General features: G+C 40.9%; 18 protein-coding genes and 1 long non-coding RNA gene across 31 annotated transcripts; 10 read left to right on the forward strand and 9 right to left on the reverse strand.

The window, feature by feature from the left end:
- Positions 1-124,635: 124,635 nt before the first annotated feature.
- On the forward strand, positions 124,636-130,186 carry MFS10 (major facilitator superfamily transporter 10). The gene is made up of 7 exons (XM_014360121.2): positions 124,636-125,003; positions 127,116-127,342; positions 127,427-127,663; positions 127,736-127,823; positions 127,891-128,111; positions 128,200-128,727; positions 128,808-130,186. The coding sequence occupies exons 1-7, from the start codon at positions 124,934-124,936 to the stop codon at positions 128,928-128,930; spliced, it is 1,494 nt and encodes a 497-aa protein (XP_014215607.2). The 5' UTR covers positions 124,636-124,933; the 3' UTR covers positions 128,931-130,186.
- Positions 130,187-130,717: 531 nt separating this feature from the next.
- LOC106644550 (uncharacterized) lies at positions 130,718-134,516 on the reverse strand. 2 transcript variants are annotated; one of them, XM_089592564.1, is made up of 11 exons: positions 134,046-134,516; positions 133,762-133,983; positions 133,178-133,674; positions 132,930-133,104; positions 132,516-132,860; positions 132,243-132,448; positions 131,913-132,159; positions 131,602-131,841; positions 131,434-131,514; positions 131,275-131,346; positions 130,718-131,187 (listed from the first exon to the last, which is right to left on the reverse strand). In XM_089592564.1, exons 1-11 carry the CDS (start codon positions 134,145-134,147, stop codon positions 130,972-130,974), a joined length of 2,403 nt encoding a protein of 800 aa, XP_089448690.1. In that variant the 5' UTR covers positions 134,148-134,516; the 3' UTR covers positions 130,718-130,971. The 2 variants fall into 2 exon arrangements, with proteins under 2 accessions (XP_089448690.1, XP_014215606.2); XM_014360120.2 differs by having other exon boundaries at positions 131,275-131,514.
- Positions 134,517-137,593: 3,077 nt separating this feature from the next.
- Positions 137,594-156,944, forward strand: CLIP-190 (Cytoplasmic linker protein 190). Of its 2 annotated transcripts, XM_089593455.1 has the most exons (21): positions 137,594-137,779; positions 138,748-138,889; positions 144,388-144,456; positions 144,999-145,151; positions 145,649-145,807; positions 147,399-147,615; positions 147,819-148,047; positions 148,805-148,858; positions 150,427-150,567; positions 150,649-150,813; positions 151,450-151,470; positions 152,185-152,365; positions 152,440-153,078; positions 153,160-153,281; positions 153,356-153,668; positions 153,740-153,891; positions 153,973-155,690; positions 155,770-155,860; positions 155,931-156,157; positions 156,239-156,414; positions 156,486-156,944. In XM_089593455.1, exons 2-21 carry the CDS (start codon positions 138,784-138,786, stop codon positions 156,530-156,532), a joined length of 4,980 nt encoding a protein of 1,659 aa, XP_089449581.1. In that variant the 5' UTR covers positions 137,594-137,779; positions 138,748-138,783; the 3' UTR covers positions 156,533-156,944. The 2 variants fall into 2 exon arrangements, with proteins under 2 accessions (XP_089449581.1, XP_089449582.1); XM_089593456.1 differs by lacking the exon at positions 144,388-144,456.
- Positions 156,945-157,954: 1,010 nt separating this feature from the next.
- Positions 157,955-309,894, reverse strand: ssh (Protein phosphatase Slingshot). Of its 5 annotated transcripts, XM_089593334.1 has the most exons (14): positions 309,358-309,894; positions 287,136-287,194; positions 234,753-234,912; positions 200,689-200,867; positions 193,769-193,834; positions 166,223-166,417; positions 164,689-164,958; positions 164,160-164,618; positions 163,921-164,027; positions 163,749-163,852; positions 163,343-163,700; positions 162,800-163,255; positions 161,833-162,709; positions 157,955-161,793 (listed from the first exon to the last, which is right to left on the reverse strand). In XM_089593334.1, the coding sequence occupies exons 1-14, from the start codon at positions 309,412-309,414 to the stop codon at positions 161,343-161,345; spliced, it is 3,798 nt and encodes a 1,265-aa protein (XP_089449460.1). In that variant the 5' UTR covers positions 309,415-309,894; the 3' UTR covers positions 157,955-161,342. The 5 variants fall into 5 exon arrangements, with proteins under 5 accessions (XP_089449460.1, XP_014215588.2, XP_014215589.2 ...); XM_014360102.2 differs by having other exon boundaries at positions 157,955-162,709; positions 163,343-163,852; positions 163,921-164,618; positions 309,358-309,892; XM_014360103.2 differs by lacking the exons at positions 287,136-287,194; positions 309,358-309,894 and adding an exon at positions 264,369-264,943 and having other exon boundaries at positions 157,955-162,709; positions 163,343-163,852; positions 163,921-164,618.
- A 569-nt stretch (positions 309,895-310,463) lies between these two features.
- On the forward strand, positions 310,464-319,572 carry LOC106644552 (Acyl-CoA oxidase 3). Of its 5 annotated transcripts, none has more exons than XM_023391512.2 (12): positions 310,464-310,603; positions 315,994-316,150; positions 316,709-316,834; positions 316,914-317,072; positions 317,151-317,298; positions 317,373-317,663; positions 317,750-317,913; positions 317,980-318,223; positions 318,350-318,583; positions 318,662-318,816; positions 318,906-319,199; positions 319,277-319,572. In XM_023391512.2, coding segments are annotated over exons 1-12 (2,067 nt in total). In that variant the 5' UTR covers positions 310,464-310,601; the 3' UTR covers positions 319,370-319,572. The 5 variants fall into 5 exon arrangements, with proteins under 5 accessions (XP_023247280.2, XP_014215609.2, XP_014215610.2 ...); XM_014360123.2 differs by lacking the exon at positions 310,464-310,603 and adding an exon at positions 310,678-310,803; XM_014360124.2 differs by lacking the exon at positions 310,464-310,603 and adding an exon at positions 310,678-310,799.
- Positions 310,750-313,187, reverse strand: Ir68a (Ionotropic receptor 68a). The gene is made up of 7 exons (XM_089593603.1): positions 313,098-313,187; positions 312,706-313,017; positions 312,531-312,639; positions 312,155-312,438; positions 311,701-312,093; positions 311,248-311,635; positions 310,750-311,171 (listed from the first exon to the last, which is right to left on the reverse strand). The coding sequence occupies exons 1-7, from the start codon at positions 313,142-313,144 to the stop codon at positions 310,902-310,904; spliced, it is 1,803 nt and encodes a 600-aa protein (XP_089449729.1). The 5' UTR covers positions 313,145-313,187; the 3' UTR covers positions 310,750-310,901.
- LOC106644553 (beta-1,3-glucosyltransferase) lies at positions 319,400-322,335 on the reverse strand. Its single transcript, XM_014360125.2, has 10 exons — positions 321,990-322,335; positions 321,788-321,871; positions 321,605-321,714; positions 321,205-321,393; positions 321,007-321,137; positions 320,751-320,931; positions 320,501-320,636; positions 320,287-320,434; positions 319,942-320,215; positions 319,400-319,862 (listed from the first exon to the last, which is right to left on the reverse strand). The coding sequence occupies exons 2-10, from the start codon at positions 321,852-321,854 to the stop codon at positions 319,698-319,700; spliced, it is 1,401 nt and encodes a 466-aa protein (XP_014215611.2). The 5' UTR covers positions 321,855-321,871; positions 321,990-322,335; the 3' UTR covers positions 319,400-319,697.
- Positions 322,336-323,230: 895 nt separating this feature from the next.
- Positions 323,231-327,920, forward strand: LOC106644542 (E3 ubiquitin-protein ligase RNF10). Of its 2 annotated transcripts, XM_014360100.2 has the most exons (11): positions 323,231-324,000; positions 325,060-325,232; positions 325,322-325,527; positions 325,638-325,740; positions 325,820-326,004; positions 326,076-326,274; positions 326,351-326,491; positions 326,575-326,770; positions 326,856-327,104; positions 327,186-327,363; positions 327,437-327,920. In XM_014360100.2, exons 1-11 carry the CDS (start codon positions 323,934-323,936, stop codon positions 327,891-327,893), a joined length of 2,154 nt encoding a protein of 717 aa, XP_014215586.2. In that variant the 5' UTR covers positions 323,231-323,933; the 3' UTR covers positions 327,894-327,920. The 2 variants fall into 2 exon arrangements, with proteins under 2 accessions (XP_014215586.2, XP_014215587.2); XM_014360101.2 differs by lacking the exon at positions 323,231-324,000 and having other exon boundaries at positions 325,159-325,232; positions 325,316-325,527.
- Positions 327,921-328,700: 780 nt separating this feature from the next.
- On the reverse strand, positions 328,701-332,205 carry Hsc70-4 (heat shock protein cognate 4). Its single transcript, XM_014360098.2, has 5 exons — positions 332,088-332,205; positions 331,280-331,498; positions 330,240-330,741; positions 329,490-330,105; positions 328,701-329,404 (listed from the first exon to the last, which is right to left on the reverse strand). The coding sequence occupies exons 2-5, from the start codon at positions 331,482-331,484 to the stop codon at positions 328,763-328,765; spliced, it is 1,965 nt and encodes a 654-aa protein (XP_014215584.1). The 5' UTR covers positions 331,485-331,498; positions 332,088-332,205; the 3' UTR covers positions 328,701-328,762.
- A 185-nt stretch (positions 332,206-332,390) lies between these two features.
- On the forward strand, positions 332,391-333,054 carry LOC149374537 (uncharacterized). Its single transcript, XR_016293076.1, has 3 exons — positions 332,391-332,657; positions 332,876-332,913; positions 332,989-333,054. It is a non-coding gene; the product is annotated as an uncharacterized LOC149374537 (long non-coding RNA).
- Positions 333,055-339,989: 6,935 nt separating this feature from the next.
- Positions 339,990-342,160, forward strand: LOC106644546 (malectin-A). The gene is made up of 5 exons (XM_089593175.1): positions 339,990-340,598; positions 340,699-341,107; positions 341,184-341,366; positions 341,433-341,490; positions 341,592-342,160. The coding sequence occupies exons 2-5, from the start codon at positions 340,715-340,717 to the stop codon at positions 341,792-341,794; spliced, it is 837 nt and encodes a 278-aa protein (XP_089449301.1). The 5' UTR covers positions 339,990-340,598; positions 340,699-340,714; the 3' UTR covers positions 341,795-342,160.
- Positions 342,161-342,459: 299 nt separating this feature from the next.
- On the reverse strand, positions 342,460-439,361 carry LOC106644544 (uncharacterized). The gene is made up of 10 exons (XM_014360106.2): positions 438,985-439,361; positions 433,962-434,071; positions 433,671-433,882; positions 433,412-433,594; positions 433,184-433,327; positions 431,997-432,090; positions 426,622-426,786; positions 368,261-368,869; positions 347,896-348,347; positions 342,460-346,654 (listed from the first exon to the last, which is right to left on the reverse strand). Exons 1-10 carry the CDS (start codon positions 439,179-439,181, stop codon positions 343,649-343,651), a joined length of 5,172 nt encoding a protein of 1,723 aa, XP_014215592.2. The 5' UTR covers positions 439,182-439,361; the 3' UTR covers positions 342,460-343,648.
- Positions 431,348-435,067, forward strand: LOC106644545 (cellular retinoic acid-binding protein 2-like). The gene is made up of 5 exons (XM_014360108.2): positions 431,348-431,516; positions 434,142-434,256; positions 434,332-434,507; positions 434,584-434,691; positions 434,768-435,067. Exons 2-5 carry the CDS (start codon positions 434,187-434,189, stop codon positions 434,825-434,827), a joined length of 414 nt encoding a protein of 137 aa, XP_014215594.2. The 5' UTR covers positions 431,348-431,516; positions 434,142-434,186; the 3' UTR covers positions 434,828-435,067.
- On the forward strand, positions 432,465-433,160 carry LOC111643575 (cilia- and flagella-associated protein 299). The gene has a single exon (XM_023391678.2). The coding sequence runs from the start codon at positions 432,465-432,467 to the stop codon at positions 433,158-433,160; it is 696 nt and encodes a 231-aa protein (XP_023247446.2).
- A 3,798-nt stretch (positions 439,362-443,159) lies between the features above and the next one.
- On the forward strand, positions 443,160-456,560 carry Myo31DF (Unconventional myosin ID). Its single transcript, XM_014360111.2, has 16 exons — positions 443,160-443,785; positions 444,115-444,248; positions 451,233-451,339; positions 451,491-451,686; positions 452,035-452,254; positions 452,332-452,547; positions 452,636-452,839; positions 452,925-453,120; positions 453,193-453,362; positions 453,434-453,694; positions 453,782-454,026; positions 454,097-454,259; positions 454,740-455,072; positions 455,154-455,344; positions 455,413-455,661; positions 455,736-456,560. The coding sequence occupies exons 2-16, from the start codon at positions 444,160-444,162 to the stop codon at positions 455,947-455,949; spliced, it is 3,054 nt and encodes a 1,017-aa protein (XP_014215597.2). The 5' UTR covers positions 443,160-443,785; positions 444,115-444,159; the 3' UTR covers positions 455,950-456,560.
- A 115-nt stretch (positions 456,561-456,675) lies between these two features.
- Positions 456,676-474,792, reverse strand: IP3K1 (inositol-trisphosphate 3-kinase-like protein). The gene is made up of 5 exons (XM_014360112.2): positions 474,252-474,792; positions 459,482-459,922; positions 458,404-458,615; positions 457,835-458,306; positions 456,676-457,755 (listed from the first exon to the last, which is right to left on the reverse strand). Exons 1-5 carry the CDS (start codon positions 474,366-474,368, stop codon positions 457,561-457,563), a joined length of 1,437 nt encoding a protein of 478 aa, XP_014215598.2. The 5' UTR covers positions 474,369-474,792; the 3' UTR covers positions 456,676-457,560.
- A 19,250-nt stretch (positions 474,793-494,042) lies between these two features.
- ana3 (rotatin homolog anastral spindle 3) lies at positions 494,043-503,946 on the reverse strand. Its single transcript, XM_014360089.2, has 27 exons — positions 503,680-503,946; positions 503,311-503,495; positions 502,899-503,054; positions 502,708-502,814; positions 502,368-502,632; positions 502,143-502,301; positions 501,974-502,078; positions 501,379-501,903; positions 500,855-501,307; positions 500,579-500,788; positions 500,306-500,512; positions 500,047-500,220; positions 499,618-499,972; positions 499,279-499,540; positions 499,016-499,191; positions 498,697-498,924; positions 498,407-498,630; positions 498,010-498,324; positions 497,696-497,939; positions 497,479-497,632; positions 497,217-497,413; positions 496,468-497,159; positions 496,028-496,232; positions 495,486-495,697; positions 495,069-495,209; positions 494,721-494,850; positions 494,043-494,604 (listed from the first exon to the last, which is right to left on the reverse strand). Exons 1-27 carry the CDS (start codon positions 503,723-503,725, stop codon positions 494,339-494,341), a joined length of 6,393 nt encoding a protein of 2,130 aa, XP_014215575.2. The 5' UTR covers positions 503,726-503,946; the 3' UTR covers positions 494,043-494,338.
- A 4,328-nt stretch (positions 503,947-508,274) lies between these two features.
- Positions 508,275-510,535, forward strand: temp (protein prenyltransferase alpha subunit repeat-containing protein tempura). 2 transcript variants are annotated; one of them, XM_089592670.1, is made up of 3 exons: positions 508,275-508,525; positions 508,627-508,763; positions 508,835-510,535. In XM_089592670.1, exon 3 carries the CDS (start codon positions 508,888-508,890, stop codon positions 510,169-510,171), a length of 1,284 nt encoding a protein of 427 aa, XP_089448796.1. In that variant the 5' UTR covers positions 508,275-508,525; positions 508,627-508,763; positions 508,835-508,887; the 3' UTR covers positions 510,172-510,535. The 2 variants fall into 2 exon arrangements, with proteins under 2 accessions (XP_089448796.1, XP_014215582.2); XM_014360096.2 differs by having other exon boundaries at positions 508,275-508,763.
- A 19,605-nt stretch (positions 510,536-530,140) lies between these two features.
- On the reverse strand, positions 530,141-571,656 carry Hs3st-A (Heparan sulfate 3-O sulfotransferase-A). Its single transcript, XM_014360094.2, has 4 exons — positions 571,501-571,656; positions 545,054-545,188; positions 534,140-534,677; positions 530,141-530,779 (listed from the first exon to the last, which is right to left on the reverse strand). Exons 2-4 carry the CDS (start codon positions 545,110-545,112, stop codon positions 530,201-530,203), a joined length of 1,176 nt encoding a protein of 391 aa, XP_014215580.2. The 5' UTR covers positions 545,113-545,188; positions 571,501-571,656; the 3' UTR covers positions 530,141-530,200.
- Positions 571,657-573,319: the final 1,663 nt, after the last annotated feature.

Raw genomic sequence — 573,319 nt, forward strand, 5'->3', positions numbered from 1 at the left:
ACATCAAAAATTTGGAGAACCCTCAATCCTTTCATGTACAATAAATTATAGGTAAACTTCTAAATGGTTAAATGCGTATGCTTAAATGCCCACGAGAAATAGAGAGTTGGGTTTTCTTGGGAAGAGCAAGCCAAGATCCCGGATAAGGATAAAGACGTCAGCCACGCGGTTGCCCGAAACTTCTCCTCGGTCTGCCTCCTTCACCGGAGACTGCGGATAATGCGGAGTGTGGGCAGAGATGGAAACTTACTTGGTTACTTTTTGGGTGTGAATTTCCGGGGAGTGGATTAGACTACCGCAGCAGCAGTTGGAAAAAAGATAGAGAGAGCACCAATGAGATAAATGCCGGAGAATCGAGATGAGGACAACGAGGTGTACTTTTGGGTGAAGGAGGGTGCACGAAGGTAGAAGCTGGAAAATTTTCGGTCTAACTTGTGCGGGCGTGTGTGCTGGAATTTTACATATTTATGAGGATATTTGTTTTTCTCAGAGAATAATGAGGATGATAATCATGCATGCGTTTGGGAATTCCAACGTTTTTGGTTTTATCCTCTTTGAATTCTCTGCATTGTAATCCTCTTCTCTGAATTTCCAACTAATTTGCAATTTACCCTTTCATTTCTCCCTTCTATAATAGATTAAAACGATGAATGCTTAAACTCAAACTAATTTACAACGTAAAAGAAGTCAGAAAATGTTATATTGCTTTGATCTTTTTTTTTTGTTTCTAAAAATTTTGTTATTTAAAAAAAAAGTTTTTGTAGTCGTATTTATATTTACGCATCATCAAACCCAATAATAGAAAAATGATTCCATTTGCCTTGAAATGTGCCCAAGTAATTTCTTTTTTGTAATCATCGAGAATGAGACGAGCTTTTTGAAGAGCTTATTTCGACGAGTCAAGCGTTTCATTTCTCCTTTATTTCATCATAAGCAACAGAAAAAGAGTCGTTATAATATTTTTTAAAGCCTTCATTTAAACAAAAGTAAGTGGATGAATCTTCGAGATTAATAAACAACTCAATCCAAATAAATAGTCCTCTGACGTATGTTGACAACCTAACTGAATGCGGGTGAATGTCACTGTATGAAAATAATGTACATAAGAACATTTTTCTGGTGGCATCAATAAACCACGCCATACATTACTACACAGGCAATTGATTATTTCCCAATTAATGGAAATATATCAAGCGCTACGTGTAGGCATCATTCACGTGCGGTAGCTCACTCTTTTCACTAAAAATATGGAACCTTATTTTTCTGTGATACAGTAGCAACAAAGCTGTTAGACCCCATACCCAGGAGATGATACATCTTCAGAAAAAAAATTTCCCTCACGGTCTTCTTTTCCTCATCTTATCTGTACGCTGAGTTGCGTATATCGGTTGTTTACTTCAGAAGCTATACATCGATAACGCCTTCCCCTTTCATTTGTTTTAAAAGCTTTCTTAAATTTTAAGATGGTGTTTCCTGCTTAATGGGAGATTGTGTTATTATTTGAAGATCCACCACTGTCATCAGTATGGCATAAGAGTAAAGAATTCAATTGAGTTTTTAATATAACCAATAGAACGTTCCGCTTAACAGAAAAATTTCCTTGTATCTGCAACATCACCGACATTATAAACTATTCTACAGATATAAAACAAGACTCGTAATAGTACAATCTATATGATATTTCAGATACCTCGATACTTATAACAGAACCTATAGTAGTTTTTCTTTTTTGCTACATTAAGATATTTGCAAAATGAGTGAGTTTGAATTCAAGGAAAGGGGCATAAATTCGAGGAAGAAGCTTTCAATTGAGGAGCTGAAGGTAGAAAATTATCCCAGATTTATCGAAGCAATTGCTCTTTATTTCTCTCTAGGGATTTATCTCATCTAACGTCTTTGATAAATATGCTCTTTTAATAGCTTTTCGTTACCTGAATATCTATCGATAAGCAGCCCTAGGAATTTATCAAGGATACCGACAGATGCGCAAAAGCGTGTCTTTTTTATATGCTTTTTATCGCGTACAGTTTGATAGACTCACCGTTGAACTATTGTGTTTAAAACCGACATATTCTTTCAGATAAACATAGAAGGTTAATTATAACATGGAAAACATTATATCAATAATGCTCATTTCTGTTAATGCAAGTATTCCTTTAATCACGTCAATGTTGTTATGTTCTATATGACAAATGTTTAAAATTCATGCAGTCTTTACACGTACATCAAAAACTTATTACCGTCACTGTAATTGTGTAGATTGTTTCCCAAATGTAACAACAATTTTTTAGATCCGAGACAAATTCAATTCCTTTTTATTGTAAAATCATACCTTAGTATCCCTTGGTTTCATATAGGTAAGAACATGGATATAATTATATATCCTAATGGAGGATTCAAACAAACAGATAAAAAGATCAACGTTTAACGTATACTATTGCGACACGCAGCAACATATTTGTCATTTGCATCTTAAATCAACTACTGATACAAACAATCCCTAACCCGCTGAGAAAAGCCGTGCCTCGAACAACAAACTTTTGATCACTGCGACACATCGCGAGGACGCAGGGGGTCCCTGCTCTCTTTCATTGTCCGGTGTCTTATTTGCAACCATTCTGTATGCGCATCGGCCATGTCACGGCGGCAGCTGTCCCGAGGGACTGGACCCGAGCATTTTCCAGATGGAGTGACCAACACGTACAGTGTGACGAGGGTATGCAAAGGTGTGGGGTCCACTCGGAATGATTGCGTCGCTGCTGACCATATTTTGAATATACGTACCGTCATGTATATATGTATGTTTATTCCCACAGCGAGACGTAATCAGGACCTCGACGTGTTTGTCCTGTTTTCTCGACTCTATCGCGTCGACGTCGAGGTGTTGCTTCATGTGACACCTGCTCTATTGCTTCGAGTCTGGGGTATCTTTAAGGGATTCGAGTCATCCATAGAGTTGTGTCAATAAAGAGTACCTTGAAAGTATTTAACATTTTAACTATGTATGGACTTATGAAAGTAGTATATCAAATAGATAATTTAATCATGGCAAAATAATAGCCACTGAGTGGTTACTCTACTTGATATTTAGTTTCTAGATAGTAAAGAATAGTATTGGACAATGATTTGAAAGCTTTGTCAATGAATATTTCAGTAGATATTTCGTGATAGCGTTATTAAAGAATATCTAGCAACTGTGTCGCGTATTACCTAAATGTTTTTGGCTGAAACTGTTTAATCTACGCCAAAACGAGTGAGATGATGAAGAAAAAGAGAAAAGGATCTCTGTTAACCCTTCGTTATTTCATTAAATTAACCAGCCCTGCTAGACTATGACATGTCCTTTCGCTAGCTTCTGAGTACATCCACGCATTCAACTGCATGTCAAGCTCTGGAAGTCTTGCCTGCATGAAAAAAGAGAGAAGGAGGCAAAGCTTCCAAAAAACCACTACAGATATGCGAGAGCGAGGCAGCCCGCAAAGTGGGCCTATAGGCAAGCGGCTCTTCCTAAGGGAAACTTTTGCTTTTACAGTCATTTTATAATTCATAGCATCACCGTCGCTACTGACACTACCGTCATCATCGACATAGTCGCAGCACTGCTTGTCTGCCTTTTCGTAGGCTCTCTCGATACTCTACGCGATACACGTGTACAGGGAAGGGTTGGCTCTCGGGTAGGGATAAATCATGCATGTCCACTGATGCTGATCGAAAGAAGTCGACCACCACTCGACACATACTCGCTTTACGTTGCTGGTCTCAGAATTGTGGTGCGTAAGAGGTGGTATTATTTACGAGGCTACAACGATCGGTAGGCCACAGTGGGTGGAGACTTATTTGGTCGTAGTAAGCAAACGCGGAGAAAGTCGATTGTGCAACTAGAGGAATGGGGCTTGGGACATTTTTTATCAACGATCGTGTTTTTACGGCAGATGCGAACATCCGTTTGTTTAACACTTTATCATTGTTTAGAATATCCATAGATGCGAAATACTTTCAGTAGTAGTGTGTAGAGAAAATATTTTAAAAAGCTGTGACTTTGTAGACCAAGTCGAGTTGTATAGCTAAACTTTGTACTTTATTGCTTGGCTGAACTCTCAGCGCATTTTATTTCATTCTATAAACGAAAAGGAAATAAAAGTATAGAAAAAAGTAGAAAAGAACAAGGAAAACTGAAAGGGCAAAAACCAATCATAAATATACTTTGGCCAAGAATATTTCTCCTTGTCTCGTCACTTTTGGTCAAAGTTGCCGTCTCTCTCACTACTGCCCAAAGTAACGGACACTTTAACATCACTTATAGCTCGTTTTAATTCGTTACTACAACTACTCCCTGCCAAAATTTGCCCCACTACGAAGGCTCCTGCACGATTGCGTGTTATATTGGATGATAATCAAAGTATACTCAAATCATGTGAGAAATATGTCTGCATGTGCCAATATCGTTGAACTTCTGGGAAATGCGAAAGTGGGATCAAAGAAGCAGTGAGACAGAGTCTTTGCGTATTTTTCATACAAAAATCTCTTATGTCTGCCAACTACACCGTTAACATAGAACCGTTTTCGTTAATCACAGAGTATAAAAAAGTCCCCGTACGCTTTTACAAATTCTGCAACAAAGTGGAAACTCGCAGCTTTTTCTCTCTGCTCCTTCCTTTATGTACAAGCTCCACACTCATCAAAATATTTCTCTCAGTCAACTTGTCTTTTTTTTTTTTTTTTTTTTTTTTATCTCTCAAAACTTTTTTCATCTAGCAGTAGCAGCAGCCATACATCTACTGTCTGCACTGCCATACAGTACACGTAACATCCGTGACGCAAAAAGGAGGTAGCAGCGAAAAAGGAATCATACAGATATATATATACCTGTACTGCAAACATGTAAAAACTTCAAGTCGTTGGCAGTGCTCTCAAATATTGGGTGGAGGTGGGCGTGCCGGCGTGGTGCTTGTACGCACGTGTAGAAAGAAAATTAAAGCGCTTGCGCATCACCGGCCAGTACAGTAGTAACGGACCAAGTAGGACAGACGAGTCTCCTTCTATTATATTCTACTATTGGAGTAAGAAAAACAAAAAAGCGGGCGATTGTTATATTTCACACGCAAAAACTCGTCTTGTACGGACACAAAAACTGCACTGCAAATGTAGACACAAAGTATTCTCCCTCTTGCTTTAGCTTCTTTGTCTCTTCACTTCTTTCGCTCTCTCGAGTAGACAGAGTCGATGCGTACAGATGTGTAGTGTAGGTATACAAGCAGCGTCCAATACAGCCAAGAAAAGTTTTATACTCACCAACACAAGCTCTAGCGACAGACGCCCAACTCCTCTAATCTAACTCTCGTGAACGGAGCTGTTCTCAGCAATGTGTAGGTGGATCCATCGATATATCTGTATGAATGCATGTGTGTGCTCATGGGAACGTATATCCTTCACGACATAACAGCTATAGGCAGTGGTAAAGGTTAGAGGAAAAGAGCAATGTCCTGAGCTACAAGTCTCTGTATTCGTGTGAACGCGTCTAGCTCTTGAAGTCCTTGCCATCGTCTCATATATACGTAGGTATCATTGTTATAATGCATAAAGGTCCCTCAATTTATTGAGTAAAAAATTCAGTTATTGGAATACATTTTATCACTAATTTTCGATAACTTTTGTCACTCTTTTAATTGTTGTCCATATATTTTATCGAAGAAAACAATTATCCATACGAAAACCAAAAAAAAGCCGAAAAATATACCTCTAAGAAATGTCCTCTCTCCCTGTATTCTCTCTAGCACGCATTCCACGTCCTCACTTTCCTTAGCCTGAAATTTTACCTTAACGTAGAAGTGCAGGATTTTCTGGTTCTCCGATCTTTCCTTCTCTGAGCGTTTCTTTCGAACACTTTCCCTGTGGCTCAATGGCTTTTAGCCTTACGATTATTGCCGGTTCGCCAGAGTATACAAGGATCGTAAAGGAGAGCACGGGCTAAAGATTAGACGAGCGGAGTCCTTGGTTTGTCAAATCTCAGCCCCAGGGCTACTGGAGAGGGTCGAATGCTTGTAATTCGGTGCCATCTCGATTCGAGCAAAGGGTTATTAGATTTGGCTGCTATCGCTTGAAAAGGATTTTTGGCGAGTCTATATCTGGTAGATTGAATGTATTTCCCTGTTATAATAAATTTAGCTCCATCTGGAATTGGAAATAAAATAAATGATTTCACTTACATGCAACACGTCTGCTCAGGTTTTAAAATCTTTTTCACATGAATCGATACAGCCATATAAGATTCTATGGCTAATTAACTTTTGCTTCATACGGAGTAAGTCATCGTGTAAAGTTCAGTGCCTATAGTTCACGAAAGATTTTACTTCTTAATGAGTTGCATTACGGGGAACTTCACTTCAAGCTATGGCTCTAGTGCTACACAAGCAATAGAAATTATTTTGCATTATTGATCCAAACTTTATATATTTACAACCATAAGTACATTTGGAAGAGGCTCTTGACAAATTCAGTAGTGAAGAGTTGTACTACATGCTTTAAACAATGTCTGATAATTTATTCATGTTACGTTGTTATCAACACACTTTCTCTTAACTTTCATTGATTTTTCAGCATAAAGTAGAGCTCAGTCCCATTCGATGCCCAGAAAACAAGAGTCAGATGTTCAAGATATAATCACCAGCGTTACGATTCAACACATAGTCACCAGCACTGCCAATAATCGATTTTTGACTGCAACTTCAAGGTGAGAGAGAAGGAAGGCGTTTGCCATAACCAACTTATCTGGCTACATCTCACCAAACAGCAGCAGAGAAGTGAAACTGGGTGTTGGCGGGGCCAGGAACTTTGAACTCGTTCTTACTGTTGCGAGGAGGAACTTTGGAATTTCTCGCGTTCCCCTACTCTCTTCTACTCTTTCAAGACCAACACTCCCCTTGTGCCATTGAACAAACTAGTTACTTCTTTCTTCTCGTGGTTGGCAAACTTCGTATTTATGTGCATTCGCCCAAGGTTAACGCTCGATTTCTCTTTTCCTCCTCCTTCGTCTTTTAATTAAAATATTGTGCGAAATCGATTCGCAGTCGTTTTTAATTGCATAAATTATTCTGTTAATTCCCTGACAACCAGTCCATTATTTTTGCACATATGTCGTGTATACATTGGCTCAGGCGCTGATGCCTCGATCCTGTACGACCCATTGCACCACATTTGCTCTAATAAAATAAATTGTCAGAAAATCGTTGCAAACAGGAGCTAACTACCCACTCACAAATAAGTTAAATTGCCGTACTACAAAGGCAAAACATGAAAGTATTATGTACTAAAAAAAATTATCGTCCTACGTATTCAGTGATCAAAGTCAATATTACGTCAGACATTAAATGAAAATGTTACTATAGCAAGCAAAATAATACAATATCATTTTAGCCTCTATCGATGAAGTAGTAGTACTACAGATATGGTCAGACTTTAGTTAAAAATACTGTCGTGTCTTATTCTAATGATATTATAGTTAATGATACAAACTTTTACGTATTTGTTTGAATTCTTGAATGTTATAAAATATTTATTCTTTGTTTGAAAAATTACAACCTTACCATCATTTTAATTGGTCCAAAAATACATCTACAAGTTACTGTTAGAACCACTAGAAATTGGTTAAGGTGAGTCAGCAATACTAAAAAAAAAAACTAAACAAATAAAAGACAATCTACGATGACGTTGCCTGGCAAGATCCATTGAGATGTTCATCTAAATTTTTGTGTAATTACCAATTAGTCACAAATTACTCTGCATAGTAAAATCACCGTTCAAGAATTTTATATAACTATAAAAATTTAAACTTACGCAGAATAAAACTTATCTACAAACAATTAATTATTTGTTCGACGAAGTATAAGTAAATCAATCACTACATAATTATGTAACAAGTAACTTTCTTTTCTTCAAACCTACTTTTTCTCACAAAATGCGTACTAAGAACTTTGCCATGTACTGAGCAGAGTCGGACAATTACCTCCCAGTCATGTATGTGTCACGTGTAGAAAAGGGAAAAATAGTCAGTACGTGAAAGTGGGGCGATAAAAGATTATCTTGCTTAATAAAGCATACTGTTGGAAATGTCTGTAATTATCCGCTCGTGCGTGACTCTCTTGCTCAATAAGGCAGCTGATTGCGTGAACACTAGGTTTAATAGAGAAAAATTGCAAGAAAAAACATTACTCGAGATATTTCTTTACTCGAAAATTTCAACAGATACTGACATTCTTAGTAACATTGAGTGATATTAAGAAAAAATGAAATCAGCTCCATGATTTCTATTAACACTCTCATAAAATTAAACGTTAAGGAATAAAACTATTATTTTTTTGTTCTGCAGTGAATGTTTTTAGAGAAAAATAGTACCTCAATAATCTACGTGGGTAGGATATTGTCCTGTTATTGAATGAATTACAACAAAACTCACTGCTTACGGTTATTCATCAAAGATACATAAGTGGATTTACTATTACTTTGCGGATCTATTGCTATTGAGTTCTTATGCATCAATTACTATTAAATTCGTAAAATTAATTGATGGTCATTCTGTATTTGAGATAATTATACGATTACTGAAAGAAAGGTGATTGAAAAAATAGATATAAAACTTTAAAAAGACATACGCAAAAGTGCACGTAAAAGTAAATATCATCAAATATAAATGTTTATAGTGAATATCGCTTAATTATTCAATGAATACTTAAAAGTTTCAAATTGCCCAGAAGCCAGCACATGTCATGATAGTTCCATGGAAATTCAAACTATATTCCTGTCATAACACGCTGTGAACTAGATCACGTTAATTTTTAAATACGAGTAGTTGGCTTTCAAAACAAAAAGGAAAAAAAAAACGTTTCCCATCAACTATTCATTATGTACATGTGGCATGATTCCTGAAGCTATAGTATTACCACAGAGAAATGAATAAATCTGTAATACGCATCATTGTACATAAATTATGTACACTGCTACTGCTGATGCTGCTGTAAGTATTAGTTTATTAAAGCAAGCTATAATATAAAACTGCCCTTGCACACTTTTTTAATTCGTAAGCACATGTAACAAATAAAAAAAAGATACCAATAAAACACGTAGTAAGTAAGTTAAACAGGTCGTGCATCCAAAAAGGTAGACGAAACGACGTTATCAACAAGTCACTTGGCTATGAATAATGTGACCGTCGGCTAATTACGGGTCTCGCGTGAAGTCCGCGCTCACATCGCTGATTTTCGTGCACGGCAATAATTAATTTTCTCAATTATGCCCTGCTCTACGTCATTCCTATCCTTCCCCTTTCGTCGTCGTTGTTATCGTCCTTCTACCTATATGGAGAACTGCAGGTGTGTACACACTGTACGTCTCCGTCAAATCTCCCTCTTTCGTTTTGTGGTGTCTCCTCCGCCCCAAGTATCCGTTCACCCTCGATGCGAAATGTGCTTTTAAATTGCTCATAAAAATAAAAAAGTTGGCTGTAATCAAATGAGTGATGTGATTTTTTTTAAGATAAACACTGCAGGTACAGCCTCATTAGTAGCGTATTCACCAACCGATTGACAAACGAGTATTTGCAATTTTTCTAGCTTAATAGACATATACTACACTATTTAGATTAAACTACTGAATCTGATTATTGCGTTGATTCCCAAAATTATAAGATTAATGTTTCCGTGAAAATTTAGGAAAAAAAAAACACTTACAAACAAAAATTGTATCTCATGATAAAAGTAAATGAAAACTGTAGAAGCAAAAGAAACCTCATACATATAAAATTTGCGGCTTTAATAGTATTATCTATTTAAATTATCCATCTATATTCTATGAACAGTAACGTAAGTACATGAAGAAAATTTAACTCTTTCTCAATCTCGTTAGGTATTGAATATTTTAAATCTAGTAAGTGATAATAGCAAACATATTGTGAACGTGGAACAAACTTGTATGAGTCAATAATCCTTTCAATAAAATTAATAAATAACTTATCGATAAATTCCACGGAAGGAAAGCAGTATAAGCAGCAGTAGCCCACCGTTTACAAATAGTAGTGACAGCAAAAACACCAACATATCCATTAGATGTTTTAAAAACACCAGATGTACACCAAGGATGTCGTTCTACGAGACGAGGGATATGAATGAATTCTATTCATGCTGGCCAAGATAATCGAGCAGAGGAGACTTGCCCACCATGGAAATAATTGTTGACTTCGCATTGTATCGGCAGACGTGGCTCTCCTACTTTATTTTGGTCTATTTATGGCTTGGTGTGATTGAAAGGTTGGTAATCAGAGGCTGCGGCAGTTGATGCGACCTCGAGATTGAGGCAGTGTGACATTTCCAATGCTCATTAAATAAGTGTGATTTTGTTGATTAATCTGCAGTCAATGACACCAAGATTTCGTTGGATTGTTTTTTAAGTTTATTGTTTCGCAGTGTATTCAAAAATGTAATATTTGTTGGAGTGGAAATTGCGGAAAATCATGACTGCCACAGCTTTTCCAAAGGGTGAATCGGTCAATAAATTATCCTTTTAATACTCAGAGGTCCCCGAGCGCGATATTAGCAATGAAATAAGCCATTGAGCTAACGAGGGGAAAGATTTCAGTCGCTGCGCGAAAATGCCTTTCTCCCTCACAACCCCTCGATACGAAGAGAAAGGGTTTAGGTGAAATATATAACGATGACTGTTGTACAAAGATGACGGGGACACTGTAAGGAGGAGAGGTATTGTAAGACGGGGGTCGGGGACGTGTGGCTCGAAGTCAGCGATAAGGAAGCAGCAAAAGTGAGACTGGAAGCGTGCGCAGCCGAGCAAAAGGACGTTTCGCTAAGCTTTTGGATTTCACCCTTTTAGCCGACCGAAGGATTATAAAACGCAAATACGTCCCTTGATTAGTAAGGAGGGAATAAATACAGGGACCCTATCTTTCTCCTTTTCACTTTTGGCTTTTACCGCTGCCAAGGAGTACGGTTTCATCTCTCTTTTCTAGGATTTCAGCTTCTCCGTCACTCTCTCTTTGCTCGAGTATTTTTTTTCCTACTTCCTCTTGGTCTTCCAAACACATCGTAGGCAAGTTTCTCAAATTTGTACGCTGAAACTCAAACTAAATATTTATATTCGAAACTGTCCTGTTACACTTGCTTTTTTATGATTGCGATTCTGGCAAGAGCTTTCGATGCTTACTCAGGCCCGTAGTTTGAGATTTAGTCGTCAACTTTGAAACTTCCGGCTCTCAAAGTCTCATTAAACAACAATCTGCCAACATAACGCGAGTAATCCCTATCTTATTTACTTTTGCAGTGCCAAGTTTCTCGTTAAGGAAAAACTTCTTATAGACAAGGGTCCTTTCTAGCCTTCTATCAGGACAAAACTTAACTTTCATGACAGAGAAGATACACTAAAAGCGTTAATAAGGCATTTATGACAGCGAAGAGCACTTAGGCAATAATTATTACCAGTAACTGTAGGAGCATATATAATTACAGCTCGCAAAAGGAGATCGTAGGGAAACCTCAAGAATCTCGGGTAAGTCTGGCTCTTACTGGATGTCTTTTTTTCCCCTGCACTTAACTTTCACTCGAATGAGATGAGAAGCAGCGATCATATTCTTCATTGTTATACCTTATGTTATACTTGCTCGCTCTTACTTGCTTCACCATATGGAATGTTTATAACCTTCCCCTGAAATTTTGCAGAGAGTAAAGCCCCATGCTCTTCATCGTTTTATTTTCTCAGGTAAAATAAGTACTGAACTCGGGGGGTACTTTTATTTGCTTCCACGGATCCGCGAGAGGTTTCCTCATTCGCCTTTTGTATCTGCCACCCTTTTTTTATGCTTGCACGGAAACGTTGGAGCTACCTTCGGTATCCCAATTAATTTTGTTGCATCTGGTGCTCTGCTCTTTTTAATTTTTGTTGGGTATAATTTTTCTCCTTTCTTACCTGCTATCAAGGAATCCATGTAGAAGTAATGATTTTGACATTTCAACTTTTTAAATGTGTTTTTTTTTTAATTTCAAACTAATGATAATTTTGTGAGTAAAATAAAAATAAAACATACTATAGGTTTTTCCTAATGATTCAGTATCTGTTACTATCAAACTTAAGGAGGACATCGGCTTATTGCTTTTAATTATTGCACTGTTAGACATATGTATCAGTGTTTTTTGGTACCTAGCTGACATAAATGATAAATGACAAATAGCTAAGAAAAATAGATGATGCAGTCGAAGATTATTATTACACATGGAGTTATTTGTCGTTCTCTGTATGCACCCATTCCCTACAAAGCGACTAGTGCAGCAGCTCGCGGTGATTACTAATGCCAGATAACTAGGACCAAAGACTCGAGAACCTCTTGATGAAACGGACCCTCTCTCCTCCTCCTCCTCCCCTCGTTATTTCATTCCCACGCGTACGTGCACATGCAAACCTTAAATATATAACACGAGTGGCCATCGGCAAGTCGACGAGGGTGTCTGGTCTTAATATCTTTCTGGGCTGTATACGTACGGCTTATGAGTACTACATGTACGTGTATAGGAGACTGCATAAGCTATTCCGGGCGCGTCAGCCCAGAAACTTTGATCGTCGCTGCTAGTGTATCTACTTCCAGTACGTGCGTATTTTCGTTACACATACAGACATGTGTACAGTGCATGAGGAAACATATGATATCTTTGTCCAATGTTTTCGTAAAGGACGAAGTTATCATTTTGCCAACGTGACGGATAGTGTTTCTGTTTCTCAGTACTGCTACTAAATGCGTGTGCTCATGCCTTTGGTTCGACGATGGACTGTGAGGTGTCTTAATTATTACTTGGATCTGAATCATCATGGATGTACGAACGATGTATTATATTATTTTCTCTAAATTGTAAAATAAAACTCATTGTCATTCATAGTAAGAATTTTTTTCAAAGTTTTTTTTCATTTGTTGTATGAGTTTTTAGGTCTTTTGATTGATATTGTTAATTTTCAAGTTTCACAGTAACAGCTACCGTGTAAGCAGTGTACCAACTTAACACTACCATGAGTACTACTCACTGTTATTTTTAGATCCTTGTTAGTATATAAATTGAACTTAAGGTGCAATATATTACACTTTTGCAAGTAATAGAACACTACAATTATTTTTGAAATTCATGTCTGATCACACATTGACTTTGCTACTTATAAACTGATCTCTTAGTGAGATCGGATAACAAAGTTTTCACCACAACTATTTTTTACATCCTTAAATAGTAAGTAAACAAAATATTAAGTCTGATAAATACTTTTTAATCGATAAAATACATCAGATTATCGCATGTGGCTGACCATATCTTGACTTTACTACTTAAGATTGAAAATTGATTTGCTCAAAAATAATTTCATGTTTTTGCATATCGTTTTCATCAAATCACGAGCAAAAAGAGCACCTTCTTTTCTCTTTCTTTCGTCGTCGTCGTCATCTCTCCCCTCAGTACTCCTTCAACTCTCTTGTACCAGGAATCCATCAGCGAAGCAGGCATACGAAATCAAGTGACGGTGACAGCTTTAAAATCACCTTGATGTCTTCAGGAATTCTCATTAAACCGAATACTATGGCTGAGAGAAGACGGGCCTCAAATGTTATCAGGCGTTGGATGAAGAGAATATTTATGTGCACGTACATGCATGTACCGAACGATTGCTCAATGATAGTCATTGGCTTTAAAGAGGCGCAGAATGGTATTCTCTTTTTTTATATCAGAATTATTATTAGATAACATAGTTTATTATTCTTCTACTTTTTAAATAGAAGATTAATGTTTGACTGGAAATATAAATACACGATCATGCAATCTGTCTTATTAATAATGAAAATTAGGTGGTATAAAAAAATAACACATGTAACATGTATTTTCTAACACTATAGTCTTAAAGATTATTTAGAAATGCCTGCAGAGATCTATCTTTACATTAAAATAAGGCAAGATCGATACTTCTGCATAAAAATCTTTACCAATTTTTCAGCACTGAGAAGCCTGTACGTGTCAGCCAGGAAGAATGAGGACTAGAATAGAAATAACATTTAGAGAGTGACTTTTTATTTTTACAGAAAAACTTACAATTTATTACAATGACGTTGAAAAAGGCATCATAAAAAAATGTATTTTTCTACAGAGCTAAGCTATAAACTTCGTGCATACCGAGTTATACATAAACTAGGAACTGAATAAATAAGAACACACAGCAGCCCCTGGTATTCCGATTAGTTGACGAAAAAGCGATTTCCATCATCCTACCATCCAATGCCAACACATTACAGGCGCGCAAACAGAAAGTCATGGAAAATCCAAATGAGAGGCAAAGGGGAGCCGAGAAGGGCCATATACATACCACAGCTCGATTTTCGCTCTAGCAAAGTCTCCTACCTTAATTTGCATACGGTAAGAAAACGCGTGGGTGGCGGATGAGGAAGCAGTCGATGGAAAGGGGGTCGCCAGTGGGGAATAAGAAGGCGCCTCTTGTCTGGAAGGCTATGAAGAATACGAGTGCGGGGCTTGGGCTTACACTATACTGCCAATGCTGCTCTTACTCGGCGTAGATTCGGTCTTTCGGAAAATACTGTAATTGGTTGCGATCTCGTGACAAAATGAGGTTTGGGTGCGTGTTCACAGCTTCCAACTTGCCGGAGTGCTCCACTGTTAAATTATGGATCTCGTTCCGAGCCTCTTCGTGTATAATTATAAACGAAAATGTGAGTCTGCGTGTGCTTTGGAAGTCGTCTCGTTTGTTAGAACATAGACATTGTCAATATTTTAAAAACTCTTGAGTTGTCATTACCATGATTTCCCCACTTTTATTTTCTCTCGAGAAAAATGGAATACAAAGCTGTAAATAACTCTGCAACCACTGCGGACACATCAAAGCCCATCACGTAAATATATTGAAAGGTAGAAAAAATACCCTACCCAGTTCCATACAAACGAAAAAAAAAGGAACAATCCCAGTCAAAGGAGCACAAACGAGTGGAAAGTAATTCGAAATTCCTTTCTCTTTCCCGCTCCTCCTACCTGGTCTTGGAAGGCCAGGAGCTTCAGAAAAACTCGAGGAAGCTCTGTACTTTGAGTGATTAGCGCCATCATCGTAACAATCCTGCGGGACCTCATCTACATGTATGCAACCATCAACACATAGCTAGTCTGGCCAGTGGAAAGAGGCAGAGAGACGGTCAAGCCACTCTCCGAGCCCATAGTCAAAGAAAGCCTTCTGGAGATGGGGAAAGTTTCTGGAGTAAAAGGGATGGGTAGGGGGAAGCCCAGCGATCGTCGGAAAGTTTGTCCACGGCTTTGGCAGCTGCCGCTGCTACTACCGGGCTTCCACCTTTCCTCCCCTACGCTGCTGCAGCTGCCCGTACTCTCTGGAAACTCTCTGGTCGAGGAAGCCCAGTCAGCCCGTTCTGGCCTCTGCCCTTCCTCTCCCACCTCTGGACCGTCTTTTTCCGATTCCGCGACCGACGAGGGGGTGCGATAATTACCGCTGAGGACGGCTTTTGTGTCCACCACGTGGTCACGTTGGGTTACGTGTATCTAAGGTTAGACGGAGGTTAGATGTGTATTTGCATGTACAATACGGGCTCAGATGTGGGGAGCACTAGAGTTTGATGACGTTATTAAAGAGCGATTACGTCGTGGTTGACTCTGAATGTTGTTTCGATATTCGCCTTTGGCTCGTCCGGCACGGTTAGTAATAGCCCCAGTTCCTGGCCTAGGTACGTAACATACTATTATGGCGTTGTTTTTGTTGACATACTTTACAGAAGTTGAATAAAATACTGAATTTAATATGAAAAAATTTACGATTACTCTTAAGCTCTATCTTGTAAAAGAACTTTACCCTTCTCAGACAACCTTATATTTTTGAAAAACACGTTTCTTCAACACGATAAATAATATTATTATAATGGATATCAACGAGCATAGCGGTATCGAGATTATTTTAGGAAATTCCATCTACGAATAATTGAACATTGGCAAGGTAACTATTGAAAAGAAAATGTCCATCAATTAACTCTAGTTAGCTTGGCTTCCCCTTTTCTTTCGTTTTACTAAGGTAAAGAGATCATACGTTGACGAAATGTGCGGCGATGAAACTGTAGTAAAGAGATGGGATGAAAAAAAGCTTCTTCGCGTATTCAATGCACAAATGCGAATATTTGAGTATACTGATTATACCTGAAAACTTAATTTTCGAAAATGCAAAACACAAGCTTATTTTTTAATTTACAAATAATTAAAACTTCCAATATTTACTGAGTAGTGTGCTGGTTATGAGATTCACCCAATGAGATGTCTTCAAGCGCATGAAGACTGGGAGGGGGAGATTGGACGGATTAAGTAAATATAGTTGTGTGTAGTCCAACGTTTTCCTTCCCAGGATGATCCTCGGGGCAAAGAGCGAAGAACCCACATTTGGGCTCCTCTCATGGTAATGCTGCCATGCCCCAAGGCATAGCACACATCAGCAGCGTGAGGAGACGCTTCGGCTTGTTTGGGCCAGACACCTTTTCTCTTTTGCGTGAATAGGTGTGGCAGTGAGGTTGAGAGATATGGGGGGTCTGAAAGTAAAGCTTCAGTTTCACACTCTCTCTACACGTGTGGGTTATCCGATAATTGTCTCTCTGGTTTCGAATTATTTTCATTATTTGTAATCTTGTTACTATGGTCTGTCATTCAGTTGCCGTATACCTAACAACAAGATTTGGACTAGTAAACTCAGAAGGTAAAGATAATTAAAAAATGTCAAGAGCTAAGAAAAGCAAAGAGCTCTACTTATCTAAATATACCACGAGGCAGCAGCTGCTACACTTTAGTACTCTGCTGGATGAAATTAATATGAAGCCGTGGTGAGGGGTGAGTTCGAGGAAACTGATTTATAGCGTTTTGAGGGTACAGCAAAAAAAGCATCAGTCAACGGAGGTAAGAGACATTCAAAGAAAGGGTGCTTGTACTAGCTATTGGTCTATGCTTATGATATCTATTAGCCATAGCTATGGTTTTTATTGTGCAAAGCCAAAGAAATAAGATTCTAATAAAACTTGACGCTAAGCCTAAAACTGCTGTGCTTGCGATCATCGTAGCAAATACACCTTTTCATACCAAGAGAAAATGGTGTTGTAACTTCAGCTTTATAAAGAAACATAGAAAAGGACTATGAGTACAAAGTACAAGTGACGCTACGACGAGACTTAATTAAATGCATTAATAATGCCAGCTTACGTGTTACTAAAGTAAGTGGCTTAATTGCTAAGGACTCGTAGCCGACGTTGTTTCGTCGAGAAACGTAAGAAGACGTGAAGGAGAAGAAGAAGCGGAGGAAAAGAGACTCGTACGGATGTACCCGTGTACGGGGGACTGCTAATACTGAGTGGGCTTTCGGGGACGGCGACGCGTCTCCTCTTCGTCAACAACAAAGTTTCTATTAAATTTCGTATTTACCCGAGGAGATGCTGGTGCCGTGCCTCCAGGACTACTACTGATGAGAAAATCATCAAGTGTCGAGAGGCATTGAGCCCGACTTGTATAAAAGGTCTCAAGTTTCCTGCAAAAGTCTTGTAATACCATCCACACACACCGTCTAATTATAGCACATATGTCTAAACGTGGATGTAACTTGAAATTATGAAAAAGTAATTTTTATCCTAGGTAATTACAGATTGAACTCAATTTACCGATGTGCTCTTCGCGATGAAAGGCATTTTTGTTGAAACTGATTATTTTTTGCAATATTCGTACAGTTTAAAACTTACAGTACTACCTTAATCTAGAGTGTGAAGAAAAGATAAAATATCACAAAAGCTCGAGCGAGAGGTACATGAGTTAAAGTGAAAAAAGCACTTTATGTAGCAAAGAGTTCGACGTACATCGTACTGCAAGCACAAGCGAACGAGTGAGCAGAGGCCTGTACATGCATATGTGTAATGGGCATACAAGTATGCTCAATTTGGCTCGTTGACGTTCGTCACGCTGGAGAAATAGAAGCAGGAACCTTAGTGCCATACATATAAACACGTAACATGGACCGACTGGTTTCTGGTAGAGCCGTTCTCGTAGGCGCAAAAGAAGGACGAGGATCATTACACCGAACAAGAGAATATATGTGGGCGAGGGAGAAAGGGAAGACAGCGGTAACAGTTAGGGTCTCGAGATGTAGGGCCTGGGGTTGTACGACGTACGACGGGATCTAGATGAGATTGTCCCACTACAGGCGTCTTCCTTTGCCTCGTCCCCTTCCTTAGTACCTTTCGACATCGATGCCTGTACGATCACCCTTTAGCCCCGTGGAGCGAGTGGTTCTCTTGTACACGATAAACCCTTAAGGGAAGACGGGAGGCGCACGCATGAGTACACACACACTTGGCCTTTTTACGATGGGACGTACTGGCTCGATTCTCAAATCTACGACCGTTTAAACAACCCCTTTTTCATGTTTCAAAACGAGACGAAAAAGAAAATCTCACACGTGCGCGGAATCGTGTACGATATTATCTTTGAGGATGGGATATGACATTTAGTCAGTTGTCACTCACGGGGTTATGGAAATTTTCATTATTTTTAATGAACGAGAAAGTAGTAGAAAACTAAGCATAAAATAAATTGATAATCTTACCAATACCCAACAGGACTATCACCTTAAGTGATCAGATCCTCATCGTTAGTTTCTTATCATGAAAACCGATTTGGTCCTTACCACAGCCTTACTTTAGCAAAATGTTTTAGTTCAAGCATCCAATGTGTACTTTGACATGATCTCAAGCTTCAGCTTGGCTTGTAAACACTAACGACGGAGCAGCAGATTTAATTCTGATGGATATAGCGCGCGATAAAAGCAGAGACCTCGTGAGCTTTTAATTATGAAGCTGGCTGTTTGCTAAATTACGACAATGTGTGCCAGGGCCTGTGCTCCTCTGCGCTATCCGAGACGTGTACGTACCTTGTGCGTATCGCTGGAAGAAAGGCGACTGCTGCTCGAGATGAAAGAGAGGGAGGGGGTTGAAGGGGGTTATATCCGACACTGATCTCCATATCTTCGCGATGTGTACGGGCACAACGTGCACTTGATGGCTTTATCCTTAGGCGAAAACTTCGTCAAGCAGTAGCAGCTATGCCGAAGGACTTGCCGTACGTAGAGTGTGCATTCGAGGGATATGAGACCTTACCTCCACGAACTTGAAAGTTAAAACACACTGGTGGTAAGGGGGAAGAGAGATAGAGAGTACGTGAGATTATAGACAATGTGGATGTGAGAGTAAAGTACGCCATGTTATAGGCTCATATGAAATATGACGATGAGCTGTCGATATTTCAAGAAGGTAAGCGAGGAGTTCGCGATAAGATGTAAGCAGAGCCGTTGAGGGGCGTTCGTTACGTGATGTTCAAGAGCGACATCATTATACCACGTTGTAATTTTGTTGGTCGTCAAGTTTTTTAATTTCAGGTGTACGTATCAACTTCGTTGCTTAGATGCAGCTCCATACCATGAGCCGCGGTGTACTATTTCGGGAGTAATTATTTACTAGGCATTGGCATCAAGAGTTAGACGTTGTTATCATAGTCCCACGATGCGATTGAATTGTAATAAAATAACGACTCGCAGTGAAGTTTATTAATTAGATTATCTCTCGTTACAAGAAGAGTAAAAAATCTTGTTGCACACAGCCTAAATGAAAAACAGACTTTCGTAAATCAAAGACAACGAATACCAATGCATGTCAGTTGAAGCAAACTCTTCGTCACAAATCAACCCGTCAATATTTATACGGAAGGAAGTAGAAAGAGAGGCAGGCAGTAAAAAAAGAGACCACAGGAAAAAAGTCTGCCGAAGCCGGATTATGATTGCCCTCCTTGGCGTACATTCCGAAGAGATTGCAGTCATAATGTCCCCTGCGAGCCAAAGTATTGGCTATGTAGTTAACCCATAAGGCACCAACGGACCAAAAAGCCAAGAAATAAGGAAAAGAAAGAAAATGAAAGGAAAGATAGAACTAAAGGAGCTCCCGTTCGACGGCATATCCAAGTGACACGAAAAAAAAAGAGAGAGTAAGCAAAGACGAAGAGGGCCCTGTTTAATGGAGCTCGAGCCATTTTGGAAATTTGATCGGCGAGCAGATCCAGCCAGCCAACCATTCTTCCTTCCTACCATGCCCTTTCTGCGGCTCCCAGCCCACATCCGTACATATATATATAGGCAAAAGCGACTGCTCTCTTTCTCGCTTTCTCTTGTCCCATTCCACGCCAGGATTCGAGTTTCCACCAACTTTAATTTGATTTCGCTTCCGTTTTTCTCCCCCAAGTCTGTAAGCGTCTCCTTATTCGTCTTTTTTTTTTGCCACAGCTCCCTCCGACTTTTTTTATTTTCAAACTACGAGCTTGCCTTCCGCTTGTATATTTAGACCTGATCTACAAATCTTACGTGGTGGAGGAAAGGAGAGCAATGATTTTGAGGAATCCTCGGGTCTCGGGCTGTTTTGGTGGCTTCTTAGCCAATTCAGCCGGATGAAAATATTGGCTGGAAAGAACTTTTCCCCTCGTACGATGTGTACACATCTGCCTGACTCTTGGCTTGAGAGTCATTGTTTTCATTTTTATTTGCACTCAGTAAAAATTATAAACAGCAAGCTGATAATTTACGCTTTTATCGATAAGTACTAATAGGGGCTTGGGTATGTAATACCCAATGAAATTTATTGATTGGTCCCTCTTGTCGATCCAAAATTCGAGGCTTTATTAGCCTGTTATCCAAGTTAGCTTAGTTGGTTTGGCCATTGACTGGCCTGAAGCCACTTGAAATTCTATCTGGGTATATGTATACTTTGCAAAGTGTCTGGCACATCTCGTCTACTATATCCTTTCTACTTCAATGTAAATAATTTATTTACGGTTTTTCATAGAATATCTCCATCTCACTCACTGGAGAATACACGTACACATCAGAGAAAAGATCATCTCAATGGTATTTTAGCCTACACTTATCTTTGAAATTATTTGAAATTTTCCAATATTCCAATCTCATTTCTTCCAAATGAGCTTTGAGCTTTGCGCAAACAGTCGTCGTCTGTAAAGCTGGCCTGCCACGTCATTCAGCGCCTACGAGGGATCCTCTACCACACGGTCCACTTTAATTAGCTTTCGGAGCTCGAGGTGAAGCGTTGGCCAGGCAGAGAAAGTGTGTGCTTTCGAGGATAGAGGATAATCAAGGGGGAAAGTACAGGATGCGTCACTGCATAAAATTCAGCAAATAAGGGGCGCAGAAGGAGAGGGTAGCCAGAGATGGCGTAGGGATATTATGTCGGAGGATAGGCTTGTTTGCATCACCATTCTCTGGCGTAACGTTGACCCTTTCTGTGGACACAGAAAGGGTCATTGCTTGGACGACAAACACACCCTTCCCCTCCTACTTTTGGGTAAGTTGTGAAGCTATAGCTGTAGTATCTATCTTTATCCTTAGCATCTTTATTCTTCGCTAGGATGTCCCTCCAAGAATTTGTGGTCGCTGAGGAAAGGATGGGCTCGTCAAACTATGGTCTTGCGAATACATTAGCCTGAGATTTGTATTCAAATGAACACCCATTAATATGCGAGAGGTTGAGGCTAGTTTGGACAGCTTTAGGAGACTCTTTGTCGAACAAAACTGAAAATTTAGTGGAGCTAAGGGAAATACGGAAACGGGATACTGGTCAGCATTTTCTTAGACATCCTGCATCCATAGAATCTACTACTTAACTTTGAAATTTATTGGAAAACTACAAACATTAGCCTCAACGCGTCAAACAGAATAGCTCATCCTTGCTCTCATTTTTTTTTTTTTTTTTTTTTTTTAGATAACGAACGCTCACAGTGGATGCCGGAACATTATCGGACAACAGTAAGTGTTGTTTTAGAAAAGCAATTTATAAATCAGTCAGTTTTTTGCATAAACATCCTTACAGGAATCATTTACACAACTTTTGCGCACAATTGAATTAGCATCATTACTAAAGAAATCAATAAAGTTTTCAAAGTTCATACTCCATCTATCTCACATAGTTAAGGAATCGTAACATGTTGTTTGAATGAAAATTGACATTTATGAAGTCCAGGAATAGAAAGCTCTGGAAATAAGGAAACGTCAAACCATTGATTTTCATGAAAAAGGAGACCAAATCATTGATTCCAACAAAGAAAAGTCACGAGCCTCTCGAGATGACCGTAGGAGGTAGAGGAAAAAGGGGGAAAAGAAGTTAGCCAGAGAAAGTTTTTTTTTTTTTTAACAAGAAACAAAGGAGGTGTAAAGGTAGGCTGCTAGCTGAAAACGACCATCGGTCCAGATATGAAAGAAAGGGTGGCCTGGCGAGCCATCGTCTTGGGAAGAAAAGATAGCCATCCACGAATAACGAAGCCAAGGAATGGATCGAGCTCCAAGCACGTTCTCATCCTTGACACTGACCACGAGGACTCTTGATGTGCCCCTAACGAGCGGCTTTGTCATTTCTCTCAATCTCTATCCCTCTCGTTGTATCTATATATACGTGTATCTACAACAACGACAACTGACTTCGTCTTGTTCCCGTTCGTGCGCCCTTTCGATGCCGTATCTCTTGACGGGGATTCTTGCTCTTTTAATGATGGCTTTTAATGGTCGAGCGTAAATGTGACCCCTACAAAGGATAGCTCGACCAACTGACTCCGATAATCACATCACAGTGTACAAAAGAGTAAATCGTCATGAACTTGAGTAAGTAGTAAAAATAATATTAAAAAATAATTATCGTCAGGTTACAAATGGCAGTTTAAGGGGCAGTTACTTACCACTCTTAGCAAAAGGAGACCATGTACATCGTGTTGTGAAGGCAGCAATCTAGACGGAGCGACATGTAAAGAGCTCTGAAATTATATAATATGTCCATACTTCCTTGGGAGTTGGCAATCAGTTACCTTTTGCAATGAACGTAAGCGTAACTACAGAGGCAAAACGTAACTTCTCCCTTAGAGCTTACCTACCACTCCTAGTCTTGTATAATATATGCATCCTCGTATTGACTAGCCCATGAATGTATAAATCGATGTTCGGAGAGCAGAACATAGATGAGGAGGAGCTGAGAGTAAGGGAATAGATACATGGGTTTTAGTACTATATAACATGTTCCTGTTGCGCGTGATGTAATGGGCGTCAGATGAGGAGTTAAATGGTTGTACCTACCTCCCGTTGACGTTCGGATTTTCCCCTACTCTCTCTTTCTCTCTCTCTCTCTCTCTCTACGTGTCTTGGTCGCTTTCGTATTTTGATTCCATTCACCCAATATCACTTGGGACATGTGCTAAACGTGTTCTACGACCTGGGATTAAGGACTAGGGCGTTGCCGTTCGTGGCTATGAACAAACGTAGCTATATATATTCGGCATAAAAAGTGATTTTTAATGTATGATTTTTAATGGATGAATGAAAGGTTGAGGCTGCTCCTTAAATATATTTTATAAGTATTATATTTCAAAAATAGATAATACGAAACTTTTCATTACATCCCAAGGCTCTCATAGTTACACCAGACAATGATTTCTTTATTTCTGTGTCCATCGTGTAAGTGCATTGAATACGCTTTTTTTCTAATGTTTTTTATAAAATGTGGGTCCAGGGACTTGGAGAGGAAGAAAAATCTGTGTAAGCATAAACATTATTGGTATGAAGTATGCCATTATCGTGGCCGTGGAAAATCACAATCAAGAGATTGCAAGGGGACGTCTGTCGAGGGAAAATCAAACTTCCATGGAAGTAGAAAAGGTATTAAATGGTAATGAGAGAATGGACGTCAAGTGACTCTGTTTAGGTGTGTCTATACGAGTATTGCTTATTGGAGCATTAGTTTGCGGTCAAGTGAGTAGGAAGTATGCAAATAATCTCAAGTGCAACTAAGTTTGAGAGTTGCCTGAACAAAAAAACTTGTTTGTCCGCTTGAGTAAAAAATCAAGCTTTAGATATATTTTTAGTCATGAAACTTAGTTTTTCATATTTCAATGTAACTCATTAGATAATTTTAATACAATAGCCATGTAGTTTTTATATATCATTTCTAGGTGGTATCTTTGAAAAATTCGTCCTTGTTCGTCGAGGATCATGACCAGTAGAACCAAGCATTGTTTGATTTTTTTAAACAAAGCCTTACGGTATTTTTCGTAATCTTCAAGATTTAAGTTGCATTGATTGGATTTTTATTTAATTATAAACTTGAGGTACAGAGAAAAAATGAGAAACAAAGCAACAATACTCGATAAACTAAAAAATAGACAGCTATTCTATGCCAATTTCCCAAATTTAAAAAGGCATTCAGGCGAACGGATGAAAAAAATATTGAAAGATAGAAAATGACTAACACGAGTGGACTAAACTTTAAATTCTCGCTTCGCGACCCTTAATCCACGGCTTAAAGGGCTTAGAGAGAGGAAGAGAGGAGCCCGGGCATGGGCACGAATAGCTTGTCAGTGGTGCCCCACCCCCTGCCCCTCGCTAAAGTTAGAGAGTAGGTTTATTAGCGCCTGGATTTCGAAATTCTTTTCATCGCCTGGCTGCCGCTGCTCGCTCTCTTTTCTCTCCTTCGCCGTTTACATAAGCAACTTCCCCAGATTGCCTTTTTGATATGTAGATAAGGAGGTGGGGCACGCCTGCCCGCCTCCTTGCTTTTACGCCTCTCGTGTGCTCTTTTCTCTCCAGTTGCAGCGTTTCTCGCTTGCGTTAACGACTACCTGGTGTGGGGCCTTTTTACACCCTCTCGCTGTTCTCTGTACACCCACGAGCACATGGTATTTTTACCAGCCCACCTCATTCGTACGTGTGCCTACGCCACGGAATAGGGTGAGAACAAGTCAACGAGTTTTATAGACTCCGAATAAGCTCTTTAAGGCTTTGCGAGTAATTTGTTGCTGATAAGCTTCGAAATAAGAGTTAGAATGGAAACGATGTCTTAATATCTAAGTGACTGATTTATAAAACATTATTTTGTATTTATATTAAACAAACTAGTCCATCATTTCCACTGTGTATAGTAAATAAGCTAATGAATAAGACTAATTACAGCTTAGTGGGGTGAAAATTAGAATGAGGATGTTTGAATGAGGGAGTTTGTTAAACTTTGAAGTATTATTCTGAAAAATTTAATTTAGGCTATAGCCTACTATAAAATATGTCTTTTAAAGTATCTCCAAAGAAGAGTTCAGAGATATTTTGATGAAAAAAAGTGGACAATCCACGAGACGCCACTGGATACTAACGTAAAGGTGAATTTGTACGTCAGACCCTTTAATCATTCTAACGATTATCGTGTAATCACTTAGCAACAAGTACGAGTACGAGCTACCCCGTAGTATTCGTGAATCCGGCATACGTGAAAAGTCCCTTTAGCATAGCCTCCTGACAACTTTGGAGCAGCCCCGCAGTAATGGAATTGCATGCCACAGAAATATGGTATGCTCGGTTGGTCTGAATTTCATACGTCGGACGCTGAATTACTGGCATCGGTGGCGGTGGTCTCGGTAAGATTTGAAAATCCGGGGTCAGGAGAGAAAGAGAGAGAGGCCTTGAGACTTGCCTCGAGGAGGGTGGGGTAGCCAAGGCGTGATTGATTCTGCATACGACGCAGATCGGACAGGTTTGAGAAATTGGACTGCCTGCCGGCGGCGGTGACTCTACCAGTGTTTGGACTCTGTCAGACGTGGAAGGAGCAAACGACTGCCGGCTCCCCTGCTTCGCTGCCAATGTGTATCTCTTTCTCTATCTTTTGAACAAACGCGTACTTTTTCATATATTTATATGCATGCATGCGTATGTGTATGCACTAAAAATTAGAAAGACTACGGGAGCTCTTTTTACTTGCCACTTAAAAATTATATGGTAATGAAACAAATATTTTTATTTATCAATACACTTAGCTAAGGAGATCTCAGACATAAATATACAATTTCCTAGTGCAACACATACATAATCTCCAAAGCTCCTCATCCATCTTCTTTTTGTCTTTACATGAAAAAATTTCCTTTAACACTTTTTTCAACTTGCATATTCCGGTCAGTGCGTCTCCTTTTCTCTTCATCTCATGGTTTGGTTATCCCGATCACGCGTTTCGTAAGTCCACGCTATCCCCTTTAATACCATCAAACGAACTCTCGAGGATCCACAGCAGGAGCTCCCCCCCATTCTCTCTCTCTCCCTCTCTTTTCGGATGAGCTCAAAATAACGGGTGCACAGACATGTGAGGGCCGCATCGTAAGAAGGAAGAAAAGACACTAGGGGGTGCGAGGGAGTCGGAGATTTTCGGTAGCACCACCAGCATGAGGGATGACGGAGCGAGGAGTCGGTTAAACGGGCGTCTTCTTTCATAAATTCCGCCGTGGGTTAGAGGAAGGAGCAAAGGCTTCTCTCTTCCTTGGAGCGCCCTAGCGTGGATAATGGTTTAGAATAAATCGCTCGGCCCGTTATCCACTTGGACGTCAAGCGCTACCGTTGAGATACTCCAGGACTTTAGGAAAAGGCGACCATGAAAAATCTCGCAGCTGATGAATTTTCAAGAGGTTTAAATAAGTCATGAATCAAATATTAAATACTATGTTTTTATAAAACAAAGGAGTTAATAATGTATGTTTCCATTGATAGCATCAATTAAGAAATTTCGTCATTGATCTTTGCATCAGCACTTTCAAAATTCCATAGTCTACGTAGTGCGTTGAGAAAGAAAAATAATTAAAATACACGTTATTTGGTGTACCTACACATGAAAACATGTCATCGCTGAGAGTATCGTGTTTTTTCTAAGCTAATATGTGATCAGTAACATATTATATCAAGACTAAATTTTATAAATAATTATATTTAACTCGTTTTATTGTTATGGCTATTTTTTTTGTATTGCTTTAACTTGAGCTTTAACACTCTTCACAAACACAGCAGACATATAAATATCATCATTAGAAAGTATAGTAGACAGTGAAACGTTGATAGAGGATTGAAGAGTAACAATCGTATTTTGCCATGCCTGATGGAGCAGTAAATTCACACAAATATTCTAATGAATTTATAAAGATGGAGTAGTATCATGTTTTGAGAGCAGCTGCACAGTGGCAGAAGCAATGGTTTATTTACGTAATAGGTAATACTGAAAAGTTAATCACATATTCATCGATGCAAGGCATCGTAAAGTCCATGCAATATTGGCTTCTATGCGCTGGACCACTAATTCATATTATGTAAAGAGCTGACTAGGCACTCTTCGAATTCTCTGTCCTCACCCTCCTACTTTCTTTCAAACAGTAGAAATTAACTCTTCTCTGTCCTACGTCTATCCGTATTTTCTTCCTCCTCTTATACCCTTTTTGTTTGTCGTTAATGTATCTTGTTCATTAAAAACCATTAACTTTTCCATGATGCTCGAAATGAAGTCTTTGTACAACCACGGCTAGCTTTTCATGGTTCCTACCTACTGTTTTACATTCGTCTGACCAAACGTTGACTTTGTCTACTGCAATGATTTTATGCTTTTTTACACGTGGTTTGCTCTTACGCCCAACTTTATCTCTCAGGTACCTTACGTGGGATACAAACTGTACTAAAAAATGTAAATTTAACCCTCTTAATACTCTACGATGACCACACTACTCGCCAGCACATGCACTTATTCAGATGTAGTAAAAAAACCACATTTATCAGACGAAAAAGGACTATTGGAGAAAAAAATTATCTCATATATTATCTTAATAATTAATGAAGAAGAAAGAACATTCAGGAAGGTCGTTACACTTGCATATGATAGCTGATGAACGGAGGGAGGAAAAGAGAGGGATATTTCAGCGGAGGTTTATAGATGAGATGAAAACGAGCTGAAACCCCGCGATGATAGAAAGAGAGAAGAGAGTTGGAAGTCAAAATAAAACAGCAATATCGAGGCATTTCACGCACGAGCGAGAACATTTAGCCAAATCGGCGAACGTGCCGCCACTCGACAGCTTCTCCCTCACTCCCATCCAGCAGTGCTACTCCAGAGCCGTAGGGGCTGCGCGGCTTTTGCTCTAAAAAATACTCTTCTCGCTGACACCTGTGGCTCTCCACAGAACCCCCCGATTCTCCATGCATGGAGACCACCCTCGTGCACCCATTTTTCTCCTCTTGCTTTCTTTATCTGCTATGTCTCGTGCACGTACACGTGTGAGGAGCACCAAAGAAAAAAAGGCGAGGTCACCTGGTGTGGAGGGTTATTCGCGAGTATCTCTTAATATGTATCCATAGAAGAGAAGGGGTGTGAATTAATTCCAGTCAATATATCATGTCATGGTATTGCCTAAATTTTTTTACTCATATTCAGTGAAATTGAAGAAGATGAACTGATAAATGGGGGCAGTGTCTATTAATGTGTATACGTATTTGACTAATTAGTGTTTCGTTTCGTTCATTGGGATAAGTTTTCTATGATTAGCCTATTGCAGTTTTTCACTATAATTACTGAAGATCGTTTTTATTTTTAAAGATCTAAAGAGTTATTGTGAAATGAGAAAACTCTCTTTCTATGAATGAAAATTGGGCTCTCCCAAAAAAAATAGGAGCAAGAGTAGTTACCCTATACATTGTTTGGCCGATTTATGGTAGACTCCACAAGTGGGTTACTTTACAGGACTTACAGATGATCCTTATAACTGACCCTAACATTCTTCCCTGCATGAGCACGACTGATTTCAGTTTCTTTTTTTTTTTTTTTTTCTTTCTTTCTTTTATCCACCTACTCTTTTCGTACAGCCATAAAGATTTTCACGTTAGCTAGGTGGTTGGCCGTAAAGATATTTATGAGACCATGGGTTAGTAGTCCAGAACCTTTTGACTTTTCGATGGTCATCATTTTACCGGTAAGTCAGAGATAGGGGAGAAATCCCTCGGAATTGGTGAAAAATCAATTACTCCTGATTGTACCTCCACTAGCATCTGAGGATTTTTTTACTTCACAGCAAAAAAGGAGGAGCTACAAGATGCTTGAGAGTCGCGGTGGCCTTAGATTTTTAAGTAATTTTTAACAGCATCATTTGCAGGAGAAATAAGTGTTGTTCTTTTTTTCCACCTATTGTATATCTCTTTGTAAAATCGATTAATAAATTTGTTAGATTAGACATCGTGGAGTACGATTGAAGTGGAACTCGATGAACAAGGATATTTATAGATACACAAGAGCTGTACAATGAGCTTAGATTAAATCTGTTTGTACATCGAAAGTTTCATTTTTCAAAACTATAAACAAGGATCATGAGTAATTGAAAACATTAACAATCAACTCTCAAAAGCGTGCCTATGCGTCCAATTCAGGTAGGTGACTGCCATCAATATAATACCAATCGTCACACGAGATTCCCCCTTTTCCCTCAGTCACTTCAAACGCATTCGTCGTTTGGGGAATGAGGTCTGCTCATCACCATGGTCATTGTCCAGTCGATTCCACCGGCGAAGTTCTCGACCTTTCAGATCCCTCAATTGGGCCTGGCACCCATAAGTGCTGAATTTCATCCACTGGACTATTTGCTCGAAAGCTACAGCGAAAGAGGAATGAGCCAAAGGGAAGACAGCTTAACCTTTAGTAAATTGCCAAAGACACTGAGGGTGGCTGCGTTGATAGACGAGCGACGGAGACAGAAAACGAACGGACAATCTGCGCTAGTTGACCGCAGCCTTTGACCCATGCCCAGCTGTGTATGTAGAAAACACATTTCGCCTCCTCTTCCTATCTTCCCATGTAATATAGCGAGCAAAGATGGACTGCAGATTGAATTCAAATCGAGCAGAGTACCCAGGCTCGTTAGGGTAGCAGCAAACTTTGGCCCAGCGTCTTCCACCTTCCAGATTTACCGTGTGAACAAATCCTGTGCTAAAGTTGATGTGTTTTAACGTTTTTTTTCTTACCTCACGAATTTTTTATTCAACTCGTTAATAGGCTCGAGCTTGAGATTGTAAGAGATTTGAAAATGATGTCCCACTGTTTGAAGTGAATAATTGATAAGTAAGTTAGACGTAGTAAGCAGCGTACATTCACATTCTGGTAATCTTAGGTTGAATTTTAATCGTCAGAAGTATCTCTACTTGATATAACAAATCTCAAAATTTTTTAACAAATTCATCCGAAAGCCTGTACTAATATCCATGACAGTTATTGCAGCACTGATGAGAGCGTCAAATTATTTCGCGCAATGATATAGTACAATAACCTTCGAGTCTATTTAACTGAACTCTATCTACAAACGCTTGTAACTTTAACCATGAGTTTTTACACAATCTTGTGGTTTCATTAACGGCAGATAATGTTATAAATTAGTTTCCTGCCACAGCATTAAACACCCGGAGTATAGAAAGTTTGCCCTCCAAGGAATCGGAAGAAATAGCACTTAACAAGCAAAAAAAGGTCAAGAAAAAGATAAACTTAGTGGAGGAAAAAAAGGAACGAGACCTTGCAGGAAGAGCTAAATAAAACAAAGACTTCCTCCCTTAAAACCAAAAAAACACCGACAACGACGATGACTGCGCTTTCGCTTCTTTGCCCCCCCCCCTCCACGTTTTAACTTTTTTTCAGTTGCAACACTCCTTCCTTTTCCAACTGCGAAAAACTAAGAAAACAGCGAGATATAGCACTAACCACCTCCTTAGAAAAAGACCCCTTTTCTTTCGAGGCGCTCCACTAAAATTCTTTCTTCTCGCTTTCTTTCCCCTGACTTCCACTGCCTTTAAGACACAGTTGTGTCGCAGGAAGTGAGAAAGAGAAAAGCCTGGCATACTTGGCTTCGCAACTCTCAGTGGTCCCAACGGTGCCAGTGGCTCGTGGGCCCCGGCGAAATTAATATCATAAATAATATCGTAAAAATACTGCAGCAGCAGAGCAAGCCCCTTCCTCCAGATCCGTTGTTACCGCTGCCCTGCGCTTTCTTTGCTCATTTCAAACTTTGCCTTCCCTTTCTTGGCCTTACCTTTTTCTTGCTTGCTCGCTTACCCTCTAGACTACGTGTACGGCGTAGAAGCATAATTTTTCGCCCATGTTCGTTACGCTGCTGTGGCTTCCAAGAAATTGGTGGGCGCTGGCTCTTGTACTCGCAAATTGCTCGGATAAGAAGAACAATGCTTGAGAGTATCACGCTCGCATTTAATTACAATTTTTTTTTTAAGCCACGTACTTGCTTAAGGGAAAAGGGTTTTCAAGATGTACCTTTGAGAAAATCTATGTATTATTTACAAATAGCATTTCATGATGAAAAAGTTGAGGGCTTTTCCGAATTCTTTAAATATATGAATGAAAGAAAGTAAATTACGAAAGCGTACACAATACCCTCACTCAATTTGTGTATCATAAAACTAACGTCAGCACAAAATACTTTACAGTATAAGACAGCCACAAAATTTAATCAGTTTTTTTAAATTTTTTATTCAACAGTTGTAAAGGATAAGTAGTTCAAGCATACGTTGGGTCAGACAAGCTTTTCAACCATACGTTCAAGGTGTGATTTGATGTTAGTCAGTACATCCAAATAAAATTTAACTCAGCAAACTGACAAAAGGACACATTTTACATATTAACAATGGAACAATAAAAAATATGTTTATATTTTATGTTTAGAGCATGGCTACAAAAATAAATGCTCCTACAATCAATAGTATGTGCTTTTTCTTTAAAAAATTAGTAGTACAATCACACATTTCATCAGTCCCTGACAGTACAGAGGAATTTTTTGTAGGAAATTATTTATACAAATTTATCCAAAATCAAGCTTGTAGAGGTATAGCAAACATACACAAATGTACATTAAAGTAAGAGAAATAATCAGGCAGCATCAGTAACAACACACCACTAGTGTAAATCTGACTAAAACCAAATCTGACGTATCTTAAGCACTGAGTAGTAAGCAAGAAGACAAATGCACTCTATTCCTTCACCACTACACAGATATACATACACCTCACGCATTATCAACCTTTCGCCATGAGAATACTGGTGTTGCCGTTGTGTGTTTCCCTCTCACCTAGTACTTTACGACTAGCTCTTTGTATTGTTATTGCGTATAATACACGGTAATATAATAATCCTGATGGCACAAAGCAAGCAGCACCACGTCTGTCAGGCGCCTGATGATACAGAGAGATGATATGGAGCAAGAACGCAAGAGATGCTAATTCACGCCATTGTCACATTGGGTGTTTGCTAGATATAGTGCTACAAACTGACTACAGACTCCACAGGTGCGCAAAAGAGAACGAGGAGGCTTTTTTAATTTGTATACATTAAAGTCATGTAAGATACTTGTCGTACCAGGAGCTTATTTGGTTGCTGCTGCTGCTGAATCTCAGCACGGATGGTAGCTGTAATTAGCTTGGATGACTTTTAGTTCGTATACTGAGTTCATTTTAAAATTATTGATGGACTTATGGAGATGGGAAAAAATGTCATTCATGATTAGCTTTCCATCTTGCCTTAAAAACAAGTAGCCTGATTAGCATGTTCAGCTGCATAATTAAAGCAGTACCAAAAGATTCGTTTCTTATGTAAAAAAAAAAAATTTGATTACCATGCCCCTCGGGAACCGTCAAGAAGCCCCGGGATTTCCTGCATAATTTAATCAGTCAAGCCGTGGTCGGTATTCATTTGTTCAGTGGCAGTAGCGGTTGGAGCGGAAATTCGACTCACCACGTTGCTCTTCCTTTCCTTCTTTCTTTTTTTCAATCGTTCCGTCCTCTTTTTCCTTAGTCACCACCAAGCAGAGGCAATCATTAGCTTCTTGGTTGAGTGCCAGCTGGAGGAGAGTCACAAAAAAAAAGAAAAATACCAAATGATGGGAAAGGAGTAAAGGGGTAGGGATCTTATCCGAGGGATAAAACCACGTTCTCAAAGGGTTGGCCATCCCAGGGCAAAGCCAAGTCAAATTGAGAAAGCAGAGCACGCTCTCACTTTCACAGTGTATACACGCAGGAGTACAGGATGGTGTACAAGTGCAGGAGGGCATCCTTTCGATGCAATTAAAAGTAAGCCAGGAGTAAGCGAGAGATCATCTCGGTAAATACGCTATTACGTGGGGAAGTTACACTTACTCACTTTTAAACCTGTATCATCTGTACTTCAGGTTTCACTTGGTGCAGCTTCAAAAACGTTGGTGCTAAACCAGAAGGATCTCTTGAATGCGCCTCGCAAGGGATGAAAAGACCATTTTTATCGTGCTCTCCTTTAGCAAAGCCTCTTACATTTTTTTTCATTTGAGCCCCGTTTCAGAAGAAGATCTGAAAAGCCTGAGCGTTTAAAGTCAACACCAGAGCTCTCATGGGGGATGATTCCACGCTGTGTTTGCCAACGTTTTTATCTTTCTCATCCTCTGTTAATTTTAAAACCATATTTACCCACTTTCACCGTTCATACCATTTTAACTTGTAGAAGAATTAAGCAACGTTTGGAGGTTTGACGCGATTTTACACTTTGCATGAGTTTCTTTTCTATTTGAAGAGCACATTTTTTATTGCTAATAAGATTAACTCAAATTAACTAAAAACTTTTCATTAGAGCAATGGTTGTAGTTAGATGTTTGATTATTAAAAAAAAAAAAAAAATAATAATGAAAGCTTTGTACTATATTACTGGAGTATTTCTGCAATATGTCGTCTGTAATCCAATCTAATTTGCAAAAAACAATCTAATCTGATCAACAAACTGTACTATAAACCAATTGTTTTTAATTAATTGGCCAGTGTTGCTAATTACACTTCTACTAAGGTCTATGACTATGTCAATTAAAAACTTTTTTCTATCTAAAATCACAATACCGTCTCATATTTCTATATGAATAAGAAAGGATTTAATCAAACTCTTGTTATCCACCCTACTAGATAAAAGTATTTAAAAAAATACAACCATACTAATTTGAGGCCATTTACAATGTAATCTTATGACTTTAAGCAGAGACACTTATTTGTCGTCGTCATCGTCATCATGGTCATCATTTACGTAAATCTGTTCAATCGTTTGGATGAAGAGTAGACACCCCCAACTTCTTCCTCACTGATGTTGGCTAAAAAGCTTAATCAACTAGTCTCTAATTATAATATTCAAATATTTAAGGATTTACGTCCTGGAATATTTTGAATTTCCCGCTTCTTTCGACGTTGCCGTTGCGTTTTTGTCGAACTATTATTTAATTTTTTTATTTATAAACTAATCAGACGATAGTCGCGAAACTTTGTGTACATACTTATAGTTTATAACATTATCTGTGACATGTAAAAAAATTTGAGACATTCATCACGCCAATTTTTTTTAAACTGAGTTTGTATAAGTTTCCCCATAAGCGACCGTGTTAAAAAGACTGAACTTTGAAATTCAATATCTCGGAAACGAAACAGACGAACCTCTTGAAATTTCAACATCTTCATTGTAACAACAATAAAAACGTCTTGTTAAAATTTCAAAAAGATTCATCACAGGGTTCTATCTCTACCGAGCGTCCTTAACGCCATAACTCAGTGCCTAATCTCGGCTCCTCCAACCTCCTTACAAGGATAAGTCCGGGGCGCTACTGCTGATACCACTACCATTACCAATACGAAGCTTTGGGCTTCCGGTCTGCCTTCCACTGTATAGAGAAACAGGAAGGGCGAGCTTGAGGTGTGGGGGATGGAGCATCTTACTTCATTATTCATACCATTCTGTGGCCCAGGACCGGTTATCGCGCGGCCAGAGAGAACATCCGGATGTAGCTGCTGCCCAGCGATCCACGAATACCTAACAAACTCTATGGTGTGAATCAGCCACCACCACCACAGAGGCGAGATATCCAGCCGATATACCAATTGCCCACTTTCTGTCTCTCTTGGATTCTAGCGCGGAAATAGGTGGCTTGAATTAACGACTTAACGAAAACCACTCTGCTAAAACTGAATTTTGGATCTCTTTGGAGCCTTACTTGCTTGCCTGGAGCCGTTCTTCTTTTTGTCAGTTATCTTAATTTTTCTTATCGTTCACGCGTCTGGTGATTCTTTAACTAATGTACTTTAAAAAATACCTAAGCAACGGGCTTCTTACAAACCTAACGTCTTAGAGCCGGAAATTGCCTTGGGCTTCTAACTACACGGTACTCCGTAGTGGCTTTGCATTGTATCTACATGTTACCCTTAATGCCTCCACAGCTCGACAGTATTAGTGCAACTTTGGGGGTGCGTAGCCGAGGACCTGTCTATGGCTGAGCCAGAGAAGGACATGGATTAGAGGGCCCGAGGATGATCACTGAGTATGAGAGTGTGTGTTTTGGTCATGCACTAATCAAGACGCATGATTATATACCTCAAAACAAAGCGACGTTACTAGTAAAGGCTTTTACTTGCATAGGCTTAGAAAAATAATAGTGAAGTGAAAAAGGAGTAGTAAGTCACTGTCGTTGTAGCCAGTGAAAGTTGGCAAACTTGTCATTATTTCATCTAGTACTATATAGTCATCTCAGTTTTTAAGGCCTTTTTAATTCGATTTTATGTTATCAATACGATTTAACTATTATTTTTATAGAAATGTCATGTTAGGCATTATTTTGACAAGTTATTTATTTGACAATTATTTGTTAAACAAATTATTATGGTTTCCATGAAGTAAGAAAACTATAATAAGCTGTTATGAATTTATGTATTGCGTGGTCATGTAAAGAAGTAATATTACTTACATGTGCTCATACATGATATTAATAACTTACTCAGATAATTTATCGAGTAGTTATCTAAAAAAAGTAATGGAACTTTTGTATATTGTTAGACGTAATTTCAATGAACAATTGTTTTATTGGTCAAATGTACATCTAAAAAAGTAGTATAACTTATGTATAGTCAGACGTAATTTTGATCAATAATATTTTGATCTGTCATCACCACTCACGTTATACTGAATTACCTAATCAGCTAGCTCACATCAATCCGTTAACATAACATCCGTAAGCTCGAGGTACTGTGAATTGTTTGTAAAAAGGTCCAATATTGAGTGACTTATAACCAACATCAATAAATAATAAACAAAACCCATAGTCGTTGGCGATAAAAGGACATTAAATAACATGAAATTCAAAAGCGGTGCGGAAAAATCATGCAATGAAACAAGAAACAGAGGCTTTCCACGAGTTCAACAAAGTTCTCTGACAGCTTGAAAACCCTTCCTCTTAACTTTTCACGTGTTTCTCCCACGTCACTTTGACGGTTCAAATGGCAACCAGACTATAATATTAGCACCAAAGCAAATGCCAATCGCTCCTCCGTCTCATTTTTTATCCATTATTATTTTTCAACAAGACATTTGTGTCAAATGTAACTTACACAAACCGTGTGTAGCCCGTAACCGAAAAATTTTGTATGAATTTTAAAATTTTGAACAGTATGGTAAAAAACCAGCAAGGAACACATAGAGTATCAGAGAAAGGCGTGCGTGTTACTACAAGGGCAGAAAGGGAAGGGACGCGTATAGTGTGTAGAACCACTGGGAAGGAGGAGGAAAGGTCCGCATTTGCATACTCATCAGCTGTGTTTCCTTCAACTTTTCCGTGACACCCCGACCCTTTTACCATACCCTTTTTCTATCACTATACTCATCGTTACGCCTCTCCCTCTTTCTGTCCTGCTTATTCGCTGTCTCGCTCAGGGTTTTATGCTACCGTCACTCCCTCGGTAAAGCTACGGCATTGTCATCGACGTATGCATCGTGTATGCCATAGACCAAAAGGTTGGGTGGCAAAGGAAGGGTGGAAGGCGGGCCTTGTACTTTCAGTCCTCGATTCATAATTGCAAATTTCCTTGGCTCGTTTATACAGCCGTTCTCACACCCGCGGTATCCGTTGCTCTTTCCGTAACTCATACAAAGCTGCTACCTTTCCTTTCTTCCCAGTGCTCATCTGTACAGCTAATACATGTACATGAGCCTTTATACTGCGAGATATTCTAAAAGGAGCAGCAATAGTAGCAGTAGCACTTTGACTGAAGAGCAGAAGTCGAGAGTAGTAACGCATACGTCGCATAAATTTGACTGAACATCGGGTATAGTGCAAAAGTAGTAAGTCTTGGTGATTAGACTCGCTGAAATTAGAACTCCGTAATTGGCCTCACTGGCTCTCTTCCATCTTTACCACGTGTTGGACTAATTAAGCAGTAGAAGTTAAAGCACAATATCAAGGGTAGCCCCATACTTAAGTGCGTACCGCGTTTTTTGCTTCTACAACTAATATACTGTATTGCTTAGGGAGGAGCATTGGATTTTTTTGAGAGTACTGTGTATCACATCGTCTAATCGTGGTATGAGAACTTCTGAATATTTCTTACTATATGACTAAAAACATTTTTATTTATTGAATGTCAGTAGTATAAACATGGTTTGGTCAGACGGATCTTATATGAGCAACAATTTTTAATTAATACTTAAGTTTTAATGAATAATTTTTAAAAAAACTTCTTTCAAAAACTTCTAACTGTTACATCAGTTGTACGATCAAAGGGACAAAGTGATTGTCAATCGATTTTGCCTCACGAGCTTGAGGAAAAAATTACAGATTTAATTCATGTGAGTATAGTAATAGTTTAAACAGCATCAGCAGCTGTAGCTACTTAGAGGCTCATAAAAAAACTCATAAATAAAACCTGGAATGGAGCACGCGTCTTATCCTTATTCCATCAAATCTCGATGTTTCGAGAAGAGATTAGGCTTTTCTCGCCTTAGAGACACCCCGGGCTTGGCCCGCACGTACGAGAATAGCAGAGGGAGGCCCTTCATACATCAGAGTTACGAGAATCTTTCCCCCATAAAACTGTAAAATGCTCACGTGCACCAACTCCTCCTCCGTACGGAGTTATATATTTTCACTTTGGCACACCCGTCGTCGTCCTAGTCGACTTTACAGCACGGCATGTGTGAGTTGGCGTCTCGCGGGTCTTTTCTTTTATTTTTCAATACACGTACCTGCGCAAGCGATACAAAAGAACACACGCCCTCGCGAAATGGAGATACGATGATGCTTCCCGTAATGCATTATGCATATGACGACGACGTGGCTCGTGCGTCTGTATAAAAATGAAAATCGCTTATTGAAAGCCACGTGTGTGAGGAGGTCGATGAAGGAAAGGGACGTGACTTTTTAAAGGATTTAACGCAAGAGAGAAAGAGACTTTCCATTTGTTGCGTGTATGTGGAGTCGGCCTATATATTTTACGCTGTTCTGACTTATACGAAGCAAGTGTTTATTGTCAGGCCAAGCTGTTGAGAAATGTGGCGCATCAAAAAGGAATTTCGTTCTTTGTCTCTCTTCTTGATCGTCATTGTTTACGCTGATCTGATATTAGTCTGGCACTGCATAATGTCGCTAGACCAGTTGAACTTTTTTGAGAAACTCAGCTAAGGTAATATCTTTAATTGGGCTCAGAAGAAAAATAATGGATGGCAAAAAGCAGAGAATGAGGAGCAGGTGAAGAGCCGTCAAAACAAAAAAAGGGGCAGGAGGAAGAAAAGAAAATAGGCTGCGAGACAGGAAGTAAGGAAGCACAATTAGCATAACGACACTAATTAAAATACAAATGACGAGCCTTAGAGGCTAGTGAGGAGGAGAAGAAGGAGGGAGGGGTCAGGACGACCAACTCATTATCACCCTGGAGCCCCACTGCAAATCCGAGCGCATCTCCTCCCTGTTTCGCTGCCTCACCTTTTTTCCCTCCAAGAGACTACGGAGCAACATCAAGTCCCTTTGGCATACGAATATACTTTTTGCCAGCCCTTTCAGGGTCTAATTATCCATTTAATTTTAACGTCCGATCGCCTCTGACTTTTTCTACTGCGTCTGCTCATAATGGCTATGATCATCATAAATTTGGACCTTCGGAGACGTTGATTGCTTGCTAAATCAGCTGCAGATCGCTTTAAATTCTAGTCAGTAAATATATTGTTAAAGGCAGTGCCATTAAATGTAGTTGATGAAAAAGAGCAGTTGATATCCTCCCCAATTTTTAAAGACAAGATACAATCAGCGAAATGTTTTTCCAAAGGAGTGATCTTTACTCGCACGGCATGGATATACATAGGCATCAAAAGAGAAACAGCATAGTGGTAGTACGTAATGACGAAGATTAGTGTATATTTCGCGGAAAGTTGGTCCACAAGCTATATACGGCTATAATGGCAGCAAACGTGCGTATATACGGAGGGAGAGGAGGATGAGCCCGAAAACACATATCCGAAGGAATCGCGTTCCATATCCACGAATACGCCGAGGCCAATGTCATAAAGTATTGTGGGTATACTGTACACTATACAATACCGCGAGTATTCGATTTGGCCGACGTAATCCCTGATTCACGTGAAATGCGACGTAACGTCGCTCACATGTGATCTTATTGCTCGTGAGTGAGGATTTCTTGTGTGTTTGCGTGGGACCACATAAATATGATTGGAACCGAACGAAAGGAGACGTCAAGGCTTCTTCCCTCCATTGCCTCCTGCCACTACTTGCTTGGCTCCTCACTTTCTCTCCCCTTTTATGGTTCAATAATCCTCTTCTCTCTGACTTGCTCTGGCTGGTTTATGCTTTTATATTTTTGAGATCCTTCCTGTTTCTTTGATTGAAGTTTTTAACATACCGTATTTCCTGAAAACGTTTTAGATTAGATTAAGAGTTTCCTCAGAATCTCTCAATTTAATTTGGATATTTCGTTACATAGATCGTTAAGTCTATTCTAAAAATATTCTCTTTTTCACTCGCCAGAGTCACTCCTTTTACAATAATAACCAGATTCAATCCAACTTATAGTATATACGAGCGTCATCTCTTTACTCCTTCTTCTCTTCATGAAAATGATTCTTCTACTAATAAAAAATTATATTCTTAACCATCGATAAAGATGCACATACTTTTTATTCATGTCGAACGAAACAAAATTTTAATCTTCACAGCAACTTCTATTGATACCCCATTTTGGAAGAATAACAAACAAACTGGAGTCCGAGCTGTCGAGAATATCGAGCTAATTAAGCAAGACGTTTGCGAAAAAGGCAATACCTTCTGTCTGGTATACACAGCCAGTGATGATTACCACTTGTATTGCAGGCACTGCGAGCTAAGGCGCAGAAGAAGAAGAAGAAACGCCAGGAAGCAAGTAGAGGGTGTGGCTGGAGTATTAGTAGACGATGTTGTTGCTTGGCACGTAGTCCACGCGAAATCCCGTATAAACGAGTGCTCGTCGCTCGAGCAAACGAGTGTATGGGTGCTGGTGGTATCATCTTCGTCCCTTAGCCTTTGCCTCCCTTGGCTTTAGACTGCCATGCACGTAGTGCCTAATCCAAGGCACAGCTAGAATTCCCACCCCCCAATATACACGGCAACCTTGGCTCTCTTTTGGCCTCTCCCAGCATGGAGCCAAGCTCTCCTGCACCAACACTACTCTTCCGGTACTTTACAGTTTGAGCTCGATCTTAACTATACATACCTACACAATACACCCACATCTCCCTTCGCGGCTTACCCTCACTCTTTCGGTTGACACTTAATTTCCGCCATTCGTACGCGCGTCGCTGCCGTTGGAAATGCCATAGCGCTATTATTGTGTACTCTACACGACTGTCTCTCTATCTCTCCTGCTTGCACCACCCAATCGACTGGGAAGGTGACTCTGCTGGAGGGAGTATGCAGGGTTGGTTTCACTTTGCTCTCGTTCCTTTTGCTCTTGGTTTTCGTTGCTGTGGGTATCTCAATTTTAAAGCTCTCTTCTATGTCAGTTTCTAAGACGGCATCTTGCATTTGAAGATCATATCATAATGAAAACATAATTAATCTTTACTCGTTTAATGGCTACGATACCAAGATCATCCCCTCATGTCGTAGTGACAGTAACAGTAACCTGCTGACAGCTGGCAAACTGTACGGTTACATCTTCATCTTCGGTCATTCTGCATAAGCAAAAGAGTCGATGTAGTACACACCAGCATTCCTTTCTTTCCTACTAAATATTAATTAACATTATTAACGCGAGCGAGAGCTACCTTCCAACTTATGCAAGAAAAGAGTGAGCCCCTCTGCCCATTACATCTTGCGCTACTACCCTCGTGTGCCTCTCGAGGTATCGAAGGAGTTGGTTGGTGTACCAGAGAAAAAAAGCCCATTATCGTAAATCATCGTTTTCCAATAACGCTGCTGCCAGGACTCTTTACCGTTACTTACTCTATACACCCTCGTTTTTTTTAACAGAGTGTAAGAAGCTGTCTGCCATCACTGTTGCGTGATCCTTTTTCCCTTCCTCATTATTTTTCTCTTTTCGAGAACTAACTAGCTAACTTTGATAAATAACAGATGGAATAATTTATTGCAGTTTGTTTTTCACCACTTTATTAAGTTATAATTTCGTTAACTATTATTAAAGGTTAAGTTTGGTCCATTTCCCTGTGTAGTGTCCATCTGTAATAAATAGATGTGCATGTACTTTTCCACTATGATTCAATGTGGGAAAAGACATTGTTAAAAAATTTTATTTAAAAAAGTTTTCAGTCTGGCTCCCATAGATTTACTGGACACGACGAGTGAAACGGAATAAGTCACAAAGAGATCAGGCTACTTACCAGAAGAGGCCACGGAGACTCTCAGCAAATGATACCGGCGAACCGTAACGCTCTCCAATGTCCTGTCTTCGTGCTTTTCTTGTGGTAGTATGTAACTTACGTGTCTGCGAGTGTATCTCTAAAAGCTCTTTGGTGACGATCATGATTTTTGGTCACGTAGAGCACATCGTGACCATCTCTAGTACTATTTCCAGTAGCAATACATAAACAGTATGGAAGCGGGAAACGATAGATGTGCTCGGTAAGGGGAGACTCGTTCATGTTGGCTATCGTGCTCAGGGTTGAAGGGTGAAAACATCACAAAAAAACAAAGTAAAAAATAAAGAGATTAGAGATAAGTAGGTATACTCGTTTTCAAGAGTGCTAAGTAAGCCCCTGGCCATATAACCAAAGATATCGTATGGATGTACAATTTTTCTGATGAATATTGCGAATGGCGTGTAGGAGTATCTGTAATAGCATTGTTTGTTATTTTTTCGGCTCTATCTGTCAGAGTTCAATCGGTTGAAAATCCAAGTTAAACTTAATGTTTTCTGTGAAAAAATTCTAATTAAAAAATTTCCACGAATCTTCGGTACAACTGACACTCTTATCACTTGTTGAAGGGAAAAATTCTATGAGAGCGAGCCCTTCAGACTTCCCAACTACCCAATAACGCTAGAACTAACGTAGACCATGGAGAATCCCACAGTTGGTGACGCAAACGAGATTAAACTCTGAACAATCACTAACGGTTCCACAGACAGCTCAGCCATCTCTGTCCTTCTCTATCTTTCTTCGTATATTTGAGAGGGAAAACAATCACCAGGTAGTCTTGATGGTGTGAGTGTCAAAATACACAAGAGATAAGAGTGGTAGTATGGTGAAAGGTTGTAAACGCAGCGCGAATAAGAGAATGAACAGGAGAAAATCTTACCCCGGACGAGAAAGAGTTTGGTGACGCCTTTGGGGTTTTCCCTTTCTCTGCAATCCCTTTCTTCATTCTTCCTCTCCTGACTCCTGGCGATGATAGCATAGATGCGGAGGACGTCGATGGCAACGGCTCAGCCATCGCTTCTCTTTCTCCTCCCCTTGCCCCTCCCACCCCCGTAACTTGATTGTTTTAATTAAATTTCGTCGAGAAATCGCTTTACGGTGGGCATACCATGCTGGGCACGCACAATACAAACCGTGACGTGTACCGAATACGTTGGGGATCGGTAAGCGAATGGACGAATAGGATCTTTTGTTTTCTCTTCCCTTTTTTTGGAACTGGTATGAGATGGTGTGTAAATAAATATTAGAAGGTAGGTACTTCGTTGGCTTACACGTAAATAAGTATAGTTTCCATTTTTTATAATTTGATTTTAGCGCTTACAAGGGAGTAGAGAATAATTTAGTTTAACATGAAATTGATTTGGTGTGGTTAAAGTTATGGCGTAATAAAAATAGTACAAAGAAAAAAAGTAACAAATTATCTAAAATTTTGTGACTTGACAATTTTTTTGTGTCTATTGCCGTTGGTCACCATAAAACTGGGCCCAAGTAAAACCTTGCACAGCATTCATTGAAGGTAGTACAACCAATCATACCTTGCCAAATTCAAATTTAAATACCAGCAGCACCAAGAACTAGCGAGGAAAATACACATTCACCGCGAAAAGAGATACACTCGCCTGCATACACTTGAATGGAGTATATGTATAAAACAGACCATACCAGAGATGGGATAGCCAAGCAGTGACGTGGGCAGCGACCCTCTGACACCGAGTCGAGGCTTTTCCCTTGCAAATTCCCTCTTTACCACTTCCCTCTTTGGTGGAACAGTTGCTGGCTCTCTTTTAATCGCAGCAGTAGGGACGAGGAAACAGGTTTGTTTTAACAAGAACTTGACTCTAGTTCTTCACACGTCAGACCATACGTTGACTCGTTTCACTTATTTTATATTTTCTATTAGAAAACGGCGAAAATCAGTCCATTATTTTTATTACACTAACAATAGCTTGAAAAAAATGAACTTGGTAATTCATAGGCCTTGAAAACTATGCAATAAAAATATTTTACAATAATTTTAAGCTTGTTGTAATAGTATATCTTAGAAAAAGATATACCACTAGTCTGCGAACAAGGTTATTGAAAATCATGGTTTTTTGCATTTTTTTCGTCTTTCTCTGTTCTGTGTAGTAAAACTAAATAATAATTATAACGATTCATGCCACCCCAACATCCATAGTGGCTCTTCCCACAGTGCAAGTTTTACGATCAATTATCACTCCTGAATTCTTTTGAGAATCCGTGTACGAGACATTATCGTAAAAAAGTAGAGAAAAAGTATAATGATCCTTATCTCATATTAAGAGAGAATCACCTAGTAAAAGCATCATTGGCAACTTTCAAAACTCTTTCCCCTCTGCTCTCCTCTTGCTCTGAAGCGCATCCTTTGATTGCACCTACTTTAAGCCAAGAAAATATTTTTCACGCTTTCGATATTTTAAATTTCGGAATTGCAGCCAGTCGATTATTATCTACGAGTCATGGAAGAACTTTTATTTCTTTGCTAAACCACTCATCTGTTCATGAAAGGTGTTGACTGTATTGTCGTCGTTGAATTATTAATAAATTTCTACACCCAATGAATGAGAGGGAGATAGTGAGAATTCGTTCTCCCTTTCATCGCACTGCCTGTGCAACTACTAATTCATATCCCTTTGAATATTCGAAAGGCGCTGGTGCAGCCTCTTCCTCTTTCTCCTTAGGAGGAAACCCGTTGTCTTCCAGAGTTGGGTGGGCGTCGCGTGACCGGGACATTAAGACATTGTTCGCATGATTTACACTTCGTAATACATTCACGTGCTGCTCGTATATCCAACATACATTGTGAGGCTAACCCTTTGCGCGCCTGACTACCTCCTGCCACGCGCTATATACTCTTCTTCTCACTCACGTGACTCTTTAGTCAGATTTTGCCTCACCTTTTCTTCCTCCTTTGCTAAACATTCACTTTTTGCTGTTTTGGTACCAACTTGAACTCTTACTTTGATATTCTTGGACCAAATCATTATTTTATCGAAACGCCACACAGCCCACGTAGTTCACTGCTTCGTCTGGCACAGGTTCCAATGATAAATTTGAAAGTCATCCATCATCCAATTAGCTGCTCGATCAATCATTTCTTTTCTCCCACTTTCTCTTTAAGGCACATATTGTGCAATATCGACAAACACCCACTCCGAGGCGATTCGACGCGCTCGTGGTCCTAAAGCAACGAAGAAACACTCGCTCGACGTGACGTGTAAGTGAAGGGGATGTGGGCACGGAGTATCGGTCCGTCCCACGTACGTGTGTTGGACGCAACCTCCGGTAAAAGTCGCCTCTCTCTGCCTGGCATAGCTGGCTCGCCCCGACCCCATATTTGGAATCCCTAATCAACCCTTTTCAAAGCGCGTAATTTCAAGCCATCGCCTGCTGCTCTTTCCTACCCATACCTTCGACTCTCGCGAGTCTCTTTTGATTTTACCCCCAGCCACGACGACGGAAGATGAATTATAAGTCCCCGTTTCTGTCTTGCCACCCTCTTTTCCCGAAAGACCGCAGTAATTCACAAAATCATGCGTCACACCCCACGAAGGGGTTGTACACAGCCGCGTTGCTGCTCCGCATTTTTTTCGTAATTTGCAAATATTAGCTTTTACTCAGACTCCACCGAGAGCAATCTCGTACTTGTACCTACAGGTATACTCTCTCATTTTTTCCCTTCCCTTTTTTCGGTAGAAAATTCCTCTGTTGAAATTAAAATTCTCCCTATTCTTACCACTTGACTGTTCTTTTATCCTCATCTCAAAATTTCATATTTTTTTCGTTGATGCAAGGCATACATCCACAGATCAAATTATATTTTGATGGTTTGGAGGAAATTCAGTAAACTCGAGTAGTGAAGTTTTGCTGTTGCTACTCTCCTTGGCTTTCAACACATTCTGATCGGCGTAGCGAAATTACGTGAAACGAAGCAGGAGAGAAATGCACGATGAGATCGCTACTGAGTGGCTGGAACTGATAGGGGCTGCAACCCTCGTTACGTGGCTCCTCAGCGGACCTACGGCTAATTTGGACGTGGACTTGCGATTCGTGCAAGAGATAGCTAATCCCTGATGGCTCATTGAATAGTCAATTGTTTCGCTTAAGTTGAGGGATTTTGTGTGAGTATGCTATGATATTTTTTTTGTTCATTGTGTATTGTATTGGATTAGATTTAATGGAAAGAGAATTTTGGATGAAAGTTCCAATTTTATTTGCAATCAAGTGTCGTATTTTTCTACCTAACGAGGAAAGATATTTGAAGAATTACTTCTAGCATTACAAGATTATAGTGCGTGAAATGATGCGAAAATTATTGATTCAGGAATTATATCGGTTACAGTCTGCAAGGGCACTTATTTGCATCACAAGATAATAGTAAATACATGGATGTACTATACAATCTCCTAGCCGTCCTTTCTATTTTTTTTGTTTTTCTTTTTCTATAAGTCTAATTGATCCACGTGATTCTGCTGAATTCACCATTAGCAGGAGCAAAATTTATTCTACCCAAGGAATTTTTAAACAGTACATGGCTGTAAAAATGTCTCGATGACTCTCCCACGATGAGGGCGATATTTTTCATCGAGCACTCGATTTCATGGAAAACTATTTGTTCTCAAATATATCTTACTGCGGTTGTCTTTGTCGTTCCCAATTAACAACTCCAAAAATGGAGTTGGCTATTTTACGTAACAACAACATTAAGCTTTTATAAACATAAGACAATTGAGGTACTTACAGTTGCTTTAGTTTACATTCCTGTTAAGCGTGATTTTCATTTAGATTCGAAGCACAGAATAATTTATGGATACATTACAGAGCCTAAGTAGGCAAAACAAACAAAGAATCCAATCCTACAACTGTTATGTCAACACATACACGTGCTGTGAGAAAAACAAAGATTAGTAAGAAGAATTGAAGCAGTAAATATGTCCATGAGGCGTTCAAGGAGGGACCCTAAAGCAGAGTTACGTTAACGCTTACTTATTTGTTTTGCTACTCCTTGCCCTTTTCTCTCCTTCCTCTTTTTTTCTGGCCTTCTTTTGTGATCGTATGTTACGACTCGCTGGGAAATGGACTCTGGCCAAGGGACTAAATGCAATACGATCTGTCGTACCTATTCCACATGCTACTTCCTTCCCACCCTCTTTTGTCTCTTCGATACCTGTGTTGCAACTGCAATCATTTATTTTACCGTTTTTAAAAAATCTAAATTTCCTACAATATTGACCTACAGTCACGTAAAAAAATTTGTCGAGAAGCCTTTTTTATGCTTGACGGAGAGACAGATAGCTCGAGGCGTATTTCAGCGTAAAAGGCCCTTAATAAAAACCCCAATCCAAACAAGCTAAATTTACGTCCGCTACATAATTACTTGACCCCCCAAGTAGAGCCTACACTCTTTCTTTCGCGAGAATCAGTGCAGCCGAGAAAAAGGCACGAGGCTGGGGGAGGGAAGAGATGGAGAGGCCCCTGGAAACAAGGAGGTGCTCGAGGGTCTTCTGAAAAACCCAAGAGGCGTAAAGCATTAAAAGGGTTATATAACATTCATTACCGGCAGGTCAGCCTTTGTGAAATTTCCCTCGGAGGCAGCCGTGTCGCCGCGTCACACTTTCCCCTCCATCTTTTGTCTCCTTATTCATCTCTTACACGCAGATACCCCTTTTCTTGGATTTTGGTCTCTTTCTCACCAGTGGCTTTACTTTTGCAATACTACTCCGGTTCTCCCCTTTTTGACTTGAGGCTACTTTTTCGGTCTGACGGAGAAGGCTCCAGTTAAAAATGGATGAACGCAAAATCCTGAATTGTCACAGTATTATAAAATACTGTATTGATTGTGACTGGACAATTACTATTTATAAGTAATTTTTACACCTCGATTTGTATGATTTTCAACATGTACAAAATAGCTATCCGCCGAGTAGCAAAGAAAAGAAGAATAAAGTATAGAAAAGGACAAGAAAAAAGGGTGAGGGGAACGAGCACGGAAACGAGCAGATAGTAAAGGTAGTTTAGTGATGAAAAGGGCACGCGTATGTACGTAAGAGAGAAGGGCTGGTTCTGATGAAGATGCCACACACACCAGGGAGTAACACGTTGAGATTACCCTAGTCCGGGTGTGGTCAAGCTTAGGTGGAAATGGAAGGAAAGCACATGATAATTGCTTTATTTGACATCAGAAAATAATGGCCAAGTGAAAAGACAAAGTACAACCATCCAAGCACATTCAAGTGAACTTACGCGAGGCTGGACACTAGTAGGTACACCCTCTATTCTTGTAATTCACGCGTGTACTTCTTGTAATGCGCTACATAGCTTGTTGATATGTATAGTACTATATAATAGTGAAATAGAAGGAAGAGGTGGATAAAGAACGCAGTCGTGCTCCATAATAGATCCTCATTTAGAGTTATTGAACTGAATTAAGTATCTGTATTAATACTATTTTTTATTCCCATTTCCTAAGACTATAATATCAATCCCATTATTGGTAGCATATACAGTTTTTTAAAGAAATTGCATTCAAAATCTTCATAAATCTTTCAGTAGTGAACTTTTTTAAAACATTATACAATCAAGTACTAAGTAAAACTATAAAACTGCAGTAGTGTATCAAAACCTAGTAAAACTTAACCTACACAAATAGAAACCATGCGTGTACATTGGTATAACCTTTACATCAAATACCTGAAACATAATCTTCTGCAAAAAAGATCAATAGATATTCTTTTTCATTGAGACCGGGAGCTCAAAATGATCAGCCTACCGTAAAACTCAATGAAACTATAAAGCAAATGAGAGGAATGACATTAAAATACCAGGAGGCTGAGGTAGGGAGGGCTTTTTGATGAGGCACACAAACGAGATTGATTGACCGCACATAAAAGGGACATCAAAGAAAAGACCCGCTCCGATATCTTCCATGAAGAAACCTTTAGTCTGATAGAATTCACGCATAGATCAGCTCCACCACTACTGCCATCCTTACCCTTTTCTATGAGAAAGATACATATCTCTATAAGGACAGAGAGAGAGAGAGAGAGAGACGAGTTTAAGGATCAATGGAATTACCGTCGGGTAATGAGTTTAGCGTAGGAAGAAGGGGATGATGGACTACATGAGGAGGAAAGGTCCTCCCTTCCTCTGCTGCTCCACGCATATATCCACGCACTGGTGCTCTTCTAGCTAGTGCTCGTCCCTCTTTCCTCTCGTCTCTGGGGCTCATCCGTCGAGCGATTGTCGATCCTCGTAGGCTTCTGATATTGGCGAGGTTGCACCACCTCCACCACCACCACCATCCCCGTGCCAGACGTTTATTCGATCATTCAAATTATCTGGATATTTCAGCGTCTTTCCTTGAAGGAAACGTGGCTTTCCTCGAGAAGCTAGTGAAAACGTCTGTGACGACGGGGTATTGCAGTTGTTGGTGACAGAGGAAAGGGAGAGAGAAAGGGTTGAGTCGGGAATTAATAAACAAACGACTTTTATAATCATTTTTCCCTTCCAAAGATTTACCTATATTCTACCTGTAATACTACTAATTGAACTGATTAATTGTACCAATATTTAGTTACTACTTTGATACTTAACCATGTCACCTATAATCAATAATTTAAAATTGTATAATAGCAGCTATAGATCGTATTTTTCAATAATCTTACAGATGCGCGTAAAAAAATCCATGTAAGTTAACTCGGCTTCCAAGACAATATTGACTCATCAGATCACACATACGAAAGATCCCTTGTTCTCGTGAAAAAGAATTCCATATGTCTCATACCATGAATTGTACTAAAGAGCCGATATAGATTAAATATAGACACTAAAGATAAACCACCAACAACAACAATAGCGTAGCCTCCTTTGTACCCTTGCACACAAAGACACACCACTCAGCAATTAAATGTGGCAAAACCAAAGACGGAAATCCACGAATTGTCACAAATAGGGCCACTTCTGCAGCTGCTGACACGGAGTTAATGCAAAAATGGTCGATAATAAGAGTCGACAAACTGTAGTCTTCTGTACATCACAGATTTGCTCATTTTGACGAGCACTCGTACTCAATGGATAGAAAAATCCCACTCAGTGACTGAACCAGTAGTCATAATAGTAGCAATAGTATTAGGGCGTAGAGCAGCCCAGAGAAGAGGTGAATGTCGGGATGGGCGCGTGGGATCATTATAAATAGTCATAATTACAACGGAGTCGTATACGTACGCGCTCGGCGAGTCGCACGCGCGCCTAATTCAATTACGTTGATTAAGGTTGTGCGCCACTGCAGTGGCTCCTCTAGTCCTCGCTCGCAGCGGTTGCAGCAGCCAAAACGCGTAAGGAGGAGGAGGAGGATAAAGAGAGCCAGCGAGAAAGGGTAAAACGTAGGAAACGTTGGGGCCTCGCGCTCCTGGTATTATGCTTATATATGCCTAGGCAAGTTATGGCGTGGCTAATGTGATTATCTCTTCGACGAGTGAGAGGCTAACCAGGGGGTGGAAATATAGGAGGAGGAGGACAAGGGACGCGAGCGATCATACGTGGATCCTTTGCTCTCGTAGAAGTTGGGTAACCACTTTTACGAATGTAATTTTCGAAAGTCGATGCATGGGTGCACGCATGAATTTAATTTGAATTGTAATGTTATACTCAAGAGTATATATTTAAAAGGAGCAAATTTGTAATAATTCTTTACTGATCAAAAGTAGACTCATCTCACGTGTATATAAATATCAAGTGCTTATGAACTTTATGTTACAAATGCAGTTTTACTCTCTTTGCTCTACTGTGCACAGCACAGAAATTATGTTGGAATATGTGTTTATATGATAACGTCAAATTAATACGTATATCACTGAGCTTCAAAGAAAAAAAAATTGTTTTTTTTAAAAGTCGAAGATCGCTAAAAACTAGACAATATTAATGCAGTGAAAAAGACAATAGGAGATTAAAAAAATTTTAAGTGGATCAATGATAAAAATAATGGTAAATGGTTGTTGCGAGACATAAAATTTTTTTTTTTTAATTGTTCAAGTACATTTTGTACGTGATTATGTTGATTCATCGTTCAGTCATTGTAATCTGAATTATACTATGTATGATGTTAATTAAAATTTGTTTCTTATACAAGGGACTTACAATTTCATCTCAAAGAATTCGAAAACATAGGGTTATTACACCTTACCTTTTTTAATTTACAACATACTATCGTTATTGTTATTATTATTATTACTATTACTATTATTATTATTATTATTATTATTATTATTATTATTATTATTATTATTATTATTATTATTATTATTATGGAATAATAATTGTGAACTCACCAAACCTAGTATTCCCAAAACTCGTTCGTTGAACACGATTTTATTCAATTAACTTTGCTCAATTTAGTAAAAAATAAATCTTACATAATAAAACATGATAGTCCATGTATGGTCCTTGGATCCATTTAAGTACGTTATATTTTTCCACTCAAAAAAATTGACTTTCATGTCATTAAATTTGAATGCATAACTTTGTGTGTCTTTAGTATCTGTATAACACAACAGGAAAATGACAATTCTAATAAGAGTAGCACTTTTTTCATTTTCTTTTGTCCTGTGTGAGTAAGTTCTAATAATAATCGTGCATTACAGCCATTAGATTTCATAATTTAGAATACAATTTACCCCAGTGACAAGCAGATACAGGTAGATGTCTTAATTTTGTAACTAATGCATTTTACATGTATCACCATGTCTGCTTCACTTTATATTTCATACTGTCGTACAAAATTTAAAGAATTTGTCAATCGATGAAATTGGAAAATCAATAAAGCTATGTTATTTCTTTAGAATGTTTCTTCATAATCAGTAATGTTTCCAAGCTCAAAATATCAAGAGAGTCAGACTTTTATGATTTGAGTGGAAGAGTTAAATGATAATAACTAAAATTGTGTAACTTCTTCATATCTATATTCATAACTGATTATCATTGTTCATTAGTAATACAACTAAGTTTCGCGGTGAAAATCTTCGACTTGAAAAAGCTGAAAAGTAAGTACACTAAAAAAAAATTTTCATCTTTAAATAAGTGTATTTACTTTTTTTAGTTCAGAGTTTATATTGCAACAACATTTAGTGAATTAGAACTAAGAATGAAAATAAAAATAGTCAGGCCCTCATTGCTGAAACTATTTTACTTCTACAGTCGAATGCTGGGAGCAATTAGTATGAGTTTTAATGAGACAATCATAAGGAATAATAGTTTCAAACGCTGGACGTTTAGTAATTCTTATGCTGGGATATTCTACAATATTTGGTTACTGATCTTTCTAATTATGTCACAATATTTTTCTCTACGAAATTTCAGGAATATGGTTGCTCGTATTAAGGATCCGATCAGCATAGCATACTTAGATACAATTAATATACTTTTATTTGTAACAGTCAATTTTATTGTAATTAAATCGATTGTTCGAAGAAACACAGCTATTTCTATTTATAGAGAATTAAATTCAGTAAAAGAGTCAGTGGGAAAGTTAACAATAAACATAAATTATGATAAATGGATACTTAAAGAGACAAAGAATGCTTCTTTTGCATTTTTCAAATATATTGTATATGTGTACATACTGATTCATTTACTAGTAAGCAAAGACTTGAAGATTCCAATTATTTTTGCAATAAAACTAATCGATCGGATGGTAGTAGACGTAATAATCTGGCATTACGTATTTTTTACAATCTTAATAGGAGTTTTATTGAAAATAATTCGTCATAATTTGAAAAACGTTTTCAAAAACCCTACTGGTATTAAAGGACTTACTTCTTTTAACCAAAAAATACAAGAAAAACTTCAAACTATTTTAGCATTACAGAGAACGCATAAAACATTATGCAATGTATCACAAAACTTATCAGATTTTTATTCATCATCAATTTTTCTTTGTATTGCTTGGTATTTTATGCGTTTTGTGCATAACTGTCACATGGCTACATACGTGATCATTGATATACAGGATAGTAGTAGAATTATAAGATTAACTTCACACTTAGTACATGCCTTGGATACCTTAATTATGTTTCTTTTATTGACAAACTCTGTGAATTTCGCGATAAATCAGGTAATTTATTATTAGTTTTTGCTTTCCATATTTATTACTTACGAAAACTTTACCAATGTTTTATAATCCCACAGAGTGAAAGAATGAATAATACAGTTATCCATTGCATCACCTACGCTGATAATTTCAATTCTAAAAATATAACATATCAGGTGAGATTCAAAGTTCATAATATTACAAGTAAGTCATAATATTATAAGACATGAGAATCATAATTTTACTTTCCAGCTCTTACTATTTTCACATCAATGCATGAATGATACTATCGAATATCAAGCTTTGGATTTTTTTTGCATCAACAGATCATTACTTGTTTCGGTTAGTAATTTTTTTAATTTTCATAGATTGTATATACAATATTATATCAACTGAAATAATGTCATGTTTTTCAGATAATAAGTGTTAGCTTGTCATATATGATTATATTGTACCAGTTACATTAATTCTATGAATATCGAGTTAAAATAACCCCCTGATGATTACCATTAATACTACATTGTACTAAGGGTTTTGTAGTTATCAGCTGTTTATCATTAGTTGAGTGTAGCATGTTACAGCTCTACACATTCTTATCTTTCTTATAATAATAAAAATATAATTTGAATGTTTTAATGTATCATGGTCATAATATTTTAATAAATTTTATCATAACTGTATAAACTCACATAATTATTAAATATACTTTATTAATACACAAAAAGTATTTTTACTCTACTGAGCATTCCTATTTTTCATGATAATTTACCAAACACTTGAACCATTATCAGTTTTATCGTAGCATTTAGCAAAAAATAATGTTGCTATGCTTTCCATCGTAAAAATAAATTGACTACTGAATTAAAGTTATCACATTCTCCTTGACATCTTGAATAAAAAATTAATGGATTTTTTAATGAGTGGAGTGAGATTTTTAAAGACAGTAATTTCCTAAATGTTGAGAAAAAGACTGTTCTACGATAGTATATGTTAAAGAATCAAAGGGAAAAACTAAAGACTAAAGTTAATGGTTTAAATCATTTATGTTGTGGTTTAAATAAACTACTTTTTTCTATATTTTGACGTGTTCAAAAATGTTGGAGGAAAAATGACTTCACCAATTTGAGATACCCAAGGATATTCTACTGATGTGCTTTCAAACTATTAGTATTATTTGACATCGCAGACTATTTTTTTTTTTTTTTAGTCTGTAAATTGCATAATGGATCCAATTTTCTTGATAAAACAGAGAAATAGAACCAATGCGTGAGAGTAGAGAGAACGAAAATGTATTTTTTGTTTGCGACTCTTTCCCTCTTTGCGTCGCATGGCTGGGCACGAGGATGGGTGCATAAGCTGTTTAGCGCTCATTAGGCCAAAGCTTGCTAACTGACCATTACCGCTGAAAAGGGTTAAAGGGATTCTCGTTTAATTACTTCATTCTGACCTACGCATTTTAGCCTAAGAGAATCTTTCGGATTCAGGGGCAAAATCCTTTTTCCTCATCATTTGAAAGTCTGAGATTTCGTAATGCAATCCTTCAGATCGGACCAATTGAAAAATCTTCAATCAAATCATGGAATTGCAAAAAATTCTCTACACGATAATTTCAAATTACTCACGAGTATGGGTTCCACTCGTTAATTACACGAGCATCACTTTACTGTACTTAATAGACTCTTCTCCCGACCTCCCTCTCTTTAACGCGGGCTTATGATCAGGTAACACCTCGTGAAATTAGTCCCGGCAATGATAAATTATGCAAGCCAGTATGAGACACACAAAGATTATGGTTTAAAATACATCCTTTGGCTTAACATGCGGCCACATACACCAAAGTCATATTTTATGGTCTCAACCCCGTGAGCTACTGCTGCCTCGAAATCCACTTGTCGGCTCCATGGGTATCTTTACTCTCTTTGCGGCACGTCACCGTGTAAACAAATCATAAATGTTTTATAGCCTCCCATGCCTCTACCACGTACGTACCCTTGCTAATGCCGACGTGGTCTACCGTATCATAGGGGGTATTATCCTGTGTGCCATGGCGTAGTTTTTTGACGTCAATATACCTGTGTATACTATACAAACGTTTGATATTGTAATACGCGTACCTACGTAGCGGAAGCGAGTGAAACCACGAATATGCGCATTTTTAAAGGCCAAAAGAATCGAGGTTTTGAGAGATATTACATGTACGGAAACAGGGAAGGTGGGAGGGGAAAACTAAAGCTCGAGGGGGAAAGATTTGGTGGAGGAGAGAGTCAGTCATGCGTGATTTACGTCGTGTTTTTATTGTTTTTTTCGAAGATTCCCGGTGCCGAAAGAACTGTACTGGTAGGAGCGGCCGATAATGGAACACGAACTTAAGTGGTTCAACTCAACATTTGTGATTTCAGAGGCTGAACGTGTAAACATTTGGCTATTAGGTTGTGATCAGTGACTGTTGCCAGTGAATTTTCTATTTTATTTCCATTGACTACCTTTTTGGCACTAAATAGACGATTTTGAATTACATTTGGCATTGTTATTACTACAATTTTTTAAATAGATCCATTATTGTTGTAAGATACATCTTAACAAGAAAAACAATCTTTCTTGTTAAGTCACAGTTACCAAACCTTATATTCTCTCAATTTTTTTATTTTTCTAGTACTGTTTAAATAATTATTTAACATATATTTCATGTAGGTATTTAAGTTTGGGTTGATGACTTGAGGAGGAAAAAAGCTATCTCGAAGTGGTTGGAGAATTAGCACGATCACAATATTTTTTTTTGTCTAAAGAAACTTGGATTAAGCACTGCAACAGAGCTATTTTATATATTATTGTTTGTACTGAGAGAAATGTAAGTCAAAGAGATGTTTGTATTTTAATGATTATTTGTCTATTTCTACAGGTAAAGTTTGGCAAGAATTACATTTCAGAGATAACGTTTCCCCACAAGTATACAATCATTTCTTTTGACATTAATTATTAATTAAATCAGACTTTTCAACTAAAAGATGTCTCTTAAGTTATCTCCAAAGAAGAGTTCAGAGATATTTCGATAAAAAAAGTGGACAATCTACGAGACGCCACTGGATACTAGCGTAAAGGTGAATTTGTACGTCAGACCCTTTAATCATTCTAACGATTATCGTGTAATCACTTAGCAACAAGTACGAGTATGAACTACCCCGTAGTATTCGTGAATCCAGCATACGTGAAAAGTCCCTTTAGCATAGCCTCCTGACAACTTTGGAGCAGCCCCGCAGTAATGGAATTGCACGCCACAGAAATATGGTATGCTCGGTTGGTCTGAATTTCATACGTCGGACGCTGAATTACTGGCATCGGTGGCGGTGGTCTCGGTAAGATTTGAAAATCCGGGGTCAGGAGAGAAAGAGAGAGAGGCCTTGAGACTTGTCTCGAGGAGGGTGGGGTAGCCAAGGCGTGATTGATTCTGCATACGACGCAGATCGGACAGGTTTGAGAAATTGGACTGCCTGCCGGCGGCGGTGACTCTGCCAGTGTTTGGACTCTGTCAGACGTGGAAGGAGCAAACGACTGCCGGCTCCCCTGCTTCGCTGCCAATGTGTATCTCTTTCTCTATCTCGTTCGAGTACGTATACTTTATCATATGTACATATGCGTATGTATGTGAGGGCAGAAGGATATTTGTGCGCGTACGTGGATGTGGAGGCTCTCTCTTCTATCCAGTTTTCGCTCCTTTTTAAGGATATTGAAGAGGATTGGCCCGAACGCCGAGCGATTTACACGAGCTCGGGCTGACTCTCACGTGTGTATTTATGACTTTCACTGTGACACATTTCACACCCGAATTTTATTTCCTTGCTGCTTGTGTGACTCTTTGGGCTCGACAGAGAACGTTGTTTTCGTTCTCTTGACGTGTTTATTATTACGATAGGTTTGTCTCGTGATTGAGTGTTTTTTTGTCCTTCTTTTGTTTAGCAAAACTATGTGATTCACATAAATTGCCTCACTAGTATGTGGAAATTACAATAAAGACAATTATGATGAGTTAATTATTTACGGTATACAAACACTTTCTTCTCCATTTAAATCAACAAATTATACATGTCGCTGGCACCACCCTCTCCGACCATCATTTGTTTTCATTTCCTTTCATCCGACTCCCCACTCACCTTTTTCTTATCAGAGCATAAAAAAATCCCTCAAATCTCTTTTTGACCTTTATATTGTAGTTAAAGCGTTTCTTTCTCTCTTTATTTTATAGCTTAGATATATCCAAATCACACATTTCACAAAGCCACGCTATCCTCTTTAATACCATCAAACGAACCCTCGAGAAGATACAGTAGGAAGTCCCTCCCCTCTCTCTCACTATCTCTCTCTTTTTTGCTTTTTGGGTGAGTACAAAACAAAGGGTGCACAGAGTCACAGACATGACTGTAAGGGCCGCTTCGGAATAAAGAGAAAAAGACACTGGGAGGTAGGGGGTGCTTTTCGGGGGCACCACCAACATGAAGAACGACTGAGCGAAGAGTCGGTTAAACGGGCCTCTTTTTCCGTAAGCATTTTGCAACAAAGCCTCTGTTTTTTTTCTTAGCACGCCACAGCGTGGGTCATCGTTTTAAATAAATCGCTTGGCCTAGTATCCACTTTGACGTCAACCACGTGCATTAAAAGGGTCAAGAGATCTACAAAAGCGTGACTTTCAAAAGCCATCTGGTCGATGATTTTTAAAGATGCTCAACAAGTGATGGATCAAATATTGAATGTAATATTTTTTATAAAAATTAAAACATTAGAATGTGCTATTGGCTATCTGTCGGTAGTTATAAAAGATCTACGTCTACATCTTCGTTGAAAAAGCAAAAAAATTCACATGCAAATTCCATTATTATAATCCATGTTAAATGATTGTTAACAATATCATGGAGCTTTCTATATTATTCTATTCTATCTTCATAAATTTTTATTAAACAGTACTTTCTCTGATTACAAGCATTGATATCAATAGAAACGACACCAAAGCAGAAAAGTTCAACTCTAGTGGAGACGTACGCTACTTAATCATCGATTATTACTTGATACATCCTCTTTAATGTATTTAAGTTGGTTGATGTTAAAGGTTACAGTATAGGAAAATAAAAAACAAAAAAAAACAAAATGATAACCCATGCCAATAGTTTATAAATATCCTTATAGATTTAAAAGCTAAAATAATTTTATTTGAATGGTGAAAAGTGAGAAAGATCGGTTTTCTATTCACAGAGAAAATGCATTGATAGGATCAGAGATATGTTTATAAATCAGATAATAACGGAAATTGAATCACCATATGGTTTTTAGATCCTTACTTTTCTTTTCTTTTAATTTAATTCCCGAGGAATCTGTTTCATATTTCCAAATAAAAATAAGTTGGAGAATAACCGTATGCATTTACAAGTACAATTTAAGGGTAAACGTAACATCAACGACTGATATTCAGTTTGAGCCCAAAAATTAACGCAAGCCCAGGGAGCATTGTAAGCAAAGTCCACCGGGATTCAAAGTCTCAGACGTACATGAATTTACCTACGCAGCGGAATTCGAAACAATGGCCAAATAAGGGAGGAAAGCGCGTCGGCAGGGGATGGGCAACGTTTCAATTAAGGTCCCCTTATTAGTTAGCAATAATAGGCAAAGACTAGCCCCCTCCGAGCGAGAGGTTAAGAGCTCGACCGTATAGCTCTAGAGGCTTTCGTTGGTTATACGTAGCGAAGCTTTCCAGCGCTTAGCCCTCGCTAGCTCGCTCTTGGCGAGACTATCGAAGGTCCGCATGGTGTATGGGCTTGTTTGCGTTGGACCGCCAGCTCTTACGATATACGGGGCTGACTGGGCACTTTTCGAGACCCCCCACTTCCACCCGTCTGTCTTGCAAAACAGTGATGTTGGGCTACTACAACCACCCCACATCGATCCATCTCGTTTTATAAACCGCAGTACCTGTACAAAGCCTTGGTCGATTACTTTTTCTAAAAAAAATACTGCTCGTACGAATGCGGTCTCGTGTGAATCTACGGAGCGTTACTGAGATTCACGTATATACGTAACCATGCATGCGTACACGCATACGGTATACGTACACCTGACGTGCAGATATTAACACATAAGTCCCTGCAACTGTCAATGTCTCAGCTTTCTAATTCCAAACTTTCCTTTTTACGCTAAAATATTGAGACTTTGTAAAAAAGCTACTTAGTTCTTTAGTTTCCTCGTCCTTCCATTAAATTTTGTACATTCTCAGTATACTTTATTTATTGAAAATAATTATGACAATGCCAAGCTGAGTGCAATTAAATTTTACGAGCAAGCTTGTAAAGTTTTCCATGGCTTTTTTTATACGTGGTTCTTGAGAGGTTAATACACATGGAAGGCTGAAAGGATTTTTCTTTTCTAGTAAAGATTTCAACCGTTTCTACTGATCATTCGAGTGAATTATATACAATTTAACCATTGATTTAACAAAATGATAAATGCATACAGTAGTCAAAGTCAAAAATCAAAATTTTGAGCCGTCTGACTAAACGTTGATGTTATCTACTGAATGTACATAAATTGTCTTGAAACGCGAACCACGTGCATCAAAAATTTATTTAAAATCGTACCAACTCTCTAGATAAAAACTACATCAAAAAGGTACATTCTACTCTCTCTACATACATTATGACAACCACACTGGTTTCCTGCACACGCTATTTAGAGAAAAGAAAAACAAACGCGTGGAGAGATCAGGCAAGAGAACCTTATCACCACGTCTGCTGTGCTTTTCTCTGCTCCTGAGCATATCTTGGCAGGTTTCTGTTGCTGCTGGTGCTATGTGTACATGCACGACAAAAGCCTCTTTGACCCAAGAGGAGTTGGCGTTCATCCACCACTTGCCGTGTGAATCTCCACTCTCACCTTTCAGCGAAACCGAGGGGTGACACCATAGACAGGGGATGGTGGGTACAAGAAGGAGAATGTGGCCTCGCGAGAGGCGACATCTTGTATTGTCAGATATACCAGCGGCGGGCGACAAATTCATAATTGCGTTAATGTGGGTGGGCACGTCCCCTCCCCCCCCCCTCCCATTCGCTACCACCTTCGTCTCTTCTGTTGTACCACCGCACGTACCACAAGGCATTGCTGCCAGCAGCTGGCAAGAGGCTTGCGGAGGACCTTTCTCTTTTGGGTCTGCTCCTCCACGGGGAAAGGGAAACGGAGGAAGGGAGGCTCGTTAATCTTCGAACGGGGAAGGAGAGCTCCGTAATACTGGTTGGTGCCGTTGTGTGCTCTCCATCTCTTTCTCTCTCATCTGCTGGTGATTATTAATTAAATTCAGCTGCTGCGACGATAGGGCACTCTTTCTCTTCCTGGCTCCTGGCGGGCTTCGATTTTATTGAGCTGGTGGTGAGGCTTCTGGCTTTAAAGCGCCGAGGCAGCGATGCCTCAGTTTTCCCTCTTGGACGGCATACGAGGGGATACGAGGGGATGCTCGAAGACGACGCTTATCGGATCTCGGCTGAGGAATTTTCTCAGTAGGCACATATCTCTAGACCCACACAAGATGATGGATTTTAAAAGTGAGATTTTGGTGTCTACTGAGTTTTTTTACATGCAGTATTTGATACCAATTCTCTGATAATCATACAAATGCTCATCGATAAATATTTATCTTACATAAGGTAACATGGCAAAAGACTGTAATGGTGCTTCAAGATGATATCAAGGCCTCATACTCCTTACCAGGAGTCATAATATTAAATCATCCGGAAAATTGCTCCCCTCATACAAAAAAACATTACCTACAAATTATTCATGAACAACAGTTGCCTGAAATAATCCGTAATCGTTGGTAAATCGATTGAGCAACCCTTGGAATAGCGTATAAGAGTGTGAAGCATCGAAGAAAAGCTCGATATTGGGAAGATAAAAAGAGCATTAAAGTAGGAGGAGGTGATAAAGCCATTAAATCGAGCATCGCTTCCAGCTAAACTGTGCACACACGTTGGCCCGCGCTTTCGCGAGAGTAGAGCGCCTGGGGCAAGTATGTACCTACCCTTAATTATCATAAATGTCGACTCATGAGGAGGAAGAGAGAGACTGGCACGCGTATACGATAGCTGATGGTGGAGTGTGGCAGAGATACGAAAAGTGAGCAAAAGGAGATTTTCAGTAGATGAGAACGAGGTAATAGAGAGAAGTAGAGGCAAGTCAAAATAAAACAGCAATATCGAGGCATTTCACGCACGAGCGAGAACATTTAGCCAAATCGGCAAAGGTGCCGCCACTCGACAGCTTCTCCCTCACTCCCATGCAGCAGTGCTACTCCAGAGCCGTAGGGGCTGCGCGGCTTTTGCTCTGAAAAATACTCCTCTCGCTGACACCTGTGGCTCTCCACAGAACCCCCCGATTCTCCATGCATGGAGACCACCCTCGTGCACCCATTTTTCTCCTCTTGCTTTCTTTATCTGCTATCTCTCGTGCACGTACACGTGTGAGGAGCACCAAAGAAAAAAAGGCGAGGTCACCTGGTGTGGAGGGTTATTCGATAGTATCTCTATATTTTCTCTACAGCAGAGCCACTGCGTTTTATTGTGAATGAATATTGAATGTGAATACGAGATCGAGAGGAAACGAGAAAAAACGATGAGTTTTAGTGTATACGTAGCCAATTGGTGATTCGTTTATCCAGTAAATTGGTTTTTGTGATGCAATTATTTATTTTAGTCATTATTATTATTTTAAAACATAACTCATGGCTTAACGAGTACTATGGTTTATCAAAGCTTAACATTAATTACAATTATTCAAAGCCCGCGAGAAAATCCTGAAATGAGACAGCCCCATCACTGTAAATATACACCAGGCTCCCATGGAACAGAAAAGGGTACCCAAAAAAAAAAGAGTCGTTAGACCACAGATGAAGAGCACCAACAGTGGGAGGCACATTACACTGCTTCGAGAGAAAGTAACGCGTTCTCGTTTGTTTGTTTTACGCTAGGCTCTACAAGTGGTGGACTTTACAGGACTTAGGATTAATCCTTATAATCACCCCCAAAGGTTCTCCCTGTGTGGGCACCTCTGATTTTTGTTTTTGCTCCTTTTCGCCCCTCTCTTCGATCCGCACACCTATACTCTCCTCGTCAGGCTGGTATTCGACCGTAAAGATATTTATCAGACCGGTAGAATGGTAGTCCAGAGCCCCTCGACTCTCAAATGGTCATCCTTTTACCAGTAAGTCGGAGATAGGGGAGGAACCCCTCGGAGTTGGTGAAAAATCAATTACTCCTGATTGTGTTTTATGCCTGAGTGAGAGAAGGACCAGCTACTGCACGCTTAACGCGATTAATGGGCCACCAACGGAGTGGAATTATTTTTCTTACTTTTCTGTTCACACTAGCTTCTGAGGATTTTTTTTTTTTCACTTCCCAGCTAAAATTTATGAGAGAGCGGGAAGACACGAGATGCTTGAGGGGCTTGTTGGCCTATGGCTTCAAATGATTTTTTTTAGAAGAACCAAGTTGCATTTCTTCTTTAAGCTGTCAACGTAAATCTTAGTGTGGATTCACCGTACGCTTTTCTAGTAGAGACATATTTTACTTGTACTTAAACAAGGATGATGATTTTTCAAAAGTAAATACACCTCGAGACTCTTTCGAACACTGTCGAGTTATCTATGCCCATACCCAATTCTAAAATCATTATCAATGAAAAAATCGACATTTTAATGGGCAAATCGATCCAGATAGTATTGAATTGTGGCATTGGCACTATCTCAATCCACAAAAAGAGCCAAGCTGTTGCGCAGAATCGGTAGGTCTAGGGCTGTAAAGTAGAAAGGGAGACTGGGGTGAGATCCGGTCGAGGGGGTGGCCAGCCAATGCAACCCCAAAATAGAGACTGGACCGGAAACGCCGAGCGATACGTCCCGTACCGGAAGCCCCATTCACGTGGTACTCGTCATTGATACGCCACAGTGAATAAACAATGCCTCTGCCAAAGGGAGCCTCTACCCCGAAAAAAGAACAGTAGCAGCTGTAGACTATCTTGGCACCGAAAAATGGGGGAGCTGGTGGTGGTAAAAACAGAATAAAAAATTGGACGGACGTGTGTCCTGTCCGGAGTTTGCTTACATTGAATTGAGCCGACCCTTCGGGGCACACGAGTTTCAGACGGAAATTCATTTCACGTCTCGGCTCTTGTCCATTCATTCTGTTGTATTTTGGCGATGTTTTTGTTATTATTGTCTTATTTTTCACCCTTTCTTTTTCTCTCTTTTTACGCTTGTCTACACTCTTTTCCAAATTTTCAAGACACTCGAATTGATGAGATAATGTGCTTTGTTTAATAATGGTTACGCCTACATGTATATGCCGAAGTCCATCCCACGCATTTCATATGTGATTATCTTTTTTACTTTTATTCCAACAAACTGTATCAAATTGAGGCCGAGACTACCCTATAGAAATATCACTGGATTTACTCGCACCCGTCGACTTTCATTAGGGACAAGAAAAAAGATACCTCATAGAGCCGAGCATCTAAAATAAAATGCACAATTCATGAAACGTCTAAGTGTATGGAATTGTTTTATGACCAGGTGTGCGTATGAGTGGATGCGTGAGAATTGTATGGAGAAATTAAATTGATTTTATCCATGTAATAAAAACGTCAACTTTCATGATCGTCTACATAGATAGTGCTTGTTTAGAAATATCTGGTCCTCGCTCCTTACCTCTAACCACCATTTTTACGTCTGCAATACATATAGCATCAATCGTGGCATCAAATTTTTCCTTTTAGCTCAATCACTTCAAACGCATTCGTAGCTTAATCGCCATCACCGTTGGTCAGACAAGTCCAATCGAGTCCACCATCTCTAGGCTCCCTCAATCAAGTCTAATGCTGATGCTGAATTTCACCAGCTGGACTGTTTGCCCAAGGGCTAGAAGGAGTCAAAGGGAAAATGGCTTCACTTCTAGTTAATCACCAGAGACACCAGGGGCTGCTGCGTCGATGGAGGAGAGACTAAGAAGGAAAACGAACGGACAATCTGCGCTAGTTGACCAGAGTGTTTGACCCATGCCCAGCTGTGTATGTAGAAAACACATTTCGCCTCCTCTTCCTATCTTCCCATGTAATATAGCGAGCAAAGATGGACTGCAGATTGAATTTAAATCGAGCAGAGTACCCAGGCTCGTTAGGGTAGCAGCAAACTTTGGCCCAGCGTCTTCCACCTTCCAGATTTACCGTGTGAACAAATAAATCTTGTACTAAATTTGATGTGTTTTAACGTTTGGTCACCTAACTCATTTTTTATTCAATTCGTTGATGGATTCGGTCTCGTAGGGAATATATACTTACTTACCTTTTAGGTAATATAAAGACTGGTTAATTAAATTTCAATTGAAAGGATTTTTTTACTACATGCACACAAACTGTTTCAATAGAATTTGAGTACAACTACTTTCGAGTCCATACAAATGGAAGCTAAGCTCAGGCTGCAGAATTCGAGTTCGTGGGACAACAAAGTCCGATTGATGAGGCGACTTAGCGCTAGGACTAAGGGGCTCTCGAGCTTAGATGGTACTGTATAAGCACATTCCCAAGATATCGGGGCCCCAATAGAGATACGTTACTTTATAGTCAACTAAATTACGTCTTTGCCGGTGCACGAGGCAGGAGATAATCCTCAACCCTCCAAAATCTGGAAGTTTTTGGGCGTTTGGACATAAAGACATTCTCGTTTAGTAACGCAGTGGCTTATAGTAAAATTATGAATATCTAGGTATTAAGTAGTACAAGCACGGAATAGTCAGCCTGTTAAGGTCACATGTAAAACAACAAGAAAACACACAAGGAAACGCCCTCACCAGCCCTTATTCAGCTGTTTTTCTCGAGGTCCTTTACCTTTAGTCTCTCGACGCAGCTCCGTCTCGCAGCTGGTAAACGAGGCATGATAAAGCTCTTCCCGTCTTTATCACCCATACCGGACCTACATGACAGAGCCAAGCTCACGAGATCCTGAAAACTACCCAGCTATATGGCCACGAGCTCGAATTACCTCGTGCCGCGAATAGGAGATACGCGTTTTCCGAGATCTTTTTCTCCACCTCTCCTCTTCACACTTGAAGCGCATGTACCGGCATTCAAAACCTGCTTATATCCTTTACACAGCCATTAGTGAACTAATGGTTTATTATAAATAAACACAGTTTGTAGAATAATTTTATATTTTTAGAAATAGCTTTATAATGTCAATGGGCAGAAGTTTAAACTCCTTAAATAATCAACCAATGGCACGTACTACTAAACAGAGAGAATGAAAAATCGAAGTCCATCGGCGCAACTTTTTACAAGCTCGTTCTTTTCTCTCTTACTGAGACAAACTTAAAATTTAATTAGATAGTTTATTCTGTAAACTCTGCAAATCGTAATTATATAAATTTTGTTGTAGACAACACAATGAGTTACCTCAAAACTGTTTTAACTCAAAATCTTGGTATTTCTTCGTAAGTGGTTGGTGCCCAAGATGGGATGTCTTCATCTACACCTTGGGTAAAGAGTGAGTAGAAAGTGTGGAGGAAAAAGAAGGAGGACTACGTAAACAGAGGTGACGTGATTACCGAGATTAATGCGATGTCGAGCTTTTTGGTTCAGGTGGTCTTGTATCTCACGAGCCACCGTGTCTGCTATCGCTATATTGCGAGACTTCCAGCGCACCAGAAAGTAATTTGCAAGCATTAAAAATAAGAAGGAGATGATCGTGGTTTTAAATATTACTTACACCCTCACGTATTTCTCTCTAGCTCCTGGGATTTAATCCAGTATTTCCGAGATGAAGATGAGGTAGAGAGAAAAGAAAAAAAGGAAGGGAAGAGGAAAAGGAAAATGTGCCCCTAGGCGAGCATCTGCTTCTCAGGTGGTTATGACACGTGGCTCTGCTCGAGCATGAAGCAATTACATATTTTTTGACTCGAGCTCGTTCTTTTTCTGTTATTAATAGCTTATCTTGATGTAGTCGTATATAATATTTCAAAAAGTAGAGCCAAAATTAATAATAAATTATAGATGGAGAGACAAGGCTATATTTTAGTTTCCTGAAATCACATCACAACTATATGAATTGAGAATGATAAAATGAATGTACAAATGAGAGGGTAAAAAATCAGTAGAGAGCAAGAAACCAAAAAAAAAAGAAAAATGCCGCGGAGAAGTAGCAGTAAATACTAAATAAAAAAAAAGACTTCCTCCCTTAATCTGCCTCTCTCTGCTTCTCTCTATATCTTCTTGCCTTTTTTTCCACCTTTGTCAAGGAGAGACTCCTTCCTTTTTTAGCTGAGAGAAACAAAAAAACAGGGAGACATGCCATTATTTACAGCAATATAGTCATTTTGACTTCTTATGGTTCCATATATACTTCCACCGCTGCTACAATGACGTCGTCACTAGATCTTTTATCATTGAAACAAAATTTACTTAAACTATTTTGATAACTGTGATAAGTAGTTAAAGTGGTAGTTAGGAAACAAAATTAAAAAATAAGTAGTACAAACATGCGTTTGGTCAACCACCAATAACAAAAATGAACTTATGACATAATTTAGTTTGAATCATAATGAAAACCAACATAGTAAATGAGTCCACACACCAATAGTAGCTTAGATAAATGTAAACCATAAAAAAAAAGTAGTAAGCAAGGACACACAAAATAAAGTTTTGTACAACTAAAAATGCATAGCAAGATAAGTAATAACTGCAACTGTAATAATATACATACAATTTTATATTAAAACTAAGAAGAAGAAGTACAAGTATACGAATCATCAGACCCTGACAGTAAATGCACACATGCAGCATAAATCTGACAAAAGCCAAAGTCTACACATCTGAGGGCTGAATGGTATAGGCAAGAAGTCAAGTGAACACTACTCCTTAACCACCACGTACATACACATCTTTCACCTTAAGCATACTCGAACTGCCATTACACATACATACGTGTTATGTGTGCTCCCCTCAAGTGTGCTACTTCTCGTCTTGCTCTATACACGTGTACCTCTGTACAGCGTACGGTAATGAAATAATTCTAACGGCACAAAGCAAGCACTGGTACTATCATCATGTGCCTCATGATACGGAGAAACGATGTGACGTTAGAGACGCTAATTCGCGTCGTTGGCACATTATTCATCTGCGAGAAAAGGTCGGTACTTTACTCGGAGAATACGTTGACAATACAATGAAATTCATGGTTTTTCAATAAAAAAAGTGGTCAGGCATCATTTGACGAGCTATTTCTTCATTATATTGAGCAGCCGTATAAATAAGTAGCACAACGTACGTGATGTCAGACAAAACTATAAGAATTATTGGTACGTACCTATGAAAAAAATCTCATACATAAATTTTTCTGAAAATTTGAATGCTGCTACGTATGCAAGGCGTTTTCATACGCGCGTTGTACGTGTTAACCTGATCACCAAGCCCATAGAAACCCCCGAAATTAGCATCCGTTAGCTCGAGGTGCCGTAAATTATTCGAAAATAGCGTGACATTCCCGTTTAATGGTACGCCCGGCATCCTACTACCGCCGAAAATGAGATCGATTTAGCAACGTTGCAGAATTTCAGCGTGGCATCCTTATACTCTAAGAGAACCACGTGCAAAAGCACACATTTGAAGAAGGGGTTGGGGCGCCATTTGAGGTTGCGCCAAGCAAGTTGGTACAACCTCAACATATCACGTTAAATTATGCTCAGTACCAGTAGGCATACGCATGTGTAAGATACGTATGTGTGTTAGCTTGTTAAATAGGAGAAAGGTCCTCGAGAAGGAAAGCTCTAAGCGCTCTCGTAATCACCATTACTGCTGCTGTTCTTGTGTAAGACGTGGAAGTGTCTCACCGCATAATTAACCATAAGGACGGTGTGCACAGTAGTCACGTCGTTTCAAACCACAAAATTTGCGACACTGATGCTTAATGTTATTCAATTAGTTTATAAAACATCGCGTATTCAGATGTTCAAATCTTTTGTGTAATAATATGACTGATTTGTTGATTTACATATAATTAGATGTCTATACTCAAACTTCTAGTTATTCGTCCCCTCTACAACTTTTATGCAGCAGCAACAAACAGGAAGCCAACCTCGTAATCACGTTTGTTTTATGGGCCGTTACGTGGAGCCAGGATACTTTTACTAATTGTATAATTGCTTTCGAGCAAACGGGAGCAGCTTCTCCGCCACGAGCTTCGTTTTCCCTCCTTTTCTCCTCCTCGTTCTCGGGCGTCGTGACGTCTCACGTCCGGCATGACTCCTGCAGCCCCAAGCAGCTCCAGCTGTCCCTTACAGACGGAGAAACAAAAAAGAGGAGAATAAGGGACGGTAAAAAGGACTTTCCTCTAGCCCTTTTTTTTGTAAAGCGGCGTCCTCGTAAACACGTACCGTCGCCACACTGGTTGGACCTTCTTTTGCTCGTTCTCGCAAAGCTCAATTTGCCAGGCCGCTAATTGCGTGGTGGAGTTTTTAATTTGTGGAAAATCCGGCAGTGGTATCCGATTAACCGGTGCTTCGTTAACTTTCTGCGGATGAAACGAACGGCTTGGATTGTTTCGCCTTGTACTGTGCTAATTTTTTTTTAGTTTGCTATACTGTGGCGATATTATTTTTTACCTTGACCGTCCTCAATTAGCCCTGATATAGAATCTTATTAACACATTTTTGTTTTTCACAACTAAAAAACAGATTATAAAAGGATAAGTGACAAAACTCTAACTATTTTCGAGACTATTACTTCATGTAAAAAGCTGCGTCATAAAATTCGTCGTAGCGTAAAATAAATAAATCAATCGAATCCTTCTACCTCCCCTTAACTCTTACTCTCATCCCCCAAATGCTCCCTTTGGCCATTACTTATGCAATTAAATCACGGTCAACTAAAGAAATAGAAAAAGCAAAGAGAAGCACACGGAGCTCACTCCTCCTCCCATTCCTGTAAATCGCAATTAATTCAGGCAATATCACGGAGGAAATTCGCGCTGCTGAAAAGTATTCCTCGTCTCGAAAATTAGCTGTGGGAGAGGGAGAGCTACATCCGAGAGCCACTCGCTCGATAAAGCCTGATCCAAGAGTGAAAAAGGCAAAGTTCCGGCGAAAAGGGCAACCGAGAACGAGCCTCGGCTTAATTAGAGGAGCTTTTTTGCATCTCCTTGAAATCAGGCGACGTGGAAGGACCGTCATCAGCCGGCTTTCCTCCTTGCCGGCCAAATTAATGAAAGCTGTGTAAAGTCACCTTCTATTAAAGAAATCCGTAATCGCTTTTTACACCTCGACATTAGAGCTTCTAAAGCGAGGTGCAGAGCGAGGTGCAGTAACTTATTTGGTTACCCTCTTATTTCACTATTCTTTTTCTTGTTTTCCTTTTTTCTTTGCTCTAAAAAGCCTTATGATCGGAATACTTATAAAAACTCTTCAGCTACTACCATATTTATTGCTCAATCAATTTATTGATGCACTTAAAGAAGTTAAATTATCTATATGTCCTAGCTAAATTAATCATAATAAACTTAAAATGCCGAAAATTTTCCTTGTAATTAAACGTAAAAACTTTTGCTTGTATCGTAAATGCACGATATTCCAGTCGCTCTTGCCTTGGAGACCATAAACAAAACTAAATTACCATTCCCCCTCAGTTCTGAGTAAATAAACGGCTATTCGCCGAAACTTGGCGCTGTATATTGCTAATTTTCGTTCCCCACATTTACGCCAAAAAGCTACGAGAGCGAGAAAATATGTCGCAGTGCGGAGTATAACATCGTCGCCTACGCTTCCCCGCCAGACCGTTTCGACGCGACTTGGGGTAGTTATGCAAGATTAGCAATTCATGACAGGGCCAGTTATTGTCACCCGCGCAAATAAGGGTCTCTCTCCACTTCTACCCCATACACTTGGCTATACACGCTGAAACAATACAGCAACGCTCCGGCAATAAAAATAATTAAGAAACATGACTAGGTGACTTTTTTGTTGTTGTCATCCCCCTGTTTCATTTCCGAGGGTGGCTGTCTCCATCTTTACGGCTTCTCGCCTAATCTCGAGCAGGTACTAGTTAAAAACGCCCGTGAATATAAAGAATTTCATTATTAAGGAAGTTTGCACCTAGATTTCACTACGGCTAAAAGTTTCCACCAGTTGATGCGGCATATGGTGGTGGGACGCGGGTGGGCAAAATTAGGGAGAGATTGGGATGCGGTGGAGGTGTAAAGTAGAGAAAGTATAGGTGCACGTGAAAAGCGATAAGCTACACTGGACGCAAAAATGTTGGAAATTAAGCAAGGCTGACGGAAAGTTTTTTTTATCAGATCTACATTTCTGGTGTTTGGTTTGATATTAATAAAAAAACTCGCTCTTCTCTGACACTGTCATTTTTAAGCTCTTCTTTTAATTCTTAACATGTTTGGCCCTGTTTTCTCTTTCCTTAAAAATGGATTAGCCAAGTGTGGCTGATCACTGAAGATTTATGAATCCTAACCAGGACTCTTGGACACACCTCCAAATACATTCCTATTGTACTTTATAAACTATAAAGATCTATTATTGAAAACTTTTATTGTGCTCTACAGAAGCTACTCTTAGGGGCAAATTGCTCTTTCCACATACGGCCACTACTGAAATGGCAGGTCTGGCGCCGATCGATTCACTGGACACGACGAGTCAAACGGAATAAGTCATAAAGAGATAGGTCTATATACCTACCAGAAAAGGCCACGAAAACTCTCAGCGAATGATACGAGCGAAGCGTAACGCTCGTCAATATCCACCCCTTGAACCTCTTTCATGGTGGTGTACTCTTACACGTACACATTTCTCTGTTCTCTTGGATAACAATCACGATTTCTGATCACGTGGAGCAAATCGTGACCACCACTTCTTCGGCTACCGATCTCAGTTACGGTTTTATAGTGTGTTTAACAGTAAACACCATAAAAAGCAGGAGGTGGATGTACCCTATGAAAGAGTGATGCTGTCTGAGGAAAACAAAATACAAAGTGAAGAGGCTTGGGGTAGATATAGACAAGTAGATTGGTATACCTGGTTTGCGGAAGTGCTAAGCAAGCCCCGAGGCAACTAACCGAGACCGGACTCTGGGATTAGTGGTAATGGCGCTCGTACAGGAGTGGCGTGGAGAACAAGTTGCCCGTATGGAATATCAAGGAAGCGTCTAGTTTCGTATTCTTGACGTCCTGGTTGTGAAGCTCCACCATTGCTTGGCTGGAGTGGTACGTGTGGCACGTGTCAATCGTGCTTAAATAGTTTACATTATGTATGGACAACGTTGGGTCTGTGTAAGAGCTGCAGGTAACTTTTTACTATTTTAGTGCTCATTGGGTAAAAGACTGTTCAGCAAACCACAGCCTCCAAATATCTCTTTTCCTTTACCCCACCCCATACATGGAAGACAACTTGATGCTGAAGCTGGAATACTTACTTTATATTTACGATGATAAAACATACTGCTGAAACAAAGGTGGAAATCAAGAAAATCCCATTCTGAAATAAAGAGAGCGAAGGGATCGGATGACAAAGTGGAAAATGCCGAACGTAGACTTCTCTCTCCTGAGTTTCTCCGTCATTTAATTGTTTTAATTAAATTTTGTTGGATAATCGCTTTCTGCTGGGTATTCCGTAGTACATTTACAATTATTTTTTTATAACTTAGAGCAAATCGCCGATAAAACGATGGAAGAAAAGTAAGATCTTAATTGACAAGCTAATGATCTTCCGGCCTCAGGAAATAAAAGGAGCGCCAATATCCACATCTTGACTTCGGAGCTACATTATCCCCACTGGCATAAAAAACTTTATTCGGTGCTGGCCTATAGATGAGCAGAGTATCCTTGAGAAAAGAATCGTCTCCACTTGACTCTGGCACTTGACTCTTTTTTTTTCTCTTCCACGTTCCTAAATATAACCCAGAGGCCACTCGAGCGCTCGAATGCTCATTTTTACCAAATTAAAAAGTACCGTGCAACTGAGCAGCATCCCGGAGACCGGTGCCCCCCAAAGCGATTCTCCCACCCCTTTCTCCTCCTTCTTTGGCTCAACCCTTTTTTTGCAACGCCTGCCTCACGACTCTGCTTTTCTTCTCCTCCTCGAGCGAATTCTGCAGTGTAACCCTCTTTTTTGCCCACCGAAGATACATACACGTATACACAGCAAACCCTCCCTTTCTCCACGGTGTTTGCGCCTAATATGCCGCTATTTTTCTCTTTTCCGCTCCCACTTCCATTCAGCTTTCTTGCTCCCCTTTTTTTCACACGTACTCGGGACTCCTCTTTTGTACCCCAACACTCGCCTACTCTCTCAGCCCACCCTTTCCGCCCTTGAATTTTTCAATGGTTACGATTTTTTTTTTTTTTTTTTCTGTGGCTCTGATTGAGCCTGAAGAGGGATACACGCAGTACAAGTGATGCTACAGTAAATAATACAGTTTACCTTCAAACTCCTTAGGTATGTTGTAATAAGAATATTCCAGAGGAGGTTGAGACAGTGTTCGTAATGTGCATGAGTCGATGCCTGAAATTAAAGTATTAATAAAAAAAAACAATATATTACTACACGCAGAAAAAGTTAGGCACGTAAAGTATAAAAAAAAGAAATGGAGTGAAAGAACAGATGAGGAGACCAACTTCAGGAAAACAAGGGAGGGAAAAATCCTCGCGAGTGGAATGCTTTGAAAAACGACTGTGGCTCATGGGAACGCCAACCCAGTGGTTGCGTGCGTATTTAATTTCTAAAGGTATTTTCATTATTTCCAGCAAAAGCTCTTTTTCCTCGGAGCTTCTCGCTTTCTTTCTCCACCTCTTCTGCGTCTAAAAATTTCCTAACTTCTCTTTTTTGTTTGTTTATTTTTACTCCAGCATCGCTACAGAAGAAAAAAAAAAAAAGCAATAATATCCCACTCGCAGCTGCAAGCGGTCTGCGATTTAAACTCATAAACAAAAGAGTATGCTGAGAGTCACCCATTTGACGAAACAACATTTTCATGCTCACATAACAAGGACTTTTTCGACAATCAACCCTGCTTTCTGTTGAATATACTGATTAACGAGGCTTATATAAAAGCGTTGACTCGCGAACTGTGGGAAAAAAGTGCTGCATCCAGCATTGCATAGATAAATGTTGACCACTGTTTTTTACACGCTACGTAGCCCCTAAGAAGTTATCAGCCTTTCAACTCTTATCTTTCTCAATCGAGTCAAAAGACGAGCATCAAAAGAATGTGACGAAAAGGCCCCAACAACCTCTCCACCACCAACAGCAGCAGCAGTAGAAGCTGGTCAGAAAGATACACGTATATATACACCGCAAAAAGAGATACACTCGCCTGCATACACTTGAATGGAGTATATGTATAAAACAGACTATACCAGAGATGGGATAGCCAAGCAGTGGCGTGGGCAGCGACCCTCTGACACCGAGCCGAGGCTTTTCCCTTGCAAATTCCCTCTTTACCACTTCCCTCTTTGGCGGAACAGTTGCTGGCTCTCTTTTAGTCGCAGCAGTAGGGACGAGGAAACAGGTTTGTTTTAACAAGAACTTGACTCTAGTTGTATGTACATGTATACCACAGCAGCCACCACCACTCTCTCGCGAAACTTCCACGGACGTGGTATGCCAAAGAAGGCTTTTATTGGTTTTTACCGCCAGCAAAGTTGTGAATTTTTCATTTTACCTTTCTTTTTCTCAGAGCAAGCGTTTACTCTCTTTTATTATGGGATAGGCATTTTTATTGCCAACGTTCATTTTTATTATTTATTTCAGTAGGACCAAAATGTACTTTGAAGAGAAAACATCGCTGCTGCTTATTTCACACTATTTTTTATTACCTCAGCAGAAAAACCAATAAATGCTCATTTAACCGTGATATGGTATAAAAAACTAATGATTTTTTCGCCCTTTTTTCTACTGTTTACGTAACTTAATGTTATATTTACTCGGATACCTTAATACATGTGTCAGCCCAAACGTTGACTTATTTCACTTGAGCGGCATTTTTTTTTTTTTTTTCTTATTAATGTTCTTGTTTAAAAATCCTTGACCGTGATCAAGCTCATGATAAATTTTGGGTTTTCTAAATGTAAATTAATTGTAAAAGTTCAAGAGACAAGGAAAAATTGTTGATTATTTTAATACTTTTACATTTTAACACTGTCTACCCATAGTAGTTACGCAACATCACATATAACGTAATAAGTCCTCGCAAATGAGAATTTAGGCCCATCGGGATTTCATAGTCATTTCGCGTGTGCGGGTATTTTTCTTTTATCCTCTGGAAGGCAATTTCATACTTGTAAATAGGCTCCCCTAAAGTGGGAAAAGTTGTGAATAAGTAAATTAGTCTGGCCGACACGCCTGACAAGAATCTCCCCTCGTTTTAATCTCGGCTCAATCTCTTTTTTTTTAAGCCAACTACTCCAGGGGAATCGAGACGTCATCAAGTGACATTCTTCTTTCTCTCCTTGTTGATCCTGACCATAGCCTCATCCCCGATGGTAAATTACCCTACCTTCCCTTCAACACCCTTGCCCTCTATCTGTTTTTTCTTAATCTCTCCTTTCTACCTCTTTATTTTATTTTCATGAGATTTTTATCCGTGAATAATTGTGGGAGTGCAACCACTATTTTGTAGAGTAAGAGGCCAATCATGGCAGAAGAATCAAAGTACCAATTGATTCCATATTACGCACATATACCTCTCGATATCCGACGCCAATTGAATTTTATTCCTCTATTTCATTTGACTCCCTAATAGCAAACGTGAACGCAATATCCGTAGCCCATCATCGATACGCATCCGTTCATCCCCTCGATAAAAAAGGAGGAATCCGGAGCCTCTCGATAGTATCGAGTGACCACAGAGAACAAGAGAAAGCAAAAAAAAGTATCACAGATGAAGAGGGGAAACAAGTGTTATCTGAAATCCTTTAGTTGTATCGTTAAATCATATACTTGGGAGATATGTATGTGATCTCTAATGCCAGTACTATTAGTAAAGTAAAGCGTCGCATCGTTGCTTTTATGGCCAATAAGAAAGGACCAGACCTATATCGGATATTTTATCGATTTTTTTCCTCTACATGTACTATGCACTATAAGTGGGCGGAGTTTTTTCTTCTTACAACGCATTAACTCCTGATGAGGTCCATTTTTGCAACAGTTGCCAGAACTAAATTTTTCTTGATAGAAGCAGTTGAAGGAGTCGATTCTTTTTCCTTCTGACTCTTCTCCCTCAGAACCTCACGGAACCTACTGTTATTTAGAAAAATAGTAGCTTAAAGATCTTTTAGCCCTTAGTTAACCCTATATTCATATATCCGTGTATATATCTCACCCCTAACCCTCCCCTTCCTTTTATGCTATCCACACTCCGTCAATGTCAGGCAGGTATTCACCCATACCACAACCACCCCCAAACACAACAACTTCGAGATAGAATCTAGTGTGGGAGGTATAGAACTGACTGGCGAAAGAGAGAAAAGGGGAGAGAGAAAGTGGCATCCCACGAGAAAAGTAGCGAATGAACGCGCGCCAAATTTGAGGAACAAGAGCTGGTTATGATTAACCTCGTCGCTGGATGGCTGTGCACTGAGTTGGTTGCCTCTGCCTCTGCTGATTTAATTCATCAGGTGATGGTGTCTGCACGCTGTGGCTCAGTTTTGGCGTCCATCGTAATTATCTCTCAGCTAGATTTTATTGAAGTGCCAAATGTTAACGAGATCCTTTTGGGCTTTCATTCATAAAATAATACACGTGCAAGAATGTGTTTCGCTCCTTTGGTACTTATCCTGTACTTGAATGTAATTTAATGCATCCCATACAAGATACTAACTCATTTTCAACCAGTATTTACACATTTTCTCAGAAAATAATAAACCCAAGCAATCCTGTGAGACCCCACTCCTTCCGATAAAGTCCCCCCCCCCTAAGGGACGAAAAAGTCCCCCTATCCTCCATTGGAACTAATATCCCCGTGAAATTAGGATCATCGAAGCGCAACATTTTTACCATCATCGACACCCTGCCCTCCTGATCGACCCCCACTCTTGTAGATATAAATCTCGAAACCGATAAATCTCGAAGATTTCGACCTCGCCATTCGTAAATCATCGACTCTCGGAGGGGCACACCTACTTATACGTATGTCCTTCGACTGTTCCACTAACCAATTGCAAAAGTCGACAGACAGACCGACAGAGGCACAGTTGTGAGTCGAGCCAGGGTGGGTTTGTCGAGGCAGCAAAAGCACACAACACACACTTCGAGAGGGAGAGAAGTCTCTCGAAAATCGAACGGAGCCCATGTGATTTACGCCGCCCAGGGACGATAACTTGGCCACCCCCGACACTTTCCTTTTGGGTTTATTGCAACGTGTGTGTGTGTGTGTGTGTGTGTGTGTGTGTGACGAGACGGTCCCCTCAGCTGGTCCAACTACACACACCTAGTCCCTCTGGCCCCCGACACCCATGAATCCATCGGACGTCAAAACGCAATCTCCACCTGAAATCCCGTGCCTCCCTTTGCATACACCGAAAGGAACTGCAGAGCTCATGTGGCCATGGATCTCCTTCCAGCCTCTCGCTTCTATCAAATTCGCCCAATCTCCCACTGTATATGTATATCCTAACCAATACAGTATATGCCTTATTTTCCGAGAACAGCATTTGGCTCACTCCAATGCAGACATGTAAAAGGTAAGGGGAAAGTCTTACATCTAAGAAGCTCACCCTTACTCTCCTTCCCGATGCAATGCAATGTTTAATGTCCACTTGGGCTCGAACGTCGTTCGTATAACCCTTGGATGGATGGGCGACTTGGATCAGGAATTAGTTTACTTATTGGGTGACATCGGTGATCTCTTTCTTCTATTAAAAGCACGAGTTTGAAGAGCAACTCTAGTAAATGAAACTACATTAATGGACAAAAAGCAAAAGCATCTGTAGCGATTCGATGGCTCGTCCAGTTTCCATTAATAACACTCAGTGTCTTTCTCTACAACATCACATCAACAGAGTCACTTGGCAGCTTCTGGGCAATTAGCCCCGAAACGATCAAGTCCCTCTATTAAACGCTGCGACACTCGAGAGCAAAAGAAAACAAAGCGATGATGACGAGGATGATGAAGCTAAAGAAGAGGTGCAGCGGAAACGTCGACGACAGCGAAGAAGAGGCGCCAAAGGGGGCAAAAAGGAGTGCGAAAGGGAAGGGGAAAAGAAGAGTCGGAATGAGGGATGGTGCCAATGACAGAGCCAACTCCGCTACAAATGAATGCAGGCTGAGGATTTTGGACTTTTAATGATTTTGCACTTTTCCTACATCCCCTTGTATAGCCTTAAAATTTTCTCTCACTTTTTTTTTCAATTGTAATAATTTATAAAATTACAATTCACACATATACTAATACCCTCGAAATCGGCTCGAGAGGCTTCACCGTAGCCATTAATATCACCACCCCATATTTATAGTACACGCACCCTTTCCCCAAAGCTTTACTTCATCGCCAGCACACGACGTGGGTGTGAGTTGCGTTCGTGTTCGCGTTATTTCTCGAAACGAATGAACGAAGTGACGAAGAATCCATCTTTCGCGGCTCCAAACGTGCGACGAATATGGAATTTGCATATAAATCGGGTACCGTCATCTGTGGGCTCGATATCACCACCACCACCACCACCACCACCACCACCACCACTATACTCTAGTCTAAGGTGGATAGCACGGAGAAATGAAGAGCCGCAGCCAGACAAAGACGGAAGAAACTAATACTCGCAAATGTGCAAGGGCGAGAGAGACGCCTCTTATTTCCTCTTCGGCGGAAATACTAAAACCTCCGCGAGCACAGATATTATTAATAACCAGAGAGAGAAGGATGGGATCGAATTCGTCTCACCCCGTACCTACGCGTAGCTTTTGCCGCTGCCCTTCGTTTTTGCTTTCGGGCACAAGTGCACGGGACCAACAAAATCAATCGGCTCCAAGACTTAACCAGTGGCGCGAGGGAGTTTCTTTCTTTTTTTTTTCCTTTGCTCCCACGGAAGTTTACGTTCCAGGGACTGCAACAAGGACATTTAAATTCAATTTCCACCTCGCAACCATCCAAGGGAAAGGGGAGACGGAAGGAGAGAGGGATGAGTTTATCACGTTTGGGACCAATTTCAGAAGGTAAATGTATTCTTGCATTACGATTGGTAGTAGAGGCTAAATTTTTGGTCTTTACTTTTCTTTTAAAGCGCAAAGCCTCGTCTCCTTTGATATTTTTTCTGGTGAATTTCTCGAGCAATGTTACCCTCCTTTTTGTACGGGTATAAAATATGTAGACTTTACCATGGACAATGTGATAACTAAATACCTTGATGAATGTACGTTCATAAATAGTATATCACGTACGAGTTTGCAAAGGCTTCGATTTTCGAACCGAGAGGTTTATGGCACGAGGTTCGTAAAGAAGCCTTTTCGAACGAGTTTCGTATACTATTTAGGTTAGAAGGCGGAAAAAACATTTAACATTGAAAAAGGACAACGTGCTTTTTATAATGCCCCTTCCTTAGTACAAATTTTTAGTTCGCTCTTAAACCCTTTGGAGAATCCTACCACGAGAAAAAGTGAAGCTCTTCCGCATCCAATATAAATAATGGATCGCCCAGTGAAATCACTACGTACTTCTAGAAACCCTTTCTTCTCCATCCTCCTCTTGTTTATTCGCGAGACCCTTCGCCTATTTATAAAAGGTGTGGACTGTATTGTCGTCGTTGAATTATTAATAAATTTCTACACCCAATGAATAAGAGGGAGATGGTAAGAATTCGTTCTCCCTTTCATCGCACTGCCTGTGCAACTACTAATTCATATCCCTTTGAATATTCGAAAGGTGCTGGTGCAGCCTCTTCCTCTTTCTCCTTAGGAGGAAACCCGTTGTCTTCCAGAGTTGGGTGGGCGTCGCGTGACCGGAACATTAAGACATTGTTCGCATGATTTACACTTCGTAATACATTCACGTGCTGCTCGTATATCCAACATACATTGTGAGGCTAACCCTTTGCGCGCCTGACTACCTCCTGCCACGCGCTATATACTCTTCTTCTCACTCACGTGACTCTTTAGCCGGATTTTGCCTCACCTTTTCTTCCTCTTTTGCTAAACATTCACTTTATGCTGTTTTGGTGCCAACTACCTTGTTTCTGTGTTCCTCTAACGAAAATCATTGATATTAATTACATGGCACTCAACGTAAGTGAAGAAAAAAAAAAAAATTTATTCGTAATGAATGAATGAGCAGCCAGATTTCTCGTATAACATAGAGTATTGTATTGAGAGCATCGTAGTACATAATTATTAAGTTGAGAATGATAGACTGTGATTTAAAAACTGTAACATCCTATTTCAAGTACAATCATCATATAACTCATTATGTACTTTTCTGTAAAGTTTTTTAAAATGGTAAAACAATTTCAAAAAGAGAAGAAGATCTCAAATTTCATCATATTATTTCAACTTTAACTTTCTAGAGACCAAGGCAAAAAAATTTGATGGTAAAAAAAAAATACTTTAGCGTGTACCAACTTTAAGTTAAATACAAGTAATAACTAAGGTTATTAAGTCTGTTAGTAAAGACAAAAATATTAATTTTTCTGTAAAATGTAAACAGAGTACTCGGTGATTTTTCTTTTAATCGTGTGAAAAATTGACGAGTATTTGCTTATCACTTAATTGCTCTGGTCCCCCTCGCAAATTGTCGGCAAACAGATCGCAGCTCTTTAATTTCCCCTTCGCGCAAAAATGACAAACGTCAACAGACGCAATCTCAGACGTTTGCTTTTGTAAAGAAGTAAGGCAAGACCCAGTCCACCCAATATTCGGCTCATTAAGTACCTACCCCGACACTACCTATTACCAACGAAGGAAGCGAAAATGAAAGGAAAAAAACAAATGAGGGAAATAAAAAAAGCTTCCTTCCCTGCACAATTAAGTCAATCAAGTCGAGAGTTGCCGGGGGTATGTCTGCGCACTGGCACCGATTCATCTTGTTTACCATGTGGTACGTGGAGGTATACATGAGGGAAAGAAGACAGACGTGATCTCCAAATCTCAGAGAAAATGTTGTGCAATGCCGCTCTTCCCCAATAAGAGTTAAAGAAGATTGGACAAATGAGCCGCTTTATCTGGGCCAGTGCTTAGCGTTTCCTTTTTTTATTTGAGCTGCGATTATTTTCGCAGATGCCGGCTGTGCTGTTTGATGATTTTTTCTCCTCTTTTAAGAAAAATAGGGCTTACGGAAGGATGATACCTTGACGCTTTCTTTTCTTCCTTCTGTTTGCCAAGAGCGTCGCGCTCGCGGGTTATAAGATTGAGGTGAAACGATTTGCAGACGCTCCAGCTTCCCTTGGGAATTTTTCTCCCAGAGTGTGGGGCTCTTTTTCCCTGAAATGCTACTTACCCCTCGAGCGAAGCCTACCCTACTTCTTTCTTCCACAAAAATCAGTACAGCCGAAAAAATGGCAGAGGGGCGGAAGAAAGAGGTGTAAAGCATTGCAAAGTTTGCACAACGTTCATCATCAGCAGGTCAGCTTCTGTAAAATTTCTCTTGGTAGTCTTAGAATAGTAATTTCTACTAGACAACGTTAAAACTCGACTTTTTCCAAAGATTCAGTGAACGTATATTTCATTAGTATAAGATTATATAGTACATCCACATCCTTGTGGAGGCATTACATTTGACAAAAAAAAAAGATTATCCACATTTTTCCTGAATCAGAAAGACATCCATCGATAAAGATACTTCACTCATCCGTCTTTCCGGTCATCTTCAAATTTGTATGCCAGAGTCTCGTAAGTTTATGTTTTCCCTGCAGACTCTCCGCTTTCAAAGTTACACAAGCTTGTACAGCGTAACTGAGCAGCAGGTGTGGGATAGGGGGTCACTCGCCAAGGGTGTATTTTATCTTTGATGTGTCAAGCCAAAAACCGATCATCCGAATCATCCATCTTTTATCGGAGCGTGTACGGCTCGCGCGACTTTTACCATAATCGATACAGGTATTCGTTCTTTGTACGTCCCTCTGGACGATGGAATGAATATTTTTTATGTTACGCCACGCTTGCTGTCCTACGCTTCCAGGGAATTGCTATTGCTGCCCTTGAAGTGAAATTTTATTAGTATTAGTATGTCTTTTCGATTAAATTCTCTGAAATCATGTCTACATGTCGGGTTGTACATAATTTTTATGGAACCCCTAATTTTCATATTTTTGATTTGTCCATTCCATTCCTTGATTTAATTATATTTTGACAAACTTACAAATAAAAAACGTGTTGTGTTTAAAAAAATCAACCAAAAATTATTAACAATGTTAGATACAAAAAGATAAAAATTATGTTGCATAAAAACTTGCCAAGAAAACTTCTGATATCACTTCATTCGAGTTTTTCAATTTTAGTAGAAAAAATAATTTTTACAACTTCGAGAGCTGATAAATATTAACAGTTACGAAACTCATCGCACTCAAACTTTTATACATTAGTCATCAAACGTAATTAAACGCGTTCGTGTGACCATTTCCATAAAAACAATCAAGTAAAGGGAGCGTAAAAACCCTCCAAATCCCTCGAACCTGTAATTACAGACTCTAATACATATATGTAAGCAACTCGTTTGCCATCTCTGTTCCTCCCACCTATCATCCGCCCCTGCAACAAACGTACATAGTTATTAAGTCAAGTATACAAAATATGCACGTTGTCTTTGGCCAGAGGCACAAAAGCCTTCAATATATTCAATATTGAAAAAAAAAGTAAGCGAAAAAGGACATTGAAAATGAATACGATCCCTATACGGAAGAAAGAAAGCAGCGACGCTGCTGTTGGTGTTTTTGCAGTTTGCCACGAATAATTTAAAATCCATGACAAGTGCACATTTCAGGGGGTAAAGAAAAAGGGGGTAGCTCGATTCTATTTACGTGATGTACTGCAGCTACAACTCCAGGTTAGAAACAAAGAATTGCACTGCATAATAGGTTCGGTTCATGGTGTATTGAATTTTCTAAGAATTTAATTTGATCAAGCAAAACACGGATGTATGAATTTTAGCGAGCGAGAACAAAAGCACACGTGGGAAGAGAAATTATTGTACATAATAGGTGAGTGAAAAAAAGTGATGAAAAGACAAAAAGAGAAAGTAGCAGATGGGGGGTGGTGGGAAGAAAATTGCAGGTATAGTGAGGCCAGTGCATGCAATGGGGCTCCCTCTCCCCTGCCTACGGGGCACAAAACCGCGAAAGCGCCCTTCCCTCATCAAAACTTGATCGATGTAATACGCATATGTATCGTGTACACACGGGCAAACGCCACTTTCTCCACCGTAGGGTGCGTGTGCGAGCCCAGGGAGTAGCTACGGCAACGACAAAGCTTTCGCTCAGCCGAGAGAAAGAGGCCCTCTCCCCTCGTCATGGAAAGGGTCAGCGAAAATCGATCAACTCGCGGAATCCATTTCAACCCTTCTGTACTTATATACCCAAGCCTCTGCCGCACTTATGTGGTTACTCTCATTTTGATGATAATGTTTTAGACGGTACGAAAAAAAGCCCTTCTTCTGTCTCTTTTGCAGCTGCATAAGCATCAGCTCGAGATTTTCCTGTGCAAGTGAACCCAAGTGGGATATTAATAATTTTGCTTGCGGTCTAAAGGATAGTAAATTATTTTGGTGGGTTCATGCCATTTGGAATTTTTTTTTTTTTTTACGATACCCAATGAGACGTGTGCGATGATATGCACATCCCCATGGATATACGGGAAACAAATCCCGTATATTTATGTGGGTGTGCGTCTTATTTATCATTTAGTAGAAGATTCATTCTTGATTAAAAACATAAACTTTGTACGTAATGCTAAGGTGTTAATTTATGTTAACAACAATAACCCAAGTAATTTTATAAAATTATTGATTAAAAAATTTTAACCATATAAGTATCGTAATATAATCTCATGCGTGCACCCCTGAAAATTACGCTCGCAAAGTGGTTACCCAACTTCTACGAGAGCAAAGGATCCACGTATGATCGCTCGCGTCCCTTGTCCTCCTCCTCCTATATTTCCACCCCCTGGTTGGCCTCTCACTCGTCGAAGAGATAATCACATTAGCCACGCCATAACTTGCCTAGGCATATATAAGCATAATACCAGGAGCGCGAGGCCCCAACGTTTCCTACGTTTTACCCTTTCTCGCTGGCTCTCTTTATCCTCCTCCTCCTCCTCCTTACGCGTTTTGGCTGCTGCAACCGCTGCGAGCGAGGACTAGAGGAGCCACTGCAGCGGCGCACATCCTTAATCAACGTAATTGAATTAGGCGCGCGTGCGACTCGCCGAACGCGTACGTATACGACTCCGTTGTAATTATGACTATTTATAATGATCCCACGCGCCCATCCCGACATTCACCTCTTCTCTGGGCTGCTCTACGCCCTACTATACTATTGCTACTAGGTTGCTTTTTGTGTACTTGTACAAGTATATGTAGACTAGCTTGTGGGTCCATCGTATAGTATGAGAGTTATGGGATTTTCTGTGAAAATGGCAGGGGATATTTACCTACTTTGTTTGATCTGATTATCTATCACTGTAGAAAAAAGGATACGGTTACTATTGTAACATGCCTACAAAATCAATAACCAAAGGTTTTTTTTTTATTTCCTAAAATTTAAGAAAGTCTAATTACAGTTTATAGGCATGTACCTTGATCAATATAATGAGGAATGTAAATTAAAAAATAAATCTGGGCACCAAAGAAAAAACCAATAAAAAATTTAAATATATTGTTTTCAAGATGGAACCAAGAAAAAAAGGAAATTCAGAGAGATTTGACATAAAACAGCCACAGCCCTCTAGATTTTTAAATTAGCCGACTGCGCGACACGATCTCAAATCACCACTCGCGAGAGAGAAATAAAAAATTTTGAATATGAATAGGCAATTTAGCATTTGTAACGAGGCCAGTTGGGAGCCTCCTTGGCACAGCTACGCCCTGAGATGAAGCCAAGCTGACGAGAACATATGCAGATGAGGGACCCACCTTTTTCGCTTCTCTTTCTACTGTAGAAATAAAAAACAAAAGTGCCTTCCTGTCTCCCATTACTTGAGAGGAGCAGAAGCGCCATTTCTTTTATTAAGTCCAATCGACTTTAACGGGCGACGTTGCCTAATTAAAGCCCTTGCACACCAATACTGCGGAGCACAATTTCGTGAACAGGGAAGCTTTTTTTTAATTCCCAATCTCTCGGAAAGGGGCTACTGAGACTCTATGAGGATAAAGGATATGGCAATATTTCTTTATTAAAAAGAGTAATAATCCTGACTGTAAATGTCGCTATGCATAAGTATCTGTGTTACTTATACCCGTGGGTTAGCCAGAGCAACTTCAAAAGTACGTATATCTGCAAAGCCTATAACATTTGTTTTTTAGATTAAAAATTTCTACAAAACGTAACTTCATTGCTGACAACACAGAGCATGTAACGGCAAGTATAGGTTCATTAATCTTGAACCTCCTGATTTCATTTAACATAACAAATGAAATGTCTCAAAAAGCTTGAAGGGAAAATCGATTATAGGAGTCGTTCGTTAATTTATTCTTCACTCACCCTTTCTCTCTTCCTTTCCTCTGTCACCCACAACTGCAATACCCCGTCGTCACAGCCGTTTTCACTAGCTTCTTGAGGAAAGCCACGTTTCCTTCAAGGAAAGACGGTGAGATATCCAGATAATTTCAATGATCGAATAAACCTCTGGCACGGGGGTAGTGGTGGTGGTGGTGGTGGTGGTGGAGGTGGTGCAACCTCGCCAATATCAGAAGCCTACGAGGATCGACAATCGCTCGACGGATGAGCCCCAGAGACGAGAGGAAAGAGGGACGAGCACTAGCTAGAAGAGCACCAGTGCGTGGATATATGCGTGGAGCAGCAGAGGAAGGGAGGACCTTTCCTCCTCATGTAGTCCATCATCCCCTTCTTCCTACGCTAAACTCATTACCTGACGGTAATTCCATTGATCCTTAAACTCGTCTCTCTGTGTCCCTCTCTATCTCCATTGAGATACATCTTCTTTATACGTAAGGTAGATAGTGTTAGTAATAGTGGTGGCGTTGGTACTCGAGAGTATACTACCAGCCTAGGCTCAGAGACTCACTGAAGACGCTGGAGCGGGTCTTCTCTTTGCTTCTTCCTCCTTCCATCACGTAACAGCCCTTTTATGGGCATTTAATCAATGTCGTTTGTGCGCCTTACCAAGAAATCCACCTTACATTAGCCTCCTCGCATTTTAATAACACTCCTCTCTTTTGATCTATGGTTTTGTTAAATTTTACGGTTAGCTCATGAATTTTGCAGTTGATTTATCTAAGATATCTTTAACTTTACTAATCATAGGCATTATTTATAAATACAAATAAAAGTTCAAGTGCCTTTTACGAAATTGCCGTGTATGTTTCTTTATTTACGGATAGTACGCAGTAAATAAATTTACGAAAGATGAAACTAATAAACTTCAGTTTACCTTGTCATTCGTTACAAATGCATTACCTCACCAAAGTTCCCACGCCATCAGTACAGCAATCAAGCGATGTTGACCAAACTCATCAAGCGCCTAAATAGTCTTTTGACAAACACTGGAATTACACACTCGCCTCATACCTACTCATTTGGTTGGAATAACCAACGATTATACCTCCACTTGTGCAGCTTTGTGGCCATTGGTTTTTCCACTGAGTGGATCAAATTATACTATGGTCTAAAGAAATTATTACTGGGCACGAGATGTAATCGATGTAAAACTGGAGGTAGAGAAGTGATAGGGGGGGGGGGTTAAAAGGCCAGGAGCAGAGATAATTGAATGAGAGAAAAGTAAACCAGTAGATATTGACGCTGGTGGTAGTAGTGGTGGTGGAGAGTCCGCAATAATACCAAAGCTCGTCCGGGTGGAAACGGGCCAACCGACATTTAATACCCTCGTCGCCATCGCGTTGTTGAATATTCCGACCCCCACCCCCCGGTAGACTAGCCCCTCTTCGATATTGAATTGGCCTCCCATCTAATTGTAACTACGCCGTGCAACTCGTGTTGAATCCAAGACGATCAGGTCGAGCTTTCTATTAGCTTGTAAACTCCCTCTGCATAATTTTTACCTTGCCTGCTCTCCTTTACCTTCCATTGCTGCTGCCGCATGTAGTCGATGAAAACAACCGGACTCCTAGTTATTCTTAAGTTTCTTTCTTTCTCTGCTGGATATTACTTACTCTAATGACAATCACAACATTTAATGAATTATTTTTTATCTCCGTCTTCATAACTTAAAGGGATGCTTGGCTTGTTACAAGAAAAAAACGTGCAAGTAGTACAAACACGGTATAGTCAGCCAAATGCGAATTTGGGTTCCTGGCCACAAAAAAAAGTATTGATGCGGGTTTTAAGACATAGCTATTTGTTAAGCACAGCCAATATTAAACGAGCAGGTAGAAGCAAGACCATTGGACAGCCAACTCCTTAATTTAAAAATGTCCTTGGCGACGTCTGAAACAAGACGAGCGAAAAAAATTGTTAACCTTCCGTGGAGAGAAAGTCGCTGCTATGGGCAGGCACCGGTCCACTTCAAGTTAAAGGAGGAAAAGGATGAGGAGGACGACGACTGCTCGCAAAGTCCAAAGTGAGAGAAAAAAGTGAGCAGCTCAGAGTGAAAAAGTTATTACACCAATTAGCGGATCGAAGTTATCGTCAGCTGCAACAAGTTCGAGTGATCGTTACTTGAGCTCAGGCCGATGGCCATATGTCTGCAGAGCCAAAACCCAAGTTCAGCTGTAGAAGAGCGAGAGAACGAGTGCCGAACTTAATTACGTAACTTAAAAACTCTGGAGCTCAAGTGCTCCACCACTCGTTGGCTGCTTTTACCACTCAGTTGCACTTGAACGAAGTAGTGTAGGCAGCTCTGATGGTGCACTGAATGATCACTTTGATTACCAGTTTTGATCTCACTTTGGGTCTTTGGATTGTCATTCTTTCATTTCCTACTTTTTATTTCCATTATTAATTATATAATCTTGTTTGATCATCGCAATAATGTACAGCGATCGAGATTATTCAAAAAGACAAAACGAGTAGTGACGATTAGTAAATCCTTCCCTTGTGCCTCGGCATCAGGGATAAAAACAATTATAAAGAAATCTGCATCCTCTATGTAATCATCAGACAATATTGCACCATTTTAAAGCAGAACCTTCTCGTAGAAGCGCTGCATTCTCGAGATATGGTCTTGGCTACCCATGAGCCACATCTTTTCTGGCTCTCTCGTCTCTATATCTACACAGCGATGGGAGACAGTTGCAAGTCTCTGCTGCTACTATTATCTTTTAGCAACGACTCAGAGGATAACGATGAAAGCTGCAAAGATGACAAAAAAAGAGGAAGAAGGTTATCGTGGAATCGGAATACGTAATAGACGGTACGATCTTGGCTTACTAATAAGTATCGATCCTGGAGGTAGTAGATGGTGTATGCTATTTTCACTCTCTATCTCTCTCTCTCTCTCTCTCTCTCTCTCTATCTATCTTTCTTGAGAAGAAATATAGAGGGCTTCTTTTAAACATTTATTGTATTTGAATATGTACATCAGTTAGTACAGCAATACCTTTCCCAGTCATCTTCTAAGTTCAGAGGACAGAGGCTAAAGAGCTCGAAATGTTTTCAACTTTAAAATCAACATGTGATTGAGAGTTCTATCGCTTTTATCTTCTACTTACAAAAAAATGATACATTCGTCGTCAAATTTCAATACACGAAGCAATGGATCAAACTTATGTTGAATAGCTTTATCACTTATCAGTGATAAAATCAATATACGGTCAGACAATCAATTCAAAATACAGTCTCATTGAAGGCTCGATTCCAATGGACCTACTAAATAAATTCAATCAAAACATCATCAAAAGCAACCTTAAAGACAGGAGTCTTTATTATCTTAACTCAACATTCAACAACCCAAACATTATAGCGTATCGCTGACCCTCCAACTGCACCCTGTCGCACTTCCGTGAAGAAAACAGTTACTCCAGCCCAATTCTGTATGGCTAAAAAAATCGCACTCATTACAGTACATGGAATTTTTCTTCCTCATAAACTTCACAGATGAGGCAATGCCTATTAATGTCAAATGGTCTTATCTCCGGACAGTAGGATAGACACGCTGGCGTATCATCACTAGTGTCCGGTTTTCGCACACGAAGACCCCTTGATGGATAGCCAGAGCCACGGTGGCGAGTGACCACCTGTTGAGGTGGGCACGACTCCCCTCGTTTGCTCTGGTTCATTCAATGCCTGCACCCACATGCTATTGTTGCTGCGTGCACGCGAGCACTTAATCGTCCGCGCGTCGCTTTGTCCGACTAATACGTGACCGTTTATCTTCCGTTGACATGTATGAACTCTGCCTACGTATGGCGAGAGAAGGAAATATCGCACTGGAAAGGGGAGAGGGCTCAGAGGATGGACCTGTCTACATGTGCAGTACGATATACACTTTCGATTTCGTTCGATTCAGAGAGGGTATGCGTAAAGGTGAGGCGATGATGAACGAGTTTGGGGGAAGGATATTTGAAGCACAGTTGTTTTTTCTTTGTGGAATCCTTTTTCGACAATTGAGTTATCGGCAGCTTATTCTACCTCTTCTACTTTAACCACTAAACCATCTTTTTCATGCATCTCTTGCCCGCACGTCATCGCATGCCTGCGCTCTTGAACCTCGAGTTCCATCCATCACCAAAAGCTTTCTTTCGCTCGCTCCATTGAATTTTCCCGGCAGCTCGTTCTTCTTGTACCCTTGCCACGTCTCAGGAGAAAGACAAAACAATGAGCTCGTTAATTAAGATTTCTTTCGGTCCACTCCTTCCCACCCCCACATCATCTCCCCTTTTCCGTTTTCACTCAGCGAATACAGCCACTTGCGAATGCCGCGAGCAATTCTTCTCTCCTTCAGAGAAAAAGTCAGGAGTGTTTCTTTCGCTAGTGCGGTTTTATGGGAGGCTAAGGGGAAGAAGGCGTTTCCATCTGGGTGGCAGTGGATGGTTGAAACTTTCACTGACTTGATGAGCACGTAGATGAAGGATCAGAGCACCGAATGATTATTTTATGGTGCCCCCAAGACGGAAGGGTGAAGTGAACTCTCAATGTTGGATGAGTTACATAAAAATTGTGAAGTTTTTTTATTTCTACTCGTTTTTTGAAATGACCATGATGAATATGCCTATTTTCGTAAATACGACACGTAAATCACGTTCTGCGCTAAACAGCAACACTTGAATCGTCAATTCCAAGTTTATTAATGTCATATTTAATTTCCTTACAAGAACACGCCATAGCTTAAGTGGAAGAAAGTGAAAAGGGAAGTTAAGGAAACTATTTGCAATCACCGGGACCCTCGAGAAATAAAAAAGTGCTTCCGAAGTGAATAAAAAATAACCTTGGGTAGTCCATGATCTCCCAATGTTTTTTAGAGAAACAGAATCCCTATATTTCCCATCAAGTAGTCACAAATTGATATTTTCCCTTTTTCCCCTTACCTGGAGTGATTTTCGTCCTGTTACTCTTTTGCTCGACATCCACCTCCTTCTATCCTACCAGTCCTCTCCTGACATTTACCCCTTGCTTTTTGCCTTCTTAAGAATAGTCTACCTCACATTCCACGAGGACCATCATCATATTGCAGAGTAATAAGCAGGCGTTGCTGGACCAGATATGATAAAAAGACAGATATGGGGCTAAGCAGTTCAGATTTCAGAAGGTGTCCTTGAAAGCATCCTGGAGGTGGCTCTAGCTTTCTCACACTCGTAGAAAGAGAGCAAAATAACGAGATGTGATGACTTTTAGTTAGAAAGAGAAAAAGAATACCTTTCAGAATTAAGAGACAAAAGGTGGGGGTTAGGGGGGAAGAAGAAAGAACTAGAAATGAAGGACAAAATGAGAGAAAGGAATCAGGGATTGTGGTGGTGGTAGTCGTCACCGTCGTTGGCTTGGCGTGTTGGAGTGTAAGTGCTAAGATCTTGGAGTGCATTATCATGCCCCGGAGGCAGGCCTGGGCTACAACCCTTCTTACATCACTTCCAAGCTAGGGCTCCGATACGCTACAACTGCCTCTGCTTTTCTCGGTCTGAAAAGAGTAAGCAGAGGGAGAGAGAGAGAGAGGAGCGGGAGAAGGGGTTTACAAGCACTGGAAGAGGGTTACGGCACCACAGAGATTTCCACTTAATTATATTAAAAATGTCTTATCTCTTCGAGTTTCAACCCCCTCCCTCGAACTGTCCCTTGGAGCGCTTCTATGCTTCTTTGTCGTGATTCTTCTTTTTAAGTGCTCATGGTCCTGGAGGGCAAATATAGAAATGTTACTGCAGCTCTTTAGGGGACGGGGAGTTAAGACGTCTCCAAATCACTCAAGATTTTAATCATTTTAGGCTCTTAATCAACTGAAAAAAAACTATTGGGGCGGATCCTATTAGCCTCGATTCAAAGCGTTTTTAAAGAATTCTTACTCCGGACCGAATAGTCCATGAACTACAGTGGAAATTCGGAAATATGTTACATTGGCAAAAAAATAATTTACTTGGAACAACTTTTTTAATAATAAATCAAAGTAAATAAACAGATAATCGAGTATTTCAAAAATTCTAAAATTAGCAGAAGCATTAGCCGGAATAGTGGCTTGTCTCTGGTGACAATAGTAAAGCCAAGCGAAATCAAAGTACCGTCGTCGTGGGACGAGCAATAAGAGTAAGAAACGACAACGGAGGTTGAGACAAGAGCGAGAGCTAGACAGGGATTGGGAGCTACGTCAACGCAAAGGTAGACAATCGAGCGTCACGTTCGTAAGATGGTTGGGGGGAAGGGAGGGAGGAACCCAGTGACAGTGGCAGTGGTCTCGTACTCGTGGGAGCCTCTGCGGTACAGCAACGCCTTACATTATTTAAGAAGGAGCTTTTCCAGTGGGGAATGGGACAATACCACGACGAGGCTGCCAGTGGAGCCGCCGCATGCTAATCACTCGACCCAGATTGTATAATGAATCAGCGATTCTTTCTCTTCCTTCTTGGTCCCGTCTACTGCCTACGTGACGCGTTTTTTACCAACACGGAAATAGAAAAAAAAGAGATGGAGGGCCAAATGATCAGCTTAAGGAATTTTAAGGGAGCGAGAGGTTTTACTTGGATTTTATGAGGATTAGAATTTTTTCTGGTAATTTCTGAAATTAAATTTTTTTTTTTTATTGAATCCTATTTCAATGTGTGATCAAAGAGTTGGATTTTTCTATCGGGGAAATCTGGAAGTGCAATGTAGAGCGATTGATGTGACATTGTTGATACTAATATAAGTTGAAAATAAGTAAGCTACGTACAAAAAACAAATACCCAAAAGTATCTAAAATTATGATTTCTGCAAATTTTTGGTAAAAATTCTAATGCTCATGCCAACGAAGAATTCCCACCCTTAAAGGCATACATTAAACAAAAAAAACCTACACACAAAAAAGTTTTCCTCATGAAAAAGTAACAGCAGATGCCGAGGTACCAGAGCGTAACGAAGATTCCTCTATTATTGAAGGAGCATATCCTCCATGGGCTCAAGTAAAGCCGCTTCGCTTCCTCCGAGCAGCGCGAGCCTCGTATAATTTTTATCGGAGCGTCTGTCGCAGGCACTCAGCCACGCCAAGAGCTGCTCGTACGCGTAACCGAACACCTGTCCCCGTACACGTATAACAACTACTTCCCTTTTCTCTTTTTCTCTCTCCTGCCGTGGGAGGGCAGAGTAACATTTAATGGAACGCGCCTCCTCCGACCCCGTGAAGAGGAAAAAAGGACGAAATCAGCTGGAAATCCACGGACTTGCCTCCTCTTTTGTTTCTCATCAACTTTTCGTTTCACAGAGTCTATAGATACTACAGGATGTGCCGTGCACTACAGTATATATACATATGTAGAAGCAAAAGTTTGTCAACGTATAACTACATGTAAAGGCAAACTCCTATACTTCTATGAAACTTTGTCAAAGTGTGGGTAGTTTGTTGGCAATAAGGGAGAGAAAGAGTAGACGTAAATCAAGTTTTGCTGATTGTGCTTTCACTTTCCTGCAAATTCGTGTATCGGACGAACAGTAATCCCTGGACTACCACTCCTCCGTAACGATACTGTTTTTCTTCAATTAATTTTGATCCAATTGACATTTACGCGTAAGTTCTTCTAGAGCCATTTAGCCAACCCAAACCAATGCCATTTACTTGCACTACATTTTGCCTGTTCTTTACCTTGTAAAACACCACAGATTCCTTTAAGAGGATAAGCACATTTAGTAAAGCCTCGTCCTACCCTCTGAGCCATGATGCACAGGACATTAGTACAACATCCGTAGGATACTTTTTTCCTCCACTGCACTAAAACAGCAATTTGTGTGCGAATCACATCTCACCCTCACATTCTCCTCTTCTCGAGCCTCTATTTTTCGAGATTTCCACTACATACCTACAAATAACTTGGCTATGTATCGCACCTCGCACCCCTCGATCATCTGATCGACTCCAATACAGCCACACAGCTCGTCCTACTCCATTTCCGAAGAGCCACTGCGCACTTATTTCGTCGCCACTCAACTGTTTCCATCTCCTCTGTCATTTGGAATGACTTTGTTTATGCGTTTGGAAGTGGATTGGAATTTCGTGATGAGGGAGTCTTCGTTGTCGTGCAGCTATTGGACCGAGAATGTGATGGAGTTCCAAGTGGAGTGTAGATAATGTATTTGAGAAAACGAAATCGTGGATGCCATACAATCGTTTTTAAGCAGTACAAATTCCAATGTAAGTAATAGATGGGGTAAAAGGACAATTGAAACGAAGAAGAAGAAACACGAGCGACACTGTGTGTTCCAAGATGCCAAAACAGTAGACGTGTATATAAAGACAAAATCCCAGTTGGAGGAAAGGAAGGTACGGCTATTCTTGCGTACACGGACATTTTAAGAGAAAAGGATTCTTATTATTGCTGCCAGGGGATTACCGCCCATATAGTTTGCGGCGAGGCGCTCGAGCTGAAGGCAATAACTGCTGTGCCAAACTGGCGGGGCTCAGACTTTGTAAAGCAGTTCTGTTTGATCGCACTAGACGCACCTACAGTAGCTACTTAAGCGAAACATGTGCACCCATACAGTTAGACTAAATAACTCCATTTACATACCCAGTATAGATATCCTAAAAAATCAGATGACGCCACTGCGGCAAATTAGTCTCTTTTTGAACTCACTCCAAATTGATTGTGATTACGCTGATGGAAACATTTAAAAGACAATCATAATTATTTGTTTCACAAGGCTATAACTATTGGCATGTATTTTTTCGTTTTTTTCAACTGAGATAACTTCACATCATTATACGATGATGCCATTATCTTACTGTTTCTACGCTGAAGTAAGAAGAGTTTTTGAAAAATTCCATTGTTTAATGTAATATCTAATGACTACAAGAATTTCAACTCCTAACTTACACAATGTTATTACAAAAATTTTTTTTTAAAGTAATTAACTCTTAGTGAGAATCAATGCACATCCTTTTTTGCACTTTACCCCGACCGTGTGGAAGTACATCGGAATATTAATCCCATAAATCGCAGCCCCGTCATGAGCTGTTTGCAGCCCGAATTTCCCACAATGCCACGCAAGAATAGCAAAGCCTAGCTCTGCTGCTGCTGCTTTCTCTTATTAAAGACGAGGGGATGAGATTTAGCCGAAAACCTCGTCCTCCCCTGTACCCTGCCATCTCCAGCTCCTCCAGTCTGGCACGTCGTTGCAGCGGAAAACAAGACATTTATAAACACCCACCGCGAAATTAGATTTGTTAAGATAATGAGGCGCATGGGTTGGCACCTCCACCTCCTCCCTTCCTCTGTATCAAGCCGCAACTATCGCTCCTCTCGTACTTCCCCCACTTCCTTAGATCCACTGAAACTTCCTCAGGCGAGTCTCACGGTATCCCGTTCGTCAATATCCAAAACCTTCTACTTTTGTGTTTTATGCTACTTTTCATCGTGCCAGGAATACTTGATATAGGCATACTGTTAACGTGAAATTTATAATAAATTACGCCTAAGAGATTTAACTTAATTACCAAAATTTTTAAATGGTGATTCATCGACTTGTACTGGCACACTCACTGGAAACACTCGTGATTTCCAAATTATAGTCATTCGCAGTATTTATTAATTACACTACATATGAAACTCTCAAGCATGTGTTGGAAGAGGGAAAAATGCGAGGGATGACGGCGTCGAAGAAAACATAATGAAATTTACCGGTTCGTCGGAGCTGGCCGTACATGGAGGAGCCGCGGCGATTCGGCAGAGGCAATAAATATCGAGAACAGTCAAGGCTACAAATCTCAAGATAAACAGACACTCGCGCAGTGTTATTTTTCCACCCTTGGCAAGCTCTCGCGTCTCCCGATTTTGCTCTCCGTCTCTCTCTCCTTTTGTACCCCTGTAGGGTCACCCCCTTTTTAGCGACAAGTTAGCGCTCGGTGCGGTGCTACAACAGAGAGGGAGAGAGCGAACACGACTCGTTAGTCTTCCAAGGGATACGAGAAAAAAAATTAGAATTGAAAAAACAAAATAAGCGGGAGACGGTGGGTGGAAAAAAAGGAGTGGCGGGGAGAAAGAGTCCAGGGCTGAGAGGTAACCCCTTTCGCATTCCGTCTATGAGTTATTGGGCTCAGACCGGACCTAAGGGGTAACCGCCATCGTTGGTATTTAATTTGCTGAAAATTTTGAAGCCCCTCGCTGGTCTGGCCAGCCACGGACGTAAAGTAGTGGCTTCTCGCTAAATACCGCGGGAATCCTTGGGGTGTACGGAAAATGCGTACACACGCGAGTTTGTACGCCTTTTTTATCTCGACAGTGGGTGAAAATTGAATTGTGATGGTAGGGAGAGTGAGGGGGCTATAGTTTCCCTTTGTTTTAATTTGTTTGTAAATTAATTTATAAATGTGATGCGATGGACGCTAGTTTTGTTTATTTGAGTACTCACGAGAGTATAAACAAAACATAGGAAAATACTCAATTGTTACTTAAGTATTATTTAGATCCGAAAATCAGTAGTAATCATTGCGTATAGTCAGACGCAGCAAAACTAACTTTTTCACACGACTCAATAAGTTTCCTAAACGGAGCTCAGTTGACATAATAGGCACAACAAATTACCAGACATCATCAGAGGTCTACGTTACTGTAGATTAATTTCTTTTTTTGTATGTTCATGTTTATCATGAAAATCGTTTCACAGAGGATAAAGAATTTAAGGGTTGGATGAAACCGATTTTGACCGGCTACTAACCGTCCGAAAACCGAAAACTTTGTTCTTCAACTGTATCGAGCTTCAGGATGACATCTGTTGAATAAATTATGTCACAGCCGTCAAAACTTTGGAAATTGACGCATCGAAAGTCTCATCCGTCCCTTTTGCTTCATGAGAATGTAATGAGCCATTAGCCTTTCTAGGTTTTCTTCGACGGTCTTTTTGGGTAATAACTGCGTCGTAAAATCTCTTGCAGTACTTTTTAAATATTTATGCGACTCGAGTGCCACTACCCACGATTAAAAATATTAATGTAATCGATAGTCCATAAAAAATCTAGTAAAACGTGAATTTAAAATTTCTAAAGCCCAAAAGTCCACAGTTCTAATCACCTAATCTTATTCAAAAGTTTATTTATGCTCCAAGCCAAAAGTGCTAAGGACCCCACACACACTTATATGAGGTCCTTCGTAAGATGTATTATGAAAGTGGTCCTCGTGAGGGTTGGGTTCAACAGATGCGATGACAATTAGGCAAGTCGATAACTTTGCGGTTATTGGAGCAAAACTGAAGGCAGCTATCGAGTCACTGATGATTTATGTGATGGAAAAATACGGGGTCACGAAAAGAGCAATCCGTCTTGGAATCGACGCCTCTGTGACACTCCCTTTTTCCTTTTTTTCCACCATTATTTATGATTCTTGATTAACGTCATAGGCGTAACACGTAAGATACAATTAACAGCGCCTTCTCCTATTTGAAGATTGATTTGCGCATACTTAATGTGTGCTGCTATTTAACAAAAAAATAATAATAAATAAAAACAATAACCAACCCACAAACTTCTACTCTATAACATTCCAGTACTGAATTTCAGTTGCTCAAAAAAGAGCATTAATATTTTTCTTTAAAAAGCAAGCGATTTTCTATTCCATTGTTTCTTCAAGAAATGAGCGGCAAAAGGAAAAAAACCTCAAAAACGTGCAAAAGACTGTACCGCACAGTAGTGGAGCAGTGCATAAAGAAACAGAAAATAAGACGAAAGAATCTCCTCTCTTCTCATTGCCCTGGAAAATGTTCCTCGACTGCAGAGGCCAGAAAATTTGTGCCGTCGATTCTAGGAATAGTCCTTTCTTCCTTACTTTTTGGAGGAAAACAGAAGAACGAGTCAACTATGGATTCAAGCGAGTCGTTCTGTCTCATTTTGGCGACCTGTCCTTTTTCGTCCTCCGTCTCGGAGTCAAGGGGTGCTTTTCCTCCACATTTCTGCGTGTGGGTACTGTCTTCCTTCTCCAGTCCTTTTGGCTCCTTCAAATGCTCTCTGGGTCCCTCCTCCCTCTATGTCGGGGGTACACGGCTGATTAAACGCACAAGTACGTAACGTAACGCAAATATACTGCCCACTCGCTCCTCCTTTCCCTCTCCGATCTTTTTCGGCTTTTCGCTTTTGACCCCCTCCCCCATCCCCCCACGCTTTTTGCTCTTCCTTGTTTTCTCACTGCTGCGACCTGCTCCCAGCCTTCCCTCGTGTTTTTTCCTTCTTTGTACATAAGTTTTCCACGTTATCTCCTCTCCCTGCTCTCCTGCCCGAAATCTTTGTTTTCTGGATTCCTTTGCCTGTTTTCGGTATTTAGTCTAGCTTTGGTTAAATATCTGTTCAAATATTCATGGATTTGAAAGCTTTAGATTGAAACGAGTTTTGAGTCGTATTAAACGAAACTTTATTTGTTCAGTGAAATTTATATGCATTATTTCAAACTCATTATTAAATTCAAGTATAGCTGTTTTTTTATTGTACTACTAAATTTTATTTGCCCACTTTGGTCGTCCTTCTCTTACGATCCTCCTTAAACTATTAGCTCTCTATTAAGAGATGACAGTAAAATCGAAAGAGCTCAAGCTGCTTTTATTGTACTTACTTAATCCTCTTTTATCATCTTAATTGCAAGGCCAATCACTTGACGTATGCATTTATCGTAGGAAACAATCGCTTACAGTTTAGTCTACATCGATATCGATCTTCTAGTCTCGTAGCACATACCCTGTGTACACCGAAAAGAGTAAAAGAGACACGGTACTTTTTAGATAACTGCAGAATCACATACCCAACCCCCTCCCCTATCCCTCCTTTTTCTGCTACTGCAGCTCATCCCTCTATGGCCACTATCCCGTTCGCGTCCTTTGATCCATCCCAGCTGGCCATGGGGGGCGAGAGTTGCTTCGGCACGGATTATTTGCCCTCTTAATTACATTTCGATCCCCGAGTTGATGTACATGCATCCACCCACACGAGAATACGTCTCACCACTGCCGATGTCCTGCCCTTGAATTCTACTCTGGGACATGGACACAGAGTTACAAAAAAATAAAAGGAAGATGAGGGGCTACGTTCACAAGCTTTGCTGTACTTTTTACGCCTTTTTCGGTGCACGGGCCGTTTACCTGCAACTTTTTGGTTTCTTTTTTATTTTTTCAGCGGCACTTCTTTTTGGTCCACCTTTTCCTGCTTTTATTTTTATTCTTCCTTCCATAATGAGGAGGCAGGGAGCTAATTCATGATTTTATTGAAGAAAGTTCTTTACATTTTCAAGTAGACTCTTCAGGCGGGGCAGAGTGTTTTATCAAATATGAGCATGTTACAGTGGCTACACAATTTTGAAGCTTGCCTACCTTTGATGTAACGATACCTATATTTTTTATTTTATTTTTTTTTTACAAAAAAGTTTGTCAATTAGCTAGAAATCATATAAATAACCTTAAACATAAATAAAGTACCACTTGAAATTAATATGTAACCAAAGTTTATGTGTATTTCCTGCCCATCCGGATGGATCACCTTTAATCAAGACTTAAAAAAAAAGTGTAATATAAGCCTTGGAAAAAAAAAAAAAAAAGTACAGTTGGGCCGCAGCGTATAAGGGTGTATATATATGTACAGCGGCACCCCACAAGGTTGGTCCGCATGCGCTGGCCGCAAGCAAGCGAGCCTCGGCTGTGGGAGGGGGAAGGGGCAGGAACAAAGGAAGTTATCGCTGCGGAATTTTTATGTTGTCGAGGCGAAGGAATGTAAATCACGTCTCTCTCCCTTTTCTCGCTTATTTTTGCTTGTGTACGGTATCTCTGTTTTTTTTTATTATTTTTTTTTTTACTTCATTTCTTCTTTTTTTTTGTTGCTCGAATCGATGTTTCAGTAGTGCAAGCTTCAAAAGCTCTGTTAATTAAGAGTTTGCATTCGAAATGACCACACGCTCGATTGCTTTGTTTGCCAATAATGAAACTGTGCTTGGAATTGAATGGGTTTCAGTTTTCTCGGAGAACAATCATCACTCGGAGAAACAAAGTTTCAAAAAAAATTTGTCTGGTTAAAAAATAAATCGACGCTCTTATACGAAAAAAAAGCGAAAAAAGCAGCTATTAGTGCACAGCTGAAATGTCCAATAATGGCACTCGCGCCTATTGTTTGTCACAGTGCGAAGGAATTATGGAAAGGCAATAAAATTTATACGACTCAGTGGCTCGTTAAGATTTCCCGATATTACAGTCATTTATAGAGGAGGACGATAACGACGTCCAACAAAAGGAGGTAGATCGATGTATTCTATTTCTGCGTCCAAAGTGGTTACGGAAAAAAGAAAGAATATTATTTCCAGCGAACGACCACAAACATTTTATTGGAATCGTATACTCACTGAATGAAATGATTTTGATAAAACAAATAAATCAGTGGTTGCAAAAGTTAATCTGTATGGTGCAAATGTAAATGATTTTATAGATAACTCACACAACTCTTGATAACTATGTAAATATGATTTAATAATACATTAATATTGTAAGACAAAATAAAAAAAAGGAAAAAAAAGGTAAATGACATTTCGAGCTGCTACTGCTGGGAGACGCATAAACCAACTCTCTCCTTCACTCTCGCACTTTCTCCTTTCGACAGCCGTGCGTTCGGTGGTCGTAAAAACTTTTCGTAATAATTCAGACCGCTTTTCTCGTAAATCATCTCTCCGGAATCGCGTTTAATCCTTTGGTTCGCGCAGCCAAGACGTGCTTCAGCTACTGCAACTTTTTTTTTTACTTCAAGGTTTACACCGATTTTTATGGACTGCTAATAAAATCTCGTACATTTTTATTTTCAAGTCACATTTCGTACGATATTATTTTCATGCTTTTCACGGAATGATTGCGTAGGTTAGCGTATACATTGATGCAAAGCGTTTCTCGTCTTTGAATGAAAAAGATGTGTAATGGTATTTTTTTCAATAATATACTTGAAAATCATATGATAATAATTTGATAGCTATGATAGATTTTCTTGAATTTTACCAGATTCTTTATAATTTCAATTTCATTATATTTCAAGTTAATTGAGCAAGTTTTTATGGTCTGTGAGAAGATACTTTGATTATGTTGAGTTTTAGCCCTTGACATCAGTTCGGGGGCAACTTAGAATGGTTATTTATACAACATTATTTGTAACTTATTTATTTATTATGTAATTATCTTTATTAGGAAAGATATGAATTTACACAGTAACCGACATGAAGCATCAAACATTGCCGTAATAATGAAATCTATAAAAATTTTGCTATCATTTTAAATAATAATACATTGGAAGATCCAAGTTGTATTTTAATTATTATAAGCAAGATATAGATACGTAGGGATGTAACGTGTTTTATTTAACTTTTGATAAACAGCTGATAGTTGCAAAACTTCTAGTTCAATGGTAATTATCTTGTGACTTGGCATCAATGATAGAACTAATGTAATTGGTACAACATAATCATATAAGATAAACTTACACTTATTATCTGAAAAACATGACATTATTTGACGTGATACTCTAGTGAACGATTTTTTTGCATACTTCAATTATGTGTAAGAGTTTTAAGTTTAATTAATACAAACTAAGAAAATTACAAACCGATACGAATAATGATCTGTTGATGCAAAAAAAATCCAAAGCTTGATATTCGATAGTATCATTCATGCATTGATGTGAAAATAATAAGAGCTGGAAAATAACACTTTTATTCTCATGTCGTGTAATTTTTTACTGGTATAAATTATTTTTAAGGTCCGAACCTTACCTGATGTGTTATATTTTTTAAGTTGAAATTATCAGCGTAGGTGATGCAATGGATAACTGTAGTATTCATTCTCTCACTCTGTGGGATTTTCCAAAATTTGTAAAATTTCCGTGAGTAATGAAATTGTAAATTGAAAACTAAATTACCTGATTTATTGCAGAATGTGCAGAGTTTGTCAATATAAAAAACATAATTAAGGCATCCAACGCGTGTGTTGAGTGAGATCTAAATCTTATGGTTCTAGTTCTATCATCGTGTTCACTAAGAAACACGTACATAACCATGTGACAGTTATGCACTAAAAACACAAAATACCAAGCAATACAAAGAAAAATTGTTAAAGAATAAAAATCTGACAAATTTTGTGATACATTGCATAATAATTTATGCGTTCTTTGTAATTTTAAAATGGTTTGTAATTTTTCTTGTATTTTCTGATTAAAAGAATTTATTTTGTTAATACCAGCAGTGTTTTCGAAAATATTTTTTAAATTATAACGAATCATTTTAAATAAAACTCCTATTAAGATTGTAAAAAATACGTATTGCCAGAATATTACGTCTACTATCATACGACTTATTAGTTTTATTAAGAAACAAATTGGAACTTTTGGGTTTCTAGAATCCAGTGAAGCAATTACTACGATTAAATATAGTATATACTTGCAAAATACTAAAGAGTTGTATTTAATGTCTTTAAATGTCAATTTAACATTATTCAAGTTAATTTTTAAATCTCCTACTGACTCTTTTACTGAATTTAATTCTCTAAAAATAGAAATAGCCGTGTTTCTTCGAACAATCGATTTAATTACAATAAAACTGGCTGTTACAAATAACAGAATGTTAGTCATATTTATGTATACTACGCTGACTGAATCAGCAAGAGGAGCAACGATTATTCGGAACTCTCGTAGAAAAAAAAATTGTGACATCATCAAGAAAATCAGTAAACAAATATTGTAGGCTATTCCAGTATAAGAATTACTAAACGTCCAGCGTTTGAAACTATTATTCCTTATGATTGTCTCATTAAAACTCATACTAATTGCTCCCAGCATTCGGCTGTAGAAGTAAAATAGTTTAAGCAATGAGGGTTTGTTTATTTTTATTTTCATTCTTGATTTTAATTCACTAAATGTTGTTACAATATACACTCTAAACTGAAAAAAATGAGCACACTTATTGAGAGATAAACAGTTTTTATTAAATATACTTACTTTAATAGCTTTTATTAAGTTAAAGATTTTTATTGCAAAACTCAATTGTATTATTATACAAAGTACGGTAACGAAATACGAATGTCAATGTACAAAAAGTTGCACAGTATTAATTGTAATGACTGAAGTATAGCATGCCAGTAATATAAGTCTGACTCTCTTGATGTTTTGAACTCAAAAATATTACTGTCTATTAGGAAACGTTTTGAAAGAATAATACAAATTTATTGATTTTCTAATTTTATCAATCTACATGTTATAGTGACAGTATAAAATATACTGTGAAGAGGATTGATGAGATACATATAAAAGTCATGAATTACAAAAATAAGATGTAGGCCCATAATTGCTTTGTCACTTGTATAAATTGTATTGAGTAATTTAACCTTCCGTACTGGGGGGGAAATAATACAACAGCATTTGTCTTAGTAAAAATCGTTATTTTACTATTATATTACGCAGACACGAAAGGCATACAAAATTAAGCATCCAAATTTTATGAAGTAGAACTCCATTATCTTGGGTGAAAAACATAATGTGTGTAAATGGATTAAAGGGCTATACATAGACCACCATAGTTAGAACTGCTTTTTTTTACTTGAACAAAATGACCCTATACTAAATTTGGTCAAGGTTGGTTGAATAAGAAGATCTTGTTCAAAGATCAACATTTAAAAATACAAAGTTTGATATGCTCGAAATAATCATAACATAATAATGTGATGTCAATCAAAGAAGTTGTGTAATATTCTTATATTTTCCAATTCCTTAATAAAAGATTGTAAGCTTCAAGTACAAAAATGAAGTTCCAATTAATTTCGTCTGTAATTTAGATTACAATCTCTGAACGATTGGAGACTCACTGAGTTAATCTTGCAATCATATTCTTATCCAAAAGTGTTAACACGTTTTATAGTTTTATTGCAAAATGTCGAGACTGAAAATTTCTGATAAGCTTTAAAATGTATTTCTTTATTTTATCTACCTGCTATGTTCCGAGAGTTTAAGGAGCATATTGCATAGATAATTTAATTGATTTTATTTTTTGGCACTTGATTATTTGTGGCTTTATCATATTGACTCTAAAGAAGTAAAAATTTACTCTTGCATATTTTAAATATCCATTTATCATTAATAATGTCACGTTTTCATTCTACTACTGACTGTTTTACCCCATTGAATTTTCTAAGTGTATTTATAAACATGTTTTTTTTTTTTTTTTTTGATAATAGATATAATAAGCATTGAACTGCCATAAACGAAAGTGTATTAAAAATTGGTAAGTACGTGAATCCATCAATATGTAGTAAGCACACTCCGAAACTCTTGTAGATAATATTGTGACATAATTAATAACATCAGTAAACAAATATTTTACGCTTTTCCAGTGTAAGAACCATACGATTGGTGCCAGTTTGACTTACAGATCTATGACCCGTGAAAGATCACCCAGTACGTCGTCACAAACTCACGTGATGTTATAATGTAAATACGTTGGTAGAACATTATATAAAATCAACATTAAAAATTCATAACTTATTATGATACATTCTACAACTAGATTTCATAATAAATAATGTACATCTCAAACATATTAATTAGCATGTGTACAGCCAAGTGAAGGCACATATACGTGTGGACCAGAACAAGAAAGAACGACCCCAAGCGAATTCGTCCCTCGTTAGAACGTGTTACGATTACTATATGAATAACACCGATGCTGCCTCTAGTAGAGTGAGAGAGACAAAACGAGAAGTAGAAGAAATTGGGACAAGAAATCGTAAGCAGAGGGCAACCGAGTCCTCTCCTTCCTCTGTTGTTCCGAATCTTTGCGACCCGTTTCTGCCTCCACTGCCACCCCAAAAAAGCCACTCAGACAAATTAGAGGCACACCGAGTAGGCGAGTAGTGGCATTTTGCTTGTTATTTATGCCAGTCTATTTTTTATCCTGCACACCCCCAGGCAACGATGGCAGCGAGTGCAGGGAAACGTGATGCAGCACATGGAATGGAAACAATATGTCACTGGAAAAGGGTGTCGGGGGGACGGGGGTTGCAATGTTCTTGTGCTGTACATGGACTGGCATTATGCCTAACGTTATGAGTTTTTCCCTTTTCCACCGTCTGTATGGCACAACGACCCGCGCTGCAAAAGCATGGAGATTAATTTCTTGGAAGGAGTGGATGTCGTTGTACGTAGCTCCCATGCCTGCGATTATTTGTATTTTTTTGTAATCAATTTTATGAACTTGTATTTCTGAAAGGTAATGAGGCGACCGTACGAGGTGCAACCAAAATGACGAATCTTTTGCACGTGAGACGAGTGACGCGCAATTTGTAAAAAAAAGAATAAATATAACCATGAAAAGAACCGCATTCAACACCACCGAGTCACACGAAAACACTTAGACCAAATCGATATTTTGTTCTACTTTCGAAGTGGTGCCTCTACAACCCTTGCACCGAAAACCCCTAAATTGCACCGATGCCTACATTCCCTTGAATTTCCACGTGGCCGGTCGCGATTCAAAACGACGAAGGAACGAACGAACAAGAAAGAGCTCGCATTACGTGCTTTTCCAGAATAACGCACCGACGCCCCGCTGGAACGGCCCATCCTTCCCTTCCACCGAAGAGATCGCCGTGGGCGAGAAAGTAACCGAAGAGGAAAGAAAGGGGATGATGCATCTCTGCTTGTGCCGAAGATAGGGGCTCCTTCTCTCGGGAGGTCCACCACCCCCTCAGACTCTGGAGTTATTTATTGGGCTGGGGTCCGAGATTATGAGTCCACGTATCACAGTGATTTTTGCTGATAAATTAACTTGACGTAAGCCATCGTGACAAAGACCCAAAAGCAAACAAAACGTTTTTTACAAAAATGACGAGATAGCTAAAAACTAAAATATAATCGAACGCATCCTTCTATAGAACCGACACGTGCGCGTAGTCCAGCTGCTAAATTTTTCATGCACAATACGTTGATGGGGCATTGAGAGCTTTTCTACAAGTCACCGAGTAACGTCAAACGGAGATCGTTGAAATTGGAGGACAACGCGTGTATCAGGCCACAATATTTAGTTCACGTATTTCCATTATCAGAGATGAAAGTTAATGCCTCTTGATGGACTGACATATTGATACTTCGTAAGTTCACAATTATCGATTTTGCTATTGAAGCACAATTTCAACACAAGTACCATATACAGCGTATACGTTTCGTTAGTTCAATTGTTCTTGTTAATTTTTTTTTACTTTTTATTTTTTGTATGTCTGCCAACGCCTTGACTTTCCTTTTACTTTTCTTTCGTTTTCTTCATTATCCCGAGGCGTTAAGATTAGGCCAGTGCAGAGGAGACAAAAGTAGGCGGCAGCAAAAGGGCAGAGGCCATAAGTAACGGGGACCGTCTGGTGGAAGGAGCCCCACGTCTGATCCCTCCCCTCCACCCCAGCCGTGATTTAGAGAAATTAAAACTTTAATTCATGTTCGGGCTCGCAAGGCAGAGCTGTGCTCTTTACCCCCACAACCAACTCTCTTTTTGCCTCGGGTCGTCTTGGTCGGTCTCCCTCCTCGTTTCGATCGCCGTGAAACCCATACCCAAGCCCCACTGGCGAATGCCAACTCTTGAGTAAATAGGCGAACATATATATAGAAGAAGTGGAGCCAGAGAGAAAATCTGAGTAGGGAAGACGTTTTTGCACCATTGACATATAGGCCTCTCGTGTCTTTTGTCCCCTTTTGCTTTTCTCTTTTCTGGAGCAATAGTATGACATGGGAAGAGAGTAGCTCATGTGGGGTACAATTAAAAAGGATGATTGGTATGAGCAATGAATGTTTAACCTATGCGCTTATAATTATGGTATGTGTAATTTGTTACTGCTCGTCAGTCAGTATTCGTACAGAGTTGTTTGGTTGCTGAGAAATTACATCGTAATCAGGCATTCTTTGAGAAGAATATGAAACAAAATAAATGTATGATACAATATTTCCTTCTTTTTTTTTCAATTTCAGATCAGATAGGGTGTTAATTAATATCCCCTTTATGTTTTCGTCAACATTTCGTGAAAACCAATGGATATTTAGATGCAAAATTCAACCTTTAAATTATGGAGCTACAATTTTTATTTCTTTCATTTTTTTTTTTTTTTTTGCAAAACTATACGTCAGCCCGAATTTTTTTCTTCTCGCAAAGTTTCAAAGTACATAAAAATTGTATACTGAGGGTAAGAAATTTTCAAGTGTACGGTAGGTACAGCTTTAATCCGAGAGGCGAATATGAAAGAGGGGGAAGGTTAGGCCAGGCAGGAAAGGGAGGGAGGACGTCTGAGAAGCCCCAGTCGCACTTATCGACCGCTATTAATGCAGGATATGAAAGCTCGAATTTTATTACGCATCAGCCTACCTCATTTAACTTGGCCCCTCTCTTTTTCTTTGTTACCCAAAAGAATAATAATCTTGCCCCTTCCATGGGCACCTAATTTCTACCCTCTTGCTCTCTCTCTCTCTTACTCGGTGCTTTCAATGTAATTGTAAACAAAAAGAGGTCCAGGTACGAAAAAAAAATCGAGGGTTTTATGGCGTTGTAATTCGACTGACTGCAGCCTGTGTCCGGAGTACTCCATCCGTGTATCCTTAAAACAAAGGGCGAACTACTGCTGCTGCAGGTACTCGTTGTCTGAATTGGGGCTCAAGTGGGTACTCGTGAAATTTTCGGACGTAAATAATCGAATCCGGGAATGGCGAGTTGGTCCGGACAAAAAATTCATTAGTGTGAATGACACACGTAGGTATCCACACTCAATTATTTTATCATTATTGATTATCTCTTCATTTTCATAATTACCTTTCGTTATAATGAAATAGCAGTCTTTTTTTAACCACGTGATAAAAATAAATTAAAGTTTACGTCTGATTAATAATAACAAGGAATCTTTGAAAAAATTATTTAAGCTTATCAAAACTTGATAAGTTTCGGGGGTGAAAGCACGTAAACAAGGCCAACACATTATTTCGACTAGTCGTATATTTTCCTGGGGGACATGGCAGTAGATGTGTACTCCTGTAATAACAGTTACAGTGGATGGGATATGGAGGGTACGTGTCTCTACTAGACGTACACGTACGTATAAGGAACGTAGCTTGCCATTTGGGGCCAAAATCCCGCGAAAGTCTTGTGGTACCCAATGACACGATGTATCGGGACATCAGCATAATGGCCCCACCTTTTCTTCTAGCTTTTAGGCACCTCGTAGACTGCCACCCTTTTTTACGTAGCTTCTCTTATTTTTCTCTTGTTCCCTTCTTTCTTCTTCTTCTTCTTCTTCTTGAGTATGCACAGCTACCACCATACGACTGATGTTACACAAGAGAATAACGTCTCACTCTAGTCGTGCTGTGACAAACGTCGAATCGTTTGTCCCCTAATGTCACCGAGTTGTTTCTCGAGGAAGAACATAGTTTTTTTTGTACGTAAAAATCATGTACCTATTTTCTATGAAATTAAAATTTATTCTGGAGGGCCAATTTTATTTTGTAATGGAAAAATCTTATCTATTTATTATCGATAGCCTTGGGCACAGAGGAGCCAGTGAATTTGCACAGAGAACAGATAAAAATTCAGTAGCTTGAGCCAATAAAACGGCACCCACTCTCCTTCCCCTATTCGTTTGTTCGCGGATTACTTCTTCTGGCCTCGCTTTTGCGCTTCGGCTGCAATATGTGCAGTTAGAGGGCGAAATATGAAAGCAGAAAAATGGAGGGCAGAATGCAGACAAGCCCCGTGACTACCGTATATAATACCGAATAGATGTTGTTTGTGCTCACTTTCTCTCTGTCGAATGTCACCGAGAGATATAGACAATAGTATGCCACTCTTTCATGCTTTGCTCTGCTTCGTCGATGTTTCATTGCAGCTTTTTCTGTACTACACCACTACAGTCGAATCAGTCGCTTTTATTGAAGATATATCATACCAGGGTATGCAGAAATTTGAGTTTTGTTTTCCAATGCAGAGGCACTGAATTTTCAAATCAGAATTAGAAAAAGTAGTAGGTTTATTTTGCATTTTACAATGACGTCATTTAAAAAGGCACTCTTTTTTTCACAAACATAAATAGAAAAATCAAGTTTTTCTGTTTCCATCATGATAATGCAGAATTAAAAAACTTGCAATTACAGTAAGTAAAGTATTTTTTCCGTTGAGAGATCAAAACGTATCAATTCAGTATTAATTACTATGACTAAGCTTCTCACCCCAACAGATATGAGACAACTGCATGCAAAGTATCCACACACATGTATATTATTTATACGAGGTTTTCTCCAAGCGGTAAAATAATTGTAAGTTACAAGAACTGTAAAAATAATAACAAAATATCCCACGAATAGTCAAGTTATCACGATCACAAAAACTCACGTACTCCGAATGATTAATCACGGGTCCTCGCTTCCACCACCAAGACCATGACTACTATCTATGATCACAGCATGTGGCAACATAGGCGACATCAGAAATTCGTTTCCATAATTACTCGCCACTTTATCTATGGGAAAAGCGGCAAAACGATATTTACATTCCCTCTTTAGCTATCGTATACGGTTTGCTCGTTCACCGCGTTAAGGTCTACCTTTCCTGCTCCTCTTTCTCTCCTTCCTAGAGCAAAACTCGCGCGCGCTATCTGCTCCAATAATTCACCAATTTTATGCGCAAATGCCCGCATGGGCCACAAGTAATACTCCGCGGGCGCCTCCGCGCATTATAAATTATGCAAATTGGGGCGGAATCATCTATATTGAAACGAGGCGCTGAGCTATAAATTCATATTTTCGGCCGCATCTCTGGCTTTTTGACTCCCAAAACTCATCCCCCTCCCCGCCCCCAAGTGGCAACAGGACCCAAGCATTACGTCTTTTTTTTCCTTGCCCTTCAAAAGTTCAAAGTCTCAACGATGCTTTATTTTCCTTCTTTATTTTATTCACTTGTCTTCTTTTATATTGCACGTTTCGGGTACTTTTTGGGGGAAAAAAAAAGGAATAGATATGACGTTGCTTACCAACCACCACCTTTACTGCCAAGATGCTAGCTGGTGTATGTGTATAATATATGTATACACGTACACGAATGTCTATATAACTGGTGAGCAAAGCCTGGCGTAAATCACAAAGCTTCTAAGTGAATCTGAATCCAATGATTATATATAGCTCTCTAATAGTAAAAAAAAAAGCAGTAGCAAGCAAATAGGATTGAGACGCTATAGTAGCCATATATTGAGATACATATATTATATGGTTTGGTGAAATTCAATCTATCGTATAATATCCTCTAAACCTGTATATATCATTAAGTGCGAGAATACTCTCTTTTACTCTCTTTCTTTAGGTATAGGTATACTGCCAGTACCTTGCTCATTGAGTATTCGTTGAATAATTGTCATGCGTAAATACGACAACACTGCATGATTAGGGCAGCAATGATTTTTGTCACTTTTTAATGCATTCAAAATGAACCCCATCTCTTTGCGTGATTACCACATTCATTACGTAATGGGATTTTTTCGATAGGTACCTTTACGACTTACGTTATACTAATGCACGCGTGTCCAACTTAATGTAGAGAGGCACAACTTCAGCTTTACCTTATGTAACGTAAAAACTACCCCACCCTTCTCCCCACCGCGACTTTAAACTTCAGTGGAAAGGAGGAGGCGTGCTCCTGTCGTCGTCCAGCCAGTCTGGTATTTCGGAGCTCGGCTGGACCGCAACGATGACCAGCCCGAAGTAATTAACCTTTGCAAGTATTTGAAATACGCCAAGAAATACGCTGACCATATTAATCTTCGCTCCCTGGGCGTTGAAAGCATACCAAGGGTCGCTCTCTCTGTGTACACCCTCTCTTTTCTCCGGAGAAAATGACATCGGGGCTACATGCAATAATTTTCGTAAAAGGACGTGGGACAGACATTATACATGCACAGCATGTACACTAACAAGCAAAACGCCATTAGAGACTGCAGAGTCATTGTTAAAATTTTTACTTGACAGCACAACTGGGCGCCTCCTTGTCCCCGCGATCAAAGATCCTATTACAGATTACGATACATCAAAACAGTTTGAAAGAATAGGAACGTAAAAAATAAAATTACATTAATGAATTAAGACCTGTTTGATCTGCAAAAGAAGAAGGAAATAAATTAATTTTTTTTTTTTTTTAATTGTTTTTTAAGTTTATTGTATTTCAAAAGCTATGTTATATCAATTATAAGCTCATCACAAGACATATTCATATCTAATACGATGCAAGCGTAATCTTACTAGTGCTTTTAAAATTTAATATATTCTAGATAATAGTCAATATTCCAGACGAGGCAAACAGAAATTCTCCTTCAAACTAAAAGAGAGTAGAGCAAAAACATTTTTTTATTTTTTATCGAAAACATGCGTTATAAATAAATTTTTAAAGTCACATAGGCTGTAATTTCTGTATTAATTGAGTACTAAGAATTATTTAAACCCTCTTCCACCCTTTGAATTTTACAATTTTGAAACAGGGGAACTGGCTGTTTTAAAGTTATACTTTACAATACCCGCTTCGACAACGAGAAGTCGCGACCGCAAGCTAATGAGTATTCCGTGAAACGATTATGAATAAAGAGAGGGTTGACATTTTTTTCAAGTCGGTGCTTTACAATTTTTCACTGAAACAATTATTATAATCGAGAAGAGTTTTTAAAACACATCACTTATAGTTTTCTCGCTAACGATTTTCTCGACTCTCACCTCCTTCATTTAGTAGAATATAAAAAGATCGATTGAAAAGTTATAATATACTCTTTTCGAACAATAAAAAAGATCGAAATTGTTATTTGCTATTAAATATTTTTCATACCTTTCTAATACATCTCAATTCATACTTAAACATACTCTTCTGAAGCCAAACTATTGTAAAAAAAATTCTACAAATCCCATAAATTAATACACACAGTCATTTTTCTAGCCAGACCCAAGAAATGGGCGCTCATGGCTCGGGGATAAGCTTATACTTATAAAATAGGAGGGCGAGAAGTAACGCGTGTGCGGCAATCCACGCGGGCACAACAGCAGTGCCAAGTGGGGTGCATTAGTCGAGCTCCCATTATACACGCTCGGGAGACTCTTAAATTATCCGCGCCGCACCGGACGCCTCGCTCTGCCCACCCCTGCGACTCTGTTGGCGAGAAAAAGACGTACGAGCTGGTGTCTTGCGTTATGTACCTTTAGTTACCTCGCACTTTCTTTTCACCCACTCGGCCCCAATGCTCTGCCTCTCTCTCTGTGTCATATTTTTTTTTTTTTTTTTTTAATATTTCTGATTTTTTTTCTGCAAAACAAAGCATCAGAACATACTTTTTGAGGAACTGGATGAAGACAAAGAGTTGAGCACAAAAGATTGTTTTTGTATCACAACTTTAATATGGTTGGCAATAAGGGATATGTGTTCTTTCTAGATAAATGAATGAAATAAAGTTAAAACATTTATTTGGCAAACTATGTTTCGTAAATAGTGTCGGAAATAAATTTTTTTTTCGTGGTAATTGCACTAAAGCATCGAATAACCGATACCTAGTATTTTATACATAGACCAAGTGCTATACAGTCTCGAATTTAGATCAGTAGATATGGTAAAAATTGCATGTATAAAAGTCAAGAAAGTGATGAAAGACGGTTATAAATCTTTATTTTTATACCATTGTTATTAAAATACCCTGTGTACATAAACTATATTATAGCACAGAAATTATACTCTAAAGATAAACTCATCGATTGTAGGTACCTAAACTACTTCATTATTTATAAGGATTTGTTAGCATTGTTGTTGCCATGAATGGACATAAAATAAAATCTGAAATAACGTAATAAATAAACATTACGTACTTTTCGATTAATGTAAGTGGTTTGCCAAAGTTATTTTTAATAACAATAGAGCATAATCATACATATAATAATGACAATTTTTTCAAGCACACCAAGTAAGCTCACACGTCCAACTATAAATAACAGATATCCCTTTTAAGTAGAGAAGCTCAAGATCGCGTCAGACATCGATGCAATCAACTCGCATCAAAGCATCCCCACGGAACCTTAATTTCGATATCCAAATCAACAGATTACCTTTGAAAGTGATAATGGCACGTACTTGGTAACAGCAGCAATGACAGCAGCTTAGAGTTTAGAAATCCAACAAAGGGCAAGTCTGACCGCAAAGATCCATTGAGCTGCAATCCATCGTCGGTAGTTTATCTAATTAGAATTGCCTAGAGCCGCGAACTTGGAGATGGGAATAAGGGAAAGTGAGGTTTGGCAGATGTAAAAAAGGAAAGAGAAGGTGGTTGTCTCGACACAACTTTGAGCCTATCTCCAGCTCAACACGCAGCTCCAAGAACAGCATCACCAAACTTTAGGTGCCATAATATGACGTGACCACCTAATGCTCCAATCCCTTCGTCACTCTGTCACCTCTTACTACTACTGCTATTACTCTATACCATTACCAGCTTCATCCCTTTCTCGCTTATTGGTACATATACATTTTTACCCCCTCCTAGAGCTTTGCTTTTCCCAGCATCCGCCGTATCTCACTCTCATCCGCGCGTTCGCTAATTAATTGATGAGCTCGGATTTAATTACAATTCATCAGGAAATCAGACTTACTCTGTATATTACCGGTGAAGGGTGTAATACCTCCATTGAATATGTATAATGTACAACTTTGGATCAAAACACGACTTTTCGTTTAGAAGCTACTCTTTACACATTTCGTCGTGGACTTGCTCGTTTTGGTGCCTTTTTTTATTTCTTACTTTTGAACTAAAGTAATCAGCGACAGACTCATCAAGCTATGCAAATCCAATGCTTCATTTTGCACTAGAGAAAATGTAAATTATATTTCGTATTTGTTTATTGATATTTGGATCGTTTAGTTGAAAAAAAAGAACAGTAGTTTTCATACCTAGTGGGCGCATGTCACCAGAGACAGCACCGGACCCGAGAAACCTACGAAGCAGGAAGTAGTGAAACTACTTTTTAAACATCGTATTATATTTATTCTAAACAAAAATACACAACGGTCATTGTAACCATCTATTATTTGTTGGAAAAAAAACGGGGGAACTAAAATAAAAGTCGATAAGTAAATAATACGTTAGCTGATGCATGGAGCATAATAACAGGTCTCGTCTCGAGTGAAGTATATATATGTTTATACGTTAATTATTGTATCGATAATTGCGGACCTGCTCCAGCACGGAAACACACACACACACAAGTACAGAATGTAATTGTTGACTCAGTCATGAAAATAAAAAAGAATAACAAAACACTGAATGTAATACATACACGCAACAGCTAGGAGGTCCTTCATTAATCGCATTAAAAGTATAGCACACACATAAGAGCTTTTAGTGGCTGTTTAAATGCTGTTGACACAGACCACCTCGGTATGATGGAGCTGAGCACAGCACAGTGAAAAGTAACAATTTTTTTTTCAATTCTCTCTCTCTCCCCTCCCTACACACCTTCCCATTATATCCAAACTTTTTTGTACCATCACTGAAGCGCCACGTGTAGCTAATTATACTTACCTCATGACTATGTCAATAAGCTCTTATAGCTCTAGTTCCAGACTCATCGTATGTAATGGCGCTACGACTACAGCCACTTTCGCTTTACCTACTGCTCTTACCTATACTGTTACACTTTCGCGTTCAATACTCTCCAATCAAACGCCACCCCCAAAGCACTTGCAGCACCTATGTACGATCTAATATCAAAACTTTGGAAAACAAAACAATCGCATAACAGCGTAAAGATGATCAATTGACAATCATAAGGAAAAGATAGCTCAACAGTATTTTATCTACCACACCGATTAATGAGCCGCCGTAAATCGATTGATTACGCGGTCAAACGAAATACGTGTACATATGCCAGGCTCTTCCACCGATAACGTGGTACGTCATCGTCTATGCAGCCTACGTGTCTCGGTCGTAGAGCTTATAGCCCCTCAAACACTAGAAACTTGGAACAAAGTAAGGAAGACTATTGTTGACACACTTGTCTTTACTCACGCCAACGAAGCGCTATCGTCGCTCAGGCAGTGGTCGGCAAGTGTAAGAATAACTTTTGAATTATTTCTTCAACAATTATTTCAATATTCATCTGTACTCTGCTACTAAGTCTTTCTTGTCTTTCTCGAGAAATCATTCGTGTATTGATTTCTGTAGTTAATGAAAATATAATGGCGCGAAAACATTATTGGACCAAAATTCGTATACCAATCAATGTACGTGTACATTTCTCATGAATACGAAAGTACGACGAGTAGCCTAAAAACATCACACGAGTCGCGAAATGATTTGTAGGTACGTCTCGGGGGGGTGGCGAGCCGCTCGAGGAATAAGAGAGAGGGAGAGAGTGGGGTGGTGGAGCCATCTACGCTCCTGGCCGGGCTTGCTTTCTAATTATTCCCCACAGGCCGTAAGGGATGGCGCGTAATTGGAGGGTGGCCGAGGACGCATCGATCCTCCTCCGTCCCGAGGAAATTTCTCTCGGCTACGCGTGTGTGTACGAGAGACGGTGGCCGAGGAGGGAGGGAAGCTGGGGGGCACCGGTGCGCAAAGAAAAGTGATAATGTCTTGAGCTGCGGGCACCATTTAACTTCTGATCCATCTATTTCTCTCCTTCCAAGGATTTGAGGGGAAACGGAAAGGAGGAGTGAAAAAAAGGAAGAGAACATCGCTGCTCTAAACTCGTAGAGATAGGACTCGCAAGCCGCGGTCGGACAACTGCGGGAGTGTGGGCCAAGCAGAGAATGAGCCGAGGGTTTAAGGATGGCCCGCCTTGAGATCTCGGGGAGCGGCAAACTAAGCGCTGGCGCTGATCCTCTGCTCGTGGCCCTCCCTCGCGCTCGGCTAAGGGGGAAGCTCGATACTCGGCTCATCTAATTTGAGTCCTCGGCTAGTTGAAGCATGTACCACCTGAAGATGGGTACATGGTTGAAACCGTAACAGCAGATATGTGTTCATGAGCAACTAGCTGGATGAGCCAGCAAATCAATACAATGAAGTGGATCGGGTGCATTTTTTTTACGAGAAAGTGAGAAATATACCGTAGAAGTAAGAAAGCAGAAAAAGTAAGCCTCTCGAATGAAGAAAAGGGGTATGGACAGCGAGCAGTCGCGAGAACTGCCACCACTTTGGCACCAAAGGAAGCAGAGCTTGGTTGCTCGCGCACTCGCGCCTACCTCCCTCCCTAATAGTAGTGCTCGCGTGAATTCCATAGAGTTCCACGTGTCTCCGCGCTTCCTGCTGTACTCGCCCTTCCTCCCTCCCCCTCTCAATCCCACTACCCCAGACGCAGCAGTGGTAGAAGTGAGCCAACTTCCCCTTGAAGCGCCTTCTCCGTTCAACAACCATTCGACACGGTAAACAGTAGCTCTTGAGCGAGAACGTTGGCAAGAAGGGCTAGGCTGTTGCAACCAGCACCAGTGTATATTACCTCGTTACATAAGGTGATGGCATTTTTGCGAATAATTGCTATTACCGCAACTATAACGACTAAGGGTAAACTGTACGTGGTTCTCTTTTTTTAGAATTTAGTGCTTAATAGCAAAGAGCATTTTGTTCTTGGTTTACATGTTCGTGCGGAAGATACAAGATTGGGACGAAGATCATTGCACAGACATACTTGGCCATTGTGCAATTGATTTTGTGTTGTGATCGGTGAAGTAGGTACATTTCTTGAAGCAATAATGCGATTTTGTGATACATTGGTAATATCACTGTTCTGGTGTTGTAAGTCAGCCAAAAAAAAGAGAAGAAGAAGAAGACCATTTGGGAGTACTCTGGCTTGAAATTGTAAATCATGAAAAAAACAGGTGTTGCATTCACTAGAAATGGCTATTTTGACGAATTCTCGATCAGTTCTTACAGTTGGGATACCGCAGTGCACGTGACAAGGTTAATATTGAATTTTTTTTCGACATGGGAAATACCTACCACATTTAGTTATTGTATACTATACCCATTAGTTGACACATTCTCATTCTACTCAAGACTCTAGTTTTGAAAATATCGCGTTTGTAAAATCTTCATTTTAACTCGTTATCTTATGATTATTGTCATTTAAAAGTGAAGTATTGAATTTTTACAAACCAATTACGTACTTACAGCTCTTTTACTTCTGATTTTATTGAGATCATAAAAATAATATATTTTCAAGCTATTTTATTTATTTAAATTTAATATTTGGCTCAGTAAGATAATCGTTGTAAAAGTAGGTGTCAAATCAATTTGACTGTGCAATTTGCCTTATTGGTACGGTACTAATCGACGAAGACACTTTTAGCTTTCCATTTGACTTGACCTATAGTCACATTACGAAAGACGTCTGTATGATTCTTTGGTTTTTTATGTTTTAGCGTCAAATTTACTAACGGAATGTACTGGTCCACTTCAAAAAACGCACGTTCAAAGATGAATCATCGGCTTTCACGAAGCCGAAGCCTTAGCAGCTACTCCAACCATAACAACTTAGTGACTCGATACACTTGAAAAAAGAGTAGATAAATGATGTAGTCAACTACTACTTTGTCAAGGTGGTTTGCCGTAGGACAAACGAAAATCATCTTTGACAACGAGTATCGAGACCGAAGTAAGTAACATAAGCAACAAGAAGTTTGTGATTACATCATAATGTATGGCATAGCACGTGTATAGTTAGTAATAATATCGATACAATATTTCAGGCAACCACACCATCGATTTTCCGAACCAGCAATAAGGATAAAAATCAACGCCAACCACAGAACTAGTAGCGGTACGAAGAGCGGCATCAATAACAACGGTAAAGTGGCATTGCCATGAGGGTGATAACAATTGTTTCAACAATGAGCCTCTTAGCGATCAAGGACTTCTCAGGGCTGTTCTCTACTTTTCCTGGCACATATGTTATAGTAATTAAATTACTCGTCACCTGAGTACCTGATTACCAGCTGCGAACGAAGTTGCACTATTTTCATCTTTTCTGCGAAAAATGTTGAAATTTCTCGTTCGTCTCAGTATACTTCTTTAGGAAGAAAAAACGTTTATTATTTTCAAGAGCTTGAAAAATATTGTCTTAAGTTTATCGGTCTTCTCTTCTTCTTAGCAATCCAAAAACGACATAGACTAGAAAAAAATATTTTTTTAGATTCGGCTGACCAAAACGGCTTATTACTACTTAATGTCTAATTATAAATGTTTCAATGACATGAGCACATTATACCAATAAATCTCAATCTAAACTGCATGTGAAGACATTTAGTTAGCAGACAGTAAAAACTGTGCATTAAAAACACGGGGAGGCAATACACCACTAAAAAAGAAAAATAAAATAAAAATCTTAAAAATCCTAGTGTCTATGTGCTTCTGGTAAAGAGCGCTTATTTTTACTTTACCAAATATCTTTCCATGCAACTTGATGAGATGCATATTCATGTAAAGACTTATTAATATAATGTATTGATAATGTGCGTATACATTAATATGTATCTTATCTAAATAGTTATTAAGTAGTAGTATGCCGTTTTGGTCAGACAGCCCTAAAAAAGCTTTTTATCAAGTCTGCAAAGTTTTGATATTGTTGAAAGCAACGTAAATGTCTATTTTTAATATATATTGGCTAATATTACTGAAGCTGACGAAAATAATTGACTTTTTTTCTCCGAAACAGGTTGTATTGATCTCTATGATACGAAACAGAATTTATGGTACTCCTCATATTGCGGAAAGTACTACAACTCCGATTGCCACTATGATAAGTAGCAAATTGTGGGCGTTGCAAAAAATATTGATATCAAACAAACAAAGCAAGCAGAAGCTAGTACAAGCATGCAATACTAATTACATAACCCTCTCGATTTTTGGTAAGCAAAAGTTAATTTGTAAACGAGAAAGCTTCACTCTCTGTACCACGGATCTTTTGCTTCGTTAAAAATAAAGTTTAATGAATAAAAAAAATCAGTTGTATTTTCACGCGTGGTACAATTTACATTTAGTTATAATTGTAAAAGAAAAATCTACGTTTTATTTTTTAAAGTTATTGTTACACCTTGTGAGTTAAAAAATAAATAAAGAATTCACTCAAAAATAACGAAAAAAAATTCTTTAAAAAATCGACTTTGCCAGGTGTAAAAGCTTTTTTCAAGGCTCATATTGCTCAGGTTCTCTCCCCCCTCTGTTAAAATTTACTCATCTTGCTCGTAACATTTTTCAAACCAACGCCGACGTCGAAGGCAGACAGAAAACAGAGAGATGGGTAGTGTCCGGGATGAGAGATTCATTTTTTCCTCTCTCAACATTTCGAGGTTCGTCGAGTGTTTCGTAACAACGCTCTTGGCTTTGTTCAATTAAACTGGGGCTGTGAACATTTTTCCCTGCACAAGCGACAAGGGAGCTCCTGAGAAGAGGGAGAAACTTACCATTCCTGCCGTTCTTTTTTTCCTTCTCCTCCTGTTTAATGTTTGACGAGAGAACTAGAGAACAGACGATGTAATATCTCAAATTAGCCCAATGATATTTTCTTAATGAGCTATTCGTTTGTATTTTTTGATTTGACAGGCAGACAGACGGGCAGATGGATTCAAGATGTTGCTCTCATGGAATCTTGAAATTTGAGTGGATTTATGATTCATCACAACGATTAGCCACCATTGGAGGTTTAACATTTGATGTCTCCGAATCCACCTTTGCTTCTTATTTTTTCTCTTGGTTTCCCATTTTATTTTTTTTATTTTTTTTTTTTTTATTATTATTATTTTTTTTTTTATGTACGTATGGAGGATGATGAATCTGAACGTATTAAAGTGTCATCCTTTTTTTTCATTCGTTAAATATGACACGTATGACAAGATGGTTTTAGAATCTCGATCATTTTTTTCCAAGTGATTCCGTATAAAAATCAACTTAAAATGAAATGTAAAAAAAATTACTAATCAGTAGAAAAGACCAAGTTTGGTCAGACAAAGTATAATCTCACATAATCTGCTGTAACGTCTGCTCTAAGCAATTGTCGATTATCCTTTACAAAATATTGAGTTGAAAAATGAAACCAAGCATTCATTCAAATAATTTATTTAAAATAAAAATTGACAACTTGTACGCAACAAATGTGCTCCGAAAAAAGCGCGTTCCCCAAATAATGTACACCACAGGGGTACTGAATAAATTTGCAAAAAACACGGATGACCAGGGCAGAGAAGCGAGGGTGGAAAAAGCATTGCTCGGAGACAAAATTCTAAAATAAAAGCCGCACATGATTTGTGAATATGCCAGTATCACGTAGGGTGAGGAGACTTATTCCACCAGAGACGCACTGGTAAGGATTGGAGAGAAAGAGAGAGAGAAAAAAGAGCACGCTCTCTTGACCGTCCAAAGCACGGAAAATATTTCAGTGGACAGCCCCAAATTTATCGCTCGGCATGGATGACCCTTAATTTTTCACTTGCACTCCCGCGTTCACGTTCACGTTAGTGTCGTCTGGGGATAGCAAAAATTTATGTTTTTGCGGTGCAAGTTTTCGTATATTAGACTGGTTTATTAACGATTTCCTGAAATTCTGTAGTTTACCAACCGAATTTTTAAATACGAAAACTCTATTTGGCAAGTGATGAATTTTAAGGTGTATTGGAATTTTTTTTGAAATAAATTTTTGTAACATTTTCTCAAAAAAACATATTTTTATCTGTACTAAGAATGTTCTGTAGTTTTTATAGATAAACAATTTTCAAGGCCAACTTATCCAACAGTTTTACAAATTTTTAATTTTGCGGATAAATTATCTCTTTATGACTATCATACTCTGCAAAATATAAGCATTATAATACTCCCAGCTCGATAGTTAATACATCATTACGATAGACAGAACTCTTCCCGAAAATTCCTCACGATATTAGCTATCCAAACGACACTTTATCACCGCTGTTCATGTTTTAAGAAACGCTTGCTTTTTAACTGAGATACATGTAAAAAGCTTTTTTGATTATTGATTCTCAATAATTATTTTTTTAAATATAGTTTTTTTGGCAAGTAAAATATCTTTAATTTATCAGTTTTTTTTTTTTTTAATAAATACCTACTTACGTAGTATATTTAATTTTTAAGCTTTATTGTAAATGAGTACATACAGCCTTGATACAGTAAGGCACATTTTACATTATAATAGTTACATATTACAAGTAATGGTGACATATTACATTATTAGTTATACATTATTGGATACACTTTGTAGTTTTTGTTGGTTCGGTGATGATGTGACATAGACCACCTCGAGAGCGAAGGATCTATGTGGTAGGCAATTTTTGCTGCGAGAAGTTCACCCAAACCCTTCACGAGGAGCATTGCGTGGTGAGAAAGCACATGTGGAAATTCACAGAAGTACTTGCTCGGGAGAGTCGAACTGGCCGGGAAACGAACCCGCAGTCTCCCGCGTGCCGTCCCACAAACCAGCCGATCGAGCCACCGCGCGCTCTTAATTTATCAGTAATTTGATGAAAGTTAAAAATAAAAATTGAGTATTCGCGATAATAACTGTTGTATTTATATAAATGATAGTTATACGTGCTTGAGAAGAGCTACAACACACAGACGTATTTTACTGAGTAACAAAAAACGATGATGAATACAAGCATATAAATAGTCCTTACGTGGACTCAAAAAATATCCATTGGTGAATAAATCATCTATAATAGTGAAACAGTCGTCAGCAATGGTCAGTAATCCACAGCCTATATATAAACTCATCGTAACAAGTCTTAAAAGAAAAAAAAAGAAAATGGAATCCAGAGTGAATTGTAAACATTGTCGGTGTAAGTACCTCCAACAGTTATTTATTTGTTTATTAATGTTGAACAACCATGAAATTCTATAACATACGTAACGACTTTGCATGTTTGCATTAGTTATATGACGTTAATTTTATTCTAGTTAATATAATTAAAATATAATTAATTTTATTTTAATTAATAATTAAATACTTAAGTGTTTAAAACTAAACTCCTTAAATGTATAATCATTAATTGAATACCTATATGCATTTTAAATTATAAGGGTTGCAAGTAATTAAAACTCCATGACAGGAAATTTTACATTATTTCAAAGTAAGGTTTAACTGAATACGTCCAACTAATAATTTACACCGATAAATTTATTTCCACTTAATTTTTCTCATACTAAATTACCCATTTTCAACAGTTAGCGCTTCATATGTAGGTATATCGTTTTTAAATCATGGACTTCAATAGATGTATTGTCAATGTAAATATTCAAGATAGGAAGCTTATTGATTTTTACTGAAAGTCTTTTCGAAAATGATATAACCTTGAACATATTAAATTTTAGTTACCTATATACTAGAATTACCAGGTCAAACGGTCAAGAAATCGGGACGCTTGAAAATTTTTCACGTAAGTTCTAAAATAAGGAAAAAATATCATTAATCCTTTGATGCGACTTTCTTAAAAGAAAAGATCAATTTCTTTTTTATTTCTGTCCAACTAATCTTATCAGTCGAACGTCCTATTCACTCGTTTCATTTATTCGATTCCGTTTGCATCAGTTGAAGTCACTTCAAAATCAGGACGTTTGCCAGTTTTTGAAAAAAAAAAAAAAAAAACCAAGACAACAGGTCAGACAAAGCTAAATCAAGATATGTCCTAGAACACCAGGACGTCTGGTAACCCTTTTTTATGAATTATCAGCTATAGTCGTCCAGATAAATGTATGACAGATATCGAATTGGAGTGTGGAGTTTATTATGAATTAAAATTTAAAATTTACAACTTATATGCATTTTAAAACGTAATCACGAGTTTATTTTTAAGTGGTCAAGAATTGTCGTTAGGAAATAATTGTTTCAAAGGGAACCAAGAGTAAATAAAGTTTTGACAATTTAAAAAAAAATAAAGCATTTGCTATACAAATTTTCACACTTAATATTACAGTAAAAAAAAATTTAATTAAACGTGCTGGTCTAATAGGCGTAGATGATTAAAAATTGTTATACAACCTGTACAAAATTTAATACAAGCTTCTTGTTAGTGGTAAATGTCTTTATTAAGTAGCATCTAATATTTTGATAAAACCTCTTGGAAAATGATGTATTGTAAATTTTAATTAGTAGATTATAATAGAAAAAAGAAATGACGTTGTTGCTCCTGAAACAAAAAAGATGATATAGAATACATTTTTAAAATGAGCGTCATTATAAGACATTTGTGTGTCATTTTTATTAATAGAATAGTGACAATCTCAAAGTTGATGTCGATGCCAATTAACGTTAATAATTATGAAAAAAATATGCCCCCAGACTAAATACAGCTGCTAGCGTACTATGATCCCCTTGAGAGCACTCAACAGCGTAATTTCATAACACATTAATATCAATTTTTATTATTACTTTATTTTTTATAGACAACTGTACTCGATGCAATGGCACAAAAGATTGTCCTTGCAGAGGAAGGTGTCCTACAGGGCCAACCATCCAAGAAGTCGATGACACAAAAATATTATTTAATTCACTCATAATATTGAATGTTTTATTTAATAAGAATTTTTGTAATTCACAAATAAACATTAAATGTATTTAATAAATAAATCTAATGAATAAAAACTGAAATGTATTTATTTTAACATATCCTTCGAAATACTGTTAAATATTTTTATTATATATACTGCTAAACTATTTTAACTCAGAGTAAGTACTCTTATCTTTTTGTACAACTTTGTACAAAGTTGAATTTTTTTTCCTTTTCAAATGCAGTGAGCAAGTTTAAATCGGATTCACAATATTCTACCCAAACTACATTCTTTGAAAGACATGATTAATCTTTATTAGACAAAGAAAAAATTGAAGTCATTAAGTTTGAAATAATTCCGTTGTGCTTGTATCGAAATGTGAAGAAAACACGCTTTTCTCTGTCTGTCATTTCTTTATTATTCGATTTTGTTATCTGTGTTTTAAAGGCCGGACACAATGACTCTTTTTTATACCGTGATGCATTATCTGCATCAGAACTTTATTTTTTAATTACATCTTATGTATAATAAAAGACTTAAAATTGTTTCTAGATAAAGAAAAATGGATTTTATTTTCTTAAAAAAAAAAATTTTTGTGAAATAAGTACGAAGGAAAATACATAATCACTTTGACATAATTTTTTGAAAAAAATTTATTTGTTTTTTCATCACCAAAAATTTTTTATTTCATATCTTAGCAACCTTAATAAAAAAAAATCAGCATAAGAAATGCATAGTGTGATTTAAAAAAAAAAAAAAAAAAACAATTCTGTATTTAAAAAAAATCTTGAGTATAACTATTTCAATACTTTATTTGACGACAAATAGTTACAATGGTAAAAAGCTTGGAGAACGTTGCACAAACATCGTTTAATTAAAACAAACGTTAGTAAAATCGTGTAGTAAGCCAATTTATTCGAAGCAATACATAATTTATTCATACTACATATTTATTCATGATGAATGACTAAAACTCTGTACTTACCACCGAAATTAGTATCCTAACACTCTCTGGCGAGTGACGCGCAAACCAAGCTTTGTTCGTTCAGTAGAAGCGGCCGATGAACATGAAGTTCTAAACCGACGGACGTTAAAGCTAGCTGCTATTCGATTAACTGTAAGTATTTCTATATACTGATAAAAAAAGCTCGATTTACCGACTACGGAACACGCACGCGTATGCCAAAGTGCCCTCATCTAGAAAGCTTGAAAGCTCTACTTTTATTTTATTTTTTTTTTTTTATTTTGCTCGAATTCATCCGTATGAAATGTTTTAACAATGGTAATTAATGTAATTCATGCAACACATTATGGTTCAAAAGTAAAAAATATTTAGCAAAATCAGACACAACATTTTGACTTCATTGTCGTGCAAGTATATATTGTGTACTCGTCACAATTAAGGTAATTCAAAATGGATAAGGAAAAATCAGTTTTGTTTTGACGCCTGTAAGGAAATCTTTTTACCTTCAGAAGCTGACCGTAAGACGCGAGGTCCTGGCTACAAGGATACTTTGGACCTATACGTTTTGTCAAAAGTCGATATTGCTCGAATGTGAAATGATAAAAAATATAGAATAAAATAATAATTCAGCTACATTGACAATGATGATATGCTGCAGAAATCAACAACTATCTTTGATTTTCATGAGTAAATTGGTTGTTTGCTGAGAAAATCGATAGGATTTATGAATCTTTGAACTCGCTTTCCTTTTCGTATAAAATCCGATTAAAGCTCAATTAATCTCGGATATTTCGAAACAACGATGCATCTTCATGTGAGCGAACCGTCATAGTCGCTCAATACCAGCAAAAAATTAAAATAAGACCAATGTTCTTATCATATCTACTGATTAAAATATATATATACGAGTAGAGCACACGTGTGAAGGAGATATGTATACTTTCACGCAACACCACATACATAATGTACACCCATGCATAAAGAGTTGCGTTGCAAAACCTGCAGACAGCGCGGCGTCGCTCCAAAAAGAAAAAAAATTGCAAACGAGCCACCGACTGACTCGCCTACTCACCCCCTCTCATCGCCTACCCTTATTTATACATGCATATACATGTATTCCGTACTCAAAATGAGGACTCCGTTCTCGAGGGCACGCGTTTGATTCCAGAAAAATATTAATGTAAAAGTATCAAAATTCTTTATAGTAAAAGACGCAATGAAAATCCATAACTTTCCAAAAATATAAAACATCAATTTTTCACTTTATGTTTACGGAACGCATGCGCTAAGCGAAAGATAGTAGACAACACATCTCTCACGTATCTGTCAGAGTATCATGACGCATGTACGAAACATGTCTAGCCGTAGTTGTAAGAGTGCCAACGCGATCAGAAGTAGAAAGATATAATGAATCAGCGTCGCGTCGCTGTATTATATCATAAAATCCACAAGTCCGACGCGCTCCGAAAATTACAGGGAGGCAACAAAGAAAGAAGTGTGTATATATAGTCGTAGTGTGGGTGTGTAGAACCTATTTCATCGTATATGTACATAGATTCACCACCACCGTGACCGCGCGAGAGTGAGTTGCCTCTCTACAGTAGACAGTACTCCCCCTCCCTTCTTTTTTCCTTCTTTCATTGAAAGAGCCGCGGAGCGCAACGGCAGATGTGAAAGTCCCTGCAGTCGGTTCCTTGCGCCGTAAGGCGTACCTTGTGTGTATATATATATACGTACATAATGACGTACCATTAGAGTGCTGGGGGAAAAAGGAGCAGGACGCATCAGCCGAGCGCGAAAAGTCCATCGCAACAACAGCAACACCAGCGAGCAGCTGCTGCAAGCATTGGCTCGAGGATATAAATACCTATAGCAGCCTATAGGGTCCTAGACGTCATCATGGAGGTGCTGGATCCGAGCGTATCTCGGGACGACGCGCCACTGTGTCTCAACGATGCCCTGCAAAAAGGTAAGGAGCTATCCCATGACGCATGTATACAGTTTTTTATACGATGAGACTCCTCCGTCGTAGGAGTAGGCGTTGTTGTATTATCTCGTTTTATCCGTTAGATCGCAGAGATAATTGTTACACGAGCATTTCTAATGTTTCTCGGTGGCCGTTACTTTATCCCAGGGCAGTTGTCAGTGGGGAAAAATTTGGTTTTCGGGGATGACAGTTGTCGACAAGTACAGGCATATGTGCACGTACAATTCTTCGAGGCGTCGCGCATGGGAAGCTCTCTAGGTATATATGTATACGGTGAGTAACGGTCCACGATATAGCCGTACAGCGCGGATAAAAGGATCGAAGCGAGTATAATGGTATACAACGACTTTGTGCGAAATGGAACGCGTATAAAATCAAATCCTGTCGTTTCTATTGGGATCGGTAAAAGTATCGAATGCGGCCTTGAAACGAACAATTTTCACCTCGCGATCCTTTGGAGTATTTCGGATGATGAGGTAATAAAGGCAGTTTGTTTTGTCGGACGAGGATTACATTTACATCCGCCTACTCTTTGACGAATTGCGTTACATGTATGTATATATTTGCGCAGATGTCAGAGTATCTACTTAATTATACGGCAGTTGTATTAATAGTGATCGCATCTGTTCGGAGGAGGAAAAAAAAAAATGCTATTTCAAGGTCTCGGGGATCTCGAAAAACGTAAATTCGAGCTTACGCCTCTGAAAGTCGTTAGAAACGCAAATTCGATTATTCAAATTCAATGCAAACCGTTATCCAACATGATACTCTGCAGCTTTCGTGTGCGTAATCAAACAGCGTTGGAGAGTAAATTTTTTTTTTTTCTTTTTCTTAAATGCTGGATAAACCGATGGAAATTGACTATTATTTCTGTTCGAGGTACGTCATGATCGTGGGACAAAAAGAAAAGTAAGCATTGAGGTCGAGTTGCATCCGGTCCCACGCTAAGCTGTACGAGTAGCTCCGATGTACAATATTATTCGCGGAATAAATAACCACGGCCCGCTCGGGTGTCAGCGGTATCGTGGAAATTCAAATCTTCATCGCGACACTTTCATTCGCCCCGTTCGTAAACGGAGATCATCCCGCGCTCTCGTAATTCAACACAGCTCTTATCTCCTCATTTTCTTATGTCCCTATACTTGCGCCAAGCAAAACAGGGGGAGGGGGGCTCGATTTTAATTACCAACACGAATGGATATATTATATACCTGTACGGCAATTAAATAGGTGGTTTCGTCACGCGCGCGCATGATGAGGGGCTCGAAAATTACAGGTGGTTAAATAATCATCGTCTCGGATTTTTTCGTGTTGTGCAAGATCGCGCGCGTTAATAACTAATTTTTGTAACAAACTTGAAAATCTTGAAAATGAAAGAGACTAGCCGATGTTGCCGAGTCGATGTGTTGTTTCCGATGATAAGAATTAAATATGAGTCACGCAAGTGCTTGTAATATCTTTGTGAGTACATTTTTTTTTTTTTCCCTAACGTAGTTACCGAACAGAGGAATTTTTTTTCCATTCTTTTCCTCTTTTACACTTCGAACGTGATTTTACAAAGTGTTTGTTTTTTTTTTATCATTATGAATTTTTGGCGCATGATGAATTCTTTGGAAAAGAAAAAAAAACGTGTCACTTGTTTTGGTTTTACTTTTTTTTTATCTCCAAGTCGTAAAGATTATTCGCAAACGGCAAGTAAAAGACCAAAGATTAGAAATGACCAGAGGCATTGATATTTTGAAACAAAAAAAATTGCAAAACGCGAAGGAACAAAAGCCAAGCGAAAAGTTTTAGTTGGGATCTATATCTGTTTCACAATTCAAGTAAGATAAACAAGCGACGCCATGTGTTGTATGACAATCGGCTGTTTGCGGAAACGGAGAGTAGAGTCGTTTATATATCAACAGGCACACGTATTTATATATGTTACATGTGTATACACGTTTTATTACAAATATAGATAGATACAAAGAACGAACGTATTGCATTTCCAATAGATCGGCATCAATTATGATCCAAGATGATGAAAATTACCTCGATGATCATTCGAGGAAGGGATGAAATATGAATGATGTATGGGTATTTTCTTTGCAGTTCATCCGCCAGGAACTCCGATATCGGACAGCCGGTCGTGCATAAAATCGCGCCAAATTTTCGGCTTCCTTGGTTTTCTCGGCTTCGCCTTGGTTTACGCGATGAGGGTCAACTTATCGGTGGCCATTGTATCGATGGTCAACCAGACGGCCATCCCGCACACCGATAATCAAACCGACATCGACGAGTGCGCCAAAACCACTCCCATCAACTCAACTTTCGTTCCGGTACATACATCATTGTTATTGTAATATTTCAACAGAGGAATGAAAAAAAAAAAAATAAATAAATATCAATGCTTGTGTGTTAAGAGCGCGGGCGAATTCGCGTGGGACGAAAAAACGCAGGGCGTCATCCTCGGGGCATTTTTCCTCGGCTACGTCATGACAAACGTACCGGGTGGAAGGGTAGCCGAGAGGATAGGCGGAAAAATCGTCTACGGCTTGGGAGTTTTTTTAACTGCCCTCCTGACCGTGGTGAGCCCCTTCGCTGCCTACTGGGGCCTGTACCCGTTCCTGGTGATTCGCATCGCCGAAGGTTTTACCGAAGTAAGCGAAAAAGTATATAAAAACCTAATTCAACGCAAACATGTGTGTTAAATATTTTCTTTTTACTTCAAGGGTGTTACTTTCCCGGCCATGCACAGTATGCTGGCCCACTGGGTCCCGCCGCTCGAAAGAAGCAAATTTGCCGCTCTGGTGTATGCCGGTCGGTGCAGCCGTACACTCGATTAAAATCATTCGAAGCGGGAGCAATAATGTACCGTACGTTGTAGGTGCCAACTTCGGGACCGTCATCTCTTTGCCGTTGAGCGGCTGGCTGTGCTCGTTGGAACTGTGGGGCGGCTGGCCGCTCTCGTTCTACCTGTTTGGCAGCCTCGGAATCGTGTGGTACGTGTTTTGGCTGCTCTTTGTATTCGACACGCCAGCCAAGCACCCGCGCATCGATCCCCAGGAGAGAGCGTACATAGAGTCCCTCGTTGAGACCAAGGAAGGCGTGAGTACACCCTTGAACTCTCATAGAAACAATCTCCCGATCGCAATGAAATAACTTTTTTTTTCCTCCCGGTATTTTAAAATTAAAGGGCAACACCGACGTACCGTGGCTGTCGGTGCTCACGTCGCTTCCCATGTGGGCGATAGCCGTAACCCAGTGCGGCCAGTCCTGGGCTTTTTACACCCTGTTGACCGAGCTGCCGACCTACATGGACCGCATCCTGCACTTTGACGTCCAACAGAACGCCTACCTCTCGGCCCTGCCCTACTTGACCGCGTGGATCGTAGGACTGGTGATATCGAGTTTCGCTGACGCCTTGCTCGCCCGCAATCTCATATCACCCCTGAGGTCGTTCAAGCTGTGGAACACCGTGGCCTCGCTGGGACCGAGTCTGAGCTTCTTGGGAGTCATCTGGGCCGGCTGCGACCGGTTCACCGTCATGATGATGCTGTCCGGCTTGGGCTCCCTCTACGGCGCCGTATACGCCGGCAATCAGATGAACCACATCACCCTGGCGCCCAGGTACGCCGGCACCCTCTACGGCATGACCAACGCTGCTGCCAATGCCTGCGGCTTCCTCGCCCCCTACATCATTGGACAGATCGTCAACGGACACGTTAGTATACATGCATGTTTCACACACATCACGCATGATGTACTGCAAATGATAAACACACACCTTTTGTTTTACTCCAGGAGACGCTGGCGCGTTGGCATTTCGTTTTCCTGTTGGGCGCGGTGATCAACATCTGCGCCAATTGCTTCTACCTGCTGTTCGCCTCGGCGACCGAGCAGCCCTGGAGCAAGGGCGGCAGTTGATGACTGACGTTGAGAAGGAAAGAGCCGTCCGGCAATCCGATGTGCGACGTGCCCTTGGATCGGCTAGCTCTCAACACTTTTTAGTTAACCAAACTATTTTTTTTTCTACGCAATACCACATATATAGTTTATGAATAGTTGTTCATTGCTCCAAAGTCGTATACGTTTCTGTGAGTTATCTCCACGTTAGATACGGTTCCTTTTTTTTCACCAGATGAGATATCGTAGATTTATCAGTTCGTTTATTCCAAAGGAGAATTGGTGCAAATTGTAATTACATAGTTTAATTATGCAAAGAAAGGGGTTTGTTTCCCTTTATGAGATTGGACAGAGTCCGATCGGTCAAGTTAAGTATATATACAGATGTCGAGGTAAAAGGCGGACTCGAGTGCTGACAATATTTCGTATTATATAAAAAAAATCGCCGCTTCGGCTCTCTGTTTAGCGCGATCTTGTGATTACTGTCGTGTCTACGACCTTTTTTCACTCAAGTATTCTCTGAGTGCTCATTTTCTATTTTTTTTTTTTTTTTTCAGGCAATTTTTATATTTGTGATATAAATAAACATATTACCGATCGACGGCTCCTTCGATGAGTCGCGAAATATACTCATGCTATGAATTACTTTTCGTATCTTGCCTGCAAAATGTTTACAATTCGCGTAACGTTTTCCAATCAAAGACGGTTACGAGTTGATTTTGCAAAATACAAATACTACTAGCACAAGGCGTTTTTTTTTTTCAAGAGAAACGTTAGTTTTTTTTTTCAATAACTGTCTTTTTGTGCTATTCAATCGTGAAATAGCATTAAAATATTCTTAGAGGAATTAACACGATGATTAAGCTGTGAATTGATTTAATACTTGGTGCAAGAAATACAATAATATAGCTTTGCACACATATGAATTTGATAAAAAAAAAAAATCTTAATGAATGTTATTTTGAAACGTACACAAAGATCTACTAATATAGTATTCAAGTACATGTTGATGTGCAGTATTAATAAACTTTATGCAGTAAAATGAACTTTATATAAAAATAGTGAGTCTTGCTGGAACGAGATTCAATTATTTTAAGTAAAATATGAAACAATCGCAACGTTTACATATCAGACGAAATCGATTATATTTTTGGTAACTGAATTAGAATTTTGTATGTAAATGAAAATTAATTGACCCAGTTCTAAGAGAACAATATCAATTACATAAGTTTCTTTACAGTTTATCAAAATATGAATAGAAATGTATAAAAATATTCATTTCCATATAATTTTGTATAGCATTATAACACATTCCTACAAGACCATTCAATGAAATAATTTTATTTTAGGTAATAGCTTAATAAATAGTACAAATATTACCAAGAATTTTTAATAGTAATTTTGAACACGCGTGGATAAGCTCTAATTGTTGTAAACGTTGTTATTGACTGTACGAAGACTGAAAGATTCCGAGAATGTGTTTCTTTTCAAAGTTCTTCCTTAATGATTTGTGAAATATACAAAAAATATCTGAAAAAACCGAATGCCTTATGAGTGTGAATTTATTTGTCTAAGATAGATAAAACAGCTGTTCTTGTGTCTAGAAAAAATTATATGTTTGCCATGTTACCAAACTATATATACCACCTGGCTATTTATTAAATAATAATATATGTAATGGAACCCCAAGTTGTAATTCATAGTCTTTAATCTTCAAGGTGCATAGCAAAACATGTCGAATTTTTGCATTTATTTGAAACTGTTACATACCAGGTAACAAAATTTGTGGAATATATGTAAAAACTGGATTTCATAAGAAAAATTTTTATTTTTTCAAGCTGATTTTGTTTGGTTTTGTGACTTTATCAAAACGAACTGTCTCAATAAGGATAATCAAAAACTGCTAGCTGGTGAATTCAGTTAAATTTATCGTAAATGAATATAAAATAAGTCAGTAGAACTAAAAATCTCTATATACATCAGCTTTAAGGCTTTATAAATTTTAGTGTGTATCAAAACGTATAAAAATTTCACATTATCTATAAAAATGTTACGAGCCTGTCTACAGGTTCTCCTTCTTAGCAGTCAATTCAAATATCATTTCTCGCATACGACTCAAGCTATGTAGTTCATTTGACAGTTTCTGTACAGTTTCTTCCTTTTCAGCCAAAGCTTTTTGATAGTTATGACATTGTTGAGTCTGCTGTTTCATTTCCAAATTAAGAGCCACGATGTCTTTTTCTTTTGACTTGATTTCTTTATTTTTTTCTTCAATGATCTGAAAAATTATAACGGATATGTTAAAACAATATAACTAAGTGAAAATGTAAATTCTAGGAATAAATATCAACGGATGACATGGCACCTGGTCTTTTTTATTCACACTCTCTTGCATTTTGTGAAGTAACTTGCTCATTTCTTGATTTTTGGCACCCAGCTCTTTGAGTTCAGTTGCCGATTGATGAACTTCGGTTTTCAGTTCTTTAATTTTATTTAACAGCAATGGAATTTCTTCGTTCTTCACTTCCAGTTCTTTTATGTGAGCTGCATAAGCAGTTACATGGTTTTCTTTTTCAATTACAATTTTTTTCAATCCTGTGATTTCCTGCAAAGTTAAAAAAAAATTTTTTTTAATCGCATCTTTCCTTTAATAAACAAATTATATACAATATTTGACCAACTACAAGCATACCTGTGATTGTGCAACGTGCGTTTTTTTCGATTTCTCTTCCATTTCATGAAGCCTTCTCATCAACCCAATTTTTTCAGTTTGCATTCCTTCTAAACACTGCTGGGTATTAAACAACACCTGATGTAACTGGCTGGATTGTGCGACTAGCTGTGCTAATCGGTGCTGAAGACTAGTAGCGTGATTGGTAGCTGCTTCCAAACTTGACTGCATGGCTCTTTCTGCATGTCTCATTGCAGCCATCTACTTTCAAGAAGTAGATTTTTAAACTTTGTATATTACTCTTAACTATTTTATTAGCACAAAAAATATACCTTGTACTCATAAAGTTCCATAACAGCTGATGTAGTTATTTCTGGTAATTTATTTTCTTCGAAAGCTGCTTCAAGTTTGGAAATAAACGTGTCAAGTCTTCCTTCTTGAGCTAGTGAAAACAACGGCATTACATCATGTGTTGTTTGACTGTTGGTGAATGTTTCGGAAATTTTCGTCACGCTCGTTTTTTCCTGAACTAATACTAATGGTTCTAGCTCTGTCATACAATTGGCAACTGCAGATAAACTGAAAGAAGGAATTCATTTTTTAGTACGAACCGCAATTGGGCTTTTAAAAATACCAAACTGTATATTTTTAATATTTCTTACCATTCTTTCGGAAATCCTACCGTTGAAGTCAATTGAAGAACTTTTTGCTTAACTTCGCAATCACTAGTATATAAAGCAGTAGCCAATATCATTTGTATCTGCTTTTTACGCAACAGTTCTGTGTACATCTCCAGCCAGTGAGTGTTATTGATTGCTAAATCAGCTATAAGAGACAAGGCATGAACATAAAAATTCGTTGATGAATCCTGGAAAAAAATTTCAATGTGAATAAATTAGTCAATTCAAAGTGTAGATTGGAGGTACCGTGCTTACTTGAAAAAGATTTCTTGGCTTCTCGATGATGCTGGAATCGTTACTGCATTCAAGTACCTCCTTCATTAAAATACGCATTTTCGAAATCGAAAAAACTTCCAGGACTTGAGTTCTAACTGATGGAGTTTTCACTAACTCTTGAAAAAGTTGCATGAGTTCTGTCAAGTTTTTCTCAACTTCAATCGTACTGCTTTGACTTCTATCAATCCCATCCATATCATCGTCCTCTTTAATTAATAATGTTAATACTGAAAGATCCAGCGCCTCTAATACTTCGGCACTGCTTTTCGACCTCCGTGAATCACAGACGATTGTTCTAATCAGGGCCAATGCTTTTGAACTGACCTGCATGAGAATTTACGGATTATTTTAAATATTACTGGATCACTGAAAATTATTCAATAAAAAATTTACACTTTCTGTAGTGACCCACGATACGGCTGTCTTAACAATTAATGGATACAATTGTACCAGACACGATGCTTGCAATTTCATCAAGGAGTGTAAAAATTCCATAACAAGTCCAGCACATTCTCTGTTGGATACATCTTTCAAGGTAGCCAAAATATCAGTGACATCTTTGACATAGCTAATTAGAAGAGAAGAAATTATGTTACCATATTGTTAATTTATTTTATATCCATGTAAAAACTCCAACTTACTTTGAGTACGTCAAAAGAACTGCTCTGAATCGTTCGTTTTGTCTGATATCATCGAAAAAATCAACAATATGTCTGAGCAAGAGCACGTCTTCTTTTTTCAACGTTGGAATGATATTTGTAAAAGTAACCAAAGCAACATCTAAAATGTACGAATCTAAAATATCGGAATTGGCGTATTCTAAAATGATCAAAAGTTTGCAACACTGCACTCTGATGTTAATGTTTTGTCCTCTTGTTTTCACAACGCTCTGTAGAAATGTTTTCGTGTTAACACTGCGCATCAATGCATACACAGCTGGTAAATTTTTGTAACACAAGTTAACTAATACGCCAAGAGACAATGAAATAACTTCTTCGTCACTAGACTGAGTTATCCATTGTGACAATGTAGTCATTAAATATGGCAAGTGAGCTTCCTGCCAGGAAATTTTTATTCCATAAGTCAATTCTTGAAACAACTTCAAAACTCTTATTCTTTTTTCAGAAGTTAGATTTGCCTGGAAAAACAATTAAATATCACAACATAGGAAATGTTTGTCAAATCTTCATCAGCAAAATGTAACAATACCTAAATGTTTTTTTACCTCTAAGAGCCTTGTCAAAATAGATGCAAACTTGTAAGTGTGAATAAGCGCCTGCCTGGCCGCTGGGTTTTTACATGCAGTTTGAAGAACGTCAATCGTACTCCAGATCAAACTAGACCTCGAGCCTAAGCTGTTCATCAATTCGTGTAGGCTCACATAAAATGCTGCAGATATACTCGTTCCTGGATCAAAGATGCTCAGATCCAAGGAAGCACTTAGAGCCTGATGCAGAAGAACCATGAACATTAAAATGAAAACAAAGCCATCCAATTTGGTCAACCTACCCCAAGATTTCTTTGTATCACTGATCCGGAGGCTTCGCTCGGATGCTTTGCATACTCCGAAGCCGCGGAAATAAACGCCCTGACGTACTGGTGCTTCTCCATGGTTGATTAATCAACAAGTCCCGTCCACACAGAGGAATTTCGATCGAGTCAATAATTTATCAACAACGGCATATCATCCATCTAAGTGAAACACGTCGAGTCTTGTAGTGCGCCAGTAAACAAAACCTGTGCGGACTTTCAGAGAGCCTGCTCCAACTTTCAAATTAACCACTCTTTATTTGCACGCGAGATCAGACACGAAGTGTATTATGTTAACGCGACTAATGAAACTGTATATAAACAGGACAAATCAATCGAAGTTTAGCGATGAAATATAAAATAAAGGGAGAGTTAAAGAGGGTTCAATACTTTTTAATTCTACTCATCACACGCGGGACGGAGGGAAGTTGTCTTTCAAATCTCCACCAATGGCTGCTTTTCCCTTGTATTGGGTGTTTTCCGCAATCGTCACCAGCAAGTATAATTTAAGGTTGCGCTCTACGCTACCATCAGGTCGGTAAGTCAACTACCTTGAATTAACTGGCGCTCTGTTCCGTAATCTGGCCAGTTAAAATGGCAGACGACAGTCAACAGCGATGAAGGCCATCATGGCCAGATTACGGAATATACTTATTACAGCGCCAGTTTAATTCAAGATTAAAGGTAGCTACCTAGTTGACTTACTGACCTGACGGTAACGTAGAGCGCAAATTTAAATTACTTGCTGGTGACGACGATTGCAGAAAACACCCCAAGCGGCGTTACCACCACGACCTACGTATAACTTTACAGCCTCTGATTTTATCATTCTGGTAAAGAGAGCACGGTGTAATATGTACGTGAAGTTATGTGTAGTAATTAAAGAAATTACTACTAAGTAATGCCATGTGGTCGATTTTATTAAACCATATGAATATCTCTATTTTTAGAGGTCGACTTTTAAGTAAAAAATAGATTGTAAACTTGCCGCAAACAGCACGAACTACGTCAACTTTTTATTATCTATCTGCAAGATTAGTTGCGGCTGGTTTGTAACTAATAAAGTGACTTTACTGTAAGTAGCAATAGTTATTTGGATCAGCGCCATCTAGCGGTCTTTATTTTTTGGCCAAAAGTGGCTCCTAAAATTCTCAATCAGAGCATTTAGGATTAGAGCCATTTAGTCAATTACAAACCAGCCGCAACTCATGATAAAGCTATAAAATGAAAAAATAACAATATATGTGTTTTAGGCGGCAAGTTGACAATCGATATTCTACCGAAAAATCGACCTCCTATGTGTTTGTACTTTTGAAGATAAATTTTTAATCATAAGAAATATTGTTAACTTGCCGCCTAAAACACACGTATCGTTATTTTTTCATTTTATAGCTTCATCATGAGTTGCGGCTGGTTTATAATTGACTAAATGGCTCTAATCCTGAATGCTCTGATTGAGAATTTTAGGAGCCACCAATGGCCAAAAAATCAAGACCGCTAGATGGCGCTGATACAAATAACTATTGCTATTTACAGCAAAGTCCCTTTGATTATTATAAACCAGCCGCAACTAATCTTATAGATAGATTATAATAAGTTAACGAGGTTCGTGCTGTTTGCGGCAAGTTTACAATATGTCTTTTACCTGTAAGTGGACCCTAAAAAGTACAAATATTCCACTTATCTTATACGGCTTATAAAATCTACCATATTTACAAAATTACAATACTTTGGACCTTTTACCATTAACTCATGGAAGCACAGCCCTTTAACTTTATAGTTTAAATAAACAATCAATTTATATAATATGTACATACCAAGATTTGTTACAGAAATCTTGAACAATGATTAAATAGATACGTAAAGTAATAAGTCCAAAAGAGACAACTAAAGAAAAAAAGTTTAAAAAAGAAGTTCAGTTACACAGGAAGAGTCTCCTAAAAATGGAGCATTGGATCTCACTTAATTTAAATTGCTTTACAATTTATCTTTTACCTAAAAATCGACCTCCAAAACTATCAATATTCTACTTATCTTATATGGCTCATAAAATCGACAATATTTATAAAATTACAATACTCTTGACCTTTTACCATTAACTAATGAAAGAACAGCCCTTCAACTTTAGATTTCCAATAAACAGTTAACTTATATAATATGTACATAACAAAATTTGTGTTACAGAAATCGTAAATCACGATCAAATATACACGTAAATTAATCAATCGAAAAGAGACAACTGAAGAAAAAAGGTCTTAAAAAGAAGCAGCCACAGGAAGAGTCTCCTAGGAATGGAGCATCGGATCTCACTAATTGAAAAATACATTTATTACAGAGATGTAAATATTAAGTGTTACAAGTAAACAAAGAACCCAACCTTCTCTGATCAAGTCATCAAGTGAGATCCAATGCTCCATTCTTATATGAGACTTTTCGTGTGACTGTGCTTCTTTTTCAGGCCTTTTTTCTTCGGTTGTCTCTTTAATGGACTGATTAATTTGTGCTTACATGAGTTAATGGTAAAAGGTCAAGAGTATTGTAATTTTGTAAATATTATCGATTTTATGAGCCATATAAGATATGAAGAATATTGATGTAAAAACTTGCCGCAAGTAGCATAAAGAATGTCAACTATTTATTGTCTATTCATAAGATTATTTGCGGCTGGTTTATAACTAATAAAGCGACTTTACTGTAAGTAGCAATAATTATTTTGGATCAGCGCCATCTAGCGGTCTTTATTTTTGGCCAAAAGTGGCTCCTAAAATTCTCAATCAGAGCATTCAGGATTAGAGCCATTTAGTCAATTATAAACCAGCCGCAACTCATTATGAAGCTATAAAATTTAAAAAATAACGATACATGTGTTTTTGGCGGCAAGTTAACAATCTATCTTATGCTTAAAAATTTATCTTCAAAAGTACAAACACATAGGAGGTCGATTTTTGGTAGAAAATAGATTGTTAACTTGCCGCCTAAAACACACGTATCGTTATTTTTTCATTTTATAGCATTACCATAAGTTGCGGCTGGTTTATAATTGACTAAATGGCTCTAATCCAAATTGCTCTGATTGAGAATTTTAGGAGCCACCAATGGCCAAAAAATCAAGACCGCTAGATGGCGCTGATACAAATAACTATTGCTATTTACAGCAAAGTCCCTTTGATTATTATAAACCAGCCGCAACTAATTCTATAGACATGAAATAAAAAGTTGACGTTGTTTGTGCTGTTTGCGGCAAGTTTACAGTTTATCTTTTATCTAAAAATTGATCTCCAAAAGTACAGATATTCTACTTATATGGTTTAATAAAATTCACTATATGGCACTACTTAGTAGTGATTACTATAATTAAGTAGTGATTACTACACATAACTTTACGTATGTATCCTACACCGTGCTGTCTTTACCCGAAAGATAAAATTAAATTGACAATACCTACCCCACACACAAACACCGATTTGTTGATTTTGTGCACGTATGTACTATATACACGTGTGGTGTTGTGTTTACATATTGTCCTCTACTCAATAGTATTAAGTTTATACATGTTATGTTATAACCTTTCTGAACTTGGAGTTCAGAGTGTTCAGACAACTGTTCAGTGTTTAGGTAGTGTTATGTGCAAATTGAAACAAATACGAATAAAAAAGTCACACGCATAAAAAAAATTGAAACACAAAAAATAAGTAAAAAGAGCACACACAGAGGTATATAATATACATACGTCTAATTTTTTAGTACACAGCCTCGTCTGCTCTGAAGCATAAGTAGTAACACTTGTAGTAGAACAACCCACACCAATAATAACTTACCAGAGTTTTTTTCTTTTTTTTTTTTTTTTTACATTTCAATTTCAAGCTTCAATGACATCAGAGCATGACAGAAATCTAACCTCTCTATTCGTGTACCGTGCAAATTTTTCTAATTTTTAATTTATGTTCATTGTCTCAAGAGTTACTTTACGCTCTAGTTCCGTGATTTCGTTTTGCAACTCTATCCAAATAACTTGTGCCTGAATAAAAGAAAGAGAAAGCTGCAGCTTTTTATGTGCACCTATTCGTGAAAGGGACAGCTCTTCTCTCATTACTTGTGTGATTTAATTTTCTGTTGGATTTGCTTGAAGACGAAGCCTCTATTAATAGACTAAGCCAGTGCTTATGGTTTTTAAACAGATTACTTGACGTGTGTTGTTTGTATCGATTAAAGAGGACTTGATACCTACTTTGCTGAAACGCGTATAGAATGTCGCTTTGTTTTTATTTTTTTTACTTCTTGTTTGGGAGATTGTCAACGCTATACTTGCTGCTCATGTAACACATCTTATTATTTTACTATGATCAATCATCATTGAGGTGTACTGTATCAGACATGAAATTTACACCCACACAAAACATTCAATACATAGTTGTGATTTAAAAAAAGGAATGTTATAAAAGGGAACTGCAGCTTCATCTGAATTCAGTTGTGTTGTCTTAGCTCAGCCGTGATAGATTCTTCAAAATCAGCCTAGTGTCGCATAATAAAAAGCACATTAACATAAAATAATAATTCATTATTCTCATACATGTTTTTATTATAATGTACGATTTTAAACGAAAACTTGTGAATTACTTCTTGTTAAAATGAAGCAATCATGATAGTGCAACGAAACACGTGTGTATTCTTATTATTTTAGTTTTGTTGTACAGTGTATGGACAATAAGTGATCACAATGTCGGAATCAAAACCGTCTGGTCTAAGGCCACCATCGAAAATTGGCAGGCCAACTTGCACCGTTGCTCCAAAGCCTGCTATACCATCGACACCTGGATCATTGAGTAAGTTTTTCAACTCTCGTACTTATATTTCTGAAAATCAATCTATTTTGGCAGTGTTATTTTACTTTCTTTTTAAAAGTACTAAAATGTCAGTATCTTATTACTTTTCCTATTATTTTTTAATGCCTGTTATAAAAATACTGTTAAGGTAAGAATATAATTCCATTACTTATGAATCTGGTAAGTATGAAAACATTGTTTTATGTGAGTATAAAAACTTCGTGGTTAGTTGACCGTTGTAAGGAATTAGTATTATAAATGTTTGGCTCACTCAAAAAAAAAAGTTTTTAACGATTGTTAAATAAACAAGTAGTTATCGCTGTCGTGATTCAGCAACATTTCATAAAATAAATGTTGAGCAACGGAAAATGACGTAATCTTTTTTTCAAGTTAAAATCAGTTGTTGGACAAAAAATGTACTAGAAACCACATTTCAATATGAATGTATATATATATTAAGTAGTCAGGCAAATGTACATAGCTAATCCAATTCTTTTTTCAGTCAAATATAAACGTTAGTATCAAAATATAATACTTATATGTACTTTCATTTGTGAATCAAGTTAATTTTATCCTATTTTATTTATACTTGATACCTTTTTTTCACAAAATGAGACCTTATTATTTTGGTGATATATCCAATGGGCATGATTGCCCATAGAAATTTATAGTTAAGTAAATCTCTTCTTCATCGTAATAAAGAGGTTTACATAGTTACGAGGCTTTATTAATATGTCAGACAATGTAATTCATATTTTGTTGTCCGGTTTAATTATTTTTTTATACATAACACCGCTACCAATTTTCTATGTTTAAACGAAATCCCTATAATATAAAAAAAAAGCTTTTATGTGAAATAAAAAAAATCTTATCGAAACGAAAAAAAATATTCTGTCAAGAATATAAAAATCAAGAAAGGAAAAAAATAATAACTTTTTATTTGTTCCTCATGCTTTTTTGCGCGCGCTATAAGTATTTGCGCTACACTCGCTCCGGCTATATCGAGCTAATGACGAAAACCGGTAAAAGACGGCGCCGAGAGAGGCGAAAGCCCTCGAAAACCAAATCAGGTTCACGTGAATGACAAAAAAAAAGCCAGCACGTGCGCTTTGGTAGAAAATTCCACACGTAACACCCATTAGTTAAACCACCTTTTTTTCTTCCTCCAACAAAGGCTTCTCGCCAAACCTTTAAGGACACAAGCGTAGTATTTAAGAAACTCCGCGCAACGGCACCTCCTCCTTCTTTCCTCCCACCATGTAAAAGATCGACTCGACGCAAAAAGAAAGAAATGCCATCCTCTCCTCTTTTTTTTCCCCAACCCGATCTGCGGCAACGGCGGCTCGATTTTTATTCCGCGAGACGCCCACGCCATCGAGATCCAAGAGAGCTCGCCAATGGAGCTCAAGTCACGCACCAGAGTCGCAATCGCATCGCATTCGCGAACGTATCTCCCGCGCGGGCAATCGCTCACTTCGTACCGATTTCTCCAGTTATTGTCCGGAAGACCGAGAGGATTTAGCGCACGAGAGGGAAAAAATACGTAGTAAGAAAGCCTTTTAGGCTGCTGGCTTATAATTTTTTTTTTTTTTTTTCCCCTAAGCAACATTAAAAACGTGGTAATACTCAGTCTCGTATGTATTTTAGATCGCTAACAGCTTCATTAATATTAATAACGATATCCATAACAGCCGAGGATGCTTTTCATTGATCGTCGACATTCATTCACTTAGTTTCGAAATCGTGGGTTTTAAAAGCTATTGCAAGAGCCAAACGCTATGACTATAATGCTGATCTAACAATGTTTATTGTTTGCATCTTTCTCTCTCTTTATTAACTGCTTTTATTGCCATTTTTAATCACAATAATATTTATAAAATCCACGCAATAGCTAAGTAATATATTTAAAACCAATTAGCTCGACTACAAATATTTTTACATAATTTAAAAACAGTAGCTATCAATCTACAAACATTAATCCAAATCCTTAAATCGACAATTCGATTTGTATAAACAAAACAAAAACAAAATTCCCCCTTACCTCTCAAAAATCCGAATAATTCGCGTCACGATTTCTCGTTTTCATGTACATGGCGTGTCTTGAAAATTCGATCAACCCAAACACACGCATCATCGCTCATCTCTTTCCATATAAATATTCCACGCGCGTGTTCTCCTCTTAGCATCGTACCGATCTCAAATGTGTTCCATCCATCCTCGTCCACACAGAACCAGTAAAAAAAAAAGAAAATGACTGCAAAAAATAATTCCAAGTAAATGACAAAAGCCCAACAATTTTCTCACTAAGTACACGAGAATCATGCGCAACCATACGTAAGCGATCATCGCCCGCCGATTTATCGAGGACACCTCTGTCTTACCTTACAGTGATATAATAATATTGGTGTGTTTTGTTACAACCTTACGCATCAGCTGCTGTAATCGCGTGCGTGACGCACTTTTTTTACGGGCGTACGTTCGTATCCACGCGTGAGTATACTTGAAACGATTTTTGTTTTTTTGTTTTTTTTTTAACTCTGCACATTGTTGTATTTTTCCCGCGTGTCATGGTCAACTTGTTGGCTTCTACGCTACCTTGTTTCTCCCGGAAAGTGTTAAAATGATCTGTCATACGAGGTTAATAAGTTGTTGGGCCGACTACGGTTGCTGTGTTTGTACATTGGGACATGAAATCGGTATCAGCCTGACACCCAGGGTATTTTTTTACACGTATATATACGCGAGTATCAGGTTGTTCGGTTGATTTTGTACGTACGCTTGTTGGGGCTCGATCGACCGTAAAATTATATATGCACACTTGTCGCAATATAAATTGCTGAAAAAAAAACTTTCTACCACGTGTTTACACGAGTCTTATTCACATTTCATAGCGTTGCCTTATAAGTATACGCGCCATTGACCGAGCGCTTTTCTCACGTTTCTCATTCCTGATCATCAATCATTTCGCATCTTAAGAATCACCTCTCAATATTCAACCAACGAAGGTCTCTTTTGCCGATCCCGTTGTCGATTTCTCGTTTTGTGAGATCTGGTTTCAGATGCGGCCTTGACTACAAACGTGAAAATTAACGTATACCCGATCGCTGTTTCGTTATACATTTTCCTGCGGAGATCGGTATTTCAATTATAATTGTTGCCGGCGATGTAAATGGAAATCGCGAAAACGACAAAAAAACATCCAATGGAAGGTTGAGACATCTATTTGTAGTTCTTCTCCGAGAGGCCTATTGTTGTTGATGGTAATTAACAGCGCGAACACGGTTTTGCGAGGAATTGAATTAGTCGTTTTCGTTTAAAGGAAAAACAAAACTAAAAATCGGTCGCGTTGCGCAACTTTGTTCTCACACCGTGACCCTATCGCGTTTGCAAAAAATTGTAGGAAGCGCGTGCTCTTTGACGATGAAAATCGAGCTTGTTACGGTGGAGGATGGAAATTAATTGCAGGTCGCAAACGCTTTCATCTTGAGATGATTCAACAAAATTTTAAAAATCACTGATCGCGCGGCTGCGTGTGCCATTACACAAATTACTCGGAATACCGAGAGATCCATCGCTTTATCTATTTTAAATTCGCGTTTGACTTGAAAATTATATTTAATCGTGCACTGTGTTTAAAAAAAATGAATAATCTACTCCGATTAGTAGTATTGGCAAATGAATCGAGTCCAACGTAGGCTCCCGAATAAAGTTCGACCAAGTATATATAGGCTAAAATTTCAATTTACCTGAATCCTTAAAATTTTTCAATTGCATAGATAAGCTTAGCCACTCGAAAATTATGTAAAAAAAAAACAAAGTGTCTCGCGCGTACCGACGAAAATCGGTCACCTCAATCATTTCCTGCCGTAATAATAATAAATATCCACTCGATCGACTAAATGTAAACACACACTAGTTCCGAGATATATAAACGTACACATATAAAATTTATTCTCTTCAAAAGATATACAAGTGGCTAGGTATAGGTACTTACCCGCAACACGTGACAATCGCCCGCAATCGCCGATATACATCAAGCCGCACTCGAGCTGCCCACGTACCCATGCATGATACTTATACACTCACTCGCTGCTGACTTGGTGAGTGAGCTTTCAACTATTGCACACCCACGGTCCTTGTATATATATATAAGTATAGTTAATTGTGCTCTCGCGCCCCGCGGGAGGATTACAGCGTCCACCTAATCTCGTTCCTGTCCAGAATGATGAACTTTCCTTCTCCCCCCTGTGATACGCTCCCAGTAGATCACATTTAATCTGCAGCTCGCCAAATAATATAAAAAGACATTATAATCACAAAACTGCGCCATGACTTCCTGCACGGGAGTGGTTTTTCTCTCTCTCTCTCTCTCTCTTAATCTTAATGACGATCTGATGGTCGAAAGCGGGAGAGGAAGAGGATCGTTTGGGGCGCGCGTACACGTGATGCATACAGTGTTTATTTTTGCCATTGACGGGCGCTTGTGTATCAAGACGACGACTGCTGTGCCTAAATATCCATTGTTCGTGTATATATGTACGAGGCATATACATCTGCTATCTTTTCGGTCGGAACGACTTTGATGCATCGCAGTTGCGCAACGCGCTCGGTATTTCCGATGCATCGGCAATAGGCTCTAACGAGATCCATCTCCCGAGAACATTGTTTGTTTATGCACCCGAGCGCCGCCGGGCGCTACATGTATTTACGTGACGCGTGGGGGCGGTATAGGTGTAGCTGCGGCTTTTTGATCTGGTTAATCGAGTTTGCAGCTGTGACCGGTATCGCGCCGCCGATTGTTACGGGCCCGATTAACAGTCGGTTTTTTTTTTTATTTTCTTGACAGATTATTTTTTTATTGTATGTTACGTAGGCGCGCAACGTAGTATATACATCTGCAAGTATGCACGTAGTCTTTAACATATCGTGTTGGCTTGTTGATGCATGCATATGTGTGTTTAAACGGCGCTTGACATAGCCAACGGATAGAGAACTTTATTTTGTTTTATTTATTTATTTTTTTTCCACTCATAGGTACACATGAAAATTAATTATTTTGGAGGGGCGAGGGAGGGTGGGAATGGATGTATAATTGGTTTCGGTACAAAAAATAATTAAAAGTATTGAAATTTCCAACAATTATAGTAGTTACAATAGTTTTTACGACTGCCTTTAAGCCAAGACGAATCTTGTTTAGAAAAAATATGAAATTGCGAGTTAATGTTTAAAGTATTTAGTAAAAAAATTCCCTACGGATTAATAAGAAGTCGTATTAATTAGTTTTGCGAGTCAGAGATTTCTCCCAACAGCTTGTCGCTATCGCTTGGTCTGTTGGTGTCATTTCCAATTTCATTCTACTAAAACACGTATAATCACATCTAACACTGTGTATACTTGTGGTGACGGAACGCTTGGATTTCATAACGCGGTTGTCGATGTGTGTGTGGCTTGTATACGTGGAGTACGAAAACCAATGTTGTGTTGCATGAATCGTCCAGATAAGATGGAACCAATTTTGGAGGTGCCGAGCCATAGATCGAGCAATACCGGAACGCGCAGAGGATCAGGTAGGTGTGTCGCACTTCCTTATCGCTACATCAAGTAAAATTGGTGTTTCAGAGGTAAAAAAAAAATATATATATACGAGCGAATCACCGGGTGTTCAGCGTAGAAAGTATAACTACATCATGTGTAGAGATTTTTTTTTTTTTTTTTTTTGTAGTTTTGGATTTTTTGATCTACTTTTGTTTGAACTACCAGCATGCCCTGTATCTTGCACGATTGTTGGTTGGAATAAAAAAAAAAGAAAATTTGTTTAATACATTATGAACAACACTGAATTGTTGAGGTATTGATTGTCTCTCTCTCTAACAAATATTTTCACCACGCAATAAGTAAATTAGATCCAGATGAAATTTCACATCTGAAGTAAACTTATTAATCTTCAAATTAAAACAAATGTAAAAAAGAAAAAAAAACTGTTAAAAAGCGAGATCGGTAAGAAGCTCGCAATAAATAAACTAAAAATTTTGAAAAAATAGAAGAAAAAGAATAAAAGAGTTCATAGCGCACAAAACCTCGCTGACGTTGACTTGAAATCCCCGTACAGATAATAGCGTCGTTCTAACGGAGGACACCGACAGCTTCATTATCGGCGATCATGTCTGGGTCGGTGGCACGAAACCCGGTCAAATCGCCTACATCGGCGAAACGCAATTTGCACCCGGCGACTGGGCCGGCATCGTCCTCGATGAGCCCATCGGTAAGCATATTTATATATATGTATATTGCACGTCACCCACGCAGCTATACATTACCTCTTTGACCAGAAGATAACAAATCTACTTCGAACAACGAATCAATGTACAGTTATGCACCAATTTTCGCGTGCAAGCTAATAAAATTGTAAAACCGCAAGTGATTAATCGCGTCTTGGATTTTGGAGTCCTGTATACTATTTTCATTTATACTTGAGAACAACGGGTACTAGCACCGCGCGTTACGCAAGACAATAACATAGCCCATAAAAAGAGAGCTCACTTCGATGCATGCCAGGATGGTGATGGCTCGTTTACAGATACACATTAACGAAGAATGAACATTCGTTTTCGAAGTAGAGTTGTTTCACTCGAAAAACATACAGTACAACGTCAGCACTCATTCCTTTTTTTTTCTTTTTTTTTTTTTTGTTTTTTTCAACACCCCTCGTATCACCACATGCATTACTCGTATGTCTGTCTGCCTCGTGTTCTATTTTAGGTAAAAACGACGGATCGGTGGCCGGCTGTCGCTACTTTCAGTGCGAGCCAAAGCGCGGAATATTCTCACGGCTGACGCGGCTCACGAGGCAGCCGATACCTGCGCCCGTCAGCGCGTCCTCGCCCGTCGACAAGCCCGGCCTCACCAAATCCTCGCTAAGTAAGCTCCGGCCCAAGTACGGCTCTCAACGCTGAAACTTTATACACACGTTTTACTGCCTGTGTCCTCTTTTTTGTTTACTATATATTATATGTATGACTTGCGATCAGTTGTAGGTATATATGTAAAGTATTTCACAGACACGTATATGTCTGTGACAACGCTACGTATAGATGTAGATTTATTTATTCATAGGTTTTTTTTATTTTTACTCTGTGATTTTTTTTTTCTCTATACATATGTGTGTTTGTACACCTGTCTCCTGATGGCTTTTACTTTTTTGTTCATCCCTCGCACGCCCACACGTACTCTTTATATACATGCTTGCCGCGCTTTTTACTATTTTGTATATCATGTAGGTACATGTGCCTGTTTCATATGGGATCGGTATCACATTTGTCATGCGCACTTTCACGTCCATACGCAATTTTTTTTTTCTTTCTTATTCATGTTCTCTATCAATCTTATCTTTCCACGCTTTTGTATACAGTCACGAAGTCTGAGTGGAAAAACCATGGGCTTTGTTTTATCAAGAACACAGGTGGAGTATTTTGTGTAGAAAACAGTGCCATTGAGGCTCAAATTTTTTTTTTTTTTAATCAACAAACAAAGAAAATCACAAAAATCGTGTCTCTTGATTAGGCTGTCGTCGATGAAACGAATATCTTCTATTCTGTAAAATCGGTATAAAAGCCAAAAGAATTCTGTTTCCCCTTGACATGTATATTTCAGACAATGGCTACTCGATAACGCGTGATAATTAACATTCGCAAATTTAATTAGGAACGAGTCACATTCCTAACGAAGCACATTATAGTGGACAAACAGCATGCAGTCCAAATAATAGTCGAGGTCACTATGAAAGATAACATAATCGTAAAATCAATTTTTGCACGCACATGTAAAATTGCCCACTCGCGTATCTTCATGTGGGAGCAGAGCAATGGATGCTCGCCGAATCAAACGTTTGAAAGAAATAAAAAATTGTTACCGAACCGAGGGTTAAAAGTATCCAAGAGATAACATGAATTTATGCTCAAGGATAAAAAATAGCTTCTAATTGACTGTCAAAAGACACCGACTCCCTCCCCCCCTTGCCTCGATGTCAAAGCAACCGTGCAGCTGCTCAAGAGAGCGAATCTCATTATGCACGCATCTCCATATACACCTTATACGTATACATATATGTTTAAATAAACGCACGATGCACAAAATAAGCCTCTATAACAGTTGAGTCAACCGAGCTGTGGTGGTTCGCAACCAACGACCACTGATTATCATCGTCACCATTGTTGCATAATGAAATAGCCGAGAACAATGACGATGCAATAACCCACATGTACAATGTACGCATGTGCACGCGCATTACGCACAAAAACGCCTTCCCTCCGTCCACACCCCCGGCCCATTTATTGTTTTTATCACCATAAGTATAGGCACTTTATTGTAATAGCCATCGTTAAATCCTCGTTTAAGTACGAGGCCTACATATATATATAACGCCATACCTATGATGTATATGCATACCGATTTTTACCGATCTCTCTCTCTCTCTCTGTGTGCCTCGTCCCGACCCCTACACGTCAAACAGACACCTCGACGACGAGTCTGGCCTCGACGGCGACGACAGCGACGACGACGACGAAGGAGCTGCAGATCGGCGAACGGGTGATCGTGTCGTCTAGCCAGGGCAGCAAGACCGGCGTGCTGAGGTACATGGGAGCGACGGAATTCGCCACGGGCGATTGGTGCGGCGTCGAGCTGGACGACCCAGTCGGCAAGAACGACGGCTCCGTCGCTGACAAGAGGTGCTGTGACGATCTACATATATTATGAACATGACGCGCGCTTCGCCGGCGGTGCGTAGAAAATCTCTGATCGGTAGATCGGCGTTGCGGGTGCCTCCTCGGCGAAGCGCGCGCCATTTCCCTCCTAAGACGTGGAGAAAAAAAAAAAAAAAAAAAAAAAACTAACTTCCGTGCCCCGATGGGTATATATGCCCCGCGTGCAGGTACTTTGAGTGCAAGGCGAAGCATGGCTTGTTCGCGCCTATGCACAAGGTGAGCCGATCGCCGTCCAGCAGGCGCTCGACGTGCCAAGCGCAGAGGCCCACGGGAGCGTCCCTGAACGTGTCGCTGCTGCGCAGCAGGGCAGGGTCGCGCGAGTCCCTGGCTTCGGTGACGAGTACCACGACCAGCATCGCCAGCCGGGCCACCGCCGCGTCCACCGCCAGCTCCAGGGTAAGATTCGCACTGCCCGACTGAAGAACTCTCATGTCTGTTCGGGCTCCCAGGGTCCCCTGATGACTCTCCCTTTCTCCCTGTTATGTCTACATTTTATGTACTCACACGTGTGTCGACAATCTCCGGGGTTTTAACTCCATGTTTACGTGCTTTCTAACCACACACCTGTTGGTTTGTTTTGTCTTTTGTCTTTTGTTTCAGTTGTAGAAAGTTTTTTTTCTTTTTTTTTTAGGGGGAAATTATTTGGAAAATTACGCGCGTCTTTAAAATGTATTGTAAATAGACACTAACGAAAACTAATAATGTTGTATAGCCGGTCTGTGCCACGTTGAGTCTTCTTAAAAAAAAAAAAAAAAAAAAAAAAAAATCAATGTGTATACACACAAACGATTATTGTACATTAAAATATGTGAAAAGGCAGTAAAAGCCCAACCCTGTTGTGGACATGTTGTACAATATGTAATAATCAAAGTCAACTGCGATGATGAAGGAGGGGCCCCTTCAGCAGCAGCAGCAGAGATCTCAAATTACGAATAATACCCATGTATATATATATACGCTACATTTGTGTTTATACTTGTATACACGTCATCGTTGATGCTGTAACGCTACAAATTAATATTATCATTGATAATTGGCACGCGTGTTTACTCATCGAGACGCAGAACTTGCATGGAAGCGACATTACATACCCGCTGTACTGTTTGTCGTTATGTTGAGTTGTTTTTAGTACCTACTTGTGCCGTCTTAACAGTTACAGAAGGCCAACTTACCGCGCACCTCGACACCCGTACGAAAAACGACGCAGGTGAGATCATCCTTATCTTTTTTGGTATTTTTTTTTTTCCCCCTCCCAGGGTATATGGTACTTGTGGTTGCTGGTGGATAAGAGTTGTGTCGTGGCATGCGTGATTCCTTGTAACCCAGATTGTACGTTAGAACAAGCCATGAATGTATTGTTTACCATGTCGAATAAAATTGTGCACGAAAAATAATTGCTAGCATATATATAGACGTAAGCTGAATCTGTGAACGAAATAATAATTGTTTGTAATGTGCGTTACGCGGATACTTTGCTTTTTCCTATTGTCCGTCTGATTTTCTTTGCCTTGTGTATAAATAAAATTATGATATCCCTTGTACTTCCTAAACTCGCAGGTTCAACCATCCGATTGCTATCTGCTGAAGAGGTGGGTATGGCGTATTTATTGTTCAACCGGAAAGAACTACAAAATGACATTTATCATGATTTTTACGGTGTATTTTGGTAAATGATAATAATTACTACAACAACTTTGATTTGCTACTTTTTTCTTTTCTTTTTTTCTAAATAACAAAATAAAAGTTTTCATAATAATTTTATAAAATTACATTTAATGAGGTACGTGATCGGCAAAAAAAAACACACGATTACTGGCCTCTTGAATAATTTCGTACAACTACAGTGTTACGGAGTAGTTAACTAATCTTTTTTTTTAGTTTTATTGCAATTGTAGTTTATATTTTTCGACACTGACGCATGACACGTTACGTTCAAGCTTCATTCATAGATTCAGCAATATTTGACCGCCTGAATTGAGTATTATTATGCTTACACATAAAGTGCATGTGGAAAAATAATCTAATTAACTTTAACAAAGGATTGCAGTATATCTATGTTGGAAAATTGGTTATTGGTTAAAAAAAAAATACGGTGCAGATGGCAGCTCTGTATTGGAAAAGTGTAGATATCAATTTGTTAAACTTGTACAGTTGGTTGTATATTTTGGAGAGTAATGTTAAGTAGAAAAAGTATTGATCAGTTGTGTAACCGCATTGACGTAGAAACGAGGCTGTAACGTGTAGGGTAATTATTTTGTATGTGCCAGAAAAGTATATGTATGTTATCGTGTAATTTTCAACAATAAACTATCCTATACACTCACATTTTTCCCATAAACTTTTTCAGCAATGAAAAATGTAATCAACCTCATACACTATTGAATAAATCTATTTGCATAAAGAGTTGATTTTTTCACCAATTTCCAACTTTTGGCGGAAATTTCTTCTTTTTTTCTTCCTCGCTTCGTAGACACGTAGCTGTATATATTTAATATAATTTTAGAAAGAAATGTAGTATTTTTTTTTTTTTTTTTACTTTAGTTATCGTTTGTTGTAGAAAGTACTTAATATTCTGACAAATAAGCAAAAAAAAGTGAAACCTCGAAAAAAAAAAAAAAAAAAAAAAAAAAAAAGGATGTCCTGCAAAAAGTAATTGTCCGTAGTTAGTAAAGTAGTTCGCTGCCCACAGACGAACCATTGTATCCATGTAAACACGAGTGGGAAAAAAATCACACAGAAAGCCAAGACTGGCTAAGGAAATTGCAATGATTCCAGGACCTGCTGAAGGACAGGCAAAAAGAGATCGAGATCTTGCGCAGGGAGCGGGACCTCGAGCGCGAGCGCGTGACAAAGGCCGCTAGCCAGGCGGACGAGGCTGAAAAGATCACCACGGCCCTGAAGAAAGAGTTTGCCGAGGTACGGACGCGCCCATCGGGAGTATTTCTCGAAAAAATTGAGCCGCGTAGTTTTGTATTAATTTGACGATTGTCGCTTCAGTACTGCGAAGAGACGGAAAAGGCCGCCCAGGAGACGCAGAGCGCGTTGGCGAAACTTTTGGAGGAGAAGGAACACCTGAGCGCGCAGTTGGAGGACGAGCGAAGGAAATGCGAGGACCTGCTGTTCCGCTTCGAGGAGGAATCGATACACAAGGACGACGTACAGGTACGGATGTGTTTTTTGTCTCTGTCTGCTCAAAGGTGGTATAGGTAAATTAAAATTGCACAAGAGTCGCAGATTGTCCATATGATATGCGAGTACAGTTGTTTCCTCTTTTATTCGCGAGACCTGCACTTGTACCCTTTGACCCCCCCCCCTTTTTTTTGAAACTTTTTATTAATGCATATAGTAGTCAGGTGGAGGTAGCTGCTGTAGTGGCTCGAATAACTTGTAATGGACTCATCGAAGCATATATTTTAACGAATGCCAATATTTGTTTTGATTTAGTGTCACCCACGTCATTAACTTTCCATTGTATGCTATCGTTGAAACCGTTGATTTGAAAAGTCATTTGTCACTTTGTATCACCACCACAAAGTAAACTCGAGTTCAATCCAAGGTTACACCACAAACTAATTTTTATAATAACAATTGAAGGAGCTTTTTTTACAATTTAATTAACAACCGGTTTTAGTGGTGGGTTGATGCGTCAAGTAATACAAAAAATAACCATCACCCGGTTTAGATTAATAGAGTACTAAATGAAGCTTTAACTTGAACTGTATACGAGCGAGGCCCTCCAGTCAATACATGCAACGAACTAACTTTAGGCAAACATTTTCGTTTTTCATTTATTTTCAGAACGACTCCAGCGACCAACTTGTGAGTATACACTGCCGATCCACCGGGTGCGAGGACACGCTCACCATTATGTTCTGCACGGCTTGCTTCGTCATGATTTTTCTGAATCCACCTGCATTATCAAACTCGCTTCCCTCAGAGTTTTACGTTTTCTCTCTGCTTGTAGCTGCGTTCTTTGCTTTTTCTCGTTTAACATAGATTAGTACCTACGTGTGTATGTATGTACGTTGCACTTTTGACGAGCTTTTCTCGCGCACTGCTTTGAAACAACATTACGTTGTTTGATGCTTGAATATTGTGTCATTGCTCTACTAGGTACTAAGTATTAGCTGTACTTACTATACTTCTTTTTTTTTGTTTTTTTTTTGTTTGGTTGGTTCTGTACTTCCAAAGGATTTTGGTTGGTGTGAGATGCATATGTGTATGATTTTTTTTTTTTAATTTTGTTACACTTAAGTCGAAAAAGTTTTTTTTTTCTTTTGATTGCAAATAATACTGTATTTTCTCAAACTTATTAGTTTTCGTAGAGAGTATGAATTAAACACACTGCTTTTGATATACACGATTTTTGTTTTCTTTTTTTTTTTTTTTTTTTTTTCGTTATGTTTCTTCTCGATATCGCTGATACATTCCGATGTCCTCTGTGTTGATTAAAAAAAAAAAAAAAAAAAAAAAAAAAAAAATACGATTTCGCGGGAAATCCATGATTTTACGAACTTTTTCCCTCGAAACCAGGTGACAAATGCGAAATACGAGAGCAAAATCAAGGAGCTGGAGAAGCAACTTTCGGAGGAAAGGGAGAGGGTGATACAGCTCGAGCGAGACGGCACGAAGCTGTTCGAGGCCGAGGAGGAGCTGACGAAGCTGAGACTCGAAACCCAGAGTGCCGCCGCGGGGGAGAAGAGCGAATTTCTCGGTGAGTTGGCTCTGTATATATGTCGCTCAAAATCATCATTGATTGTACAACTATACGTTCCAAACACTTGTAAGATGTACAAAGACGCGCCGAGGAGCTGGAAAGGGCGAAAGTTGAGCTTGCAAAGCTCGTTGAGGAGAAGAGCCGGTCGCTGGAGGAGGCGCGCAAGAGACAGGAAGAAAACGAAAAGGAGCAGTCGCGTTGGGAGGAGTGCAGGTCGAATTTGCAAAAGCAGCTCGATGCCACGGCCAAGGAGCTTAGGGAAAAGTGCGCCTACGTCGATGAGCTCCGAAACAGCTTCGACACCCAGACGGAGGAGCTGCGTAAGGAAATCGGGCAGCTCAAAGGGAGCATCGGGAGCATCGCCGAGAGTAACAGGGTGGAAACAGCTAGGCTCGTCGAGGAGCACGAGAGGGCGTTGAGGGAGAAGGAGGAGCTCGTGAGGAGCAAGTCCTCGGAACTGAAGGAGGAGTCGCGGAAGGTATTCGCCACGCAGGAGGGTATTTTGGAGAAACTGAAGGCGGAGAGTGCTCTGCAAATTCAAGAGCTGTCGGAGTCGTTTAGGTCGCAGCTGAGCTCGCGGGACTCGCAAATCGAGCAGCTGGAAGGGAAGGCCAGGGACGCCGAGAGGTTTTCTGGCGAATTGGAGCAGCTGAAGAATGCGTGCGCGGAGAAGGAGGACAAATTTAACAAAATTTCGGCTGACTTCGAGGGTACGTATGGAAAGATGATTTTTTTTTTTTTTTTTTTTTTTATCATCACGATTGGGTTAAGCTGAAATTGGTGTTGTTCAGGTTTGAATACCAAGTTGAAAGATTCCGACGAGAGAAACGCGTCTCTGGGCAAACGAATCGATGAAATGGTTTGTGAGCACGAAATGGAAGTCAAAACTTTTGCGGATCAGAAAACTAAATTGGTACATTTTTGCAAACTACCCCATGGGCGTTGATCGTTGAATTGGAATGATGGCGGTGATGTATTTGTTTTCAGGAAGACGATGTTGCTTCATTGATGGAAAAAAATACTGGATTGAAAGAGCAGCTGAGCAAGTTAGAAGAGTGCATTAAAGCGAAGGACGAGGAACTGACAAAAATTCAGAGTTCCAAAACTGAGGAGCTAGAAATTATGAAAAGGCAATTTGAAGAACAGATGGGTGATAAAATTAAAACGATTCAAAGTATTACCGCTGACGTCTCTCAGAAATCGTCGGGGCTCAGTGCTCTCGAAAAGGAGCTCGACAGCTTGAAGTCGATCATAGAAAATAAGGTTGAAGAGATAAAAAATCTCTCGGAAAAGACATCAGGTAATCACATCGTAAACATTATTGTTTTTTTATTAACATCAAATATGTTTGCTCGATATTTTGGATTTTAGAATTGAGAGACACCCTGAGTCTATCCGAACAGACCAAAACCAATTTAGAGAGCGAATTGCGCATGTACGAAGCCAACGTATCTGAACTTACGGAAAAGCTCGGCAGAGCCGAAGAAAAAATTTCACAGCTGACGAGCCAAAAAGAAAAACTGGTCAGCTATGTTCGACCTAAATCAAATGCTTCTTTCTTCCAACGCAACAACATCAATGATAATTTCCTCTTGTTTTTACAGGAAGCTGAAATTTCTAGTGTGGTCAGCACATCGGTCGACTCTTCGGACAAACTCGTCAAGTACAGCGAAGACTTGCGACAAAAGGAAAAGGAACTCGACAAAGCTCGCGAGCGCGAATTCGAACTGCAGAAATCGCTAGCAGCTGCGCAGTCCAAGGCAAATGACGTTGAACAGGGTCTGGGCAAAGCCAACTCTCTGTTGGAGCAGCTTAGATCCGAAAACGAGGTGTTCAAGACGCAGGTAGCGTCGGAAAAACTGGCAACGCAAAATGCTCTCGAAAAAATCGCCGCGAGCCAGGCCGTCGAGCGAGAACTGGTTGATAAGAACAACGATCTCCAGGAAAGTTTGAAGAAACAATCCTCGGAGTTGGCGGGTCTGACGAGTTCCCTCGAGACTCATCGGGAAAACAACGCCAGGCTCGAGAAAGAACTGGCTGAAGCTCGCGAGCGATGCGAGAGCGAAAAGTTGCAGCTGGGCAATCTCGAGCAGCAGATTAACGAAAAAGGGAGCGATCTCGATAGTTTAGAAAAATCAAACGCACAGTTGTTGAGCGACAAACAGTCCATGGATGCAACCATAAAGGAGCTTAACGATAGTTTGAATGCTACGAAACAGCGTGCTGTAGATTTAGATAGTGTTGTTGTAAATAAAGACGCGCAGATCAAGGAGCTTACTAGTGGCTTAGAGAATTTAAAGAGCGAGAGGGAAGAGGCCAAAAAGTCTTTGGCTGAAATTAGTAACAAGTACAACGATGCTCTCACGGAGCTGACGCTGCTCAAATCGTCCAATGTTAATTTGGAATCTCAAATGGCACTGGAAGTGGCCAATTTGAAACAGCAGCTCGAGGATGAGAAGCGTACTTTGGATACGGCCTTGAAAGAATCAAATAATCATCTAGATGAATTGAATAAGGAATTAGTTTTAAGCTCGGAAAATAATGCGAAATTGAATCAGCGATGCATGGAAATGGAGAATGTGGTATCGCAGAAGGAAAAAGAAGTGCAAGTTTTGAGCGATAATTTGGGTAGTGAGAGAGAAAATAGTGATTCGATGAGGCAACAGATCCAAACTTTGCAAGAAGATGTATCGGGTAAGGATAAAGAAATCGCTTCTAATGCTACTCGCATATCGTCTCTTTGTGAAAGGGAAAAAAGTTTAGAGTCCAATATTAGTACCTTGAAAAGTGATCTAGTGAATAAAACCGAGCTGATGGTTCAGTTGGAAAACAAAATTACTGAACTGCAAAAGCTCTGTGAGGATCAAGTTAGTATTAGTAGTCAAGATAAACAAAAAGAATTAGATGAATTATTGAAAAAACACGAGCAGGAGCTTGCTTCTAAAGAAGCTGCTATTGTCGAGTTAAAAAAGATTGGAGATAGTAAAGAGAAATCAATACAAGAATTGTTGAGTAAGCAAACTTGTACTGAAGATTTGTTGAAAAGGTATGAGAAAGATGTTGGTTTGAAAGACAAAGCTTTGGAAGATTTAAAACGAACGGAGGAAGCAACAAAGAAAATGATGCACGATTATGAAGAAAAACAAAAAGCCACTGAAGATATTATAAAAAAACATGTGGATGATATTAAGTCGAGGGATAAAGTAATTGCTGACCTTAGGAACTCAGAAAATGAATTGGAAGAGAGGATACAAAACCTAGTGGGTCAAATTAATTATGAAAATGAAAAATTAAAACTGTTGGAGGAATCTCAAAGACAATTGTGAGAATCGTAAACAAAAAAATTAACTAAATCACTTAAAATGATATTCATTGGTAATTTTTTTTTTTTTTTTTTTCAGAGAGAAAGAAAATAAAAAATTATCTAAGAGTTACAATGAGGCAGTGGCAAAGTTAAATATTACTAATGAACAGTTGAAAAATAGCACAAATGTGAGTACAATCGTATTTAAACTTTGTATTTAAATTACTTGTTTTTCCATTAAATAAAAATTACTTTCAGAATGATAAAACAAACCATAAAGTAGCCAATCAAAAGACTGAACCAATCATGAAAAGCGCTACGTCGGATTTTGAACAACTAAAAGAAGAACATGACTTAGCTAAGGGCCAAATAGAATTTTTGAACTCTGTCATCGTCGACATGCAGCGTAAAAATGAAAAGATGGCTTGCAAAATTCAAGTACTTGAAATGGGTATTCCTGTTCAAGAAGCTGACGATTATAATTAGTAAGCAGCTATTTTTCCAATAATCATAGTACTCCGACTTGTATTCATGACATTTCTAATTTTTTTTTTTTTTTTTTTTAGTAATTTAATTGAAAAGAAATCGCAACCTCCTAGAATGTTCTGTGATATTTGCGATCAATTTGATTTACACGAAACGGAAGATTGTCCTAAACAAGATCAAGATCCCGACCCACCTGCACCTATAAAAACTGATAAAAAAGTACCTGCTCAAAGACCATACTGTGACAATTGCGAAAGTGCGTTTATTTTTTGTATATTTTTTTCTGATGATTTTTTATATATTTATTTACAAATTTTTTATTTACAGTGTTTGGGCATGACACCCAGGCTTGTGAAGACACGGAAACTTATTAAAATCTTGCCACAATTACTGTTAAAGCTAAAAATTATATTTTTGTAAAACATCGAAAAAATGTATAGGTCTATATTTATTATTTTATAGTAACTTTTACTGTTGCTTACTAAATTGTATTTATATTTGCTATTAATTTATTCAAAACTGATTTATGAAAATGTTGAATTTTTCCTGTAAAAACAATTGTCGATACTTTTACTCCTTTGTAATTCAACTTCATTTTATGCAATTAGTTGCACATACAGTAGACTTCGACCATATAATATATTCCACCACATTTTCTTGAAAAACATAGAACTTTTTATTCATGAGCTATTTGTGTAAAAACAAACTGTATTTGATTAATTTTTATGATGTATTTTAACTTCCTTAAATTTTTTTCAATTAAAACGAATTACTAGTAAAATAAACACCTGATTATAAAAATATAGAACTAAAATTATTTGATCAAAAAATGCACTTAATTTTTTACCCATATTATACTAAAAGATCAATTAACATCCCTTTAAATTCTTGCAATTAATTTAAATTCCTCTTTCTCACGTAACAGCACCTTGTACTGTTTTCATGCTTTTATCTTATTTTTGATAGATGTATAAATGTATTTTATTGAAAAAAAAAATTTTTTTCTTTAACGTTAAGAATTAAATTTTTTAAGACATTTTGAATAACATTTGTAGTTCTTCAAACGAGTTAACAAAATACACTAATAAATGATAGTTAAAAAAAAAATAACAATCACCTTGCTGACTGTATTTATTAGCTATATTACACATACTTTTGTAATTATTATGTAAATGGGAAAACGATAATAATTCAAAAGAAGACATGAAAAGAAATTTGAGTTATCGGGCTTTCTTCTCTCTCCGTACGAGGGTCTAAAAGACATAAATGATTTTTCATTTACTTCAACGTACAGTGAAAGTAAAATTGTTTTGGAAAAAAAAAGTATACCTGTTCTTCTCTTCCAGATTTTTTTCAAATTACCATTTATATTTATGTGTAAAAATTATATTCAGACACGTTTTTTATATTGGCAGCGTTTGAGCGTGATACCGAAAAAAAAATTTCGATTTAATAAATAAGCTGTTTTTTTTTAATGGTATGCGATATATTTATTACATCTAATAAAAACTGATTGAATTTTTAATCGTGAGATAAAATACATACCTACTAAAAAGACGACCTAAAGTAACTTCGTTCGATTTTTTTTAATATTCATCAACAGCAGAGATGTTTTAAATGTCTTTCAAAATATATACGTAAGTAGCTTATTTTGATTATTTTGTGGTTGAGTTGATTCACTATAACATGAATAAAGCATAAAATTTTTGTTACTTTCCGAAAAATAAAATTTAAAAACACATCATTTATAAGATATATATTATTGAAGAAGGAAATCGAAAAAGAAAAAGTCAAAATTCTGTCAAGCAATAAACATTTTTATTTAATACAAACTATGGTACAAAATTTATACACAAACAACGCACGATTTTTTTTTTCTATTTTTCAATACGTCGTATTATTTGCTCAAGACAGCAGCTTCATTATCGCATGTAAGACGCGCACACATTTTTTATTCTTTCTCTCCAAGCGGGACAGGATATGGAAAGAATATTTATTCAATAGAATAGCATCACAAAAAGAAGCGTGTCAATTCAAAGTCTTAGAAACTTGATTTCCAGCTCAGTAGAAAATAATCGAATTATGGATGGATATAGACGAAAAAAATTCGAAAAGTGCGTAGGCATCATTTTGTTAACAAATTGATAAAGTTGTTTCATAGAAATAATCCTCTTTCTCGTCCAATTGAAAAAGGCATACAATATAATTTGTTAGAATTACAGACAGTGGTCTTGATGAAAAGATGAAAAATGACACGAAATATATTGGCGCTCTTTCCAAATCGCATTCCAGTCTTATAAACGAGTAAGTGGGTAATATCATTAGTCTCTAATTAGCGACGATTGGCTATTCTCGAAACTACAGCTCAAAGGAAAGATTAAAAAAAAAACCAAAGTTGCCGGTCCATATTGGCGATTTCTCTACTTCTAAACGATCAATCATCAGATATATATTAGACTTTGATAATCTTTGATATCGATTACACTCTACCTTTTTTTACACATAGTTCGTTTTTTTTTGTTCTCGGAATCGTCGCGCAGTAATAAAATAGAGTCATTGTCAGCGATTTCGAAGAAAAGAAAAACTCGTAGATTTATCGTATCGACTATGAGAAACGCTTCTCTTTCTTTTTTTATATTTTTTTTTTTATTTTTTATTACTTTTGTCAAGTAGTGTGTAAAAAAATTGGTCGTTAGTCCGCGCGTATGCATGACCCTGACATCGTTTTTATCTCTTCGTCTCGTCCACAATCAAGTCCACTCAAAAGACATTTTTGTTCGTTCTGCAATGATTTATTGCGATAAAACGCTTTTACACCCAGTCGATTTTTCGCTTAAATAGGAATTACAACCAATAAATGTAGATATATTACATTGAATGACGACAATAATGGCGACACAGTGATGATATGCTTGAAAAAATATTTTCGACGATACAAAGTAGAAAATTGTATATTTTGTTTGTTTACTATGTATTATTCATCAATGAGCTAAGCACCCTCCGGTTTTTTTTCTTCTTCTTCGCGATAAAGGCTTGTACTTTTGGCTTTCGAGAATCACGATAAATAATTCGACTGCAGCTTTGAAAGCAATCCTACCGATTTGAACATTCATTTGCTAACTACTTCTGTTGATCATTCGATAATAATTACTTATAATACAATTACGATATAATGTAATATACAAAAAGTAGCGTGGTAAGTTTCCTTCTTTTAATGAATTACAAGTAGAGAGACTGTGTATAGTTATTGATCTAGGGTTGTTTGAGTCGGTTTCACGTTCGTTTAGTGACACCTTATTTACATTATTCAAAGGATCTATTTAATCGAATCAAATTGATTGAAATAACTCGAGAATCTATCTACCGCAACTGTTTTTTTCTAAAAAATAAGTTTATCTGACAAATAATATCGAGATTAGGAACGTTGCGCATTTTCATAAAAAACAAAATAAGTTAATTTGCTTTTCTGAACTTTCAAACATACGTAATCACTGTACAAGATGCAAGCATCAACACAAAGAAATACCAATAAGTCAAAAGCAGCTTTTCAAATAATAACTGAAACAGTTTGCATTTAAAGCTCTCGCCTGCTACATCTATATGTATAGTCTGGTCGCAAATCGCTTGCTGCGATTGCAACTCTTTCATGTCGCATCTTGTGCTACCACGTTGTCTAACAACACTTGCACGCCTTTTTTTTCGGCGTGCACGTCTTGCCAACTCATCACATTGCTCGCTAAAAAAAATTGCTAATAGTTTAATAGTTGAACGTGTCGATTCGATGCACAACATCGGGGACGCATTTCTCGTTTTACGTGACTCATTACTTTTTCAAAAATCCTTTTTCTTTTCGTATTTTATAAGAAAACAAAAACAGACCAGAAGCGAGACCCGGACATTTACATTCACAGCCTGACCGGGCGCTCACTGCACCTTTCGCTTTGAAAGGTCCGAATATATCGTTTCCACACACGTCACTTCGCTTATCGTTTTATCATCATTTGCTTACTTTCGACGGCAAATTACAGTCATTACATACGTATAGAAATTAATCATATCATAATTCACTTTTGAATGATACACAATTTTTTTTTTTTTTTTTTTAGTCATCCAGTTTAATTAAGCAAACTTTTTCCAACTTATTCATAATTTATTTACAGTTACACATTAGTGATTTCATACCAGCAATCCTCTCTCTCTCTCTCTCTCTCTCTCTCTCTCTCTCTCTCTCTGCAGCTTTCGTCAATGACCGTTTAATGAGACTGCCATGCGTAAAAATTCGTAAAATGGCAGTATATTGTATTTTGGCTACTGAATACAGTTAATCAGAAATTATTAGTATTTTATTTGTCAAAAGTATCGATTAAACTTGATAAAATTTAATACATATAAAATCTTAACTTGTAGTGCTTCATGTTCAATGTAATTATACAATCAAATTTTGGTTACTGAGGATGTAAAGTTTGTAAGAGTATAAATTATCTTAGCCAGACTTTAGAATGACAGTACAATTTCACGATAACGCGACTTTCATCGTCGCTAACATAATTGGCAACACCGGTTGGTCTTAACGAAAAATCTATGCTCTGAGTCACGACAATCACTCACAAAAAAATAACAAAAAACCAAACAGACAATAACGCTTTTTGTTGATTTGAAATAGATACTTTTTCCTTTGCATGATCATGTTTTATTCGAGTACAGATTTTCTTTAATGTACAGTTAATGTTTTACATTTTATCCTGGTATTTACAATTTTCTCCTCTCCCAAAATACAGTACAAAGACAAGCAAGAAATTAAAGTAGCTTTTAAATTTCACCCCAAAAAGTATAAATCACCAATCAACACCAAGCCTCAGATCAAACAAAAAATGACCGTCCACCCTCTCTCTCTCTTTCTCGCACGACTTATTTTAAAATTACGCTCACCGATGATTAATAACTTAGCTCTAGATTCATTTTTATTGAGGAGATCACACTTGTGATTTAACGTGGTTCATTTCTCACGTCGTCTCACAGGAATCAATAAAAAAAAAAAAAAAAAAAAAAAAAATCAATTCCATAAATACACATACTACACAGGTATACACGTAAACACATGGTCACATAATCACTGCTTGAGAAGCCAAAGAAGCATCGGCTCGCGGGCCCGTTCTTCACCCTCCCGACAAGTCTGCTTTCATTTCACATGGTGTTGTAGACGGGACTGCTGTGCCTGGGCCTTACTTGCAGCCTCGCCAAAGGATGGGTCCGTCCGTGCTGCTGGGTCCGGCCGTGCTGCTGCTTCCGGCTCGCGGCCTTTGCTATCACGCTTTCGACAACTTGGCTGGGTGAGGGTACCGAGGGTGGCCGTCCCGGTGCCTCGACCGCCGCCGAACTCGCGCTTCCCGAGTCGCAGAAGAGCGAGGCCGCGTGATGGCTGACGATCATCGGGGCCGAGCGACGGGACAAATCCGGAGCTATTTTGAACTTGGCAGGCGGGTGCTCGACCACCTGCTCGGACCGATGATTGTTGTATTGCTGCTGCTGGGCGGCAGAGCTGGTGCGCAATTGGACTTCACCGAGTCGGGCTGTCGGCTTGGCCACCTCGTACTTGCCCACGAGGACCTTGACCGACAGGTCCTCGAGGCTGCTGCTCACGGCTCCGTTGTCCTCGTCGAATGTGCTGGGTCGCGTCGACGGCAGTGGCTCGCTGCACCTCTTGGACGCAATAAAGCTCGCGCGCGTCGCCTCGCCCGATATGCTCGGTGGCGCTTGGATCTTGGACTCGCTGCGCGGTATGACGGGCGAGGAGGGCAGGCTACGTATCTTGGCGTCCCTCTTCTGGCGATCCCTGCAGTTGTCCTGCGGCTGCGTCGCGTCGGAGTTGCTGGCACTGCTGTCGGGACTGCGCTCGAGCCGGCTCGACGACTTGGCCTCGAATTCCTTCTTGAGATTCTTGACGATGCCGAAGGTGCTGCGCGGCGGGCACTCGGACTCGGGCGATTCCGGGTCCGTGGCGGGCCCAGGTGCGCTCGAGCTCGTCGGGAGGCCGCGCTTCTTGAAGAGGGGCTTGTTGCACAGGTTCTCGAGAACCATCTTGTGGTGCTTGACCGAGGGACACTGAGGCGTGTCGACGACGCTTTGGCTCGAGGTCTCGCTCTCGGACTTGCAGCTGCGCAACGCCGAGGGAACGAGCTCGGCGTCACCGGCGCAACCACCCGACAGAGACGAGGGCGCAGGGGCGCTGGTCGACAGACGGCTCGCACCACTACTACCACCATTCGAGGAGGCAGCTCGGCGTCGCGCGGACGAAGAGGGCGATATGTCGATCGGGACGGCGGTCGCTGCTCCACCGGAACTTGTGCTGCGAGGAGGTGTCGTGCTGACGCGTTGCTGCTGTGGCTGGACTTGCTCGGGCGAGGCATCCCTCCGCCGAGGAGTCGGCGACGAGTTGTAGTTAAGCAGAACCGCGTTGCTGTAGGCTTCGGTGGGATTTTCTACTTCAACGTCGGTAGTCGACTTGTCGTCGGTCGTCTGCTCGGACTGGGTACACACTCGCTTCGACGTACCTGAAAATAAACGGTACTTTTATTAACAACGAATTTGACATTTGTTAAAAAAAAAACGTAAAAGCAATCGTCTGGCAAAGTCATGCATACCGGTCGAGCTCTCCTCGAGCTTCTGTTTGGTGCGCTTGACGGTACCCGGGTGCCAAGGTATCTCCTCGCGATCGTACGGGAAAATACCGCTGGAACCCAGAGAGTCACCGGGCCGCATGTCGTAGGAGCCCCACGAGCTGTTCCTCGAGGGCAACGTCGCCCACGAGCTGTGCACCGAGCTATTATCCATGGCCACCGCGCTGTCGTAACTGCTCCAACTACTCTGACGACTCGGTGACTCGCGCAGTATTATCGGCGGCTGCTGCTGGGGCTCTCGGCCCTCCTCCCGCTCAAACACTCGGTCGAGCTGGGCACTGAAGGGATCGCCTTCCTTCTTTGGCGCTCTGCGCCCAGGCTGACTCGTCGGCTCCACGTCGGTGCCCAGCTCGAGACCACTGCCGTTGGTCTGGATACACTTGACCTCGGTGGACGCCGTCCAGACTAGACAATCGCCACCTATTTAACGCAAAGGAAAACAATGGCGTTACAGTAACTCTCAAAAAAATAAACAAAAGAAATAAAGAAAAATTATAAGGTACCGACCAGTCGGCTGCGTCTGCATCTCGCTCGACTCGGTCGCGGACTCGACGTCCTCGTGGCCGCAGCAGCCGTTCTCGACGACTGGACTACCACTCTGCTGCCTACCTCCAGCGCTCATCTCCGTGTCGGAACTCGGCGACGAAGGCTTGCTGCTCGCCGCCTCGAACTGATTCGTTAGGTTCAGCACCAGGCCCTTGCGCTTCTCGAGTCTGTTGTTGTTGCTACCGTCGACGCGGCCGTGCTTGCAGGCGCAACCGGCGCTCGTCGTCTCGGGCCCGGGCAGGTGGACGATCTGGTTTTGCGAGACGCTGTACGACTGGCCGTTGTCGCAGGGCATGAGAACGTTGCGCGACGACTCTGTCTGCGAGGTGCCACGCTCGCAGCCGTTCTTGTGGTTGTTGTTCATCGCGTTGATGGCGTTTGTTTTGACGCTCGAGCAGCGCATCAGGTCCTCACGCGTCACCTCGGGATTCGCCGACTTGTCGATGCTCTCCAAGGACTGCGATAAAGGAGCTGTGGGGAAAACACGTGGGACGTAAGTTTCGTTTTTGAATCGTTTTAAAAGTGTAAAAAGGACCTACCTGCAGGAGGGACGTCCCCGGTGAGCTCGGCGTTGGGCGACCAACTCTTGGGCCTCTGGCCGGTCTTTTTGAGCTCGGCACCCGACTGCTCCTCCGTTTGTCCCGCGCTGTCGTCGTCACCTCCCAACTGTAGCAGCAACAGAGCTCCGTTGCCGTTGCCATCGCCAGCACCAACGACGTCGCTGTCCATCCGCATGTTGTCCTCGTTCTTCTTGTCATTGCCGCTCGGAGGCGACGACGACGACGAGGACGACGAGGAAGATGACGACGACGACGATGACTTGTCGTTGCTGCCCGGCGACTTGAGATTCGTGTCCGACTTTGAGCGCTGGAGCTTCTCCTTGTTCTTCATCGCGTCGAGTATGCCCTGGTAGGTCTCGAGCTGCAGGAGAAAACTGTTGTTCGGCTTGATGCAGTTGCGCTTCTCCTTGACGTGTCTGAGAGCCTGGGAGAAGTCCCAGTTGTAGGCCTTCATCGCGTAAGCTATGACGACCGAGGCGGAACGCGAGACACCCATCTTGCAGTGAACCAGGACCTTCGAGCCCTCCTTCTTGGCTTTGCTTATGTACTTGAACGTGTCGTCCCAATGTTTGAGCAGATCCGTCTTCTCGTCGTCGTAGACGCGCACGTTCAAGTAGTTGAACATCCCCGGAAAAAAGTTGTCGATTTCCCGGGTCACGTTCAATATGTGCCTCACCCTGCAAGCACGCCATTCATTTTGATTAGTCATCGGATCGATCCAACGAGAGATGTACAAGACACACATACCCATTCTTCTGTAATTCCTCCAAATTGCTGGCGTTCCACTCGCTACCGAGGTAGACGTGGTCGAATATCTCGGTGGGCGCGTCCATTTGCCCGAGAATGGTGAGCATCTCCTGATCGATGAACGACTTGAACTCGCCGAGGTCCATGTCGAGGTCCTCCTCGAGTCTGCCCCGTATGTACTTTGAGGTGACCTCGTCGAGATCCACCGACATCATGATCTCCTTGAGCGTCGCCCTTATCACCCGCTCGGTCTCCTCTCTCTCCCTCGGCCTGGCGAGCAACAACAAATCATCCTCATTACCCGATCGCCGCTCAAACCTTACCATACAAAGCAAGGGACATTTAACTGAAATTTTGCCCCAAGTATGCCCGAGTACCGAAATAATTATAGAAAAAAAGGGTAGTGAAAAAACAGCGAAAACGGCCAAAAAAGGTAAATTTGCTTAAATTTTAACTTCAGTAAGATACCAGCCGGTGAGTCGACTTTCAATGATCAAAAAACGAGTATCGGGAAAACAAAGCAATATTAGCCGCACACCGTGGTAGCGAGAACTGCGAATTAGCAAGGGAGAGAAAAAAAGGCCCCCCACGCCCCATCTCTGGAAAATAATGGTAATGATAGCAATGCGAGCGAGGCCAACGATGTATATATGTGTACCCTTGAGGGCGGGCTCCGGGAAGGAGAAACGTCAACAGAAACGAGAAGCATATGTATAGGTACAATCTGGCTCTCGGCCAAGTAAAACTAAATACTATCCGAGGGACTTTTTCCTCCGATACTCGGCTGGTTCGTTTCCAAGCTCCAGTGTGTGCATAAATCGACCGAGTGAAAACGCGTACAAAAAGACTACCGGGAGGGTCAGTCTGGCGCAGGAGTAGGTGAGAAAACTCTTATCTTTGGACCGTTTCATTGGATTTCCACTTCGAGACGAACCGGTGATATTCACACGGTTTGGATTTCCATCTCTTGTTATCTTTATTGTTTATTTGTTTATTTTTCTTTATACGAAGGTCCCATACACAGGTCCGAGGTACGACTGTCAAATGTACCTACAGATGAAATCGACTGCAGCGAAAAATGGAAAAAAATGGCACGACCTGTACGTAAATAATACATCTCCCATCTGAAATTCAGCGAGGGCGCATTCCGCGACAGCTACATGTAGTCCGTAAATAAGTTTATATGCGCACGGAATAGACGGGGCGCATTGGAAATTCTCATATACTATACACGAGAGTTCAACGAGATTCAAAGGGAACAGTGTTTTCCACGTTATACCCGAGAAGAAAGGCTATACGTTTCAGCAGCCACCGGGTGTAATGGATATAATATATATACACACGAGAGAGGTGCTGTTGGGCAATGTGCATAGGTAAAAAAAAAAAAAAAAAAAAAAAAAAGATAGGACACGCTGAGGAGGAGACAGAAATCCAGTACGTGTATGATAAACGTGAAGTGTACATGTATAATAAGTAGGTATAGTTGTTAAAGAGCATATTAATAATATGTGCGGACGTGGAGGGAACGACTCACTTGTTTCGCACGCTGTCGGGCGAGGGTGGCCGCCGGGACTCGAGATTATCCATCGCGTGCCACTCGTTGAGGCACGAGCGATCGCTCTCGATGCGCTGCTCATAATAGCTGACCCAGTCGTGCGATAATCCACCGAGAAAGTAGTTTTGCTCGCGCGCTTTGCTCGATACCTTGTGCAGCGTCTGCAGGGCCGACCTGTAACACAGACACGTGACCCACAGGGATCCATTAATTTTTTTTTTTCTCATTTTTTTTTTTTTTTTTTTTTTTTTTTTTTTTTTTTTTTTTTTGCGTAATCGCCTACGCGTGTATCTTAATAAAATACTTGTTTGGGTTAGTATACGTGATGTATTATACTACGATTGTTCGGCTATCGTGCACATTTTACAAATTTCAAAGGCATTTTTACTGTGTTTCGGTACTCATATAGGTATAAAATTAATCCAACTCTTTTTCAATTCATACACGATACATCTCATTTTCCATACAGGGTACCTACCAGTGTCGTTACCATTACATATTTTTTAAATAAATTTTTGTGCATGAGTGTATATAAGATACGTTTTTTTTATGACTAGTTACAATGTCTGTACTATCCAATCACCTGTGAAATTATCAAACTATTTCTGAATTAAATAAGACCTTTCGGTACAGGTAAGTGCGTGAAAAACCATCCAAGTACAAGGTTTCTATTATAATAATAAACTACATTGTATATACGCAACCACCTTCGACTGTACCAATTAGGATAATATAAAGGCAAATATGATGAATATACGTACGAAATCATTTTAAATTTTTGCTGTAAGTGGAAGAAAACACCCTAAAAACAATTTGTCTCGTCGGGATTGGTTTAACACGTATTTTTTTTTTTTTCCTCGAGGGCGTCAAACTGTTATCTCGTCAGCTGTTCCTGCGTACAGATCCCCAAAGATGATTGACTTGTTTGACTAATCAAGATTTGTAAAAGTTGAAAAAAAAAATTTTTTTGACTGCCAAATAAACCAGCGTACGTGTTCCCTTGATGATGAAAATGTAGAAATGGATGCGAGGTATACACGAGGCCAACGTATATGGTGTTTTTCAATCAGAGGACTCTTAATGACGTGGAATTACACAAGCACTTATTACAAAGATTACCACTGCGTGAATACTCGTACTCCTTAATGAATGTGTGTTTATTTTTAACAAAAATAACATCTACCTGACATCGTATAGGTCGTATGTTGAATCAAAAAATCAAACGAAACACAGTGACCTACACACGCCCACGCACGACAGCACAGTAGAAAACGGTAGCAGGAGTAACATCATCCAGTCACTCTTTTACGTAGTTTTTTTCGTCCAATGTCGGGTCGAGTGTCACTATTTTACGATAATCAGTGACGAGTGTGCCTCTCCCCGGGTGATAATTAATTTTCGTCTCCATGTGTCGCTACGGCGTTCATTCAACCCGGGAATGAATCATATCGATATTTCTGTACGAGCAGTGGATTTAACGTATAGGAGATTCGAGAAAGAACAAACCATTGACATGCCATTGGTTATTTTTGTACGACAAACAAGTGCTGACCGACTGAATATAAAAATTAAAAAAGATAACGATGAAAAATTTGAGTATGGCCATTGGAACGCCACAATAAGTATATATACCTATACAAACGAAATTCCAATAGCGCCGATTGAAATCACCAAAGAAGCGGGGAAAAGACGATCATCGCGCGATCGAGAAGGTCACGTTTTCCAATAATAAATTCAGCTCCTCTGCGAGCATTGCGACACCGTCAACCGGTGCTCACATACCTACAGTACAGAGCGCACAACTCACACGCGCGGACGAGCAAATCCTTTGGCGAACTATCCTCGCGAGAGGATTGGGAAATTTCCCCCCTCCTGACTACGTCTCACCCATGATGTATGATTATCACCATCACAATCCTCCCGGCAATCACCCTTCCCTCCCCGTCAATCCTGCAGGCCGCTCGCCGCGCGTTTTATACACACGAGAGAGATATACGTGCGCGCATCAAACTTTCTCGCGTGCTTTGGGAAAATCTCGGCACCGCTTCCCACGACGCTGTTGTATACATATACCTGCCACGTAACACTGCACGTCTACACAGAGGGAGACATTATGAAAAAAAAACAACACTGTAATCGCGAAAGATAAATGAGGAGGCGCTACTGTTCGTTAAAATGCTGCATTGTACGACGAAGACGACGACGACGACGAGTTGGGTTTTGTCAAAATCGATTATAAGCGCAGTAATTACGTATAGGAGTTACCCAATGCTTGTATACATATATGTGTTATGCAACTCGCGAATCATGCAAGTGATCTTGTAGCGCCGAGCTGGATGAAAATCTAATGGATAATTTTGCGGTGATTTCGCTAAGTAGCTCCGGGGCGAGCGAGCGCCGGAGAGGAGGAAAATTTATGAGGTTCTCCGATTGGATTCGTTCGGATGAAAAGCGACAACTGCGACGATCGTGACTGTACTTTTTGCCGATTGCTATTTATTGGACCCGTTTACGTAGGCACATCGATTCGCGTGGCTTTTCCTCGATTCGATCCAATTACCAGTAAGTATACGTGTTACTAAGTCCTCGTAATACAGTTTGATTATCAAATTGAAATGTCTTTAGTGAGAAAACCAAGCAATGTAAAGTACGAACGAGAATGAAATTAAGAACCAAAGCCAATGGTACTCGTATGGTCTGTACCAATTGTACGGGCGGATATTTCGCAAAAGCCATCAAAGTATGCATCAAACACGCGCTCCAGCGATGGCAAAACAAAAAAAAAAGGCCCATAAACCTCAGCGATGGCGCAATTCTCCGCGAGACCTTAACTCCATTGCCAGTCCATGTCCCATAATGGCCCTCACTCGTGTACGATATGACGAACGAATCGAGGAAATGCAGCTCGGCCCGGCTATGGGTCGTTTCCTGCCCTCACCCACCGAGAGAAAAGAGTTTGCCTGCCTTCACACGCGTAATACCATCATTTACGGCTTCCTCGCGAAGCTACATGGCACGTGCATTTGCAACGGTCTGTCCTTTTTCTTCTTTTCTCTTTTTTTTTCTGTTCTGCGCTAGACCATAGGGAACAAGGCGCAATTCGTGATATTTATGACGCGGAAATTGTCGCGATTCCGTTTGCGCAACCGCAGCGCGTGCAACCGAAAGCTAAGAGGGGAGGAGGGAAAAAAAGTTGTACCCGCGCCTGCATTATGCACACTGTTCATACGATGAGGAATCGAGTCTTGAGTTCTGAACATGCGTGCGGACAAATTTATGGCTGCAAGCGCGCTTACATTATAATACTCTCTCGCAGACTCGGCTCACTTGGTGTACACTGTACCACCGATCGAGTGTATACTAGTATGCTCGTTTTACTTTCGGTTACCGAGATAATGCGCACGATCGCGTTGTTTTTCACGCAACGATTCGCGAGATCCGCACACTCGTCCATCGGCGCGTGAAATCGGTGACGATCGGCATCTCCGAGACGCATCAAATCGACCCTGACACCCGATATTTCGGTGGAATCAAACTGTCTGTTTACGGAAGTGCCAACAAGTCTCAATGATCGCACCGAAGTATACTCGTTCTGGGGTGAAAAAGAACCTGCGGTTCGCAGACCGCGAATCGTTGCGTCTCACGCGCGTGAGCACCAAAAGATGATTTTGTTTTCTTACTGTCGGGGGAAAAAAAGGTCTTGATAACGCATTTCCGGATAAATTATGAACCTTTGGATTAACGGCAGGTGCGTGTAGATGATTAATTAAAATTTTCCCCATGACTGTATATAAGTAGGTACTTACTCGAAATTCAGTAGTTGGGGTAAACTGTAGTATACCGATTTTCTCGCCAATTCAAAATTCTTATTAATAATAATCTTTATCTATAGCGCTCTGTGTAGTCTATACAAGTGATAAACATTCAAATAAACGTAAACATTGTACTTTTAGCTTCTTTTCAGCAAAATACAAGAAAAATTTTTTTTTTAAAGTCCTAAAATTACGCAAGAGCTAAAATTTGTCGCACAAGAGTAAAAGAGCAACCTTTCTCCCTCTGTTCATTCCCTGTACTTATGCTATATATTTTACCCACATACACAAGAATACGCGCAATTATACCCATCATACACGCGCCTACATCATGTGCATGCATGCGTGTTTTTGCCTCTCACCCCTCCCCCCCACCTTTTTTTTTGTTTCATAGAAAAATGAACAACTCCCCGCAATTCTAATAACGATAGCGACGGAAAACACGCGAGAGCGAGCCCTCGCTGCATCTCTCTGTCTTTTCCCTTTCCTCTTTTGTGCAGTGCGGCGCGTATACGCACAAGTACACGTACAGGCATAGCATAATTTGCCGATGCCTCGCCCTTCCGTCATTTACGAGTCGAAGCGAGTCGGATCTTCGTTTGCCATTATTATAATTATTATTTCGGTATGATACATACATACATACACGCACACATATTATAATAGGATAGCGACCCCGCCATCGTGTACGCACTGTATCTCGAGACTCGATCTGCGTATAGTATATCTGGTATATACCTGTGGGGGTGTATAATGATCGTTCGCGTGTATGCGGGCTTTTCTGTTGGTCCGTTTAGCGGCACGCACAGGGTACGGACCCTGAAAGTGAAAAACAGTGCAAAAAAAAAAAATAAATAAATAACAGCTGCATTGCCGAGTGCGCAATGGTTATGTTATTTTTAAATCGACTGGAGTTGTTTCATTTTTTTTTTTTTTTTAAGTACAGCGAAACACAACCGAGTTTTAATTTTCCATAGAACATAATTATCATAGAAGTAAAATCATCGATCGACGCATAATATATGCTTTTTCAACTGAATTTCACTAGTGCACGATAACGTATATACATCACAAAAGTGCGTTGCTCCCGGCAGCACAAATATTTTCGACCTCTGCTATAACCGTGGATAAATTTCCGCGAGTGGTATATGTATACACACGTTGCACCTACAGGCGATATTCGGAAGCCGCGCGATCCGGATAAGTGCAGATTGGTAATAATAGCGGGGGGGAGGAGAAGGGGAGGGGAGAGTAAATACGAGGAGAGAAGGAATTCCTTGGGAGAAGAGAGCCAAAAGGTATGCACGCACCAGAGGCACCTAACGGTAGACTTACGGCACATGTGGAGGGTACATCGAAAAAAAAGGGGGGAAGAGAGCTCCTGCGTAGCAAGTACACATATTTATACCGAGATGAATCCGACACGTATCAAGCTGGCAGTACCAAGTACCAACCCCTGTTTCAAAATCTATATGGACAATTTGTTACTTATTTGTTAGTTAAATTTGTAGCTATTTACAGAACTAAGATATATGACATGTATGTGTACCAGCTAGCCGCGTGCTCTTGAAATATATATGTATAGGTATCTCGAGCGAGCATCGACTTTGCTCCGAAACTTATCACGGGCATGAATCTTTGGCACCCTGCATCTCGCCGACGCCAACAACGGCGCCGCTTTGTACCCCCTATAACATACATCGTAACCGTACGCGCGTCTCTCGCGAATTTACTTTTTTTTTTTTTTTTTCACGCACAGGTTGTTGTTCCTGCTTATGTGTATGAGTATATGGGGCATGCATAACATACTCCTTATACTGGCTATACTGCATGCATGTATAGTCAGCGATATACAAGTACACACACATACGACCTATACTCGCGTAACTCTGTATTGTACCCCCTGCACCTTATGTACATATACATTTATGAACATCAGCTGCGCGCGTCCCGAGGTGAAATAATTAGGATCCTCGTCCCACTCCGATCTGGTTTTAACCAGCTTCATAAATCCATCGTGTACCTTGCCGTATAAAGTTCACTATATTCGTGTATATATACATACCATATGTGTACACACAAATACGAGGGTTAACAGTGGACGCCGTACGCTTGACTTTAATGTATACCCTGTGCGTAAAATCTCATAAAACACGAGTAAATCTCGCATGAGCCACCCCCCTGCCAACTATATGAATTGCAAGTATCCCCCGCGTTTATATATATATATATATATATACGTATGCACGTATGTGAACCTTAGGACTTGCTGTACCTATTCATAATACGGTCGCTTACGAAGGTGCACCTGACGTTGTCTACTATAGCTCCGATGGATATGGCGTGTGTATGTGAATCGACTCTAACGGAAATACAAAGTCCTCGAGTGGGAGGGTGCGTGAAGAAAAATGCGGAGAGCATTGGTGGTGAACAAGAATATGGGTATGATGTATCGAGGGGAATAAAAGTGAAAGGAAAACTGCGAATCATATAATATAATACATATATACATCACGTGCACTCGTGGCTCTATGAATATCTAATTCAATCTTGTGCTACGATTCTGGCACTGCTCGTCCGAGTTTGGACCAATAGGTATGGAAGTTGATGAGAGCCAGCGACACACCCACTGTACAAATAGCCCGTTGACCGTGTGCACAAGATTCCCTCCCCGATAAATCCGTGTAGCAGGGGGTAAGAGGTGGTGAAAAATGCCCCCTCATTAGCCAAAGATGGCTGGCGCACCGTATTCGGCGCATACCATATTCCTTTCCACCGCAAGAAGGAGGGAGGGAAAAAAAAAAAAAAAAGAATGGTCAGAGAGAGAGAGAGCAAGACAAAGAAGATAAAGGAGAAGAGGAGGAAGGAGGAGGCGGAAGCTGGAGGAAGGAAAAAACAAGTCGAGCGCGCACGCTCGGAGGGGCAATCGCGCGCCGGGATAAGTATGTTTCGGGCTCGATAAATCCTCCCCCTTCCTACCCCGTTCCTTCGATATATATTCCCCTTTCCGCGGATGCCCCGCAGCAGCGCATACCACGAGCTGCACGTATATGTATATAGAGTGGAAGACGTCCTTGCCTTATACTCTCATACATTGTCGAGGAACGACGAGGAATGCGAAAAGCGAGCCTCCCCCTGTATATACCTACTTTTTTCACCCTCCATTGGATTTATTCCCTTTCTTTGTGCATGCATGCCCGAGGATCGATGATGGACCCGTTCGATGGCTTTCATTATGCCTGTCTTCGTGGGAAAGTCCGATTAAACATGACCACGGCTTCCCGGAACAAATCAACAAAGATATCTTGGTTTTGCCTCTTTCTTTCGTGTGCCACATCGGCAGAGTGTTCCATTGCGGTGTGCGATCCAGTGGAGTATACATATATATGTTGTATACGTGCCCTTTGGGATTGTTTTTATTGAGTTGTCGATCTCGTGACTAAAAAAAAAAAAAAAAAAAAAGAAAAAAAATAGTGTTCCACCTCGAGCCGTCGATTTTCTCGTTTGCATTCGTACTTATATTTCACAACGATGTGCACGCCATACATCAACAACTCGGGCCGATCCACGCAATTTCGTTTTTCCGGTTGTATTCGTACAAAAAAAAAAAGTCCATAAGGGAGCCCGACCTCAGCGAGGGAACGAGGAGCGGTGCATCTATACTTTCTCTCGCGAGTCGCACTCGATCTCGTTGTTCGCGGGGTATATTTTTATATTCTCCGTGAAAAAAGGTCAAGTGGTGCACAGGTTATACGTGTCGTCGGGGGCAATACGCGCGCCTCGATTATCCAACTACGGCTTTTTTTTCCCTCTCCATATACGCGCCGGGAGAGCGATTATCGCGCGATTACGCGGCTCCTTTTCTTAGCTCCGGAGGGACGCGGGACGAGAGCTCGCTGGTATTGGGGAACGCGAAGAAGGTCATTGTTCGCGGAAAGTGGCGCTTAAACGAGAGAACAGGGGGATATCGCGGAATTTTGCTGCTTCCATACAGGGGAGAGAAGCACGAAATGGGGGGAGTTTTCGAGGACGCGCTTCTCTTTTTAAGGTGCTTTTTGCAATCAACGCGTTTGGGTTATACAGTGGCGGTTGGACATGAAAGTATACCGATCGGCCGATGTTCGGCTTTTTGGCGCGCGATGCACCGCGACAGCTGATTGCCCGCCGATGATTTCCTCTTCCGCATTTTGCCGAGAAAGTTATTTTTATTGATGTTTTGAGTCTGTCGAGGCTTCTTATTTTTTTTTTCTATATAAATAAATTTGGCAAGTCACTCTCGGTCTGGCACCAAGAGCTGCTGGTTCTTACATAAACCGCGGCTCGTTACGGAAAAACTTTCTCCGTCGACGCGTACTTATTGAGTGGCGAATGAAAATAAATATATAAAGAGACGTGACTCGAATCAACGGAAACGATGAAGCCTTTTGGTTTCCATTTTTTTTTTTTTTTTTTTTTTTTTTTACAGTAAATCCCTCGCGATTCTTGGCCCAGCCAGCTATTCTTGTCGAGACCTCAAAGAGACGGATGTCCCCCGACCTTGGTTCGTTCGAGCGGAAGCAAAGAGAGAGCCGTCAATTTCAATTATCCGAGAAAAGTGACACTTGCGTATTATTTTGAATCCCTCTTTCACGTGGGTCGTACACCGCGGGTATACAGTAGCACACACCTCTCCAATGAAGTGAGTCGCGTCTTCTTTCGCCTTGGGCTTTTTGTTCACGCGATACTGATTTAATTATGGAAATATATCCCGACTGACGTACGTAGACAGGATTGCTTCAATGTTTTTGGCTAAATAAGTGGATTCGCTCGAAGCTCGTTCAAACCAAAATTAGATACAAACTTAGCTTCGAGCGGAGGCGAGACGAGAGTGTTTACACTACCTTTATGTACCGTATAGCGTCGTATACCATTTTCTATTATTGTCGACTTTACGATTCTCTAAGTCAATTTGGAAAATTTATTTCGCGGGTCCGTCGAAAAAGATGAAGTATGCGTGTGTTTTTCTGGGTAAAATTAGCTGATTACCTCGCGACTTGCGTCATGCCGAAAAAGACGTCAACGTAAGGCTTCTTCCTGACAACTTTGACGAGCCATACGAGGACCGGCAACAACAGCAACACCAGAGAGTAAAAAGTCCCAAGCAACAGCATCGCAGGATCCGTTTCCCCGATCTCTCGGGGATCATGTGCACACTCGCACTTACGATTTCACCGTCACGCAAGTTCGGAGGATATGATTCACCGAAGTTTTTGCAGCCACTTTTTTGACCATCAGCAGCGCAAGAGATAATTTTTCCACCGTAACTGTTGCAAGTACCCAAAGTACAAGTGAAACAAGATTGACGTATACCTACTCCGAAAATCGACCGAGAGAAGGAAGGACAACTCGAGGCAAACAAAAAACACACACCCGGTCGAAACTCGCGGGTTCGCGCGCTCGGTCGACTGGCCGCGTTGGCGCGAGATGATCGGAGCGCGCTGATACACACACGCGTACGCGCGACAGTCGAGTAGGAAGGAGGTGGGGGTCAGACGGAGAGGGTGTCCATATTTAGTATTGGCGGCCCGTTGTCTGCCGCGAGCGAGCTGAGCGCGAGTCTTTTTGTGCCTCGGGGGTTTTTTTTTGTGTTTTGCGTCGACGAGTCGTGTGATAAATTGGCGCGCGATCTGCAAATAATCGTGGAATAACTCGGCTGGGAACGGAGGTCGGGCCAAATAGAAGATTTTCGGATGAAAGGAGGACGATTATTTTTAGCGGCACCGCCGAAGAGGAATGCCAGAGTGCATTGTTTCTCAAACAAGGAAACGATTGCGTCTTGATGTCGGTTTTTGTCGTTTGGTGGTTAGCGACTCCTTTATGGCTGCAGATCATCCTTCATATGTTCCGTAACAGAGACATCAACTTACTTTGAGTCCCTTTCAAACAAAGACAGACGAATAAACAGCCAAGATGAAGTGACTCGTCAACTAAATGCTCTCCCGTTCGCTCGTCACTTATTTATGCTCAAAAACGATGACTCTGGATGACTATACACACATACGTACCAAATGACGCGTTTTTTTTGTGCGAGACGTGTGTATCATTGTACAAGCGCGTGTGATGAACTTTCACTCGAATCGAGGTACACGAAAAACAAAATCTTAATTCATCTCGGGCCAAACCGATTGAAATCTACCGATGACTCATGACAACACGGTCATACGCTTGTCAAGCTGAATTGTGCCTTCTTTGGACTTGTCACTTTCCACTACACTCTTCGGTTTTAGAACGAGCTGCCTTTATCCTAAATACTTATAAGAAATCGTGGCCCTTACAAATATTTTGTTGAGTTGGAAAAAACAAATGGACAATCGATAGAAGTTTCACTGCTGAAAGATAATAGTCCATAGTACCGCGAGATACATCCCAAGTACCAGTCGGGGCTTTCTCCCTTTGCATACAAAAGCCCGAGCAGCCGATAACTTTCCAAATAGCGCGTGGCACCTTGGTTCGGATTCCGGCACACCTCTGAATCACGCGTATATGCGTGTTCTCTCGTTCAATCAACTCGAGTTAATTAATTCACAGCGATTCGATGCAAGAGGGGGGAAAAAAAAAAAACAACAGTAGTAGGCCACGGTAGTGTCTTTGGCCACGCAACACTTTCCAGAGCGAGAAATCGGTATGTGCACTTTGGAAAATTATCGCGTTGGCTTAATCGCACGGGGCTCGGAGTGCCTCTATACCTACCCAGCTGATGATAATGCACCTGGTCTACTGCATCTTATTGAGCACCGGCACGAGGGAGCCGAGCTCGGGAATAATTGGCGGGACAAACACGCGCCTGCTTGCTGCGCTTTTCCTCTCTTTCTCGTATCACCTTTGCCGGGCGTTTATACGGCAGTGGGACTCGAGGGAAACGAGACGGTAATCAATGCCCTGTCCTTTTTATAATTATCGAGGACTGTCGCGTGCGCGCTGGACTACGTCTTTCGATCGATACGGGAATTAATGAGAATTGAGAATATTCTAATGGATCGGCCTCGCCGCGGCCGATTGTGCCTCATTTCCAAAGCTCCCGACTGCAAATTGTATTGAAAAACGTGTTGGCGTCGAGGTTTGCGTTAGATGGCAATGGAACTTTGTTTTAATGCGATTCAATCGATGGTAATTGATTTTCTAATGAATAGCGCTACTCGTGTGGTATATTTGGAAATCAATTTAGAGGCATGTCGTGCACACGTAATCAACCAACAGCTCGGAATTCTATGGGTCTTGATTGATATATTATCCAAATGCAGCCGTTGAATGTGTTTTATCCTAAATTATGGACTAAATTTATCAGAGGTAAATCCCTTGCTGGACCATTAGAGTAAAACGTACAGTGGATGAATAATTAAAAATTCCAAGACAATCATCGAGAATATCGTACTAAGATAAGGTTTCTATAAATATTCTTCCACCAGACTGGCAAACCATCATGAATCACAAGTATTTCCAAAAAATTAGCTACGTTATTAATTAAAAATTAGCTTTATTAAAACGTGTATTTCTTTTTGTCATGAATGTCTTTTAATGATATATTTGAATATAAAAAATATGAAAACAAAATAAGCAACAGTACCATGATATTTTAAATAATTGCTTTTATTGTAAAATCCCGTGCTAATATTTTTACATTCGATTACATGTATTTCCTCAATTGATTACACTAGTTTAATCATAAAAGGTTTTTTAGTAGTCGAAGTAATAGAAATTCCTTTATTAATCCTAGAAGATTCTAATACTGCTAAGTTATCTTCAGGGAAGGCGTATTTTTCAAATTTTTGCGATGCCCCGAAATTGTGGAAATTCTGGAAATGCTCCTCGTGATGACCTTCGAGTTCCGAATGATGATGGTCGGCATGGTGTTTGTGATGATGATCGTGTCCATGATGCTCGTGATGATCTTCGTGATGTTTGTGATGTTCGTGGTGCTTGTGATGTTCATGATGGCCATGCTTGTGTTTATGATCATGACCGTGCTTGTGATCTTCATGATGCTCGTGCTTATGCTTATGGTCGTGCTTGTGCTTATGTTCTTCCTTGTGCTCATGCTTTTCGTGATGACCATGTTTGTGACCATGATGATGACCGTGTTTGTGATCATGATGATGATGATGATCTTCCTTATGTTCCTCCTTGTGATGTTCTTCATGCTTGTGATGGTGATCATGACCGTGTTTATGTTCATGCCCATGATGGTGCTCCTCGTGATGTTTGTGCCCATGTTTATGGTCATTTTTATGCTCGTGTCCATGATGATGATGGTGAGTCTCGGTTTCTTTATGACTATGATGATGATGATGTTCGTTTTTATGATGATGCTCGTGATGATGGTGATGTTCATTGTGATGAGAGTGTTTGTGGTGATGATGATGCTCCCCTTTGTGTTTGTGCTCTTCGTGATGCTCGTGCTTAGAATGATGATGGTGCCCATGTTTATGATGATGATCTTCCTTGTGATCGTGTTTGTGATCATGTTTATTCTCGTGTTTGTGGGTGTGCTTGTGATGATGTTCCTCGTGATGGCCATGCTTATGATCCTCGTGGTGATCGTGTTTATGCTCATGATGATGCCCATGCTTGTGTTTATGTCCATGGTCATGCTTATGGCCATGATCATGTTTATGTCCATTGTGGTGACCGTGATGGTGTCCATGACGGAATGACGCCTCATGGAAATTATCCGCGTTTGCATGTCTCAGTGCAGGAACATTGAACGTAGGCTCTGCCGAGAACATGGACTTGAAGTTTGCATTGTCTCCTAATAGTTTTGATCTGTGCGACCTTGTAGGTGAAGTGATGGAAATATTTGGGATGCCATAATTTAAGTTAGTTTGTCTTTTTTGATGAATATGCGTTGTATTTGCAGATATATCTAAAGCTCCTCCAGTCGAATTTAATGGATGAAGTACGGATATTTCAATTGAATCTAGAGTATTATTTTTTGCAAAAATATGTAGTGCTAGACTTGTTGCGATGGTTTGTGATGCTATGGTTATCCACAAAACCATAGAGATGTAATACTTCATCTATAAAAGAAAAATTATATTCTATATAATAATGATTGGTACACTAAATACTTGGCTGCAACGTATGCGTGTCGTAAATCTATTTGTGCAACCAAGTCTTGAAAAATTACTAAACAGTTTTGTAGCTTACTGAACATTATTGGCTTGTATACGAAAATTTGGCTTATACCCTCAGTGAAGTTTAAGCGCAAGTAACACATTACACTGATATTCGATAGAACTCCTATTCACTTAGATAAAACACATTAAATTACAAGTGTTTACAAATAAAATTCCAAAATTAACCCTCGATGAAGCTTATGTCTACCCCAATGCCTATACTTATTCTGACATGTAATTTGTTTTTTTTTTTTTTTTTCCAAAGAGTATCTGTGCTCAAACTTAAGTGGCTTGATCATGCGGTATACCTATAATACATTTTTCATTTAATGTTATTTTGCATGCATATATACACATTAATAAGTAAATAATTTTTCATGTACATTGCCCTAATTTTGACCTGAATTGCCAGTTTACCATTTAATTTTTGTTATGTTACATGAAAAAAAACACTACTGTCTATTGAATTCATAAAAAGAGGGAAAGAGATCACGCACGAACGATCGGAGTGAAAAGGAAAAAATGTTGTGTGCAAAAGAAATAGCATGTAACACTTTCACTCGCACACACGGATTCAGGCTGTTCTCTTTTGTTCTTTTTCCTCTCTCCACGCTTCCGGAACGTATAAGCATGCCAATTCCGACGCTCCCTAATGGCTCTTTTTATCTAGTCAGCTCTTGTTAACACAGAATAATTCAAAAGTATTAAAAGTCGAGACACGCTCACCTAAAGGTCACCACAAAGTAAAATTAGTTGACTAAGGCAACACGCAGTTTGGTGGAATGATAAGGGCTGGAGGTCACGTCGTCGATGTTCAATGTTTTTTTTTAATGATACTTACAGTTGTGGCATACAAAAATTGACTAAATAATAATAAAGCAAACATAATGGTGACATCGGTGGATATTATGCTCGATTCTGTTGTGATATCGAAAACAAATGTATTAATAAGTATGAATTAAATCGATTGAATCTTAGATTGCTAATGAGGTTTTTTTTTTTTTTTGTACGGTGTTGGTAGTATTGTTGAAAATCCTACTTTAACAAACCTTAATATTTCAAGGAATTATGCACGATAACTACAAAGAAGTATTTTTTGGACTTACGTAGCGATGCTGGAAATCGTAACAAAAAAAAAACTTCTGCTTACCTGTAACAAATAAAAAAATAGAGAAATTAATTCAAGGAATGACTTAATTTTTTTGTTTGAAAAATAAATCAAATTGTATAAATTTGAGGATATAACTTTTTTGTGCAGTTAAATTTTCGTTTTACGGATGATTTTCTACCTTTATGCCTCAAATCCCAATTTACGAGAGGACAGAGTCTTCTCTGATCGGAGAAACTTAATGCAGTGTACAATTTGGGCACTCGATTGTGCGAATCGAACGTGAGCAATCTCCCCCCCCCTTTTTTATTATAAATAAAGAATAATTTTCCCATTCACATACGTTTCAACATTATTTTAACCACCGATGAGTAATTCAAGGTATAGGTATATAACCAATACAATAGCGCATGCTTGTTTGAACCTCCTACCAAGCAAACAGGGCTTATTAAAAGATCGATTCAACTTAAAAGTCCAGACTATTACACTCATTAAGTCGTATAATTACACGTCTCGGTTGCGACGAGCCGCACAAATTAAGCGAGTCAACATGAAAATGACGTTATTGGCTTTCCTGCTCGCTCCCCCTAAAAGTACACGTCACTGGAACAAAGACGCTTGTAACTCCGACAAAATGGGTTAATGGCATGGAGAAGAAAAAAAAAAAAAAAAAAAAAAAGTACCAAACGACCACGGCGGCACTCGAGCCTCCGCAAGCATCTTAAAAATCCTAACGGACACCAGGAGGGAGAAAAAGGCCCGAGAGAAAGAAAGCGGCGCAAAAAAGGACCACAGAGATCGTGCGGGAATATTCGAATCCTCGGGGGTACGTACACACGTGTGGTTCCACGCTCGTTAAAGTCGACCGAGCCGTACACGCAGGTACGAACGCACTCGGTCCACGTCGGGGGGGTATCGCAAAGTTCAGCCGTTACACAAGATCGGTCCACCAAGATTAGCACCATCGGCGATGTATATAGGTGGCGGAATCGAGAAAAGTAGGTGACGGGGAAGAGAGGCCGGCAGAGATGGGCGTCCCCGAAACAACGATTCGTTACGCTGGACCGCTAGCGTGAGGCTGCGTACTGTCGGGTCTCGTACATGTACATGGGTACGCACATCGTTGATTAGACCCCGTCACGTGTACGGCTATCAAAAGAGTCGGCAGCACACGGGAGCGCGAAATTCGCTCGGTTAGAGGATTAACGTGTTCATTACTGGCAAAGTAGATCTGGCACACAGATAGTGTGTATACTGCATACCGGACAGGATCGTTGCAGGTATATATTTATACAATAATTACAAGTATACGTATAGTTTTGGATTGCATATGGCTTTAGATGTTTGTTTGGTGTTATAATCAGAACGGCGTTGATGCTTTGACGCTGCGTTTTTCAAATTTATCGCGTTGCCACTCCGTACCAGGGGATTATAATACATTGATACGAAAACTGTACGATTTATTCGCGTCATCCGCGATACGACTCGACAGGCGTGTAATTTCCCATGTGTAGGTATATATTATATACTGCCGCATGCGAACGAGCTTTCATTCCTACATTACATATATAGCTATAGGGAATGACTTGCGATATAAATAGGAAACTGAAATTCCATTAGTCCGCCCGAGTGGTTGTGGTTGCTTGGGTGCAGTCCTTGACGCGACTATGATGGGGAAATGAGACGACGACGACGAAAACTTTTACACGCGGGCCTGGACACTCGTCAAACATAGCGCGCTTGTACTGCTAATCCACAGATGTATGAAAATATTGGCCAGGTGAATGTCATGCAGCGCCACTCTTGGTGTCAAAATCATGCAACCGCGGGTACCCACATTATACGTCAGCAGCATACACCGATGCACACTTTTAGTAATAATTAATTAACTAGCAAAAAATTAATGTATTTATTCATCTGATAATGGATGTTATCATAAAAACAGGCTTTAGGAATATCACGCCCTCGATTTGTTTTAACTCTGAAGCCTTAAAAAAAGGTAAACAGTTGGTTGAAAGTAGTCATGTGTGCGATGTTACAGAATTTCAAAGTGATGGAGTTAGCAATTTGACAAGTGCCGTCGTAATAAGGCAGATCTCTGTAACTTCAGCTCCCTACAAAGTTAACCTGCATGTACGTTTTATTTAGATTATTTTGAAAATTGTCTAAGTTGCAATGCACATGAATATTACTTTTATTTACAGTTGGATAATCATTGAAATTTATGTAATTTTACTCCATTTGTATTACACCCACATATCATAAACATTTAAATAATAGAAATCACAATGATCATGTCTTATTTCGCGTATTTATCTTTCTTTTTGTCATCTGCTTCTGAGAGTGTGCTCTGGATCGAAAACTAACGAGGCTTCATTAATAAGTATGTTGTTACATTCAAACATTTTACAACCGTTCTTGGCACCACATAGCTCATTTTTTTACATTTGTGTAACTGCAATTTCATAATATTGATACTATTTATGCATATGTGATGATAACATCTGTAAATTTGACGAAATGCTGTTATTCTTTCCTTAATTAAACAAAAATGACAGTCATTTGGTACCCCAGGTTTCCTGTTTTCGCCACTACGCACGCTGGCGTCGACTCATCCATCCCCTCCCATCACTTGCACCTGGCCAATAGGTTGGACAAATTGTTCAAACTGGTTAACGGCTCGACTCGGGAACCGTTAACGTGTTTTTTCTTCGCTTTCCCCCCCCCCTTTTCATTGAGAACTCGGTACGACAACATTTCATGGATGCGGTCGAAAATATGAATACGCTGCTCTGCCAAGTGGAGCGAATCGATACGCGCGTAGATAAGGGCGTATTCGGGATTAATTGACTTTTGCCAACTATATCAGTAGGTTGCGGCTGAAAAAGTAACTGGCGGTCCGATAATCGTGGAAACGCCTTCCGACAGAGTCCAGTTGTTGGTGTAATATGTCAAAACGATGGGCTTCAATGTAATGATTGCACTGGCATTACGAACGCGCACGTGGAATGTCACTCCTATGTGTGGACGAGAATGCAAATTACGACTGCGGATCGCGTACGAGCGACCTTGTGTCAAAGTCAATGCGGGAAAAGTGACGATGAAACTGCCGCTGATGTTCTTAACCGCTGCGAAACGTAATTTATTTCTATAAGTATATTCCTAATGGAGATTAAAACGTGAAAATGAATAAAGTGCATGAAAAATTTTATCGAGAAAAAAAAAAGAGCCAATATTTGATAAGCTAAACGGGTATTTATTAAAAGTTATGGGTATACGATTGTGGCAATTGCACCGATCCAAATGAATCGAGAGGAAATTAACTTATGCCTGAAAAAAAAACCTAATTGCAATTTTATGAATTCAAATGGCTGTTTATCAAGAGCCTCCGTGGTGAACGTAAAACGAGACTTATACAAAGCTCCCATGTCACAGCCGGTCTGCGAATGAAAATAACACAGAGTCCTCTCGCAATGAAATGCATTATCACGAGGCAAAGGGGGAATCTTCTCCTTTGATTTACGAAAATTGTAAATTACAAGCTCGTAAACGCGGTCTCGTTGGCGTGTTTAACGGCCGCGACTTCACGCGATGAGAATTACGTACTTTTACCGCTCGGCGCGTATAGGTATATATATATATATGAAATGTACACGCAACACGTCGCACGGCGCAATTGAAGCTCCCCGAGAACCAAACGAAAGTGAAACAACGCGTAAGATTAGTTGTGCGGTGAGTTTAATGGGCACACGTATCATACCGAGGGCCATTTGAGGCCGAAAAAAAGTAATCGTCCACCGCGAGTTGTTCTTTGGGTGAGTTTTCAGCGACGCTGCCTAAAGATAATATTGATCTTTGGGTTGTGAGGCGAACTTGCAAGTAGGTAGATGTAAAAAATATACCTGCATCGGAGAACAACAATGGTAATACAAAGATGTGCCTAAGCAGCGGCAACAAGAAGTTCTCTTTCGTTCTCAGACCCGATATGCATATTCCCCCGCATCACAAAGGCACTCGGGAAAAATAACGACTCGAGCCGAACGATGTAGGCTATCTGCATCGACCATCATCGCTTGTTTTCTCTTCTTCGTGACCGTACCGGAGTGTATAGGAGGTACCTTTCCGCCGAGGGTGTTACAAACGTCAGCGAGTCTCTCTCTCTCTTCTACAGGTCCTCCTCCTCGAGACCCTGATTTTATCTCTACATTTCATCCTGTGCGCGCACTCGTGCGCCAATACCTGCAATTGACGTATCCTCTCTCGGTAGCGTTTCAATGTACAGCATACCCAAATGCTCATCCTTTGCGCGGAAAACTCCGAGACGAGAAATTTCATCCCCCGCGTTAATTAACTATTCCCCCTCGACCTTATACTTACACTGGCAATAATATCTTTGACCATCAGCTCTGTACGCGTGCGCGCTCATCTTCCAGTTACGGCTGGGAAAGGTGCAAGCAAACGCATATGTAAGCCATGTGTATATATGTTGACCTGAAAACGACCCGCGTGACATGGTTCAGCAGAGTCAGAAGCGAGAGAATCGGATCGCCAAACTGTTGGCGCGACTTTTACAGAGAGCACGAGCGTGGGGTGCAGGGGGTTTCGGGGGGAATGGAAACTGTTACTGCATTGCAAATATTTGACTGCATATAAATGGTACGTGTAGGGGTACGGGTAACCACGATACGTACAGAGGAAATCGATGTATATCAAAATGAAAGACGATGGTCACGTCGATAGTGTCATCATCGGTCTCCCCCGGTGCTCTCCATCTCCCGTTCCCGCGTCACGAGCTATACCTCGCGAATTTCGCCGGCACCACTTGATATTACACACGTGCAGTATTCAAATGACACAGTGTGCATTATATACCTACGTGTCATGTGTGTTCTGTTACTGGCATAAGGTTGATTTATGTAGATCCCGGGGGAAGGGGGTTTCAACGCGAGAAGGGGACTCGGAGAATTATTTATTGTTTTTCGGAATGCTCCTATAAAACTCTGTTTACAAAAGATCGAACGACAACTCCCAGAGTCGAGGTTTGCTTCGCTCGTGGGATCGAATTTTATTTAACCATAGAATATCGTTATTTCAGCAGCCGATTCGACGAACGTGGCTACTACTTGCCGGTGATTTAACACGCAACGGTTGCACTACTTTGGTTTCGATGCACCAACAACGCTGGTCGCAACCAGCTCGAAAGCTCAAATAGTTTGCCCACGCACGAAATGTGAACGGTGGTTTTTGTAGTGCCGTTGACATGGTTTCCAACGGGTTTTTCACGAAAGTCGCGGTTGGAATTTTTTGCCCCGACTTCCCCCCTGTTGGACTCGACAACCAATGCGCATGTTTACACTATTTTCTACAAAACAATGCCACTTTCGTATACTTCCCTGCAATATTGGTTTATCTGCCGGCCGCAGGTATTCATTTATGCATTTTTTAGGACAAGTACAAGTAGTGAATATGTACAAATAACTACACTAAATTACTGTCCAAAACTAAAGCTCACTTTGATGAAACGCAACCACGTATTATGTCCCTTCGACATCCGTCAAAAAATGAATTTGTAGGGAGTGAATAAAACACACAGGAGAGCCCGTGGTGTACGAGGTGTAGGTCGAGAGGCGTATATATACGTCGTCCCACCTTAACTTCCATTCAGAGTCGATGGAAAAGGAAAAAAGCTAACGCGTTTCTAAAATGTGTCATACACTGAAACTCATGTTAGACTGGAGTGGTGCTCCATCCAGGCGCAAGCTCGTTAATTGGAAGCCAAGGGGCTTTAATGAGCGTAACGCCGCACTGCCTTACCGTGCAGTCTATTCATCGTCTACTCGGCGAAAACTAATTACCGCCGGTGAAACGGGAGAGGGAAAATCGATGCCGAGCTTCCGTGGATCGAAATTGTCGCGACGCGGAATCGGGGTCGATCGCGCACGAGGAGCTCGAGCTGATCTCGTACATGGGATTTCGCGACTCTTCTCCCTCTACTACGAAAGACGGGAGGTGAGAGAAAGGATTTATCACTCCGTGCTTGTGCAGATCGTGTCTAATTTATACGGAGTAACATAGGCAGTAGCAGCTCGAGTAGGGAAATTCCGAGGGAATCCGGGCTTCCGTTTGAGCGAGAGGAGAATTTTTTTTTCCCCCGATCAAGTGAGATTTTTTCCCCTGACAGCGACTGGATGGTGTACTGGAACTGAACGGCAATCGAAAGAGCTTTTTAGCCCGGCACCGTCGCGGAGCTTCCAGCCAATGGCGATGCCGAAAATCGTTCTCTTCTCTCTGAAAAAAAATTCTTTCGATCGGAAAAGCAACCCAATCAAACTACGTACACCACACCTGAAATCTCGAACTTTTCTATGCTTACTTCCATCGACTTGCACCGTACGATTTCATGAAAATGATCTCTCGGCTCTTCCCAGCATACGAACATAATTGACACGTGTCAAAAAAAAGCTCACTTGTCAAAGCATAAGTAGGTACTGTCTCAAAATAAGCACCACTAAACATCCTCCTCGGACCTACATAGCTACCGGTACCGATGAGTATCATCGAACATGCCGAAATTTGGCAAAAGGCAGTGCCGCTCAAGCTGTGCCTAAACTGCCGCCACGACGAAGCCATAAAAGGCGCGGGCGTTGGTCGGCCCACTTCTCTCCCTCCATCCTTCCTGCCTTCTCGTATATACTTATTTGTGCACGCACGCGGGATTTCGTTCTCTTACGTATATATACTCCCTGGCCGAAAATAGGCGCGTGGAGTCGGCGCATGCTCGTTTGATGTCTCTATACCGAGCTTGGCAGCAGCGGTAGAGCATCATTCCATTGACTCCTAAAACGTCTCTCAGATACTATACGAGCACCACCAATGTTGGCATTTTTTTACAATTTTTTCAGGCAAACGCATTAGATCCTATATGGAAGAAAAACATTCTTACTCGTTGCCAATCAACCACCATAAAATTAGTATTTTTATGTATTGTCGTGATTTTATAATTTGTCTTGTTCAATGATGCATTCATATGCCTTGTGGAAAATAATAATCCCACGTATCGTATTATCCACAATAATCCGTTCCCTAAAAAATGTATTTGTCTCCACATCGTCTAATACCGTCTTTCTGTTGAATGGAGATAATTACTTTGGTACTAACAGATTGGTAATTCCTTTTCATCAAGTATTGAACATGATCCGATGCCCATAATGTACATGCATCATACACTTGACCATGCTACGAGCGTTTCACTTGTCAGCCACGACAGGCTCTGGCGTTGATTTGCTTATATTCCCTTCACTGACGCGCCCGTACCTATTGGCATCCCTCAAATTTGCACCACCTCACGGGGATACCGATCGATCGATCTGATTGTTTGTCATCTTCCTCGTGGTTGTAACAAAACGTCACGACAATAATCCATACCTTGCATTTTAATAACAACCAAGCTCATTAATCAACGCGACGCGGTACCCGTATACTTTACGTCCTAGCACATTACAAAGTCAAGTAGTCGCTACTTCAACTCTCAATACCGGTGGATCGTTCATCATTTGCATAATTTGCAGCGAAAAGAAAAAACGAAAGAGAGCGAGAGAGAGGAGGAAAAAGCGTGCTCGCGCGAGCAGGGCCTTACGGTATCTATAAATTTCAGGTCAGAGGCTGGTTACGTAAATAAAATATAAAACACACATACGAAAAGTAACGGCACAGCACCGGCTCTCTCTCGGGGGGCCCACCACCGCGTAGGTATACATACATGCAACACGTAACCAACTGCACAAGAGCGCACGTGAAAGCAGTATATATATATATGTATATACATACATATCGCTCGTCGTCGGGGTTACGGTCCTCATCCTTCTCCACCACCTTCTCTTCCTCGAGGACTGTAAAGTGTACTATAGCTTGATAAACGATCGAACCGTGGCTTCCTCCTTTTTTTTTCTTCCCCAGTGACAATTATTGGCGAAGAAACGACAATGGTTTTTATTACAACTTTCCCGCGCGTGCGGCGAGCGTGTGTCGCTTGTCCTCGTAATTGGCGAAAAATGACGTAGTTTGAGGCACGTATACGTTCATAATATGTGCACGCTTTGGTCTGCTGGTGCGCTGAATTGATCCTTACGACTTGTATGGATTTTTACTTTTCCCGGTTATTTAGAAAGTTACGTGCAAATAATAACATTCGCGACTATCTGACCGCACAATTGAAGGATCTTTCATTTTTTTTCCCCCTCTCCATTCCAATGTCAAATTAGCGTGGATGTTTTTTTTTTTAAATTGTGCAATTTAATGCCGTTATTGCGACGACAAAGTACACAAGTAACGAGAGACTTTGGCTGAATGGCCCCTATTATATTTGCCGAGTTTAACAGCCACGTCAATTAAATCGATCTTTTTCTTTTGCCACTGCAACTTTTCGTGTAGCCTCTGGCGCACGAGTCGGAGTTGTGTTTGACAACCAGGTGGTCAACAGAATTTTACAACGTACAACGATCAAGTAAACTTGAAATTTTTATCATTCAAAAATATGTGAAGTTTGACGTTTCGTATACTTATTGGCAGGAGATTTGATGCCAAAATACACCGTTTGAAACTATACAAGGGCAAGTGGGACGCAGTGCTTTTCTCTGCTTCTCTCGCGGTTTTTCCCCGAATGAGTCAAAAGATCAAGAAAGCGAGGCAGGGAAAAGCTTCGGGCTCTCTTTGTTCGTCGGCCACAAATTGCTAGTTCCGGTGTTTACTTTTGCCAGAACGAGCTGTTCAACGCTGCAAAAACAAGACCCGCCTCTATTCCTGCTGCTGCCCCTTGCTCGCGAAGTGCCTTTAGAATCGCGTGCCAACTCACATTTCGTTTCAGATGATTTGCAAGCCGGGTTTTTGAAAAACACGAGCGACTGTCGCTAATAATAGAGCTGTAGATTTCTCCGCCAAGAAACACATCAATTTTTTTTTATAAATGAAGAGTCGAATCGATAAAAACTTGTCCATTATGCCTCAGGGTGTATTGATAGGTAAAAGCCATCGGCATTAGCGTCCAATTTACACCTAAAAAGTCGAGGGCCATTTTCCTATCACACCATCATCTCCTACGAGCCTCCCAATCGTCTTTTTCCCTGGGGAAAAGCAAACAACAATAGCCGTAGACGTCCAGGGAAATAACAGGTTGCGGGTGGATCCCACGAGTCGAGGGACACGTGAAAGAAGTTGAAAGGAGGCCAAGCTCATTTCACACCCTCGCTCCGCCTCGGCCGATGCACGTACACATGTACGGCGACGTGCACTATTGATTTGATAAACTCATATACAAGTAGAATTCGCATACAAAACCGTGTCTGGTGCTTTTATGCGATTGTCATCTTCTTTTGGAAACCAAATTGATTCCCTTTGGATTTTAGGGAAGTAAAAATTGGCACAGCGCTAATCGCGTGGATTATACATAATAATATACTGACCATCCACAAGAAAGTATATATGTATACACGTGTCTTTAATCGAGTATCAAACAGTGTCAAGAGGACGTACTTTATGGAAGCGCAGCGAAACGTGAACGTGTATTATATTGTACACAGGAGCAGAGCCTCCTTTATTCGCGAAAGGGTCAATGGGATGTGTAGTCTCGTGGGTGGATGGCCGACGACGACAACGACGGAGATAAAAAAAAAAAAAAAAAAAAGTCTGCCGGCTCTTTATTCCGGAAGGGGGTCGCGAGACACGCGGCGATTCAGGACAGTGCAATTAAGGCTCTCGTACGTGCAACATACAGCCCACGCTCGCGGTAGTTGTTAATTTTACTTTTTATCCGTTATTTTTCTCTTGGGCTTTTTTTTTTCTGTCCCCCTCCCCAACTTCGCACATTACGGAGTTAACGTCGCTGGAAGGAGGTATAGCGTCGATGCATGAATCATTGGGATGCGCTCGCGAGACTTTAAACGGGATTTGGTGACGTTAAAGGCTTCGATGGGGGCCCGCGGTATAATCTCCATTTACGGAGGCAAGGGGGAAAAAGGTACACTGCTTTCCGTTATAATAAATCGACTCCTCATTCACGTGTACCACGCGCAAAGTATAAAACACTTTTTGAAAGAAAATATATATTATAATCGTGATGGCTTGTCTCTCTAAAAAGTGACGTACGAGCATTAATTGTACATCATCGTGAATTATAAACTTACTCCCTCCAACTACTTATGAAAAAAAAACAAAGCTGCACGATCCTTCACTCAGTACGAGATGAAGCTCGTAAAAGTTACAGTTATGATGGAGGAAACTTTAGTCAGTATCGGGTACTTTAAGATTATGCTTTTAAGCTATTAATGAACACGAAACACTTAATAAATAATGCACGATTCAGTCAAGCTTCACATCTCTCAGACATATGTTTAATTGTGGTATGCACTTCAAATTCCTAAAATTCATAGGTTATCGAGCAATTAAATACTCTTTTATCAAGCCAACAGATGTATCCTTAAGGGCATAGTCATTTTCAACATGATTTTGTTACGTTTACAGGATAAGAAGTAGTATTTTCACCCTACAAAGAGTGCAAAGATATGGCATTGATGCAATATAAAATACAATGGATGAAAAAAAAACTTCAGTCTTGAACGAACCTGGGCACTTTCCCATGGGGTTGTTGTGTATACACATATAAACCAAAAGATATCTCCGCGCGATGCAGGCTTTCGCGATTTTCGTCAAACAATATGAGCCGCCCGTAAGTGATTCCGCCGACGGTAAACAAGGCGTCATTTTCGTTGGCGGTTAGCCGATAAAATCGAGACCCAAGAGCCATCATTTACATTATGCGCTCTTTCCCTATTCATTCCCAAAGAGAGAGAGAACAATGCACGTATATATACACACGTACACTCGTGGACTCTGTGTGTTTTATGTGGCAGGCCGAATATTTTTTTATCATTCGAGCTCTTTTGTCGCTCGTTTTGTACAACTGTATACACGTCTGTAAAAGTGTACTTTCACCCGGTGTGCATACACGTATCATCATGCGGGTACGACCATAAAAAGGGACTTTTTGGCACGGATATGGATGCATATGACCTCTCGAATGACGAACCAGGTCAAAGAGAGGAATCCGTCCGTGTGGTCATTTATATGCGTATACGCAATCATAAAATTGTCCTCGTTTGAACGGAACTCGCATAAATGCATGGTAAAAACGGGTCATCCGATCGTTTGTGCGATATGCTGGATCGACTGGTTCCTCTGCTCCCACATTTTATCAATTTCAGAAGCTGGTACACCACGTCGGATCAATACCACCGCGACGACCGGCTGGACGATGGTGTTAAAAAAAATACAGCAACCTTTAACACCGAGAGAGGAGGGGACCGACTCGGTGTACCCAAACGAGCAAGCTCCCCGACAATGGATCATCGCGCCCGGGAAAAGCTCGCCGATGGGCGTGTATATCGCGGTAATAAAATTTAAATGACAATATCGCTGTCCGCGCACGAAGCTCGTATATATACGCACATACAGACGATGTAATACTCACGCAGCAACGAAGCGCAAGACTGATCGGTATATCGAGTACAGAGAGGAGGGGGGCAAAAAACGCACAAGGGTACATATACAACACAGAGATTTTTATTTGACACTCGCAGGCGGGAAACCCATATGCGTTGTTAATATACCCATCGATCAAAGACGTATAGGTAGGTGTATGCACGGGCCGCCACCCACACGCTGCACATGACCGATTATCATTGTACACCGACGTATCTACGTACGTATGCATAAAGGTGGACGTGGGCGGTAGTCGAGGTACCGCTACCCGCCCCCGCGTCGTCACCGCGTTATAATTGTGCGCGTCTAAGCATCGCTGTAGTGTTATCTACACATGACTATAATATGTTCTCGAGAGCAAATGCATTATACTAACACCCTGACCCCAACGGCGCGGCAACGGTTTCGCGACATCAGTCGTTTGTCAAACGTGTCTTGGCTTGGTTGTTCCAACCTGTTTGATCGATCGGTTTTCCGATTCGAAACAAAACAGATATTGCTCTCGTTTTTCTTTGCGACTGCTTTTGCGTGAAAAAATAAGTGCAAGGATCGAGAGTTAGGGATCGGCCACTACCGCTAAACTTCAAAAGTTGCTTGATCTTAGATAAAATACATCTTTTCACATACTCGTAAGTACGTTCGAGAAAACAGATAACGATTATCGCGCCGTAAGAGCGTATATATACGGATTAATTTATATATAGTCGAGGGAATCTGCGATAAGTAACTTGATGACAACTCCCCGCGATATCCCGACCGAATTATATTCATCGTCGCTCAAATCGTTTCCTATAAGCTGTATAGTTGCCGTCGCGCGATAATGTGCATTTTCCCGGCCGCTGCAGTATACCGTGTCTCGGAAAACGCGCTCTGACGTGTAACTATGTTTAAGTATATATAAACACACATATTTTTGCATGTACGTACGAGCTCACGGACTTTCTCTTTTCGCCGGACGAACACGTGTTTTCCGCGTTAAATCATCTCGTAATCGGCCTCTCTCTCATCTGAGCGGAAAACACGTTACAGAGACGATAATGCGCTCAACGCGCTGTTACAATCGATGCGTTCAATTAACAAGAACGGCTCGACAGACGGAGGCAAAGAGAGAGAGAGAGACCGATCTTTAATGAGATTGCGGTGAGGCTGCCGTGTATGGGGAGGAAAAGAAAGAAATTAACATTTTCACGACTATGCTGTATATATATACGTCAGCTGATGCGGGGCTTCGCGTGTGTTTATTTGTGTGCACGATCGTTTGTTTTTACCCCCCCCCCCCCGGCACACTGTGTATTTATGTACATGCGAGTGCGTTACGTCCGATAATAGGTACCGAGAGCTTTTTTTTTTTTTTTTTTTTTTTTTTTTTTCAGGGCGTCCACGTGGAAACAACCGTATATCGACACTTGAAGCGCGCCGATTACACGAAAGCGAGTGTTTGCATGTTAACGCGCGCCTATCTCGTACACCTATTCTCAACTTTCTAGCCGTAAAATCAACATATTCGTTTTATCGCCTCGTATGAAATTTTACGAGCTTTTTTGTTCCTTTATCGACTTGGGCATCAACCGAAAAAAAAAAAAAAAAAAAAAAAAAAAAAAATTATTCTCATCGTACTTCAATGTACATAAAACTTTACTTTGGATTTCATGCAATGTGTTATACCGCGGGTAAGCATAGGTATATCTGAAATCATCCGTAGAGAAAATGATGGATTTGTACATCCAATGTAAACCAATATCCCCCTCATTTGAGCGTTATGGTCGTCTCGTACGTATATATATGTAACCAATACGCGCTTGCAAACGCGAAACTCGATAGCCATATACACATACGATACGATATGCGCTGTATAGTTGCAGCAAAAAGATTAATAACGCGTGTAACGCAACGATACGAGAGAAGAGAGGAGGGGACTTACCACATGGCCTGTACGGAGACTGGCTTGAAGATGTGCTGACAACCGCAGACGCTGACACTAAAGCCTCTGTAACAAAAGAAAAAAAAAGCCGGAAATTAGCATCGCAGTTCTCCCATGTGTTGCATAATAGTATATATATAGTCATTGCATTCACAAGAGGGACTCGTATGAACGCGTGTTATCACATCTTGAACATATTTTTTGTGTGTGCATTCAACTTCTTGTTTGAAATAATTGAGTTCATCGACACACCGTGTGTCTGACCACACGCTGAACTGATCTACTGACACGTGAATAACCACTGGTTTTTTTTCTTTTTTTTTTAAATAGTGGATAATAAAACTGAACTTTCATTTGATTGAACTTAATTAATCACAGGTGAGCTTCTTGCATTGATGATAAAGTAACAATACGCACGACCATCGGCTTAAAAATAACCCGTCAGCCGTGCTACACGTCTTACAGCCAGATGACTCGTCACGTAAGCTGCGATCCAACGCAGTGGTGCCGAATGTAATGTAATAGCCACTTCTATGCTATACCACGTGTAGGCAGCTGCTGAAAATTTTTTAATTTTCCACATTCATGCATGTATCGGAAGGTTACCTTCACCCCTTTGATTGGCTCAGTTTAGTATCGCACACGGGCACGCGCTCGCAAAACAAACCGGAGTTGGCCAGCCATCTGCGGAAAACCGATACTCGTATACCGCGCGAGAGATTATCTCCTCGGATGGGAGCACAGGCAGAGAAGACACGCTTTGTACGTGTGTGTGTGTGTGTGTGACTATTTGCTTGCACGTTTCGTGATTTGCGGCTATAAAAGTTGCAAACGGTGAAAACGCGTGTCGCTGTAATTACATTAAATCAGAGCTCGATACGTTGGCTCGAGGACTGCGGTGTAATCATCCCGATAGGATCGCGACTGTATTGCCACGGAGCTCGGCGCGAGAGACGGTAAGTAGGTGTATACAGATCGAGGAATGCAAGTATCGGACTCTCTCGTTAGAACCGCTTAACTGTTACTGTTGCGCCGATGAAATTAAACACCACGGCCCTTTCGGTACGTCTATTTACAAATAACATTTAAAATCGGCCAAACTGCTTTTCGCTTCTTAACGATTAGAGTATAGCTTTTACCCATTGGAATTTCAAAATTGGACCATTAAGTATGCATGCCCTCGAGTAAGTATACTTGCAAAGGGTTCGGTAACAAAATATACGTATATACACGTTGAATTGTAATTTTCGTGACGAAAACAACCGTGTAGTATCTCTCTTGGAGTTATAATTTCCACCTCTCTCCGTTTTAATTGAATTAAAATAATTGACAGCACGCGCGCACCCATCACAGCTGAAAACACCTGTGCGAGTACAAACAGCGCCATGGGTCGCTCGCGAAGCACGATGAGATGGGAGAAAGGCAAGGGGGGGGGGGTGACATTCATCGCTCATCGCCTTTGGCCCGCATCTTCGCGATCCTCAAAAAAGGAGGTGGTCCGGCTGGCCGCGCTTACCGCATCGAAAGGCGATGGCCAAGAGTTACGCGTACGCCATCACGTAAGGAGAGAAAGAAAGAAAGGAAGGCGAGTGCTGCTGCCACCGCTCGCACGATGGGCCGAGAGAGGCTCAGCTCGCGGGTCATCGACACCGGAGGAACGCAAACTACTGCACGGCACTTGTTCATTTTCCTCCATCTCCTGCTTCTCCTCTCCGTTAAAACTTATTCCCAGTCCTTGTTTCCATTCTCCCCCTCCGAGCTCGCTCCTCTTTCTTTTTTTCTTCTTCAACTCGTCGCCACGGCTTATCTATAACCTCGAGACTCTATATAATATATCATGCAGAACTTGGATTCACGCTCTAGGCAGTGATATGCGTTGTACATCAAAGGTTTACGTATTATCGTATACAAATCATTCAAATGCCCCAAAAATCAAATGTGACTTGCTCGAGCTCACCATATAATATATGCATGTGTACGTAAACATCAAAGCAACGTATAACACTGTGTATAAATATACAGAGAGATGTCAAAAGCAACAAATTCTCAGCTGTCTCATCAAACCCGGCTGTTACTACTGATTTTCAATCGGCGCGTTTCCTTCTTGATTTAATTTGCCCGCGCTTGAAACAAACGACTCCTCTGGCTCCTCTGCGGCACAGACGTAAGAGTATAAATATATACAATCCCTTTGCTCAGCTACTGTATAAATATTAACTATACATATATACAATATACACCCCGTTCCCTCCAATCGCGCTTTTCCATTATATACGCTCTCCGAGCAATCGGCTCAATCAGCTGTCTCGCCGTCCTCGAATTGCGCACTCGACGTGTAATGTAAGGGGATATACCTATACTCGGCTGGTGCACAACTATACGACGCTGTACCGGGCTACCATAGGCACATATCCTACGAAGGTGTCGTCACTGTACGAGCACTCGCTCCTCTGAATAGACGTGGCTGCGTTTTGTGCACATACGCTACTCTTGAATACATGTCCCATTTGTCCGTCGATTTATCTTTGATACCCCGGAGAGCAGCGTATAGGTACACAGATTGAGAGCGTTACAAGAGAGAGCAACTAGCCGCTGCGTCGCCGATTATCGAACCGGGTACAACACTTCCTGCGTGTCTTTTATTTTTTTTATTTCATAATTGAACGCGGAGAGGAGAGAGGCTTACTTACGGCCGCGAGTGAAAGTCCATTGTTCGCTTGATTTCCGTCGCCGCCCGACCGGCCCAAATGGCTCGCCCGAAACGTTAATGCGCTTGGATGTGTGCGTCGCGCGTGCATTGTGTCGATCATTTTTCCATCGTCTCCCGTGTGTATGTGTGTGTGCGGGCGAGAAGCGAATATTGTAAAAAAACGAGAAACAAAGAAAAATATTAGGCGACGCTAATGTATGCCGGCGCGTGTTCTATCATTGGCGTACTGTGCACGCGACGTCGAAGTTGCGAGCGCCTCTCCAATTGATTTCGATCCACGGATTCGATTGTATTAGGGAACTTCTCGAAATTGTCCTTCTCTTACAACAGAGTAAGTACAGCGTGGAAAGTAAATTTGCACTTGCATTAGCTGCCGATGGCCCGCTTATTTTCAATCGGCTATGGCTATAGAATCTCGAATTTCTCATCATCAGCATCATCATTGTTGTTGTTATTGTTCAAGTCATTGTTTCGAGGCGGCGAGCGAGTATATCAGGCAGAGTTGTACCGTGCGCATCTCGTATTTCATCCGGCTGACTCTCGCTTCTACGATTATAGACGCGGCGTGTTGCTTTTTCGCGACTGTTTATACCTCCATCTTATCTCCGCTCTGTCCTATATACGTTTGCGGTGGACGATCGTCCGATTACCAAAATACACTATTTCTTTTTCTCGATAGCGAATATGTACCGTAATGGGTTACGTGTGTGGTTGTGGAAACAAAAAAATTTTTAAAAAAACGAGTAGACGGGGCTTTGAGTTCTCCGATTTTTCCCACAGTAATTTTTTCCAGGAACGAGCGCGTGCGAGTGTAATGAAGGCTCGCGTGCGTCCATTGTCGCGTGTGTGACAAAAGAAAATCCGCGGCCCTTGCGAGTTTTAACCCATAGGTCAAGTAGCGGTGTCGACAAAGCGAGTGCGCGCTACTCCGTCATAGCTGTACGTGCGCTTTGGGCGCTTATTTTCTTCTTTGCGCGCGCGCACGAAATTCCGGAGAAAGAAGGATAAAGGAACAACAACAACAACAACAACAAAATGATTCTCCGAAAAGGTGAAAAAAAGCGAGAGAAAAATTATTTTTACCCTCTCCCAACGGTCCTGTGGAAATTATGGACCGAGCGATGTATTCTTTAATGACTCTTTGGTAAAAGAAAATCCCGCGCTTCGGGGATTTTAATGACATCGCTTTGTGCGACGGAGAGCGAAATAAAGGTTTAAGAGCCATTTCGCTGATTTCTTTCTTTTTTTCTTTCATTTTGAGCGTGCAATTACGTAACAACCCGAGATACGTTGACATTAATTTTACAACAAACGAAGGTTGGACTTTTTTTCTTTTTTTTTTAACGGCGATTAAACGATTACATTCCGTCCATTTGCGAAGTAATAAAATAATCATCGTCGGCTTATTGATACGTAAATTACACCGGTACTCCGGGGCTCTGTTAATTTTAATGAGCCTTAATCGGCACCGCGAGAATTCATCCCGGCAGCGACTCGTCAAACATTGACAATCCAATCATCCGGTCTGTGCACATACGTATAATATTTACACCCTGATGGGCATAAAAATTTTACAGCACGTGGAAACAGCAACGTTTTTAACATTCCCCCTTCGTCCTGTAATTATACACGTGCCTCGGCCACGGGTGAATTACACCTCGAGGCCCCTCCCAAAAAAGGTACACATTCCGTGAATTATGAGAGACTCGCAGTTTGGAATAATAATCGCGACAATGAAGCAACGGTATATACCCACACACGTTGGAACAAGCATTACGCAACTGTACTAGTCTTCCAGCGCACTTGAGCCGGCAATTAAGACGAGAGAATGGAGGAGGCAGAGCGGTTTTCGTGTGTAATGTCCCCGAGACAACTCGCCCGCCGCGCGTCGTCTCCATAATGACTTGCATCCTCGATCGCGAAAAAGCGGCAGCCGGAGGGAGAAAGGCCTCCCGCGCTGATTCATCGTCTTCGAAACGGAGAGTGTGCGCCGCCACTAGCTCCGTGCGGATGATTTTCAATTTTCTAATCGGCGCTGCTCGGCTTCCATTAGGATCATAATACACATTGTGCTGTTGCTTCGCTCGCGCGTGTTGCGCAAACTGTGCGTCCAAGCTGTGTACATTTACGTACTACACGCGGAAGCGAATTCAGACTCTCTTTCTCTCGAGTCTATCTGCCTCTCAAGTGGTTAAGTGCTCTGGCGTTGCGTTGCCTCTGATGTCTGTGAGGATTTCTTTTCTTTTTTTTGTTTTTTTTTTTGTTTGAGGCTTCTGTGTGTGAAATGTGATTGCGTAAAAAGCCCTTTTCAATGCTAATGACGCTCAATTTGGGCGATTCGGGTATTATTTCGGATCGGCCGTTTCAAAGGATTGTCCGACAATCGGTGTAAACTTATCTTGAATTGGATTACGTTGAGAGATTCATAACCCGCTGTTACGCGTAATGTCTATTTCATTAGACGTTTGCGAAAGCGCTTCTTCCTTCCGGGTCATTGATACATGGTAATTGTAAGGTCTGCTTTACAAAAAAAAGAAAGGGCAAGTGTGTAATCGTCCCACGATTCACGCGGCTCGTTCCCCTCGTGTGTATCAAACTTAATTAATACCGAAGCTAAAATTTATTGCAAAGCGTTTGCTATACGTGCACACGTGTGAGAGGAAAAAGTGTATTATACCGTGGTTCGCAGTCGTAAAGCCACAGCCGATGTAAAAAAGCAACTAAATCTCCCCCCGTCGATCGGACGCTGAGGTGCACGAGCGCGCGATAATGGCCATTAAAACGTCCAAAAGGCCGCAAACTAACGAAAGCAAAAGCAGATACGACGCAATTGACCATAAAGTGTAACTTTCTATCGACCAACAGCGGTGAGTATCTGTAGTAGCTGACGATGATTGGCGATCGGTATACCGGTGCCTCCGGATTTTCCGATGCTTTGTAAGCCAGTAGGTGTACGCAGGGGCAAGTATGACTTTTCGCGAATAAGATTGAAAACGCTCGTCGAGAGCTTCTGTATCTGCACGGGAAAATCGAGAGACAAAAGGGAGAAAGCAACGAAAGTGTGACGTGCACATCTCGGAGCTTCGGTTTGGAAATATATACTCATGTCTGATTGTCAATGTTTCGAATCTGTGGAGACTCCATCCTGCTAATCCAGTACCGATATACTCAACAGGGATGGTATTAACTTCCGCACTCCTCATCCGTACGAAAGGAGACTAAAAAATTGTTTGTTTTTTTCACGGTCGAGTGACATCGGTGAAAAAAAAAAATCCAAACCGAATAATGTATACCAAACGTAATAGCTCCCCCCGTGGCGTAATATCTCTTACCCAAAATCTGCATATATTTAACGTACGGTATACGTATAATGCCTTCGGAGGGAGGGAGCGAGCCATTACGGGGATCCCGGAAATTTTATCACGTGCGGCTTATCGCGGTTTCCCGATCGCCCGCGTGGGTGTGTATATGCAGCGTCAAACACGCGTCCCCGCGGCTACCGTCGAAGAGAAAGGAGAGAGATAAAAAAAAAAGGGCCATTCCGGGCCGCTGTCGCGAAAAGTCTCGGCGGTAATTGCCTACAGTGGCCGTCACGCGAGCGCACGCTCGCCTATGTATATTGACGGGGTGTGCAATTAAACCGCACGAGTGCGCTACACTTCCGACGATAAGGCTATTGAACCAAAAACGTCGCCTGCTGCCGACTACTGTTTTTTTTTCTCTCATTTTTTGCTTATCCAGTGTGCGGGATCGCCGAGTTTTCTTGTGCCCCAGCGTGTTTGATTATCATTTCCAGATAATAGTTATTTCCAATATTATTATATTAATATTTTATTTATAATTACCGTTAAATTGAAAGAAAAAAAAAATGCGGTTTACATGGGTATACGGAGAGAAAAAAAAAAGGGTTAAAAATGATCAGAGTAGATCTCCATACACCTGTGTATCGCGAAGTAATCTCCATTCGCTCTGTCGGTTAATAAGTTGGCCGTTACTCCAAAAGGAGCAGAAAAAATGACGAGTCTCGTGATATCTTGCAGCAAACCCTCAATCTGGCGATTAATTGCCCGACCGGAGTACCGGAGATCCATTTAAATTTATGTAATCTCGGGCAGATAGTCCTCAACGACTTCCTGCACACCGTTGCACGAGTCTTCGAACGAGCACGTGGGGAAGAAAAAAGAAAAGAAAAAAAAATGAAAAAACTCACCCATCGCCGTCCAGAGTGATGGCAGTGTCGGCGAGTACTCGCAGGACCAGTCCGACGGTGGCGCGGTCGTTGCAGTCGATCCCGAGTAGGCAGCTCTCCTCGGCGTCCTGGCGGCCCGTGCACGACACCACCACCAAGTAGCGCGTGCGGCCCGGGTGAACCGATTCCAGCTTCACCGCCTGCAACAGCAAAAATACACAACGATTAGCTCATTCTCGTTGTCGACGCATCGCCACCAACATCACATTTTTTATTTTTTTTAATTTTCCACAACAATTAATGTGGATGTAAAGAAAAAATTAACTGTGTACTGCTTCATCTGGGATAAAAAAATAAAAATCATTACCCAACGAAAAATACACGCGTTACGGTACAAGATCTAAGAGCACCAGCTCGTCTCCATAACGACATCGTTAGGAGACCCGAGAAGATGAGAAGGGAAGCAAGGGGGGGGGGGTCGAAACAAACGGCGCAACTAGGCGCAACACAGCGGACTGCCGAGAATCGCCGGTTCTAAATCCTCCCTAAGGGTCCAGCCTCCTCCTCCTCCTCCTATTTTATGTTTTTTATTTGTATTTTTTTTGTCCGGCTTCTTCTCGGAGTTGAAACGCAATCGTCATAAATCAGTCGAAGCGCGGAAACCACGAGAGCTGGGAAGGCCTCTGTTGCTCCCGCGATCGTTCGGTAAATCAAGATTCAAATCGGTCCGAAAGAGGAGAGGCTTTTTGGACTTAAGCGCATGGGTTTCCCCGTCGCACGCGCTGTACAAGAGACCACCGCACTTCCTGATGGACTACGAATGCGTGGCTCTCTTTTTGCGACAAAAGTGCCTTTTTTTTATTTTATCTTTGGATATTACATATTTTTTGTTATTATTATCTCGACTTGACCCAAAAAGGGCGTAAATACCTATACGTAGCACTCGATTGCGTAGAGTGCAGCGTCCGAAAAGGGCTTTTTAAGTAGAAACAGTCAATTACGGTAAGGCGCTCGCGTGCGAGCAATTGGCGCGCATTTCCAATTTTATCACGAGCCACGAATATCCCCGTATTTCAGCCCCCCCCCCAACCTTTCCGATCGTCGAAGCGTAAGTAGGTACATGTTACTTACATAAACGCACGGGCTGATCTTAAGTGGCTGTACTTACGCAACGCGCAGCAGAAGATATACATCGGGCACGCAGACACTCTCCGAGTTATTCCGGGAAACGAGAGATAAGTTCATCTTCTCTCCATCCCTTTCTTACAGTCATCTTTCGCTGTTGTTTCTCTTCTTCTTCCCCCCTCAATATGGTACGGGTGCGACAATAATTGGTAACACGCGTAAAGGCCAACTTTCGCCGTAGTTGGGAATTCGAGGGAAAAAATGCCATTGAATTTTATTGTACTTACAACAACGCGAGATTCCGCGAAACTCATTTATTCTTTTTTTACACACGTGTGACTATACCAAACAGCTGGCAGTAATTAGCCGTGAGTAAAATCGACCAGACCGAGGATTGACCGATTTTTCACCAGACGCAATTATAAAAATCTATTAATCCAAAGCTTCGTACATCTCCAAAGTGGTTCTTGGCTTGGAAGACACACACGGAAGCGAATATTTGACTGGCCACTATGAGCTAACTTTTTTCTCCCCCTTTCATAACTTACGAGCGTAAATCAACGGGCAAGGGAGAGAATTTTCCGGCACTCTTTGCTGCTTCGATCAGAGCCCGTGTGTAGCATCATCATCACGTGGGAAAAATGCGCGGCATCTCTGCCTCTACCACACCACGTAATAGGCCACGCTGAAGTTACGCGCGTACACTTGTAAATAACGTTGTAAATGGTGCCCAGCGCGCGCACGAGGGGTTGCGCAATCGCGGTAATTTAACGAGCGCGGCGGCAGTAGGTTTTTGATTTTTGCGAAATTAATTTTCTCTCGTTACTTTCCTTCTTTTGTTTTTTTGTTTTTTCTTTTCTTTCCACGCGGTGTCTTTGCAAAAACGGTAGTTTCCAATCTAAATTGGTAATTGGAGAGTGTATCGAAGCGTTCCGTCTCGAGAGTAGGAAATAATTGTGCTTCGAGTTACCGCGAGCTGCGAAATGACGATTTTCGCCCGCAGCGACACGTGTAATAAATATCGCGTACGCGAGTGAAAGGAAATGAAAAAAACAACAACAACCAGCTCGTATCGGAAATACACGCGTTATCCGAGTGGCTGATTTGTTTTTTTCTTCCCAAGGGTGCTACTTTGGCTTTGCGAGCCGTAAACGAGATACCGATTTAAAAAAAAAAAAAAAAAAAAATCGGATGATTGATATTTAATTGAAGTGTTTATCATCGAGAAACCGGTTGCGTTTACAAACCTTACATTTTTTTTACGCAATCGGCTTTTACGAGGTGAAAATATTCGTTCCCCTCGTGTTACCCGTTACATGACGTAATGAACGCACATTTGGCCGATAGTATGCGTACGCGCGCGTTGATGAAATTGTTTGGCGCAACAAGAACAAGTACACCGATATAATGTTTCGGAAGGGGGGGAGGGAAAGGGGGCAACAAGCGCACTCGCGAGGGATTTTTCAAGCCATCGACGTACGATTATCAAGAGCCGGAACGAGGACACACGACGAAAGTCTCTCCTCCCTCGTTTCGCGAAATTGCGGTGGCCGGCCACTGCACGCGACGCACGCAAATCCCTCGGCAGCGCGAAGAAGGAGATAAGTATCGCCCGACAGCCTGCATTAATTTACATTGTAGCCCATACACACGCGCGGCGTGGCTGCTGTCATCGAGAAAGTGCCGAGCCGTTGTTTGGAGGGAGGACGAAAAATAGGCAAACCGGAAGAGGCGGTAAGTAGAGTGGAAATAACCGGAGACAAATAGATATATACCTACGTTACAAACCGGTCTCTCTCTCAAAACCGGTAGCGCGTGTACGAAGCTGAACTCCGGAGGTAGGTTGGCTTTCGTGTGTACAATAGAGGAGGGAAGGACAAAAGGCAGAGCTACTTATGCTGATGCGTATGGTAGCGAGATGTAAGCGCATTTGCCACCGACACTCGGGAGATGCGTCGATGAGATTCATCTTCTCTCCAGAGCGTGGAACATTTGTTTCAAAGTAAATGGAAGCTCTACGCCCTTTAATTTTTTTGCTTGAAAATTTGCATGTTTACATACGTCTCTAGCCGAAAGGAGATAGTGCGTAACTTGCAAAAATAACTTGCAGATATGAGCGCTTGGCTGGAGACGAAAAAGTCCCAAGATTGAGCGTAAAAGATACCGGTCAGTAATTAGCGAACAAAACAAATAAATCTGGTCGTCCCCACCGGATGTGTTATCACGGTTCCTTTCTACGTATGGTTTCTCTCACCGATAACCGTACATATTTGCAATGGGCAGCAATCGCGGTCAGTTTTTATTTATACATCTTTCTAACTCTATCGGACTAACGTTCCACGTCTCACGTGCACTTGGTTAGTTATACAGATAAAAAGAGAGAGAGAGAGAGTACTCTCGATTTTCAAGAATTAGATTGAAAAAAGTCGAGCGCGTGCACGTGTAGCAACATTACAACAATGAACGTCGCGATAAATTATATTGGCCGGCTGTACACGCGCTCTGCTCCCGATAATCAAGCGTTTCAACTTGTGCGGCTCTTGTACTTGTTATGGGTGTGTCCGAGAGAGGAGACCCCCTTACACGTGGCGTATACGTTGTATACCTACACACGTATACCGTGGGCATATTTATATTGTTATTATGTGGCACAAGGTTCGTGCTCTCTTTTGCGATTATTATGCTCCTATATGTTGCAACCTTGGACGGACCAGCGAACTTTGGTGTATACCTATTCACTTGTGTGGCTCTGAGCACTTTGTCGAACGTCAGCGGCACCGTAATGTGCATCGTCGTTTACTCGAGCGCAAAAAAAATTCACTACCCCACTCTTTTTTTTACAGTTCATTAATTATCGTTGAGAAAAAAAAAACAGAGGGCACTTGCGTAAAAACGAATGGAGCTCGATCCTCGAATCGGTGCAACGAGCGCGTGTACCGATACTACATATATATACCTGTATAGTCTAAGGCGCGGAATGAACAACTGTACCGCCTCGGATCGTTTTTTCTCGATAATCCGCGCAAAACTCGCACGCGAGATTTCATACGCGTACATATTTGTACGCTCTGCGGTGTGCGAAAATGAGTGGTTTTTCTCTTTCTTTGGGCAGATTAATCGGCCGTATACAGCACGAATCGGGAGGCACTTTACGTGTAAGTATATATTTCATTAGCGATAGCGATCGCGGTTGTATAATGACGTTTCGGGGGGCCTCGGAAAAGCGGATACACGCCTTTATCCTTTATTTTTTTTCCCTCCCCCTCCCAAAGCCAAGCGAGATCGAGAGTACCATTGCGACGCGTAAAAACACGAATTGCGTTTTCTCTCCGTCGGTGAACGCGAGGGGTATTTCGGGAGATACCTATACACGCCGAAGCTAATCATCGAAAGCGCGCCGTTGCGAAATTAAAGGTGTACAGATCGGGGCAATAATTGGAGAAATAAATCATTCGCGGTCTATTTTATGTGTTACGTGTACACGCGCGGAGTAGATAGTGCACGAGGAGGCCCCCTTGGCAACAATGGCTCGACGTTGCGGGGAATTTCGAAGCGAGAACCAAACCGATTTTCCTCGAGTACAAGTAGCAGCATCGAGAAAACAATCGAGGTGTTTTCGTTCGCACCCAAAGTGACCTCCGGCCGTCTCCAAGAGAGCCGATTCCACCGTCAACAGCTCCTCCCCAACCCACCTCCATGAAAGGAATCGACGCGAACGACAACTTGAATAATCCTCCACAGACATTTACGTGTGTTTTCTCTCTCTTTTCGCTGCTGCTCGACCACACGCGCGTGCACGTAGGAGATGACACAGAAAGAGAGAGAACCGCAGGACGTTGCACTTCCGGTCCGTGGCTTAACCTCATTAACCAGCTAATTAGCCAAGCCCACGTTCGTTCCTCTCCGGCCTCTTTCCGCGCTGCTCCTTCCTCTCTCTCTCTCTCTCTCCATCGCTAATCGCACGTAAACGTTGTCTGGGCGAGAGATGCCATAGTGTAGTTCTCGAGATTTAAGTTTTTTTTTTTTTTTTTTTTCCGTAGTTCCAGCGACAGAGAGTAAGATGGCTCGTATACAACAGATCGGGGATTTGACGAATTTAACAAACATAAGAAAATAAAGAGGGGCGTCAAAGTGGGTCAGTTGGTGAAAAACGTCAAATTTATCGCTCGCGCTTTACCGTACGCGGGTCGTTGCTTGTACCTACGTGTTATATATACATGCCCTGATTGTTGTACGAAAAATGTCGATCGCGCTGTAACGGTACCACTGCTTCCTCTCCCGAGGTACATATCATATGTATACACACCCACAAATGTTTGTGCATTAGATTATACGCGGCGATAAATTTTACCTCTTCTGGGGGTGCAATGCCATACGGGGGATACGTTATAACGGCGGGCGTATCCCTCTATTGGTTCTCGTTTCGTGCTCTGAAGATGCTGTACACGATGTTTCATGCGGTTTATCATAGAATGCGCAGCCTCTTGTTGCATTTTTTTTTTTTTTTTTTTTTTTTTTGTTTCCTCAACGCATAGCGGTCGATAAATCATCGCACCGACGCTCATGTTATTGTATGCTCGACTTTTGAAGATGTAATAATCAAATACCATATTATATATATGCATATACGCAGATGCCTGTAATATTGCAGCTTTTTTTACCTCAAACTTAATCGAATGGCGAAAAAGAGAGAGCTAGAATTTTCGTCAAATGCCTGTACTGCCCGACAGTTATATGTGTATGCTATCGTTGTGGAAGAAGGAAAACGTTATACCAATAAAAAATCAAACACGAGGAGAACAAAAACATAGGTACGTGTGACTTTGATAAACGTAAATATCATTGAGGGAAAAAATTTGAATAAATCGATACAATATGCGGGCCAGTGCAACCCAATGATTTCAAGCTCCGATTTTCGTTGGCCTGTGCGTATAAGTGTCGTGATTGAAATGGACCCAAATATAATAATAATAGCTTGTGTAAGAGCCACACGGTCGTATTGGTGTACATGCGATTTGCGACATAATAATAAACATAGTGAGGTTTTTCTTTGGGTTTTCGCAGCAATGCGACTTGATTGTCAATTTGGCATTGGGCGCCAATGGGATCAAAACTTGGGACCGTCTTCTCGCGGACAGAAGTGCCTCCTACCTTGAAAGTGCGGAACGAGATTGGGACGTTTCAAAAAAGAGTTCCAATGAGTAGTTATCACTAAAACGCGCAGTGATAAGAGAACTTGAGGTTTCGCTCGTTTTGACGATGACTCTTTTTTCCTTCGACCGGTTGAATGAGCAATCACGATGAATGCAAAATCAGAGTTCGCGAGTATTTCACGTATAGTTTTTATTTTGCGCAAAAAAAAAGTTCTCGGTTGATTATCAAGCATTCACCTGTTGTACCACTGCTCTTCAGAATGTACTTTGGAAGCAGAATGGATAATCAATTTTAGTGCGAAAAAAGTTGTTTGCTTCGGTCCATCTTGCGCAGCCAAACAAAATTCTTTATTAATGACTCCAGCGAAAAGACCATCAACTGACGACATAATATATTCGATCTCCTCGGTACCATTTTTGTCTACCACGCGTACACGAGCGTATAAACAAAGAGAGCAACATAAATGAATAGACGAGAAATCTCAGCCAAAGTGTCAAAGGTCGTGTACACCAACTCTGAAATTTTCTTTCGATGCGTATGTGAAAAAAAAGCCTAAGCGATAGTGCGCACAGTAACAAGTGGAGGGAGCTGACTGCAAGTCTTATTATTTGCTCGCTCTATACCCGTCAGCTGACCTCGACTATGTGATTGTGTAATAGGCACGCGTTCTCTCGGCACATGCATACGGTTTTCACGGTAGATTCATCGGGCAGTGGAGCATATTACTTACTGCTTGGGTATTTTTTTTTTCTTTTTACAAAACAACGAGTGTTTGCATTACAGAAATTACATCTATATCGGAGGCTAAGGACATCATAGGTGATGTAAATGAAAAGAAGATTATACGGTGACACGTATAATCGCGGGAGAAATTCCATATTCTATTCGATAAAACGATAAAAGAAGATACACCAAAGTATTTAAGGATAACGGTGTGGACAACAACACTCTCACTGCCACGTGTGATGGACGCGCGTATTTGCCCGAAATGGGCAAAATGACGCGCCAATTAATCGAAAGTTCAGCCACAGCTGGGGCTTGTAACTCGTGAAACGAAGAGTTGACGGAAACTGTGGTGTATACATATTACACGGAAGAGGAAGATACCATGTGGTGCGTTTTGATGAGTATATATATATAGGGAGGTATACGTAAAAAAATTCTGCGGTGCTCAGTCTCGGTTTACCGCACTTTTGGAGGAGAAAAGAGACACGTATGTATAGATTCGACCATTCAATTGAGCTCTAGATTTACTGCGACGCAAAGCTGGAAAAATTGCGGTCACTCCGAATCACGAGGGGGTATAAGGCTGCACGCTGTCGTTGCGTAAGCGTATATCCCTTACACTCGTTGTTGGTTTATACCTTGTACTCTAGTGAGCTGTAACTAATTGCGATATTTCCGTAAATTAGAAGGAAAAAATAAAAAAAATAAAACCAAGAAAGAGCTCGTGTAGCTATATGGCCGCTGGTACAATTAAATGAATATTGTAATCAAGTCACGTTGCGTAAGACACAGCTGTCGGGCTCCATCAATCACGTAACGCAACTTTGCTCGTGATCCCAAGTTTAGTACCCACACGCATCGTATACTTACTTGGGCAACGCCACAGGGCGCTACACTTGTTATTGTTTTACCACCATACGGAGCTTACGCGAAGCATCGATTTGGTAAGCTGTACTGACAATATCGATCGATCGCTCTCGAAAGTTGGTATCGTGTAAAGCTTTCGGTCAGTTTCGCAGGTCTACACAACTAACTCGTAACTAGCTGATTTGAGGCTAATATTATCGAGTCTTCGAGGGATAATAATGAGACCTCGATCCGGCGTTTTTCCAGACTTGCGACACTTTAATGATCCTTACTCGACGCGCAATATATTGAGTATTGGTAAACTTTTGCGCGTGGAGCCCCAGCGGCAGCAAATGCAATTTATCGTGCGATATAGCAATGACCTTTTACCCATTGTTAGCAGCAGCTCATTATACGATATCTGTACGAAATGGACAATAAGTCGATCCGATAGGTGTACATTCAACGAACGGAATCTCCCGCCAGAGCTACTGTTCAAGTATATTTTGTGCATCTATATGTATATAGGTACGTGTTAAGTAACGTACGGTGTATTTTGCGTACCACAATATTATATACTCGTAGTCTCGGAGGGGGGAGGAGATCAACGAAGACGGAGGAAGAGAAGTTCATAAATCAAGCGCGTCATTTCGAGGATAACCCAAAGAGCGCTCCTTTGTATACCGTTGCGTCACGTAAGTTCACAAGTACACGCGTACATTCCGTTGCTGGCCTCGGTATACTGGCGTATGTACACATATAGGTACACTCGGTCAAGGTGTTGCGGTCGAAAGCACCACCGAGGTATGTACACATATTTATATACGCAAGCCGAAATAACGAGGAAGTCGAGAGAGCGTATATATTATGTTCCCCCGTGAGAATATATTCAAATGAGGCACAGGTATATATATATATATGCGAGCAGCTCGCTAGAGCTATAGAGCTCCCGCACGGACGGGACTTTAAATTGCCGTGTACGAGCTCCGCTATAAGATGACCGGCGTTTAAGTGCCGAATTTGGTATAGGACGGCTAAAGTGTGTACCCTCGCCACGAGGGAAAAATTTCATTTCGTTTTTCTTTCGTTAATTTAATCTCTGGAATCATCGTCGATAAAAAGGAGGAGGGGAAAAAAGCAACTACTCATACTCCTGTGTCCAAAGGATTTTCAACGCCAAAAGGCGGAGTTGATGCACTACTCCCGGTATACACCTTGACCGTCGTCATCCCGAGCAATGCGTCGCGTCACGCTCGGAGATAAAAAGCAAACAGCACATACCGAAGTAGGTGTACGATTAAAAATGAAGAAAAACAAGCAAATGGAAGCCATGGAGATTCGGAACAAAGGAGGGCGCCCGAAAAAGAGGCAGATGCTCCTTCCTTCTCTCCCTCTCGTTTTTATTTTAGCTCCCGTTTTTCGCTCGAGATAAAGCACAAGAGATGCACGTACCTGCCGCTCTCCCCAAAGGGACCACCCCCAAGATGGGACCCTTCCCTCGTGCACGAGGCGTTTCTCTCCCACCCCCTTCTTTATGTACCGTGTACGAAGAGGCGCATTGACGTGCGCACCAGACGATAACATCTCCAGACGCAAAGAGAGAGAGAGAGAGCGAGGTGTGCTCTCGTTCTTCTCTTCCGTGGCTTTCGCACGCTTGTTCGTTCCTTCCTTCGCGGAGCGTTTACGTCCCCCTCTTTCTTTCTTCGAGACGTCGTCGACTTTTTGCTACGCGCATGTAGGGTAAGACCACTCGAGGAAAATAATGTATAGGCGCATGCACACACGAGCGCACTCGTCTCCCGACGTCGATTCAAGCTATTTAACGAGAGTCGGGGCAGACCTACTTTCAGCGAGGAGTTATGGGCTTGCTGTTTGGAAAAAAAAAAAAAAAAAAAAAAAAAATATATCCCCTTATACGTGTGCTCGCGAGCAATGAAACAAGGCATTATTCGTCCTTGGAAATTTTTCGCTACATATCAATATATTATCTTCTGCATGGACAAAGGTGGTTTGCGTGGGATTTGGAAATCGATCACTATCGCCGATCATTCCCACCGATTTTCCCGGTTAGCTCGGCGATCGCCCCGCTGCGATGTACACTCTCCGTATACTACACCCTTTGTCCGCCGCTGCTCTCCCTCTTCGTGTGCCTCGGCTCTATAAATATATCTCACCACCTTGATCGCTCTCTCTTTCTCTCCCCCTCGGCCAACCTTCTTTTCGTCTCAACGTACTCGGGCTCTCTTCCTCTTTCGCCAAGAGTATATATATATAGGTATGTTTTGTATGGAGGCGCGTGCATACCTGTACGTGTACAAAAGAGCTTTCATATGCTCTTTTCGTCGGCGAAGAGACGACCTTGAAGGCCAGTCACCTTAGCTCCCAGAGCAGAAATACAGAGAGGGAGATTCCCCCCTTATGTATATATATCTGCCATGACGATCTTGACCTTGAGCAGCGGCAGGCTCTCTTTTATTCCCATATGTTATATGTTACCGATTCCGTGTGCGCACCACCACGCGTGCAGGAGCGAGCTGGAATTCGCACAGCGTTGGACAGCGTTGACGGCTCATTATTAAAGAGAAGCCGAGGACTCTCCGATACTTGGGCGCGGGTTGACGATCGGAGGATTCATACAAAGTGTTACACGCGCGAAGGAATGACTAGATTAGTCGCCGATCGGGTGATGGACATTGAGTTTGCTATTGAATCCTGTCGTGAAACCTCTCTTTGTTGCTATAGATGAGTGGTGATGGAATTGTGACTTTTATACTCGTGTTTGTTTTTGTTTTTAGATTGGCTACTTTTAAGAAGAGGCGCGATCAAGCCAACGCTCACTCCTGGAGTCAGTGTGAAAAACTTCCCGAGTCTTGTGAAAACATCATCAATCGTTTTGAGGAGTCCCACAGTGAATCCAGAATTTTCACCGATACATCTATGGGTAAAAACCACGCGAGTATGACTCATTCTATCACAAATACTTTGAGATATATTAAAAAAAAAAAGGCAAAAGAAAACCTGAAAAAATTGCAGGAATAACGATTGAACGACGAAGCGAGCAAAACAAAAGCTCAAACTCCGGCTCTCGCCGATTTCATTATACGACTTATGCCCAGAGGAAAAGCTAGACGGGCAGCATTGTCTCCTCGAAACTCCGGCAATCACTCAGAGAGTTGCAAAAAATCTTTCTCTCTGCCCACTGTACAGGAACTCATGTGATGTATATATATATATTCGCAGTTACCGCGGCGACAACAGCAGCCACAGCAGCAATCCAAAAACGGCAAGGCTGATCTCTGAGCTACCAGATCAGCTCTTAGCGAAAGTGACGGCGAAATAACTTTTCCGTATAGGACTCGCAGGAATGCGGACTCGCTCCCAATGAAAGCGACTCCGGTGAAGTTCAAGGTGCAGTATATACATGCACGACCATACGATGACGACGACGTATACGTGTACGAACGTAAATGGACTCGGACTTTCGTTCTACGAAGCGATGATAATATTCAGCAAGAAAGCCAAAGTCGCGGAGCGAATTTTAATTGCCCCTGTCGATCCTCGTACTCGTAGGTATTATTCACTGCTCGTCGGATTAACGAGGAGATCGACGGGGAGAAGAACGAGCGAGAGCTGGCCGGTCGTTTAGAAATAGAAAGTGCGCTCGTAACCCTTTGCTTGTACGTGTATGCACCCGCGGTAATCGTCAGTCCGGTGTGGTGGTGGTGCATAGTTGCTAATCTCGGATAATTCGCCGCTGCGTTTCTTTTTTCACTTCCTACGCGCTCATTAGGTACACCACTCGTAGCATGAGGATCGAAAGCGAGTGTAATGAAGTTTTTCACGTGGGCCGAGTCACTATTTTTAATTTCGAGCCACAAGTTTTGTAAGTTTCCTTCGTCAATGGGTATACGGAAGAAGCCATACTATGGATTCTGTACCGATTGTGTCCAATTTACCCCATGTAAATTCGTCACTACTGTACGAATTCGTTATCCACATTGCTCAAGAATGGCTCTGCTGGTCAGCGATCGTCATCATGCCCAGAAGTAGGTGATGTACACGGTATGAACTGCGAAGCGATCAAATCACCGTTTCTCACGATTCATCTCCGATGGGATTCTTACCGGTGATGAGATGCGGAGGCTGCCGCAGCGTTGGAAAGTCCTCGTTTCCCCGTAGCCGAGTTTTCGCTAATTGAAACACATGTCCGTGGGTACGAGTGATTAGATGGATCGTTGCAAGAAGGGAGAGCAAACAACGTGCGCTCGCCCACACACATGTACGTATATATATAATGTTGTGCACCACGTATATACAGGGCGGAATGTCAAAACCGTTATCTCCCTCGAAAGTGCATAAGTACATAGAGTCGCAAGTGGAGAAGGAGCGCGGCCAGAGGAGCTCACTCCTTTTCACTCTGCGCGGTAGCACATGTCAATTTATTTAATCGCGCGTGTGTGTATATATACATGCCGTGTGTACGCGCGAGATAAGATTCGCCTTTGAATTGGCTATATACTGCTCCTACCGGTATTTCGCACTCCAACCTTTTTTTTTTCCTTTTTCTCTTGATCTCCGACGAGATTGGCACGTTTATTTGTCCACTGCGGGATGTATACGATACGGGAAATCGAAACGACCGCGAATGGTTTGTTTGTTTGTAGCTCGATACTTGTTACATGTACATTATGGTATACGAGTTAATTTAGAGGCATATACCGACCGACACGTTTGCAAACATTTGTCACGACCACTTGGCTGGAGTTGTTCACTTTGCTTTGGGCATCCCTCGATTTTTCTACTTTGGTTACACAACTGAACCGCACCATGTACATACATACAGTTGAATCGTACGTACTCCCATAACTTTGGCTTTAAAACCCAAGTTATCGTTGCATAAATGGTATAAAAGTATGCAGGACTTTCGATGATCGTCTCGATGAAAAACGAGGTAGGAGGTAAGTGTATAAAACACGAGATTTCCACGGTATTACGAATGTAATATAATCGAGGGACAGGGGAGCGTGAAATTCGAGAAGTACTTTATTAGCAATGAACGAGAATTTCGCGGTAAAAAGGCGTGGTTTGTATCATTGTATACCCTCATACCCCGGAAGCAGGACACGAAAAAAAAAAACCAAAAGAAAGGGAGATTATGTGCCACAAATTCAGCGATTATGCAAATATATGTCGAGCCAACGCGACTTTTATTGCACGCTCCATCAGCCGAGCTCGGGGTGTATTGCAAGTATACGTATAAATATATGTATATATATATGGGTATGCGTTCATACGGAAGCGCAAAAAGTGCGTCCGCTCAGATTTCGCAGGAGGAGGAGTAGGGGCGGGAAAGGGCCCGCACGCGGACAACGACCAAAGGAGTTTGCGATCATCGACGAAGCACTTCAAGTGGGCGCTGCATTTATAATGCAGGATATGTAAAGCCTTTGTCTTCGACTCTACGCATATACACTCTGATATTACGCTCGTATAAATTGGCGGCACGGGTAATAAAACGTACATATGTGTGAAAAGTTGAATTGACTGGGCAATAACAAATCGTAAAAAAAAAAAATACGCTGTAGTATCACCTGTATGATACACCCGCATGGGCTAATCAACAATAAAACGTTTCAGCTCGAGAATCAGCACGTTGTAAATTACGCAACTTTCAATCTCGTTGGAAGATAACGTCGGCAATGGTTTGGACTAGCTGGAGCAAGGTCCTTTTGTACAGCCGAATAAACAAATTTACAGCCCAATTCAACGACTATGCTCGATCTGGATGGCAAACGATCAAAGTCATCGACTATCGTTATTCCATTGGAGGGATGCATAGGTTATTTCTTTCCACCTCTCCCTGGGTAAAAAAGTGGCGCGAGCGCAGCTGCGGGCACTCGATAAGTATATATGTTTCATATTCCCCAAGGTGGACTCCTTTGGAGCTGTATATCATCCAAAGAACAAGGGGAGGGGGGGGGAGGAGAGAGGCGGGATAACGCAAAAAGGAAACGGTTGAGCTGCCACGAATGCGCGCAAGAAAATAATAGCCGATGGCTGTGGTAGTTAGTTTCTTCCCTCCACTACCTTCTCCATTCCCCTCGTACGTGGGACACGTGACTATTGAATTTTGGCTCGTGCAAACTTGATCCAGTATTTTTTATATAAGTATACTTATAGGTATACCTTTATATCGGACTGCAGGTGCACACTTTGGTACACGTTTACATGTAATGCCAATTTACATCTTAATGTATATAGCAATAATATATATATACATAGAGTAGATGATCCGTCAAGTATATAGTGCATCACTTGCATATTCAAGCGTAATCGCCGCTGTTGTTCCTCGCAATTACCCAATGCATTCAATTATTCCACGACGCAACAGTGTGCACCTTGACTCTCTGCTCCGTATAGGTACAATTACATGGTAGTGGGTACTTGCTGGGCACCGCCAAATGAAATCGAATTGAAGTGGTAGGTAATGTGGAACAAAGCATTTGACATTCTTCACTCAATGACGTTTTGATCGCGTGGTATATATATATATAGCTTCAATGCCAGTGCTCTGCAGTTGCATGTACCTACGCTATCCGGTGTTTATGCGGGACGAGTGTATAGTTGTCATTGTTAACGCAGTTGAACGCATCGCGCGCAAACGAGGTTTACAATTACGATGTATTAAAAAAAAAAAAAAGCGATCAGAACCTGTGATGGCAAGGCACGTTTTTGACGCCCGTACACAACTAAGTATACGAAAGGTATAAACGGCGCTTTGATCTCCGCGCGAAAGGTGTCGGAGCGATGGCTCGTCAAGATTGACTCGCGAAATCGTGCTTCTTTCGGCTTTTTCGGGAAGATCCAACTGCTATTTGCTTGGAAAAGGATTTTCCTCGGGTTACGGTTACCATCGCGAAATTTCAACGGATAGAGTCTGATTTACATGGAGCAAACTTACGAGTTACCGCCAAAGAACCCAACCACCATGGCCAGATTGAGATTTTTATTTACCTGAAACACAAAAATAAGGCGCATCGTTAGAAATCGGCGAGAATCGCATACGTAATAAATATTTGGAAAAACATGAATTTTTCGAATGTAACTAAGCGTCTTCAGCTCGAGTCAAATGTAAAACAGGCCATTAACAATGTACGAAAAAAAAAAAAAAAAAGAAATTCTATAAGGAATGCAGACCACTTGGGAGATCGATCGGATTACCGCCGACGCGTTGCCGTCCCAAGAGAGATGCCGATACCGCGATAGGCAAATCGGTGAATCGGCAACTCCGACCTTCCAGCTTCTCCGCCGATTTCTTTCTGCATCACAATGGCGTGCGCCACTTAAAACACGCGGCCTCTTTCTCTCTCTCTTTTCAGTACGGACAACGAGAGAAAAGAGGCTCGATTTTTTTTTCCCCTCAAATAGTAGTAGGGGGTTATCTTGCGAAACGATCGGATAGGCTGCAGGTAAGCTCGGGAGGAAAAGCCCAGCGAGCCCCGATCGGGATTTATTGCCGATTTTCTGGAGAGTCCGTCCTTTGCCGAGCGAGGGGAAAACAATCGACGATTTCGCGGAGCCCCGGCCTCGAGTGATTGTTCTTACGCAAGTGTCGGCTAGGCACCACCGCGCGATCGGATATTACACACAGGACGCGACGGAGCTTCTCTCCTGTCTTGAAAATTTATGGAACAATGAACCTCTTTTTTTTACGATTGTTTCGCGTACACGCATACGCCTCATTTTATTCCGCGAGATACAACTTTTTTTTTTTTTAGTAATTGTTGCACAATCGTTGTGCCTCTGGTATTTGATCTTTGTAACAAATGCCGTAAATCATAAAAATACTTTCATTAACAACGCGAACGCGAAGAAGAAATGGCACAGTAAAATTATCGCTGCTGCATTCTTCGGCTCAATGGACATACGTACATATAGATTTGGCAAACTTTGGCAAAGCGAGCAAAACAAAAGGCACTCAAGCAAAGCTGTTTCCAACCAGTAGCTAATCAGCCTAATGGAATACCCCCACGCAAACGGCACTGATTAACGTCGAGCTAACGCAAGTTATATTTATCGTGCACGTCGAGGGGGTCGGCGTGTAAACTTGATATAGAGCGGCTATCGGGAAGTAAAGAAAAAAAAAAAGAAAAGGAAATTAAGAGGCTTTTGTTTGCCCTAGCCATGGTGTCTGTACGTATCGGAGGCCCGTCACGACTTTAATTACTCTCTTTCTCTCTCTCTCTCGGAGGGAGGGGGGGAGGAGAGTGTGGCTCAATTTGTTAGCTCACATTCAACAGCAAGTGCTCTCCGTGTGTCGCTAGAAGTAGCTCACGCGAGCGTACACCCACCCGCGCGTCGAAAAAAAAAGTTTAGGATCTCTCCAGGTAGTCCTGTGCAGTGCACACTATGTATGCTCGACACGATTCGCCCATTTGCTGGTGGTGTTGGAGAGGTGTCGGCTTGCTTTCTCTTCTAGCACTTCTCTATCGCACGGAGATCTTTTTTTTTCGCCCTGTAATTTTTTTCGTTTGTTTTTTTTTTTTTATGGGTCTCCGTCACTCGTTAAAAATGAGTCAGATTTGTTTAAAAGTTTGTTTTCGGGATAAAGTTGAAGTTTTTTTTGTAATGAAAAATGTGGGTGGACTCTTCAAATTCGTTCAATGAAAAATTCATCTCGACCGACTACTTATGACGTAGTAGGTGTGTATACGTTTTGCGACACCGTTTCGTTGGAACACACTTTTTTCGTGTAGCCGTTTTTTCTTTCGTAGGCGTTTTTCCATAGTCAAATGTGCCGTTACGGCGATTTCGCAGTTTGCGATGGGAGACAAACATCATCAACAACAACGTGTGTTTCTGGAATGATGAAAACAAAACGAGTGTAGGCAACGAAAGTCTCGTCACGTTTTTCCAAAACCAATATACTCGAGAGCGACAAACGGGAGGACAATCGACGATTTTCAAATAGGTATATATATATACCTCTTTTGCCGCATAATATAGGGAAGGGACACCATCGAGACGACACAGAGCCCAAGTGACCCCCTTACATACGCAAGCCACCGCGAACAATCAACGCTCTTCATGTGAAATCACGCCACATACCGATTGCCGGTGCAATGTACACACGCACCACGTATAATTCATTTCTGTCGTCGGTGGAGTGACGATGAGGTGTGTATGGTACACATTCGCATGCATCGTACACACTCCTGACTCGGTTACCGTCCACGTATATATATAACAGAGACACGTAAATGCGTATAATGTACACAGCACAGTCAGACTTTGTGGGTCGCGATTTACCGTGTCAAACGGAATCGGCTCGAGACTATACGAAAGACTGTCAACCGGGCCCGCACTCTGTGATGTGCGTATCTTTCCTTCTCCCGTACTTATTTCCTTTGTGATGTCTGCCTCTTTATCAATTCCTTTATTCTATTTTGGATCATCCACCCCGACGTGGCTCACTCATATCATATATTATATACAATAACCGATCATATTTTGCAGTCGCTTGCATTTCAGTGCGTACCCACATAATTATACACCTACACCGATGAATTTACAGTCGCAGCTCTCTCGTTTCAAGACACCACGTGCGTATACAATACATGCATTGGAGTACACGCGTGTAATCGATACCTCTCCCAGAGGTCTTTCTCTCTCGGAGCAGCGCTACTTACACACTTGGCGTTACGATCGATGTTAACCGAGGCGCGTGCATAATAGAATTGTTCGGCGCTTTTCGAGAGCCAGAGGGTTTATGTTTATAGAAACGCAGAGTATATCGGATCTACTGTATTGTACCCACTTGCGTTCTCCGAACTGCGACACGCGAGCCGATTAGATTCAAAAGAGAGTATAATATATAGGTACGTACAGAGGCACACACACATATATATATACGTATTTACGTAAGCGTATGTATGTGTATTTTGTCGAAAAGGTTTTCAATGCTGCTAATAAGAATTTTAACCGTCACGCGTTTGCGGAGATCGGTATATTGTGATTTCGCAAAGTGTACAAGTTGACGGCGAGGACATTACCCGCGCGAAATTGGGTCGACATAAGCAGCGAAACGGATCTTACAGACTATACGTACGCGACCAGCGTTTTTTAATCGACCTAGACACACGGTATATATACTTTGGTGCAACAGATGCAAAAAGTCAGTGTTGACAAAAAAAAAAGCGATTCGAGAGTCGTTAATAAGAAGCTCGGTTGTGTAATACAATGGCATCGTACAGAGCACATAAAAAGAAATCGGAACGCGCGTAACATGCGCATCGCGATGATGCCGGCCAATGTGCTTATACGTGACATAATTAGCGCGAATAACTGTGCCACTGTGCGAGTAGGTGTGTATGTACCTTTATGTGTGAGTGTAAACAAAAAGTCTGTATTAATAAAGCGTTTACGAGTAATTATCGTGGCTCAATAACGCGAGCGATTCACGTATTGTATTATATGCTCGTCATCGTCGTCACGCAAAATGGGTGCAGTTTGCGCGCGTGTGTGTCTCACTATTCATGCTCCGCAAAGATTGATGCATGATTTATTTATATGTATTAATATACATTTCTGATCTGTTAATGTTTATTTATTTTATGATAAGAAAAAAATATCTATTTTGTAAACTTTTTTTTTCACGGCAAGTATTATAAACAGCACGCGCAATTTTTTTTTTTTTTTTTTTTTCCAGAGCAATATGGGTACGATTTACAAAAGCGTTGCACAAGCATCATCAATTATGCAGAGGGAAGATATAATTGGCTTACATCGTTGTCTTTAACATCTCACGTATACCAAGTAATTTTTCGGTAAAAACAATGAAAAAGTGAGATTTTACTACAATAGGACGAACTAGATCAAATGTGTGAATATGGACTCCCGAAAAATGAGACACGCTCGAGTAAATTTGTGTTGTCTCGTGGCAACTGAAACTCCGGCAATAACCCAAATTTACGTTCATTCACCGGAAAGTTAACGCTACGCGCAGCGAATAAACTCGACAAGATTACATGCACGACCGTTACCTGGTGTATACATCACCCAAATAAAGCACGCGAATCAGGTAAAACTTTGGTTTTTCAGGACACCGGCGAAACTCGTCCGTTCGGAAAGACAAGCGCATTCGGCTCACGTTTTGCGAGGATCAACAAACTTTTGCAGCGCTCGCTCGTATATTTTAAGCTTCACTTTTGCCAAGCAAAGACGACGACGACCCCCTTTTTCGGCACTACTGATTTATCATTCTAAAATCGAGCGGTCGCCGGTGCCAACGCACAAAGAGAGAGCGAAAATTTCAACAGTTTTTTTTTTTTTTTTTTTTTTTCATTTCAACCAAAGAGGGAAACAGAGTTTTGCACGTTGATGGTTGAATTTAGTGCTCGTTCGGGCAAACTAGCCGGCTGTCGGGGTGTTTCAACGAGTCAGCAAAATAAATGGCCCACAGGAAGCGAGTGTCCGAAATTCGCAAAACGTTTTCAAAACCGTATAGTTTCAATGCGTTGATTCGGGATGAAAATTAAATAGTCCAACAGCACCAACAATTAAATTTGAAAAAATAAAGTGCAGTTGCCTACAAAAAAACATCCGTTCATCCGATTGGGTTTGTATAATTTAACTGGTAATTATGTGCATGTCGTGTTTTGTAACACTTGGCCACCAGCAGGTTTATGGGTTACTTCGTCCGCACAAGGATGCGCTTGTAACGCCGGTGTTGAACAAATGATCAATTGCAGTTCTGGAATATCTTTTTATATATTGGTGTGGTGCAGTTTGATTGATTGGATGAGCATAAGTGAAGGAAAGCGAAGGTCGTAGCAGTGAGAGTTTCGGATTAAATATTTCCATCTATGTATTGGACGCACAAGTATTAATTTACGTTCCTCCGGTGAAACGTGTACTAGTGAAAATCTGGAATAAATTTCAAGTCGAACATGTATTTTTCACGCAGTGGCATATAAAAGGCGAAACAAAACGTAAAATCAATTTCATTGGGACAAAAGTCGCTGTTCGTAGATGTGTACCTTGCGACATGCACACCACCAACAGCTATAATTTCTGCGCTAGATACGAGTGGCGAAGATGAATTCACGGCCCGTAGCGATGAATAAGCTCGAAAAATTTCAAGTCACGGAGCTCGGCCGTAAACACGCGTACACGTGTATTATTTATTCATCCGTGTGGCCATCCAAGGGGGGAGTTGAGCGTAAAACAGCACTGGTAATCCTCCCGATCGTGTTTATTACACGCGTGTATCAAGTTGGCAAAATTTTCCGGGCTTATATTTTATTACGATTTCCCCGCCGCGGTTACGGCTATACGATGGTATATATACGCGACCGCCGTTCGTTTGCAGCTATTATCGTATTTTCTATGCACGCGTCCGTGCAATTTTACATCGGCAATCCTGTGGATCCTTGACAAGGGATTAGTGAAACTGAAAAAATAATAATAAAGCCCAACAACCCAACGAGACTTTCCAAATGAATTTTCTGACTTTTGATTTTTCCATTGTGCACTATAGCACCAGCCGCGTGGACGGACAATCACCGGCGCGAAAAGTCCCATTGAAGATCGGCGAGTGAAATTCATCGAGTGCGCGTCTGTCATCGGTCTCTCGGTAAAGTGGCCATCATCGGTTGATTTTACAAAGACCCATTATATTACTCATCCAAACACAGCGCCGCAGAGACGGGGGAGACATGCATTACTGGAAGGTATAGTATACGGCCGAATGCGGGTGTCGAAAGAAAGTGACACGGAGGGAAAGGCGGAGGCTCGTGTTTTATACACAGAGAAGAGGGGAAGACGCGACAAAGGGAGTCGCTTAAAATTCTCTCTGCTCTTCCTCTGCATGCAAAAGAATCTCTCTTTTTTTTGCTCGACTCTTTTTCCTTCCGTGCGGCCGACTTTTAGCCCGCGCCAGCAGAGTGCTCGTTTGCATTTCAAGTCCGCGTCAATTGCTCCTCTAACCCCGTTGGAGCAGCTCGAACGCGGGGCCGACGAAAATTAGGGATGGAAATCCGGAATTCCGAGAAGTAGGTATTTGTTCTCACTTCTTTTGACGGAGCTTTCGAAAATGGCCCTCTCGAAAGACCGACACACCGATACCATTTGCTTTTTGCCTCCCATGAACTTAAATGCTCCTTGTTTGCTCTTCATGCACCCCGAGCTGTCGGACATGATCTTTAAAGACCGAATAGCCACCGCAGAGAGCAAAAGCTCGGGGCCATTCGCGATGGCCCAGCTTCGCGCGACGGAATCGCGAAATTGGAGCTTGGCAAGCGTCCCTTTGGCAAACTTGCGTCGATTCGTACGATATACGCATAGGCTCAACTCGGCGAAATTGGGTCGATTTGTATACAGCTAGTGGTTATTATTGTAGCGCGCGCGCCGATGAAGCGAATCGATCGGTTCAAGTGTTGTAAATTCTCAAGTGACTCTCGATACACGGCCTGAGGTCGGCTGGTAATTGTCAAGGATATACATATGTATCTCCCTCTCTCTCTCTCTCTCTCGCTGGGCGTGTGCTCCTATATATTATTATATATTACAAGCCACGCGATAAAAGAGTTATTGGCAGTTCTGTAAATAGCTATCGAGCGCGTTTGACCAACTTTGGGTACGCACTTTATATATATATATAACGATGGTACGATAGTCTACATAATATTTATATACTATATTTCAATTAAAATGATCAATCGAGAAGAAATCGTTGCATTGAATGGGATTACGAGGAATTCTATGGAGCATTCGCGCAAGATATACCTATGTGATAATGTTGAGCAAATAGAGACGTTGTTTACGGCACGGTGTGGGGTGTTTTAAAATTCTAACGATTGTAATTGACACCGCTGACACGAGCAATGACGCGCGCCTGCCTCGTTTACGGTGAGATTATTTTAATCCACCTCACGGCTTTTGGAGGATTATTATTCCCTTCCTCTTACACCGTGAGTGTCTGTCTCTTTTTGCGCGAAACCTGTTTTGGTCTATGTATACATAAAGGCAGAGGTGTACCATAGCTCTATGACATATCGATACACTGCACGTGTATACGTGCGTTTGTCGGTGGTTCCGCGTACGAGTGACGCGTTGCTGACAATGCCGGGTCATTGTTTCTCGACAGCGCTCCGGCAGCAGATGTTTAGTTGGTACAAACTGGCTGCGTGGAAAAAAAAAAAAAAAAAAAAAAAAAAAAAAAAAAAAAAAGTATGTAGTACGTAGGTGTCGTTGCTTGGTTTTCTTACATTTTGTACTCGCAGTGTCGTGTTTTCAATGTCGTAGCTCAACGTATATACCTGCTCCTCGAGGAGCTTATTTCGCGAGTTTTTTCATCGCAACTTTGCACGTTACGTCGTAAACTTTGAAGCTCTAAGAGAAAAATTTTTACGAGTTCCCAAGAGATGCTCGTGCGTTACATTAATACCTTCAAGGCAACAACGCTGCACTCAAGGGGATGGAAATTTTCAGGCTCGACGCATCTCCCTTCATCGGTTCATCCGATTGCAATTGCCAAAGAGAAAAATCAATTAGACCTATAGTTTATGTAGAGAGGTTCAATCATCAGCAGAGATAAAGAGTGGCGAGTTGAAAAGTGTTTCCTCTCGGAGCGACGACGATAAAACTTACCGTCCGTGTCGTTGGAATTTCGGACGAAAAACGCGTGGTAAAACATGAAACACCACCAGAGAAAGAAGAAATCGCCGGCGGTGCAAAAATTGATGGGTTTAAGCGACCCGCATCGGAAAACATCTCAAAAGGATTTATCGGGTATGGTCGAATTCAAAGGGTACAACATTCAGCTTCGTCCTCGAAACGGTATTCTCACGCTGCATCCCCGGAACAGAAGAATTTAATCCCTTCCGGGTGTGACAAAATAAAAAGCCCACCTGTCTCACCTGCAAAGCGTGTATATATTATGTATATCTTGTGTAAATTTACACGAGATAATACACCTATAAGTGCGCATGATCCCGCCGATACAATATCAGACCCGTAAATCTCCGTCTCGCACCCAAGGACCACATATAACAACAATTCACGTATACAAAGCCGTGCAGTGCTATTAGGATGGGGGGGGGGGAGAGAGGTGTAGGTACATCACAGAGATTCCACACCGTTATTTTTTTTACAGAGGGGGGACGGGGACACCTATACAGGGGCCCCTCGGGACGGCGGCGCACAGTGTCAGCGACCCCGGCCAAGCTGTGCGCATATATATACGGCAGTGGCGTCCAGCGGCCCATTAATCGGGGGAGGGAGGAAGGGGGGGGCTTCATTCGCCTGCGCGAGCTCCACGCTTCCGGCCCTTTGTGTCCACGCTCTTCCCTCCTGCTCGGCTGCTGCTGCACTTCGTTCGAAGATTCCAATGGTATAGAAGAAGAGGGGAGCGAGGGAGCCAGAAGATAGAAAATTTCGAGGTGAGATGATGTTGCGGCTTTGCTTTAACGGCGACCATCGCAAGTCTCGCGAATTCCAACGCCGTGCCGTATCATCATGATAAAAAACATTGTCGCTAATTTTTTTTTTTTTTTTTTTCTTCGTGAGAAGGGGTGAGAAGAAGAGAAGCTATACACGACCTTCGTCACCGCGTGAACGGAGCAAGCGCCACTGCCGTTAACGCAACGAGCCCGAATCTCCGAGGGAGATCTGACACAAGGAGGGGGCAAATACCAGCACGCGGTAGCTGTCGATAACGCGACGAACAATGCATCAGCACGTACCACTCGAGGCGTTTGGCACTTGCAAGTTCTCTCGTTGCGGCATTAGCCTCGACCCGATTGCAGGGAAAAGAGAGACGAGCACTTTGAGCGGTTAACTTGGGTACACACGGCTCCCGTGCCTTCGGATAATCTCCGATACCGATGCTGATGGCTACTGCTGCCACACCTCCATCACTCTCTTTCTCGATGGTCCAAGGGCGCGCGTTCTGCACTGTTGCTCTGCTATACTGTAATCTATAGGGGAAAAGTAGGTCGCGAAATTATCTTCCGCCGAGCCTAGCCGAGTAGAAGTGGCCTTTTTATTATTCTTCCATGGATTGTTGCTGCTGCTTATGGGGCCCGAGATCGTGAAAGGTTTCTTTTTCTGTCTCTTTTTTTTTTTTTTTTTTTTTTTTTTTTTTTTGAGTGAATTGGTGGTTGGATATACTTGGTACTCTGAGATAACGGATCGTTACTACTGTCGAATGGGCTGTGTATACGTATTGGTATAAAAATCAATCGCCAACAGGGGATCATTTCAATGACAGCCGGTGTGCTCAAGAAAAGTATTCACCATAAAAACTCTTTCAATTTTGAGGTAATCGGTAATCCACCTTCGATACGATTTGATCGATAAAGTCTAAGGGCCGATTGGTTGTCGAGAGCATTTCTTTCTTCTCCACGCAAACAAAAATTGACCAAAATATAGCGTATCAAAGTATCAGAGTGTATATTGGGGAGCTTGTGACGACGGCGGACCTTAATAAATTTCTTTTTATTTTTGTGAAATAAAAAAAAACGACTCGGATATATTTTTGGACAATCCATCCGACAGACTAATGGATTGGAAAACAGTTTTTTTTTCAGACCAAACTCGAATCAACAGCGTTTTATTTATTTGTTTTTCACGTTTGATTTTCAAGAAATTAGTACAAAAATATCCGTGATTTTTTCGAAACGTGATATTACTGTTGGGTTTAGTAGAATTACTGGCGCGTTGAGCGCAAATAGATTTTTCCATAATCCACAGGGCAGCTTTCGGTCCAGTATTTTGGTTGAGCCCCTGCACTCGGCCCCGTTGAAATTCCCCAGGGGTCACGCTCGCCATTGGTGGGTGTAGAGCTGTTGAAGCTCTTAACCCGTAAATTAGGCACTTACGTAAGTGCGCGATGGCGTGACCTTTAAATGAACGAGACGATTGAAAAAGTGGAAAACCTTCGGGTTAAATTAAACAGACGTGGCAGGCTCGCACGTATAACATAAAAAAAAGCACGCAATAAGGACGAGATTTTAAAAGCACGACCCAGTCGTAGTACTGAGTCTCGAGCAGTGCCAGCACCGAGTGGATTTTGGCTCTCGGGCGATAAAAGCGAGGTAGATAAGAGCCGATCCAGAAATCGGATAGCGGAGAAAAATGAGACTCGACAGCGGCCTCGACAATACATACACTCGGATTAGGATCGATTTTCCCTTTCGTACTTTACTTTTTTTTTCCGTTTCATTATTTTTTTTTGTCTCTCTCTCTCTCTCTCTCTCTCTCTCTCTCTCTCTCAAACGGATGTAAAACGCGCGAGGTTCACTCTGCTCGTGAATAAATCAGTGCGTTGTTGGTATCTTTTTTTTTGCAAGTTCCCTTCTAGATTAGATGATTGATTAAGAGATCTCTGCTGGAAATTTATTGCGCTCGCGTCGCAGCTGTAGACGATTAGGTGATTTATGCTGATTTTGGTCCAATGTCTTTTTTTTTTTTTTTTCATTATATTCATGCGGGAAAAAATGTGCCAGTGTTTGTCGCGTTGGGAAGATAAGAGGATCAAATTTAGGACTCTTTATTAAAGGCATAAAATTGCGCACGAGAGATGATTGTTAAGGTGAAAAATTAATTTACGTGTGTACATTACAAGTGTACTCCGTATAAAATATCAGTAACATAATGAGACAGAGTCGAGAACTTAAAAAAATAATTAAATAAATAAAATAAACGAAAGAATAAAAGAATAGACCACAGCCCATGAATACGAGAAACCCAAAGGCAAATAAATCCCAGCAGAAAAAAATCACACGTGGATGAGGGAAGTAAGCAAAAGTAAAAAAAGGTTGATCAGCATGCATAATCTAGAAAAGCTAGCGAGCAAGAGCGCGTATCACGATCTGAGAACCCGTTAAGACATGGCGAATAATGTGTACCAGTAGCTCCACCGCTACTGCAGCAACAACATCAACTGCTCTCGGCAGAAGAGGAGAGTATTGGGAGTGACTCCCCGCGCAAGAGAGAGAGAGAGAGAGAGAGAGCGGAAGTCATGAACTTTCATTGCGAGCATGAATGACCCGCTTGCACGGCTGAAGCGGGCCCTCGGCGGTGACTGCAATCGTGACTTTATGGTCGTCACCATCGTCATTATCATTATCATTATTATATCGTCGTCGGCGTTCGCGGGGGAGGGGGGATCCGCGCGTAGCAAGTGGGTCGTCGTCGACACCGCAACCTTCGCGCTCCATGTGATTTCCGCGAGTACGGGCGCCACCACTGCCATATCCCCTTCTCTCTTCTCGAAGTGCCGCTGCTTGTCGAGAAATTGAGCTGTCCGCCAGACTCGTGAGCTGTCGTTTCTCGTGATACGTTTTGTTATTTATCAGGACAATGTCGTGAGTTACTTACGATGTGTTTACATTTTTCAATTAAGGATTGCAAGTGGTTTTTTTTTTTTTTTTTTTTAATTTTTTTTATTTTATTAAAATGATAATAGAATAAGTATTCCGAGCTGGTTGCGTTACGGTCAATCATCCACGTTATTTTCCACTGTTTTTTTTCGTGTTAGTAGATTAAAAAAAAAAATAATAATAAATCAATGAATAAATTAAAATCCCCCGTAAATATGACCACCATTAAAAGCCACTGTTAGCTCTCGATCAACGCCATTAATCCTTCAGCTATCAGTTTGATGGTCCTCCCGAGGGAAGGATTAATTTAAAAGCACTAAAATGTAACCCAGTCGCCGTAAAAAATTCAATCAAGACGGCATAAAACTTTATGGGCGTTACTTGGACGATCATTTTCGCACGTGTATATATATATACGTACCTCCTTCCCCTGATGTGTCTCCCCTAATGCTCGTATATACTTTTAAATATACAAAAGGACAAAGAGCAATGGCTATTATAACGTAAATTTACTTACTCCCACAAAGATAAATATATTATTACGAGCCTATTTTTAAGTAGCCGTTACGAGTCGTTTGAAGAAGAAGCGGAGGTACAATAAATAGCAAAAATTCATACGAGCGCCGGAAAAACGCGTTAGCAACCGCATCACGTATAGCCAGAGCCGGTATAGGAGGTACGGCAACGACGGCGCTGGAGTCAAGGGAATACTTATTTGAGAAAAAGGTTGCATCGCGAGTGCCAAGCACGTGCTCTTTCTCTTCCCGACTCGGCTCTTTTAACTGGCTGTACCTACACGCACGCCCACGTATTTTTCGTGTACTTGACTTCCTTCCCTTCTTGCCTTTTAAGCAAATGAGATCGCACGTACAAAAGCGCTCAAGGCGCGTGATTATATCGATAGGTGTAAAAAAAAAAAAAATTAAAAAAATCATCCTACCGTACAAAAATATAAAAACTGACTCGTAGACTTGTGTCCCCGATACATTAGTCACGGGGAATTCAAACCAAAAAAACACAGGCGCTCTCGTTCGAGAAGCTCCGGGAGGATGTCCCCGTGAGAGACAGAAGAAGGAGCGAAATTTAAGGCTACGCAACTATAAAGATAAAAACACCAGTCGTCCATTAGGACGAAATTATCGTCCGAAACTGCGAGAGCCCCGGGACACGCACACACATGCGCATAAGTAATATGTAAGTGCGCGCAGCCATAAAAACACCTCCGTCCGTCCCTTTTACATTTATACGCGCGACGCGCACCTCGTGCGCGTCAAATAATTCAATTCGTGGATGATGCACACACCCAAGCGGGTACACTCCACTGCCCGCGACACAACGCAACCCCGTCGGTACATCCTTGGGCGATCAGTCCGTCATGTATACACACGTACGTATAAAAGTTAAGGAGAGCTACCTTCAGTAATAATTATAACGATAAAAAATTCGAGGTATATATTTATGGCTATCCCCCCTTTCTATCCATCCGATTTTTTCCCTTTTTTCATTTGCACGCACACGCATACACACGCGTAGGGATGCTTAACGGCTCAATGAAAGCGCCATAAATTATAAGATCGTTCGTGCGTGCACGTGTGATACCCTTGTAACCCGTATATACGCGAGGCGCGCTCGAGGTCAGCAGGACAGGGAGAAAAAAAAAAAAAAAAAAAAAACTTCAAGGGAGCCCCTCCGGGGGCCACGTCAAAAGGGACCCTCTCGCGTGCAATATTGCGCAATATATCGTATCTTCGAAACAACAACACGTGTATATATTATCCCCCCCCCGACTCGCCATCAATCCCATCAGGGCGCAGGGAGTGTCGGTCCTACTATTACCCCTCCTCGGTTAATTAAATCTCGTCTACATCTCCTGCGCGACCTCCCGTTGAACTGTTAATTGAGAGTCTCCCTTTTATTTTTCAATCCTCCGGCACTTTGTTATTATTATTACGCATTTTATTAAGCGTTGCGCGTGGCCTTGCGTTGCGTGTCCCTCTCTCTTCGTATGGGAGAGAGACGGGATTTATGTAAGTATAAGTTAGGGGGAGGAAAAAAGCGTAAACGCGCAGCGCGACGATTCGACAAGCTCGGACGGAAGGCCGTGCTCTCTCTCGGTGCTTGTGACAACAAACTGACCTCTAAGAGGTGCAGAGTAGCGGAACGACTTGCAACACAGGGGAGACCAAGGCCGGTACATAGCGGTGCTGGATTTTCGATCGGTGTAATTGTTCCTTCGGTGGTGGCTTTTTTCCCCATATGGATATATATATATATACGTATACGTGTATGTATATAAAATTGGTCAATAAGTGTGGTACAGGCATGGGTAAAAATCGAGGCCGAAAGACGCGAGGGAACAGTTACTTCCAAGAGAGCAGTTCACGGCTTTCGCGCTCGTTCGGCAGAAAGGAAAGAAAAAATTCCTCGGTCGAGTAGGTTAACGACGGAGCAATCGGTTGGGTTTCTCGAGTCGTGTATTTCTAAATGGCCCGTACCTATACCTCTCGTGCTCGCGGCTCCTCGCGAAAACCCGATTAGCCGTGCATTAATTTATATTGTCCGTGAAACAAGGATCCCGCTCCCTTGGGACGGAAATTGGGTATTCCGTGGGCGCGCAAAAGTTTTCCCCGCGTACATATATATATCCTGGAAACTCTTTTACGAGAGCCTCCTTTATATTGCGCAGGTATGATTGCACGGGTGTAAAAGTTTTCCTCGAACAAGGAAAAACTGCCGTTATCGCCGGATGATTATATTTCGACCTGAAATTCCAGTTTTCGGCCATTGTATACGGTCGCGCGTGTACACGTATATACGAACGAAATAAAATCAGTATGCGCGACGCGGACCCATAACTCACCTCCTCCGGCTGTATACAGGATCTACGGGACACAAGCGAGAGCCGAGGGAGGCCTAACAAATTGTCAAACTCCCTCGTTTCTCTTGTGCGCGGAGACAAAAACACATTTAGGCAGGTATATAATATGTATATACGTGTACGCATAAGAAAGTGACCCATTGGCCGAGCACAAATTCCACGCTAATTATCGCGGGGACCCCGTACTTATGCAGTGCTCGGCCGAGGCTGAATACACGCGTACGATTCGAGAAATTGTGGAAACGTCGAAAAAGGCGGCGGCACGCGATGCGACCATTATACATACAACATTGACCGCGTACTCTGTTCTCTCGCGAGTGATGAAAGAAACGTGTTTTTCCTTGGTTCCCTCGCGTGTTTTCCTGCACTCCCATTCGACGGAGGAGAGGATGGAGGAAGAAAAAAGAAAAAAACTCGGGCGTGCGTATAATAAATATATATACGCGCAACAGGAAAATATAATAATGGCAATTTGCGCGCAAGAATCCGAGAATTTTCCACGGCAATTATAATACGTACCATCAGCAAATGCGGCTAATCCAGCCGGGTGGGTATGTATACGTATTCTCTTAAAATGCCCCCTCGGCCATATACATTATACTAACGCGATAGCACGTATCGCGCACTGCTCGAAGCTATACATATATATGACATATATATTATACGCTTGCACGTTGTTGCAGCAGAGTATATACGTATCACCGCTGGCGCGGAGGGACATTACGCGTGCTCTGACGAATATGTCACGAGCTGCATACGCGCACTGAATCACGGGGCTTGCGTGGTATGCGAGCGCATTATGTAGGCACGCGCGTATGCAAATCACCGCGAAAAAACACGCGTTTAAACGAAACAATTATTATCGGCTTGTGTTTTTTTTTTTTTTTTTTTTTTTCTTCTTCTTCTTATTCTGTCGTTTATTGTTGTTGCAATCGTTGCTTGTGGCGCTCGCGAGGCAAGGAGAAACAAGTTTCTTCGTGCATCGTGGTGGTACATTAATTATTATGGCTCAAAGTTGACGAATAGATGCTGCAGGAGAGAGGGGCAACATAGTGGGAGCTCGTAAAACAATTTGAATTAAAAGACGAGAAAAAATCAACGAATCAAGCATATTGCCATTTCGAGGTAAGTATGTGCATCTAGTTTTCGGCTAAACAGACTTTCGGTGACGGGAAATAAACGTAACAAGTACCCCGGGGTGAGCCGGTGATTAGCATACATTTGAAGTTTTCGTCGTGCAAATAGACGTAAGTGGGAGCACGTGTAACCCACGCACAGAGGGAAAGAGAGAGGGGCAGGGGCGGGGGAGGCGAAAGAAAATACCCTCTCGCGAGTTAACGATTCTCGTGTTACCATAGGCCACGCGAGAAGCCATTGTGCACGCTCGCAAGACGACGTTGTATTTACCTACATAATATTATATACTCGGAACGCCTTTGGTTATCCAGCTGAAAAATCTCGGTATCCCTCCTCCTTGCGATGGGAGGCTACGCGCATGTATATATGTATATACACCGTACGGGCTATATTCTAGCTCATATTCTTTCCTCTTATCGTAACCCCGCGATCTCTCTTGGGCTCTATCCTCTCCACGGGAGAGCGTACCTGTGTATTTTATGGTATGGTATAACGTAGAGTCAATTACTTAAAACTTGCGCACTGCCCCCCTTCCCCTACCCACCTACCCCCCGTTACACTTACGTGTGTTACGTGGTACGGGTGTGTGTACTATGTATGAGGCTTTCTAATTGAAACGACGCGCGTGCCGATAAAACATAAGAGGGAGGGAAGGTGGGAGAAACACCCGAGGTCGCTAAAACACATATTGTCCTTTTGTTTTATTTTTATTTTTATTTTTTTTCCTTTGTTGCGGTTATTACGTAAACGCGAAAATCGCGCTAACGACGTATAATTGTTTCGAAGGCGGCGGAGTGCAAAAGACTGTAAGAATTGAGTGGCAAGCAATCCCCACGAGTATCTTGGTTATCGTGCTCCGCTGCGGGCGTAAGTAGAGGCAAAGTTGAGATTTTGACGGGCGATAAGTCTCACACGTCTCTGTATGTGTACCTATACATGTATACGCAGCGCGGCACAATAACACTTGTATACACATAGGCCACAGCTCCCCATTATGCAGATAGATTTTCGCGATCTCCAGATCGAACACCGATAGCGCGGCTCTTCTAGGTGTTAAATTTCAATATTACTCGATGTACTATTACTCGCTGCTGTACAGCTGCTGTGGTATTGTTGTTCTCTTTTTCTTCCAAGCTCGAGACTTCTGATTGTGATGTTGCAACTTTATTATCTTGAAACCACTGGCCCTGCGCACGTGATGTCGCTACTTCCCCTGCACTCACCCAATGGGTCGGGTAAAAACGAACTCCGAAATCTCGTGTGTATATGTATACGTACCAATTTCAACTCGTCGCTATACATAAAATACCACGGTTATTTGAAAAAGCACCACGTGTACATGTCCATATGCCTCGGTCTCCCCTACAGCGCAGTTATCATCACGACGTGTATCAGTTCTGAAGACTCGCGATCTCCCCCCCCCCCAGTAGCCCATCAGAGATGACAATGAGCGAGGGGCTCATCAGGAAAAGAGCGATTTATTACACGAGCACGCAACTGTACTCGCGAGCGCGACACGTTGCTCAAGGTCGCTACGTGACGGATGGCCGACCGACCAAGCGCGCTATACACTCGGACGGATAGATAGCATTATGTTGTCGACGGTGTTAACTCCAGCGCGTACACCGAGCAGTGTGCGCGACGAAAACTATGTGTCCTTCAAATGTTGGAAGAGGGGGTCAGGAGAGGTTTTACAGTTAGTCACACAATTGACAACAATCAGCTGTTTGCGTCGTAGGTATATATATACGTGCGTGAGTATGGGTGTATTGGTAGTGGAGGGTGCAATTAGAGGCTGCAAGAGACAAGGCCGATGAATCTCTTTGGCTGTGCAGGAGTTTCAGAACGATCGCCAACCGAGAGTCCAGTGGCGAAATGTGTGTATTTCAGCCGCGATGGCTCGGACAGGAGAGCGTATAACAGTATCTGTATCACAACTATCACAAGTAAACGTAATAGGTGCATCTTTGTGTCTCTTTGTTAGAGCTCTACCATCCACGCAACGTTGCAGTTATACATTTTTTGAGAAATTCGGACAACTACATACGATATTTTAAATATGTTTCATTCCATGAAAGTAGCTTTTAGGGGGGGGTACTGCGTATCAATTAAAACAAAAAGGTTACTTCTCGTACATATTTTTGTGCAGTATAGGTACTCTGCCAGAGTGAAAAGGTTTGGTCGTCGGGAACAGCATGGGTGCTGTACTGCTACGCCGTCTCTACGAGCAAATGGAGCTAATTGGTTATAAATAGAAAAAGGAGAGGAATATGGGTAAGATTACATGGAGTCTGGCAGTCTGCAGACTGGCAGAATCGCGCTAAGTTTAAATTATGTTTAAATTATAACATCTCAGAATAATTTAGTAAAATAAAGAAAAAATTGTAATTATTGTCATAACAGAATAAAGGCTTAGTTACAATCAATTTCATTTACAATAAAAGGTGTTAAATATTATTTTATAACTTTTTTTATAGATTTATGTTAACATCGCACAGTCGGTCAGTAAGGTCACTGATGTAACCTGGTATGTATAACAATATGTAACTGTGACAAAACGTTTTTCGTCGCCTTTTTTTTCATAAATATTAGTTAATACAGAAATGCAAATGTATTACGATAATTATTTTTTTGCTTACGTAACAGGTTTTAAATATTAATATTGAAAAATATTTTAAACTTGGCACGATTCTGACAGTCTGCAGACTCCATGTAATCTCACCCTAACAGTGCAGAACTTTTAACACGAGTTATCCAGACCAGTGATTTCAAGCTTATACGTGCCAGAGCGGACTGTACCTCAAAATAAACACGACGACGAGAAGGGCGTCTCCGGTCGATAATCGAATATCTATTGGGATGTATTGATAACAACAGTACAGCCTTGACATTTTTTTTTTTTTTTTTTTTTTTTTTATACAATTAAATCCATGATGAGTCATTAAAATCATAAGAAACATATTATTACTCCAGAATATTAAATTTATACTGGAAAAAAAATCTCATCAAAGCCCGCATACTGCTATAATATGTAATAGGGAAAGATGAGCTGCTAACACGTGGTATTACAGGTAAAAATTCATCATCCTTTAAATTAGAAATCTCGCGGTCGGGTGGCTGATTGAAAGTTGAATCCATCATGCATATGTAATTCGAAGGCCTGAGGGGCAGAAGCTTAATACCATGTAGAAAGGAATCAAAAAGAGTAGGATAAAATAGAAAAAAAAATGGGGAGAGAGAAAGGCACCGATGTAGCGAGGATGGGCAAGAATTAGGAGTCTCTATAGTTTTTAGCACAGGCGAGGGAGGCGATGGGATGAGCTGCCTGCCATTTTCATCCTGAAAGCTAATTATTGACCCGATTTTTAACCTTTCATCATCTTCGCGCCGCGTCAAGTCTGCACCTCGTAATTAAGGACTCTTGAAGCGCGGTTTCGTAAACAAATGGCTTTCTTTCCACTAGAAAAAGTTGGATGCGGAAATATGACTTCAAATTTCGTTGAATAAAACCCCCAAAGTGTCAGCATTGATTGCCAAAGCGCAAGAGTTCGAGGTTTATACACATTGTTGTCGAACATTTGATTCGAAACCTGCTCTTTCGTACCGCTAATGAGACAAATGAGTGAAAACAAATATTTAACAGCAAATGTTTCACGTAGTTGATTCAAACTGAAGACGTAAAGTAAGTACTGTCAAATTCATGTTTAGGTATCAGATATTGTGGTATCCAGCCGTTTTTTTTACTCCGTACGAATAAAAATGTTGCTTTTTAGAAGCAGTAAATCCATTAAAAAAAAAAAGTCAGTGTGTATGTCATGTATGTGCGCTATACTCACCATTTTCAATGTCTCCTCGGGCCTGAGCAGGTAAAACATCGACTGGAGGTGCTGTTGTATGTCGCATCCTGCCGCGGAGACACGCCGGGATGGCCGGGCTCGCTCGTTCGGCGGCAGCACCAACGCCGCGCCCTTCCCCGCGAAGTAACATTCGCTCAGGCTGCAACAATTAACGATTCATCGATGCAATTAATTTTTTTTGTGATTCAAATCCATAGCTTAATTCTAAACTATTAATACATTTCAACACGTCTATATTTTATTCCCAGTGTCATCGTATAGGTGTACTTTCAGTGAAACACATCAAGTGAAAAAGTTGCAGAGAAAATAAATTTGTTAAGTTACTAGAGACTAGAGGAAACTAAACGATCGTGTTTTGGGCCAACCATCGCGAGCCATCGTATCTACAACTGAAGCTGAAAAAATAGAAATCGAACTAATAGAGAGACAGAAAAAAAAAAAATGATTTATCGCCATGACTGTCAGACATTACATGGCCACTCAGCTGTTCAATTAATGAAACCATGTTATACTACCGTGCTACGTTCGAATGGTATTCCGTGCATTCGTCGTATTTTCTTTGCTGCCTTTGGTGCGTGCCATTTTTGTTCTCGCATTACGTACCGTTAATTGGAAAAGTATTTCCTGAGCAGTACTACTTATATTTAGAAATCAATTGTTATTATTATTGATAAATTTCTGTACATTTAATAAACATTTTTACATTAGTATAAACTCTGACAATGTTCGTGTCTCGATTCATTTCAACAATTCAATTGTGCTGAAATAGCTAATGGTTTTAAAAGTAAGGTCATCTATGGAAGCATTGACTTGAAAAGATTAGCAAAGATTAAGGCTACGAGTACCCGATCAGGTGCGGATCGAGGTTAAAGTTAAAATCCAGGGCACATTCTCTTTTTATACTCAACTGTTTTTGGGTACAATGAATTTAAAAAAAAATCAAAATTATAATAATATAGACGATTGTATACCTGGTTTCCAACTGTATGTAAATTGTTAAAGCCTTTAGGAGTGACGACAACAATGTATTTTGTACCATTAACGTCAAACCACATTATCAGCAAATAAACACATGGCAGTGAAAACAGGATTAACAAGTTACACGTATTTTTTGTAACAGAAAAACACCGTTGCTACTGTGCAACATAATGTTATTTGATTATTTATTTACACTCGGCCAAGCGTAACGCAGGTACGTATTTATTATACGGACATTGATAGAGATTAATGGCGTCAAGTCGAATAAAGTGAAAGTATTTCCGTACATGTCCATTAGGGGTACGGCAACTGTTCATTTGTAATATCATTAATGTACGATTTAACGGAGACGTCAAACTTATCTGCCGCGTGATAATATATACATATCTAAAATAAGAGAAACCATTCGCCGACGCCGACACGAATAATATGTCATCTCGAGAAAACGCACCCCCCTATTTCTCTAATAAAGAAAAAAAAGGAAAAGTCCGGCATTGCAACTCAATTACCCGTAGCTCCGTACAAATAAAGCCGTCGCGGAAAAGCCTCACACATACGCGAGGAAGACGAAGCAGCGGAATCGCGAACAAAGCGAGTGGAGGAGCCGATCGATATTTTTAAATTCCAAGCTCGCGTCGCTCAAGTCCGCGCGTGGAATAGTTTACGCCGCGGAATCCCCATTACAGGGCCTTTTGTGCGTATACATATATACACCCCACGTACAATGAACGTCGGCCACTGTCGATCCATCCACGCGATGTCAGTATTGTCAGTCGCCTCCACGTGCGCTAAACAATACTATAAAAAAATGAACAACTAAGAGCAAAGATAAACCAGATGGCGACTTTATCACTAGGCGAAACTATATCTAAGGGTATAGACCGGACAGGGATGATTTAGGAGCATTCTCTTTTCGAGGGGTAGTTACACTTACTTCTTAGCCATACACGTACATAGATAGGTACACAATACAATACACGGTGTCCTCTCTCTACTACACCTCTCGAAAGCGAGGCAATCAAAGCCGAAAAAACGATGGTGGGGAAAGCGATATTTGCAGCCTGGAAAAACGCTGAGTAACACGGATACGGGCAGCAGAGCAGCTCTCTCGTTGAATGTTTCGTCATTGTTGGTAGGTATATACGTACACGCACGGCGGAGAGTCGCCTCGATGCCTAATTTAATGGAGCGTTAGCCGTTACCATCCATCTAGGTATTAATGCCCACACTCTGAACTTTCGTTTCGTCAAAGTGGCGCTTACGCTCCTTATAAAATATACTTTCGATTTGGCGCGCTCGCGCGTAGGTACATATCTCTCTCATCTCTTCGACTATTTTAAAAATAAACTCCACTATACATTATAATATAATACGTACTCGGGATAAGATCAACTTGGCTGGATTAAGCTATTGCACTCGTGTTCTAGAACGGAATAACCAAAAGTATAATTTTAGCGACGACAATGTGGCCGTATGGAGGAGCAGCTCTTTACGTTCTTGCGATGGTTCGTAATTGGGGAGTACGTGCACTGTTGCTGTATACTACTATTACAGACACTTGCATACAGTACACGTAAGTGCGTTATCTCTCTCTCTCTCTCTCTCTCTCTCTGGCAAGGTTTTGTTTTTTCCTCCCACGAGTACTTGCAACTGTTTTTTTTTTTTAGTCATCTCAAGTAATTGTTATATTACACGTTTACGACACATTGAAGTCCGAATGATTCAAGTATACCGTAGCGAAAAAACCGAGACCTATAGATGTTTTCGTGTGTGGACATGGTTGCGTCGAATGGAGCGTATTGGGAAATCGCGGGTTGATTCTCACGAGTCATCGCAGCGGCTCGGACAAAGAGTTGCACCGAAAAGGAAAAGCCGCGCCGTTTCCTCATCCCTTGTGCATATATATACGTGTGCATATAACGTGGAGCGAGGAGCCTACACCGTTTCTGGTTCCTTAAGAATGAGAGAGAGAGAGAGAGAGGCTGTAATTGAATTTCCTCAGATAAGGAACTCGCGCAGCAGGCGGTGGCCGCTGAAAAGCTCGCGAGAGCCTAACGCAATTACCGGAGAGGAGGCGCATCGTTGTGTCCCTATATATATATTGTGTAAGAGCGTGTTTAAGCGTAGGTAAATGACTTGCCCGCGGAAACGGGGTGTAAGGGGCGTCTGTGAACGCGCAGGTAATGAGAGCAGTTTTCAGCATGGTGGGCTCGATGGAATTTTAAACGAGACTGTGATTTGTTTTTTTTTTTTCTCTTTTCCCGAAACGTGCCAGTTTGTTGTTGGTATATAGGGTACATCTCAAGAAAAAATATACCATATGCGATCGGTGGTTTTTCCAAGACAAAAATTACCCCCCAAGGGGTTGTGGAAAACGTACGAGGCTGCTGTGTATATATATGTGTGTCTTTTAGGGTCTGCGAGCACGAGGCGCAGAGGAAGAGATGGATTCTTGAACAAGTATATAATATACGGCTAGTATTTTCATTCGGCCATTTGACTCGGATCCAAGAGATGCATTCCTTGCGATGAAAGACAAGTTAAATACTTGGGAGATATTGCCGAGGGAAGTATTCAGCGGAGAGCCGAGTATTTCAATTGCGCGGCGAGCCAGAATGGATCGAGCGATTTCGTGCTAACAGGATGTATGCAAAAACAAAAAGAAGAAAGATGTAGTTGGTGGATTTTCGCGCTTCTTACAACACGCACCCTCCGCGTTTAAAAGAGAATAATCTAACGGGCTATCTCAACCAAATTTAAAAAACGGGTGTTCACTGGTTTTATCCGCATGAAGATGTCAAAATTGTCGAAACCGAGATCGAACAAATTTCGGGTTTCCCCCTCTTTCTTCAAACGAGAGTCACGCAATCCGTATATATTTTTGCCCAAAGAATCCAAAGAAGGAATACCACCGAGCGATTTTTCCCTCCCGTCACTGGTAAGCTATTATACATACATACATAAAATATATAGTTGGTCGACGCGTGTATATGTGCGTGCATGCACGTCGGGCATACCGATGCGTGGCTATGGCTGTATCTACTTGCCCGTCTACGGACATAACAATTAAATACGCCGGGGGCATCGAACGTTGCAGTCGCGTTGCACAGTCGATGACTCTATACCAACTCGGTTGATTTCCTTCCCATAGTATAGGGTTTTACCATTACATTATAGTCTACAGATTTTGCAGTCGAATAAATAACTAGAGACGTACCACTTTTTTTTTTTTTTTTTAAAAAAGGACAAACAGGTACATTACCCTATAGAGCGCGAGGCAGCAGCTGTGTCCCCTGGCGCTTCTGAGGGCCCAGGGGCTTCACAAGTCTCCCTCTCCGTTATGGCCGTGTGGCTCGACGAGTCTCGGGAAATGAATTTTGCCTCCAAAGCACCTTTTGTTTTATTTTTTGTTTTTATTCACCGAGAGTCCCAACAAAACTACACTGGCGGATGAATCAATCCGAGGGGATGATCAATCTGCCCCGACCGCCTCTCCCCAAACCTCAGCGACTTACGCAACCACCCCGAGGGAGCGACATCTCTAGAGGGGCCGGTAATAATTGTCGCGGCGAGGACTTCAAAGAGCACGTGAGCTTTTTCTTATTTTCCCCTCCGAAAAACAAGAGCAATCTAAGCTCGGGCAAAAGGGCGGGGTGGTGGGTGGCGCGGGTCTAGCGTCCGCCGGGATACTAAAATCGCTCGGCGAATTTAAGGTAAGCGGAGCAGTAGCAGTTCTCGGCGTGGGCGCGCGTACCGAAGACGCGACGCTTTCGTCGTTCGCGTGTGTTGCCCCTCGCGCGCGCGGGTGTATTATTAGCCGAAAACCGAGCGAGAGCGCGTGTATACCGGTTCGGGGAAATCACGCGGATACTGTATACTTGTCTAAGGAGACAAAGCGCCGAGACAGCTGATAAACTTTTTTTTTTTACTGCGGAGCAGTCTATTGATTTCCAAGATATATTATACGCCCCGCGACAGATGAGGGTGTACCAAGCGCGATCCTTCCGATGTGTGAGACGCTGAAAACGTTTCCGCCGCGGTGGAGTGTGTGCTTCGACTGATTTTCCCGCGAACAGCGGCCCGCCGACGGTTGGCCTTGGGAGTATCGGGTTCCCGGGGCGTATTTATAGACACGCGGTCGAGGTGCCAAGATTTTATGCGCGCCGATGCCGACCGGACTGCCCATAAAAAGTCATTATATGAGGATGCTCCCTCGAACACGCCGAACATACATATACCTGCATCCCTCATTTGCTATTTACGGACAATTGCTTATAGCCGTTAGTTTTTTTTTTCATCATAAATAAATAAATAAATATATATATATATATATATATATATATATATATATACGGTTTGACCTTTCGCTCTTTCGTATACGACCCGTTGGGCCGCGATGAACGCATCGAGCGACGTTCAATTGAGATCGTAAAACCATAACAATGAGCCTTAACTCACCCGACTCCATGTCCCTTAGCTGTGATGTGAGCATATTATATAATGTCGTGAATGTAGACTGTGCCCATAAAGTTCAAAAGTCCCTGCAATGTAATGCATGCGCCTTTCTTTTGCGCGCGAGTAAAATTTACAGATGAAGCGATGATGGCGTGTGTATGTCTCCGAGACAAAGCGACGTATGATGTACGACTTGGAAGGGAAGGGTCGGAAAAAGAGAGATTACCGTTTATATCGCGATCACGAAGCTGTGACATACATGGTAGTGCTCCATTGACACTTTCTGTTTCGCGTGTATCACTTGCTCAAGTTGCACTTTTGTACTTTGCTGAGGACTGATGGGGCAAATCGATGCACTTGGTTTAAAGGACGGATTTTCAATGAAAGAGGCAAGCAACAAATTATTACGTATTCACTTTTGCGGTCTAACGACTTGGCTAAATACGTTAAAGCTTACCGTACACCAGGAGTATTTAGGTGTACCTATCTATAATTTTTATCGCAAGAGACTTTGTAAGTATAGTACTAACGAATCAACGATAAATCATTTCGAAAATAATTTCTAAAATAATCATAAATACGTTACCTTCGTGTCTCACAAAGGTTATATACACATGGGAAAACGAAAAAGCGCGCATGATCATAAAACAAATCGCCCGTAAAACTAATTGGCCATTTCAATTTCAAAGCAGCAAATTAGCAACGTTCCTCCCTCTCATTAAGACATCAGGATTTTGCCATTTTCATCCCATAGCTCGATTCGCTTGAAACCAACGTAAAACCACTCGGCACCACTCGGCATGCATAAGTAGAAAAGCTTGTCGAGCATCGTAGTTTTAGCATCGCGGCGTAAACTTGCGACCAATTGCTCGACCGCAGCGGTGGCTACGATGGCCAAACTCGTTTTTGAATTGCCAGTGAGGCTGGGGTGTATGCAAAAGTCCCAGATCGGATGTCCCGGGCATAACAGAAAGAATTTCATTGTATCCGTCTCTCTCATTTTGTGCCGTTGTAATGTGCACTTGTAGAGGCGATAAGAAACGACTGTGAATATGCATGTATGAAACATGACTCGAGGGAGCTTGAAAATCTTTGTTTTTTTTTGTAAAAAAAAGAAAACCAAAAACACAATTACAGATAACAAAACGAAGAGTCATGCGAGTACCAAAGTGGAAAAAAAGGTCGAGAGCAACACGCGATAAGTAAGCTCTTTCTCGAAAGAGAGAGAGGGAGAATATAAATATATGGTACCTGATGTACACTCGTCGTCCAGCACGCGAGGAGAGCTACCGGTTGTGACGTCAGTGCCCAAAGACGACGACGACAATGGAATTACGCGACGAGCCCAGCGGCAACACGGTGCATCGATCGGCAACGACCGGTTGTTGTATACGTCCAACCGGCGAGGAGTTATGAGAGTCCATTGGTTTTTTTTTTTTTTTTTTTTCCAACCACCTCTTCGGGCGCGTGTATGCATGCAAGTCTCTCGCTCGCGGAAATGTTTCTCGAGTCGAAGCTTCGGCGCATTTGCACGTGAGACCACTACCGCTCGACAGGGCGTTATGTTATCGCTTCTCGGAACGCCACTGCAATTGTAAGCCGAGTCGTTGTCGCTTGCATACCCGCAACCCCGTGCATAAACACATTATACATGTGTGTATGCGCGCATCGCTCGTCCTCTTGTCCGCCGTGCTGAGTAGCGCAAAAAAGGGACGACAAAAAAAAAGCTTCGGAGCAATAAGTTACGAACGCGATCGTTTAGTTATCATCGATCGAGTTACGATGAATTTCCCGGGGTTATATACATTATTGGAGTATATAATTATATTTTTTGTGATAAATTGCAAGGTGTAGCGGGCTATGAGCCCGTATATATACATTAACACACACACAACTTGATGATGCAGGCACATATTGTATTCGACGTTCAAACTCAAAAGTGAGGAAAGAAAAAAAAAAAAAAAAAAAAAAAGGTAAACTATTTGATTTTAAATCCGCTGCTATCGTCAAATCCATCAGCCCCTCTAACGCCGTTGCAGCGCAAGACCAGAGAGCGAGCATCTCAAAATACAAACGCGAGTAAATAAAAGTAAGAGAGAGAGAGACGCTCCCCTAAAAATGGGGGCGCGCATCCGCGTTCCAGAGACGTAGAGTCCGTATACTTATACATTGCGCTGCTCTCTCGACACGTAAGTGTACAATGCACCACAGAGTAGGTACAGTGCAATTGCCCGCCTGCTGACTTCTCTTTTATCTCTCCCCGGTGAATTATTGTGGCCGCGAGCGCGAGAGGAGAGACGCGCCTCTTTCTCTCTCTCTGTTTCTTTAATCATTCCTCTCTTTCTCTCTCGGGGAGTGTCGTTGATTTTATATAATTGGCGCACGCCGACCGGGATGGAAATTTTCGGATTGTTCGGACGACACGCGTTTCTCACTCGAAAGAGCTGTCAAGTGCTTCGCACCGTTCATCTGTATGTCGCGTAATCGTGAAAGCACACATACACGTGTACAGACGCGTCGCGCAACTGAATTCAATTGGTCAATGGCCCTCGACGCGAGAAATCAAATTTTTCAGCGAAATTGTAAGCGTACAAATGTACAAATCGACGACCGAAGAAGGTTCAGCTCGCGTCTAAGCTCGGTACGAATATCTAAACGAGAGAATTAGGGTGGGAGGCGTCAATCGAGTTCAATTAAACCCCGCGTCTAGAGCACATGAAAAGTCAAGTAGGATTAATCGAGGGAGTCGCCACGGCGCGGCTCCTACGGCTGCTGGTGCAATTCACAAGAGGATAGCGAGAGAGCTGAGCCGGTGAAAAAAAAAAAAAAGCCCGAGCACGTATATTTTCCGCGTCGCCGGACGGTGTAACCCTTTTAGGGTAGAGTCGCGTGCTAATGGGTCGATCATAGAAGGCCTTAATTTTTTTTTCTCCCCCTTCTTCTTCTCATCTCTCGATACAATTACAAGAACTCGGGGAGAGCTTATTTTCCACAACAGGTATATATATATGTACATAATCGCTCTCCGTGTCCCACATTCTCGGGGGCGGATTTTCGAGCGGCGCAAAAGGGATTCTTCAGTGCCAAGGATAATCGCGGCCTATTAGAAATTAATAGCGCTCGGTCGGTCGGAAAATTTGTGCAACTTGGCTCTTCGATGGTAAAAGTTTTTTTCACTCGCGTGATTCATATACGTATGAGCATATACGTCCAACGTGTATATTGTAAATGGTACACGCGGAGAAAGAGATTGAGAGTAACGAAAGTGAATTACAAGCAATGTTATAAATCTCATGTATGGGGCAAATGAAGGAGATAAATCGCAAGTCGTAAAATATCATCGCGATATATCCCTCTCCGTTGGTGTGCGATTATATTTTCTCCTCCCATAAGAAACACATGTATCTATAACGTATCTCTTTTGCTTGATCATTTTTTTCTTTTCTAAATTACCGTCTCCATCATATCTCTCTGAATTATAAATATTGCACGCATGTACTCACGGATTTCACGATGTATCGCATTTGTAAGCTGTATAAATTTTAATAGCCCTCCGTTTCGCTTGGTTTGGCCGATGGATCTCTCATTTGTGATCAGCTATCTATACCGATGTTTCGATTTCGGTTGTACTGTAATTACTTTCTAAAATAGCACGAATGCCCCACTACTGTCGACGATGAACAACTAGCGACGAGTTTGCACAATAGGCCCCGAGCAGGTAACAAAAAGTGGTGCAACAAGCAGTATAAGTATTGGGGAGGAGGAGAGGCGAATTGTCGAAACGAGAATGAGATGAGAAGGGGGAGGAGGGGCACAAAAGCTACGGAGTCAAGCACCTGAAAAAAGCCGGATTCCCAGCCACGAGAGTCGGGCTTGCGTACCTACCTTCCGTGCTCATCGAAAAATGAAATAACCTCGACTTGGCAAAGCACGTGAGAATAAAGCAACAGCCAATCGTCGAGTTACGTCTCCGAAGGAAGGTATACTATATAGGGAGGAGTACACCAGCAGCGTCATTGTTACAATCGAGAGTATTACAAAGGTACACCCAAGCCAATATGAATTCCCACGTGTCGGGGCTATACGTGCAACTGGCCTTTTACAATGCGCGCCTGTATGGGCTGTTGTTTCGGTATATTTGCGTACGTATAGCCGTCGAAGGTGACGTTTCAAACGAATTAACAATAAAGGAAAAAAAAAAAAAAAAGTACGAGAATAAACAATAAATAATAGTAAGCCCAATACGTGCGGGTGTGCAAGGCTACGCGAGCAACTTTATATACCTTGTACCCTGTATCGCGAGAGTGAAGGGGAGTTTCTGGCGTGGATGACAATGGGGGCTCGCCTTTTCTTCATTTCTTTTTCATTTTTTTTTTTCCTCCCTCCTCTCTCCCTCTTGTCTCATGAGCAGGGTTAAGTATTATTTATGCCTACTCGTTACAAATATACCGTCGTGTGAGCGCAGAAAACAAAAAAGCGTTAGGTCCAGCGCACGCGAGGCGAGACCGATGGCCTTTAGCAAGCGCGTGTGTTTACCGAGAAAATCGCAACTTGGTGCGAGCGCGGGAAATCGGTAGCAAGGTAAACCCCCTTTATAGGATTCCGAGGTATCTGTATATGTTATGATGTGGGGTAAGAGGAGGTGCACGTTGCATTTATCAAATGTGGGGCAATGCTCGATGTGACTCAACGATAAAAGGGAATCTCAATACAGATAAAGAAACGAGACCGCGTCAGCCACTGCTGTTTTTTTCCCATGGCGTTGCATGAAATCGTTACGAATTCGCGATTCGGGGTAATAAAATTGTTCGTTGAGGCCATACACAACCGGCACAATGCTCCTGTACAATGTATTATTATATTTGTGCACATTGTCGAGCGTGTTGCATATTATTTTATACGCTGGTTCGCACTGTCTCTCACTCCCGCATCACCCGAAGAGAGGAAAAACAAATATCCTCATGTCGGACCCGCGGGGCCCGCTTATGAGGAGAAGTTCGCATAATAAAGTAGTTCGCGTAACGGTTTGAAGTTCACGGTGTAATATATTACGTGTATATATTTATGTATGTGTGTATGCACGCCTACTTGTCGCCTCTCTCTCTCTCTCTCGCGGTACGATGCATGTACGTGTATGGTTAGAGTGCATTGTCTGGTATATACTTTGTTAGTTGTTGTCTTCTACCTACATTACATGCATATTATATACATGTACTAAAATTGTTCGACGTGGAAGTGTAACATATTACAAGGCACGCGTGCTCGCGAGCGTGTTATTTTTGTTTTGTGTGTGTTTTCCACGTCTTTTTGTCCTTTTACCTATATATATATACATGTTCCTATCCGTATGCGCTTATTACGCGCGGTGTTTGGTTTACTCCAACACACGGATATATAATTATATGGTCGCTCATTGTTACCTACAGTTAAAATATGTATACGCTACTTAAGCACAGTCAGTAGGTGACCAGAGCGCGTCGTGTATGTGATGTTAGGAGAGTCTCACGCATTTTTCATTAATTAAGCGAGTATAGCTATGATCCACATGCCGTGGCTTGTCCTCGATTCTCCGATACTATATGCCCACTCGTTGAGCCAAGAATAATATACAATAACGACTAAGCGGCTCCTCTCGCGGTCGGCGTTCATCTCCAAAGATTGCAAATGCTAATAAGCGATATAACATTGTCTCCTTCGACACAAGCTCGGGTGCTTACAGATATATAATATGTAGGTCCATCTATCTGTATCTGTGGGTGTGACGTGTAACGTGTGTCATATTCTTGATTTTTCTCGCTTACAAGCTAAAACTCACAAAACGCACCCTCCGTCATTTGTGCAAACAGTTCTACTTACTTGTTGAATTGTATATGTACAAAGTCCCCACCTTTACGACAAACACGTGTACCGGAGAGGTGGGAAAAACCAACTCGAGCCACACGAGACTCGGCAGCAATATACCAGCGGGAATTAGACTACAATTGTTTCGCGATCTCACGTGAAATATGATCATACACGAGTATTTTGCTACTTGAAGTCCACGGGAAACAAACTGCGCAGCGTTTCTGTATATGTACCGAGGGAAACGTGTAAGGGAAAAGCTGCGTATATATAACTATGATACACCGTACTCGTATATTATCATATGTAGACAAGGTGGGGGGGGGGAAACAAGTCGAGAAGTAAATATATGTAGTTATCGAAGCGGATCGAGAAATCACGTGATTATAAACGTAATGAGTACACGGACAAAAAGCCGGGGAGCCCCGTACCATCAGGTTTACCTATGCATTGATCATTTGTCATTGTGTTGTCGCGAGCCGGAGAAACGAAAGAGAGGAAAAAGGATATAATATTATATGAATGGATTATGTATCCCGATACGGTACGAGGGAGACGCAAAAAAAAAAAAAAACAAACAAAAAAAATACAAATGCGGGCAGGCGCGACCATGTATCGCTATGTGCCCTCGGTCGTTGCACCACCGCGTAACGCTACCAAATGGTAGCTATGGACGCGCTTGCTTGCACCTTATACATTATTTACCTACACGAAACAAAAAAAGTCCCCCTTTTGTCGGTTTTCGAGGGCAAAGTGTACACCCAAACGCGAGGCTTGGAAAACTTTCGTGTGCAGCCAATTTTCACAACTTTTCAATAGCTGTATAAATCACGAGGATACACGTGCATGCAAACACACGGTGAAACAATTGTTTCGTCGAGGAGACATGTCTGCTTGTAAGTAATATCTCTGAAAGCTGCTTCGAAAAAGGAAAGAATAACTTCAGAGTCGATCCAAGTAAATCGTTCCTCGTCATGCTCACGTACCATGTACTTATTGTACGTACACACTTGGAATACGTGTGGCAGCGGCAATTGTTTAGCTCGTGGTGCAAACATACATACAAACGTGAGTACACGGCGTTATATACAACGCGAGAGCCTATGCATGTACACTATACTCTTTCTCCTCTCAACTTCAGCGAGCCGGCTCGAGTGACATATACCTGTATAATATGTGCTACAGCGAAGTTTATCGGGTCGTTGTTTTCCCCCCTTCGGGGGCCCAGCGTTTTTGTTTACCCGTCACGCGGGTGCACTTCCCTGCTCCTTCACACCCGCGCTTCGAAAGTTACCACCACCGAAAGAGACACGCTGTCGTCGTCGCCCGTGGGTGTTATCATGTAGCTGCTTGTTCTATCTGTCCTCGGGCTCGAGCATTGCATTCGTACAGGATGGGGGAGGGAAAACTTTCTCCGCTCCGAGATCGGCGTCACCCCGGCGGGTGGCCTCGGTCCTATGTGTGCCTAGGTCAACTTCGCCGATTTTATCGCCAATCTCCGACTCTTAGCTGATGTCGCATGTGCTCTCTCTTTCTGGTCGGCTCGTCCTGAAGCTTATCCTTTATCTGCGGTGGGAGGATTAAAAAATACATTTCCGCCCTCTAAAATGTGTTTTGTGCATGCTTATATGTGCACAAGGTATGTTGTATCATCTCGATTGAGCTGTAACACCCACAATTATGTGTCTTTTAATAACATTGGTACACGCGCACACAACCACAAAGTACATTCGAGGGCGCATGAGTTTGTTTCATCGCTCGTATATAAATGCAGCCGTTCGGTAATTTGCGACTCTATCTCCAGGGGTGTAATATCATCCTCTCGCGGGATGGCAAAGTTGTAACGTATAGATGAGTGCGCTCGAGAGCGAGGAAAAGAAAAGAAAATTCATTACCCAAATTATCGCATAAATTTCAAGGCAGACAAACATAACGGGCTTCGGGGGCGCGATAAATAAGCCGGGGAGAAACTTCGCCGGACTGCCACTCGCACGCGAAGTAACAAATCTGACGTCGTCTCGGGGGGGACACGGCGCTGTGGCGGGGGACCTATACTCGCCAAATTTCCCCCAAAGCGATTTGCTCGCCTCCTATATACACATACTTACACGTATACAACCAAAGGGGAGAAAGATTTCTTTCGAAGGAGGGGGAGTAGCTCCTGATGCTTTTCTTCCTTCGCCCAATTTCTTTGTTTGGAGATTGGCGGCCAAGTGGAGGAGGAGTATACGAGGTCTCTTCCTTGCATTCGGGAGGAAGTATGTAAGTGAATTATTATTTCCTCCTCCCAATAGGAGGGTATGAAAAAAAAAAAAAAAAAAAAAAAAACGAGAGAGAGATCTTGATTGCACAGACGAACGACGACGAGGGGTTTATATTTGCTGTGGTCAGTGCCAATGACTTCGGAAAGCTATTGTCATTGACGATGTGTTTATTTTTTCTTCCTCTTCTCTGATTGTTCAAGTCATTCTTCGATATACTAATATACTTTAAACCGAATTTCAATCAATAAATAAACCTCGATGTAACATTCAGATAAGAGGGACTGACAAATTTTTTTATATTTGGTAATCGGGTTTAATTAACGAATATTACATTTAATGATTTTTTTCTAACGACTAATAGTTTTTTTTTTTTTTTTTTTTTTTTTTTTTTTATACACATCCTTGAAATTGCCGGCTGTTTCATCTAGTTATTGAACTTGGACGATCACAAAAGCTGATCCACAAAAAAAAGAGAAAAAAAAGGGGGGGGGAGAAGAGTGAGGCAAAAAACAGCAATTCCTCGAGCAAAATCTGACTCACGACGATTCGGCATCGGAAACTCCTGCACGGATTGGCGCACAATTCACAGCTCCTCCTCGACGTTAAACAGGGAGAGAGGAAGGGGGGGGGGAACTTTTACAGCGGCGTCTTTGGTATCGCCGTTTCGTGCAGCCAAGAAGGAGCTGCAGACTACTCGTGCAGCTGGAAACGCTGCCAGCACAACGGAGAGCCTGTGATTTAATTCCACTCAAGTGTGTGTGTAACGTCATACACTTCTCGTCGAAAGTCACAAAAAAAAAGAGGAGCTGGATTCATTGGATCAAACACACCAAAAATGGAAACGACTACAAGAAAAATCTTTTCCAATGGCGAGAGCCGAATTTCATAAATAATCGTACGATCATTGCGGGGACCCGCTCTGATAGAAAACAGCTCGAGAGTGCATATATATCAGGCACCACGAGCGATTAATCCGTACGGCGGTTGGAGTAACGCAAAAAGACTCGTAAAAAGAGAGGGGAGGCAAATAAGGGGAGAAAAAAACAGCAGAGAGAGGGGAGATAATTGGCCATTGGCGAAACGATCGACGGAAGAGCAAAAGGAGGAGGTGGGATCGGCAGTCGAGAGCCGAACGGAGGGCTGAAATTAGCGTGCGCCAGCTGACCCCGAGAGGAGCGCACGTAAGTGCACCAAAGAACCCGAGGAGGTGGAGGACTGATCAGCCGCGTGTTGTTACAGACGAGCGGGAGCAACCTAGAAATGGCTCATCGCGATCACGAAGGCCTCGGTAATAAGTAGCGTTATTTTCGCGAAAGAGGTCGTCGGCGCCGCTCGCGATTCAGCTCCCTCTATAACCCCATGGGGCAGCGAGATCGGTATATGTTTTACTGTAACGCGGAGAAAGAGATATTTTTCCTCTCGCTGTGAGTGTACGTTTAGAGGGCGGATTTTTTCCTCTTATTGTTTCTCCTCTCGATGACTCTCGTGCTCTCAGCGTATAGATATACCTAAATATATATATATATATGTACGTATGATCGAGCGAAGCTCGCGCTCTCTCGAGAAGTGAAAAGGGGGCGAAGCTAACCTGCACTATTGAAATGGAAGAATGTTGTTGTTTGCTGAGGCGAAAGGATTGTTTTCTTCTTCTTCTCTCGGTGAAGTTGGAGAGAAAATTGCTTTCCTCTCTTCTTGAGTGTGGACTCAAGCTCGAATGGCAGAAAATGTAAAATAAAAATAAAAAAAAAAAAACCGTGCCAGCGAAAAAAAGATCTCAGGACTTTTTCTTTTTTTAATTCTTCTCCAATTCAATTAACCTCCTCGCGCATATTTTTAACGAGACTCCGCGATAACCCCCGAGGGCAGGGGTGATTGTCGGCGCTCCACTTTGATCGGGGCCAATCCGATATTAAGTTTAACGCTTACCTTTCTGAGCTTCGTGTAATAATGAGTGTGTAAGTATACAACAAGCACGTGGCATGCGTGCGTGTGTTACAATATGAGCATACGCTGGTTGACTCACCTGAAACAGAAAACGAAAAAACAATCATTAGTTATACCCATGTAATCCAAAAAAACTGTACAAAAATATTTAATGAATTGGATTATGATATAAGATAACTTAACGATTAAACGTTGCAACGTATAATAGTGTGGATTCAAGATGAACCCAACAACCCCCTTAAGAGTATCCACCCACAAGCGAGTGAATTACACTCATGGACGTACGACTCAACCCCAGACCAAATAAATGTCCTGTAGAACTGGCGTGTGTATACAACAGCAGCATCGAATGCACGGTACACTGTGTGGAGACAAAGCGCGCCAAAGCGACGCCGAAAAAATTTACGGCGCGAGATTCGCCTCCGCCTCCTCCTCTCTTTCTTCTCTCCAACAATAACGCGAGAAGAGAGACGCGCCGCGGGGATGTACATACATGTATATGGACGAGCGTATTATACGCAACGACGCGGGGATGGGTTTTATTATGCGCCCCCGATGTGTTCACCCAGGGCCTTGGTCCGCGCGCGGCTATTGTGTTCTCCACCCCTCGGAGCGCGATCGATATTGGTCGTCGCTCTCCCTCTTTTCTTCGTTTGGTTGTGAGGACGTATACGTATGGGTATTATACGTACAATCTGCAGCTTCTTTGTCTTTTTCTCTCTCTCTCTCATTTGCGTGAGCGTGTGTTTGCGAGCTTTACCGTATAACTTGTACTGTATTACAATAGTCGTGACGGTGGTGCTGGTGATGGCCAAGCCGTCAAGGCCAAGTGTCGTCGCGCGATGTGGTCGCGACCGAGACCCGCAGCCCGTACGGGAATCGCGTTACCGCGGCGTGCGCTAATATATATCTGTATAAATACATCCGTGCCGGTGTGTATCTGTAAGTGGCACGACAGCGCTGAGTGCGCTCTGGATTAATATTTCCCACTTGTTTTGGTCGGAATGACTTGTTGAAATAAAATTAAAAAATCATTTCAAAAGGTGCTTTTGGATTCTCTTTATTTTTCACTCGTTCTCCATATTGAAGCAATTTGTAATTAAATTGTAAAAATCGTTATTTGATACAACACGCTTCGACTCATCGATCGACAATTTATCCTTGCACAGACGATTTTTTTTTTTCTCCTCACAAAGTGATATTATTATACACACGTATCCGTGTCCGTGTGCGAATTGTACACGCAAATCTTGTCTCACGCGAGATCAAATCCGTCCTCCCGTTGCGGGCGATCCGAGATGTGTAATTGCATCTTTTCGCCGCAGGCGCTGCAGATGATTATAATGGAAAAATCACCCCTCGTTTACTCGGTTACCACCATCACCGACGCTGCGTGTAACCACACACGCACACAAATATATAATACGCATATTACGAGGACGAAGTAGTCGTCCTGGTGAGATCCGAGGGGGATGTACGTGCGTTTGAGGATTTGTTTTTTCCTGCAGTGATGGAGGTTGCGGTTTTCGCGGTGTGGTTGGTGTTGGCGCGAAGCGTAGGATAATGATTATGATGATGAGGGACGATTGGTGTCACGAGGATGTAGGTTCTCAAGAGAGAACAAATTTTTGCATGCTTTTTGCAGCGACCAAGATTTTTTGTTGACTCCATAAAATTGTACAAGTTCATCCCGCGATTAAAAGATCAAGTACCTACCTTGTCCCCGTGATTATTTCAAAGGCAAATGGAAACCATAAGTTTTTATACTTCGAGTTAGGGATCAAAGTATTTAATAGAAAACCATACGCGCAGCGTATAAGCCAACCAACAACCACGAGCTTGTGTACATCTCGTACTTTTATTGCGCTCCCGGGGCCAAGTTTATTCCAACCTAGTTATATACCGCAAGTTTTACGGGCAAGCTCCCCCCTCCCCCCGGAAAGAAATGGCTTGACATAAAAAAAAAATTATACGGAATGGAAAAAGGAAATATAAAAAAAAGGCCCCTCGAAAGTGCATTCCAAGCTCCTACTCTCCGAAACCATCCATCGTAAACTCTCCTCGCCCCTCTCGCTCTATCCTCCTCCTTTTTCTCCTCACGGAAGCCTTTCGAGCTTAAACCAGCATTAAAATGTACCTATACAAGAACAAACGCGCGTGTATGTGTATTACCTACATAACGTGCATGGGGTTCCCTGGTCTCCGGCTTGCATGGCTCTTTGCATAAAACTGACGTCGCACGCCATCCTACTACAACCCCCCCCCCCTTTTTCCCAGGTGTGCATTACGTAAGAGGGCTCTATATAACGGGAGAAGGGGGGAGGACAAAACCTGAAGGCAAGTCGCAGGGGCCAAAATCAATAGAGCTTCTCGATTTCACGTATCTCTCGTTGGCCTAGCTAGCAGCCAGGGACCTTTTTTTTCATCCACGCCCGAAGGAGCCACATCCTGCTGCAGCCACGTGGAGAAAACGACACCGGCCCGCATTTCCCGAAAGTGTGGGGCTCCGGTGACCAGATCAAGCGGCGACAGATAGAGGCGTATACACGGTTTTTTGCGTATCGAATTTTTCGTCGTCGCCATGGCATTATTGGCTAGATTTGTTTGGGGTAAAATCAGGGGAACAAAAAAAGGATTCAAACTGCGGTAAGTACCTATACACTCGGTGCCCGGGTTCTCGAGTGCCATTCGGCCTCTTCAGTTCTGCATTTTTTTTTTTTTTTTTTTTTTTCTTCTCCGCGTGTTTTCCCGGAGAGGTGGTGTACTTGACGAGTACGGGAGAGAAATGGGGTGTACGTAATACGAAAGGGGACGTCGTGGGTTCAGCAAAGAGAGGCTGGAGAGGAATGGGGCGATTATCAAAGAATACGATGGGAGGTGCTTCATATACAAATAGAGCGGAGAATTCGTATGCACATGTAGAGAGGAAAAACAACAGAAAGCAGGGACACGGGAGTGATTAATTTACATTATTGAATCACTGTGGTTCGTAGAGGGTTGTCCAATAAAACAAAATTGGTGAGGGTCACCACTTGGTTTCGCAAAAATCAAGTCAACACAGGACCATAAAGGCACATAAGCGAGGACGTAAGGAGGGACCATTGACTCACGAGTAAATCCCGGTTCGGGTTAAACGTGCCGGAACTGAGAGTGTCTCTGGCTACTTCCAAATTTGTATGTTGTTCGATCTATATTTTTCCTTTAGCAGTTCACAGCTGGATGATTGAGTTGCAAATGGTGGTGTGTTAATTTTACTTTGTATACTCAAACTGTTTTCAATTAAATGGCCCGTCAAATGGGTCGGATAGAAGCGAGTCACGTATAACATGTAGAGAACAGTATAGTCGAGTTCGAGTCTCAACATTTGAATTGACATGGAAACAATTTCATGACTCGATTAATGCTTGACCAATGACGAGTTGTATTGTTATTCTTCGGATTGGAAATTTCTTGCGGTTTTTTTTTCTTTTTTTCAATCAATAAGCTATATGTGTACATCTCGTAGTTGCGAGTTAAGTCCTCATCGCATGAAAATAAAATTCCGCCAGCAGTATTTCTATTAACATAGGATGCTTTGCAATGACTATAAGAAGAAGCAGCCTGTGTACATTATGCATCCGAGGGCAACGAATCCTCGAGGGCAGTGACATATCGATCAATCGAGGCCTATAGCTGCGGGCGAACCATAGAGAGAGATAGCAGCGTTGTGCTGTAACAGCACCCTGCAACGAGTGGCCAAGGGAACAAAGCGTACACGAACTTTGCTGTGTTACAGGTATATTATATGTACTGTATTCATAAATAAAATCGGTAATTATACGGTACTTACTTTGTGCATTGCCACATTTTTTAATTATGTTACAAAAAGACATGCGTGTATCTGAAAAATAATGGCACTTTCTTCGTTTCGGGTCAATTGTTGGACGTGGGGGTCACACCGTGGTATTGAAGAACAGGGGGATGGACTGAAAAAAAGGTAGACACCATAAGGCTCTGGAACAATACAGGCAGTACTGTGTTTTCGAAATGGTTCGCTGCGGAAGGGGGCGGTATCTGTATATATTCATAAATTGTATATCTCGAAGTCCACACTGTTATTGCTTATTAAACTCGAGCAGTTATGTAGTGTTAAATTATCAAATTCGAGAGGTAAAAAAAAATACAGTCGATGCTCATTGTCAAACGGGTATACAAATTTCGAAGAGGCAAAAAAGCAGCTCTATTGTGCACTGTAGAGTGTTGTATATCAGTGAAAAAAAGTGTCACGGACCTAATTTGAAACAAGCTTTTGATGCACAATAAAAAAAAAAAAGAGGAAGGTGGCGGCTACCAACTTTTTTCGATTTTCCAACAAGTACCTCGGCGCGTCCAGCTCGTTAGACCTTCGCTGTTAGGGAGAATCTCGGGGAGAATGGTGTATGGAGTAACAATAATTAGCGACTCTCCGGGGCGACCGCAGATTAATCCCGCAAGTTTGGCGTCGTGCGCTACAGCATTTGTGTATACATGTATACATACACGCTTTAGATACTCGACCAGTACACGACCATGTTTAGGCCATAGTTTGTTACGGTGGCAAAGTGCAAGTAACCACGGCAACGGGCGACGACAACGGCGATACTCGCGCGCTCCCAATCAATGCCGAGCAGCCCCACCGGTGGCTCTCGCCCTACGTTGCCTTATCCAACGCTAATACACTTTTTTTATACATATATTTTCCCAGTAAGGTATAGGAATAAAGAAAAAAAATAGGGCACGACTTAACTCCCCCACTGCAGTTGATCAACGCCAAACTGTATTCAGTGCACCGACTCGCGTAATAATACACGGGTAGGTACTATCGTCATCTCGGAGTGAAAGTCCCGCAAGTTTTACGGCGCGCATCGATGAGCTTTGACTTTTGTTTCGAGCGTATACGTATACTCGTGATTTTGCAACTGGTGCACCAACAAGTATACATAGATACAGAGAGAGAGAGGCCACAACGAATGTGTAATTTAGCTGGTGATAAATCACTTTCAAAGGGAGCTCCGCTGCTATTTTATTGCTGCTGCTACACGCTTTTGTATATGATACGTATACGTATGAGTATATATTCAGACAAAGGAGGGATAATAGTTCGCATAGATACACGTTCGAGGAGCCATAATATAATCTCGCTTAAAAAAAAAGTCCTTCATAGCCGAGTCGTAAAGTGAACGCGGAATAAAATGTCGGGTCCTATTGCAATAACAACAACAACCCGGGCTGCGTATGGTAATAACAATATTTCCATAATGACAAGAAATTAAATCACCGTATTCCACCGTAAAACACTTTCGCCTTAGCTCCAGCTCCCGCAATTACGGTTTTACGGCCGCTGCCATGCGCACCTATATATATATATGTACAACCGCCGAGAGAGAGATCTCCCAGATAAGACTATCCGATGATGTATCGTCTGTTTGTTTTTTGCTGGCTCATATTTAACTTTAATTGCGCGGATCTGTTCGAGTATAAATGTACCAGGCACACGTGCATAATCACATCACGGGCTCGGCTTTTACAAAGTCCGCCACGTTGTTTTCCAAATCTCGCACGCTTATACCTCTGTTATATATATGATTATGTATACATTTGCCTCGATCGAATTCATGGCAAGGATCGAGCGTTTCTTCGGATAATTTGCATCTTCCCTCGTCTATTTTTAAAGCACAATAATAACAATATCGCCCCGAGAAAATATAGAGCGATGCGATGAGCGACATAAATTTCAATCGAGCGCTGCAGTGTAGATCGTTAGATCGGCATCTTCGGCGACGCGAGAGCGCGGAGTTGCGAAAAAGACGGGAGATTTCATTGGAAGCCGCGGCAGAAGGAGCGGCTTATCTCGCCAGACGCGCTTAACAGCGTCTCGGATGTGTGTTTCATAAATTAGCGAATCGAGCGAGGAGAGAGCGCGAAGCAAGAATCTAATGCCGAGGTCGGCTGATCGATCGTTTTGCGCTGCTCTTACGAAATTACATACGTGTGTGTTTTAATATATGTATATAAATCGCGGTGAGAGAGAGGCGAGTGTGTAAGTGACGCAATGATAAAGCGGCCGCGTCGCGCTGCCGTAATAATGATCGGCTTGGCCGCCGGCGACATTGAACTTTATTAATTTCGAGATTTTTCATCCGGTCGATCGGTCGCGTGATGCGATGATGTACGCGCGGATTTGTTTTAATAATAGTCTTTTAATTCTCGGGACCAGCAAGGGATTTTTTTTTTTTTTTTTTTTAATGCTTTGCAATGTATATTTTTGAGCGATTGCATTTAATGTCATCAGGTGATGCATGCACTATTACGAAGAAAAGCAAGAGACACGGTTTTCCATTGGAAAAAATGTTGATTAAAAAATCAGGCATCAGAAGTATAGGGATTCGTAACTCGTCATCGAGAGGCCATTAGTTTATCTCAAAGTAAGATTCGGCAAAGTGTATATTATATACGAAGGAGGAGAAGAACAACTTTGCCATTATCAGCGAGCCACCGCGCTCTCTCGGCGGGTTTCCCTATCTACCCCTTCTCGGTATGTGTGTGCAGTACACGAGCAATAGTACCCCCGTTAAATAGCCGCCAATTAAGCCACGGCGAGTTTTAATTATCCTTCGGCTCGTCGCGGCCCGAAGTCGTTTTCTCTTTCTTCCTTCCTCCGTACGTGCCACTGCATGCAGGGGGGGGAGGAAGAAATCAAGTTTGTTGACCCCCGAGCCTGTACGGTCCCGATCTTCTTTCATTTTAACGTATCATATAATTATGTGTACATACACAACAATGTGTGCGCATCCGCGACGTAATAAATATTTCGAGGGTATATAAGACGCGCAAGAAGCTGTACGATACACGAGGGAGGGGCACAAGTGTACGTTGGTTTTATGTATAAAAGTGTGTACGGAAAAAAAAAAAAATCGATGGGTTCCGATACGATCGAGGAGGCGCGTCACGATTTTCGTTAATGTGCATGTGGTTTAGTGGAGCTACGTTTTGGGATTCGAGTAACGGCAGGCCGTAGCGGTTGTTAACGTATACCTGTATGTGTTTGCCGAGACGATCCGCGAAAACGACGGCAATATCGATGATGCGAAACGTGACGGTTATATATATACATATAAACACATATCGTTTCGGGTGCACGTGTGGGTCTGGAAAGGAGGGAGTATACACTTACTCTTGCTTTGTTTTTTTTTTTTTTTTTTTTTTTTGCATTCTCTCGCACATCGTTTCCGAGGAGCCCGGCTGTCTTCAAATACGCGTGTGGATATGGACTTTTATTGTCTCCACACGTATACATATGTATGCTTTGATTCGAGACATGCCGATCGAATTTTTAAATTCTTTTTAAAATTATTTCAGCATCGCGAATAAAAATTTCGAAAGATTTTCGTTTTTATTTACTACGTGTTACGTCATTCCCAGCAGTCAAGTGTTTTGAGCATGAAAAAATAGGTACACCACGTGCCTCTTACAAATCGGATTTCATCTTCCGTTCGACGCGCTTATAAGCCGGAATCACACACGGGGACTATAACCTTGTATGTATTCCTGCCACACAGGCATCGTATAGAACTCGATTACCCCGCAAAATCGACCATTCCACGGCAGCTGGCGTAAAACAGCTGACGAGCGCGGACATATACACACACTCGCACGCGGGTACAAAGAAAATTTAGGGGAGATTTTGGGAGGCCGGTCCCGTGGCTTCACGGCTTTTTATGCGCTTTTATTTTCGAGGCAGATTTGCCGAGAGGAGGGAGAGATGCGGGGCTACATAGGTGTGGGAAAAAGTGCTTAGGGTCTCACGGGAACTGGAATGTAGTCAAGGTGGGATCGGTGAACCAGCCCGAGAGTTTCGAAAGAGATGAGAGAGAGAGAGCAGGGTGGCGTGTTCGTCAGTTCTGGGGTGTACGAGACGATACAGTGCGTTGAACCCTCTATTTAAATGTTGTGATGACTATGGCGAGATGTATACCTTGGTTATACGTTGTGGTATTTCGATGTACAAGGAATACGTGTCGCGTTGAATCGACGTCAAAGGGTGATACGTCAGAGATCAGAGTAAACAATTTATTGGCGCTGTGGTACTGTTCAGTGCCAAGGTCTTTTCTTTAGCTGAATGTAAAAAAGTGCGTGACTATAAACATAATATGTTATTGAATAAGTCAAGCTTTTTCAACGACCATTTCGCGTACAAATAGATAATACCGGATAATACCGTGGTATTTAAATCATACGTATATATTTATGGATGACAAACATCGTGTTACACAATACCATTATAGAATCGAGTAAAACAGATTTATTTATACTGCATGATCATCTACATCAGCGAGAAAAGGGGAAGGGGGAAACAAAAAAAAAAACGGTGTCACTGACGTACCTCTTCTCTACACCAACACTTGTACCAACAGGGTGTGTAAGTGTATGGGAGTAGGTGAGTCGCGTTACACGTAACTCTATTTTCCGCCAAACATTCCAGTCACGTGCGGCAAAAACATAACTTGGAGGGGAAAGGGGAGATAAACACCGGTTGTGATGCATTTGCACGCCAAAGACGGAACGAGAAAGTACTACCCAAGCTCTCTGGTATACACTTATCGCATTGTCCCGATGCAAGAGAGCAACGTACCCGTTGCATACATATGACGTACATATTTGTTACTCGATGCGCTTGAAAAGTCTCATTTTTTTGTTCTACCTCGAGTACAAGTTTGGCTCGTAGTGGTAAAAAAAAAAAAAAAAAAAAAAAAAAACTTGAGACGGAATCCAAGCACTTTTTTTTCTTTTCTACAATACAACCTCAAGTATGCGCGGTGTATATAAGCACTGGACTGGCTAAACAACTCCGGGCTAGCCGATAAGAAAAGCTCGCCTGCGAGAGATTAGTACGGTCTCCTTCCCCCCTACCCACTGCGGTCGTGTTTCTTTTTATTTCGCTGCGCGTATAATACACGGCCGGCCGCGAAGAACAAGGCAAAGGACCTTTTGAAACACGTTGTAAATACATCGAAGGGTCGCGCACCACTCCGGGCTCCAAACGATTATTGCCACCGGCCGAGGTCGTCGACTCGAATTATTTGTCGTCGATAACGCGAGCAGTGTTTTATGGCTCCCTCGCGACTTGGCTGCCTCCTTTTTTCGTTTGTACTTCTTTTGTTGTCATCATCATTGTGTACAGGTATTTAAAAAAAAAGTTGACAATGGGTTACTTTCATGCCCATGGAGTTGGAATTTTTTTTCTTCGAACGAAATGTACGAAAAGTCAAAGGAAAACCAATCCATCGGAGTCCAAGGACTTGTTACCCCTGTTATAAAGTTTGTTGATGTTTTTTTCGAAAAACTCGACCAACGTCCGTCAATGGATCATTTTTTCTGATTCCTAAGCTTATGAGCAATTGTGATATTAGAGGAAACAACGACACGTTGAGCAGTTGTAGCCCAGTGACAACTTTTGCATGGTTATTCCCATCCTCTAGGCCACTCGGTTATAGTTAAACAAAAAAGAAAAGAAAAAAAAAAAAAAATACATTTAAACATGAGAAATTTCAAATTAAACATCCTACCGCCTAATAATACACATGTAGACGCCGTAGGGTCGCCGACTGGTGCCACAAATGCTCATTACACGGCTCGGCTGACGAGTTTACGGGGAAAAAAAGGAAAGATATCAATTTGGACACTAGCAGCTAGCCGTTGAAATGAAGTGTAACGTATTATATACTACCTGTGTACTGTTTAATCTCAGGTTCCTCTTGGCTTTTTTTTCCTCTTCTCTCGCGAGGAGGTGAGGACAAGACGGAGAAAGAGGAGAGAGAGAGACCGTTGGGCACCCCGAAGGACACGCGGGCCACTCGGAAACCGGAGTCTGCTGCCCATTGCACACGGTGCGACGTTGCCACGTGCTTGTCTCTCTCCTTCTCTTTATTTTTTTTCCGTCCGTCCCTCTCTCTATACGTATATTATACAGCCTCTTTCTTTCTTTCTTTCTTTCTTCTCTTGAGCACCTAACATTTTTCTGACCGCCACCAGCACGCATATTATACATGTATGCGTGTTCAGGGGTACATAGGACACGGGTAAAGGTATGGCAAGGCACGAGAGTCGGACGGAAATTTAACTCACGAAAGAGTTTTTGGCTGCACGAATCGAATATAACTCGATTCGCCATCAGCGTATGTACCTTGTACACATCTTGGAGAGGTTTCGTTGCATCGGAAGTGAATCAACTGAATTTGATGTCCGATAAAACTTTATGGGTGCAGAGTTACAAAACGTAGACAACAAACTGAAAGAGCCTACAAACAGTGTATCGTAAAAGTATCGATTATCGAGTAATAACAGTCCTATCGCGATTATAAATACACATGTACAGGTCGTACGTGTGTGTAGGGGGTATGAAGGGAACGCGGAATTAAATTCCACCTATAACTACCCGTATATACAAAGAGGAGATGGGAAATCGTCGCAATAAAGATTTCAAAGGTGTATACATATACGAGCCTCGGCAGGAGCAGCAGTACAAAGTAAGATGGAGGAAGGAAGACCCGAGTATTGGGATTGCAACGAAATTGAAAGAGCAAGCGCAACTATACCTTACAATATTTTCAAGTACATGCTGACCTCTAATTTTTTTTATTTTAAAGTCCAGATCACCCGCCATTGGGACACTTGATGTCATGTACTGCACGTCAAAGTGAGATAGACTTGAACATTTGCGATGATTTTTTTTAACTTTAATCAACCATCGCAAATAAGAAATTAATCCAACTGCCACCGTGTTGTTCAAACTCATAGCCGTGAGTGTGATACAGGTTTGTAAGGTTACTGTGTTCTTGCTTTTTTTTTCAGCCAGACTTGAGAACCCCTGCGTGGAAGGGTCTCGTCTCGGTGTTGCATTCTCTCCGCTCGTCTGCCTCCTAGCAGCCCATGCCCGCTTTTTATTCAAAGGAGGCTGGGCGAGCGAGATAGGGAGAGACCGGCTGCTGGGGCAAGTGTACACGTACACAAGTATATACACCCAACATGTTATAGGTATGTGTGTATGTGTACCGTGCGGGCATGAGAGACGATGCAATAACACTCCCTCGGTGCAGCGCGAGCGGTCCCTCTCCTAAACTCTCCCGAGACCCGTCCCCGCAGCCGGTGCAGGTAGGGTGTATATACACATAAATGGGCCCGATATCTCTCTCTCGAGAGCCCCTTAGCTATTCCGGCAGAAAAGTTTGGCTGATTTCGCGGGAGGGAGTGCCCCTACACTATAATAATAATAACGCTTCTCGATAAACCTGTACGTGGGAGTATATAGGGCCGTTCGGTATGATGGAATTTCGATCGGGGCATACCTATTGCTATACGGTGTACGTGATTACACGTAAGTATTTATACCATGCGAATTTTTTATTCGAACCGTGTATAGCGATGAGCGGAGTGTGTATTACAACTTCGACTTGTGTGTTTTGTTTTTGTTTTTTTTCCGTGTCTTATACGTATCCGGTCGGCGGCCGTAGGTGTAGCATGTATACATTCGGCGGTATATTAATTAAGCCCGTCGTCGTTCACGTGCTCCGCTCGCGCCGTTGACGAATTTATTTTTAACGGCAGGTTAAGTATCGTCGCTTACCATGACCGCCAACGCGTCGCCAGATGTAAGTGTAAGTAGGTATATATGCGGCGGAAGTGTTTATTTCATTTTTTCATGTATACCGCATACATTTACACGGCACGGATGATAAATGCGCTCGGACTTCGTAAATTATTCAGACTTTCGGTTTTACTCAACGAGATGTACACCTCTCTGAATATTATGTGTTTGAGAGACCTTTTTATTTATTGGAGGGATGATTAAAAAAATTTTTTTTATTATAAACTCAGGAAATATATGAGCCATACTTGTCTGTCATTTGCTACACGATAAGCAAAGAAAACGAATAGCATCGAGTACTCATCGAAAAGAGGAGTCTCTTCTCGTAAAATTACCCCGAAGAGCTCGAGGGTACCCATTTTTATCCCTCCCTCGCGCCGCACGGAAAAGTAAAGGCCTTTTTTCCGCAAAAGAAGAGCGAAAGCCAGGCACACACACACACACAACATGTGTCATTACAGCTGGTCGCCGCCGCCACGGAGACTGGCTGGTATAATAATATACGTGTATACCTGATATACGGCGTCGTCGTCGCCACCGCAACATCGGCTCCTCCCCTACCGCCCTTGAATTTCCCCGAAGCGAATTTTCCTTTCCGGTCGATAATACACTCTCGTGCCGAGTGGAGGGCCTGAATTGCAGGCCGATGTGCACGCGAAACCACCACCAAGACGCAAACTGCGCTCTCCCTCTTTCTGTGCTCTATATGTGCGATACGCTCAAGGCGAGTGTATGGCTGTAGGTAATGAGCTGCTTGTGCCCGCCGACGAATGTTGCTTCTCCGCTGAAGGGTATGGTTTTCAGGATCAACAGCCTGTTTGAAGTTATCGGGGAGGGCTAGAGAGTGATGATCTTTGAGGAAAAAAATAAAGGGTTGATATCGGGGCGAGACTGATTCGAGGTTCGAGCGGATATATAGGGGATGATAACAGCGAACTTTTTTTTGGGGGAGTTTTACTCCAGGATCCTGCGTTGAGAACTGGTCATAATAAGAAAATTCATCGACTCTCCGTATATCATGGGAAGCTATGGCCCGGACCGTACGTACGAAACTTTCCATTGTTCGGGAAAGGAGAATATTGTTTCTCGTTATAATGTCGTTCGCTTTCGATCGCGCGAGAAGATTTTCACCGTAAATTTGCCTCTCTCTCTCTCTCGCGTTTATATGCTAGTTTTCCCCGTAAATAAAACACACAATACGATTCTAGAGGGGAAAATTATTCGTTTGAATAAAATAGAAAGTCCATGGAAAAAGAAGAAGAGAAAAAACCCAGCGCGCACCTGCCGATTGAATAATGCAGAATTCACAGTCCACTGACTCCGTAGCGGATCGATTTTGTACCAACGCGTACCTTTATTATATTTACACATCTCGATCGTAGACGAAAAAGGAGTACACCATACATATATACATTTTACGTACATCTGATGTATTATTATTTTTTTAGATCTCACGCACACCGATCGATGAGCCTTTTACCGTCGCGCTGACCCAGTTCCATCGACTTGTTGAAACGACCGCGAGGCTCTGGTTTTAGCATAAGACGTCCTAGATGCGTCCCCCGCCTATTGTGTTGACAAGCTGCGATTTCGTTCCTGCCCACGCGCGGTTGTCCTTTGAATCAAAGGCCAGCAGCGAAAAATTCCGAGTCTCTCTATAGGCCCTCTATATACATGTATTTTAGCGCTTGCCAAAAAAAAGCTCCATTCGCGAGGTATATTGTGTTTGTTATTTCGATGCCCAACCGACTTCAATGTTAACGTGCATTTGAATAATTATATACGCATATACACGACTGCTTCACGAGCGCGGATCCATTGTTATGTCGGTCTTCTATTAATATAGGTATAAGCGTGCGGTGGAGGACGAATTTTGGAATGAATCATCGGTTTTGTACGTTGACAAACAGCTGCAGGCGGTTTTTTTTTGGTCTCTGGGATCGTCCGGAATTTTCCACACTATTGGCCCCGACGGGGGAAAATCGTTTCGTATGGTTGAAAAAAAATGTTTACCATTCGAGTCGGACACAGAATCTCCGAGGAACAAAACAAGTGGTAAAACTCTTAATTGGTTTCAAGATAATAATATTAAGTATATATCGTTATTAAAACTCTGTACAGTCAAAAGTTTGTTGGCCATTACAACATTCGTGGTAGAAATGTCACAGAGCTGAGTATTGACTAAACAACCTAATCGATGTATTAACAGCCTTTTAATCAGCTCCATCTAATCATAAAGTTGAAAAAACAAAAAAAAAACAAAAAAAAAAATGAAGCTGGAAACATTTTCCACATGTATTATTGTACGAAAAAGTCGCTCGATTTGTTTAAACATGGTTGTACGGCTAACTGTTTTATCAAATAGTTGAATGAACGGTAGCCCATGGGCGCAAAACTACGACAGCAAATCACAAAGAGCCGAATGGGTATACAGGGGAAGGAGAGCCTCACCTGATGTACTGTATGTACCCGTGCCTGGCGTTCTCGAAGAGGAAGCCCGGGTTCCGCATTTCGATCTTCTCGAAGACCATTTAATCCCAGAGTGGCCGCGCGAGGGCGACGGCCTCTACCTCGACGTCTTCAACAAAACCCCGACGACCGTCATCCTCCTGGTGATCATCGGCTCGGGCATGGCGATCGTCCTCCTCATCTTCACTCGCACTCACTCACTCACTCACTGTATGCGCTAACCCACCTATACCCTTTCTTTATACTTTTCTTGCTCCGATGACTCTCGTGATCTTCTACTCTCGCTGCAGCTGCCGATCGCTCGATCAGAACGACGACGCGCTCGTCAACGGCATCTTCGGAAAAGAAGAAGACACGGAGGAGGAGGAGGAGGAGGAAAAATACGACGCTCCAGACTGGAGGGGGAGGAAAAGGAGGAGATAGCCACCGGCGATTGACCTCCCGGCTAACGTTGACACCGGCCGTAACCCACGACGGAGCTTATCATCTTGATTTTTCTTCGACACCCAACACCATTCTCGCGCACACACTTTGAGATGTTTTTTTTTTGTTTTTTTTTTTTTATTGTTGATGCGAGAGGTGGTTCGAGTTTGATTCCCTGCTCCGAATCCGAGGGATGATGCACAGCTTTCACGTGAAAGGGGTGAAAAGCTCAGTGGCCGGTCGAAGCGATCAGAGGAGATCTAAGCGACGCTCAGCATCTTCCTAACTGGTGAATCAACGACATAGGCCACAAGTAGAGATAAAAAACACGAATATTTATCGATTCGCAAGTGGCGATGAGACACTCGCGCTTTCGGTATGTATATATTATTCACATGCAATATAATATTGTGTTCATCGCAAAGAGGAATTTTTGCGAAAATTTTGTGGGCGAATTAATTCGCGACACGGATGTACACACGAGGAAATGTAAAGATAACACTGCCGGAGTCGTGAGAGATGCGCGACCGCGGGGTTGCTGCTCGGGCAACGAGCGCAGGACGACTGAGGCAACAGCGCTGCCAGCGGGCGGACGAGACTCTCCGGCGCACACGCGAGGGAGCCTCTCTCTCCCCTCCCCGTATCTTTCTCTCTCTCTCTTTGTTTTTTTTTACCGCCTCACACACACACAGAACCGGCTGCTCTGTCAGTGTGAGACGCGGGCACTTGCTACTTGCATGTGTGTATTTAATTGTTCTAGAGCAGTTTCTTATGATAGACCAGGTACTATAGTTTTTTTTTTTTTTTTTTTTTTTTCACCGAGTTACGGCTAATTTTTGAGATAAAATTGTTGTCTACGGACATTTAAAAAAAAAAAATTATTTCGTTCTAGAATTTCACAAATGTATGATCATCGATTTCAGGAAGCTTTGAGTATTTAGATTATACGCTACGATGGCATTATTGAGCTTTCCAAAAGATAAACATAATATTTTAATTATAAACCCATCCAATAATGATATAATATTATACAAGTAAATTTAATCGATGTTCGAAGGAAAATACTTTTTTTTTTATTTTAATCGATAAAAATTTGCATAAATTTGTAAGAAAAGCAAATCAAAGTACTGGGAATAGATTTTTTTTTTTAAACAAAAAAGAGCACGAGAGAAAGGGGTCTCTCTGTAGAAATTAATAGAGTCGTCGAATTCTGCGGAAAACACTTATTTTGCGTGTTGTTTCTTAGTTTCTCCCTTTTTTTTTTTTTTAGGGTCTTTTTTCTTTTAAAGCGACAAGCAGCTACATTTTTGACAGTTAAAAGTAGAGATTAAGGGCTTCAATCTGTGATACTTGATTCGTCGATATTTTTCACATGTATGTGACTTTTGTACGACAGACAACAAAATTATTCTACCTACCATACGGTTCCCAATTTCACCGACTACCCCCTCATTTTTAATTTATTCACGATTCATCTATTACAGCAACGAAATGCCTCCTTGAAGCCATTAACGTTGAACAAAACAAAGAGAGTATATTAAGAAATAAATTTTAAAATTCGTAACCTTCGCGATAAGATCCGATGACTCTTGCTTGCGATAAAAGTATGAGGCATCTACCTCGAACGTGATAAGTCCATATGGTCTAATGAGACAAACTAATAATGGAAACTAGCGTCACCATGGAATCACGATGTATCATCTATGTTGCGTAATGTTTCAATTTTTTTTCCCCCCCATTTAAAACCTGCAATTATCGGATTGTTTACTGGAAAACAAAGTCTTCCCGGTGAGCCGGAACCACCGTGCGCGTAACTTTATGTGCGAACTACAAATTATACGCGTGGCACGGTATATACGCAAGAGTTTCGGGTCAAATTTGAGCAATAAGCTTCGAGCGAAAACCTATGCGAGTAAATATGTAGTTTCTAATATTTAATTGCCCATTGCGCGCGCTCGCGTGAAAAATTTATTGGGCAATAACGCGCGCAACACATTTTCCATGCCCAGGAATTTAACGTTGCGACCCGCAACCATATACATATACACACACACATCATTTAGAGCAACAGCAGTGCCGTATGAATTAAAGCGCGTATTTCGAGGACAATTTACAGCCCAGCGCGTTTTGATAAGTGGATGTAGTGTATACATGTCAAAGAGATTCATCGTAAACTCCTCAAACGTCGGACAATGCGTAGGTATGTAATAACAATGCCATGCCATATGCCTCTGAAATTCCTTGGTCCGCAATAAATATTGTACCTGCACCCAAGGGGCAGCAGCAAGTCTATACACCTTAAAAGAGAAGGAAGACCACACGGAACAGCTAAAGACTATACCTGTGTGCAGTGCAATGGTCAAGTTGTTTGGTGCTTGCTCTCCATCAGGTGGATCTAATTTGATCTAAGTTCGGCTCACGCCCGCGCACTTGTATTAACGAGACTGTGCACTATTATACATATTATATGCACTGCGTGTGTGGAGTCGATTTTCGTCGCGAGGGACGACGAGAGATTCTCTCGAAAGAAGGAAAAAAAATTATAAGGAAGGCAGCCGGCAAACTGGGCTAGAGCCTACAGCGCTGGCCCGCTGGCTATTGAATCGCCGCGCGGGAAGAGGCAAATGAGGCTCGACGTCTTGCGAATAAATAACCTGCGATGCGGCGAGCCATGAAAAGACCGGAGGAGAAGCTAAACCGGAATGCTGATTGAGAGGTTTTTTTTGGCGCGCACCGAGAGCCAGATCTTTATTTTATTTTTATTTTTTTTTGTGCCCTCATTCCCTTTTGTTTTTCCTCCATCCTTTTCATTCGTTCGAAAAAGGGTGTGTATAAATATTCGAGTACTTTCTCCCTCCGGCGGTTCGATAAGCTTTTACGTGCACCGATAAAACGAAAGGGAGAGGGAGGGGAATTTTCTTTTTAATCTAAATTTCGAGGCGTCTGCTTTTCTATACCGATGCACAAGCTGCGTCAGCGCTTCTCGAGTGTCTTTTATAACGCGGGTTTATATTTAGAGGGATCTGGTCGGTTATCGTGCAAACAGTTGTACCGTGTTCCTGGCGATGCACTTGTGTATATTTACATCTTCGTACATTTTTTTGTTAAGTTACGAAATTCTTAATGGAAGAAATGAAAAAAAATCATGGAGTGTATGAAAAATGGCCATTCGGCAAAACTATACACCCACTTGAGTGCCATCATCCAGTGTTTGTTCGTGATTACTGTATGCACAAGTTGTTTAACGAACTTTCACGAGACACGTATAGGTATATAACCTTGAAGTCATAGCCGATCCTGTAGTTTCAAGCTCAGAAAAATCTCATCGCTTGCGAAATTACGTCCGTCCAATTAACTCCCCACTGGGGTTATTAAAAGCGCAATTTCGCCCGTTTACGAGGCATTGTCGCGGGGAGTGTAATAATTACACGCACGCGTCTGTGGGACGAATTAATTTTAACGCTCGCAATTTTTTACTCGTTGGGCGGATCGTTAGATATACGATTGGATCTATTCGACGAAGAAACGGATTATTTGTCCAAGAACAAATTATCATTTTGATGTTTAGTGGCGGAACAAAAGTGAAATTTATCGAACGCGAAATAAATATTTTTTATTTCAACGTCATGATTCCTTGTTTTACCCGAACAACCCAACATCCCGTGGAAATTCCACCCTCGCGCAAGCTCGAGAAAAGAAGCGGAGTATCGTAGGAAAAAGAAGACGAAGGGGAACCAAAGCTATGTATACAAAAGATTCGGCGCGACTGTCGGCCTTTCCCGCATACACACGTATGGATTTTGAAACTTTCACCCATAGCCTCGCTATCTCGTGGCAGCAGACAGACCCCCAGATAATTCATAGCGCATAAACTGTAACACACCGAAATGAATAAAAAGAGAGAGAAGAAAGAGGGTACAGAGAGGGGGGGGGGAGAAAAAAAAGAGACATCGGCGCGACGTCCGACGCCACGTAGAGCAGCGAAAGAGGGAGGCAATAAATTTTCATAGGCCACGGCGCGTGCAGTGTGCACGAGGCAAGAAGATATCTTTCAATACCCATGCACGTAAGTATACGCGTGTATATATATATCATCATACCAGCACACAGAAACGCGCGGGTTGTTGCATTGGGACAAAGGGCGGCCTTGAAACTCGTTCCGCCGGCCTCCTCCCCCTCGCACCGCCGGCGGGTAAATATTTCGCTCTCCTCCTCCTCCTCCTCTTTTGCTCACCCCACCCCCCTCGCGGATGTATTCCAGATAGAGGTAAAGAGGTGCTCTCCACGTGTCCCCGCGCGCATACAATGACAAAAACGAGAGAAGCTCCCTCCACCTCCACAAAAGACCCTTAAAAAAAAAAAGGTCTTCCTGCAGAGCAAAGAATGTGTGGAGGTGTGTGTGTATGTGCACGCGCGGAGCGTGTATACAACGCGGCTTCCACCTCCGCGCGCCCAAGGCCGGTCAAAGGACTCACGAGCTGCCGTTGAGTGGTGCATTACCGTGGAGGGGGTGGATACACGTATTATATACTCGTCGTGTTGTGCACATTTATTTAAGGATGTGTGGCGTGAGAACGGGGGTAATCGAGGCGCTCGTGGGATACATATATATATACTTGAAAGATGCTTGGAGCTGTGGAGGGTAAGTTGATGTTGCACATTATGATGGCGCACCTGTGGTGGAGGCTGTTTACTCGTTCGTACTCTTTTAACTTTGAAAAAAGTCCGATTATTTTCGAAAATTTTATCATCTCCAACCGAGCACTTTTACGCAAATATGGGGTGGCGAACAAAAAAGGAGAATACAGAAGGGGGAAGAAAAGAAGAGATGGCGCAGTAAGGGGTTAAAAAAACCGAGAGCGCCGAAAGAAAGGGAAAAGAGAGGGATTAGCATATCTCCGCCGTTGCTGCCGGGCGGAACCAAAAAAGCAAGTGTACAGCCTCCCCCCCTTTTCTTTTTCTTCCACGGCCAAGGTGTGTTTTCGCTTTCCTTCTTCTCCGCAAGTATATTATATACATTGTTGTACACCCAGAACGAGAGAGAAAATGGAGCAATGGGCTATATACACGACTATGTGTTGTACACCGGTACATTATACGTACATGTATACGCGCGCATTTGAATTCGAAGCCGGTTATACCTATAAATGTATTATGTACCCCAGCCTTGTGGCTGTTTCTTTGAGCCATTGTAATCTTGTTTCAGTGTGGAAAGTGAGTGAGCTCTTTTTTTTCTTCTTTGTTATACTCCTTTTTACTTTTATTTTCAACGTTTCCTCCGGTCGCTTTCTTGACTGTACAAGTAGGTAGGCAATAATCGTTCCGAATGAGATTTCGATTTGCGGTGCCGCGGAGTGTTGAGAGGAGAAAAAAAAAGAACGAAAACAAGAGCCCGAGTGTTTTATTACCCGAGCGGGGAAAAAACAAAAATAATTGCATTTCACATCTCAACGACTGGATGCAAGAGTAATGGACAGCTTCATCGCCGCGATCGAAACAATGGATACACCCGCCGCCTGTGTATACATTATACACCAGGGAAAAATCACAACATTTAATTATACAGTATGGATTTTACGGTGCCCTCCTAACGCGACGGTCGTTAATATTTTACGTCCCGAGAAAGGCCTATCTAACGACTACAGCTATACGCAAAGGCCCGCTCTTCCGGCTCTATGTAAATGTTATTTACCATCATTTTACATCAGATTTTCGCGGCTGCGTATATAATTGCACTCGGGGAGAGTCGGACACTTTGCTCTCACTCGCGATCGTAAACCCTTTTTTTTTTTCTCCTATACGATTTAATTTCACGGCTAAAAAAGCAAGAGAGAGAGACAAGCGATTCGCTGTACACAGTTTTAGCCTCGGTTTTAGCGACACTCTTGTACTTACACCAACGAGGAGTTTCACTTTCAGCGAGCGACCGCCCATTGCTCGGCTTTTAAAACTTCCGTCGCAAGCGTGAACCGATGGACTTTCTTGTTTTAAAAACACCGTATACGTCTACTTCCTGCTCCGTGAAGCGCCAACACGAGTTGTTCGCACAAGCTAGAAAGCAAAGGGAGGTTTAATTAAAAAATAAAAAAAAACTTTATCCCCCGAGAGAAGAGAAAACGTGTCCTCGGCAGGCCATCGAGAAAAAAAGCCCTCGATGATTTCATGCGCAACAACGGCGATCGACCCGTCGGCCACTGTACACCCCGGGATCGATCGACCGGTGCTCGCCGACGCAGGAAAAATCTAATTTGGGCGGCTCAGCCACGTCCGCGATAGCCCGTCCATCAACGGGGGGCTTTTCGTCAAACGGCCGCCAGCGGCAGCTTCTCTGTACACCGCTTTCGGCGGGACGGATTTTAAAATAGCCCGCCCGTGTCTGTGTAACGCAAACTATACGTGGGGTGTACACGCGAAAGGGCGGAGGCGCGATTTTTTTGCCCTCTACTCGATTTCTACTTTTTTTTCCCTACCGCAAGCGCTGGCTCTTTACACCTCCGTTGGTTTTCCTCGTGAATACATTTTCCCTGTGTTGCAAGAGCAACGCTTTGTGGCGCGTTTAATGATTGTTTGAACAATTTTCAACAAGAGTGCAGTGACAAAAAATTGGTACTCACTCGAATTCCAACGAAAGGGCCTCTCAAGCTCCTGGCCGCGGCATCCAACCGCAAAACTTCCGAGGTAACAGCTCGCACTGTCGAGGGACCCCTAACCGACTCGCGTTTTATCACATCTCCCCCCCCAAGCTCCGGACTACATATATTACAGTTCCCCCGATAATTCATATTTGCCAGCGTAGCGAAATACATTGGTCCTCCGGTGTTGTAATTCTTTTCTTTCCCACCTCCCCCTTTCTCTGCCGCGTTTCTGCCAACGAGCCTAGAAAAGACTACACAAACAAGTGCGTCGAGCCGTGCTCTATCGCTGTTGGCATGTATATATACAGCTGTTTAATGCATTCCGGCGTCGGTGCTGTTGGGGGGGACCCGCGCGAAACGAAAGATCGGAAGAGGGAAGGTTTGGCGAGAGAAGAGGATGAAAATAAAAGGAAAACTGTTGGAAGATATAGAGCGAGGTAGGAGGGGGAGGGATCGATCGCCAATGGAGAGGTCGAGGGTGGTGGAGTTGAGTTACGTAAGTATATCACCAGTGCGGCAGTGACGAATATTAATTTTGTTCCGTGCTCGCTGAGCCGAGGTGACTTGGGGCACTTTTGTTATTTTTTAATGGGTACAAGTAGTGAAATCTATGCTTCCGGCTATAACATATACAGAGAGAAAACGAGGCGATACGACGTATTTATTATACGATTTACAAGGAAACGCAAAAAAAAGTGGTTACCCCGATTGGTTGGTTGTTGGAAAACCAATAAGATTTGAGACTTCGCAAGGACCTGTATCTTAGGGGGAAAACAACCCTGCGCTCTCGAGTAACGATTTTATAACAAATAAATAAGGAAATAAATACATAGTACTCTTCCGCGACTGAAGCGATCATTACGTTGTTTAGTATCAGTGGCCCGACGTAAGGTGTCAACGGCCTCGACGATATAAATCGCTCGTTGAATTACGTTATCCATCAAACTGCGGCGCGATGCAGCAGTGCCGGCGAAAAAAAAAAAAAAATTCGAAACTGTAATATCTACCTATACTATAATTACATATAGGTACTGGCTCCATCGAGAGAGCGTCAGCTAATTTTGCATCTGTGTCTATTCATAGCCGGGGAGAGTTCGAAAATAGAGCGTATACGTATCATCGATGACAGAGACCAGAAGTATAATAAAAAAGACACGACGCAGAGGTGCCTACTTATATACGTATACGGGCGAGGCCAACGAACCCGCGAGGACTTAAAATGTGCCAGCACACACCGTATGGATTAGAGCACGAGTGGGACAATCGACGATGATGATGATGATGTTCCTCCGTGGCCGTAGCTATACAGGAAAATAAGAGTCCGAGGAGGAGACAATGGATCGATTCCGTACACATAGACTGCACGCATGTAAACGCACTCCGTTCCACGTCACCACATCGCGAACGAGTACACACGAGCAACTTTATCAGCCGATCGCCATCTAATGAAATAATTATATTGTACGCACACCGCGGCTATTAGCCGATCCGCGTCATTAGGCCAGAAAGGGAGGGGGGGGAGACTATTGTCTTTGTTGTTGCTCTTGGTCATTGTTGCACGCGCTCGCGATGGCAAATTTAAATTAATTCCTCGCTCGACGCGACCCGTATGATTATCGTAAGTGAGCCGAGTACCGGTACAATGATACGATTTTTGTTGTTGTTGTTTTTTTTTCTTCTTGTTCTCGAAAACAAATTGTGCCAGGAGCATGTTTTTCACACTCTTGGGTATGGCGTACCAAAAAAAAAAAAAAAAAAAAAAATCCTTTGAGCAAAAAAAGAAAAAGGCTCCCCGGCCCTCGACCGTGACGAAAATCGTCAATTCGTTCTCGCCCGGAAAAGAAGAAAACAGCCGTGAAATCGCTTTGGCGGATCTGAGAGAGAGAGAGAGCTGGCACGTAATACCGAGATAGAGGAGGGCAAAGGCGGTGGCGTGATATGTATAGAGTTGCCGCGAGGATCAAAAACTCCTGAGCTAGTGTACAGTCCAACACTTGTTTACGCGGATAATACCTCGCACATACACACGCGGGGGTGTGTGCTTGTATCGTGTCCGACGCGATAATCGCGACACTTTCTTTTTCCTCGCTCTGCTGCCGCTGTAGGCTACTTACCGTTGGCGTCGTCGCCGAGGCAGTAGGCCAAAGTTCGCCTCACCAACGACCACTACGACTTTCGCTCTTCTCTCTCGAGTGTTTGGTGAAAACAATTTCCTCGGAAAAAATAAGCCACCGGCGCTGCGAGAGACGCATAAAATACGGAAAAATGTTGTGCCGTTGCGGCGAGCTGTACAAAATGTATACGTATATAATCCGTTGTTTTATTTGCCCGCGTTTTCTACACCACTTTGTCACCAACAATACCCAAAGAGTCGGGGGGAGGATTTAATTTTTGTTTCGTAAAATATTTGAAGGATTCCATCAATCGATACATTGATCGGAGCATCTATATGCCAGCCGTTGTCTCACTTGATAGGTATGTAAAGGACAAAGGGACTCTTGCCCACCTGCAGCTGTACATTCACAGGTGCGTACTTACAATACACCACCTACACAAATGTAGTAAAAGTTGAAAGTATAGCATGTCCCTTGGAAAGTATATGTGTTGGTACGTATAAAGCCGTGATTGCGCCTCGTTTCCGTTTTGTTTGCAGTACCCGAGAGAGAGAGAGAGAGAGAAAGAGATGGGTATAGGAATACACACGCGGGGAAGCTCGAATCACGCAAAAGTCCACCCGGTATACATATAATGCATGCTAGTACAAGTTAATAAACTAGTGCATATCTCTCTGCTCCGCCTGCGTTTACTCGCTCTGTGCGCGTGGCTTGAATCATGACCCAGCTCTCTCTTTGCTAGTCCGTGCATTTATACATTGGAAGCCTATATTAGCCAACAACAACCACAAAAATACATATATGGGTAATGCATCCGAAGAGGGAAAAAGAGAGTATATAAAATGAAACGTGGCTTATTCTTTGAAACGCGGCCCCAAGAGTAAGATATGGTATTACACTTGGCTAGGTAAGGTGCACCTACAGGAGTTCACGTTGTAGGCTTTAGTTGGGTGTATACATGTGGACGAGGTGCATGTCGTAAATTGAGCCTCGGCCAATTTTACGGCGCTCGAACAAATGACCGACCGCCACTTGTTTTTTTTTTTTTTTTTTTTTTTTTTTTTTTAGTTGCGGTACACGGTGATATAAATACATGTACTCATGGTAGAACGGTGCACGAGTGCGCCATGATACACGCTGAGGACGTGTGTTGGTTGATATTTTTTTTTTCCGCGTTTCTCTCTATTTTTTTGTTAACTCGCAGGTACACACGACTCGTGATACGTCGAGGGGAAAAGGCCAATTGATCGCGCTCGTTGCCGCGACTACGTACAAAAATGGGAAACGAGTACAAAGTAATTCGGCTAAGGTGTTTTTCTTTTTTTCTTTTTCGAAAAGACAAGGTAAAATTGATACGCGCCGATTGGGGGAAAAATCTCAAGCTGAACTGTACGTTCCGCGAGTGAAAGGTGATTAAGCGGAGAGCGCGTTTTCAGCAAAAATCCAGTCTAGCCCCCGCGAAATGTGGAGCATGTGGTGTTTTTTTTTTTTTTTTTTTTTTTTCTTATTTGCACCACCTTTGGATTTACATGGACGCCGGATATTACCGGGAGCAGTCACGCAATAATTCTCAGTTCACCTCGAACGTGTGTATACATTAGTGAAAAAAATATACCCACATCACGATACTCGCTGTTGTTTTCTGCACTTTTAAAAATCCAAATTATATTTGACATAGTCATGGCTCTGGCTGCGCAAAAACGCGCCACTTAGAAACAATAGCCTTTAAAAAAAAAAAAAAAAAAAAAAAAAAACAGGCGACGCAAGAGTTGAGAATGAAAAAAAGAAGGAGACTCTTAAATAGCGAATCCGCGAAACAAAAGGCGTCCTCTTCCCCGGTGGCGCGCACCTCCTCGGCGCAATTCGAGTAACACAAAGCCTATGGTGAGTATTATCAGAGTGCGTCTCTCTAGCTATTCCCTCCCAGCCGCGCTGAAAAGAAAGTGCAAGCCATACTTGATTATGTGTATAACATGTATACGTGACTATACGCGTAGGTGTACCCATCACAAGCGCAGCTCTGTAAAAAATCGGTGGCAGTTTCCTCGGCTGCATCGCGAGCAGGAGTTTCGTGTCCTGCACTACGCCAAGTGGGAACATTGATTGTTCCCTAGCGCGAACCGATGCACACCTCCATCCGAGACAATGGAGGAACAAGAGCCGTCTCGCGAGGTCTTCGGCTTCCTAATGGATTACATTCCGAGTGCCTACGCGCGCATAATAGGTGCGAGAGCGCGTTACGAGACTCAGATGGGACATCTCTTCCGAAACTTTCCATCCGCGGGAGACTCCCCCTGGTCTCACGGGTCGAAAAACAAAAACGGAATCTACGATACGATTGCAATCGATCCTGTATACGTACAAATTAATGGAAAAAGAACGAAAAAAGTTGTACACATTGATTCGTTTACACCTGATCGGAGAAGCACCCCGAAGCATATCGGTAAGACAAACAAACGTACCTGCAGCAGAAAGAAAAAAGAAATAGAAGACAATTATTACTTTTGGCCACACGATTTCATTGCGTGATTGTGGTCGGTTTATTTCCATCGAATTGCATAATTGCTACGGTAAACTATGAATTTCTTGCGAATCGACGCCGGTATACTATATACGGCATTTTTAAATATGTATAATATTGATAAATTACATCCATCACTGCGAGAAGAGCCTCGCAATGATAAGTAAAATAAACGAAGAGAGTTTGGAAAAAAAAACGATGTATACGTATATTTATGGGCCCTCGCTCGCTCGGATCGCAAATCCCGGGGCAGCAGCGGCTTTCACATCCGAGTAATTAAATTTAACGCGGAAAATAAGGCGAAATGCAATTCGCGGAAATCTCGATTGGAGGGGAAGAAGAAAGACGGGGCTGTAGATCGAAGATCCCCCCCCCACCCCTGATTTTTATACCTAACACAGAATCGATTGATACGTACACGCCACCGTGTACATGTACGATCTATGGTATTTATAATACGCGCTCCCTCTCTCGAGGTGTAAATATTTATCGGCCCCTTCTCTCCCGAGATCTATTCCCAGAGCCTTTTCAAATGACTCAGCCGAGCAATGTGGTGTACGTGCCTCCATATGGCCGTATACATTGCGAAATGTACACGCGGCGCACCGAATCAGATCAATCGACGAATTTATTTTCGAGTCAAGTGCGCTACCGGCTCGTACGAAAGCCAAACGCCCCGCGACCGCGATATTTGGCAGATATCAAACAACAATTATCATCGGACTCTCGTGCTGGTGTATATATACATATATTATGTATTTGTGCAAAGAGATAACTTGGGTGTTATTGCAAGAGCCGAGATTAGAATACATTGAGTATACGGTAGGTGGGTAAACACTATTTTATTGGAGATACAATGTGTCTCGTTTACTAGAGTTTGCTCGGATGTTTTTAAGAAAAAAAATTATTACGAGGCGCACTTCTTTCGCAACGTATAATTGAGTAATCCTTTGTAGAGCACAAAAAGCGAGCTCGTACAGCCGTTACGTAAAGTTCGAAGGAGTATACAGCGTACCGAGAGAGTGCACAACTTTGCCCATCATCGACGTAACTTTTGGGAAATATAGGTCCTTCCACTCGAACGAGTTGAATGTAATTTAAAGAAAAAAGGGGCAAAAACGAAGGATCGCGCAACAACGCTCCGAAGAAGAAAGTTGTTTTACGAATTCCGGGTGTAAAAGGGTATACACATCGCCGCGCGAGCTGTAAAATGACATCTTGCGAGACACCGAGGGACATTAAGGTAAAAACACTCGCCGATTATCCGTGCAAAACAATGAAAGGAGCCAAAAAAAACCATCGCTAAGGAAAATCGCACGGCATCGATTACCAAAGCGCGAGTCGATTTCTAGAGGCCGAGGTGATGCAAGCTCTCCTGGAAAAACTGTTCCGATGCGGTGATAACGAAACGGGATTTGCAATAACTTTTACTCCGCCACCACGCGAGGACTACCACCACCGTGTACTCATCGCTGCTGGATGCCGGGGAAGAGGCACAGCGACGAAAAAAAAGAGAGTCGCGCAGCAGAGAGTGACTTCCGGCAGGGGTGCGCGAGTAGATCTACAAGAGCGAACTCGCAGGGGTCGATGATGGCGTGATCGACGAGCCGCGGCTGCGATTGAAACGACTCGCGGAAATATATTATACTGTTAGTCTAACTGTGAAGAGGCGCTGTGCTCGCCGACCGATGTATTCACGCTCGCGGAGGTGCTCTGCTAAAAGTTGGGAAGGAAAAAGCGCTGTTTGTTTTTTGCTGGTTCATCCGAAGGATTCAACAAATGAATGGCGCGGAAGAAGAGTGTTCGCCACCTTCGCGTTTGAATTCGACGTTTTATCGATGGCTTTCATCGTTATACAGAGGAAATGTACGCGAATGACAGCACAGCTTGATTCGAGGGGCTTTTCAAGCTCGACTGGCCGAGATAAGCTTCATTTCTATACAGGTGTTGTTTCATGTTTAGGTTATCGCGAGTTTCTCTGAGTGTTGTTGGATTTTAAACCACTACGAGAACTTCAAGTTATTAGAACAATGAGTAAGTTTTGTGTGATGTTAATTTAAAAACTGTTGACTATTGCATTAAATGTACTACATTAAATTGGTTTAAAGGTGTTTTAAAGGTTTACTCTCACGATTGACGTCACTTTAAAATAGGAAATTCCTTGGGAAATTCCAATTCGATAAAGTGATGAGATGATTTAATGAGATTATAGGTACATATAATCTCGCATATAATTTTCTGGATACTTAATGCGTTACATTAAAAAAAAAAAAAAAACTGTAGATATTTTTGTAGTTCGACAACCATATGTTACTAAAATTATCATCTCGACCTCGCACCTGCAGCAGCTCATTATCTCACCGAAAAATAAGATGTGGGATAATTTCGTAATTAAATATTTGATGAATGATTTAAACTACTGACGCATGACGTAATGAATTGTATAAAAGCTGGAAATTTTTTTTATAATTAGTCAGTAGCATATCGTAAGTAGAATAGTCAGCAAAAAAAAAAAAATTATGGAGGCTAGACTGTTATCGATATTCATAACACTGGCTTTGATGAGTATGGGTAAGTTATTTTGAAGTAACTAAATATGCGTTAATTAAATTTTCAATATACGTGTTTGTAACAGTTTTTACAGTATCGTTACCAACATTAGTAGGCAATCAGTAACAATCCATTTACATTTTGTCTTCATAAAATTGTTAAAATCCTCTAAAGGTTGACAACCCAAAATCGTCCTTAGCTGTGGACAACTAATAGGTACACTGGGCTGACACCGATTAGTTACGCATCAAGAGTAAAATGCACTAATGAGAGAGCTGATATCATAGAACTAGTCCAAAGGGATTAAATGTAAACGTTTGAATTTCCCACGTAAGGAATCGATGTCAGCACAGTGTACTTCATTTTTGAAAAACTAACTGATAAATATTTGTAAAATCCACTTCAAACGTCAAATTTGCATACCTATTGTTCGTATTTTTCATATGAACCAATATTTACACTTTAAAGCTTTTTAACCACGATTGATTCTCATAAAAAAAATCCATCTTAAAGTAATCTTGATTTTTCCCACGCGTTTAATTGTAATTTTGTTTTATGTTTTTCAGTCACTGGTCTTGATTCAGAAAAGATCATAGGTGGTACGTACGCAAAGCCTAATCAGTTCCCATACTTCGTTAGAATAAGTATAGGTTTTGGAATTTGTGGTGGTTGTCTGATCAAACCTGACATCGTATTGACTGCTGCTCATTGCGTTTATGATCTTCGTAACATATCCTCGATAGTGCCAGTTATGGTTCACGCAGGAACAATGCACTCGAATGATAGAGGGTGGTCCAATGGGATTCCTGCATCAGTAGTGTACATCCACAATCAATACCACAAATTTCCTTATATGACTGTAAATGACATTGCTGTATTGAGGGTGAGAATGAGATTTTAAAAAAAAAAAATACATTCACAAATGTCCAAAAAACTGTTGCATACTTATACTTACGTTTCTATTGACAGCTTCTGAGAAAGTTTCCAGTACGTCACGGTTCGTCGATAGATGTCGTAGACCTACCACAAACCGATGAGGTATTTGGCGAATACGCACTTGCGCCTGGTTTTGGTGTAAATAAATTAGGTCTGACTCTTGACGGAAAGATAGCACCAAACGGTTCGGATGGCAAATTAAGCTACGCCAAGTTAAAATACTACCCCTTGAACGAATGCAACCAAGATTTCGACTCGACTAACATTTTATGCGGCAAAATGGACCCATCGGTAGTTGGCAACTGGTACTACGGCATTTGCCACGTAAGTATCCGAATATTTTTCATTGACACGGATCATAAAGTATACAGGTTAAACAGCATGTATTACGATTTTTAAAACAACACAATAGAGAAATTAATATCAAATATTCTTTAGGGTGACAGTGGTGGTCCTCTCGTTGCTAATGGAAAAGTCATTGGAATCGTGAGCAATGGCCCACCTGATTGCAACGGACACAAAAATCCCACACATTTCACCAGAGTCAAGAGTTTCTTGGACTTTATTCAAGACGCTATTGACCATAGGGAAAACGTTCATACTTGGAGAGTTAACTTAATTTCTGTATCCTGAAAACAACATTACGTTTAATTGTCCTCTCTATTTTTTTTTTCCTTTTTTTTTCCTACACGAAAAAAGACACGATTATGAGCACAAAATCATGTTATTACTGTTACTCTGAACAATTAGCGGCAGTGGGAAAGACCGCTTAGTCGTATCAAAACTTGCTCAGGAAATTCTGAGACATTTTTGGGAGAGCAATATATGCTTTTTTCACTTCAAGGTGAGAATAAAACGGCACACGTGTCATCTCGACATTTAATTTTTCACCTACATTCCCCAGCGATTTCCATACAAAGCAGCAAAAGATAGAGACGACGGTGTTGTGACTATATAGGTTATCAGTAGCTGTTCGTCAAAATGAATCGAGATATCGTACATTGTGTACAATTTTCAAAACCCATTACGTCAATTCAAATGAAACGGCACAGCCAAGCTGTATTTGTGGAATGCTTTGCGCGAAACCTTCGGCAAACAAGCTTAGCGAGAAATCTTTCGAGTTTTCTTACATTATCCACAATGTGCATATAGCCACTTCGGCGTACACAACTTGAGCAAACACAGGATTTCACATAATTATTTTTGCGATGCGCAAGTGGCTTCAACTTTAAATTACCCACCGCGTGTTTATACACGAGACTGGCTAATGAGTTTTCTCTCACTCAGTGATTACGGACAATGGTCTCTTTGTTACTTAATAATCCGGTATCAACAGATCGCGCTCCGTGCGTCGATTAATTCAATTTTCATCCAAACTCACTCGATTTCAATTATGAGTGAGTCTTTCAGCTCTGAACTGCCATTTTTCTTTCTTTTTTTGCCTCTTTCAAAGAACGAAGGAAAACAGTGTCGCTTGATAGTTCCTGCGGAGAAGATGGAGAGTCGCGCAGAGGTCAGTCGTTTGCTCGTCGTCAAAGACCAGAATCTGGAGCACGAGCTGTGTACCGCGAGCTTCCTCCCAGCAAGCTCGCTCAATGAGAGTCAGATAGGCATCACCTCTCGTTTACCCTCGCAAGCACGGCCCAATTTCCGAGTACAATCGCGGGCCTCTTCCTCCTCCCTTCCAAGCGGGGGGGAAAAAAGAGAGAAGCCTTAAATATGTACAACGCTCGGTGCACAGACTTACATGAGAATAATAAGGGGGGGGGTAGAAAGCCGTGACCTGCTTTTGGAAACTCGCCGAGTCGGCTGTTGGAGCTTTTTTTCGGGCGGAGAGAAAACAAACTGCTGGCGCTCCGAGCTTTGTACGTGTACGTAGATAATCTCGCGTGCGTGTCTCTGGGTTTCGGGGCAGAAAAAGCAGCGCCATCCGAGACTTGGGCGAGGATTACCATAGTAGAGAGAAAGAGACTGGACTGGTTTTCGTTTGAATAATGCAAGGGGCTACCGTGCGGTCTTTCCGAAAACGGAAGGGGAAAAAAAAGAAGAGATCTCCAGCCGAGACGGAAGCTAATGAGTAGTTTAATGTGGTTCGTATACCCTTTTTTTCTCCTCCCAAATTCATACTTCAGGGCGGAGCCCTTTTATTTCACCTTTCGTTGTTGCCGTTGGACTTTTAGTGACGGGTGGTAATGTTTGCGTGTATATATTGAATCGAGATGTTGCTGTGCTTTAAAAATCCCCGGCGAATTCACAACGAGGATGCGTTGAAATTCAATCGGGTCGAAAAATCTCCATTCGTGTGTGTGTGAAACATCCACCCGGAGTGTAAATAATACATATTTTCAGCGCAAGTATACCAGATTTCAAATGGGCGAGAGAACGTTATTGCGGATTTTCGCGAAATAACGATTAGCTTAGCTTGGCAAACGAGAATCTAGGATTGCGAAATCCAGGCGAGTTGAAAAATGAAAAAAAAAAAAACAATGAAAGACAAATGCGATTGTACGGGCAAGAGACTGGTGGTATAGATAAAGTCTTCGGGGTCGGCTCGTGGGCACACTGGGACCAACGGTAGCAGCTCGTTACGGAACAAATCGATTCCGTGATCTGTTGTTGCTACTCGGCTTGCGCAATAAAATACCTACATACGTATACACCGGTCGGAAATCCAGTCAAATTACCTGTGAAATCCAAATTCGCTTTTATTTCCGTAGAGGGAGTTTATTGGATACAATGCAACGAATGATGAACAATTACTGTGTGGTAGCACGTGATCTGGTCTCGTTTACCAAGTAACAACGCGTCACCAAAATTTTAAGTTCAATCATCACTTGTTTTATACTACCGTGTACTAGTCTAGCAGTCGTCGATAACCGTCACACTACATCCTCGACCTCTGGTGATGCCAATGGGTCTTTGGTTCGATGAAGAGAAATTTTCTCGTTATACGGGACAAGGCAAATTGGCGATCCAACTGATAGGCTAACAACTATACGATGCGTACGTAAAAACGTCTATGAGTGTATTAGTATATGTATATAGACGCCTATATGTAATGGCTAATGGACGCTTGAGAGCCGTCTTAATGTGGGCTCGTTTATCAATCCCGCAGCTGCAGAGAGAGAGAGGAAAGCGCATTTTTCCCAGCCTCTCGTTCGCTAGCTCCACGGTTTAATTAATAAAAGTGAAAACAAAACTTATTAGCATCGCGAGCCAAGAAGTAATTACCCGTCGAAATGAAAAGTTGTTGTGTGATGCACAGGTGAACTCCTCCCTTGCCAAGCGTTTGTGATTATCGTTTAGAGGGGTTATATCGATGCATAATGTTGAGACGTGAAATCCTTTCTAGATGATTACTTGGTGGATGCTTTTAAAATTATCTGGAGTACGAGTAGCCATCGTGTATGTGATTGTTCAGCCCAAATTACGAGAAAACCGATAGTTTGTAGTGTGAAAAGCTTATACTATATATTCTCTACGGTGTCGTTAATACTTTCCTTTTTCCTATAACGATTGCACTGGAAGTACCGCTTGGATAAATATATGTGTGGTTATCACATGAAGCTGAAACTAGCAGACAAATTCTAGCAGCGATACCATCAAATACGTCACAAATTCGTCATCATTGTGTTTGCTTATAATTGGACAATCTTTACACGACAGCTTATACACTCGCTGCACGTGTTTTTTTTTTTTTGTCTGTTTTATCAATAGCTAAAAAAGTTGTTAATTTTTCTTCGATGAATAAACAGTATTGTCTTACCTCGTGAAAATATTGAAGCGTGCAAAACATGTATTATTTACTGAAAAAAAAAAAAAAAAAAAAAAAAGAGTTGTAAATTAGAACAGGGAAAAAAATCCATTGATATTTAAATTGAAAATTCATAACTTTTTAAAATTTCGTGATTCACATCGCAAATGCAAATCTCATGGAATTGATAATACCCGCAGTTGGCTGGCGGCCACTTCTATATCGCATTATGCAAATTACAGACGCAGCGAATGCGAGATTATCAGCAAGTACTTGCATATTCCTGGACGAGGAGCTAACCATACGTTACAAAAATTAATATTTCAAATAACCATTGCATTACGCGTTATATGAATAATATTTTCATTCCATAGTCCGTGAGCAGAAAAATGTTGAATAAAATTTAATGTACATAAAAAAAGAAAAAAAAAAAAAAAAAAGAAAGTTCTAGCTTCGTTGATGAAACGACAAAAAATACTTTGTTTCTTTCTTTTCTCCCTACAGTCACACAAAAGATGACGCTCGACGACGTCAGTTCAACTCTACTTGGCACAGCACCCAATTGCCCATCGAAGCTTGCAACGAGTAACGTCATCTCTCTCTCTCTCTCTCTCTTTTTTTTTCGTATTTTATCCACCAATTTTCTCCGCCAAGTCGATCTCCACTGTCGCGTGATAATGGCAACGGCGACAAGACGAGGACGTGCCATCGCGTGTACACATAGCGCATAATATCTACTTACTTTCTCGTCTAATGTGCCACTGTAGGTATACGGAACTGCAAACTCATTTGCCCGCGTTTCATTTTTCCATCGCTCTAATAGACGTATCGACTTTTTTTTTGCGATTGCAAAAACAATCTTTTTTTTAAAAACAGTTGGGCACACAAAGTGGACCGACGCAAGCGGCGGAAAAAACACAAACAGAAGAAAAAAAAAAACAGAGAGGAGGAAAGAGAGTCGTAACAACAATCGGACGCAGAAAATAAGCGGCGAAATGAATCGTTTATCGCGCCTCGGCTAAATTACCTGGAAACCTCCGAGCTTTCCCTCCTTCGAGAGACGATGAACCACACGGTGTGCATCGTATACGTGTAATATGCGCAAGTTGCACCCGAGCGCGCCGTTATTGCGCAACATCGCGATCAGGACTCTCTCGATTTTAGAGCAAATTGTATAATTGACGGTCTCGGTGTTGCACACAACAGGCCCCCGCGGACATGTGCGAGCGAGAAAGCGCGCGTGCACGGTTGTACGGAGGCGATGAGGAAGTTTTTACGAGCGCTCGAATCTTTCGCGTTAAAGACCAACTTTTCGAAATGACGGAGCCTCGCTTTCGATGATTGTCCATTCGTGTACGCGGGTATTAATTTATTTATTAACCAAGTGACCTTTTTATCGCGTTTCACGGGACGTAGTGTATGTACACGCGTGAGCTTACGAAATCGGAATTCGATTAAATCCGTGCGAGCGAGTGTGTATTTTTTTTTTTTTTTTTTTTTTTTTTTTTTTTTTGATACTTTTGCACACTTTCACATTGCCCCGTAAGAGAAAAATACACAACGAGCTATATAAATTTAATTGAAATGGGGATTTTCATTTGGCTTCCGCGATAGTTAAAGTTTAACGACGACAGATTTCCTTTTGACGAGTCAACGACACCTTGGCCTAACGTGCATTGACCGTCTATAATGTTCATTTATATAGGTATATAGTATATACACCACGCAAACAACGAAAAAATTTCACGGTGATTAAAAATTTCTCCCCAGTTTCCGCGAAAAGTGCATTGTTATTACACTACAATCATTCGAACGATGGTGACTCACCTAGCCAATAAATGTTACCAGAAATTTTGTGAGAATAAAATTTGCAGCCAAATCGTCGTAGTATGTACCTATCTTTGTGAGCTTAACCAAATAGGAGATGCAAAAACTCGATTTCAATTATTCATTTTTTTAACTCAGGTAATTCAAGTAATAACAATTCATTAAATTAATATAGAAATAATAATAAAGATGTACCTACCTGACCACCGAAAAGGTGAATGATATAGTAAAACTAAAGCTTTCACTGATGCGTCGGTGCATTCTCTTCTCCGTTGCGCTTGATAATAATAATAGATGACACCGCGAGAACTTGTGTATGGAATCGTACTGGCAATTAACACGACGGTATCTGCTATTCGACAACCAACACTTCGTAACTACATTTCAGGTACAGCTACTCCATAGCCCGCGGAAATCCCACGGAAATAACAACGCACCACAGCAACAGCGAGACTTTCTTTCGCTTCCGACAATGACTGGGCGTTACCATCCGATTGCGTTACTACAGATGAGGATACGGGGTGGGGGGAAGGGTACGAATCAAACGAACAATAACAAATGAACGAGGAAGTCGATTGTCTCTTTGGGCTTGAATGGTCTTTTGGCGCTCTGTCGTTTGGAGAACCGTATAGGTGTAGGTACACGGAGAGCCACATTACAAAGAACAGGGAGGGCGGGGGCCTGGAAGGGAGCGGGAGAGGCAATTGTTGGCGAGTAATTGTAGAAAAACTAGATCTGTTATCTGGAACGAGGGTGTGTGTGTGTGTATGTGTACAAGAGCAGTGAAAAGCGAGGAGAGCTCTTTATGTCGATGTCATGGCGGAAGGAGGTGCGCTTCTCTCTCTCTCGGCGTTGTTGCTGTGGAGCTGCTCTTGGTACTTTCTACTCGAGTTTGTCAATTTCATCATAGGGAAGTGCAGTGCTTTCGATGTAGCGAAAAAGAAAAAAAAAAAAAGAAAAAAGAAAAACAATATAATGAAAGAAACGTTACGTGTAATCGCGATGATGATCCGATAAACAGAGTCGAGCACAATGGCCGTGCGCCGTTGTCGGGGAGTTATTTGGGGAGCTGATAGTATCAAAACGGTCTCGATTAAATTAAAAATATAAACACAATATGATAAAACGTGTTGCGTATATCGTAGAGGGAAAGAAGTTACCGCGGAATCCGACGATTTCTGTAATTGGCGCTTCGTTTGATTGCACTTAATTGCGAGCCAGAAGTGAGGAGATATACTCACGTAAGATTGCAAAAAGGGAAAGAAAAAAAAGAGTCAACGAGCTAATCTCGGCTACAACGAAACTCATTTAGCGGCTATCGGTCGAGCATCCCAACCTCGGGGCAACTTTATCCGAGGATGTAAACTATTTCAGCTCCCCCCCCCTCGAGCTATCTTTATAGTTGGTAGAGATATAGAGATGCTACTCTAAGAGAACAGTGCGCGCGGATAAGGGAGCCCTCGGGAGGAGCGACGGAGCAAAAGAAGATGTTTGTTCGTAAAATGTGCTACTGGTTCGCGGGAGGGGGGTAATGGTTTAACAATGTAGTTGTCGATCGGCTCATCCGTTTGCTGCGTGTGTCTGGCGACTTTTATTTAAAATATGGATTTTCATTTAATATGGCCTACTCAGCTAGAATAGTAATCTGGTGTCATTCCGCCACCTAGGGACTTTTTACTTTTGCCAATCAAACCTTTACCATTTCATTGCTGGACAGTAATTTCTATTGTACAAACAGTAAAATCACTGTACTTACACACAAAAATTACTGTTCTAAATATTACAAATTATTGTTCAAATAGTAAAAAGTCTCTAGACGACCTAATACCACCAGATTACCATTCTAGCACAGTTATTTTTTTTTATTTTTTTTTTCCCCTCAGTGTATAGGGAATATCGGGGAATATTATATTTCGGGTAAATTAATAGAAATAGTAAATACGATAGGAATTGGGGTTAATGAATAAAGAAAATGTAATATGAACCAACCTTTTCACACAAGTGTGCGAGGCTTCGTCGTCATCTGTTGGTCCACCGGCACCAGAATCCTGAAACAAACGAGGAAATGCATTTATTTTTCACTGACACCGTGAACACACGCATAAAATTGAAGTTTCATGATTAATATTTCCTATCGATCACATGGTCTTTTTTAAACATAAATGTAGCCATCGATCGGCGAAAAAATTTCTCATTTTGATCCTGTGATTTTTTATTTTTGTCCTGAAAGGAACTGCCCGCATTAAACAAGGATGATTATTGGAAAAAGAGAAATTAAACCCTGCCATAAAGCATTTAGGATGTGCAGGCAAAACCTCTGCACCCTGTTTAACTGATGTGTACGAAAATTATTGAAATTTCTTTGCAGTACTATCGGTGCACTAAACATCTGGCTACTTGTATATAGCACAGCTCCGAATGACCGAAGCTTGCAGTCACTATACATCTAACTAACCAACAACACGCCAGTAAATTAATAACCACGAAACGCTTATGCATTAGCATATAATATAATCATGTAATACCGTGTTCGTCATTACGTAAAAAGTCACGGACGGACTCGTATCCGACTTCCTAGCGCACGATTCACGACTCGTATTTCATTATCCCATTTACCTATACTCGTTTATTTATTGATGAGTCTTGATTTTCATAAAACGAAAAAAAAAAAATAATGTACGATTCAATCGACCATCCAGAGTAGCTTGCAATGGTTACAAAAAAATAATCGTTAATGATTTCCCGCCTCTTCTCTCATTATCTCGCAACAGGTGTACAACACTTCAACAAGCGCTCGCATACGCATAAGCATATATAATATGTCCCGTTGCAGTCGTACATATAAATATGAATAAACATGCTCACGCCTAAACAACAATGTACACACGTGTGACAGTATAGTGCTCACGAGTGAGTGGTGATAAATCATCTTCGTTTATGGACACTCCACGACTACAAAAATGTGCCATAGTTTGTTCTCATAGATGATTTATTTTGAGACGATCACGAGTTTGTTTGTTGTTGATTTAATTTCAATTGTGCCGATCGACAATAACGCGTGCGTACGACGAAAAAAAAACCTCGAAAAAAACCGAGGGGCTGTCCACGGGATTCAAAGATTCAAGAAATAATAACGATTCAATTAGGATTTAAATCTTGAATCACAAAAAAAAATTTAATTTAATTAAATAACCTTTTAAGCAATCAAGCATCGGCGATAAGAAACCCAATAGTTTATCAGTATATTTATTAACAATATCTGCCTTGGTGAGTAAGCAGCGGTAATTAAAAACCCAACTGTTTTTTTGGAATTAAATATTAAACTAATCTTTGAGGCGAGTAAGCATCGGCGATTAGAAACCCAACTGTATTTCACTAGATTTATTAATAAATTAATCTTTTAAACGAGTAAGCATCGGCGATTAGAAGCCCAACTATTTATTTGACAATTAATTGAAAAAAAAATCTTTGAGGCGCGTAAGCATCGGCGATTAGAAACCCAACTGTTTTTCACTGGATTAATTAATAAAATAATCTTTTAAACGAGTAAGCATAGGCGATTAGAAACCCAATTGTTTTTCACTGGATTTATTTATAAAATAATCTTTTAAAAGAGTAAGCATCGGCGATAAGAAACCCAACTGTTTTTCTCTAGATTTATTAATAAAATAATCTTTTAAACGAGTAAGCGTCGGCGATTAGAAACCCAATTGTTTTTCACTGGATTTATGAATAAAATAATCTTATAAAAGAGTAAGCATCGGCAATAAAAAACCTAACTGTTTTTCACTGGATTAATTAATAAAATAATCTTTTAAACGAGTAAGCATAGGCGATTAGAAACCCAATTGTTTTTCACTGGATTTATTTATAAAATAATCATTTAAACGAGTAAGCATCGGCGATTAGAAACCCAACTAATTATTTGACAATTAATTAAAAAATTAATTTTTGAGGCGAGTGAGCATCGGCGATAAGAAACCCAACTGTTTTTCACTGGATTAATTAATAAAATAATCTTTTATTGATTTAATTATTTAGTTTAATTTTATTGATTTAATTATTTTATTGATTTAATTATTCGTGCACTCCGATAGGGTACCTCATTTGATAAACGTCAAACTAAAATTATTTTTCCAACAAATAATAAGATATTTTGTTTAATAAATTAAAACTGCAGTTTCAATTGACAAATATATACTGACGAGCAATTCGTGTTTTTCTGAAAATTGTCCAGTACTGCTCGTAAAAAGATATTCCGTATGGTTATCCTGCCAGTGGAATCGGTATCTATTTCAAGAATGTGTGGAATCTGCAACAAAGTCAAACAGATAGTTTGTATACTCGCTGAAGACTCTATCGCTCGGACAACGAAAAATTTATTCGTGACAAGAAAAGACAATTAGGATTCTTTCATGACAAGCTTATCTCCAGGTATTCACTAATAACACGCATAAATGGGAGAACAAGATAAACAGCATGTCTAGATCTCTATATTACTGTTGTATAACTCTTTCATATTGTAATTATTTATTTGCGTTGAAGTACAGTATTAATTGTATAAATTATACCAATTTAATCAACATTGCATATAAAATATAACTCCAATTCTGTTGAAAATTGTCCAAATTAAATTATTCTTATATTTCAACTACTCGCTGTTACATTTAATCATATTTAAAGGTGTAAAAAATAAAATGCATAATTCCACAACAAGGTCAAACACACATTTATTGATATCGACAATAACTTGTATACTAAAGAATTTCTCGTCAAACAATACATTTCATTATTTTCTACCTCTTTATGATGGTAAAATACCTTGAAACAACTCGGATTATTTGTCCTTGAAGATCATTTCTGCACTGATCAAAAGCCAGATTAGTTGCCCTTAATCCTTTCTTTTCATCCCAAGTTCCAAAATGACTTTTAATCAATTCTCGATCCCTTGCAATTTCGTAAACTTCGCTAAGCTCTCGAGCATTTATACCCGTAATTTTCTGCACTACGAGAAATAGGCAGTTAAGAGGAATGTAGTTGTTGGAGAAAAATTCATCAGCTTTTGTTTTTTCACTCAAAAAAATCATCCATTGAATGTTGTCCGTTACAAACCACAAGGATATTTCCTAAAAGCGTATCGCACACTCAATTACTGTGATTACAAAAGTAGTATAAAAACGTATACAAATAAATAAAAACTGCTTAGCAAAAACTATCTTCAGATCGTGAAATCTGAAAAATGCTTCTTGTTTCTTTAATCAAGTTCACGACTACAAACATTTTTGATCAAAACAAAACAACCAAAATTAACATAATGCTAACTTTAAGAAACTGTTTCATCTCTTCGGAGTCATTCATCAGCACGATCAAGGTATTCTGCAATTCAGGAGTATCAATTTTCATCTAGAAAAAGAAGTATCAGAGAACGTTAGTGGCATATAAATATTTTAATTAATGATCAGTGATTATTACGAAAATAATTAAATAATTCTAGTATGATTGTCTGTCAAATCATGCATGTATTAGATGAACTGAATGCATAAAAATGATGGTTCTTCCTCGAGTATAAATTTTTATGTTTTACCGAAATGTTAAAGTCATATATAATACATTGTAAGGCCATCATCACACGTAACAGCGCAATGTATAAAATATTTTTATGCTTGCAGAGCCCAAAGATTTTAATTCAAGGACTATCTTGTGTACAAATATACAAATAAAGCTGTTTTTCTTCTTATGGACCAAATAATCAAGTATATAATCACTTTCATACGCAGCACAAGACAAACTTGACTTTTTATGCTAATAATTATTTTTACCCTGTCAAATAGTAATGTAATGCGTCCAACTACTTTTATTTTTAAATAAAAACCACTGTGTACTGATAATGCCTGAAAACGATCTCGGTGATCCTTTTTAAAATGTACAATTAAATAATATTAAATGTTTTGTTCAGAGATTTTTTTAAAGTCAAAAAAATGTACCTAGTTGCTAACTAAAAGTTTTGTTTCATTACCCTTGATTTAAAGACTTCTATCTGATTAAAACATATTTTTACCATCGGCAAATAGATTTTCATGGAATCAAAAAGTTTATTAAGCACGTGGTATGGATTGAAAAAAAAAATTGCAAAAATTTGGGTGCGCACGACCGCGCTTGAGCCAGGTATTAGCTGACCTGTCATCCCTAGTAGATGTTATTACAATCTTCTAACACCCTAGTGGGAGGCTCCTGGCTCAGTTTCCCTATCCTACTTTCTAGCTGACTTTTCAACCCTCAATGTGCTACTTATGATTCTATATTAGATCTAGGATTAACTCTACCTTATTTCTATTTTTCTTATTCTATCTTACACCTATTTTTTTATTCTACGTTATTTCTAATTATTATTCTAATTATTCTACCTTAAGATCTACTCTTATTGTTCTACCTTACATCTAGTCTTACTACTCTACCTTAAATCTACGATTTTTAATTCTACATTAAAATCTATTTGCTTACTGACTAAGGCTTATAGATTAATTAATTTCTACCCAACACCGCTTAAAAAACTACGTCGAAGGTTGGTCTCGAACCCTGACCTCCTGGCAACTCAATATCTGATAGCTAAAGCTTTCATACGCACTTAACCACGCAGCTACTGAGCTCTTAATGCCAGGCTTGTTTAATAGTATATTTCAATCATTAGTTTGGTATAGATAACAAAATGCCTGTAAGTGAGATACGTGTGTATGTGTTAATTGCTTGGCGTATCGGTAAGTATATCTATATGCCCGACCAACTTGACTGTAATCGGTTATACAGATATACTGTTATCATGCTAGGCCCACATAGTTATCAAATTTCTCGTAGGAGGGCGCTGTTTTTTCAACGCGATTAAGGCCCAGCTGCTGTATTCTGGCTGTGTAACATATGTTTTATGCCAATAAAAATCATTTTAACTAAGGCCCAGCTGACACATAATGATGTGCAAACGTAGCCGTGGGTGTTTGCTTAAAATAATTACAACGTATCATCTTATAATATTGTATCACGCTGGAAGAAAAGTGGCAACAAAAAGCCAACGCGATGTTAAAAGCGTCGCATTTTAGATGATAAGTTTTATCTTCTACGCCCCCTTGCGTAAGAAAAACAAAGCGTCTACGTGAGTAACATTGAAGCTAATGTGCAGCTGAATAAAATTAAAAGCGTATGACGTGCGCTATTGAATGACAAATGAGCGGATATTTCGTATTTATTTGTTAAAGAAAATGAATCTTTGATCTCCAACTGAAAATTTACCAAAAACTGGCGCCTCTCGTGTTTTGTTGGTATAGCAAGTGCATTTGTCGGTCAGCTGGATCCCTTCGTGTGTTGAGTATACCTATACGTACATAATTATTATTATATATTATCATAACAACTCGCCGCGACGCTGCGCTGGTATATAGATATACAAAACTTGATGGAAATCTGACCGACCGACTGAAAAATGCTAATGATACTAATTACCAGATCAGATTATGTTCATCACTAATTATTTTTCCACACTATAGATGGCATATAAGCTTTGCTTTGATAAGTATAAGCTCACTTGTAAAATAATAAAAAGCGTTGTTCTGCACACAGGATATTGTATTGTGGTCGTTGTGAACGATGACGGTTAATCAAGTCCGAAAGAGGCTGTTTCGAATCAAATGTACGTGTATGTGTATACACGACGAGGCTTGAGCACGTGTCCATTGTAACGTGTACTTACGCGCCTCTGCTGTCCATCCGTACCTACATATTTATATCATTATCATCATCGGTAGGAAGTTGAAGGTTTGAAGATCAGTCAAATGTGCGTATTGTGTAAATACAATCAGACGTATCTTCCCCATCTACTACATCGTAATCCGTAGGCTCGAGAGGGTTCACGCACAATTAAATACGTACAAGAGGTGCCACTTTTTTGTGCAAACGTAGCCGTGGGTGTTTGCTTAAAATAATTACAACGTATCATCTTATAATATTGCTCGAAAAAAACCGTTTGGGTGTCAAATAATTACCACTGGAAAACATCCAAGAAGTGAATCTGATGAAAATAAATACAAAAACAATTACTTGAAAGCGAAAATGAGTGACGGGGTGTTGATCAATTTTGCATTTGTTAAAAACTAATAGTATAGATATATAGAGTACAGAAAACTTAAGGAAAAACAACGATGTCCCGCGCAAATAACGTACAGATCAAATTGAATTCTCATCCTCGAGGCAAATGCAATTTTCAATGTTTCGCGTGCGATAATTGCCAGGTATAACTTTCCATTGTTGGTTGTTTCTCCCAGATCGTTTCATCGGAAGTGAAAAGGATACAGAAGTTCCATTAGATCGCGCGCGAGGCGCCATGAAGATCGTCGAGAGTCCATTTGACGACTGTCGGCGTTTCAACAACTCGACGCGCGAATGAAAAGTACCTTTGTTGTTGCGCAATCGTATATTATAATATCTCCTCGGCGATCCGACTTTCCACGCTCGTATCAATCATCTTCGAGGGGAACAATAACGATCCCTCCAACTTTCGTCGGTACATACCTGTATGCTTCTATACATTACCATGCACGCGCACAACGCGAGTACAGTCCAGTCGCGGAAGAAGAAGAGAGCCCGCCACCAATTTTCCACAACAACGCTATAGCTCATGTACATTTACGTACACCACGGATGGCAGTACAGTGGGTATGTTCCATACGGCAACATCGCCCAGTCATGCTACTCTCCGCCGGAGGCTTCCTTCGAAATCAATAGCGACGCATACGAGTACGTAACGACCGGCAGCTATCGCCCTTAGCGCATGGGGAGAATAAGAGACACCCCTCGTTGCAACATCGCCCTTCGATACTCTAGATACATCCATACAGAAGAGAAGAATAAAAAAAAAGAGAGGGAGGGAGAAAGCACGAGCTTCTCCCGTACACGCGTACATGTCCAAGTGCACTTCGTAATGTACGCGAAACATTTAGCGCTCGGGGAAAGGGGGGGCCCGTATAGTGCTTGTGCTACTGTCACCCTCGAGCTGCCGCTCGTTGCATACGTTACTCATCATCCCCCATTTCGAGTTATCCGATTGTTCGGCGAGTCTCTTTTTTTTCTCTGATAAGAATATATATATTAGAGCAGAGAGAGAGACAATAGATAAGGATTTTACGCGTGGGCCCGTACATCGTACACGTTGTCGGGAGCGTGTGAATCACCAGACAGACACAAAAGGATTATACACGGGGGAACATCGGAGTCGTGCGATAGGGAGGATTGCTTTGTGCAGGGAGCAGCAGAAAGAGAAGAATCGTGGTGGTAGATTTTTGCGTGATTTTTCTCTCAGTGGTGGTGGTGGTTGGTATGTTTTGTTGTTAGAATCGGTGATTAGCTGATGGTGGACATACGTAATATTCTCTTGACACCGAAGATTACACTAATCGTTGGGAATTAGGGGTAACGTTGACGTTTAGCTCGATATACCTACCCCTATAATCTTCTGATACATAGGAAAAAATATGGTGATTGTTTGTTCGCGGCCAATGTCAAATACTCACACGCGCGTGGTAGAGCGAGAGTCAATATTTTTATCGAGATGAAAATAGAAAACCCCCATCAGGTTGATTGATTCGTGAATATAACCGATCATCCTAGTGCCCCATCATCTTCTTCATCATTGGTATTGGAAAATAATTTATCAAATTAATTTTTGTTTTTCGTAGATATGGATACCTAATTGCGTGAGGGGATGCGTCGTCGCTTGTGAAACCCGATACCAACTTATATGTATACGGTACAGATATATGGTATAAATCCTACGTTTAATCTTCCAGGAGGCGGAGCAACTACCCTGTAACTATCTTATACCTACCTAATATTATATATATATAAGGATCCGGCTTGATCCAAGTTTATCAAAACGAACCAAGCGTATCACCCCTTCTTCGCTTGATAGGGTGTATATTGTACATAGGTATACGCGTGTGTTTATTTTTTCGCGTACCTTCCCTGTGCGGCTGGGAAAGGAGTTTCCATGTTCCCTCCGCCGAGCCGCGTACGATCGATATCGTGAAACGAGATAACAAAAAAAGGACGCGTACGAAATAAAGGGAGAAGAGATGGAAGACCTGCCGCGATAAGCCCACGGAACGAAGTTGATTAAACGATTATGGTGCATGGAGATGGTATACAGGTACGAAGTGGAAAGAGATTGGTTCCGGTCTTTGGGGAATGTTTTGGACGTAGCAATCGAACTGCTAATCTGAGGTCTTGGAAAAACGTGAAAGCCTATCGAGGAGTGAGAAAAAAAATACAGTAGCCAATTAGAACCTAGTGGGCGAGCATATTATATAAACATCGACAGAGCAAAGGGAATCGCAAATGAGGGACACACACATACGCTTGGTATATATGATATTATATAGAGAACGAAAGAAAGGGAAAACCCTTGCGACCCGTGAATGATGCAAAGAGAGCGTCGACTCGTTAATACCCCGTGCTTATGTAGGAGGGAATGACCGTATATGTATGTACACCTACTACTGCACGAAGGCTCCTATTGTTTGTAGTCGTGTAGTAGCAAATATATAATATATAGGTGGGGAAGGCGAGATGGAAACCGGAGAGAGTGCAAGCTGATGGTGCCGCTGCCGTTTCGGGGCCGCGGGGTATACACGCGGCAGTAAATAGGCGAGAGAGAAGGATTACCATGCCGAGGAATACCTAATTGCCGTAGCAAGAACGGAGGAGGAGGCAGGGGACAGGGGTGGGCTGCTGAGGCCGACGTTGTAAATGCACGGGACGATAACACAATTAGTTAGGCTGGGTGGGAGTAAACCCCAGCTGGAGCGACCCTATACCTCGTGATGGTTACTTTGGAGTCGTGTGTACACCCGCGCAGGGCCGTGGGGGTTTACGAGAGGGGAAAAATAGACGCGTGCTCTCTTTAGTTGACTGAAAAAAAAAAGGATTATTTTTCTTGGGTGGAGATCGAGGTGACGGAAAAAACGAGGAGGAGGTTCTTTTTGAGGGTCTCTCGCAAACTGGTTGCCTCGAAGAAGATGTTTTTTTTTGTTTTGATTTATCGATCGCAGTTGTATGCATGGCAATGACAGCGCGGCTTTAATTAAAATAAATTAAATCCCAGCGGCCTGATGGATCACCGCAATTAGAGCCGATTCAAGCCGATTGTTAACAAATGCGAATTGATTTTGTTTTTTCGCCCCTTACTTTCCTCATTAACGGCAGTGTGTGTCTATCCTGAGGAGAAGATGCGTACACCTATTTATTTACTCCTCCTGGATTCGAGCTGCATAAATGACTTTGATTTTTTTTTTTTTTTTTTTTTTTGGTGGATTCATACGATTTATACATTCAAAGATGTGCCTGTAAGGTTATCGCTTTTGCTCGTGGTTTGTATTAGTTTGGCGATGTGATTTGTGGTATTTGTTTTTTTTTCAATCTATCCAGAAAGTAACGACAACACAATAAGCGAAACCCCCTACGGTCGACCGAATAAACGAGTGGAATTTTCGCAATGGGCGTAGAAACTTCGATTACCATTATTTATCCTATTGCACATGCACACACGCTCGATTGTAAGTACAATATACGTGACGTAAGGTTGGAAGAGAAAAAAAAACAACGGGAGTCGAGCCAGCTCGGATTCCGCGATTCCGTAACACACGCTCGTTCGCTCCATCCACTTCGCAGTTCCTCGTCCCGGATTAATTATCACCAGCGGGGGGGGGAGAGGAGGAGAATCAAATTAGTCAAGTGCTGTGTAATTATCGGCCGCGAGTTATGACCGACACCCGAGACCCTCGTATAGTACACCGGCAGCCGAGCACTTTTACGGATTTTTCCGAAAAAAAATCTGATTACCTTTTCAATTTTTTTTTTTTTTCTTTCTCATTTTTACAAGCCATGCAGTTCGCAAATGCGTTATCAGCGTCGTTCACGAGATGATATTACGCGGCTAGTTGATACTTTCGAGCGCGTAAAAACACCGTAATGAACCCACCAGCACGGAATTAATAATCGTAAAATCCATCAACGCGAGAGGCATATTATATCCGATTATAAAAGGCTGAAAAAAAAAAAAATGGAACGCACGCACGCATAACTGGTAAAACAACGTGTATGCGTTTTCCCGCGCACAGCCTCGCTTCTCGATACCGAGACGGAGCAAAAAGCAGAGAGAAAATTTGCCGTCCCGGAAAAAAAACCCCCCCACAGCTGTATAGAGTTTGAGCCTCTCGTCATCATCGTCGTCGTGGTAGTTGTTTTTTGTATGTCGAGAAAATACCCGTGCGCGTGAAAACGATCGAGGAGGCAGTTAATCGCGCCGCTGGCTAAGAAGAGAAAAAAGTTTTATCTATGTATATACGTATAGTGGTAACAGCAGCAGGTAACCCTCAAGGGCCGCGAAAAAGGAGCGGGGTTATATACGCCGGTACGTAGTTTATTGGAGGGAGCTCTTCCTCTTTGGAAAACGTGTATAGATGCTGGTGCCGGCTAGGCGCATAAAATAACCAGCGGGGCTATTAGCCTCCCTCTCTCTTTTTCTCCCCCCCCCTCCATCTGGACACGTGCAATTTTCCAGTCTCGTACTCTCTCGAAATACAAAAAACCCTCCGGTTTTTCTTTTTCTCTCGAGCTCGGGAAAGGGACGATTAACCCGAAAGCCCTTGCGTTTTATTTCTCCGAGGGAAGAAATTTTGGCCGGCCTTATTTACGATGTTTTGGCGATGGAGGTCTTTTGTGGGATTTTACACTTGCTCCAAGGATTTGCGTATATTTGGGGACGTATATTTTCAAAGTGGTAACGGAATGTTTTTGTAAATATTTATGTGTACAGGTCCGCGGGAAAAAATTAAATGAAGTTGAGGGGTGATGATGATGATTATTGTTGTTTTTTTCGGGCATCAAATTATCAATTGCCAGAATTTTTAATTCAAACTTTAATAATTTCTCCAGAGATATTTATTTTATGATGATGATTACTATTAAGCAACTCATCAGCGGCTGGGTTTGTTGTATCATTACTATTTGGAGTATAAACTAGTATTGGCTTTAAAAATGAACACGGGCATGCCCAATAATATTGTAATGTGTACACATATTTTCTTTATGTGCCAAACAAAAGTGAAAAAAGTGTATACCTGCAGCGGTGGCAACCATGAGATGCATTTTTATCAAACAGCACACGAGATTCCCTGTATAGTAGAATGATGAACAAAAGATAAACTTGTGTTTTACCGATACGTGTGTACTTACAGCGAAAAGTATGAAAAAAAAAAAAATTTGTTAACTGTCGATCAAACGCGCAGAGTCGAAGAACAAATAAACAAACAAAAGAGAAAGAGAGAGAAAGAAATCCGTTTGGATGTAATTATTCGAGTATGTATACAAGCGAAGCAGAGCTACTCTGGAAAATCCGGGCTATACAGCAGCTGAAGCGCGTTTTCAGGGTCATCGAGCACCATACCTATACGTATGGTATCGAGAGCGCGTGGATGTATGCGCGTCCGGCTTCGATCGAGTTTTCGCAAAGAAAGAAATGCACGCTCGCACAAACGCACACGTGCATACTTACGTACATGTGCAACATGGATGTGGCATGTTTGAGAGAGCTGCTATCGCTCTGGTGTACATGCGGCCGGTGAGTATACTAGTATCGTGCCTTATCCGGCAACCAGAGTAGAAACTCGCGCGCGAGTGAGTTCGGAACCTCGTACGGGGTATTGGAGTGCACGTAGAGGAAAAAAAAAAAAAAAGATGGAGATGGAGGACGCAGGGGGAGGAAGAAAAACCATACCCAACCGCTTTTTTCTCGATACTCGGGATTGCCGACTTTTACTTCTTCTTCTCGTCCTTCCGATTAGCCGATGAGAGATTTCATTCTGGCGATCGGAGGATTTTTTTTTTTTTTTTCATTACACCTGTGGCATTTTCTTTGATTCGCGAAATTAAGCTCATTCGTTAACCTGAGAGTACAAGAGTAGTTTATGTTATTCATCAAGTTGTTATACAAAAGCACACGAGCTTGAGTAAACAAAAAAAAAAATGTTCGAAGGTTACAAGCGAGTTTACAAGTATGAGAAATATGTGGAGGAAGGATCGTCGAACAACTTTCTCTCTTCACTCGCCAAACATTTCAGATATCAGAGAAAAACTATAAATATAAGTGTATATTATCACAATCATACTCCCTTGGCAAAAACTGATTACTTGTGCATTCTGCCACGCCACACCTCTCATTATTTATTTTAGCTGGACTATAGGGAGCAAAGAAGAAAAAAAGCAAGTTGGAACCGAGGACGATTCTCTGATGCGCTCTTTATATCATTCTATAAATATATATATACAAGTAGGAGGCAAACACCACTCCCGTAGTAGCTTGTCAGCAGCTCTCCTCGCTCGTGATAAAGTCGTGCGCCCTATGGCACACGCGAGCATGAACATAATGCAACACATAAGCTCTTGCCGAAAGAAGGAATCACACGTGCGCGCAAAACTAGTATAACGTTTAGAAAGGCGCGCACGGTGCAAACTTTGATCCCAAGAGTACCTGTATAAGGTATAGGTATAGGCGCACATCACACTGCACCCATTTTCAACCGCGAGCAAGCGAAGCTCACGGGGAGAGAGTCAAAGAGAGGGGCGTATTACGTGATTATGCTAATGCCCCTTTTTTTCCCAACTATTCGGGGCTCTCTCTCTCTCTTTCGGTGTGTGCACCAAGTATACTTATACACCAATAGGTACGTGGGGTCTAAAATTACCAGATAAGAAAATAAATGGCTGTCGCGAGCGTCACTTATCTCATTAGTTAGCCCAAAGATCGCAACACACATGTATGGGTATACGTAACCACGTAACGTCTCCCCCGTATCGTCGCACACGACTTGAAGATATTTTTTCGCGTTACGTGCCAGATAAAGTAAACCCATATTGTACCCACCGAGTGTTGTTGGCTTCTCTCAGTGTACAAGTACTTCTCAAAAGCGTCGCCATTATAATTGAGTGGTTGGAGAGATTTTAACGAGCTCTGCGTGTGTGTGTGTATATAGGTACCACGGAAATTAACTCCGTACATATAGTGTAAGAGAGGTACTGCGCATATACAGTAATAATTTCCGCGACGCCTCGTAACGACGTGTACCTATGTGATCAGTGCAGTGCATGTGTGGGTGCAACTATACCTACACCCCAGATCATTGTGAACCTCAATAGGTACACGGCGAGGTACACGGAATAGGAACGTCGTCACTGACTGGGAGACTGTATCACGTTTTTCCCCCTCCCCCCTCGCGAAGTTGTCGCAGTTGACACACTACCCTCACGAGGTACAAATTCATTAGATGACAATCCCGTTCACCACACGACACCTCACCCGCTGCTCGTATTATGAGCTCTCGCATCAGCAAAACCTTTGACATCACGAAGTTTATATGCACTCCCCTTGTGTATTACTTATAAAAGCCGTGCAAAAAAACATTGCGATGTAACACGTACACACGACGCGCCGTTATACATGAAATAAACATTTATCACGTGTCAAAAGTAGTAGTATAGGTGTACATATAACCATATATAGAGTATGAAAATAGTTGTTGCAGGAAAAGGTGGATAAAAGTGCACGAGTGGCGCGAACAATGGCTCTCGAAGAGGTACCTTTTCTTCTCTCTGTATATCTTTCTCTCGTTGCCGTTTCGGGGCGATCGGGCTTTTTTTACCTGCACCCACCGTGTACGAGCGATCATTCCCATGCTTGCATGTACTGCATCGCTCGGGAGATGTTAACTCGGCGCGCGAGAGTCTGGGGCGCTTTTTTCGTACGGGCTCATTGCGTAAGACGCGCCATTGCTCCGTCTCTCTGTGCCTTTTTTTTTTTTTTTTTTTTTTTTTTTCTTTTTTTGCACGCGTCGGTCTGACTCGTGAATTTATAGCTCAGCAGCAGGGCGTTCAACTTGTCTGACGTGTAAGTATACAACAAATTCGTGTTTTCGACTTAAGTATACACTTTTATCCATAGTTGCTGGTATAATTTGATATTTTAAGGGTACAGCAGTCATTTTTTTTGTTTTTTTTTTTTTGTTTGCGGTCTCGAGTTATGATTCCCGCGCAAAATCGCAACCACAATTACATACACTCCTGCAGGTCTAAAAGCCCAGCAATCGATCGTATAGCCATACTTATAAGCAAAGAAATCAAGCTCGCGTTGCCCAACCCTCGGATGAAATGGCCACTCTTTAGCTAAACGGAAAAAAAGAAGAAGAAGCGCAGAGAAAAAGAGAATGACGCCCGTATCGCGTGACGACTCCAAAGATGTGTAGTACAGCAGCTCCGAAAGTTCGAGCATCTATATACACACACATTATCTATATACATATATAACGTAGCCATCAAAAGTCTATTTTCTGGAGTGGCACTCTCGTGCGCGCGCCCTACATCGCTCGATTGGCCCCAGACACACGTCTTGCACAAGCACACGCATCACGGAACATGCAGATATACCTTCGCGAAATGTATATCCATAAACGAGCCTTCGTTGCACGGTATATTGGAGTATATTTTTATTCATATGGGCACGACGGTACAGCACACCGAAATGCCAATCAATTGTTTGATGATGCGTAAGTACTTCGCTTAAATTATCGCGAAATAGAGTACATGAAAAAGTTAATCATTACTCGGCGTCACACGTTCATGCAGCCGAAGAAAAGGTTCAAGGTCACAGAATCAGGAATAACATAGACCGCACCGTATATATGGCTCTAATTGATAACCCAAGCACGCGCGAGCCGTGTAGACTTCAGAGGATGTGGTTCTCCGAAAATAGCTCTATAATGCTCAACCTGGGCTCTATCGGAATTGCATCGTGCACGGGGAGGAGGAGGAGGAGGAGGAGCGACGAGACTTTGCGGGTATAATATATAACCCGATCGGCGCCGGCTGATCTCGAGCATGTACGTACAGAGAGAGAAACACTATATAGGGAAGGGAAAACACAGGGAGAGACTTCGCCTTCTTCTTGTAATCTGGAAAAACGAGGAGGAGGAGGGCGTCGGCGCGGGATGAGTCACCCTCGGAGGGGAGGAGAGCGCACATTTATGCGGGGCCGAGAGTAAGTACGTATCTTTACGATCTCTCTCTCTCTCTCTCTCTACATGTTGACAAGTGGTGCTCTTTCATTCCTTCCCTGCGTGATATGCAAATTGAGTATACGCGTGTGTATAAAATATCGTACTGCTCGCGTGCGCCAATCGATGATGAAAAAAAATAAAAGTAAAATAAAAGTGAAACCAATTTGGATGGGGCAAAGAACGGATTGCTAATGTTTGTCTCGGTGTCATGGGTTTGAGGGTGCAGGGTTGTAGTGCAGGTGAATCGTGTAATGGCACATTGTAAGACGATTAAAAAAAATAGCACAACAGAGGAACAGAGATATGAAAAGAAATTCCGTATAGGTACGTGGGCTGGTGTTGAAACTTTTTCAGACTAAACATCCGGAGATTTGGAAAAAAGCTTCAACACCAAAAATAAAACAAACAGCTGAGCTTTTTCAAAGAATTTTAATGACCATGCATGCAAGCAAGTGGGTATATAGGCACACTCTTACGTGTTTGATACCAAAATGAAAAATTCCGTAGATTCCACGCAAGAGGTGGAATCGGGTGTAATAGGGGACTCTGGTAAGATATGAATATGCTGAATTAAAATTCTCATCTCGAAGCTCTTGCGACACGGGCCTTTCTCATGGATTCATGAAAAAAGCTTTGCATCTCCATTCGAGACAAGCTCGGATGTACAAATTGAAACAAATTGAAGCTTTGAAATCGAGCTTCAATCAAACCATCATCGTTTCCTCTCCTGCCAATATTGTACACTGTGCAAGTATACCCGCAGACGAGGCATAAGTAGTTAAAGTCGGCAGAATAGCAAGGAAACTCCCCTCGGACCACTCGGTATCGCGCGCACTATAATATCCTCCCGAGCACAAAGCCGGGCATCTGGGAGGAAAAAACACACATACACACACACACCTTCAAGCATAACCCATTTCCGGCGCGGCTAAGGAAGAAACTTGCCTCGTGCACCTGTATCGCTAAGCGCGAGGCTTCGCGTGTACATGCGAATGCACACAGAAGTAAGGAGCACCCCGATCGCGGATTACGGCAGAAGAAGCGAGGCTCGACTTTCGACGCGACTTATAACCAGCGCAGAAGCACGTATATAATACACGCAAAGATACCATCTCTCTCTCTCTCTCTCTCTCTTTATATGCGTGCGTTGGCAACTTTTTTTGTTCTGATTGATTGTTTTTCGTACTCAAAGTTGCGTCCTTTTGCGCTGCGGATGTACATAACATTGCACCTATAGGAAAAACAGCGGGCATATTGGATGCGGGTATTACAACGAGTAAGCTGTACCTTTGTAAATTCTTGTGTACGTACAAGTGAAGGAGGTATTGAAAAAATCTTGCAAAGTTCCATTGGTTTCGTGTCCTCTTTCGAAATCGGAGGCCAAAGCTCGGCGAGTGAAAAAAAGCTTCCTCTCCGTAAAAACACTCGAAAAGAGAGAGAGACGGGACCAACGACTCTGCTCGGGCTGTAATTTTCCGGTGAGAAATTCTTCCCGAGCCATCGGCGTACAGTTGAAAAATTCTCGTTCCTCGCCTCCGTGCAATGGGGGGGGGGGAGCGTGTCGAGCACATACTCGACCCGTATACACGCAAACATGTTTTGTTAACATCTCAATCGAACGTACCAGAAAGAGAGAGAGAGAGAGTATCTTCTGTATCGAGAGAAAGGAGCACAATAGCGGCTGTGGGAGGCATTTGGGCAGTCAAACATATACCTACACAGCATGCGTCTAGAGATCGCGCTTTCCGTTCTCGTGGTGTGCGCGCCGTGAAATTGAGATAGGCTTACACTGCGTGTACACGTATATAGATTTCGTTACGCAATTTCGGGGCCACCAGGAAGCGCATGCCGATAATCATTTGGGTACGACGAAATAAACACACGCCATAAATACCTACTCTGCTCCTCCTGCGTCACTGCGCCTCTAAATATAAGCGCTCTCTCTCATCGGCACGGTGTTGGAAAAAAATAAAATAAAAATAAACTCGAACAAAGGATGGTTAAAGTTACACCTACGAGTTTAGGCAAAGAACGAGCTGGGATGAGTTGGCGAGAAAACTCTTTGGTGCAGCATGGGCATATAGGGACGGCAAAACAATGCGTAACGGATCGTCGTGCCTGAGAATCCTCGGGTAAGGGTCTAACAGAGGTTCATCGAGACAAGTTTACCCATAGTAAGTATATAGTAGCTTTGCGATTAAATATAACCAAAGACAAAGTATAAAATGTATGTCTTTCCAATAAACCCAATTTTGGGAAAAAAGATGAGCTCAAGTATATATACAGCAGTGTCTTTGGACTTTGCGCTTCTCTCCTCTCTCTGGTTCTCTTCCTCGACGAGAATACACGAAAAGTGTAGCTTTGAGTAAATTGCGATTGATACTGAATGATCGATGACGAAGAGAGAGAGAGAGAGAGAGAGAGGACGACGATTAATTGCAGTTAGTTGCGAGAGTAGATGAGTCGAGAGGTGCCGATGAAAGAGAGTCCGGGAGCTTGCGGGTGATAATGGAAGGATTTAGCTGCAGGGCGAAGATTCACTGATGAATATTCATTATTCGCGAGAATTCAGTCTCGTGGAAGGGATGCTATATACATTATGACACGACCGAGATGGCATTCCTAGCTATGGGACGATGTTCTATTGGTGACGATGGTTTTGTTGCTCGAGGTATTAATTATTTTTAATTGTTTGGTAGGGGGAAGTCGTTGATCGATCGAAGGGGATTACCGTGGAGAACGTCCATAGGAGAGAGAGATCACGCGAAAATATTTACTCTGACTTAATACACGATAAAGTGTGGTGAACGTTAAAGCCGTTGGTTAGACACATACCAAATACATCTACCTATACTTGTACGTACAAATAAATTACAAATTCACATTCAGCAAAGGTGCTTGAATTAATATTAATGTACACATCAATCAGCAACAACGCATAAAATACACATTGCTTGATCACTCATAGACAAACAGCGATATAAATGTATCAGTGGCCCCTGTATCATTATTAATAAGTTAAACCAATGGGCCCACACCAGCTTCGAGATTTTAATAACTCAGGCATTCCATGCATATATTAAGATTATTCACATTCACAACATAATGATACACTGGATCCATTAAACTCGCGATAAAATTGGCGGGCATACCATGGGACAGCGCACTTTGTGGACTCGATGAAAAATATCCAAAGTCTTTTAAAGACTGTAGTATGCACTTTTAAGAGTCCCCTGGATCTAAAAATGTATTTTAATATTCGAAATAAATTAAATGATTGTTCCATGGGTAATGGCACTGCTGAAACGGGACTGTTTTCAATGTATATATATATATAATAATAAACTCTGAATCGAAATAACCGTGACCAACAACAGAGTATCCCTTCCGAAGTGAATGTGAAGTATCCACTGTACTGTAAAACCCTACCAAGGTATACAATAGAGAGAAAGAGAGCATCAAAGGCTCGCGCGACGGAGAAAATTAAAATGTAAGAGCAAACAGGGGCCATTGGACGAAAGGGAGGGTAAGAGATTAAGGGGGTTAAATATATTAATCGCAAGCACGCTAGGGATTACTGTGCTAATGACGACTGGGCTGTGCATCGTCGGCTGTTGCCACTGCTCGCCAACGACCAAAAGACGTAGGATCACTGGAGGACACGTGCAGCGAGGAGCTCTCATGTTTCAGAAGGATCATTTTTTAACGTTTCACATACGTATACATCATTTTTTTTTTTTTTTTGGGAGCAACTGATGCTGCTGCCGACGGCATCCAAAACCAGTTTGATTTGACAAATGTCTTTGGATCGTCATTTCGCTTCAACTGATTTTTTTTTCTTCCCTCCCTGCTTCCCGTAATCGCGTGACAAATCTTGGGGACACTTTGATTGCCGGGCTTTGTCGATCCATCCATCACCACCACAGTATACGAGGTATACGAGCCGCTCTTCCGATCTGTACCGCGAAAAGTATAAAATCGACACGACCCTCATCATCGATCATTCCGCCCGCGCAAAGGAGCACTTTTGCCACGTCACCCTGATATACAATCCGCACACTTTTTTTTCTTACCCCCCGCAGAGAAAATAAACGCGTTGCATCACTGAGATGAGAGTACCTCTGTTTTCATGATGGACAAGGATAATAATAGAGTGTATAAGCAGGGCGACAAACTGAGTAAGCTATACGCGGAGTTGATGCTGCTTCCTCCACCCTCTGTTTTTAAGTATATACGTATATTATACACCCGCATGTGCACATCAGGAGTGTCAGCTGGTGCCACGGGCTGCGCGCGCGTCCATTGCCTGTTGATGGTGGGCGGTACAGCGATCGATTTTCTTATTTTCCGCTATTTTTTTTTCCCCACCCCCATCATCAACTTATGGGGTTTTTTTGCAGTGGAATGTGTGCGAGGAGGGCGGTGTCTTTTTTTTGTTCTTGAAAAAACAAGAGGTGAAAGAGATAATAAGCGGGTTGAGGGGATGTGCGTGTGGCGTGGGGATGCGTGGCTCATCTCTCGTCTTCTGCTCGTGTGCGTCGGAAGAATAGGAAGGGGAGGCCTTGAGAGCCGGAAGGGTGAGGCGCTCTTTTTTTTTTTTTTATCGCCGTCACTGACGAGTGGCACTCTCTTTCGGAACCACGTGAATTTTTGTTCTCTTCTCCGCGACGCTTTTGTGCGTGCGGCTGGAGAGATAAATGTCGAGAGATCGCATTATCATAGAATTTTTAACGTAAATCGATTTTACTAGCCTTCGTATCATAATTACTAATCAAAACCACTTGATTTTTTTTCTGCTGATTTCTGATTTTGATCATCATTTCTTAATCCGTAAAAAATCAACTCGACAATGCTTATCTGATTTTATTGTGTACACGTTGGATTGCTCGATGACTCATGAATGACACGTTGTTCGCAAATAACTATTGAATAATCGGAATCAAAGTACAATAATCGCACAATGTTCGCATTCGAAAATATCAAACGTCACCGAGGCTGTAAAATAATATTTCTTTACCATACTTGACAATTCATAAAAACTCTCAATGCACAACGCCTTCAGGTATTTACGGTTAAATATGAATAACGACTATTATCTTTCAAAATCATGGTTATACAGGTCAGCCGCATGTACTTGGATGTATTTCTCTATACCACCAGCGAGAGCATCAGGCCAATGAGATAACATAGTATAATAATAATAATAAAACACGAGGAAAGAGAGGAATAGATAATATTGCTGGAAATGATTGAAAACGCGGAAGTGACTATTATAAATGCAGACTATTTCGTTGTTATCTCAAACGCGGTAACGCGTATCTAACAGCTTCTCAAAAAAATAAAATGAATTTAAAACCTTTCACACTTCTCTCTCTCTCCGTTACAAATATCCATTGCTGCTTTTATTCTAATAAAACAAGGCGTTGGATTTCAAATTGAATTCGTGTAATAAATTCGCTAAAAAACAAAATTACATAAAATTACAACTGAAAGCAATTGTTGTTGTATTGAAATAAGGATAAAAGCTGCCTGTGGTGGTGCAAACCGCAGTTTAACTGCAAACTTTTATCATCATCGAAATATTTATTTTCATTACGGTCTCAAATAATAAATACCGTATCCTCCTCAGTAATACCCGGAAGAGTTTCAGGAAATTCAATAGTTGTGACAAAGCGTGCAAAAAAAAAGTTAAGTACATTTAGTGAAAAAGATTCCGCTTAAACGTTTTCCCGCGCGTCCCATTGATTTTCCTAACCCACCCCCTCTTCCCCATGGAGACACCCACACACATGTGTACACACGGCTCGAGAGTGATCGATTTTTACCCCTACGGCGTTTTCCGGAGGGGGTGTACTATGTATACGGTGGAGAAACGCCACCACCACCACCACTTGAGAGGGCAAGAAATACCGCAGATTACCTTTGTACCGACACCCCTTTTCTGTTTGTAATGTATGTTTATTTTGTAGTATTGGCAAATAAGTAGTTATATATTTACTCTTAATAAGTGTATAGCCCTATTAGATTAGTACACTATGATACATAAAAAAAAGTACATTGACTCAGAGAGCGTTTACACGGATGGTTGTCCAGCAGAAATCGGGAGATTTTCACTATTTTTATGAATTCTCTAGTCCATTGATATCAAAAACAAACCTTTGGTGCTCTAAATACATTGTATATAATATGTATAGTCACAGACCAGCTGCTCCAAACATTAATTTCCGATTGATTTGTCTCTTTGTCGTTTATTGTAACGAGAGATTTATAGGGACAAAAATACATCAACATTGATAAAGTGTAAAAGTTCAGTTTAAAATATATTAATAAGTAGCTCAATCAGTGTGAATAAAAAAAATAGTGTGTTGGTTTGTTGCGACCAATCTACCTACGTATTGTAACAACACGATTACAACAAAGAAAGAGTAAGTAAAAAAAGGAGCGTGTATGCGAGCAGTAGCCTTACTGTTACCCGGCTGCTGCTGCATTAGGAGCTCCAAGTGAGTATAGGTACAGAACCCACGAGCGCGAATACCTATTACCTTTCTCGCGCCTAGGATAACGTCAAGTGATACCATACAAGGAACACTCGCGTGCACTCAGTATCTTGTACATACCTAGTATATGCGCTAAAGAAAGACACTCTGTACGGAGGCTTTGGAGCACAAAATATAACGTTGTTTGTATACCTATATGAGCATAAAATATAAACATATCCGCAGCCTCCCAGGTATATGGATACAACCTAATGTATTTATACTTACTTACTGTTATGTCTGCAACTCTGCAGGGTGTTAAGCATACATTTTTTACACTGCTCAAAAAAAAAAAAAAAAAAAAAAAAAAAAAAAAAAAACAATATTTGATGTCAGTTATCGAAACGCAAACAAAGGAACGTCACTACAGGGGAGACGTAATAATATTGGCTCAGCAATGAGAGGTGAGAGGAAGCGTGAGAAAGAAATCAGCTGACAGCGTGTCACGTCGAGGCAACAATAAAATTAACCATCGGGTGAAAAAACAAATGTATCGTTATGGACATGGTAATATATATGGGCACTCACCGAACTTTGAGGCGAGCTTGAGACGCTTGGTGAGCGCTGCACGGTTACGAGGGCCATCCTCGTAATCCTGGCAACGAATCCAGGACTGATGGCTTGTGTCTGCCGACGATATGCTGCTGTTGGCTGCTGTGCTTATTAATATTATTCTACGTTGGTCCAGGAATGACGGTTTCGAAGACGAGGATAAAGACGGCAGGTTAATAAGGACGATGATCGCAGGAAGAGCAGAAGGACAGCAGCCACGCATATAGGTATACACACACGCAAGAACAACAACAACAACAACAACAACAATAAAAACTTACACACTACACGCACTCGCGAGGACAACTCGTTGTCGTTGTTGTTTAAAAAGATGCACACACGCAGCAACTGACATACGCGTAACACGAGAGGGTAGGTACCGACCGGGCGAGGTAAAAGCAGCGTCAGGAGCACCGCCGGGATGCCATGGATAATTTTTCGCGCACATCGAACGGCATCACGCTCCGGGCGGCCATCTTTATGTACATACACACACACACACAAGCGCGAACGCGAACGGAGTTCATCGTGTGTGTGTGCGACGCGATATATTATTGTACACCGCGGCACGGCGGCAGGACAGGGTGGAGAACGGGGGGGTCGCGAAGAGGGATACTAAAGATGAATGAGGAAAAGAGACGGAGTGAGACCCACCCAAACTCTGGAACACCTGTCGACATCTAGCGGTTAAAAATCAAACTTGGAACTTTATCTATTTTATGAGTAGTCGATGAGGAAGAATTCGATCTCTGAAGTGGTTATTTATCATTTGTGGTAAGTCGTGTTTTGTAGTGAGATAAGTACCATCTAGCGGAGAATATTCGTAGGTCATGTGTCAATTTTATTCAGGATGTGATCGATATTGCTTATTGGAGCCACTTGGCGAGCACTTAAAAATTGATTTATTAAATTTTGTACTTGATAATTATAACGATTAAAAAATCCAATTCTTGATAATTCTTCGGAATATATTGAGTACGCTATTATCAGCGAAAAATGAATCAAAATACTTAAATTTTTTCAAGAATTGTAGCATGTATGATAGGATTGATTCATACGAAATTCTTGTTTACGTGATTCTTGTGACGAATAGACAGTTTTTTTAATGGTCGTTTTATCACCAGTTTGAATACTTATTCATATTTTCCTTTTCACAACAAAAAGTAATTTAAAGTTTTATTTACAAGTTTGTGTACTGGCAAAAGAGAGCAGAAAAAAATATGTAGGTAAAGTTAGAGTATGTGCATACATGTAACTAAGCAAATATGTGCTTTGTGAATGAGAGGTTTTTTTTGTAACGTGTCATTTTTTTTTATTGTGCAACATCTCAACGACAACTAGTCATCTTTGCCTTTATCGCATTTATTGAATAGTTGGCTACATATGTTTAACTAATGCGTAAAACAGTGTATACTCCTGTAGGTATAACTATATTCTTTTGTTTCTAATGAAAAAGTTAAAATATCTTTTTAAAGTTTAGTTTATACGTGGTATATTCTGTCGATGTCTCGAAAATACATCTAAAACCTTTTGTAGAACAAATCCATGCGATACTTGTTGTAATTTGGATTTTTCAAAACAACATTCTTCCAATACCATAACTCACCAGCTAGAGCAATCATACTCAAGAAATAACCCAAGATCAGAGCAACTACAGCTCCTAGAAGTTTATCCAAGTCCACCAGTGCTTTCTGTGCAGTGCCTTCTTGTCGTAGTTCTAATACTTTTGACTGCTGATTTATGTCGCTTAACCACTTTTCCACAAAACCTGCTTCTATTATACGTTTTATCTAAAAAAACAAAAGGATTAAATGATTTTATATATGCAATTATTATACCAGAGAAGTTACACCAGTTGACACTAACTAATTTATCAACATGACTCTTGAGAGGTGAATGTTTATCCATTCCCAGAGAAATAGGTATGTTTACCACACACTCATCCATAACGTGCAGATTGTGATCTGAAATCTTATGCTTGTTGACATGGGTACCATTTTTCTGCATTTCTGCCTCTAAAATCTGTCTTTTAACTCTTTCACGTTGCAGTACATGGTAATTCTCGTAATAACATAGACTTCCATTGGAAACTGCAGCTATTGCATCGCGTTCATCTGTCACAATAACGTATCTATTGCCTAATCTTTGTAAATTAAAGTCCGAAGAGTTGAGAAAAAAATCTTTTGTTTCATAGTTCCAACTGCCAATGGATACTGAACTTTTAACCAGCTGTGACAAAGTGTCAATGGTAACTCTGGAAATTAAAGACGAAATTGTGTTCTTTGTATTTTGGGTAGTGAAAATTAAAAACAAATGTACCTCTGTACTGAATTAGCAAGAGAAGCAGTCATGCTGGCTCTGTAAGTGACGGCAATCAAAATACTAAATATCCACCACCAACCGATGAATACTCTCAATGACCAAGCGTTGGGTAGTGTCGGCAAGGATACTTGAAGTAGCATACTGTACGTGTATAAAATGCTATTTTGAAATTCAGCAAACAAATGTATGCCTTTCCACTCCTCCACCCTTTTCGGCTGATTTTTAAGGATCTTAAAATTTTTGCAATCAATCACCATTTTCGGGACACGAGCATTTTCACTTGGCATTTCTTTAACTCGTGATACTTTGTGCTTGTAAAAAATGGCAATGACGAAAAACACCACTCCAGCAAACAACAGCGTCAAAATGACCGCAATCCACGTATACAGCCTAAAAATATAAAACCGAAAGTACATTGTAGTAAGTAAGTTGGTACAGTCGTCATGTCCACCTGAAAGGCAGCACGAGCAATTTCCAGGAATTTTCCGAGAGCGATTCGAGGGTCAAAAATGTCAGACACTCGGTATTGTACGGCCACGACAAGTCCAAAATTTGCAAGTGCTCCCGCGTATAGTAAAAATCTCCGAGATAAAAAACTGCGTTGCCTTTCTTGGCCTCGCCGAGGAGTCCCGTCAACGAATCGTTCTTCATGTTACCCCACCTCTCGGTTTTCACGTTTTCGGGCTGATAAAAAACCGGCTTGAAATTCAACGCTTTAGCTATGATCAGCAGCATCTGTAGGCTCACAATGTCATCATCACCATAAATAAGCTTGGTACTTATTTTACACTTGACAAATCAATCATTGTTGATTTCACACCCCCTACCTCGAACTCGATGCCCAACGGCTTGGAATTCAAGCTGACGTTCTTTTGGTCTTCAAAGTAAACCTCCGCGTCCTCCGTAACTGCGGGGATGTGCTCGAAAACCGCTACCCTGTGCCCAACCAACAAATTACATTGGCATGAAATACTTATATTGTATGTATATCGTTTGACAAACCGTAGCTTTTGCTTCCTGAGATCGTTCGTCTTTGGTGTAAAATGATGGGTCCCATAGCGAAACCTGTTCTGGTACCAGCTGTCGATGTACTTGGTGACCACGAGGCCTTTGGTGCGCGCCGGGTAGGGTATCGTGTTGAGATCGTACCACTCGTGTTTTATCAACTGCCCGTCGGCTCGGCGCTTGTACTCCGCGTAGTGGCGCAGGAAAATCACGTTGACGACGCGGTTCCACAGGTAGTGCATCTCCGGGTGGAAGATCCGAAAGTCGTACACGAGCAGGAACTTTGCTTGGGCGTTGATCAGCCTATCTCTATAGGGAATCGTTTCGCATCTCATCATCGAGAATTCATTTATTGTCTCGCACAACAACAACAACAACAGCCCACTTACTCCTCCGTGTACTGTAACAAATTCGCGACTTGCAGTCCATTGGTCATTAAAATGATGTAAATGTTGCAGCCCACGTGCTTGCTCTCTCTCAATATGTTGACCAAGCGTCTTCTGGGAGGATAAAACTCTTCGTTCTCTCTTATCAAGACCTTGCAACGTGACGCGGGGACGAACATGTACGCTCATCATGGACAATTTAAAAAAAAAAAAAAAAAAAAATGAAGATTACTCGGATTAAATATACCTACCCTGTACATCGGCAAATAATTGTTGGGCTGCAATTGGTGCAAGTCGACTTTTCTGCGGTAGTAGGAGTCGAGCAGCGACACGATGCACCGGCTCTTTTCAGCAGCTTCCTCGATCAACAATTGAACTAATGTTTTCAGTTGATCGTTTGTTTGGGCATAGAATGATCTATAATATAAACCAATATATAAAAAAAAACCAAAAAAAATATATATGTATATACATTCCATGGGATGAATTGAGTTTTTCAACGACCTTTTGTTGTCGGCAAACGCGTGGCAAATCAGTTGTACGAGTGTCATTTGGAGTAAGTTCATTTTGAGGGGTATACTTTGTTACTGCAACGAGCCAATACTTAAATGCAACTGCGTGTATGGTCGGAAAGGCTGAATTTCAAGTTTCCAGGTCAAACGTCCATCATTTGGGCCGGCCTGCATTTTTCATGCGATTCATTTGCGTTCGAATTGCTTGGGTGCATTTAATTTATTTCATCGGTGTAGTTGACTTTGTTTCGTGAATATAATCTTAAGTTGAAACGAGGAATTTCGTTGATTGTGCCCATAGCAAATGAAAATAATAATATTGTATTTCCGTAATATTTGTTTGTTTTTTCAGTGTATCGATAAGACATGAGGAAGATCAATCAAACGTTATCATTTTTATCGATACTAAATCGGCATTTGTGAGTAAAGAAAACCACTGATGCCGATCAGTTGGCACGAAGCTTCCTGTGTATCTGTTCTACTGTTTTTTGTTTCGTACAGTAATTGACGTTTACTTCATAATTTTGTAGTTACTTTAATATAAACGCGGACATTTTTTCCAACGTATATAAAAGAAAAAGTTTCTTAGGTATAACTGGTTTTACAAAACAATCTTTGGTTTCGTCAAAACAAAATCACTGTGAATCTAAATAAGTATACGTTTAAGTACACGTTTGAGCGCGTAGTTGAAATTTCTGTTTTTTATCAAATGCATTACAGTAGTGTCGATAAACATTTTAAAAAAAACAGATCATTGCATCGTAAATTATTTCATCTCACCCATTGAACTATACAAGTTTTTTTTTTCTTTAACGATTGACCCAAAAAGGCGGTAAGATAAGAGAGTGGATTATTTCTGTTACACACTTGTAAACGTATGTGAAACATGTGGCAGCCAAGTTTTTTTCATTATATAATTTTCCTACTTGGTTTTTTCTGTACAAACGTGTTCAGTTCAATAGAACTGGAGAAGTACTTGGTAAAATATGGATTAGGTTGTTCTTCGAATTCGTATCGACACTACGTTAATGAATTTTGTAAAAACTGAAATTTAAACTACACTAAAACTTGATATTTTGAACATCGGAAATTCTTAACGACAATTTTAATAAGGTTCCAAACTTTCATTATTTCCAAGCCGCTATCAGGATGGAAAAATAAAAATTTTAAGCCCTGGAACATTGAAATCGGTCGACGGATTCCTGAGGTACGTGTCGTCTGATTACTGCACTCTTTTACACGCACAAATGGCCATTGTTTAATAATGATATATTTTCATCTTTGACCCAACAAAAACTGTTTCTCATATATTTTTTAAGTAAAAATTAAATTTTCTACCGATAAAAAAAAAAAAAAACTTGTTCTACGAGTAAGTAAAATGATCGGTGCACTTTTAATATCGTTTTCGCAACAGTATTCGGAAAATGAGTATTTCTCACACAGTAGGTATAATAAATAAACAGTAACAATTTTCATTCGAATGAAAGGTTCCCCATTACGTGAAAACTTATTTTCAATACAACGGGAAACGCTTTTCCATACGGTATTGTGAAAAATACTTTACGGGCCATTTCCGCGCGCTTGAATGGTCATGCCTATAACTCACGCAGGTCATTCACCCAACCCTTGCGGGAACTCGACTTCCGCTCTTTTTTTTTTTTTTTTTTTTTTTTTTTGATAACAACCGATATAATTTTATGTAGAGCAAAAGTGGATATCTCAGTGCAAGTATCGCGAGGGAATTTATTGCGAAAATCAGTGGCTATACGTCTCAAAAGCAATCAATAAGATGACAGAAAAGTGCGAGCGAAGAAAATGAAAAAAAAAAAATTTCCGACAAAAACTGGATTTGCACTTGAACCGATCTTAAAAAAAAAAATAGAAGCTCGCGACACAAGAGCGAATACATTAAAAGTAGATGTATATACGTAATTTATATATGCGCGAAGAATTGAAAGATAGCGCGAGGGTATGGGTGTATAATACACACGTACACGCCAGCCGCCAGCCATGACGAAGCAAAGCACTCGTCGCTCCCCCCCCCCGATGATAAACCCGTTCTTTCGTTTGCGCGCACGCACGGACAGACACACCAGCGGGGGTATATAGTTTGTTTTTTTTACGCGAGAGTTGCAATCATTTAGTCGTAGCGAAGTTGCGGATCGACCAACTCGCAGATCCGAGTAGCGCCGAGGTTTATATCTACTCCACAATAATATTGCGCTGAAACAATTGTACATATATTACGTGCACAATCTTTATACTCTCGTAGGTAGTTACTTTGTTGTTTTGTGTATATGTGTATACCAACATTTCATCGGTATAGTTTGGGTGAAAAAACCGTGACGTTAAGCCATTCCTTGGTTTTTGCTTGAATTTTGTTGTAGGAAGTTCATGCGAACATTTGGCACGTTAACGTCAGCTATGAAGAACATAGTGCGAGATGTGGCAAGGGGTCCCTTGGATGCGTACCGTCGAAAAGCGAGTTTCGATTGGAAAACGCTAAAGTTACACTTGGAAGGCGAGGATTGCATCAAATACCAGGTAATTACTTTTAATTGGCAAACGCGCGCGAATGCTCGTGTACTCATTAAATTTAATTTGTTGCGTGACATTTCTTTTTTTTTTTTATTGCAAGAAATTTCGTACAAACGATAGTACAAAATAATCTTCACGCAGAGTTAACACATCCTTGCTAAATAAATAATCGAGGTAATCTTCGGGAGTGAGAGAGGAGAATGTACGCGACGATGTGTGTGGCTTATTGCATACGAACGATACGTGTATAGTGTCAAGGAAAAAGAAAAAAAGAAAAAAAAAAGAGTCGATCTCTCTGCAAATCTATGAAAAAAAATTCATTTGAAAGTCAATAAATCTACTCTTCGTGGTGCAATATACATATGTATACGTATACTGTCGCGGATTCCTTGCAATATATAGCCACGGTATAGGCCGTCGCGAGAGTTATCTGATAACTTTGTACATAATAAATGTGCATTATATTGAAATTTCTTCGATTTGGCATTGATGCGTCAATAAATACTGTATGCATAGGTAATTTAATTTTTTGGTGGGTTTTTTTTTTTTTTCCCCTCCCCACAGAACAAAATATGGAGCTTCATGGAAACGCATCCGGCATTCAAGTATCCCACTGTATCATTGTCCATGGACGAAACCCGGAGGAGATGCAACGCACAAATACACGCACTCATCGATAACGATATGCTTGTAAGTCCCTTTTACCCCACAACATCATACCGATTTTTCTCACAAAAGTGCATCTTTTTGTTGTTTTCTTTTGCTCCAGCCCGATCACTCCAAAGGAGGCTGGATAAATTATTTTTTTTACTACGACGCCTCGATACCCATCAAAGTAGGCGTCATGTACGGCATGGTGCCAAACGTATTGATGTCACTGGGCACTGATTACCACTGCGAATGTATCGGAGACATCGTTCAAAGAAAGGTACTCGTATCGTGTATATTTGCAATCACGTCGATTTTCATCCTTTGTAGTATTCATCACTTCTGATCGGCGTTGTAGATCGGCGGGTGTTTCGCGCTAACCGAAATAGGTCACGGCACAAACGTAAAGGGCATGCAAGCGCGGGCGACCTACGATCCAAAGACGGACAGCTTCATCCTGCACACTCCCAGTTTCGAGGCCGCCAAGTGCTGGGCTGGCAATCTAGGTGAGGACTCATTTTATCAAGATTTGCGTGAACGGTACAATTTACATGTACCTTTGGTTTTTATTACCATCAAGCCAAATGTGCGACACACGCGGTCGTTTACGCCCAGCTGATAACTCCGGACAACGTCAATCACGGCCTGCATCCGTTTTGGGTGAAGATTCGCGATCCCGACACCTTGTTGCCGCCGAAGAACGTGACTGTGGGTGATCTGGGTGAGAAAATCGCCCTCAACGGAGTCGACAATGGCTTCGTCATGTTCAATCATTACTCGATACCGCGGAATAGTCTGCTGAACAAGACTGCCGATGTGACGCCTGACGGAAAATACGTGGCCGCCATGAAGGATCAGAGCAAGCGTTTCGGTGAGAAGCGTGTCTGTGTGGATGAAGAAAAAAAAAAAAAAAATTAGGCTGTAAAATGTACAATTGTTAATTAAATATGACAATAGGTGCATCCCTGGGAGCCCTGTCTGGTGGTAGGATCACCATCACGTCGATATGTGCGATGAACGCGTGCTTAGCCGTGAGCATTGCAATTAGATATTGCGCCTCGAGAAAACAGTTTGGGCCGACTCCGGATGAAGAGTGGCCTGTTATAGAGTACCAAGTACAGGTATGGTTTGTTGTCAAATTAATAGTGTGCTGTACAACTCGTAATGATTGAGTTTTGAATTTTTAGCAAGGACGATTGATACCGCACTTGGCAGCTTCGTACGCCATGAAAATATTTTCTTCGGATTTCCTCGAGTTGATGACCGACTTTCAAGAGAGATTGATGAGCGGCGAGAAAAGCGACAGAATCAGCGCTATGGGCATGGAAATCCACGCGCTGTCCTCGGCAACGAAGCCTATGTGCGCTTGGACGGCCAGGGATGCCATTCAAGATTGTCGCGAGTCTTGCGGAGGTCATGGTTATTTGAAAGGTCATTGGCATGTAAAATAATTACGCTGCTTTCGAGGCTTTAGATGTATAGAAAAAAAAAAAAAAAAAAAAAAAAAAATTGTTTTAGCTTGAAATACTTTATGTAAATATTTATTGTCTGCTGCAGTGTCTCGATTGGGAATTATCAGACAAGAGCACGATGCTAACTGTACATACGAGGGCGAGAGCAACGTGCTCATACAACAGGCTAGCAACTGGCTTGTGAATCAATACGCCGGTTTTCTTCAGGGCAAGGGTATTAATTCACCACTAAATACGGCCAAATTCTTGGAGGATTCCAATAGGACATTAAAGTTGAAATTCAGCTCGAGTACGATAGACGATGCACTCAGGCCAGACAGTCAGTAGAAGTAAATTAAATGTAGGAGTTCTTAAAAACCCTTTTTTTTTATGTAGCAGCGTATGTCGTTGGTTTCAGATTTGCTTGTATGTTTGAAGTGGCTCGCATGCTATTACATGCAGAAAACCTACCAAGTCATTCAATCTCTGAAAAAAAGCGGCTGCAATGATTTCGAAACGAGAAACGACTCGCAGCTTTTTAATGCCCGAACTTTGACCTTGGTTTATGCAGAGGTAATATACTGAAACACTTTTAAAAAGTTACATTTTTTTCTTCCTTTCTGTAGTTTACACTAAATCGGACGAATCGGTTCTTTCTGTAGCACGCAGTAGTTCAACAGTTCATTGAAAACTGTAACACACCTGCACTCAATGATAGCGAGAGACAAATACTCATCAAACTGTGCTCTTTGTATGCTGCCTGGTGCATTGAAAAGAGGCTGGGTGATTTTTATGCAGGAGGTTTCGCAAGTCCTGATTCGAAAATGGATGATTTAATACGTCAAGGTATAATTCAACTTTGTAAAGTGTTGGTGAATGATGCTGTATCACTAGTCGATGTGATAGCGCCACCTGATTCTATCATCAACTCGCCCCTTGGAATGTCTGATGGAAATGTAAGATATTTTCAATCGAAAATTAAGTACAATCGAGTGTATGTCGGATTTTAATGGATGACTTTTGAAAATTCCAGATTTATAAACATTTGGAAGAAGCTATTTACAGGAATCCCGATTGTTTGGAGCGTCCAACATGGTGGAAAGAGATACTCAAGTCAAAAATGTGATGTGATATTTATGGGTTCATGGGATTTTAGAGTAGCACAATTTTATGGTATTTGTTATGTATTTTATAAAAAAGTTTTTTCTTAAATATTGATATATCGCTTATTATATTTTTGTATACATGTATAAACAATAAAATTTATAAATAACTATAAAAAAATGTGCTTGTGCATTTTATACATATTATCGACAGTTATGATATGTGCATTTGAACTTTTTGTTCTTATTTGATACAGCCATCGGTTGACTTTCAATTCCTCTTATCATAAAATCTTAGATCATTGCGTTATTAAGATTTCTTCACTTTGTCACAATTAAGTACTCGAATTTTCATAACTCTATGCGCTTTCGAGCTTTATTTTTTGAGAACATAACTAAATCAGCATCTTCGAACCATTGTTCATAGACCTCTTCTGGCTCGATCATCCAAAATTTGTGGAAAGAAATCGGTTCTTGAGAGGCAAGATAGGCTTCAGCGTAATCGCTCGGTCTCGCCTGTTGAAATTATACAATAAAATAAATAAAAAATACGTTTGAGTTATTTTTAGGCAAAAAAATATTTTTCAACAATTACTTGATGAAACAGAGGCGAGTTAGTGACTTTAACTCCCAAGTGGGCTAGGCAGACTCCAAATAGAAACATATCATCAGGCGTTGTTTCAACCGGGCAATTGCACACTCCTGGCTTGATAATTTTATGTACAAGAGCAGTAGAAAGAACAACTCCAGCACCACCAGTTAAGTAATCATAGCCGTGAATTTTGGTTGCTCTATATCCATAACGCTCACCTATTGCTACAGAGTTTTCTGGATTGTAACATGTTAATAGTTGAAATAGTCGGGAAACACTAAAAATATTTTTTTTATATTAGTTACACAAATCAAATTCAAAATAAACCATCAACAATTTCACATGTACCTCAATATGGTATCGTCATCGACAATTAGCAACCAATCTAATTTTCTTTCATCCAGAATAGGAGCTACATATTTTAAAATTGCAAAGGTCTTTGCACAATGACCCTGATCAGTCTTGGGAACTACGATTCCATCCCTTAAATTTTCATCTGAAGAATAATAAATTTTTCAAGTTTGCTACAATAATTGCAAAGATACAAATATTTACATCATACCTAATTGGTCAGTAAAAAATCCTGCATGTTCTGCATGCCTTATCCATAATTTGCGAATAATATCAAGCCTTTCTTTATGAAACTTGGTACAAGTCTTAACTGCCACATAAACGTTTTGTTTAGCTGATAGTTTATCCTGAAACCCAAACGTGAGAAATTATTGAAAAAAAAAAAAAAAAAAAAAAGGAACTGGTAATTTACAACGATAATTAGTGCTACGATGTTAAAAAAAAAAAAGAAAAATGCTCACACATGGATAAAAAGGCCTAGGATAGGTGGCACAATCTTCAGTAGCAACGATACAGAATGCTGGCAAATGCGTTAAACGAGCACTTTTGCTCTCATTAAAAACAAATTTAGAAAATTCGTATGAAACATCAACTGAGAAGTCTATACTGTTGACCGTACCATCACCAGCTTTCTTAACTAAACTGAAATATTTACAGATTTATGGAAAACTGTATAGTAAAAAATACAAAAGAGAATGTTGAATGAAAAATATTGACCTGTTAAACAAGTGTTTCGATATTGCAAAACCTGATTGTAGATTTGGGTATTTGAACTTTTTTGAATGTTCTGCAAAGTGATGTATTATCGTAGGTTCTTTGTCATACAAAGAATGTCCAACCCACAAATTCTAAGAAACAAGTAAACTTATGAGTAAAAAATAAACTTAGTTACAACAATAATGTCTTGCATCTTACCCTATAAATATCTACATCGTATTGGCCCAGTGCTTTCAGTAATTTACTTAATCTTACAACTGTATTTTCAGTGCAAAAAACATACCATTGTGCAGTAACATTGATGCTAGCTAAATATGGAATTAATGGTACAATGGTCCATGATCCAAAGACATCCAAGTCATGAGTTAAAATAATCTTATGTGGAACCTAAACAAAGAATTTTGTTTAAATAATATCTGATAAATGAATTAAATGTAGATAGTATTTACAAATTGTATCTGAAACGAGGTAAATTAGTTCATTTCAAAGCAAAACTTAAAATAGACAGCCAACATTTTTGAAAGAGTCAATTCAACTTTTTCAGCACTGAGACTGTTTAATTTGCTACGTGAATAAAACAATTTAAATCTATACGTACTTTATCTAAAACACTTGATTGTTTTATTAAATCAGTCTCTAATAATTGAGCTTGAGCCGCATTGTAGCTTTCTTCTTGACTTAAAATAATAAATACCAGATCAGAAGGTTCTGTAAGAATGAAAAAAATATTAATTATTTGTATTATTTTCATTTAAAGTTTTCTGGAAAGGTAAAAACTCACCCAACGCTATAATTGAAGAAATTGAAAAAAATATCAAAGTAACTAAGATCCTTAACTTGAGGAACATTTCTATTACTCCACTACCTGTCAACATAATAATTAAAATATTGAAATAATTTTAGCTGATTTTAACCACTTGAGGTAAAAACTTGAAATAGTTCTATTATTGATAAAAGTTTAGTCATTTTATCAATGTACTTACTTATCGCTAAAGAGAAAACTGTGTGAAAATTTCATCAATCACATTTTGTTGTTTTCATTTCTCATTCCAACGAAAATCGATTACTATCTCTCATTTTATCCATATATAGACAAGCACAGCAAAGATTTTAGATAAGCTATCTAAGCCATCTCAAACACATGCTCAAATTTGAAGTCGTCACGAAAAAATTGGTTAAAAAATATAACACAAACTTACTTAGACTTTTAACAACATTTTTAGCATCTCGTTTTTCAATAGACAATGTCAATTTTTGGGTCAAAGATAAATTGTACACTTGGCGCAAATACTTAGCACAGAGAATGTCAACTTTTCATTGGCAATCTGTAAGAGTGGTTGCGGATTTGGATCAGCGTCATCTAGCGTTGCGAATTTCTGAACCAAAAAGTGGCCCTAAACTTTTGAACCACAGCTTTAGCGCGTAGAGCCATTTAGTTAGTTATAAACCAGCCGCAACTCATGACAAAGCTATAAAATAAAAAAATAACGATACGTGTGTTTTTGGCGGCAAGTTAACAATATATCTTATGCTTGAAAATTTATCTTCAAAAGTACAAACACATAGGAGGTCGATTTTTTGGTAGAAAATAGATTGTTAACTTGCCGCCTAAAACACACGTATAGTTATTTTTTTATTTTATAGCTTCATCATAAGTTGCGGCTGGTTTATAATTGACTAAATGGCTCTAATCCTGAATGCTCTGATTGAGAATTTTAGGAGCCACTTTTGGCCAAAAAATAAAGACCGCTAGATGGCGCTGATCCAAATAACTATTACTACTTACAGTAGAGCCACTTTATTAATTATAAACCAGCCGCAACTAATCTTTCAGATAAAAAATAAAAAGTTAAAAAAATTTGTGCTATTTGCGGCTAGTTTACAGTTTATCTTTTATCCGAAAATCGACCTATAAAAGTATAGATATTCATATGAATAATTAATAAAGTCGACCATACGGCACTACTTACTTAGTAGTGATTACTATAATTTCTACACGTAACTTCACGTACATCTTACACCGTGCTCTCTTTACCAAAATGATAAAATCAGAGGCTGTATTCCGCAAATGCTGCCAGCATGTATAGTTTCGTGCAATCGTATATCGTACTCGTACTCGTACGTGTGTTTGTGCACTCGCATGTGTTTTTGTGCACTTATACTTGTTCTTGTGTGCTTATGCTTAACTGCTACTGCATGCTTATGCGTTTTTATGCAGATGTCGTGACTGGGCTGGGCTTCCGTATTCGTCGCCATCTCAGCGACGAGATCGAAATTGAGCAACAGAGTATAGTCCTTACTGTCCTTAGACAGCAGTTCAGAAGGCTGCCTCTAGTGGCCCAGCCTGTTGCGTGTGTGCGCATCATCCGCATACGCGCGTACTCTACTGCGCCATCCGCTGATTCTCCTCTACGTGAAAACCATCCGGACATATCTATCGCCCCCGGGAGCCCAGGTCCCGAGAGTTGCAGGTAACCTCACCTTTGTAGCGCCCTCAACTACACACGCATAACGTATACCCTGCAGAGATTAACTAGTGCGTAAAAAAGTCTACAAAACATACACCCAGTGGTGTGTCTGCGATCTCTGCATACTCTGCAGGAGGAGAGAAGAGCGGTGTGTCGCGGCTCTCGCGACGCGGCGCAGTTTAATCCTTCTCCGAGTTAAATTCATCGACGATCCGATTAAGGTTTCGTTGCTATTGTCCACCTGTCAATTGAAACATGGCTTACTGAAGAAAATGAAGTCTCTGCAGCAAAATTACGTTTCTCCGTTTGGAGGGGATAGCCTCATAAACGACAGCGCCTTCGTCGAGGAGCGCGGCCTCCTTGCCGCGGCTACCTCAGCAGCCGAATTTGACAACCAGCATAACCCAAGATCGTTATCAGCAGCTTTACTCGTCGTCTCTTCCTCATTGCTTAGTTATAATGGACAAGAAGTATCAGCAGCCTTTCAACTCAAAGGGCCAGGCTACTGACTCGAAGAAAAGTCAAGGTGAGTTGGATCACATACATACACATTTATACATATATCAAACTGATATGTTACATCTATAGTTGTGTGTTCATACATGTATAGATAGTTCAATTGTTGTTCGAATTGTTATTTACGCTGTCATCATCTCTCGCAATGTCGTATGACGTTGTTTTTGTTGTTTTTAACAAAGTCAACACAAATTAGATACTTACTTTTCGGTCCTTACATTTGGTACCTACCTTATCCGTACAGTTGCATATGTGCCAGAAAACTCGAGAGCTTTGACAATGTGTCGTAGAATTCTTTGCTACCCTTCATAACTCTGTCTACTCTCAAATATTAACACTTTTTTTAGATTTTTAATATCCTTAGTTTTTTTCACCCTAATCAGAAAATACCGGCTGTATCACCGTGACCTATGACCCGCAAGTGCGATTTTTTTATCTATCTTAGAAAGTGCGTGACGCAAGTTGTTTTGTTGTTTGCTTATACATTATGCATATGCTTTGAATAGAACAAAAGAAAAAATAAGATACTATTGAATACTTCGAATTAGTATAGTTTGTTCAGATGCATAGTGAATGTGTATCCAATCATGACGTCAGACGATTTGCAAGATGATTTGTGCAGAGGTGCTGGCTTGGTATATGTTTGTAATTTAATAGGTTAATAAGAAGGAAGTGAGGAAACAAATATTTTTATACCAGTAAAAGAAAAAATTGTTTTAAAAATATACACAAAATTCTACTGTACATGGTTTAATTATTTTTCAAAGTTTATTGGAAGAACTTGTCAGACCTGAAAATTATTTATAATTATTTCACAAATTCTTTTTACTTAAATCTTTGTCTGATGTTATATCAAAATTATATGGATGTACATGGAAAAAGCATTTTAATCTATCAATTTCTTAGCACATAGAAATATGAAACTGCTTTCATATCATATACATTAATACTTAATGCTTTGATGATTAGTGCATTTTAAAATAGTATATTCTTATATCACATTACATTACTATTAAATTCCGTTAATCGGACAATAAAAAAATAATGTAAGCCAACTTTTACGTTTTAGACCTTGGTGCAAAACAACTCCCAAAGTCATCTCGCAGGCGTGAATCACCTAGAGCAAGTAATTTTTCAAAAAATGATCAACCAAGGAAGTCCAATACACAGAAAACAAAAGTTTTTGATAAGAGACCAAAACCCAAAGGACAGTATTATGGCGGTCCAAAGGAGGAATCCAAGGTTAAAACATTTATAATTAGTACACAATATGGATGTCTTGAAACATTGTAAATTAAATTTTTCCACTATCTAAAACTTTCTAGTTTTAGGTAGCTGATACTGAAGCTGAGCTTGGCTCAGTTATGGTTCAAGGTAGTAAAAAGCAGAATAAAAATGGAAATCATCTGCTGAATTTTAAATTAGCTCCTCGTCACACCTTAGGAGGATCAAATGGCTACAATGGCCACTACTACAACCGCTGGCACTCATATGCTCAGCGCCACAAATATGATAAAGATCAATTTTTACAGGCAAAGTAGGTTTATATTTTTTATTTTTCTGTTATAACTCGGTGGTCATTATATGTAAATAACTGTAAAATGTTCAAAAGTACTTGTTTTTATTCAAATTTTTGTTGCTTAACAGCTGCCAATTTGTCGTAACTGCCAATGGAGACTATTCTCAATATTTAATCAACGAAGAAAATAATGTTGATAAACTGATTGATTGGGAATTAATTCAACAAATCGTAAGTCTGGATGAAATTTTACTCTATTATAATTTTCTAAGCATGTATAGTAACCTTAAAGGTTTTTTTTGTTATTTAGAGAATACAAAGTTCCGAGAACTTATCTTGCCCGATTTGCTTGTATCCTCCTGTTGCTGCAAAGATGACACGATGTGGTCATGTATACTGCTGGCCATGTATTCTTAAATATTTATCACTGTCTGAAGAACCTGGTCCTAAATGCCCTGTTTGTTACTACTCTGTTTATAAAGCTGGTTTAAAAAGGTATGATCCATATCAGGCTTATAAAAAAAGTGTACTTGATTCTTACTCAAAGTGCTATATTGAACATCTAGTGTAAAAATTATAATTAATGAAGATACTCTCAATATTGGAAATGAAATAACCCTTCGTTTAATGCGTCGTGAAAAAAAATCATTAATTTCAATGCCAGTTGGTGATACTGAGATTCCAGTACCAGCTCAGTTTTTATCAATTTCTGAAAAGTCTTGCAAAGAAGCTTATTCAAAATTACTTCTAGCTCAAGAAAAAGATGTAAGTTTTTGAACCTTTTTAAATATTTTTATTTTTTGTTGAACATTTACTATTTTACTCATTTCATTTAATTTAGATCGAAGATATTATAAATTTAGAACAAGAAGAATTAGAGAACGAATTGTCTATTGAAAAAAATTTGTATCCTGACTCGCATACTATACCTTTTATTGAACAAGGTTTGAATGAATTAAAAGATCGTAAAGAACTCATAAAGGTATGTAATGGTATTTTAAAATTTATTCTTTTTTTTGTTTAATTATAATCAGATACTATTTATTGCATATGCCTTACATTCAGACTATTTATCGAAATGAGAATAAGTTTCGTAAACTTGCAATCAATGAACTTGCAAGCGATTGTGAAAATCAAGAAAATTTATGCAAGAACGCCGAAAGTGAATTTAAAGTCGGAGAAAAGGATTTTTATAACGAACATGCCTCTTCTTCTGATCGCGAAATAGCAGAACCTCCTAAATATCATTACTTTTACCAAGGTAATATTTATAGCACTGCCAAACAATTCATCCCCTTTTTATTAGTTAATATAAATTAAAATCTCTTTTTATTTACTTTTTGTAGCTGAGACTGGCCAAAATGTCTATCTTTTGGCTATGAATGTGAAGATGTTAGAGATGCAGTATGGTAGCTTGGAAAAAAGTCCTTTAAAAATATCCGGCACTCTCCTGCATAGAGAAGTGGGTAGCATCGATGAAGAAAGAAGAGGTAAAATGCGCTATCTTGCTCATTTACCAGTTACGAGCCAGTTTGAGTTTGTAGAGATAGACTTGGGATCATTTGTTTCCGATGAAGTTTTAAGATCTTTCCAAAGTTAGTAATGATAAATTTTTTATTTAATTTCATAACGTGATCCACTTTTAACAGTTAACATTTTCAACACATTGTAATTAGGTCAAATAAATTCTCGTCAGTCCAAAAGAAAGAAGCAGGAACGGCAAGAGCGTAGACGCGAAAAAAAAATTACTGAAGAGGAGAATATAAAGATCATGGGCAAATATCCATCTGCCAATGTGCACATCGATTCGCGCAAACATTTTCCTCAATTTCAACCTGAGTCTGAACTAGACGAGTGAGTTTTATCCTTTTCAATTATAACTCTAAATTGTTTCTTCTTTGAAAAAATTAACATTTTTCTCTGTTAGGTACACCCCATCGTCCCAAGCGGAATCAATTGTTTCAAGCCTTGCAGGCAGCCCATCAACAAACAATTCTTTTGATGAGCTCATGGCTGCAGCTGGAGGAGAAATTAACAGCTGGTCATCACTTAACAGTCGAAGCCAATCTTTTGCACAAATGCTACAAAACAGCGGACCACGAAAATCTTTTACTTGGTCGCCACTGAACACTTCTGCAAGAAAGTCGCAAGTTGGATCATTGTCAATTAACACTCAACCAGAAGTCAGCGCCGATCCTGATATGGAAGAGTATTTACCTCCGACTTTTAATCAAAGTTTGAGTGACGCTGTTGTACGAGCCCTTGAAAATAAAGATTTGATGAGCCAAGATGGTGCAGGGAATGATGGCACTCCAGGCAAAAAGAAAAAAAAGAAGTCAAAAGCAACCGTATTGTTCGCTACTAATATGGCTAGGGCATCTTAATTTTTATTAAAAATAATTTGGATATTCTATTCGCAATTTTTTATTTTTTAAAATTTTACTGATGCTTTATTCCGAAAGATTTTCTGAATTTATTGACTTGAATACGATTACTATGCAAGGTTATTATCATATTATTTGACTTTGTTTATGAAAAATTTAAGTAAAAGTGCATTGCCAAATGAAACTTTCGTTGTTATTTTAAACCTAATGCAATAATTATACCTGTATTATACTATTGGAGCACCAGCTTTATCTGGAACGCCACCAAGACAAGACAAGCATACCACCTCTACGCCAGCTGTGCTTTGATACATAAATGTAACGATGGGGTTGCACAGCTTTTAACTCTGAAGTTTTGGAATTTTGCCAAGTAGTCACATGCAGTGCAAAGATTGTCCCAAAAATGGGCACACTACTTACTCACAGCGAGTCTGCGGATATGTAAGTAGCTGGAAATCTTTATATCTTTGAGCCTGATGTGTATCAGAGCTCTCCTCACTGTAGCATAAGATTTTTTTCGTAATCCTATATTTTGTGAACATACTATCTTTTCACAGAACGGTATTTAATTTTTTTTAAATAAAAAAACAAGTAATTTTCGTTTAATGAAAATATATTTTCGTTTTCATTCATTGGAGTTTATTTATTCATGAATAACTTGATCGTTCGATACATTAGTAATGCTGTAACAAGATAGGATACAAAAGTCGGAATTACTTTTTACTTAATGTAAATGTGTAAAAACCACATCACTGTGCAGAGACCATTATTTAGTTTTAATTATTACGATAATAAAAAGATCTGAGATTATTTAAATGAATAATCTGTATTTATTGTTACTTGATACAAGTTTCATGAATTAATCTACTTTAATCAACTTCTTCAATGGTTGGGCCACCAGCGCCGCCGGCACCTGGGGCACCACCACCTGGAGCACCAGCTGCACCTGGGAAACCGCCAGGCATACCTCCGGGCATACCACCTGCCCCAGCTGTGCCTTGGTACATCTTTGTAACGATGGGGTTGCAGACGGCTTCAAGCTCTTTTTGCCTGTGTTCGAACTCCTCTTTGTCGGCAAGCTGGTTTTGGTCGAGCCACTTGATGATTTCGTTACATTTGTCGAGAACGACTTGCTTGTCAGTGGCGCTGATCTTGTCCTTGATTTTTTCGTCTTCTACGGCGCTCTTCATGTTGAAGCAATACGACTCAAGCCCGTTCTTGGCGGAAATGGTTTCTTTCTGCTTCTCGTCTTCGCTGCGGTATTTTTCAGCTTCGTTAACCATGCGCTCGATGTCTTCCTTGCTGAGACGTCCTTTGTCGTTGGTGATGGTGATCTTGTTCTCCTTGCCCGTCGATTTGTCAACAGCAGAGACGTTGAGGATACCGTTGGCGTCAATATCAAAGGTGACTTCGATTTGAGGTACACCACGAGGAGCAGGAGGAATTCCGCTAAGCTCGAACTTTCCAAGCAAGTTGTTATCTTTAGTCATAGCTCGCTCACCTTCGTAGACCTGTGGAAATAAAATTTCAAAATTAATTTACCTGTATTAGAAGAAAAAGACTTAAGTTGCAGTTTGATCAATTAAAGATACTTGCCTGAATCAATACACCTGGCTGGTTATCGGCGTAGGTGGTGAACGTTTGGGTCTGCTTAGTAGGAATAGTGGTGTTCCTCTTGATGAGCGCAGTCATGACACCGCCAGCAGTTTCAATACCCAGAGAAAGAGGAGTGACATCAAGGAGCAGAAGATCTTGAACCTCTTCAGACTTGTCTCCGTGAAGGATGGCAGCCTGTACGGCAGCTCCGTATGCAACGGCCTCGTCGGGGTTGATGGACTTGTTAAGCTCTTTGCCGTTGAAGAAGTCCTGGAGGAGCTTCTGTACTTTGGGGATACGGGTGGAGCCTCCAACGAGGACGATATCGTGAATCTGGGCCTTGTCCATCTTGGCGTCACGTAGGGACTTCTCGACTGGTTCGAGAGTACCGCGGAAGAGATCAGCACAGAGTTCCTCGAATCGGGCTCGTGTGATGCTGGTATAGTAGTCAATGCCTTCATACAGCGAGTCGATCTCGATGCTGGCCTGGGTAGAGGAGGAAAGAGTACGCTTGGCGCGCTCGCAGCTCGTGCGCAGACGACGTAGGGCACGCTTGTTGGCAGTGAGGTCTTTCTTGTACTTGCGCTTGAACTCCTGTACGAAATGGTTGACCATCCTGTTGAAAGGGAGTGTTTTGTTATAAAAGATTTGCTTATATGTGTGTGTGTAACGAGTTTTCCAAGCCTAACTTTTTGCTATTGATTATTTATAAATATTTTCTGGCTATTTAAAACATCACAAACATATTACCTATTATCGAAGTCCTCTCCACCGAGATGCGTATCGCCAGCCGTGGACTTGACTTCAAAGATGCCATCCTCGATGGTAAGGATGGAAACATCGAACGTGCCACCCCCGAGATCGAAAATGAGCACGTTGCGCTCGCCTTGGGCCTTCTTGTCGAGACCGTAGGCGATTGCAGCGGCCGTGGGTTCGTTGATGATACGCAGCACGTTTAAGCCGGAGATGGTACCGGCGTCCTTCGTTGCCTGACGCTGTGAGTCGTTGAAGTAGGCTGGCACGGTGATCACGGCATTAGTGACAGTCAGGCCAAGGTAGGCCTCGGCCGTTTCCTTCATCTTCACCAAGACCATCGAGCTCACCTCTTCCGGGAAGAATGACTTCGTTTCACCTTTGTACTGAACTTGAATTTTGGGCTTTCCGGCATCACTGATGACTGTGAATGGCCAGTGCTTCATGTCAGCTTGGACTGGGGGATCGTCAAAACGACGTCCAATCAATCGCTTGGCATCTGAAGTAAAAAGTATGAATCATGTATTAAAATTATATTCAAGATGAAATGTACTTTAGTTGTAGATATTATAAAATAGGGTTAGTTAAAATTATTTTAAACACATCTATAAAATATATGAAACTTCTTTAGTTGGATAGACATGGACAAATCAATTAAGAATGTTTGCAAGTAAAATTTAAGCATCTCAGTGGCATATCAAATAAAAGTCTCTTAATTTGTAATTTTAAATATTTGCAATTTTTTTTTAAGGCAGAATGAATAATTTATTATACATTGTAGGATTAAGACGATTTTGGTAGCTACATGGCATTTTTGTGACGAAGGACAAAGCCTTATCGATCAGTGTACGGACGGCTATTTAAAAATGAAAAAACTCACGCTCAAGGCATGAGTCATCATTAAGCGCACGCCCCCCGTCTTTACAACACATTCCTATTAAGGCTTGATAGGCCTTGAATGAAGCAAATTCTCAACGTACGATTAAAATAGGTGGGCAGTTTTGAGGACAAAGAGGACATTAGGAAAAGATATTTACCGAAGATGGTGTTGTTGGGGTTCATCGCCACCTGGTTTTTGGCGGCATCACCGATGAGACGCTCAGTGTCTGTGAAGGCCACATAACTGGGCGTTGTGCGGTTACCCTGGTCATTAGCGATGATCTCGACCTTTCCATGCTGGAACACTCCGACGCAGGAGTAGGTAGTTCCCAAATCAATACCAATTGCTGGTGCCTTTGCCATTTTTGCTGCTTAACCTGCAAGATAAAAAAAGCATAAATGATTCACATGCTGATGGAAAACCGTTATTTTATCTTTGACCACGATTAAAAAATTTGCAACTTCAACACGAGTTTTATCATCGCGTTGAGGTCATGTGTTGCGTCAAACGAGTAAAGGAAATAAAACTGCATATGTAACGAACGAACGTGCAACCAATTATGTCCCACGAAATGATATTGGCCTCGTGCGTCACTGGAATTTTTTCACATTAATTCGCTTCTAAAATTAATTATTACACCAGCAGCCAGAAACAGTCCAAAACTGATTAGATAGATATTCGCGAATTTCGTAGCGATTTACAGTTACATCAAAGAACAAAATGATGAAATTGGCAATTTAACAAAAAAAAAAAAAAAAAACAAGAAACCTAGCGACAGGAAAATGTCGGCCACGATTTCACCTTAACCTCACACAATGGACGAACGAGAAATTGACCACCGCACGTGAAAACGACAACCACGCACGAGTATTTAGCACTGTTTGTCATACAAATACTTCTTTAGTTCCCCAGTTAACAAAAAAACTTGGATAATTATTTGGGCACTTAGTGAATAAATTATTTACCTTTTGTATAAACGTAGAACGTGAAGATTGTAGTACAGCAAGTTCGCTTGAAAGTATCGAAGTAGATACGAAGAACTTCTCTTGTCAACGATCGCAACGTGAGTGATGCTTCAAGTCAGGTTGTAGTTCTATTTATGCCTTTCGGTAGAGACGCTTCTGGAAAATTCGAGTCAGTGACGCGAGTGGCGCAAGTAACGCTCACTCTGATTGGCTGATTCCACGTGTGTGTAATACTGTAGTCATGGTGTACAACTGCACGAGTCAAGTTCTGTGCTCTTCACATATCCTGCCCCCGCCCCCACCTTTGGACTGGTAGGTACCTGGGAACCTCGTGGCTGGACTGAAAAAATTGAGCCTGTAGGTGCTTGCGGCATCATCTACGAGGTAATATTCAGGGCAAAGTGAATTTTTGCATCAAATTCGACTGTAAGGTATAACAAAAGGTGGCGGGGCCACGCGGGGGCCGGAAGTAGGAAGTGAGCGGGCTTGGACTCAAAAAAGGAGAAAATTCACCGCCACACGCGGTGTCTCCAGCCAGCACCAACAGCTGCTTCTGGGGATGGAGAGTGTGTAAGTTATACGTGTGTTTTAAACGAAGAGCAACGTTTTTTTGCTCTTTCTCGCTTGCACACTTGCGTTATGTTCATTGTTCACCCAGCGTGTTGATGCATAAAGAAAAGTAATAAGTATGTAATTTTGAAAAAAAAAAAAAAATGAGATGACACCTCTCTTCTTCCCATTTTGTTTTTCTAGAAAAATGGTGTTTTTTAACAGTTGTTTCGTTCTAGAAATTTCATCTGTCGACCAGTGGACGACGTCGGGCCAGGTGATTCATTTTTGATGGTTTTCCCAGTATAAATTGGCTTACATAAAGAAAAACATTGAATTTTTTTATTTACAGGTACTAAATAATATGGTACTACACATCCTATATATAGCTATACCGTTTCACATACGTATAAGCTTTTCGAACAATTGTCTGTAATTTTATTACTCATTTCTGTGCCTGAGGTCAATACTTATAAATATAACTATTTTGTTGTTGTACTTCTACTTTCGAAAATTAAATCAGTGAGTGCGTACGTACATAACTAACAATTTTTTAATTCTTTAAAAATTAAATTATAGGTATAACAATGACAAACAGGAGCACAACATATACATTATTGCTTGAGCTCACATTATTTCTATTAAACTCTTATTTATAACTCTTATTAACATCTTAACAATACAGCACCGCTAGCAGCAACGATACAGTCAAATAAACGTGTATTAAGCTCAATGAAAAGGAAGATAAAAAAAGGATGAGTGTAAGTTGGCATTGTTCGCTGCTGCGGTTTTTGCGTGTGCCGCACTTTCTTTCGCAGTATTGTTGAAATTATTAATTTGATGTAAAAGTTTCATCGAGCGACGCGTTGCAGTTACTATTCTTTACAATACACATCTCTGCATACTTTTTTAATTAATATACATGATCATAAATACATATTTACATTCGCATGAGGAAAGTATATATTACATATGCATGCATCATGTGCATACAGATCATGTGATCTCGACGTAGGTACTGCAGTTCAAAAAGTAAAATTGATCGATTTTCACTTTGTTCTACATTGAGTAACTAGTGAATCTATAATGTAATGTTCGCTTCGAAAAGTTGCTTACGCATAATGACATCTTCTTATCTAATTTAGTTTGAAAAGTAATAACAATCACCCTAATTTACTGATTAAGAGAGCGATATTACACATGCGATTTAAAAAAATTTATATTTTACACCCAATGCAGTTCGGCAGGCATAATCTTTTTTGGCAACGTAGTAATTGACCACCAGTAATACGAAAATGTTTTTAAAAATTGCTAGCTTTTACTTACACTGTGGAAAGCGAAATTTTTTTTTCAGTCCCGACAATACACTCGATCTAGCACAGACAAATACGTGTCAAACGACTATAATTTCATATTTTTGCACTTTTTTTGTTTTTTTTTTTTTGTTATGTGTTGGTTTGCACTTGCCATTATTTGAGTGTCAGCTGCGCAGAAAGGATAGACTTATTGAGATTTTTTTTACGTAAATGAGTACTCTTCTCAATTCAAAAGAAAAAAAAATACGTTGATACTTAAAAAGGTTTATGTAGTATGAAATAAGGATTTGTAAATTTACGTAAAAAAGGAACGGTACTCTTCTTCTGCAGCTGCTATATACCTTGGGTTTCTTTTTTTACAGAAGTGGTATCCACACGACATTTAAGTACCTTAATTTGCCAGAAATGCATTTTTCTTCAGAAATTCGAATAACAAAAATTTATTTGAATTGACAGTGTCTCTTTTTACATAGAACAATAACGGTAAACTACAAAGCCTTTCAAAAAATATTCTTATCTATGAACGCCAGTTCCGCTATTTAACTGATTATCACTTCAGTTCATGCGGTTGCAAAATACAGACTTTCACTAATTATCGAATGTGTCGTGTATATGTATACTTATAAGTATAAAATTCAACAGTAGACTTTTTTAAAAAAGCTTTAAAAATGATGATAAATTATGCCATGAGCTCGAGATCGGGTTACTTTTATTAATGCACGAACGTTTCATACATATTTTATTAGAGCGCGTGAAATGTCTCATAAGCGATAAATCGCGAAATAAGGGATTCAAGGTGAGCTAAATTGTTGTTCTACTGTTTAAAAAAGATGTAAAAATTTATCAAATGTCTCAAAAGTTTGCCATTTATTTCTTCGTGACCTTATGTTTTTGGGTAGTTTTGCTTGTTATTAAGGGGACAAAAAATTTTCTCAGTAATCAGAATTCCTGTCAACATCGCAGCAAAGGTAAAATAAAACTTTTACGCATTCCAGATCATCAGCTTGACAACTATATCGGTTTTGTACGGAAAAACAAAAATAATCTGAAAAGTCGCGTATACATGTATATTTATATACTCGTAAATGTCCATAAAAAACGCAGTGCGCGCGAATGATTCATCCCAAAGTTTTATTTACCTCGAAAACTGTCCTCGTATCCGAGCTCGTACCCATACAATCGCTTTATATTGGGTTGTTCGTGCGCACATACCTATGCACGCATACGTATTTTATTGTCTCAAGGAAACTCAAGTTTCACGCAAAATCAATGTCGGCCCGCCATTTGTGGATATGTGCGTGGGTGACTGGACTGCAAACCCAGAGTCTTGGGGCTGTCGCTTAGCGGTATTTTACCGTCACCAATCAAGTATAATATGCTGTTGATTTACTATAATTATAAAAAACATTCGAATCGAGAAAAATACTATATGCCTACAAAACTTACCGATTACAATTCTTTTAATCGTGGGTTTTTTTTTTTTTAATTCGTCATCCTCGTCGTTCGTACAACTTTTTTAAAATTTATTTAAAATCGTTCTTTAGTAGCTTGCTCTTTGTTTGTTCAGCAATTTAGATCAAAGTGTCAAACACTAAATTTGTAACGTACGTTTTTTCGTCCAAGCCGTTGAATATAGCCCAAGTTTGTCGACGGACGAAAAAAACTCAACTCAAGTTTCTTTATGTCATTTTAAACTATAAAATCTGAGTTGTGCTTTTCTTCGCAACATGAAACAACATTTTACCATTAACTCATGGAAGCACAGCCCTTTAACTTTCTAGTTCCAATAAACAGTTAACTTATACAGTATATACAGAGCAAAATTTGTGTTTCAGAAATCTTAAATAACGATCAAATATATACATAAATTAATCAGTCCATTAAAGAGACAACCGAAGAAAAAAGGCCTGAAAAAGAAGCACAGTCACACGAAAAGTCTCATATAAGAATGGAGCATTGGATCTCATTTAATCAGAGAGGGTTGGGTTCTTTATTCATTTATAATAATTAAAATTTACATCTCTGTAATAAATGTAGTTTTTGTTTAGTGAGATCCAATGCTCCATTCTTAGGAGACTCTTTGTGTGACTGTGCTTCTTTTTAGACCTTTTTTCTTCAGTTGTCACTTTAAGACTGATTAATTTGTTCTTCCATAAGTTAATCGTAAATGGTCTAAAGTACTGTAATTTTGTAAATATTGTCGATTTTATGAGGCATATAAGATAAGTAGAATATTTGTACTTTTCAAGGTAGATTTTCGGATAAAAGATAAATTGTAAATTAGCCGCAAACAGCACAAAAATTGTCAACTTTTAATTATCTATCTATAAGATTAGTTGCGGCTGGTTTATATAATAAGCTGGTGATTACATGGCTCTACTGTGAGTATGGTAATAATTATTTGGATCAGCGCCATCTAGCGGTCTTCATTTTTTCGCGCAAAGTGGCCTCTAAAATTCTGAATCAGAGCTTTAGGGCTTAGAGCTATTTAATTAATAATAAACCTTGTATCTCTATGGTGTCATTCCATAAAAAGTAGAAAGTAAAAGACAAAGGGTGTATTCCGCAAATGCTGCCAGCAGTTAAGTTACGTAGGTCGTGGTAACGCCGCATGGTCGGGCAGCGCTAGCGTCAACCTGTACTAACTGTCGGTGGGTTCCGCATGTCAACAAACTTTGATATTTTTTACTGTTTTCGCTCCCATGCCATCTGATATTTCGGAGTTTGTTGACATGCGGAACCCACCGACAGTTAGTACAGGTTGACGCTAGCGCTACCCGACCATGCGGCGTTACCACGACCTACGTAACTTAACTGCTGGCAGCATTTGCGGAATACACCCATAGTCCGCAGGCTAAGTATACGTCCTTAACCGCCTTTTTCACTAACGTTTAGAATAATGATTGAGACAATCAATGATTGTATCATGAGTTTTTATATAAAGTTCAATTTATACAAATAAGTTGGTAAATATAGGCACACATGATTAATATTTAAACATTTTAAGCTGTATAAATATATAACATAGATTCCAAATATGCATTATTACCGCTGGAATATGCTAACAAAACCAAATATCCGTCTTTCTCACCCAGCAAAATAATAGGTATCTGTATAATCCTGTATCAATTTATTGCACACATGCGAAATGTTCAATGACAGTAAACAATGACATAATTTCAAACTTTACTTTTAACTCTTCATTTCACACGTAATTTTACAATGCAATTGATGAATTATTATTCATACAAAAGTATTAATATTCTTATAGGAGGTCGATTTTCAGGCAAAAGATTATTTGTAAACTTGCCGTAAACAGCACAGCCAATGTCAACTTTTTATTTTCTATCTACACAACTAGTTGCGGCTGGTTTTAGCGTTTCAGATTTCTAAACTAAAAAGTGGCCCTAAAATTCTGAAGGAAAGCTTTAGATATTTTAGGCCCTAGAGCCATGTTGTCAATTATAAACCAGCCGCAACTTATTTGACAGATACAAAATAAAAATTCAACATTTTCTGTGCTGTTTGCGGCAAGTTTACAATTTATCTATTACTCGAAAGTATAAATATATAGGAGGTCAATATTCGTATAAAACATACACTGCAAACTTGCCGCAAGTAGCACAAACATCGTTAATTATTTATTTTGTATCTATTTCAAGAGTTGCGGCTGGTTTATAAGTGACTAAATGGCTCTAGGGCTAAGCTGCCTAAAGCTCTCCTTCAGAATTTCAGAAGCAATTTTTGGCCAAAAAAATCACGACCGCTAGATGGCGCTGATCCTAATGATTATAACTACTTGTAGTAGATCTATTTGATCAATTATAAACCAGCCGCAACTAATTTAATAAATACAAAATAAAAAGATAACATTGTTTGTGCTACTTGCGGCAAGTTTGCAGTGTATGTTTTACACCAATATCGACCTCCCTTATATTTACACTTTCGGGTAATAGATAAATTGTAAACTTGCCGCAAACAGCACAAACATCGTTAATTATTTATTTTGTATCTATTTCAACAGTTGCGGCTGGTTTATAAGTGATTTAACGGCTCTAGGGCTAAGCTGCCTAAAGCTCTCCATCAGAATTTCAGAAGCAATTTTTGGCCAAAAAAATCACTACCGCTAGATGGCGCTGATCCAAATGATTGTTACTATACTTATACTAGAGCCATTTAATCATTTATAAACCAGCCGCAACTAATTTGATGAATACAAAATAAAAAGTGAACATTGTTCGCACTATTGGCGGCAAGTTTACAATTTATCTATCACCCGAAAGTGTAAATATAAGGGAGGTCGATATTGGTGTAAAACATACACTGCAAACTTGCCGCAAGTAGCACAAACATCGTTAATTATTTATTTTGTATCTATTTCAAGAGTTGCGGCTGGTTTATAATTGATCAAATGGATCTACTACAAGTAGTAATAATCATTTGGATCAGCGCCATCTAGCGGTAGTGATTTTTTTGGCCAAAAATTGCTTCTGAAATTCTGAAAGAGAGCTTTAGGCAGCTTAGCCCTAGAGCCATTTAATTACTTATAAACCAGCCGCAACTAATTTCATAAATACAAAATAAAAAGTTAACGTTGTTTGCACTGTTTGCGTCAAGTTTACAATTCATCTATCACCCAAAAGTATAAATATATATGAGGTTGATATTCGTATAAAACATATACTGCAAACTTGCCGCAAGTAGCACAATTATCTTTAACTATTTATTTTGTATCTACGAAATTAGTTGCGGCTGGTTTATAATTGATTAAATGGCTCTACTATAAGTAGTTATAATCATTAGGATCAGCGCCATCTAGCGGTCGTGATTTTTTTGGCCAAAAATTGCTTCTGAAATTCTGAAGGAGAGCTTTAGGCAGCTTAGCCCTAGAGCCATTTAGTCACTTATAAACCAGCCGCAACTCTTGAAATAGATACAAAATAAATAATTAACGATGTTTGTGCTACTTGCGGCAAGTTTGCAGTGTATGTTTTACACCAATATCGACCTCCCTTATATTTACACTTTCGGGTGATAGATAAATTGTAAACTTGCCGCCAATAGTGCGAACAATGTTCACTTTTTATTTTGTATTTATCAAATTAGTTGCGGCTGGTTTATAAATGATTAAATGGCTCTAGTATAAGTATAGTAACAATCATTTGGATCAGCGCCATCTAGCGGTAGTGATTTTTTTGGCCAAAAATTGCTTCTGAAATTCTGATGGAGAGCTTTAGGCAGCTTAGCCCTAGAGCCGTTAAATCACTTATAAACCAGCCGCAACTGTTGAAATAGATACAAAATAAATAATTAACGATGTTTGTGCTGTTTGCGGCAAGTTTACAATTTATCTATTACCCGAAAGTGTAAATATAAGGGAGGTCGATATTGGTGTAAAACATACACTGCAAACTTGCCGCAAGTAGCACAAACAATGTTATCTTTTTATTTTGTATTTATTAAATTAGTTGCGGCTGGTTTATAATTGATCAAATGGATCTACTACAAGTAGTTATAATCATTAGGATCAGCGCCATCTAGCGGTCGTGATTTTTTTGGCCAAAAATTGCTTCTGAAATTCTGAAGGAGAGCTTTAGGCAGCTTAGCCCTAGAGCCATTTAGTCACTTATAAACCAGCCGCAACTCTTGAAATAGATACAAAATAAATAATTAACGATGTTTGTGCTACTTGCGGCAAGTTTGCAGTGTATGTTTCACACCAATATCGACCTCCCTTATATTTACACTTTCGGGTGATAGATAAATTGTAAACTTGCCGCAAACAGCACAGAAAATGTTGAATTTTTATTTTGTATCTGTCAAATAAGTTGCGGCTGGTTTATAATTGACAACATGGCTCTAGGGCCTAAAATATCTAAAGCTTTCCTTCAGAATTTTAGGGCCACTTTTTAGTTTAGAAATCTGCGGAACCCACCGACAGTTAGTACAGGTTGACGCTAGCGCTACCCGACCATGCGGCGTTACCACGACCTACGTAACTTAACTGCTGGCAGCATTTGCGGAATACACCCAAAAACAATGAGTATACGCAAGTGTAGGTGTGGGTGTAAAAAGTACTCATGTTGTGCTCATGCTGAAGACATGGCCCTCAAAAATGCAGAAATAACGAATTGTGGCATTTCGTAACGTAACGAATCACCGAGTGCAGCGTGGCAAAGTTTCGGGCTATATCTATGCAATCGTGTTATAAGTATTTATCATACGGGAGGGAGAGAGAGAGAGAGAGAGCAACGAACGCGCAAGTGATAGAGCGTTATCAGGCGTAATCGTCGCCTAGCCAGTAAGCTGCGATACAGCAGTAAAAAAGAGCTTACGCAGACATCTCTTTCTCTCTCAGTCTACCTATACATGTAGCTATTCAAAACCGCATGATGCGGCAGCAGCTACTTACTTTGCTGTGTAAATTGTCCACGCGTCATAAAATTCGGCTATTTCTTGAGTGAAAATTAAGGAGGAGGAAGATACCAATTGTGCAAATTAACCCACACACGACTGTTCTGCTCGATTTCTCGCTCTTTCGTGATAAGTATATAGGTATATGGGACCTTTTGCATAACTGTCAGTAAATCCGACTGCTAGTCTGCTACGTTTTGGTGTTGTGTTGTTGCCTTGTGCTGTTCTGTAGGTATGTTTTACTTACCTCTATCGGGATCGTGAGCCACCACAAGCCATGATATTTTTGATAGGCAAATTTTATTCATTAATTTGTTGATATCGTAAATAAGGCTTCGATAGTCGAGCATGTGCTTGCCCTACATCAAGATGCAGAAGAGAGCAGGATGGTCCTGCATTGCAAAAATGTTGATTACGCTGTTCATGGTTTTTGTTATCTATCTGCCAACGGTGCACAGCTACGAGGTCATTTATGCGGTAAATTGTGGTGGTGATGACCACATTGACAGCAATGGCATTCGCTACGAAAGAGATCCTCTAATGGGTAAGGTAGGCACTGATTCGGATTATGGAAAGCAACTGCTCTCAATAGGCAGGGTTCGAGAAAAAGACTTGATACTTTATCAGACTGAAAGATATCATCATAGTACCTTTGGCTACGACATACCCATCGATGAGGATGGCGAGTATGTCATGGTCCTTAAGTTTTCAGAGGTTTATTTTAGTGCATCCGATAGGAAAGTGAGTGGCATGTTTTATCTGCTTCTGTTTATTTTACAGAATAATATAACTGCTTAATTCAATCTTAATTCTACAGGTATTTGATATTGTCCTAAATGGGGACCACACTGTTGTGACTGAGCTAGATATATTTGATAAAGTTGGACGTGGCGTTGCTCACGATGAGTATGTTGTATTTAAGGTAGTAAAAGATAAACTCATTATCAATGGAGAAGAATCCGAAATACTTGGTGGTAAAATAAGAGTTGAATTTATTAAGGTACGTTTGACTTTTAACTTTCTTAATGCATCTTTACTTCATAATTACTCAAGATATGACTTCCAGGGATATAAAGATAATCCAAAAATTAATGCAATTCTTGTGATAAAAGGAACCCTAGAAGGTAATTTATAGGTGTTTGCAATACTTTTATGAGGCTTTGTTATGAAATACATGACGGTATTGTATGAATATATTTTGATACACATGTCCATGTTTGTACAGAGGTTCCAAAATTAGGACCCATACCGCAAGAACCAGAAGAGTATGGAATGCAAGATGAAGAAGAGGAGCCTGTGATTCGCACAAGGCATACCAGTGGACCTCGTTCTCCGGACCCTTATGCTGATGATTCCTCATTCTGGCTGCCTGTCTTTATTACTTTAGGTTTATTTATTCCTCTTGTGATTTGCCTTTGTAAATGGTAACAAGTACAGAAAAGAAGTCACATACAATAGAAAAGTACTTAATTTAAATACAAAAATCCTTATGTGTAGCATTTTTCACACAATAAGAACATTGTTTTACTAAAATGTACTTTAATGATTGGCAAATTTTATATTTATATTTATTTTTTCAAGTGGCACGATCTTAGTGCTTTTTTTCTGTGGAATGTTTTTTATTCAAGTGCAACTATTTACAATGAATTATTTTATGCAGATGCTAGCCTTTGTTATGGCACTTAAATTGTGAAAAATAATTGCGTTAAAGTGGATATGATTAAATTTGTAAAGGTGTGTCTGTTGCAGATTTAAAGTTTCAAATGAGGCGATATTAATAAAGTTGTTACATTACTACGTTTATTTTTTTTTTTCCTTGCATAAAATATCAGTGAAATCTATTTAAACACTGTAATAGTCGATAAATTTTTATAGGACCTAATTGGATGAGTGTTTCGAATTCAGAAGAAATTATGATGGTCAGTGTAATAATACTGCAAAATTACCACTCAAAGCCTAATTTTTTTCAATTTCAGAAACAATTTTTTTAATATTTTACCGAAAACAATTATTTGAGGCGCTTATTTCTTATATTTACAATCGTAATTCACCATCGCTTTCAGAAAAGGTCAACAGAAAAATAATTGAATAGATTCTGATGATAGAAATTAATTTATTAAGTTAAATAAATGCATTAAAAGAAGGTTTTTTATATAATAATACTTATCCAAAGGTAAGAAACTATTTTATGTATGGTTAGCGATAAAAGTTCAAGATTTATTCAATACAATATTTTTATCATTTAAAATAAAACTATAACAAATGAAAATATTTGCTTATCCTAAAACCAAGCACACAAAGATTTACAAATTAAAAAACGATATTAGAAAAAAATTCTCATACCATATTTTTTTTTTATAAACTTTATTCTTTTATACTGTTGAATTTAATAATAGTAATTATAGTAATAATAAGGTATCACATTAACTCAAAAGGTGCTGTACATAAATAGTAGTACGTTGACGTTTTCGTTGGTTTTTATTCAACATTGAGTAGGAACAAACAAATAAATATGTTAATCATAACATGAATTATATAATGCACATACAAAAAAAGTTAATAAAAAATATTTTTAAAAAAGCTGTAAATGTCCAGTTTCATTTTTACGTCAAATAATAAGAACTTTCGCGTCAGCGTAATAAGAAAAATCGAGAGCCTGTGTGCGAGTGAATTCGTACCGCGAACATCTTTCAATCATTTCTTTTTTTTTATTTTTTTTTTATTTTTTATTATCATCAATCATTATATCATCCTTGAACGATGTCTCTTCGCTCCATCATTATTTGGAGGCCATTGACCAGCACCACATAATTATACGCATACTCAGAGCTTTGCATAAAAATACAATAATACCGCAACTTCGAACGCGTCCGATTATTTACACAACAAAAGTTTTCTCTTTAAGTTTCAATAGGTTTCACAGCACACCGAAGCAGTCAAGCAAATATGAATAATTATTATGTAATTATTAAGAATACAGGTTGATATATCTCGAAATTTTTTTTTCTTATAAATTATTTAATATATTACTTTTTTTTTGTTTTTTTTTTTCTTTTTCTTTATGTGAGTATATTAAAAAAAGTTTCCAAATTAACGTTCTTTCTCTCTCTAACTACTACTGTGAATGCGCGTCGGAGTATCTGTCCTTCGAAACTTAATACAAAAAAGGAGATGTGTCCTGATTTCTCTCAAAAGAGGAAAAACATTCATTTTTCATTACATTGATGAATAAAAAAAGTAGGAAAGGAAATTTTTTCCTCTCTCTGTTGCCATGCGTGTGCCTTAATCTTTGACGGAGATGAGCACATCGATGTTGTGCGGAGTATCTTTTGCGAAACAGATGTCATCTATTTTTACGTTCTGCACTAGTTTATCGATTGATTCTGTATTGGTAATGCCATTTTCTACAACTTTGGTCTCTGTAGAAGTGGTAGTGCTTGTAACCGTATTACTGCTCTTCATGGTGGATGAAATCTTTGAGGTGATGGTCTTGGCGGCCACAGTCTTTGAAGTCATCTTCTTCGCAGGTAAACTTACCCCGTTAGGGGCTGGCGACTTAGGAGCCAAGGATGTGCGCTTGGTTATTGTTGTGGTTGTGTTGCTACTAGACACCGAGGATACTCGTAATTTAGCGACGGTAGAAGTGGCGGTGCGTGCCGAAGATATTTGCTTGTTAGCTGTATCCTTGATCTGCTTGTCGCTTACAGGTGACTTGGCAGTATTTGCTCCAACCTTTGACTTTACAGAATTGAGTGTAGATGGAGGTGCAGTTTTCGGTCTCGTAGCAGCCGAAGCACCTGTTGAGCTGCTCACGGATGAACTCACTTTGGAGGAAGTCGTTTTCGTTGCTGTGACCGCCGAAGCTGGTCTAGGAGCTTTGGGTGCCGTTGCACTAATAGAGCTCGTCCGTGTGGTTGTGGAAGATTTGACTAGACCCGTTTTAGGTGCTGTGCTCGTTGTGGACGGTTTTGGAGCTGGTCTGGAGGTTTGTGCTGGCTTGGCACCAGTGGATTTGACATCACCATTTGTTGGTTTTTTGTCCGTGGGCAACGAGCCAATCTTTGAAGTAACCGAGCTCAACTTGGATCTTGCAGATAAAGCTGGTTTGCTGGCAGTAGTCGTAGTCGCTGGTTTAGTAGTCGTGGATGGTCTAGCCGGAGCGCTAGTCTTGCTTAGTGTGCTACTGGCGGTTTTCGTTGCAGCTGTTCCGGCAGCTGGTTTTGCAGTTGTCGTACGGGGTGCGACATTTGGCTTCTTGGTAGCAGCTGTGGAGGAGGTACCAGTCTTTGCTGTGACACCAGCCTTTGTTGGTGAGGTAGGTGTGGTGCTCTTGGAACCTATCTTGGAAGTGACTCCCGACTTCGAAGTTTTCGAGGTCGCCGTCTTCGTGGTAGATTTAGCTGCGGCGATGGTGGAGGCAACGGTTGCAGTTGCAACAGCTACCGCTGCGGCTGTCTCAGCAACTGGAGCTGCAGAGGAAAGGCTGCTTTCGACAGGCTCGTTTAAAACGATACTTGGCTCGTTCATGACTACTAAAGTTTCCTCAAGCTTGACATCGTCTACTGGTACTGGGGTCACATCTTCAATGTCTTTCTGTTCATCCATGAGACTCTCCTTCAAAGTCTGAGGCTCTTGAGCTTGTTGCAGATTTTCTTTTTCATCCAACTTCTTAGCACTAAGTTGTTTTTCGAGGCCAGTGAATTCCTGCAAAGATTCAGAAACATCTTTATCGTTGACATCTTCTAAGCGTGGGGTCACACATTCTGAAGTAGGTTGTGCGATATGGTTCACTTCCATGTGGTCGCTAGATAAAATAGACTCGACTTTAGGTTCAGCAATTGGTTCTTGATTAAAGCCCTCAACAGATGCAGACATAAGATTCTCCTCCTCAAATTTGCTTGACATTATTTCGGGTTCTTTGATGGGAGATACCAGAACGGGTTCAATCGTTTTTTGTTCGGTAGATGAAGGGCCGAAATTCAATTCTAAGGGGTTGTGCATAACTTCACGAACATTCGTTTGCACTTCAGAGTCCCCAGATTTCAAAGTACTGTCATTGTCAAAGAGACAGCGTTCCGATTCTTCCTTGATTTCAATTTTTTCCAATCCATCAATGACTTTCTCAATATCATTGTTCAATTCAGTGTTTGGTTCGTACTTAGCTCCAAACGGATTGCTGTTGTCATAAGCTAGTAAGTCAGGTTCTGTCTTGATATTTTCCAAAGAAGAAGCATCAGGTTTAATCAAGTCATTTTCGATGTTGCGTATATTCATGAACAAATCTTTGTTGTCGGATTCCCGTTGCTCGACAACAGCCGTAAAAATCTCGCTGTTCTGTTCTTGCTGGGGCACAAAGTTCTGCAAGTCCAGCTCGATATTTTCCTTGGACAGATCGTCAATTTCGGCTTCACCGTCCATCTTCTCATCCTCAAACGAGCCATTCTGCACATCTAAAAGATCCTCATCCTTGAGTTCATGAACTTTATTCAAGTCAGGCTCCTGCTCAAAGGCTGCCTTAAAGTCACCAGGAGTCATTGAGGTGGTCATCGCATCTTTTGTAAAGTCAAACTCGCAGCGCTCCGAACCCGTGAAGGAGAAATCCATGTTAGAGTGACCGGTCTTTTGCAACTCGCTAACCAAAGAGAAGGTCGACTCGTCGCCGTACTCGGCTTTGGTCGAAGATATCTCTGAGACATCAAAGAGATTAATGGGGGTCGCGGTCAGCGGCTTTTCGTCGAGATGAGTGCCAAACAGATTAACGTTGGCGCTCTTCTGAGGTGAAGAGCTGCCATTGGAGTAGTCACTTTTCGTGCTGTCATCGAGCTCTCCTGGTCTGTGACAAATCTCTTCGTGGAATTCTTTCTCGCTAGGTATCAGGCGGTCCTTAAGGGCGCTTTGCGGCTGCTTGAGAGGTGAGCCGGAGATTAAATCATTTTTCGTGTCTGTAACATGCGGAGGAATGGCGGTGGGTACGAATTCAGCCGCGTCTGGATTTAGGTGAGACTCCATGTCTTCGTCGCTATCCAGAAGCTCCTCTTCCGACTTTTTTCGTTGCGCTATTGGCTCTTCGTGCTGAAGAGTCTGCTCAACCTGCTTTTCTGACTGTTCTCGATCTTCCAGATGTTGGTCTAATTCAGCTGGTTGTTGTTTCCGCTGTTCTTCGGGTTGTAAAGGGTCCTCGAAGTGTTGTTGTTGATCTTTGGAGTGGAGAGACTGTTCAAATGGATTCAAAGGCTGATCTTGATCAAAGGGTAAGTCTTCCTCGGGAATCGTTGTTTCGGCATCAGTCTGAAATGTTACAAAACAATGATGTAGTGTGATTGCTTGCCAACGACGAAATGTTGAAACAATTAGAGCATGAAATCAATGATGAATAAATCAGTGTATGAGATAACACTGATGAATTTGTAATCTTTTTTTATAGACATATCTTTATTAATTGTGCAACTACCAAGTACTGTGATTAAAATATTTTTTACAGAATTTCTCACAGGTTTTATTCGTAATTAACTTTGTTTCTATAATTTTTAAATAGTACAAGTCTCTCTTTTAAAATCATGATAATGATGCAAGACCATATTTGTTTTTCTCATGGTGTGCAAATTTTACAAAATACATCTATATTGCACGTATCCTCGTTTCAACGTGACAAAAAAAGTGATGATCTTATAAAACGAAACGTAATAATGCACATTCATTTTTAATTGGACGGATATATTTGAATCATGCATAAAAATTAACACTCAAAAGTTTATAAATAGATTGAATTTTTTTACAGCATTATTTTTTAAATAAGTACTTGTACAATTAAGAAAATATTTGAAGAATCATGGCAACGATAATAGCAGTTGAATATGAAAATGATCAACAATGATGAGATGGCCAATCAACAAATGATGAAAAGCTACACACACGTGCAAGTAATTTCAACAAACACGTAAGAAATTCGAGTAACAAATTATTCATACGAATAAATTTTAAACAAACAAAAGTTTCATATAACTGTCCAAGTAAATATATTTTTACGTAAAAAAAAAATATTGACTCTATTAACTAATAAGTATTAATTTGTTGACAAGATGAAATATAACCTTTAGACTTACGTAAAAAATTTTACAATGCGCTCGCCTTAAGTAAGCTCCAAAAATACATAAATATTTATTTAATACTGTCGTACTTAAATTAATTGTCTTAAAAATATAAATTGGGTTTAACGTTTTGTCCAAAAAATATGCTTCTGCACTTTTTTTTTTACCAATATTCGTCAATGACACTTTGAGTACCGTTTAGCATTTTTCATTTGGGAATCAATCATCTGGAAGAATTGTTACGAATAAAAAAAAAAAAAAAAAAAAAAAAAAAACCCGCGTAACGGTACTGGAAATATCGAAAAAAAATCTAGTAATACGATTGATTGTTAAAGTGCGAAAAAAACACTACAGAGCACGATGACGCAACAGCAGAGAAACTGCTCACGTTATACAGGTGAGAACGCATAGTTATGTACATGGTAGACGTGAAAGACTTACATCAATGTCCTTGAGCTCGGTCTGGGGTTGTTTGTTGGTTTCGTTGTCGTGTAGCTCGTCGTACTCGGCAGTAACGTCCTCGGCGTCGAGCTCCTGTTCCGGCGCGCTGGCACTGGCGGCCTGCAGCTGGTTATTGTCCTCGTTATTGCTGCTGCTGCTGCTGCTGTCTTCCTCCTCCTCCTCTTCCTCGAATGGTTTTGGACTGCAGGACTCTTTCTCCTCCTCGCACTGGTCGGACTTTTCGACGAGCGCCGGGTCCTTGTTCGGATGCTGCTGCTGAACTGCGAATTCGACGACTTCCGGCTCTGGTGCTGTTACCACAGCTGGAGCTATCTCGCCGCTGGCTCTACCGTTGCTCTCGCCCGGCCGGTAATAGTTCCACTCGCCCTCGCTGTCTTCGCTATCCTCTGCATTATCCAACTCGGGAATCAGTTCATTTTGACGATTATGCTCTGCAATCAGATAATACCAAAACGTGTACATTAGATTACGTATACCTAGTAGGTATGAGTGCTTTGGATATTTTATGTCTCATGTTGATAAACGCAAATGTATTTGTAGCTTTTGAAAGTACAAATGCATGCACGTCTGCGTGTGGGTACATGGAAGGAGAGAATAGCGCGCGGTTTCGCAATATTCACTTCCGTCCTTGCATCAGCAGCTTGTTTTGAGCACACACTCTTTGTCTACTGCTGATTTATGTTATTCGCCCAGCAGGTTTTCCGAGGCTCTTATGAACATTAACATATATTGTGTATTAAAATGCTGAGAGTCGAATTGACGGGAGTTCCAAGTATAGTAGTGTATACAAATGCGAATGAGCTACAATGTAGACGTAATGTTTACATTTTAAAACCCAAACTGTAAGATTATGTACCCCTTGAATTTGATGTACCTATTTGTTGCGTTGGGATTATAAGAAACGAGTATTACTTTGTATTGTTAATCGTTGGGTCATTGTTATATCATGACACACAAAATATATCTGGTTTCAGAAAAAATTTCAATCAGACCTAGACACTTTCATCGAATAAAAAAAAAAAAAAGCACAGAAAACACGTTTTATTTTCCTACAGAGTAAGTCTTTTTTTTTTTTTTTTTTTTAAACACACACTTTCGGTCCCTCAAAGCCAGCAAAGTGCAGTCGCGAATGACCCCGGGGCCAAAAGCACTTCTCGGCGCCTACGCGACAGCCTTGGCTGGAAAAAGAAAAAGGCGGGTGGTTGAGTACTGCACGAAAGTACATATTGTATACCCATGCGAGGGCGAGAGAAAAAAAAAAAAAAAAAAAAAAAAAAAGAAATGCCTGCAGGACGAGGAGCAAGAGTACGGTGGGTGTGTGTGCAGACACAGCGCGCAACGAGCAAGGGTTGAGCGTCCTATCGATTTCCCAAGTTCGTTGATCCCTGCTTCCGGCACATTTTATCACCGGCACCCCAGCGATGCTCCAGCAAAGCAGGGTGTTGGCTTTCCTTTCCCTCGCACGCACCTGAAACACCTCTCTAACGCGTTCTTTCCCCTGTGGGTCGCCCTCTCGAGTCGGACACGCAGCAGCAGCCGCCACTAACGGTGCAGGAGGTGGCTGCTGCTGGTACTGCCACCGAGCACCGGGCCAAGAGGACGCGACGGCACAGCCGGAGGGAGGATGCACCTATCGATCTCGTCCGGAGAGCCCCCTACAGGAGGGGGGGGAGAGGGAGAAAAGGGCCCGCGCTATATATATACTAAAGGTATACGAGTCCTGCGAGTCCTACGACCGACGTTGTTCCCCTTTTTCTTCCCTCTATCTCCTCCGCGCCGTGCCAGCCGTCAACCCAGCCGCCCACCTGTGTAAGGTGCACGATATAGCGATACATCGGGAGCCTTCTGCGCGCGCTCGCTCGCACCAAACACGCACGCGCCGTATCACCTATACACCCCCCCCCACCCGTCACCCGGCACACGCAGCTATCACGCCGCATGGGCACACGATTGTTATTACACCGGCGTTGTTGATGTTGATTACCATCCCCCAATCCCCTTTCGCCCTCGCCTGCAATATTAAATAAAGGTTACGAGTTTGGTATTGTCGAGGTTGCGACTCTTATCTGGACGAGAAATTAATAATAATAATAATAGGGAAGGGGGGAACGACGGCTATTGCAATTTGGCCATCGATTGGCGATAAAAAAAAAAAAAACTCTTGCACCTTTGCACTATACTTGAGGGGGGTAGGACTGCCACGTTCGGACCATCGATCGCGAAATCTATTTCATTGTTTAATCGACGTCCCACAGACACGGGAGAAGGGGATCGTTCGACACGAGTGCTCGATAAAAACAAAACTGTGCCTTGCTTCGACCCTTGACAAAGGGGGTGGGGGTGGCACTTGAGAGAGCAAGGAAGGGAGAGATTGTTAACGGATGATATACCATCAGATTACGGATGGGGGAGGCCTCGTTGCTGCTGCAGTGCACTCTATTAGCAGGGGTGTGCCTCGACATGTGTACAATGTTATATAGGTTTTATATACCTGTCGAGTCGAGTTTACGGATATAGGGGAGTATATATACATATAGTGTTGAGGGCGCTGAAAATTGGATATCAGTGAGGGGTAGTTCCAACGCGCCCTGATTGATCGATGACGTTGAATTAACCGAAATCTCTTGGTTACATTTTGAAAGCGTGGGCCTGTCTATTACTCGCAATTGAGTCGAAGTGTGGTTACTCCTCCTGATTTATGTTGTTACGAGAGGATGTATTTTCGATAAAGGTTTGGGTGAAAAAATGGTTTTATTAAAGCTAAATTGTAAGGAACATCTAGTTAAAACTGGGCTATATTTTACAAGCATTTCTATTGATTTGGAATTAATTGTATTACAAGCGAAAGAGAGAGAGAGAGAGAGAGATAATCTTGAGCCTGACGGCAAAGTGGTTCGAGGAAATCATTTCCCTAATCCAGCTCGTAGGTATTATATATATATAAAAAAAGAACACTTGTATAGTGTGTATACACTACCACCACCACCGTATCTTCGGTATGAGGACTTGTGCGTTTATTACTGTAATCGGATTAATCATTTACGCGTGATAAGTAAGCAGTTGCTGGTACAGCCTCTGATGTGCCCTCTCTCTCACTCTTTAATGCTAAATTTACCGATTCGACGATGGACGCCTACATATAGATATATATATGTGCGCACACATGTGTACCTATGGTTATTTTGATACGACGTCGAGCACATTTGAAATAATATAACGCACAATTTATAGTCTTAGGGGGCGAAATCAGTTCGAATACTATCTAATGAAATTTTCGTGCTAACGTTGCAAAATTTTTCAAGAAATGTTATATTCTTGAAAAAAAAAGAAGACAATTCACTGACCTTTTTTTTTACACTGTCCAAAAAAAAAAAATTTTATCTCGTCGCAACACAGAGACCGCGCGTTTTACGTTGACTACGACGGATATATAAAAGAAAGGTCGTCGATTGCACTCTTGTGTATTTTTAATGAAAAGTCTCGACAGCCTCGATAGGTATATATATATATACCAACTTTACAGGGCAATATAATACGCCACCCCTCCCTTTGGCTCCCTGGTCGCCCGATAAATTTGCTTTGCACCTAAAAGTGCCAATAAAAACGCGCGACTCGCTAAAAAAAAAAAAAAAAAAAAAAGGCACTTCACTCGCGTTGGAGTATGGAAAGGAATGAGCAAAGAAACGAGACGCCCTAAAAGAACAATTAGCAATAGATACACACACACACACACGTGATTTTTTTTTTATACACGCACCTCAGAAGCAGAAAAAAGAAACTCCGAAAATGTTGATGGCACCGACTCTTGTACACTGCGGAGTAAAATGAGAGTAGTAGCGCGCGCAGAGAGGCAGAGGTACCTATACAAAGAGGCCTCAAGGCGAATGGCAGAGAGCCCGGCGACGACTGATGCATCGCGCGCGTTTTAATTCCCCGAGCGGCCTGTGGTTAAGTATATAACCATCATATGTGCATGTGTGCCGCCTAAGCTCATAATGCGGGTTCTATACAGACGCGTGTGTATGTAAATGCGTGTGCAACGCCGAGTACATATATACCTACACACACGAGCTCGCTGCCCTAATCGTCTTTGCCAACAGCGCGCAAGAGAGGGTGGGAGCATCAGGGAAAAGAGCCAAGTCCGAGTGCAAGAGCGCTTCCTGCAATTATCGCGCGCGCGACCGCGAACACGCGCATTCATCGCGCTCATGAGAGGTATATAGGCGCAGGGTATACGTGCTGGTGGTGATGGACAGTAGAGAGAAAATATCGGACCCTCTTTCGCTCGCTTTCACATATACATAGTGATTAGACTAATAAGTACGGGATGAGGCGATATGGGGGTAGGACCTTTAATGCACCTCTTTCGCGTCGCCCTTTTTTTGGGGGTACAATCAAATAAGTAGTCTGTCTCTTCGCTGCGTCTACGGCTCTCAGATATCTTTTGAATGTAAGGAATTTTGTTTTTTTACTTACTTTGAGCTCGATAGACGTGTAAATGTACGTTTAACGTCGATATCTTTGGACAGGAGAAAGAAAGTAACTTCTATACGTGTACACTGATAAGATAAGTCTAGAAAGTCTAAAAAATAAAGATAACATCAACTTTGAAAATACAGAAAACATTACCTGAATACTTTCCTTATTTCATATTTTCTTGTACTACATACAGTTTCGGTTTCTTGTTTGGTTATCAATTTTCAACGGTGAAGCAAGGCGCGCTTCGCAACAAGTAGGTATATGTTATTATTCTATCGGAGACACAGATAATACGGCGAGACTTTTAATGACTCGACTCGAGGCTATAATGTGAGTGGCTATACAAAGCGCGTTACCAAGTGTACGTGTTCATACGAGCGGCATTATTATTATTTTCAACGAAGCGATAATAAAAGTTTTCGAAGAATGTGTTTTTAATGAAGCTAAATATATCAGCGGTAATAGCATCAAAAATATATCGAAATAGTACTTTGGGTGTAAACTCTGAAAACAGTCCCCCCTTTTAGTACAAGGTACCTGGTACTCAAAGTATAGTGCTTATAGTTTCCAACTTTTTGTAAGTCCATCTGATATTGATTTGATCGCGAATAAATAATTGATGCTTAGTTGGGAGTTTCTCTCTTGTACATATATATATATATAGTATTATACACCTACATGATTTTCTACTCAGCCCGATGATGATTATAACAATTATTATTCAAGCGGCGTTCAAAGTTGCGCGAAAGCAAACGAATAATTAACCATAATCTCCGTCACCTTTCTCCCGCGCGATGTACGCGCCTCCTTCAAAATTAAGTATCTTAGAAAGTTCCATGCGCTTCGCCTTGGTGAATTACGGCGTGTACAATTAAAATCTATCTTTGGTCGGGGGAAAAACAATAATTTTCCCCGGCAGACGGGCCTAACAAGCGAAGCTTCGCCAACACAACGACACCCACCCACAACTTTGTCAAGTGTGTACACCAAAATTTTGCGTGGTGTGTATGGATATCTCTCGGAGAGGACGCATCATCAAAAATAAGCTCTGCCTCGGTGACTCGGCACAGTCTCCTCCTTTTATCTCGCTCATGTGTACATTTCCAAAGCTCTGTACGCAATATATACATAGGTATGTGTGTGGTACACGCAGGAGAGCGGGCATTGATAAAAGAGAAGGAGTAGAAAGGGAAGGCGTTTGTGTTTAGTTTCGCGCACACGTGCGCGCCGGAGGGAAAAGAGAGAACGATAAGCCGGCTCTCTGCTCCCTCACCCTCCGCGCGATGTCTCGTCGTGTGTCTTTTAGGTAACGTACGCCAGGGCTAATTTTACAAGCAAACGCATGCAGCCGAGGCGCGGGCCGCGAGGGCTTCTCGAGGACATAGAGCTAGCCGGTACAGGAGAGTTTTGAGACTAACCACCAAATAGTACATTACCATCGAGAAACAGGTTTGTTGCTCGAATGGCAATGTTTTTAGTTTTACGAACAAGTGGGTCAAGGGTAACGCGTTATTATTATTTTTTTATGTTTTGGAAGATGGAAGTATGTACAGATGATTTTTGGATGAATTTGGCTCGTTTTCATCAAGTCAAGGGTACATTTAATCAAAGAGTCTTTGCTAAAAGTTTCCAAGGATATAAATGAGTTTCGAGCGCCCAACTTATACACTCTCGATGGTGCCGGGCAAAATTTTCGATTCGTACTCGCAAAGACTCCACTTTTAGGGATTAAATGAGAAAAGTTGCGGCAGTCGGACCGATGCGCTAGAAACGCGAGATGGAACCCTGTGTACTTACGTAATATGTATATATCCAAAGAGTCGCACGACTCGGAATGAAATGTCTGTAAATGACTTTATTACGGAGGGAGGGAGGGAGGACTCCAATTCGCTCTTCATTGCGGGCTTTCGAGGCGAAAGTACATTGTGCGGCCATTGGTTTTGATTAATTTCATGGTCACTTTGACTCGTGTATATTTTTATTATGACAACACTTTGCTAAGCTTTTATTTTAAACGTGACTCCAAAAGTTTTCCGGTTGTTCGTTGTTTTTTAATTTTTATGCCGCATATCTGAAAAAAGATAACTCCGAAGCAGCGAATGGTAGATCATGTACTAATATGAATCAATTTACGTTGGAGAAAGTATACCAGGATTATTCGTAGATATTAAAAAAATTCTGACGCGTTGCATTAATCGAATCAACAATTCAAGTTTTTCCTAAATTAACATTTTTTGTGAATAATCAACCGATAACATTGTACGTGTGTTACATAGGCACACGAGCACTTGATTGAATCACATAATTTATTACAATTGTTTCAAAGCGTGCGACAAATTGATTTAAAAGGCAAAAAAAAAAAAAAAAAAATGAATCGTCTGTTGACTTTTATGAAAATACGTTGTCGCGCTTGAATTACAACAACTTAATAAATAATCGCGCGCAGCAAGGAGATCGCGAGACTTGCACACTTTTTTATTCATCAGTCACGGCTCTCTCTCTCTGTTTTATACATGAATAAAAAAACGCGATTTAAATTCAACGCTGAGAATATTGCGTACAGATACAAGCCTTCCCTTTTTCGCTTATCGGAATCTCATAAATATCCCGCCCTTTTCAAATGACACTCGTAAATTATTCGCCACGAAATCGCTCCAGACGGAGAGAAAAATAAATTTAAGGATCAGAGAAAGAGCGCGCGTGTGTGTGTGTCAATGAAACACATTTTAAATACATCTGTCGAGCAAATACACTGCAGTACATGCATTTACGTCCCGAAAACAAATCGCACTCGAACGTGACCGCATAAATTAACTTTCAGCGTTTGCAAAGCTCTCAATTTTCTTTTTCCACGAGGGCTCTATTCAGCCGCAACTGCGGAAGGTGAAAAGCATTTGTGTACACACATACACACCCGCGCAAGCTGCTGCACTCGCTCCATTATGAATAATTACCAAGTGATATGGGTGATGGGTGGTGGTACACGTAGATTAAAGTAGTGGGGAGTGGCTCTCGAGCGTGGTATACATACAATACGAGTGCACTCGAGTGGCAATCCACCACAATATAAATGTATACCTATAGCCGAGTAATAAAGCGCGCCAACTTGGTGCGCACCCGACGAGAGGGGGATGAATCTGCGAGGGGCGATGCTATCAATCCCCCCCCCCGATACCGCGCGCGCCCAACAAGTGTCTAATCGTCGTCCTTTACGAGGGTGTGACGATCCAACGGGCTGGATAATACGCGTGGGCCTCGTATACATTTATATAAGCACGCGTACTTAATCGAGAGGAAAGATCCTTTTTTTCACGTGTACCCGGACTTGGGTCATTGTTTGTACGATTGGTGACCTACGGGGACAAACGACATTGCAAAATCTCGTTGTAGACCTGTAAAACTACTTTTACGAGGCTGGATTTTTATCGCTCGGTATTTTTAGCTACCGCGCGAACACGTACGTGACGAAATGTATATGTATAGGAAAGCGGTTTGTTTTTTTAGTACTCGCCGATAGCGGTCAGGCCGAAAGAGAAGCGAGTCACAGCTTCCGAAGCTGAAAGATATGAAAACAATGGCGAATAAGTGGCACTTACATAAACAGATTTTGGTTTTGACTGTCATTGTAAGTTTTAAAAAAAAAAAATTGTAATCTAATACGTTATTCTGAAACAAAGCGCCAACTTGGCCAAAAAAAAGATATAGAGAGAGCCAAGTAGTAAAACTACAACAATTTAGAGCCTCGGTGGAGCTCGCGTTTCGGAACAACATTTACCAAAAGTGAGAATGACTTTGCGAACAAATTAAGTGAATCAAAAACTAAAACGATTTCGGAGCAACCTCTGGAAGCTATAATATTCTAAACTTGATACGGTTAACATTAAACTTGGAGGAAACAAAGTCATAATACGTGTAGTATGCCCTAATAAAAACGAGAAAGCACAACATAATATTATATCGTATATCTTTTATCGTGTACTTATCGCGGTGGAGAAAATGGGGCTGATTCACGCGCTGGATTTGTTTATTTCTCTACTCAACCTTCAAAAGCAGCGCATCAAGTTTACGTCAAGGTCACCGAATGTCAAACGCACGTGTCAATTGTCAAAAAAAGAAAAATGAACCGAGAAGTACTTTGCATTCAATTGTTTGAAAAATTTTTATCGAGTGCCAAAGACAAAGAGAAAAAAAAATACCTTTCTGTATAAGGATGAGTTACACGCTACCGAGCAAAGAGAAAACTGGACATAATTAATATCCTGACCGAGGTGCTTCTAAATATAGAGTCGGCCGTTGGTCCGAGACTCTTTTTTTCTCTCTCGCTGGCGAGTGGAAATCGAAATTATAAACGCAAATCAGTCGACCGGAAACGCACGCGCACCGCCTTCAATGCTAACTAGCCACTTGGCTATACGTATGGACACGCCGACCAGCAGTACATAAGTTTGCGCTAGTGGTGAAGTTGATTTGTCTCGGGAAGACATTTTTTTCTTCGTCAATCGGTAAATGAAGTCGTTTCTCTCTCGACACAGCTAGCGCGAGAGACATGTGCTGCTGATATGGAGTTTCACACCTCTATACCTGTATCAGGTGTTTGTTGTCGCTCTACACGTGAATATCGGGAATTAGCAGAAAGAAAAAAAAATGTCGATAAGTTTATGAAAATATCATCGTGCTTATCATTCTATGTTGTGAAAATATTTACAAATAATGCTCTTATCGTTACTTTTTAATGATTATCTTTTTTCATAAACCAGATTATTTTCTTACGTTCTGTAACAACACGAGTATATTTAAAAGCCACTTGCATAATAATACCCGTTTTTTGCGCATAAATATGAAAATGATGTTCGTCCTACGTAAAAAATAGTTACAAGAATCAAATTAAACAATTTTTTTTATAAATCTAAATTATGTCTATTGATTTTTAGATTCCACGTAGTAAGATCAGGGATATATTATTATGAGGAGTGTACAGCACCGAGCGAATTGTACGGCGGCACTTTAATTCGTTAACTCACGACGTGTATATTTAATAACAGCACGCCGGCTCGAAATAGACCGGCGTGGTATTCTCGGTGACTTTGTTGCCTTATTTTTGTCTCGCCGACGAGTGAGATTCGGTGTAGTTGTGGCTCTGGTCTTACTCCGCGAATTTAACGGCAAAATTTCGCGTAATACCTAATAATAAACCTTGAACCGAACTGTGAATTATTTTTAAGCTATAAATATTCAGAAGATGTCTAAATTTAGTACAAATGCAACACTCGTTGGTAAATAGTTTATAAACTTAAACAACGAATACAATGTTCTAGTTTTCTTTGGCTCTCTAGTTGAGCTTGTTAGCTCTGAAAGTGATGCTCAATATTTAATTAGCGGTGGTACGACAAATTATCTAACGACTCGCGAGTAACACTTGGCTTGAGGATACCATATCAGGTTCAAGTGTTGCGTCATGGCCATCACGCGAATATTTTGGTTACTACAGATCGGTATACAATATCCCTGCAGCAAAATAAACGGGGACAAGAATTCCATTCTCGTACGATACAATGCTAATATGTGTTATTTGCCTGGCAAAATAATATCATTAATTCGCGGCCGTCAAAGATAATGTCAACAGTTGTATATTTCGTTTTCATTGTATTGATAAATAACAAAAAGCTGTGTGACTCATCTACTGAAATTAAAAAAAAATCACGTTGATATATGGTTACCTTATGGTTACAGAATGAAAAAAAAAAAAGAGTCAAAACATAATTTGCATAATATTTATCTGGTCCTAGGAAGCCAAGCAACGTCTCTTGATTTAAGCAACACAGACAAGAGCAACCAATTGTCAAAGTAGGCGCCAATTTTTTCGTTTTGCTTCGTTTTTTTTTCTTTAATTTTTTTTTTCTCGTTGGCCTATGCTTCGCAATGAAAGTAAATAAGTACGTACGAGAGGCAAGCAAAATAGAGAGTAGCACAAAAAAGAAAACTCGTTCGCAGAATGTCAATCACCTGAAAGGAGCAAGTGCTATCGGGTACGCTGTGAAGAAGAGCGAGAAAAAGAAAAATGAAAAAATCTCTCGATCTATCTATTTCAAGGCGGCATACTTATATACACGTACGATGCGAAAGCCAGAGGAGAACGAGAAGGAAAGACGATACGGATACATATAGGCGAGATATACAAGGCGAGTGTACACAGTGAACGGAGTTGGCGTGTAATGAAAGCAAGCAAAACCAAGGCATGAGAGCCAAATGCAGGCTAACTTAGATGTCGCTACACTTGTGGGGCCAATAGCGAAAAAATTTCTCCATGGGCCTGATTTTTCAAGCATATTGGTGTTTCACAGGGAATGGAGGAATCCAACTACTTGTACAGAATATTATTTTTTCATCAACAAAAATGTATCATTTTCTGATTGAATAATATTTTATGACATTTAGATAAATTTAAAATAAAACAAATAACCGTAAAATAGAATTATTCATTGTTATTGCTTCTTTACACCCCAATGGTTCTCTAGTACTTTTACACTAATGCAAACAAGATGCATGAACTTTTTTTGTACATAATTATATTAAATTGAAAACATTTACATACGAATAATTTATTAACGCGTTGAATAAAATTATGAAGATATTTATATGTAAAATACACGAGTGATAACGATTATAATTAGTATGGAGTTTTTTTCACTTCTAAATTCGTATAGGAAATTATTTTCACGCAGTTGTGCTGATTAGATACTTAAAAGTGTTGTATGAACTATAATAATTTTAACTTTTTGAATTATCGTCTACCTCGGAATTGTTTAGATAAGTGGCTGTGATGTGAATATATCACAGTATACTATAACTGACGATGATGAATTGAAATTTATCAAACAAGATATCATATGGAAGTCCAAGAGTGAAAGGATTTGAAGTCATCAGCTATTTTCGAACTAGTGAGTAATTCCTGTACTTATCTTTATGCAGTGAATCAAGTGATAAACGAAAAATTCAGTATTGGGACAAGGAACGCAGCAGCTTTATCGCAATGTCAGTGTCACACGTGTGACGTAAGAAGTCTTTTCGAATTTTTGAACACAAGACCATTAAGTATACTGGGCAGAATATGTTTTTTGGCGTTGTATAGGTCGCCTCATACACGACACACTTGCAAGCAGAATCATCGGGCCCCAGCAACGGAGTAAATAGCCTCGGAAGCGAAAGAACGAGAGAAAGAGAAACGAATAACCCTGCACACTTTCGTCTCGACGAACCGGCCAACTTGCTCGTCCCATGCTCTCACATTCCTTTGCAAAGTCGGCGTATTTCGAGAAGATAACATTACATAGACATTGCAAAAACAAAGCTGCAGATACTCCAGTTCTCCGAAATTTTATTTGGTACCCGTGGGCTTTGTTGTAAGTACATAGAAGCGGGTAAAAAGAGGCAGTGAAATAAATTACATCATCATGCCTTATCTTTCATCACACTGCGTGTATCGATAGACGTGCGAGTATGCATACATTATATTATAAGTACGATGGTCATTTAGATAAACCTGAAAACGTTGGAAATTCAAATCTCAGCAAGCCGCACGATAATAATAACGAATTTACAATGGAGCGCACATTGGACGAAGAAAACCACATTTGGCCGCGTGGTCTTTAACCTCTCTTTTTTTTTCTGCAATGAATACCGTTCTGGTCCACCGGAGCCTTCCTCGAGAACACGAACTATCTTCCATTGTATGTCTTGTGCGTAAAAAACAACGAAAACAACAATGCACACTGTTACTTGTTTATATATGCAAGTGTAAAGTATACATGGGTGGAGTGAAATATAGAATCGAGCACTACACATACCTGCGAGTAGGTGGTCTGTGCTCCGTTTTTCCTGCTTCCGCTTTCTCTCCTTTGCTCCTTTTTTAAATATATTTTTTCAGGTTAGGTAAGGACTCGCCCTGTAGTATATATATATTATTTCCTCCAATCTCTATTTTACGGCGGACGCAAATAACTCCGGTTCTCCGGTCAACGTGTAAAAAGGAATTCGCCTATTTGTTGCACTGGGTACTCGCACAAATAGACAGAGGTCTACGGTCTATAGAAGCACTGTACAACAAAATGAACAAAAATTCGTTTGCACTAAACCGAATTAAAATACTTGAGTAGATTTTTTTGCGGTACTTGTAACAATGATCGAGTAGGTGCTTGTAATAGAACTCGTAAGTAGAAGACAGACTTAACGACTCGACGAATCGAGATCAACTGCCGCGCTCCTATTTGGTTGTGCGCCGTTGCGCCGGCGATGCTCTGTTGGCTGCACTGCACTGCACTTCACGTTCACACTGTTCACAGTCGGTAGACGTAAGCACGGGTGTATCGTGTTTGTGTGTAAGTATGTTAAAATAAAAGCATTAACACGTTGTACAATATACCTCTCTATAAACGTGTGTTACCTCTTTCTTGATAAGCGTACTTACTGCTTTTCTTTCTCTCTTCCTTTCGTATTTAAATCTGATGGCTATACTTAACGTGCGCTTTATCTAAATTGAGAATACGAATATATGTGTGTCGGCACTTTTACCGCCACCGCCATTTGTGGGCGAGTGTTGTAAGGCAAGTTAGGTACTTTTAAATATACTAACCCCAATGACTACACTAAATTAATGCAGTGTTACTCTCACTTTCACTTTTTACACAAGAGAGTAGGTACTTACTCTTGATTACATGTATAATTCAAGTGCACACTCAAGTACATTCTAAAAAAAAATTGCCGCCTCTGCAGAGCACTCGCGACATTAGGTTCGTTTGGGGCTTAGCTTGGAATAGCTCGGAGCTCCTCCGAACTTTGCCCCAAAACACGCGTTTTGCTCCGAGCTCATCGGAGCGACTCCGAGCAAATTCCTACAGTCGGTATATCTATATTTATGGCCAAGACGTAAATATATTTATATTGCAAAGACTGTAGATATAGATATACCGACTGTAGGAATTTGTTCGGAGGTGCTCCGATGAGCTCGGAGCAAAACGCATGTTTTGGGGCAAAGTTCGGAGAAGCTCCGAGCTGTTCCAAGCTAAGCCCCAAACGAACCTATTGCGGCGCGTCAAGTTCCGCAGAACATGCTCGTCGCGCGCCAAATTCAAATCGGCTCGTTCGGTTACTCAGGGGCTTTTTTTAAATCTAAATGTAAATTGAATTTTATGTAAAATTACAAAACTGTAGTGCAGTTTTAGGTAAAGGCTAACGATTTCATCAAAACCGAATAGTGAATAGCCGATAAGAAAAAAAAAAAAAAAAAAAAAAAGTACTTAAAACAACTAACCAAAGAACTCAGAGCACCAGTGAGCAAAGAAATAAAACGCGTATCAATCGGCAACTCGATCGGTACTATGAAAATAAAAAAAAATAAAAACACATGATTGTTTAGTGCTCCGTGAGACAAAAACGACGGAACGTCTGCTTTGGTCCAGACACGTATCATTTATTTAACCTGCCCCGCACTAGGTATAACATTGAACACAGACGGACCGCGGAACTGTTGAGCTTCTCGGACGAGCTTTCGTGCCCGCCAGAAATAAACCATGTGTCTATAAGTGTATGCTCGTATACAGCGGAAACGAGGGAGCAAAGGGAGAGCGAATTCAGGGTAAACTGTCTATACGAATGAGCGTCGCGTGTCAACTTGCAAACGCGTGTAAAACGTGATAAAGAATCCGCGTTGGAAGGGGGCGAGGAGGGGGGTCTAGTTGGCCAGTTTGGCTCATCGAAATCTGCCCGGAAACCCCTGATGCTGATGCAACTCGGTCGACGTTAAAGCGCTTATATTACGCTAATACCTACTTACGAATACTGTATACATAATAGGCTTTCTTTCTTGTCGAAGCAGACGCTCTGGGACTAGATTTTTTTTTTCCTGCTCAGTGATTTGCTTTGTTCGGGGAGCTTTTCAAGATTTAGCAATCAAATTACTGGGTGGAATTCCAAAAGGTCTTTCGAATCAAATTATCTCTCGATTGGACGGTAGTTTTATTCATTTTCTTCAAAATTAATAAAAGCTCTTGTGTTTTATGGCCCCAAAGGCTTAAAAAAAGGTATCAGGAAACCACTCGGCTTCGCTTGGGTATAGTAGTTTTTGAAGCAAAGTGGCTCGTTGGCGGTAATGAGATATTTCTTGGTCGTTCGTTCACGACGGCCTCGGGCGTTCACGGTATCGATTGTTGGCGGAACACTCGAGATGTCTCGTATAGAAAACTAATCGCGAAATATTGGATTTCGAGGAAGGAAATTACGTTGCGGAATGTCGACGACACTGTTTTTGTCTCTTTTTTTTTTTTTTTTTTTTTTTTTTTTTTTTTTTTTTTTTTATGCTGTACCCACTATTTTGCCGTGGTGTAATATTGGCGTTTTTGAAGTAACGCTCGAGTGCTGTTTCAAACGTCAATCGTGGAGAAACAATATATAGTTGTATACCTACGGGACTCGAAAAAATCTCTTGCGCTCGTTCTATATTTAAATGCATGAATAATCAACGAGATGACTTCCACTCGCACAATCTGCGTATGAAAACATTTTTTATTTTTTTGCTTCAAAAGATCAACTATTCTATTAACGTACGAATAAGCAGAGGCGCAATTTGGCTCATACTTGAAAATTTGGGTTGAACAAAAGTCTCATCAGGACGCGAGTGTTTTTGAAAGCTTATCGAACAAAGCACAACCCAATCGAATTACCATGCACGTGGATGCAACACTTTTTAAATTTAAAAACACGAATCGACTCGAGTAGCACGATTGAAGGCGCGAGCGAAAAATTCATCATCACCGCCGTACCACCATTTTTGTGCGTATGTAGGTACACGTGATACCGAAATTCCTCGGGGAAGCAACAACACACGTATACATTAAAGTATCGAACAATGGCGATTGCTCCTTACCTCCCTGGAGGGATTAACGGGCCAATTAGAGAGTACAGGGCAGGCAAGACGTGGAAAACAAACAAAACGGAGAGAAAAGGGTAGAGCACCTGCTCCTAAATCGTATCGGCGGATGCGGGTGCGCTCATCGCATCGGCACACCATCACCGTACCAGCGTCCACGGGGAGGTGAAAAATAGTACGAGCGAATGGAGCGAGAACAGATCCAATGTATCTCTTGGTGGGCATACACGCGATGCGACTACGGTGGAAAAAAAAAAAAAAAAAAAAAAACGAAGGAGCCGAGGGAAACGGACGAAACGACAATCAGTGCGGGAAGTGCAGCGACTTGAGACACCGCGCCAACTGCACCACATATCGCCCGTATATACCTGTATACTCGCCGCCCCGCGTAAATATATAAGATGATGCATTTTGCATTATGTATGACGCGTGTACACCGGAGCGCGCGCATAAGTGCATATAATAATAAATGGCGCGGATAGAAAGCAATGTATCCACGCATCGAGCGGCCGGAAAGTGGGCCGGACTTATTTCGCAAAAACTTCTTACACATGGGGGAGCGGTCGGGACATCCCACACACGGGGACGAGCGAAGGACGAGGAAAAACTAGCCCCGAGTTGTTGGTCCCTTATCGCGAGCTCGTAAATCCGCTTAGCTGGAGGGGAATTAATCCTTGCTGAATTATGATCTCTCGATCTCTCTTTCGCAGGTGGGCGCGCTCGATCGATTCGAGGGGGGGCTCGCGGTGTGGAATGTGGAAACGCGCGGAACGCCTTTTTTGCGCGTCCCCCCTCCTCCTCCGCCTTTTTCCACGTTTTCCAAGCGTTGCGAGAGTTTGGCGTCTCGGTCTCGATTCTATCGCGCATTGAGCAACGGACGCGCGAATCTAGCTTCGCGTCGCTTGACTCGCTCGAATAATTACCCAATGCCCCGTGCACACCGTATTACACGGATACAGGCGATCGGCACGAGATCCTCGGAGAGGGACGGACCGATTTCTAAGCTGTTTCGATCGATCGACCGGAAAATATAATTATACGGGGTTAGAGAGAGAGAGATGGCCAAACAGAGGAGTCTGCTTTTTTGTTGCTTTTCTCGGACTACGGTGTATCATACATATAGGAGGATGGGAGAGAGAGAAAAAAAAGTTAATTGCACCAGCAGTAGCTTCTACGAGTACGACTTATTATTGCCTACTCCCGGCAATTTTCTATTTTTCGCCTTAATTAAAAACGTGATGCACGAGATCGCGTATATATATATATATAAAATTCGGATCATCAGCACCTTGTGCCGTACAGGTATGTGTAGGTATATTATACGTGTAAATGTATGATGTATATAGGTACGAAGGGAACGCACGAGCGAGTTTCGAGAACAACAGCCACAAGATCGTGCGGTCGTGCATTAATTAGTCGAAAGAAAAAGACGGACGGGAATGAAAATTTAAAATACACGAATTTTTAATAAGCCGAGAGCAGCACGCGCAAATTAAAACGTATATGGGTATATACGTATTACCAGTCGAAATAATCATTCGAGCCGACAAACGTGTACATCCGCGTTCATATTTGTATATATTCCTTCCTCTCGTTTCATCGATATAAGCGAGGGATATATGGAGGGCTGGGCGAGTCGGCGGTAATCAGCGAAGCTGCACGGCGCTATGGCACGATCGAGCGTCTGCCACAGCGATGTGTATATACCTCTATTACGGGGGACTATCTTCGCCCACGGAAAATCCAACTGCTGTTTACTGTTGTACGCCACCCCCATCTCTTTTACCTCATCTTTTTTTTTTTTTTTTTTTTTTTTTTTTTTTTTACTTTTTTTCCATTAAATTTTTCTTTTTTGTTTGTTTTTCCTCGTTACTCGAGCGTATCGGACTCTATTTTTAGCCGTAATTGGAATCGATGAATGACGCCTGAGCGCACTACTCCCTTCGCGTAACGTGCCCCCCACCCCCCGCAAATCTAGAGCCAGTATCTTTTCCCATGGCGGACCAGTTGCAATTAGTCGTCTACCGCATCGGCGTGTGCTGTCGATTTATACGCGTCACGTGATACGATTTTGTAAGCCTCGCGCGAGCTACGTTGTACTGTCTCTTTGTCGCCAGTTGGAGTTTTTGGTCTCCCGACATAAACAATGACAAGCGTTAAAATGTAGTTAAAAATACTGCGTTTTCATTCGCAAGTGCCTCCTGTCGAGAAACAAAATTATAGAGAGAGCAATTACAAGCCATCGCGAGCAGTTCGAAACAGGCGCGCAATTTAATTCCCATCGACGACAAGAGCAGACACGCGCTCGGCGCAAAATTGCCCCTGACTCTCGCGCGCGCGATTTAATCAGAGCGAGAGCAAACAATAATCCGTCTCCCCCGTCGACGTCATCATTACCTCCTTCCTTCCCTCCTTTCTCCTTGCAGTGGTCGTTTTACGGTCCTTCGCGCGCTTCTCTCTCATTTTCCCCGAAGAAAACGTCTCCGAGTGTACCTTATACTCGCGCGTTTGTGTGGCAAAACGAGGAGAGAAAGAAAGGTCTTGCGAGCCCCAGACGTTATATACGTAAGCCGCGAGTAAGCGAAGTGCAACAAAGTCTCGTCGATTGATCGTAATAATATATATAAGTCCTTTACACTCCGTACACGCGCCCCCTTTTGATAGCTTTTTTTTTTTATTCCCTCCCTCCCTCGAGATCCTTTGAACATGGGCTGGGGGGTTGAAAATTGATTTAACGAGCGACAAAGACCTGAAAGAGCTTTGACTCGGAAGAAACGGCCCGTCGGTACACGCGATACGCGCTCATTGAAATCGGGGAATAATAGCTCGCATCGACGCGGTTGTAACAATTGAAATTGGTGTTGTTAGCGCACGTAAACATGCATCGCACCATTTTAACTTGCGAGTAAAAAAAAAAAAAAAAAACACTGGCGGTACCTAGATGTATATCGTATACAATCGAGCGTAAGCAATTGGAATTTCAGAGGATGTAGAAAAAAAAGGGAGATATTACAGCGCCCTGAGTCAGAAGACCCCCTTGGCTTCCGGGTGGAAGGGAAAAAAAAAAAAAGGAAACAGTGGAGCCATTGGCTGATTACATCATCGCTCGTCCACTGTGGAAGAAAAAAAAGAAAGAGGGTACAAGTTCGGGACGAATGGCCGAAACTGTTCTTCCGGACAAAAAAAATGACGCGGAGAATCAGTCGAGCGCGATGATGGTTGGGCATCGTGGAGAACAACGTTACGTGTATACCTACAACCTCGAGTACAAATCTCGGGGAATCCCAAAAGTGGTTTTCACACCCGCGCGATCGACGAAAGCCATTAGCTGTACGTATATATAGGGAGAGAAAACCAAACGGTGTAGCGGAGAGAGCTAAAGTACCATCGGGTACTACCATACCCACGTACACACGTAAACGTGTATGCCAGCTGTGCATCAGCCGTGCAAGGATATAATCGCGAGGTTGGATCGCGAGGGGCTACAGGTCAGGTCGAAAGAGAGAGAGGATAGCCGAGCCAACTGTTTGGCTGCGGCGATCTTTTTCGTTAGTTATGAGCCACTGCTGCTATATACACTCTCTCGTCTATCTAATCTATGGGTGTATGTGCGCCCGCTGTTTTACCCGAAGGGAAATAAGGGGGAGGCAATTTACCGAGGGAATGGAGCGCGCTAGCGTTTTCTAATGTCGTGTCTGATGTGTGTATGCACCTATATGTGAGCAGCCAGCCAAGGTACTTAGGTATTTGCAAGCTCGAGCTCACCTCGCATGTGTTTGCTGTTTTTACCGCTCTATCTTTTTTTTTTTTTTTTTTTTTTATTTCTAAACGAGAAAGGCCCGAGTTGGTGTAAAAATTACAGCGAGGGCTCGGAGTGAGTTTTATTTGCTTGGATGAGGTGTTATTGTTACTGCACGAGTTTTGTTGGACCTACGGGTGAGATTGTAATTTTTTTTTTTTTTTACGTTAAAAATATGGGCGTGTACATGCTGTACATTGAGCAAAGACAAGCATTGGTGTGTATGCTAACTAATTTGATGGAAAGCCAGGTCTCCGCGCATCCAGTGGCAGCAGATGATGGATGCCCTTGAGTTTTCTTTTTGTGTACATTTTTCCCGAGCTACGTGACGACCTTACGAGAAATTTCATTTTTGTGTGATTCTATAGATAAGTTTGTTGTTCGGATTGGTCTCACACATTGCTAATACAGAGGCTTTGTAAATTTTGAGCCATATTTTAATGGCAGATTGATAAATTGTTCATCTTATAACTTTCGAATGGGTATAACTCAATTATTGGATTCCATGTGTTTGTCACACTTTGAAATTACATTTTGTCGACAAGACGTAGATTTCTTTTTTCCTTTCCATTCATTGTTTTTTACACGACGAGAAGTATTTTGTCGTTTCAATGTATATTAAAAGTATACGTTATTTCGTAAATCGTGACGTGAAATATAAAATACGTTTTATGGTTATTAAATATGTATGAATATGATTTAAAAAATGAACTAAGAGTATATGAATAGAGATTCTTTTTTTTTTTTTATCGTTGCTCGCTATCAGAGGTGCAGAAAAAGAATATTATATGGTGCCAGTTTCGTACGAGAAGATTATTTCTTATTAAAAGTTATAATAAATAGTATTGTAGTTGGATCAGTATCGTCAGTGAAATGTTAATTGTTATTATTTAACGAGAAAGAATACACGTGTGCGTATATATATATATATGTACAAAGAACAAGTGGTACACACAGTTTCTCGGAACAAAAGAAATCAGTGTCGTTTCGAGTACGACGATCAGATATGGAGTAAAATTGAGCAAGAAAAAAAAAGTAAAAAAAAAAAGAAACCTGTAATTAATAAAAAAAAAAAAAAAAGTACTGTCTCGGTAATTAGCCCAGCAACCATTTCCAGAGAAGCAAGCTTAAAAAAATGTACGCACTGTTGGCATCGCCCATCGAGAAATCATCGTCGATCTCCTCCCGAGCCGCGGCGGCCACGGCAGCGTCCCCGTCAAAGCCGGTCCCGGGCGTCTTCCCGAAATACTCGTCCGAGTAGCTCTGGCCCATCGCCTGGTCCAACTTGCCAAACTCCTCGGGCCCGGCCTCGTCGACCGCGTCCACGTTAGTCTCGGGCCCAAGGTCGACCTCCTCGTTCTCCTCGTCATCCTCGTCCTCGTCGTCGTCGTCCTCCTCGTCCATGTTGTACTTGGGCGGTTTGGGCCTGTGCTTGCCGTTGACGGGCTCGAGCCCCGAGCCGAACAGGCGGTGGTCCACGTCGTTGCCGTTGGAGTGGTGCTCGGTGGTAACAGGGAGCGGCTTGGTCGCGAAGCCAAAGTCGAGGGGGTCGAAGGGTCGCTCCTGCTGGGGCTGCTCGTGCTGGGGATGGCCGGGCTCCATGGAGCTGGCTTGCGCGGGCCGCGGTTGGGCGTAAGGCTTGGCCGCTATCTCCGAGGGCGGAGTCAGGTAGACGACGATCACCGATATGTTGTCGGTGCTGTGGTTCTGACGGGCCCAGCCGACCAACGTCGAGCTCACCGAGCTGTAGTTACCTGAAACAGCCAAATCAATAGGGAGCGTTGTAGCCACGTTGAGTGCATATCAATATATTTATATGTTTTTCCCTTGTACGTTAAAGACATGCGGGGTGATATTGCACAGGGACATATTTATGGAAACTACTCGATAATGATTTTTCAACGAATCAGCCACGCTCGTATAGGCCTCAAAGTCAGTGGGGGCCTACAAAGGTACATGCAAATCCTCCCACGGCTGTCGTATAGTCAAACGCGTTCTGGAGGAACCGCAAGGAGGACGTGCTCGCTAGTTCACAGGAAAGTGCCTCGGTCGAGACGAGAAGGATATTCTCGCTGAGCGCACGTCAAAGAGTATAGCCTATAGCGAAGGGTATCATCTTCGGAGTCTAGACACTGCGCACAGAGAGAGAGAGAGAGAGAGAGTTTCTCGCGTGAGGGAGCCCTGTAATGTATACGGGTGTGCACAGAAAAATTTTAATGCTGCACAAGTTATGGTTATAAAATTGAAAATTGTACTTTACGTCGTTATTTTTACGGGTCATTCGGGACTACTTCGTGTTTTTCTCTGTGCCTCTATATTGATCGAACCATTTACAAGTCTACTAATTGGTGATGTTGACAGAAAAGGTATAGGTACATGTTGTATACGCTCAATGTTCTTCAACCACCGTTTTTTTTTTTTTTATACATTTTTAATAATGTAAAAATTCAAACTCGATATTTTAAAAATTCAACTGTTTATTTATTAATATAAAATTAGTATCTGTTGTGTTGCGTACATCGTTTATCAAATGGTGCACAGAGAGAGAGAGAGAGAGAGAGAGGTAGGAGTATACCTACTCGTCGATTCGGACGTTAATTAACGATCAATGTAACACGAGGGAACATATACATACACGGATATTACATCAGACATAGTACACATTATCAACGATACGGCTGTTTGTGCAAGTCAATTGAATGTCTGTCAATATGTGAGTGTTGAACACGGTCACTTCGTACACAATACTGCACGTTGTTGTTTAATTGATAAATCACCGTCCTCTCCATTTTTTGTGGATTCTACCGATCGTTAGCCTCAATTAAGTAATTTTTAATTGCCAAACCAATTCTCCGGCAAACAGCTGTCGGGTGGAAATACTATTTGTTCTAGAAACAGGATTCCGGTCGTTTGTTGAAAAATAACAGGAAAAAAAGAAAGAGAGAGAGTAAGGACAGTTCATCATTGAATCAAATTACGACACACACACGCGGGCAAGTACAATGGATTTGTTTTGTTTTTCCTCTACAGTGTTTACATAAACTCGGTTGATACGTATATAGAATGACAAATCAATAATATGTCCCTCGTGCTTCCGACCGATGGTTTTTCCAAGTCAAACACTACTAAAATCATTGTGCGCAAGAAAGAAAAGCTACTCCCCCTCTATAGATAAATGTTACGATTCATCATAATTCTCGCACTTACATCCGGAAAATTTAGGCCGTGCGTGAAATAACTCGCATATATGCTTCGCTAAAGCACACGAATTCCCATAAAAATCCATACACTCAAGGTGAATCCCTCATCCAGCAAAGGCGATAAAATTTCATTGCGCGCACGAGGACTCGTCCAGCAGAGCGGGAAGAAGGCGAGGGAGCTTTAATTAGACAAGCGCCTGGAAACCGATATTTCACCCGCAAGCCACACGGAAACGTCTCAGCCGACACTACTTGCCTTGTATATTTATAGGTACAGCCGCAACAGAACCAAGAGAGAGAGAGAGAGACGAGCACAAAGACCCAAATTCGTTGTCTAATTGCACCAGCGCGGGTTCGCGGACTATATACTACCGATGGTTTCTCCAAAAAGCGCGCGAGTCAAAGACCTCGGAAGATGCCGAGGGGGAGATCTTGGAGAACAGAGTGCCTACAGCTTCATAGGATATAGGTACCTACACACGCAGGAAATCCTGCCCGTCTGCCCGACAGCCGAGCAGTAGGGAAAATAAAGACGCGCGACTCACGTCGATCAGACGAGAAGATACACACATAGAGAAGAGCGAAATAAGAGAGTTTAGGTGTATATATATATAACATATATGTATACCGTATGAGAACGGTAGGAGCGAATCTACGTCCCATCCGGCATTGTGCTCGGTGCATCTGCATAAGTAACGAGTTCGAGATAAGGGCCTCCAACTAGGTACTACTGTTTTTCTATGCACTCATTCGTAGCATCGTCTGGAAAAGTTTCAGCGATGCTCGCGCGAGGAATTCCCCTCGACGGATGTATGGGTGCACACAGAGTAGTCCCTTGTACAGTCTCACGGCGTGGGTGGTGTGTACTCCGTCCTCGAAAAGCTCCAGATGCGGGCTTTTCCCGGGTCCAGGCGGAGGAGCAGGCAACCGTAGCCCCAGCCCAGTTTGCGCGCAAATTGAATCCCCTGCAAGCTCTCTCGCCATGGGAGTGTGCGGTGGAGAGGAAAGTTGGCGCTGCGTTGTATATAACTGCGCTTCTCACCGAGTTGGGGTTGGTTTTATTCATTTATGGATGTCTAACTCTGTGCACAGCGTACACTTTGCCCAGAAGAAAAAGCAGAAGCCGAGCAGCCGAGTTTGTGTTGGCGCTCCCTTGTTCATCGAGCGCCACTTGTGAAATCTTTTCGTTACCCTGCATCTCCGTACTCGGATTAAATTTATTCTATACTTAATTTCTACAGGTTTTCGGACTTTTAATAGAGTTCATCCCTCTCGAAGTTTCATACGCTGCAGAGCTTGCAAGCTCGGGACAAGCCCCAGAGCCGCTCTACCGCGAAGACCAGAGTAGGCATGAGATCGCGAAAGTAAGCAGATCGAGCTTGCGGGGCTCTCGAAAAGTTCAACGGCACGCGCGGAGAGCTTGCAAGCACCGCCATCATCCTCCGGACCATTTATTAGCCGCGCGCTTAATCATGGAATATTCCTGGCAGAGAGGCGCGTAACTCTAAAGCGCCCCGCGTGCCTCCTCCTTCCAGATATCCAGATTCCTTTTCGGGCATCGCATCGGCAGCACACACGGACGTTAGTTGGTACACAGCACCGCCGCAGCAGCCGTACTCCGACTGTATAGACCTATACTGGGCAGACGAGGGAGATGGTCCCTCTCGCGTATCGTTTTAGGCCTTGCGAGCCCATACTTCTTCTTATTGCAAGCACGGGTATACATATAGGTATACATATAAGCGAGTGAGCGCAAGTCGTTGTCTCGTCGAGGGGGGATTCCCCGTCGCGGGTGCATCGACCCCGGCATTTTCAGTCCGCGTCTCTCCTCGCCCCGTCTTTTATATTTCGTGTTGCGTCTCCTCGCAGTTATATTATAAGTGCACGCGCGCATACGTAACGAAGCGCACACGAGAGAGCTTTTCACGAGGAATTTACGCGCTCGCTTTGCTCCTCCCTATTTGTACGTATGTGGCCGTATTCGACGTATTTGCGGGGCTTACGTCATTTCGCGCGCCACCGCGTTTCTGGATTCTCACACACGGGGCACAAAGATGGCACATGCTCATCTTTTCCAAGAGTCGTGGTGCTTTTTTTTTTTGCTTCATTTATTCGTTTGTACAGTGAAATCGTGTGCCAGTACTTTTGGTTATTCCTAGGGGGGGGGGGGTGAGGGAAGGAGCAACGGGGCGTAAAATGTGCACGTTCACGACACCAACGTGCGCACATGTCGAAATTCGAGCAGGTTGAGCACAAAAGCGAGATAAGCAGCCACGCCGGGGAAACGAAGCGAAAGGGGGGAATATGGGTCGTCGAGATCTTTTTGCCGGGGCATGTAATATTGTGTCGGTGACAGCCACATCGAGCGATAAAAACGTTTCTCGTCCATCACAACACGTATATCTCTTTTATGCACTATAGCCTGCAGTGTCGTTGCTTGTTTGCTCGCGATGTCGTGCAATTTTTGTTTTTCTTTTCCCTCCTCCTTTCATCCGACTTCATAAATATATTACAACAGCTGTGAGTTATATACAGTTGTCGGTTGCAGTAATTATCATCGCTGATGTGGGGAAATATAATCCTGTCGTCGCGATGATAAAAATACCGCGGTAACTGCTCGTGCGCGTATTATAACGTTAGATGTATAACATTTTATTGTTACACAACCCAGAAAAATTAGACGCACTCAATACAATAGAATTAATGCACGCCGCGGAAGATTCATCCCTCTAAACCATATCCCATTGTACGAAGATAAACACCGCCTAAGATAACCCATCATTTTGAAAAATATTTTTACCGAACCAAAAAGCACGTGCATATGTACCACCCACCCAACAATATAATATACGTATATCCGCCAAACGCATTACAACGATGTATATATTATACATGCATAATATGTGAGCGCGAAATCCTATTGGCCACCTCTCCCATCTTAACCAGGAAGAATCCATACAACTATAAACTTACCGCAGAACCCCCCCCCCCCCTAGGAAAAGGAACGAAATTCCATTGAACAAAACAGCGGGCAGAGCATGAGCGGGGCTTATCTGGCATCTAAACTTCGACCCCAGCTGGGATAACTCCCCCCGCGAATCTCTATATTTATATTCCGTTCGATAAGAAAAGAGGGAGAGTAGGTCGGGGTACTCCAATCTCGCATCTCTCGGCTGCTTCCTCCTCCTCCTCCACTTCCGACAACTTGAAAATCTTCGTCCGTGTACATAGTTTGTATTGCGCGCGAAGGAGAACAGGAAGAGTGTCCTCGAAAACCTCCCAGGAAACGCCATAATTTTCGCGAATCGAGATCCTTTTCCTCCCCTGCTGGTACTGATGCTTGTGGATAACAAGGTCGGAGGATTATTACGTCCCGGACGACGATCGAAGGGGCGACAATATCTCTCGTTTTTTCAGCAAAGAGTCTCGTCTCTCTTTTTTTTTTACTTCGTCCCTTGAAAGTCAACGTTTTGTCGTATTTAACCGCGTGATCGTCTCGGTTTCTCGAATAAAAGCCCATTGCGACTATATAGAGAAAGGACGAGGCGAAGCGTAATTATTTACTAATCCAAGAAAAGGGCGGGCGAAACATATTTCACGTCAGCCCATGTTTTTTCATCACACCACATACATATACATAATATTGTATAAACCCAAGTCATGGAGATGAATATAAATCGTCCCCTAATTTACTCGAAACTCGATGTGATAAGACAGAAAGAGAGAGAGAGAGAGAGAGAGAAAAGAAGAAGCAGTGCAGGGAGAAATTATCCTGCAGCTACCCGTTTGTATGGCGATGTCGGGCCGCCCACGCCCTCGAGAGTTAAGAGAGACCAGCCAAAAGAGAAGAAAAACAACCGAGCAACGTAAAAAATAGAGGCGCAAAAAAGCTGAGAGACAAGCCGCACTTAACGAATCCCCGAAAATGAGAGACCCAGACCCGTGGCTGCGTGTATCGGTGTACTGGTACTTGTGTACCCATAAACATTGTAAATATTATACATACACCGAGCGTCGCATAACGCAAGTTGGGTATAATATAACATATACACACGTATAGGATCAAGCGCGGATAAATACGCGTGCTATAGAAACGTGGTTGGGCTGATTTATGGCTGACGCAACTTCCTGGGGGGCTCGTATAAAGGGGGTAAGCTTGGAGCTCCTTTGCCTTTGAAAAAAACAAGCACGTATATATACATTATGCACTCCGCGAGACTACCGTATCGAGTAGGCAGGTATGTATTGTATATATGTATTTATTGCGAGAGATGGGCGCCGATGAAATTCCTTCATTCATATGTACCCATATACTTGCGAATACAGACTCGCGCAATCTCTTCGCATAATTTTCGATAAAGCGCGACACGCGCTAGCTCCGCGGATATATTCCATCGGTTGCGGAGTTACGGATTTCTAAGGTGTGTATATATATATTATATAAGTGCGGAGGTGCTGGCTTTACATCTACGAGCTGCCCGACAGATCGATCGAGCGTAAAATACGGTAGGAGAGTGTATCATAATGCAATCGTCCAACTATGTGATTTCGACTGGGTCGGTATGTATGTATTTTTTTTTTTTTTTTTTTTTCAACGCGACAGAGCGACGACAGCTTTCAATGGAGACGAAATCCGCGATGATGGAAGCGAAGGGAGGGCAGATATTTGCGGCAAATGGATTTATTTTTCCTTGGAAGTGGTATGGTTCCACAGGGCTGTTATACAGCGGGTAGGCATACTCGCACGCACATATACGTAGCTCTGGCTAATGCGAGAGTGTTATTTATTCGGGGGGAGTGTGTACGACGGTGACGAGCGATGGATTTTTTTTCTTCGCCCAGATGGTTTGATAAACGGGCTGGCGAAAGACGTTGAGTTGTTTTTCCTTTTCGGAACCCCCAACTTTACGTTCAAGAGAGGAATATTTGATTTTATTCCTCCACAAGTACCAAACCGTAGTCGATATACTGTTTGCGTTTGTACGACGAAGGTAATGATCACACGCGACAACCCTTTCACCCTTTTATTTTTTCGTCCCCCTCTCCATCCCTGTGCAAGTATACCGCACTAATTGTCGTTGGACTGGTTGTTCCCATTATCTTCCCTTGAAAGCCAATAATAACCGTACAGTTCTCTTTCTGCTTAAAAAAAAAAAAAAACCAACACATGTTCAAGTCGTGTAAACCTTTACGTTCACCTATACAAGTGTATACATATACCACCCACGCTGGCTCGGCAACGGATATGTATATATACCTAATCCTCCTTTCGTTGTACCCCCTGAGAAAACACGAGTTGATGAACCTCCGGGCCATTTTAGGCTCTCTAGCCGACACCTTAACTACATATAAGTATACATCGGTGTACAATCATCGGGTTCGCGCGCAGACATTAATCTCGCCCCTTGTCATTGTAAGCCATTGTCACACTGCGACGAGCCGGTGTAATGGGCGGCTCTCGGTTTTCTCCCCCTTATACTTATATATATGTAGGTACACCCTATGTATGGGCCATAGGATACCTCTATGTTTATCCACCCTTTGTACGGATAATTAGGTCCGTGAGTGTGTATATATAATATAGCGTTATGCTGCGCGCCGATGTGATAACGACCCAGTCATTGGGGCAGAAATATGGAGAGAAAATATATATTATACCTATAGACAAGTCAACGAGATTGACAACTGTAGGTACAAGGACGAGTTGGCACGCGTCGAGTGTACATATTATATAGGGGCCGCGTCGTGGATTTGCAATTTGGACCGCATTGAAAGTTGCCCTCTGCGCGTCCGATCTCGGAATACATGCGCGCATGGCTATACCTGCACCCTCCGTTCTCGGAACTAACGTGGGTGCGTATGTATAGGTACTCCCGTATGATTCATGTGCGGAAGCTCTCGAGCGCGTGGAATTATCGTCACATTGTCGAGCAGACTTTGTTGGAGCTCGTCTTTTTCCTCTCTCTGCTTTTTTGTTTCTTCTTTGTTGTTCCCCGCCGATGGAAACTGGCAAATCCATCGTTTTCTCGTTGCTGTTTTGCAATGATTCTTGTGAAAAGCAAATTTCAAATTTCAAAGAAAAACTTTCGCACGTATAGCCCAAAACCAGAGTCTCCCTTCGCATTGGATTGTCGTTAAACGACACGATGAAAAAGGCAACGAAAACGTTGAAATGTGGCGAAACAAATCTCAAAGCTCGCCCGCTTGGTAGGGTATGAGTGCAAGGGGGGGGGGGGAGGGACCGTATATACGCATAAGCCTTTTCCCATCGTTCGACAGTCGATTGGGCAGGCATGGCACGTGCGTTCGGCTTCCCCAGCGACGAGCGTGTGCGTACATTTGCGAAATGAACAGGAGCTCTGCCGAGCCGGCGACGCGACCTCCGTGTGTCTGTGTGTGTGGCCGTGTTTCACTGCAGACAATTGTTCGAAATGTACGCAGGTACCGTTCGGAGTTTGGAGTGTTTCTCACAATTTGACGCGGAGTGGATGAGAAACGGCCCCGAGGACGATGACCACGACCACACGGTAATTGGAGCTCTTGTCTTTCTTTGGAAGCTTAGAGGCTTTTTTTTTCGTTTTTTACTTTTTTTAATTGCCAAGCGCGAGGGGTAGCGATGGAATGGCTTTTGTGAGCAGACGTTTTGTTCTTTAAGCGACTGATAGAGTCGAGCCTCAATTATTATACTTATGTTATATCCTTTGGCATTAACGTATGGTTATTTGAAATTAGAAATGTTGTATTAGTTGAATTGGCGATAAGGGCTTTCGAATAAACGCAATGTATAGTTCGTGTAAATCGTTAGCTTGAGGAAAGAAAGCACTATAAAAAAAAATCCAGCTCTGAAGACATTGTGTAAGAAAGCACTTTGTTTTTTCACTGAGCAGTCGACTCTTGGGTAAAAAAGGGCACAAAAGTGTAAGTATATTGAATGTAATCGCCCAAAACTGTCAAAGTCGCAACAACAGGTATAATTGACATGTAAATTGAAACAATAAACAAAGCAAAGTGTTGAGAGTAGGCGTATATAAGCAGAAAAAGCGTCGGAAATACGAACGTCGCACGCGCTCTGTAATCTAGTGCGGGTTCCACCGACACGCCAGCTCAACGGGTATGTATATGACACTCGTGCACGAGCTCCGCAAGCTCTCGCACGCGACCAGATGGCGCGATCGACCGGCACGACGACAGGGTCCGTGCGATGATCTCATCTTCTACGATATACCTACTTCCACATGTATACATATAAAAGCTCCGCGTGTGACTAATCCGCTCTCGCGTGCTTATACGCCCAAAGCTGTAAGGAGCACATAGGCCTACCGATACCTAGTAACAGGGCAAAACCCACACGGTGAAAGATATATGGATACCACGACCCTCCACTTAATACACACAAGCGTGTAAAAGACGCACTTTTTGCTTCCCCCTCGGTTGATGGCACTAATTTATGCCACATGACGTGTACCCGTCCGACGGAGAGAGAGAGAGAGAGAGCCATGTCACGTGAGTCAAGCTCCCATACCGACTCACCCTCTTTGACCCCTGGCTCCTGTCGAGGGTCACACTAAAACACGCGCCCGACCATTGCGTATCGCCCGATCTGTTTGCTCTTGCACAGAGGACACACGCATCGCTTGATCCCGCTTGTGTTTTCTCTCCGCGTTAAGCGATCGGGGCACTTTGGCCAGATTTCTCCGAGTGTAAAAGCTTTTTTTTTTTTTCTTTCTCTCAACAGAGTGTTCAAATGTGGCGGAAAAGTTGATTCGAATGAAAAAAAAAGGGGCAAAGCCCCCAACTACGAGCACTGCGGAAGATTAAAGTGCCGAGTGATGTAACCCCCGGGGAAAAGCACTCCTTGAAATCCAACCCAAGGTAAAATGCGCGATTCGATTGGACCCATTACGAGGACTGTAAAAAAATAAATGGAGAGGGGAAAACCGAAAAATTTGAATCCCCGACACGCCACCACCCACGTATGGGAGCGAATAACGAACGCACGCACGCACCGTGTCAACCGTCACGTCTACACTGCGGACGTCACGAAACCCGAGAAGAGCACGGGAGGGAAAAAAAAAGGGTTTTACTTCCCTTCCTCCTCCACGTATACGGATATCTCTCTAAAAGCACGCGCGTCTCCTTTTCTATTCTCTCCGCGCAATAACAATGTCTCCCGAGGCGGCTTTTGCATCGAGTTACGAGGAAATATCGGGTTACACCCGCGTGTGTGCCCATTACGAGAGTATACACTACAGCTCGCGGACAACGGCCCCGTTGTTCCCCCGCAACGAGGAAACTGCTCCGCCGCTGCTGGCGTAAACGAGCACAGAAGGCAACAATAAAAAGACGCGCCTGTCTCTCTTGGTGCACTTGCTTCTCGCAAAGGGAAAATTGGCCCCTCGCTTCTCTTTGCGTCCCAACGCGAACGGGTTCCTTTTCCACTGACTGGAACCATGTGCGGTTTAGCTCTCGAGGGGGATGGTGACAAATCTTGCCGAGGACGATGCGTCACTTGTACTAATAGAGATACACGTAAGTATACATTATGAGGGGAAGGAAAAAAGGTTTGGGCACTCGAGTATGCGGCGAAATTCAAGTTCCTCGCTTTGTTGGGGGAAATTGCTTTGGCAGCGGCAGGACATCTTCTTCTTCTTCCCTGCTCCATTGCCTTGGCGAAGCGTCGAGCCAAAACTGCGGGAGAAGAAATTCGCGAGAAATGGCTCCTGGAAGAGCGCGTATGGGTTATTGAGCTGCGCTTTGACCAACGTGGGTTTCAGAGATACGGGTGCCTCGTTTTTCATTTTTCGCTCCCTTTTTCCCTCACTACTCCCTAATCAGACCCATTGACTTTGAAACAGCGTCGCGGCACAGTTTCACGCCGAACACCCAACGGAGCATCCAATATTATGTAGTTTCTCCGTGAATTATCCAAAATGGCCAAAGTGAGCCAGCGCCACACGCGTGCACCTGCAAGGGCTCCTCTCGTACGCGGTTATACGGCATGTCATGCATTATTGCAAAGTCACACGGATAGAGCCAACAAAAGCTCACGTGTATATCCTCCGCAGGACTCCTCGGAGGGTCGCAGCTGCCAGTCGAAGCCGAAGTAGCGCGCTAAAGCCCCTCCGTAGTCGTAAAGGCGAAAAAAGAAGAAGAAAACGAAGGAGGAGAAAGAAAAAAAAAAAAAAAAGCAAGAAAGAAACGTCCTGTTACTGCCTACTTTATATGTAGCCGGTGTTGCGCAGGGCGGGCGCGACACCTTATCGATTCGCCAGTCTGGGCTCCCTGGGTGTGTTTGCGGAGGGATATACGGAGGAATAAGCGAGGGAGGCGCCTCCTCTGGAGGTACCTTTTTTTTTTTTTTTTCGTTCAGGCGGTCGGTGTGTTTGCGTGACACGCACTCCTCGGATCGATAAGATATTGTTGGCCCGCGTGTACATAGACGACGTCGCGCCTTCTTTACGTTTCGCTGAACTTTGGATAGCACAGCCCTCTAAATACGACTCGTGAATTCGAAAGGTCGAAGGGCACGAAGCTCTCTGACTCTCTCGTGCTCTCCCCCTTCAACTTGTTATTCAACTCCTCCTTGTCTCGGCTCTCGAGATAGGAATGCCACGTTTTATTGGACTCGTAAGACATTTTCACTGATATACCGATCGCGGATGATGAATTTTATTCTCTTCTATCGATAATTGTCAAGACCAACGATACATATTCCAGAGAATATCGGGACATTACTTGCGATTACAATAATTATCGTAACAGAGGAAAAAAAAAAAATGCATCGCGGAAGCAAAGCGCGAACGCACGCGTTTGAAAAATAAATTTCTCGTGCCCACCACCCGCTGATACGTATACTCACACACGCAACAATGGCCCCTTGGGTGCGCGCGGTATATACTTACTTTGCATAAAATAAATTAAGGAACTCATCGAAGTGTGAGCTGATTTGAATTACCATACATTAATTTGCATTTCAATACGTGTGTATTGCCTCCCCCTATATAAACACAAACGGGAAACTAACGCCGGCTTACACGAAAAAAAAAAAAAAAAAAAAAAAAGAGAGAGAAGCGACCACCGCGTGGTGGTGTACAAGAGTAGAGCTAGGCGAGCGCAAAGTGTACAAGACACGATTATTATATATTCACTCGAGTTACCGTGGGTACCACAGATCGAGGGAGAGAGAGGGAGAGAGAGAGCAAATTTTTTTAAACGCAAAGGGGAAAGGCTCGGTTTTTGGTTCATCGCTTACGAATATATAGTGTACAGTGGCCGCAGTGGTAGCGCTTCGGGTTGTACTTGCGGTGAAATCACGTGTACAGCGTGGGTGAAAGCGTTGCAAGAGAGGAAAAAAAAAAAAAAAAAAAAAAAAAAAAGAAAAAGATCCGTGGCTGGAAATAAAAAGCAGACCGGAAACCGATGCCGATTGTTTTTCGAAAATTGCCCCCCTACTCCGTGATGCGTGGTGATGGGTTTTGCTAAGAAATCGTCGATTTTTCCCTTTCATTTCGACGAATTTTTCGATACCGATACGCTTATCGTATTTTGTGTTGGGAAAAACTATCGGCAACCTCGTAGCGCTTTTTTCTTTCGGAAAAACACGAAAGGACGATTTCGCGCAACAGCAGCCTCACGATGTGCGCTCTGCACGACGAGAAAATAAAAAAAAAATAAAAAAAACAGCATATCTCCCGTTTCGTGCGATATCCCCAACACCCATCACCTCGAACAGAAGCCTATAGCCGGCTGCAGATCGGCACGCTCTGGAGATTCTTTCCCTCTCTAGCGGACAATCGGCACTGCCGAGAGGGAAAAGGAGTCGAAAGTTCAACAAACCCGTGTGTATAGCCAACCAACCCTACGTCAACCACGTAACTATAAAAAGTGAGGATTTCGAAGGATTGAGTCATCTCTCTTTTTTTTTTCTTTCATTTCTCCCCCAACTCTTGCAAAAGAAATCGGCCGTGTCAATCGGCATGGAGCAGCGATAACTTCAATCATTGCCCTACTCGCACGCCTCTGTATAGTGTCGATTCGTCTTGCCCGTTTGATTAGACTTCCTGAATGATCGTGCATAGACGTTTAATGCAAGGGTGTCGGAACCATACAATTCACACAACTTGATAATACAAGGCGAGATCGATTGCGATAAATGAGATGAGCTTACCTATACGTGTATTCGCGTATGTGTGTAATAGGATATTACTCGCGTGTATTATGTACCATATATAGGGAAGAGCTGAGTAAGCCCAGAGAGAACACGGAGATCACGTTTGTGCATGTGTAGCTGTACAATTTATTGGTATATGTATACGAGATTCGAAAAAACTCGGACGTAACTGGTCACGCTTTTTTTACGATAACTAAGTAGTTTTTCAAGTTGATGAGTGCTCGTATTTTTTGCGAGCATAAATATAAATATGTACGTTCAAGAGTCTCAAAATGATTGATTGGTTTCAAAGCGATGCTCTTAAACTATATTTGGGGAGGAAGGGAGGGTGCAATCAATCCCGATGAATTTAAATAGTTTGAACCCTTATTCGATTTAATTAAATGGACGGGGTTATACGTGCGTTAAGGACGATTATTCAAAATAAGGTGAATAACAAAAAAAAAAAAGAAAAAAGGCCGTCATCGTGATTCACGAGAGAAAGCTCTCGGAGCGCACTTCCTCGTCTCAATTAAACAACGTGTGTTCTTGGAACGGCTCCAAAAAGCTGTACCTCCAAAGTTGGAAGTCGCGTCGCGCAGACCAACGTCTGCCCCAGTACTGCAGAGGGTAGCTATATAAAATACGTGAGTAATGCACACCGATACGGTATGTGCTACCTATATATATACACCTCATCCTTTCCTCTCCATCGCACGGAGATAACATCGCACAAACATCCGCACACACTTTCCCCAAACGCCTACTCTGGTGTCGTACCACCCACACGCGTGTTGTATATTTATACGTCTGGAAAACCATCTCCCTCCCCCTACCGTAAACGAAGACTCACCAACACATATTTATTATTATGCGTAAATTTGTACGAAAGATGTAAAATAACATTCATGAGAGTAATTAACACTACTGTTGATGGAAAAATCAATTAAGAGGGGAAAAAGAGAGAGGCAACCCACTGACCGTGTATATGTATATATGGACGAGCGAGTAGATCTAGAAATAAGCCGGCTCCTGTTTTTCCTTGCTTCCACGCCGGTCCACAGCCACAGTACCGAACAGCGTGTACAGAAGAGGAGGAGACAGTAGCCGACTCACCGGTCTCTCTCTCTCTCAGCTCGCATGCACAGTAGCGGAGCAGAGAGCAGCTGCACAGGAGTCTGGCGACGGGGATTTTTTTCTTTTTTTTTTTTTTTTTTTTTTTAAAGGCACACACGCGATCGACCTGACACAAGCACAGCACACTGCAGCACACGACGACGACGACTAATATATACTTTCGATTCTTGGACGAGATCGCGAGTATATATATGTACGCGTATAATGGGTGTATCGGTACTAATTAAAATCGAGCGTCGTCTCTTCCCCGGTGACGCGTACGTATATTATGCAGGGGGGAAAAAAAGGAGCAGTGAAAAGCTCGAGAGGATGAGAGACAGAGTAGAGTGTGAGTGTGTGTTTCGGGCGTGGCGATTCGCGATCAACTGGCGCGGAATCCACGGGAGACGACTGCCGAAGGCACCGGTCCGTGAGTCATGCCTCTTTCTCTCTCTCTCGTTCTCGCACATGCGCCACCCCCGTGTGTTGGAGCTCTCTCTCTCTCTCTGCCACCGCCCGCCCCCACCGACGGCTCTCTCCCCGCTCCCCTTCACTTTTTTCCTTTTTTTTTTTCTTTTCGTGCAGCACCATATACAACCATGGCTCGGCTCTTCGTCTCGATCCGTGGGGCCATTGGGGCCCTTTACTCGCTTACTTGTTTGCTTGCCATACTCCCGCGGTGCCCGGCATTCATTTCTTGACGTCCCTCTCTGCACGAAAGCTCCCTCACACACGCGCGCGCACGCGCTGTTTTATATCCATGTGTAGCCGCAGATAGAAATCTCTCCGATATTTGCGAGCTTGACGATATAACCCATGACTACACGACATATACACATACACTTGGTTTCTTTATTTCTTTCCGATGCCTTTGCTAGCGAATTCGTTGTGTGTGTGTTGTTGACTGTGCTGCGAGTATAGTACATAATTACGTAAACGGCGATCGCGTGCAACGTGGCCATTTTTGCCATTTTTATTGAGATTTGCGTGCATGCGTGCCGACTGCCAATATAATACGTGGTGTCTGAATAAGGGTGGGCCGGTGGCGTTATCGAGCAGTTTTTGCCCACCTATTTCTTCCCTCCAGCTGTGCTCGTACCCCAATTCTCTCTCTCTCTCTCAGTACGCAAAAGGGAGAGGAAAACGTTTCCGAGTGTAATTCTCGTCTGGCTGTCCTTGTGGATCATATAGGGCATTTGCCGATTTTGCCCTTTTTTCCCCTTTCATAGACGTGTGGGTGCCGAAAACGATTTTCAGTAGGAGCGGTAAACTGTACAATGACGGCTACCCCTGCCTATTGTTTTTATTTACAAGCGCGATGGGTATAATATATATCTTGTCATTTGCGTCGGGAATGTCGAATTTTGATCGTGGAAAATTCGGTCGAATGACGCCGCGGTTTGTTATTGGGTGCCCGTGTGTGGTCGGTCTTGTTTATCTTTGTCCAGCTTGAAAATAGAACTGGCGAATTTCGAAGGAAGGTTTTACACTGTGCGGTAACGGAAAAATAGAGGATATGACTAACGTCAAGAAAATTTTTTGGTTAAACATTTTTCTTTATTTGGAAGGAAAAAAAAAAAAAAAACAATCGTAATTCGAGTCAAGTTGTTTTCGTCCCCAAACGTGCTCATACTCGTACATGGAGTATCGATCTACAGTTTCCTCCCCCTTCGTTAATGAGTGCGACGTTACGAGTAAATTTAGAACGCCGAGAAAGGCTAGACAAATGTTAAGTGCACGTCAGGATGGGGCTCGCTCGCGCACACACGCTCGTGTTACGTTTTGACGGCACAGTAGGGTGTACTTAAGGTACGTATATGTACGGCGTTGAAAAATAAAAAAATAAACCTTCCGACAACAACCTTCGCGACGTTTCAAGCCGAGCTGGCAAATAAGCTTTTAAATAATTTTTAATTTCCAAGCAAGTGCAGGCTTGCACGTATTAAAGAGTTAACACTGCACTCGAGGAATAAATTTGGAGTGTTTCTCTGGCACCGGTGCCAAATCCAACTGGTATACTGCGGACTATACAACATGTATTATACAGAAGGGAAACAGAGTGAGGTTCGTGTGCCGGAACTGAGCAAACATAACACTCACTTATGTGAGATAACCATATTTCCTATGTACAGACGCGCGCATACACACACATCTAGATTATACGAGGATGAAAAGAGTGAGAGGCGGTCGCCTATTATACATTAATATATAATATTGTGTTGCACGCGCGTGTGCGCGCATCAGAGAGAGCCCCGTTAGTCATCGGACGTGTAAATATTTGCAGCGCCACGGGCGAATCGCTAATTCGACATAATTAGCTCGAGGTTTATACACACGCGCGTATATGTGCACAGTGGACGAGAGGCATTGTCCACAACCTACTTTTACGTTTTACGTGCGCTGACGTGTCCATCGACGAATAAAGAGACTCGTCGTTGTATCATACACTTTTTTCATTCGTAATCGCGGGCTATAAATCATATAGTATATGTACTGTTGTAGGAGCGGAGCTTGCGCAAGCTCCGCACCGCAGGCCAGTCTCGAGATACTTGCGTATAATAAGAATATGTCACGGTACCTCGGTGCACCTTGGCGTTACAATTGATCTCCAATTTCGAGTACGGGTGCCCAAACGACGTCACTCAACCGCTGCAGACGAGCTTTCATCGATCGGAGAAAGCAATCGCGAGACACGCGCGAAGCCAACTTGTGTTCGCAGTTTATTACACGGCAGCGACAAACAAGGAACTACTGTAACACACGACACTGGTCCTTCCTCCTTCGCGTGCCCTGTATATAGGTAACGGATACACAGTATAGTGCCACACGGGGGGCTTCTATCGTCGGTGCGGCCGGTTTGTTGTTTTCAATTAACATACACGAGCATATATATAATACACGCACAGGCATCTTCTTTATTCCACATGTGTTGCACACAGCGGACGTCGGTATACAAACCTTGTACATTTATACGTATACTATACTGCGTCAGCTGTGGCAGCGGTGCGCGCATACAAATATGTACAGACGCGAAAAATCGGCTCTCGCGCGTATACGTGATCCGACCACCAATCGGCTTTTTTGCCTATATTTTTCGCCAAGTCGAAGAGCATAAGCATATGGTATATACTGTGTTGCGTTATACAGGGTATTTAAATGGTGGTTATACCAAAACAACCTGAATACCTACTCTTTGCTCAATGATTAATGGCACCTTTTCTGTACAGTGAGTTTTCCAAAACAGGGCAATCGATCACACGCTCGAATGGTACTTTACAGACGATGTAGTACAAAAGAAACTCCGGCACCCGCGACAATGTACATCATATTATGTACACGAAGAATGTTTTGATTGGAAACGCAGGTACGCGGAGAGACGAAAAACCCGTGCTTATTGTTATTGTTATCATCAAGTCACCGATATCATCGCGCGTACATATGGCCCAACTGACACTTGTTACGCGCAACGCGAGCGATCCCGTAACCAGATAGCTCGCACAACACGTTAGACACACACCCACACAGTGTATATATACCTACTTTCTCTCTTTCACAACAAAAGACATCATAAACTTATACAATATCAGAACCGGCGTATCAAATGAATTATGTGGCTCACTTTTTTTTTCTTCCTCCACGCAATATATATATGTATATACCTATTCTTCTTCTACCTGCTCGCTACGACAGCGAACCCATAAATTTTACGCAACTTCATTACTTGTACACGTGTAATCGTGATCTACTTACTTTTCTTTTCCTCGTTGAAAAACTTGTGCATTAATTTCATACTGAGTTGTATCGAATGTAGATTCGACAAAAGTGACCGACCGGCAAGTTGTTCAATCGACCAAACATCAGTGGGTAAGGGGGAAGAAAAGAGCCCAATTAAAAAACGATCCAGCCATCTGGCCGAGGATAATTTCGACAGTCGCTCTAGATGTATCAATTCCAGCTCTGCCCCAAGGTTTTTCCAAACGCCGATCGGCAAAAAAAAAAGAAAAAAAAAACCGAGTTGGTATACTTACGTATAGCCAAGAGATCGCGTGAGGGCAAAAAGCGCTGTACACACAGTATTTTATATTTACAGTTGGATCGGAGCTCTCCGACATCGGCGGCCGATCGATCGTTCAAAGGCAAACGAAATCGGTAGTACGTGTATACGCGAGACATGCACGTGCGTATATTTTATATATATGTATCATATCTGTGGACGAGTACCTAGACCCAAGACGACTAGGGTGATTGGAAAGGTAGGGGAGGGGGAAGGCTTGTAATTGCTGATAAGCTCCTTGACGGGGGGGGGGAGGAGGTACAGTGACGTTGATGGATAGACGGCAGAAGAGAGAGAAGGTAAGAAAAAACGATTTGAGGCGCCTCGGCGAGTTTTCGAGATTGCCGATGATGTTGGCCGTTCTCTCGCTCGTTTCTCACGGCTAGCAATCCGGTTAATCTTACGTACAGGTTATACAATACACGTACTTTATCGAGCTGACTCGAGTCTCCGTACAGAGGCAAGGTACGGGGCAATGGGTAAGTGAGTATTAAACTCTGCGAGATGCTGGAAAACTGCAGATGAGTCTTTGGTGTCGGGGAAAAAGTTTGGGTAAAGAATCATTAGCGTCAAGTGTTTTCATTAAAACGATGTTGCACGGGTGTGTAAACTTTTGTTTCTCATTTTCCGATAATGGCTTTTACATATTGGGTGAGTGCACCGTTAATAGGAAGAGATAAAAAACTTTGCTACAACTACTCTACTTGGCCGCCAACGAGAAGTGCACCGTGTCTGTCTCAAAGTATGATATATACCTGTACTTAGCTCTGAGCATTTGGGATGAGCTCAAGTTTTTTCATCGAGTTAAGCATACGCGTAAATAAGGACAGTTAAAAAACAAGTGCCTTTGAATTTTCCAGTCCGCAAGTAAGTATTTGTATAAGCAATCAAAATGTAATAAGTTAATGTTACGGTTAAGTCTCTGTTCGAGCAATTCCTCGCGATGGATGAAAAATGATTTCACGCACCGTCAAAAAATAATTCCCGCCCACGTGGAAGTATCTCAAGGGGAAAAAAAAAAAAAAAAAATTGGGCAAACGCCTGTACCCGCTGTTACAGTACCATCAATCATACGTGTACCAGCAGTATCAAATACAATGGGTATAATTCAAAATCCAATAAATCAAGCTGTTTACGTATCCGTTAGCGACTATACACGCATACCTAAGACAGCAAAGAGATCCCCTGTGGAAGAGACGCGTAAGTACATCGAGATTCTTTGGTCAATGCTCCCCGGTGCGCTTGACCACTATACTACACAACACAATCACACCACAGATGGTACATTTATCTGTAACACTACGTTTCGTCCCGTTTACATTGTCGAGTTACGCGACCCGTATAGCATCTCCAAGGGAGCAGGTTAGTCGTCACTGGTTTTCACACTTCCACACGTGTGTATATTTGTACACGCGCACGTAGAGTTTGTAACAATCAGTTGTCACGTGCATGTAAGGATCGCCGACGGTCCTGCGGAGAAAGAGGGGAGTTATATATATCTGCGTGTGTACAATGCAAACACCACCGCACCCTTTCGGTCCTCTCGTCTGCTGGGGACAAACAGGTGTGGCCGAGGCGCGGATGTATTATATAGGTGGTGACGACCACGGCGAGTCGAGCATCTTTTTTTTTTTTTATTTTTATTTGTCAAGTTGGCTTCTCGGAGATCAGCGCGTTTAACCAACCGCGAACGCATCAGAGTTCGTCTTTAGGTGCTTGTTGGCCCTTTTTTGCCGAATCGAGTAGGAAGCTTTTGTTATGGAAGATCGGTATACTTGGCGTGGCCATTGTTGCGCCCGGGAGAGAGAAAAGTTTCCGCCATTGTATAGCGTGAGTTATATACATGCCGAAAGAAACGAGAGCTCTTGTTTTTGAAGAAAGAGGAGGAGCAGTAGAAAGTAAGCTCAGGATAATGGTGACCACGATCAACGAGACAAAGCCGGTGATGTGATTATGTACGTAGGCACTGTTTTTGTAATTACGGCAAAGTTTTTTTAACGCTTGGAAAATCTTTTGCGGTAACAGAAGCACCGTCCCATCACACGAGATAACTAACGAGACGTGAATTCAACGTCAAACGTGTGTGCTGTTACAATGGATAAATGTCACATTTGCCCTCGTCGCCCCGGCGTTTACCGAGAACTGCCGAGTCTCTCTTTTTTGTCCTACGGAAGGTACCTGTTGTGCACCGTGTACTCACAATGATTAGCTATACGTTGCGAAAAAAAAAAATTTTCTAACAAAGGAATATGCATCCACGTGGAAAGGTAAGAAACAAGCCATTCGCAATTGAAAGGGTCTGTCTTACTTTGCCGTAGGGACAAAAATGTATCGAACTTGTTAATGGAAAGCCAGTATACCTATCTCCTCCGTGGCATCGCGATCCTCGACTAAAAACCAGTCCGGCGCGCAAAACAAGAGCAAAGAGCTCGATCGATCCTGCAGCAAAGTCAGTCCCTCGCACGCGTCCGCCCTTTCGTATATGTACGCACAAAGGAACTTCATAAATCTGAAATCACCGAGTTCGCTCGCAAAGAGAGCTGAGAGATAAGTACGATAGACGCCATGGGAAATATTCCAAAAATCGTCCATCTCCCACCGCGGGTATACAGGTATACACACAACGCATAAATCAAGGGGAAGATCGATCGAACGCACGCGAAGGACCGTATCTTCTTGATGAATCGCGGTAATAATCAATCCTCCGAGCACTCGCACGTATCTCTTCCCCCCGACTCTCCGTTGCGGACGAGTCGCAAAAATGAAGAGCCACCACTGCACACATCGCATACGTATACATGTGTATGTATATACGCTATATACGTGCGTGGCATCGTTCATAATGGCGAGCTCTCTTCTTCTGTGCGGTATGTTAGAGGTATACGGCTGCTCGACTTGCTAGAGAGAGTGTGCCATATAGCCGTGCAGGGCTCTCCTCCGCGTCTACTTAATAGACCTATTACTTTTCAGCGTATAATCACGCCAAGTGGTGCGTTTTACGTACACCTTTTTTTTTTCTCTTCATGTACATACTATATACGTACGTATATATCTACCTACCTCTGCATGGTTTTTTTTTTTACAGCACGCGATTCACTGATGCACGGAAGGGCGCGCCTCCTATACCGCGCGCGGGAGCGTCATTAGAGTCGAAAAGTGAGTAACGAGCAACGCTGCGTTTTTTATTTCTCCTTTTTTTTTTCCTCCTCCCTCCCGCCTTCCTCCTTCTCTCTATTGAGTTAAGATCTACGGGCACCCTTTTCCACTTTTTTCTTTCTTTTCTTTTTTTTTTTTACGTTTGTTTCTCCGTTTGTTTTTTTTCCTCCTTTTTACTTTTTGCAAAAACTTTGTGCATCGCACGCCTCGCTCCCCTCCTACTGTACATAAGATTGCTCTCTCGAGAGAGAGAGGCTCGGGGCTCCCAGTTTTACCGCACCTTCCGCGCTCCGAGACAATTTTAATTTGCGCCAACGAGTCGTATAATTACAATCTATATTTAATCGTTTTTAAGAAACGCACGTGAAAAATTATATTATTGGTAAAAGTACGAGTACGAAAATTACGACTACAGTTTGCATTGCTTTGAGAGTCCGATCGAATGCCCCTACTCGTCACCGTATGCGCAAAGGATCGGCCATTATACTCTCGCGGTGCATACGACGATAAAACAATCTTATACTTGTCCATCATCTTGTACCCCCACTTTTTTAACGTGACGATAAGTGCGTTTGATCAAATTTCAGGATGGATCTACAGAGAAGAAAAAAAACAACAACATATTCCAAGGCAGCATCCACGACGAGCATGTATAAAGTGTCGTTTCCCATGTACCATCCGAACAATCGCGCGCATCTTCAACTTATACAAACAGGTAGAAGCACTGAACAAGCCATCGATCATAATAACGCGACAGACGATTAAAATTTATACCTTCCCACGGTAAATACAGTGCCGCAGATTTATACGTTATAGCCGGTAAAAGCCAAGTTTGCTTCGCACGCGTGATGCATACATAAATATAACCCACGCGAGTGTATATAATATGTATGGTGTGTACTTACGGGCCACAAGAGAGCATCCATCGGCAACCACTTAGCGCCGACATTGTATACCGTAGTCGCGACATCCGCGTATTTCTAGGCTGCACCGCAGATATGTACATCCTCCTCCGCACGCTTTTGCAACGCAGGAACGGAAAAGAGGTATAGGATGGCGCGCGCGAAAAGGAGAAGCTGCGACCGCATACAGCGAGGGATTAATCAAAGTGCTCCGCAGCAGCATCTATCAGCTATCTCTTTAAACTTTCCACGCCGGGTATAACAAATCGTACATTTACGGTTCTTACATCCTCGCGCGGAAGACTCTCTGGTCGATGGGGCGCGTGAAGGTGCGGGTAACGAGAATGAATTGGTAGCCGATCGGCCGCCCACGATATGTTAATAGTAGAGAGAGAGAGAGAGCAGAGGCGATGATAAGACATAGGTACACATATATATACAAGCTGCAACGCGTGCGAGGTGTATATAATATATTGTATGTACTTACGCGAGGCATGAAAAATGAGGATGAGATGATAACGGGGAACAGCAGCACCAGCCCAATGGGGGGTTGTGTGCGTGAGTACCTATACAGTTGCGTCACGTGTGGTCACGCTACGTTACCTACACACCGCTGCCACACGCGTCGTACAAGTATATATAAAGGGGTGTGTACGCCACGCGATGACGCGGGGCAGTGGTCCCTTGTTTATATTTATGGGCTCGGATGTATCGTACGTACATATATAGGATAGGCAGTAAAAGGCGTGCTGATGTATATTTCTTATTCTTCTTCCGCGATTTAATTGGGCGAAACAAGCTGCTTGCTGTGTACCAATGGGTGTGGAGGATACTGTAACCATATGTATATATATATATATATATATACGTTCGGATGATCTTATTTCTCTCCTTTTGTGCTTCGAGATAAATATGTCAAGAGAATAAGTATACCTCCTATGCAGGCTTTGTACGCCACATTTTTCCCTTCCCGATCTTCGAGGTAGAATAGGTATATATATATATCAGATATGAACAAGTGAAAGAAACAATGATTGTCATTACGCGTTGTATAGTGTCGCGGGTGTACCACGCGATAACATAATTTACGTGGATTTTCAGTGATGGATGCGAGTGGATGATGAATCTCGCAGTGAAGGTATACCTATACTTATAAGATACAACACTTTGTTTCATTCAACAGCGTTGCGTAACACGAGACACACATTTAACTAATTAACGCTGAAGTTTCCCTAGACTACTTACATTTGTACGTGTTATAGACTCGAGATTTGAATCTATACGCTTCTATTCGACACGTATACGTATGTAAGTACCAAAATGTAATGTAAGCGTGCCTATACTATTGTAGTAGCCCAAAAATTGTGTGGTACACGTGATAACAACGACTATACAGGCGCGAAAACAATATTACTTAATTATGAACATCATAAAAGTTAGCTGATGCGTCAGAGTGTGAGCTTTAACGGTTATAATGATCCGCAAAATAAGCTGCACTACATATACATGTATACTATATGTTATACTCGAGAGAAGAGATAGATCCAGAGATGTGATGTTATCATCATCATCATGTATTTACGAGATGTAACGAGGCGTCACAACGAGCGTAACTCCAAAGTACCCAGCACTTTGTACAAGACTCCCCCCCCCCCCAATGTGTCAAAAGCACAATATGCGCAGTCAAAGCCCACAGCGGTTTCTCTCGCACGTCTATACATATACACAAACGCACCCGCTATACGTCTCTTATCGGCCCTAATTACCAATTAAGCTGATGCCCGATGGGCGCAGCGGCTAATTGTTGGCGTGCAGCTGGTATAAACAATGGGAGAGACCCGGGGGAGCCGCGAGTGTACCGAGTGTTAGCCGATTGCTCATCTTCTCTCCCGTGAAACGGAGAGAGGCGAATAAAAGCATTTTTCATCCTTTGGGCTCTTCCTCCGTACCTTTCGACAATATCAGTATAGATTATACATGAATATACAGTTACGCAATGGCTTCGGATGTATACCATTGCTGATGGCAACATCGCCTCCCATCCTCTTGCTGGCGTTGTGGCTGACAGTTCGAACTGAGCATCTGCTCGGTAATAATAAGATGTACTTTCTCGACACGAGCGATGAGGTACGAATGGATGATCGACCCCAATTCAGGTTGTACCTGTATACCTGCTCATTGCGCGGTATATATATTAGCAATTCAGAGCATGTACGTTGGAAGAGATAAAAAAGAAATTTTTTTAAAAACTTGGTAGTTTTCACGAAATCGTTCAGCTTCAACGTGCTCGTGGCAATGGGATCTCGAGAGTTTCTAAAAGTCATTATTCATGCGGGGTAAGGCATAAATTCGTGCTGCTCCGGTGACTCGGCCGATCATCGGCACGTGAAAATTTCCAATCGCCTGATGTACACAATACGGAGCACGAAATATCCCATGCAGGCACAATACACGCGAGAGCCGAAGCCGCAGCTCATACGGTCCAATTAAAAGAGCCGCGCATCAATCGCTATTGGCGCACACCACACCACAGAGATATATTATTATAGTGAGAGGGAAATCCTGTAGTGTATGGAGTTAAAAAAAAAAAAAAAAAAATCACACCCTACACCATAGAGTACATATATATGTAACAACAGCAAGCCCGCAGACGAACGTCCGAGCCACGGTCAAGGTTTGGTATATATAAATACGTATACGGTCCAGACTCGTTTTATGCATGTACACAACCTGCATCCGACCAACACGTTGCTCGAGGACAGGTTGATTTGCGCTAATGGGGGAGGAGTGCACGTATAGCTACGTATACGTATATATAATATATGCACAGTGCTCTCACGCTCGCGCGAAAACTCGTGAAAGCTCGTTCACGGTGTATTCATTATACATATGGTGTTGCCCATGCACGGGAGAGGCTTTGGCATGCTATGGACAATGTTGTCTGCCGATTCCACATGGGCAACGGCGTCACGAAGAACACGTGAGAAAAAACCCTTTCCCGATGTATTCCCCGGTGGTTGATCGAGACCGAGTTGCAGTTGATTTTAATAAGAACAATATACCTACATATAAGTAGATAACATACGGCAGCAACCGCGACGATTTAGATGGTTTTTTTTTTTTTTTTTTTTTTTTTTGTTGCGCAATCACCGATACTATGGAACGATATTTCAAAAGGGAGGAAGGGGGGTGTACAAGAAGAGGTATGACTAACACGAATGGGAATCCGTGCAATGGTGTTTCGTCATCGCGTGCAGCAGTACATAATATATAAGACCTCCAAACTCGGTTATAATTGGAGATTGGAAATTTAATTTCAAACGGCTTATACAGCGCATTGAATGAGCTAACGTTTTCAAGCTCCCTACGGTCTCCCTTGTACGTAACGTACAGCAGTAATCGAATACCGTAAAAAAAGCAGGGCCACTTGAATGATGTATATAATGTAATTGAACAGATATTTTCCAACTGCATCGCGATCAGGGTAGGTGTAATATGCAAAACGAGGATCACGTGTACATACATATTATATAACTGACACCAAACAATAGGTGAATTTTCCTCAGTCCTTCGTGCATGAGCGCAACATCATTAAGGGCCCGGTCGACGTCAATACCTCCGGTGCATGCATGGGGCCATTTAAGAACTTCGTTCGTGCACGTATGTGTGGAGGAGATTCGACGAATGGTCCTTGGACTCTGCGCGAATACATACGTTCTTCCTCGTCATCATCGTCACGTGTCTCGAAGAAAACGAATGAGCTTTTCGAACGGAGGCTCGGGTCGAAGAGTTGGACGAAAAAAAAAAAAAAAAAAAAAAAAAAAAAAAACAGAATGAGGGATCGGTCCTCGTACATCACAGAGCGCACAACTGCACCACATATATCCTACCTACACGCACAGACAGACGGACAGGGGATGGTGGCCGCGTGGAACAGGTCAATCGTGACGCAACATCCGGGATAGCTTCTACTTCTATACCGTGTAAGTAGGTGGGTATTATTATCCAGACGGAGTGAGAGCGAATTCATGCCATCAGAGCGTGCGAGGAGCCGAGGAAAAACAGAGCCTTATATGTATACCTACTCTTCGCGTATCCTCCTCCTTCGGATGTGTGCATTGTATTGCGAGTGTGTGTTCTCGATGCCTGTGTATGATACAAATGTACTTGTACGCGTGCTCGCCCCTTTCTCACGATTAAAACAAATCAAAAAAAATTTTTTTAAAGGCTTTTTTATTGATACGAGTTGCGCAAATTCATGGGTGACTTGATTTTCGGGGGTTCCTATCGTTGACTGCTTTTTTACATGTTTGTCAAATGCCTACAATAGTTATCTTGTTTTTACAAAGATATTAGTTTGGATTTAAAAAATAAAAATGGATTTGAATGTGACGTACGTGCATGTTTCTTATACCCGAAAATGGCATATGTTCAGTTTCGCAATCGATTCGTCACGGCATGACACATGACTGACGATTCATCAATGTGTAGGTACAGTAGATGCGAAAAAGTACATCACCATGTCCAACATACATTACGTACACATGAGTATGGATACTCGCCGATACATCACGTTTGCCACATTAATATCCGGATTCGCAGAAAAAAAAAAAAAAAAAAAAAAAACGAAACAAAGGAAGAAAAGGTATAGTAGCATGATCGAGCAGTGCAGGATGATGGAAGCTCGCAAAAAACTTAATGAAAGTGCACCCGAAGAAAGAGAAGTAAAAACGAGTTATAAAACATATAAATAAGACGAAGAGCCGATCTTTTGTGTGTGTGATGTATAACGCGTTCTCAAGTATAATAGGTGTAAAGGTAACTTGGGGCTCCCGTGCACAATATCCCCGAGAGAAAGACTGGAGGCCCCGCGCGGCAGTTATTACCACATCGCAAATGCCGGGCCGCTGATTCATCGAGATATTACAGGTATATATAGGTAGCCTTTTTTTTTTCACCCCTCCTTTCGTGCCCGCGAGAGCACAGGTATACGTTACAATTAGTACACGTGAACCGTGACTTATATATATTATCTATATAGAGCGGGTGATTGGTGTATGGTTTCGTTTTTCGTGGTGAGCTCGTTTCGTGGAAAATATCTAAAGGAAAAAAAAGAAGAAAATCTCATTACAACGCGTGTAAACTATTGCTTCGGCGCGATCATATTTTAATTACTTTTCGATATCGATGACTGACGTATCGCAATTCATTCTTCAAAGGTACCCAAAAAAAAGCGACTTACCAACAGTTTGGAAGAAAAAAAAAAGTAATTAAAAATCTCCTCGCAGGCCGGATGGATGAGTTACGTGTTCGGTAGAGGTATACCTGTAACGTTGTTATAGAAATCTTCGACATGTATATATAAACATGTAATGTATCTCGGAGCAGATATGAAGCACTTCGAGTTGATATCAATCATCGTTGTAACATCGTATACCAGCAACTAATGACGATGGGGCGCGTATGCCCATAGAAAACGTGTTCTATTTATTATTATTATTATTATATCTACTCTTCGCCCTTTCCCCATAGATGATCTGGTTACGAAACAAAATAGTGAGTACCCATACCTATATAATTATAAACATGAGTACATCACCAATAAGGAATCAGTCACGGAGTGATACAAATTAAGGAGAGGGGGAGCATCACTTTATCCGATTGATACATCGATACATTGATCATTGATGCAGTTTGGAATTGCATTGTATGCAAATGTACGTGATGTATACGTACTGCGAGCACAGCTGGGCGGCTTATTAATTTTCAGGAAAATCGATGGCGCCAACGCACCTATATATATACGAGACACTGGTGATCCTGTAAAAGTGACTCGTATATATACTTTGTGTTTTATGTACACAGAGCCGAGAGGCTTCGCTTAGCGTGCGAGTGTGGGTGTAAAAACACTGAAGCTACACTACATCCAAAATCAAGGTGCGGAAGACAGGCCTCCGTATACCATTTATCCTTGTTACCTATATATGTGTAACATCGGGGTGTGCATATTATATTATAACGTAACATCGTACTATACTTATATACACAAACGGCGACGCCTAACAGATGCTTCTTTTCATTATCGCCGGTGCGGACTCGGAAGAATCGACGACACTGACATAATTATCCTCTTGCGTTTTAAGGTTTTAAGTTACACAAGCACGAGGAAGAAAAAAAAAAAAAAAAAAATCATACGTGGGTCATTTGTCCGTTACCATCGGCAAGGCCTCGCCTTTTTAATAAACTTATGATCCAGAGGGCTTCTTTGCTAGCGCGTACTTATACGTTCTCTCTCTGAGCATATATACGACATAACGCAATGTGCTTACGTATACACCTTTTTTATTTCCGCATCCAATGAGCAGCGATGCGCAAAAAGCCTCTGACATCATCCTCACGGTATAATATGGTTGTTGGCTCGGATAAGTAATCGGTTGTGCACAAAAAAAAAAAAAAAAAAAAAAAAAACACATCGGTATTCGATGATTCGTTCGGGCTTACATATATAATTGTCCCGTACAGGTGCTACGGAAAATTGTTTCGCGGTCGGAGGCGGTGTATACCTACCCACTTATATGTACATGTTCGAGGTTGCAAATCGCAGCACATAGATTAGTGAATTATCGTTCTTTTGTAATTGCAAGAGGCAAGAATTTCCATATAGCTCTCGCGTTACCCAACAATTGACCCAAGTCACTAACGCATAACAAAAACGTCGTGCCACCAGACCGCGGTGTGAAAAAACGGCACATATTATTATCGGGAGAGCTTGCAAGCCCTCTGGATCTTGTGCTCACGCGGTCAACGAGTATTGATAAACGCCAGTGTATCGCTTGCCAAAAAAAAAAAATATTCAGGAGCCCCTTATGGACGCATAACCCAGGGTAGAGGGAAGAAAAGAAAAAAAAGTGAGAGAGCGTCGAGGAAAAGCGCGCAATGAACCCCGAGGCCGGAGGCGTGGGCGCGTCCTTTTTTTCCTCCAGCCGGTGAGTCGCGCACATTGTACCGCTGAAAGCAGGAGAGAGAGAGAGACAGTGCACAATTGCGAGCGCGTCTCCCTTTCAGCGGTGAATCACCGTAATTGGGAAATTATATAGGCACACGCGCCTTTTGCCGCACGGCCGAGAGAAAGGGAGCGACGTTGCATTCGTTGTATATACGGACTGCCAGGCGCGCTTGCTCCTTTGCCGATTGTTGAAAGGAGTGGGTTTTTAAATACTCGTGAGCGAGGAACTTTCGAGTGTCATACGGAGTGGAAAAAGACTGGTGCGCGGTTACAAGCTATAGCGAGCCACAGAGAGTTTCTTTCTCCTTTCCCGTTGTTACAATTACATTCGTATAAGCATCTGAAATGACATTGTGTTTAAACTTCTTCGTACAGTTTTCCTGAAAAATGTCCTCCAGTACCCGCATCTTGTATATTATGTATATTGTACACGACAAATCGGAGCTCAACGCCGGCGATCTGAATACAATGCGCGCGTCGTTCGCGGATCAACGCGCCACGTACCCGCACGCCAGGGGCGATCGATAAATCAGAGCTCACAGCTTCATTTGTACCAGAGACAGCGCCGACGTCGATGGCGACAGGAGGAGGGACGAATCAGCGGCATCAGCCATCTCGACGCGTACGAGCGCAATATGGACCGAAGGAATTATTACACCGTAGTATAATAGAGCGATCCGACGAACAATGGATAGAGAGAGAGAGAGAGCAGTTGTAAATTACAACTTCTCGCGGGTAAGCGACAAATTTCATTGCATCCGATTCCCATCTGCCGATCTTGCGAATATAATGCATCCTCCGTTTATGAGTCGGAGGCGAGCATATATACAATGAGACGAGGGGGAGGTTGTACCCTATATATTACGTTCTCTTTCTTTCGTGAAATCAAACTGTTTATAGCATCATCATCATCATCGCCGTCGTCGCCGTCATTACTACGTCATCCCACACACCAACGTCGACCGACTTGATTAGCCCTCGGGGGTAACAGCTATACGTATATTATATACAAGTTACTACTTGTGGGAGCGATTATACCCGTGAGGTTATTACTCCCCGATGGGCCTTCGATGTTGCATGCAGCTTTTGTCCAATGATTCAGCTATGTATTATGCTGATGGTGCGAAAGGAGCTCGTTTCGAGCAATCGGGTAAGGATAATCACGGTTGACGCCCAATAACGTGTGTATACAAGGCGCAGCTAATACTAAATGAACGAAGGGCACTCGTAGCCTCGACGAAACCCCACGGTATAAATGGAAAAAAAGGGCATTTTATAAGTCAATATTTCTCTATTGTGCACAAATCGAAAACGCCTATAATCGTTATAACGATTGCTTTCCCCCCGCGAAGGGCTGAGAGGAAAGTCCTTGGAAAATTTTCAAATTAACTCGCGGCACGATCGAAAAGACGCGGGGAGGAAGAAGAGAGAACAATGAGCCGACGAGGATGTAAAAAAAAAAACACTTTGAATACACGCGAGTGTCCTGTATTGTATAGTGTACATTATACCGTGGCTCCTCGCTCTTCTTTGCCGAGTTAATGCGCTCGATGCCAAAGTGACGGCTAGTGTGCCCACGTATGTATGCATGTGTTATGGTTGTGTAAAAAAGTAGCTGCAGTGCAGTCGAAGGGTTTTTCGAGGCTGCAGCCGAAGGAATAACACACAAGTATAGGCGACTGCTACTGTACACTCGCGTTTTATGAGCCATGAAATTGAAGGAACCCCATGGGATATGTATACGTAGCTCTGTGATCGAGGCGCAGATCAGTTGTGCTTTCTTTTCTTTTTTTTTCGTCCCCATACTTATTGCTGGCCGGCCTGATCGGTGCTTGCGTCATTTTTTAACTCGAGTCATCTCTCGAAACAATTGATGGCTCGGGAGTCACGTCAATTGGGCGCGAGCGTTGGTGATAGCCATCCACGGCGGCAAGGATGAATTTTTTTATTTTTCCAGCACAAAAAAGAAAAAGATCTCGAAATAATTTCATTTCGGGTATGAAAAGCACTTTGAAACAGGTTCGGAGGGAATTGGGTGCTATCGCGAGTGGAGATCGACCGACGGGGTCGTGTACAACAAGTAGCTTTTACTTTCGAAAAAAAATGTATTTGCATAATAAGTACAATAGACGACGAGTCGATGTATGATTATACGCTTTTCGAGCATAAAACATAATGGAAGTAGGGTGTCATTACTACCTTTTTTTTTCTCTTTTCTTTTTTTTTTGTTCACAGGGAAAAAGTCTAGGAATGATGATGATGTCAGGCGCTATTCAATTGGCGGCGTGTGCGAAGTGGAACGGCAGATAAGCAAAGTCGTTGCCATCTCTGAATCACCGGTATACGATTTTCTCGCGCCTATCCTTGGGATTTTAAACACGTAACACTCGCTGATGTACTAATGGACTTGACGGGAAAACAGAGTAAAATTGATATAAGCCTGTAAAAGAGAGAATCAATCGCTGCACCTGCAGGACTTCCCGACACTTCGTTACCGCAAGTACACGACAAGGCGCGGGAAAAAAAAAAAAATTTAATATTAAATTTTGCGGCGTGAGCTGCTTTGTAAAAACAACCACTATATCTCTTGATCTTTTTTCCCCTCGACTGATCATTGTAAAAAAAATTTATTATATTATATCGGGATAAATCGAGTTGGCCTATACAGGAAAACCAAGTGGCCACCAGTTCTCCTAAGGATATACCGTGTCCATTTGGTAAGTATACATATAGGAGAGGGTATACGATAAAGTAAGGACCACCTGCCACAAGGCTATGTTATATACATTTTACGCACAAACGGGAGCAGATGTGACGCGCGTCGTGCCACGCGCACCCGCATTGTTCACCGGCGCGTGAAGCCAACAGTGGCGCAGCTTATTAAAAAAAAAACCCCAGCCTGTGATGCAGAGCTAGATATAGAGAAAGGGAGAAAAGGTACACGCACCCTCGTTGTAGATTTTTTTTTTTTTTTTTTTTTTTTTTTTTTTTTTTTTTTTTTTTCACTACACCTCAGGTGTTTTGTGATTCGGGGCATCGATCGTCCACTCCAAACGGGGTTGTCTATACAGTCACCTTGATATCAGCAGGATAATGAAATCTCTTACAAAGCGTGGCATTGCTCGAAAAATGGATTTTGCGATGAAAAAAAAAAAAAAATAATAAAAAATAATTCACTTCAATGTCCATAATCCAGAGAGTCGACCAATCTGCAATTGGCGCACATATTCTTGGTCAAAGCTATTATGTATGCGAAAGTACACGCATGTTCCAGGCGAGAGTTAAGTACAATATGTATACATTACAATGTATGGCACACGAAAAAAGGGGGAAAAAACAAAAAAAAACACAGAGCAGTCCACGGCCGTTCTTTCTTCGGCGCGCAAACAATTAAAATTCCAGAACAATCGATACACACCGCTAGCTTTCCCGCAATAAAGATTATCGCCGCCGGCCGGCAGAGGTTGACGAACCCGGCGCTCTCTACCTGTTCTCTTCGGAGCTCAAGTCCTTACGCCCCCCCCCCTCCTCTTTGTCGAGGATGGAAGCAAATCACCCGCGGCAGCCTCCGCGCATATCACAAGGTAAAAAACGAGCGGCTTTATTTCGGTAGCACGTGAAAGCTCTCTTTTTGCGATTAGACGTCGAGTTTACGGCTGTACCCGCGTACGTGTGCCCGTACATGTATGTACGCGTATATTTCTGTTGTACGGGCCGTAAACTCGTCTTTTCCCTCGGATATGCGTATTACATGGTTGTACCGTACACGCCAAGCGCGTAAAATACACTTGCGAGCGAGATTTTTATGTTGACAGGGGGAGGAAAGAGAGCCGATGTTGCTGCAATACGGGGCCGGGTTGTTATTTCGGGACGAGGAGCTCGAGCTCGGCTGATTGAGAGCGTCTGGGGGACTATCTAGCATGCAGTCATCGACGAGCGGATGCAAAGAATGCGGCCGAGCTCGGGGTGATTCATTTTTAGGCCCGAGCGCTCCATGGAAGGGTGCCTTGGGTTTTCGACGGGGACAATGTATGATCGTGCACGTGGATCGTCTTTTGATGGGGCGGAACGAATGTTTTCACAACTCTATCAAGAAAATCACAGATGGGTGTTTTTACTACTATACTAGATACCTACGACAGAGTAAAAAAGAAAAAAAAAGAAAGTATGGATCCGTGTCTTTTGTTGTACTTGTTCTTGTTTTTCGTACTCTTTTTTCAACTAAACTCGAATGCATGCGTTTTTGTGGATCATAAATAATACATCGAGTTGTACGTGCAGAACTTTAATGGTTGTTATCGAGACGCCGAGGCAAACGTCAGCACGAGCCATTACAGCAGTGACACGGTGGATTTCAAAGCCAAGCGTGTTTTTTAATGGTTTTCGGTAGCGGAAAAGCCGATAATCATCCCGCTGAGCGCAGCAACTATACGCACACGTGTGAAATTCGGGCGGAAAATCGCGCTAGCTCAAAGTCAGCGAAACGAAACAAAAGTTTACGAGCGAGCGAGTGCAATTGTTTTTTTCAAAGCCGAACAATGACCGTGTTTTTTTTTTTGCTCCGTATATCACATTGACTTGGCAGCAATAACACTCGGAAAGGCGAAAGAATAGCTTGTTTTTGAAATCCCAACAAATAAAAGCGATAGGTGTACGGAAGCGCTTCGACGCGGCAAAGGGTAAAAACTATACAATATACGTTTTCTTTCGATTCGCAGGATATATATATATATATATATACACGAGGGAAATCGATCGGATGTATACACACGCCAATACGCAATCGTTTGTTTGGTCTTTGGTAACCAATGGAACAAAACACGAACGGGCACTCTATATATTTTGCACTTTACCCAACGATATATATATATATATAATATACCTTACACACGCGCGCCTACTATTTACCGACACGTCTGGAGGACGACGCGTGTTGTGATGGTTGTAGCTCATACGCATGTAACACACTGAGAGAACGAGGGAGAGCTTTAATCACCGCGGTGGTGAAAAATATTTTGAAAAACAAGGCCCTGCCGCACGAGAGAGGAGGCAAAATAAACCATCGATCTTCGCCCGGGTGCTCGTACAAAAAGGGAATAAAAGTGCCTCATCCACGGCACGGAGGAATTTGTACACTCGGAGGAAAGGGGTTTTTATTATTAGAAGCCGCCCCCTCTCGAGTTTTGCACGAAAAAGCAAAGTGCCGCAACTTGCGAAGTGTGTACGAAACAAGTAGGAGAGGCCTTCCCCAAAACTTTCCTCGCTTTAGTTTCGTCGGTGCGGGTGAACCAGAGCTTACATACACCACTTATACATCTCTTGCGATGCCTTTTTTCGGCTCGTTTTCTTTTTCCACGAAGCTGCGATGGGCGGGGGTGGCTACGGCGAGCGTTGGTCTCGTGACCGGTTATAACAATGGTCGCATTGTTTTGTCACTTTTGGCAAAATCTCAACTCGGTCCTACACAACTGCTGATGAATAAAAATGAACTCAACGCTTGAACCTTAAATTTAATAATAACTGATTGTAATAACGAACAAGAATAATGATAATGTATGCTCGAACAGCGCGTTCATATTTCATGTGTGCGGACTCGACATTATCTGGAAGTGGAGGGAGGGGAGAAGAACCGGTGTAAAATTGCGTTCGCGTCACGTGATGGTGTTAGTATATACGAGCGCGGAGACGCGAATGAAAATTACACGCGACGAAGTTATGAATTTAAGCGCATTCTAATGAATTAAGCTCGTATCTGATGAAGCTCGGGTGACGCGACTTTACGAGCACAAGAGAGGAAAAAAGCTCGTATATAGTTATACTGGAGTGCGGAACACGTGATCGCATAAAGTTGGGCAGAGTACAATGAACCCGAGCACCGCGATATTTTATATTTTACTGTTTTTCTCATCATCATGTTGTGTATAATGGCGAAAAAAAAAAGAGAGAATATCCTTTGTCAGGGAAGATTATACGGGCGAGTAAAAAGGCTCGAGCAATTTAGTCGCGATACATTTGCGGCACGGGATAAGCGATCTCAATGAATGGCAAAAAGAAAAAAGAAAAAGAAATAAGTATCACAGCCGCTGGTGCGGCACAGGTACTCGTATTTATTGATATATACAGCCTATATGCTCGGCAAAGCAGGAAGAATAATTAAGCGCATCGGAGATCAATAGATACCATAATTACCGGGTAGAAGAACGAGTTGTTGCTCTGCCGGCAAATGAATATATAATCTAGGAGGTCGTGCAAGAAAGGGACCACCATCCCGGCGTCTTCTCGGAAAGAGAGTCCACGCTTGAGTTTGGAGCAAAGACGAATAAACAAAGGAATAAAAGGAATAAATAGGATGGCGCCATTGTTTATCACCCGTACGTATATGTAGATGTCAGGGCGCGATAGCTGTAAATATTGCAACGTACGGGGTATGAGCAAACATACCTATGTGGAGTATGGAGGAGAGCGAGCTAATTGTTTTTTCCCCCCTCAAATCCAGGTCGGCCCGATTCTCTCGACCCATTTTGTAGATTTTTGTCAACAGTCGGCACTTGAAATGGAGTACACAAAAGATGCACGGGGGCCTCAAGGGTAAAATCAGTTTGGGGTCTGGTTCAACCAGTGCTAAGACTCGCATGTCGCCCTACCTAGGTATCGTCGTCTTACCCCCCCCCCCCTTATTTCTCTTGGGTCATTCGTGTCGTAAGGACACTTTTTTCCCATTACGAATTTTTTACCGATCCCATCGGTATATTGCTGCAGTCAAAACATGATCTTACCGATCGGTGGAGGTAAATAGCAAAAAAAAGGGCTTGGAAAAAGAGTCGCAATCGAGCATCCAAGTACGTACATATGTATATAATGTATACTTGCATCGGAGCCTCCGTAAATTATTTATATGAAGAGGTGCTCGCGCGTGAGCTTCGTTTGGACTTTTATATAATACACTGTAGACTGGCATCTTCGTGTACACATATGGCACCTATGCGTCACTACCTGTATACGTTTATAGACCCTCGCGGTATGCGCGGGAGTAGGTGTACGGCTACTACATAACGGGATAACCTCGGGCTGCACTCGACTAACGAGCCTCCGTCGGCAGCATGTATGTGCAGCTCCCTATATAGTATATACTTACTCCCTAGGGGGGTGTATATATGTATATATGCCAATTGCGCGACCGTGCACGCGCGACATGAGTTACAATTATTGTTATTACAAAGTGTAACCGGCTTGTAACACGTATCGAGTTGGAGCCCTTAAGACCAATTTTTCTCCCGACTTAATCCGAAGCGTGTGGGAATTAAAGGTGCTTGTTTTTCGTCGGGATTATCGTATAGAGTAGCAATTGGCGGGTATATATGGGTAAATAGCCTTTGCGGAAAAGATCTCGGGAAATCGTGACGCGCGCGTTTGAGAGATAAATACCACAGAATATGTAGGCACGCTTTGATGAGAAATTTTGGGGTCTTGTACGGAAAAAGAGTATGGAAACGACCCTCGTATTTTTCATTCCCGAGAATCGTCAAAAGTGTGGGTATCGGTACAGCAGTTAGAGGCCAGAAATAGCACCAGCGGGAGAAAAAGGAAAAAAAAAAATTCTCAAAAATTCAGGTCGAGTAAATCACAGGCCCCAACTGCAGGGTGTGCCGAGAGGAGCTCTCGGCCGTCTCGCCCTTAAATCCCGCATGATGTAGGTGTACAGAGGGTCGCGTGAACGTTTTACGGCGAATCGCCACGCGCGAAAAGGCCCAAACGACAAACAGATCCACGCCCCCTTTACGACAGCTGCGGGTGACTCTCTCTCTGAGCCGCATATTACCGCAAAAAAAAAAAAAAAAAAAAAAAAAAAGAAAAAAAAAAGACTTCAGAAGTCACAGTGTATCTGCAAAAGAGAGAGAGAAAGAAAGGGAGGCGCTCGCGGAAATCATCCGCCGCCTATTATACCACACCACTCGTCTCGTTGGACTGAATCATACAGAATAGGTATACAATGTGTCTTGCGCCCGTCTGGCTGATGGCTTCACCCACACATAGGTATTATATGTACACATGTGTGCACGGACCAACTTTTTTTTGTGATTATCATTGTTACCCAATGGTGAATCACGACGAGATGGTCTCGAAGCGCGACTTTGAATTTCAAATGGCACAATACGATGTGCCGATGGCATCGCTGAAATTCCCCTACAGTTTTCTCCATTGCGCAACGTCGGTCCGTGGATATAGAGAGATACGTAGCGAAACCATTTTTCACACTGCTACGTGTAGGGGTTTCACGTGTGTCCTGTATAATACTTACCATAGCGATCGTTGAATTTCAACTTTTACCCTGAAAGAGCTAGACGCCAGGAATAAAAAAAAAAAAAAAAAGAAAAAATTCGCAGATCAACAAGGTGTACACATATACACCGTTTGCATCAAGAAAATTAGTTTCATCGCAAAAATGAAGGGGGGGGGGAGGGTTTCGCGCGTCTATATACATGTGTAAGTGCGTGCGACGACAATTACACCCTGCAGGACAAAACGAGCAGCCATAAAGACGGTCTCGCGTGGGTGACCACCAGCACCTATCGATCGGTCGTCGTCCTTTCTTTCCTTCCCCCGATAAGTGAAATTCAATTTCGTGGAATTCGGTGTTGTGTATATACAGTGTGCGTCGTTGGGGGGAGGGGGAGGGGGTGACACATCGCTTCGACGGAAAATAAAGAAGGACACGCGCGCTCGAACGCACCCATCACCGGGGCCTCCTCCCCCCACCTATATATACATATACCCACACGGTCGCACCCATCGTCTTGCACGAAACAGTACCCATACGTGCACGTATGTATGTACATGTATATATATATATGCGAAACGACACCGTAAGCGCGCATCGCATTGAATTGCATTGTTACGGGACGACACAGTTATCTTATCGCGATGCGATGCAGTACGCGCGCAGCCTATTGTGCGTGACTTGGCACGTTATGTGTATACATATCCATTGGAGCTTCTTTTTTTTTTTTTTTTTTTTTTTTTCCTGCGCAGCCGATGATCGCGCTGATTTTCGATAACATCTCTCTGGTGTTTCCCGAGCAATGGCTTTTATAATGAAAAGAGGTGTGCATCACCTCTCCACGTGTGACATAAATAGAGCTTTCTTGTAAAAATAATCGTAAGAGATAATTAGCAAAAAAAAAAAAAAAAACTCCCGTAATGTTATTCCAACGCAACCCCAACCAACGTCGCATTTAATCGCGCGGCGTTTGACCGCAGCTCCGTTTCCCATCACGATCCGCGGTGGGTATACAACCTGCAGCTCGGGCGAGTCGTAAATTTCGTTTCCAACCTCCAGGTAAGTGAACTCTGCTAAGGCAACTCCGGTGGGTAGGTCTGTATGTACTCCTCCTTTCTACTCTCGCGCTTTGCCTGTGCTTCATTCTCACCGCGGTCCAAGTGTAAAGACGCACACAAGCGCGTCCGCTCGAGGAGGAAGGTGGAAGGAGCAAATAAAACGAGTCGTGTGTGTGTGTGTGTGTGTGAACAGGACACGCGCTCTGCCTGCATGGGTGCGAATATAAATGAAGTTCGCTCATATAATGTATACATATAGGCACAACCGCATATACACCTACAAAGGGGTGGTTCGGAGCGATGGCTGTGGCAAAGAGATTATGTATAGGAGCGAAAAATAAAAATGTCAGAGAATACACGTGCGAAGGATGCAGGTATATCACCTATAGTGGTATAGTGGGTGGCTGAGGGAAGTAGAGGGACAGGTTCTATAGCGTATATGATTCACCAGTTTATGGCTCTGGCCTGTATATACTCGTCGCGAAATACGAAAGAATACGTATAGGTATATTATAATATACCCACACTGCCAACAGCATGCCACGCGATCACAGACTTCGGTACACTGTACGTATATATTATATTATAGATGTTGAAATTTCATCTGAGATAATTGCCGGGCGGGTGTACTTCAATGTCAAATATTTTCAAGTCTTTAAAATTGCAGTGAAAAGGAGGAACAAAAAAAGAAGCGCCTTCAACTTGAGATAGTGAGCGTAGAACACTACACCGTTGAAAAGCGATATGCATCGGCAACCCGACGACAGCGGCGAAGGCTGCATAGGCATCTTTTTTTTTCTTCTCTCTCATATATATATATACACACTAGTATACAATGTGTAATACGTTTTCGCTTCATGACTTCCCCACCCCCCTCCCCATCATCGTCGTCGTTCTCGTCAATGTCCATTATACCTACAGCGTCCAGCAGAAATTCCTCGATGCAACACAGCACGCCCGTCTTATCGAGCGTGACCGTTCTGTGCTACTTCTTCGCGATCCTTCTTCCCCTCTCCTCTGCTACTAGCATATATACGTATGCTATGGCAAAAAAAAAAAAAAAAAAAACAACAACCGAGGCCGGCGATTGCGGGGGAGGTGGTATACCTATGGCTCGTATGAGAAAAAGAGAGAGCAGCAGCAGTTTTCGATGAGCGGCAAAAATTTTTTTTCTTTTTTTAAAGAGCACACGAGGCGCGCGCGAATTTGATTCCTCGGCAGGAGCTCGGGGGAGCCAGATTCTGTGCGAGAACGATCGTCTTTCTCTGTACCGTATACAGGTGATGGTTTTTTTTTTTTTTTTTTTCGGCCACGCTCGCTGGCGTCGATCTCGATTTACGCGCACGCCTCCCTTTGGCCTGTCTTCGTCTCTGCATTGTGCAGTGTCTCTCCGAATGAAAAGCGAAACGGTGCCTCGTTCCTTTCTATTGCACCTATACAGTGACGTGATGTAAGTACGCGAAAAAAAAGGGTGATGAAAAAAGTCTGGACACAAGAAAACTTTCGGAGCGAATTGCGAAGATACAATAATGTATGATATATGTACGCGTGTCTCCAATGTTTCCACTTGACGTTAAAGCGGTAAAGAAAAATGAAATACGCACGAGTTATACCAGAGGAAATTGATTTCGCGTATGCACATAAACATCTGCGCGCTCTATCTCCCCTGGAAACCCGAAAGGAATGATTTTACTTACAAGGGGCAAATTAGGGATATCCATGCAGATCCTATCTGCGTCCAATAGCACTGCACTCTTGAATCGAAACGTAAGTATACCGTTACATGAATTATGCATCGCATGGACGAGCGTTTGGAAAGATATAGCATCTCATTTTTCTAAACTAAAAGAGTTAGTACCTCGACTTTTCATGGAAAAAGAATAGCATATTTTACATATACATGCATGCTCTACTTTGAGAAGTTTTTTTTTTTTTAATGTGTGTTTACGAGAGACGTGAAAGAAAAATGTTACGTAAGTTTATCAAAAAAAAGAAAGAGAGAAAGATGTACCTACGCACCCATCGCGCGGATAACTGATGATCGGAAGAACGAGCGAACGGAAATTAGAAAAAAAAAAAAAAATTCGCTCATTAGCCGTAACTACCGCGCCTCGTACATCATCAAGACAAAACCAGCAAGAAAGTCTTAGGTATAAGCGTATACACATATCGTTACTGCATCACATAACATAATTATACATACAACAGCTGCTTAACTAGGAAATGACAGCTGACGCCTAATTTACATTAGCCTCGTATACAAAGTATTACTCATATGGGCGAACATCGTGTAAACCCTAATAGGAGCCAGCGCCTCGGCCAGCGCAGCATTGAGTTTGCCAATTAATTTTCACGAGAGAAAGATGCGAGTCCTCGTGTACATATATATTTATAGTTCCGATCGTTTACCCGAGCGATGGTTAACAGCCAAGTGGGTGTTGGGTTTTCTCCATGAGAGAGAGAGAGAGAGAGGTAACGTGAAAAAATACCTACGATTCGTGTACACGCGAAACTTATCATTGGTTGCATGTATGTGGTTACAAAATTATGCTGTCCGATTTACAACTATCGAGCTTTCACCGGCTTATCGTATGCACGACCCGCGAAAATAATGAATTAATCAAAGTACACGCAGTTGCGGTACTGCCGACCAATGTCACCGTAAATAATATTGTATGGTTTACTTAAGCGGATTTCTAATGAAAATCATTTCCAATCGAAATTTTCATTGGGATCATTTTGAAGTAATAACGACCGAGGCCACGGAGCGATACAGTGCGGGGTAATAAAATACGTCGCGCGAGCGCGTCCGTGAAAAATGAGGTGGTACACGACGAGGAGCCCCTCTCGTGCGCCTTAAATAAAATTCAATTAAATTGTACCTAGTGTGTGTCTGTGTGGGTTTGCACTCACCGTTCCCTCCGGAGAACTACAGAGGGGCATCGATGTAAAATTACACGGCCACGATTCGTGCACTCGGTAAAAGAGAACGAAGCCTTACGTGTCATGTATACGTACCAACTGGCTTTTTCACGCGAGAGACGAGACCCGTAATATAGGTTGCAACGTACGCCCGTAGGCTCATCTCGTTTCGTGGATCTGGACTCTCGAAAAGTCGCGGAAAAATTGCTCCCGCGGAATCAATAGCAATTTTTCACGTAATGAAGGATCCTGCGCTTACACGCACACTTATAAATGTATACGGTGGATTGTGGGAGGAAAAAATTTTTTGTAAATGGAAAGTACGTGCGCGAGAATGATGATGAATCGAAACAATGGAAAATCTTGATATCGTTTTTGTAAAAATTATCGCATGCGCGCGGTGAAATTGGAATAAGAACCTTTTTTATACCAACAACAATAACAACGTTTGGACTGCATCAGATGTACAATGATAAGAAAAACGAACGGCTTTTTTGATTTGTATTGCATTTTAGAAAAGAAAAAAATGTCTACAAAGTGGGCTATTAAAAAGAAAATGAAAATGGGTTGTATCATTAGTCGAGGGTAGAAATAAGGAGCAGGTCACGACAGAGGGATTTTCTATTAATAAAGTGCACTTGCCGTTAGGTACGTGTATATACGTGATACCGTGTGTGCTTTCCAAGTGCAGTGTATACAATACATGTGTACCGTAGAGAAAAACACACGTGATCTACTTTCTACCTGTCAAGTCTATTAAATTTGACGTTTAGCAGCAGGTCTTTACTTTGAACAACAGGTGTCGATTTTAGATAAAACTAATTGGCGTTTTGCCGATACCATTTTTTTTCTTTCTTCTTTTCCCTCCTCATGTTAGAAGAAACAGTCTAAATAATGATCTTAATGGACCCAAAGTGAAGTCGATCGCAAAAGATGCATCGTAACGATTTTTGAGCGTATCCACGTGTATTACCAGGTAATTTTTCAAAAAAAAAAAAAAAAAAAAAAGTAATCGGTTTAGAAAAAGTCGCAATAGCCTTTGGCATATTTCGTCTGATCAATAGATCACCCTGTCCGTGCCAATCACGCGACAAATCGAGCGCAAAGTGCCTGTAACGAAAGCCATTCATCGCCTCTTTCCCATAATCTACCGATCATCCGTATCGATAAGCCTTTAGGAAGTGAAGAAGGAAGAAAAAAGGGCGAGCCTCTTTCGAGAAATTTCTCTATAGGTGTTGCCATGCAAGGGAGATAGGAAGGCGGATACACACACACAACAGCTCCGCACGAGGTACATGTACATAAAGTCCGAAGTATAAATACCGGACGGGGCGCGAAAGATTTATGGGTATATGTATATACAATATATACAGCGCAGTAGCTGCAAAGAGTCTCCGCGCCCTCCTATATATCCTTCCTTGCTCCTTTGTTTAGCGGCTTATTGCGCGATATATTTTACCGCGAGAGCCCTGCCCCCCTTTTTTTTTCTTTTTAATAGAAAAATAGAGCAGGCGCGTGGTGGATTCACGCTGGCTTCACACCGGCCAAATGAGAAAAATACCGGGCTGAGGCGCGTCAAGTCCGTAAATTGTACTAGTTTTTCTACCCTCCCACTTCGCGCCTTTTTTTTCTCCCTCTTCTTTTAAAAGTATCAAATCGAATTTTCCGCGCATCGGAGGCTCCCGACTTGCCGATGCGTACATCCGCTCTTGCACGTTAACCGGAGGACCTTTTATTAATGGTCAAGGCGCAATCTCCGTGCATCGGATGAAAAGACTATACTCGCAGAGGCCTATACACCTCCGGCTTTTTCATCCGGACTCGTGAGCTATGAAAAATCACGGTGGTATAATACACGTACTTTTATTAAGCATATCGTTGTGTTATGTGTACCATGTAACACGACGTAAAGTAGAATAAGACCTCGACCGGCAAAGCCAGTCAGCCACGCGGTTTTGCTCTCCTCCCCCCTCTCTCTATAGCGTCTTTTCTTACATGTACAGTAGATCTGTTGTTGCCACGCAGCTGTCTACATGACATGTGTAGCAACGATGACTCCGCCACTACCGTCTCCCCGTTCACAGCCATACACTACATTTGCAAGCGTAAGTCATACGAAACTTGTGGTGCAAAAAAAAATTTCTGGCTAAATTTACCGTGCCATGTATGCTCTGCGGCACTGCAGCGAGTGCGTCCTTCTCCTTGAGCGCTGTAAATCTCACTGGCAGGCTAATTACAAATCTGGAGAAAAGTTATGGAGTTACCTACCGTGTTTACATATGTACAAATATGATACGGTAAGTATAAGTACAAAGCAAAGTGAAAATTTTATTTTTACCTGCCCATTGGGTGTGGGTATAGGTAACGTGGAATGCACAAACTTTACGGTTCGCTCGCTAGCGGTAGTTAAAATCATCCCGTTACGAGGGTCGTGAAATTTCTATTAAGCCATAGACAAAGAGTTTGTTTCCTCTATACCTCCGATACTATGGTCTTTCCGTATTTCGCGAAATTTCATTATATTTTCTTCACGCAAAATCCTTGATTTTTCAAAGTATACCCAAGGGTTTCACCCAACCACATGAATTTCAATACTTGACAAGGGTTTTCAAAACAAAGTCAAGTGCTGCCACTGCACTCGTAAGTATCCCCACATCCAATGGTTTACTTTCATTGTGCGTATACCCACGTATGGTCGGTACGGACAGATACATTTTACCGCGTACAACATACACCTTATATTATATATTTTACTGCTCCTTTCTGCGGTAGCTCGTATACGCGCTATAAACCAACCAGGGGGGGGGGGGCTACGGTGGTTAGTTTCGTTGGGTGCAATCTGCAGGCTTCGGAGCAGCTTTCGCAACGAAGGAAGTTCTCTCCCTTTTTTTCCCGCGGTGAGCCCCAGAAACGATCAGATGCGGTCGACACTTACGTGCGCGCATGACGTTTGCGAGTAACCTGCATTCGATCGCCTTGGCGCGGGGACGCGCGTATCAGGCGAGTTAAAAATAAAAAAAAATAAAAACCAAGTGTACGTAATATACTGCCTTGTAAAAGTTTGATGATTCAATTGGATGTAGCCAGTTTGTGCACGTTGTGTACCTTCGTCGACGGGGTCACTGTAAAATTATTTACGATATTTTTATCGCTCACATCACTGAAATAAATCATTCGCCATATATAAACACGAAACACAACGATTTAAAGCCCATCGAGCTGATAAGACGCGGCTTGCAGTATATACGGTAACAAACCCATACGAGGTTTATACAAAAAAAAAAAAAAAAAGGCAAAACTGTAAAGCTCGTCTCTTCTTCTTCTCGTCGAGTGTATAATATGTTACACACGTGCACAGAAGCCCCCGTCTAATACAAATATATATGTAAGGCGAAGCTTTGCTCTCAAAACTTATTTATACGTCGGCAATTTCACCGGAGCAGAAAGACAGACGAGGGAGCCCAGAAGCACCACCACCACCACCACTACTAACTATACGCATATGCAGGGAAGAGAGAGCAGCTCTTGTCAGTATAGCACGCGTTCAATTATCGCCATTACGAAGCACCGCGCTTGTCATCCCTTCCCCCCTCCATCCTTTTGCCAACAGCATCACGTGTATATAGAGGGAGAGAGCATCATCTGTCTCATGTCCTTTGGCTCCTCGTGAAGGAAAAACAAGGCACCCCTTCCCAAAAGAAGAAGGCTCGCGCACTCGCGCCAAAAGTGAGTTACGGCCAAATGGAGGAGATAACGTAGGGCGGCTCCTTCGATATATTTATTTATCCCGTCGACGTGTGTTGTGTGACACTATGAAGGGCTGCCTTATTTCTTCCCTAACGTGTACACGCACAAGAGGCCCCTCCACCAAGAGCTATATTTGTATATAGGCGAGAATGATATACATCCAGAGCCGCGATGGCGATGCAGCCACACACAACGCTGAACTTGTATATTTTTCTATCTATAATTGCGTGCTTTTGAGATGTGCCTATATACACAGGTAATGAGGATAAGATTATCTACGAGTCGAATTCCTCGCAGAGATGAAGGAAGGGGGCATGTATACGTACTGCGCCGTACTCGACTCATCGCCAATATATCGCTTTAATCGGCTGTACGTATATATCCACTCTACCTGCCCCTAGACGATTAAACGGGGTGTGCAATCATCGATGATAACCCCGTAATGGCAGGTTGAGAGGTACGAAGCAACAAGTTTGAGAAACAATCATTCACCGGTTTATGATTTAAAGTATACGTGCAGTACACGGGTTAATTGTCCCTCGCGGAACATTTTTCGCGGCGTTTTTCATCGACCCGCATATATAATTATATACACGTATACCTCCGTCGTTTTGTACCCATGTAGAGTGGAAGGGAGCAATTTGCCGAAATCCAAAACTTTGACCTCATCCCCGCACAAATGAGCTCAACTTTTCCGGACGGCTCCCTCCCCCCACACCGCGTTGCCTTTCCCATACTCCCCCGCAATCTGTGTATCTTCTTCTTCTTCTTTCCTTCTCCCCCTTTTCTCTTTGGAGCGACCAGCGGCCAGATACACCGGGAGGGGCTGCTCGGCCACGGACATCCGCCGGATATCCGCGAGCGCGAATCTTCCTCTCGAGAGACAAAAAGCCCAGTACCTATACACACGCGTGCGCTCGGGCTTGCTCTTTCATCGACGGGCCTTATACGCATATATACACGCACCGCACACTGAAAGACGTACGCAGAGCGTTTAATGTCCCTCCGTCTCTCTCTCTCTCGAGAGAGGCCTCACGAAGTAATTTTTTTTTCCTTTCTTTGCTTCAGATGACGACACGCGTCGAGGAAAGATGCGGGGGAGGGGGGTGATGACGGACGCGCGATTTTCAGGGATACCGAGCTCCCCCAAGGGGCCGATACGAATTTTCTAGATCCGTCGATCCACGGGATCGAGGGTACAACGGCTTTTTTTTCGTGTCCGGGGGGATGAGCTCGACGATGATTCATTCGGCTCGAGCTTACTCATCATGTGTTTACGTGATTTCGATGATTTTTCATGCTCGCTTGGACCGACTGATGTAGAAAAATGACAACAATGTACTTTATACGCCCAAGTGACTGTGTACGTATATGAAACAATAAAATGAGAGGAGATCATAGGTACGAGGTATATCTCTTCTCTCGCGTGTGCGTGTACACACGTAACGGACTAAACTTTCGTTAAATGATACGTAAGCGCGCTCGTTTTATTAAAAGCGCCACGCAAACCAACACTTTCAGCTCATCGCGGTTCAAAGGCGCAATTATAATTTCAGAAAAAATATAACGAGCGGTTGCGCGTAATTTGCATACGCGAGCAAATTGAAATTCTGGATCTTCGTTTGAAGCTCGCTCGAGTTCCCATTACCTTTTTTTCTTTTCCTTTTCCATCCCCTCCCTCTCTTTTTCCCTCCGCGCGGGTATAAATCAACAGAGCGAGAGGAGCGCGTCGCGGATGGGCGCGTCAACGGAGAAAAAAAAGGATACACATCAGCGTCTACCACCACCGATGCGCGCCACTGTCTTTGGGCGCGTGTCCTTCGTCGTTTCGTATACATATTTTTAGATAGATGCAACGAGAGGAGGGGCGCCGCTGGCGGAGGAGGTATCACCACGCGAGAGGAGAAATATGTTGGCGCGCCTCGATTTATACACAACTTGTTACGAGCCGTATGAACAAAAACTAAACGTCGCGGTGCGTGCGACGAAAAATTCACGGCTTTCCATTAGTATACGCGTGCTCCGACAAAAGGAAAAAAGACCATTTGTTATTTTTCTTTTTGATTCATATGGTGGTGGTCGATCATCCGCGTCGCTATAGGAAAAAAAAAAAAAAAAAAAAAAAAAAACAAGAAAGCGGGCAAGAAAGCTCCGTGTTATAGGATCCTACTCTGCGATGTGAGTTTCTCGCATGATACGACGGTGATGATTTTCGCCCGCCCGTAAAACGCAAGTCCGGCAATTACATTCGCGGAGAGCGATAATTATACGTATGAACTGGCGTCTCGCCCTAACGCGCCCACGCGATCATCGTGTCCTGGCATGTACATGGAGAGAGAGAGAGAGAAAAAAAATGTGTAACGTTACAACGCCATGGGAGGAAAAAATGGAAAAGCCCGATACATGTATAGGTAAAGGTGTACCATGTGTATGTACATATATACATCACGGCGTGCACGAGATGATGTTCGCTTTAATTGCTCTATCGGTTGGGCGCGCGTGCCCGGCTTTCGTTTCATGCGAGTCCACGGCTGCACTCGGGTAATCAGAGCAATTTAAAAGTTAATTAATTTCATGCCATATGAAAATAATGCTTTTAGCTCGTTTGGACAACGATTCATTACTTATCGCCTTTTTTTTCTTCTACTTTAATTAAAAGGAGCCGATTACGTGTTTGTAGCCAACAAGTATTATGCGTGTCTCATATTAATGAAAATAATTAGGTTATCCAATACTCGAGGATATAAATATATGTATTGCTGTCGATGAACAAGTGGACCTCGTTATGAATTTTTATCGCTATGAATCCTCAATGTGCGTGCCTTTGAAACATCACGTGCTTAATACAAGTAATTTCACATAATGAAAAAAGATCAATGATTCGAGCTTTTACGAGTTGTATGAGTTTGCAAAAAAAAGGACTAATGGGCCTTCTCGTGTGACGTAGAAAACAAAATGTCGTGACTCATCTTTTAGTTAAGTAAAAAAACGACCAACTGCCAAGCTAGAATATATACATGCACGTCCGTCGGACGAGGGAGTGAAACGAACGCGAATCCTTGGCGGCCAATCGGCTGGCCGCGTGAGTGTATTTTGCACACCTTCGTCCCCACATGGCCCCCGAGGACAGAGTAGCTGATGATGTACACCGGCAGCTCGACAACACATCGTGCTATACACGTATACGCGTATAGGTAATGACACTTGGCATTGATGGCGTGTAATTTCATCTCAACGGGGACAGGCGTTATTATACTCGTTTGTATACAGCACACTCCACGCTGGTGTGAATTTTGTTTTTTATTTTTATTCTCCCTCGTTTGATCGACGTGTTGCATACGTGGCGTTGAGTTTTTTTTTTTTTTTTTTTTTCATCAAAGGTACAAAGGAAAGAATAAAAATCGAAATAATTAGCTCTGATACACAAGTTTGCAACCACACGAGATTATGTTGGTCGGAATACAAATTTATCTGGTGAAAAATTATAATTATGTTTTATTAAAAAAAAAAAAAAAAAAAAAAAAAAAATTATAAAACAAAACGCGTCGTGATACTTTTTAAAGTTGGTACGCTTTTATACCATAGACCGAACCACAATTATCGTAGGGAAAAAAAAAAACCGTTTTTCTCGTAATAATGGCCTATTTTCGCAAACTCCTTGCTGTGAACAATAATTTACTGTATACTACTGCAGCCCGTGCATAATATTTTAATAGATAATTAGACCCTTGTCCGATTGCTGTGATTTAAAACGTTTCCAATGACTGAGCTGCGCCCATAAAGAAGAGAAAGAAAGATTTATGAAAAAAAAAAAAAAAAAAAAATGTAACAGCCCAGAAACGCACAATGCAGAGACACGTGGTCGCGTGGGAATGAATTTTCCAGCCGACCCACAAGCTATTTCTTCTTTTTCTTTGACAACTCAAATGGCCCGTTGTTGTTTTTCTTCCCCCCCAATGCTGTTAATTGTTAAACCATGTCACCATACATACAGGCGCAGTCACACACACACACACGTTCATACGCAAAAGGAAAGTTGACAAAGCACGCACGGCCAAGTCGCTCGCTATCACAATGTAGACAGTAAAGCCCATGAGCTCAAAGGAGAAAAAAAAGAAGAGTCCCTACGTATAATACAGGTATATGTTATTCGTTGCCATAACGTATACACACACACACACACACACGCGGCTGCTTTTGCTTTGAGCGTCAAGGAAGTGACGTCACGCGGAAGTCTTTACGCGGTCACATTCCTCGGGAGCGGTGAATGTACAATTAAACCACGAAGAATTAACAGTTAAAAGGCTCTCGCTCGGGAGGGTGGGAGGGATATATACTATATGCCGCCACGGCACGCAATTTAATTTTACGCGCATTTTATTCCCTGGGAGAAATGGCCAAAGATCTATAAAGCCCCTTTCGCGCGCGTATCATATACCTGTGCTGTGCGCTGAGACGCGGCACTTTTTTTTTTTTTTTTTTTTTTTTTTTTTTTATCGCTGGAGAGTACATACGAATGGGTAGCTCAGCAAAGGATGCGCGCCGAGAAAATATCACCGTTTGTTTCCAAGTGGAACTCCTTGTTCGCGCGAGAGAGTTACTGCCGGCATCACCTACTCTTGGGCTCGTTGTTTTGTGTTTTTTACCGCTACGGATACAAGCCGAAGAATATAGATGTTTTTTTACGTGCACATGTATGCATACGAACGTTGTTTGCCAAGATAAAAAAAAATCCTTTGAGGCTCAATGTGATAAGGAAGCCAGGAAGCAGTGCTGTGTTCTATGTACATTCGAGTGTTAGGTCCTTGTCGTGTGCTTATTTGGTTTTTTTTTTTTTTACTATTTTCCATTTTTATTTTGTCCCCACTAGGGACGGTCGGGAAGGTCGGGGTGATAATGTCATTCGGTAGCGAGGACGTTTTCCAGCTGACGCTCTCGCCGTGTTTTATTTTTACGACGGGGATAATGTCTTGTGCCTGTAAAGGTATTAAGAACGTGAACAGCTCCTGCATTATATTTATGCGTTCGTTGAATTTTGTTGTTTAGAAAGAAATAACTTTTTTTTTAATGTCTCCCAAAAGCTATGAAACCAAGGGTGCATTTGGACGATTATACGACAGTTGCAAGATAGATATTATTTAACGATGGCATTGTAAGGATGCAAATTTTACGGTCTATTATGAAATAACTATTTTATGAGTTAGTGCAACGTTATTTCTTCGAGGAAGCTTTTTATAACCATCCTAATCTTTGAGATTCCATAAAATATACATAGTTCAAGCAAGTTTTTTATTACCACAATATCATTAGCAAATAGTTCCAACAGGTATTGAGTACCTCATATGGACATGTCAAAAGCTCGAAGAAAGAAAAAAAATGGAAAAAAAATGTTATTTATTTATCAAGCAATTTTACGTAATTTAAAAAATTATAATTTTTTTGTAGACAGCGCTTGCACATTGCACATGCATTCCAACGCAAAGGATTGATGAAAAAAAAGAGATACCCTCGATACACACACACACTGAATATCGCGCCTCTCTGCGTGTGCACGAGTAGTCACAATGCAATACGATTATACACAAAGTCTGCAAAAAAAAAAAAAAAAAATTGAAAGCCTTGGCGTGGCTTCGTAAATAAAAAAACAGCAGATAAAACAAAAAAGTACAAAGCACTCGAAAACTCACCGAAAATAAGCTCGTGCGTCCCGAAGAGCAAGACTTTTATCGAGTCGCAGCTTCCCCCTCGATGTACGAGTACAGGGACTACAGCACGATTCAATATCCAAGTTGTGGTGATCAACTACACTGGACATGCATGTGTATAATATAATATATGAACCTAAACACGCACGAGTATAATACCACGTGTATCGTATGCTGGCACTATTGCGTACCCCCGTACTTGAGTCACGACGAGCAAACACTCTCTGGCTCCGCTAACACCCTGGATACAGAGGACAAACAGATCCCCCGCAGCGCAAGCTCTTCTTCAAAGGCTTCCCCTATTCTCTTTTCAGCCTCGAAAAAAAGAAAGCAGCCAAGATATTGTAGTATCGAGTTGTCAAAAAAAAAAAAAAAAAAAAAAAAAAAACAATTAAAAAGAAAAAAAAAGCTACCGATGATACACAGTACAAGACGAAACACTCGTTTAAACGCGGTGCTTGCGGGAGAGCGCGTCGACTTGGCGAGCGAGTGACGAGCGAGTGAACGGACGCCCGAGCGAGCCTCTGTACAATGCGAAGAACATATAATATATACGGTATAGAGCAGGACGAGAGACCGGCCATCAGCACCACCGTATCGGAAAGGAGCTGCGGCCATAGAGGTATAAGATTCTTATACCTCTATGGCTGCGGCGCGCGCGCCTTTTCCCCGCAGTCATCCGTATACGTATATATACACACTTATTAAATCGGCCGGTCAGCCGTGCGGACAATATATTATATACGGCTACTGTGCGTCGGATGAAAGATAAGGTATATAGCCGATATCCGATATCTTCGGATGTGCCTTCATTGTTATCTCGTACGAGGATCTGGTTTGGTTACTGCACATCCACTATTATTTCTCGCGAGGATCGCGCTTCCAACGGGCAACTTGAAATAATTGTAAAAAGTAACTTTCAAGCGAAATATGTGTATACACTTTTTTACCCGTGTGTCCGTGAAATTTTCCCGTATAATATCAATCGCCATTCGTATACACGTCGCGTAAATTTTCGAGTTTCGCGGTATTTCACTCGGAAATATTACTCCTCAACTTTCCTCCTGTCAATCGTCAACTAAAAATTTCATTTTTCAGATTTATTTCTGGCTTAAGCGGTGACGGTGTTTTATATATTATGTACGTGGGTATTGATTATCGCGCGCCATGCATTTCAAACGGTGTACGGCCAACATATATAAATTATTTCAGCTTTTACTGTTTACGATTATTCTCTCAATTCATAAAAGCGCCCTCCTCCGTAATGGCTGAAATGTGGAACAAAGTGCACTTTTTGGTCAAAATAAACGGGACTTTGAAAAGTACACTTTACCCATGGCTGCTCTCACAGTCCACTTTTCTCTTTCTATCTCGCCCCTGTTTCGCGTGTGCTCGATTCAGCTCTTTTTGCCCCGGCGCGCACTTTCATCCCGAACGAGGGGGGAGTAGGAGGGGATAAAATCAAAGTGACAATGGGCCGCTAATTGAAATTTAATGGCACGCACGTACGGGTTCGTTGGTGTAGTTGACTTAACGATAATTGCCGCAGTCGGTGGGCAAAAGCCCCTCCGGATAGTCCGAGCGTCCTCGAATTGATTGTCCGTAGGACCGTGCAGTTAGTTGGACATCACCACCACGGGTATATAATATATCAAATACCTATATATAAGCTTGTATCCGTACATATACATGTGTGAAAGGGCATGGCGTTAGTTTCTTTGAAAAAAAGAGAGAAAAACATAAAGTAATTCCCCGAGCATCCCCCATCGTTGTGCTCGAAAAAATTTTCCCCGACTGCGGTACCATGAACCCTTATTTTCCGCCACCTTTTAATCCTGTACGGAGAGAGGAGGGCGTGGGTGGAAAAAAAATGCGATTCCAGCAGCTGGTCTCTTGAAAACGAGAAAAACCACCCTTGCCCCGCACCAAGTTGAAAAGCGCAAGTATAAGCGCCGGGAACGGAAGTTCGCAGTGTGCACGCGCCCCGTAGCGAAAGAGCCTCTTCCCCGATCCTCTCGTCTTTGTCGCGGTCCTCTTCCTCCTCCTCCTCCGCCGTCGGAAGCTTTTTTCCCTCTGGCCTAGGGGCTGAGATGCAGCCCCCACGGCCCACGGGGCTCTCCTCTATACAGCCGAGCTCTTTTTTTCCATCTCTCCGCGTGCTTCATCTCAATTTTTCATCCTCGTTTTCCCTTGCCGTTCCTTTCGATTACGGGAGGACGACGCGTGTGCTCGTGTCTTTTTTTTTTTCTCTTTTTTTTTTTTTTTACTGTCCGGATGAGCCGAGACCCTCTGGAGGATAAGGGGATCAGCGATGACTCCACGTGTATCGGGAGGAAAAGGACCTTGGGGCTGGCTAGCGGCGTATATAACACGTTGGCTGCGATGGACGAGGAAATAATGCGACGCGTGCTCCATTTTTCGGGAGAGGGTGCCCCTATATGTGTGCTTTTTAGGGCTTACGTATGAATAATACAATGTAATAAAATGTATCATAATGTGTACGATTCGCTCGATGTTATACCCATACTTTTTTTTTTTTTTTTTTTTTTTTTTTTTTTTTTTTTTTTTTTTTTTTTTTTATATTACAGTGTACTGACCCTACTATGGGTATGTACACTGTATTTATTCATTCAACATTTACATTGTCTTTTAACATGTCGTTTTCATCGTATCATTATACATTTCTCTCTTATTTTCGCTTGTCATTACATTTTCGTTCTTTATTATTCGCATATCATATCTTTTTTATCTCCCCGGTCACGCAGGACCGGTTATCGAGAGCTCGTCACAATTCCTTATTTTTCAATCGCTTTTTTATTTTTCTTTTCATCTTAAAAACTAAATCTTTATCTTTCATGAATTCGATACCCGGCAAGAACCATCAAAAAAAATCTGAGTACCCCGACCGGGAATCGAGAACCCACGACCCCTTGAGCTGTGTTGTTTCGGTGGTTAGCATGTTAACCATTGAGCCAACGACGAGCTCTATACACCTATACTTATACATTGCACGCAACTCTGTATATTTTATAGACTCGGCTAAGTGTTTCGTGATTTCGAGTTTACCGAGATGTTTATTCGAAACTAAGTACATATTGCGACGCACACGATAAGAAAGGCTTGGCGCAACGATACCCAAGTATACTTAATCCACCTCTTCCCCTTGGACGGGGAGGTCCAATAATTCGAAAATATTATTTACACGCGCGTGCAACACATGGGTATGCACTGTTTCCTAATCACATTATAATATGCATGCACTATGAACATCGCGTTCCTCCAATCTGCCTCTTTGCTGGATAATTTCAATAAATGCATACACGTGCAACGAGCGTGGCCCGAGAAACTTATATATTTCTCCTTTGTCTCTAATGGGCCATCTGCAAAACGCGGCGAGGCCTAACACGACATGTACACGACAAAATATATCCCGAGAAAATATAATTATGTGTACACCTATACGTGAGGGCAAAAGCCCTCCGATGGGCCGCCGCGTCGAGATAACATCCCCAATAAATAATATACCATCGAGGGTTTTAAATTAAATTTCCCTGCGTTCTCTGGTATACGTATTGTATATATTATATACATCGAAGATCTTATCCGAGCGCGGTCCAGAATAGGCTGGTACGCTTTGACGGAGTGGATGAATAAATCTAGCGAGCTTTTACCGATCGGTGCATACCTACGTGAATATATGTGTGTGTGGCCCAAGAAAGGAAGGAGATCGGAGTTGTAATTGCGTTGTAACTTTGTTCGCGAGCGCGGGAGTGATGGTTTCTACTCATCACACAAACGGGGTGGCCACGGATAAAAGTTTCAGCGAGGATCTATCTCTGTCCCAATTTCGTTGGCCGACGGGCGCGCAAGCTCATAGATATATTGGGCGTAAAACTTAAATGGCCCTACAACATGACGCATCCCTCCGCGAGTCGTCCCTTTCGGACAAGGTAGGTATATGATATGTATATATACACACACGTGTGTAATTTACCACTTGCTCGAGTGGGAGCTCGTTAACCACGCGCCCCCTGCACCTTTTGTCCTCGGTCCTTCCACTTTTGTCGTCAAAGCCGGAGAGGAGCCCAAAGGAAAAAGAACATCGCGGCTCGAGGCTTATACGTGTATGGAAGAAGCCACGAGCCTTTTCACCCTCGAAGAAACTCCACGGCGCACGAGAGGAAGAATACGAAGGAGGACGGCAAACACACGGAGAAGCCTCGGGAGAGAACAGAGAGTGCGAGTAATACGCCCGGGGCCGGTGGGGAGACAGGGAGTGGGGGAAAACGACAATGTGTCGCACAATAGAGAAACGAGTATATATATGTGAGGCACATGTGTAGTATACCCATACGGGGCGTGCGCGAAATCGCGTCTCCGTGATTGTGCACTTTGGCGATGAAATTCTTAATGATGACGCTACCCGATGATGGACGCTAAAGTTAGTCACTGTTACCTGCAAGGTGATGGCGCGAGGAGGATTTTTCCATCGGCGCTAATGAACTCGGACGCGGAAGGTCGATAACGTATACAAAGCTTCGACGAAATTTCGATTTCCTGCAACGTATATGCCCCGAGCGAAGGAGAGCCAAACGTATAGGACGCTTTTTTTTTTTAATACCTCGTACAGCCGCGAGCCAATTCGATCGAAACGAAGCCCAGAGGCGCGACGCGGAGCGCAAAAACTGTGCTCTTGGCTCGATTTCGCTCCGTGCTGTAAGTATGCGTAACATTGTGGTGGCATAAAAGGGGAAATCGCTCGCTTTAGATGGGAAAAAAAAAAAAAATAAATAAAAGAATGTCACCCGATGTCTGCGAGAGAGAAACAACCTCGAGTGTGTCTCTAGAGTCGCGGTGTAGTCAATAAACCTCGCAATGAACGGCAAAAGGCCACTTACGTATTATTACCTACGGTACATGTATATACATATAATTTATGTGGCACGTGCCAGTCGCAGCAGCCGGCCGTTGTGAGCTCGAGTGTATCGGTATATAAACGTACACGTGTACTTATGATGCAGTATATGGACTCAGCTTCGTTAATTGGGCCGAGCTCTGGTCCCCTTATTCTCTTAGCCTTCCTGCACCAACTACCCTTTTACGTTAGCGAGCAAGTGCACACACTTGGGTGTATATTGCACGGAAGGATTTACGAGATAGGACCAAAGGAGTGGGGGAGGAGCACCATATACTACATTTACACCCGGTGTGCTCTGGTCCAGAGACGCGAATATTACGCGAGAGAATTTCGACGGGTCACGATAACATAATATAGCGGCGCAGCGATGCAAATTCACTGTGCGCAGCTCGAGTGTATAATATACGAAATAGTATAAGTTTTTTTTTTTTTTTTTTTTTATATCCCTCCGCTTCAATGATGAACGGAGCGCCAGGTGTATGTATCGGTATAGGTGGTTTATAGTTCAAACAATAACCATCGTAGCCAGCTCGCGAGCGCCTCTAATGATCCCAACTTGGCGGCAAACAACGGGGCTTTCGACTTTCTAACATCCCGGCCGCGCGAATCTTTCGGAAAGTAGAAAGGCGCAGCGTGTGGTATCGAGCCGAGGAAAAAAAAAAAAAAAAACAAACCAATTCATTTGGGTCCCTCTCTCTTTCAGTGTCGATGGTTGAGAATGTATATACTTTGGGAAATCGCAGTTTGACTTGAATCCGCGGTGGTACCATTTCGTATACGCACTTGTTAAACTCATCCCACGAGTTGGGCTCATCGTTGGCCCAAACCCCTTGGACCAAAGGTTAACTAGCGAGCGTGTATCAACTTGAGGTGCTCTCCAGCGGTGGTGGCTGGCAGGGAAGGAAAGTGTATTCCAGAGATGGGGCATGAAAGTTCCCGATAACCGAGAGGATCCAAGTGTTTAGCATAAAAGGTCCGCAGAGATGCAGCTGGCGCGCGCGTGCCACTGGCCTCGTACATAGGCATGCAGACACGCGACGCGAGGTTCTTTACGAGATTTCAAGTGTATAAGCTTTAATTGGAGAACGCTCGAGCGGGACTCTCAAGTATATAATGTTACGTGTATGCTTGCGCCGCGCGCGCCGATGTCCGTATATAAGTAGCTGTTAAATTAACGAGAATGGCGTTGGTCGGGACATTGAGGAGCCGCCAATGGGGCATTGTTGGGCCGTCACGGCAAAGGCATTTTTGTGCCTGTATGTACACGTAATAGGTGAATCAAATTAATTTGGGTGGAAAAAAGTTTTGCTCGTGTGTTGGAGTTGTGCTAGTTTCCACAACAAAAAACTATCGATTTCGTGGAGGGAATTTCAAATTTTAAAACTTATATAAGTGGACGCAGGGAACGGAGTGAAAACTAGCTCGATAGAGTTCTTTCGGTCTCTTGGGAAGTTTTAGTCCCAATTTTGTTTTTGTTTTTTTTTTTACTGGAAAAAAGAAGGTCTCATACGTTGGCCAACTTTATAGCAGTTGGCGTTACAGACGGAATTATATTTTTAATCGTCAGGTTGACGGGACTCGATCAAAAGCTTCAAACGTCATGCGACAACTTCATCCAAATTGAAATGGGTCGAAAGTTGAGGAGAGGAGAAAAATAGAATAGGAATTTCGTTGGCCAACCCGCGAGGTATCGCGAGAGGCAGGACGGGGGGGGGGCACGTATTTTTCCCGTCGTGTACCATCCGTGGCTGGATCGTGACGAAACAGAGCGTAACAATGGTGCGAAGAACCGGTGCTGCTTAACTGCTGGCCTACGCGATTTCCTGCCAACTAGCCGGCGATCTTGACTCTGTTTTTCTAAAGCGAGCGGCGAACGAGCCGTCTCCTCCTCTCCTCGTATAGCGGAAGCGTTTCTTTCCTATATCCCCTCGGCCGATGATGGAGGAGCGCCGAGGGGAGGCAAAGGGAAGATGTTGCAACCTCAGGCATCTCAAAAAGTCTCTCTCGACGAGGCGTAGCGAGGCTCATTTCTCCTATACAAAAACCTTTTTGCGCGCATAGCAGGAGAGCCTCGGGGAAAACGAGTTCGACCCCGTGCAATCCAAGTACTTATCCGTATTTTCTTTTTCTTTTTTGCTCCCCGCAACAAGATTCGCTCGAGTAGTTTCAAATGCGCTCGATGGCCAATATAAATATGACATACCGTTTCAATGCATAATATACAAGGATGAATTATATTTTCCAAATATTTTTTAAATTAAAACGTAAACGTGCGTATGTGTGTATAATACTCACAGTCTCTGGAAGAAATGAAATTGTAAAAAAGGGCGGCGGCGATGCTCTCGTCCGCCGATTCCCAAAATCCATCACAGGCGATGATCAAGGCGTCCTCGGTGCCGTCGAGTTCGATCTTGACGATTTCGGGCTCGTCCGAGACGTAAGGCTTGTGCTTGGCATCTCCTGCAAAAGAAAAAAAAAAAAAAAAAAAAAAAAAATGATTAATATTAATTTAGACTCTTCGTGAAGACGAGAACCGACAAACGACAATGTGAAATACCAATTACAATGAAAAAACAAAATAAATAAATAAATAAATAAAAAACATGACAGGAGAGAATTCACAAGAGGAAGAACTGCTGATGCTCTTTCCGTACGTATATATATGTTATACCTGGTTGTACGTGTCTAACGATTCGAAACGCTAAACAAGCGTAACGCGTATATGTATATGTGCTGAGGATGTGCGGGAGAGAGGACGAGGCATATGCAAAAATCGAGTCTCTTCTCCCCCGGACACGGCACATCGACCCACGCGTTGTTTCTCGTTGCATCTCCATCTCTATTTTTTTTTTCTTCTTCTTACAGTAACACTTGTAGGTTTGCAGGTATGTAGGGTACCTACTCGCACGGACTCTTGATTTACCGTTACCCGCGAAAGAAAAAAAAAAAAAACAAAAAAAAAAAAAAAAAAAAAAACTACACGCGTGTGCACGCGATTGACGCAGGTACTCTCTCGAATCTTCGTGCGGGCTTACTTACATAATTAAAATAAAATTAACGAACTAATTAACGGAACGCGTGTCTACACGTAAGGCTTTTTATATATACCTATACGCGCAAGAGAGAGAGAGAGAAATAGGTGGAACAAGTGAGTAGGCTCATTTTAATAATGGCGCCAAACCAGCGTGGGCACTTCCGGTTATTATAAGCGAACACACATACACACACACACACAAATAAACTGGTAAATGTATTATATACATATTCGTATACATGATCAGCATATAATATGGGGCTCTCTGCCTATGCTGGTGCAATTGGAATCTATAACCGAACGATGCGTGCGGCCTGGCGTGAGAGAATGCACCAAGATACAGATATAGGTACAGATACCCATACCCCATAACGTTATCATATACATGTATACCTTTACGCGTGTACACATATTTATATTTATATACGTTCAGGTAAGCAAGTTCGATATAAATAAGGCTTCTCCCCGGCGGTCATTTTAATCGCGGCGATCGTCTATACGTATATAAAAACACTTTATAGCTGTTGCACGTATCATTCCGATAATAGTATGTATTATATGGAAGCGTCTGTAGGTATACGTACCCCAATGTGTCGCGAATTACGATATCGCCTCGTTTATAGATATACGGTGTAGTGTCAGGGTGTATCTTAAAAGCATCGTATTTAAATAAATACATACCGGTACACGTACAGTATATAACGCGCGTTTACCCAACATTGGAGGAAAGGAGGTTGGCCGACTGGGTTTAGCTAGTATTAGGGCGAAAAGAGGCTCGCCGGGTGTATCGATCTTTGGGGTGACTGCCAAGGGAGGGCGTAGTCGCTTGGTACCCGTATATACGTATAATATATATATATATATATATTCTCGAGACGTGATGGGCATTTTTGGCCTTTACAGGCTCGACGCGAGAGCGCTTCGCTAATTGGTTTACCCAATCATCATGGCCTTCTTTTTATATATGTGTACCTATTGTATATACCCTGAAAGCTATGGGCGTATTGATTTGTGCTCGGAAGCGATGACGTGGCTTCTCCCCCCACTCACGGGCGGGTGGGGCTCAAATTTGGCACGCGCAGTATTTTTTGGCATTTTTGCACCCATCATACTTCTGAGACGATGACGATGAACATTGACAGCCACGTGGGTTCACTGCGAAACTCGTTGATCCACCACAATCGGTAGCACAGCGGCTGATTATTCTGCGAGCCACGGAGACGCACCGGTTTATCGTTATTTCGCATATATATGTAATGCTTGTACAGCGGGATCACGTATTATTGTGTCAGCAACGAAAGGAGAATGTAAGTACAGGGAGAACGGCATGAGGATATATATGATATACACGTGCGAGGAGAGAGAGAGAGAGAGAGAGAGCGACGCCGACGCGCCTAGAATTTCCGAGCTCCGCAAAGAGCCGCCCCAAAAATGGTCAGAACCCGAGATATTCTTCCCCTTGCCCAGCCTCCCCCACCGATGGGTGTGATGCGCTTTCTTACCCCCATAAAGGAGGAGTATTACGCGCGTGTTGATTTTATCCTCGACTCTCCCTTTCCCCGGGTACACGAGCAAATCCACTAAAGTGCATCTGTTTTGTACTTCTCAAGTAAATTATTATTCATTCTTGAGGTACGACATCATAACTTGCAACTGCTAATAATTGCTACGTGTGGTGAAACATAAATTCTGAACACTTATTTTCATAAAAATTCATTTGATTGAGTCATTTTTTTATCCAATTTTTGATAGCTATACAATGGAAAGGAAGTGATATAAAAAGAACAATTGGATGACCTTGAATGTTACATCGTTGGTAATATAAATAAAAGATCAATTTCGGAGGCCCAAAAAACAATTGATTTGAATTGCACAACCAAGGATGAATTTTTGCGGAATTTTTCGTACAAAAGTAAGTACAAGATACACGATGCCTCGCATTTGGCTATTACATCGGGATGATCCTCGAGTAAGTATACATAGCTAAAAGCGAGACTTGTATTATACCCATAATATACAAAGATGCTGTCATATGGAGTAGATATGGGCACCCTCACTCAAGGATTCCAGAAAAAGTAGGGAAAAAAACTTTGGTTTATCTGGCTATTTTGTATACAATTGAATTCATAAAAAAGAACGTGTAAGGTAATATACACTTGACATTCTTTTAATGTGCGAATTCTCGAATAATTGTTTAATGACTGTACGCGTTCGCTTTACCATTTTACAGCTCAACATTTTCCCGCACAACCTTGTCCCGTTTTTCGACGGCGAGGCGTTACATCTAGATTACAAATCTCACTGGTTTTTTTTTTTTTTTTTCATGTTCGTTACAGTAATTTAAAAAAATTTTATTGCGATTTTCACCTCAACGGACAACAGAGTGATTATTTAAAAAAAAAGAGCTTTATGTGTATCGGCAAATATAGTACGTCACAAACTAAAACAACACCAGCGTGAAAAAATTACAAAGGTCGGGATAACTCGTCTCTTCTTCAAGCAAACAAAAAAGTTGTTCGCAAGGGCTCGTATGCTATGATTTTACGTAATTAAAATAATTACATACTACGCCCATGATTAATCGTGACGATCGCAAAGCCATTCGGCTTTACCGCACGCAGTGCTCGTTATGTCCTTTGTATACGACACGAAGCTCTCGTACACGGATATATGTGTATGCACCTACAAACGTACTGATTGAAATTAATCTGTCGTCGAACGCGTAATTTGTACTCGGGATCGAATTATGGCCGCGTTGATAAGTAACGACGGCCTATTGACGAGTGATGCAATCTGACGTAATGTGATGAAAATCTGCCGGATTTGTGGTGCGTTTGTAGGTACTAACAGTGTCCGATGAAAATACATTTATGTTGACACAATACTGGGTCCGGTATATTATACAGCACACCCCGTTCGAATAACGTAGGCGAGGGGTATATAAAATAAGATACTCGCTGTTTTCGGCCGATTTTCTACCAACACAACCATTCGGTCGAAACTTTTTTTTTTTTTTTTTTTTTTTTTTTTTTTTCTTAGCGATGCAACAATAGATCTGGTAATAACACCAACTCGTGGCATTTTTCAAGTGAAACGCAAAAACCGTATGGTAAACAGAGAACTCCTAGCGGTTTCTAGATATCTCTAAAAAAAAGGAAAAAAAACGTTATTTGCCGATTTCACGCGGTTGGCGTGGCGAGCGAAAACATACAAATACACAAACGCGAAACAGCGCGATCGAATCGACTTTTCAGCTTGGAGTGCAAACGAGAGACATGATATGTTTTATCTAGCGTATGGATGAATAGCATTGTTTCGAATCGCAGGTGAAATCGTTAAACGCCGAAACTACCGGTTACCACCAGCAACAGGAGCGAATATTATCGTACCGACGAAATCAGAGAATTTCGCGCTTATAAACGAGCGGATTTTTGCTGTACAGCAGCTGCGTTATCGGCAACACAAGCACGCGTGTACATAAATATACGGTGCAGAGCAGCGATTCTCGTTAGAGGAGCCAGCGAGGTGTGAAGCTCCAGAAAGATGAAATACCGCAGCCGAAGAGAGACCCTCGCAGCAGTAAAACAATGTACAACATAGAGTTAAAAGAGAATATATCCTACAGAGAGTGCACGTGTTTTGTATGGGAACCTTTTACATGGCAAAACGTCAATCGCTTGTTGTGAGCTTGCGAGCCTTGTTCTGGCGAAGCTCACACTTTTCGATACCCAGGCACTTAGTTTTTTCACAGTTTACATTTTAAAGTATACATGTTGTGGCTCGCGTAACCTTGTACAAATTATTATACAAATCGAGATTCAGTATTTTTGTAAAACTGGGAAAAAAGGCTATCGATGATTAACCCGTGGTCCAGAAAAACCAGAGGCAAGTCGCCATCTGTTGGCGAACCTATGCACGAGTGGTGGGTGGGCGAGGCAAGACGAGGCGGCCAACTGTCAGTACAGTACAAGTCGCAATACACACTGTACCACCACGCCAAGTGTGGAGACTCTGTGCGGAGAGTCGCAAGGACGCACACCCGTCACACACTACTTCTTCTTCTTCTCTGTCTCCCCCTTGTTTTTGTTGCGGCTTCATTAGACTTCCTCTTTCGAACAAAAGCAAATTAAACGCCGGTTCATATCGATCTTTGCCGGTGAGTGTATTTTACAATAACGCTATAATAACGTACTTGAAATAATATTACTTTGTAGGTGAACGTAAGTCACTTTGGTTTCTTCAAGGGTGTAGTTTTGGAGCAAACACCTGTGGGAAGGCGTGGGTGTATTTTATATATATTGTAGTTGTGTTATCTTTGGCGATCGGTTCTTTGTTTACTTTTTTGTTCCTCCCCCAACAATATCTTTCATTTTGATCGATGCTACAGTTTGGTGGAAATTTTTCCCACAAAGGTTGTTTGGGCTTATATAGTAAAATTACTTGGGTACTGCAGTGAATTTTTAGAGTAGCAAAACGCGATTTATCAATAAACAATGATGTGAAATTGCAGCACACCCGTTTCCATCACAGAAAATGACGCATGTTTAGATCGTTGTTTGTTGATGATTGAAATTTCACACGTAACTGGTTGGTTTATAATTTTATATTGAGTTGGACTTAAATATTTTCAACTTACCTAACGCTCGCGAAACGCTTAAGATGCCATTAACTCTCCACGCGCCGTAATGAATAACTTGTCCTCCTAAATCAGTTATCCTTTGTTTTTCATCCTGTAAACAATTGAAATGATAATTGTGACAGCTTTACGTCCTGATTACGAAGTAATATTACATGATGTTTGTTCTCAAGACCGACAGATAGTCGGTAAACATGTTAATTACATTACATTGATTGGATTTTTTTTTTTTTTTTTTTTTTTTTTTTTTAATTATTATTTTGCGAAATTTTTTTACTTGAATCGTTAGAAAATAAAACAAAAAAACTTAATTATTACCGGCTGGACACTAGAGACTCTATAGTAATATGTACTGGATTGTGAACGGAGATCGGCTGTCAATTTGGATCTGCATTTGTTACGATAGTAAATTAAGTAAAATCAAACGGGTTGGATGACATTTCGACATAATTAACAAAATTCAAAGTCATGACTGAAAAGCTCGATTTCATCCGTGAAAATCAAGACTTGCTGAAATACGACACCTTCGAAGATTATATAGAATCGTTCATTACGCCGCGAGATCTTTATCATTTGCGAAGCAAATCCATATCTCGTCAAATCATTGAATTAGGTTATCATACCGAAGGGGTGTTGAATCAAGAAACTTTCAACAAACGCGTAAAAATGATCAAACGTTACACTTATCTCATAGAAAATCCGCTCGAACTGTGCACAGAATTTCTACCTCTGGATGATAATTTATTGAAAGAACTAGCTTTCCGTGAACGAGCTAATCGCATCGGCAGATTTTTCACGATAATATTCATGCAATACACAGGAAAGGTTCAGTCGCCAGTGTCTGCGTTTATTGATTACAGTTACAGATTGAAAGCGGAAGACTGGATGCCGTATTTTATGAACACCAAACGAATAAAGCCCAAAAAGAACGATCTCTCGTTTTTAAATCATAAGAGTGGAAAATTAATTTTGAACGAATCACCCAATTTCAAACCAATTGTCGATAACAAAAATGGTCTTGCATTTCAAAACGTTCACAATTTAAAGTTTGTACATGTAAGCCCTACTTTAACAGAAAAATCATATCCCTCGCGTACAGCGATTCACAGCCCTATATATGGCCCAGTTGTACTTTACGACTACAGTCTTCGAGTAGGATCATGAGGAAGTGAGTTTTTCGAACTTACCGCTCTTTGCGGCTTGTGAGGGTTGGTCAATTCTATACCAGTTCCCTCCCTAATTAGGGCGGCTTGAGAGTCCCCTGCCCAGGCAACATATAAAGTTCTATTATACAATAATGCACACACGGCAGTTGAACCTCCGTTTGAGTCCTGAAATAAAAAGAAAGGTACAAACAAAATGTTACAACGAAAATTCGTTTGCGTAAACGTAATTATGGAAAAAATAGTACTAACGGAATGAGTTTCTGTAAATCTAGAATCTGTAGTCCTAAAAGCGTCGCGTAAGGCATTTTCTGGGTCTGCAGGATAATACGGACTTTCTACTAAATACTGATGAAGGTGCGATGCGCAATATACCGCAGCCTCTGGTCCGCCATGACCGTCAAATACTGCATAATAATTAACAACAGCTTCATCCTGTAAATAAAAATTTTTTCTCAGAAATCACGTAAAAGTTACACAATGTACAAGGTGAACAGAAACGGAGCGATACCTTAATACTGAACATAGTGTGTAGATCATGTAAAACTACAGAACGATCTTCCATTTTTCTTCTCTTGTTCTTTATTGCCCAAGAGGAAGTTAATGGTAGCGGAGTGGACGGAGGTGGAGGCAGTAACGCTAATCTACTATTGTCCAAGTAACGCTGGCATATTTCATTCGCTTTATTCGTAACAGCTTGCATTAATTTTAATGAGGAAAAATCTGAAACAAAAAATGTTTTTACGTACAGTACTCGCACATTGTCAAGTTAAATATTGTACTGAAAATATTCAAAACTTACTTTTCTCTTGAGGTTTATAGCCACATTCTTCTGGCTGTTTTTTGAACATTATTTTACACTCTTCTATAACTAACTTTACCAAATAGGCCTGTAAACTGGGAGGACATATCCTGAAACAAAAATAGTATAATTAAAAATTGTACCTCATACTATTTCTAAGCGATATTAATTATTTTTTAGAAACCAAATACACAAGGATTTACTACTCAATTCAAAACAGTAAATATGGCTTCTCTGGTTGGAAATTATCAACATGTTAAAAATGAGAATCTAGATGAGTACTTCAAAGTAATTGGTAAGGTTCAATTTAAGATTACAATTTCTCTTTTTTATTGTTATACTGAAGTAAAAATACCGCAACATTTGATAGGAGTGCCATATATTCCTCGAAAAATGATGTCAATGACAAGTCCCAGACTTGAAATTTCTAAAGCTGAAGATGACAAGTGGTCAATCCGTATAATCACTATGATGAGAACAGTGGAATTGACATTCAAAATAGGAGAAGAGTTTGAAGAATCAATGCCTGCAGGAGTTACTTTAAAAGTGGAGTATCAACCATTTACTGGTTATCTATTCAAATGAGCAATAATAATTTCAGGACTTGATGCGTTTTTTGTAGAATGTAGCATCTTTGGAGGAAGATGGAAGTTTGGTGATTAAATCTGAGGGACCAAACAACACTAAAGTAACGAGGAAGTATGAGCTCCAAGATGATCAAATAATTTTGGTAATTTAGAGTTTTTTCAAAGGTGTAATAACCTTAAGTACGCACAATGAGTGATAGTAATTTTTTGTTATTGCAGACTATGACTCACGAAGAAAGTGGAATTGCAGCCAAGCGATATTTCCAGAAAATCCCTTAAAAATTACATCACACGTTACCCCTATGATAAACTACATTCTTTAAACGCACAAAATGGATTTCAAATCATTCAGTGATTTTTGAATCCATTACAATTTAATACTATCAAGCTTTGCTAAAAAAAAAAAAAAAATTTACGACAAAATGATTTACAAGTTCGATATTAGAAATTTCTAATTTTTTTATATATTAATATATATTAAATATTTTTTAATACATTTTCTACTATTTGATACCATAATCCGAGCATCTAGAATTATTCGTGTAATAAATGTGATACGCAAATTGATAAATGAAAGATATGATTTAAAAATTGTGCTTCTCGATATCGGTAAGGTAGACAACGATTTACCACTGATAATGCAGATTCCTACCGTTGGCGGGAAAATGAAATTTATTTAAAATTTTGATTAACGTAAAAGCGGGAGAAAGTAACGGGAAACTCTCATTATTTAGCAATTTTCCATGAAATAAGAAAACTCATATCATATACGTGTAACTACGTGCTACAATTTAACAACGCTGCCTCAACTGCGTACGATACATTCAACGGAATATCGTAAAATCAAAAACTCGACCAGTTGTTGAATAACCACAGATCTGATGATTATTATGTTGAGTAAAGAAACAGTAGCCGCTATAGCTAGTGAGTACCGCGATGTAGGGGAAAAAAACAACTTTCGATTCATCATAATTCAGCAGCAGAGGCATGGTGCCGCATGGTGCGTTGTTACGAGAAATCCACGCGAGCATGAAGCAAGGAAAAATAAATAATAACTCCAACTGGTACAAAATGTGTACGTGTAGGCGCGTATGGGAAATTTTAGAGCGCCTAGGCCATAATGTACACGCGTATAACTGACCACGGAGGAGTGGTCGAAATGAATGAAAAAAAAAAAAAAAAAAAAAAAAAAAGAAAAACTAGAGAAGAAACGAGCGTATACGCTTTGCTGGGTGTTTTTTCGCTCGCAAATGTGCACACGCAATCTCTTCAAAGAGGAATTGCCGCTCGTGACTGGCTCGGTGCGACTTGCCAGTGTACTCACTTTACGCTATATAGATAAGCCGAGCCAAAAGAGGAAAAATTCGGCATTTTTCTTCCGTTTTAGAAGCTCGCCAGCCCGTGCCAAACGGTACGAAAAAACAGAGGAGTCGGGTGAAGCGTAAAATTTTCAATTCAGAGAAAATAAACTCGGTTGCGCAACGTTACATCTTTTGTTTCGTCGTTTCGTTCAAAGTGACAATTTTTAAAAATAGAACCAAGCTCTGATGTACAAGATTAATAGCCACGAAAATCGTAAGAGGAACAAAAAAAAAAAAAAAAAAAAAAAAAAAAAGAAAATGGTTTGAGGCGACAAACATTTAACTAAGTTTCGTCATGTGTGTTGTTTGACTTTCGTCGCACGTTAGGAGTTTGATGGAGTTAATCTATAAAATTCATTCTTGGAATTTCGAATGTGTATATACTCTAGATAAATTTAATGTGCTCCAAAAAGTTTGGCGCAAATACAAAAACCAATGTATTTTTTATCTGTAAACTATCGTTTTAGTATCCATGCGTTTAAACTTCAACATGAGTAATTTTCTCGTTTCTTCTGGTTCAATTTATAATCACCAAATTCATGCGAGTTCACGGAATTCGCAACTTGTGGGATGTACATTTAAACGCACCGATCATCTACATGTCATGCAATAAACTGCTAAAATAGTTAATTTTCTTTTCTTATGAAAGTACTTGTATCATTATTGACAAAATTTGGGAGCAAAAAACGAAGGAAGGGGCCAGACAAAACAAAAAGTCTCGGAAAATCTCGTTCAGCCATCTCCATCGTGTCGAATGTGTTGTCAAGGAGAAAATCGGCTGAGCGTTCGAGAGCGCAAAAAACGTGCAACAGGACGACGTCAACATAAAAAAAAGCGCAGCTCTAGTATACACATACAAGGCGCGCAGAAGGAAGCGCTTCTTATAGCCACGGCTGATGGCCTACTATACCGTTTCGCACGCGCAAGTTTGCTATGCCCTATGAATAATGCATTCTTCTCTCGTGCTCCCTTTTTCTATTCTATTTTACACGTACAAAATACTTATGCTTCCGAGAGCAACAAAAAATACACCGGCAAGTTTTCGGGTTTTCCTTTCCTTTTTTTTCTAAATTTGATTTTCACTGGGTGCTCTTTTTTTCCCACTCGGCACAACGTGAGAGCGACGCGCGAGTTTCCGCCTCTTACGCCACGCCGGAAGCGTGCATCTATATAATTTTTCGCCCACACGGCGAAAGAGGGAGATAGAAGAAGAACGTGTGCGGTGTAGGTACACCCCGTGGTGGGTGTAGGTGTGTGCTTTGCGATTCGTAGGCGAAAGAGGAGATCTTGGCTTTTGTTTTGGCGAAGCGGAGGAGAGAGAGACACAGAGACCCGTGGTAAGGTTTAATGCACACGCTGGAAGCGTTTGCAGAGCTTTCTCTCTTGAGAGGGAGAGGCGGATATGGAGATAAGATAAGAAAATTACGCGAAACTACACTATTTTGTACCTTCCGTTCGCAAAGCTTTTCATGTATACTTGTTTAATTTGATTAACCATATTGTTAATTTACCGAAATATAAATGTGAGCGCTTCGCTTAATTTTTTTAGATGATGAGGAGTGTGGGTTCATCCCGAAATTTAAACTCTGGTAGATAGATCACGTGGTATGGAAAATCGAAAGGATATGGGTCACAGGTGGTATAAATATATGCTAAAACCACGCTCCCAAAGGTCAATGTATGTGATATTGGAAAAAAGTCAAGTTTGAAACTTCTTTTTTTTATCGAAATATTTTCATGATCAAAAGTTTAAAGTCAAAAGTGACTTCATTTTTATATGTAACCAATAGAGGTTTGCTTGATAAAACATATCAAATAAATAAAACCAAGATATCAAGGGGAGTGTCTTGCCTGTCCTTGAGCATTAATCTCAAGTTAAGTGATGAAAATCTGGGTGTGAGGGAGATAATCATTTCAAACAAGAAGTAAAAAAATATTCGAAAATTGTTAAGTCACTTTTTCATTGTAGTACCTTTATTTTGATGTTTTGTTCAAAAGCATTTTTTTTCGAGCTGGTGACAAATGTGATCAAACTAATGTCATCCAAAAACATTTGTGTTATTAAAGATAAAACAATAAGTATAATCATTAAGTGACGAAAGAGAGACCTAATTGTACGCTAGTAATAAAAAACATTCAATTAAAATTTGAAAAAATACCTTAAAAAACTGTATAGGTCCAACAAACTGTATCTCTATAGAGTATTATACATAAGAGAATGCTATATTTATGATGTTGGGTAACAAGTTAACGGATAAAAAAAAACACTTCTGTAAACTGTTTTTAAAGGAATCAAACTGTTTAAAAAAAAAATCATAATAAAATTGTCAGTGAAAACTGTAAAAAGCACGGAAGCAAAAATAAAAGTTGTCTTTGAATACGTTATTAATTTATAGCGAAAAATTTGACGTTTCAATGGTTTATTGACCTATAGGTAAGTAGGTATATATATCTAGACGTGTTCTAGCTATGACTAACTGAAGCGGTTTTGCTAAAAAATTTTCGTCAGGATGCTGTTCCTGTTGCGAGTGAGAGACAGAGAGAGAGAGAGAGAAGCAAGATAATATATTATGTTCTCTCTCTTGTACTCACACGGGCTTTTGGCGAGTCTGGCAAGTTAAAAACTTCATGTTACTGCACCCTAAGAAAAAAAAAAAGAAAAACTAAAGTGAATACTTATAAAATTTGTTCATTTTTAGACGTTCAGCGTACATTTACCTACACTTAACCTCAAAAACACCAACAAAACAAATCCCTTCTCAGAGTCCTTTTTTTTAGTTAACGTGGAATGTAGACAAACATATGATACACTACACACATAAATCGTATCAAGTATGCATCAAGTATGTTCACGATGAAAACAACTTCCCGCCAAAATGTCAAAACAGCAAGGAGCTCTCGAGTAAATGAAAGAGTAGGCCTAAAAGTTCTAAAGCAAGGGCCATCATGTTGGTTGTGAATGAAATGGAAAAAAAAAAAAAAAAAAAAAAAAAAAAGAAAAGGAAAAAAAAGACTAAAAACAAACTACAAAATAGGGTGAGAAAAAGAGCGTGTACATAACACATGAGAGCTCACCTCTGATTCAAGTGCTGGAGGGTTATATTGGCGATCTCGCCAACGACCTCGCACTCCAAGACTTCCTTGTGGTTCATGCTGACGGGCAGTTGGTCGTCGGGTCTGCAGACGTTGGCCACAAAGTGCTCCAAAAAGAACCGGTACGCGCCCAGGTAGTCACCGTCGTACGAGAAATCCATTGCCGCCATGTCCATCATGTTGATGCTGATGATGATGTACCTTCACTTCCTCCGTCTATCTTGTGCTCTCCGACGAGCAAGTGCAATTAATCAATCAACCACCGGCAGCACAATTAATCACTCAACAATTCTATACACTTTTGGCACTCAAGGGGAACTGATATACATATATTGTGCGAACGAGTCAACGCGAGAAAGGCAAAGGAAGAGCACTGGTAGACTGCACCGCACTACTGTTACAAAATTTGCTGCATGTGTACATATACGACTTTAAGGCTCTTGCCACAAAAGTACCGATGCTTGCTTGCGTTCGCGTACGTTCGCGCGTACACACTCAGTTTTAGTTACTTTTTGTGCCTCTCCTCTGCAAGAACGAAAAAGTAACCAGAGAGACGTCGAACGTTCCAAAAATATAAAACTCTGTTATTGACGTTCTACCTGTTTATTAGTCATTTTTCTCAATATTTTAAAATTTGCTTCAACTCTAAATTTACTCTTGCACTTGTTGATGTCACCACAAAAAAAATATGCGAGCAAACACTTATAACTGTGCACCTATGTGCCCTTTGAGAGCTGAAAATATGAACATAATAAGTAAGTATACGTACAAAAAAATGCGTTAATTTACAGTCTAGAGTTATACTATAAATATATTTTGTTTTAGTTTTTCTATGCAACCCTACAATAATGAAAAAACAAGTTTTTGTTTAATTTATCAGGCGCGTCAATGGATGAACATGATAAAATTATTATAGTAAGTGCGCACACACCACGAACTCCAGGCACGACTGTTTTCCAGCTCGTTCATTAATCGGAATGTAATGTATTTCGCTGTATATCTATGTTTTATATTCTCCCTCCACTCGTCCTCTTGATCAATGTAACAATGTTTTATGTACATATGTAATAGGTCAAGACTGCCAAGCTAACAAGAAGCGCAGTTTAAAAGTCTATTTTGGAGATTTTTATAACGTTGGGTGAGCTTATTTTATGGCTCATATTTTTTCATGTAATATTTTGTCTCCACGTGTAAAAAGCTACGTTTATAAAAACATCATGGGTGTTCACTGTGACGTATTATGATTAATTATAAAAAAAAGTAATTCCTTCAATATAACTTTTTATAGTTAACATTACTGATGCGAGAATAAAAGAAAGTAAAAAAAAAAAAAAAAAGTGTATCTTGTTACGTCATTGGACAAAAGATTGGTTTCGCTGCTTTACGTGTCATCGACGCAGTCATCCTCCGCTCTCCTACGTACACCTAATTTAATTCGATTCGCTCCGTCCATAGCTCACTCACCGATTTTCATTTAAAATGTTTAATCGTTGCATACATGTTCCCACCAACATTGCGTATCACAAGTAGATGTGCGAGGACTCGATGATAAGTATTAAAAAAGGAAAAAAAAAATTGTTTTAAGTACTGTAGGGTCAATTGTGAGTCATGCATGCAAGATACAAAATTACGTACTATAGAGAATGAAAAAGACGAGACAAAAAATGTGTGCAGACGAGGAGCTCGGAGGCAGCGACTCTGGACTGTGTAATTATGGGTTTCGTGCACGGAATGTGTACATCACAACGCAAGTGCCATGAATGCGTACAACGATCTTTCGCGCAGATGAAACGGACGGACTTGCATATGACAAGCCGTCTTTTTTTTTTTCCGTTATTCAAAATAAAGAGGAGAGCACGATGCTTTTGGCCCACGTAGACCATATGGCCCAATTAAGACCCAAATTGGCACTTATATTGGCGAGTCGGGAAAGTTTTTTTAAATTCTACCCGAAAGCAAATCAATGTCGCTTTACTTTTTGAGAGTCCTCTTTTTTGCTCGATGCCATCGGTAATGGTAGTACTTCGAGGTGATGTAAGTACCAATAATATACGTGTACATGCATACCATTTAGCATCGGTGTGAGAATCAGAGTAGCCGTATGTCAATGTGGTTTTACCTATATATCTATAGGATGCATTTTAGCGCTTTATCATGTGCGATCCTAAAACGTAAAAAAAATTAATTTTTTTCATTCGCCATCCATTGGTGAGTTACAATTATAAGTAAGTGAGTCAACTAACCGCATGAATCACTGGATGCACATTTCACGAGCTTTCGTGCTTTCCTAAGAAAAAAATGTTTTTACAAGTTACCTTTTATACTTTTTTTTTTTTTTTTTTTTTTTTTTAATAATGCATGACTCTCACAAACTATATATATTTAGATCTTTTCTTTTGTAGTATATGTTAGGCACAGCTGATACGAGATGCATATGTTACACATGTCACGTATGTATTTTTGTACATCAGCTCGTGCAACTCGAGAGAACGTAATTGTTGAAGGAAACAGATGCACGCGTACGGCAATTGGTTCAACGAGGCCAATGACACAATGTGAAAATTCCAATTCGCGGACTTTTCATCATCCGATCGGACAGTACCAGTTGTCAAACTGTAAAAGTAAAGAGAAGGAAACGTGCGGGGACTTTTAAAAGAATTCCCGTAAAAGCAGGTTTCCTCCTTTTCGAAGAGAATTCATGGTGGACGGTACAAATAAAAAAAAAAAAAAGTGTGCCGCAAGCGTATTCGAAAAATATATGCTATCCGTGCAGAGAAGTTCTATACACGTGCGCGTTTGGTAAAGCACCAAATCACGAGCTTGAGTTACTTACCGCGAGCTTATGCAAAACAACCTTTTACTTGTTTTTTCTTTTTTTTTTTTCGGCAAATTTTACAACTCGGGGGGTAAAAAATACAATACATAATCATAATGTGCGCTCAAACCTGTTGTTACGTATACATTTTATGTGCACATATTTATTTGGATAATGAATGGGCGCGGAAGGGTAAACGCTTGCGAGTTTACTGCTACGGCTAAATACGTGGCTCCGGTACCCTTATTTTTTACGATACGCAATTATTGGGTCCAACATAAGTTATTGAAGCTCTCGTGAATACGCTCACACATACACACATGAGTCTTCAAACTTTGATCACTAGAACCTGCAGGTAAATTATGTATATGCACGAATCGCAAGGTATACCAAGCTATTCTCCTTGAAGTCTTTGGTCCGCTGCTTGGGGTTCGACTCGAGTGGAAAGAAAATACCGAGAAAGAAGCCGTTAAGAAAAAATGCGAGCACGTGACCTTCTGACCTCGGTCGTTGGCATCTCATTACCTTTCGTTGTATCCGATCGATCATCACAATGTGTCCGGGCGTTCTCTTTCTCTTGCTCTTCAGGGTCAACAAACTCGCAATAAGACGACGGCAGATTCGGTATACTCACTTCTGGCGGGAAAAAGCAGACTCTCGTCACATACCATCATATCCATATCTGATACCAGCGTTTGTCGATAGAACCGCCGTTGACATTGTATAGAGTGTCGTTTTTCTGAAAGTAATAATCAAAAATAATAAAATTGGATCAATTGTGCAAGTGAGATCTAGACGAAGTAATGGATAAATAATGTTGTTGGAATATGTTTCATGGTTACTGTATAGATAAATAATCTATTTTTTTTACCATGTATAATGTGATGATCGTTTTTGTAACAGTTTTGTGTGCGTCCGTTGGAAAAAGAATATCTTGAAAACCACTAGAAGGTGCCAGTTTTACAACCTGCAATATTTCGTTACCATCCACGATAGCTCTATTTACCGAGGTATTTCCTCAAAAACTGTTTATCACTAATATATTGTTCATTAAATATATGTACTTAAAAGGTGTTTGCACCTCAGCTCCTAAAAACTACATGTGCTGGTCTTTCCCAAACTCGTGGTTGAATTTTGTTCAAATTCAAATTTCAATCCATTCTCCCGCCATTGGGTTTGTTCGCGTCGTCTCCTAGATTCCCCTAGAAGCGCTGTCCCTAGATATCCCTAGATAACCCTATACCTTTTTTTGGCACGAGCACAAAATTGAAAACTGAAACCTGTTCAACCGACCATTTTTTATTAGGTAAGTACAAGTATAGGTATCGAGGACAGTTGGACAGTATTACATTTGGAGAAAGGAAAGGGCAGGAAGAAAAAGGAAAAAGTCTTGCCCCTCCAAAAAAAAAAAAGTAACTCAACGCGACAGCCGCGAGGTCAACGCGAAAAAAGTGAGAGGCATCCGAGCATCAGTGTTTTTTTAGCGCAAAGTGAAAAATTTGAAATGTATTGAGTGTATAGGCGAGCAAAGAGAAGAGAGGGATGGTAACGAATAAGAAGAAGGCATGAGTTTATAAGCATCCACGGGATGAGTCATTCCTGAACACGTTCCTCTCGTGTGCCGACAGTGCCGCAGTGGTGGTTGTTACTTGGTTTTGTTATGCGTTTCGTTTATGTGTGTGTGTTACATGCACTATAAGGTGCGGGGGAGAGATACTCGAGCCGTTGTGTCGTGTCGTGCCGCCTGATGCGGAGCGCAGAGAGCGGCCGCTGCAGTCGTGCTCACGAAGTCGACGCGGCTTTAAGCAGTCGGCGCCTCCAAGGCTCTTGACTTAACCTTCTTCTTTTGTGATTATTATTCTTTTTTTTTTTCACTGCAAACTGCTATCTGTTATCTCCCGAGAGTCTCGAGGTAAAAACGAAGGTGACAGCTGCTGCTCTCCTATACAGTGGAAGTGTAAGAAGAAGGTACCTACTGCTCTTCTACAAATCTGGTTATTTATTGTTACTTACCGCGTGTGTACATATATATACATATCATATGTGTCTGTTTACAAATATAAGTATACTCCTGCAGTGTTGTCTTCGTTGTAATTGAAACTTTAAAACTTTAAAGTTCCTCTCCGGTCGTCTGCTGTGTTCTATACGTAGGCACACACACACATATATATATATATTCTGTGCGTGTGTATGTTATCGCGTGCTTGGAATTTCCCGCGATAAAAAAGGAAAATAAAGTTCGACGAATTGTTAATAGTTTAAAAGCAGAGAAATAACTGTACAACGCAACTAATTAGCCAGCAGGTTGTCCAACTGCCAGAGGTGAACGTAGCGGCACCAGGATGGCGGCGCACGAAGACGTCGGCATCGGGGACTTTGTCCTCCTCAACGAGATAACCCTCCCAAAGGTGGTTGAGAATCTACGGATCAGGTAAATATCGTCCTGGGAATGCAATTTATTGTTCTATTCTTTGTGGTCGTTGTACCCAGGTGCACTAATTGTCGAGTGGAGCACATTGTGGGAAAGTTAAAGAACTGGAGGCTAAAAGGGATGTGCTTCTATTGTTTGTTTTTATCTCGATAATTGACAGGTGGAAGCGTGCGTTGTGTGGGGATGAAAAGGGCAACAAAACAGTTCGCGTGCACATACAGGTGTATATACATATGTATATGGTATACGTGTGGGTGGGTAACGCCGACGCATTTAACCAAAACATGCACGTGCGGCTTTTTTGTTGTTTGTATAGTTGCTAGTACCTGTATATATTTTATTTATCCGATCTTGTTGAGATGGGACGCATGTCGTGTCATATTTTTTATGAAAGATGAACACTGTCATTCAGTTATATGAACAGGTTGTTGCGATTTTTAATGTTTACACTTGAAACAATCTCCGACAAAATCTGTAAAATAATTACATGATCGACATTTCTCAAATTTACAATCTTTCTTCTAATTACTTAGCAGCAAACCCTTGAAACTTTCACAAGTTTTGATGTGACTATCGCTTACACCACGCACATTTTCATTAAGCACAATTTTATATTTGTTTTATTGATTTTTGGGGCAGGGCGTGGTCTTGTACAGTTAATAATCATGTATATTACGTGTGTCTCGAAAATAGAAGCGCGTCATGTTCTTTTATCTTCAATGCAAGTATCGATAATCGCGAAATGTTGTACAGCTTACGGAGGAATCCACATTATCAGCTATACTTGAAACCGAGTAAACGAATTGCTTCCGACCAAGAAAAAACAGAAATTGGCATTCGTGGCTTCTTATTTCGAAAGACCTTACATTATTGATAACCTGTAACCACTTATCTCTTATAAATTCGTGTTCTCACAATCATAATTATCATACATTTACTTCTCGTTAAAAAAAAGAAGAATGAATACCGATTTATAATCGTTCACGTTAAGTATCATAAATTCCGATAAATTCTTCCAAGTATAAAGTAAACTATTTATACTCAGTGACCTGTTTGAAAGTGTTATATTTATAATAATGAAAGTATTGAGTTAATCATCACTAAAAACAATCGCGTTAGCTAATCGGGAATAAGAAAATAAAGCGCAATGAGACAAGTTTCATATGAAAAAATAGAGGAAATGAAAAAAAAAAAAAACCAATGATTCATCTCGTAAAACCGTGCCTAATCAAAGAAAGAAGTCAAATATATAGTATTATGAATCAGAGAATCGTAGCTGCTCTAACGCTATTGATTTAAGGAGGTGGATTTCAATGTGCTTTTTTACACTAGAGTTCTCAGACCTCCGGCAAAGCCCAATGAGTTAATTGGCAGAAAATTGATTTGCGATCCCTACACTTCCCTGATTTTATTTTACCTCCCAAGCGAATTGCACGCAATTGGTTTCGCTGTTTCATTGCTGTGATCGAAGGCGTTTTTTTGTTTTGCGGTCGTTTCACGTTTGTTGTGCTTGAGTACAATGTTTTGTAAACGTAAATCATTCTATTAGATGTATGTAAATTAATTAGGTATGGACAACAGTTACTTTATCGAAGATTCGATCAATGATAGCAAGAAAATTCACTTGTCTATCGTGAAAAAAAAAAAAAAAAAAAAAGAAAAAAACCACGAGAAACCTGCCAAGCGCTCAAATTACTCACTCGAGTCTAATAAATCACGTTCGCCGAGAGAACAACAATCATACTTTGCTGTATAACTATACGCGCAAGCTCGCTTTCTCTCTAATCTCTTGTGTTTTCATATGTAGCTATAACCACCACCGCCACCACGCCTTATATGTTGATGTTAAAATTTGCTCCCATCTAAACTTGATTATCGCGTTTCCTATTACATACATGTATACATACCAATTGAATGTGCATGCACTTATAGCGCTACAATCAACATCAGGTCGCAAACAATAATGTTTAACAATCAATATAACACAACAGCTCAGATGGTGAATGCCATTCATTCAAGATTTTAAGGCTGTTCTAAATCCTTTTTTTTTCTGTTCGGCAAACTAAGAAAACAAACATTCACAGACGGTGCACACTTACCGATGTTACGAAAAAAAGAAAAAAAAAATTCGCAATGTATTATTATGTTGTAGCTATACAGGTGCTTGTAACCCAATCGATGTGTCTATATCGTGGCAAATAGTAGCAGCAGCTGTTCTCCATCAAACTTTTTTGACCTTCCTCTATTTTTGGAAAGACGTCACCGCCCCACTCCTCGTTCGATATGCCATTCGTGTACACTATATATTATGTGCATAAACATTATTTCAAGTGTATGACCCATACATATGTATATCTGTAAGGTATTCCAAGCGTGTACGCTTCTGTCGTCACTATCATTATCGTTTTTTTTTCCCCTTTCCCTCGCGAGGCAAAAGTCTCGTGAGTCAGTCCCTGTAACATGATGTCACTTCTTACCCATGCAGCACACGCATCATCGCATGTGTACATACATCAAGTGTGACAATGCCAATGGTCGACCTACAAAGGCTGCTGTGTTTTCTGTTGTAATAAGTATTCTTTTGTTAAATGCCAAGCTGGTGCTAGATGTACCGATTGATTGTAAAAATATTGCATCGAGAGTTCACGTGTAAGTATATTGTAGGCACAGACAATAATTGGTGTTAACAGAGCGAGATACTGCAGTTACGCTCCAGTGATGACGTCGATAATAATAATAATGGAGTTTAATGAGTTGGACAATTGATACGCAGGTGTATTGAATATCATAGTACTTTGCCCTCCCCCACCCCCCTCTCGTTCCCAATGATATTTGATCGTTGAACTTGAAAGTTTTCATTCGATTGCTCGTGTGTAAGCTACACATATGTTGTAAAGAATAAAAAATAACACATTAGTTTCATTTTGTCACATCAATGGGTGTTAAATTACGATGAAAAATCTCATGTATTTCATAGCGATTGTAACTCGAAAGCGGTTTTCATATCATGTGTTCTCTCATCTAAATAACAATGACAAACAGCTGATGTCATCGACTTACTATTTTCTATTAATGTAACCATGATTCAAGTCATTTCTAAATCTGTTGGCTGATCGTTTTTCAAAAACATTAAAATCACACACCAAACTTTAACTATGTCACTTTTTTTTTTTTCTTTTTTATTTATTTATACATGATTTACATGTATAAGTACGATTGTTGAAGAAAATTACCAATTGTTAGATAATTAAAGATAAGATAGTAGTAATAAAACGATAAGGCCTTTTTTTTGTTGTTTATCGATCGACGGGCAATTTTAAAAATTATAAAAATAAGAAGAAATCTATTGACGTCAAAAGATTAGCAAGATACATCTTACTCGTGATTTCGAATAACAAAAAAAAAAAAAAAAAAAAAAAAAAAAACTTGAAAGATCTTGGAGTTGCGGAAAAAAAGCATTTGATTTTCTTTCCTCGTAATTTTTAATGATAAATATTAAGTTATACAAATCGTTTGAAATATCTAAATATACAGAGCAAAGAAAATTTTCAAACTGAAGCAAAGCCATTGCACGTGGATTGTCAACGCAGACCGACGTTATATCGTCTATGTCATCTACAATATACACCGAGAGTTCAATTATTAACGATTGCCACGTTAAACTCCACTTTTAATCTTACTAAAATTCGTACAGTTTGATAACGAAAAATTGTGCGCTTCCCAATAATTTTACAATTCTCTATTTGAATTAAATCAATTGCACCAACTTTTACACACATATAATATATATATACCCACACAGCGTGATGTACATATTACGCGTAGACACAGTCATTGTCCCTGTTGCTCCAGTATCGCATGAATAATGCATAAAGCTCCTCGGTGCCGTACCCTTGTATTTAGCGCAATTTGCCGGCCAAACAGCGCTTCAGTGGGTTATACACATATACTTTTATACGTCAAGAAATTCTCGACAAAATGTTACAGTAGTACTTAATGCGATGTCGTAAGACGGTTCTTTCTAGTAATGCTGCTGTGTTGTCATTGCGCGCGGCAAAGCTTATCCGTGCTGTTGATTTTCACTCCAAATAACACGCGCGCCTAATTTACTTCACCTTTTCTGTTTTTGCTCCATCATCCTTTACTCTTCGTTCTTCATATGATCTCGAGGCGCGTATGTACGGGAAAAACAATAAAGCCTAAAAAAAAAAAAAAAAAAAAAAAAAATGAACGGAGAGTAGTACTTTTTTTTGCCTGTTATTACGAGGAATGTGACTCTTTGGTGTTCTTTGATGTGTTTTGTTGCTTTATCTCCAAACGTCATCTTTTCGCTTTTTAAAAAGCGGAGAAAGGAAGAGAAAAACAAAGTAAGCAGGTACACAAGTACCGCAGCAGCAAACGGTTCGCGCGGCCATTGTAAATGTGTATACCCCCATGAAAGTACACGGAAAAAAAAAAAAAAAAAAAAAAAAAAAAAAAAAAAAAAAAAAAAAATACATAATGGGGGAAAAAAAAAGTAACGCGCACAAAAGGCGCGACAAACCATAGAGCTTTTTCCCTTCCGCTAGTCTGTACGGACGTTTACGTACTATATGTACGTCGTGTGACGCTGCGAGCAATTTATATAAAAGAGCCTGCATTACAGGCGTACCTATAACACGTTATGTACTCCCGTTTGTGTGTAATTGTTGGAGAGTGCACTTTAAGGGGACAGACGACATGGCACATCATACGCCATACAACAAAAATACCGATAAATAATCGTGATGTCTGTTTAACATAAAACACATAGTATTTATGCACTGCAGTACACTTTAGTTGAGATTACGATCCAAGCACAACCCGTAGGAGTGTTACTTTTCACAAGTAAAGTGCAGTTGATTCTTGTGTAACACGTACCCATTAGAGATTATGTTGCGTCCTGTAAAGTCGTCTTTTCATATGGATTCTATAATTAACGTTGGGTAATGCTCACTGCAAGTGGAGAAAGTTGTTTTTTTTTTTTTCAACTGTTGTGACTTACGTTAAAAAAAACTGATAAATTACAAATACACACAAAGAACCGATTTAACTTGAAACCATTTCTACGCGTGACAAGCCTCACCTGAAGATGTATATAGAGTATAGATATCAGATACCTTATATACTTATAGCTCAAATGTTTAAATAAACGAGCTGGCCCGATCGGCTCGGCACTATGTGCACGCTATGACTTTTATACTGTACGTATAAGATCGGTATTCGGACTATATACTCGAAATGAGGGATTCCGGTCACGGCGCGAGGCTTCAACAGTCGCGATGATATATGCGGTGTAGCGTCATCATAATACGGCTCGAGTGCCATTTGCGACACTTGCGACAGCCATCACCCTGCATAGGCCATTGACTCATGCCTTTATTTATGAGTAGGTATACATCGCAAATGCACTATAAGACTACAATATCCTCGGAATGCCGATCGTCAGCAGGCGCGTCTTTTTTGTTTTCATGTGTTTATCACAAATCGCGTAAACATGCCTTATTGTTTTTTTTTTGCCGATTTTTCATCGATGCACTTATTTACTTTCATTCGTGCACCTAAACGAGCCTGCATTGCGATTTTTTGTTCATACCTGCAGGTATATGTACACAATGTACCCATTGCGGGCAACTTTCGCCTTTTACTCGCAATATGTTATATATACCTACTACTTACTTAATGTATACATGTATATATGTGTTATGTATGCACACATCCAAACATATATTTATATACGCAGTGCGGTGAACTCCGATGTACTTACAGTTGATGCGCGCTTTGGCTGCCTTTTGTAATATACCCGCACGCGTTTTCTCTCTCCTGCTTATGCGCGATCGGCGAAACATATTATTATCTAGAATACACTTAACTTGAAGAGAGAGCGGCTCATGCGTGATGTTGTACGTATGACCAAAAGGAGAGATGGATTCCGAGATGATTAGCGAGAATCGCGTGGGCGTTGATTTTTCGCGCGCCTCGTTTTACGTGTATACTTACTTCAAGTGCCGGTCAAGACCATATTGTTATACGGTATGGTGTGTATTTAAGTAGTACGTGCGTTTAACAAACGGTCGGACGCAGATGCTCGCTTTACAGTTGTTACCGATCACATATTTATTATGTGGTGGGGTTGTAAGGTTTGCTGCACTTTTTGCGGAAAAATCGTTAAAAAAACGAGTTGCCTTTTGGTCTATGTGTTTCTCGTCTACGGATGATGAACGCGATAATAACATATAATGGGTTGGAAGGGGCTGTGTTTTTTTTTGTCCCAGTAAAATCAGTACATAATGGGTTGGGTGATTACGACTTTTGACATCGTTAGACATTTTTTGATCCTTTTTTTTTTTTTTTTTTTTTTTTTTTTTTATATGTATTATCCAATAAGCGTTCCAACATTATTAAAGTTAAGGAATTTAAAACTCAATTAATAGCTTTGGATCAAGTTTTATTTTATATATTGTATCGCATCAAAGTGTAACGCGCACTACTTTATCTGATGTGTACATAATGTTAAAATAATACATTCCGGAAAACGAAAAATAATTTTGATACCTAATAAAAGATACTTTTTTTTTCTTTTTCTTCAACAATTACAAATGCACGTACTGGCATTATACACAAGACTACATTTTTTGTACACGTATAAGTGTAAAGATAAGCCGATTGTGAAAACTCGTGACATACACACACAAAAGTCGCACTGTTTTTTCGTGTGAAGATTGTATTATCGCCATGTCGCTATGAAGCAATTCACAAATCGATGAAGATGAAAAAAAAAAAATTTTTTTTGCCGATTCCGATAAACTGGCTTATCCAGGGTAGACATCTATAGACCCTTGCTGCACGGGTATGCGCCGATCGTGATAAGACCGTCGTGTAATCTGATTAAACCATGTATTGTGTGAAATTTCGTTAACGATGGTTTTCTTTTTCTTTTTTTTTTTTTTTTCCTTCTCCTTTCAGATTCAATGGAGGCAAAATATACTCCTACATCGGTGAAGTATGCGTCAGCGTCAATCCGTACAGAAGTACAAACATTTACAGTCCGGAGTATGTGGAAAAGTACAAAGGTATAAGATACCTGTCGAGTTTTTAATTTTTCTTTTTTCTTTTGTTTTTCTTCCTCTTGAATGCACGTGAATATTATTTTAATTGGATTACCATGCAAATAATAATTCATACAAAGGCTAGGGTATAAAATTGTCACTTGTTCCATCGCAGACAGAGAACTGTTCGAGAACCCGCCGCACATATTCGCGATCGCGGACGCGGTCCACAAGGAGATGAAGCAGCAGGGCCGGGACACGTGCATCGTGATTAGCGGCGAGTCGGGCTCCGGCAAGACCGAGGCCAGTAAAATCATCATGAAGTACATCGCCGCGGTCACGAACCTCGACGGCCAACAGGAGATCGAAAGGTGTGCCACGCAATCCACGATGTTTAATACTTTTTTTTCTTTTTCTTCTTCTTCTTTTCGTAAAAGTAATGGGAAAACAAACAAAATGAAAAAATTATTTTTTGTCCATCGTCGCTCAACCAAGGACGTTGGCTCACGCGCTTTTATCAGAGCTCGATGGTTACATTCAATGCGCGATAACGAGTTTGCTCGCTCGAGTGTTTTGTCGCAGGTAGAATAGAACTCGGGGGGGATACAAGGCTTTTTTTCCAACGATAATTTTTTCGTTTTGTACTTACCTGCTGTGCAGTACATTTGAGAAAAATAGAGGATGACGTATGGGTTGTAAAAATGAGATCGATGTTTCAGGGTGAAAAATATTCTGATCCAGTCGAATTCGATTCTGGAATCATTTGGGAACGCCAAGACCAACAGGAACGACAATTCATCGCGGTTCGGCAAGTACATGGACATTAATTTTGACTTCAAAGGCGACCCCATCGGTGGACACGTTACGAATTATCTCCTGGAAAAGTCTAGGGTCGTTTACCAACAGGAAGGCGAGAGGAATTTCCACAGTTTTTATCACGTAAGATTTAACACAAAAATTTGGGATGATTTCTAAAAATGTAGAAATGACAATTGAACTCGCACTTTTTCTTCCAGTTGATCCACGGTTGCAACGAAACTGACTTGAGGTCGATGCGCTTGGTTCGGGATCCCTCGCAATACAACTACATCAAAAAGGGTGTGGACAAACATTTAACGAATTCCGACGATAAGAGCAATTACAAAGATGTTGTCAGGGCCATGTCGACGCTTGGATTCACGCAAATAGAAACGACGACCATATGGAACGTTGTTGCCAGTGTGCTGCATTTGGTAAATAATTCATTCATCATATGTGACAGCTCGAAAAGTTGTATGCGGCAAAAGAGCGTTTAGTTACAAAAAAACACATGAATTTCAGGGTAACGTCACATTCTCCCTTGACGAAGACAAAGTCGTAATCGCAAATGACAAGGCGCTAAAAGACGCCGCTCACTTATTATCCGTGAGCCCGGCCGAGCTGAGCGCCGCTCTAACTCAAAGGACCATCGCTGCCGGCGGCGATGTCGTGCAACACACGCATACTTTGGTAGAAGCGGAGTACAGCAGAGATGCCTTGGCCAAGGTATTTACAGCTTCTCGCCCTTTGTCGACGCTGGCAAATTGCTCGGAGGAAAACAAAAATGATCACACATTTTTAACCGTTTCAGGCTGCGTACGACAAACTGTTCACTTGGATAGTACAACGCATAAACAGTACAATCAACGTTACTAATAAGTCTTACAAAAGGTACAGGACGCTAATTGGCGTCCTAGATATTTATGGTTTCGAAATTTTTGATAGTAACAGCTTCGAGCAGTTTTGCATTAATTATTGCAACGAAAAGTTACAGCAGCTTTTTATAGGTAATTGATGATTTAATATGCTGTAAGAAATCATCTGCCATCGAATTAATTTATTAAATTGTCTTTACGTAGAATTGGTGTTGAAACAAGAGCAAGAAGAGTACAAAAATGAAGGTATAGCCTGGGAGCACATCGAGTACTTTAATAATCAAATAATTTGCAACCTTGTTGAGCAAAATCACAAGGGAATATTGTCTATTATGGACGAGGCCTGTCTCAATGTTGGCAAAGTGACGGACGAAGTGAGTACTGAACATTTGCGTGATTTTCATAACAAATGTTTTGAATAATATTGACTCTCTGTTCCATTCAGATGCTACTTGAGGCTATGGATAAAAAGTTGGTTGGTCACCAGCATTACACGTCTCGTCAACTGAAGCCTACGCATAAAGACCTGGCGCACAAAACTCAATTCAAAATATTTCACTATGCCGGTGACGTAGTTTACAACATAAATGGTTTCTTAGATAAGAACAAAGATACACTGTTCCAAGATTTTAAGCGTTTGTTGTTCAAAAGTGATAATTCCGTAATTAAAGGTATGTGGCCTGAAGGTGCTCAGGATATCACAAAGGTACGGTATTTATGAGTTTTTTTCTTTTTAACTAAAAAATTTTATTTTTCTATTCACATTGTTTGAAAAAAAATTTGAATTTTTCAGACAACAAAACGTCCTCTTACGGCTGGAATACTCTTTCGTAACTCGATGTTTGCGCTTATAGAAAAATTGACTAATAAAGAACCGTTTTATGTGCGGTGTATTAAGCCTAATGAAGTCAAGTCTCCAGTTGTTTTCGACGAAGAAAGAGTAACGCACCAAGTTCGTTACTTGGGGCTTGTGGAAAATATATTGGTTAGACGAGCTGGTTTTGCATACAGACAACGTTACGACAAATTTTTGAAACGGTAAGCATCACGACATTTATCTTTTCTATTTTTGCTGGTCAATGTATCATTCAATTATTAAATTCTGTAGGTACAAAATGATTTCCGAGTACACCTGGCCCAATTATAGAGGAGGAAGCGATCAAGATGGCGTTAAAATGATGATGGATGAAAAAGGTTTCTCCAATGATGTACAGTATGGACACACGAAAATTTTCATCCGCTCTCCAGGTACTCTCTTCGCTCTGGAGAAGGTAATTATCAAGAATTTATTTATAAACAACCAGAAAACCATCATTAATAACGATAAATTACTTGAGCCTTAGGTGTAATATCGACAATAATTATTGGGTAAATTTAAATATCGCATGTCCATATAAAGTATCCCCCTTAATAACTGTATTCACACATTTAATTGCACACATTTAATTGCATCTACTTTATTGCTGACTGAAATCCACATAAACGAATGTATGAATAAAAAAGTACTGTACTGTCTTGATAAGTATTTTAAAACTGACGTTGTATATCATTTGAGTGTAATAACTACAAAATTCCAGATATTTTTTTGCATGACGAGATTTTGTTTTTCTAACATGACATCATGCATTTCAGTGTTTATAAATTTTAAAAATCAGTCTTTCTGTAAATGAATGAAAGGCATGCTGAGTATCTCGCACTTAACCAAAATTTATTGTATCCATGAAATAGTACAAAAACCTTTTGTTTTGTAGGCTCGAAGTGATATGATTCCGGGTATTGTAGTACTGATTCAAAAAATGGCACGAGGATTCATGGCTCGTAGATACTTTAGACGACTGAAGGCCGCCTACATCATTGCACTTTATTATCGACAATCAAAGCGACGGTCTTACATTAACGCGCTCAGAGACACGTTCAAGGATGCGCCAAACATGCGCGACTACGGCAAACGTTTGACATGGCCTAAAGATAATTATGCGGTAAGATCGATTGTCCCTATGTTAAGGATGATGTTTGTGAGATGGTACAGTTGGATGATACTTAGAAAGATACCCAAAGAAGACTGGCCACAGCTACGTTTGAAGGTATTTTTTTAGACCAAGTAGACAATTGAGTAAAATTACTAATAGTTTGAGTAAAATTTTTTCTTTTTTTTTTTCATGCAGATGTCTGCAGCATCAGTATTACGCTCAAAACGTCCTTATTATGGACAAGACAGAAAGTGGGTTGGAAACTATCTTTCACAATTTTCAGAGAATAATCATTACGATGTTTTCAATGCGTCAACAAACAACATTAAAAATACCGATCACTTTAGAAAGATACTGTTTAGTGCTTTTATCAAGAAAACAAATAAGTATGTCAAATCAACGAACGATATCTGAACTGAAAAACCAATGGACTTATTTTTTTGAATGATTTCAGACACAACAAGCCGGCAGATCGTGTTATGATCGTGACAGAACAAGCTCTGTACAAACTGGAGAGTTCAAAGTTTAAAAATATGAAAAAAGTCATGAATATTTCGGAAATCACTGGCCTTAGTGTTTCGCCAGGAAAGGATCAACTCATCATAATTCATTCTAATTATGGAAACGACTTTATTATTTCAATCGAGGCGACGGAAGATAGAGTCGGCGAGCTTGTTGGCATATTAAATAATGCGTATTATCAGTACGTACAACAAAATTGACAATTTATACACTAGCGGTAAATTTTTATCTCACTTTTTGCTTTTATATTTTTAGATTACGAAAGATGGACCTAGTAGTAACAGTTGACGTAAAGTTCAAGTGTATGCTTGGAAATAAGAGAAAATTCTTGCAAATTGAAGTAATGCCTGATGTATTGGAACCAACATTCAAAAAAGTTGGTGAAAATATCGTTTATGCTATACCACCATCAGTAGATATAATACAAAATAGTGCCAACAATAGAATGAAGATTAAAACTGAGAGTTAATTTTAAGCTTCTTCAAATCAACAATATCTAATTTTGTATATAATAATATCAAATTCAATATTTTTCTATTAAGAGTTTTTAAAGCTATATATTGAGGAATATCCTTCCTGTACTTGATACATGAAATCAGCTTCTAGGGCTGTATAGGTTTTAAAAATAATTTTCAATTTTAATACACGATGTTGTACCTTAGAAATACTTGAAAACTCAAAATTAGAATTTCGTTATTGACAGATATATCTTTGCTTATGTGTAAAAAAATATTTTGTCGCAATTTTTCATAGAAAAAGATTAATTGTTATAATGAATTGTTAAACAAAATTTTATGAAACACTTTGGTTAAGTATTTATATTTTGTGTAATTTTAAGATACGTTACGCTTATGATCACTACTGGTGCAGTTATGTGAGAGAAAGTTGGTTGAAGAAATGAAAGTTCAACTTGAAAATATTGATCGATTTCGGTTTTATCAACGTTACCAAGTTGAATTGTGTACATGTGTTTAAAAAAAAAAAAAAAAAAAAAAAAAAAGATTTATACTTGCTGATAAAGTACTTACTTAGAAAATTATTTTAATAAGTAATAAACACTTCATTTCAATTGATTTTAAACATTTGAATGCATTCCTGCAAATATCTGTGCCATTTAAAATGAAATAAAATTCAATTTTTATTTTTTCAACATATTTACATGAATTAGATTAAAAAGGAAAACAACTCTAATAAATTGCATTAATTCTTTATTTTAATTCTTTAAAAAAGCAATAGAATTGTGTGGCTATTTGTACAAAAATATTTTCAGTTATACAAAGTAACATTCCACAAATACTTTTATCGAACGATTTGAGTTTCGTAGCAGTAGTATATTTGTACATTGTCCTAACTAAAAATTGTTGGTGATCGAAACATTATCCGAACTTGTATCATTTCTCAAAAGCGAATAAATTTTTTTTTGTTTCGCAAACTCTGATCAGATCTTACTGTGCAAAAATTGAACACAGCGTTATTCAAAGCAAAGAGATTCACCGTCCATCAACACACTTTGGACGATCCAATTATTTCCTATTCTCTCTCTCGAGTCACAAAAACTTTCGTTGGTTTCTTTTTTCTTCCGTTCAAAAAAATCGGTACACAGTGAGTCCGGATACGTATATACATGCGTTTAGATCCCACGCAGAGGGTCGTACAGTACATTACACTCGTACACAAAGAGCCGTATAAAATTACGCTTAACTATACCATATTACACACGCTAATATACACACAAGCAGATAAATAAAATATATTCCGTTACACAACGCTTCGCTCGCGCAATTTGAATGCTCAGACTTTTTTCTAGATTTACTATGTATTGTCGTACGTGCTAAGTACCTGATTATTCGAATATTTCACTAAACAACTAATGAAGAAAAAAAAAAACAAAAAAAAAACAACTGCGATTCAGAGTCAAAATGTAGTAGGTCCGATATACATCAGAATATGCCACACGCGTAAAAAAAAGAAAACGACGCGAAAAGTGATATTCTATGTACACAGAAGAAAATAAATAAGAAGGTATATGTATGTATACGCGCTTAAAATGTACAAAGTCAGTCGGTTCGGCAAAACTAATTTACTCGATCTCCTCGAGAGCGGAGATGAGGTTGTCAAGGCCCAGCAGGAAGCCTTCCTCGCGGTTGCCCTGCTGCCACTCCCTTCGGTGGGTGAGTCTCATGCCGCTCGGCACCTCGGACGTCTTTGCGAAATCGATCAGCCAAACGCCGACCTTGTCGTTGTCGTAGATCATGAAAACGCTGCTACCGATCACCTGGACGAAACGAAAGGCAAACGATTAAAAAAAAAAAAAAATGACAAAGAAATCACGATCAAATCATCATGATGCCTACCTCGTGCGTGAGAAAGTACTCGGACTGCTCGAGCCTGCGCCTGAGCTCGACGAGTTTCTCGAGCAGCCGGCACCTGGTGTCCCTCCTGCCGCCCAGGAAGAGCTTGAGGGTCCCGAGGACCTGCTCGTGCGACTTGACCCTCTTGAGATCGGTAATGGGCGGGGCCCCGGGCAGCTTCATCGCTTCGATCCTGAAGCCGTGGCTGCGGGTCGAGCTCTGCTCCTCCCGGAACTGCATGTACCGCAGCTTCGTCACGGCCCCGCGCTCGTGCTCCTCGGGCCTCGGGGCGCTCGGGTCGACCGCCACCATTTTCCGGTACAAATCCGGCCGGGCCGTCGTCTTGGACACCTCGGACTCGAGGAAGGTGCGCGTGCCCAGCTTGATGTCTATCACGTGGGGCTCCGTGAAACCGAACAACAGATCCTGCAGCTCTATGAAAGTCTCACCCCGGTACTCGACCTCCCGGTAGTACCTGTTTTTTTTTTTGTTGCAACAATCACGCTATACTCTCTTTTTTCTCTCCATCGGTTCGATTGCAATAAATGATGGTATAATGGGTGTATGTGTACCTAGGGATGCAGTCCTTGAGGGTCTCGTCCCGGCTGAGGGCCTCGTAGACCATGCGCTCCGTGTTCTCGTCCGGGCCGCCGTTTCGCCTCTTCCAAACGGTGCCCGGGCCGGCCGGCGCAAAGTCGTCCGGGTGCCCGGACAGCTGGAACCAGGACTTGAGTCTGTTCTTCAGCAGCACGTCGCTCGCCGGCGCGGTCAGGTCCAGCGCGTTCTGCAACGACAAAGGGAATTTACTTTTCATCATCTTTTTATTATTATTATTATTTATTTTTTTTTTTTTATCAAAATTTTCATTTTTTTGTTGACACCAGCCCTTCTCGTTGAAGGGCCGCATCGAGCGAACCAATAGCAAACGCGTCGTACTACTAGACTCTACGAAACGATGCGGACGGTGGAAGAAAAAAAATAGTTCTGAATCGAAACTCGTTTCGCGCGCGAGTTGTGCCGTGAAAATTGATAATTTATTCATGACGCAAATCGCGAATCTTTTTGCTCCTTCTCGCCACTGCTCGCTCACGAAGGGGGGCAGCATATAGGAGCATCAATCTTTCGAAAATTACGCAATTATCGATACGAAAGAGAGGCGCTCCTCGATTAGTTTCTTCTCCTATCCTTCGTCTTCGCGTTATGCAATTGATTCAATTGCCACCATCACACGTGTTATTTAATCAACGAGTTGCACATAAAAATCGGCACAAAAGTAAAAGGGCGATTAGTCCTACCTCGCGATCCTCCATTCCTCGGCGGTACATATCGACTCTCGTGGCTTTAATATACACGTACAACTCACAATGGCTATCACTCGACAACTGAATCGTTATCGACACATCTGCTTCTGCTTGCAGTCATATCAGCAACTACTTAGTATAAATAGATACATAATGACCGACAGTATTCGTACAAATCATAACGAAGAAAGTACGAGCTTTCACCCATGAAAATATAAGGTCCGCAATGAATCAGCACCGATTTTACCAAGTGCACCCTTTAGTCACCGATTCTAACAAGTACAGAGGACAATTGACACGCGTCCTTGAGTAGGTATATATGAGAGAGAAGATAATTGTATGTGCTCACCAGTGCGAGGAACTTGAGGGACAGGTCCTCCTCGGGCATGCTGGCGTCGGAGAGCACCAGGGGAAATTGCTCGAGTTTTTGGAGGGCGACCCGATCGGAGGGTGGCCAGGCCGAGGCCGCCTTCATCGCGACGGCCGTGGCTATCGTCGCCGTCGGGCCGTTTACAGTCGTGCCCGTCGAGTTGTCGCCGCACTTTGTCGTTCGGTTGTTGTTGACGATGGCCTCGAGGATCGTACAGTGTACGGGCCTGGGCGAGCCAGCGCTGCTCGATCGATTGTTATGGCTATGGTTGCTGTTGTTTCTACTGTTGTTGTTGTTGTTGTTGTTGTTGGCGTTGTTGGCGTTGTTGCGCCTCCACTGGAAAACGTTACCCGCGGCATTTTTCAGTCGTCTCTGATGCTCCTTCGTCGCTGATGACGATGACTCTTTGCCGTTCGAGGGCTGTAATCATACGACATACAATTCTTATATAGATATATATAGGGATCAAATTAGTCGAAATGTATAAATATTGGTATAAACCAAGTCTTAACGTTTTTACATCATAGGTATGTAAGCACAACAAAGCCTATTAAGCGCTCTAGGAACCGAAAGTTGGCTTAATTGGGGTCGTACTGTATGAGTACGATAAAGTTCTCACTTTGAAAAGTCTCGACAATTCTCTGGCGTATAGTAATCAGTATCCAATGGCCTGGAAGATACTTTTAGTCACAAATATGTTATAAGCGCAGTTAACGCACATTAATGGACAAGAGTAATATTATATGGTTCCATGTGGATATAAGTGATTGAGCGTAAATACCGTTACGAGTCACTCGTCGGGCCAAAACTACCATACAAGTAAATAAGTAGGTACACGTAGGAAGAGACGAAAAAGCATTCTGTGTGTGTGATATGTTGTTGGTACGTGTATCCGAATACCCGCCAAAAAACCGATAAGGTCTACGTATACATGTATATTCTCGCGCTATCGCAATCGCGTTGAAATTCCAACTCGTCATCTTATTTTGTTCGACCTTTTCAAACTACCTCTCGTTATAGTTATGCCCACGTATACAAACTTGGAAATCTTATCCATCGAATTGTATACTTTAAGTAAATCAAGGATACGTATGGATACTCCTCCATGTCCTGTTTTGTTTGAGCGATGCTGTACGAAAATTTTACCTGTGTGCGTGAGGGTCGCTACGATAAAAATATAAGTATTGTCCTGTAAAACTGTAGTCCATTTACTATGTGTTTTGGGTTTCTACACTGCAGCGAAAAACAAAAAGTATGAGCCAAACTTGGGTTTAGGATCAGTGTGATTCACATAGTCCGTTGCAACAATAGCGTTTTATTTTCGTAAATTTCCGAAATTCCATTAAGTATACATTTTTGTGTTAATTGGCCCACATTTTTAGCCACGTAAAAAAACAATTCTCCGATGTAGCTGCGTGGCTCTTATCTTTCAAAGTTCGACTTCCGCTGTGCGTAGCAAAAGATTCATCGGGTCTTTTTTGCCAGGCCCAGATATAAGCGCGTCCTTTGGACGTACCGTATAAACAAAGGAGGGACGTGGCCGCGTGCGGGCAACACTATCAATCCGAATAATAAAAAAATCTTCACTGCAAGTAGAGAGAAAAAAAAAGCCACACAACACGAGAATCTCTTTACCTTCGCCTTATCTTATCATATTTGTATACACATCCTCGAGCGAGCACGTATGTATGCATATACACACCGAGACCCCGCCGCGTCTTTGGTCGCCGCATGTTACAGAAACATGATAACACAATTCGACAAGTTTGACGTCAACGGAGCTCAATCGGCCAAGTCAGCTCTAATTAAAGCAGATTTATCAACTGGCTTTGTTAACCGCACACTTGCCCCGAAATCGCGAATTTGTCTCAAAGCCGATACATATCGTGAATCAGAGATTGACAATCAAACAAATTCCCACGGATTTTCCTCCTCGATGTCGTATATACGTTGGATGCAATAAAAAATTAAGTGTATTGGCTATCCGAGAGTGTTCGGGTCGATCCCGATGAAGTATACATGGATGTATATGTAGAGTAATCGGTGCGACCCTACCTCCTCGTCCGTTCTCGCGACTCTCCCCTGTCACAACGCGCGTTACATCGACTTTCGTCTACTTGTCAACGCACTCCTCGCATCCTCTCTCTCGACACTCGTAAGCTATAATCACACGAGACTGTCCGTTTGATTGGACAAACACATACGTGTATATACATACAGTTATTATTGGCAACGATTGAGTGATCAAATCAGTTTTTTCCTTTTTTTTACACTGATCGTATATGTATAGGGTTGCTTTGTAAAATGAGCCTCGATGTGATTCCAAAGGCAAGAAAGTATACGAAAGACAGGAGTCGAGATGTTTGGTGCGCAAGATACGCTGGTAGAGTAAGCGTGCCAAAGGCTAACGATTTGAGATTATCCACGCGAACGGGATGGCTTTGAAATCGGTGCTCATTTGTACACCTACTTCCACGCGTTGAGTAAAGTTGTGTGTGTGTGTAGTTGGAATGGCCCAAAGAAATCTCGAGAGTTTAGAGAGGAAAAAAAAAAAAACAACCAAGGAGGGCGTCGTTGGTTTGCCTTATGGAGCTGGTTTATTTCAAAACGGAGTCGCACGGCGCGTTGCGTGAATTTAATTTTCTACGAGCGGAAAGGGGCCATTAGTGGGAGAGAACGGAAGCGGAAACGAGAGATTCGCCGATTTCCTGTCCACTCGCAGTCTGCATCGGGTATTAGTTTCCATTCGCTCGGCAGCTTCATAATACACCGTAGGATCATGTCGATCCCGAGTTTACTTTTCAACCGATGCGCAACCCTGCCGATCGATCGACTGATATCGTAAAAACACGAAAGGACACACGTTGCGCGTCAAATTAAATCTCATTGTTTTCATAGGAATTTAATTCAACCCCTACACAATTTACCATGATGCGGTGTATTTTTTTTTGTGCAGATTATACTTTTATTTTCATCTACAGATGTTACAATAAACACAAAGATCGGCTTTATTGTGATTTACACTACTTACAAAAGAGTGCACCATTGTTTTTTCCTATATACCTTATTGCCTAACAGCCGTTTTTGCGTTTAGCACAGCTGCGGATCGTCCGTACGGACCATTTTATATTGATCCGTCGGTTAATCAGCCACATCCGTGAATAACATATACTGATGTTGTGTACACGCCGGCGGAAATGGAATAAAACGAGCCCCGTACTCATTTTTTGTTCGTACCAAAGTGTGAATATTGTTTAAAACATTTCAAGCTTGACGGAGTTGCCGAGAATAGCCATATACAACGATACCAGAAACGGCGCTAATTCGCCGCCCGCTGGGTACCGGCGAGCTCTTTGTTTTTCAGCGATATACCTACGATCGCAAAAACTAGTTTTCTTTCCAGTGGCTTGTACGAATGTACCTATGTAACCTATAGGAGACCAGTGCGGGGCAGGGGAGGAGATAATCGAAATGAATATTCATCCTCGAATTTCCTTATCGCCGACGACCCCGATGTTTTCTGTCCACGGACGCGTTCGTCATCGGCAAATCACCCGATCCGGCCGATGGATCGTTCTCTTTACCGAAAAATCGGTTCGCGGTGCTAAATGGATAAAAGGGGCGGAGGGAGGAAAGAAGCAACAAAAATAAGGGCGAGAGAGAGAGAAAAGTAGGATTTCTTTGCGCCCGCGTTTCTGTGTTGGCATACATAAATATATACCTACATGTGTGTGCGAGCGACCGCGTGCGTCAATGCTCGACCGCGATTCGATAAAAAAGTTGGAGCGACTCTCGTGTTCTCGTTTCTGATTCCCTCCCTCTCTTTCGTTCTCTCGCGCTCATATATATGTATATATTTATGTATACATGTGATGTTCAGCTCGTACGTGTATACCTAATGAAACCATCAGGACACGCGCGTTTATTATTTACACACGTGTGTTTGTTATGTATAAGTAGATGGGTTCCGGAAGCAGATAAAAAAAAAAAAGGTCGTGTGCGGTGGTGCGGGAAAAAATATGATCAAATATTTTTATCGCGAGGATGAAAGGTACGCCGCGTTTCGGGACAGATAAGATTTATGTCATCGTGTACCCGGACACGCGGAAGCAATTATATAGGTACTTCATTACGAGTGTCAAGTAGGTACTTTTCGTGCTTCCCATGTCGGGCTCATCCGTACACAATAAGGGAGTTTGTATGAAATTACCAAAGTACAGGTGTACATAGCCTCGGATGCGTGTTTTCGTTGGGAAAAGAGTCGTATATACGCACGCGGTGAAATGCGCGTCCGCGCGCCAGGCTAACGTAATACATGTGATTTTCGATGCCGATGATGATCGGCCGATTGACGTCATTCGATCGCGCGAGGTGCTCGAACCGCCGAGTGATAAAAGTTCGAGTGGTCAACAAGTTTGGCATTCTCGTGTACGCGCCACCCGGATGTAAAATATCTTGGGACTTTCGGAACGTTGGGCGGTTGATCTGTCATTATACAAATCGACAAGTACATACATATAGCTTTGCGGATCGTTAATATTCAATTGCATTGGAATTATCGAGAAATACAAAGGACGCGACACAATAATGTCCGGTTGCTCGCCTGCGCCATCACCTCCCGAGTTTTAAATATATATTTATATACGCGTGTGCCCTTTTAAGGTATAGCATTAGACGAATATAATCGAAGGAGCATCGGAGCGCGCGTTTGCACATATCCTATGAGGGATGATTTATTATTCTGCGGGCATCGGAGGATGTATATTTATATTGTCGAAGAGGAGCCCCTTTTTTATATACTTATTTATTTATTTATACCCCTTGTAATGTGAGTGGGTATAGCACTCAAAATATTTACAATCGAATAAACAATATACACATCCGTACTGGTTTTAAAAGCCAAATAATTGAGACTAGAGAGACAATTTCCAAGCGAGCCGCGCGCAGTTATAAATAATATGGGCATTTTAGCATTTGACTCGCGAGACTGGCGGGTATAGAGTAACACACAGACACACGATATACGTAAACAGTGTAGAATCCGACCTCCCCATTAGAGATTTGCAAAGCTAATGCGGCTACGTCTACGACGTTGGTGGTCGCGATTCTTCTTCGCAGTCCATCAGGCGCTTTTTTTTACATGTATATGCGGCGCGTCTGTCGAGACGCGTCTCACGGCGGAACAAAAGGAGAGGCATTGTCTATTATTTCTCTCGCCTTTCTTTGCGACATTATCGACCAATCGAGCTTGGGTATGCCCGACACGCGTCACCTCTCGTTCCGGGAAAATTTCCCCCATCGAGGGGGTGATGTGGGTTTATGTTTTTTGCGAACAAAAAACCACATCGAATGAATATGTATATACATTTCCCTTTGGTAAAAAGATTCTAATGGAAAAAGAAAATTGAAACAAAAAAAACGCATTGTAAAATAAAGAAACGAAATGCCAATTTGGTGAAATCACACGCGCGTGTACGCAATGACACACAGAGCAAAAATTTCACGAATCACAAAATTCATTGCGTGCACTTTTCGTGGCGCGAAAAAAGTGAAACACTTGTCATCCACAGGGGCATACTCACAGCATATATTATTGTGTCCAATGTGATTCAGCTCGAATTTTCATTTGAGCGTGTTTTGTTCATTGGAATGCAAAATCGACGTATATGAATCGGATTTCAAAGATTTTCTCGCTCGACAATCGTTACAATTAAACTATTTGTATACCTATGTAGTTTTATAGATGAAAAATCCATCAAGTCCAACGTAAACTTTTGCGAGCTTACTGTTACGACCACCTGTGAAGTGTACTTGGTTGCGCATGTATACACGAGTAAAAAAAAATTTCCAATCCACGCGAGAACTTACCCACTGACCGGTCGAAGCGATTTTCAAAAAACAAGCAAAATGAAAAAAAAAAAAAAAAAAAAAAAAAAACGGAGAGCCGATGCGTATGAACGGAGAAATGCTGGTCCTCGTGCTCGCGGCACTTTGTTTTCGCCTACGCTTTTGGCTCACGTTTTTGAGCGCGTGCACGCGTTTTGTTCCTACCCCCCCCCTCGCGCGGCTTTGGCTGTTTATTTGAATTTTTTTTTTTTAACTTTGCCAGGTGCCTTTGTCAGGTGAACCGGTAGTTTTAATAGTGTGTCGAATCGATGATCTTTTACACGATACATTTGCTACCGATTTCCCATAGTTTCTCCTCGACTTGATTCACTTTCTTTTTCATCTCAACAGTGGGTTATTGTGCGTCAATTTCATTCATACGTGCAATCACGAAATAAATCGAATGGGACGAAAAACTGTGTGTTTCATCGCTATACATCGATTCAATTCTATAATCAGTGTATACGTGCAAACACACAAGTCTGAGGAAGATAATTGAATATTGCTCTCATCAGGTCACGCTTGATACTTATGTGCAAGTTTTTGCTCCTCGGGTGTACACGTAATACGCGGGTCATTATTATAAATCACGAACGTGAATCAGCCACCTCGTCTCGTCTCGTTTCGTTATAATTATACAGGATTTTACACGAGAAAGAAAAAAAAAAAATCCATTTACGAGTGATCTTTTTACTCAATTTGACAATACACACTAGCACTCGTGTGATCATCGACCACACATACGTATCACCGATATCTTAAACAAATGGTCCGATACTCTATTTGATTACTTAAAAGCCCTACTGTACGTGTCTTGTAAAGCGAATATTCGTACGGCACCGCACGTTGAAAAGACGTACTTCATGGATGTTATCGCGAAGTGCTTGGACGTAACAATTAGTGGCGCTAAGGCAGTTGGAAACGAAAAACTCTTGACTTGACATTCGGTATTCGTGATCATGCAAAATATATGTACTGGAGTGCAAATCGATCGTACAACGAGGATAACGATGTTTGATTTTTTTTTTTTTTTTTTTTTTTTCGATGGAGATTTGCGCAATTTGGCCAAAGAGGAAAAAACAATGTGTTTGGTCATCGCAAAGTGCCGACAGAAAAGTGAATAAAAAAAAAAAAAAAAAAAAAAATCATCAGCTCCATCGATCGCTTCTGCGCATCAAATCGAACAATCGATCTTATCACCCGTGTTCGATCACCGAATCTGCAATACATGATGGGCTTATCTTTGATGCAGGTGAGGCGATGACACTGTGTACGAGTTTTCGCGTATCTCAAGCTTCGATCTTTCTGCACGTGCTGTCGATCCGATGCCGGTATTCCGTGCCATTCAAAACAAAAACATATCGAGAAGCACTTGCTTGTTTACTCGCGGAGGACTCGTTTTTCTCTCTGCAAACTTTTTTGACTTTTCACGGTGACTATACTAAGGAAAAGCTGTTTAACACGTTTTGGCATGCATCAATTAATTCTCAGCTAGTCTTGCATGAAATGCATTCACACATTGCTGAGGGAAGAACGTAAAGTCAACAGAAAAATTTTTTTTCTTCCATTTCTCTCCTTGTATAGCATCAGAAATTATTTATATTATTTTTTTTTTTCACAAAGCACGTGTGAATAAGTACTAGTTTGCGGTACATCCATCATGCGGTGCAAAAAACATCTTGGCTTGAAAAAATCACGAATGCAAAAAGGGATAAAAACACGGTCTTGTACGGTAAGAACTCGTGTTAAAAAAAAAAAAAGGATTGATTGATTTAACTGACTGCTCGTGTGACACTAATTCATAAATAATTAACCTTATTACAACGTGATTGCAATTTTTCAACGTGAGAATTACAATTTCATTCAAGTCCGACCCCGCAATTAAATGTTAAAATAAAAAGAGTACCGTATATATTTATTACGGTACTGAGCGAGGCGATGTACACTTAACCTTGGCACAGTGTGCGATCAAGGTCTCGGTCAACCTGAGAGTATGTCATATTTTTTTTCTTCAATTTCGTTCCTGCAAAAACAAAAAAAAAAAAAAAAAAACACGGAGCTAAAAAGAAGATTAATGCAAAGTGTCGGAATTAACATGGCGATGAAAAAAAGGAGGAAAACCTGAAAGAAAATCCATTGAATCATCAAAGCAGCTTGAGCTCGTGAAACGTAAGTGTAGACGAAAAAAAAAAGATGAACAATCAGTCGCGAAATCGCTGGTCACTGTCTTGGAAGAGTCTAAAAAAAAAAAAAAAAAAAAAAAACCAAGAGTTCATTGAACCTCCTTTGTTACACTTTGGCTAGTACAGGCATATATTATATTCTACCACAAAAGAAAAATCTTTCATCACCCCGAACGAACGAGAGAGTGCCAATAAGGAGCGCAATGTAACGCGCATGAATGAAGGAGAAAAAAAAAAAAAAAAAAAAAAGAAACCCACGAGTACAATATATCCCGATATGTGCAGCTATATACAGAGCGGAATTCGTAATGGCACGCGTGGAGCCGCTCACCTCAAAGTGTGTCACACGGACGCGGCCACATTCACACGGAAGGGGTCCCGACCTACGTCATTTCCTCTCGCGTTTACTTTGTACCTACATATACGCGTGCACACCTTTTGCTGGTGTTGCGCGGTGTGCCATCGATGCTCGGGAAAAAGTAGGTGGTGTTCGACTTTGCGACCTGGTCGCTTCGAGCGAGACAGGGTGGCGCGTCCGATCTTCTTGGGCCCAAGAGGCTGAGTGTGGAAATCGCTTGGATCCGGATACTTCCTTTTTTGTTTAAAGATGCTAAAGTGACTGCCGCTTTTTTTTTTCTTTTTTCTCTTTTCGAACAGTAACGCTAATTATTTTGGGCTCGTTGGTTTTTGAGTAACGGGCGCGTGAAAATTTGCTTTGCAGAGAGCGACTTTGAGGTGAAAGTATTTTATTTTATTTTATTTTATTTTATTTTTTTTTTCGTCACAGGAAATCGGTAATGAACGCAGTGTGCTATTGGTTTTAGGCCTTTGTGATGTCTTGGTCTTTTTTTCCCAATTTCACTTGGTTCGGTCTACGTAAAAAATATTAAGATTTTTCAAGTCTCGAAGGAAAGTTGACAGCAATGAGTAGGCAATGAGTACATAACATTTTATTATTCTTGCCAATGCATTTTGTTTTTTTAAGATAAAGTTTAGACAAAATTAAATCCAAACCTGATTTTTTTTTTTCACTTTGGGTAAAATAGGCACTTACGTCCTTTTTAACAAGACTGCACTTACTGCAAAAAATGAAGTATCGTAAGGAATGTTGAAACATATTTCAATATGTTGGAATTTTTCTACAACAGATTTAATAATATATTTTGAGTGAGTCGAATTTATTAAAGGCTCAAAAACCATAACTTTCGATTTATTTTTGCAAACACAATCACAGGTAAACAAAACGCACAAGTGTAGGAAAGTTACAGTGCATGACAAACACAAGGTATAAATATCATTTAACAATAAAAATCTTGTGATAAGCTTGCCAATAGTGGACGTATTAAATCACGAGTCTATCTGTCAATAAATTATGTCACTGTGAAAAGAAATGCTGCCCCCCATTTTCCACGTACATTAAGCACAAGTAAGCCAATCAATCGTGAAATTCCGGTCGATAACTTTTGTCTCGCGAAATCCTCCGCAATACCATATTTCAACGACATAACGTTGCAACATGTATATAATATATACTTGCACTTTGATAACGGCACGATGGGGGAGAAAATAAAAGCAAAGCAAAGACGACCCTGCCTTATCGTTTCCTTTTCGTTTTATCGCGCTTCGCACGCTGTCGGCGTCTTTCTCAGCTTTATCCTAAAGGTCCTCGCTAAACAAAAAAAAAATCATTCGCACGAAATATCAATTGTCAGCCGAAATAAAAAAAGCTGAAGCGCCGGTGTGTCCGCAAGACTCTGCGGAATTATGCAAGGGGGATTCCTCCTTTTCTACTTAGCATGTACGTGTAGTACGTAAGAAAAATGAATTAAAAATTGAGTGAAAAAAAGGCGTGCGTGCTTGGCTCGCTCTCTCGAACCGCTGAAACGCAAGTTTTTCCTGCCCACCTCTGAAAAATGTTGTTGCGAAAATCGTTTTGCTTTTCTGACACCGAAGCATTTTATTGACCTCAACGCCAACACCGAAGTTTTGCCAGAAAATACGCAGCAACGCATTCAAAGGTGATGCTCCGATATCAAATTGTCCGTCTGAAAAAAGAGCGCGAGCTTGTAAAAATTTAAGTTCAACGGCACTAAAACGAACGTAAGCTTGTCGTGTCAAATAAATTTAATGAAAAAACAAAAACTAATTTTTTCACGGTGCGTGCAATTTGATGTCAAGGGTGGGATAAAACATAAAAAAAAAAAAAAAAAAAAAAGAGCCAAAGCGCACACAATTTCACATTTCACGCGTTGCGCTTGTGAGTGTGCACAAGGAAAAAAGTGGCGAGGAAACGACGCAAGTGTACAAGGTGGGATTTAACAAACGAGTTTTACGGCTCTTTCAATGAAAAATACACGCCATCGGAGACAAGGAAAAAGAAAAGTTTATTATAACGCGACACAGCCGCGAAGCACAAACACCAGAGCCGTAAAAATAGACTATGACTAAAAATAACATATACCTACACTCTTTTCCCGAAAAGAACGACGCGGGGTCGGAAAAAATCAAGGACCATCAGCTCCCGTATTCATTGATTGCAAATGAGGAGGCACTCGTATATATACACCTATTGCGCTCTATTGTACCGCAGTGACCTCTCTATCTCTTGAGTATATATACGTCACGTGTGCTTATACGAGCGGTTTCCCGACGCTATATAACGTTATACCTGTATAGACGGCGGAGGGCAGGGTTCAACGACCGAACAATCGCGCGGCTATACAATACAGACACGAGCCAAACTACGGATATCTTATAAGAGCAACGAAAATGAAAATCTCTTTTCGTACGATCGATAATTATGTACACATACGTATACGCGCGAGTTGGATTTACATACTTTGCACACGCGCGTGACTCATACAAGTACCTCGATCTGCATGAAATTGCATTTCGTTTTATACGTGACTATGGACTCGCGATTGATTTTGCTTCTATTGCTCGTGCACATATTTATATTGTTGTCGTCCCATTGCGCAGGGGGGGGCACCTTTTTTATTTGCCGTACTCATTAATAAGCACTCGTAGGTATAATTGTACAAGTATCGAAAGATTATCGGTATTTGGGCGGGGTATATCGCGGGGATTCCCCGAACCGCGCGGTGTGTCGATGATATTAAAAGGTACGGCGTAATAATATTGCGGCAGTTTGGTTTGTTAATCGACGCGTGGGTACAGCAGCGTCTATGGGTGGTCTTTGATATACTGCGACGTACAGTTGTCGTCTTTGTCAATTAATGAAACCTTGATAAAATGCCTTGGGACGTGCATGATGGCACACAGCCTCGTACACTGTCGAGCATAATATTCTTTTGACATACCTCGTACTCTCGAAATTTTGCGATTCCCATTTAGTCGTTGAATTAGCCATTAACATCGCTATTAATATAAATAAGCTTGTGTATAGTACAACATCGACGAGCTATAGATTGCACGCATCGGTTACGTAAAAAGAGCTGCAGATGAGGCTCAAGACTATAACTCTAACGGAGTAAAATTACATAAATAGTACTATTTCGCGACGCGTGATATACTCGTATGTAATAGGTATATATATGTAATGCGGGTGAAATATTTTTATCAGCTTTACTGCTTGTACGTGTGTATAAGTACATATTATAACTTATACCGATCGCGCCCAGGAGAGATCGAGCGAGTTCTTTGGCCCCGATTCTAGCTCCGATAAAATCGAACGCGCCACCCTCGACGCTATAATAATATAAGAGCACGGATGTTGGGCCATTCATGCGTATACACACAAGCAAACCTTTTACGTCACATCAAAAGCAACCTAGTTATTACCCACCGTGTACTTGTATACATTACACTCTTTCAGACGTATAGGCACACTTACTTTGCGGTTGTGCGTGAACAACACGGATTGTTCAAGTTCATTTTCCACTCTCGTAAACATATCTTTGTGGGTGTGTTATTTGCAGCTCCGACTATAGCTGATGTTGCAGGTACCGCAATGCAACCGAGTGACTTTACATATATGTGACAGATTGTACGTCGCGCTCAGTTGAAAAATTGATTGCCCAATATTGTTTATTCCTTTTATTTTCAAATTACTTCAGTTTTAAACAATTTGATACGATATACATACATTGTATACGTGACTGCACGTGAGCATCATAGTATACCAGCCACTCGAGTATTTAGTTTTTATTGTCACTCGAGTTGTGCACATAAAAATACACACCTACATAGGATTGAGGACAAGACGTGTTGGGATCGAAATAAAAGCTCGTGTATCGCCATTTTATTGGCTGCAACTGCAGCTTTTTTCTTTTTTTTTTTTAAATTAAATTCACGGTCGAGCTTGTAATGGTCTTAACGCAATTGAACGACCCTCGATTTGAAATGTCCACCTATTACTCCACTTACATAAAAAATCAAACATTGTTATTTCTTTTAAATCATTCTTTCTGATGCATTACCACTTGTGGCTTTTTTCCACGTAGAAGGGTGGGTACATACATATATACATATCGTAACGAAATTCGGGTCGATTAATTACTGATCCTCTGCGTTACGCGCCCACAGATCAATTGGCGTGTAAAAGAGTGCGCGTCTATAGTATCCGTAAAGAGGTCAACTGTACATAAATATAGACTTTGTTTGAGTTGAAAGCATGTCCCCCTATACTTATATGAGAAAGGAGGAGCGATGTGTGTATAACACTGTGTTGGGTACCGTAACATTGCCACCCGAAACAATCAACTCAATTGAAATCAATTAAAGAGCCCCGGCCCAACGATGTACTCGGAAATAGAACGCTTCAGCCGTGGAAAATGAAAGAGACACGAAAAAAAAAAAAAAAAAAAATCGGACGGGCTGGTTCGTTAATCACCGCAAAATCCTCTCTGCTGCGCGAGCTGCGTAAAAGAAAAAGAAAAAAGAGATATCTTACCTATATATAGGTACCACGAGTCTCTCACGCCCAAACATCGTCTGGAGCTGCCTCTTTTCTCTCTCTCTCTCTACGGCTACTTTTATATATAATATATATATACACACGGGGCGTTCGCGCGTTTATTACAACTTTCTCGTGTCTCGTCTTTCTGACATACACCTATACCTATATATACGGGGGAAGTCAAACGAGTGTATATACGCGCGTACATGAGTGCGAGCTGTGACGCACGAAGGAGAGACCCGCGGTGGCGAGCGTCAGGCTCGTTATTCAAAAAGGGGCCCGATCAGCCCGATTAATGTAATACACGTATGTGTATACATATGTATATGCAATACGCCCCGGCCGTGATGTGTGTTTTACTCTCCGAGCACATGCACCCAAACGTACATATATAAGTACGCTCGTCTGTTATTAAAAACGATATTGGGCTCTCTGTGCATTTTACACGTAAAGTTGGGGCACAGGTGTCGAGATGATACGATAACAATACGCGTAAGAGGTATAATTTCAATGACGGGTGTTTACGGAGCTTCAAAACCTATATCATTGGAGCTTGCAAGTCGGAGCGCGTGTATAGACTCTCGTTTCAAATGCCCTCTACCCACACCCTCTATATACCATCTAAAGTAATCACAAAGCTTCTTTCCTCGTTTCGCGGATAAACACATCACCGAACACCCTCCCGCGATCACGCAACACATGCATTACATACACACGTCTCAACTCATTGTACATGCTCATTATCTTGTATACGTACATACATATATGTATATTTATATGTATGTTACACGTTACAACTTACGTCCCGACATGACCACCGCGACCGTCCAGCGTCCTTCGCATAAATTCTTCACATTTTTTTTTTCCATCGCGTGTATTTTCAACTCGAAAGCTCTCCCTATTTTTTACTTTCAATAACGACAATCACGATTCGACGAGCATCCCAACAGCCGTACATTTTTTTTTTTTAATACTCGGCGCAGAGGTAGTACTATGCAACAACGTGCGCTCACGCGGTCTCGGCGACTGGTATTAGGGGGTGGTTCGTTGTCTGATTTCTCGTATAGGTATACGATTTGTAGTTACTGGCAGGGGTGCAAAAATCGATGCGAGTGAGAGCTTCGGACGTTGAGCCATTGGCGGCGACGGCGTCGCTATTCCATCGGTGTAGGGGATGTATTTTTTTTTTTTTTTTTACCTTTTGCTCCAAAGAGCTTGCGAGCTTTTCTTCGAATTTTTGTTTCTCGTGGACACGTGATCGTTAAAAAAGCACTGAAATAATCGGGTGGGCAAAAGTGTAGTAAAAATATGCGCACCGTGACAGTATATGCAGCGAGGAAAACAATGACGATGACGGCGACGATGATGATAAAAATCGGTACGGGTGTCGTTAGCGCGGCATTAACATACAATGCGTACTTATACCCGATGAAGAGAAAAAAAAAACATTTTTCGTTTCCTCGATCGCTCATTGGCTGGATCGGTCGCGTACGAGCCCGCGAATCGAAAAACAAACACACCCACTGGGATTCGAATTTGGTGGTGGCAACGTATTTCCATACTTACGAGGGGGACCTGCCGATCGATACCGATACATAATTTTGATTCATTGTGAAAAGAGTTGAAAACAAAACAATAGCCACACTTGTATATGGGTATACCCGTACTCGATTAAACGAGGGATGAAAAAAAGCTCAATTTCCCGAGCTTTTAAAAATGTTTATATCATTTTTCTCACACTCGAGATAGTAAGTCTACTGACCTTATTGAAGTGCGACTGTAGTATCTTCTCGTATTGATCGACGGCGCGCAAGCAGATCCTCGTGGTGAAGGCTTCCATCCTGGCCGGGAGTGGAGCGTGGCACACGCTGCTGGACATTATCCTTTACTACAACTCCAAACCAACGTCCTTCCGTTGCTACTCCTTTTTTTTTTTTTTTTTTTTTTTTCAAATCACCACAGGTTCCTCCGAGCTCTCTCGCCGTCTATGTCCTGGAAATTTCGACACACGGTTCGCAGTCACTGTTACTACCGATGTTGCACATATTATGATATCAGTCCCCTTATCGTGTCCTCCTTCTTTTTCTTTTTTTTTTTTTTTAAATCACGTAATCGGCAACAACGATAACAATAAATAGCACTTGATTAATCGGGCCTGCCTACCCGTGCACGGGGACAAAAGCATCGGTGCTATAACAAACGAGCGGACCTTTGCAAATTACAAAAGCTCCAATCGCAATAATTATCGTGTATGTATATATGAAGGCGTGTAGACGAGTGAGCCAACACACAACTCTCCGAGAGCTCCGAACGGTACACTGAGCCGCTCTCCCAGCCACTAGCTTCTTTTATTGCCTCGACGTCGACGGCCCAGTCTCCTCTCTCCCTCGCGCGCTCTTTTCCCTCCCCCTTTCGCGTGTGTGCATACATGAGGAAATCCACTAAAATCATCCCGTGTCTGCCCCCTATTTTCATACGAAATTTCTTTTTTTTTTTTTCAGGCGCACCCCTTGACATGGGGCTCATTTTACTCGTAGTTTCATGTGCCACGAGTAAAATATTTTTCGCGACGTACGTGTTAAAATTATTATCCGTACAAATATAATTTTGGCATGTAAAACGCGGAAAAAGGGTGTCACCCTCACTGGGACTCTTGTTCAAAAATTTTTTTCCCCATAGTACATGACATTAAAATTAATACAAGTGCGGTTTCAAGGGTGTGCCTCATAAAAAACTTTGTTTTTTTTTTAATACTTAATATGGGGGACAAAAACGGGATATTTTTTGTGGATTTCCTCATGCACATGTGTATCTACTTCGCTACTTCGCTCTCTGCAGTTTCGAACGGGTTTGACGCTCTTTCCTCGCTGTTGGTTGTTGCTGCACTTGCGAAAGAGGAGAAAGAGCTAAACGAGCGCTCCCCCTGCTCGCATCACGGCGCGCGTTTGTGCTGCACCTACGTGTATATCCATCGAATAGGATAGAGCTCGAAAGTTATGGTCAATGTATCGATTTTTTTTTTTTTTTTTTTGTTTTCTTCATGTGGCGAGGTTTTGAGAGTCAGAGAGCTTTTGTAAAGCTCAACGTGTGTCGTCATTTTTGAACGTTTGCGAGGGTCCACCAAGAGGTTGATGAACTTTTACTGGTCGCTGTTTGTCCGTTTGGATAAATTTGGATATATTGGATGTAACGTGTACTAATATTACGTGTATGTTTACGAGGCTAGCTACCCATGGTTCAAATTTTGGATTCGATTTCCCTTGAATTTGACGAGGTAGATTTCACCAAAGGGACACAATTTGTACAATAAATATAGTTCTTGACTATAATAATATTCTTCAATAAATATAGACACCCATGATAATCCATTTACTCTATGTATACGTGTAATCCCGAGGTCTCTGCTCACTAATTTAAGAAAACGCCCCTGGATACCGATATAAAGGCACAAATCCGTGGCATCCGGTCGCTCGGTTGGCATTTTCGAAACGTCACCAAAACAACGCGTACAACGTTGACCAACCTCTAGGTATGTTTTTTTTTTTCCCTACTCGCCCATAATGGTATATCAATCGTTAAAATCTTCATTGATGATGTACAACGTTGTTTTGCACCTGTTACACACGCGGTAAAGCGCGACTTCCGCCAACAACATCGATTACGCGCGCATAGCGTGCAACGATGACGCCCCCATACGCACATTACGGGCGATAACAATGATTATCAGTATCGCCGTGATAATATTATATGCTCTAACTAAATTTGCGGACAAGTATATTTTACTCTTCTATAAATACGCACGTAGCACCCTTGATTGCGTAACGTCCATTTGCGCAAGCAGTGACATTCGCACGTGCCGTTATGAACGATCACGTAACGTAAAGCCTAATATTTTTAATGTGTTTATGGTACCAAACAGCAAGTAATACACTTATGTATTATCTTCCTATCTAAGAGCTCTACTCTACTTTTGTTTTCGACATATGTATATATTATAGTCCTTGACTGATTTAACGGGAATCGCGAGCGAATGGGGATTTATTTCGCCTTTCACGTACATGCGTACCTGCCACAAATAACGGATCTGCATTCGCTATAAATATATGTAGTTGCGTTTTGTAATGTTACAGGTGAATGGAAAGTTACGCGGTTGGGGGGGGGGGGAGTGGGGTAATCGTGTACATGTATACGTGATTAGAAGGGGTATGTGAATTTGTGAGCATCATATATCTGGCGTGGGTGAAGTTAAATTTGCTTTAAAACTCGCTGATTTGGTATAATTGAATGTGTACACAAATACACGCTGCCTCGTACGTACTTATATATATGTATACGAGAAGCTACACAGGATCAATTTTCATTTGTCACCAAAGAAAAAACTCTGCTACCTAATTGTCTTGGTATTCTTCTATCTATTATTTAATATATACGGAAACACATGCACTGAATTACTTTAGTTTGTGTAAGGTGATGTAAAAATATGGGAAAAAAAGAAAGAAAGAAAGTAAGGTATTCGAAATCCATTCACAGAAGGTAATGGTGCAAATTGGATGAGCACGCAATATGCAGGAGTGAGAGAAAAAAAAATGCTCGTTTTGAAGATACACAAGTACACACGTACGATTTGTTTGACACAATATATAGGTGTGTGTGCCTCGCAATGATGATTGCATTATATAGTTGCGGGATATTTTCGTAACAAAAACTCGGAAAGTATACAAACGCATAAATGGAAAACCTTTTTTTTTTTTCTTTTTTTTTTTTTTTTTTTTCGGTGTTACGTATAATCACCACGAGCCCAAATATTACTTAATAAGTTTGAAAAAAATGACGATGCTTGATCTTATCAATACATTGAAATGATAACCTTCGTGGGGGCGACTTGACGGAAAAAAAAACCAGTGCTTTAGTTTGTCCCATTGGTATACACAATTGATATTTTTACTAACTCATTCGATTATTCGCTGAAAAATAAAACTAAGAACAAAATAAATAGTTACGGATGTTAAAATTCCTAACGTGCATAGGCATGGATGTATTGATAGAACAGTGAAAAAAACTAGAAAATTTAGCTGGAATGGAAAAAAAACAAAAAAACTTGGCAGCGATGATTCAGAGCGAGGTTCGAGATCGCATGCACTTATTCACGTCCGATTCAAGTGGGTGAGTCAAGACATCGATCTTTCGCTTGATTTTCTCCGGAGTATAAAAATAAACTGTCACGATTTTATTTTTATCTTAATTGCAAGACCAAGCATACCTATGAATTGCATTTTTTTTGCGTTCGCACGGTGAAAGTGAAAATTCTTTGGTACTTATTTCCTCACATAGTTGAAAAATAACTCAAGTATCACGGATTCAGTCAACGCATATAGGTATTGACTCGCAACTTTTTTTTTTTTTTTTTTTTTTTTTTACTGCGGATGTAAAAATTTATAAATGGCGAAAAAGCGAAATCCTTTAAAAGCCTATTATGTAAAACCGATTAGCGCCGTTGGGAGAGTTGAAAAATGTTGTTTGCGGATGCACATCGATAAGGACATCGGGTTCGCACATAAATTTAGAACCTCCGATTGTTTACCAATAAAAATTTCTTTTACGGAAGTACCTACTTATTGCAATATTTGCATTTTGTTTATTTTCGATATATATGCAAAGCTGATATACATATATGCCTGTCTACCCGATTTTGTTGTTATGAGCGATAAAAATGTATAGGCATACTGCAACATCCCGTGACGTTGAACTGACTGGGTTGTTTTTTTTTTTTTTTTTTTCCAAAATCAAGTTTTTGTCATCATCATCCATTGACGTTATGGTACTCGTATCTTTTGATGTCACCATTAACGATGGATTGGAAAATGTTTTTCTCCTCGGAGCATTTGGACCTGAAAATTACCATAACAATACTACTTATTTACTAGTAAAGCGCACCCGTTTAGACAAGCTTTTCCAAAGAGTAAACATCCCTACAGAGTTTGCGGTTATTTACTATGACTCGTTTTCGATAATTTCAGATGGAACAAAATAAATACAGAGTACCGATGCTCGGTAGGATTCTATGCGCACATCACAGCTTTTAATAAAATCGTTAGTGTTGATGTGAACATTTTTTGGGTGATGTAGTTGTATAAAGTTATTAAATGGCTGTGATGGGTCCTTTGAGAAAAATGTTGGGTTCTCGACAAAGACTTATTTGGAAAAAATTAATATTTCTTATTTTTAAACACCTACAAGCATACTCAGCTCACTCGTGTACATTTACAGAGACTTTTTTTCTACATGTGCTCATCAGTCACTAATATTTTCGCGAATAAGTGATGTAAGCGTTAGAGATCGTCTGATACATACTGTCAATACCTCAAATTTATCTTACATGTAGGACATGAGTTTAACAAGCTGTTGAAAAGAAATCTCCATGTCATCGAATAAAAACAAATTTCAGGGAGAGTACAAGTAGCGAGTAAAACAAAATACCCGCTGTTCAGCATGAAAAATAAATAATCCTCGAGAAATCCAATAAAAATGTAAAGCTAAGATCTGCAAGTTGTCGAGCTTCAAAGGATCGCTTGACAAGAGCAAAAATTTTCGCCCCCTACTCCTCATTGTTCTGTGGCGTCTGGCAAAACTAAATTTGAAAAAACACTTAGCGTAAACTTTGCTGAGCTCGCAGTGTTTTTCTTTTGAGTGGCAGACATTTTTTTTTGTGCGTCGTGCGAATATGATACACCGGAGCTCGACAGTTCTATCAAAGGTATATAAACCCTTGGCGTCGAGCCAACTGCACATCAGCTGCACATATTTATTTCCTAATGTTTTGATTCAGAAACAAATTCACCATGTATATTATTTGCAACACGTTTTTCTACATCAACTATATGTATTTTGGTGGACTGGACCAAAAAAAAAAAAAAAAAAAAAAAAAAATCATTTCAACTGAACGATATCGGCACAGATCTGAAGCCTGACTACAGGGTTGACCGATTATTAGTTTAGTCTTACGTAAAAATAAAGAATTTCATAAACTTTTGGGTAATGTATTTTTCAGCATTAAAATTATAATTTCGGGTGAACAACGTGACTTTAATTTTTTTCAAGATGGTTATGCGACAACTCATGGAATTCCCCACGAGTGCTGATAAATGAAGGAAAAAAAAAAAAAAAAAAAAAAAAAAAGATAAATTGCTTATTACTGTAAAAACTGTACTCTTCGAACGAGTACATGTTACAACAAAACCATCCGCTTGCGTCAATCAACTCTCATGGACGTGATAAAGGGCACACACACGCGCGCGCATCATCAATAAATCAATCCCGATTTATCGCAAAATTTGACTGTTAATAATCGAAGTTCCGCTAATGAAAATACATACAATGACGCACATGAACCCCCTCCGACCCGCGCTCTCTTGTCAAAATTATCGGTTGAAAACTGTATATTATACATTAACCGCCACTTGCTTTCGACGAGCGTGTGTCAGCTTTGATTGACTCATCACCATGGTTCATCCGAACCCTGTACAGCGTCTGTTTTGTGATGAAAAAAGAAAAGAAAACAAAAAAAACCTAATTTTTATTACTGACGTGTTTAATGTACGCAAATTAAGGGGCCCATTGTCGCGTACGCCGGGACGAATAATATATGCACAGGTGAAATACGAGACACTATACGATTGTCTCGCCTGGCATGGATTCCGAGTTACGCGCACGATGTACGTTTACTTTAAGGTCAACGTTCCTTCTTTCGAAAGAAACGACGAAATCGTTGTACTTTGGGGTAAATTCGTATACGCAATCTTTAACAGTGACGTTTTTTTTTTTTTTATCATTGTAATTGTACGAGCTGCAAAGTTGATGAATCATATCGAGCTCTTTTTTCCCCGTATGTACCGAAGATGGCAAAAACAAATGTCGAAATTCGTCGCATACATGATTATTGGTATAGGTAAGAGTTTCAGGATGGAAAGGTATGACAAAAAATTGTTGGAACCCGCGTAGTTTTAATCATTAAAAATGTACACTGAACTCTTGTATCGATCGCTGGTTTTTTGTACGCGCTCCACGTCGCAACCTTGGCCGAGACATCTTCATCATTAGCGAAAAGTCAACTACACAGCGATTCATTCGGCTAACGACGAAAAACAAAAAAAAAAAAAAAAGTTCTGTCACTGTTTTTCTTTAAAAATAATGATGAAACCATAAATCTTCTCATTAAGGGATGATTCACATCGTTTGTAACAGCTAATGCATTTCGCTTTGGTGCTCGATTTATCGGCCTCGAACTTAAGAGATTAGATCATCAAAGTAATTTGGAAAAAAAGGAAAAAAAACACGTACAGGCACCATCTGTATTTACTCACGGAAGACATTGTCTATCCATACGTGTCACTTTTAAGTATAAAACGACAAGGGCATTCGTAACAAAAAAAAAAAAAAAAATGTGAATTAAAAAAAAAGATATGTACAAAGTGCTGTGTATGTCATGAAAAACTATTTGCTCGAATTTAGCCTTCCACCAAAAAACCATCATGCGCACGTACAGTGAAAATGCCCGTATGGCACCTTCGGGGAAAGATTGAATGAACGAATCACGTCGAGCGACCGGTTTTCCAGACTCGTCGGTACCTCATGCACAGGATCGGTGCACAAAAGTTACGGTACACGCGTCCGTATACGCTGCAAATAAGTTACGTCAGCTCTCCCGAATTGTATTGTCGAGCACTACACGTAGCGAAGAGCCTTTTTTTTTGTGATTCAATTGGCATTGAAGGCATATAGGAATACATTGTTACCGCACATCAAAGGCAGACTCGGTTTTTTGCTCTCCACCGAGGATTACGCAACGGCAGACGATATTGAAAAACTCAAATATTACGAGTCGATCGGCTTACTTCATCCGGAATTTTTTTTTTTTTTCTCTTTTCGACCCAAGTAAATGTGCTTCTTTTGTTTGAGATCTTGTTCTGCGGAGCGGAAGAAAAAATTCAAACAACACCGAGATCACACACGCACCTCGGGTACTTTGGAGAGACCGATTTTTTAGCCCGATCGCCTTGGCCAAGAAAATCGGTTGTACCTACATAAAAACGCATTCATCATCCTTAGGCATGACAAACAAGACATCGGACGGAGCGAGATGAGCGAAAAGAAATGGCCCGATTGACGCGCACAGCGACAAAAAATCGGCAGGCACATCTGCGATGACCCCGGGGGAGCGCTTCCTCCGAGAGTCGTATGGAAGTGCGTTGCACCGCGACTTCGGCGAACCAGCTCCTCCTCGCGTCATTAGTAATTAATCCACACGCACCAGGCCGTCACGACGATAGAGAGGTAGAGAGAGAGAGAGAAAGGTACGGTGTCATAAAAGGGGTGTGCGCAGGCACGGGGGAAAAAAAACGCGGAGCAATGCGGCCGCAGAAACGTGACTTTCGACACGTAACCCGTAGGATACGGGCACCGATTGTGTTATAGCCGCGGCTCTTTCTCTCTCTCGTGCGTATATACGGAGGATTAGAGATGCGCGCCGCGCTCTACAGGCGCTTATATACATTTATATACTTGTACAGGTAACGTGTACTTTCCCATCGCCGATTTTTCATACGTGGGCACCGTGTAGCCGAGGAGGACAGATGGACGGAGATATCATCCGCTCGTCGCTTGAAGATACCTTTCTTTCTCGATCGTTTGATGTCCCGCGCGCGCGTAAGAGGACGGATGTGCGTCACGCGCGTGAAAGCGATATCGCCTCTTTTCAGGGCGGTGTACACATCACGCGTTGTCTATTACAACGAGTATAACGTACAGCTCTCGGGAAAAGCAAGAGAGCTGATTTCGCGTGTATATAGTGCTCTTGTATATTATATGGGAAAGGTGCACATTGTTCTCCTTTACGTACCCGTGGACGTTGATTATTGAAGATCGGTACTGCGGGAGTCTTCGTATGTTTCGTTTGTTTGCCAGATTTCTCTTACGTGCTTTCTCGCACTAGCTTTCGGAGCGCGTGTGTGCGCAATAACCGCGTCGTTACGTCAATGATCCGAGAGACTTTGCGCCCTACTTTGTCTCTCTCTTTCTCTTTTTATTATTATTATTATTATTATTTTTTTTTTCTTCATCGCTATTGTTTTGCGTATAATTTCATACCAGCCATTTTTATCCGTGGGTTTTTACAATGACAAAGGCTATACACGGTTTTTATCGAAAATTACAAACGGCAAACGATCCAGATCGGCGCTTAACTTATGTATATGTGTGTGTAATATATATACCTTTCGATCGTTCCTTCGAACCTGTTGGCTGTACAACAAGAGATACGATACATTTTTCTTTTTTTCTTTTTTGTTTCTTCTCAACAAGCGACGAAAATAAGGCAAAAAACATTGCGATTGACGTCAATACATTGGCAAATAAGAGTAAAAAATATATCAGTAATACACATATTACACGCGCACACAAAATCTCTAGCCGCACTTTTCGTTTGCTTCGGTGATTGGACGTTATTCTAATCAGATCAATTAAACGTCACTGGTTAAATAATAATGACGCGGTGTATCAATTATTACGAACCCGATGAGTTTTTCCCTCCAACGTTTGAGAAACAAGACAAGTTGCATCCACACGAAATTTCGGTGGTACGAAAATTTTAAAAAATTCCATTTTATTCTAATCACTGAACTTGTATGTAAAATTATATGAACTTGACTAGCAAAGAAACTAATTAAAATAACAATTAAATGAAGAAAGTACAAAAAAACATTAGATCCATCCTCGAAGAAAAATCTTTTACCACAAAAAGTACGAGCGCACCCTTAACATGAATTTTTTTAAAGTAATTAGCGCGTGATGGATTACTTTGACAAACACTTTTGAGTCACGTGGGGAATAAAATTACGTAATATTTGATGTAAAAAGCTTATCGGCTCCGATTACAATTAGCGAATTGCATTCATTACGTTTTTGCGGGTACTTAAAAAATAACCACCAACTTTTATGGATAAATTTCAGGGACACTGATTATTTTCAACTCTCGTCCGACGCATCGACGCAAAGTGTTTCTTGCCTCTCGCAAAAACCATGTAAGAGTACAAACTCAACAATACACCTATTGTCGAAGAATAAGCGATTTTTAAACCATTTACTACCATATATAGACTACATCTATGACCTCCAGGGAGTTGATCGACAGGACCACTTTCGATGTTTCTCATGCATTTTCCAAAAAGTTGACAACAATTTTCTTCCTACATTAAAATCAAAAGATGAGTCGAATAAAAAAATTTTTTAAAAAAGAGAAAAGGTATTCACAGCTAAATATATTTATACCCTTACAACGTAGGCAATGCAAAGCGAATACAATTTAGTTATTTATATATTTTAGTTACAATAAAAATCCTTGTTTACTTGAAATTCAATAAATAATTCACGCAGTTCTCGCATTCTCGTTATACTTATATATATACACCTCCACTATGCATTGCACGTGCAGCCTCTCTGCTCTCCTTAAGCCTCACGTGCCGTTGCCGATGTTTTTGTTGTTGCTGCTATTAACTTTTGATGTTTGTTACGTGTTGTCGTGCGGATATGATGAGAAGCTGTTCGCGCAAAGTGTGTCACGGGAATCTCATTAGGTGCGATCGGCCGAGCGACTATGAATAAATCATACATACGCGTGTGATAACTATATACACAAGTTTGAGCTGTCGCCTCTCCATCGGTAAAGTTTTTCCTCCGATTGTTCATGGCGATGTTTGTTTTTTAATCGTCTGTTTGCATATTTTGTGGCACATCCTTGGACAATTAATTTGTATTGTCATTTTTTGAAAAGACCTGAAAAAGTGTCGTTAACTTGTGTATACAGCAAAATACCAAAAGCAGCGAAAAAAAAAAAAAAAATTATTGCAAAAAAGAAAGAGCTTTCTGATCGCTCGCAGACATCACAAGAGACAATTCCTGACCTATACCAAGAATGAAAACATTGCAAAAAATCATTCGAAATTCATAAAAATGTAATCTACAAAAACGTTGTTTTTTTTTTTTTTCTCTCTAAAAATCCCAAGTCAGTAGTCCGTTGTCAAACGCGTACGCTCGTAGACACTCCGTCAAGCCCATTCCCCCCTAAAACGCGTTAATTAACGGTCGATTATTTCATTTAGTCGTAAGAAAAATCAAGTGCTTTTTACCCCAACGCTAACCGATGGATTTGAAATTTTTTTTTTTTTTTATTTTCCACGCGATGAAAACTAGTTTTCGTTCGAGTTTTATTGCTCGAGTTTACGCGCATTTGAATCCACGAAGGTGTAATCGGTAATTAAAATGGAAAAGCTGTTTTTTGTTCTCCCCCCCATTATGTTATGTGCGCGGTGTACAAGTGTACGCGACTTACGCCGATGACATCGGGCCATTAAAGATTCACAGCGTGTTAGGTGCGATAAGAAATGATACGTCTAATACCGATTAATTATTGTTTTTTTTTGTTCCTCCCATCGGTAACGAGCGCCGATGGGATGTGACGCGCAGCAAAAAAAAAAAAAAAGTGAAATAGATTAAAAGCTCGATCATCCGACACGTCGTAAAGAGCATTTGCCATAAGTGTAGGTGATGAGAAAAACACTTTGCACCGGGGGTATATATACACGTATATCGTACATTTTTGCGATCCCATGACGCGCGTGGTGCACCAATTGATTTCTGGCGCCGCGCGTCTCTGCAAACATATTATACTTGCGCACGTTTGGGATAAACAACGCGATGGTACATCGAGGAGGTACGACTCTTTTTTACTCAACGATACTTATCGAACGATTTCACGCTTGGCACAACGCACGCACCTCCATGATGATTCATAAAAGCGCGTCTCAAAAATTAATCTCGTTTATATATAGGTGGTAAGTATACATCCGTAGTCGTAAGAAAATCGGTAATACAAATATTTACCTATCGTAACGATCACTTGCTCGGATGGGGTAAACAATGCGATTAAAGGAGCCGCACATAACAGTTTTCTCGTTGCTCGTGTTTTGATACAAAAGTTTATTTTCGATCGTCCCAAAAGAGAGAGAGAGAGAGAGAGACAACACCAACAAACTCGAAACGAATGCTTTTGTTTGTTTATTTTCTCCGAGTGGTGATGGCGAAGAAACCCGCGTGTGCAATCGAACGTACCATTCTTTTGGTATTTGGTAATAATTGATTTTGCATCGCAACGCCAGTGAAAACAAACGAGCGATCGGCTCTCGTTGGACATAGCGAGTAAACACAGCTACAAAAACAAAAGCGCATCTCCCAAATGCACCGATAATATTTGTATGATGTATTCGTGGAGAGGAGAATTTCAGATTTGACGACACGCGTATCACCCGTTTCGGAGGGGGTAAAATAAAAATAGGCTGGTGCAAAAATAAATTGTCTGACGCGCACTATACGCCGAGCTAATCGGGAGCCTCGTTAATAAGTACGCATTTTTGCGAGTTGCGCAACCTCGCGGGGACCCACGCAATAAACGCTCGCGTATACGTATATCATTGTTGTATTGTGCTAACAAGCGAGCGCATTTCGATGCGCAAGTGCGTGTATGTATATACTCGCAAGTACCTATATATACATGGTTTACGAGCGCCGAGGAGATGTTGACCTCGTTCGCGCTGCCGATTGACGCACTTGCTCTCTGTTGCCTCCACTCCCCTTACGGCCACATGGAAGTTAATGGGCGTACACCTACCGGAGCCCCGTTAAAGGCATGTGTTATCATGTACTGTGATTTTTTTTTTTTTTGGGGATAAGTACATTGTTGTGATAATGGCAGAGTTAAATTTCAATAGTGATGCATCCACTTGAAATGATCGGCACTCGGATGTAGTAAGCCATTCCATGAATGTTCAACGCAAGGTGTGTGTATGTATACTGCAACGTGTTTAACCAAAAGTTTTCTCGGTAAGGTATGCGGGAAACGTAAACTTCCTCGATGATGTTTGAAGCTCAGTGATCACGTGTAAGTATATGATACACGCGCCAAAATCATCGCGTTGGATTGATCGAATGACTCGATTCCGACCACCAGCTGCCGTTGCAAGTTCCCATTATACATGTGCATCACGAGTCCGCCGTAACCATTAGGGCTTTCTTCGAAGCGATATTTCAAAATCACCGATTCATGCGACGAGTTCAGCGAATTTACAACGCGGATGAAAATTTAACACCCGTGTACATTGTGCACCAGTTTTGCCCGACGGAGTACTCGTTCGAACTAAACTCACATGCATTCCGGAATTTTTCAAAGTAACGTCCAACTTTTGAGATCGGTAAAAAAAACGTACCTACATCGGAGAGCCATCCCTCCGTACCCGAGTGCCGTCGCATGTATACCTTTCAACGAGCCATAAATCAGAGATTACACGTTATGAAGAAAATCCTCTTTGGGTGCGAGCAAGAGTCCATTACACCCCGAGCGTCATCGTTATCGTCATCCCAGAAGAGGCTATAATGTTTCATGAATTGTAACACATCTTCCGAACGAAGCGTCGCACGTGAAAAGCTCGTGCTCTTACAACATCCCTCTCTCTCTCTATAAACCAATATATATATATTGCGGTAACATCCGCTGAATTTGTATGTGTGTATATATATTTATGCTTCGATCGGAGCGTGCGACTCGCGTTTATTGCTCTTGTTGAGACGATCCGCGATCGTCGCTCGATGTCGAAGGATGGATTTCAACAAAACCGCAATCAAGCTGAATCGCCCGTGTCGTGTGTGAGCGCGAATGACGTCAATAGCGCATAATTTTAGCGCTAAATTTATTTGCGCGAATCGCCGCGATTTTAGGAGTAAGTGGTGTGGGGCAACACGCGGAGCATCCCCGATCGGAGATGTATGATAAGAGGAAAATCGGTACGCGGCATACGAAATGTTATACATTTACGCGCATTGGTGTCGAAATACAATTTAATGATGGATTTTTTGATGACATGGGCGATACGAGGAGATCGTCGCAATGTTGATGCTGTACGGAAGATTGACGCATTTGTTTCGCACACGTACCGATTTTCCTTCTCAATGTATAACTTCCCGTACACGCGTGCAACATAGCTGCTATGAGTTTTGTTAATAAATTTTGTATTTTCCAACAACAATGTCGATCCGACCGAGCCAATTGAAACGTTGTCCTTAAACCGGCGGAGGTTTCGCGAGTCGCAACCGTCGATCGTGTCACGTGCAAATTCCTTCCTTTGATATATTTACGAAAAGATCGATAAAACAATTTTTATTCTTCGCAACGTTTCGTCACGCGAAATACGTTGATAAACATCGAATCACGCGATCCTCGAGCTCATGCGTATTAAAATTATCAACGTGAAATCACGTCGCTTGGATTTGCATCGCAACTTGCGCAAAACGACTCGCTACATTTATACAATTATTCTCATAAAAGTACTTGGACGCAATTACAATACTTTTTCAAATAAAACATATTAGCCAACAATGAGAATAACCCAATCGGTGATTATTCCTTGATTTTCAGCAAAATTTCCAAGCCGCAAGTAACAAGCTATGCATTGCCTTTTGTTGCACGAAGTGGGTGAGTATATACGAGATATCCTCGAAATTTTTCCACGCGCAAGATCAATGTTTGCTAGGGTCTCGCGAAAGATAACAGAGAGGCGTGTATAGGTGAAGCGAGCAGAGGAGGACTCGTCTGGAAAAACTTGCCGCTGTTTGAGCGAGAAATTTGGGACCTTGGGACGCGCGCACTGTTTGGCCGTGCAATCATGGCTGCATTAACACTTCCCGAGATGACACACTGACGGCGTAATCGGTTGCTGATGCTTCCCTCGAGCACATGGGGAGTTTCAAACCTAGTGGAGTAGTTTTTTTTTTTTTTTTTCTTTTTACACGTGGATGGGCGATAATGGTAAGCCCGCATCGTAATAATACAATTAGGATGCGTTGTTTTCGTTTTCGTCCATAGTTGCGTTTCAGGTGGTGCGGATCAATGGACTCACTGTGGTACAAGTTTATCGTTTCACTTGACCCTTTTTTTTTATCATGCATGAAAGTATTGAGAAAATAAAAATATGCCTACGCGTATGTAAAGAAATAGTCACAATAAAACAAACAAATGTCTTTTTTGTTTTCTTTTTTTTTTTTTGCAACGAATTCGAGACATTTTTCAGTAAATGGCTAGTTGACGTTGATTAATTGACTTACTCCGGTCTACACTCTTGTAAGGAGCGAGCGTTCACCAGTGATAGTGCTGCTTATCGTATATCATTTGTAAAAATAGAATGGTCGTGCATGTGCCTCTGTTATCGCTAATGAAAATTTCAATGGAAAACGTCACGAAGATGAGATAAAAAAATTCTGATCGGTCCATTCTAAGCGCCGTGCAATGGCAAAAAAATGGCCATTTGGTCGGAAAATGCGTATGCACGGAACAACGGATCGGTTAATCATCGGCACCGATTGACGTGAATTGACGTCTGTCGAGGCGCGGATATCGCATAAGTACGTGTACAATACGAGAGCAGAGCGAAAAAAAAAAAAAAATGGTAAGCGACGCCCCTCTCTTTACGGCTGATAGAGGGTGCGTAAGCCTCGGGTGGAGGGAGATATCGACTGTGCGCTATTTTTAGGGACTTTGTTTGGCTAAATAAAGATTTTTGCTGAAAACAAACGGTTTCGCGCGCAATTCAAGCCAAGCGGTACAATTGACGATGCGGATCGAGAATCCTATCGGTGCCAATCACTCCCGTTTTCGGTCAAAGAGCGCGAGCTATTTTTAAATTTCTATCCATCGACTGTGGATAGAGGACGCGCGAGGCTGAGCTTTTTTATGCTGATTTGAAGTGTTTCGAGAGGCCGAGATCGTTTATATCCAGGATAGTTGGATGAAAACAAAAAAAAAAAGCATTTGTTGTGTGAAAATATGGAGAGATTTTCAGGCGACAAAACACACAGTTGAAGTGCCAGGATTTGTTTCTCTGGTGTGAATTGTCGGAGATTTTTCAAAATGATAAAAGAAAAGGAAAACAGAGTTGGAGGAAAGAGACAAGTAAATTAACAATGACAGTAATGCTACTTGGCACGTGTTGAATTGGAAAAATCTTGCATGGCGACTTTCGATAATTTATTCTTCTGACGCAGGTGTAACAAGTGGATAAATACTTGGCCATTTTTTACGAAGGGATTTGCATGAAAATCTATTTTTTTTTTGTTTTTTCTTACGATGAAACCTTCTGCACACACGCTCGCTCTTTCTTTGCGTTTTTTTTTAGTTTTTTTTTTTTTTTTGTGATTAATCGCGTGAAATCGACGAAATATCATTCGAGATATACCTTTGACACCGAGGTATGACGTGAGGAAATAAACTTTCACTGTCGGCATAAAATGATGTTGGGTATTTTACAGAAGCTCCGACGAACCATTTTCACGGAGGAGAAAGTGAAGCGTTAAAGATCAAATTGATTAATTTGTTTCAGATGGAAATTGAAACAAGTGCCTGAATTTACGTAAAAGACTATACGGAAAGTATACAGTTGCTACGTCTATCGCCACTGGAAAAAGTAAGATTATTACCTACCCAATGTACATGTTCTTTAAAATATTAAATTTCTTTACACCTGGAGAGCTAAGTTCAAAACGTTATGGGGTTAACAAATTTTATTTGCCACGGTAAAAAAAAGTATAAAACTATTATCTGCAAGATTTATTTTTAAACTATACCTATAATTACTTAAGAGAAAGAAACAAATTTTTTTACTATTTTTAATGACTGCGTCCGGAAGAGTTTACTTTAAAAAAAGAACTTGACAAAAAATTTAAATAAAGAAAAATACTACAACTTTTTTCGGAATGCACTTGACACGATGAATTTGTCTTTAATAAAAATCGGTAAAAATATTTGGATGCTAAACCGTACAATGTCTTGTTGTTGAAATTAAGTATGTCAGTGGAAGATTTAATTTTAATTTTTCATTGTATTGTACAAATGATAAAATAAAACATCATATTAAGAATTTTTGAGTTCAACAAAACATATTTTGCTGTCTAATGATAAAAAAAAAAAAAAAAAAAAAGTTAATTGTAAAGGCCTGAAAGTATAGGATCAAAAAACGGAAATACGTTTCTAATTTCGAAGTCGAAGAAAGTCGGTTTGACGTAAATTGCTCACGTTATACGGATTAGAGAAAGAGGAAATGTAAGTCAAGGTGAAGTCCCACAAAAAAAGGAGGCGTTGACATTAAATGATTTTATTTTCGTTCTTCTTTTTATAGAGCGTCCAACAATTCAAACACTTTATTCATGTGGGTTCAAAGAACTTTAAATCCATACAAAACATTTTATAAATAAAATGTTTTTTTATTTTTTTTTTAGGTCACACAAATTAAATTTTTTTGAACGCACGTGGATATTGTTATAGTAAAATGATACTATTTAGAATTGAAGTTTCACCAATTGAGAAAATTGTTTGAATCACTTTTTAACTGTGTCATTAATAAGAATTTTTTACTATTCGACAAGGCTAAAAATTAAAAATTTTTACCTATTTAATGCACGATATTTGAAAAATGTAAATTTCATTTGAATAAATGTGTATCTAAATGTTAAACCTAAAAAAAAATTTAATAAAAGCGTGTTTAAAAAAATAAACTGACACCGCACTATAAGGACCTAATTGGCATATTCAAAATAGTTTGGTGCCGGATAGTTGAATAAATGCTAAAAACCATCGTTAACGTGAATAATGTTGGTGAAGTCTTGCCCCAAGTGAAAAAACAACAACACCCACACATCGCTCGCGTAACATTCTGCTTCCCTTAGCAGCTCGAATTATTACGATTTCCTGTATATTGGTGCACATAAATCTCGAATAAAAATTAAGCATACGAGTTGCAGGAAAACCGTATTAGTCTTCCTGTGAGGAATAACAAACGCGCGGATGTACGCCTACGTCAATTCCTCCAAACTGAACAACAAATTACCTAACGATGCAGCGCGTGTAGGCTCGAATCGAACGTAACACAAGCAAATCCTTGGCCCGAGCTATGCAATTACCGATGAAAAAAAAAAAATATGAAATAAAATTTTAAAAAAATGAATAAATAAACCGATCGTCGAAGGTAACCGAATATCGGCGGGTTTAATCCAAGACGGGGAAAAGGTGTACCATTACTCGGCTTATCACGGTATGATGGTATACGTGGGAAAGAACTGGGAATAGGTAGAGCGCGTAGAAAATCGGTAAATAGGGCCATTAGGAAGAGGCACGGCTTGTTACATGGTCCGGGTCGGAGAACGTTCGCCCGACATGCTTTGCTCGGCTCTCTTGCGCCGTAAGCTTTGATTTACTTGGCTTGGGCGTACATATGTATAAAAGTGCGGCTTGTGTCATATACATGCCATCCCGGAGCCCCGGAGGTCAGCTTTGACGTCCGTAGTCACGTGGTACACACAGTCGGCACGCACACGCGCGCACATGTACACGCGCATTCCTCTCCGCACCCTCGCGCCTCGTCCTCGATCTCTTTCGAACGGTGCACCATCACCATACTCGCCATGGCACACGTAGTATATAGTTGCCACACATTTATTGTACGCGGTATTAATGCCGCTCATGGGATTGCACCACGGCCGCAAACTCCGTCTCGTTAGTTCGCGATAATTTGCCTATTACCATGTACACCCTCTCGATCTTCTTCTGCTTTACGAAAATTCTCCCTTCCTTCCTACATTTTCTGTTTTCTTTTTGTTCCTTTTTTCATCGCAATCTTCTCTTTTCGATGCTCATACTTTCATTTCTCCATCACATTTCATTATGCCGATTTCTGGTTCTGGTATCAACCGATCACTAGCGCAGGTTTTCTTTTTTCATTTATTTTTCTTCCACTCCAGCAATGTAATTATTTTAAATGCTAACATTTTTCAATGTAGATTTAACAAATCTTTTATCAATCGAAACCACTTGGCAATCACAGCTCGATCGGTGGAAGAAAAAAGAATAGTAAAAGTGCACGCACACGCAGCTTAAAAAGTGCAAAGTCAACGTGACCATTATTAATAACTGTAACGATGGCGTTGCGGTGCCCGAGGCAGTTAGTTGCAGCAATTGAAATACACGCGTGCTTTGTGGTACATAAAAAATTAATGTTATTTACAAGCGAATCGTTCGTTTGTGTTGGTAGTTGCTCGAGCAAAGAGAGATTACGAATATCAACGTCGTCCTTTTGCCAAGGCTTCGCTCCTCGATAATGTTTCACTCGACAATTTTTATATCTCGGCTGTGAGAATTAATTTTTTTACGCTGGTTGCTTTTTTTTTTTTTTTTTTTTTTTTCAATATTTCTAACGATTTCAACGCACGGCTGTTATCAGTTTCACGCTAATTTCCTTGGTTTGCTTTGCACCATTGTTTGCGCGTTAATTTTTTTGACACCATAGAGAAAATGTGTAATTACGTAAAATAAATTACGCGCATTGATTTGTCTTTTCGCAAAGTTGGTATTTCTTTTTTCTACGAGAACTTGAATAAATGACAACGGCACAGGCGCACAATTTTTCAATTCAACCGACACGTGGAATTTCAAATAAACTAGTTTGACGCGTCTGCGATTACAAAAATCTAAACCGACTCTCCGATGGTTCAGAAAGTCTTTTTTTTCGGTCCCTCATTCATTTTCGTGCAGGCATTTTTGGTCACGTTTTCGAGTCTATGGTAACATCTAACCAATAGTTCAATTTTTTTTTACAGCAATGGAACTTTTACTTGTGTCTACGATTAACTCCTGCATCAATAGATGCTCAGGTCAGATTTGTAAACTATAAAGCACATAGGAAGAAAAATTTTGGGAAACAAAACGTTTAGTTTTTTTAGAATAAATTTTTGAAAACCTCGTTTAAACATTTGCATACAAATGTGTGTAAACTAGACAAAAGATTATTTTGCATCTGGCTTTTTTTTATTTTACAGAGACTTCAAAACGTAATAATTTATGTAAAAGCCACTCAAAAATAAGTACGCGTATTTTGTCCACTCGCAAAAAGTAGTTAGAGTCGCGTATACACCGCATCGTCCTTCAACTCGAAAAAAATAAAAAAACTAAATCTTAAAAAAAAAATGTATTCGCATCTCAAGTAAATTGAAAAAAAAAAACATTCCAACTAGTCGTATCTACAATTTCAGCATAAAAACGCTGTTTGCTGATTAAAAATTGCGAGCGAGCATGTGCCTTTTATTTATAGAACTCGCGCGCTCATTGGGACTCACCCACGCTATAATTGTATGTGCATTGTAGAGGCGATTATTTGACGGTCGTCGCTTTCGATAAGCTGCAACGGAGGTCGGGTGGGTAGACGAAAGTCAAGAGATCAATCCTAGCTCAGGCAGTGCTCGTACTTGGCTCCAAATTACTGTTTTTGTAGATTAAAAAAAAAAAAAAAAGAAAAAAAAAATAGATTGTTCATCGTTGGGAGACAATCAATGTAATTAACTCGAGTAATATTACAACAAACATTTTATTATATATAAAAATGTAGAAAATTTATATAGCTAATCACCACAAAATAGATATATATCGATATTCTCTAAAAAAACACAACGTATGGTTGTAAAACACTTCACTCGGCTGTCACTGCACACACCATGCGTAGATCAATAATTTAATCAACGAGGACAAATCAGTCTAAAATCGTTTGTTAATGTACAAAAATACATATAATATATTTACAAATCAATTGGTACCAAGAGCACCAAAAGGAAAATTCGATCGCGTATGTGTGCATTTGTAACGCACCCAAACCGATCGTCTTGTCACTGCTGGTAAAAAAAAACAAAAAAAAAACGCGTCTCTTCAGTCTCTTACTGCGGTTCCATAATCTCCAGCACGTACTCGAGTATCTGAATGAGATCCCGCTCTTGCTCTCCAGCTCCCGAATCCGGCACAGACAGCTGCAACCTTAGCCTACTGATGGCCGTCTGTATGCACTTGGCAAAGCCCGCGCTTCGAGCTATCAACTTGCCCTTCTGGTTGTTACCGATCAGCGGCCAGAGCGTCGAGCACGCCGACTCGATCTCCGTTCTCGAGCCTTCTTCCAGCGAGACCAGCAACAGATCGAGGAATTCAGCTGGAAGCAGATTTTTTTTTTTCTTTTTACTTTCGTTGATGTTCCTTGCAGTCCTTTTGCAAGCCAGTAAACAAATTTATTTGAAACAGTGTGAGTACTTTTTAATAATTACTCACCGGAACCCAGCAGACGCGCACGATTGGATTGATGATAGGCTAAATTTCGAAGGGTTGCCATGGCTAATTGTTTTATGGGACCAGACGATGTCCGTGCTAAAGTGATGAGTACTTCCAAACTATCTACAGCCTATAATTATTAACATTAGATAATCAGCCATACAATTGTTGCAATTAAACGATAAACGAGGCTTTTGAAGATATTTGCACAACGATTTTTGGAATAAAAAATTAAAAAATCACTTCGAATCGGTTGTTTTAATCGCTTGTCATGTATGCGTCAAGTGCGTGTAACAATACCATCCAAAAAGCTGGTTTAACGAATGATAAAACAAAAAGACAACGTACCTTGGAGACGCTCATTTGACCTTCCTCGTAAAACGTAAAGTCTAATAAAAATTCGAGGCAATGGAGCTCCACCACTTGCCAGAGTTTTGTTCTCTTGGTCGTGGAAGGATGAATCTTTGTGAAAAATTGCAAGAGATTGCTCTGCGGCAAAAATAGAGCGTAGAATTAAGCGAATTGCGACATTGACGAGACGCATTGAGCTAGTCAAAAATCGCATATAAAGATCGTGCGTCAATGTTGGGTCGCAAACAAGTTAAATTTATTCATTTAATCTCTATTTAGAAAAATTTTTTTTTTTATTAATTTCATCAACATAGCGATAATGGTGAGAAATTTATTTTTGTTTATCAACCATCAACTTGATGAAATGCAGTTGCACAAAGTATTGTGAGCTAAATTAAAAATTGCGCAAATTACCTTTGATATGACGACGCGACAGTCGTGATTGTGGATTGCATTCCTTAATACCTGCAGAGCCAGGCTTAGCTTTTGAGAATTAAAATTACGCCCGATCGAGTCGATTTCTTTAATGACCAATTGTACAATGACGTGAACCAACGATATGGAATTCGGGGTTTTTCTCAATCCTACGCCCGGCGTTACCGTCGTCAGAGGCAATGACTGTGAAGCTGCAAAAAACCGAGGAAAACACCATTGTTCTTTGATCATTTTTTTTCAGGCCACGGACTAATGCGTGAAATGCCCACTTTTTTACAACAGGATTACCATTTGCGTATGCATTTTCAAACGTAATTGGGTTTTTTTTTTTTTTAGAGAAGTACGAGAAAAAAAAGTCTCGATATCTTTAAAGTTAACTCCGATGACGTATGGCTAGTAATGTATTAAATGTTACATGATTAGCATACAAGGGAAGAGGAAAAAAAAAAAAAAATCACTGAAGTCTTAATGTAAAAGTTAATCAAGAATATCTTTCTCATCGACGCTTTTAAATCTCTTACCTTCCAAGCAATCCGAGGTGAAATTAGAAAGCAGCTTCAAGCTGGTGACGAGTGTTTGTCTGTTCATCGACGTATAGGCCCATAATTTGTGAACGACGTCAGCCAAACCGGCCTTGGCAAAAATTTCTTTGGCCTCTTTGCTATCGTACATGAAGTTCATTAGCATCACGTACAATGAATCGACCTCCATTATCAAAGGATTAACCTGCAGCAGAGAAAGGTGAGTAAAAATGAAACTTGATGTGGAACAGGCTGTCACGACAACACGTGGCTCGGCGTTGTCATCTTCACATTAAGATATTAGGAGGAAAAAATTGGGAAAATCCACGTGTTCTCGATCCTGTTTACTTTGGTGATGTAATTTACAGGACTGACAAAAAGCAGTAGGTAAACTCTGATAAAAATTTAGCATCCGTAAGCGATACACGAGATACTCTTACCTTTTTCTGCTCGATTTGCGTTTTGTACGTTTGAATCGGAATGGAATTCAGCTTGACGTAAATTTCCTTCAAGACCATGAAACAGGTAGCGGGAAAATTTTCTTCGATCGCCAGCTTCTTGGCCTCCACGGAGACACTTAATAGATTCGAAAGTGCCAAGGTAACCACATTTTTGTCCTTTAACAGCGCGGTCTTCTTGATCAGTTTCGTGTGATTGAGCGCCACGTACAGAACCATGAGCTCCTTGCAAATTTCAGCCCCAATGTGCAATTCACGATTGCTGGTCGGATTTTTATTTTTGCCAACTCTCCTGGGCGGCGATGCTTTTGGCTCCTTGTTGGCTGTCCGAGGGGCTTGCAGTTCGCTGTTCCAGCACCCAGTCGATTTTGCGGATGGAAATTTCGTATCTAGTGCGTCCCTTAGGAAACCAGATTTGTCATCATCCAGCTGCTTTTGCATCTCGATAGACAGTAAAAATGTCAGAAAACCGATCGCGCTCATTCCGAGCTCGCCCTTGTTGTTCTTTATCATGTGATACAGCATATTCGCAAAAACTTCAATGTTGCAAGTACTTAGAGCGATCTGAACTGCATCCGAGTGCTGATTTTCGGTCAAAGTCAGAGAAACTAAGAACTTTAAGATTTCAGTGCCCAACTGATTGCGCAAATAAACTAATGTCGGACTGTCTGTAACTGAAGAAGTATTTTATGCTTATGAGTCGTCGAGTAGTTTAATTTCAGGATACTTACAGTACAGATCTTCGTTCAATAAATCGAACAAGTGGCGAATGAATTCCGGAGAAAAGGTGACTATCGATGCAAACTCGGGACTGTTAATGATGCAATCCGTGAGTACAGTGCAGAGTTTCGTGTACATTTCCAACACGTTGCTGTAGTGCTCCAAATGACACTTGCCGCTTATACTTTTCGGTATCTCTCCAAAGCACCTAAACGAACGATCTCGCCATCATTTTAAACTCCAAAATAAGGGAAACAGAAAATTTGAACATACCCTATAAGATGCTTGTGAACTGAGTTTTCAAAAATTTCACGTATAACTTCTTGTCTACCAATGTCGATTAAATAATTGAGCATTGAGCACAACGACGTGATCATCGAAGGGGTAGTTATAAATTCCATTTGATCGTCATCGATATTTTCGGAATCTAAAAAATGCAATTGGTTGAAAACAAACGGAAATTAAAATGACCACTCGTCGTTCGACTCACGTCCTTGAATATCCTCGGGACTATTGTACAAATAATAAATGGTCTTCGGCACCGTAGAAACGCTAGTAGCTGTGCGACTGCTGGCTAGAGATTGCGTCTGCGTGCCGCCGTTTTCCGAGCTTTCGGATACATCAACATCCAAAGTCGCCAGCATGTAACAGTTGGCGCACATTGCCGCGATCTCTTGGTACACGTTGTTCTCCTTCACATAAGACAACATTGCACTGGGATTTAATCCGTCAAGCTAAAAAAAAAAAAGGATTCACAAAAAAATTTCGTTACCCAAAATAACGGCTGTACAACAGAGAGCTTACGTATTGGAACGCGACCGTCGAGGAGTTCTTGATGAGGTGGCTCATCGCGAGGCAAGCGTACTCCTTCACGATACACGCCTCGTCCCGGCACGTGACGAAGTAAAGCAGCTCGTAGCACAGAGCTTCTGGCGTTGAATCTATGGCGTTGAGCAGTTGCAAGGCTGTGTGCGGGCCGTTGATCAAGCTGGCGAGGAGCTGGAGCGCCGAAGCTCGGATCAGAGGATCGCGGCTGCGCCATATCAGAGGCAGCCAGGTGAGGGAAGCCATTCGCCGGTCGTCTCGCGTATCCGTGCCGTACCAGAATTTTATCCAGTGCTTTGGAAAGAAAAAACATTTTTTCGGGAGACAACGCCAGGGAGTAGGGAGATCAGTTATGAGTAACAAAAGTCGTACTTACGTTTTTAGTCAAGCTGTTTTGCATTTGGTAGAGTACGTGATTCAAGCTGATCATGCAATTCCTGACGTTGGTCAGCCCCTTGAAACTAAAACTGCCTTCTCTGGAGAAGGACACCACCAGCTGAATGAGAGCTGTACCGACGGACATGAGCAGCTCTTCGTTATTCTTCCATTGGCATTTAACAATCACGTACGTCAACGTGGACAATACCCATTCCAAAAAAGCTAAGATGTGTGGAAAAAATTAATAATCATCGCTAATTTCTCCAAATATTGAAAGATAGTACCCACCTAGATTATAAAATTCGTCACTGAATACGTGAGACACCGTGAGCTGGACGAAACTAATCCACGCCCTTTGCGATTCCTCGTTTTCCTCCGTGTCGATCAGCGAACAAGCACGTGTCAGCTTGAGCATCGACTGATGAACGTTTCCGCTATTGGGTCCCGAGCTCTGAATCCAATCGTCAAACGATTTCATCATTTTTTTAACAGCTTTGAAAACCCACGTTGCCTCGTCTGAAAAAACATTAATCATGTAGTTTCGTTCAATTTTACCGATAAAATGGTAACGTTTCTAGTACGTCAGGGGTAAAAGTTGACAAATTACCACTATTTGTTGTTTTTAAGTACAAATGAAGGAAATTGAGAACGCTGTCGAACAATTCGTAATCGTCTTTGTTGTTTGGATGAGCTTGCAGGAAGCGCTCGAAAGTGTTTTCCCATGGAAGCCTTACCACGTTTTCAAAGTTCTCGTAATTAATTAAATGGCACAATTTTAAATACCTAAAAATTCACAAATAATCGGTGAAATTGTTTTTAAATTACTTTTTTTTTTTGTTTTTGCAAAAATTCTGTAGCTCAGAATCTCACATTGTAAGATAATCTATTGCACAAAACACCCCCTTGTGAGTGATGGAATTTTGAATGCTAAACAATTGACGCTGCGAATAAAAATGTAACGAAGTGAAGCTCAAACATGCGAGCTCGGTCTCTCTGAGCATTAAGTTTTGCATAATCATTGGATCGTTGATGTCTTCCCATTTTTTCCACAGTATCTTCTCACCGTCATTCCATTGCCAAGCCCAGTACTGTCTGAGAAACGTTGAAGCAATCACGTTGCTCCTATGCGAAACTACGGGAATACATGAACGTTTAGTTTTAAAAATAGAATTGATAATTCCAAGTTTTTACATTGGTATGGGAACATACTTGAGATGTCTGATCTTCTGTGAACACTAGTTTTCCAATGGGCCTTACATGTAAATGGAAGTCGCATGTAGATCGTAATTATGTGCGGCAATGATATATTGTATGGGTTATTGGGAGTTCGTTCTGTAAGTCTCATTATGTATCCGCTATAAAGAAGCAGTGCCAAAAGGTGCGTAGCGTCATTTTTGATGCACTCGTTGTTAGAAAATAAAAATAGGCTTCTCAAAATATTGTTATAAACGTCTATTCGATTGGATAGTTCGATTCTCACAGAGTTTTCGGAAGATACGAGATGTTTTAAGATTGTTATTATCGGTATCACTGAGTCTGGATAGTCAGAAAACTCTCTCTCGATCTGAAAAAATATTTTTTGGTAAGAAAAATCTAGATCAAAGCTCGTACTCATTTATCAAAGGTAAACATTATTACCAGAGCTTTTGAAAAAATATCCAATATAATTTTTAAGCCATTTTCCGTAATGAATACCTTGTGCAACGATTGGTCTGTTACCAACACGCTAATTTGCACCAATGCTGACTTTCTTACTTTTGGTTCTATGTTTGACGTTCTCAACATTTCAAGCGTCGAAACAAGATTACTTTTCTGTAATAGTTACAGGATTATGGACGAAATCACATTGCAAAAAAATCTTATTGTTTTAATACAATACAATGCTTTATCATATTACCGGATAATGTCCTTCAGATCGTTTGAAAGATACTTGTTTGTCGATGGCAAAAATCGAACTAAGAGGAAGACCATGTAGTGTAGAAAGACGTGGTAACTTTGAAGCTGAATCTTTTTCTTGCCCGAGAAGCCAAAATATTCTGCAAATCGCTTCTTCTCTCGCGTCGGAAATTTGAGAAAACAATAATCTGATGTTTCCTCTCAGAACCTATGGAAATAAAATTTGCAAGCGTACATAGCGTCGACATGATCAAAGTGCAGTAATTTATAATACCTCTATAAACGGAAGTTTTAATGTAGAAGACATGTCGGGATCTAGCATTTTTATTATGAATTTTCCTAGTGGAGATGCTGGATTCGCTAGACATTGTAAAAGTGGAAGGACAGGAATCAGTGCTTCTAAGAACTTTAACCATCCAGATTCAGTTAATTCGACTTTTCCTTTTAACAAAAATAGCAAAATTTCTTCCGCCATTTTTTGAATCTAAAAGTATTGTAATCGTTACACGTTGCTCAAAATAATTTTAAAAAATTCTTCAGTATTTATTACCTTTTCATTTTCATGCGTCACTCCGTAACAAATTATTTCTGTCAATACAGCGGACTCCAATAAAAATATTAAATTTTTCCAACTATATCTAGCATTTAAATCTGTAAAAATTGCAGAGACCAAACAGTGGCACTCGTAATACGTCACTTCTTGAACATCGCCGTCACTATGAGCAAGAAGTGCAAGCAACATTTTTGTTGTTATTTCTTTGTCTTCTGAACTTAATTTGTAACCAATCTTATTTTGCGCCAAAATCATAAACTTCCTTATCAATTTAAAATTTTTGTGATACACCAAACTAAGTTTTGATGAGTAAACTACTTTCAATTCTTCAGAGTAAGTTTGCTCCTTAAAAGCTTTCATCAAAGATATTGCAGATTTCATCGATTTTGTAATCAACCGCGTTTCATCCAACAACTTCACTAAAGCAGACTCTTTAGAACCACGAAATCTCTGTAATAAGAAAGACGGCTATGAAATTTGCATTTTACAAATATCAAACATAAATGGAACTGGTATATTACCCTAGCATATTGTTGCAAAGTTACGTGCAATGGCTTATACATCAAATAAATGGGAGCATCCATGAGTGCAGTACTCATGGACAGTTTCATTTTATTTGGTATTACTTGATCAGCTACTTCTAATGGAACAATATTGCCAATTAGCTTGACTGATAGCCATAAAAAATATATGTAAGTTACTCTGTGATAGTCCACATGAGGGAATTGACCAAAATAATCTAAAATTTCACTTAGTAGTTCAAACACTATTTTAATACTATCTTGAATGTTCAAAGCAGTGTTATCATTACAAAACCATACTGTTGGCATGACACTGACTATAAGTAACTGATCTAGATCATACACTAAATCTGCAATATATCTTATTATCTTTAATGGACGATCCGATTCACTGGGGATATTTACCAACTTGAGTATGTTTATGAGAGTTTCTGTACAATAATTTGGAATAAACATTTGTTGCAACTGTAGCACAGATTCTTCTTCAAAATCTACCATCAAGTTAGGACTTCGAGTACATTCTCTCTGAAAAGTTAGATAAATTATAAATAAAAGAAAATAGAAATCCTCAAATATTGTTTAAGCATGTTCTTACTTCTGGTATTTGGCTTGGATGGTAGTTTTGATCAAGATACTCTTGATCTTCGTTCATTCTTTGGTCAGATTCGTCATCTTCATCTTGAAAATTTCTCAATAAAACCTAAAAAAATCAATTTTATTGAGCCTGAGTTGAAAAACAATCCTTGACATAATTAAATAAGTACCTTCTGAGGTTTATGTGCTATGCTTGGATCACAGTAATAATTTATTCTAAATCTAAGGGCGCGAGTTAGTTTGTACAGAGTTTTTAATACTGCTATAATTAAATTTTGTGACTCTTGAGTACATTCCTCTTTATAAGAATCTAGAAGATTTAATAGAACCTAAAAAATGTGTTAGGATTATTTTTATTGAAAATTTATGCATAATTTAAATTTTAAACATATTACATGAACAGTTGTTGGTCGGTGTAGGAAAATTTCAGCTGCAAAATCTTGTAAAATAACGTTTGTAATAAATTGGCAATTGGTAATTTTTTTATTGACATCGATGGAATTGCACAAGCCATTTTCCAATTGGGCGAGTATTCCTTGATCTGATTTAACCAATACTTGCCATGGCATAACTAACCACTTTATACTACTGTCTGACCTTTTAGGTACATCATTTTGGATAGTATCTCCATCATTCGTCGTCAAGTCGAATGGCAAAGAACTAAAGAATTATATTATTACACGTTTTATTCCAGCCTGTGAAAAAAAACTACATATCACTTAAAAATTAATTTACCCATCCAACGGAGACACAGCAGAAAAGCTATCAGTTTCTGAAATATTATGCGTACTTTGATACTGATGCTTGGTATTTGTAATTTTATTGTTAAGAGCTGGTACTTCCTGCATGAGATAACATAAAGTATATACTAATCGTATGGTAACTGTAGTGATTGAAAAATTAATAACATACAGCTGTGTACATACCTCATAATTTTCTAAACGTTTATTCAGATCGGATGCTATTTCTTCCATAATTTTTAATTTATCATGCCATTTTGAATGTAATTTCAGTCGTAAGCTCTTCAGCTCATGTAGAAATTTGCCTCTTCCAAAAGAGTTCAAATAATTGCCATTATCTGACTAAAATGAGCAAATGTATAATTTTTTTTGTTACAAATTTGTTCATTTCAAACGCTGGGTCTATTCGCACCAAATTAACGTAAATACGTGGATATCATTCAGTACAGAAAACGGGGTGTGTGGATAGTACCATTGTTAATTACGTAGGGTATTATAAACATTATATCCACGTTTACGTGAATATTACAGCCTTACATCCACATATTTACGTGGATTTAGTGCAAATAGACCCAGGATATTAAAAAAATTAATTTACCTTAATAAGCCTTATCATCAAGTCCAGTACTTTTGCCTCCTCAGAAAGGGGTTCAGTTGAAAACCATTTAAAAAGTTTGACAAGCAGTTCTTTTTTGACAGCACTGCAGTCGCATTCAAAGCCAAGATCTAACTTCGAAACTACATTATCTAGAGCTCTGAGTCGAATCTCGTGAATTTGATGATCTTGAAAAAAACAATGCTCATAAAAAAATTGAGTCAATAAAAATTTATAATTCTCATCACCAACATACACACACAGAGAGCAATATCAACAAAAACAAACAAACATCAAAAAACCACACGCACAGAGTGTACAACTGTTTAAATGTAATTTAGACTAAAATTAGACAAATTTTTTCTTACGAACCGAGTTTTCTTATGTGCACATTTGTTATTGTGCCCAAAACAGACATTTTTTACAGAAAAGATATACAATTTAGCTGTTTTCAAGAGGTTATAAAATAGCATGTCTGCTACGCACTGTTTGTAAACACGCAAGTACATGTTCAATGCTCCATTCTTAGGAGACTCTTCGTGTGACTGCGCTTCTTTTTTAGGCCTTTTTTCCTCAGTTGTCTCTTTTAAACTGATTAATTCATGTGTATATTTAATCGTTATTCAAGATTTCTGTAACACAAATTTTGCTGTGTATATACTATATAAGTTAACTGTTAAATTAAAATAGAAAGTTAAAGGGCTGTTCTTTCATTAGTTAATGGTAAAAGGTCTAAAGTATTGTAATTTTGTAAATATGATCGATTTTATAAGTCATAAGTATAAGATAAGTGGAATATTTATACTTTTCAGGGTCCATTTACAGGTAAAAGACATATAGTAAACTTGCCGCAAGTAGCACAAAAAATGTTAACTTTTCATTATCTATCTATAAGATTCGTTGCGGCTGGTTTATAAGTAATAAAGTGACTTTACTGTAAGTAGCAATAATTATTTTGGATCAGCGCCATCTAGCGGTCTTTATTTTTTGGCCAAAAGTGGCTCCTAAAATTCTCAATCAGAGCATTCAGGATTAGAGCCATTTAGTCAATTACAAACCAGCCGCAACTCATGATGAAGCTATAAAATGAAAAAATAACAATACGTGTGTTTTAGGCGGCAAGTTAACAATTCATCTTATGCTTGAAAATTTATCTTCAAAAGTACAAACACATAGGAGGTCGATTTTTTGGTAGAAAATAGATTGTTAACTTGCCGCCTAATACACACGTACTGTTATTTTTTCATTTTATAGCTTCATCATGAGTTGCGGCTGGTTTATTATTAACTAAATGGCTCTAATCCTGAATGCTCTGATTGAGAATTTTAGGAGCTACTTTTGGCCAAAAAATAAAGACCGCTAGATGGCGCTGATCCAAAATAATTATTGCTACATGCTACTTACAGTAAAGTCACTTTATTAGTTATAAACCAGCCGCAAATAATCTTATAAATAGATGATAAATAGTTAACATTTTTTATGCTACTTGCGGCAAGTTTCTACATCAATATTCTACTTATCTTAAATGGCTCATAAAATCGACAATATTTACAAAATTACAATACTCTTGACCTTTTATTATTAACTCATGTAAGCACAAATTCATCAGTCCATTAAAGAGACAACCGAAGAAAAAAGGCCTGAAAAAGAAGCACAGTCACACGAAAAGTCTCATATAAGAATGGAGCATTGGATCTCACTTGATCAGAGAAGGTTGGGTTCTTTGTTTACTTATAACACTTAATATTTACATCTCTGTAATAAATGTATTTTTCAATTAGTGAGATCCGATGCTCCATTCCTAGGAGACTCTTCCTGTGGCTGCTTCTCATTAAGACCTTTTTTCTTCAGTTGTCTCTTTTCGACTGATTAATTTACGTGTATATTTGATCCTGATTTACGATTTCTGTAACACAAATTTTGTTATGTACATCTTATATAAGTTAACTGTTTATTGGAAATCTAAAGTTGAAGGGCTGTTCTTTCATTAGTTAATGGTAAAAAGTCAAGAGTATTGTAATTTTATAAATATTGTCGATTTTATGAGCCATATAAGATAAGTAGAATATTGATAGTTTTGGAGGTCGATTTTTAGGTAAAAGATAAATTGTAAAGCAATTTAAATTAAGTGAGATCCAATGCTCCATTTTTAGGAGACCCTCCCTGTGTAACTGGACTTATTTTTTAAACTTTTTTTCTTTAGCTGTCTCTTTTGGACTTATTACTTTACGTATCTATTTAATTATTGTTCAAGATTTCTGTAACACAAATCTTGGTATGTACATATTATATAAGTTAGCTGTTTATTTAAACTAGAAAGTTAAAGGGCTGTGCTTCCACGAGTTAATGATAAAAGGTCTAAAGTATTTTAATTTTGTAAGTATGGTAGATTTTGTAAGCCGTATAAGATAAGTGGAATATTTATACTTTTCAGGGTCCGTTTACAGGTAAAAGACATATTGTAAACTTGCCGCAAGTAGCACAAAAAATGTTAACTTTTTATTATCTATTTACAAGATTATTTGCGGCTGGTTTATAACTAATAAAGTGACTTTACTGTAAGTAGCAATAATTATTTTGGATCAGCGCCATCTAGCGGTCTTTATTTTTTGGCCAAAAGTGGCTCCTAAAATTCTCAATCAGAGCATTCAGGATTAGAGCCATTTAGTTAATAATAAACCAGCCGCAACTCATGATGAAGCTATAAAATGAAAAAATAACAGTACGTGTGTATTAGGCGGCAAGTTAACAATCTATTTTCTACCAAAAAATCGACCTCCTATGTGTTTGTACTTTTGAAGATAAATTTTCAAGCATAAGATGGATTGTTAACTTGCCGCCTAAAACACACGTATCGTTATTTTTTCATTTTATAGCTTCATCATGAGTTGCGGCTGGTTTGTAATTGACTAAATGGCTCTAATCCTGAATGCTCTGATTGAGAATTTTAGGAGCCACTTTTGGCCAAAAAATAAAGACCGCTAGATGGCGCTGATCCAAAATAATTATTGCTACTTACAGTAAAGTCACTTTATTAGTTATAAACCAGCCGCAAATAATCTTGTAAATAGATAATAAAAAGTTAACATTTTTTGTGCTACTTGCGGCAAGTTTACAATATGTCTTTTACCTGTAAACGGACCCTGAAAAGTATAAATATTCCACTTATCTTATACGGCTTACAAAATCTACCATACTTACAAAATTAAAATACTTTAGACCTTTTATCATTAACTCGTGGAAGCACAGCCCTTTAACTTTCTAGTTTAAATAAACAGCTAACTTATATAATATGTACATACCAAGATTTGTGTTACAGAAATCTTGAACAATAATTAAATAGATACGTAAAGTAATAAGTCCAAAAGAGACAGCTAAAGAAAAAAAGTTTAAAAAATAAGTCCAGTTACACAGGGAGGGTCTCCTAAAAATGGAGCATTGGATCTCACTTAATTTAAATTGCTTTACAATTTATCTTTTACCTAAAAATCGACCTCCAAAACTATCAATATTCTACTTATCTTATATGGCTCATAAAATCGACAATATTTATAAAATTACAATACTCTTGACTTTTTACCATTAACTAATGAAAGAACAGCCCTTCAACTTTAGATTTCCCATAAACAGTTAACTTATATAATATGTACATAACAAAGTTTGTGTTACAGAAATCGTAAATCACGATCAAATATACACGTAAATTAATCAGTCGAAAAGAGACAACTGAAGAAAAAAGGTCTTAATGAGAAGCAGCCACAGGAAGAGTCTCCTAGGAATGGAGCATCGGATCTCACTAATTGAAAAATACATTTATTACAGAGATGTAAATATTAAGTGTTATAAGTAAACAAAGAACCCAACCTTCTCTGATCAAGTGAGATCCAATGCTCCATTCTTATATGAGACTTTTCGTGTGACTGTGCTTCTTTTTCAGGCCTTTTTTCTTCGGTTGTCTCTTTAATGGACTGATGAATTTGTGCTTACATGAGTTAATGGTAAAAGGTCAAGAGTATTGTAATTTTGTAAATATTGTCGATTTTATGAGCCATTTAAGATAAGTAGAATATTGATGTAGAAACTTGCCGCAAGTAGCATAAAAAATGTTAACTATTTATCATCTATTTATAAGATTATTTGCGGCTGGTTTATAACTAATAAAGTGACTTTACTGTAAGTAGCAATAATTATTTTGGATCAGCGCCATCTAGCGGTCTTTATTTTTTGGCCAAAAGTAGCTCCTAAAATTCTCAATCAGAGCATTCAGGATTAGAGCCATTTAGTTAATAATAAACCAGCCGCAACTCATGATGAAGCTATAAAATGAAAAAATAACAGTACGTGTGTATTAGGCGGCAAGTTAACAATCTATTTTCTACCAAAAAATCGACCTCCTATGTGTTTGTACTTTTGAAGATAAATTTTCAAGCATAAGATGGATTGTTAACTTGCCGCCTAAAACACACGTATTGTTATTTTTTCATTTTATAGCTTCATCATGAGTTGCGGCTGGTTTGTAATTGACTAAATGGCTCTAATCCTGAATGCTCTGATTGAGAATTTTAGGAGCCACTTTTGGCCAAAAAATAAAGACCGCTAGATGGCGCTGATCCAAAATGATTATTGCTACTTACAGTAAAGTCACTTTACTAATTATAAACCAGCCGCAACGAATCTTATAGATAGATAATAAAAAGTTGACGTGGTTTGTGCTGTTTGCGGCAAGTTTAGTAGTAATTACTTTAATTACTACACATAACTTCACGTACATCTTACACCGTGCTCTCTTTACCAGAATGATAAAATCAGAAGCTGTAAAGTTACGTAGGTCGTGGTGGTAACGCCGCTTGGGGTGTTTTCCGCAATCGTCACCAGCAAGTAATTCAAATTTGCGCTCTACGTTACTGTCAGGTCAGTGTCAACTATAGTAGAGTGGATTGAAGTGTCCGAAAGTTCTGTACCGACTGTACCGAAAGTCACCGATTGGCTCCACCATTTTTGGGACAACAATGTTTTTAATTTTTAAACAATTCTGCAGTTTATTTGTATGTGTATCGACTGTGAGTTGAGACATAGCTGTCTGGTTGTGAACTCAAGTTTTGAAGAAATTGCATAAATAATCCTATAGATCTACATCGTAGATTCAGATAAGATAACTAAAGATAATTTTACAGATGCTGCAGCAGTATTAGCAAAGGCAAAACAATAGCAAAAAAAAGTATGTAGAATGTAGAACATATAGTGTGTTGTTGGTTGTGCTTGTGCATTGTGTTTACGATGATTTGATTTTTTTTTTTTATGATTAATTGCGCTACCAAGAGTTGAAACTACAGTGCTAGTAAGAAATACTTACGTGGAGGAAAGTCATCGCTGCAGTCGCGGTCGTCGGTGCAGTGTGTTCCACATATACCTTCGCTTATAGCAGACGATTATATTTTTTGTCATTATTTTCGTAGGTTAGTTTGACATGGTTGTCATGGAAGTACTTATTTATGTCATTAAAAAAAAAATTTATTTTCATTCACAGGTGAATAAGCACTTGTAAGTTCCTATGATCAAGTCTCAATTTGCATAGCAATAATGCAAGAAGACGTATTTCCTGCCGCAGAAAAAATTTTATCCGAAATTGAAAACGTGTTGAAAAAAGATCCGAACCTCGAGAGCTTTGGCATCTTTCCAGCAGAAGACAACGAAAACAAATCACCAGTGCTTCACGAAGAGAATGCCTTGGGCTTGGCTTCTTGGTGCGTTAAGCCTCTTTACTGTCATGTTTACAATCGTTTGTTGAACTTGAGGCAATCTTATCACAGAGAAGAGCCAGCATTAGTCACACGATGGCTGCTGGGAGCTCTTTTGCTCAATCCTGACGTTACAACCTTTTGGAACATGAGAAGGGAGTTTGTTAAAAATGGCAGGCTCAATCCCCAGGAAGAGTTGCGGTTTTTAAGTATTGTGCTCTATGACAAAGCCAAGTGCTTTGAAATCTTTTCATACAGGCGATGGCTTCTGAAGCTTATGCTGATGGATGGCAAAGATTTGACTAGTGATGCAGAGACTTTGTTACGCAATGAATTCCAGGTGACATCTATGGCAGCTGAAAGGTATAAGAATAACAGTCATGCTTGGAGTCACAGACAGCAGGTACTCTTGATGCTGGAATCACTGTGTGCCAGTAGATTTTATAGTATTTTAGAAAATGAGTGGGAGGAATCGACCAGATGGTGTAATAGCCATATTTCAGATTACAGTGGCTTTTCATACAGGCAGTTTCTGTTGAGAAAGTTACTCGTGCAAAAGCAACACCCAAAACAGCCAATACCTCCATCAGAAATTTTAACGAGACGTCGAGAAATCATCAATAACTTTTGTGTGAAAAATAAAAACAACAATTACATCTTGCACGACGCTACTTGTGAACAGGTGCTGAATGTGTTGCACAAAGTAAATCCTAAAGAATGCCCAGGTGTAAAATACGAACAGACGTTAATAAATCTATCCTATTGGACAGAGGACTGCATGTTCAATGAGGAATTGATTAATATGTTTCCTGGACACGAAGCCCTGTGGAATCACAGGCATTATCTTGTGTACTCTTTTATTGCTTTACAAAACTCCTATAAAAACTTTTATTCCTATAAACCTGAGTGTTTCGAACCACCTCGAAACTTGGAACTGTTTAGAAATAACAGCACTGTTGAATTAGTAGAAAAATTTTCCCAGAGTCCTTTGACAACTGCTTTCTGGGCACGTAACAAGGAGCTGAACGACACGCACAAGAGCACATCTAGGGATGACGATCCTGCCAATAGATTTATTACAAGGAACGTTCTTTGCAATTTGAAAAATGGGTTGCAAAACAAGTAGATCGTTTATCTACAGCTATGTATTTTCATTACTTAAGCCTGCAATTCTCAAGTCAAATTATATATTTATATTACGTATTCAATTTTACGTCAATAGTACACTCTGTACTATGAGCGCAAACTACAACTTACACGGTCACACGCCCAAAGGGCGAGACTGTCGTTCGTTTGTGCCTGAATAGCGAACAACATTTTTCTTATCAAGGGCACACTTTGGGCCCACTAATCAAAACACATTGTCCGCCCGTGGGCGCAAAGTGACACAAAGGCCGAAAGTCTTTACGCCCATGGTAAAAAAATTATTTTTATTATTGTAAAAAAAAAATATGCTTTGTTTAGTAATAAAAAAAAGTAGAATAGTTAGCTAAGACATAAATATAATTATTTGATAATTTTATTTATAGAAAAATACAGTTGAAAAGACTCGAAAACAGGACTATTTTTTTTTATGAACTTTTTTCCAATCCTTAAGTGAATAAACAACCTTCATTTTTTTTATCTTTCAGATGTTTATGAAAATAATGTTGAGAAAGGCAAGGTAATATTGAGACATCAATCTTCAAAGTTTATCTTTCATTTATTTATTTATTAATTTTTTTTTCTCGTCTTATGCTATCGCCAGGAATTTTTTCCTTGCGTACAACGCAGGAAAATCCTGCTTGCACCCGATGCAGCAGCTCCCGGAATTCCAAGCGACAACACAGTTTTGGTTTTCTCATCTTTTTTACATAATTTTTTTTTTTTTTTCATCTGTTTTATCTTTTTCGCTAAACGTACACATCGTCATTGAAATAGGAAATCGAACGATTGAACCACAATTAAAACGGGCGTCTCAAAGACGCGCGCAGCGCACAATTTTTTTGTTTTTTTTTTTCTTTTTATCGCTGGGAAGCTTTGAATATTACATGAGGAATCATCGCGTAATCTCCATTTAGAAATCTCTGCATAAATTTTTTTTTTTTTTTTGGCTTTAAAGAGCCTATTTGTTGGTCGCAATACGAGATCGCGCACCAATTGTCCCGTACATGTAGTTGTTTTATTTATTTATTTTTTTTCAATAAATCCTTGTACACAGTAGTATTGCACAGATATTCATTGTATTCGTTGTTTGTATTGCGTAATTTTTGTTTGTAGTTACGGAAATTGGCGCACGTGCTCGTTCGCTTATAATAAGAAGAATGATAATGATAACAACAGTAATAATAATAATAACAACAATAATGTAATAACATCGAGATGATAATATTATACAACGTGTATGTCATTTAACTGCATATAAACGTACAAAATAGGTTCAAAATCGCTACACACACATATATATTAATAATAAATTGTACTCTTTTACAATAAATACTATGCAATATGCGCGCGATACCTTTCGTTTCGATATTTCGCTCGCCAACTCGCTGGAATACTTTTTAACATTCGTACCTTATTGGTGCATTGACCACTTTAATTGTTGTACATGTTATGTTCATAAACTGCATTGTGTTTAATTTCAATGGGGTAATATTAAAATTAATCTTGTATCGGATGTCTTGATCGCTAACGCACGACCACAACAAAATTACAACGCATTTATACCAGAACGGCACAAATCGTAGTTTCTTGGGGAGTATTTTGAAATCCATTGTTCAGCACTGAAATTAAAAGTTCTCATTCAGCGCCCCCAAAAAAATGTATCTACGTGTCGTTCTTGTGAATTTTACGTTTATATTTTTCATCATTACTAGAAAATAAATAAAAAAAAAAAAAAACACTAGAAAGAATATGTATTATTTTAATTTTTTGTTGATAACCAGAGCTTTTAGCGCAAAAGCGTCACTCAAATCCAATTTCGGATCAAATTAGTGATCGATAAGCCGCTTGGTAGGGCCGGATTACGTAAACGTAATTCTCGTGAGTGACGCTTCCCTGCCATTAATCTCAACAGCATAACGAACGCGAAGAGAGAAAAAAAGGGGTAGCACGAGAGACTGGAAAAAAAAAAGAATAAAAAAAGAGAAAGAAGGAAAAAATCACTGGCTGCCCTGTTTGTGTACCTACCCACTTGAAAGGGCGAAAGGCGCTTCGCTTCGGAAAATTAGCTTCCAGCGGGGCTAATGCTTGGGTTCATGCAAGGGGGCGCCCATGGGATTGGATTTGCCTTTCCACCAGAGATCCAATTATCGCTTCTTGGAAGCCTCTCTCTCTCTCTTCGAGCAGCGCGCCTGCTTTTTCTTGATCTTTAACCATTTTTTTCCTTCTTTTTTTTTTTTTTTTTTTTTTTTTTTTTTCCAAATCTCGTGTTAAAAATCATTCCACCCAGCGAGCAAAGGTTGGCACCTTTTTGCAACTTTGTGTTTTCTTTTGTATATAATTATATAAAAATGTTGTACGTATGATATAAATAACCATAAATTTTGTGTTCAGGAGCTTGATCGTTGTTGTCGGCCTTCGGTATGTATTTTTTTTATTCCAACTTGTTTTGTTTGCTTCGATGCTAAACTTGTATCAGTGTTCGTAAATACAAAAACAAAAAAAAAGGTCTGGATTTATTTTCCTCTCTGATATTTTTACGTGCTTTCAGCTTTCCACTGCTTTTTTTTAGCTGAAATAAAAAAAATGCCTCTTCGAGGTTTGCCCATTTTGTCATGTATATGTATAGTTCCCCCATATACCTATAAATGTTATGGTCAGCATAAAATCACAAAAAAGTTAAGAGCTCGGCTCTGCGTAAATTTTTCCCTTCGCAGAACTCATAAACATCCTTTTTTTCCTACGAGGCTTGAAAGCGTTTTTTTAACTACAGAGTAAATTATAATATGATATTAAAATGGACCCAATGAGCAAAAAAAGCCGAGAACTGAGAGCACACCAACGATAATGTATTTCTCATTGTTACTATTAATTTTAGTTTACAAATCCTAAGCAACCCTGTAATATTGCTTTGCGACACTTTTACGGTCAACCCGACGGTCTTTTATGCATATTAATTATTAATGTTATTGTTAATATATTATGCGTAAGCAGTAATTGCTTTTCTTTTTTTTTTTTTTTTTTTTACGAAAAAAGTCTCATAAAAACCGAAATTTACGACGACAACGATAAAATCTAAAAACGCGTAAAAAAGAGCCTAAAGTTACCTATACCTTTTAAAAATCCACATACTCCCCCAAAAGTTTAAAAAACTTCCGAGGTCACGCTCACGGAGACGAACACCTAAACCATATAATAGCCGTGCCTATTTTTTGCAACGCGGATCACAAGAAGCGCAATAATTTTTTTTTTTTTTTTATACTTTGCTATACGACAAAACGACGCAAGGCACAGAAAAGTGAGAAAGGGGGAAAAAATTCAAAGCCGTTTATTCATCGATTCGCGCTTGCAAACGCACACATACACACTTCCGTCGGTCTCGTCACCGTTTCGGCGCGCTAAACTGATTAGAGCCGCACTCCCGATGGCTTTGGCTGCTGTGACTATATACACATAGGCTATGATTTCTATGTGGCATTGCTTTGCGCCCGAGTGATACGGCCCGTCTACGTGATGCATCATGCGTGGGAGCTCGCGTTTGGCGAGTTGATCGATTGCTCTTCGTTTCACATGCGCGTCGAAACCCATGTACGAACAATCGTCGGGTGGAGGAAAACCAAAATTTTAAAAGCCCGTTTCTGCGTGCCACACCGACCAAACTCTTAACTCCGGCACGTGTATACAGTCCAGCTTGGTCTGCTGGCCAATTTGATTTGTGCAATTTGCCGTCCAAGCTTTAAAAATGACACGGTGTATTTCACTCCGCGCGTGTATCCTTTTTGTGCTGTCACGCTTTTTTCGGGATAAATAAAAAAAAAAAGAAGAAAAAAAAGGGGGTGCGTGTCACAGGATTGGCCAGGCCACCCTCAGGATATGGGATTATAAGCCGTAGGGGCGGTGTGACGGGCAGGAACGTGTGCGTTTCCAATTTTGGTTTTCTCTCCTTTTTTTTTTTTTTTTTTTTTTTTTCGAGTAGATAGTAAAAAAAAAAAAAAAAAAAAAAAAAGTACGTATTAATAAACACGATGGAATCACTTCAGTCCCATATAAAGATGTACGAATTGACTAGGCAAGAAATCTATGTATTAGATGGTACACATATATACTTAGGAGTTGATCATGAAAAGTACGATTGGCTCTGCGCAGGTATTTACGCGGATCGTTAAATCGGCGGAATGTATTATTTTTAGACCCCGAAGAAACAATGCAAAACCTCTGCGTTAAGAACTCGCTGAACGAAAACAAAAGCTCGGGACGATAAACTCGACCCTTAACGCGTGCGCGCGAATTAATTAACGGAGCAAAGGGGACGAAAAAAAAAAAAAAAAAAAAAAAAAGAATAGCGTGTTATTTGGGCGCGAATGTGATTTACGGAGCGGGTGCTTTGTTTTTTTTTCTCTCTCTCTCTCCGTAGATTCATTTAGGAAAAAACAACCAGCACACACGGTACGCATAACGAGTAGATGTATAGGTACATGTACGACGAAATAAAACTATAAGAGAAAGCTTTGAGAGGAATCATTGTTTTGGCGGCTGGGACTTTTATATGTGCATGTATGTGTGAATAGGAAAAGGGAAACAGCATTTCGAGGACACGCGACGAGGTAGCGCGGGAAGATTTAATTGAAAAAATACGCGCGAGTGTTTCACTGTTTTTTTTCCTCCAACAGAAAGTTATGCAAGTCGTTCTTGAAATGCTTAGGTTCCCCTGGTTGGCCTTGACGTGGAAATCCAGTGAAAAGTTAGTCCGGTGGTAGTGGAGGTACCGGTCGGAAAAAGAGGCATGAAAATCCACTCTAGTGACAATCTACGCCGGCCACATCGTTTTTATCACGCGAGTCGATATAACAGCCAAAGCTTCGTTTAGCTTCGTAATGGAATGGTCAACGCGCGCTTCACCGAGTCTATAGATACAAACGCGAGGGGTGCTTTGTTATTTGGCCAGTCACGATGCGGCGATGGTAAATGTTGTGGAGATAAGCAAAGCGCCCCTCGACCGAAGGATCGTCCGAAAAAACAAAAACCCCCTGGCAATTAATGTACTCTTGGTTGGAAAAGCACAAGTACGACGGATGAATGGAAAAAGCCACTCCTCAACCCGCACGATCATCGCGCTAAGCTCCCACTCGGGGATGAAGAAGGAAAAAAAAAAGTCGTTTTTTTTTTTCTTTCAAATGGAATTTAAATCGTCCACGGGATTTGCGGCAGAGGGATTTTCAAGCGCAAAAATCTGAAAGTATCAGGGCAAGGTGATACGTACACATCCCGGGGAAAATTTACAGCCGCGCGCGCTTACGTGCACTCCGTGTGTGTATATATGGGCTGCATGCAGCGAGGGAGAGAGAAAGTCCCATGGGATGTTTGATCAATAGGAGGCAGCGAGAGAGAGAAACCCCGAGAGCAATGTCCGTATATGCGCGTGTCTATACATCACTCCCCGATGTCGTCGTCCTCGGGCGCTGCAACCGTATCTCCACGTATACGTGTATATACAGCAATCCCTCGCGTAACTGGAAAATTCTCGAGACGCGGGTGTTGCTCGTCTTTCTCTTTTGACATACCCCCTCTCCCCCCCAGACGTAAAAGCTAATGCTGTACCTTGCAGCTTCCGGCGAATAGAAGCCATGGTAGAGCTAGTGCTGTAAAAGAATTACGTGTACGGATGTGAAAACTCGGATGGTGCCGCCTTGCGTCGTTAAGTCGTTTGATGTACGCTCTCACACGGGGGGTGTTGATTTTTTTTTTTTTTTTTTTTTTTTTTTTCAGGGTATATAGGTACCTGAAATCTTTTTATTGCAGCTCGCGTCAAAGAATAGGACTCCTGGTGATGGAAAATGGAAATAGATAATAGGTGTCGGAATGACACTCCGTAGGTATAGTGATAGAGCACTTTTAGACGTTTTTTTAAACTATATCAGCTAAGATTTCTCGATAGCCGGGATTTTAAAGCACAGAAAGAGATACAACTGTATAGGTAAGAGAAAGGTGTAGTAGGTATATATATGCAGTTAAACAATTTTTACAGTTAAAACAATTCTAGAGGACAAGGTTTTACTGTTTCTTTAGTTTCAAGGAGAGAGAAAATCGGTCTAAGGTGACCTAACGCGAAATTCAGTAATCTTCTTTTTATTTTTCATCATCGTGTTCTAACTCGCCATCCTTTTGACTGATAACTGGCGTTTTTTTTTATTTTAAATTTTTTCTTGTGGACGAATATAAGCGTGTACTTGTCTGTTTGTATGTTACTCTATTTACAAACGCGCGATAAATCTAATATAAAAATAAGAAAATAACGCGCAAGAACGATTCTTTGTCTTCTTTTGTTTTTGTTTTTTCACAGTTGCACGCAGAAGATTTTTTTTCTTTGTGTTTTTGTTTCTCGTGTACGCTAAAACTAGTCAAAGGAAATTGTTTTTCTTCCTACACGGTTATCTAGATTATGTAGATGAGTATTTTTGGAAAAATCTCGTTGGATAAAGAAAAAAAAAAAAAAAAAAAAACAACAACGATTTAACGCAGACAAAAACTATGGAAAGTATCTACGTTCCACGTTTTGAGATCATAATTATCATACAGTAGGGACAGCGATAGTTGTGTTTCAAGTACCGTAAACACGCCTTTAAAAAAAGGTAAAAACACGCGCACGTATATCTTTGTAAAATGAGCAATAAAAAAGTCAGCCCTAAAGCCCTCGCGTTGAATAGCTGCATTTGTTTAATACTTTTTGTTTCGCGGTTTCTTTGTTCATTTATTTATTAATTTGTATTATAGTAAAAAGGAACGACATCAATTAAAAACACGATGACATTATTATTACTAATCCTATAGAGATTCCTTTTTGTTGTTGTATGTTTGTTCTTTTCTTTGTTTCAATACATTCCCATGCCAAACGATGTTTCATGTTTATTTCAATAATGTTGGTTTGTTTGTTTGTTCACTATTCTCGCGTGTACGATCGTGTGCGTCTTCAAATGTTATTCTGATTTTATTTTTCTCCTCCGTTTTCTTTACCTATACTTCGTTCGATCCATCGTGTGTAAATGTAAATGTTTTGCGCATCTTATTTTTGTTTTCTTCATAAAATTGGTTCTATTTACACAATACACGTATATAATTTTAATAAAATTTGTGTATACATAATTTTCATGTTTTCATAACGTATAATATTTATATCGTTTTCGAGTATCTTCTCATACAATATGTGTACAATGTATATGTTTATATAACTTTGGTTGTTTGTTATTGTTTGTTTGTTTTTGTTTTAATAATATCATTATTAAATATTTCCACGATGCTCTCGTTAAAAACTAGTGATATGTATCGCGATATCCGTTCTTTGAACTAATATTGTATGATGATATGTATTTTAATTTTATAGTAATATAAATATGTTCTCCTCCTGAAACATACGCTGGTTATCATCAGCGTGTGAATCAAGATTTTATAGACGATTTTACGCGTTTTTTTTTTTTTTTTTCTTCAATTGTCTGTGCTTTGAAAACAAGTGTCGTGTGATTCAAAATAACGTGTACAACAGCTTGATCAACCTTAGAAATGCCACGAGCGTCTTAAAATTAAATAACACGACTTATTTCTTTGAAATCTACGTGAATAATTCCAACGATTTGTAAATTTTAACTTTAGATACACTTAGGAACTACTCATTATTATATTTAATATGATCAGACACGAAGAAGAAAAAATGGAACTGTAATGTAAATAATGTAAATGTAACTTGCGCAAGGATATAACGACGATAAAATAATGATGTACTCATAAAATTAATAAAAAAATCAACCCACACTCGACCGAAACGACATTTTAATATCATATCTCACGAATCACAACGCGCATTTAAGTCACCGTGTCACGCACGAAGAAAAAAAAGAAATTCAATAGTCATCCAATTACCCATATCGTCCCATCAAATCAAACGATATTGTTTTCCCTGCACTCGCTACTTATCAAGCGTTTCACAGGTTTTTCATGGTTTTTTTTTTTTTTTTTTCAATCCTCCGTGAGATAAATTACGTCGATCCACAGTTAAAACTACATGCGACGACTGCGTCTGCAATTAGATTCGAAACGGATCGATTTTCCGACTCATCACGCAACTTTGTTTCCGGCATCGCGAATTTAATCCTAATACACATAAACGCGTTTCATCATCGATTTGATTAACCTCTTAATTTTCGCTCCAAATACCTATTTATATCTTATTCAACTACAATTAGGCATAATTCATGATATGTTCCGTTTTCTCGCCAATCACCAGAGTTTCATTAGTTTATCTAACTAGTTTGTAGTAGCCTATAGAGACATCGAGATATACACAGGGATTAAAAATTTTTTATTCTATATGTATATATAAATACATGTTTAAGGGTAACGATGATAGTCTCGAATAAATTGATTTTATTTTTTACAGGAGTTATGTAACTTGATCGAAAAAACATTTTTTTTTTTTTTTTCTTGTGATTGGACTTGTTTAGTCTCAAAGAAAGCTCTATACGTATAACTACAGTAAAAACAGATGTATAACAAACTATGACTGAAATGATGATAAATACCATTTAAATATATATAAAACATCTTCATGATAAACATTACCTTAATAATTTTGGTCAGAAATATTAGAAAAAAAGCTCTATCTAATAACAACGTAAGGTAGTTATCCACCTCGAGATAAATCTATGAAATTTATAATAAAAAATGGAAACAACATCGATCCACCAACGATATGGAGTTAAATACAAACAGCTTCGTATGGTGATAATAACAGAATCAACAAATTCGCTCTCCCCGCCACGAAAGGAATAAATGTGCGACCATTTCAACCCTGTGATTTTACTACACAGCACCACAGACTCGAGTTTGTGTACATAGTTTTGTGACACTCATAGTTTGTCAGGCATACTTTTGGATGCGAAGAAGAAGCTGAAAATGACAAAAAAAAAGAGTGACTGGAAAACTTTGTGCTCGCTATCTCAAGGCTCGCAAACACTCGTCCCGACAGCGTTGAAATTGCAAAAAAAGTTTATTTGGAAATTAAACACTGATACTGTGCGCATCAGCTACTCCAAAAAGCTCAAGCACCCGAAATTTACTTACGATACAAGATAAAAAGGAAAAAAAAGAGCTTGCAACCAAGGAGGGGAAGGGTGTCATCTCTCCGGTTGTCCCTTCGCCGCGACCCGATGTTAAATTTTCAGGCACTTGAACGTGTAACATTTATCGGGCACAGCTCCCAGCAGAACCGAACAAAGAGGAGGGGAAAAAAAAGAGCAGCTCTCGGCCGGGGGATTTTTCGCGAGGAGCCCGTGTATTCTCCGAGGGAGGGAAGGAAGCCGATTACCCGCGAGCGGCAATTGGGAATTGTTAATGCCAAGGCCTCTTTGCCGTGTGTACCGACTCTCTGCAGCTTGTGTAACAAAGTTGCCGGTACCTCCGCAGGGAGGAAAGGACCTCACTTCCTCCCGGAGTCGTCCTCTCTCGATGCGCTTTTTTTCTCCCCTCGGATTTTTCTCATTGATCTTTTCGAAGAGGTAAAGAGCCTAGAAGAGGAGGAGCAGGGGGTTAATGGAATTTTCAGTCGCGCCGTAAATGAAATTGATGAATTAACTTGGAGAACGAAAAGGGGAGATGGAGAGCCAGCTCGGCGTCTCGGGACTGACTGACGGAATCTTTGATGCGACACTCCTCGGGGCTCTGGATATTTTCCTGGCTTTAGCGACTTTTCGAACTTTACGGGGTTGTTGATTTTGTTTTGCACTGCCTTCGATGAAACGGAATCACAGATGGGGGCTGACACAGAATGAGAGTATTATTTTTTTTTTTTCATACCGTGACAATTATTTTCAAGTATATTATTAGGAGCCTTTGAGCGACGATTGAGAAACCACGCAGTTATGAAACAATAATTTCGAAATGATTTACCGGTTGATGTACTAAATGGATAATAACCCGTTTTCCGTAGCATGCAAAATTTATGCGTAAAGAATCGCGTTATTCCAAAGGTATATTTCAATGACACTTAAGAGCTGTATTTTGTTTACTTGCTGATCCGATCGGCGTAATTATACACCCACACATACATCCCCCAGCCGGTTCGATTGCTCGCCTTGATACGCGAGGTTTCTAGTCCACGTATGTGCACTATTTCAAAGTTTCATTGTAATATTTAAAATTCAAAACAGGGGTGCAATACACACAAACTCCGTCTGGCGCTGGTGGCATTCTCGCATGCGAGTTGGTACGCTTGCAAAATCTCACGAAAGCCATCTTTCGGTGGACTGAATGGTCGCAAAGGTGGAGTCGAGGGCGAGCCGTAATAAACAATTCTTTGAATAGAAAAGAAACAAAAATCAACGTGCATACACGAGTATAGGGTCGGATTTTTGGAGATCCACGGAAATGGAGTACGCTCGCGACATGACTGGATGTTGTATCACGTATATTATACCTTAAGTACTAATGATATGTTGATTTAGCCCCTCATTGCTTGGATTCGCCCTCTTACCTAATTTTTTGCTTAAAAACCTACAATTCAAATGCTCGGACAGAAAAAATATATGTATATGGAAAAAAAACACGTTATAACTCAGACTCGCACATTCATCACCTCCGGTGTATTGTACACATACACACATACCGCAGCTGGGCGCGCAAATCGATAAGGCGAAACTCGAAGGCTCTGCCCACTGTAGAGCACCGAACTCGTCCCCCCTCGTGCAACTTCCTCTGGCGTCTTAGTCTTATTATTCGTATTGCCCATTTTATTGTTGTTTTTTCTACGGTGGGAAAAAACATTTTCCGAAATACATGTATAATTGAGATCAAGTAATTGCTCAAAGTCTCTTTGTTTGCTTCGTTATACATTTTTTTTCTTCCCGTTTTAGAGACGAACTTGTAAAAACTAGTCAGTTTGATCACTATCGCATCTTTTAGTAGTAACTCGGAGTTACGAGGCTCGTATCATTCGTTAATGGAGAGATACGACTTTATGGAACGTCAGCTGCGAACGAGATGCAAGCCCGAAACTCAGATAGCTTTATCCTCTGTATTGCTGCTCGGTGACTTGGCGTTGTCTACCCCGTTTTAAAAAAAAATTTTTATATGGCACATTGTTATGTTTTGCCAATTATTTTATATTCTATTCATTGTTTCTTTTTTCTATATTCTTAGATTATACATGTGTATCAACAAATTTTGGTTTGAAGTGTAATGACTACGTAACACTTTCTCTCACATTTGTCTGACCATAGACGGACTGTTCTACTAACTCAGTAGATAAAACACCTACGCAGTAGAACAACTCGTGTATGGTCAGACATGCGTGGATAATGATATTATAGGCTTTTTGGAAGAAAGAGTACTTTTGGTATTTAATATTACTTTCCATGCAGCTATGAGAGTATGTTTTACGGCAGGGTGTTTTTTAAAAATAATTTGATGATTTGATGGACAAATTTGAATTTTAATGCAATTTTCATGGAATTATTGCTTTCACCCGTATGTCTGACCATACGGTGATTCTGTCACTTGCCTATTCATTGAAATAGGAAGTAGAAAAATCCATGTATGGTCAGACACACGTCAACAGTGAATGACTGTAAATGAGATGCAAGAATGGAACCCGACTAGTTTTATACTCCCAACACATTTGCACAGTAAAAAAAACCTTAGTAATGTCTACTCAGTGAATTTTGTTAAATTATAAAAATTGTTTCTTTTTTTTATATTGCAAATAATTCATAACTTTAAATAAAAACCTAATTACTGCGGAACAATTTGTTTCGCACCTTCGTCTGACCATATACGGACTATTCTACTTATTCAGTAGTAAAAGTCACCTCCACAGTAGAATAATCCAGGTATGGCCAGCCACACCGAAATTGTTAAACGGATGTTTTGACACATCACACTTATTGCTCTTAATATTTTAATCGACAGCTATTCTAAATTATTATAAAAACTCCTTCCCACAGAAAATATCCGAAACACTTCATCCGAGTTTTGATGACACGATACACGACGCGTATCCTCGATAAAAACTCGCACGCCTGTAAACGAGGAGCCTCAAAGGAAAGATCTCGAAAACATAGAACGAAACGGAAATCGTTTGTCAGTTCGGAGAAACTCGCTTGTGCACGCACGACGGAGCAAAGTATCCGTATCGCAGTCGGCTGGATCCCGCTCTCGTCAAAGAAACACGCTCCGGCTTATGTGCACATGCATATGCGGCGACGCCGATGCAGCCTTGGCTCACTGTATCGCACTAGTACCTTGCAAAATCGGATACGTATACCAGCGTTCATGCGAATTCAGAGGAAATTTATGCGAGTCTCGTAAACTCGGCGAGTGTATCCAGCGTGTAATGTCCATTGGGTGATATTCTGTCCTAAAGTTGCTCAGTGCCCCGTCGATTTCACCGTACGATCGGCAACGTATTGATTGATCAAAAACTCATACCTCAGTTTTTTTTTATCGTTTTCAGCGCTCGTCGATCAATATCCGCGTCAGAACTTTTCGGTACGTTTCCCCCCTACGGATGATTGACGAAGGCGTGTATTGCTTCGATGAGAAATTCAAACGGATAACGTACGTGCGTGCGTATACGCGCGGAGAAGCGATCCCTTTGTTAGAGCTTCCAAGTGATAGACGGCCGGGTCGAACGCGTCGTTAGTTGGGTTTATTTTTTTGTTCGTTGAATTTTTCACGGTAAGCTCGGTGTGGACGACGGAAAATTCGAATACGAGGAAATCCTGAAATTTTATGTATTTTACTCTTTTACTGGTTAAAAAACTTTTTTTTTTTTTTTTTTTTTTTTTTTCAAATTTGCTATGTATGCATCCGTTTCGGAGAGGGCGAATTTTTACAATTCAGTTGGCACAGAGTCGAAACAAAAGTGATCGCGTGACGGCGATTGTAACGGGAAATTGGATTGTGCGCAACAGAGCGGTTATTTCAGAATTTAATTTATTTTAAAAAATATGCCGAGTGTGGTGTAACTGGATTCGCTGGGTGTCGCGTAATGAGCGAGTGTCGTACGAAAGTACGAATTGATAACGAAATTAATGTTAACCGTTCAATTACAATGTTGTTTGTATGTACATACATACGGACATTAATCAGCTCCTCCGCAGTCGGGGTGAATATGTAATATGTGCTCGGTACAAATGTTTGTTTCGTTAGTCTGGTAATTTAATGAGCCGTGAATTACACGAGCGACGCTGGTCGATAACGTTTGAAAATTCCTGTGCGAAATCAAGTTTGCTTGAGAAAGATTAAAGGAAAATCAGCAAAGTACATTTGTCACGGTGAAAACAAATTTTGTTCACCCAAGCCAGAGAGAAGTTGCGCTATCGATTTCTATTCGGTTTTTTCATAACGGACTTTTTTTTTTTCTTTTTTTTTATCGTTATTTCAAAAGAATACGATTCGCGAGCGCAACTGTGGTAAAAGTGACTATATATGTATTTATTATCACAAGTGTGTATTTCGTTTTTCTTTTTTTTTTTTTTTTTTTTTTTTTATAGGAACTTGACTACGGCGCATGGGCATCGCCTTTGAGTTTCGGATCCTGTATGTATTCCACCCAGATCCGCGTTGGGTGAATGTAGCCGAGTATACTCTCGAAGCTTCGCTTTTATGGCTCACTCGAAAAGTAGCAGATCGTCGCTTTGCCGGTCTCACGTGTTTTAGCGTCTTCTTTTATGGATTCTCGACTGTTAAATCGGGCGCGTGAAATTTTAGCCTTCTCCTCGTGTGTTTTTATAGCCAGCTGTACAGCATCGATTTCGTATTTTGACGGAAGATTATATGGTCAATGTTGAAGGTTTTTATTTTTTTATTTTTTTTTTTTTTTATATTTACAAAAAAATTATAATCAATCCACGTCTTTGTCAAGCTTGAATTTTTGGAGGGTGAGATATTATTGGAGACGGAGAGTAAAGGTGACACAACATGTATGATCAAAATGTAACTAGTCTTTGAAGTTGTGTTTCGTAAAATTTCTTTTGTGATTTATAAACCGAAGAGGAATATCTTATTCTTTGATTGACGCTTACTCTGTAAATCCAAGTGTGTTAAATAACACATTTAAAGCGGGTAGTTGAATTTATTATTGCAGTTGTGTTGATAAGAATTTGAAGAACAACCAAATCTATGGTGCACCAAGTGGTTAACCAGTTCCATCAAACTGGACACTTTTAAGTGGAAAAAATCTATGTAGTAGAGCTGTGGAGTGTGTAAAATCTGTGACATAAATATTTTATTCAAAAAAAAAAAAAAAAAATTGTTTAGTTTAATAGAAACAGGTGCGAAATAGTTTACGAAGCATCGATTTGATATTCCTGAAAATATTTATCATGACTACTATAATGCATTTTATAAAAAAAAAACAGATAATGTCTAAAATGTATAAAATTTCCAACGCCAAAAAATTACGCGCAAAAATCGCGAAGCTCAAAGACGGAAGTGGTTTGAAATGAACCCACGGGCATGTACACATGCGATTTCGCTGTCTCGATTAACCCGATCGCGCAGTAAAACTTTCCGCACAGATCCCCTTGCACTTAACGATTGCAAACAACACGAGGGAAAACTCGATCCCCCCTTTGGCATCCTATGTTTGGTCTCCCCCGCTCTGACGAAGGAGGCAAACTTTGAGAGAAAGGGAGAGGCAACGCCAAACTCGCCAGGAATAACAAATGAAAGGCACCGGGCGATCTGGTCCGCGTTTTCTTTTTTCTCCTCCCTTCTTTTCGCCAACCACATCGCTCGATTCTTCTCCCAACTGGTCCGAGAGTACCGGTAATCGAGCGCTACCAGGTTCCCTCCCCTTTGGATCAAATTTCCCGCAAATTTTTCAAATCCCACCTACATATGTACATATATATATATAATTCAGAATTTGAGAAGGTACACGCATTAATTTAACTTTGACCAATTAGCCGAGGGATATCTCATTTCACCGAGCACACTGACAATAAGTGACGAGCGTCGAATTACACGAGCAACAAAGTTGACTATACAACACTACGCGTAAGCGCGCAGTATATATTATAACATACGTATGCATAATTAAAGCTTCATTAGGGGAGGAGGGGGTGCGTAATCGATATTTCCGTGAATTATTTACCACATGCTAGATTTTAACTGGCAAAGTTCAACAATCTCAGCGAACCGCGATGCCGGTGAGTATCGATGTTTATATATGCACGCGCGCGCGTCACCACAAGTACAATGTATAGTTGCTCGCTAAACAACGACACGATTGAAACGCAGGTTAAAAGCCGGTGCTTTTAAACGTCAATCAGCCATCGACTCCAGCGAGTATCGATCTCTAATTTCGTTCCTCGCGCGCGTGCTCGCTGATGAATTTCCGAGTGGATCCTCTCTGTATACACGTACCGCGCGGAAGTCGATCAATTTACCGTTTTAATTGCTGCAAAGTCGGACCTATCGAGCGAGGAGGGAGAGCGTGGGGTGGGGAGGGAGAAAAAAATAGCGCTACGTAATAAACACCGCGACGTCAAAGAGGTGGCATCGAAATTCAAATTCGATCGACGAGGCAAACTTCCCTCTCCCGTCCGGATCGAGTGTCGCGACGTCCCCCGGTGGGTTTCCAATTTCAACTTTCTAATAGCAGCGCTCCAACGAGTTCCGCGGGGACATAATTGGAGCCGGGTTTCAACCTCCTCTGCGTACACCATCGATTGAAACAAGCCGCTCGTTATCCCATCATCGAGTTCTTCCTCCCCCAGATTTTTAGCCTCGTCGCCAGGAATGGCCTACCCATCGGAAGTCGGTGCAGTAATTTGGTCATTTTGATTGATGTTTCGCGTACACCTGTAACCTGCCGAGAGTATTTACACGCGCATTGGGTAACCACGAGCGGGTGCATCGTGGATGAATTAGTTTCCGTGTACCATCGAGGCTCATAGTTCACAATTGCGGCCGGAGGAGTTGGTGGGCGGAACGAGTTCGGCGACCCGCGCGGGTGGAGCAAGTCGGGCGCCCCGTCGTGAACTTGGAAACTACAAATTCTGCCAATCGACGTCTCCAGCAGCGACAGGACGAACAGGGGTAGTGCACGTGGGTGCAAGGGAGGAGGGAAGGAGCGACTTTACTTACACATATAGGTACGCGAATAACTTTTAATTGGTATCTGGAATATCGCGTCGACTCGTGTCACAACTATGGCACACTTTACCTCCGTGCAATCGCTTTTGTACAATACGTATGTCTTTGATGGATGGCAAATATACGTATCAGTGATGTATAGTTTTTTCGCGAGTCAAGTTGGTTTCAGGGGGCGAGCATTGGTGCAACTACTTGGCCGTGTTACATGATTATAACAGAGGAAGTTTCCGGTTGCGACGATCTGCTACTCTTTTTTTTTCTTTTTTCTTTTTGTTATCGAGTTTTGGGGTTCAATCATTCGTCTCTCGTTCGCACACGGGTTTCATCCAAGAGGGTACGCGTCTCTATGAGCAGTGACTTTTCCACAGCCGTCGACATTTCGGATAACACAGTCGCCGTTCGTTTGGATCTTTAAAGCTTGTTCTTTGTTTATCATTACTACCAATAAAATATTTAATCCAAAAACGAACGATTAAAACTAGAGAGACGATGGCTGTGGGAAAATCGTACCGCAAGCCTTTGTTTTCTAAGTAAAAAAAAAAAAAAACAATTGAATCTTAAGGTTACGGGGATTTTACAAGAGAGACAAATAAGAAAAAGATCAATAAAGTTTCATACAAACTACTTGAATCCCAAGTATGCGGGGAACCCCCCTCCCCTGCCCCCCAGTGTGTGTAATAGGTATGTATGTTGATGCATGTACTTTGACAATGGATAATTAATGTACGTACAATATGTATGTATGTATACATATATAATATAGCTTAACGATTAAAATGTAATAACAACTTCCAATATGGATTAGAAAAATATTAAATCTGTCGTTATTTGTTACCTTTCTCAGTTTGTAATTCAACTATGTGCTCGTTATAACGATAATCATCGTCACGCGTACAACTCGTGCGGTTGAGAGATCCCAACGCGCGCTAATCATCCATACATCGATCAACGGACCAACATGTAGTACATACATATTATATGTATATAATGGTACTCGTCGACTCTCGCGCACTTCCCGTTCATTCGTCTCATACTGCATACTTATACATCTACAATACCAAGTGCACATTCACCCTCTACTCATTGCACCTTTTTGGCCCTTGCGTACAAAAAGTGACGAGTTCACCTCGCATCGCTTTTATCCTACCATCTACAACCAAGTTGGTAAAGTCTCTCTGTCGTTTTGTTAGCTAAGGAGCTGGTGTTCCGACACGAGTCTCTCTCTCTCTCTCTTTTTTTTTAAACTCATATGTACAAAGGGGAGGGAGGTTGCTTACATCACACGACACACCAAGTCTCTTTGTCCGTCCACAGTGGCTCGACCCGCGCACACCGTCGCTGCTTTTTATATAATATACGCCCATCCCCCTGTCCTGTTTGTTCCCCTGCTTTTCTTCTCTGTTTGCCCTTCGGTAACGCTCCAGATTTTTCCTCGGCAATTCGAGCACAGCCGAGTGAAATTTCGCTCGTCTCTCTCTCTCTGTTTGAGCGTGTACAGGTGGTGATATCATTGCGAACTATCGTCTATCCTCGATGTACGTAATCAGTGGTTCGTTTGACTCGTTTTAAAGTTATCCCGTACGCCGGATCGACCAGCGAAAACACATATCCGAGGGAAAAAACGCAAGTCACGGGTATATACGTACAAAAGCGCTGATTCCTTGGAACAAAAAAAAAAAAAAATAGAATCATCCAGCCTTTCGACCCGCGAAAGTAGAAAGTTTCAAAAAAAAAGGGGGGGGGGGTAAGAAAGAAAGAAAAACGAGGCACAATGCGCGGGAACGGGGTCGCGGAAAGCGTAAAAAGCGCACGTACGTATACACAGTTCTTTCTTGTTGGCGCGGTCAAGCTTAGACCTACACTCCCCCTCGCGAGTTAATTAAGCGCACGTGTGTGTGTGCGCGGGACCGGCAGTGGTTTTCAATTCCCATGTACAGCCCCACTTAGTTTTCGGCGCTTCGAGGTGGTGGTGGTGGAGCTTTTATCACCCTGCACTCGCCGAGTGGAGCGAGTTTAGCTCTCTCTTCTGGTTAAACACGGAATTACTAGCCCAGTGTGTTGCTTGACACGGTATCAGGATCTGCTTACAGCGATATACATATTTTTGCACTGTCGAATCGGTTATAAATACATCAAAGTAATGCCCAGTGCTCGGGAGCTTTTTCACGCACGCGCTTGCGAATATAGGTTGGCGAGGGTGGAGGCTTGCCTCTCCAGCTCGGAGTTAAATTAACGCACGTTCGACGGCGCGGCAAAGTTCTGCTCGTGCGACGTTTGAACTCAAAGCTCTATTCCCTGGTTGATCCTGTCCGCGTCGTCTTTGAGACATATATACATCTTGTCTCCCGAACTTTCATGGGTATACGGCAGAGTCTCTCACCTTGTGGATGATCACAGCCAAAGGGAGTCTTTCACCTCTACGTACAGTGTGTACAGAATGATGTGCAAACGCTTGGTGGTGCAAATTTTCCCGCCGGATTTTCGAAACGGCTGCGCTCTCCGATGGATGGAAGGCTTTTTTTCCAGTGCACTCGGGCGTCCAATGAAACAAAACAAAAAAATATAACGCAACGAGAGAGCAGCGGCAGTTTGGAGCACAGAAAGGGGGAGGGATGAAATAACGAAGCTTACGTTCGCGTGCGGAATAACAAAAATGAGTTATAAACTTCATTTTTCAAAAGAATCTTTCTCCCTCCCTCTGGTGCATCCATCATCCTCCCCGAATATGTGATTTCCATTATGCCGCGTCCCACTGTGGGTATGTATAAACATACACGTTATTCAGTGATGATAATTATAATTAAAAAAAAAGGATCACGCACACTCGGACCCTCGGACCGGTACATTACTTGGGTATTTTCAATTTTTCCGATATTTGTGTACGCCCGATGTACATGGGGCACTTGAATTGTCTTTCGAGCAATTACCAGCGTGAAAAGCACATTTCGCGAGCACGTTCGCTGACTTGAACTCCCGTGTCCCTCTCTCGCGCGCGCGCGAGTGCTTTTGAAGAGCCAAAGAACGGGAGAAAGAGATTAATAAACGGGGGGAGGGGGTGGATAAGAGAAGAGAATTGATTGGTCAGGAGGAGGAGGAGGAGGAGGGAGGACGAGGAGGGAGGACAAGAGCGAGAACGGGCTTTTTGTTAATTTCCTCCATCGGGCGCTAGCCTCGGGCACGGAAAAGCAAAGATCGATCTCGAGTGAGGGAGGGAGGGAGGGAGGGAGGTTCTCGTTCTTCTATTTTTTTTTTTTTTTCTCCTCTCGAGTGACTCTGCTGTTTGTGCTTCTTCGACCGTCATACCTATACCCTCGGTTTTTCCATATCCTCCCTCTCTCTGCGTACACGTGATGTTAGCTGTACCACCATCACCACCAATGACGTATATTTCGCGTCCATTTGCTTATCAGAGCTCATTCTCTACCGCCAAAGCTCACCTGCACTCCCGAGTCACAATCCACCTAAATTAATACCCCCCCCTTGTCTAAAGTCCCCTCTTCCTCTTCCCCGATACTGCACTTGATTTACCAGCGCTGAGTACGGAATTTTCGAAAAATCCCGAGAACCCTGATGCACGTGGCTATAGACAGAGGGAGAGAGAGGGAAAAGCAGACTCAGCCCTACGGATATTATTCGCAAGACGCGCCAATAAAAAACGACGTTCACACGCTCGGGTTGCTTCGGAAAAGCAAAAGAGCGCACCCCCTAGCTCGGCGTGCGGGTGTACATATAATGTTATAATAAAGGTAGTCGAACCGGAGGTAGTGACCGGAGGCCAAAAGTGTACGGAGACGACGGACACACAGAGAGACCGGAGTAATCTATAGCGAATGTTATTCGGGTCGTGGGTGCGGAGTAGGAGAGACTCATTGTTCGGGCCAGCCGAGATCCTCGCCGATGAGGTCGTAAAACATCCGGTTGAGCCCTGAGAAGAAGCCACGCAGGGCAGCCATGGCCGTAGGACTGACCCGGGGGTGCCTGCGGCCCTTGCTCTCGCGCAGGCACTTCTCCTCGGTGTCGTCGCGCATGCAGTAGAAGCCCTTCGTCCGGTTGAAGTAGAAGTTGTGCCTACCGATGCGCGACTCGAGCCTCAGGAAGCTCTCGATGCGCTTGAGCTGGGGCACGGGGTCGTCTATCAGCTGGTCGCCGTTCACCACGAGGATCTGCCGGCGGGAGAAGACCGACAGCCAACGGCGCATGTGCACGTGGTACATGCTTATCGAGATGGGTCGGTAGTTCTCGTTGACGCTGCCGTCGGCTCGTATGGCTAGTTCCTCGAAGCTGCGCTGCTGGAGAGCCGTGGAGTTGGCATTGGGGAGCGACGAGGCTGTCGTTGCCGCGTGGCTCCGTAGCTGGGCGTAGTCCGAGATGGCGCGGGTCACCGGCTCGCGGACTATCAGCAGCAGTCGGACGCTCGAGTTCATCGCGTGGATGCGCTCCGGCACCTGGTGGGGTACATTCGTGACTTTTTTTTTTTCAAGGAGGAGGGTAGGTAGCATTGGGTTCACATTTTTTCAGGATCTTGGATTTGTAACTGAGGTAAGTACGCGTTTTTTTTTTATCCTTTGAAAGTAATTTCTTTTTTGCGAGTATTCCCTTGAGCTCCGAATTAAAAAGTTGAGAGGTTCGTTATTGTAATCTTTCAAAGTTTGCAACCAATGAAAAGAAGCTTTGAAAAGCTGGAGCGCGAGCTTTGTTTTTTTTTTTTTGTAGCGTAAAAAATTATCAAGTTCTCAGATTTTTTCTTTCCAATTGTTCAAAGTATTTAATTAGTTTTCTGGCAAGCTCCCGTGGCTTCGATGTTGAAGCGAATAATTTTCAAGCTTACCGGTCATTAAAAATCGTCCGATGAAAATGTGATTTATTTAATAACATACATATTTTTCACTTTAATACCATGACATTAAAAACAGATGAGGAACCTTGCGACGCAGTGTACAATGGAGGAGGTATTTCTTGGGGATGGTATATTTCTTTTTTCAAGGAGCTCGGGTCAGGCACTCGAAAGGGATTGTCACGAAAAATCGTTAAACCGTTAAATACCAAACAGTATATATATTTCGTCTCTGTTGTTTGAAAAAGTGAAACGACTGTACTGTATTCAACCCACGGGGTAGATGAATAATCCACGTTTCCAAACCAAAAATAACACAGTGTCAACGTCACTGCTGGTTGAAAACGAAGGAAAGGAAAAAAAATTATTCCACGAGTCAGGTGTACCCGACGACCCATTGTCATTCGTGACAGTGTCGTTATAAGTAATACAATACACACCGCGGCGTGACAAGCCCTTTCGTCCTCACGCTGTACAAAAATGATGTAAACATTACACGATTTTGTCCATTTGATGAAGTAAATTTTTCATTTCGTTCTTATAAATGTACATATGCATATAAAAATACGTACGTGACGTGATGGTGCATCGAGCGTGCATCGAGAGATTGTTTGTGCGTGCGTGCAGAAGATAGAAAGGTGATGGAGTGCAGTTGCGGCGCACACACGTGAGACACACGTTGATTATCATTTATTAGTGATACTCGTATCATCAACATTATCATAATTATCATTATCATTATTATTATTAATACAATGTCAGTGCTGTGATGTGCAATTTTGTGCCATTTGTACGCTACGCTGTGCTGGTTGCATTCCGCTAGATTTGGAGAAGAAAAATTATACATATTAATGTAGTCAATTGTAAGAGAACTACCCCATACGTTGTACGTCACAATTGGTCACAGTATTTTTTTTTTTTTTTTTTTTTTCTCAATACGTATGGGTGCACGGGAAACAGGGTAGTTCTCTACAGCCACATTGCGTCGAAGCCGTCCGGAGACATGTGGATCATTGCACAAAAAAAATCAATTAAATCATTTACTTTATTACTACTAAATTGTAGCAACACTTTGCATGGAGGCGAAATTCAGGAAAAAATTTCCAAATAGTATGCCTGAAAAGTACCGATAAAAATATTGCATTTTTTGTGTAAACGATCCACACATGCAATCTCGAACTGCTCGATGTAATATTAAACTCTCCGTCCAATCTGATTGATGAAGGATCGGATGATCCTTGCTGGATATACGTGTAGATTTCTGTCTAGCGTCGATGATACGTCACTCGCTGGCTGGAACATCGATTTTCGATACACCATGTGGAGGTCTCTGATTTTCAAATTTCCTCGTACCTCCTTCGGAATTATTGACGAGGCGATGTGCACTTTGTACAGCCCCCCGAGTGAACGAAGAATTTGAAAATTTAATGCATTCGCGTATAGGCACTTACGACTCTGACGGAGCTTGACACGCGTTTCCGATTTTTTTACCGATTCAAATAGAGAGCGTCGCACCGGAGCTGTTAACCCAAAGTGGTGTAGTATATACTTAAAATTTGATTGAAGCGTTACTGATTCATGTGCAATACTCGTGTATCGGCAAAGCTGAATGTTTAAAATCACGCGATCTAAGCACGTTTAATTAATATGATAATTAACGTCAAACGTACACCCGTATGCTCGTTACCGATCGACTTTATCAAACATCGCGAGGCTTTGATTGAGATTTTTTTTGCGCTTCATCCAATTAAAATGTTTTTCCGTTCGTTCATCATTAATTATAGCTGCAGTAAGCGTGAAAGATCAATCGAAACCTATTTGTATTCTTCTTCGGGGAAAAAAGGTGCGTTTTATCGTGTACCAAATACGATATACTAAACTTCTTCAGTGGGTAGTACCGATTATCGTTCGGGTGCATTTTTGGCTATCGGCCATTGGTGCATGTGCGTCAACACATACAAAACACAGTGTGTGTGTATACGTGAAACAAAACAACAAATACACACATGTGCTCTTGTGCTCCTCTCACGACCCATGCAGTGCATCTTTGCCATTTTCAAGTGCGAAAAATTATTATTCTCTTTCTGTATATATGTAAAAAAAATATATATTACGCGTCCATTTATCGTCAGTTTCACGACTTATTAGAAAAAAAGAGCTATAGATACCGCATACACTACAACTTTGAATCCGTGAGATGAATAATAAGTTATGCTTGTCGCTTATTAAAAATAGAAACGTCAAATGGAGTTGACCCGAATTTCACGTTGGTTTTATTCAATTTCAAAAAAACGAAGTACCCAAGCACGAGGAGAAAAAACAGACTTTCAATTCGGTAAATAGATCCGAGAAAAAAACCCCGTGCGGCTATTTAATTTTTTCCCGTCCCCCCGAAAAAACGTCATCGAGTCCGCGAAATTCTGCATTCACCAGAGCCTCGTCGCTGGAAAGAGAACGCAAGGGGGGACAAAAGGGCCGCGGTCGCCAATGAAAAGCGAACAAAGGACTCCCGGTACCGATCGAAGCCCCAAGTGGTATAAGCTACACCAATATTCACCGCGCCCACGTGGTTTTTCAATGACGACGCAAACACAAAACATGTTTTAAGGTCAACAAACAACGCCAATACAGCCATCGACAAGTATCGCGCGAGTGGGCACATTATACACACGCGCCTCGGGACGAGCTCTGATGAATACCGCGGCGTTTCATGGACCCAACGGCTCATCGTTTGACGGGAATTTTCAATTTGATGAAACTACGCGTAGTTTACGGGCAATATCGGCAGGTAGGTATTATCATGTGTGGCAAACAATGCGCATGATATATTATATGTACACTTGCCCGAGGCTGTTTTGTACGCATAGGAGTCGCTCCGCGCGCGCGCATAAATCGAAACAACCGAAACACCCCACGAAAACGTGTAAGCACAAGATCTGCGACGAGAGCACCGGTGGAGCAAGCGACTCACCTCGGGGGTGACGAAGTAGCTGGGGCTCTTCTCTATGGTGATCTGCCCGTGGAAGGAGAAGGGCATCTTCTTGCGGTACCACTCGAGGCCCCTGTCAAAGTTCTCGTCCCGATCGAAGAAGTGGACCTCGCCCGCGGCCTTTTGTATCTGCGGGTGGAGAAACAGCATCTCGAGGAGGGCGCGAGTGCCGCACTTGCGCACCCCGATGATGATGGCCTGGGGTAGTTGGCGATTAGTGCGAGGAAAGTGGGCCTTGGGGACCGGGTGGTTGCCGCTGAACACCGAGGCAGAGGGAAGGGGGGTCCGTTCGGTGGTGCCGGGGTCGAGGAGCTCGAGGTGCACGTCGTTGGTCTGTTGGGCCGCGGCGCGGAGGCTGTAGACGGCGCTGTCGTAGAGGATGTGGAAGGTGAGGAAGAGGGAGAGCAGGGCCACTGTGAGGAAGGCCGCGGCGAGCTTTGGCCGGGAAACGCCGACCACCAGGATGCAGTCGGACGGCGCATCGCAGTCGGCCGGCCTCATCGCAGGACGCGGCATCCATCTGGAAGTGCAAAACATATAGGTCAAATAGATCGTTTTTTTCTTTATCATCATACTACATGTAGTCTGAGATAAAATTTATATACAAAAAATGCGTTGCCCCGAAGTGCAAAAAAATTCGAAGCAATTTCGATTCTACAGAGATAAGTAGAGCTGAAAATTTATCCGAATTTCAAACAAGACCTGTGTTTTTTCTTTTTCACCCCACGGTTGTACAGGAGCTCATCTAACTTTTTAAACTCATCAAATTCTTATTTCATGGGATTAATTTTGCAAGTATAAATTTCCACACTTAAATAAGGGTGACAGGATACTTTGATCGAAATATGGAAAGCCATCAGCTTATTTCTTTTTTGTGGATATATAAAAGCGATATAACCTTAGCCAAGTTTCGCGCGGTATTAAAAAAATGTAGTCTTTAAACCAAACGACTAGCCGGTATGCGTGTGTGTGTAGCATATCGCGATAAGCCATCGAAACTTTTATATGTTTTACTTTATTATATAAATCTGCTGTAACAAGATTTTTCATGGGAATCACGATGAGCATATCCTGGATGTACAGCTTGATTTTTTTTTTTATTTACGGAGACTATAACTATCTGATAAAAAAAAAAAGCAAAAAAATGTAAAACTTGTGATATTTGTGTGTTTCGTTAAAAACACGCAACGATGCATCCGATGGATATTTTTTGTTTTACAAATATTCGTTCGCGTGTGCTGTGACGTGCAGGCACACACGTACAAGATACAAATTCAATTAAAAAAAAAGTTTTTCGAGCTTCTCGCTTTTAAAGCTGAACGCGACTCAAGGGTTCTCGAACATTTTTTTTCAAATAAAACTTTATTCCAGACTCACCCAAGATGAAACGAAATGATTAAAAACTAAAATAAAAAAGTAAGGGGAAAGCGCGGCGGTATCTGGTAATCCCGAGTTCACGAAATAAACAATTAGAAAGTATGTCACTCGTACAGTGGTAGAGAAAAAAACAAGGACACTCCTGTAGTACATAGGTATGCGGTCTTTCGCCGCGCGTTAAAAGAAAACTTTTATTTATATATTTTTTTTTTTTAGTGCAAATAACATTAATTTGTTCGTACACATGCGCTTGGCGAACTTTTTGACGTTTATGTCCCGGTGCAATTCCGAAAGTTTGATACACCTGATTGCAGTTCCAGCAAAAATCAGCTCCACAAAGAAATTAAGACTGGAAAAGCTTTTTTTTTTCTTTTTTTTTCAAATGAAACAAGCGCGAAACTTTTATGCTAGCCGTCATATTACATAATAGCGTATACAAGATTGCACGTGATCCGTTACAAAGGGTGTGTTGGTCAATAATTGCGAAGAAAAATACCGTATCGAGCAAACTCGGTCTTCCTCTCCGATGTGCGTGCGGAGTTTTAACGATTTCGATCGAATTTGTTTGCCAAAGTTGAGAGCAGAGTTGAGCATATATATACGCGAGAGGCATGAAACATGCAGATGGACTTTGATAACATTCCGATTCCATTTATTTAGCTGCGTGTTGACTCGACAGAAATTTTTCCATCTGGTACTTTACTCGCAATCGAGGTGTATTAATTTCATTGAGCGCAAATCGATCGCACGAAATGCGTTACATCACCGATCGAGCAGTGAAAAATGCTATATAAATAATAATATACGTATAACAATGTCGTTCAAATGAAAAGGATTCTTTTTTTTTTTTGCGCATCCGAAGAAACAAAATGGCAAAAAAGGTCACGCGATGCGGTAAATTGGATTTCGAAATCCCCTGTCTTCCATCGATCGATTTGAAATTGGCTCGATTAAGTATTTCCCGCGCGTGCAGCTTCGACAAATCGCTTTCGCGGCACATTCAATATTTGCCCCGAGTTCCAATGCCCTATTTGCCCTCTCCTTCGCCCTTCCACGCGACATTTTTCTTCGGTGCAACGTGTATATATATATACCGAGCTCTCGGCAAAGTTCCCTCTTTTACATCTACTATATAATACCACGTGTGTATGCAGCATCATATCGAGGAAACTCGTCCGTTTTTTTCTCGAAAAATCTTCCCACTAATTGCCCCCTCGATCGACCGACCGAATACCATACCACCGTCTTTCTGTCTCCGTTTGGAGAATACACGGGCGCGTGTCGCTACGCAGTCGGTTGGCGGTAGATAATGTCATACACAACGCGCGAAAGTAATACACGAGGGAGCGACGGAAGAGCAGCACCGATGGCTCCAGGCAGCGCAGCCTCCCCTCGTGTATTACTACCGGGTGAATAGTAGACGCTAAGTGGCGGGCCATAACCGAGGAATAAAAATCTCCACGTAACTTTGAATCATCGCGGTACTGAGCGCTACGGGAGGGTTGTTTTTTTTTCCCCCTTATATGTATACCCACTCCTTCAGTCGTCGCGTGCCGCTCGAGCATTACTTTTCGGCATCTCTCCGGCAATAATCGCTTTGCGTTGCAGTGGCCGTGTGTGGGGTGAGCGTGTGGAGACCGTTCACCCTTTCGCCTCGAAAATATTGCGAGCTCGGTGTGTTACGTGGGTCGTTTCGCGTCTGTGTTTGTACAACGTTCCCGCGAGTACGAGCAAACCCGGGGCACACCTGACCTGCAGAGGCAATATTTGCACTCTGACGGATTCCTCTCGGCAAATGCCATTCGTGATTTCGCGCTCGGGTCGATGCACCCCCCCAAAAGTTTGCCACTCCGTGCTCGTGGTCCCACGATGTGTTTGTGATACTGTTTTGCGGGTGACGTATATATATATATATATTTATGCACAGCGACCGATGCCTCGTAGTTTTTTTATCAGAAAAGGGGAAAGTGTATGTATTTTTTGATTACACGTTAATAATGATAAATAATGGTTGGTTTAAAAAAATAATGTGATTTTTTTTTTTTTTTCATACTTTCGCCCAATAAGAATATGGTTACTTGGGTGTTCCAAAGTATGGTCGCGTCCGATGAAATTTTCCGTAGATTCAGCCACTTGTTCAAACGTCACGCCACGTCTGACAAATCTCATTCGTACTACTTGCCCGTGGCGTGAAATTAAGCAAATTGAGACAATTTCACTTTGCCTCGTGTGTACGGATAAGGCAAAAAAGTAAGTAATCCAATCGTTTACACATACGGCCCTTCAAGTCATTCAATTTATTGGTACAAGGAAACGCTCGTGGTAATTGTGTTGGAATCGATTTTGCGATTTAAAAAGGACATGCCTCATGGGTGTAATTCAATCGCCTCGAAATCGTGTGATTATCTCTCGGTAGCGTTGATTAAGATCTCGACTCCTTACCCTCGTGGTACATAGCAGTCCGCGTGTTTTTTTTTTCGTAGGAACGCATACGGTTATTGCGGGTCGAGAGAAAAAATGGCGAAAGCGCCGGACCGAAAATTCATTATAAAAATAGTGGCTTGCATGTACAGGCACGAAAGCTCGTTTAAACTTTTGCGCCCTTCCCGTGAAAGCTTGTGTAATCGCTTTACAAGACTTTTAAGCAGCATCTCTGCCACGAGATGAATGAATTTTCTTCCTTTGTATTTTTTTTCCCCCTTCAACTTGGTCGGCGTTTTTGTTTTTCTCGAGACTGGGGAAAAATTCCCTCTGGGGTAAAGTTGTTGGGAACCAAACGAGGAAAAAAAAAATCTCCTTTCAGCCGCTCTGTGTGTGCACACCTTGGTGATTATACAGGACGCGTACTATTATGATTATCGTTGTTATTAATTTTTTTTTTTTTTTTTATAAAAAATGTATTTACGTATAGCCTTACCCGGGAATAATAATTAAACACCGGCTCAACTCGTGCTCGAGTTAATGATCAACGCCGAGCGATAAGTTTATTTTGGAGCGATGATGAGTTGCAGGAGTAATTTTGTCAATATTTCTCGACAGTGAAATATTGAAATAATGGGGCAGAGATATTATCGACTATATTTTTATTTTTATTTTTACTTCAAGGTTCTTTTTTTTTTTTTTTTTTTTTTTTACCACTTTGGTTCGAGCTGCTATATCGCGTGTAAAATGAAGTGTCCGTTCGAATGAGGGTAAATGTGTGTATATATTTCACGCGTCAAAAGTTGAATTCAAAGTTTTAATTCTCTCGAAATGCGCTGTCTCGGCCAACTTTTTTAACTTTACGCATAAACAGCTCGACTGAGAGAGAGAAAAAAAGGAGACAAAGTTGCATTTTACTCGAATTTTTTCTAGCATTAAAACTTTTGTCCGTTCATCGGCCCCAGCGTATTATTTTCTAATTGCAAAGAAACTTTATCTGATAAAAACGTCCATTTGTAGAATTTCGTGAGCACGGGATGGGGAGGAATCCGTAATTTTTGAACAGAAATTTCCCAACTATTACTCAAAGTTCAAAATGAACATTAAAAAAAAAAGGAAAAACCTGCTGCCAAGGAGAGGAAATTTTTCATCGAGTTTACAAACTACACCCTTTTCAACTTTGAAGCAAAAACTTGACCCGAATTCGCAAAGCCAAACTTTTCGAATAACACATCTTAAGCTCAAATTTTTTTTTTTTTTTTTTCTTAAAAAAACAAATCCACGAGAAAGTACTCGTTTTCAACCCGCGTGCGAGTTCTATCTTCCATAAGGTACGTCAACACACGCAGCTTGCCTCGATCCAACGGATTTTTCAAATTCACGTGACATGATTTTGTTTTCATTTGTAGATCGTCAAAACGGAGTAAATTACAATTTTCGCGGGACGAACGGTGGCCGGTTGCAACCGTTACTGGCGGTGGCAGCCATAAATTACCGTCCCGGGATTTCACTCCATGCTTATTTTAGACGCAAAAACGGCCTCGCTACTGTACACACAAAACAGCGATAAATAATCCACGCTAGCTAGGGTCAATATATAATACCGCGTAGCTCGTAATTTTAATAATCACCCGGTTTTATCGTAATTAAATTTCACACACATACACACCACGCGATAATCGATGAAAAAAAAAAATAATCATCGCCTCGTATCTCAAAAATAAATCAACTCTATTGACCTTGCATTTTTTTTTCCTTTTCATTGGATTTACAATCATATCCTGTGACCGTGTGAGTAAACGCTCTCGTGTGTACCATCACCTTGCATTTTTTTATACATGAGAGTTCATGTACGTGTAAACAAAGAGAAAATAATAAACAAATACAGTCGCGCTCTGCAAGTACCTCTTATATAAAAAAAAAAAAAAAAAAAAAAAAAAACATCCCATCCACTCGAGACCCCGGAACTTTTCGCTGGGCGTTATCTCTCCACCCACTGTAGACTATGTGCATTAAGCGAATTCAAAAATATGCTCATGTGCCCCCCCCCCCTTCGCGTATGTTAATTTCCGTCAGAATCTACTCGCTTGTCTCATTATACTGCTGCATATGCCGTCAGCCTCACATTCCATGCAAATCTTTGCCTAATACGTATATAATTACCCCCAAAGGGCCACCCGGTATTAATAAATGTGCTCACATAATTGTACCTTTTTTTTTTCTTTTTTTTTTTTTCATGAGCTCGGAAAAAGAGAGGAAATCTGGTAAAAAGAGGCTCCCGTTACAGGAAGCAACGAGCAGTTCCGCCCACCCGGCATCAGAGAGTCGAAAGGAAGGAAAAACAAGTCCTCGCTAATCCCGGACCATAGCGGAGGGTGGGCGAGTGTGCACGTATATATAGAGCTAGTCCTCCCTCTCTCTAATGGTTGTATACCTCGCTCGGCTCCGAGACTATACCATCATCATCATCACGCGAGATGCACACGAGAGGCACAGACGTGGCGTGTGCCCCGGCATTTGGCGAGCGTAGCTTGCAAGTGCAACTCCTCTACTCCCCCCCGCCCCTCCAACCCCTTTTGCCCGGGGAGTGCTGCAGCCCTTTCGTGTGTTTATACGTACACTGGAGCACCGACTACTCCGTCGTCTTGGTCGGGGATCAAGGCGCTGATGTTGATGGTATGAGTGATGAGTGCGGGCATAAATGTGTATACGCTTCAAGGGGTATTACACGTGGCAGGAGTACTCGGGGAAAAAAAAGGTCGCAGTTGGGAAAATTACATAAGGACGGCTGTTGCTGTTTTGTCAAGTGACTGTACGCGCGCTGGAAGTTATTTTGGAATGCGTGCGAATGTACCTGCTGGGGGCAGGAGGATCGCGGCTTTTTAATTTCAAAGCTAAAAGCTTCATTTATATTTTTAAGTTTTTTTTTTTTTTTTTTTTTTTTTTTTCGATGCTGTCGCAATGACCCAATTCTTTTTTTTCCCTCTCATTTGTTCAGTTTGGGCAACCATGACATCCACGTACTGTAGAAATTTATTTGATTCCTCAAATGAGTGTATCTAAGGATAGGCGAGCTTGCGCAAGCTCTAACCCTTTGAATTCGACACTGAAAAATAAGAATATAGATTGTATATGTATTTTATTATTACTGATACGCGTGAACGAAAGCATAAATGATAAGAGTAGGGCACAATGTCCGATCGCATCCGTACAATTTCGAGCCATTGTTCAATAATAAAACTCTTATTCAATATCATAAAGTGTAACATTTCCAGAGTCACCCATTTTTATTACTCACTTGAGCGATGTATAAATATCTCTGCCTTCGGATAGTGGACTTGTTGCATATAATATTATTCCATCAAAAATGATAAGACATAAAGCGACCCCATGGATTTACGTTACGTCCTTGAAAAATCCAACAACAAAAAAGAGTGAAAACGCAGCATCAAACGCGTATAAGGAAAACACATCCGCAAGCTTGAAAATTTAACCAAGCGGCTAAGCCAACGGGGAGGAGAAAAACAAAATTCAGTGCTCGAGAAAAAAAGAAAGAAATCTCCAGAAAATTCCGCGCAAAAGCACCGAGAGCCCTCGAGAGAGTCCTGAAAAATCACGCAGGCATTCTACGTGTGTATATATATATATACACATAGCAGCCAGTGCTCGTGGTGTCCCGGAGCCAAGAGCCGCGAGTAGTACACGCACGCAAAAACAGCCCAAACAATGGGGGAGGAAAGGAGAAAAGAGTCATTCCAGTTGGAATACGGATGGAACCTGCACGAGGAGGAGTATAGGTAAGAGAGAAAGTTTGCACCGCGTTCTCGCGACGAAGCAGGTGTGGTGGGAAAAAACAAATAAATAAAAAGAAAGAAAAAGCGCTCTTTCTCTCTCCCTGCTGTGGGTATATTATATACTCACTGCATACGTACACACGGAGGTGGTGCTGGAGGCAAAGAGATGCACGGCCTTGGAAATAACGAATATGGCTCGTGCTTATCGACCAGTCGCATTTTCTCTCTCATCCCTCGAACGAAAGGGGCACTCCCTCCTCCGTGGGCGTACCAACACCTGCAACCCCCCAGCAGTGACAGAAGCCGAGAGAGAGAGAGTGGTGCACTCGATACTCCACGGAACCGTTTGAGTGTGATTTTTCGTTGTTGTTTTTTTTTTCGTTTTGTCGTCGTGGAAATACGATGTCACCGGTTTTTCTTCATTTTTCGCTAACGCTACCTCGGTTATTTTAATTTTCGTGGATCGTTGAGTCGAGGAATTTTTCAATTGACAACCACGAGGGATGGTATTACCTTTGGCCAAGAGACACATACGTGCATACTCAGCCGAGGGGTGTAAATACTTGCGGCTAACCCAGGCCCGCGGCGCGATGCCAAATGTTTATTTTGATCCGGTCGATTGGAGGTGGCCCACGCGGGGAAATTAATACAATACCGTAGCTGCCAGAAAGGACTGCACTTGCACGACGACTACAGGACTTTAACGAGGATCACCTTTGGCACGGAATATATTATTTCAGTATTGCATCTTGGCCCGAATTTTTTTCTATTTTCTTACCCGCGAGTATTGTATTAGGCGGTAAAGTGGGGGATGGAAGGATACGAAGGAAGTGAGCATGGTGCATCATGGTAACTTTACGTTAGGAATAATCATGTACATGCGCTTCTTTTAAATACTTTCACAGATGAAGGGCTATGGTCTGCAAAGCATGTGATATATTTTCCTTTGATTTGTAAAGAGTTTAGATACCTGAGAAATGGAACTTTAGAGCACATTGTAGCGTAAAAGCACTATGCATTGCGTAATGAAAAAAGAAAGAAAAAAACGTTGTTCTTCAATAAACTGACACATATAAAAACCCATGAGCCCTCGTTCTTGCGCTCGACTGTAATTAAATTAAAATATCGGAATATCCGCACTGTATACGTATAGGTATTGCATGGGGCACATCTTTTTTTTTTTTTTTTATTTAAACGCGTTAAACGAAACTAGGAAGAACACAATAACAACGACGAGGTGTAATATTATACATGGGTACACGCACGGAACGCCCACAAGATAGAGTCGTGTGTCGTCAATCGAAGGCCGTCGTCCACACACGCACTTGGAGAGGAGAATCACAAAAGGCGGAGAAGATTTCCTTCGTTGTTTCCCTCTGCCCAGCTATATCATTCCACATGATGTGTGTTTCCAAATTTCGTACACGGCACATATGGGTACCTATGTATATGTATGTACAGGTACCAAGGCAACGAACGTCTCGTGACCGAGGCCCGTATATTACTCGCCGCTGATGGTATTATTTGGCGCACGTCTCGAGTAATAATACGCTTACACGAGCCGGAGGAAAGAGAGTGTATACAGGTATAGACGGGAGCGTAAGGGAGAGCTGTATGTGTGTGTACGGCCAAAGCACGAAATTGAAGAGCTTATCATATATCGCAAATCACCTCAATTAAACAAGAAGGAGAGAGAGAGAGAGGAAAGCGCCGATTTTCTCGTCACGGCTACCACTGTTGCACTGTTATACGTTACACATAGAACTACCGTCCAAGGAAACTTTAATTACTTAATAGCCACTGCCGCTACCACGCACGTATATACACGTGTACCACACATTATTACGCCTCCGAAGATCCATGCATGCATGTACACAGCTCGCAAGATAAAAACGACGATAGCTTAAATTTACCTTTTTTTTTTTCTTTTTTTTTTTTAGAAAGACCAAAGTAAGTATAAACGGTGATAATGGAGGGACGCATTAGTCGGAATGGTCATGGACGATCGTTACACGTTGTTACGAAAGCCTCTTTTGGCACGAGCTTTTCAATTAGACGCATTACCGGAGGTATCGCCCGCGGTGCTGTACAGTGCGCCTATATAATATACATGGTGGGTATTGCGAGCGACAAAAGAGACACACGTGCCAATTACTGGCATCAGGTCAAAAGAAGCAGTACCTATACAAGATAACTCTTTGTGTGATCGGTATACGATTGATCGAAATGAGAAAACTAGTCGCTTGGATGGGGTATCAAGTTTACGTGTAATCGGATGATTGGGGATCCGGCAGTAAGTGGATTTTGCGCAATTTATAGTGGCATTACGCGGTGAGCGCGTGTGTTGTGTTTCGAGAAAATTCTGCCGAGGGATAAAAATGTACGTTTTATTGGTGCCGCGGTTTGTTGGCGTTGTCGCATCAAATTCTTCGATAAGAAGCTTATATTTGGGGCACGTTTCATCTCACGTGGATCGGGGCGTTTTTTTTTCCGCGTCGAAGAATTTTGGATTTGAAAAAAAAAAAAAAACTTTGTTTCGCTGGATCAATAATAAAAATTAAAACCATTTTATGACTCATTCTATTGATAATATTTGTGTAACTTGAAATTCACGCTGCAATACATCCGAAGAAGCAATTATGATAATTTATTAAAGTGCACTTTGTCGCAATTAAAAAAAAAAAAGGTCGACTCGTTGAGGGATGCGTATTAATTTTTATCAGCGGGAAAGCCCACTATTTTCCAAACAATATACACATAAATCATCCTTTACATTGACGTTTTTCATAAAAAGAAAAGAAATCGAATAAACCTTCATCCAATATTTCAAGCTTGTATTCATAAGCATAGTGCGTATATACATACACATGGGGTAAACATGTGTGGGATCGGTCGAAAAGTAGGGTAGGTATTGCAGGTAATCAGTCTCACCACAACACACGTTGAGAATAATTATACAGAGTAGGTACGCGTCACGTTTCAGATAACGAAATAATTACATCAAGCATGTGACTGCAGGGCTCGTGTGTGTGTGCGTATACATATTATGTATACTTGTACGAGAGAGCGAACGAGTCCACGAGCTCTCATCAGCCAATTCAACTTCATTTTCTCTTTGTACGTACAAATGGACGACAAATTGAATTTTTGCTAATGCGAGTCCTCTAATAACCCCTGCACTTTAGTTGATCATCGCGGAAGGACCAGGTTATCGGGTACACCGGGCCAACTCGAAAAATATATCATGAGATAAAAAGTACATATATTTATTGTAAGTGTACATCGTACATATATATATACTCACAAGATATCAAGGGAGAATTGGGGTGGCCACTGGTGACGCGACCAGACCTTGATAGGCATCTGTGCTCCGATTTTGCCTCGCTCACATTTCACCAATACGTAGCCACGCCGACCGCTCTCCTCGTTTTTTCTTCATCTGAAAAATCAATACACAACAACATAAATTATACGTTACATACAAATTTTTATAATTAATTCTAAAAATATGAATAAATAAATAGGCTAAACAGAAATCCATCCAAAGGAAAAGATAAAATTTTGACTGTTATTCGAATGAATTTTATGAAATGCAAAGACAGCTGTAGGGCTAGTCTTGTCAAGACTTAATCTCAAGTCTATAGAAATTATTTGAATGAGTATACAATTATACGGGGTCTTAACACATCATTTTCTGATACATAATCCTGTTTTGTGAATCGAGTACATATCTAGATATTATTCCAGCATAATATTAAGGGAGTGTGGTGACATGCACTCGAGTAAGGTTTTTGTTTTACCTATAAATGTGTCTCTCAATTTTTTTTTCTCGTAATGACAAGACTCGGGTTCAAAGTGTCAATTCTTGCCTAACTTAGGAGGAACTGCTATTTACGTACGTCCACTGTGATAGTAGAATAGCTGAGTAACAAATAGCACTTTTCTTTACGTTCAACGGAACAGTTAGGTACAGGTTCGTACAAGTTTGAAATAAATTTTCCTCGAAAAGCCTCAAGTATAGAATAGGTCTTTGGAAACCGATTTCGTTGGTCTCTTCTCTTATTTTGCCTTTTATATACATATATAAGCAGTTGGAGAAAGATCTTTGTTACTTGTCCTGCTGAAAAAGTATTTTAATTTGAAAAGAAAGGTCAAGTCAACGCCGTCTGTTCCCGTGAATTCTTACTTGTTTTTCAAAATATAATCTCATTTCAAAGTAACGAGTTTATTTATAAATCCCTTGCAACAAGATTACCGTCGACTGGACCATGTTATAAAAATCTGATTCAAGTTATCCGTGCCCTTATCGAGAAAAGGAAACAGTCTAAATCGATCGCAATTCAGGACTCCTCAGTTAACGATTTTACGGAAATAGTATTACTTCATTTCCAAAATAGGATTTGTCAGGAACGACTAGAATATTCACGAAAGGTCAATAGTTCGAAATGCACATCCATAAATACAAATCGTTCCGAAACTGTCTCTTTTCGTAAATTCGTAATTTATTTTTTTTTTGGTAAATCGTTTATGAAATAAAACAATTGTTCTTCCATTATGCACGACTCGCTTGTGGGGTACATTTATAGTACATCGATCCTTACCGCGAACAGAGCAATTAACCATATAAACTGTACGTGCATATGTATGTACATCAACGCCTGCTCCACACGTCGACCTAAACGACTTGACCGGAGACAGCTAGAAGTCGAGGGTATACATTGCGTCTGTTAGCTCAGAAGCAGAAAAAGGAACGGTGACAACTGCCACAACGATGGAGCACCGAGAGAACATCAGTTGTTGCAGCAGAGGGCCATTATAACCGAGTGAGGGCAAAAAAAAAAAAAAAAAAAAAAAAAAAAAAATCGAGAAACGAGAAAGTACAATGGAAAAGGAGTACGTCCTTGTCGTGTCATTGGCAGAGGTACAGAGGACGAACAAGAGAATAGTAGAGCAGCAGCAGCTACCAAGACTTAGCAAGTACAAATGGGATCTGCTTAACCGAATGGCAGACGTTATCTCCTTCTTTTGCTCTTTGGCTTTTTTTTTTTATTTGTCTGAACATCATATACCCGCGTATATCGGGTGAAAGGCAATCAGGAGTACCACAGTAAGCTTTTTTTTCTTTAGTACTGCTGTTACTCTTGTCTACGTGTTTATAAATATTAAAAAAAAAAAAAAAAAAAGATGCAGGCTAATGATCAATCAGTAGAGTGCTCAGTGGTAAAAAAAAACTTAATAATCACTTCATTTGTCGATCCAACCGGCACTCGGAAGGATCGACGCCGAAAACCAAAGCTTCTAGAGCCAAGCGTCATAGACGAGAGATGCTCCCCTCGAGTTAATCTAAATTTCAATCAGCCCCGAGCTTCGATCCTCTCAACATCAGCCGAGGCACCACGCGAGATAGCGCGACAGACATACGCTATGCACCTGCCGATCAATCGACCTCCCTTACCTCCCCCCCCCATCCCCCGGATAAAGACAATTCGCCGACAGTTCCTTAATTTCCCCGGGCGAGCTCCTTCCGATCAACCGTTTGGCTTTCCATCCGCATCCACTACCCTCCTCTTCATCGCTGCGCCTGACGTGCTCTCTGTTAACTCTTCCCCTCTTGGAGCACTGGCTTTCCGTTTGTGTCATTTTCCGCGGCAGTTACAGACTGGTGGAGGTGAAGGTGCCCCCTCCTCCCTTTTCACTTGCACGAGTGTGCCGAGAGTGAGGCGGTGGTTGCGTCTTCAAATGTAGACCAGAGGATAATTTCCGTGAAATCGTGAATGAAAAGCCTGCAGGTACATTTTTTCGAGAACTTTACACTTTTGTGCCTTTCACGCTCGAAAACCCCATCTGTAGGGGGGGAGGGGGAAACTGGTTTGGCATAAAAAAAACCCCACGTTGCGATGGAAATCAGTTTCAATCATTCAATGTAAATTAAGAAACAATATACAAAAAAGAGCACCAAAACCTTTTGCTCTGAATGTATACGCTTAATAAATGCATCGGTTGTGCCTCGTTTGCCTCAAAAGAAAAAAAAAAAAAAAAACAAACAAACAAACAAACTTCAAATTAAAAATCCAAGCACTTGTTTATCCCTCGCATCTTATTGTATATTTGTAGTAGTGGTACATCACGAGTTACGTACACGACGTACACTGCACAGAGAAAACCTGCCAAGCTCGAGAGAACACTGCACTTGGTGTACGCGTCAGTTGTAGTATATAATATATATCTACCTATTTTTTTTCCCCATCCCCTTATAGATATACGTAAGTATTCTCCTGCGGTGCAAACGAAAACCTCATGCTCTCACACCTCACTGTATACAGGTATAACCCCCTTCACCCCCCCCCCCTCCATTACGTAGCTCCTCGAGAGGATAGCGAGGCGTCGCCGCGGGAACTCTGCCGCACTAACGAGAGAAAGCTGGAGAGAGGGACCATCGCGGCGAGGAGCTTTCGTGGATTAGCCGCGCGCCTATATAGCCAGACGGGCAGACAGTGGGGAAGCGAAGGGGTGGGATGGGGTTGGGATCGAGGGAAGATCGAGATTAAGATTCATTAACGAGCAGCTCTGGTATACACACACACACACGAGCCGTTAAAGTGCGGCTGGGATTTACGGATGGGCCGCCCCGTGGGTATATATGTATACATATATATAGAGAGAGAGGGAGAGGGAGCTTGCAGGAGCAGCTTTAGCTTTGTACATAACATGCAGGTGAGTCGGGGATGGAAGCGCGCGAGAGTGTGATTGATGAATGGGGTCGGATCGATCGCGCCCACGTTTGGTACACGTATATACATTATGTATACAGTGCACCCTGCGAGGGAGAGTTGGGCTGATGAGCTGGTCGGTATACTCGCGCGCACACACACGCGTGGACAATAGGTTTAACGAGCTCTCCAACAACTTGGCTGATTTAATTTTTCGCCTACTTTCTTCGGCCCTTTGGTATTTTACTTATAGGTGTATATAGCGCTTCGAGCGATTTGTCGTTTGGACACGAATGGGTGACGGCGGGATAGGTCGAGCCGTGCTTTTGCCAAAGAATACGAGGTGCGTGCGTGCATGTATAGGTGGGCGGGAGGAAGAGATATTCGAGTTCCAAAGTAGTTTCGAGGAGAAAGGGAGGAAATGGAAGGGGACGGACTGAAAAATACACCCCCCAGTCGTACATCACACGCATCCCTCTTATGCAACTTATACCAATGCGTCGTATATACTTAATAATCAAAGTTGCTACGCTTACATACACCTCATCGTGTGTTTTACGCGAGTGCGACGTGTGCCGTTTTTGCAGTTTTTACGCCCGTAAAACAAAAGAGGCGCATGCACGTGGAGGGATGGTCGAGGCTGCAGGTTGTAGTACACACACTCACACACGGGATGACGTAACATCCAACCCGGATGCGTGCGAACGCCCGGGATTGTGTCCTTTGGGACGCTTATCAACTTGTATTTTTTTTATTTTTTGCCTCCATCTCTCGTCCGTGTATATACCTGTACTGCCATCCATTGCTTGCGGTATAGGGACGATAGGTGCAGTACATGGAGTTTTGAATCGAGCCACAAAAGTTTAGGGGCTGTTATGTACATTGGAAATGGGTTATTTCTTTTTTTTTTTTTTTTTTTTTTCCTTTCCAACTTGCCCGCGATTTCTCGCGACGACGTCTGGATATTTGCAATTCCAACGAAGCCCCGAGAGATGGGCGATGTAAGGGGCAGGTATTTTTGAATGATTTGCATTCGGCCCGTCCTACTGCCGGTTCATCCCTTTGCTTTCGTATCGAAATGTTTTATTCAGCCCTTTATTAACCGTGTACCGTAATTTTTCAAAATTTTTGACAAAACGAAACGAAAACGCTCATTTTTACCGTTGAAATATCCTATAGGGGTAATTTCGGCACTGCAAGTTGTGCCCCTTTTTTCCATACAATTCGTGGATCCTTGGATTCATTCGCCAGACATACTTTCGACGGTATAAATAATAAGTAGGTGCTTTTGAAAAAGAAAAAAAAAACCACACGAAGCATTCGAAAGAAGTTGTTTTACGAATAATATAAAATGTAACCTCCGATTATACGTTCATGCAAGCTCTCCCTTTCCAGTGACATCATCACCATCAATGCCAACTCGTATGATGATGATGATGTGTGTATGCATCCTAATTTAGCTGATTAATTAAATTCAGGTTGTGACATTAACTGTTGACAACTCCCGAAGATATACTTCCCTACTCTGTATGTTTCATGTAAGGGTGGTGGCGTAATCGACAGAAAGTTACGACTCGAAGCTGTTTTTTTTCTCTCCCCACTTGCAAACTTTACCTCGACTATTAAACTACTTGGTGTCAAAGGGGTGACTAAACAAATCAGAGAATTCGATTTCATTCAAGGTGCACGTGTACAAATGCACGTATAACAAAAAAAAAAAAAAAACAGAGCATTGAGGGGTGGTAAAGCTAAGTGTCCCATGCGTGCACTGTTTATCACCTCGCATATACTACCATGTAATGTAAGTATTGACATCGAACGAAGCATGGAGATGTTGGAGACTCCCCTGGATAAATTATACGCACATGTGTGCGTTTCACATCTGTAAGATATACGAGTGTACACACATCGATGCAGAGTTCTCTTTCCCCCCATTTCACGCACTCTGGCCCTGCTTTGTGTATACACGTGCAGTCGAGCGAATGATTTGATTTACCCTCAGACACCCACGTGATCTAACATCCACTGCGTCAGGCGAGACATTGTAACTAGAGGATATTCGTCCCTTCAATGTCCTACCATGCGTCCCGACAGTGCGTGGGTATCGATTTCATTTTCTGTAATTAAATCCCATCGCCTTGACTCTCGTGAGTCACTTTTTGTTTGTTGATGCGGAGAATCGAGATCAAATGGAATAGAATTAATATATATAATGTGCATGTATGTGGTGGGCGACTGAAAAAAGGGAGAGAGAAAATTAATTTTCCTTGCTCTTGCGGTAGATTCCGTTCGTTTGCCAGTAAGCTAATGTGAAGGTGTAACGGGTGGATGCGCACGTGCGACCCGATACTTCCCCATGGTTTGTGCGCATCGTCTATTCACGCACAGGTATAATAACCGAGTGTACCCTCACGTGAACGCGAGTGTGTGTTTTTTATTTATTTTTTTGTCTCACGTGTGGATGGAAAATAAGTGGGTGCTTGTACCGCATCTCTGCTTTGTACGTCGCATGGATTGAATTTCTCTAATGCTCCCTGGTTGCAGCGAAATTGTAAATTTTGCGTTCCATTTGATAGATCGCGTATCATGTGTTGTACGTACGTCCACTGTAATAATGCAGAAAAATCAAAGGTTTGCAAAGCCGATTGATTGTATATTGTTCACACGTGTTTTCGCAAGATTAATTTTTTTTTTCAGCCCCCATCCATTACGACAAAAAAATGTATACCCCACAAATCCTAAAATTCTACAGTGTAACCGTTACTCCCTGCACAAATATTAATGAATTTAAGACGATTGAACAACGAAAGGCAAGCTATTTGCTCACATGTACCTACATACAAAGCAAATGCACGAATTTACAATGCAAGCCAATGATTTACGAATACACAGTATAAACCTGCACCTTAAAGTAACAAAGCGTATATATGGATATCAAATTTTTCTTTTCAACCTCAGTTTTTACAGTGGACGAACAAATTCGCACAAATAATATACAAATAAATATACAACCCAGGTTGTACCGTGTTGCAACGAATCGTCGGTTCAAGCGCAAGGGAGCCTCGCGCGTTAAGAGCCGCTGATACAACAATAACATAACTCGCCATCAAAACGCTACGTATATATGGCTACGCACTTCCTCCCTCCCTCTCACCGTGCTGTGCTGCAAGCCCTTAATAAATAGACGTCATTAAGGCCAATTTGGTCTGCCATGCGAATAATATAAACACAAATCTGCACCGAGAGAGATGGTGGTGGGGAGGGGGTATTATTGCTGCGCTGTACGTGATGTAATTGCCGACGAAAGCTCGATAAACGCGTTAATGCGTGCCATACGTGAATAGTCCATCCCAATGCACGACTCCTACTCGAATAAACATCTCTCGGTATCGCGCGCGAGAAAGAAGAGCAGCTATACCACCGTCGACTCGGGAGTTATAGGTAAATCGATAAGCGCGCAAAGACGACACACCTATACGCCGTCGCGGCTCGCACAAAAGTATACGTGTAGGTGTATGTTAGGGTGGATATGTACATCATCAGTGACAGAAAGCGACAGACAGACAGTAGACCCCTAGACGTCGTAAAACACACACACACACACGTGACTCGTCGGTCAAGGTCTGACTGGAGCTTGACTCGTACTACTCGTTCTTGGGGCGACGTCTATACTGCTTTGGCCCTTGTATTGTATATAGGTAGGTACACGCAATACACAGGTATATTATAGGCTGGATCAGCCGAGCGTGTCTGTCTCTTTTACGATGACAGATTTGCACGACAATGTCGCGAGAGTTTTAATTATTATACTGAATTTAATGTGCTTTTAACGAGGGAGTCGCACGTCACGCGACTTTTTGTACGCGTACCGTCTTTTGTCATTACGAATAAAACTCTGAGCGTTTGTAAATATTATAGCGCGAGATTGTATTTGACGCGAGTGATGTGATGTACAACTGTCTTGAACAACGTTTTTTTTCGTTTCGTTGTATTGTTTGTTCAACGATCGGTGCTTTTCATCGAAACAAGTGATTTTTGGGATATTTCAGACTTGTGGACATATTCGCTTTGGCTGTTTGTTTACTGTTGGGTAAAATTATCAAATATTTTTGGGTACAAGAGATTATTTAAAAAAAAAACAATTACCGACTACATTTATTTATCGTTACTTGGGAGCTGCGGCTTTTCGTTAATGAGCTATTCATCGACCAAAAGCAATTCCTTTCATTGGAACTCGTTTGTGCGAACCAGAGAAATTAAATCAAGAAAAAGTAGAGACGTACAATGGAAAATACTTCACCCGAGCACTCCGAGTCAATTATAATTGCTTTTACACAAGCTCGAGTCATTCTCTCGAAATCTCTTCTTTTCTTTCGCGTTCGAAACGTTTTCGCTCGAGCAAAGCCACCATCAACTCACTTCTGCTCTACTTTAATTGAATTCCATTGTAATAATATAATATACCCTCGACGTAAAATTATATGTTTTTTTCCAATAAAAAAAATATCGGTCATAAATTCGTGGCATGAAAAAAAAAAAAATCATGTATGCGAACGTTAATCTTTAGTTTTTGCCATGCAAAGGATGTATACACTGTTGGTACTGTAAAAAGGGACAAATAAATTCCGACTTATCTGTCGGGCCGAAAATAAATCTCCAAGAGGCATTAGAGCGAAAGGCAGCCGGCGTAACGTTTTAGATTAAACTTAAGTAACGCCTAATTTATTCATAGCAGCGCAAAGAGCTGCTGCACCTATACTTCCGTCCCTGCCTTTTTTTTTTTTTTTTTTTTTCATTCAGGCAAACATGATGGCGATGATGGAAAAAAACACTCAAGGGTTGAAAGATACTGACGTTTGGCATCACCTGCGACGTAAATGTACATTTTGAGGATACACGGGGGAATAAAGAAAAGAGAGAAATCGAGGGATCGTCGGGAGCCCGTAATACCCATTTTGGGTCCGCGCATTATTCACGGTCCGATCGATCCCGTTTCCTTGCTGTTCCAAGAAAGTGTGCTTGTAAATCTCGCGCCCTCGCCCACGTTTAGGTATAAGTACACACAACAACGCTAAACTCCCCGGGACGCATTGAAAATCGATTTTCCATATTTTATTATTTGCCAGTACCTATACACTCGCTGTACGCCACGAGGGTACAAGTAAAGGGGTTGGCTAAAGGTTCCTACACGGTCTGTACAACGGGGCATTATAGTGTGTGCAGTCGCGAGGTCGAGCTCTGCACGAGGGGTAATTTATGATTCGAGAACAATCGGTTTACATAATCGATGCACTTTTATACGGCGGCACATTTCTTACGTGCGCCGATCTAGCGATCACTTATACTCCCTCTCTTTTTTTTTAGGGCTACCTACTTCGTAGCTTATTTGACTTTTTTTTCAATTTTCCTTTTTTGGTCATCCTTTTTCTTTTTTTTCGAAATTTTGAAATCTTATTGACATCGCGGGCTATTCTTCCTTTTGATAAAAATCAAAGAGTCTCGCATTGAGCTTGCAACAATTTTGAAGTCAATGGAGATTTCTCTGTAATGGAGTACACAGTTCTTCGCTCGATTGTGTAACGCCTCGATCTACTATGAAAAGAAAAAAAAAATATCCAAACCTCAACGTCATTTCAACCGCAAGATCCAAGGTAACTGCTTAGCAATAAAAAAAAAAAAACATGATTTGCACGACCCGCCTCATCTTGGGCGCCTTCTTACTTTCTACCGAAAGAAAATCCTCTAAATAAATAATCACTCATACGTTTACGTATGCATCGTCTATCCTCCGGAAGACGCGTTGAAAAATATACAGAGTTAAGACGCACACGTATATATACAAGGGGTGAAGCAAAAAGGAAAAAATACGGCAATCGCAATCCGCACCCTCGACTACACAAAAAGAAGCGGTGGAACGCTCGAGGGGTCAGCGACTCACGAGTACACACACACATACACATACAGCAAAACGAAGCAGCCAGAAACGTATAAAGAAAAAATCGACCACCGTGAGAGAGAGAGAGAGAGAGTCTGGAGTAGCGGTGTACAGCAGCTTCTTGTCGCGCCCAGCCATCGGACCTCGAAGTTTACAACGCTCTTACCGCAACGTGAATAATATAGCGAGCAATTTGCCTCGGGCCATTCTTCTTTGCTTGGCTTGTACATGCACACCTGTTTGATGATTTTTCTCAGCTGTACAAGTGCAAGCGCGGCGAGAATTATTTTGCACGGGAATTCCACAGCGCGATCGTGTTTCAAGCGAGGCAAAATATTGAAACTCGCAAATTGCCGTTGTTTTTACTCCTTTTTTCTTTCTTTTTTTTTCTTTTCCTTCAAAAAATCAAACGAACGAAGAGAGTGGTTTTCGATGCCCGGCAAGTGATACGAGCGCGGGGCTATGATTGCGCCGGTGTACGGCCCGAAACAAAAAAAGTGCGGAAAATCGTTGAAGCAGAGAACAACTTTCAATCCATCCGTAAAATGAAAATCACTGCACGCCCCATCAGCTTCTCCCCCCAAAGCTGTACGCGATGCAGGTTTGATGGCTTACAAAACAGGGCACAAACGATTTTTCTTTTCCCCGCTTGCTGTAAAAAAAAAAGAAGGAGAGGGGGCACAGTCCGAGTGACGATTTTCATATCGCTACGGGGGGTGGCTCGCTCACATGGGGTGTAGGTAAGGAGCGCGTTTTTATATCGGAACCATTTACGAGCACTTAATTTTTTAGAGTACTGAATATTAATGCGGCCGAGGACGAGGAAGGGGGGCTATATATATATACATATAGGGGGGGGGGAAAGAAAATTACATGCATATTCAAAGAACACTCGTGCAAATGAATGGCGGACAAGGACATCGGGAGACGCGTACTCGTGTTGGTATGTTGCGAGTATAGGGTGTGCGCACTGCACTTAATTGGATGAAAAAAGTGAGCTGGTCACGTGTCTTCGCTCGAGTTCAAAAAAATGTTGAAATATTTTTTAAGAAGAAAACTGTGACTTTTCTTACGTGATTCGAGGGAAATTGTGCGCTCGCATTTTTACACTGTACTCACACATGATGTATATGATACTCGACAAAAGATTTTTCGAGTAAAAAAAAAAGTAGGGCAACGGATAATTGTTGGAGAATGAAATTGATTTTTTTTTTTTCTTTTGTTTTACGTTGGCAAATAAAAAAACAGACTCAAAGACACAACAGAAACACTTAGACAATATACACAGTGATCGTGGAAGGCGATCAGTTTATATAAATTTTTTTTTTTTTATTCTAGCGCACGTAACAGAGTTGTTGCACCACAGCTAATGTAACAAGCGTGTATAGCAGCAGTGCGCATAATTGCAGTCTCGAGACTATGTATTTTTCACTCGACCCAAGGAGACCTAATTATTACACTCGAGCTGCACCGACTACAGCAAGTCGAAAAAGTACGAAAGAGGGAGAGGAAGTGAACGAGAAAAAAAAAAAAAAAAAAAAAAAAACAGATGCTAATGAAATTAGTGAAACAATAAGTGGGCATCGGGCATGACGAGTTAGTGAGCTTTTATTGAGTTAACAGTGCCATCGAACACTTGACATTGAGGCTTAGCTCGTACGCGGAATGGCCCTCATTCTGGGGATATTTATTCATTAATTTTGTCACTTTAAAGGTAATAACACTGTGTGGAGTCACTGTCAGGTGTGCAACAACACATGGTAATAATTTCAATAAATAAAGGGTCCCAGCTTTTCTCAGATCTGCACATCATGAAACAACCATACATTTTGATTTGAAAAGTGTAAGTATAGGTATACGTCACGTACATTGCACAAGCATGGGTACATGTATACATGATTGAAATAACAACATGTACCACATACTTTTTTCTATAAAAATTTTAGTGTACCGATCAAACAGCACAATACATGTATGTAAGTGTATAATTGGCTCGTCACGGTTTCTCATTTCATCGGTATACACCCCTCGTGAAGAAACGTTCCAATATCGTTTGTTGACGAGTCGTTTTCTCGCGTAAAAAAACGACAGTAACCAGTGATTAGCTTGTCTTATCACATATATGTTTATTTCATATCGAGCATTTAAAAGTGTTTGCTCGAGTTCAACCCGATCGTTTATCGTTCCATCGTTATATTCATTCGTTCGTAATTATCTACGATCAACAGTCGTCACACGCATTTATTTTTTTTTACTATGTACAGAGAGGCGTTAGGTTTTTTTTTTTTTTTTTTTAACTTTGTGCACTCGTTATTTGTTGTCAATTGTTTTTTCATAACGCATTTGGATTTTCGTCACTTTTTCTGGGGGGAGATTATTGGGGAGCCATTGGGATATTGGAGTAAGGGGCCGGTGAGTGTGGGAGTTGATTAGCGCAGAGCCAAGCTGATCCACATCCAGAAAGTTGTCGAATAGAAAACGTGCGAGTTTCTCCTCCCTCACGGCGATTAACGTATAATAATAATAATAATAATGACAGGGACACATTGAATTGGGCACAGAAAGCAGAGTTGGCAAGGAGACACGAGGGGGTTGGGCGGGCAGCATTGACCTCTCCAATTTAAATATAGTTTGGACGAATTAATGTTTCGACCCGGCATTACTTTTATTCCGTGTACGCGTGCCAGAGTGTTTGTATCAGCTGATGGGGTTGATTGAAAAGCCGCGACTCCAAGTACCAAACGAAGCGATACGTCCAACGAGGGGGGGGGGTAAGGCCATTACTATACTGCCCCTTTACCGATCGCTCGAAGTAATTAGTAGTCCAGCTAATGGGCGAGCGCGGTTTTTTGATTAATTTATGCACTCCGTCTCTCTCTCTCTGCTCGTCCTCTTTCGAGCTTGGCAGCGTAAGCTCATTCGCGGGGAGTTGGGTTTTTCCCTCCCATTTCCAAGTATGGCCTTTTGTGCTCTAGTATATATACGTTCTTTGAATTGCTGTCAAACGTTTGATTTGGCTCGATTGATTTTTTTAACGGGCCATTCATCGAAATTAATTTGGTCGGTACAATGGTACGTTTACTGAATCCATTGAAATCGATTAGAAAAAACGCTTTGGGCCATTACGTGTCTTTTTTTTTTTTTTTTTTTTTTTTTTTTCAACAAAACTTGAAAAATAAAGGTAAAATACTGGAAATGAACGGCAGTGTCAAATAGAATGATGCTCCGTATAATTGAGTATGGTTATCCGCCGAGAGACGGAGGAGGAGCGAGAGGTTGCGACTCGTGGCGGCGAGTGGCGACACTTTGCAAAGCCGATGGTACAGCGAAGAAGATGCTGAGAGGGAGGGGGAGGGGGGGACATACACCCTCGCGCAGGAGGTGCTGCAAAAATCGAGGTCAAGGATACACGGGCAAGGGGGGGGGAGGGAGAGAAACAACAAGACAATAGTAGTAGTGGAGTATAGCATTCGTGACGCGGCAAACGCCCTTGTTCGCGTGACTCTTTCCCTCGCGATCGAGCGTCGGATCTCATCCACCCGAGTCTCCGTTTGAGCACGCGGGACCGTGGATTACATAACACGAGCTCCGTAGGGGTGGATGGGTACGGCGCAGCCAAAGTTTTGCGCTGGGAATCATGCGACCGCACACGACTTGGTTGCGTTCGTTTATCCTCTCTCCGTTTGCCTCTACGACGACCTCGTAATTCTGGGCGAGGCCCCACTCTGGGTAAAAGCTCGGCACGCTCTTGTTTGCAGTTTTTGTTTTTGTTGGACGTGTCTGGGTACAGGTGCGGTACGTACTTTGGATTTACATCTGTCGTACGTGCACCGATGAGTTGACGCTGCTGCGCGAAAGCTTTGCCTTTTTTTTTTTTCTTTTTTTTTCGCGTGCAATTCGTATAGGTGTCGTCGAGATGAACTCTGCGTAGGTTTAGGATTAGAAAAACGGTTTTACTGTCCCTCGGAGGGCTACTGTATTTTTTTTTTTTTTTTTTCATTTGTTTATTGTTTTGTGGGGGGTGATTTTGTGCTTCACTTTTCTTGATCGCTATACAGTCGCAAGGATTACCTCGCAAAGTATATAGTTGGGGCTGTTTTTCTCCTTGAAGGGAGGCGAGAAGATATGGAGGGTGTGAATGTTGGTCATTCCTTACTTTTCTTGGAAAAGTTATCAAACAATTTAATAGTTTTTTTTTTTTTTTTTTTTTTTTTTTTTTTTTTTTTTTTTTCTTGTCAAGGTTGCCTTCGAGTGAAAAAGTTTCGTACACAAACTAGTTATAATGTTTGCATGAAATTCCATTATTCCGACTATAAAGTAAATACCGTTTATTGTCGTTAAATAACAATCGCTCAAACAAGAGGTATAGGACGGAGAGCAAGACGAATTGTTCCATAAGCTCGCTATACAAACAGAGTCGCCCCCCCCACCCTCCAATGGTTTAATGATTGATACTAATGGTAAGTCAAACAAAAGTCAGACGCGCGCGATTATGGCGCGTATTTGTCTATTTGTCTGGAGATCTGGAAATAAAAATTTCGCTCTAACACGGTAAGGGTGAATAATCGATCGGGGCAAGGGGGAAAGATTAGAATGTTAATATTGACGGAGAGAGAGAGAGAGAGAGAGAGAGAGAGAGGCGCTCGACTGCTGACCTCAATTTGGTAAAGGACTTCTGTGATGGTCTGAATAAGTAACGCTTCGGCCCTTCCCGCCTGAATTTTCGTTTTCCCCCCTTGCGCGCGTGTGATTGAAATTCCGCTGAATTTTTTACCGGCTCCTCGTTGTTTACGGAAATACTTCAGGGTAAACATTTTCTTTTCTGCCCGTCTTGTTTTTTGTTTTTTTTCCTTTGATTGCACAACTCTGTAGTGTCTTGTCAAACTGCTTCGATCTCTTCGGTCGTTTGGTCAAACAAACAAGTACAAACTAAACAAATGTCAACTAGAGGAAAAAAAAAAGCGCGTCTAGAGGAAAGTGTTTTATGTGAATCGCAAAAGGAAAAAAAGTACCGAGACTCGATAAAGAAAGGCAATAAAGTGAATATGCTTGCTTATCTCGGGAACAAGGGGATGTAGACGCTTGCATTGCGTTGCGTGACGATTACGGCCACATTCGCTCGAAAGGATCGATATCAAAAGGAGGAGCAGCAACAGTTCCTGCAAAGTTAAATTGTACTCCCGAGTAGATGCTTTTCGAGTATGAGAGCCAAAGTTTTTCTCCGACACTATATACCTATACGTCGCGTGGCATCGCTTTGGTTCGCCTCTCTCTCTCGGTTCCTCCCACATATTTCCCTCCAAGGGAGGCTGGTTAACAGCGTTTATACGCGCACGCCGCTCCTGTAATGGTATTATTGCTATTTTCTGGCGCGCTCTTCATTCAATTCCGCGGCAAAATTGGCTTTTCGAAATCTCTTGAGCTGCTGGGTTTTGGCAAAACAGAGGATTCATCAAAACTGGTGCTCCAACGATAAACTCCAAAACAATTAAAAATGCATTAATTTTGCTGAAAAGATATTTTTTCAAGCACTGTGTTACGAGTAAATTAAAATGTATTACCCTTTTGTTTTGGCAAATAATTATAATTTCAAACAAAAAAATGGAAAGAGTAAGTATCCTGCAATTCCATTTACGAGGTAGGCGAATCCTCTTGGTACACAACCACCTGAAAGCGTCGACACAAAAGGCCTTGATAACGAATTTACGCATTACAAAACAAAAGCAGCGCCCAAATTTTAAGTAAAGAACAAAAAAGGCGGGGAGGGGGGGGGGGTGAGGAAAGAGGTGCCCGGGTGAATTTAATTTCAAAAGGAGCCTCCGCTTTTGAGGAGTGCATTTATCTTCTCCTTCCCCGGTTTTTCGAGGGCCAAGACAAACTCGACCGAATTATGTACGTACTATGTGAATAAGAAGAGAAGCGTATCCAACGGCTGAGGGAGGGGGGGATATTTTTAAGGAGCTCCCTTTCATCGAGCTTGTATACGTAAAATGTAAGGAACAACGGCAGTTTCCGGGAGATTTTCTTTTCTTTCCCTCGCGAGAATACAAAGTCCAAGCGAGGGGGTTTTCTCCGCGTCGTCGATGTCGAGGCTCGATATATATATACACCATTGTCTTTTTTTTTCACACACGAACCACGAAAGGAGCAATGGTTAAAACATCTCGAACCAAATACTTCATTGTAAATGTCGTGTTTTCAGATTTTTCATTGGTATAAGCCGGCCATGCTTGTTATTTTCAACAAAACGCGTGTGAGCTCCAGTTGGACGTATACTATTAAAATGAATGTGCGATGATACAGGTACGCGTGTGTACCCACGCCGATGGAGATAAATTCGTAGCGCCAAACGAGACGGAGCAGCCATGAATTATTGATAACCCGTGGCCGAGCATCCCCTTGTACCCGACGTAAATCAACAGATGAACAAAAAGTGAAACCCCCCCCCTCTCTCGCTGTATATAGCTATTCTTTTTTTGCCCGCGATGCGCAAAATATTCGTTTCTCCACAAAAGAGGGTCCAAAAAATTAATTAGCGACACCTCGCCAACGTTTCCCGGTCGACGTAAGATATTTCAAAATAATACCTTCGCGCTCGTCTCCTCTCGCCCATCTACCAAACGGAATATACATTTATACTTCCGGCTCACTTTTTTTTTCTTCCGAACCCTCGGCGCGACGCTTCGGTAATACACGATTTCGCCGGACACATCGTACGTGACACGGGGGTGGTATTAGACGCACATTAAGCTCGGCTCTCCAGGAAGGAAGGGAGGAGAGAGAGAAAGAGGGTAAGAGCAAAAAAATTGCCGTATAGGTATTATACCCGACGAAACTTGAACCACCGCGCCATGCGACTATATATACAAATATGTGTGTGTGTGTGTACCAACATCCGTGCATGGAACTGTGTGTGGAGAGAAATGTTTTCGTAACGTATTATATACCTTGTCACCCGCTTCCGTCTCCTCGATTGGATACTTGAGCCTTACATCCAAGAGCGCGCGTGCAGTGTATACACGAGTATACGAGAGCCAAAAAGGCTATATTTTTATTTATTTCGCGAGCAAAAACAATACTTGATGGTCCGAATGCAAATGGTACGCGTTAGAGTTGACAAATCCGTTTTGTAATGAAATAAGTCAACTCTTGATTCAAAAAAAAAAAAAAAAAAAAAAAATTAGATCTAGTTGCGACTCGATCGCTTATGTTTGTCTTCGACGCAAACAATACTCGTGTTAGTATTTGCCTCTAGTGATGGCGTCATCTTTGGCTCTGCATTTTCATGTTTACCTGCTTTGTTATACACCCAACGGATGCATAGTGTGTTTACTGAACAAATTAATTAATTTTCACCGTAGAGTCACTCTATGTACTCGAGGTAAAGATGGTCGTTTAGGCCCAGGAACTTTGTTTCATGCACTACTTAAATGTCTTTCTTTGGGAATGACTGATGGAGTGAAAAGAAAATCTTACACGTAACTCTCCGTGACTCAATAACTTCACGTTGTTTTCGGGACTACTGGACCCTTTACACATGTATAATAATTGGTAATAAAATCAATTCACTACTTTGATGTTTCACGTGCTAAGTGTAAGTACAACTGCATGTACTTTTCATGAAAAAATCTTGATACAATCGTACCGCTGAAAAAAATGTATTTATATTTTTTATGTGGGCAAAATTATACATTACGGATACGTTAGTGCTTAATATTGGAGAGACAAATTTTTGTTTCGCCATGCTCGCCTATCGTGTCCCAAAGGTAATCCCCCAACCCCCTACTTCCTACACCAAACTGATTCAAAAACATCGTTTAATATTCTATACCTAATCCATCGCGATAAGGGATGAACGATAGCATGAAAAGTTACCTTTTAAATATCTAGAGAGGACACGAACATTTTTATACTTTGTAAGTATATTGTGCTGCGGTACTTATAAAATAAATTGCCTACGTGACGAGAAACAAATCACGTCCAGCACAGAATATAATATGGACCTTATCAAGAGCACAACATTATATAACATATTACAGACTAGCTTGTTTTTCTGTTGTTGTTTGCTTTTGACAAAATATATATTTGCCCCGCGTTGGAAAGTCGGAAAAAGCCCTCCCCCCCACCCCTTGGTGACATTAACTCGCTTAATGAGGTTTAGTTTATGAGATAATTGCCACCGCTTCGGCGAGTGCAACTTTTGGGGGTCGAAAAAGCAAAGTTCGCTCCAGGCCAACTGACGCCGTGTGTTTTATGGGCGAGTACCAACTATACCAAGCCAATCGTAACGTCAAGCAGTTAGAAACAACAAAAAAAAAAAAAGCCAAGAGTATATTAATAACGACTTTCAAGGAGTCCTCCGAAGGATGAGTACATACAGGCCTTTTGGATGTACTCGAAAACTCTCTCGAGATGGTGGGAAATTAATGCAACATGAGCCCACTTGAGTAGCACATAATATAGTGCAAGCCCTTTCTTTTTCGTTGTATTAATTTCACTCGAGTGTGCCTATATTGTATTGCCACTGGCACTCGATACACCGAATGAGGACCAATAGGTACGTATGCCAATATCAGCCGGTGTTTCGAGTGCGCGTTCAGTGGTAGACGACACGAAACACACTTGGAGCACTAGATCAGCGATTTCGTGGATCCAAAAGGAGACAGGCCTCCGGAGCTACACATCCGCAAGTATATATATATAATATGGGTGTAGTGGGGAATGTTGTTTCGCGCTCTCTCGACCCGAATTTGCTATCGGCCCACTCGACCTTAACACCTTAGCTCGCCCCTCCCCCACCCCCCACTAGCGTCTATCCCCTTGTGAAGTAAGTACTTGCTTAAATCCATAGACAGAGATAAAATGAATTTAGAGGCCTTTTTTTCTCTCTGCTCTCGATATCACCAAAAAAACACATCAGCCAATCAAACGCATACGTATTCGAAATAAGTAGGAAGTTCAGGTTAAACTCGAAGCCTCGGGTCCATCCGTTAGAGCTTGAATACGTACATTGTAATCTCGTTCTCGTATATTTTCGTGTCACGCATGAATATGTCGAGCTGCGCTCTACTTATACCCCGCATCGAATTATCATCCTGACCCAAATTTTCGGTCCATCTCTCGCTCTCTAAGCTTCCTCGGTATATAAAAATATGCAACAGCTCAACACGCGTGCCATTGCGTTAAAAGTTAGTTTGTATAGGTATTGCACGTATTTGCGATGTGTTATGCGGGAGGTGACGCAACGTAGGTGTACAAGCTATAGAGCGCCTCGATGATCTGTAAACGCAATTGAATATTCATCCCTCCTTGCTACGTGTATACATGTATAGGTGCAGCGTCGTCGCAAGCAGCAGTGCCTTTCCACTCTGTCCCTTATTCTCGTGCTTTACTGCACTGCCAAGCTCTGTTCTACTCGATCTAGGGTATACATAGGGTATAGCGCTCCCTCTCTCTCTCTCTCTCGCGCTAATACGTACGTCGTACGTAGCTGAGACAATAGCCACGGAAGGGTTAATTGCAAGCTTGGAATTTTAGATCGCGCGACAGGAATAAGTTGTTGCACCGGATACAGTCGGTTTAAGTACATACATGCACGTTTATACGTGTACATGTATAACTTGTACACGAAGTAACCGAGCATAGAAATACAACTCCTACTATATAAGCCTTGGCTGCAAGTTGTTGGTATGTGGTTGTTTGTTTGCTTTTTATTTTTTTTTTTTTAACCTTATCCGTTGGAAAATAAATGAAAAACACATTAATATAGTGCACACACAGTACAGTTTGAGACAAAGAATTAGGATCTTTTGTGACGAAGCGATGGTTTCCGAGCTTGCAAGCTCGTTTCTGGTTCTTTTGTTCAGCTCGATGAGTATTGCGTTTCCACGTAGAGCACCACCACCTCCTCCCCCAACAATCATTCAAACCTCAAAACAAAGAGGAAAAAAAACAGAGGGGCGGGAGGGAGGGGATCATGTTATATTGTCACGGATAAACCTGATTATAGGTCAAGTTGTGCACGAATCCGCTCGTACGTACGCGGGTTGGAACGGTGGAAGAGTGGGGGAAAAAAAAGAGCTCTCCGGCGTTAAATCAACGACTATCCCGGGGTATCGATTTTCGGGGCGCGAATGGGCCGTTTTGCCTTTCGGTCCGGGAGGATTTAAAGATTCATTAGCCGAGTGTGCGGGTGTGAAATTACCCTCGCGCGGATACATAATCGCCGATTTGCTCCAGTAGGGGTCTCACGGTGGATACCCGCGCGTTGCTTCCCGTACCACTGCTGCTGATGAGTTTATCACTGCCCGCGTATTATACGTCACAGTTGCGCGTGGAATACTTTGGAGGGGGTGATAAATTCAGCCAGAGAGGATGACACTTTTGTTTGTGCTGGTACGGCGACAGATTTGCGGTACACGGAAAAAAAAAAAAAAAAAAAAAAAAAAATGAATGAATGAATGAATGAAAAAGGAACGGTGCATAAACGCAGGTGTTTGTCGGCTAAACTTAATGGAAAAGCAGCGACTACTGCATCAAGCTGACTCGCTACAAAGAGTATAGGGTTCATGGTCTAATCCGGCCGACCGAGAAAAGGAAAAAGCCCGACTTTTTCCCCCCACACCTCCCCGAGGCTTGCACAATACATATATAAGTATATAGCTATACGTACACACACGTGTAGAAGCAGCAGAGGGGATGGGGCGCATAATTAAAATCGCAGGAAGCTCATTAGGCATGCGGCTCACGCGAGCCCTGTACGTATATACACACGAGTGGGGTGGGGGGTGGTGCAGAGTACAATCACCCGGCCGACAGACACTTAGTAGCCGTCGTCGCTCGGGCTGCCTTGTAATTATTGACGGGAAATTAAAGCGTATCGCGAGCTCCTTCTCTTACGTTCGCGTGTACATGTGCACCCCCGTCACGTATATATATCGACCGTAAAAATTCACTTGGGTGTCGTGCGCCGCGGTACTGCGGGAGATAACCATCCCCCGGCCCGTTTGTTCTCCGCGTTGTATTTTTCGGGGTACATTTTGTATAGGCACCGGCCAAAGGTGAATTTACACTTATCGGACCGACTTGAAATTCAAATTTATTTCGAGCCAGCCCCTCCCGTCTCTATTTTACCTGCTTTTAGGGAGGTTTTATCGTACCTGTTTTTTTTTTTTTTTTTTTTTTTTTTTTCTCAAGCTGGAAAGGAAAAACTACTCGCGCGAATAACCGAGGCCGGTGCGATACACTTCAAAACGGAGGGCCAATAGCCGAGCTTTAGAGTGGCCTTTTTTTTTGCTTATTCATCCACGTTGCGCTCGATTTGGGAGAATTACGTGAACTTAGGGGATTCGGGAGGGTAATTGCGGTCGTTGGCGCGAGTATTTTGCATTTCAAAGCCAATGCGGGGTACGGGTGCGCTCATTTTGGCGTATTTTTGGGATTGAATAATTTGGACGCGCGACAGCTGGAGACTCGAATAACTTTACCGAGCGTTTTTTTCCCCGTTGCAAGCGGATGAAAAAAAAAAAAAAATAGATAGAAAAAAAATAAAATAAAAAAATAAAAAATAACAAGATCGAGTTCTCTTGATTACTACATCTGTTGGCGCGACGTACACGACAAACTACCATCGCCGTCATATTGGAAATTTCATTAAACTTAATCAAATTGACGCGGAGCGCGGATGCAACCCCCACTACGAGCTCCCGGTGTACATGCACATTAATCTCGATTAATTCCGCGCCCGGCATCTCCATCTCCCGTCAAGCTGGAGATTACAATTGGCAATTACAATAATGCCAGAATTTGGTTGACAAAAAAAAAAGTAGGACGCGCCAGGGAATGTTCGTATTGAGGACTGTCGTGCTTTCGAGGTAGTTTGTACCACAAGGGCTTGGAAGTTGTCGCATCGCAGCGAAGCTGGCGTTTAATTATATCCAACGCGAAATTTCTGACGTGAAACTTTGTTGTTATCTTTTTGCGCGTATATACTAGTAATTCATTTCAGCTCGAGGTGAAAACCAAATCTTCATTCGCACCCTTTCCCTCGGCATGATTTTCAAAATTCGTGCATAGGAAGGGGGCGCGAAATCCCATGTTCCTCATTCTCCCGCAAATTCCCTTTGTTTGCCAGTTAGCTCCAAACTGTTCTCGGATGATCGTGCGGCTTCTCGAGGTATGTTATACAAGCGCGCGGAAAAGCTTTGATGTTCCTGGAAACGGCGCCGGAGGCACGCGCCACATATTAACCGGTGCACCTAATTGCGAGAGAATGTACTACTGTACTCGCGGTAGCGAGTATTCTTTGCCACTCGTTGTGAACACCCACTCTGATCATCGGGAGAGTCGTTTACGTACATATATATATATATATATACTCTGAGTAAATAAACTTTGGAACACACAGTTAGTTTGACATTAAATATACTTTTGCATGTAATTATTCAAAGACCTGCTTGTCCAGAGCTCGGACTGCAATTATATGGATTGTACAGGCTACGAGACCACTCGGAGCATCAGCATTGTTTTAATGGTATCAGCAATGTATACACCCCATCGATTCTGTACAATTAATCACAAAATTTCGTGTACATTGTTGGGTCTTTTATACTTTGCAATTTAGATTCAAGGCCTTGCCTTGGTTAAACGAACTTTATAGTGATCCTGGGAATCATAATTAAGAAAAAAAAAAAAAAAAAAAAAAAAAAAAAGTACAACTCTAACGGTATACCTACTAAAAAGGGACGAACGTTAATTTGCACTGTCCGCCCTACAGTTAGAGCACGGCGTTCCCTCGGTCGCGGGAACAAGGGCCCAAAAGTCTATGCACCTTCAAAGTGCACTGATAATATCAAAGCAAAATCATACGCCTGATACGTGCAAACAGTCTGGCTCCTCAGCACTGGGTACGTGTAGGTAAGCATGGCTCAAGCTCTTGTGAGCTCGTACTGCTTTGTTCCACGTATCGTGTAGCGTATAAAATAATGATACATTTAATTAAGGCGAAAACGAAAATTGCTCCGACTGAGGGTATAATATATACGCTTTGGAATACGTGCCTCGAGTTATACCGTAAGCCGTAGCCACCATTGAAATAATATCTAATGCTGGTTGAATATTTGCAGGAAGAAAGCACAGTCCCGAAAAAAAAAAAAAAAAAAAAAAAAAAACAACTACATTAATACAAGTATGTGGAAAGGAGGTGAAGGAAGAAAAAAGTATGTAAAAATTAACAAGTAGAAAAATTAATGTATACAAATGAGTAAAATCGACACATTTCACGGTCCCTCTGTACACACGTAAAGGTCACAGAGTTGCTAAAGTGAGATACAGGAGGACCAGCCGATTAATATAGAGTTAAAGTGTGAAATTTTCTTTTTTTTTCCTCTGTATACTTGTAGAGACTTTTATCCGACAAAGTTCGCAGGTAGTGTTGTAGATACGTACCCATTGAAGGAATAAACTATTGGGAAAACTCTAGAGAACTTGGCAACACCCGATGGACCTTGGGTTAAACGATATCAGGGATGAAAAAAAAAAATTTCTTTTTGGAGGTCGAAACGCTGTTGGAACACAATCGCAAATTATGCAGCAACTTTTTTTTTATACGTTACATCTTTTTATTTATATGCCTCTCGCTTCCTTTGTGCCCAAAGTGAATAATTTATAAAGGTCGCTGTTCACGGAAAACGGGCAACGAAATTTTACTTTTTTTGTTATATTTATAGATTTAGTCAACGCCACATTTAATATTGACTAGTGGTTGGTTCACGTAAGTCGCGAATCATTAAAAGTACAATATATTTATTAAAAGCAATACATTAACAGTTTCACATAATCTTGATACTTTTATAAACTTGTCAATAATAAGATCTTGTCTGATGAATAAGAAAATAAACAACCATAAAATTTACCGATATTTATATTTCAAGTTTTGGTAACATGAAATAAAAAATATTTGTATGCTACGTAAAATCGGTGACGTGGTTCTGGAATAACAGTGCTTTCATCAACAGTCCACAATTTTAGTGGAAAAACGAATTCAAAATTTAAGTAAACAAGTGTACAGAATTTATTTACGCGATACGTGCCAATAACTTGAAAATGTTTGTAAAGCAAAAAAGTTATTTTCCCATTGTAACGTTGGTACCTTGTATACAAAACGATAAGGCCATCAACTGGGGCAAAAAACAAATAAATGCCGATTTCATGCCCTCCACGCGTCCTACAAAATCGGAACTACAACTAAAAAAAATGCAGGAGCCACACTGGATACAAGAGATTTGACACAAATTCATTCCAGTCCAATGTCAATAGGCATCACCGGGTAAACATACACACGCGTTTCTGTATCTCGTCGAGGGGTCTCGAACGCGACACTTTCTTAAACGTAAACGCAGGGAAATCCACACTGAGCCACGCCAGCGACTACCAAGTAACAAATATTTTTTATCCAAAGCCCGCCATTGTAAGGATACAATTATCCATCCGAGTCATCGTTGCCCACCCTCGGCCCCACATCGGCGCCGATCAATCATCTCGTCGCCTTGGCCCTTCCTACACACCCTCCACGAGAGCAATTAATTCCCAGGGACGAAAACAAATCGACACTCGCCGTCAAAAGAATACCTTCCACCCCCCCCTTCCAGCAACAATCGAGAATCGAGAGGAATAAGAAAAAGAATAATAACGGGAGGGAAAAGCGTATGGAGCACGTGATCCCGAGAGAGTCGAGGGACCATCGTATGAAATCGTCCAATCGAAAAGAAGAGCCATAGGGGACAACGCGACGTAAAAAATCCGAGTCCCCTCTCCCGTCGCGCTAATCTCCCTGTAGCGACGTGTCAAAAAGCTCTATATACCTATACACGTTCCACGTGACGCTCGTCAAATGGAAATAAGCGAGGAGGCTCTCCCTCGTGGCTCGCCCTTTACTGCTGTTTTAGGATAGTATACATACCTCCCCGTTGCAGCACGTGAACTGCCATGCATATATACGTCTCGCCCCCTTTTGTTTGCTCCACGGACCGGCAAACAATTTCGATTCGGGAAGCAAAGAGCTTATTTATCATATACACACGTACGTGCGCACTTGTGCTGAACTGCGGCGCTAAAAGCTCGTCCCTCTAAGAGTGTTTGGTCTTTTTGTTATTCCCTCCCACCCTGGAAAATTGCGCCTTGCGAAGGAGCAAACGGTTATTCGGAGCTCAACGCGTGGACTTTTTTTCCCGTATTCATGGGGAAAAGATATGAGACACAACATCGTATCTATTTATTACGGCCTCGAGTTAATGGCTTTCGATGACTTTGTTGTATTGTACTGTACGTGAGAATTATTTCAATTATTTCACCAACTCCTACAAGCATGTGTACCGGGTGAATAATAACAAGTGTCATTGTATGCGCGCGCGTGCGTGTGTATACGTGTTGTGATATAATGTTATCATTACCTCGAAGGTGTGGGGGTAAAATGTTCATCATGACGACTTGGCAATTATACGCGTAAAATATACTCCCCGCATTGTTTGCCCGAGCAAAATTTATGTTGAGCTTTTTTATCGAGGAAAGGTCGCTCGAGAGGGGGTGGTAGTAAATTTAATTATAATAATGCACGTAATTGAGTGTGCACCGTCCGCGCGCGCGTGCATATTATAACGCATGAAAGTCTTTCGTTTCTAATTAATTCAGAGCGCTTTTTCCATCAAGAAGCTAATCTGATCCAAGGATTATTATTTAGCTGCTTTCAGCTGCAGAGTATATATATAGGTACTACTTTTTTAGGTGGTTAACCTTCGAGTGGGGAGCTATATAATACCTACTTTCGCCTTTATACACGTGTACGTCAAATTACACGCGTTGGTACAAAAGGTACTTAATGGACAAGAGAAATTTTCACGTCCTACGGTGCGTCGGCACTTTTTATTCGTATCATCATAAATTCTTCGGACTAACTCTGCAAAGTATACAATACACCCCGTAATCCCCTTGGCAATTGTAAAGCTAATATTTAAATTTCGACCCTTGATTATCTCACGTTTATAATGCACCTACGATGTACGTATATATTTGTACATTACGAGCGTGAAAACTGCAGCAATTCCAGGAGTTGTTCCCTCGCTTTCCTCCGCCAACTTTGACCCAGGATAATACTTATTCAAGGCGCGAAGGAAAAAGGAAAGGGAAATAAACTCTCGAACGGCGCCCCCACCCCCGTGACGTTGAATTAAGACTCTCGTTCGTTCTTTACCCCCTGCCTTTTTTTTTATCAACACGCGTTCGTTTAATTAAAACAAGAAAGGAAGAAAGAAAAAAGCGCGGGAAATGTTTTTTTTTTTTTTTTATTTAATTTTTATCGCTGCTTTCAACGCGTGAGCGCATTTTTTGTTATCACGCGAATAATTTGCCACAGCTACGCACGCTTTGGTATCTGAACGGATACGCGTAAAACGCACTTTTGATTCGCGTGGTATATAAAGTGACAAATTTTTCCGATAGTAGCCACGCGATTCTGGGCTTGGTGGATTCGAAGAAAAAAAAAAAAAAAAAAAAAAGGATCGTTACGGGATTTTAAAAAGAAAAAAAGTCTCGAGTAAAAATAACATTATAGAATAGAGAAAAGATGAGCTCGGTACACACAGGAAGCTACTTTAGCTTCATCAATTTATTAACGAGGACTTTCATGGGATGTTTATTTTATCACATTTTCGGTTACAAATACACCATTTCAGCGAACGTTGGAATAAAGCCTATCTAAACGAAAATTTGATTCCGACAATGCGACTCATCCAAGCACGTCCCCAAGCAATTCAAAGTCAACGCAACAAATGAGTGTGTCGATAAATTTATTTTTCACACTCGAGTAAACGTGCGAGGCAAACTCTGTGTACAGCCTTTCACACACGCGTCCCACGTCTGACCAAATTCGGACCTACTCTACTTACATATCTACCCTGCGCGAAAAATACCTTTCTCACGGTGCGTAGCCCCATTGTGGAAACAAGAAATACAAAATAAAACAAAATTAGGCACCTTACGAGTTAAAAAAAAAAAAAAAAAAAACAATAGTCGGATAAAGCCGAGGGGCCCGAGCAGCGAGTAACTCCTTACCTGGTCGGTCGGAGCCAAGGTCGGGTTAGTAGGCCGCCGCGCAGAGGAACGGAGTCAGGCAACTCGTCCCCGAGCGCGTGCCGTAAATGTATACTGGACTATAGTGGTGCGCGCGAGTCAGGCCCGTGCTTAGAATGACCAAGGGCCCCCCGCGACAGCACCCCGTTTTCTCTCTTCCCGTCCACGGTGTCACGATGCACGGTACGACTGTTGCACCTGGGGATGGACACGAGATCACGTGAACCCAGGCTGCTGTCCTACTCCCCAAGTCGCAGGTAACCGTGATAAGCTGCAACGTCGACGAGACACACGCGCACGCGTACACACACACGCGGGCGCGCAGTAAGGAAAACAACAGCCAAAAGGACACGACGACGCATACAGTGCATCGAGGGATGGAAGAAGAGAAAGATGAAAGGAGTAGTTGTTGGCAGGTACGCGAGCCAGGTAAGTAATGTACGGCCGGGCTCCACTGCTGCCGAGCGAGCGAGCGTTCCGCGGTGTACTAGTCGAGCGGGAAGCGCGCACACGTAGCTCCGCTCCTATACACTCGAGCCAGCCCTCCTCCTCCTCCTTCTTCGTTCGTCACCCCCGAGCGTCCGTCATTGCTGCTGGTGCGCTCCCCACCCGACTACCCCTTGGTGTACACCTGTGTGTTCAGCTGCACGCGCTTTGAGAAAATAAAAAAGAGACAGAGAAGGGGTTTTGCGTGTGGGTGGCAGTGCAGGCAGCAATGGGGAAGAGTAGTAGTAGTAGTAGTAGTACCTAGTAGTCGTAGTTGAGTAGAGTAAGGCGTGCGTGTGTTGGCACGTATACGTCCGACGCCTGGGCGCAGGCGCGCAACCATGCAGAGGTGCGGGCAGGGAGATCGACTTGGCACTCGGTACAAGGGGTATATACGTGTGTCACGTACATTCACACTCAGGGTCCAAGTGTACAGCTGAAGTTACATACATATATACACGCGTCTCTCCTCCTTTCTCTCGCTTATCGCTATCGGGATGTGTGTGGCTTTTCTCAACTCGTAGGCTTTACCCCCCTGGTTGTTTAAAATATCGTACCAATCGGGTATCATCCTCGGACTTGTCTTCCGGCGATTTTTCGTCGCAACCCTTTTATCCCGCGCAGATCGCTCCTCCGCGATACTTTACACACCTTTCGACCTCCACCCCCCCACCCCCCTTTTGGTACTATCGCGCTCCATACGATTTTCCTCAGCTTCGGTCCGACTGCACGCTCGTTATCTCTAACTGGACTTTACGGCCGCTCCCGACTCTGTTCCTTATTTTCACCTTCTCCCGAAATCCCCCCCCCCTCGCGCGCTCGCTACTTTGTGCACTTTCGAGAGTTTGGCTGGGAATGAAAGTGTAGTTTTCATTAGAATACACGAACGCGTCCTTTCTCCTTTTTTTTTTTTTTTTTTTTTTTTTAGCAAGGAGGAGGTATAGATTCCCATCCGAGATTATTTTAATCGACTTCCGGGACACGCATATTATAATAACTCGGTAACGGCTCCCGGGTGGAGTGTATTTCGGGAAAAAAATTATAGTGAGACGAGGGATACGTACGCGTATACACGTATCCCTGGACTAGAGAGGTAGCTTTAATTTTTCAGGCACAGCCAGCCTTGCGCGTATACACAATGAGCGCACGCGAAGATTTACAGCCAAGAGGGAGATAGAGGAACTCTACTCGCTCGAGATGTCCCCTTTTGCGTGATGAGGTCCTTTGGGTCCACATCCGCTTCCCCGCAAACACAAAACGATCGAATAATTTACACAGAGAGTCCACAATCGTTACCACCCCCCCCCCCTCGCCT

This window comes from Copidosoma floridanum, unplaced genomic scaffold (assembly GCF_036245765.1).
Source record: "Copidosoma floridanum isolate Cflo_tuat_1 unplaced genomic scaffold, Cflo_Japanese_pri ptg000019l, whole genome shotgun sequence".
In the NCBI taxonomy this organism is placed as follows: Eukaryota; Metazoa; Arthropoda; class Insecta; order Hymenoptera; family Encyrtidae; genus Copidosoma; species Copidosoma floridanum.

Bases quoted from the DNA above. Each gene is read 5' to 3' on its own strand.
- MFS10 (XM_014360121.2), top strand. From the start codon at position 124,934: ATGGAGGTGCTGGATCCGAGCGTATCTCGGGACGACGCGCCACTGTGT. The intron at 125,004-127,115 runs GTAAGGAGCTAT...TTTTCTTTGCAG, and splicing joins CAACGATGCCCTGCAAAAAG to TTCATCCGCCAGGAACTCCG. The intron at 127,343-127,426 runs GTACATACATCA...TTGTGTGTTAAG, and splicing joins TCAACTCAACTTTCGTTCCG to AGCGCGGGCGAATTCGCGTG.
- LOC106644550 (XM_014360120.2), bottom strand. From the start codon at position 134,147: ATGGAGAAGCACCAGTACGTCAGGGCGTTTATTTCCGCGGCTTCGGAG. The intron at 132,861-132,929 runs GTAAATTTTTTA...ATTCTCATGCAG, and splicing joins CGTGGGTCACTACAGAAAGT to GTCAGTTCAAAAGCATTGGC. The intron at 131,515-131,601 runs GTATGCTTGTAG...TTAACTTTGCAG, and splicing joins CGCACGTTGCACAATCACAG to GAAATCACAGGATTGAAAAA.
- CLIP-190 (XM_089593455.1), top strand. From the start codon at position 138,784: ATGTCGGAATCAAAACCGTCTGGTCTAAGGCCACCATCGAAAATTGGC. The intron at 148,048-148,804 runs GTAAGATTCGCA...CCGTCTTAACAG, and splicing joins CGTCCACCGCCAGCTCCAGG to TTACAGAAGGCCAACTTACC. The intron at 150,814-151,449 runs GTACGGATGTGT...ATTTATTTTCAG, and splicing joins TACACAAGGACGACGTACAG to AACGACTCCAGCGACCAACT.
- ssh (XM_014360102.2), bottom strand. From the start codon at position 309,414: ATGGCCCTCGTAACCGTGCAGCGCTCACCAAGCGTCTCAAGCTCGCCT. The intron at 234,913-287,135 runs GTTGGTTCATAT...TAATTGTTGCAG, and splicing joins TCGCACACTTGTGTGAAAAG to CCTGAGCGAATGTTACTTCG. The intron at 163,256-163,342 runs GTCGGTACCTTA...TGCGTTAAATAG, and splicing joins GATGCAGACGCAGCCGACTG to GTGGCGATTGTCTAGTCTGG.
- LOC106644552 (XM_023391512.2), top strand. The intron at 317,073-317,150 runs GTACTCGTATCG...TCGGCGTTGTAG, and splicing joins GAGACATCGTTCAAAGAAAG to ATCGGCGGGTGTTTCGCGCT. The intron at 317,914-317,979 runs GTATGGTTTGTT...TTGAATTTTTAG, and splicing joins TTATAGAGTACCAAGTACAG to CAAGGACGATTGATACCGCA.
- Ir68a (XM_089593603.1), bottom strand. From the start codon at position 313,144: ATGACCAATGGACTGCAAGTCGCGAATTTGTTACAGTACACGGAGGA. The intron at 312,640-312,705 runs GTTTGTCAAACG...GGTTGGGCACAG, and splicing joins CTCAGGAAGCAAAAGCTACG to GGTAGCGGTTTTCGAGCACA. The intron at 312,439-312,530 runs GTAGGGGGTGTG...GTGAGCCTACAG, and splicing joins CGTTGGGCATCGAGTTCGAG to ATGCTGCTGATCATAGCTAA.
- LOC106644553 (XM_014360125.2), bottom strand. From the start codon at position 321,854: ATGTTCCTCAAGTTAAGGATCTTAGTTACTTTGATATTTTTTTCAATT. The intron at 321,394-321,604 runs GTACGTATAGAT...TTCTTTGTTTAG, and splicing joins AATCAAGTGTTTTAGATAAA to GTTCCACATAAGATTATTTT. The intron at 320,637-320,750 runs GTGAGCATTTTT...TTTGGGTTTCAG, and splicing joins CTAGGCCTTTTTATCCATGT to GATAAACTATCAGCTAAACA.
- LOC106644542 (XM_014360100.2), top strand. From the start codon at position 323,934: ATGGACAAGAAGTATCAGCAGCCTTTCAACTCAAAGGGCCAGGCTACT. The intron at 325,233-325,321 runs GTTAAAACATTT...TTCTAGTTTTAG, and splicing joins GTCCAAAGGAGGAATCCAAG to GTAGCTGATACTGAAGCTGA. The intron at 327,364-327,436 runs GTGAGTTTTATC...TTTCTCTGTTAG, and splicing joins CCTGAGTCTGAACTAGACGA to GTACACCCCATCGTCCCAAG.
- Hsc70-4 (XM_014360098.2), bottom strand. From the start codon at position 331,484: ATGGCAAAGGCACCAGCAATTGGTATTGATTTGGGAACTACCTACTCC. The intron at 330,742-331,279 runs GTAAATATCTTT...TTTTTACTTCAG, and splicing joins CCCCAACAACACCATCTTCG to ATGCCAAGCGATTGATTGGA. The intron at 329,405-329,489 runs GCAAGTATCTTT...TTATTTCCACAG, and splicing joins AGCCAGGTGTATTGATTCAG to GTCTACGAAGGTGAGCGAGC.
- LOC106644546 (XM_089593175.1), top strand. From the start codon at position 340,715: ATGTGCTTGCCCTACATCAAGATGCAGAAGAGAGCAGGATGGTCCTGC. The intron at 341,367-341,432 runs GTACGTTTGACT...TATGACTTCCAG, and splicing joins TAAGAGTTGAATTTATTAAG to GGATATAAAGATAATCCAAA. The intron at 341,491-341,591 runs GTAATTTATAGG...ATGTTTGTACAG, and splicing joins GATAAAAGGAACCCTAGAAG to AGGTTCCAAAATTAGGACCC.
- LOC111643575 (XM_023391678.2), top strand. From the start codon at position 432,465: ATGACTGAAAAGCTCGATTTCATCCGTGAAAATCAAGACTTGCTGAAA.
- LOC106644545 (XM_014360108.2), top strand. From the start codon at position 434,187: ATGGCTTCTCTGGTTGGAAATTATCAACATGTTAAAAATGAGAATCTA. The intron at 434,508-434,583 runs GTGGAGTATCAA...CGTTTTTTGTAG, and splicing joins CTGCAGGAGTTACTTTAAAA to AATGTAGCATCTTTGGAGGA. The intron at 434,692-434,767 runs GTAATTTAGAGT...TTGTTATTGCAG, and splicing joins AAGATGATCAAATAATTTTG to ACTATGACTCACGAAGAAAG.
- LOC106644544 (XM_014360106.2), bottom strand. From the start codon at position 439,181: ATGATGGACATGGCGGCAATGGATTTCTCGTACGACGGTGACTACCTG. The intron at 433,328-433,411 runs GTTAGTACTATT...TTTTTATTTCAG, and splicing joins GATTTACAGAAACTCATTCC to GACTCAAACGGAGGTTCAAC. The intron at 346,655-347,895 runs GTAAGTCTTTCA...GTAACATTTCAG, and splicing joins CCGAGCTCAAGGACATTGAT to ACTGATGCCGAAACAACGAT.
- Myo31DF (XM_014360111.2), top strand. From the start codon at position 444,160: ATGGCGGCGCACGAAGACGTCGGCATCGGGGACTTTGTCCTCCTCAAC. The intron at 444,249-451,232 runs GTAAATATCGTC...TTCTCCTTTCAG, and splicing joins GTTGAGAATCTACGGATCAG to ATTCAATGGAGGCAAAATAT. The intron at 452,548-452,635 runs GTAAATAATTCA...CATGAATTTCAG, and splicing joins TTGCCAGTGTGCTGCATTTG to GGTAACGTCACATTCTCCCT.
- IP3K1 (XM_014360112.2), bottom strand. From the start codon at position 474,368: ATGTCCAGCAGCGTGTGCCACGCTCCACTCCCGGCCAGGATGGAAGCC. The intron at 459,923-474,251 runs GTCAGTAGACTT...GTATGATTACAG, and splicing joins TACAGTCGCACTTCAATAAG to CCCTCGAACGGCAAAGAGTC. The intron at 458,307-458,403 runs GTACACATACAC...AAAAAAAAACAG, and splicing joins CTCAAGGACTGCATCCCTAG to GTACTACCGGGAGGTCGAGT.
- ana3 (XM_014360089.2), bottom strand. From the start codon at position 503,725: ATGTCTGTTTTGGGCACAATAACAAATGTGCACATAAGAAAACTCG. The intron at 502,815-502,898 runs GTATGTACACAG...TATCTCATGCAG, and splicing joins AACGTTTAGAAAATTATGAG to GAAGTACCAGCTCTTAACAA. The intron at 499,973-500,046 runs GTAATAATGTTT...ATATTTTTTCAG, and splicing joins ATATTTTTTCAAAAGCTCTG to ATCGAGAGAGAGTTTTCTGA.
- temp (XM_014360096.2), top strand. From the start codon at position 508,888: ATGCAAGAAGACGTATTTCCTGCCGCAGAAAAAATTTTATCCGAAATT.
- Hs3st-A (XM_014360094.2), bottom strand. From the start codon at position 545,112: ATGCCTATCAAGGTCTGGTCGCGTCACCAGTGGCCACCCCAATTCTCC. The intron at 534,678-545,053 runs GTGAGTATATAT...TTGCACTTCCAG, and splicing joins CAATTCTCCCTTGATATCTT to ATGGATGCCGCGTCCTGCGA. The intron at 530,780-534,139 runs GTGAGTCGCTTG...GTACCCCACCAG, and splicing joins GCTACTTCGTCACCCCCGAG to GTGCCGGAGCGCATCCACGC.